This window comes from Bos grunniens, chromosome 15, assembly GCF_055505025.1.
Source record: "Bos grunniens cultivar Pamir isolate PY7600 chromosome 15, Bosgru_T2T1.0, whole genome shotgun sequence".
NCBI lineage: Eukaryota > Metazoa > Chordata > Mammalia > Artiodactyla > Bovidae > Bos > Bos grunniens.
The window spans coordinates 54,246,941-54,817,500 of record NC_141179.1 but is presented as its reverse complement, the minus strand read 5'-3'; the positions used below and the strand labels follow the sequence as shown (position 1 = coordinate 54,817,500).

The window sequence follows — 570,560 nt, the reverse complement described above, 5'->3', positions numbered from 1 at the left end:
TACTCACTCTGAGCCTCCTCCCTCATCAAACTCTTGTCTCAGTTACAGAACTTTTTTTACCCTTCACGAGCCCCATATAAGGCCATTTCTCCCACAGTCCTCCTTCACTGAACCTCTGTCTCCCTCAAGCTCTGTTCCCCTCTCACTGAACCCCTATCTCTTCTCTGAGCTCCACAGATCCAGATCAAGGAGGGATCCCATCCACTGGGAATCACAGTGGCCAGCCCTTGGGAGATGGGGAATCATGGCAGCAGCTCCATAAAGTATGACCATCTCAGTGGAGGGTGGGGTTGGAGAGCAGAAGAGCATATAAGAGGTCCCCAGAGTCTTTTGGATTGAAGACTGAAGATGGAGGCCTTGGAGCCAGACAGACCTGAGTCCTGTCTCAGCTTTGTCATTCCATGGTTAAGTGACTTTAGGCAAGTCCCTGCACCTCTCTGAGCATCAGCTGCCTCCTCTATAAAGAAGGACTGATAGTCCTCACTCGCAGGGCCACTGTGCAAATTCAGTGCAGGAAAGAACCGAAGCCTGAGGTCCAGAGCTCAGGGAAGGGAGTGGCAGAGGCGGGACTCAGAACAGGGCAGGGAAAGGGAAAGTGAACCTGGGTTGCCTCTTCTGCCTTGCTCAGCACTTTTATATGTGAGGCCCCACTGGCCCCTCCTAATGACCTTTCGGGCCATTTTTCCCCCATTTTACAGATGAGGCATTGAGTCTCAGTAACCACCCAGAGGTCACCTGGCTAGGAGGTGGTGGGGTCTTGCCTTGAACCTCTGATGCTAGGAACCAGGTTTTTTCCTCCGCCCAGGCTGCATTTTCTGAGGAAGACCTCTGCTGCTGCTGCTGCTACTGCTAAGTCGCTTCAGTCGTGTCCGACTCTGTGCGACATCCAAATCCAAGATACAGAAGTGAACCCAACCCAGTTCCAAGAATAGAGTCTTTGCATGTTACAAGGATGTGGATTGGAGTCCAGCTTTTGGAGTGCAACAACAGAGAGATGCACATGAGCCCCACTTGGTTCCTAGTGGCATAAGGGATGCTAGAAGGAAGTGGGGAGTATCTGAAACAATCACAGCAGCCTGGCACATAGTAGGCCCTTGACAGATACTTGTAGTGTGAGTGAGTCTCTGAGAGATCAGAAATGGGAATGCAGGACCACCACCCAGGAAGAGGTCAACAACTGGCTTCAGTTGATAGGAAGTTCAGTTCAGTTCAGTTGCTCAGTCGTGTCCCACTCTTTGCGACCCCATGAATCGCAGCACGCCAGGCCTCCCTGTCCATCACCAACTCCCGGAGTTCACTCAAACTCACGTCCATTGAGTCGGTGATGCCATCCAGCCATCTCATCCTCTGTCATCCCCTTCTCCTCTTGCCCCCAATCCCTTCCAGCATCAGAGTCTTTTCCAATGAGTCACCTTTTCTCATGAGGTGGCCAAAGTACTGGAGTTTCAGCTTTAGTATCATTCCTTCCAAAGAACACCCAGGGCTGATCTCCTTTAGGATGGACTGGTTGGATCTTCTTGCAGTCCAAGGAACTCTCAAGAGTCTCCAACACCACAGTTCAAAAGCATCAATTCTTGAAACCAGACCCCAATTCTGTTTGAGAAAGCCAAACTGGCTTTCCCTCTCTAAATCCTTCAGACAGGCACTGTGAGTCCTCACAGAGATTGGCAGAGGTGCAGCCTCCCAGACTCCAAACTGCAGGCATGTGGTTGAGAGAGGAAAGGTCCCTTTTAACTTTCTGGAAGCTCACTACCCCCACTGTGGCTCCAGAGCCTGCAGAAGCTCTGCACATGGAATGATGTTGGGACCGGCTTGGCTGGCTAAGTTCATTTCACCAATCTCTGAGTCTAAGCATGCACAGCACCCTACAGGGCACAGAACATACAGTAACCTCAGGCATGAGCAACCTTCATATATCACTTCAGCCTCCCCAGGCTGACCCAGGTCCAAGAATATTCCTGAATTCAGCTGTGGAATTAGAGGATGAGTCCAATCTCCAGGACCTTCTGGGAGTTAGGCTAACAGGCTTTCAGATAACTCTTGGACTAATCCAGCAGTGAGGTTTCCATTTTTGGTGGCCCAGGCTTAAGGTTCAACCAACCTGGTTTGCACCCCGCCATTGCCACTTACCATCATGGTGTTTGCTAAGCCCTGTACATTTCACAGGGCCCTAGGATGTGCATGGATTGCAACACCATCTGTGGATACACACAGTTTGCAAAGCTTGATGCTTTTTTAGAGTCCCATGCTGGTGGCAAAGCCTGACGCAGTTTACAGAACTCTGCAGCTTCCAGGGCCCCATGATGTTTGCACAGTCCTGCATCTTGTGTTGAGTCAGATGCTGCTTGTAAAACTCCAAGCCATTTGCAGAACCCAAGCTCTTTTGCAAACCAGGCAAGACAGGGGACTCTTCATTTTGTAGAACTATCTGAATTTGGAGACAAGGGGAGAGCCCCAGGCTTCAGCCTTAAGACCTCAGTTCTGGCCCCAGCTCTGTAATAACATTTCTGTGGGACTTGGAGCAAGCCCTTTCTCTTCCCTGAGCCTCAGTCTTCTCATCTGTTAAATGGAGATGCTGATATCAAATGGCCCAACCTCAGGACTGTTCTGAGGATGACTGAGAAAGTGTCCAGAAGATGGAGGTCAGGGCAGGGCACTGGGGGAAGGGGAAGAGTGGCAGAGACTCCTTCCTTAAAAAGGCCCTAAACTGCCACATCAGCACTGCTGTTCCCACTTCCCTCTGGCCTGGCAGCCAGGGAGCGGATATCTATAAATGAGCCCTTGGCCAGGCAGATGAGCAATGGCCTCTGTCAGAGCCTCAGTCATCCTTACCCCCAGATGCTGTGCGGGGGTCAGAGCCCAAGCTGTGTCCACATGATCCCATGTATGGCTCATTAGATCTGCCCAAGGGAGGCAGTATCATACTGACTTCAGCCATGAGGACTCTGATACTCAGAGAGGCCATGTGACTTGCCCAGGGCTACATGTCGAGAATACTTCCAGGCTGGGGTCTGAGCCAAGGACAGCAAGGTTGGCACTCAGAAGGTCAGAGCCCAGCAGGAACTTGGAGCTCATTTAATTCAATCCCTCACTTTTTCAGATTGGGAGACCGAGGCCAGGAGACCAGCAGGTTCTGCTGCGTTGTGACCACGGGGAAGTCACAGTCTCTCCCTGGGCTTTGATATCTCCCTGTGGTGGAAGAGAAACAGACCCCCCTCCTGCCAAGGGTTCAGGACTTTCCCACCTTTGCTGGCATGGCTCCTGGATCAGAACACAGCAAATTTCCCAACTGGGTGAGAAGACAGGTCTGCAGGCAGGTAAGCGTCCAGCCTGGCCCCTTAGCCCTACCCCCTTGGCTCAACACAGCCACTGGCTCCTCCAGCCCACCTAGCCCTGTGCAGCCCTGGCTGTGCTTTCTGCAGCTTAAACCTGGCCTGGAATTTCTTCCTGGAGAAGCCTGTTTGCCCTAACAGCAGCCTTCCCCTGCGGCCAACTGCCGCTACCTCTCACCAGCCTCTCCCTCCAGCCTGGAGAGAATATGTGCCCAGACAGAGCATGAGTGTGGCAACAGATGGTTTCGTCCTGACCCAGTAAGAAGATCTCTGAGGCTCAGTTTCCTCATCTGTAGAGATGACGGGAAACCTCCCAGCAGGGCTGCACTAAACCCAACCATCTCACTGTCTTCAACTCTATGTGCGTAGCTCTCCCAGGAGACTGTGAACTCTCCGGAGACCTAGCTGGGTGATCTCAGGTTGGTCTCTTGCGTCTCTGATTCTCGGTGCCCTTGTCTGTGAAATACCTTCCCAGGGCTGTCCAAGGGCTCAGATGAGTTGATGGATTAGTGCTCACTAAGTCTGAGAGCTGAGCAGACACAAGCCATTATTAATATGGTGATGATGGTAATGATGATGACTCTTGTAATTCTGGAGGTGGAGGATGAGGAAGAAGTAAACCAGGTGCGTGCCAGGGCGGTCCAACCTCACTGACAACCCCATGGGACTCAGTTACCTCTGAGGTGGGAGGGAGTTCAAGGGCGAATTTGGGGCTCCCAGGCCGGTGGGTGGCCTGTTGTTCTGTGGGTGCACAGGGTCCAGACTGGGCACTGGCAGGCCTGTGGCTCCCATCCCTGACTCTAACTAACATCCTGGCTTTGGTTAGGTGCTATTTCCTGCCTGGTTCTAGGTTTCCTTATTATAAAGTGGTCATCCTGGGTCTCTTCCTGCTCTGCCCCATCTTTGGGGAAGGAACATGTGAGCTAATGGATGTACCACTGCTTTTGTAAAGTGTCAAGTGTGGGACATGAGAGATTACAGTTATTAATAATTTGATTTCTGGGAGAGAGGACACAGGGGTGGGGGTGCAGCGGAGACGGAGGGGAGCAAGCCTTTACCCCTGGCTGTAAGCGCCCCAGTGCCCTGCAGACTTTGTAACACTGCCCCCTGGGGGCCAGAGAGGAGATCTGCACCCCTGGCTCTTTAAGACTCCAGTCGTGGGGCGCAGGGCGTGGGGAGGAGGGGGCTGGAAGGGAGACTGTCAGAGGAGGCTGAAGCGGACAGGCCAGGGGAGCCCAGTGGGTGCAGTCACTGCCTGTTCCCCTCTCTCCCTCCCCTCCACACTCGTCTCTCAAACCAGCCTACTTCTTCCCGTTCTGCTGTCACTGCCCTGGTGCTGGCCGCTAGCAGCTCTGGCCTGGGCAGTGTCCCAGCCTCTTCCCTGTCTCCAGTCTCCATCTTGCTGTGAGCCAGGGGGAACTTTCCAGCTCTTAAATCTGACCATGCCCCTCCCTGCTTCAAACTCTGCCTTGGCCCACACCCTGGGGCCCTCAGGATCAACCTCTCTCTGAGCCTGATGTGGATGCCTACTCCTCCTCTGTCTTCTGCCAGATTAGGAGTTCCATTTGTAATGAGAGGAAATTGTGGGTGGACAAGAACAAGGCTCTGGGGCAGAAGTACTGGTTTTTCCCACTTGGTAGCTGTGTCACTTAATTTTTTTTGGTGGGGAGGGGTGTGGTTGTTGTTTTCAGTCACTCAGTCGTGTCTGACTCTTTTGCAGCATACCAGGCTTCCCTGTCCTTCACCATCTCCCAGAGCTTGCTCAAACTCATGTCCGTTGAGTTGGTGATGCCATCCAACCATCTCATCCTCTGTTGTCCCATTCTCCTCCTGCCCTCAATTTTTCCCAGAATCAGGGTCTTTTCCAATGAGTCAGTTCTTTGCATCGGGTGGCCAAAGTATTGGAACTTCAGCTTCAGCACCAGTCTTTCCAATGAATATTCAGGGTTGATTTCCTTTAGGATGGACTGGTTTGATCTCCTTGCAGTCCAAGGGGCTCTAAAGAGTCTTCTTCAACACCACAATTCGAAAGCATCAATTCTTTGCCGCTTGGTCCAACTCTCACATCCATACATGACTACTGGAAAAACCATAGCCTTCTGTGTGTGTGGTTACATATCTAAAACATTAAATGTACCATATTAAAAATTTAAGTTTATGGTTCAGTGACATCAAGTACATTTGCACTGTGGTAGAACCACCACCATCCATCTCCAAATTTCTTCACCCTCTTCCAACAACACAAGAGAAGACTCTACACATGGACATCACCAGATGGTCAACACTGAAATCAGATTGATTATATTCTTTGCAGCCAAAGATGGAGAAGCTCTAAACAGTCAGCAAAAATAAGACTGACTATGGCTCAGATCATGAACTCCTTATTGCAAAATTCAGATTTAAACTGAATAAAGTAGGGAAAGTCACTAGACCATTCAGGTATGACCTAAATCAAATCACTTACAATTATACAGTGGAAGTGACAAATAGATTCAAAGGATTAGATCTGATAGACAGAGTACCTGAAGAACTATGAATGGAGATTCATGACATCATACAGGAGGCAGTGATCAAGACCATCCCCAAGAAAAAGAAATGCAAAAAGGCAAAATGGTGTCTAATGAGGCCTTACAAATAGCTGAAAAAGAGAGGCTAAAGGCAAAGGAGAAAAGGAAAGTTATACCCACTTGAATGCAGAGTTCCAAAGAGAAGCAAGGAGAGATAAGAAAGCCTTCCTCAGCGATCAGTGCAAAGAAAAGCAGGAAAACAACAGAATGGGAAAGACTAGAGATCTCTTCAAGAAGATTAGAGATACCAAGGGAACATTTCATACAAATGTGGGCACAATAAAGGACAGAAATGGTATGGACCAACCAGAAGCAGAAATTAAGAAGAGGTGGCAAGAATACACAGAAGAACTGTACAAAGAAGATCTTCATGACCCAGATAGCCACGATGGTATGATCACCCACCTAGAGCCAGACATCCTAGAATGTGAAGTCAAGTGGGCCTTAGGAAGAATCACTGCAAACAAAGCTAGTGGAGGTGATGGAATTCCAGTTGAGCTATTTCAAATCCTAAAAGATGATGCTGTGAAAGTGCTGCACTCAATAAGCCAGCAAATTTGGAAAACTCAGCAGTTTTCCACAGGACTGGAAATCGTCAGTTTGCATTCAATCCCAAAGAAAGGCAATGACAAAGAATGTTTAAACTACTGCACAGTTGCACTCATCTAGCAAAGTAATGCTCAAAATTCTCCAAGTGAGGCTTCAACAGTATGTGAACCGTGAACTTCCAGATGTTCAAGCTGGATTTAAAAAAGGCAGAGGAGGAACCGGAGAGCAAATTACCAACATCTGTTGGATCATCAAAAAAGCAAGAGAATTTCAGAAAAACATCTACTTCTGCTTTATTGACTACGTCAAAACCTTTGACTGTGTTTGGTCACAGCAAACTGTGGAAAATTCTTAAAGAGACAGGAATACCATTGGTTGGTTGGGAACATTGGTTCCTGTTAACATTGGTTAACCAGTGATAATGCTACATGTCCTACACTATATAGGTTAGTGTTGTGCAATGAGGTCTGAGGTACACGTGCAAGTGATGTCCCAGTCCCACAGGCCAGGAACGTGTGGTGTGACACGAACCATCACCACACTTCCCCTCACCTGAGGAGGCTTTCACAGCATTTCACACTTACTTCTGATGTGACAGATACTACAGCCCCCTCACTGTAGAGAGTGGTGCAGGGGTGCTCCTGACATGACCACTAACCGTAAATTCTCTACCTGAGGGGACTGTGACAGCAGTGTATGTGTCCCTCAGACATGGCTGATACCACCCGCCTCCTCACCAGTGGAGGCCGTCACAGCAGTTCAAGGGTACCTCAGAGGTGACTGGTCACACAGGTCCCCTTTCCTGAGGAGACAGTGACAGTGACGCACTTGTGCTTGAGACCTGACCACCAGGCGCATATCCCCTCGCGTGACCAGCTGCCACAGTACCTGCACCTCACTTGTGGCCAACAGCACAAGCCGCTTCACCAGAGGAAGCTGTCCCCCGGCAGAGGGGAAGACATCTGGGGGGTGGCCTCTCAGTGACTATGGTGGTGATAATATAGAAAAAGTATATATAATATAGATAATATAGAAAACTTCTTCACAGCACTTCATGGCTTACAAAGAACTCTCGCCTAGAGTGTCTCACTAAACCTTCACTCCAGCCAATATAGCCGCTACTGTTACCTACTATTCATGAAGGGGAGACAAAGAGAGAAGTGACGTCATTGCCCGAATGGAGGAGCTGGGATTCGAACTCAAGTGTGTGGCCCCCAAAGCCAATGGCACACTGCCTCCTGGTGGAAGAAACGATGGTGACAGTGATGAGTGTGCCGGAGGCCCCAGTGATGGCCCTGAATTCTGGACTCTCCTCCCCAGCACTCCAGGAGCCTCCTGCCCACACCAAGAGGCAGCCCAGTCTCTCCCCCAATGTATTTATAACTTGCCTTTCCTCCTTGGCACCTTCTTTTTCCAGCCTTTTGGATCTGTCGAAGCCTGACGCCAGGGAAGGTGAGGAGCAGTAGGAACGAGATGGAGATAGACAGAGCGTCACTGACAACTTGCCAGGGCAGAGTGGCTTAGGCAGCTGGCCTCCACTGGGTGTGGGAGGAGGGCGGGGAGGAATTCAGAGGGCCAGGCTGTCTTCTGTTTGGAGCTCAAAAATATTCCTGAGATGGGGCGTCCCTGATGGTCCGGTGGTTAAGACTCCACCCTTCTACTGTAGGGAGCACAGGTTGAGTCCTTGGTAAGGGAAATGAGATCTTATATGCCACACAGTGTGGCCACAAAACTAAATAAAATAATTTTTTAATAAAAAGTAAAGGAACCTATAAATTAAAAAAAAATATTCCTGAGATACATGGACTCCTCCTGGAGACGTTTCTGGACCGCCCCACCCGCTTCCTCAGATGGAAGAGACCTGGACTGGGAATGTTATGGGCCTGCCCACAGTCCCGGGAGGTAGGCAGGGTCGGGGAACCTGGGTGGAAGGTGCTTCTGACGACTGCTGGCCCCCTTCGCCTCTTCTCACCCTGCACCTCACCAGTACAGAGCTTGCACAGAACAGACTCCCGTTCAACAGAAGAGGAAATAGAACCTCAGAGAGCTCCAAGCCAGGCTTGAACCCAAATTGGTCTGCCCGCAGCGTCTGAGCACATATCCACTCTATGGCATCTCAGACTCATTTGATGGAGAACAAACTCCATCTAAGAAAGACAGAGTGAGAGAAGCCAAGGAGAGAGAGAGTGGACATTTGGGAAACTGAGTAGCTCTCTGCTCTGTAACACCTGTTCCTCTAGCTTCAAAACTCTCCAAAGTTGCCCACACCCCATCCTCTGGCCAATAGCACAGTTTACAATTACATGGAGATGTTTTCACAAACTTTTTCTCCTTTGTGTGGTTGGTTGGCTCAGAGGCTAGACTAAGAATTAGCAAACCTGAGATCTCGATTATGCCTTGACCTTGTGAACTGGGCAATTCCTCTCGCCTCTGTACCTCAGTTTCCTCGCCTGTCACATGGGGCTCTGAATTGCTGTTCAATTGGTGGGAAAGCCTCCATAGACCACAGAGTTCTGTGCCCCAGTGAGGACTATTAATATTGTTGTTCTCATATCAGCAAAGCCCAGTGGTAGCTGCTAACCAGCCACTTGGGAGTCCCCAGAAAAGCAATACACAGGTCCCTGATAGAAGGAGGCCTCAGGGGACAGGACCCCAGCAAGCTAGGGATGAGGGCTTAGGGGTCTAATGAATCCAGTTTCAACCCCAGCCTGGTTCTCCCTACTGAGGTGACACTGGCCTGGGGAGAGGAAGGGGCAGCTGGAGTGGCCTGAGCTACAGGTGAGCTGAGCCCCCCTCATGTAGACTTGGAGGCTACAAGGAAGTGCCCAGAGCCTGTCAGAGCCCAAGGAGGGACAAGGCTCTGGAAGGACATGGTTTAAGGGGGCAGACAGTCAGGCACCTTCACCCCACAATGAAAGGGGCTCCAGGAGAAGGGAAATGGGCTAAACTCTTTCTGCCTCAATTTATAGCATTGCAGGCTGACTTCCCAGTTGGTGCTAGTGGTAAAGAACCTGCCTGCCAATGCAGGAGACGTAAGAGATGTGGGTTCGATCCCTGAGTTGGGAAGATCCCCTGGAGGAGGGCATGGCAACCTGCTCCAGTACTCTTGCCTGGAGAATCCCATGAACAGAGGAGCCTGGTGGGCTACATACAGTCCATGAGGTTGCGAAGAATAGGACATGGCTGAAGCTACTGGGCATGCAGGCTGGCTGCTGACTCACTGACTGTGTGACTATGGCCAGGCACAGCCCCTCTCTAGGCCTCCTCCTCCCTATTAGCAACAGTAAGGGAGCAGGGCCAGAAGCTTTCACAGAATCAAGGGTCTGATTCTGCAGGACGCTGGAGGGAAAGCCCTGGAGGTGGTCAGGACAACTCTGTGTAAACACTGAGAAGCGAGGTGCTGGGCCCCATGGAAATGCTGGTTTTACAGGAGATGAGCTGGCTCAGTCTCCAGCCTCAAGAAAGCGGCAGGCTGGTGAGGGAAACATGAATGATCCAGGCTGTCAGACAGGGGTGCTTCAGTGCCTCTTCCATGGTGGACTCTTAGGAGCCCTGGGCAGGGAGTCGGGCATCTGACTTTCATCTCTTTGTGTGACCTTGGTTGAGCAAGTCAAGCTCCCTTCTCTGAGTTACTTTATTGGATAAATGAGGGGAGGGCCATGGGAAGTGGACTACATTGCTTGCTTATAAGGATGCTTCTGGCTCTGATATTCTGTGACAGCCCTGCAAACCTTGCACAAACCTCACACAACTCACTTACATGGGCTCAGTCAGGGGGGAGAGAACAGCATCTCAGAATTGTATCAACTTCCCCAGAAATATGGTTTGTATTAATTTAGATGCTAAACCAAAAGAAAGTAAAAATCCCTGCTGATTAGTCCATTATGGGAAAAAGTTAAGTTGAACTCGGGTTAACTGTCTCATTCATTAATTCATTTATTTAAAAGTATTTGTTGAGGGTTTATTATGAGCTAGGTTCTACCAGGCACAAAGTGTACAACAGTTTTACTCAGGATGGGTGCTCTGACTGCCATGACTTTTTTGCATGCAGAAGCATCCAGTCCACCTCTTCTTTAAGTCATTTCTTTCTTTCTTAAAAAATTCATTTGGTGCATCAGGTCTTAGTTGCAGAAGGTGGGATCTTTCCTTATGTTGCAGACTCTCGAGTTGTAGCTCACAGGCTCAGTAGCTGTGACTCTCAGACTTAGTTCCCCTGCAGCATGAGGGGTCCTAGTTCCCCCACCAGGGATCAAACCTGGGTCCCCTGCATTGCAAGGCAGTTTCTCAACCACTGGACCACCAGGGAAGTCCCCTTAAGTCACTTCTTGAGGATAGCATTTTTTTTTTTTTCTAGCCATGCAGAGCCTCTGTTTAGTAACCAGTCCACTTGAAACTGTTTGAAAACACCCTCAGAACAAAAGAGAATTCATAACTGTCTCTGATAGCAGTCTAAGAAACAGAAAGAGGAAAAGGAAAATTTTGGCCTATTTTTTTCCCCAGGTGAAAACCAGAGCTTCTGAATCCTTCAGGTGGCCTATCTTGGTGGAAAGAGTGTAAGACCAGATCTAGAGGCCTAGATTCCAGGACGAAGGCTGGTGCAGACCAGCTGTTGACCTGAGGCTGCTCGCCATTCCCACCCCGGTCTGAAGATTCATTTGTGAAAGAAAGAGTCAGGGACTCAACTGTCTGCAAGCAATTTTCGTGCTTACATAATCTTTGACACAAGAAGGGTTTTGTTAGAAGAGGGAGAGAAGCTGGGATGGTTCTGGAAAATCAAGTGGATCAGCTCCAGGGGTTCCTGGGGCAGAGAGGCAGTGAACATCAACATAATCTGGCCCTGGATCACTCAGTCAAGGGGAAGGGTGAGTGAACACTGCCATTGGCTCAGTTTTGAGGGTTGGAAAGTCTCACTATGGGGGCCTTGGGCTGCCATGCATCCTCAGTAGCTTTCTTCAGTGGTCTCCCAAGAGTGGAGTTACTCTCTGCAGAGGGCTTGGCTGTCTCTCCTGACATTGCTTCTGAGATGTTTTAGTTCCCTGTGGTGCACTCTGGACTGGGGCCCAGGCAATGGGCATGAAGTGGCCAAACAGTGATACCTGCTGAGCTACAGCAGCTGAGCGTGGGGAAGACCATGGAGTGGTCCGGGAAGTGCCTGGGAGTCTGGTTTTTTCTTTTTTTCCCAATAGGTGGAGAATCCATGTTCCACTTGGATTCACTGGGGAAAATGACTCCTTTTACCAAAGGCATATAAAATGCTCCTACCCTAGTAGGGCGACTAACATCTCAGTTTGCCAGGGACTAGGGATTTCCTCAAGAGGCAGGTCAGGTGGTCTGGTATTCCCATCTGTTTCAGAATTTTCCACAGTTTATTGTGATCCACACAGTCAAAGGCTTTGGCATAGTCAGTAAAGCAGAAATAGATGTTTTTCTGGAACTCTCTTGCTTTTTCCATGATCCAGCGGATGTTGGCAATTTGGTCTCTGGTTCCTCTGCCTTTTCTGAAACCAGCTTGAAAATCTGGAAGTTCACGGTTCGGATATTGCTGAAGTCTGGCTTGGAGAATTTTGAGCATTACTTTACTAGCATGTGAGATGAGTGCAATTGTGTGGTAGTTTGAGCATTCTTTGGCATTGCCTTTCTTTGGGATTGGAATGAAAACTGAGCTTTTCCAGTCCTATGGCCACTGCTGAGTTTTCCAAATTTGTTGGCATATTGAGTGCAGCACTTTCACAGCATCACCTTTCAGGATTTGGAATAGCTCAACTGGAATTCCATCACCTCCACTAGCTTTGTTTGTAGTGATGCTTTCTAAGGCCCACTTGACTTCACATTGCAGGATGTCTGGCTCTAGGTGAGTGATCACACCGTCGTGATTATTTTGGTCATGAAGATCTTTTTTGTACAGTTCTTCTGTGTATTCTTGTCACCTCTTCTTAATATCTTCTGCTTCTGTTAGGTCCATACCATTTCTGTCCTTTATCGAGCCCATCTTTGCATGAAATGTTCCCTTGGTATCTCTAATTTTCTTGAAGAGATCTCTAGTCTTTCCCATTCTGTTGCTTTCCTTTATTTCTTTGCATTGATCACTGAGGAAGGCTTTCTTATCTCTTCTTGCTATTCTTTGGAACTCTGCATTCAGATGCTTTTATCTTTCCTTTTCTCCTTTGCTTTTCACTTCTCTTCTTTTTACAGCTATTTGTAAGGCCTCCCCAAACAGCCATTTTGCTTTTTTGCATTTATGCAGGTCAGGAAGCAACAGTTAGAACTGGACGTGGAACAACAGACTGGTTCCAAATAGGAAAAGGAGTACGTCAAGGCTGTATATTGTCACCCTGCTTATTTAACTTCTATGCAGAGTACATCATGAGAAACGCTGGGCTGGAAGAAGCACAAGCTGGAATCAAGATTGCTGGGAGAAATATCAATAACCTCAGAGATGCAGATGACACCACCCTTATGGCAGAAAGTGAAGAGGAACTCAAAAGCCTCTTGATGAAAGTGAAAGAGGAGAGTGAAAAAGTTGGCTTAAAGCTCAACATTCAGAAAATGAAGATCATGGCATCTGGTCCCATCACTTCATGGCAGATAGATGGGGAAACAGTGTCAGACTTTATTTTTTTGGACTCCAAAATCACTGCAGATGGTGATTGCAGCCATGAAATTAAAAGACGCTTACTCCTTGTAAGGAAAGTTATGACGAACCTAGATAGCATATTCAAAAGCAGAGACATTACTTTGCCAACAAAGGTCTGTCTAGTCAAGGCTATGGTTTTTCCAGTAGTCATGTATGGATGTGAGAGTTGGACTGTGAAGAAAGCTGAGCCCCGAAGAATTGATGCTTTTGAACTGTGGTGTTGGAGAAGACTCTTGAGAGTCCCTTGGACTGCAAGGACATCCAACCAGTCCATTCAAAAGGAGATCAGCCCTGGGTGTTCTTTGGAAGGAATGATACTAAAGCTGAAACACCAGTACTTTGGCCACCTCATGCAAAGAGTTGACTCATTGGAAAAGACTCTGATGCTGGGAGGGATTGAGGGCAGGAGGAGAAAGGGACGACAGAGGATGAGATGGCTGGATGGCATCATCGACTCGATGGACGTGAGTTTGAGTGAACTCCAGGAGTTGGTGATGGACAGAGAGGCCTGGTGTGCTGCAAATCATGGGGTCGCAAAGAGTTGGACGTGACTGAGCGACTGAACTGAACTGAACTGAAGGGATTTCCTGGGATGTGGCACTAGCAGTGCTAAAACCTGGCAGATCTGGGCAGAGCAGGATGGTTGGTCCCTGGACATGACAAAGAGACAGGATCTAAGGACAGGTCCCAGGGTGCTCATGTTAGATTGAGACAGAGAGAGCCCCAGCAGCAGCTCCATGGAAAGAGGAGCTGTTCTCAGCTGAAGCAGATGGCATTTTGTAGCAGCCCTTGAGGAAAGCAGCTGTCTCTATCAGTAAGACATCATAGAAAGGGAATCCTCCATGTTCCTATTAATGTCACTCAGTTATATTACTTTTTAAAAAGAACCAATGGATCTAGGGTCAGATGGTTGCTTAAAGATTTTTAATCTAGTGCCTATCTAAACATTAAAACTTCCTCTGCACCATTTTAGCTAAAAAGACCCCAGCTTTGCATGCCTCTAGTTATATGGAACGGAGAAGGCAATGGCACCCCACTCCAGTACTCTTGCCTGGAAAATCCCATGGATGGAGGAGCCTGGTAGGCTGCAGTCCTTGGGGTTGCTAAGAGTCAGATACGACTGAGCAACTTCACTTTCACTTTTCACTTTCATGCATTGGAGAAGGAAATGGCAACCCACTCCAGTGTTCTTGCCTGGAGAATCCCAAGGACGGGGGAGCCTGGTGGGCTGCTGTCTATGGGGCCGCACAGAGTCAGACACAACTGAAGTGACTTAGCAGCAGTAGCAGCAGCAGTTATATGGAATTTGCTCATTTTCAAGCCAGTCTTTTGCCATATGGGATAATGCTGATTGTAAGAAACTTATTTCACATGTGGGACTTGCTGCGTCCCTGAAGCTGCTCATACTGGCCCCAGTTCTTGATATGTGTTCTACCTGTCCTTTGACAGCCCTTCAGGGGTTTATGTCCATTTCTCTACCCCACCAGACAGGACCAGCTTTGCAACCAATGCTTCTTAGACAACTCACCATCCTGGGCATCTTAGTTGTGCAATGAAATTCTAGGCACAAAGAAACTGTTAGGATTGAAATCCATGGTTGGAAAGAAAAAGATATGTGTTTCAGTTGACGTTTTCATGCTTGTTCTGGTTTACAGGAATGTACTGATATTTCCAGTCTGTCTGCTGGTATCTAGCACTGACTCACAGTGGAAGCCATCTGCAATGGATCAAAGGGCTCCTCACCTGCTTCTACTTGGTGGGCATCCCCTCTCTGCCTGAATCCCTCTTCCTCCTTGTCTTTGTCATTTTCCTCTTAATCTACCTGCTCATCCTGGTGGGAAATGCCCTGATCCTGGTGGCCGTGGTGATAGAGCCCAGCCTTCACAAGCCCATGTACTTCTTCCTGATCAACCTCTCAGCCCTGGACATCCTCTTCACCACAACCACTGTCCCAAAGATGCTGTCCTTATTCTTGCGTGGGGATCGCTATCTCAGCTTCTCTGCCTGCTTCCTGTAGATGTACCTCTTCCACAGCTTCTCCTGCTCTGAAGCCTTCATCCTGGTGGTCATGGCCTATGACCGCTATGTGGCTATCTGCCGCCCGCTGCATTACCCTGTGCTCATGACCCCGCAGACCAATGCTGCCCTGGCAGCCAGTGCCTGGCTCACTGCCCTCCTTCTGCCCATCCCAGCAGTGGTGCAGACCTCCCACATGGCTTTTGACAGCACTGTTTACATCTACCACTGCTTCTGTGACCACTTAGCTGTGGTCCAGGCCTCCTGCTCTGACACCAGCCCCCAGACCCTCATGGGCTTCTGCATCGCCATGGTGGTGTCCTTCCTGCCCCTTCTCCTGGTGCTTCTCTCCTATGCCCACATCCTGGCCTCAGTGCTTCGCATCGGCTCCCGAGAAGGATGCTCCAAAGCCTTCTCCACCTGCAGCTCCCACCTCCTGGTGGTTGGCACCTACTACTCATCCATTGCCATAGCCTATGTGGCCTACAGGGCTGACCTGCCCCTCGACTTCCACATCGTGGGCAACGTGGTGTATGCTATTCTCACACCTGTCCTTAACCCTCTCATCTACATGCTGAGGAACAAGGATGTCAAGACAGCCATCACCAAAATGGCATGTCCTCAGAACCTAGGGAATTTCTGGGCCCTTGATCCTTAGTTACAACTAATTCAGCTCCCTGGGCACAAATGACAGTGCCCAGTACAGAATAAACACAATAAACATTTTTAAATGAGTTATAGCAATCCAAATTGACTTCATTTGGTTGATCAGACATCTAAAACCTGGTCCTCAAATAATAGGACTTGAAGAAGTCTTCCCACTGGTGCTACAGAATAATTGATTTTCACAATTTCCCCCAGTCATTAACATGATGAATAAAATTTGATCATTCAGTGATTCATATTAAAAATCTTTACTTGATCTGCACAGAAATAAACCAGACCTATTTGCTGCTCCCATGGTATTTATAGTTTAACTGGAGAGTCAGACCCAAAGAAATACTATAAGACAATATGACTGAGAGAAGCAACAGGGCAGGGGACTGAGGGAGCCAAGAAGTTACCATTTGCTTTAGCGTTAAAATTTTCCTGTAAGTTCTTCTATTTTTGGCATTGATATCACTTATTTGTTAGCAAATATTCATGAATCAGCAATACAGTTGGGGGAGAGGCTTGAAAAGACTGCATAAGAAAACCACTAGCTTCTCCAGTCAGGGAGCAGTAACAGGGTCTGTGTTCTTGTCCAATGGAATGGATCCATTTTCAGCTTGGATGTCCATTAAAAAGTGATGCTTCCTGCCAAGAACTGGCGGGTGGAATTTAGAGTGGCTCCACTCATCATTACCCTCACTGACCCAAGAGGGGAAATTTGTGTTTCCAGTCCTGATGACTCTGGCCTCTGTGGATTAAGCAGTCCTGATTCAACTGGAGACATAATCAGTTCAGTTCAGTTCAGTCACTCAGTCGTGTCCGACTCTTTGCGACCCCATGAACCACAGCACGCCAGGCCTCCCTGTCCATCACCATCTCCTGGAGTTCACTCAAACTCACGTCCATCAAGTCAGTGATGCCATCCAGCCATCTCATCCTCTGTTGTCCCCTTCTCCTCCTGCCCCCATTCCCTCCCAGCATCAGAGTCTTTTCCAATGAGTCAACTCTTTGCATGAGGTGGCCAAAGTACTGGTGTTTCAGCTTTAGTATCATTCCTTCCAAAGAACACCCAGGGCTGATCTCCTTTTGAATGGACTGGTTGGATGTCCTTGCAGTCCAAGGGACTCTCAAGAGTCTTCTCCAACACCACAGTTCAAAAGCATCAATTCTTCGGGGCTCAGCTTTCTTCACAGTCCAACTCTCACATCCATACATGACTACTGGAAAAACCATAGCCTTGACTAGACAGACCTTTGTGGGCAAAGTAATGTCTCTGCTTTTCAATACGCTGTCTAGGTTGGTCATAACTTTTCTTCCAAGGAGTAAGCGTCTTTTACTTTCATGGCTGCAATCACCATCTGCAGGGATTTTGGAGTCCCCAAAAATAACGTCCGACACTGTTTCCACTGTTTCCACTCTTTCCCCATCTATTTCCCATGAAGTGATGGGACCGGACGCCATGATCTTCATTTTCTGAATGTTGAGCTTTAAGCCAACTTTTTCACTCTCCACTTTCACTTTCATCAAGAGGCTTTTGAGTTCCTCTTCACTTTCTGCCATAAGGGTGGTGTCATCTGCATCTCTGAGGTTATTGATATTTCTCCTGGCAATCTTGATTCCAGCTTGTGCTTCTTCCAGCCCAGCCTTTCTCATGATGTACTCTGCATAGAAGTTAAATAAGCAGGGTGACAATATACAGCCTTGACATACTCCTTTTCCTATTTGGAACCAGTCTGTTGTTCCATGTCCAGTTCTAACTGTTGCTTCCTGACCTGCATACAGGTTTCTCAAGAGGCAGGTCAGGAGGTCTGGTATTCCTATCTCTTTCAGAATTTTCCACAGTTTATTGTGATCCACACAGTCAAAGGCTTTGGCATAGTCAATAAAGCAGAAATAGATGTTTTTCTGGAACTCTCTTGCTTTTTCCATGATTCAGCAGATGTTGGCAATTTCATCTCTGGTTCCTCTGCCTTTTCTAAAACCAGCTTGATCATCTGGAAGTTCACAGTTCACGTATTGCTGAAGCCTTGCTTGGAGAATTTTGAGCATTACTTTACTAGCATGTGAGATGAGTGCAATTGTGCGGTAGTTTGAGCATTCTTTGGCATTGCCTTTCTTTGGGATTAGAATGAAAACTGACATTTTCCAGTCCTGTGGCCACTGCTGAGTTTTCCAAATTTGCTGGCATATTGAGTGCAGCACTTTCACAGCATCATCTTTCAGGATTTGAAATAGCTCAGCTGAAATTCCATCACCTCCACTAGCTTTGTTCGTAGTGATGCTTTCTAAGGCCCACTTGACTTCACATTGCAGGATATCTGGCTCTAGGTGAGTGATCACACCATCATGATTATTTTGGTCATGAAGATCTTTTTTGTACAGTTCTTCTGTGTATTCTTGTCACCTCTTCTTAATATCTTCTGCTTCTGTTAGGTCCATACCATTTCTGTCCTTTATCGAGCCCATCTTTGCATGAAGTGTTCCCTTGGTATCTCTAATTTTCTTGAAGAGATCTCTAGTCTTTCCCATTCTGTTGTTTTCCTTTATTTCTTTGCATTGATCGCTGAGGAAGGCTTTCTTATCTCTTCTTGCTATTCTTTGGAACTCTGCATTCAGATGTTTATATCTTTCTTTTCCTCCTTTGCTTTTTGCTTCTCTTCTTTTCACAGCTATTTGTAAGGCCTCCCCAGACAGCCATTTTGCTTTTTTGCATTTCTTTTCCATGGGGATGGTCTTGATCCCTGTCTCCTGTACAATGTCACTAACCTCCATCCGTAGTTCTTCAGGCACTCTATCTATCAAATCTAGGCCCTTAAATCTATTTCTCACTTCAACTGTATAATCATAAGGGATTTGATTTAGGTCATACCTGAATGGTCTAGTGGTTTTCCCTACTTTCTTCAATTTAAGTTTGAATTTGGCAATAAGGAGCTCATGATTTGAACCACAGTCAGTCTTGTTTTTGCTGACTGTATAGAGCTTCTCCATCTTTGGTTGCAAAGAATATAATCAATCTGATTTTGGTGTTGACCATCTGGTGATGTCCATGTGTAGAGTCTTCTCTTGTGTTCTTGGAAGAGGGTATTTGCAATGACCAGTGTGTTATCTTGCAAAATTGTATTAGCCTTTGCCCTGCTTCATTCCATACTCCAAGGCCAGATTTGCCTGTTACTCCAGGTGTTTCTTGACTTCCTACTTTTGCATTCCAGTCCCCTATAATGAAAAGGACATCTTTGTTGGGTGTTAGTTCTAAAAGGTCTTGTAGGTCTTCCTAGAACTGTTCAACTTCAGCTTCTTCAGCATTACTGGTTGGGGCATAGACTTGGATTACTGTGATATTGAATGGTTTGCCTTGGAAATGAACAGAGATCATTCTGTCGTTTTTGAGATTGCATCCAAGTACCGCATTTCGAACTCTTTTGTTGACCATGATGGCTACTCCATATCTTCTAAGGGATTCCTGCCCACAGTAGTAGATATCATGGTCATCTGAGTTAAATTCTCCCATTCCAGTCCATTTTAGTTCTCTGATTCCTAGAATGTCCACATTCACTCTTGCCATCTCCTGTTTGACCACTTCCAATTTGCCTTAATTCATGGGCCTAACATTCCAGGTTCCTATGCATTATTGCTCTTTACAGCATCGGACCTTGCTTCTATCACCAGTCACATCCACAGCTGGGTATTTTTTTTGCTTTGGCTCCATCCCTTCATTCTTTCTGGAGTTATTTATCCACTGATCTCCAGGAGCATATTGGGCACTTACTGACCTGGGGAGTTTCTCTTTCAGTATCCTATCATTTTGCCTATTCATACTGTTCATGGGGTTCTCAAGGCAAGAATACTGAAGTGGTTTGCCATTCCCTTCTCCAGTGGACCACATTCTGTCAGACCTCTCCACCATGACCCGCCCATCTTGGGTTGCCCCACAGGCATGGCTTAGTTTCATTGAGTTAGACAAGGCTGTGGTCCTAGTGTGATTAGATAGACTAGTTTTCTGTGATTATGGTTTCAGTGTGTCTGCCCTCTGATGCCCTCTTGCAACACCTACCATCTTACTTGGTTTTCTCTTACCTTGGACATGGGGTATCTCTTCATGGCTGCTCCATCAAAGTGCAGCCGCTGCTCCTTACCTTGAACAAGGGGTATCTCCTCACCACCACCCCTCCTGACCTTGAACGTGGAGTGGCTCCTCTCGGCCCTCCTGCACCCACACAGCCACCGCTCCTTGTATAAGTCTCACTAAATTTAAAGCTACAACTTCTGCCTGGTCATTTTAAGCTCACTGTGAGAGTAGATCAGCAGTCATAAAAAGGAGTTACCTTGTTTACAAGGGCAGTTTACTGTGATCTTCAGGAGGAAGGAAAACTGCTCTTCCATAATGGGGACTGGGAGGTTGGCACTCAGGCAAGTAGGCATTTCTTATTTCTGCCAACTCTAACTCTTAGTGGGCCATGAAAACAACCATAGCATGAAGAGGCATAGCAACCAGGGGTCCAGAACTGACATGGACGAGGATCTGGATCATGCTAGAAGGGACTCCATCTAGATCCACTGAAATGATTGAATGTTAAGGAAAAGGGGAAGGGGAGCTAGAGTGGGTGAAAGAGGAAGGAGAAGGGGAGGATTGCCTGCAGCCTTGGGACTGACTGCAGCAGCAGGGGCAGTCGTTAATTCAACTAATCTTTTTCTTGGAAATTTCCCTCGAAAATGTGGTGAGTCAGAATTCTGGAAACCCTATGTCCAAATAGAGTGAATTTGTGAAAAGTCAATGAATCTAGGACTTTCCTGGTGGTCCAGTTGCTAAGACTTTGCCTTCCAGTGCAGGGGATGTGGGTTCAATCCCTGGTGAAGTGAAGTCGCTCAGTCGTGTCCCACTCTTTGCGGCCCCAGGGACTGTAGCTCACCAGCCTCCTCTGTCCATGGCATTTTCCAGGCAAGAGTACTGGAGTGGGTTGCCATTTCCTTCTCCAATCCCTGGTGGGGGAGCCTAAAATCCCACATGCCTCACAGGCAAAAAAACAAAACATAAAAAAAAGAAACAATATTATAACAAACTCAATAAAGACTTTTAAAATGGTCCATGTTAGAAAAACTTTTTAAAAAGTGAATGAATCTGAGAGGTTCAAGGGATAGACTGGAGTAGACAGTGGTCTCTCCTCTAGGAGCTGAGTGCTGGCTGCTAACAACTCACACACATATACCCTAAGATAGAGGTGTGCTGACCCTGACCCTCATTGCTTTCCTTTTTGGGGGAAAGTGAATAAGAGAGTAGCTTTATAAGTAAAACAAATGAACTACTGGGTACTAAGTGGTCTAAGCTTCGATGCCAGCTGTTGACATCCTATAGAAGTACAGTATCTATAAAGCCAGCTGTTAGGCATCTAGAGACCCTAAGAGCCCATGAAAAGTGCATCTTCCCCTGCAGGAGATGAACATCACTAGTCCGCTGGGAAACTGAATGTATGCAGGCAGCCTCTCCCTGGGTATTGCTAGAAAATGCAAACAAAACTCCTGGAGTAATTTTCACATAATTGTGTTTCACTCCAAATACCCCATGTCTATTATCTCATTCAGTTCAGTTCAGTCGCTCAGTCATGTCTGACTCTGTGACCCCATGGACCACAGCACGCCAGGCCTCCCTGTCCATCACCAATTCCTGGAGTTTACTCAAACTCATGTCCATTGAGTCAGTGATGCCATCCAACCACCTCATCCTCTTCTCCTCCTGCCTTGAATCTTTCCCATCATCAGGGTCATTTCAAATGAGTCAGTTCTTCACATCAGGTGGCCAAAGTATTGGAGTTCAGCTTCAACATCAGCCCTTCCAATGAATATTCAGGGCTGTTTTCTTTTAGGATGGACTGGTTGGATCTCCTTGCAGTCCAATGGACTCTCAAGAGTCTTCTCCAACACCACAGTTCAAAAGCATCAATTCTTCAGCACTCAGCTTTCTTTATAGTCCAACTCTCACATTCATACATGACTACTGGAAAAATAGTAGTAGTCAAATTGACTAATAGTCAAAATAGCCTTGACTAGATGGACCTTTGTTGACAAAGTAATGTCTCTGCTTTTTAATATGCTGTCTAGGTTGGTCATAACTTTCCTTCCAAGGAGTAAGCATCTTTTAACTTCATGGCTGCAGTCACCATCTGCAGTGATTTTGGAGCCCAAGAAAATAAAGTCTGACACTGTTTCTACTGTTTCCCTGTCTATTTGCCATGAAGTGATGGAACTAGATGCCATGATCTTAGTTTTCTGAATGTTGAGCTTTAAGCCAACTTTTTTCACTCTCCTCTTTCACTTTCATCAAGAGGCTCTTTAGTTATTCTTAGCTTTCTGCCATAAGGGTGGTGTCATCTGCATATCTGAGGTTACTGATATTTCTCCCGGCAATCTTCATTCCAGCTTGTGCTTCCTCCAGCCCAGCATTTCTCATGATGTACTCTGCATATAAGTTAAATAAGCAGGGTGACAATATACAGCCTTGATGTATTCCTTTTCCTATTTGGAACCAGTGTGTTGTTCCATGTCCAGTTCTGTTGCTTCCTGACCTGCATTCAGATTTCTCAAGAGGCAGGTCAGGTGGTCTGGTATTCCCATCTCTTGAAGAATTTTCCACAGTTTGTGATGATCCACACAGTCAAAGGCTTTGGCATCGTCTATAAAGCAGAAATAGATGTTTCTCTGGAACTCTCTTGCTTTTTCCATGAGCCAACGAATGTTGGCAATTGAATCTCTGGTTCCTCTGCCTTTTCTAAAACCAGCTTGAACATCTGGAAGTTCACAGTTCACATATTGCTGAAGCCTGGCTTGGAGAATTTTGAGCATTACTTTACTAGCATGTGAGATGAGTGCAATTGTGCGGTAGTTTGAGCATTCATTGGTGCCTTTCTTTAGGATTAAAACAAAAACTGACCTTTTCCAGTCCTGTGGCCACTGCTGAGTTTTCCAAATTTGCTGGCTTATTGAGTGCAGCATTTTCACAGCATCATCTTTTAGGATTTGAAACAGCTCAACTGGAATTCCATCACCTCCACTAGCTTTATTCGTAGTGATGTTTTCTAACATCCACTTGACTTCACATTCCAGGATATCTGGCTCTAGGTGAGTGATCACACCATCGTGGTTATCTGGGTCATGAAGATCTTTTTTGTACAGTTCTTCTGTGTATTCTTGCCACCTCTTCTTAATATCTTCTGCTTCTGTTAGATCCATACCATTTCTGTCCTTTATTCTGCTCATCTTTGCATGAAATGTTCCCTTGGTACCTCTAATTTTCTTGAAGAGATCTGTAGTCTTTCCCATTCTATTGTTTTCCTCTATTTCTTTGCACTGATCACTGAGGAAGGCTTTCATATCTCTCCTTGCTGTTGTTTGGAACTCTGCATTCAAATGGGTTTATCTTTCCTTTTCCCTTTTGCTTTTCACTTCTCTTCTTTTCACAGCTATTTGTAAGGTCTCCTTAGACAGCCATTTTGCTTTTTTGCATTTATTTTCCTTTGGGATGGTCTTGATTCCTGTCCTCTGTACAATGTCATGAACCTTTGTCCACAGTCTATCAGGCATTCTGTCTATCAGATCTATTTCTTACTTCCACTGTATAATCATAAGGGATTTGATTTAGGTCATACCTGAATGGTCTAGTGGTTTCCCCTACTTTCTTCAATTTAAATTATTTCTTTAAATCCTCTCAAAAACCCTATGAGATGGGTAATATTGTTATGTTCCATTTTACAGTTGGAGAAACTCAGACTCAGAGTTCAAGTAACTTGCCTAAAGTGACATGCTGTACTTAGTTACTCAGTTGTGTCTGACTCTGTGACCCCGTGGATTAGCCCTTCAGGCTCCTCCATCCATGGGGATTCTCCAGGCAGGAGTCCTGGGGTGGGTTGCCATGCCCTCCTCCAGAGGATCTTCCCAACCCAGAGATTGAATCCAGGTCTCCCTCATTGCAGGCAGATTTTTACTGTCTGAGCCACCAGGGAAGCCCAAGAATACTGCAGTGGGTAGCCTATCCCTTCTCTAGGAGATCTTCCCAACCATAGCCAAAATATATTAGAACTGGCATTCAAACCCAGGACCCTATTTAGACCCTCTGCCCTGATCCATATGCAGAGTACAGTTCTGGGGATGAAGTTCTGGGTCTGCCATGTAGCTTTAATACTAAACATTAGCATAAGCATCAGTAAGTCATTTCACTTCTCTGGACCTCAGTGTCCTCCTCTTGACCTGCCTGTCTCCCTTGGCTGTTCTGGGGACCAAATGGAATAATGTCAGTAAAAGCCACCCCATTGGTTGTAAAGTTCTGGAACCCATGAGGGCTATTAACAATGTTGTTCTCATTATCGGCAAATCTCAGAGGTAAATCCCATCTCAACATAAAGAAGTCAATCCTGGGTGAGTAGGAGGCTCAGTGCCCCAAAGGAGCCCTGCCTCGAGGGAGAGTACTCCCGCAGGCCTGGCTGAAAGGAGAGTTAGGGGTTTAATTAGCCACAGCCCATCTGCTACCAGGCTCTTCTCTGCCAGCCAGGTTGGAAGACACATAGGGGACACCACGAAAGGCATCAAAGTAGACAGGACTTGGCAGGTGAGTGAGCTGGGGGTGACGTGCCAGAGCTCAGCAAAGACCAGAGTATGGAGACAGGGCAAGGATGTGGGAGGGAGGGATAGAACTGGGACCAGGGATCCGGAAGACTAGCTGGACGTGCACAAGAGGCAGGCACCCAGGAGCCAGGTTTGCTGTGTGTATGTGGGCTGTGGGGCCTTGGACCACATACCCTGTCTGGTCTGTGTGCTCAGAGGTGGAATTCAAATCATCCTGGTCAAGGCCTTCCATGGGAAAGCAAGGCTGATGGCAGCAGTAACATTGGAGACACTAGCCCACTTGGAGTTTATAGTGGTTCCAGGTTCTTGTGTAGCATTGCTTAAGCATTCTCTCTGTAGGACTCAGCAACCCCAGGGGTCACAGATGAAGGAAATGAGCTGCAGTCAGGAGCTGGGATGGGAATCTGGTCCTTTCTGACTCACAGTGCACACACTTGACCACTAAGGCCCTCAGGACACGCTGCAGATAAAGCCTCTGGCTGGCAGCAGGTGCTCACTAGCTGGGAGAGCCCTCTCCCTCGCCCTCTCCCTTTGGGTCATGGACCATGTAACATGTGGTCTGCCAGACACAGAGCAGACACTTGGAAAAGGGTTCATCAGATTAGAAACCCCTCAGAGTTCTTTTCCTCTAAACCCATCACTACACAGATGAGAAAACCAAGTGTTGGAGGATGGAGGGAATGAAAAGTATCCGCCAAATTGAGAAGGCATTCTGAGACTGTAAAATGAGGCAGGCAGCTCCATATGATCAATGGATCTTTTTATTATAGGGTAACTTACAAGATGGTTTTATTATAGGGTAACTCATCAAGATCAAGCAGACAGCAATCTGGAAGCATTCATAGCTGCACTATGCACCACGGAGGGGCCACGGGGACAATTTTATAGTTAATCTAGGGCATGGGGGTAAGTGTTTGGAGACAGGATATGCATTCCTAAATCGAGATTAATGAATGGATGACTGGTCTTGTGAGTGCTGGGAGTACATCACAGAAGATTTTCAGCATTGTTTGGGGACTAACAGCATAGAGGCCACATGATCCTCATTATTAAACAATATCTGTTAACTACAAAGCCCTTGATGACAGAGAAGTGGTTTACTGCATAGTACAGTCCTGGTTAGGGTCAGTGGAAGGACAGGAGACACTGAAAGGGGCCAAGATGGCATCGGTTATGCTAACAGCCATACACCAGAGTCACAAGAAGTGAGTGGCAGAGCTGGTCCAGGAGCCAGGACTTCTGGTTGCTAAAGGCAGGGCTCTTCTACAGCAGGCTGGCTCCAGAATTACCTGTGCTCTTACCCCTCACCAACCATTGCCTTAAACAAGGGTCTTGTTCCAACCCTCAGTTTCTCATATGCTGAAGGGAACAACTACTCCCTGGCAGGGCTGGATGATGGGAGAAGATGATGCACATGAAGCAAAGCTTAAGGTTGGATCCTTGGTGATTCTCTACCCTTCCCTGTCCCCACCTGCACTGTAACATTCTCCTGGACAATCCCAACAGGGAGGACCTGCTAGGGCAAGTTCTGTGCCCTGGGAAATAGTACCTATTAGGTCCTAGTGGCTCAGCGGTAAAGAATTCGCCTGCAATGCAGGAGATGCAGGTTCGATTCCTAGATCAGGAAGATCTCCTAGAGAAGGAAATGGCAAGCCACTCCAGTATTCTTGCCTGGGAAATCCCATGAACAAAGGAATCTGGCGGGCTACAGACCACGGAGTTGCAGAGTTGGACAGGACTGAGTGATTAAGAACAGCAACAAAAGATCCTAAGCACAGGACTGCATCACTCAGATGTAGTGCGAAATCCAAAACAAAATGAGAACCCTAACCTGCAAAATAGTGTAAGAAAGTCCAGCTAATTAGATACTTCCTAAGATCACCAGCTGAATTGTGCTTTGAAAGATTAAATGTTAAATTCTTTCCAAAAGTATTCTTGGTGCCCCTGCTTGGCTGGTGGCCCAGCATATGCCTAGTCTGCCTGTTGGACAGTCCAGCACCAGTTGGTGTGAAAAACCGCATGCCACCTCTCCTTTGGGGTCTCAGCATCCCTCTCTCCATATGCAAGGGGGAAGGGAACTTGACTTTATGGCTCCCTTAGGGCCCCTCTGGCTTCGGCTCCCTGCCTTTCTGCCCCTCCAATCCCCTGCTCTGCCTCACCCAGGACCAGCAGCCACAGATGCTTCCCCGAGGGCAGAAATGTCCAGGGCAGTGCAGTTTGCAGTCCTTCAGGTGTGAAAAAAACCTGGTGACCATACTTGTTGGACCAGGGTTCTGGTTAACTGAGAGTGAACCCTTTAACATGGAGACAATCGGGTCAGTCTCTTGCCAGGTCCTTGGTGTGACCTCTGAGATTCTCTTTCCAGGAGCACACACACAGGACAGTTGTCCTTCCTGTGCTCATTTTAGACAAAGTAGTTGCCAGTCCCCACTTCCAAATCTAGAAGCCAGACTGTACAATCCAAATCCATCACAGAGCAAACTAGTGAATTTTTTAAAGGTGGGCAAGAAGTGTGGGGTAGGGGAAATGGGTTGGAATTGAAGATTTAAAAAAACTTTTTGTTCCAGTCTGACACTCTACGATTATAGGACATGAAGGGTGTTTGTAGCTAGTCTGTTTTGCATTTGTTTTAGAAAAGAAAGAAAGTAGCTGTTGTTCCTAAGAATTTCAAGGACAGTCGCTTGATGACATCAATAGAGTTCAAACAGCAGTGATGGAGTTGTAAACATAAAACTACTGGGACTGCTCATTAGAGGCTCATCCTGAAGTAGGGATGAGCCAAAATTGCCTCAGCAGTCCCTGAATTGACCTCAGCACACATTTAATGAACAACCTACGGTATGAGGTTTTTCTATTTGGGCAGCTACAGTTTTCAGTTCTCTGGGTCCTTTCTAGCTCTCATGACAGCTCCTTGTGTCTTCTCAGCTGATATTTGGAGGAGCCCACACCACAGTTGGCATCAAAGAGCTAAATACAACACTGGCTGGGCAGGGGCAGCCAGGAGGAAGGATGCTGACAGACCCTGAAGGAGGAGAAGATGCACCATCAGCTTGGGCTCCATCAGGAAGAGGGCAGTCCCTCTGAAGGCATGGGTCCTTCCCATCACCGAAACATGAGAGAGAGAGCACCCAGAGAACTTGGCAGGGAGAGAAACCGGCAGAGTTTCTGAACCCGGAAAATGAAAGGGGAGCCCTTCCCTGGGTAATGAGTAGCCTGGGCAAGCAGCATGCTTCAAAAAATATTGGAAAAATGAGCTCTTTCTAGTGATGTGGTAGAGTGATGTCACTTAGTAGAACTTGAAACAAGAGCAAAAGAAGAAGCAATGACATAGGAAATCTTATGCGATCATCTAAGATCTGATGCTCAAAAGATACTGTGGGACGTGGAGCAGAGAAGGAACAGAAGCTCTTTCAAGGCACTTATCATAGCTGTAACTAGTAATTAACCATGTGATTGGCTTTTTAAAAATATTTATTTATTAATTTGTCTCTTCTGGGTCTCAGTTGCCACATAGGGAATCTTCGTTGCAGTATGTGGGATCTAGTCCCCTGACCAGGGATTAAATTCAGGCTCTCTGCATTGGGAGTACAGAGTCTTAACCACTAGACCACCAGGGAACGCCTATGTGGTTGCTTTTAAACCTACCATCCTTCTACTAGAATTTAAGCCTTGTAAAGGCAGGGCCCTTATGCGCCTTATTTACCTTCTCACAGCCTTGTGCACTGTAGGTACTTACTAAATACATTATGGAAGAAGGAAGGAGAAAATTGTGGGTTAAGATGGAAGAATGATAGCCCCAGTCCTCTAAACTCAGTCATAAATGATTTGGATTGCAATCGTAGAGTGAACTATACAGAAATCTCCTTCCAAACTTCTGTTTTATCTAGTTTCCAGATGCTCTGACTGCCTGTCTCCCTGGCATATAGCTCTCTCCCACCATGTATGCCACAGCCTGTAATGGATCAAAAGACTCTTCACCCATCTTCTACCTGGTGGGCATCCCCTCTCTACAGGACGTCTTCTTCCTCCCTGTCTTCTTCATCTTCTTGTCCTTCTACCTGCTTATCCTGGTGGGAAATGCCCTGATCTTGGTGGCCGTGGTGATAGAGCCCAGACTCCATAAGGCCATGTACTTCTTCCTGATCAACCTCTCAGCCCTGGATATCCTTCTCACCACATCCACTGTCCCAAAGATGCTATCCCTCCTCTTACCTGGGGATCACTACCTCAGCTTCTCTGCCTGCTTCCTGCAGATGTACCTCTTCCACAGCTTCTCCTGCTCTGAAGCCTTCATCCTGGTGGTCATGGCCTATGACCGCTATGTGACTATCTGCCGCCCGCTGCATTACCCTGTGTTCATGACCCCGCAGACCAATGCTGCCCTGGCAGCCAGTGCCTGGCTCACCGCCCTCCTTCTGCCCATCCCAGCAGTGGTGCAGACCTCCCACATGGCTTTTGACAGCACTGTTTACATATACAACTGCTTCTGTGACCACTTAGCTGTGGTCCAGGCCTCCTGCTCTGACACCAGCCCCCAGACCTTCATGGGCTTCTGCATAGCCATGGTGGTGTCCTTCCTGCCCCTTCTCCTGGTGCTTCTCTCCTATGCCCACATTCTGGCCTCAGTGCTTCGCATCAGCTCCCGAGAAGGACGCTCCAAAGCCTTCTCCACCTGCAGCTCCCACCTCCTGGTGGTTGGCACCTACTACTCATCCATTGCCATAGCCTATGTGGCCTACAGGGCTGACCTGCCCCTCGACTTCCACATCGTGGGCAACGTGGTGTTTGCTATTCTCACACCTGTCCTCAACCCTCTCATCTACACGCTGAGGAACAAGGATGTCAAAGCAGCCATCACCAAAATATCATGTCCTCAAGACCTAGGGCATTCTGAGGACCTTTGATCCTTAGATATGGTTAATCCTGCATCCAGGATACCTGTGTGTTAAGAAGAGAGAATGCCATAAAAAATTTTTGAAGGAAAGAATGACTTGTAGCAGGACCAAAAATGCAGTATTGGAGCTTCCCTTTCCAAAATTAATGAAAAGCTAAGTAATGAAATCAATCCTTTTGTGGAAAGAAATAAGAATGTCAGATACAGTATGTAAAGCATCTTCTGAAAAGTATCAATTAGATTTTTTTAACATAATAGGTCTAAAGTAAGAATAAGGACAGCAATGCACACAAAGTAGTTATTAAGACATAGATAGACACGTAGATCAATGAAAAACAGCAGAGAGCCCAGAAACAGACCCTTGACTATATGGGCAATTGATATTTAAATAACACTGTAGATCAGTGTATGATAGTATTAGAACTATCAGATATCCACATGTCAAAAGATGAAATTTGTCTCTTACCTCAAACACACAAAAATCAATCTCAACTTAAATAGGAAAGGCGGAACTATACAACTGTGTAGGAGACTATAGTCTTGATCTTGGAGAAGAAAAGTATTTCTTAAGTAAGATATTTAAAACTCTAAATGTAGAGAAAAAAAGCATAAATTTGACTGCTTTAAAATGTAAAATTTTTATTCATCCAAAGGCATCATAAATAGACTGGAAAGCCGGTCTACAGAACAAAAGAAGTAATTTCTTATGTATATCACCAACAAAAAGACTCAAGATTCATAGCCAGGATATACAGAAAATCAAATCAGTTTTTAAAACAGGTAGTCAAGCCATTAAAAAAAAATACAGCTACAGCAAAAAACTGCACTAAAGGGAATAAACAAATGTCCAATAAATATAAGAAAATGTGCTCAAGCTCTTTAGTAATAGAAGTGTAAATTACAACAGCAAATAGTTGCCACTAGAAACCAATCAGACTGGCTAAAATGCCAAAGTCTGATGAGACCCGAGTTGCCTAGGATGTGGATGGATGGAGCTCTCATACATGGAGAGTGGGAATGCTAATTGGTACAGCCATTTTGGAAAACACTTTATCATTCTCTTATGATGTTGAAGACACACATATTCTATGATCTAGCAACAGCAGCATTTCCCCAATTTGTGAAATGTTCCTAAAATGTAACACTATACGCCAATAAAACATGAAGGAATTATGTATACATGCAACAACCCAGAAGAATCTCACAGTACTGAAAGAATCACAACTCATATCCTACATGGGATATGATTTCAGTTGTATAAAGCTTAAAGACAGGCAAAGCTAAATACATTTTTTATCAGTGCACACAGATGTCATTAACTATGATGAAAAGAGAAGGTATATTTATAGCAAACATCAAAATCATGGTTATTTCTGCAGGGAGAGGGTTGTTCTCAGAGAGGGCTGCCGGGGGGCTTATGAGGTGTTGTCAATGTTTCATTCTCTCCTGAGTGATGGTGACATGAGTATTTTCTTTACAATAAACTATATATTTAGGCTTTATACAGTTCTACTCTGTATGAATATTGTATCTCATTATAACCTCTGACAAGGCATCATTCCATTGGGCAGAGTTTCCGATAGTAGTTCTCAATGTTTGGTCCAAGTCTTCCCAGGGGTACAATGGATGGTGGTGGTTTCCACATCCATGGTAAGCATCAAGCTGCTGAATATCATTTTCTTCCTTTGTCCATTCATTTAAGAAGTCTTTACTGAGCATCTTGGAAGTATTAATCTATATAGTGGGCTTCCCAGGTGGTGCTAGTGGTAAAGAATCTGCCTGCCAACGCAGAAGACGTAAGAGACGTGGGTTCAATCCTTGGGCCGACAAGATCCCTTGAAGCAGGGCATGGCAACCCACTCCAGTATTCTTGCCTGAAGAATCCCATGGACAGAGGAACCTGGCGGGCTACGGTCCATAGGGTCACAAAGAGGTGGATACAACTGAAGCGACTTACCATGCATGCACACCCGCACAGTCTATACTGTAAAGGCTAAGAGACAGAGGTAATTCAGGACCATCACCGCCCTCAATTCACTCACATGGGTGAATTGTAGGAAGACAGACATGGGTGGAAAAAGTGTAGTGAGGTAGATGATGTTTCAGAGGGATGCACAAGGGGCAGCAAGAACCCAGGGTAATATCTAATCCAAGATATCAATAAAAATGTCTTCCATACATACTGTTAACCTATGCACTTGTTTCTGTTTGTCTGGGATTCCTCATGGAGTTAACACCATGATAGATGTGAACTGATTGAATAGAAGCCCTAAACTGCTCCCGTTGGAGAAGGAGAGATTTCACTCTAGTGCTGACCAGGCAACATGGCTTCCATCCCTGGTCCAGGAAGATCCCACATGCCCCCGAGGAAACATGCAACTACTGAAGCCCATGAGCCTGGAGCCAGTGCTCCGCAACAAGAGAAGCCACAACAAGGAGAAGCCTGGGCACCATAACCAAGAGCAGCCCCTGCTCTCTGCACCTAGAGAAAGCCAGGAGTACAAAGCAACAAAGACCCAGCACAGCCAAATAAGAGAAAGAAATGGAGTTAACACTCAATTAAACCCAAAGGATTTTAACACCCAATCCCTTTCAGGAATAACACAAGTCAAAAAGGGATCAGGATGTAGTTCTCTACACTGTTAGGCTCCCCCCAACCCCCACCCAAACAGGCAGGAAGGGAAAACCATTCTCAGAATAGTGAATGGAGCAGGAAATGACATTTTCATGGCATGGGTTAAAGGGAAGAACATTTTCCTTAACAAACTGTGATAAAGGTGCAGCACTTAAGTGGAACTTAAAGCAAGGGCATTAGCAGAGAGTGAGAATTCCAGTAAATAATAATGAGTGTCTTCATACCTGATTAAAAAAAATTATATCAGTTTTTGGCCATACCACATGACATGTGGAATCTTTGTTCCCCAACCTGGGATTGAACCCATGCCCCCTCACAGTGGTAGCAAGGAGTCCTAGTCTCTAGACTGCCAGGGAAGTCCCCATCAGATCAGATCAGTTGCTCAGTCATGTCTGACTCTTTGCGACCCCATGAATTGCAGCACGCCAGGCCTCCCTGTCCATCACCAACTCCCAGAGTTCACTCAGACTCACATCCATCAAGTCAGTGATGCCATCCAGCCATCTCATTCTCTGTCGTCCCCTTCTCCTCCTGCCCCCAATCCCTCCCAACATCAGAGTCTTTTCCAATGAGTCACCTCTTCTCATGAGGTGGCCAAAGTACTGGAGTTTCAGCTTTAGTATCATTCCTTCCAAAGAAATCCCAGGGCTGATCTCCTTCAGAATGGACTGGTTGGATCTCCTTGTAGTCCAAGGGACTCTCAAGAGTCGTCTCCAACACCACGGTTCAAAAGCATCAATTCTTTGGCACTCAGCCTTCTTCACAGTCCAACTCTCACATACATACATGACCACAGGAAAAACCATAGCCTTGACTAGACGAACCTTTGTTGGCAAAGTAATGTCTCTGCTTTTGAATATGCTATCTAGGTTGGTCATAACTTTTCTTCCAAGGAGGAAGCGTCTTTTAATTTCATGGCTGCAGTCACCATCTGCAGCGATTTTGGAGCCCCCCCAAAATAAAGTCTGACACTGTTTCCACTGATTCCCCATCTATTTCCCATGAAGTGATGGGACCGGATGCCATGATCTTCGTTTTCTGAATGTTGAGCTTTAAGCCAACTTTTTCACTCTCCACTTTCACTTTCATCAAGAGGCTTTTTAATTCCTCTTCACTTTCTGCCATAAGGGTGGTGTCATCTGCATCTCTGAGGTTATTGATATTTCTCCCGGCAATCTTGATTCCAGCTTGTGTTTCTTCCAGTCCAGCATTTCTCATGATGTACTCTGCAAATAAGTTAAATAAACAGGGTGACAATATACAGCCTTGACATACTCCTTTTCCTATTTGGAACCAGTCTGTTGTTCCATGTCCAAAGTCCCCATACCTGATTCTAAAGTCACAAATAAAACAATTCTAAGTCAAAATTATGAAAAAAGTCATTTTTTAGTGAATTCTAGCCTCCATTTCTGCTCCCTGCACCTGTTGCATCCCCCTTAAAGAAACAATTTTTATTCATTTTTGGTTTTTTTTTTCTTTCCATTTTTAACATAAGCAAAACCATATATTTATAAATATATGCATAATAAATAACATGACTATATTATTTTAAAATATGGCAATTTTGGCCATGTTTCCACTCTGTCTTAGAGGAATGGTAGCATATTATAGTATTGTTCAGGACCCTGATTTTAAAAATTTAATCAGACTTGTGGTTGCCAAGGGAGAGGGGAGGAGAGGGATAGACTGGGAGTTTGGGGTTGGTGGATGCAAACTATTATGTTTGGAATAGATAAACAAGGTCCTAAAGTATAGCACAGGGAACTGTATTCAATATCTTGAGATATTGAAGGGAAAAGAATATTTTTTTAAAAAGTATGTATAAATATATTTGTATATTGCTACAAGTTTTGTTATAAATAATTTTATGCATAGTATTCATTCAAAGAACACTGTTATTACAGATTGAATATTTAGAGAGTAACATACTAATGTAACTGAAAAATACCTTGATCTAACACTGAATTATTTTGTATTTTGTATTTACTATTATCTACTGAATTTGCTTTCACTTTTTAAGGAAATATTAATTCAGTTCAGTTCAGTCATTCAGTTGTGTCCAACTCTTTGCAATGCCATGAACCACAGCACACCAGGCCTCCCTGTCAATCACCAACTCCTGGAGTCCACACAAACCCATGTCCATTGAGTCGGTGATGCCATCCAACCATCTCATCCTCTGTCGTCCCTTTCTTCTCCTGCCCTCAATCTTTCCCAGCATCAGGGTCTTTTCAAATGAGTCAGCTCTTTGCATCAGGTGGCTGAAGTATTGGAGTTTCACCTTCAACATCAGTACTTCCAATGAACACCCAGGACTGATCTCCTTTAGGATGGACTGGTTGGATCTTCTTGCAGTCCAAGGGATTCTCGAGTCTTCTCCAACACTACAGTTCAAAAGCATCAATTCTTGGTGCTCAGCTTTCTTTATAGTCCAACTCTCACATCCATACATGACTACTGGAAAAACCATAGCCTTGACTAGACAGACCTTTGTTGGCAAAGTAATGTCTCTGCTTTTTAATATGTTATCTAGGTTGGTCATAACTTTCCTTCCAAGGAGTATGTGTCTTTTAATTTCATGGCTGCAGTCATCATCTGCAGTGATTTTTGAGCCCAGAAAAATAAAGTCAGCCACTGTTTCCACTGTTACGTCTTATAAATACTGAACATTTTTTTCTTCTTAATGAACATATTTTGTCATATACTGTCCTTTCCTTACCCCCTAAAATCACAGTCTATCTGTATTTTAAACTTTTTGAATCCTAAAAAATAAAAATTTAATCCGTAGTTTAAGATGGGAGTAAAAACAGCGTATTTGTACACTGATGGAAATAATCCAGGAGAGAGTAAAAAACTTGGTGATACGAGGCAGAAGGGAACATTACTGAAAGGACTGGCTTCAGACAGGAGCGTGAAAAGTTCATGGGAACAGACCACCTTCCTAGGCAGGGTGTGAGCACAGATGCTGGTAGGTGAGTGAAGATGGGATGGAACTCTGAGGGACTTCTCTCCTCACTCGCTGTAGTGACAATGGGAATAGGTATCTATGGACTGAGAAGAGAGAATGAAAAAGACATGTAGAAGAGAAGACAAGGGAACAAAGCAGGGACATATAGGATGACTGCCTGCCAGTGTTAAGGTCCTATCTGAGTTAGGCTTATAGCCTACAGAACCTTCTTACATTAAACTCAGATAAGGTGTACTTACATCAGGAAAATATTTCCTGAAAATCAATTTCACTTTAATTTAAAAGTGTAGTGCTCATCCTGAGTCACAGGGTGCACAACTAATAGTCCTAATGATTCTTCCCAGTGGAGACTTTCAAAAAAAAACTAAGCATTGGAGTAATCACATAAGCCAAGCTGTATTACAGGCAGAGATGATCGGATTTTTTAAAAGTAATCTGTCCTCACAAATGGCTACCTAAGCTTCTTGTCAGAAAAATCAAATCTGTCAGCTAAATGACACAAGCTGTCATGTATTAAGTATGTATATCATGAGCCTACAATGTATTATATTTCATATTTCAATGCTACTCAATATTACTTGGAGAGGAGGGAAGAAGAAATATTAAAAAATAATTTAAAAAATGATTCTAAGATTTCAAAAACTAGTTTAAAATATGTTTAAACTTAATTAGAATGCTGAATTCTAAAGCTGACTTTACTTATCACTTATGCAAAGTGAAAATTCTTTCTTGAAAGTTAAAGTTGCTCAGTCATGTCTGACTCTTTGTAATTCCATGGACTGTAGCCTGCCAGGCTCCTTTGTCTGTGGAATTCTCCAAGCCAGAAAACTGGAGTGGGTAGCTGTTCCCTTCTCCAGGGGATTTTCCCAACCCAGAAATCGAATCCAGGTCTCCTGAATTGCTGGCAGATTCTTTACCATCTGAGCCATCAGGAACGCCCAAGAATACTGGAGTGGGTAGCCTATCCCTTCTCCAGGGGATCTTCCCGACCCAGGAATCAAATCGGGGTGGATTCTTTACCAGCTGAGCTACCCGGGAAGCATATTTATGTAACACTCTTTTCTGGCCACACTTCACAGTATGTGGGGTCTTAGTTCCCTGACCAAGGATCAGACTCACAAAGTGAAAGTGAGGATTCTTAACCACTGGACTGACAGGGAGGTCCCTGTAATACTATTTTTATGCATTGATTGTTTATATTCTTTATGGTAAATGAAGTTGTTATAGTATACCAAATTCTTATTTTGTTCTTTCTGTTTGTATTCCTAATAACATGGTTCACTTTAATTTCTTTTATCTTCTTATGTTTTTTCAAGTATATTGCCAGAATTGTTCACACTAACCTTGTCTAGTTTCACCTTTGACTTCATTATTTCTACACTAACTTTTTTTGGTTCTAAGCAATACATTAAAAAAATAATATGCACACTTTTTCTATGCTTTCTTTAAAATAATAAAGGTTGTCACTGAATGCTGTGCTGTGCTGTGCTGTGCTTAGTCACTCAGTCATGTCCGACTCTTTGCAACCCTGTGGACTGTAGCTCAACATGCCCCTCTGGTCGTGGGGATTCTCCAAGCAAGAATACTGGAGTGGGTTGCCATACCCTCCTCCAGGGGATCTTCCCAACTGGGGAATCGAACCCAGGTCTCCCACGTTGCAGGGAGATGCTTTACTGTCTGAGACACCAGAGAAGCCTGTTACTGAATACTAGTTCCACAATATTTAGAAATTAAACAGCACACTCCTAAATAACCAATGGGTCAAAAAAAGATATCACAATGGGAATCAGAAAATATTTTGAAATGAATGAAAATGAAAACATAATATATCAAAACTTATGAGATGCAGCTAAAACAGTGCTTGTGCTGTGCTGTGCTTAGTCGCTCAGTAGTGCCAGACTCTTTGCAACCCCATGGACTGTAGCCCGCCTGGCTCCTCTGTCCATGGGGATTCTCCAGGCAAGAATACTGGAGTGGGTTGCCATGCCCTCCCCCAGGGGAATCTTACCAATCCAGGGGTCAAACCCAGGTCTCCCATGTTGCAGGCAGATTCTTTACTGTCTGAGCCACCAGGAAATCTCAAGAATACTGGAGTGGGTAGCCTATCCCTTCTGCAGGGAATTGTCCCAACTCAGGAATAGAACTGGGTTCTCCTGCATTGCAGGTGGATTCTTTACCAGCTGAGCTACCAGGGAAGCCCAGAACAATGCTTAGAGGGAAATTTATAGCTGTAAATACTTATTTTAATATTTATATTAAAAAAGGGGAATCTCAAAATTAATAACCTAATTTTTAACTTTAAGATATTAGAAAAGGAAAGCAAACTAAATTCAAAGCAAGCAGTAGGCATGAGATAATGATAAAGATTAGACTGAAAATAAATGAAAAGAGAACAGAAAAGCTGCAGAGAAGATAAACAAAACCAACACTGATTCTTTAAATGTATCAACAAACTTGACAGAACTTTATCTGGACTGACCATGAAAAAAGAAAGAAGAGCTAATTACTAAAATAAAAATGAAAAGAAAGACATTAATACCATCTACAGAGACATAAATAAGAAATGTTAAAAGAGATCACCATACAACATCTGAAACGAAAAGCTGAGTTCATCACTAGCTTAAGCACAGGAAAGCTATAGTTTCTGGCATGGTTTATTTTTGAGCAACACAGGAAGCTGATCTTAAATAGAGTTGTGGAAAATGTGGAGATTAGGGGTTGGTGGACTTTCAGGAGTAGGAGTATCTAGGGATCGGTTTGCCTTTAGCTGTGGAAGTGTGGTTACCGGAGTGAAGTAGTTGCTGGGTGACTGATTGATTGGCTGGCTTTCAGCAATATGTGTACTGATGCAGAACTGTCATTGAGTGACGAAAACAGGTTTAAAAAAGTTCTGATGACTATTTGTCACCATAGTTATAGAAGAATCAGTAATTTCCTAGAAGTTTGAGAACATTTTTATTCTCAGAGGTAAAGAGATAAATCATATTTTATTCCATAATGTGATAACAGTAAGTCTTAGAATAATGGCTTTTTGCATGGAAATCTCAGCCAACTGTTTAGCTCTTCTATTTAGGTTCATTTTCTTTAGTAAAACGAAATAAAGTTAGAAACCTAAAAGGAATCTAAATCTTGGTTTGTGCTTGTTTTCTCTGACTTAACTGTTGTGATCCATGTAGGTTCCTCTGGCCCAAGTTTCCAAGTCTTTCAATTAATTTCATCCATAACATCCCAGAAAGCCTTTAGTCATCCTCATGCTGCCAAAAGCTGGCTCTGGTTGTTTACTAAGGAGTTAGGTAGTGTCTGAGAAACAGAAAACCGAACAAAAGAGTCCACCTAACAATCTGGTTATTCTATAAAATTTTTTGCCTTTTACCTAAGAATGGTTAGATTATTTCCCCCAGAAACACTTTCAGCATTTACCTTTACCATCCAGAAGCAGTGATCCACATGTATAAATTTATCCCCAACTCAAATTTCTCTCTTCGATCAAAAAGAGTAGATCTGGAGAGGAAGAGACGACATATATAGTTCTCGTTTATTATTCAAAGAAACTTCCAAAACCATCTCCAGCTCCATCATGAAGTTCATTAGATCAGGAGGGGATGCGGTACCAGGTTTTGGTTTCCATGAAGATTTGTACTCAGCTGCCAAGGCTTAGTAACCTTGCATCCTGCAGTTATAAATCTATAGTGAGTAGATATTAACTATGGAAGTCTCTTCTCAGTGTTCTTAGACTCTGTGGGTTTGAAGCTGGGATCATCCCTGTCCATGCACACATGCAGATTTTAAAATCTATAAAATAAAATCTATTCATACAGTAGAAACTAATACAAAGTGCAAACATCTGTACTCCATAAAAATGAATTTTAAGAAATAAAATAAAACAAAACCTACTTACTGCTCACTCCAGAATTCCTATTTCTAAGAGTCTATCTCAGAGATATATTTGGGCATATGTGCGCCTCAAATGTATGTTACAGAATGGGAGAAAAGAACTGCAAATGAAACCACCAACAAAAGATTAATCTCCAAAGTATACAAGCAGCTAATGGAGCTCAACACCAGAAAAACAAGCAACCCAATCAAAAAATGGGTGAAGACCTAAACAGACATTTCTCTAAGGAGGACATACAGATAGCCAATAAACACATGAGAAAGTGCTCAACATTGCTCATTAATAGAGAAACACAGATCAAAATTACAATAAGGTAAAACTAAGATCATGGCATCCAGTTCCATCACTTCATGGCAAATAGATGGGGAAACAGTGGAAACAGTGGCTGACTTTATTTTTTGGGCTCCAAAATCACTGCAGGTGGTGACTGCAGCCATGAAATTAAAAGACATATACTCCTTGGAAGGAAAGTTATGACCAACCTAGATAACATATTAAGAAGCAGAGACATTACTTTGCCAACAAAGGTTCGTCTAGTCAAGGCTATGGTTTTTCCAGTAGTCATGTATGGATGTGAGAGTTGGACTGTGAAGAAAGCTGAACACCAAAGAATTGATGCTTTTGAACTGTGGTGTTGGAGAAGACTCTTGAGAGTCCCTTGGACTGCAAGGAGATCCAACCAGTCCATCCTAAAGGAGATCAGTCCTGGGTGTTCATTGGAAGGACTGATGTTGAAGCTGAAACTCCAATACTTCAGCCACCTGATGCAAAGAGCTGACTCATTTGAAAAGACCCTGATGCTGGGAAAGATTGAGGCAGGAGGAGAAGGGGACGACAGAGGATGAGATGGTTGTATGGCATCACTGACTCGATGGACATGGGTTTGTGTGGACTCCGGGAGTTGATGATGGACAGGGAGGCCTGGCGTGCTGCAGTCCATGGGATCACAAAGAGTCAGACACTACTGAGTGACTGAACTGAACTGAACTGAACCGATCACCTCACACCAGTCAGAATGATCATCAACAAAAAAAATCTACAAACAATAAATCTGGAGAGGATGTGTAGAGAAGGGTAATTTCTTTCACTGCATGTAGGAATGTAAAGTGATACAGCTACTACAGAGAACAGTATGGAGATTACTTTAAAAATTATGAATCAATCTATCAGATGAACCAGCAATTCCACTATTGGCCATATACCCTGAGAAAAATCATAATTCAAAAAGACACATGTACCCCAATGTTCATTGCAGTATTATTTACAATAGTCAAGACATGGAAGCAACCTAGATGTTCATCAACAGATGAATGGATAAAGAATATGTGGTACGTTTTTACAATGAAATATTACTCAGCCATAAAAAGGAACAAATCTGAGCCAGTTGTAGTGAGGTGGATGAACCTAGACCCTGTTATACAGAGTGAAGTAAGCCAGAAAGAGAAATACAAATATCCTATGCATATATATGAAATCTAGAAAAATTGTACTGATGAACCTATTTTCAGGGAAAGAATAGAGATGCAGTCATAGAGAACAGATTTGTGAACAAGGGGAAGGAGAGGGTGGGCCAAAGTGAGAGAGTGACGGTGAAACATATGCATTACCATATGTGAAACAGTTAGTGGGAAGCTGCTCTATAACACAGACAGCTCAGTCTGGTGCTCTGTGACAACCCAGAGGAGTGGGATGGGGTGGCGGGTGGGAGGGAGGTTCAAGAGGGAGAGGACATATGTATACTTATGGCTGACTACCATTGTCGTATGATAGAAACCAATACACCATTGTAAAGCCATTAGCCTCCAATTAAAAGTAAATTTTTTAAAAAGTATGTTAATTACAACATTCATAATATCAATAATTGGATATAGCTCAAATAACCTCTAGCAGGATGATTATTAGATAAAGTATATAATATCCATACCATCAAATACCAAATGTCAGATAAAAGAATGAAGTAGATCAGACATAGATTCCAAGACTTATTAAGTTAGAATATAAGTGACACAATAAGTACAAAATGATTCCATTTATGTTAAAAGCAAAACATAGCTATGCACACACAAATGTTTAGAAAAGGTCTGAAAGGAACACACCAGATCGGTCATCGTGATGACTTGTGAGGAGGGAAGGGGAACTGTGCGGAAGGGCTGATGTGAAGAAAATTTCCATTTTTTATTCAAAAAAGCTCTGAATTGATGAAAATACTTAACAATGGGATCTATTTGTTACTTGTGAAATTTAAAAAAAACTGTTTTGTTTTTTTTTTTAACATTTTATACACATGAGTGAAAGAATAACGGAAAGACAGCTGTGGAGCCAAAGGAGAGAATCAGAAAGCCTGAGGCAGGAACAGGCTGTGGCACTGCCTGGGGGTGGGGCACAGACCCCCACCTCACATACAGCAGCACTGATTATATTCTAATCATGGGACAGGGTTGCCTAGTTAAGTTCATTAAAATAATAGTTCTGGAGACTTCCCTAGTGGTCCAGTGATTAAGAATCTACTTTGCAGTGCAGGGCACTCAAGTTCAATCTCTGGCCCGGAAAATAAAATCCCACATGCCATGGCGCAATTAAGCCTACAAGCCACAAGAGAAGGTCCTGCAGGAGGCAAGTAAGGCCCAACACAGCCAAATAAATAAAGCTTGACTATTAGCAAAATATTCACCTTCCGTTCATCAAGCAAAGTGTTTAAAGTCAATGTTGCAGTCTATTTGTTTAATCAGAAAAAAAAAATAATAGCTCTCACTTAACTGAATGTTTATCATGTGATAGACACTGGGCTAAGCACGAAATCTTCCCGGTAGCCACTTACACTCTTACAAGATAAGGGAAGGAAGGCTCAGTGAGGTTAAGGTGACATCATTGGAAAGAACTCAGGTCTCAGCCATGAGATGATGCACTGCTGAACCAGATTTGGGGTCCAAATCCCAGCTCTGCCACCAGCAACCCATGTGACCTAGGTCAAGTCACTCTACTTCTCCAGATCTCAGTTTCCTCAAATGCCATATAGTAGGAATCATCCTACTGGCTATTGTGAGACCAGCTAGGAAAACAGGAATCAAACTGCTTTGTTAGTGATAAAGTTCTGGGACCCATGAGGATGGTTAATGACACTGTTTTCATTTTCTGTAAAGCCAAGGGCCAAGTCCCCCACTCCACCCTAGGAAGTGTTCCCAGTGGGCAGATGTGGGGTCTCATAGGGGAGCCAACTTGAAGGAGAGCACCCCCACAGGGCCTGGCTTTGGGCTTTAATGGGCCGGGCTCGGCTCCAACCTGGCCCTTTCCCCAGGGCCAAGTGTGATGATTCCACAGAAGACACCAAGGTGGATCAGGCACAGAAGGTGAGCTGGGCTGGGGAGGGAGTGTTCAGAAGGGAGAAAAGTCTGGGGTGGATGGGTAGGCAAGCTCAGGGAAGCCAGAAGTCCAGGCATACACACGTGCTGTGCTAGCATCCAGATCCCCATGTGCACACACAGTCTGACTATGTGACCCCAGGTCAGCCACCTTGGCAGGACAGACAGGGATGTGCAGTCATAATCAAGAGGCCAATGATCTTGTAAGAGATTCTCACAAGGAAGCAAGGCTGAGGATGGTAAAAGAAATGGGAATATTCAACAAGGTGTCCGTCAACACTGAGTCACAGAGGAGAGAACTGCAGTTCGAGAGGGAAAGTGAAAGAGGCAGAGAGAGAATGGAAACCCAGGTCTTTCTAATTCCAGGTAATAAACCCAAACTCTATAATTCACATCTATTCTCCTTTTCTGTGGGAATAGCATGGGGTAGGGGAATATGAGAGAAGGGCATGGATTTGGGAGTTGTAGAGCTGTACAATGACACAATGACTATAAAGAATGAAGCATGCACCAGGAGCTTAATAAATGGGAGAACCTTACTCTCTTTTCTAGAGTCTTAGGCCAGGAGGCATTCAGCTCAGACCCTTTGCAGGGCCAAATCCAGAGGGGACATTAAAAAGTGTATATTGAGTTGAAGGAGATTATCTCTCCCAAGGTGTTCATTTTGCAGATGGGAAGACTGAGGCCTCGAGGCCCAAAGTCACAGCAAGCAAGGCGCCAGGACTCTGGGCTGCCAGGCAGGGCTCAGTCTTTTGCCAGCAGGTTGGCTCCAGAACATCCTCTGCTCTCACCCCTCACCAGCCTTGAACAAATATCTGTTCTTCTTCAACCCTCAGTTTCTCCTTTGTTGAAGGGGCATAACCACTCCCTGGCAAGATTTCATGATGGGAGGAGAAATGCATGGTGTGAGGTTGGACATTCAGTGACTGGTTCTTCTGTTCTCTGTCCCCTCCAGCACTGTAACTGGCTCATAGATAATCTTGGCCAAAGAAATGGTCTTCTAACAATGTTTAGTGTTCTTAAGTCCTGAAAACACCCCCTGAAATATGTATTCAAAATAAAATTATTTAATCTAAACCACAAAATAAATGTAAAGGAGTCCAAAAATTTTCCAATTTTTGCTGTGTTTTTACATCAAATCATGCTTTTTTAAAATATAGAACACTAACATTTTTTCATGTTATTATCTAGCTAGCACCCTAAACACATGTTTTGTTGGTTTGTTGCATAGGCCGACTCTGCCAAGCAGAAGTTTAGGGAAGGAAAGTGTGTCAGCGCCTTTAGGATGAGCAAATAAACATCAACTTATTGGTCTGTCTTGTGGCCCCAAGTAGATGAGGCAGCCTGGGCTCATTGCTTAGCTATCCTGGACTCAAAGTGATAATCCAGCCCTGTTGATGGTCTAATTCTGGTTCTGTCATTCACTTACTGTGTGACCATGGGCAAATGACAGCCTGCTTCTGAGCCCCCCACCTTTTGTGTTCCCTGCTATATAAGCAAAGGGTTAGACTAAGACTATTTATTGCTAATGATCCTTTCGTTCTAATTTTATGAGTGAGTAGCAAAACAAAGCCAGTTGGGAAACTGCATTCTGGCCCCTGCCTCTGGAACCCCAAGTTCCTAAGAAGGGTGCTGGTGCTTCATTAAATAGAAAATCAGGCCTAGTTACAACCCTGGGCTTCCAGTCTGATGGAGCCACAAACACATAAACAGAGAAGAGACAATCTAGCGTGATCATAGCGATGACCGAAAAAATCACGTGAACAGTGAAAACCAGGAAAGAGACCTCCAAGCCAGCTGAGATCAACAAAGACCTCTTGGAGGAGGGAACACTGAAGCTTAGTGTGGAAAAACAATGAAGCAAGAGCAAGGAGTTGCCATTTGATGACAGTCAGGAGAAATAAGGCTATAAGAAGATAAGCTTTAAATGGAGGCTAAGGGATCATCTCATGAAAAATCCTTAATGAATACTGGATGGGAGCTTAGACACTGGGTTTAAGACCCATCTCTACTATGAATTGTCAGTTGACCTTAAGAAAACAGTTTCCAGACTTCAGACTCAGTATCTGTCTCCCCCACTTAATAGAAATGAGCCAGAGGAGGGAGAAAGAGTTGGACTTGATGGCTCTGGATTTTTGCCCCTAAAACCCCAAATCAGTTTAACTCAGTGACATTCAATCCAAAATTGACTTCTCTGAGCTCTTACAACATGCAAGAAAATAAAGGTGATTCTCATCAACTTGGGTGTGAGAGAAACCTGGTGATTGGCTTTAGGAGACTGGGTCTGGTCAGCTGAGGGTTCACTCTTTTAAGTCAAGGTGCAGGAGTTTTGCTTTTCTGCTTGGGTAATGGGGGCCAACCTCTAGAACTTTTTTTTTTTTTTCTTTCAAGGAAGACTTCACAACAGAGTGGCTTATTTCAGGTGTCTTTTACAAAGACATTTTACCAGCCTTCACCCACTTACAGGGAATCATGCTGCCCTCCACACTTAAGAACAATTTGGAATTTAGGGTTGTTGTTGACAGTATCATCTCAGAAAAGGAGATGGAAAGAGACAATTGTTGCCCAGTCTCTCTCCACATGAAAATTTAAGTTCTAGATTCTCCAGAAGACATAACATAGAATAAATAGACTTAGTCTGGCAGTCAGAGGTCTGGGTTCTGGTCCTAACTCTGCTGTGTAATCTTGGGCAAGCTCTTGCCCCTTCTGTCTACAAAGAAAAAAAAACCTGGCTGACCATGTCTAGATTTGGCATTTTTATAATTCAATGGCATGAGAGAGATTTTATTAGAAGCAACATCAGGGATGGAGTCGTCTCAGAGTCATATTCCCAGAGAAGAAAAGAGCTGGTGATTGTAGGTTCACTTTGGAGGACCCCTCCTACCTGGAAATCCAACTCATTGAATCCTTCTTGCACCCATGTTTCTCCAAATTACTGAAAAATATGATTTGTGTAACTCACTCAGGTTTGCCTAATTGCTGCAGTGAAAGTGTTGGGCTAGCGTGATCTATTATATTCTACACAGAAATGGAAGTACTGACATCTAGCTTAGAAGGAGTCAGGAAGAACTACTATTCAAGGCTTACAAGAGAAGAATAAACTTGATAACTATGTGAGCAATAGCATGTTGCAAAGAACTTTGGAGAAAGCAGTCCTTCCAAAGCAACATGGTGGAACTTTGATTCAAAAGAAGAGGCATGAGTTCAAGGACTTGATTTAAGAGACCTGACATCCCAAACTAGATACATAAAATCTAAGATGAAGACTAGCAGAAATCTTTCCAGAGAGTTTTTCACAATCATAATTCAACAATCAACTGTTTACATCTGATTATCCTAGTAAAATGTAAAGTCTAAGAAAATAGGGACTTTGCCTGCTTTCTCCATTTTCATCACTGTGTCAGCTGAACATAGCAAGTCTTTCACTTGGTAGGTTATTAGTTAATTAATAATTAGTTTGACAAAAGAAAGGAGGTAGAAGTTTTGGGTTCATACGGTAGGAGTTAATACCGCAACCTACTAATAAGTCTTCAAGAGCTGGTTGTAATATTACCTTTATATTTTGACTAGAGTGTAAATATTGTAGATTTCTCATTCCAGAATCCTTTGATTCTATTGTTTCCAGATATTCCAGTGTCCAGATGTTCCAGCTGCCCATCTCCCAGAAATCCAGCTCTGGCTTACTATGGAGGCCACAACCTGTAATGGATCAGTGGGTGGCTCACCAGTCTTCTACCTGGTGGGCATCCCCTCTCTGCCAGAGTCCCTCTTCCTCCCTGTGTTTTTAATTTTTCTCCTTTTCTACCTTCTCATCCTCACGGGTAATGCCCTGATCCTGGTGGCTGTGGTGGCAGAGTCCAGCCTCCACAAGCCCATGTACTTCTTCCTGATCAACCTCTCAGCCCTGGACATCCTCTTCACCACAACCACTGTCCCCAAGATGCTGTCCCTTTTCCTGTTTGGGGACCATTTTCTCAGCTTTACTTCCTGCTTATTGCAGATGTACCTCTTCCAAAGCTTTACATGCTCTGAAGCCTTCATCCTGGTGGCCATGGCCTATGACCGCTATGTGGCTATCTGCCGCCCACTGCACTACACTGCGCTCATGACCCCACAGACCAATGCTGCCCTGGCAGCCAGTGCCTGGCTCACCGCCCTCCTTCTGCCCATCCCAGCAGTAGTGAAGACCTCCCAGATGGCATATGACAACATTGCTAGAATCTACCACTGCTTTTGTGATCATTTGGCTCTAGTTCAAGCCTCCTGCTCTGACACAACCCCCCAGACCCTCATGGGCTTCTGCATCGCCATGGTGGTGTCCTTCCTGCCCCTTCTCCTGGTGCTTCTCTCCTATGCCCACATCCTGGCCTCAGTGCTTCGCATTGGCTCCCGAGAAGGACGCTCCAAAGCCTTCTCCACCTGCAGCTCCCACCTCCTGGTGGTTGGCACCTACTACTCATCCATTGCCATAGCCTATGTGGCCTACAGGGCTGACCTGCCCCTCGACTTCCACATTATGGGCAATGTAGCATATGCTATTCTCACACCAATCCTCAATCCCCTCATTTACACTCTAAGAAACAAGGATGTCAAGGCAGCCATTACCAAAGTCACACATCTTAAGACTCAGGCTGGAATAGGAGCCCTTGACCTGTAGATGCAGCTAATTCTGCTCTCTGGGGAAGGAAACGGCACCCCACTCCAGTATTTTGCCCAGAGAATCCCACGGATGGAGGACCCTGGTAGGCTACAGTCCATGGGGTCTCAAAGAGTCGGACACGACTGAGCGACTTTTTCAATTCTGCTCTCAGGATACCAAATAACAGTGCCCAGCACAGATTGTTGTTGTTGTTGTTTAATTGCTAAGTCATGTCTGACTCTGCAACACTATGGACTGTAGCCTGCCAGGCTCCTCTGTCCATGGGGTTTCCCAGGCAAGAATAGTGGAGTGAGTTGCCATTTCCCCCTCCGAGGGATCTTCCCAACCCAGGGATCGAATCTGCGTCTCCTGCATTGGCAGGCGAATTCTTTACTTCTGAGCCACCAGGGAAGACCTCAGCACAGATTAGGAACTCAATAAATATTTTTGAGTAAATAAATCAGTAAATATAGAATGGTAAAAGAAAATTCTGTTGAGCAGTCAACTTCAACAGTGGTTGCCATATTTTGGTCCAAGGCTTTCCCCCTAGTGCAATGGAATAATGTTCATCTTTATATGATATCTTGCACTGTATAAGAATTTCACTTCTTCATAAGAAGCTTTTTCTTTTTTAAAAAAAACCTGCATGGCAAAAAAATCTTTAAAAGCAAAGGCAAAAAACAAAAGACTTACATCACAGGAAAAGGGCAAATATCCAAAATAGATAAAGAGTTCTGGAGAAGGAATTGGCAATCCACTCCAGTATTCTTGCCTGGAGAATCCCATGGACAGAGGAGCCTGGTGAGCTACAGTCCATGGCGAGGTCACAAACAGTTGGACACAACTGAGTGATAACATATTTATATACTTCCTGAATTTTTAGAAGAAAAATCTAACATACAAATATAAAAATGGGCAAAATATATGAAAAGATAGGTTACCAGAAAAATGCAGTGGTCTTTAAACAATGACAGAATGTGGTCCACTGGAGAAGGGAATGGCAAACCACTTCAGTATTCTTGCCTTGAGAACCCCATGAATAGTATGAAAAGGCAAAATGATAGGATACTGAAAGAGAAACTCCCCAGGTCAGTAAGTGCCCAATATGCTCCTGGAGATCAGTGGATAAATAACTCCAGAAAGAATGAAGGGATGGAGCCAAAGCAAAAACAATACCCAGCTGTGGATGTGACTGGTGATAGAAGCAAGGTCTGATGCTGTAAAGAGCAATAGTGCATAGGAACCTGGAATGTCACGTCCATGAATCAAGGCAAATTGGAAGTGATCAAACAAGAGATGGCAAGAGTGAATGTCGACATTCTAGGAATCAGCGAACTGAAATGGACTGGAATGGGTGAATTTAACTCAGATGACCATTATATCTACTACTGCAGGCAGGAATCCCTCAGAAGAAATGGAGTAGCCATCATGGTCAACAAAAGAGTCCGAAATGCAGTACTTGGATGCAATCTCAAAAACGACAGAATGATCTCTGTTCATTTCCAAGGCAAACCATTCAATATCACAGTAATCCAAGTCTATGCCCCAGCCAGTAATGCTGAAGAAGCTGAAGTTGAATGGTTCTATGAAGACCTACAAGACCTTTTAGAACTAACACCCAAAAAAGATGTCCTTTTCACTACCAGATCAGATCAGATCAGTTGCTCAGTCCTGTCCGACTCTTTGCATAAAGGACTGGAATGCAAAAGTAGGAAGTCAAGAAACACCTGGAGTAACAGGCAAATTTGGCCTGGGAATATGGAATGAAGCAGGGCAAAGACTAATAGAGTTTTGCCAAGAAAATGCACTGGTCATAACAAACACCCTCTTCCAACAACACAAGAGAAGACTCTATACATGGACATCACCAGATGGTCAACACCGAAATCAGATTGATTATACTATTTGCAGCCAAAGATGGAGAAGCTCTATACAGTCAGCAAAAACAAGACCAGGAGCTGACTGTGGCTCAGACCGTGAACTCCTTATTGCCAAATTCAGACTTAAATTGAAGAAAGTAGGGAAAACCACTAGACCATTCAGGTATGACCTAAATCAAATCCCTTATGATTATACAGTTGAAGTGAGAAATAGATTTAAGGGACTAGATCTGATAGAGTGCCTGATGAACTATGGAATAAGGTTCGTGACATTGTACAGGAGACAGGGATCAAGACCATCCCCATGGAAAAGAAATGCAAAAAAGCAAAATAGCTGTCTGGGGAGGCCTTACAAATAGCTGTGAAAAGCAGAGAAGTGAAAAGCAAAGGAGAAAAGGAAAGATATAAACATCTGAATGCAGAGTTCCAAAGAATAGCAAGAAGAGATAAGAAAGCTTTCCTCAGCGATCAGTGCAAAGAAATAGAGGAAAACAACAGAATGGGAAAGACTAGAGATCTCTTCAAGAAAATCAGAGATACCAAGGGAACATTTCATGCAAAGATGGGCTCGATAAAGGACAAAAATGGTATGGACCTAACAGAAGCAGAAGATATTAAGAAGAGATGGCAAGAATACACAGAAGAACTATACAAAAAAGATCTTCACGACCCAGATAATCATGATGGTGTGATCACTGACCTAGAGCCAGACATCCTGGAATGTGAAGTCAAGTGGGCCTTAGAAAGCATCACTATGAACAAAGCTAGTGGAGGTGATGGAATTCCAGCTGAGCTATTTCAAATCCTGAAAGATGATGCTGTGAAAGTGCTGCACTCAATATGCAAGCAAATCTGGAAAACTCAGCAGTGGCCACAGGACTGGAAAAGGTCGGTTTTCATTCTAATCCCAAAGAAAGGCAATGCCAAAGAATGCTCAAACTACTGCACAATTGCACTCATCTCACACACTAGTTAAGTAATGCTCAAAATTCTCCAAGCCAGGCTTCAGCAATATGTGAACCGTGAACTTCCTGATGTTCAAGCTGGTTTTAGAAAAGGCAGAGGAACCAGAGATCAAATTGCCAACATCTGCTGGATCATGGAAAAAGCAAGAGAGTTCCAGAAAAACATCTATTTCTGCTTTATTGACTATGCCAAAGCCTTTGACTGTGTGGATCACAATAAACTGTGGAAAATTCTTCAAGAGATGGGAATACCAGACCACCTGATCTGCCTTTTGAGAGATTTGTATGCAGATCAGGAAGCAACAGTTAGACTTAGACATGGAACAACAGGCTGGTTTCAAATAGGAAAAGGAGTTCGTCAAGGCTGTATATTGTCACCCTGTTTATTTAACTTATATGCAGAGTACATCATGAGAAACGCTGGACTGGAAGAAACACAAGCTGGAATCAAGATTGTCAGGAGAAATATCAATAACCTCAGAGATGCAGATGACACCACCCTTATGGCAGAAAGTGAAGAGGAACTCAAAAGCCTCTTGATGAAAGTGAAAGTGGAGAGTGAAAACGTTGGGTTAAAGCTCAACATTCAGAAAACGAAGATCATGGCATCCGGTCCCATCACTTCATGGGAAATAGATGGGGAAACAGTGGAAACACTGTCAGACTTTATTTTGGGGGGCTCCAAAATCCCTGCAGATGGTGACTGCAGCCATGAAATTAAAAGACGCTTACTCCTTGGAAGGAAAGTTGTGACCAACCTAGATAGCATGTTGAAAAGCAGAGACATTACTTTGCCAACAAAGGTTCATCTAGTCAAGGCTATGGTTTTTCCTGTGGTCATGTATGGATGTGAGAGTTGGACTGTGAAGAAAGCTGAGCGCCAAAGAATTGATGCTTTTGAACTGTGGTGTTGGAGAAGACTCTTGAGAGTCCCTTGGACTGCAAGGAGATCCAACCAGTCCATTCTGAGGGAGATCAACCCAGGGTGTTCTTTGGAAGGAATGATGCTAAAGCTGAAACTCCAGTACTTTGGCCACTTCATGCGAAGAGTTGACTCATTGGAAAAGACTCTGATGCTGGGAGGGACTAGGGGCAAGAGGAGAAGAGGACGACAGAGGATGAGATGGCTGGATGGCATCACTGACTCGATGGACGTGAGTCTGAGTGAACTCCAGGAGTTGGTGATGGACAAGGAGGCCTGGGGTGCTGCGATTCATGGGGTCGCAAAGAGTCGGACACGACTGAGCGACTGATCTGATCTGATCTTACACAATGAAAAAGTATTTAGTCTACTGTATTAAAATGCTATATAAAAAGAATACAAATTAAAACTACCATGTGAATTTCCCTAGTGGTCCAGTGGTTAGGAATCTGCCTGCCAGTGCAGGGGACACGGGTTTGAACACTGGTCTGGGAAGATCTCACATACTGCAGGGCAACTAAACCCATGCACCACAACTACTGAGTCCATGTGCTGCAACTACTGAACCCCTGAGTTCTAGAGTCCATGCTCCGCAACAAGAAAGCCACTGCAATAAGAAATTTCTGCCCTGCAACTAGAGAGTATCTCCTCACTGCTCACCACAACTAGAGAAAGCCTGGCACGGCCAAAAATAAATGTAAATAGTAAATAAAAAAATTTAAAACTACACTGAAATGCCATTTTCCACATAATCAGATTAGCAAAACAGTATTTTGGCAATATGCATGTAGAAAATCAGAACTCTTGTAAATTACTTGTGAGAATGCAAATTGATAGAGCATTACTGTGATACCCACCAAAAGTATATATGCATTTACACTTTGACCCAGAAATCTCATTTCTAGGAATCAATCTCAAAGATACATTGGCAATAATTCATTAGGCTACTCATTCATCATTAGGGAACAGGTTGAAAAAAAATTTTTTTAAGTATAATGCATCTATAAAAAGGAAATGATAAAGCTGTATACTGATCTAGGATATGCTAATGGACTTCCCTGGTGGCTCAAATGGTAAAGAATCTGCCTGGAATGCTGGAGACCCTGGGTTGGGAAGATCCCCTGGAGATGGGTCCACTGCAGTATTCTTACCTAGCGAATCCCATGGACAGAGGAGCCTGGAGGGCTATGGTCCATAGGGTCACACAGAGTTGGACATGACTGGAGTGACTTTGCACACATGCACACAGAAGGATGAAACCTCTGAATTAATAAAGATGGTTACCTACAAGGAGAAAGAGGGAACAGAGTGGAGGGGACAGGAACAGAAACAAGACAAATGTACAGTCTGTCTTTAGATGTATATATAATTTTTATATAATTAAAAGAAATAAAAAAGAAAAAACACAATTCCCTCCTTTTTAAAATAAACAGAAACACTTGACCTTAGATGTCTATCAAATTAATGGCATGATCATTAGGAAAATTACTAAGAGTCATCAAAACAGTGCTTTGACTATATATCTTAAGAGGGATATAATTTAAAAATAAGAAAAATCATAACAGTTTAAATTACATTGAGAAGTCTTTTAAAAAATATGTTACAGTTTTACTTAAGAGATTAGATTGAAATTAAATCATTCTATAATCATTTAAAATATTTCATTTTGAAATTATTTTATACTTACAAAAAGTTACAAAGATAATATAGAGCTTCTAGTTAACCTTTCATCCAGCTTCCTCTAATTTTAACATCTTATGTAACCATTCTGCATTTATCAAAACTAAGAAACTAACATGAATCTATATAACACATTATCACTCAAAGTCCATAGAGCCCACTCTTAGTATTATATATTATTTTATTTTTTGTATAGACATCCAGTTGTTCCAGCACCATTTTTTAAAGCCTATTCTTCATCATTAAATTGTCTTTGAACTTTTGTCAAATACTGAACTATAGTTGTGTCTGTTTCTGGGCTCTCTCTTCTGTTCCATTGGTACATTTATCTGTCCTTTTACCAATACCACATCATCCTGATTACCATAACTTTATACTTAAGTGTTGAAATTGGGTAGTGTGAATCCCCCATCTTTGTTTTTCTCTTTTAGAATTGTTTTGACTACTTTAGTTTCTTTGCTTTTTGATATAAATTTTGGAACTATCTTTCTGGGTTTTGATTGGGATTGTGCTGAATCTGAATCTGTGTATTAAATTTGGGATACTTGACATTTTACCAATATTGAATTTTCCAATTTAACAACATGGATAGCTCTTCATTATCTAGATTTTCTTTGATTTTATTCATCAGTGTTTTGTAGTTTTTAGCCTATGGATTGTGCACATATTTTGTGGAAGAAAGAAAGTGAAAGTTGCTCAATTGTGTCCCACTCTTTGCGATCCCATGGACTATACAGTTCATGGAATTCTCTAGGCCAGAATACTGAAGGGGTAGCCATTCCCTTCTCCAGGGGATCTTCCTTATCTAGGGATCAAACCAGGATCTCTTGCACTGCAGGCAGATTCTTTACCAACTGAGCTATGAAGGAAGCCCCACATATCTTGTTGGGTTTATATTTAAGTGCACTTTTTGGTTAGTCTGTTAATATGGTGGGCTTTTCATTGATTGGTTTTGAATGTTGAACAGATTCTTTATTCCTGGAATGAACTCCTCTTGGTTATGATATATCATCCTCTATAAATATTGCTGCTGCTAAGTCGCTTCAGTCATGTCCAACTCTATGCGATCCCATAGACCGCAGCCCACCAGGCTCCCCCGTCCCTGGGATTCTCCAGGCAAGAACACTGGAGTGGGTTGCCATTTCCGTCTCCAATGTGTGAAAGTGAAAAATGAAAGTGATTTTTTAAAAATATTTTGTTTGGGATTTCTGCATGAGGGATACTGATGTGCAGTTTTCTATTAATGTCTTTGCCTAGTTTGATATTAGGTTAATATTGGCTGGCCTTTTAAAATGAGTTGGAAAGTTCTCTCTCCTCTTCTATAATCTGGAAAACATTATGTAGAATTGGTATTATTTTTTTCCTTAAATATTTAGTAGTATTTTCCCATGAAATGACCTGTGTCTGGAATTTCCTTTTAGGAAATTTTTTTCTACAAAATCAATTTCTTTACTAGATATAGAAGTGTGGAGTTTTTGTATTTATTTATTTTTGGCTGAATCTTTGTTGCTTTGCATGGGCTTTCTCTAATTGTGGAGCATGGGTTTCTCGCTGTGCTGGTTTCTCTTGTTGCAGAGCACAGGCTCTAGGCACTCAGGCTTAATTGTTCAAGGCATGTGGAATCTTCCCAGACCAGGGATAGAATCATGTTCCCCGCCTTCGCAGGCGGATTCTTATCCACCGCACCACCAGGGAAGTCCAAGATACAGAAGTTTGAAAATTATCTATTTATTCTTGAATGGGTTTTGGTAGTTTGTGCCTCTCGAGGAATTTGTCCATTTCATCCACATCATAGAATTTATATGTTTGTAGTAGTCTTTCATGATCCTTTTAAAGTCTGTGATGTCTCTTCTTTCATTCTGAATGTTGCTAATTTGTGTCTTCAATTCTTCTTCTTGGTCAGTCTGGCTATAGACGTATCAATTTTATCAACTTTTCAAAGAATCAGATTTTAAACCTAAATGTCCATCATGAAATAGCTAGAGGGAAGCTCAGGGAACTCAGTGCTCTATGATGACCTAGAGGAGTGGGATGGAGGTGTGGGAGGGAGGCTCAAGAGGGAGGTGATATATGTATAAATATAGCTGATTCACTTTGTGGTAGAGCAGAAACTAATACAACATTGTAAAGCAATTATACTCCAATAAAAAAAAAATCAGCCTTTAGTTTTATTGATTTTGCTCAGCTGTTTTTCTGTTTTCAGTTGTATTGATTCTTGCTATAATATTTATAATTTTCTTTCTTTTAAGTACTTTGGGTTTAATTTTATATTCTTTTTCTAGTTTCTTAAAGTGAAAGATTAGATTGTTGATATGAGCCTTTTATTCTTTTCCAATATAAGTATTAAACTCTATAAATTTCCCTCTAGCTACTGCTTTCATAATTCCCTACAATTTTGAAATATTGTACTTCTCTATTTTTTCTTTTCAACTCAGAATGTGTTTTTAATTTCCCTTGAGACTTCTTAAATTCTGGAGCACTTCCTCAGGCCCATCTACTTGAATAGGGCTTGATTCCAACCTCTGCCTCACCGGCATCATGTGGCTGCTAAAATCTTTCTGCGGCTCTGTAACCTCCCAGCTGCTGTCTTCTTCTGGTTTCTCAAAGTCTTTCCTTATACATGCACACCTGAGGAGTTGGTCCCTGACTTGAAGGGAATTTGTACAGATTTTGAAGTTCCTTCCCTGCAGTACTATCCTCCCCAGTATTTTGCCTTTTAATTTCTAGCCCTTTTGGTAATCCAAATTCCAGCTTGCATTGCCTCAGTTTATTAGGACTTTATTTTTCTAATTGAGCTCTATTCTCCAGTCCTGCAAATTGGGAGATGCCCTCAGGTAAAAATCTGGGATCATGTAGAAATTACTTCATGAGCTTTCCTATTCTCAAGGATCACAGTCCTTCAAGGTCTCTGAAGCCTTCAAACAATTGTTTTACATATTTTATCCAGCTTTTATGGTTGTTTTTGGCATGAGGTTTAGTTCCAAAGAAGGCAGTCTGTCATAGGCAATACTTAGACGTCCTCTTTGATTTTTGAGTTTTTGCACTATTGGTAGGAGAAACACAGTGCAGACCCTAGGATTTTAGAGTGAACTATATGGTTTGTTTTTTTTTTTCCTGCTGATAACTATTCTCCTTTTGAGAAACAGTTCCTAGCCCTAGTGCAGCTGAAAGCCCGACGAGAAACACTAAAGGACTGTGGGTCCCAAGCTGACCCTTACAAACTGGGTATTAATTTGAACAAACAAAATGTAAAATTGGATATGTACAAAAACATCCCACTGTCAAGTGGGAAGTCAGGTAATAAATATTATATTAGCTCAAGCAGATCTTGAAGGCACATTTGTATGAGTGGGTGGCTCAGACTTCCAAGATGCACCATCTTGCAGTATTGAGACCTTCCCATCAGCTCTGACATAGGGCCTCATGGGAAATTCCCTATGATCAACTCTCCCAAGAAGAAAGAAATCAGGCTTGATTCACAAACAGTTCTTCACAATATGCTGAGACTACTCAAACATGGAGTGCTGCTACATTACAGCCCATTCAGGAAGGCCCTGAAGGATCGACAGGAAGATAAATCCTGTCAGTGGGCAGAGCCTTTGCCATGGCCTCTTATCTTTTACCTGGTAGTTCATCTCACCTGGGAGGTAAAATGGAAAGAGATTTGGATCTATACAAGTTTATGAGCAATGGCTACATCTTTGCTGGGATATGAAGTAACTTAGAGCAAAGTAACAGGTTTGGTGAAGAGAAGATCTGGAGAGATTTAAGGCAAAAGACTTCTGAGAAAGGCCTCAAACTGTAAAGATATTTTTGGTCCATGTGACAATTTACCAAAGGGAACTCATGGTGAAAAAACTCTCTAAAACCAGAAAAAATAGGTAGAATCAGATACACAAGATGACCCATTCATGAATATCCGTCAGACTCATAATGAGAATGAAGGTTACACCATTGGCATAAAGTTTGAGGCCCCTGAGAGCTGTTAATAATGTCCTCATCATTACCAGTAAAGCCTAGGGACAAATCCTACCTCACTCTTCATGTATACTCTAGGTGATGCCAGGGAGTTTATTCCTGAGGGATGATGGGTCCTCAAGGGAGCACCATCTTGAAGAAAATAAGCCCAGGAGGCCTACCTGAAAGCAGGGAACCGAGGGTTTAATAGGTCATGGCTCAGCCTCTAACAAGTCTTCACATGGAGACACCAGTATGGACCGGCTTAATAGGTAAGCAGAACCAGGGATGGAGCATCCAGAGACAGGCAGAGAAAGCTGGGGCAAGGAGACAGGGGTAGAGAAGCCAGGATGTATGAACTTGGGCCAGGTCAGGGAGACTGGTTGGGTGTGAACAAGAGGCAGCAGCCCAGAATCCAGGTTGGCTGTGCACATGTGGGTTGTGAGACCTTGGGCCACACGTTCTGACAGGTCCAGGCAAAGGAGGACTCTTACATGTGGGATTCAAACCACATCCTTATCAAATCATTTCCTCCCACAGGAAATCAAGGCTGATGGAGCAGTAACCACTGGAAACACGAGGGCACTCTGAGTGCTTACCTGTTCCAGGCTCTTGTGTAGTGTTGTCTAAACGTTCTCTTCGCATTCTCTCCACAAGGACACAACAATCCCAGAAGGTCACAAATGAGGGAAACGAGTTCAGACAGAGAAAAGTGACTTGCCCAAGGTCACACAACTGCAGGTATGAGCTGGGATGGGACTCCAGTCCTTTCTGACTCATAAGTGCATACTCTTGACCACTAAGGCCCACAGGATAGGATGAAGGTAGAGCCCCTGGCTGGTAGCAGGTGCACAGGAGAGGTGGGAGAGCCCTCACTCTCTGGCTTTGGGGTGTGGACCATGTGACATGACTCTGCCAGACACAGAGTGGATACTCAGGAAAGGGTTTTGAATTCCAATTGGATTGGAAACCCCTTAGAGATCTTCTCCTCTAAACCTCTCACTACACAGATGAGAAAACCAAGTCTCAGGGACCCAGAGTCACAGCAAGCAAGTAACAGCTGGTCCAGGAGCCAGGACTCTTGGTTGCAAGGTGGAGTTCTTTAACAGCAGTCTGCCTCCTAACTACCTCTGCTCTCACCCCTCACCAGTTGTGACCTTGAACAAGGGCCTGTCCTTCTCCAATCCTTGGTTTCCCATTTGCTGAGGAGTGTAACCACTCCCTGAAAGAACTGGATGAAGGAGGAGATGATGTCCATCAAGTACAGCATCAGGTTGGACACTCAGTGACTGGGCTTTCTGTCCTTCCCTGTCCCCACCTGCACTGTAACTCTCTCGTAGACAGTCCCACCAGGGAGGACCTTCTGGGGCAAATTCTGTGCCCTGGGAAAGAGCACCCATTAGTCCCTAAAGCACAGGATGGCATCACTAAGATGTAGTGTGTAATCTAAAGCAAAATAAGAGCCCTAACCTGTAAAATAAATGTAAGAAAGTTCAACCAAATTTGGATATTCCCTATGATGGGCAAGTTGAATGGTGCTTTGAAAGATAAAATGCAAAGTTCTTTCATAAAGTACTTTTGGTGTCCCTGTTTGGCTGGTGTCCCAATATGCCTATTGGATGGTCCAGTACGACCTGGCAATAAAAAGCCATGTCCCACCCCTCCACTGAGGTCTCAGCATCCCTCCTTCATCTTCTAAGCAGTGGGACAGAGGCGGAGTGAGAGGGATAGCAAAGCTGATGGCCTTTTAGGGCCCCACTGGCCTCCCCTCTCAGCCTTTCTGCCCCTCAGATCCCCTGCTCTGCCTCACCCGGGACTGCAGACACAACTGCTGTCTGAGAGCAAAAGTGTCCATGGCAGTGCAAAGCAGTTTCACTTTTTTTGCTAGGTCCTGGGGTCTGATTTTTGGAACATTATTTTAAAGGAAGATTTGCATTGCCAGATACTAGTTCTTAGTGCTTATCCTATAGCGACTCAAGATAAAAACTTGAATTATAAATTTGTCTGATATAATCAATGAAAAAGTGGAAAGGGAAACAGAAAACCTTGGTCTTAATATGTTCTCCCCTGTAAAGCTGAACTTCTGGATTCCCCAAGAGACATGGGGAGTAGAAGAGAGAGTCCTGTCCCAGGAATCAAAGACCTGAGTTCTGGGGATGACTCTGCCTCCGGTGCCATTGGGATCTGGGAAAGTTCCCACCCTTTCTGTGCTCAGCCTCTTGCCTTCAGGAGGAAAACTGGTTAGTTCTGAAAATTAAAAGTTTTTTTCCAGCTTTTACATTGATGGTTTTATGCATAAGATGTGTTTCGAGAAGAGAGAGAAATTAGAGGTGACTCTAGGAAAAGTGTGGGGCCCTGCTCACAGAATCATCAGGAGCAACATGGACTTGCTTGCAATGGGAACAGGGATTGCTTAGCCCAACAGGTGAGTATTAAGTAGATGGCAAATCAGTATTTCTCTTAATTGAATCCCCCTGCTGCTGCTATTGCTGCTAAGTCACTTCAGTCCGACTCTGTGCGACCCCATAGACGGCAGCCCAGCAGGCTCCCCCGTCTCTGGGATTCTTCAGGCAAGAACACTGGAGTGGGTTGCCATTTCCTTCTCCAATGAATGAAAGTGAAAAGTGAAAGTGAAATTGCTCAGTTGTGTCAGACTCCTAGCAACCCCATGGACTACAGCCCACCAGGCTCCTCCATCCATGGGATTTTCCAGGCAAGAGTACTGGAGTGGGGTGCCATTGCCTTCTCTAGATCTATGAAAACACTTCCTCCTGATTCCTTCTTGGTCAGGGCAGGGGGGCAGTTCTTTGGCCTTGGAGCAGCCATTGCAAGCAAACCTCCAGTTCCTCTCCATCTAAAATGCTTCTCAAGCAATGACCAGGGACAGAGAAGCCTGGTGGACAGTGGGTGTGCCAAACAGAAGTTTGAGCCGAGCTGCATGCCAGCAGAGAGGCAAGTTCAAGAGTAACACAGATATACTCCCTGGATTCTCTGTTGCTGCCCAGTTGCAGGAGAATCCATGCTCAGTTCCGACTTCAATCAGGAATGGCTCTTTTCACCAAAGGCATTTTCAGTATCACTCCCGTCACTGCAATGTGACAAAGAGCCCCACACCCAGAGACAGAAAAGGGAGTACTCAACTTAGAGACAGGCAGAACCACTGCACCAAGCAAACAAGGGAGAAGGAGCCATTCCTGGTCAATAATTATGAGAAGATAGCACGTTGCCGTAAACGTTAGAAAAATCAGGCCTCCCTAGCAATGTGGTGACAAAGATGTCACTTTTTGAAAAACTTAAAGCAATGCCAAATGAGAAAGGAGCTCAAGGACATGGTTTAAGAGACCCGATATCCCTGAAAGGATTATATGGGACATGGACAAGGGGACCAACAGAGTTCTTCCACAACACTTAGCACAACTGAAATTAAATCATTATGCGATTCTTTGCTTAACGTCTTTCTCTACCACTGAAAATTCAGCTCCATTAAGTAAGAGACCTTTGTTTTGTTCAACTTGTTATATACTCAGCATGTAACACTTGGTTTGGTATATTGTAAAGATAATTTTGCCACATTATTTTTTTAAAAGGAAAAAGGGAATTCTGAGAGAGGATGAAGACAGAACCCATCATTTCTCTTCTAGTGTTGGTTGTAAATAAATGTGGTTACCTTATACAGTGATCACTCTGTAATTCATATTCCAGAATCACTGATTGTTCTGGTTTCTAGGTGCTCCCACTGCCCACTTCCTGGGCATCCAGCTTAAACCATCATGGAGACTATAGCCTGTAATGAATCAGAGGAGTCATGGACCATCTTCTACCTTATGGGCATCCCTTCTCTGCCGAAATCCTTCTTCCTTCCTATCTTCTTCATCTTTCTCCTCCTCTACCTACTCATCCTGGTGGGAAATGCCCTAATCCTGGTGGCCGTGGTGATAGAGCCCAGACTTCACAAGCCCATGTACTTCTTCCTGATCAACCTCTCAGCCCTGGACATCCTCTTCACCACAACCACTGTCCCAAAGATGCTGTCCTTATTCTTGCGTGGGGATCGCTATCTCAGCTTCTCTGCCTGCTTCCTGCAGATGTACCTCTTCCACAGCTTCTCCTGCTCTGAAGCCTTCATCCTGGTGGTCATGGCCTATGACCGCTATGTGGCTATCTGCTGCCCGCTGCATTACCCTGTGCTCATGACCCCGCAGACCAATGCTGCCCTGGCAGCCAGTGCCTGGCTCACTGCCCTCCTTCTGCCCATCCCAGCAGTGGTGCAGACCTCCCACATGGCTTTTGACAGCACTGTTTACATCTACCACTGCTTCTGTGACCACTTAGCTGTGGTCCAGGCCTCCTGCTCTGACACCAGCCCCCAGACCCTCATGGGCTTCTGCATCGCCATGGTGGTGTCCTTCCTGCCTCTTCTCCTGGTGCTTCTCTCCTATGCCCACATCCTGGCCTCAGTGCTTCACATCGGCTCTCAAGAAGGACGCTCCAAAGCCTTCTCCACCTGCAGCTCCCACCTCCTGGTGGTTGGCACCTACTACTCATCCATTGCCATAGCCTATGTGGCCTACAGGGCTGACCTGCCCCTCGACTTCCACATCGTGGGCAACGTGGTGTACGCTATTCTCACACCTGTCCTCAACCCTCTCATCTACACCCTGAGGAACAAGGATGTCAAGACAGCCATCACCAAAATGGCATGTCCCTGGAATCCAAATAATTCTGCAAAACCCTGATTGATAGTGAACTTTATTTTCTCACAAACCAATAACAATAGAGGTAAAATTGGACAATTCAGATAGCCAAATAGTTAGAACAATAATTCTTAAAATACAGTCCTAGGTATTCTTCCATTGTAACAAAATAATGATTTTCTTTCCTTAATTCACCGACTAAATGGATTGGGCTTTTCAATTTTTAAGCTGTGACTCCCAAATTTCACAAGATTTGTGTTCACATTTCCACTAATTCAAACAATTTTGATTCTCAGAGACTTAAATATTTGACTAGAAAGAAATTCAGTTTTTTCCCCTTGTAGAGCTTCTAATATTTCTAAATGCCCCCAGGATGGCTGACACATAGATATGAATCAGCCTAGCCCTTTTTGCTGGAGTAGTAACTTAGAAATCCTCTTCAAGGAAAACGTCTGAAACTCCTACCATCTCAATTCTTTTGCCTGAAAATACATTGCCACTACCAATGTGTCAATACCAGCCATGCAGGAAATTTACCACTAGTGTCTAGGCCTTTGTTGTGTCCTGAAACTAGAGCATACCTTTCCTTGAGCTTATGGTTAGGCAAGAAGTATTCCTTAGCAAACCTGTACAGACAAAGCATTGCAATTCTTTTAATTTTAAGCCGTGCAATAGCTTGTTCATCCATAACAATGAGAGCTAAGTCGTTTTCTCTTACTAGTAGCATGCGGTGTTCAGGACCTGCACTCTTGCTCACAATACAGCCGTAGGTATTCTTCCTGGCCCTAGAAGCCAGCCCTATCTCTTTATTCCTTTTGCCTATGCCAAATTTCCTCTTGAAGAATATTTTCCACCTATCACCTCACCTGCTAATTGGCACAGTCTCTCTGTATCTCCCATTTTAAAAAAAGTATTTTCAACTTTTGTGCATCAAATGACACTATCAGGAGAATAAAAAGACAATCCACAATGGGGAAAAATATTCATAAATTAAGGAATTAATATCCAAAATATATTAAGAACTCCTACCACTCAAAACAACAGCAACACTCAATTTAGAAAATGGGCAAAAGATTTGAATAGACATTTCTCTGAAGAAGACATACAAATGTCAAATAAGCCCATGAAAAGATGTTTGACATTACCATCCATCTGGCAAGTCAAAACCATAATGATACAGCACTTCCTACCTATTAGGATGGATATTATCCAAAAATGGAAAATAGCAAGTGTTAGAGAGAATGTGGAGCAATTGGAAAGCTTGAAAAAAAAAATGATGCAGCCACTGTGGAAAACAATATGATGGTTCCTCAAGAAATTAAATATAGAATTAATGAATGATCCATCAGCTCCACTTCTGGGTATATACCCAAAAGAATTGAAAGCAGAGTCCTAAGAGACATTTGTTCACCTGTGTTCATAGCAACATTATTCACAGTAGCCAAAAGATGGAAACAACCCAAATGTCCATCAGCAGGTGAACAGATAAACATATACACCCAGTGGAATATAATTGAGCCTTAAAATGAATGAAATTCTGATACATGCAACAACATGGACAAACCTTAACGACATTATAAGTGAAATAAGCCAAGTACAAAGGGGTAAATAGTGTGTGATTCCATTTACATGAGGCACTTGTCATAGTCGAATCATAGAAACAGAAAGTGAAACAGTGGTTACCGGGAGCTAGGGGTGAGTGGGGAAGGGAGAGTTACTGTTTTCTGCATATGGAGTTCTGTCTGGGATGACGAAAGAGTTCTGGAAATGTACAGTGGTGATGGTTGCACAACGTGAATGGACTCAATACTACTTTACGTACATTTAAAGATGGTCCAAATGGTAAGTTTTATGTTACATATGTGTACCACAATAAAAGATACTTTAACAAATGGTTTCAAATCAGACCACAGGTCGCAAGTCCTTGAATAGCCCAGGGGCTGGCTGCCATTTTGTCAGATGTCCCCCTCTAGACCCACTGATCAGCTGTGGTCAGAGGAAGATATATGGAGTTCATCACATGGTTTGACATGAACACGAGAATTCATGGAGCAGTTTGCCTTAAAAAGTGGGGTGGGAAGTCATTTGAAACCTGGTACATTTAGGGGAATCATTGCCCTATCAGTGTCAGGCAGGTGTTGGGAGGTTGTTATGAAGATTTGGGGGAGACTGGGAAATTTCATCTCTCAAATATCTCTAGCCTGCCTCTACTCCTCTTCATCCCACTTCATTCACTCTGGTACAGGTGTTACCACTTTCTGTCTCCTGAAGGAGCACAATCATCTCTCCAACCATCTCTCTGCCTCTGTGCCCACCCTCCACTTCATACGTGACCAGAATGGGCTTTCTGGCTGACAAATCTGGTCACCTTACCACCTTCAATAGAACTTAAAGGCTCTCTCTGCTCTAAAGGAAAAAGTGAAGTCACTCAGTCATGTCAGACTCTTTGTGACCCCATGGACTGTAGCCTGCCAGGCTCCTCTGTCCATGGGATTTTCCAGGCAATAGTACTGGAATGAATTGCCATTTCCTTCTCCAGGGGATCTTCCGGCTCTCCCACATTGTAGACAGATGCTTTACTGTCTGAGCCACTCTCTTCTCTGGCTCCCCTTAAGTGACTTCTTTGACCTCACATCTCACCATTGCCTCTCTCACGGCAATTCTGAATTTCTTTCAGTTTGCCAAACATGCCAACTCATTCTCATTCTCACCAATCAGTCACTCTTCTCTCTTCCTCTTTGTCTATTTCAATTGAAATCTTAGTCAGGCTTCTCCTGAAACATCACATTCTCAGAGGAGCCTGCCCTGGCACCTTGCCCTGAAAAGTGAGGTAGATACCCTTTGTGTGTGCCCCCTTAGCACTTTATTACTCCCCCATTATAGTGTCATGTTAGTTGCTCAGTTGTGTCTGACTCTTTGCAATCCCGTGGACTGTAGCTCACCAGACTACTGTCCATGGAATTCTCCAGGCAAGAATACTGGAGTGGGTTGCTATTTCCTTCTCCAGGGGATCTTCCCAACAGAGGGCTCAAACCCAGGTCTTCTGCATTGCAGGCAGATTCTTTACCACCTGAGCCACCAGGGAGGGCTCATCATGGCACTTTTTAACTTTTGAACCTTAGGAGAAAAGAGCTCTGAGCTCATGATACCTACTAGTCTTTGTAGGCTCCTTGCTTGTTTCATCTTCCCCTTTACCTCCAAGCCCCCAGTTCGCACTCCACTCCCCCTTCTCACATTATGTATGTCCATAAATATAAGCATACCTTTGAGAAGTAGGTAGTGTTGTTATGTGCATATATATACCTGTTGAATTCACATAAGAGGAATTATGTTACACATCTCCATTTATTTCTTACATTTTCATTTAGTGTCTCTGTTGCTATTTATAGATCTAGTTTCATTGGTTCTTATTGATATTCCATGATATGATTTTATCACATTTTACTTTTCTAGTGGAGGCCACCTAAATTACCTCTAACTCTTTGCTATCAGTGTGTCTTGATAAATGCCCTTGTGTATGTCCTTGTATGAATCCATGGAAGATTCTCCCTGAAAGATAGAACAGAGTCAAACACATTAGTCATGGTGTGCACAAACTTTAGCTAAACATAGTCCCTCTTCATTATTTGTAGATTCTGTGTTTGTAAATTCATTTATCTACTGAAACTAAAACCAGTACTTATGGCACTTCTAGGGTCACTCAGGGACACACCCAGAGCAGCAAAATATCTGAGTCATCATGTGCACGTTCCCAGTTGAGGTCTAACAAGAAAATACTCTACCCTCTTGTTTCAACTCGTATCATGATCGAGTGTCCTTCCCATGGTCTGTTTTTTGCCATGCTTTTAGCATTTCTGTGCTCTTTTGGTAATTTCCCTTTTTAAATTGGTACCCAAGCGTGATGTTCAAGTGGTGTCTAAGACTCCTAAGCATGAAAAATCTGTGATGTGCCTTACGGAGAAAATACATGTGTTATTAAGCTTCATCCAAGCATGGTTATAGTGCTGTTGGCCATGAGTTCAAGGTAAATAAATCAATGGTGTATATACTAAATGAGGATTTTTAAATTAATTTTTATTGGTGTATAATTGATTTACAATATTGTGTTAGTTTCCACTGTACAGCAAAATCAATCAGTTATACATATGCATGTTGTTGCTGTTGTTCAGTTGGTAAGTTGTGTCCAACTCTTTGCAATCCCATGGACTGCAGCATGCCAGGCTTCCCCGTCCTTCACTATCTCCCGGAGTTTGCTCCAACTCATGTCTACTGAGTTGGTGTTGCTGTCTAATCATCTCATCCTCTGCCACCTCCTTCTCTTTTTGCCTTCCATCTTTCCCAGCATCAGGGTCTTTGCATCAGATGGCTAAAGTTATTGGAGCTTCAGCATAAGTCCTTCCAGTGAATATTCAGGGTTGATTTCCTTTAGGATTGACTGGTTTGATCTTGTTGTAGTCCAGTGGACTCTCAAGAGTCTTCTCTAGCACCACAATTCGAGTGCATCAATTCTTCGGCATTCAGCCCTCTTTATGGTCCAACTCTCACATCCGTACGTGACTACTGGAAAAACCATAACTTTGACTATACAGATCTTTGTGGGCAAAGAGATGTCTCTGCTTTTTAATATGCTGTCTAGCTTTGTCATAGCTTTCCTTCCAAGGAGCAAGCATCTTTTAATTCTGTGGCTGCAGTCACACCACCCGCAGTGATTTTGGAGCCAAAGAAAATAAAATCTGTCACTGATTCCACTTTTTCCCCCTTTTATTTGCCAGGAAGTGATAGGACCGGATGAGCATATATACATATACATATATCCACTCTTTTTCAGGTTATTTTCCCATATAGGTCATTATAGAGAGTATTGAGTAGAGTTCCCTGTGCTATACAGTAGAACCTTACTGCTGCTGCTGCTAATTCGCTTCAGTCGTGTCCGACTCTGTACGACCCCATGGACTGCAGCCCACCAGGCTCCTCCATCCATGGGATTCTCCAGGCAAGAGTACTGGAGTGGGGTGCCATTGCCTTCTCCAGAACCTTACTAGTTACTATTACATATATAATAGTGTGTATATGTCAATCAGAAATACCCATAAAACAAGGTTATATATTTGATCACATCAGTTGACGAAAATGTTGTGACCAGAGGCTCACAGGAAACTAATCTTGTACTCCTCCTAGAAGAATGACTAAGTGTATTCACAGAAACTCAATAGAACACAGCTACCACAAATAATGAGAATTGACTGTACTGAATGTACTTCAATATTGTTTCCTTGAATGGCTGTGCCTTTTATACTCCCAGCGGTAATGGACTATAGACTATAGCTTCCATGCCCCCCACATCCTCACCAACATCCTCTTCCAACTCTCTAATTTTTTCCTTCTTTATCAGGCTAAAGTGGTACCTCATTCTGTTTCATTTGCATCTCTCTGATTACTAATGAAGCATCTCCTTGGTTAGCAACCAGCGTTTTCCCATATTACTTATGGAAAAACTGCTTATTTTCTTTGGATTTCCTGTATTATTTCATTGCTTTCAAGACTTCTGTATGTTTGCTCCTTGTCAACTTTAAATATTACAAGTATGCTTTTCAAGTTTGTAATGTGCCCTGCCTGCATTGAGCAGAAATTCTTCATTTTGATATACTTAAATCCATCACCTTTTTTACCTTTTAATATGTAGGGTTTTAGCCTTTCCTTACCACAATATCACAGCTATTCCTCAATATTTTCTTTTATTAGTTTCCTAGTCTTTTTTTTTATACTTTTACCTTGAATTCATGTAGAATTCTTAAGTTGTAAGGTAGGAATTCTGCTTTATTTTTCTTCATATTTGAAATCATATTTTCCATCAGTCTCTTTCTCTCTCTTTTTTGGCCACGCCTTGGGGTGGGATCTTAGTTCCCCAACCACGGATGAAACTTTTGCCCCCTGCAGTGGAACCACAAAGTCTTAATCACTGGACTGCCAGGGAAGTCCCACCAATTGCTCTTAAAAATCTTGTCTCTCCCATTGTTTTTTTTTTTTTTAATTTTATTTTATTTTTAAACTTTACAATATTGCATTAGCTCTGCCAAACATCGAAATGAATCCGCCACAGGCACACCTGTGCTCTCCATCCCGAACCCCCCTCCCTCCCCATACCCTCCCTCCGGGTTGTCCCAGTGCACCAGCCCCAAGCATCCAGTATCGTGCATCGAACCAGGACTGGCAACTCGTTTCATACATGATATTATACATATTTCAATGCCATTCTCCCAAATCTCCCCACCCTCTCCCTCTCCCACGGAGTCCATAAGACTGATCTATACATCAGTGTCTCTTTTGCTGTCTCGTACACAGGGTTATTGTTACCATCTTTCTAAATTCCATATATATGTGTTAGTATACTGTATTGGTGTTTTTCTTTCTGGCTTACTTCACTCTGTATAATAGGTTCCAGTTTCATCCATCTCATTAGAACTGATTCAAATGTATTCTTTTTAATGGCTGAGTAATACTCCATTGTGTATATGTACCACAGCTTTCTTATCCATTCATCTTCCTCATTGTTTTATAGCCCTATGTTTATCAAGTTCCCATACACCTTGTGTACTTCTGAGTTATTTATTTTGTTCTATTTTCTACTTGCCTCCTGGAATGTCAGTACCATGTTATGATACTATTATAGCTTTGTAGTATGTCTTTTTACATATCCGATTCAGGAAGCCCCTTCTCACCTTTCATATTTTTTTAAGTTGACTTACCTGTTTGAAGTTGACTTACCTGTAAATTTTGGAAGGTTGTAAACTTCCTCAAAAATGCAGTGAAAAATTTTTGAGACTTCATTAAGCTACCACTCCCACTTATTTAATACAGCTCCCCATTTATTAAAATCTTTTTTGTCTTTATTTTAAACTTTTCAACCATCATGGTTATCATTTTTGATAGTACAAACTTCATCATTTGTGTTACTATTGTAAAAAGCATTAAAAAATTTTTTTTCTAGTTATTGCAGCCTGGATGGGAGGGGAGTTTGGGATAGAATGGATACAGTATATGGCTGAGTCCCTTTGCTGTCTGCTTGAAACTATCACAATGTTGTTAATTGGCTATACTCTAAAATAAAAAGTTAAAAAAATTTTTTCTAGTTGTTATGCTAGAAAAATACCTATTTGTAGCTAATACAGAGTTCCCCAGTCACAACTTTTATCACACTGAATTATAATTCCTTTCCTATTGCCTGTATTTATTCTCCATTAGATGCCAAGCTATGTGAGGACAGGCACTGCCTCTGCTTTTTCCATCTCTATATGCCCGGCATCTTTCGTAGGGCCTGGCACATAGCAGTTGCTTAATAAAGAACTCAGTCCTCAGCACATGGGGTCATTCGATGTTCGTTTCCTCCCACTCTGAACAAAACCATATCAGACCATGCGTTTTATAGATGGATATACTCACACCCAGAGAGATGTGTTTCCCATGGACTCAGCGTAAATTAAAGAAAAGGCTGGAGTCAAAGCCCAGGTCTTCTGGCTGAGATCCATTTCATTTCAAGCTGTCTCTGCTGATTAAATGCCCCTTGTCTTAATCTCATGGGAAGAACAGATGGCAGATTCTCTGCTGCTGCTGCTGCTAAGTCGCTTCAGTCATGTCCGACTCTGTGTGACCCCATGGACTGCAGCCCACCAGGCTCCGCTGTCCCTGGGATTCTCCATGCAAGAACACTGGAGTGGGTCACCATTTCTTTCTCCAATGCATGAAAGTGAAAAGGGAAAATGAAGTCGCTCAGTCGAGTCTGACTCTTTACGACCCCATGGACTGTAGCCTACCAGGCTCCTCCGTCCAAGGGATTTTCCAGGCAAGAGTACTGGAGTGGTGTGCCATTGCCTTCTCCTGTAATTCTCTAGTCAAGGTGTAAAACCAGAGGCAAAGGTCAGTTTTCCTTGAGAGGGTCAAAGGACCTGACACAGAATCCCGAGCTGCTCCTTCCATTGTTCTCATCTCTGTACCAGTAGGTTCCAAACTTTTGTGTCGGTTGAAATCACAACAAGGACTTGTTCAAACATAGGTTGTTTGGCCTCCTGCTCAGATTTTTAAAATTCAGTTTGTTCTAAGTGGGGCTCAAGAACCTGCATTTCCAACACAGTAGGCACACAGAAGGCACTCAGTAAGCATGAGGTTTTAAAATACCGTCTTGCAAAACCAACAAGTTGATAACAGTGCCCATTACAACATTCAGCACTGCCCTATAACTTTCTCCTTAAATGCAGTGTGAGAAAAAAATGCTTTGTTAAAAGTCAACTATTTTCTTTTCTTTTACCAGGCAATGAAATCCTACCTACCCAGATTCTTTTTTGCCTTGCCAGACAGGAACTCAGAGCCTCTTTCTCATCTTCTGTCCCTCTCTTGTTCAAGTGCCTGAAAATATCTATTGCTCTTCTCCCTCCCTCTAGATTACTTTTTGTATTTTGTTCTATTTTACATTGTCTTGAATTTCTAAAGCTGTCTCAAACCCTTCTTTTACAAAGAATATAAATAACATATATGTATTATATACAAATGCATAGGTATCATTAAGAAGACATCTGCTTAAAACAAAATAACGACCACCAGAAAAGTTAAGGACTAGGTACTTTTTTTATTCTCAGTAGATTTTCTTGGATAATCTCTAGTTTCAGGGGATTTTCCAACCCCTAAACTGCTTAATTAATGTTAAAAGTGGAGAAATGCAATCAGAAACCTGAATAAAATGAAGAAAGTATCAGGGTAATAAAGGGTAATACTATCAGGCCCTAGATGGGCTTCCAGGTGGTGCTAGTGGTAAAGAACTCGCCTGCCAATGCAGGAGACATAAGAGATGTAGGTTCAAACCTTGGGTTGGGAAGATCCCCTAGAAGAGGGCATGGCAAGCCACTCCAGTCTTCTTGCCTGGAGAATCCCATGGACAGAGAAGCCTGGTGGGCTACAGTCCATGGGATCACAAAGAGTTGGACACAACTAAAGAGACTTAGCACACGTGCATACATCAGGCCCTAGGCAGCAGTTGCTGTCATGGCATGTTGCAAGAGCCTGGTGCGATTCATTGGTATTTCCATATCTTACAGGAGGCCCCCTCCAGGGCTGGGATCTCCATTCCAGTTGCCTTTGGACTAGTATTCAGAGAAGACTTCATTGCCGCCAGAATGCTCACAGGACCTCTGGGAAAAGGTCTGGCAAGGCGCCTGTTGCCCTCTTCTGCTGGCTCACCTGCCCAGTTATCAGATCCTATTCATGTGAGTAGTCACCACTGGAAGCTTGTGCACGATGGCCCCAAGAAGAAGAGACGCAGTCCCAAGAAGATGGGATGGTAAGTGCTCAGGGTGCTGCAGACACATGTTCAAGGATCTGCAAGTGAGTGTGAGGTCACTGGGCAAGGTGCAGGGCAGGTTTAGGATCAGACACCCAGGACAGAAACTGAACTGGGGACTCTGAATCTAATGCTCACTGCCTGTCCCAGTGCCTCCTCATAAAGGCCTCAGACACCAAAGAAGGTTCTTCCCTGACTTTAATCCCTGACAGTTCAGAGGTCTTAGGGTCAAGTGACCTATAGTCTGAGCTCAGGCTTCTCTGATTCTGAAGACTCATGATTACACAGCCAATATTCTAACAGTAAGATTCAAATATCCTAATATTCTATTATCTTAAACCATTCTTAGAGTATAAGATGCTAACATTCTCAGATTCAGGGTCTATGGTTTTAGATTGTAAAATTTTAAAACTGAGAAACAAAGATTCCAAGGAAAACAGGATTAAAAATAGAAAATTCCATGATTTTAGAGATTGTAGATTCTTAGAGTCTGAAATGCTAAGATCTTTAGAATCTAATTCCCATTGACTTCAAATTCTTAAAAATTTTAAATTGAAAAGTGTAGAAATCTAGAATCTTAAGTTATGACTTTACACCTAATTACTGGTGGTACCTGAACAAATAAGTCAACTTTCCAGCCCACCTGCCAGGAGAAGCTTTGCACCTTCTGACATACTTGGCACCTTTTGCTCAGGGGCAAACCTAAACCAATGTCAAAGCTGCCGACCTGCTCAGTCACTTACTGGTAAGGCCAGATCGTGTATAGACTAAATGTCTTCTCTGCCTTCAGTTTCATCACTATGTTGCTGGAATGGACACCAATTACTTTTTGTGTGCCCAGCATCTCTTCTTTTTAGAAACTGAAACTCCCAACTCCATGCAATTCTGACGGTGTCGTCAACCACACACAGCATAACCTTCCCCTCCTCATGGGCACATGACCCAGTCTGGCTAGAAAATTCCCATATCCCGAACACAGAAATCCTTCCACACATGAGCAGAAGCAACAACATATATTAATACAACGAGAAAAAGAGCGCTGAGTGTGCTCATAAACCCCAGGTTATGAGCAGTAAGGACAGTGTATATACTGTGAGTCAAATTTTGCTCCTGCGTGAATGAACCTAGAGTCTATTATACACAGTGAAGTAAGTCAGAAAGAGAAAAACCAATATCGTATATTAACTCGTATGTGGAATCTAGAAAACTGTTACGGATGAACCTATTTGCTAGGCAGAAACAGAGATGCAGATGTAGGGAGTAGATATGTGGACATGGGGTGGAATGAATCTGGAGACTGAGGTTGTTTTTTGTGTACCTCCATGTGTAAAACAGATCCAGATCCAGATTCTGCCATATCTAAAACAGGGGAAACCTACCTTATAGCGCAGGGAGCCCAGCTTGGGGCTCTGTGGTGACCTAAATGGGATCGGGGTAGGGACAGAGGGAGGTCTAAGGTAGGGGGATATGTACATGAAGCTGATTCACTTCATTGTACAGCAGAAACTAACACAACATGGTAAAGCAAGTCTACCACAATTATTAAAACAATTTGCTCCTGGCCAACTTTTCCATGAGGTGGAGAGAGTCAGGGTTGGCTTATTCATAGACACAGTAGCTACAGTGTTCAAGACCCGCCATATTTGTTGGAAGCCATGAAAATGTTTTAACTTCTTTTAAAATTAGAAGGAGAAAAGGAATACAATACAGCCGGTATTATATTCATCTTTATAATAATATAATTGCTAAATAAAATCTTTTATTTCTGATGTAAAGGAAGGAACTCAAAAACCAAAAAATACTGAGGATCCATTAAAGTTGTATGTGACTTTGGAAATAATCTGAGAATGAAACCAGCATGGGAAAAACATCTCTGAGAGACGGAGCAAGGAGAGCAAAGTTATCACGTGAACCTCTGGATCAGCTATGTCAGAAACACAACCATCCCCTTGGATCACCAGTTAGGTGAACAATGGATTCTGCATTTTACTAAAGCTGATGAGTTGGATGTTTGTTATTTTGTTGGCTTCCCAGAAGCTTCCTATGTTTGTGGAATTCCCCATCTTCTCCCACTAAAAATGCCTTTACTTGCTTGCCAGCTTCCCTTGCAAGTACAGGCCAGGCATGTGAACTAAATTCTCTGGCCCAACAGAGATTTTTGTGAGCTACCTATCAGATCAGATCAGTTGCTCAGTCATGTCCGACTCTTTGCGACCCCATGAATCGCAGCACGCCAGGCCTCCCTGTCCATCACCAACTTCCAGAGTTCACTCAGACTCACGTCCATCGAGTCAGTGATGCCATCCAGCCATCTCATCCTCTGTCGTCCCCTTCTCCTCCTGCCCCCAATCCCTCCCAGCATCAGAGTCTTTTCCAATGAGTCAACTCTTCCCATGAGGTGGCCAAAGTACTGGAGTTTCAGCTTTAGCATCATTCCTTCCAAAGAAATCCCAGGGCTGATCTCCTTCAGAATGGACTGGTTGGATCTCCTTGCAGTCCAAGGGACTCTCAAGAGTCTTCTCCAACACCACAGTTCAAAAGCATCAATTCTTCGGCACTCAGCCTTCTTCACAGTCCAACTCTCACATCCATACATGACCACAGGAAAAACCATAGCCTTGACTAGACGGACCTTTGTGGGCAAAGTAATGTCTCTGCTTTTGAATATGCTATCTAGGTTGGTCATAACTTTCCTTCCAAGGAGTAAGCGTCTTTTACTTTCATGGCTGCAGTCACCATCTGTAGTGATTTTGGAGCCCCCCAAAATAAAGTCTGACACTGTTTCCACTGTTTCCCCATCTATTTCCCACAAAGTGATGGGACCGGATGCCATGATCTTCGTTTTCTGAATGTTGAGCTTTAAGCCAACTTTTTCACTCTCCACTTTCACTTTCAATCAAGAGGCTTTTGAGTTCCTCTTCACTTTCTGCCATAAGGGTGGTGTCATCTGCATATCTGAGGTTATTGATATTTCTCCTGGCAATCTTGATTCCAGCTTGTGTTTCTTCCAGTCCAGCGTTTCTCATGATGTACTCTGCGTATAAGTTAAATAAGCAGGGTGATAATATACAGCCTTGACGTACTCCTTTTCCTATTTGGAACCATTGTGTTGTTCCATGTCCAGTTCTAACTGTTGCTTCCTGACCTGCATACAGATTTCTCAAGAGGCAGGTCAGGTGGTCTGGTATTCCCATCTCTTTCAGAATTTTCCACAGTTTATTGTGATCCACACAGTCAAAGGCTTTGGCATAGTCAACAAAGCTGAAATAGATGTTTTTCTGGAACTCTCTTGCTTTTTCCATGATCCAGCGGCCCCAGGCCAGGGGCAGCGGGCGGGAGGAGCAACCCCACGCCAGAGGCCAGGGGCGGTGGCCAGGAGGACCAACCCCAGGTCCAAGGAGCTGTGGCTGTGCGGGTGCAGGAGGGCCTAGAGGAGCTATTCCACGTTGAAGGTCAGGAAGGGCAGCAGTGAGGAGATACTCCTCGTTTAAGGTAAGGAGCAATGGCTGCACTTTGCTGGAGCAGCCGTGAGGAGATGCACCACACCCAAGGTAAGAGCTACCTATATCCATTAGTAAAATTATTTGCTGATTAAGCCAGCTACAGTTGGTTTCTGCTGTTTTCAAGGCTCTACAGGTACAGCTAGTTCAAGCTGGGCTTCTGTCCCTTGCAACAAAAGTGTTCGAACACACAGCAGAGCCCTCTCCTGCCCTTGCCTCTTCCTCAGGGGACTAAGTCCATCACTGGTGGTATTTTCCTAGCAGTCAAAGCTTATTCATTTCTGGAGAAAGAATGGGTCAGACTGAGTTCTAGCCAGGGAGGGACCACAGGGACCAGGAAAGCTATAGAGTGCAGTTTGAAAAGTCAGTGTGATTTCAGGACTCTCCCTTTTCTCCCGACTCAAGCCTCTTGGTTACCCAGGACCTTCCCTCTGACACCATTTTTAGGAGGTGGGGTATAATAAAAAGCACTCTGTTACTTTCTCCCACCCACAAGCACCACAAACATTCTCCCACAGAGAAGAGTAAGAGAGGTGCCTCTCCCTCTTTCCAATTCCTAAATGGAGAGAAAATAATTAATAGGGAAGGAAAAAAAATTTTTTTTATCATATGGCAAGGCATGTGGTTAGGGTTAGGGTTAGGGTTAGCTGGTTTTAGAAAAGGCAGAGGAACCAGAGATCAAATTGCCAACATCCACTGGATCATGGAAAAAGCAAGAGAGTTCCAGAAAAACATCTATTTCAGCTTTGTTGACTATGCCAAAGCCTTTGACTGTGTGGATCACAATAAACTGTGGAAAATTCTGAAAGAGATGGGAATACCAGACCACCTGACCTGCCTCTTGAGAAATCTGTATGCAGGTCAGGAAGCAACAGTTAGAACTGGACATGGAACAACACAATGGTTCCAAATAGGAAAAGGAGTACGTCAAGGCTGTATATTATCACCCTGCTTATTTAACTTATACGCAGAGTACATCATGAGAAATGCTGGGCTGGAAGAAGCACAAGCTGGAATCAAGATTGCCAGGAGAAATATCAATAACCTCAGATATGCAGATGACACCACCCTTATGGCAGAAAGTGAAGAGGAACTCAAAAGCCTCTTGATTGAAAGTGAAAGTGGAGAGTGAAAAAGTTGGCTTAAAGCTCAACATTCAGAAAACGAAGATCATGGCATCCGGTCCCATCACTTTGTGGGAAATAGATGGGGAAACAGTGGAAACAGTGTCAGACTTTATTTTGGGGGGCTCCAAAATCACTACAGATGGTGACTGCAGCCATGAAAGTAAAAGACGCTTACTCCTTGGAAGGAAAGTTATGACCAACCTAGATAGCATATTCAAAAGCAGAGACATTACTTTGCCCACAAAGGTCCATCTAGTCAAGGCTATGGTTTTTCCTGTGGTCATGTATGGATGTGAGAGTTGGACTGTGAAGAAGGCTGAGCGCCAAAGAATTGATGCTTTTGAACTGTGGTGTTGGAGAAGACTCTTGAGAGTCCCTTGGACTGCAAGGAGATCCAACCAGTCCATTCTGAAGGAGATCAGCCCTGGGATTTCTTTGGACAGAATGGTGCTGAAGCTGAAACTCTAGTACTTTGGCCACCTCATGCGAAGAGTTGACTCATTGGAAAAGACTCTGATGCTGGGATGGATTGGGGGCAAGAGGAGAAGGGGATGACAGAGGATGAGATGGCTGGATGGCATCACTGACTCGATGGATGTGAGTCTGAGTGAACTCCAGGAGTTGGTGATGGACAGGGAGGCCTGGCGTGCTGCGATTCATGGGGTCTCGAAGAGTCGGACACGACTGAGCAACTGAACTGAACTGAAGGCATGTGGGATGTTACTTCCCCAAACAGGGATTGAATCTGTGACCCCTGAAGTAGAAGCACAGTGTCTTAACTACTGGACCTCCAGGGAAGTCCAGGAAGATAAAATTTTAATCTATTTGGTGTCCTTGAAGTAGAGAACCCAATGACTCGGACAGAAAGAGCATACCAAGGAAAATGACAGGGAAGTTCAATGAAATAAAGAACTAATTCTGAAGCACTAAATTGTCCAATATATTTCAAGGAAACTTGGTGAAGGAAGATTGATACCTACACGTATCTTGATTAAGTTATCAAACTCTAAGGATAAAGGAAATATATTTTGAGCACTTAGGGAGAAAACATAATTCTTGTATTTCTCCTCAGCATCATGCAATGTCCCAAAGAGTGGAAGGATGTTTCTGAAGTCATTCAAGCCCAAAGGCAACCTGCAAATATTTTGAGACATGAAGGAATTCAGGACGTATGGTGTCTATGAGCTCTTCATTAAAAACCTACTTCATAAAGAAATCCAGACAACCAAGAGATGAGTCAAGTAAAGAATTCTGAAATAGAGAAGCATGATAAAATGATAGCAGTGAGTACTAAATAATCCACTTAAACTAAGCAGAACTAAGACTCAAGAACTCTGGGGATTATAACTGCAAAATAGAAATTAATGTTATAAACCTTGACAAACTAAAATTAATTATTACCATTTCTGAGGATCCAAAGGAAGTACAAACAAATGTTCAAAGTTAATATCTTCTAAAATTGAAATGAGAATATAAAAATGACTCCAATCTCTTAATGTTTTTTATAACCTTTTTGTTTTTTAATCATTGTGTTGTTTTTAGAAACTAATATCTCTTGATATAATATACATTTATCTGACCTTCATTGGTTTCTTCAGTTTCATTTCAGTTCCTTTTTCTTCTATCAAATTAAACTAAAATTTAACTATTTATTTGTATGTGTGTATATATATATATATATCAGAGAAGGCAATGGCACCCCACTCCAGTACTCTTGCCTGGAAAATCCCACGGATGGAGGAGCCTGGTAGGCTGCAGTCCATGGGGTCGCTAAGTCGGATACGACTGAGCGACTTCACTTTCACTTTTCACTCTCATGCATTGGAGAAGAAAATGGCAACCCACTCCAGTGTTCTTGCCTGGAGAATCCCAGGGACAGGGGAGCCTGGTGGGCTGCCGTCTATGGGGTCGCACAGAGTCGGACATGACTGAAGTGACTTAGCAGTAGCGCATATATATATATATATATTCAGATTATTTTCCACTATAGGTTATTATAAGATATTGAATATGGGAAGGAATAAATTAGGAGTATGGGATTAACAGATACAAACTATTATACATAAAAATAGATAAACAATAAGAATTTACTATATAGCACAGGGAATTATTTTTATTTTTAGTGGGATTTGTATAATAATAAAAAATAAAAGAAGCTTTATTTTGAAAATTAATAAAGAGGTTTTGTCCCAGTTATTGAACTAGTACAACTGCTGGCTTCCTCCCACAATCTCAACCTCAAGGAACCAAAGAGGAAAAACACCAGGATGCTGAGAAAACTGTGATGTGATGGGGCCTTTTTAGAACTGGTATATTGGAGGGCAGAAGTTTTAGTTTGGGGCAGGAGGCAGCCTTGAGAGGTTGGAGGAGGAGAAAACAAAAGGGGAACTATTGGAGTTCTGCTTTGACTGCTTCCCGTTGTTGTCTTGGGACAGAAAGTGCTTGCTCCCCATACCAGAAACAACTCAGAAGTCTGTTCCAAGTAGCCTCAGCAAAATCAGGCAGTATAGAAGCACTTGTGAGGAACTGAGAAACAGAGGTGTGACTAACTGACTCAGGCATTTGCGTGGTCATTGTTCCTCTCCTCAAACACAAAACTAAGTAATTATAGTCTAATTACAATCTGACCTTAATACTGCTTCTACCTGTGGGGAAAAGGGGTTACTTGACCTCCTGAGGACTGTCTTGTTGGGGAGGGAGGGATTGGTCATGGTTTTCTGGAGGCTCAGCTGCTCTGTACATCCTAAGCTAGTTGGGACTGACAGAATTTGGGTCTTGCCTTCCTGATAGTGCTAAACCAACACCAATAGGGGACAATGAATTAGTAGACTAAAATAACAAGGCATATGAAGTGCACAACCTTTTAAAGGAAAAACAATATCCTGGGTAACACATTTCAACAATATCAGAAATATTGAAGAAGAGAGACCAGGAATTATAGTTAGCTTATTAAATATATGTATAATGACACAGTAAGAGGTTAGCAATGTACAACACAATCAAAGAAATAGAAAAGACCCATACAGAAATAGTAAAGAGGGAAAGTATAACAGTGGAAATAAAGAATACTATCTATGAAATTGGGTTTTCCTGGTGGCTCAGTGGTAAAGAATCCACGCTCCCAAGAGGAGACATAGGTTCAATTCCTGGGTTGGGAAGATCCCCTGGGGAAGGAAATGCCAACCCACTCCAATATTCTTGCCTGGGAAATCCCATGGGCAAAAGAGCCTGGCAGGCTACAGTCCATGGCGTGGCAAAAGTCAGACATGACTTATGGACTAAAATAACAACAATCTATGAAGTTCACAAAAGAATGGATATAACTGAGAAACCACTATGAAATTGGAGGACTACTTTGAAAAAATTGCCCAGAATTAGGAAGGAAATAATAAAGAGGAAAAAATATTTAATATTTAATATTAGACATTTTTCCAAACCCACTTGGAGATATGGAGAATTTCAATAGGAAACTATGATTAAAAACCAGATAATAATTCTAAAATTGAAAAATACTGAAAAATATAACTGAAATTAAAATTCAATGGATGAATTTTACAGCAAATTAGACTGCTGAATCAAAAAAAATGACCTGGAACATGTTGGAATAAAATATGCAGAATTAGGCATGAGGCAACAAAAGCATGATAAATACAGAAGAGAGTATAAGGGATTTATGGAATGAAGAAAGAAAGTCTAGCAGGGACCCCCAGAGGCAATGTAGGGAAATAATGGGGAAGAAGCAATATATGAAGATCTAATGACAAAGAATTTTTTTAAACTGACTGAAACCTACAAACCCTGACTGAGATAAACAAGTTTATCATAGTAAAGTTGTTAGAAACCAAAGTGAAAACTAAAGTGTCAGTTGCTCAGTTGTGTCTGAGTCTTTGCAACCCCATGGACTGTAGCCCACCAAGCTCCTCTGTCTAGGAATTCTCCAGGAAAGAATACTGAAGTAGGTAACCATTCCTTTCTCCAGGGGAGCTTCCTGACCCATGGATCAATTCTTGGTCTTCTGCATTGCAGGCAAATTCTTTACCATCTGAGCCACCACCAAAGACCAATACAAATTCTTAAGGCAGCCAGAGAAAAAAGACAAATTCCCTTCAAGGAACAACCTTTATACACTGAGAATAGATTTTTCAACAGAAGCAATGGAAATAGAAGACAATGTAATAATATTTTCAAAGTGATGATAGAAAATGATTGTCAACCAAAAATTCTATACCCTAAAGTGAAAGTATTCTTTAAAAATGAAAGACGTTTCCTGACAAACAAAAGCTAAAAGAATTCATCATCATCAAGTTCATAAAAAAGGATGTTTCATGAAAAAGGAAACCAAAGATGGGAAGAAACAGACAGAGTGAGATTACACACCCACCCACTCTCACACACACACAATGTTACTTTAGCAACAACTGACTAACTTCATGGTCCTTATAATGACCATCTCAAATGCTAGAGATATTAAGCTAGTGCTAATTCAATATCGCATCCCAACTCACTACATGTGTTAAGACCTCTGCATGGGAAGTTCAATACACTATTGAGAGAAATTTAAAAGACCTAAATAAATAGAGGGATATGCTTAATGTTGTAAAAATGTCAAAATTTCCCAAACTGATGTATATGTACAATGAAATTTTAAGAAAAATCCAAGCAGAGTTTTGTGCATGTATGTGCGGAAATTAACAAACTGATTCTAAAATTTAAATATAAATGTAGAGAACCAAGAATACAAAGGATAATCTTGAGCAGAAGGTGGAGAGGAGGATGAGGAGGAAGGAGAAAGAAGGACGTGAAGAGAAATAGAAGAATTCGAAGAAAGTGGAGGAGGATGTGGGGAGTGGGAGGAGAAGGGAAGTGAGCAAGGAGAAGTAGGGGTGAAGGATGAGAGAGATTTGAATTGAGAGTGAAGATCTGAAGTAGCAAATAGTGGAGTAGAGAATGGGAGAGTGAGCTGACACTAAGATTTCTGGGTGATGCTGAAGATCAGTTAAGATGGGTGAGGATTTGGGGTTAAAGAGACTCAAGTTCCCAACATCACAGAGTTTTCTGAAGAATTTTCTAGACATGTTGTTTCATCTGATTTTCACAACATGCCTGTGTGAGAGAGATGATTCTCTCCATTGTGTAAGTGAACCAAGCAGTGGATGACCAGCTTGCGTCTCACTGTGAGTGGGTGGTGGATCCCTCACCACAGAGCCTGTGGCCATGCTGGGTAACCAGGGCAGAGGGCCGGGATCATCTCACCTGGGAGTCCTCTGCAGAAGACGGGACAGCTCAGCCAGTGCGTGGAGCTCGCTTGTATGATCTTGAACAAGTCCCGGGCCCCCTCTTGGCCTCAATATCCCTATCTGGACAGATGGAGGGTGGGGTTCTATGGTATGAGTCTATTGCTCTGGAACCTTATCTTCTGTCTATCCCCTCTCCATGCTGGGAGGGTGGCACAGAGCTCGGCCTGCATTTGGGGCTACAGAGGCCTCCTCAGAGAGGCCTCCTCAGAGAGGGAGCTCAGAACACAGGGAGCTCAGGAAGCAGTCAGCAATGAGAACAAGGCACTTGGAGAGCAAAGCCCTCCCCTCAGCTTTTCTTCGCACATTCCTGAGGTAAACAACCTACCCCTGGGGCAGAACCCAGTGTGTGTTAGGGCGGGGGTGGAACTGGGGAGGGAAACATGCCTAGGCTTGGCTGGAGACCAGGGTTCCAGTTAAGCTTTGTCCCAACTTTGCAATGTGTCCTCACCAAGTCCTGACCCTTCTCTGAGCCTCAGTACTCTCTCTGGAAGATGAGAGACTTGGACCAAGATGCCTTTAAAGACATCTGAATCTGACCCCCTGGGATGTTAAAAGTTGCTTATAGATTCAGGGGTCTCAATATTCTTAAAAAGGGTTGCCTTCAATGGACTTTCTGAACTAACTACTCCCCACTACCTTTTATTTCAATCAAATTGATAACTTTTGTTTGTTCAATTAGCATTTATGAAGAAAACACTATAAGCTAGGCATAGGAAACAGAGAGACGAACTAGACAGAATTCTAATCCTCATGCAGCCTGTATTCAGGTGAGAACACAGACAACAAGAAACAAATACTTATAGTTTATATAGTTATTAATGAAATAAACAATCCCCCAAATACATAAATAAATAAAACATCAGATACAGGAGTGGCAGACCCAGCTACTAAGGGTGACTTTAAGTAAGTCACTTTCCCATTATGGGCCTCATTTCTTTCTCTAGAAGAATAACAACCCTGGGCTGGGGGAGGGGAAGAGCACAGGGGGATTTTCTTGCTGCACTGACTGCTCTGAGAGTGAGAGAACCTGAGTCACAGGAGGGCACCACACCCATGATCCAGGTGAGAAGAGCAGACTCACCCTTGGGTCACAGGGGGAAGCGGGGAATGGATGGGCGAAGGAAGGAGGGACAGGAGAGAGAACCCTCAGTCAGTATCACCGAGCACTTGCTCTGGGCTCTGCACTGTGTCAGGGGATTTAGGTCTTGTTTCTAAGTCTCACAACAAAGCAGCCATGCGGGCATCTCTGTCCCCATTTTATAAAAAAGAAAATTTTGAGAGAGATATGACTTTATACAGTAGCAGAAAGAGGATTCAAGTTCAGTTTTCTCTGACTCCAAGTCTGATACTGATTCAGGTATTAGAAAGATTTTAATGGGATACAAAGAAATATAATCTTGAGCCGTATAATAGTGAGACTTTGCATTCTTTGAAAATGGAAGGGAAGAGATATGTGAGGGCTGAGAGGTTAGGAGAATCTTCCTGGAGCCGGTGTGTTGTCAGCTAGGCCTTTTAATTGTAAGTAGGTTTGAGGCAAAGAAGAAGAGAGAAACAGAGAACACAGGGGCACTGGACTGAGACCTACTCACTGGCTCAAGGGAGGGGCACCTAAGTTAGGTGGCTGGGGAGTGATGAGGCTGGAAATGGGGACTAGCCCAATAGGGAGTCCGGGTGCCTCACTGTGGATTATGGTCTTGGTTTCTGGGCATTCAGGAGCTGTAGGATGTGTGGGAGGGACACAGCACAGGAGTATAGAATTGAAGTCATGGGACCTAAGTGGTCATGGTTGCGGCACTTACTAGTCATGTGACTCTGGACAGTTTACTTCATTTCTCTGAAGCTCCAACACTTTGTCTATCACATACCTGACTTAAGAGTTGTGTTGTTTATTGTATCCTCAAGCACTTGGTCCAGGATCCATCAAGTAGTGAGTGTTCAATAGTTGTTCACTAAATTAATTAAGATTAAAAACTGCCTATCCCAAAGACCTAAACGTAAGAGCTAAAAGTATAAAACTCTTAGAACAAAACATAAAGGAAAACTCCACGACACTGGATTTGGCAATGATTGTTTGAATACGGCAACAGAAGAAAAAATTGGGCTATATCAAAATGAAAATCTTTTCTTCATCAGAGGGTACTATCCAAAGAAGTAAAAAGACAACCCCCCAAATAAGAGAAAAATATTTGCAAAGCTCAACTGTAACAACAACAATAAAAACTTCAAACAATCCAATTTAAAAATGGATTTTTCCTAATTAAAAAAAATTTTAAATCCAATTTAAATTAAAAAATTTTTTTAATTTAAAAATTTTTGAAAATTTAAAAAAGACTTGACAGACATTTCTCCAAAGAAGATATACAATTGGCCTAAAGCCCATGAAACAATGCTCAATGTCACTAATTATTGTGTGTGTGTGCATATGTGTGCGCACACTCAGGGAAATACAAATTAAAGAAATACCAGTTCACCCATCAGAAAGCTATTATCAAAACAAACAAACAAAAACAAGTGTTGGCAAGGGTCTGGGAAAACTGGAACCCTTGTGCATTGCTGGTAGATCATGAATGAACCTAGGCTAGCCCAGGGCCTGGCCCCTAACGACTGCTCGGTAGAGGACAATGGTATGGAGATGGGGGAAATACTATACTTCATATAGTACAACACTGAAGTTCTATTCTTAGATGATGAAAACAGTTCTGTGATGATCTTCACACTTGCACTTTTCTTGTAAGTGAACAGGGTACCCCTGAGGTCTACTCTGCCCTCAGATCTTAGGACACAGGATGGATGGGCCTGCCTCAAGCATACATACACTCCTACCTCCCTTCTCCCTACCTCCCAAGCTTCCAGATGCCCTAATTGGCCTCCAGAGGGGAACCGAATCTCATAGAAGGGCACTAATTAATTCCTAGAAATCCAGGTCCCCACATCCTCCTCTCACTCCACCCTAACTCCCCTGTTACTTGTTCCAGACAGGAAAGGAACTCTGCAGACTCCCCGAGGAAGGAGAGGCCTTGGGAGGGCATCATGTGTGTGCTCTGTGCTGACTGTTGTAATGAGGCCCCAGGAGACCTGCTGCACCAAGGCAGACCTGGAACTTGGAAAATGACTGCTGAGTACCTTCCCTGCACCTGTTCTGGCTGACACCCATCCCCATCTTTGCCCACATCATAGGCACTTGTGTTCTCACCTGGCTTCCCCGTGGGCAGTTAATTTTGGTGTCTCTGCTCAAATTGCTCTAGCTGTCCCATGGTTCCAGGATTCTGGAGGCATGGTGTGTGCCACTACACTGCCGAAGTCTTGCCCTCACAGAGGCATTTCCATCACACACTTCTGCTCATCTTCCAAGCCCTGGGGCAAACAGTCCTCTGTAAATCTTAGCCAAATGTCAGACAGGCCACCTCACCCTCCCTGGGACACCCATGATTTGTGGCTCCTGGCAGAGCTCTTAGGACTGTGGGCCTGGAAGCAGAGCTGGTCACTTGCATCTCACTCCTCCTGGCCAGACCCCAGGTCCACAGACAAGTAGAAGCTGAGACAAGGAGGCCTCTGTCTCAGTTCTGCTCTGCCAACTCCTTTACTCCAAAGTGATGCTCTGCATTCCATTCATAGAAGTTTTTTTTAACAGATTCTATAGTGAAATAACGGAAAAGGCAATAGCACCCCACTCCAGTACTCCTGCTTGGAAAATGCCATGGACGGAGGAGCCTGTTAGGCTGCAATCCATGGGGTCGCTAAGAGTCGGACACGACTGAGCGACTTCACTTTCACTTTTCACTTTCATGCATTGGAGAAGGAAATGGCAGCCCACTCCAGTGTTCTTGCCTGGAGAATCCCAGGGACGGGGGAGCCTGGTGGGCTGCCATCTATGGGGTCGCACAGAGTCGGACACGACTGCAGTGACTTAGCATAGCATAGCATAGTGAAATAGAAAATAATACATAAAAATTTCCTGACCGCAGGACTCCTCTGAGCTTCCACTGTGTTCATGACCTTTGTGAATCTCTAAGATTACAATTAACATGTACCCAGTCCAATTGGGGGAAAGATCATTTTAGAGCTTTATCTTATACCATATGCCCAAATAAACCCTAAGGGAGTTAAAGAAGGAAATGTGAAAACTATAAAAACTAAAGGGAAATTAGTTCCAGACCATGGATTCCCCAAACCTGGGACTGAGACTAATTAATTCACAGTGTTCTGTCATTAAATAATGAATAGAATGAACACAGGGTTTATGATATCACTGACAAGCTATGCACGTACCTTGATTCTGCATCTTGAGTAGGCTGCTTCAGCTGTTAGATTGACACGCTTCCATTTTGACCATGTTCCTCCTATGAAATTACATCCAGGAAACTAGTAACCTGACACTTGGAAAAGCTCCCTAATAGTGCCATCTAATTTGACATCACTTTCAGCCTGCATAAAATAGCCTTTTGTCCAAAGCAGTGACTTACCTGTGGTCCTTTTTCTGGACTCTGTGCTCCTGCAGGGCAGGCTATGTCCATCCCTCTTCACTGAGTACAAGCCCTACTCAGCAGACGCTCCTCTCTGTCTCTGCAAAACTTCTGTGCAAGTCCCCGGCTCATCACCTCATGTCACAGCGTGGAATGTGGTATGCTGGGTGGGCTCCTGGATGGGGACCTGGGGCCTTGAATTCCTAACATTCTGGGGCAACTGGGCAAATCCTACCCCACCCTGTACCTCAGTCAGGTAAAGTTCAGAGAACTGCAAACCCTGACAGAACCAAACCAGCCATGAGGGTGTAAGCTCAACCAGTAGAAGCATCTGCCTCTCCGAGTCCATCCTGCTAGGCTCTCTTACCCTGAGAGGTGGGATAAGCTGGTTGCCCCTCCTGCCTATGCCTCTGGAGTGTCTTGTCCCTTCCACAGTCTGACTCCAGCCCATGCCCTCACCCCGGACAGCAGGTGCAGGAGGAGCCCCAACCCTGGCTCTGCACTGACTTGCTAGGCAGACACCGTCCCCTCTGGACTTCGGTTTCTCCAACTGTAAAATGAGGGATTATAGGAGATCACCTCTGGGCCCCCGTGGCTCAGACATTCTCTGGTTATCAGCAGCAAGAGAAAGAACAGGCAGCATCATTCCCACCTGAGACTGTGGGGGCTCCACAGAGCAGGCACCCCAGGCAGTTTGGATCTCCAGAAGCTTCTAGAAGGGCTGGAGAAGGGGCCTGGGCACAACACTGACCCCACCCAGTGCTGCCTTCAGGGCCCAGGGTCTCTGGGCGGCCAGTTTGGGAAGGTCCAGGCCTGGTGTTAGAGTTAATGAGAGGGTAGGGGGAAGGCCTTGGAGAGCAGCTTGAGTAAAGGCATGGAAAAGGGGAGTGAGGCGTGCAGCTTGGGAGGGCAGACCGCTAGGGAACAGGAGGACAAGGCAGGGCCCGCTCACACCAGGTCTTCTGTGCCAAGCCGAGGAGCTCAAATGAGCACAGCCAGGAACGGAGGGAGGGTTCACCACAGGGAGGGGCAGACGTGGCCAGACATATGCTTTAGGATGGTCACTCTGACTGGAGCGTGGGGAGGGGGTAGCAGAGGCTGGGAAACCAGTGAAGAAGCCACTGCACTGGTCTTGGAGGAAAAGACGGGCATCAGGATGAAAGCAGTGGCCCTAATGGAGTGGGGGATGGATGGATGTGGGGCACACTTAGAAGGGGGGCTGATGAAATGGCTCTGACTGGCTCTGGGCTTGGGGCCCCAAAGGCCACCCAAAGCATGAACAGAAATCTTCCAGGTGGGGAATCTGAAACCTGAAGACGTCAAAGCACTGGCCCAGGTCAGGAGGAGCAGGAGGGTGGGGACACCGGTCAGAACCCAGGTGCCTGGCAGCCAGCCCCAGCCCCTCTCCCACAGCGACACAAATTACAGAGGTGAAACTAGACTTTGCAGTCTCCTCGGGCCTCAGACACCAAGCCAGGCCCAGGCATGTGGAGCATCAGGGGCCAGAGCAGCTTCTTCATATTTGGCAGCATTTCAGCAGTTTTGTTTTTTTTTTTGCCTCCCTACAACAGGGAGTCTTCCAGTGCTAATACTTAAAGGCTGCCTATAGTCCAACTCAACCCCCTCAGTCTTTTACAAGGAGAAAGCACATAGCTCAGAGGCAAAGAGAACCACCTAAAGCCACACAGTAAGGTAGTAGCCCAGATCTTCCCAAATCCCAGAATACCTCTCGCATACCCTGGTAATAAAACCCAGAAGCCTGAAACCCTGGGCCTGGAGAAGAAAGAATCTGACCCAAGATCATCAGAAGTGGATGGCAGAAGCAAGACCTCGGGCCTGGGTCAGACCCCTGGGGCCAGGGCAGCAGCCAACTAGCTGCTTCCCCTGCTGTGTGCCGCCTCCATGGCTGCAGACCTGTGAGGAAGTCTGTGCCCTGACTCCATCCCCAGCCGTCATGGTGCCCCCATCTGTCTTGCCGGGGCTGGAGTGGGGACGTCTCCAGGCTGCCTTCAATTATGAGGCAATAAATATGAGACGTGCTTGGCGAGGAGGGGCTGCTGGGGCTGCCAGTCCCGCCCCCGCCGCTCTCCCGCCAGCCTCTGCACCGAGGAAGATTGGATTTTGTGTCGCTCATTTTTTATCTCCAGTCATGTCGGATGGGGAGATAGAGGGCGTGGGCAGTGGATAATTTTATCCTTCCCCCACAGTCGGGTGCAGCACTGAGATGGGTGTGTGGTGGCCTTGGATATCCTGCTGTCCTCCCAGGGGGAGATCCCCCATCCCAAGCTGTCAGCCCTGGGCTATTCTCTCTGCTGAGGCAAAATGACGTGCCTAGAAGAAAGAGCCCTGGGTAGGAAGACAAGGGGCCTAGGTTTAAGCCTTGGCCTTGCTGCTGAACCATTCTGGGACCTTGGGCAAGTCTCTGCAGATATTCTGTTTGTTCCTTCTCTACACCAAGCCCTGTGCTGGCAGACAGGGGCCACAAAGAAACATCAGAGCTGCTCCCTACTCAAGGAGCTTGTAGTTGAACTCCAAATAAACAGACATCCATGGAGGGGTGGCAGACACTGGCAATGGTGTGAAGGGTGAGGATCTTCCAGAAAAGAGTGAGGGGAGGGGGAGAAAGAAGATGTTCAGGCAGAGGCAGAGGTACCTGCTTGAATGAAACCCAGCAGAACACAGTGATGCTTAGAGACCCGTGAGAGTGGGTGAAGCAAAAGGTAGGTGGGACAGGGGAGAGAAGAGTTTTAAGTAGGCAAGATCAGATTTGCATTTTAGAAAAATCTCCCCAACAACTGTGAAAAGCAGATTTCAGGGGGTGGTGATGGAGAATGAAGGCAGAGAGTTCAGTGAGGAGACTGATGCAATGGTCCAGGAGAGAGAAGATGATGTCCTAGATTAGAGCAATAACAGAGAAGCTCGAAATAATAATTATCATCGTTATGATGAATACTGCCATTCAGTGTTACCATGGGACAAGCACAGTGCTAGGTATCTACATCATTGTTTCTAATCCTCACAACTCTCCAAAGTAGGCTATTATTCCCATTTTGTAGATAAGGAAATTAAACCTTGGGTAAATTAAGAGAGAGTTGCCTGAAGTCACATAGCCAATAAGTAACAAAGACAGGATTTTGACCCAGGTCTGCCCAACCCTAAAGGCCATGCTCTTTCCACTGTGTTCTACTTCCTATAAAGGAAGGCACAGCTTCCAGAGAGGCTAACAGGGCATAGAATCCATTTGACTTTTTGATTGTTTAGATGTGGGAAACTAAGGACAGAGAGATTTGAGAAAGATGTGCAGGTTTCTGGCCAAGGAAGCTAGGTGGATAGAGGGAGCATGGGAGGAGCTGGTTTGGGCACAGTGGATGGGGTTTCAGTTCAGTTCAGTTCAGTCGCTCAGTCGTGTCCGACTCTTTGTGACCCCATGGATCGCAGCACAGCAGGCCTCCCTGTCTATCACCAACCTCCGGAGTTTACCCAAACTCATGTCCATTGAGTCAGTGATGCCATTCAACCATCTCATCCTCTGTCATCCTCTTCTCCTCCTGCCTTCAATCTTTCCCAGCATCAGGGTCTTTTCCAGTGAGTCAGTTCTTCACATCAGGTGGCCAAAGTACTAGAGTTTCAGCTTCAGCATCAGTCCTTCCAATGAATATTCAGGACTGATTTCCTTTAGGACTGACGGGTTTGATCTCCTTTCAGTGCAAGGGACTCTCAACAGTCTTCTCCAACACCACAGTTCAAAAGCATCAGTTCTTTGCTGCTCAGCTCTCTTTATAGTCCAACTCTCACATCCATACATGACTACTGGAAAAACCATAGCCTTCACTAGATGGACCTTTGTTGGTCAAGTAATGTCTCTGCTTTTTAATATGCTGTCTAGGTTGGTCATAACCTTTCTTCCAAGGAGTAAGCGTCTTTTAATTTCATGGCTGCAGTCACCATCTGCAGTGATTTTGGAGCCCCAAAATATTAAGTCAGCCACTGTTTCCCTGTCTTTTTGCCATGAAGTGATGGGACCGGATGCCATGATGTTAATTTTCTGAATGTTGAGCTTTAAGCTAACTTTTTCACTTTCCTCTTTCACTTTCATCAAGAGGCTCTTTAGTTCTGCTTCTTTTTCTGCCATAAGGGATGGGGTTTGGTGGTTGGATTAGAGGTCAGTTGGATATCTGGATGTGGAGTCAAGTTCTACCCAGGGAACAGAGATTTGGGAATTGTCAACAAACAGATGGTCAGTTGTTCGAGTAGGCTAGGTCATTATAGAGAATTGTATAGCAAATGGAAGATTGAGACAGGAACTTTGGAGAATTCCAACCCCTAGAGGATGAACAGCAGGAGGACATATAGGGAATCAAAGTGGTGCAATATGAGGTCAGCCCAGGAGCAACAGAATTACTTCAGGAAGGCAAAGAGTAAGTGACTCCTGATGTTGCCAGCTAGTTAGTCAGGTGAAAGCTAAAACTGGGTTTAGGGAGCCGCAGAGAGCAGACATTTTGAACCTTGCAAAGTAGTCCTCATGGGCACAGTGTTACCAAATGATAGGAGGGGCCTGTGCACACCCTACCCTTGGCCCTGAGAGCATTTCGTGACCCCTGGTACACTAGTGCATCCTAACCAACCTCCCCCAGAAATCCTGAGTCCGATGAGGAAAGGAGCATTGTTAGGAAGGGAGGTAGAGGAGATATGTGAACAGAAGAAAAAAGAAGATTGAAGGAGCGAGAGAGAAAGGTTGAGAAATGCATGAAAACTGTTAGAGAAGTATGATGAGAACCCACCAAGAAGAAAAGGAGACTCTTGATCCCACTTTCTAATAAAATTGTAGTTATCAAGGAAGAAGCCATAGCCCACCATAGCTGAATGTTAAATGAGTAAAGAAGAGAACTATGTGTAGCAAGGAAACTAGAATCGTACAAGTGTTAGTTGTTGCCGTTAAAGACATTTGGGCTGTTGCTTTACACTTGAGTGACATGTTGACTGGGTATAATGTTATAGTGCATGTGGACAGAAAAGCAAAACTCCAGCTGGATAGAAAAGATTTTGACTCAAGGGTCATCATCAACTGGGTTGTACCAAAGTACTCAGCATTTGCCTTTGCTCTTCTAATTTTGATGAAACATTTGTTGGAGAACTATTACAACTGTAACATGTTTTGCCATTTATGTAGCTGATTTCATGTTTGACTGATAGGGTTTTTCAGGCTATGATGGGGATAGTTTTTTTTTTTTCCTCTGGAAAGGTAGGGGTAAAATCTCCATATGCTTAGGGCAGTTTGATGGAGTGGGAGAGGTGGAAGCTAGTGTAAAGAGGGATGAGGAAGTATAGACAGACAGCAAGTGGAGAAACTCTTTCAAGAAAATGGGTTGTGCCACTGTAATGAAGAAAGAAATAGGAGTAGCTACAGAGTAACATGGAATGGAGGATATTTTTGAGACAGGAAAGTCACAAACACATTGAGTGCTAAGGAGTCAGGGGAGGAGTGATTTATGGAATCAGTTCTTAGAGGAAGTGGACAGAAAATGGGCTCCAGGATCTTGAACCAGAGGACGGACAGCTCTGTGGTTATACAGCACAGTGGTTAAACTCGGGGTCTACAGGCAGATGGTCTGGTTTTGAAGCATGCATCATCAGGATGGCTTGACTTTTTTCAAGTTATTTAACTGAAGGCAGAAGTGTCAGTTCCTTGTTTCTAAAATGGGGATACTAACAATTCCTGTCTGATAAAGTTACTATGAAGATCAAATGAGTTGCGACATGCCAAGTGCTTAGAACAATGCCTGGCGCATATTAAGAGCTTCATAAAAGATAGCTGTTAGTGGTCAACACAAATAGCTATTAGCTAACTCATCTTGTAAGACAGAAGTGGGGAGAGATGGGTGTGGCCTGTGGAAACTCCGCTTGGAAGGAAGGAAAGATGATAGAGCTCACAGCAGCAGCTCTGCTCTTGGGCTAAGGATTTGGAGTTAGACAGACTGGGTGTACCTCATCATACCAGCCAAACCTTGGTGTTTTCAGCTGGATAGGGCTCCATCTCAAGAGGGATTGTCATGAATTCATAAGCACAGGGCCAGGCACTTGGAGGTGTTCAGAGAATGGTAACAACTTATATTGATCACCTTCCACCTTCCCAGGGCATAGACCTGGACAGGAGGTCTGCTGAGAGGGAGATCAGAGTTGGGGTTGGAGCTTTATGCGCGAGGTTTGCTGGGGTGCAGGATGATGAGTGCTGGGTGCTGCAGAGGGTCTGGATTGAACAATCACCCCATCTCAGGTCCAGCCTGACCAGGAGAGAAAGAGAGGCCAAGAAGAGCTTCAGGGGCCAGGGGGTCTGAGGCTAGAGGTCTACAGGAAAGTGAAAGCAAAAGGAAGGGGCCAGGAAAAAGGTCTGTGGTGTGACAGGAGGATTTCTGAGTGTCATTCAGTCAAACTTCTGAGCACTTTCAGTATACCAGGTGCAAGGTGCAATACTTTACACACCTGAGTGCATCAGACCCCCAGTCCTCATCCATTGGAAGCCTGTCGGCCCAGGCACCCATCCCTCCTGCAGATCTAGGAGGGCCACATGACCTCAGATCACGTGCAGACCATGAACAGTTCTGCAGTCATTGGCAAGGTTGGACAGGACAGATGAGCAGGGACAGTCAGATCCCCTCTGTCATGCACATGAATTGCGAAGGGTAGGGAGAATCCAGTGCTAAGTAAAGATAGCAATGGAGCCCAGTGGGAGGGAACATGGAGTTTACTTGTAGCCTTGAGAGGTCATGTGGAAACAAAGGTCATGGGAGAGCAGGGTCTCTGAGGAAGGAGAAGCTGTGGGCAGAGAGGAGAGGCGTGGACTTAGCCTTAGGAGTAGTGGAGGTAGCAGATAGCAGCAGAGACCCATGGGAAGGGAGGTGGGAGAGGCACGGTCCCCTAGTAGCTCTGTCCCTCTCAAGGTCTGGGTCTGATTCCAGGCCCCAGGGCTTCCTTCTTCTCCAACTCCCCTTTTTCTGAATAAGTTCAAGCATTTTTCTGTTCTTTGCAGCTAAAGAAATCCAAATAAAGTATCAATATATCCCCATTTTCCAGATGGGAAGACTAAAGTTGAGGTGGGAAATGACTTTTGAAAGTCCATTATTGGTTGGCTAGGTGGCAGAGCTGGAATTAGGATCCAGGCAACTTCCTTCTCCAGAGCCCATTCCTCCTCCTTTCTTAGCCCCTAGGAAGCCGGGACCCATTCTCTTCATCCCTAGCTCTTATCCTCAGACCCTGTTGCTCCTTAAAGTCCAGAGTCCTGCTGAGCAGAGTCCGATGCCAGCAAGAGGCCTTCCTGGCTGAGAGGGACGGTTGCACTCAGGACTGATTGGCTTCCCAGTCTGCCTTCCCCTCAAGGCCTCTTCTTAGGCTCCCTCAACTCTTGAGGCCCCCCCATCCCACTGGGGACCTTGGTATTCATGCAGAGACCACCTGCAGTGACTGGGCATCAAACTTTAGGGCTTGCAGGATACAGGTGGGGGGATAAGGGCCAGATCTGAGCAGTGGGATGAGAATTAGTTCCCCCAGAGTGGGTGCCAAGTCTATATAGGGCCCAGGAATCTCCTTAGAGCTTCACAATTTCCTAGCAAAGTCCACATCATTGTCCCCCTTTTACAGCTAGAGAAACTGAGGCTCAGAGATACGAAGTCCTTCTCAAGACTACATAACCAGCAAGAGACCAAGCTGGGATTTGCTCTCTGGCCTCCTGAGTCCAGGTCCAGGCACCTCCTGCATAGCTGCCTGTTTTCCCCAGAAATCAGCTTCACCCAGAAAAGAGCTCTCCCCTTGCTCTGCTCTGGAACGGCTATGGCTCTGGGTCTCAGTTGAGTGGGGAGGGGGCCACTGGATTTCTGAGGTCCTCCCCGCCTGCTCTTTCAGTGGGCTACAGGCTCCACAGCCAGGCATCATCCAGGCCACTCCCCCTCCTCCCTAATAATTAATTTCCAGCCAACAGTCCCAGCTGCAGTGCTTTCATCATCCAATTACCGGAGTTGCTGGCACAATAAATCTTGGTCACACAAATGCAGGCAAATCTGCAGCTATTTTCATGGCCATTACTGTGCATAGGACATTGGGACTCAGGTCATTTGCCTTTCTGACGCAGAGAGCTGCTCCCCACCCCACCCCCATCTTTCCTGTCAGCTTTCATTTCTCATTGGTGGCTGCCCCTCCTCCTCCCCATCCCCTTCTAACCATCATCCCCCTAAGCACGCAGCCTTCCTTCCCCTCTCCTATCCACAGTCAGTGGGGCCAAGATTAGAAGACTGAGGGCATCCATCCTAGCTGGCAGTGATGAAAGGAACACAGAGCTGAATTCCAGGAAGGACTCAAAGGACTCCCTCCCAGTTCTTCTTGGCCACAGACAGGCATGTAAGGAGACCACAATTCCCAGGCTCCACGCAAAGAACACACAGGTTACAACAGGGGAGGGGGATCCATGGACTGTTCAGATGACCTCAGATCACATAAGGGTGACACCATCCATAGAAGAGGTCACGCGTGGGGCCTCTGACAGAGTCAAAGGAAAACTCAACCATCATCTATGAATGATGATGTTGTCTTAGCAACAGAGGGGGCAGAGGGGAAAGAACGCTGTTCCAAGAAAACCATGCCCATCATCTCTCAACTGATGACAGTTGTGTAGGCCCACCAGTCTCAAACAGGAGTGAAGGAGATCTTTTGCTCATGTACACCCAAAACTCCCTCCTCTGGAAAGCCACCGCCCTTCTCAGGGCATCTGTTTTTCCTTGGGGAAACAGAGTTAAAGAGTGATGCCCTAGGACAGGTTTGAGACTGGCTGAGACTGCTGCTGGGTCACCACCACCAGGCAGTGCTGTTTGATTCCAGGTTGTCTGTGCTCAGTGGGGAGTTGGGGGAGATTGCCACCTGCTGGTCGGTGTTGGCAATGCCATGGAGCAACAGTCAAAATTCTGGTCTGGGAGTCCCAGGAGTAGATCCAGGCTTGACTTTAACTGTATGACCTTGGGCAAGTCACTGCTACCCTTTGACTCTCACTTGTTCTCATCTAAAATGTGGCATAATGATGCCAGCCTTGCAAGGCCATGGTGAGCATCAAACTAAACTGCGCTAATGTACCTCTTGGGCAGGCCACTCAGTAAAGGTTTGATATACCTGGATCTTGTCCTAACCAGACTCAGAGCAAGGGTCAGCCCCAGGAGACAGAATAGGAATTGAGTGCCCCATATTCAGATGCAAGGCAAGTGTATCCCAGGCCCAGGTCAACCCTTCTCAGGCATGGCAAGGAGGAGAGCCAGCTCTTGGCCCCAACATCCACCAGAGGAGCCAGGCATGGATTCCCCAGCCCAGAGCTCTCAGGCAGCCATGCTCAGGCCAGTCTCAGACACTCAAACCCAGAATTTCCCAGGACCACCTGTACTAATTAGAAACAGTTGCACCTTCTGAGCAGTGGCAGCCTGACAGGTCCATGGACCGGATTGCAGGCCCCATTTGCTTCTCAGAGAGGCACTTTTGTATGATACACCAAAAGCAGCAAGGCTGCCCAGAGACAGCATTTACCTGGGCTCCTGACCCTAAAACCCATCTGCCCCTAGCTGACAGGACCAGCCTCAGCTTCCCAGCAGGTATTGTAAGTATGTCTGCAGCTGCAGACCCTTTGTCAGGCCCCATCTGGCTCAGAGAGGTCTGATGAGGCTTCTGCCCTCCATCTCCAACTCCTAAAGCACTGTGCTACTCACTGGCCTGGGAAGCAAATATGGAACCCTACTCCAAGCCCTATCGTACCCTCCTGAGAGTTTGTCTTGCCGCTCAAACTGTTCACTGAACCCAGGGTAGGTAAGGCGCGACCAGGGAAGCTGGAAAAAGACTCGAGGAGCTGTGGGGACTACAGACATCTTTATTCTCTCTGGGCAGCAGCAGAAGCTGCAGGGAGTCTTCAAAAACTACTGATATACTCAGACAGACAAGAGTGGTCCATGGCCAAGTGGGTGTGCAGGCCCAGTGCTACCAAGGTCAGCAATATCGTTGTTTACAGAACATAAGGTATGAGGCCGTGAGAGAGTGGGGCAAGAGAGCCTGACTGACGCTGTGTTGTCAGTTAATTTCCCCACAATCCACCCCCCTCAGGGTCTTCTGTCCCACTGTTCACAAAGGCTCAGCCCTCTGCGGCTTTTTTCTGGCACACATCGCCGCCGCTTGCATCCACATTCCACAACAGTGGAGGCTACAACAACAAACCACTAGAGCGCAGGCTACACACCCAGTACAGAGCAAAACCCAGTGCCAGGTACTGGACAGGCTGGCCCACCACTCCTGCAGCTAGTCTCCAGTAAGGCATGCATGTCATGGACTTCTCACACCCTGTGGTTCCACACAGAGCAGAACAGGAACTCATGAAGGACCACAGGGAGTGTACAAATGCACCTTTCAACACTGAAGCAGCTCCCTGTGGTCCTGGCCAGGTGACATGCACACGAGGGGACTATGTGCTTGTTACCCAGGGTACAACCTGAAAGTCCTGTTGCAGCCCCTGCCCCCATGGGGCTAGGAGAATTACCCACCGCATGTGGGGTGCCTTTATCTTCCATAGCCAAGTCCAGTACACCATCTGTCCTTGTGCAATCTCCGTTGGGACTGACAACAGGATATTACCATGGGTTCCATAGCCAGGCTTTAGAAGAATATCTATTGTTGCCACCTCCAGTTGCATCGGCACAGCAGCACGATGCAGAAGAGCCTCCACAGGGGCGACTCCACCCTTGTGTGATTTTTCATTGAGAACCCGTAAACGCCCCCCATAGGCGTCAGGTCCACTCCTTCTAGGAGTTGGGATCAATAGAGGGCTGTAAGCCTTGTTTTAACAAACCATTATATCATTCAGTCATACCCGCTGCCTCTGGGTGATCATCAGTCAGTCAGTTCAGTTCAATCACTCAGTCGTGTCTGACTCTTTGCGACCCCATGAACTGCAGCACGCCAGGTTTCCCTGTCCATCACCAACTCCTGGAGCTTGCTCAAACTCATGTCCATCAAGTTGGTGATGCTATCCAACCATTTCATCCTCTGTCATCCCTTTCTCTTCCTGCTTTCAATCTTTCCCAGCATCAGTTCTTTTCCAGTGAGTCAGTTCTTCATATCAGGTGGCCAAAGTATTGCAGCTTTAGCTTCAGCATCAGTCCTTCCAATGAATATTCAGGACTGATTTCCCTTAGGATTGACTGGTTTGATCTCCTTTCAGTGCAAGGAACTCTCAAGAGTCTTCTCCAACACAGCAGCTCAAAAACATCAATTCTTCAGTCCTTAGCTTTCTTTATAGTCCAACTCTCACATCCATACAGGACTACTGGGAAAACCATAGCTTTGACTAGATGGACCTTTGCCTGTGGGTGATACGGGACATGAAATGCCCATTGAATTCCCAGTCTCTGACCCAGTCCTGGACTTCCCTTCTGGTGAAATGGGTGCCCTGGCCGCTCTCTATAATCAGAGGATGGCCATACATGGCTATCAGGCAGTCACGCGCCTTAAGTGTACCGTGTTGGTGCCTGTACAGCAGCCTTGCATGGCCAAACAGAAAACCTGTAGCTGTATCTGCAGCTGTTAAAGTGGAGCTGGCATTCTCTGATAATGGCAGAGGCCCTACAAAGTCCACTTGCCATTGAGTCAAAGGAACTTTCCCCCTCACCACCTGTCCAATCGTGGCTGCCAGCCTGTGGGGGTGAAGAGCTTCCCGGGCACATATGGGACAATCATGGCAGGCACCTGCTATTTCTCTCCAAGAAATAGGAAGATCCTACCCTTTGGCAATTGCTCACATGGTTTTTGTCCCTGCATGATGTAGGCATCAGTGTAGCCAAGCCGTCACCTCATTAGGTTACACTTTTTAAAATCTGAGGATACAACCTTTACAGTACACTGTCTACATCACAGGACACAGCCTTTATAGTATACTGTCTATATAATAGGACACAGCTTTTCACATCTACAAAAGAATCAGAGATTATTAGCACATCATCAATATAATGAAACAGTTTCACTGATGCAGGGCAGTTCCATGCTCCTAAATCTCTTGCAACCAGCCCATGAGATTGTTGGGCTATGCAGATGTCCTTGGGGAAGGACCTGGAATGTCCACTGACACCCTTCCCAAGTAAATGCAAGCTGGTCTTGACACTCAGCAGCTATAGCTATTGGAGAAAAAAGCATTAGCTAAGTCCACCACATAGTGATAAGTGCCCAGTGCTGTAGTTAACTGGTCCATCGAGTCGTGGATCGATGGCACAGTGGTATGCATAGGCGGTACCACTTTATTCAGTTCCCTGTAGTCCACAGTCATCCACCAAGAGCCATCAGGCTTCCCTACAAGCCACACAGGGAGTTGAATGGGCTCTGTGCAGGACGTATAACGTCCACTTTTGCCAGCTCAGCAACGGTGGCACCTATTTCTTTGTGGCCACCTGACAGACATTACTGTCTCACAGCCACTGCCCTCCAGGGTTTCAGCAACGCCTATGGGGGATGCTTTGCATATCCCCTCATGACTGCCTTCACAACACGCACTTGGAGATGGAATTCTCCCACAGATATTCGCAACACAAGACCTTTCAAGACATCTATCCCCAAAATATATTCCGGAACTGGGGACATGTACACAGTGTACACTTGCACAGGAAGTCACCCAATTTCCAACGGCAAGGACACAGCCTTTACTTCAATGTTTTGGCCACCATAGCCCTCAATATATGCACTGTGGCCATTAAACTATTCTGGTTTGCCATGTACCAGGCTGCATTCAGCACCAATGTCAACCATTACTCTTTGTACACTGGTCAGTGACCAGTGAATTGCAAGTTCCACATGGGGTCTTTGGTCCCCACTTGGGCTCTATGGGTGGGTACCTTGGCTTGAGCCCTATTCAGAACAGAACAGGGCATCAGCAGAGACATCTCCAGTTGGCATAAAGTCCTCTATCTGAATCGCCCGTACCTCATGCTGTGGGCGCTTTTCACATTTAGTAAACTGCTGCTCCAGTCTCAATTGCTTCCATAGCTCTAGGAGTACACCATTAGGTTGCTTATCAATTCTATTTCTGTCAAGTCCTGCTGCTAGTGAATCAGCCCACATTTGCACCTGTGTCACCCAGGTGGGGCCTTTGCCAGCTCGGCTGCCCTTCGGGGTTTTCACAATCCTAACCCCGTTAGCCTGCCACCGCCCCTTTGTGTTTCTCAAGCTAGCCAGATGGGTCACCCCACATAGGGTGTAAGTATAGCAGGCAGGGACCCAAAAGAGGTGGGCGAAGCATTGGTTAAACCAGCGTCTCACATACAGCTGGCAAAATGCTCATCATCTGGGCTCTGGGCATTTAGGCTAAACATTGCCTGTCTCATGCCCCATTCTCTCACCGCTTGGGTTAACTAGGCATAAGTATGCTATTTACTCACGATATCCAGGAACTCTCCCGCTTTCATCCACACTGTGTAGATGGCAGCATTGATCCATTTCATCAGACTGTGTGTTAGATGAGGTACACCCTGCATGAGTTGCCTGACATTCTGTAATCTCATAGTCTGAGACATCATAGTCCCCAAGGTCATGCAGCTCTTGTTCTAGCATCAGTACCTGTTGCTCTAGTTCCTCTGCATATCTCTGCAGTTTGCACACTCGTGCAGCATCACAGAGTGCCAAACACAGCCAATAAAATCCACTCCATAGTGTCAGCGGTACTGTGCACTGCTTTATCCAGCAAGCAAAACTTTTCGCTTGTAACGCCTTTACAATGCTCTGTGCACTCGCGCAGCGTCACAGAAAGCATTCTCCATGTTCACCTTCAAGGCAGTCAACAAAATCCACCCCATGGTGTCAGTGGCCATGCATGCTGCTTTATCCTGCAAGCGAGAGCTTGCCACTTGTAAGGCTTTTTCAATACTCTTTGTGCACTCACATAGCATCAGGAAGAGCATTCTCCATGTTCGCCTTCAAAGCAGTCAATAAAATCCACCTCACAATGTTAACAGCAGTACACATATGCTGGTTTACCTGGCAAGGGAGAGCTCACCGCCTAAATGTCTTTTCAACATTATCTGGTGACCCATTCACCGCCTCCCAGTCTTCCATCGGGGCCCATGCTGAGAGGACCATGGCCACCAGGTACCACATGCTCTGTGGTGGCCACTGGCTTCCTCCTTCCATTGGAGCCTCAGGCTCCCCTACTTGCTGGGTGAAGATATCTTTATTCTCTCCAGGCAGCAGCAGCAGCTGCAGGGAGTCTTCAAAAACTACTGATATACTAAGACAGACAAGAGTGGTCCATGGCCAAGTGGGTGTGCAGGCCCAGTGCTGCCAAGGTCAGCAATATCATTGTTTACAGAACATAAGGTATGAGGCCGTGAGAGAGTGGGGCAAGAGAGCCTGACTGACGCCGTGTTGTCAGTTAATTTCTCCACAGAGTTGTAAGAAAGTATTACTCTTCTGCATAAGAGAATCTTCACATAAGGGATGGAAAGCGATTGAAACCCAAGATTCAGCTTCCCTTTTAAGTCTTCTCACTGATTCCTGCTGCCACCACTCTGCTGGCCTTTGGAAGACTGGCTTTCCACTTTCAAGGCTTCAGGTCAAATGTCTTAAACCAACAATTCTTCAGTGTCAACAACCCAGTGAAGGTGAGGATGCACTGTTAGATCAGGCTTTAGGGAAATAACAGCACAGAACATGGCATGAACCTGGCTTGCTGGAATGGCAAAGAAGGTGTTCCTCAGCTATAGCCCGAGAGCCACTTAATGGCACCTCCCTGAATCCAGGGTTCACTTTAATTTGAGCTACCAGGGATCATCCTCTGGATCACTTGGATGCCATGAAATCTCAACCAAAGGCATGAGGTCAGGAAAGGCATGAGTGTCTTATCCTGCCTAAGCTCCCTCTTTGAGTTCCCAATTTTGGAGAATCTCTATTTCTCTAAGTAATTGAAACTGGAATGGTCATTAATTCACTCATTCAATGAGTATTTATTGAGTACCTACTATGCTGGGGATAGAATCATATAAGGAACAAATGAGCATGGTACCTTCCACTCAAAGTTCATATCTGTCCATAGGACTCGGCCTTTACATGAAGTCAATGGCCTAGAACCACCATTCAGCTTCAGTAATAGGAATGTGAGCTTTTAAGCCAGGCACATACAGTAGCAGATGGGTGCTGCTGCTTCCTGACCATTTTCTGTCTTGACCCCAGAGAAATCTGGATCTGAGGCCCCTGAGGAAAGGGAGTTACAGAGAGTGGTAACAGGAAACACTAAGGAGGATCTTTGCCTTATGGCCAAAACCAGTGGGACCAGCAAGGGCAGAACATGACAGTTCAGACCAATAGAGTTGGATTGCTGTCTGACTGATGGGTATTACATGAACAGTAGCACTCAGTTCAGTTCAGTCCAGTGAAGTCACTCACTTGTGTCCAACTCTTTGCGACCCCATGGACTGCAGCACACCAGGCTTCCCTATCACCAACACCCAGAGCTTGTTCAAACTCATGTCCATTGAGTCGGTGATGCCATCCAACCATCTCATCCTCTGTCCTCCCCTTCTCCTCCTGCCTTCAATCTTTCCTAGCATCAGGATCTTTTCCAATGAATCAGATCTTTGCATCAAGTGGCCAAAGTATTGGAGTTTCAGCTTCAGCATCAGTCCTTCCAATGAATATTCAGGACTGATTTCCTTTAGGATTGACTGGTTTGATCTCCTTGCAGTCCAAGGGAATTTCAAGAGTCTTCTCCAACACCACACTTCAAAAGCATCAATTCTTCAACACTCAACTTTCTTTATAGTCCAAATCTCACATCCATACATGATTACCGGAAAAACCATAGCTTTGACTAGATGGACCTTTGTTGGCAAAGTAATGTCTCTGCTTTTTAATATGCTGTCTAGGTTGGACATAGCTTTTCTTCTAAGGAGCAAGCGTCTTTTATCTCATGGCTACAGTCACCATCTGCAGTGATTTTGGAGCCCCCAAAATTAGTCTGTCACTGTTTCCATTGTTTCCCCATCTATTCACCATGAAGTGATAGGACTGGATGCCATGATCTTAGTTTTCTGGATGTTGAGTTTTAAGCCAACTTTTTCACTCTTCTCTTTCACTTTCATCAAGAGGCTCTTCAGTTCTTTGCTTTCTGCCATAAGGGTGGTGTCATCTGCATATCTGAGGTTATTGATACATCTCCTGGCAATCTTGATTCCAGTTTGTGCTTCACCCAGACTGGCATTTCACATGATATACTCTGCATATAAGTTAAATAAGCAGGGTGACAATATATAGCCTTGACGTACTCTTTTCCCAATTTGGAACCAGTCTGTTATTCCATGTCCAGTTCTAACTGTTGCTTCTTGACCTGCATACAGATTTCTCAGGAGGCAGGTCAGGTGGCCTGGTATTCCCATCTCTTGAACTTTTCACAGTGTGTTGTGGTCCACGCAGTCAAAGGCTTTGGTGTAATCAATAAAGCAGATGTTTTTCTGGAACTCTCTTGCTTTTTCTATGATCCAACAGATGTTGGCAATCTGATCTCTGGTTCCTCTGCCTTTTCTAAATCCAGCTTGAACATATGGAAGTTCATGGTTCATGTACTGTTGAAGCCTGGCTTGGAGAATTTTGAGCATTACTTTGCTAGCATGTGAGATGAGTGCAATCGTGCAGTGACACTGACAGTCTCAGTTCCCCACACCCATGGAGCTGGTGAGAGTGTGAGTATGAGATAGATTATAGATGAAGAGGTAAGTACTATAATGCAGTGCTACTCAGGTTAAGAAATTATACTTACGCTAACTGCCCAGGTTATTCAATGTTTACAAGGCTCCGTTTCCCTGCCTGTGGGTAGGAGACAATGTCTTGCCTCCCTGGTTGTTGTGAGGATGAGAGACCATGTATGGAGGTCCAACTACATTGTGCAATGAGCTCACACCTGGCACTGTACAGCCCCAGGGACTGGCCCACAGCAGGGAAAGGCAGAGGCAGTATTGCTATCTCCAACCTGTGGCTCAATCAGAGACCTGCCCATAGGCCCCTGACCTCACTTGGCACTAAGTCAGCTTCACCTGCTATCAAGTTCTATGTTTAGTCATCAAGGGAACATATGCTCTCATTTCTGATTCTATTCCTAGTTGATGACAACAAAATCTATGTTTAGGATGACTCTGGGTCTTGGAAGGCAGCTGCTGTGAAAGTTGAGTGTACTGGAAAGTAATTTCCAGCTAGACCCAGGCTCCCAAGGAGAGAAACAAATGCACTTCTCCTGGTTGAAATAGAAGACCTTTGGTTTGAGAGGCCACTCTAGACATCTTGTTACTACAGGGATCACCACCACCAGGCTCTCACTAGCTGCTTAATGCTTACCATGTTCCAGGGACTTAAGAGGCACCATCTCTGCCTCACATTAACCTACAAGGTTAGCATCACCCACTGTTCTGCCTCTTATTTGCCATATGACAGCAATATAGGCTTAGAATCAGGTCTGACTTCATCACTTACAGGCGTGAGACATTGGACTGTATCATGTAATTGTTGAATTAAATGAAAATGTATGTGTAACTAAAAACACATAGTAGGTACTTTGTGTTACTCCCCTCACATCTTTCCTCTACTGTGCTATGCCTAATCCTAGGGTGGGCACAGAGACCAGCAATGACTCAGACCAAGTCCCTTCCTACTTGAGGTTGAGATTTCCCTCTTCTCTATACAGACTGGGACATTCTTAAGTAAGGGAGCAAAAGTCTAAGGCAGTCAGAAGGTTGGGCAAAATCACGAGGCCTGTGGTTTGCGAAGGATGTGATGGTGATGAAGCAAGTTGGCCATCCAGCCTTAGAGTCCCTCCTCAGTGGGCCCTGACTTCCTCCCCTCCCTTCCATCCATCACCCTCATTTTCAGCATTCTACTGTCCAGTGTTGCCAATGAAGAACAATGGAAAAAGGATTTTCTTTTATTTACAGGAAATGGCACCATTTCCCAAACCCTTCTGAGGATTCACTACCTCATCAGATTCGCACAACTCTCAAGTGAGTGGCAGGGCTGGGAGGATGTTCCTGTTGTAGCTGAATAAAAGTGTCCCAGAGAGGGCCTGTGGCCGACACCAAAACACCCATCAAGTCAGTGTCAACTCAAAGACCCTGAACTCCAGACTCCTCCTAGTCCAGTCTTTTCTCCACTTATTCCAAAGTCTGAGTAAGGTACCCTTTCAGTAATACTGTTGATCAAACTTTGGCAGACTATATTGAAAGTTAATTTCTCATGGCTTATAGTTCTGCTCCAGGGAGTGACTAACAGATTGTGGTACTAATTAATCAAATTTTCTGTGAGTATGGGTAGGCAGTCTTTAGGTTGCAAGCTGTATACATCTAACCCTAACTAGCTTAAAAAATAAAATAAAAATCAAACAACTTTTGGGGGTTATAGGTTCCTGTAACAGGAAGGACCCTAGTGGATATCATCAGGACTATTGCTGTCTGGCTCCGATTCTTTTAGTCTTCTGCCACACTGTCCACTGGCCAAGAAGGGGAAGGTGGCTGTCTATTTCCAAGCCTCCAACCTCCCAGTTCAGTGCTTCCAGTAGAAAGAGCTTATCCGAAATGGTATTTGTTTTCCTTTGGATCTGCTATTTATTACTAAATCCCTAGGCAGGTAGGGAGAAAAAAATCTTATAGTTACTAAAATCTAGAGAGGTTTGAAAGTTAGAATTCCCAAAAGGCGTAGTAACAATATGGAACAAAATTAAAACCATGGCATCAGCTCTCTTGTGCTGTTTTGGTGTAAGGATATGTTTTATACTGTTTGGATTTATGCTTTATCTACTATTTGAAATATCCAAAAAGGATCAGCTATACTAAATTTGTAACTGGCATTTATGTTTAAGCCAGTTTAATCAAATTTGCCATTGTTTAAATATTCAAGAGGTTTTCAATGTTTTACTGAATAAGAGTTTAATAAATTGAGCACTAAAGTTTATACAGTAGTGCACGTTCCTCTCAAGCCCAGAGGTCCTTCAGACATTAAGCAATCTAACAGAACACACAAAAATAAAACAGATCACCAGATTTTTCAAATGATTATATAAACAATTTTTGTAATTCAATTTTAAGAAGTAAATTAGAAGTTCTCTGAACTTCATTTATTCTTTCATCTTTATATGACTATATGATGAAAGGCCCATTTAAAAGTTTTCCAACCACCAATTTAAGAAAGCAGATTGACATACAGAAATATCTGGTGAAATTCAGCCAGTGCAATGACCATTTCAATGGAACAGTCAAGTAAAAATCATAAGTTAAAGCTGTCACCCCACTTAACTAAATATTTGTGGCCTCTCCAGCAGCAATTTGAGAATAACCTCAAGGTTACTTTCAAAATAGAAAAAGATGTGTAATTACAGCAATGGGGCTGGTGTCAGACAGGGCTGATTTGGTACACCCCAGTTTCTACACTTAATAGCTGGCATGTAATACACAACCAAACAGTTATATTAATCTCTGCCCTGCTTTCCTCAGTAGGTAACTATATTCAAAGGACAATGTGTTAAAGTGCAAAGGATTATTATTAGTAAGGATTTCTGAAAGTAAAAGTTCTTACAGAATGCAAGAAAGTGCCTCAAAACCCAGTTTTTGAGAGAAGTTGGCTACAAACTAGATAGATGTATTAGGATGATAATCACCTTAATACAACAAAAGTCAAAAACAGTAGCCCTCAGAATTAAGCTCTTTATTCTTCTTCCTTGTTTCAAAGAGTCACAGCAGTTCTTAAACAGTAGAGAGAGCATTCCTGGCATGTGGTAACACAGAGCAAGGCACACTGGAAAACACTGAGCCCCAGCATCTCCCTGGAGGAGTGGCAGTTAGAGAAAATCCAATTAGGGACAAAGGGGAAATGCCAGTGAAATACGAACCCCAAGTCAAGGCTTGGCTTTAGACTTGGGCTGGGATGCTGTGACATCCAGGTAGGAACATGCTCAAGCCAGAGAGCAGCTCATTCCAAGGAAGGGCTGTGACTGGCCTGGGTGTAGCCCCAACAGAGATTCATTTAGGGTACGTGTTCAGCAGGCTGAGCACATCAGCCACAGAGGGACACAACATGCTCCTCCTGTGGGGAAATGTGCCCTGGCCTCTCAATTGGCTCCAGAAGTCCAAGAGTCTTTGACTCCTTTGTTCATTCAGCACAACTTTACTGCTGCCTATTCTGTGCCAGGCCCTGTGCTGGGTGCAGAGGACAAAGCGAGGAATCAGACACAGTCCTTACCATCAGGGAATTCAGAATATGCTAGCAATATATCACAAAAATAAGTCATGATTCAAGGTAAAAAGGATGCAGAAAGGAAGCAGACAAACTTGGTCCTCAAGGCATTCACAGCCTGGAGGAGGCCTATGGGCAGCCTGTGCCAAGGACCAAAGAGAGGCCCATGCCGTGTGCTCCGGCAGCGCAGGAAGGATGACATGATAGCTGCTGGATGATACAGTGGGGAAAACTCACAGCTTCTTAGAGAAGACTGAACAGCCTCAGTTGGCCAACATGGAAGGAATGGATCCTACTGCCTTGGGCGGGGGGCTGTGCAGCTGTGGGCCAACTTCCATGCGTCCCTCGGGCTACCCAACAGGGAGGGGGTAAGGCTGTTTATCTGTGGATGTGGCTGCATGACAACCTGTGGATATATGAGGGGAGACTGGTGACCAGGAGAAACAGGTCCAAATAACAAGGGCCCAAGGTAAAGGTTAGGGCTTCCCTTGTAGCTGAGACAGTCAACAATCTGCTTGCAAGGCAGGAGACCTGGGTTAGATCCCTGGGTTGGAAAGATCCCCTGGAGAAGGGAATGGCAACCCATTCCAGTATTCCTGCCTGGAGAATTCCACAGACAGAGGAGCCTTGTAGGTTATAGTCTCTGGGGTCACAAAGAGTCGAATGTGACTGAGCACTAACACACACACACAGAAGGTAAAGGTTAGGAGCCTAGACTGAATAAAGCAGGAGGCAGGGAGCGTGAGCAGGACCGGCAGGCTGAGCAAGTGGGAGGCTAGTCTGGGTGTACACCAGCAGACAGAGGGGCCTACTGCGCCTTCCTGCAGTTCCGGTGGTGGGTCATCTGTGCTCGATGGGTCAATCCCGAGGAGCCAAGGATGGGGGAGAGCCTCTCAGGCCAAAGATCACAGCCTAGCCAGTCCTCTCTTCATGGCACCTAGTCTGCTTTTCTCTTTTCTTCACAGCTGCCTTCACCTGCTCTATCTTTCCCATTCTCCCAACCCAACTGTGGCTGAAATCGGTTCAGTTAGGAGACAGTATCATGGTATAGGTCCCAGGGCCCTCAAGACCTTGGGTAACTGACACTACAGCTGTTTTGGATGGTCACCTGGCACAGAGACAAGCTTCAAGTTACAGGGTTGGGTTAAAACTTGTCTGCAGCTCCACCTGTGCAGGCTTCTTTCCCTCCCACACATGTTGTGGAACAGCTCTGGCCTGTTGTCATTTCTTCTTCACAGCAGCCACCACCTACACCATCTCTCCAGCCTGGGCTTCCTGTGTGTACCCCTTTTTCCCCCTCCCTAAAGGTGTCAGTACTCCTCCCTGCTGTGCTTTTCCTTCACAACTGCCATCACCCCTCTGTTCTGTTCTCTAATCCTCATTGTGGATTACCCCTGTGCCCAACCCTCTTTTCCTGATATTACTGAAATATGCTCAGACCCCCTTCACCTATTGAAGAATTTCATTGCTAGTCACCGAGGAGATGCAAACCTGAAGCCAAGGGGAAGGAGAAAGGGGAGGGCACTTTAAAGATGGATGAGACTTCCCAAGAGGACTAGGCATCTGGGGTCCACCCTGGCATGTGGCTGAGCTCCGTTCCTTGACTCCCTTCTTGGATGGTCCCAAAGAACCTTGTATTCTCATTTTCTCCATCCTTTAACTCTGGTTTTAGAACCTAGCCATCTTCTCTACTCCTGTCAATTTGGGGTATGGTGCTCAGGAAAGCTTTGCTGAACAAGGAGTTTCTACAGTCAGGAGGGGCTGCCCTTTCAATCCTCCCCTCCCCAGTTCCTCCCTGTACCACCGACGCTGCCCACTCTGAAATTGCAGCCCCTGCCACTTGCCAAAGCGACCGAGGTCTTCTCTGACAGCAGCTTCATATAGAGAAGAAGAGAGGAGTATTCATTATTTCAACCAACAACTGAAGGTCCTACATGCCAGGCTAAATGTAAACACCCTTTAGTAGGCAATGAGGAGCCACAAGCAATTTTCAAGCAGGGATTGGCAATTAGAAAGTACCTCACATTATGCACAGGTACTCAATTATGGAAACATTTAGATAAATGTATAAATGAGTGAGTGAATGATCATAACTGTGTATTAACTTCAGCAAATGTATGAGAGGTTAAGGGGATTTTTAAAAGCCCCTCTAAGCCCTGGGCTTAACCCATATGCTAAAGTAGGTGAAGTTAATCTCTACTTTCATCCTATAGGACTCTTTGTCATCTGACTGGTACAACTGCATCCCCCAACTTTCTAGGCTGTGTTCCACGACAACGACTTACTCTCCAGGGTCATTACTCAGCACCAAATATATTTACCTGCTGCCTGTTTAAGGCATTATCCTCCAAAAATAGGGACAAAAAAGGTATCTCTCACAATAAGAGTATCTGTCACAGTAAAAGGCTTATGGAGGAAATGATCTAAAATAAGAGCAACCATCTGCTATCATCTGAGAACCAGCAATGTCAAAGTTTATCCCAAATCTATTAGATAAAGAAGCATCTCTACACTTCACTAATAGTAGAGATGGTCCAAATTTCAGTAGGTCCGAACAAATATGCTTGATTCAGAGGTTTTTGAGTCCAGAGACCTTCTGAATGGTGATGACTGTCTCCGTTAAAGAAGGCTGAGTGAAGACAACATTCTGAGAAAAACAAACAGCAGCTTGGACAAGTTCTGGGGCAGATGACTCCAGGCACAATTAAGATACAATTAAAATAATACCATCAGCAGCTACTATCACTCCCACTTAGAGCCCAACATCTATAAACTATCCCCCAGCTACATTTATTTTCTTCAATTTTATCCCTCTTCTAGCCCCCTAAACTGTGAACTCCTTGAGAGCAGCAATAGCAGAAAGTTTTGTCCGATGCTTTGAAGTCCTAACCCATGTTCATTTCTCATCAATAACTATCCTAATAAATGAACTTCAAGTTCATCTCTCATAGGAGTCATGCCAGCAGAAACATTAAGTACCATTATTGAAGATCACTGACATTGAGCATTTCATTTTCTCCTTCAGAGGTAATGCTTTCTGGACAAGGAAGGAAAGGTGGAGCAGAGCTGTAAAGCTGGAGAAGGTAAGTGACCTATAATTCTGCTGCTTGGCCCGATTCCTCTAGAACAGTGAGTCTGTAGAGCTTCGTGCATGATCAGAAGGATGTAAGTGCTTTTGTTATTAAAAACAAAACAGGCCACCTACATCTTCCTTTGTGCTATGACACCTGCTTGTAACCTTATACTTGGATGAGTGGCAAGTCATTTGAAAAGCTGAGCCTGCCTTTGAGATAAGAGTCCTACATACAGCCAGGACTTGCTGATCAGGGAGCATGCAGGCACACTGCCTTTCCTAGGGATGGGAAGAAGAGAAATCAGAGACCCGACCCTCTCCTTTTACAGATGGAGACCTGAGGCCCAGAGAGTACAGGTGACATGTCCAAGGTCCCAAAGCAAGGCAGTGGAAGAGCCAAGATGACATCATAGTCTCTCAGCTCACCGTTCAGTGCTCTTTTGAATGCAGTAGCTACGGCAAGATGTTCATTTTGTTCTCTGGAGAATGAGAAGTAAAAACAGGTAGGGAGCAGAATATTAGGTGTTTTGTTTCTCTGCAGACTTCAGTAACCTCTGTTATCCTGGCCTCCACTGTCCTGGCTGTGATTGCCTTCTACGGTAGCCTTCTATGCAAAGTTGGGTCCTAAGCGAATTACTTTTTACTTGGCTCAGAGTTCATACCAGGGGTGGAGCAGTCCCCTTGCACGTGGCTCAGGATCTCTCGGTCTGTAAACAGGCGGAAGGCAATCTGCTCACACTCCTGCTTGGTCCCACATTCAAACAAACACCCAAACAAGCCCTCATTCTCCAGAGCAGCCAAATCAGAGTACCCACAGGGCCCGCAGTGCAAGATCCAGGGGCGGGACCAGCAGGCAGCCTCCAAGGGGCTCTGGTTGAGGTAGATGCCTAGGTCGACCCTCCGTTTCTTATTGGTTGGGTGTGAGTACAAGAGCCATGATTCTGACAGGGTTCCAGCTTCCGGCTCTGGTCTCACTGAGCTGCACAGCAGAGGACTCTGCTGAATGGCAGGTGCATCTTCGCCAGCAAGATTCTGGCATCCACCTGGGATCTCCAGGGGACAGAAACTCACCACACTGCCTTGACAGCCATGAGGGGGCTCACAGAGCTGATGGCTCAGGACTGGTTTCTGAAAGCATTCACCATGGTCAATGCTGAGGGCCTCTGCCCGGTGCCTGTTTGGTGTCCGGGCACTGCAATACAGCACAGGGTGGCCGGCCTTCCCGATCACCTCTGCCACTTCACATTCCACTGTCACCATGGGCTTGATAAGCCTGCCATGGTGCCATGTGGCTCCTAGGTCATCGCTATAGATCATCAGGGAATGAGGCCTAGCTCTATATGGCAGCCGAAAGCAAAAGAACCAGAACGGGATGTAGTAGGCATATGCAGGGATGATGAGCCTCCCCGACTGCAGCTGGATGCCATGACCTGGCCCCACAGCAAAAGTGGCCCAGTGTGTCACCTCTGGGCCAATGACCTCCTCAGTCAGGTCCCTCACATCACTCCATGAATAGCCAGCATCCTGGCTGCATATGAAGCAGAGGCGTGCAGCGTTCCTGCCTGACATAATCTGTTGACGCTCGGTGACATGGCCTTGCACACAGATGAAGAACAGGTACACGTAGCCACTCTTCCGCTCCCACACAGGACAGGGGTTCATGGTCCGGTGTCCAGGTAACGTGGCTTTCATCAGGGACTTCAGGGGTTCCCACTAGATGAGGGGAAGGGAGAAAGCAGGAGTGAAAGACTCATAGGGAGACATGAGGCTCATTAAAAGCATGAGTACTTCTCAGTTCAGTTCAAAAGCATTAGTACTTCTCAGTTCAGTTCAAAAGCATTAGTACTTCTCAGTTCAGTTCAAAAGCATTAGTACTTCTCAGTTCAGTTCAAAAGCATTAGTACTTCTCAGTTTAGTTCAAAAGCATTAGTACTTCTCAGTTCAGTTCAGTTCAGTCACTCAGTCGTATCCAACTCTTTGCAATCCCACGGACTGTAGCATGCCAGGCTTCCCTGTCCATTACCAACTCACAGACCTTGCTCAAACTCGTCTATCGAGTCAGTGATGCCATCCAACCATCTCATCCTCTGTTGCCCCCTCCTCTTATCTTCCATCTTTTCCAGCATCAGGGTCTTTTCCAGTGAGTCAGATCTTCATATCAGGTGGCCAAAGTATTGAGTTTCAGCTTCAACATCAGTCCTTCCAATGAATATTCAGGACTGATTTCCTTTAGAATTGACTAGTTTGATCTCCTCGCAGTCCAACAGACTCTCAAGAGTCTTCTCCAACACTACAGTTCAAAAGCATCAATTCTTCACTGCTCAGCCTTCTTTATGGTCCAGCTCTCACATCCATACAGTAACTACTAGAAAAACCATACGTCAGCAAAGCAATGTCTCTGCTTTTTAATAGGCTGTCTTGGTTTGTCATAGCTTTTCTTCTAAGCTCCTCTATGCACGGAGCAAACACCTCTTAATTTCAATGCTTCAGTCACCATCTGATTCCAAGAAAATAAAGTCTGTCACTGTTTCCATTGTTTTCCATCTATTTGCCATGAAGTGATGGGAGGACCAGATGCCATGATCTTAGTTTTTTGAATGCTGAGCTTGAAGCCAGCTTTTTCACTCTCCTCTCTCATTTTCATCAAGAGGCTCTTTAGTTCCTCTTCACTTTCTGCCATAAGGGTGGTATCATCTGCGTATCTGAAACTGATATTTCTCCCGGCAATCCTGATTCCAACTTGTGCTTCATCCAGCCTGGCACTTTGCATGATGTACTCTGCATATAAGTTAAATAAGCAGGGTGACAATATACAGCCGTGACGTACTCCTTTCTCAATCTGAAACCAGTCTGTCCTTCCATGTCTGGTTCTAACTGTTGCTTCCTGACCCATAGGAGGCAGGTAAGGTGGTCTGTATTCCCATCTCTTGAAGAATTTTCCACAGCTTGTTCTGATGTACACAAAGGCTTTGGCGTAATCAATAAAGCAGAAGTGGATGTTTTTCTGGCATTCTCTTGATTTTTTGATGATCCAACGGATGTTGGCAATTTGATCTCTGGTTCCTCTGCCTTTTCTAGATCCAGCTTGAACATCTGGAAGTTCATGGTTCACATACTATTGATGCCTGGCTTGGAGAATTTTGAGCAGTACTTTGCTAGTGTGTGAGATGAGTGCAATTTGCGGTAGTTTGAACATTCCTTAGCATTGCCTTTCTTTCGGATTGGAATGAAAACTGACCATTTCCAGTCCTGTGGCCACTGCTGAGTTTTCCAAATTTGCTGGCATATTGAGTGCAGCACTCTCACAGCATCCTCTTTTAGGATTTGAAATACCTTAGCTGGAATTCCATCACCTCCACCAGCTTTGTAGTGATGCTTCGTAAGGCCCACTTGACTTCACATTCCAAGTTGTCTGGCTCTAGATGAGTTATCACACCATTGTGGTTATCTGGGTCATGAAGATCTTTTTTGTACAGTTCTTCTGTGTATTCTTGCCACCTCTTCTTAACATCTTCTGCTTCTGTTAGGTCCATACCATTTCTGTCCTTTACTGTGCCCATCTTTGCATGAAATGTTCCCTTGGTATCTCGAATTTTCTTGAAGAGATCTGTAGTCTTTCCCATTCTATTGTTTTCCTCTATTTCTCTGCACTGATCGCTGAGGAAGGCTTTCTTATCTTTCCTTGCTATTCTTTGGACCTCTGCATTCAGATGGGTATATCTTTCCTCTTCTCCTTTGCCTTTCGCTTCTCCTTTCTCAGCTATTTGTAAGGCCTCCTCAGACAACCATTTGCCTTTTTGCATTTCTTTTTCTTGGGGATGGTGGTGATCACTGCCTCCTGTACAATGTCACAAACTCCATCCATAGTTCTTCAGGCACTTTATCAGATCTAATCCCTTGAATCTATTTGTCACTTCCACTGTATAATCATAAGGGATTTGATTTAGGTCATACCTGAATGATGTAGTGACTTTCCCTACTTTCCTTAAGTCTAAATTTGGCAATAAGGAGTTCATGATCTATGCCACAGTCAGTCCTGTTCTTGTTTTTGCTGACTGTATAGAGTTTCTCCATCTTTGGCTGCAAAGAATATAATCAATCTGATTTCAGTATTGACCATCTGGTGATGTCCATGTGTAGAGTCATCTCTTATGTTGTTGGCAGAGGGTGTTTGTTATGACCAGTGTGTTCTCTTGGCAAAACTCTGTTAGTCTTTGCCCTGCTTCATCTTGTACTCCAAGGCCAAACTTGCCTGTTACTCCAGATATCTCTTGATTGTATCTTTACTTTTGCATTCCAGTCCCCTATGATGGAAAGGACATCTTTTTTGGGTGTTAGTTCTAGAAAGTCTTGTAGGTCTTCATAGAACCATTCAACTTCAGCTTCTTTGGCATTAGTGGTGAGGGCACAGACTTGGATTATTGTGATACTGAATGGTTTGCCTTGGAAACAAACAAAGATCATTCTGTCATTTTTGAGACTGCACCCAAGTAATGCATTTTGGACTCTTTTGTGACTCTGAGGGCTACTCCATTTCCTCGAAGGGATTCTTGCCCACACTGGTAGATATAATGGTCATCTGAATTTGCCCATTCCAGTCCATTTTAGTTCACTGATTCCTAAAATGTCGACATTCATTCTTGCTACCTCCTGTTTGACCACTTCCAATTTACCTTGATTCATGGACCTAACATTCCAGGTTCCTATGCAATACTGTTCTTTACAGCATCAGACTTTATTTCCATCACCAGTCACGTCCACAACTGGGCATTGCTTTTGCTTTGGCTCAGCCTCTTCATTCTTTCTGGAGTTATTTCTCTACTCTTCTCCAATAGCATATTGGGCAGCTACTGACCTGGGGAGTTTGTCTTTCAGTGTCATATCTTTTTGCCTTTTCATATTGTTCATAGGGTTCTCAAGGCAAGAATACTGAAGTGGTTTGCCATTTCCTTCTCCAGTGGACCACGTTTTGTCAGAACTCTCCACCATGACCCATCCATCTTGGGTAGCCCTACATGGCATGGCTCATAGTTTCATTGAGTTAGACAAGGCTGTGGTCCATGTGATCAGTTTGATTAGTTTTCTGTGACTGTGGTTTTCATTCTGTCTGCCCTCTGATGGATAAGGATTGTCTGTTTAGTCAAAGCTATGGTTTTTCCAATAGTCATATATGGATGTCACAGTTGGACCATAAAGAAGGCTGAGCACTGAGGAATTGATGCTTTTGAACTGTGGTGCTGGATAAAACACTTGAGAGTCCCTTGGGTAGCAAGGAGATCAAACCAGTCAATCCTAAAGCAAATCAATCCTAAATATTCATTGGAAGGACTGATGCTGAAGCTCCAATACTTTGCCCACCTGACGCGAACAGCCAACTCACTGGAAAAGACCCTGATGCTGAGAAAGACTGAAGGCTGGAGGAGAAGGGGGTGACAGAGGATGAGATGAATGGATGGCATCATCAACTCAATGGACATGAGTTTGAGCAAACTCTAGGAGATAGTGAAGGACAGGGAAGCCTGGCATGCAGCAGTCCATGGGTCACAAAGAGTTGTACATGACTGAGTGACTGAACAACAACAACCACATAACTCAGCAATTCAACTTCTAGGTCTGTACAAAAACTAATAGAAAAAACAGTCTTGAAAAGACATTTACATGCACCTCCTTATTCCATAGCAGCATTATTCACAATAACCAAAAGGTGGGAGCAACTCAAGTGTCCACTAGCCGATGAGTGGACAAAAGGGATGAATGGCTAAACAAACTGGATAAATGAAATAATAAATTAACATACAATAGATTATTATTCAGCCTTTAAAAAGAAATCCTGACATATTCTACAACATGGATGAACCTTGAGGATATTATCCTGTGAAATAAGCCAATCACAGAAAGACAAAATATTGCTTGATTCCACTTACATGAAACGTCTAAAGTAAACAAACTCACAAAGTACAGTATTAATCTCTAGGGGATTGGGGAGGGGGAAATTAGTTGTTGTTCAGTGAGTATACAGTTACAATTATGCACTAATGAATAAATTCTAGAGACAAATAATGTAATACAGTTAACAACACCGCAATGTATACTTAAAATGGTTATGACAGAGGGATTTCCCTGGTGGTCCAGTGGCCAAGACTCCTAGCTCCCAAAGCAGGGGTCCTGGGTTTGATCCCTGGTCAGGGAACTAGATCCCATGTACCACAACTAGTAGTTCGCATGTTGCAGCTAAAGATGCCAGCTGCCACAACTAAGACCCTGTATGGCCAAATGAAAAATGATTATGATGGAAAGTATTACATTAGGTGCATATTACCATAATTTAAAATGTTTTTAAAAGAACAAAAAAATCCGAAAAGTTTTTGAAGGGTTTAGCTGACCATCTATTTAACATTTAAGCAGCTATCAAAAAATAAATGCTACTTTTTTTACTGTAGGCTGCATTAAAAGGATACCAGATGGGATAGCCACTTCACTGCTGAGCTGGTCAATCTATCCTTGGGGTCATAAGTTCAGTTATGAGTACCATACTTTGCAAAAATACACTGATCTTCCACACCAGGTCCCAAGGACTGTAATCAGTTTTCAAAGGACAAAAAATCAAATCAAGACTGTGGCCTAAGGAGCTGCTAAAAGATAGAAGACCTGGAGGGTGTGGATACTGCTTTCAGATACACCAAAGAGCACTTCTCCACAAAAGGGACTTTATAATGTACAGATGGACTTCCCCATAAGGCATAACAACAACAGGCAATTACAGACAAGTACAGAGGATCTCATTTCAAAAAATAAGTTAACAGTTGCCACATGATTAAGTTTCTAATTTGAGGAGTTGTGTAAGTAGATCCTTAATAGAAGATGACTAATGTTGAGTTCCTACTATGGAACTGCTATTATTAATTATATTTCACAGACAATGAAACAGAAGAGTCAAGTATTCACGATCACAGTCAATAAATGATAGGTCTTGCCTGACTCCAAAGCCATGCTCTTAACCACTAAGCTATTAGTAGCAACCAATGGAATACAGAAGATTTCTATATTGGGAAAGAAGCTGGGCTGATAATTCTTCCCATTTTAAGATTCTACAATTAAGTAAATGAGAGAATGAATGTGAATAAAATAAAGTGAAGAGAGAATGAGTTACAGTGGACACGTTTGTGACTGGATGTGACTACTGGATAGTGAGGTTATGTAACAGGTATGGTCTGATAAAAAAACTTAACTGCCCAACTGTCTGTGGCAAAAAGCAGAGCAACAGAAACCACAGGTACTGCCTGTCCTGGAGGAAACAAAAGAGCTAGAACTTCAAGTTGGGCTGAAAGGCACCAGTGATATAAGCAGAGGTTCAACCCTGGGAGGCCATAAGAAAGACACATGATAAGGTATAAGAGCAGGGGATGGAAAGTCCCTAAAGTAAAAAACTTCCCCAAGGGGAAATGTGAGTAAGGCATTAAAAGCAGCCAGGGCTTGCTTGTAAGGTCCACCTTCAGCAGAACAGCATTTGCACTATAACAGCAAAGCAAAGCATCCCTAACGACATGAAGTTTTAAAGGTGAGACTTCTGAGAGCAGAAAAAGCAGTGCAGGTTAAGCAGATTAAAATAACTCATAAAAAATGTATGTATGTATGATTATGTGTGTATTTTTCAAATTCACTGTCTCACTTGATCCTCACTTCAGCCATCTCTGAGAGATAAAAGTCAACAATAACAAAATTGGGTTCTAAACTAACCCTGTAGTTCACAGCCCCAAGGGCAGTAACTATTCTCTCCCCCATTAAAAACACAGTAAAAATGTGCTACCTACGGACAAGGGCACTAACCCCAGTTCTCCATTTATTAAGTATGTGCCTAAGGCAAGTCACTTTCCTTCTTATAAAATGGGGATAATAATATGTACCTCACATAAAGCACAGAGAAGGCAATGGCACCCCACTCCAGTACTCTTGCCTGGAAAATCCCACGGATGGAGGAGCCTGGCGGGCTACAGTCCATGGGGTCGCTAAGAGTCAGACACGACTGAGCAACTTCACTTTCACTTTTCACTTTCATGCATTGGAGAAGGAAATGGCAACCCACTCCAGTGTTCTTGCCTGGAGAATCCCAGGGACGGAGGAGCCTGGTGGGCTGCTGTCTATGGGGTCGCACAGTCAGACACGACTGAAGCGACTTAGCAGCAGCAGCAGCAGCAGCACATAAAGCATGGAGGAAGACAAGCAAAGGGAAGAGGGGGGAGAATACAGATGTTGTTTTCCTCCCCCGTGTCTTTCGCTAGCTGTGGTCCTGAACAAGCTACCTACCTGTTGGAGCACCAGGATGCCTCATCAGCAAAACTGGACTAACAATGCTTACTGCTTTCAGTGACTTATGAGAATAAAAGAGAATGTGAATGAAAAGCACACCACATGTTGGTTGAACTGAATACACAAATCATGGAGGCCTCTATTCAGAGACTGGGTTTGAAGCTTGTTTTTACTGCTTTTTTATAGCTGTTTGACCCTGAGCAAATAGCAATCACTCTGAGCCTCAGTATCCTCATCTATAAAATGTGACTGACAACAGTTCCTATGTCACAGAGTGGCTGTGAATTTCAATGTGCCTCTGGCAAACAGTAAGTATTCAATAAGGGAAAGCATTGCTTTTACTGCTTTTTTTCCCCCCTCCTCAGCTCAGACACAAGGCTTTTCCTGCACTGATGAAAAGGGCACAGACTGTGACATGCTGTGAGCAATGCAGAAAATGAGACCCAGGCTCAGATCTGGGATAAGGAGTCACCTGTACTGATTGCCCAGTCCTTAATCCTCGCCTCAGCACCAGGTGGAGAGCATCCTCATCCTTGCTCGAGGAGCGCTTCTCTGCAAAGGCCAGGAAGGTGTGGGCAGGGGGCACGTAGATCAGGGCTGGGATCCGGTAGGTGACCCCTCTCTTGTCCTCCTGCTGGAACAGAGGGCTGCTGAAGGAGCATGATGTCACTTCTTCCATGACCTCTGCAAGGATAGGAGGGAGCTCAGTGTGTGTCCACATCCAAAGGCTCGCTGGGACACAAGTTCTGCTCTATCATTTCACTTCTGGAGGTCACTGGGAGGCAAAGATGTACCCAAACATTTATTTTTTATATACAAAAGTAACATCATGATCTCAATAGCACAAAGCAAGCAATATGCATTCTCATATAACAAGTCTATATTCCAGGCTCTGTGGGAATCCTGTGTAGCCTGTGTCAAGTGTCTCTCCAGAGAGATTCTGTATGTGCTTCTGCCAAGCATTCAGAGGTATTACCAGCCCGGATGGTTCCTAATAGTCAATTTCCTGGCTTGGAGTTTTTAGGCAATTCAGGAAATATAAATATAAACCCAAATCCATACGAGAGAATGCCTCTGGTTCAGAATTCTCCGGGCAAACTTTTCCCTTCTCTTGGAGCCTAGAATAAGAAGCAATCTTCTTTGTCATCTCTGTCAGTAGTAAGATTTCTTTTTCCTACTCCACTCAATCAGAGGATATAGATTTTCAAGGTATCTGGCTTCATGCAGGGATCTCAGTTCCAACCAGAGTCTAACACAGGTGGGCCTATGGTTTCATTCACTGCAATAGCAGGTATATTAAAGCCCAAGCTTTGAGGTAAGCGAGACCAGCAAACATCTAGGGCAGCTGAGGTCACGTAAAGGGGCTAACTTCTCCAGTTTTCAGTTTACTCTTGGTTTTTAGGCCCCTGGGGATTTCTCTTACTTTCTTGGAAATTCAACTATAAAAGGCTTTGTTATACTTATCCATCATTTACTTTACAGGTTAGCTGGCTTGCTATAATGCTTAAAATGGAAATCTCTAGGTACATTTCTCAGGTATTCAACTTCTCAGAGGCCCACAAAGGGAAGCCAGACAGATAGAATCAAGCTTAGAATGATTTTTCCTCTCACCATTTGTTGTCCAAGCCTTGTCTTCCAAATCATTTGTAAAAATAATCAGGCTGTAAGAATGAGACCCACAAGGCCTTCTTCGTTTATTTAATAAATATTTCTGAGTGCCCACTGGAATTAAAGCCATCAGGTAGGTGCTGAGGAGACAGAAAGGGATCAGAGGTCCCTGCCCACATCCAGGTGAGGGGACAGACATATATACATTGACAATTACAATATCATGTAGTAATTTCTACTTTAAGAGGTCAACATGAGAGCGTGCAGGAAAACAGAAAAAAAGCAACTGTCCAGATCAAGGCAGCAGTGGAGTTTTGAAAAGCTAATAAGTTAAGTGATCCCCTGTTTCATATCCTTATGCTCTGGGCCTGAGGCATTCAGATACCTTACTTCCTCACCTTCTTCAGCTCTATTCAGACATCGTCCAATCAGTGAGGCCTTCCCTGACAACTCTCTTGTCCCTCTCTATCCCCCTTCCCTGCTCTGTTCTCCATGCCACCTACCATCACCCATATGTTATACTTATTTAATATGCCCTACAGAATAGAAGTTCCATAAAGGGCATGTACATGTCTGTTTTATTCACTGCTATACCTCTAAACCTAAAACCCTGCCTGGTAATTCACAGGCTTAACAAATGTTCGTTGAATGTTTGAATGAATGGGTGAGTTGGATCTTAAAGGCTGAACAGTGGGTTAACCAACTGAAGGGTAAAAAGGAGAAGAGGAGAGGGAATGGATATGAAAAGCCTAAAGATCGCAGAAGCACACTATGAGCTGTGGGGATTCAGAGTAATCCAGTATGACTACAGTGAAGTGCAAAAGCTGTGAACGAAGATGGCACTGAAGGGGTCGGGCGAGGGCAAATCCTGGGAGGCTTCGATACCTTATTAAGCTGTTTATCCCATGGGTAGGGAGCCACTCAACAGGTTTTGGCAGATGAATGCCAAGATCAAGTACATATTTCAGACCACTCTTTCAGGTAGCCTTCTGGACAATGAACTGAAGGGGAAAGTTGCACTGCTTTGGGCTACAGGTTCCTAGTGTCAGTCAAGACAAGTTTGTCTTTCACAGCATATAAGTGATTTATTTAGCATGTGAATTCACTCAGCATGTGAATAATTCATTTCACTGGTTTCTAACCTCAAGTGAGAAAGAATCACAGCTCACTATCCAAAAGGATGGGGAGGTGGCCTCCTAAGTCCAGAAGAAAAACTTCCCCTCACTCCAATTCTGGGTTCTCAACTGTCTTCCTCACACCATACTTGAGCACACCTCTCTCTTAATTCAGGCTCTCCTGCCAGAGAGTCAGGCTGTGTAATGGTTTAGAAAACAAGGTTTGGGCCAAGCCAGGACTACATGAACTTGGGCATGTAATTTAACTGCTGGACCCTAGTTTATAAAATTCAGTAGAATGGCTGAAAGAATTGAGGTAAAAAGTGTAAATGGCTGTTACAGGGCCCATGACACAGTAATGAGCTCAATATATGACAGCTGTTATTTTTGGACTGTCAATCACTACATATTCTAGTGTTACTCCTCAAAACCTGTGGAGGAGGAGGATGAAGACAACCACCACAATTACAACTACCCTTCTTTAAAGTATTTAAACCCCTCTGCCCCTCTGGGAGAGGTCGTATTTTAAATTCTTGTAAGGATATGAGTTAATATCAACACTATTAATCATCAGCCTGAGATAATATCAACACTATTAATCATCAGCCAACACAAGACTATTGGTCAACATCAAAACAGAATGTGTCTGGGTGACAAGAATAAAGCACAGAACAAGCATAGGAATGGGCAGGGAGGACCAGGAAAAAACGAAAGGGACAGGGAGTGGATAGGGACAGGGAGTGGATAGAACTCGTAAGGAGAAGCACAAGTTCTTACTATGTGACCTTGCACTAGTCACTTAACCCAGGTCTTGGATTCCTTGCTTATAAAATGTGGATGAAATAATACTTACCTAAGATGACTGAAGAACCACTCAAAAGTGCTTCATAAACTTTAAGGCACTATGTAAGTAAAAGTATAAATTCAGAAGTCTTCACAATTTATGGTTTTGCTATCACTGTAACAATTAGAGTCCCTATCACTGCTTACTAACTATGCTGATCATGTTGATGGCAATGGTCACACACGTGGTGGCTGTGGCATCAATACCCAAACTATTTCACACAAACCATGTGCCAGGAGCTAGGGACAGAGAAAAATCAGATACAGTTCTTTTGCTTTTCAACTGTGCTTTGAACTGTGTGTTGGAGAAGACTCTTGAGAGTCCCTTGGACTGCAAGGAGATCTAACCAGTCAATCCTAAAGGAAATCAGTCCTGAATATTCATTGGAAAGACTAATGCTGAAGCGGAAATTCCAATACTTTGGCCACCTGATGCGAAGAACTGACTCATTGGAAAAGACCCTGATGCTGGAAAAGATTGAAAGCGGGAGGAGAAGGGGACGACACAGGATGAGATGGTTGGATGGCGCCACCGACTTGATGGACATGAGTTTGACCAAACTCCGGGGGTTGGTGATGGACAGGAAAGCCTTGCCTGCAGTCCATGGGGTCGCAAAGAGTGGGACACGACTGAACGACTGAACTGACTGGAGTTGTTCATTTCAGCAGAAAACTCAACATTATTAACTACTGCTCCACATAATCACCTTTCAATCAAGATTTCCCTGCTCTCTTATTGAGAAGTATAGTGTAACATGGACTTTAAGACTGACTCGGCTTTGACACTTACTAGCAAATCCAGTTTACCACTGAGCCTCAGTTTCTTCCTGCAAGGGAGATAATGCCACCTATTTCTCAAGCCTGAAGAATAACATAATTCCACAGACTCCAATTAATCTAGTGCAGCAAGCAGCCTCCAGTGAGCCCCAAGGGAGACTTCCCCATTTTATTCACGCCTAACAACTAATACTTAAGGAGCACTCATCATATGTTAGGTCTTTGAAGATCCTATGGTCCAAACTCCTCTCATGGTACACAATAGGATTCTCAGATCCACAGAGGGGAATAAACTCCTCTAAGGCCACTCAATGAGTCAGTAACAAAACCTGGACCAAGGCCCAGGACTCATATAAGTTTTAGTTCTGGGCTCTATGAAGCCTGTAGACCCTCTCCAGTAAGAGTTTTCCCAGTCTCAGTTCCCTTCCATCGCAAAACAAGTTAGGCTTCAGTCGAAGGAAAACAAAAACAGAGCTAGCCAAGAATACCTTCTGGCTGTGTCTGAGAGATTAGCCCACTGGGGTGTCTCTGACCCAATAGAATGGATTTCCTAAATCCAAAGAGTGCTGCCGAACCTGTCAGCACAGTCACTTCGCCTCACGTTTTGGGAGGCCCTTTTCACTTTCATGCATTGGAGGAGGAAATGGCAACCCACTCCAGTGTTCTTGCCTGGAGAATTCCAGGGACGGCGGGGCCTGGTGGGCTGCCGTCTATGGGGTCGCACAGAGTCGGACACGACTGAAGCGACTTAGCAGCAGCAGCCAGTCTTCCAGCCACACTCACCTGCAGGGAACCCCGGCTCCTCCATCTCTCTCGGGCTGATCTGGGCGCTGGGTCAAGCACTCACGTCTCCGACACTGAAGCCCTGGAGAATGATCAAGCCCGGGAGACGAGGGCAGGAGAGAAACTGCGGACGCGGACACAAACCACGAAAAGTGAAGAAACACGGCGACAGAGACATCGAGAGGCTGGCGGCGGGGCTGACAGATTGGGGAAGCCGAGAACAACCGGTAGGAAAGGAAGTCCAGGAAGCTCAGAAGACGCAACCCGCCGGCGGTTGGGACCCGCAGTTGGCTGCGGCCTGGAGTCAGCCCCGCCCCCTCGGGGGGGGGGGGCGGTGCAGCCGAGGCCCCGCCCCCTCCTTCCCCCGCCCAGTCCCTTAGCGGTCCAATCTGGTTCATTCCTCCTCTTTCAGGCCCCCAGTTCCGGCCCAGCGGTGGCTTGGAACTTGCCCCTCCCTCTCTTAGCACCCGACCCCACCCGCTCCAACTCAGGCCCAAGTTCAGTCTCCAACTGCCACACAGCTCCCTGGCTGCGACCCTCACCCTTCCACTCCGCCCACCTCCGTCTTCAGTCCGTTTTCCCCACGCCCTCCCCTATTGGTTGCCGGTCTGTTGATAGGCATCACCCTAAAACTTCCCTAGACAACTTGAGAGTCGAGCTAGAAAGTTCCGGATCTCAAAGGGGACGCCACTAAAACGTCCAGCGGTCCAGATCATTGGGCAACCGACCCTTAGGAAAATAAAAATTTATATGTGTTATATACATGTGTGTGTGTGTGTGTGCGTGCGTGTACATATATTTTCAGTAACTGATAGTAGATTACAACCGCTGAACAAGTTAAAAGCCCACGTGTCCTTGTAGATGTGCACAATTGAATAAATAGGGAAGAAAGGATAGCTCTTCCTTTAGTAAGAGTCTAATTAATGTAGACCATGCACAAACTGTTTGAACGCAGTATGGTTTATGCTGAATACCTGCTTACTTTCTGAGAGTCTGGAATTTTCAAACATGCCAGGCAGAGTGCCCAGGTAATCTGACCCCAATAAAAACTGTGGGTTCCAAGTTTCTAATGGGTAGGTTCTCTAGACAGAGACTAGGCTCGCATGCTGCTTTTGTGATGCTGGGTAAAGTGTGCTTAGTGTGATCCTTCATGAGAGGGAGTGGGCATAAGAAAGCCTATGCAAGGATTTTTTCAGACTCAGCCTGCAGTCTTATGATCCTGTGTGTGTCCTTACTACATTGCTGAAATCAGTGTTAGCCCTGAGTACACCTCTATGCCTGGTCCTCTGAGTACTTCTGATGCTGAGCAGGCCCCTATATGGCTTCTAGGCATGAAAGTCTTTTTGACCCCCATTTCCTATAAATAAGACTCCAGCCTCCATGGCCTGAGTTCCAAACAGCAGAACTATTATTAATTAAAGGTGGAACAGCCAGGAAACCACCTGAAGCAAGAATAAAGGGACCAAAGAAACTCATCAAGATTAGGAGATTGGACCGCTTAAGACCCTGATAAAGAAAGCTGAGCACAGAAGAATTGGTGCTTTTGAACTGTGGTGTTGGAGAAGACTCTTGAGAGTCCCTTGGACTGCAAGGAGATCCAACCAGTCCGTCCTAAAGAAATCAGTCCTGGGTGTTCATTGGAAGGACTGATGTTGAAGCTGAAACTCCAATACTTTGGCCACCTGATGCGAAGAGCTGCCTCATTGGAAAACACCCTGATGCTGTGAAAAGATTGAGGGCAGGAGGAGAAGGGGACGACAGAGGATGAGATGGTTGGATGGCATCACTGACTCAATGGAAATGGGTTTGGGTGGACTCCAGTTGGTGATGAACAGGGAGGCCTGGCGTGCTGTGGTTCATGGGGTCGCAGAGTCGGACACGACTGAGCTGAAATGAACTGAAGACCCTGAAAGTGAAAAAGTGCAGTCCCTGGTTTGTTTTTTTGCCCTCCCCGCCCACTGCACATCACTGTGGATTTCTGCCAGTTTCTCGGCACTTTCGACCATTCTGCACCCAGGGCTCCCTGTCCCCATGGGGTGAAGTAGGATGGTGACTTAGATGTTTATATTCAACAGAGCTATAAAAAGGTAATCCTTCTCCTCCTCAAAGATCCCCCAGCATACACAAAGTCTTTCCTTAAACCAGGAGAGGGAGTGAGAGGGAATGGATCATGAATTTATTTTTGCTTCAGTGGTTATCTGCCTGGACTCAACAAACTCCTAATACTGAATATTTTGGGTCCACTTGCTGCTGCTGCTGCTGCTAGTCACTTCAGTCGTGTCTGACTCTGTGTAACCCCATAGACAGCAGCCCACCAGGCTCTCCCATCCCTGGGATTCTCCAGGCAAGAACACTGGAGTGGGTTTCCATTTCCTTCTCCAATGCATGAAAGTGAAAAGTGAAAGTAAAGTCTCTCAGTCGTGTCCGACCCTCAGCAACCCCATGGACCGCAGCCTTCCAGGCTCCTCCATCCACGGGATTCTCCAGGCAGGAGTACCGGAGTGGGGTGCCATTGCCTTCTCCATTGGGTCCACTTAAAAAGCTTTATATCCTTATTTCTGACACCACTTATTTCAGCTTTGGGGAAACCATTACTCATCAGTCAGCCATACTGCCTTCAACTGGGGCCACAGACTTGCTTGCCTCATTGTCAAAACATCCTTTCATTCTCCTGCTCTGAGAATTGAGCTACAACCAGTCAGACAGTGTGTTTCAATCTCACCTCTTGTTGCTTAGCCTCAAAACATTCATTAACATGTAGGACAACTAGAGGCCCTTACTCCCCTCCTCACATGGCAGCAGTTGCTACCAGGCCCCCAGTTATCCTCTCATATCACCTGGCCCTTGACCTTCCTCTTCTGGAAAGACTTGTCTGTCAGGATCCCATCCTTGTTACCAAACTATCAAGAGTAGCCCATAAAGGGTTTCAAATTTTATCCTCCTTGCAAACAAGTTAACCTACTTTTTTCATGAAGACTGGCAGATGACATGAGACTTCTGGATCAAAGAACTTTATTACTTATGATGCAGCAAACAGCAATGGACAGGTTTGTGCTAGTTCCCCATTCCCCTTCCCCAACAAAACTGACACAGGTAGGCCTAGATGGGTGCCCACATGCGCAGTAGGTTGTGTCATAAGAAAAGAACCCTGAGCTTGGGGGGAGTCCACACTTTTAGTGAACAGTAAGCAAACCGGCTCCAGGAAAGAGATATTACTTCCTCTCCCTAGGCTGCTCACTACCAAGAGAATACTGAGATTTGGCCCAGAAGAAGTGGCCAGGGTCTTTGCATTTACACGAAGAACTTGCAGGGATGGGCTCACGGCTTGTGGCAGATTGCCTCTCCCAACACTCATTCCCCAGTGGGTCACCTTTGACAGCATTATACACAAAATCCAGGGCACTAAGAGCCTGGATACTGAATACTATTCGATATTAATCAACTGTTTCCCAGAGCAGTTTGTCAGTCACAGGGACATCTCCCTCAAAGAGCCAAAGCTCCCTTACAGCAGCCAAGATCCACTGCAAAAAATTTGGAGAGTTTTACTGTTGTCTCCGAATGGATCTAAGGGTGGCATGATAAGCAGCAGGAGGGAGCTGGCTGCAAGACAATCCAACACCTGCCATCCCTCCTCACCCAAGCAAACCAAGGTTTCTAACAATTCACCTGGTTTTTGTTCACAGAAATAGGGAATTTCCCTCCTTTCACTCTTGTGTAGATGTGTGTCTCTGTAACTGCTGTCTGAAAAGAAGAGAAATCTGCTGCCCACTGGGGAAGAATGTTAGTGTTCGTGGTTACAATGGGGCAAATCTGAAGCTGATTGCCAGATTAGTCAGAAATCCTCCTGCTCAGAGAAAAGTGAGCACCAACACACACCTTCTGAGCAACTGTCTTTAAACCTACTTCCCAGTACTAGGAGCCTACAACCACCTCCCCAATCTTCATTAGCAGGCAATAGTATATTCAAAACATTCTGAGAAGCGGGTCACAGAGAACACCAGACTGTCATAAAAGTTCTATGGTATATAACAAAAGGCTAATTCTTCAAGTATCTGTGGATAGCAGAGGAGTCACCTGAGCAAATGTGCTTTCAGGCTGGATTGTTAAGTATAACATTAGAGGCTGTCTGTGGGGACAGGGCACATTTTATAAAAAAATATTGTGATATTATTAACAGAGCTTCCCTGGTAGCTCAGCTGGCAAAGCCACCTGCAATGCAGGAGACCCAGGTTCAATTCCTGGGTCAGGAAGATCTGCTGGAAACGGGATAGGCTACCCACTCCAGTATTCCTGGGCTTCCCTGGTGGCTTAGCTGGTAAAAAATTCACCTGCAATGTGGGAGACCTGGGTTTGTTCCCTGGGTTGGGAAGATTCCCTGGAAAAGGGAACTGCTACCCACTCCAGTATTCTGGCCTGGAAAATTCCATGGACTGTATAGTCTATGGGGTAGCGAAGAGTCGGACAAGACTGAGTGACTTTCACTTTTCATTATTAGTAGAAGCTTCCCCAGATATTATAACTTTCATCAGGGAAATAAGGTTTGGGTCAAGGGTAGCCAGGGGTGGTGATAAGAGAGTTGGTGTTAGAAAGCTCTAAATTGAGTAGGAACTTGGACCCAGAGAAAAATACAACTGTGGGTAGTCCAAGGAACTTTCACATTTTTTCATTTCCTAAGGCTGTTCTGAAGCAAAAAGACTGTTCCTAATAATATATGAAACACCAATTGTCAAATACATGTTAGCAGGTCAAATTTGCAAATAATGAAAAACACAGCTCTCTCCCCACTCTTCTTAGCAGTCTCATCCTAGAATACCACAACTGGATAGATGAGGGGAAGGGGTGCATGCAGGATGCATGGCTAGGCTGCTAACTCATTTCTTTATTTATTAAACCAATACTGTCTCAACTGGTTACGGAGTCAGGGGAACACCTTAAGACATCCACACAGCCTAAGAAATCTCAAAGCAGGGTTTAAGGGCAGATTTAAAGGATAACAGCATTCATATTCTTTGAAATAAAAAAAATGTTTTATATATAGGCATCTCTAGGCAATAAGGAACCTTCATAATCTCAAAGGATACACTGTCTGAAAGCTCTTTTGAAGGGTTCTTTTAGTCCTAGAGAAGAAATGAGATTTTCCCAAGGTCATAAAATACAGCTGAAAACCCAGGTCTCTTGCCTATCACTCAAGGATATCTCTTTTTCTCCTCTTCTCCCAAATTGACTTCCCCCTTGGGATAGTGAAAAACCAGAAGAAAACAAACATACCAATAAAGAAATACCACAGTTAAAACCATTTCTACCATGGAATATTATGCAACTATTAAAAATGCATTTGACCTATGTATACTGACAAAGAAAGTACCTAAGAAATATCAAGTTTAAAAAAACACAATGTAATTCAATTTTCGTTAAAAAAAAAAAAAAAGAAAATACATGTTCATATATGTAAAGAAAATGGTACAGCTGGTATGAAAGAATTCCAAGGAATCATCATGGAGAGGGTTATTCCCTAACAGTAACTCCTTCATTATAAAAATATGGTTATCTGATTACACTTTCGAAAGCTTCAAGTGGCTGACAGAACAGAATTACCATGTGGGCGGTGGGGAGAAGAAACTAGGAGAGAATTACAAGGCCTACCCAAGGTTCATGGAAATACAGAATCCAAGGCTTCAACTTCCTATCTAGTGATACCCACAATCTTCTACTGAAGTGAAGTGAAGTCGCTCAGTCGTGTCCGACTCTTTGTGACCCCATGGACTATAGCCTACTGGGCTCCTCTGTCCATGGGATTTTCCAGGCAAGAGTACTGGAGTGGGTGGCCATTTAACTTCTCCAGAGGATCTTCCCGACCCAGGAATCGAACCAGGGTCTCCCACAATGTAGGCAGACGCTTTACCTTCTGAGCCACAATCTTCTACTGTGTGAGCTAAATAGGGCAACATTCCCAAGTCAAAGAGGAAGATGTGATAACTGGGGTTTCTTACAAACTGATTATAGTATTAGGTATTAGGCTCAGCTGGAACTGTACTTACAAGGTGAGAAGTACAATATTCCTATAGGTCACAGGATCTGGGCAACTCCCAGTTCTTCTCTGACCCTAGTGGGAAAATACTACAAACGATGCTGCTCACAACTCTGGAGCCAGACACAACAGTTTAAATCCCAGATCTACTGTTAGCTGTGTGGACACAAATTAACCAATTTTTGTGTCTCAGTTTCCTCTCCTATAAAATGGGGATAATAAAAATACCTACTTTCTTAGGGCAGCTGGGCACACTAGTGAGTTAATACACATACAGAACTTGGAATACTACCTGGCACAAAGTAAGTACTGAGTGGCATTACTGTCATCACTGGAAAGTGAGCAGTTCCTCACCTCCAGGTTCTCAGGGGCCTCTGACTGAACAGAAACAAAGGAAACCTATGTAGTACCACTGTCAACAGGTACTGCTCTGTTCCTTCCATCAAGACCATGACTCCATTTTTCAGATCTTCTTTCCTTTTATTGAAAAAAATTTTAGAAAATGGCAGTTAATAAAGGGCACAAACAAATCAACAGGGATATACTAGTGGAAAACATAGACAACATAAAACTAAAAATGCCATTGGCTTCTTTAATTGGTTAAAAGCACAAAACGTAACAGGCAGAAAGTCTCTCTTAAACAAATTAAAAAGCTATGTTTTTCCCCCCAATTCTCCCCAAGTCAGATATATACACACCCACAAAAATGGTGTGTGAAGGGAAACTGTCATACACAAGAAGTTGTATTCTGAATTAAGGGAAACAGCTGTTGAAACAGGAATTAACATAAAAAGGTCAGCAACAGGTTAACAATTTTAAAAACTGAGTCTTCAAATGCTGCATGGCACAAAGCTATACTATATAAAGTACTGCTAGGTATGAAGGAGGAAGTCTGTACGGCTTTTAGCAAAAATGCTTTTCCAGAAAAGCAAATCAAAACAATGCAATCAGCAGACCAAAGAGGCTATAGCTAGATATCAGAGCTACAACTTCTCATATCTGAGCTAGAAGTTTCTATTTATCCAGAATGGGCTAAAATTTCAAGACAAAACAGGGACATTTTTAACATTTCTTACTTTATCCATATTAAGTTCTCTGTTTCTTTCTCCCTCACCCCTTAATTCGGCAAGATCCAGCCAAAAGATGGCTGCTTTTAGAAGCAGCTACTTTATTTTTCTTTCTGTGGCAAGACTGTCGTGGAGTCTAGATATCTCAGGCTCATATGCGTCCATGACCAGAGTCCCGCTGTGGTCAAAAAACTTAGCAATGGACTTGGTGAACTCAGCTTCCCGTTGCTGCTTTGTTCTTCCACTGATGAAGGTCAGTTTCAGAGTGTATTTATCATCGAACCTAGGCAAAGATGACAAACCAAAAACCAAACACAGACATTCAGCCAGTAACAACAGAGCACCAAGAGTTTTTGAAGAATAGCACTGAGCAGGCTACTGGTGATGTAGGGAACATACAGCATTATCCTTTCCAAAAAAAAAAAATTAGGGGACGTTCAGGATAAAAAATCTGATTTGTAGGTGCTGCTATGTCCCCCCTGATTTAAGTACTATGTGCCTTCTTTACCTTGTCATAGACTGCTAAATCACATGGACTATCTTCTCTCACTTCTGCCCTTTACTTTGCTGTTATGGTAGAAGGGTATTGTCAGCAGACACTACTCTCCAGTCTTACCTGATTAGGTCCCATTTCTTAATACTATACTTGGGCATAAACTTTTCTGGGAAAACCTTCCCAAATTGAGTTAGATGTCTTGCCTTTGTCATACATACACTATCCATCAGTCAACCCAAATACTGAGTGCCCATCATCTGCTAGGTCTGACAGGCTCCTGTGCTGTCAATGAAATTATCTATTGAAATGATAATCACGTATGTGTGTTCTTTTCTAGTTTCAGGGATTTTTGAGGGGAAAGATTTTGTCTTGTTTTCTATTCTTAGCTTGGCACTTGCTAGGTAATCAAATCATGATGAATAAAGAAGAACCCTTGCTTTCACAGATGTTCCCCAATTCCAGGCTGCTGGGTCCTTGCTTCCTGTAATCAACCTAGCTTCAGGTTCTGCCCTGATCCCAGGCCAGCAGTATCTTTTACTCCATGAATTCCAGAGATCCCTTTTAGCTACTCCTTAAAGTATCTTGAAGGCCTTTACTATCTCCATTCATTCAAGAGGGTTTATGACATCAACCCCTGGCAGGCCAATGTTCCTCCCCCGCCACCCCTACCTGTTTCTGTCTCCATTTAATTAGGGCATATTCAGTGGATTGTCAGGTTGATATCACCTTTAGAGGAAGCAGATGCTTGAGCCTCAGATTTCTTTGTGCATATTTAAAAGAGGGAAAGTCCCGCCCACTTTATAGGATCACTGTTATAACAGTGCCTATCATTAACCAGTGCTCAAAAAAAAAAATTATAGCTCGATAAATTGTCTAGCCAGTTACTTTCAACCTGGATAGATAGGAGAAAAGGTCCTTGAATACTTTCAACACCTCAAAAAATTTTTTCAAGCTCTGCTCAACTGCTTCTAACTGATATCACAGTAATTTTTGGACTTTTGAGCCCAGTTCCATGGCTCTGATGGCAGGACACAATCTAATTTATTTTAAAAAATAGTTCCTCATTAATTCAACAAATATTTATTCAGGACCAACCAGTATTCAGGTTGATATCACAGTAATTTTTGGACTTTTGAGCCCAGTTCCATGGCTCTGATGGCAGGACACAATCTAATTTATTTAAAAAAATAGTTCCTCATTAATTCAACAAATATTTATTCAGGACCAACCAGTATTCAGGACTAGGCAGTATTAGATACTAAGGATATACATCAATGAATACAACAGACAAATCCCTGTCTTTTGAGACTTTTAGTGTGTGTGAGGAAACAAACAATAAAATAAAAATTATAATGTTCTTTTAAATATGGAAAGTCGTCACTAGGCAGATGTTTGAGCATAGCCTAAAAGAAGGTGAGAGAACAAGCTATCTGGAAAAAGTATATTCCAGGCAGAATACAGTAAATGCAAAGGCCCTGAGGCAAGCACATGCCCAGAATGTCTGAACGACAGAAAGGAGGCCAACACAAACAAAACAGAGAGGGAGACGATGAGAGCCACAGGCTATGGTGTGTCTGCAAATGTGTGGAGGGTGCAGCTATGTAAGTATGGACTTCTAAGCTATGCTTAGGATTTCAGCTTTTCTCTGTGTGAGAGGATTTTGAGCTGAGGATTGAGTTGATCTGCCTTATGTTTTAAAAAGATCATTCTGCCCACTATATTGGAAATAGACTATGGGCAGGGAGAACAGCTGCAGAGGTCCATTAGGACATAATTACAGTAACCTAATTGAGAGATGATGGCCAAGGTGGAGATATTAAGTGGTCAGAATGAATATAATTAGAAAGTAGAGCTGACAGAATTCGCTGACAACCTATTCAAAGGACCGAGAGACAGAGGAGACAAAATGATTTCAGAGTCCTGACCTGAGTAACTAGAAGGATGGAGTTGCCCTTTACTGAGATGAGGAAAAGCAGGTTTAGATGAGGCATAGCAAGCAGAGTTAGGTTTTGGATATGTTCATTCTGAGATGCTTATTAGGATCCAATGTCAAATAGAAAGCTGGGACATAACTGGAGTTTGGAGAAGAGGTCTAGGATGAAAACACAGATTTAGAAATCTTCATTATTACAAATGGTATTTCAAGTCCTGGAAGTCTGGCTAGGATTACACCTAGTGAGTGAATACAGACAGAAAAGAGATACTAGGAATAGGCACTAGTGGCATTTCACATTTAGAGAAAGGGGATAAGAAATCACAGAGGACACTGAAGAACAGACACAAAAAGATAAGAATTATAAGATTATGGTATCCTAGAAGTCTAGTTTTTTAAAAAAGTATAACAAGGAGAGAATTATTCGTTGTGTCAAATGTGACAGGTCATATAGGATGAGGAAAGAGAACTGAAGAAAAGCAAATCCAAGAGATAATGGGAGAAGACAACAAAAGGAATAGAGAAATGAGAAGACCATGTGAGGAGGATAAGGGAGAAGAAAAACAACTTTTTCAGTTGGGACAAATTACAACTTATTTGTATGCCAGGAAAAAATGACCCAGCAGAGAGGGAAACACCAAGTAATCAAGAAGGGATAGAATCAAGTGGATGAATGGAGAGGAGGCTTCAGATAGGAACTGAGGAAGAAGGCAGAGTGTAATGAGCGCTGCAAGTGGATAAAGATGGGAGACTCCCGGCTGCTGCTCTCTCCCCAGAAACAAAGGAAGCTGAGAGTGAAGTCGGGGAGGAGAGCAAGAGGTTTGAGAACAGAGAAGGCAGGAAAGACCCTCAAGGACAGTGAGAGAGTAACTGGAATATAGAAATGCCACGGAAGCTAAAAGCTAGGTAAAGAGCAAGTGAGACAATGGAGAGAAGAAGGCCAGGGAAAAGATGGTGGGCTCCAAGGATTATGGATGCCACTGGGGCTGAAGAACTGTTGGGGCAAGAGAACAAGGAGGAGACAAACTAGAAAAATATAAAGCAGCGGTTAGAGAGTGAGATATTTAAAAAATGAAATTAGTTATCAATAATACCAAGATCTAGCGTATGTCTCAAAGGAAGTAAGTATTTAAGACACTGCAGAAAACAAGATACTCAGAGGAGAGAAAGTAAAACTAAGAGGCCAGCATCCTGGAACAATCATTTACGGGGATACTGAAATCACTGATTAAACCTTCTGAAAGGAGCTATGTTAAACAGAGTGCCAATGAACCAGGAGCCATCTTCAAGCAAAGAGAAGTGAGTCTGTATTTAACTACAAGGAGAATGAACAAGGTGGCATATTTCCTCTCCAAAGGCACCAACAATGTGGCAGCTGGTAAAAGTCAGCAGTGAATGTGAAAAAAAAAAAATCAGAACCCTCATATACTGCTAGCAGGACTATAAAATGGTGCAGCTGTTTTGGAAAAGAGTCTGGCAGTTCCTCGAGCAAAGAGTTACCATACGACACAGCAATTCTTCTCGTAGGTATATGAGAAATTAAAATGTTTGTCCACACAAAAACTTATACATAAATGTCTACAGCACCATTATTCTTAACAGCCATAAGGTGGAAACAACTCAAATGGCCCTCAACTAGTAAGTGGATTAAGGAAAATGTAGTATATCCGTGCAATGGAATATTATTTGGCACAAAAAGGAATAAAATATTGATAACATGTTTGAACCTTGAAAATATTATGCTAAGTGAAAGAAGCCAGTTACAAAAGATCACATATTGTGTGATTCCATCTGTATGAAATATCCAAAAGAGGGACATATACAGAGACAGAGAGCAGATTAGTGGTTACTTAAGGTTTAGGAGAATGAGGGGACAGGGAAAGGACTGTTATATATAGGGTACAGAGTTTCTTTTGGCAAGAATAAAAATGTTTTAAAGTTGACTGTGGTGATGATTGCAAACATTTTTAAAAACATAAGAAACCACTGAACTACTTTATGGTGTGGAAACTGTATTTCAATAAGGCTGTTAAAAAAATATTTAAGTCAGAATGTATATAATGAAATTAGGATGTTGCTTGGGTCTAGAATTCTGCAATTCTGCTTTAGTGCTCTGATACAGAGTATAGATTTATGACAGCTGAGACCAAAATGGCAGCTATGAGTCCTGCCAGGAGATAAGAACTCTGGTGCAACATTAGAATGAAGCCCAGCTCCTCCTCACAGGCACCTCCACAGGCTGGTAATGAGAGACTGTATGGCATTGATGCTACACTTACCTTCATATATGTGAGTAACTGGAGAGCCTACTACGTGCTAGGAACACTACCATGTGTTTTCAGGATGGTGACTGAGAGCATGAGTTCAGGCATGGGCTAAATTCACTTTTGGGCTCTATAACCATGGAAAAATTAATTAAACCCTTTGAGCCTGTGTTCTTATCTTTAAAATGGGTTATTCTAAGGTTTAAATGAGACAATGCGGTTGGCACAATACTCAGTATGTAGTAAATGCTCAATAGATACTTGCTTTCATAATGTTTGGTGTACAGCTGAACCATAAGGGGGCAGTGTTAAGGTTGCTGACCCTCTGCAGTTGAAAATCCACATATAACTTACAGTTACTCCTCTATATAGATGGTTCCTCTGTATCCACAGTTCCAAATCTGTGGATTCAACCAATAATAGATCATGCAGTACTTCAGTATTCACTACTGAAAGGAAAAAACTCCATATATAAGTGGACCCATGCAGTTCAAATTCCTGTTGTTCAAAAGTCAACTATGTATACCAGTTGGCAACCTCACAACAACTCTACGAGTCATTTTTACCCTACTAAGGCTCAACTAGCTTACCCAATATACCAAAAGTCACACAGCTAGAGGTGAGCTGGAATTTGAACCCAGTTCTGGATACTCAGAAGACCTGAGGTGTCAGCTGCACAAAGTTACACCTATCATTAGTCAAAAACAGACTGAATTGTGCTTCTCTGAGTTGCTCAGTGCATTGCTTCAGAGATTTCTGATTGCACAGACTGCAGTCAGGATCACAGAAGACATAGAAGCTAAGGTGGTTCTTCAAAAACAACTGACTTCACACCTCTGGCCTTTATAGTTTTATATATAGTTTACAGTTCTGCTCTCTAATTGGCTCCATTTATTGGCCACAAGGAAACAGAATTGTTCTTCATTCTTCCACCAAAGTTACTTTCTCTCACAATTTATCCTCAGAGCACTTCTGTGATAATACAATCTCAGAAGTGCAACAGGAAAAATCTTCTAGTTCATTCATAATCCTTTCTTCACTTTATATGACTAGCACTCTGATCTGCAAAGAGTAGACATATAATAGTCTGTTGATAATGACTAAACACCCAGACAAAACCCAACCTCAGGATTTAGGAATCTGTGAGGATAGTCATACCTTTTGAGACTGGACGAGAGTTGCCAGATATCATCAGGATCCATGCCTGTAGGATCTTTCCTGTGGGCCACGAGAAAAATGCTCTTCTCCTTATACGAAGTATATATGGTCAGGATCCCCATCATCACAAAATAGGTGCAGATAAAGTTAAGGGGAAAATACACAACATACACACAAAAGAGAAATAACACAAACTGACAAGCAAGGGCTACAAAAACTTCCATAATAGTTCTAAAGAACACAGTTTTGTCTTGCTGTAAAAACACTGAAATTTTAATTACTTCGTATTCATCCTTATGTTTACTGCAAGAGAAGCAAGGATCTCTCTGGTTAGTTCTGCAAAGAACATCTCAGGAAGAAAGGAAAAAGGTAGAGGGCATAAACCAGCTCTCTCTCTCCTGTTCAAGGACAACATATCTAAGAAGATCCTCTATTACCCGGTTTGTCAAGACTTGTGTTCATTTCTCCATACAATAAAAAACAAATAACCAAAGCGGACTTGACCACATAACCAATTTCAAGGGTGATTAAAAGAAAGAGAAACTAACTTTAAAGTAGTTTACTAAAGAGTCTCATGCTCTACTAAGTAAGCTAGCTGGGCAATCACAACAGTTTAGCTTACTGTAAGAACAATTACTTCGTACATACATGTAGGCTTATTATTAAACTCAAGTTTTTGACAGTACTAGCTACCATATTTGGGTTCCTGTGTGCCAGAAACTGGCATAAGAACTCTGTGTACATATGTCATTTAAACAGTGCAAAGTGAATGAGCTTTGGAGTAAAGGAGTCCTAAATTTCAATTCTAGTTTTTAACCAACGTAACCTCGACAAATTACTCCTTACTCCAAGGCTTAACACTGTTGCCTCTAAAATGGCAATTAAACAGACTTTTTAGGATTGTCATTAGATTTAGTGATGCTATATATACATTTTGGAGTCACTGCAGATGGTGACTGCAGCCATGAAATTAAAAAACGTTTACTCCTTGGAAGGAAAGTTATGACCAACCTAGATAGCATATTCAAAAGCAGAGACATTACTTTGCCAACAAAGGTTCATCTAGTCAAGGCTATGGTTTTTCCTGTAGTCATGTATGGATGTGAGAGTTGGACTGTGAAGAAGGCTGAGCGCCGAAGAATTGATGCTTTTGAACTGTGGTGTTCGAGAAGACTCTTGAGAGTCCCCTGACTGCAAGGAGATTCAACCAGTCCATTCTGAAGGAGATCAGCCCTGGGATTTCTTTGGAAGGAACGAAGCTGAAACTCCAGTACTTTGTCCACCTCATGTGAAGATTTGACTCATTGGAAAAGACTCTGATGCTGGGAGGGATTGGGGGCAAGAGGAGAAGGGGACGACAGAGGATAAGATGGCTGGATGGCATCACTGACTCGATGGACATGAGTCTGAGTGAACTCCAGGAGTTGGTAATGGACAGGGAGGTCTGGCATGCTGCGATTCATGGGGTCGCAAAGAGTCGGACATGACTGAGCGACTGATCTGATCTGATATATACATTTTAGAGTATAGCACACAGAAGACATTTATAATGGTACTCATTACTATTATGTATAAAAATGGTATGATTATAAAAATGGCAAGATCCTGTTTTGTTTTAAACAAGTATAACCAAACAAAAGAAATTCCATCAAGGCAGTTTCTTGGGAGGCCATATAATTATAATAAGGTTGCTGTCATTGTTCAAACCTCTTTGGAACTCCTTTGGGAACTGTCTCTAGAACCCATGGCATATTCTTTTGAACTGCCTTAATTGTGAAAAAGTTCCTAATAGGTTGGTTTGTGTGATGCTGAAAAGAGTCAAGGTGCAAATTCTGGGACTATGATTTGAGATCAGTTTGTACAAAGAGGATGAGATGGCTGGATGGCATCACCAACTCAAGTGACATTAGTCTGAACAAACTCCAGGAGATAGTGAAGGTCAGGGAAGCCTGGCTGTGTGTTTTGCTACTAGGTGCTCACACTTAGATTATAACCTCTACATTAGTAACTAACAGAATTAAAAATAAAATAACCATATTGCATCTAAAATATCAATAATTATAACAAATTTAGAGATGCTCACATTTCATAATGTTAAATCCTAACATCAGCAGGCCCCAAAGTGAAAGTCTGTTTTTTTTTTTTGTAGGAAGCAGAGAAGAATATCAGTAGAGACTTAAAAAAAAAAAACTGTCAGTAGAAAACAAACCTGAGCTTAAAGGATATGATATAACACACAAGGCCAGAACAGGTTTGGACTCTGGGAAGGGATGCATATAATCCCAAATCAAAGCCACGATGGCGAAGAAACAGGAGATGGTACAGATGATGAGGCGACCATCAATTAGACCAAAATTCTCCACATACTTGTACTTTTCCAGAAGTACCTAGTGAGAAGAACAAGGAACCAAGCTAGTAGGATTACTTCCCTCCTTGTACCTGCTTTTCTTCTTAATTTCCATGATGAAAGTTATGATAATCATTTAAATGACCAAGTAGTTCTCTGCAATCAGGATTTTGCCACTCAGAGCAAAAAAAAAAAAAAAAGACTAAATGTGTTTACAAAAATCACAGAGAAAAAGCTCATCAACTTCTGACACATTTTTTTAAATCCTTATCTTCTTCTTTAGACTGAAGCTAAAATTTTCTTTTCCCTTTTAAAAGAGAGATAATCAATCATGCATGCCCGTCGTATATTCCCTCAACCCTCTTGCCTCTAGGCAATTAATCTCAAAAACAACAGATTACTAGTTTTCTGGAATTCAAAAATTAAAGAACTTGAAGAGAAATCTGAGGTAAGTAATAATTATAACACATGCTCCCCTATACATACAGCAAAGTTCAGAAAATGCTTTCTGTCTCAATTCCTAATACTGAAAACTAGTCATTCCAACGCACAGAAAGAAAAAATCCTGCAAGAGATGTGCCATCAGTTGTACATGAACTAAAAGACACTCCCCCTCACCTCTGCCCCCAAGAAAGTACCTTTTTGGCAGAATCATCCAAAGAATTTTTCACAGCTGATCCATCCCATTTGTCAATTTTTACAGGCTTATCGTCAATCTTCCACTGTAAAACAAATTGACAAGTTGTGCGTTAAAAGACATGGCATCTTACTAAAAGTAAAGTGAACTACTTCCTTAAGAGCATCCTCAACTATACATAACATTTATTCTCTCTCCTGATGTTGGACAGCTAAACAACAAAACACTTGAAAATGAATCTGAAGGAAACTAGGTCACTAGAATCAGCTGGTAATCATATGATGTTTCCAGTCTCCACGCTGAAAAGTCAAATCTACAAGGGTAGAACACTGACACGGGTTGTAGAGACTGTAGTGGAACTCAAATATCCCATCCCCATTTTACCCAAATATGGGAATAGAAAGGAATTGCATTTGTTCATCCTACCACTCTGCGACTACAAAACTCAGACAATATCCATCCAGACACTAACAAAAGAATGGTCTTCTTTAATACATTTTTGTCTCCCGACATTTTACATTTTACCTGCACGTCTTAAGTAAGAAAAGAGCAGATTCAGTGTAGTCTTTTGGAAAGAACATTTTGAATTAAAAACTGAGTCCTATCACCAGTGAGGTATGTGACTTTGGACAAAGCCTGCTTCAATTTCCCTCATCTGTATAGGTTTATGCTGCTGCTGCTGCTGCTAAGTTGCTTCAGCCGTGTCCAACTCTGTGCGACCCCATAGACGGCAGCCCACCAGGCTCCTCTGTCCCTGGGATTCTCCAGGCAAGAACACTGGAGTGGGTTGCCATTTCCTTCTCCAATGCATGAAAGTGAAAAGTGAAAGTGAAGTCGCTCAGTCGTGTCCGACTCTCAGCGACCCCATGGACTGCAGCCTATCAGGCTCCTCCGTACATGGGATTTTCCAGGCAAGAGTACCGGACTGGGGTGCCATTGCCTTCTCCGGTATAGGTTTATAAAGGTTCCCAAATACTGTGCTAATTAAAGGCAAATGATTCTCTCACACACACTGCTGGTAGAAGTTCAAAAAGGTGTAACACCTACAGAAGGTAACTTAGCATCTTGGATTCAACTTCCCACTTGTGGGAATTTTTCCTTATATGCATAGACATTAAATAATATACAAGGTTATTCACTGCAGCACATTTGCAACTGTAAAAATATAACTCAAGTGCTCACTTACACCGGACTGGTTAAACAAACTATGGTACACCCAGATATCCCGAAAAGGCTAAGGGACATGGGTGGGAATGAGACTTTTCAATGTGTACCTCTTTCACTGTTAATCACGTGAAGAGATTCTGTAAATTTTTTTTTTTTCTCAAATGCAAGTGATTATGTGAATGTAGGTTAAGTGAAACAGGGTACAGAAATGATCTGATAAACCTGCCTTTTTTATAGATTATATGCCTAACTCAATTTTTTCAGATCAAGTGAACAAATATATGTAATAAAAATTACAAACCAGCAGACAATCCAAAATTCATTTGGCTTTAGTATAGATTTTACTGAAGGTCAGAGAAGAAATCTTAACATTATTTAACTCTCTGATTGAGCACAAGTTCAGAGATACTGCGGACGAGAAATAAAGAGATGGAATAAATATCTGTAAAACGTGAGATTTTAAAGGAACACAGAAATATAATTCATCAAACTTAATTTTGTAATTCTACATGCTATTTCACAGAAAAGAAAAACTACTGTGAAGTCTGTTGGGAGAAAATGCATGAGCTAAAAAAACAGTCATACTTCAAGTGATTAAAACTCAAATCAAGGCTTCTCCCCTTTGTGTCTCATAAAAACAAGAATTTTCTTTGAGAAATTACTACCGGCAGCATGCTGTAATAAGATTCTAACAGCCTGCCAGCCTACAAATCAAACATGACACCTAATTTTAAAAACACAAATCGAACCAAGAAGAAATTAACAGGCTATCTAGCTAAATAGCTTGCTTATACTTACTTTAGTAAATCCCATTTTGGTAACAGCAAGCAAAAGAAGGAAACCTGTACAGCCAGAATCCATGACAGAATTTGAATTATTTATGAATGAAAGTCATTAAATCTTTTTCGGCTCATTCCAAAAAAATGATATTCTCATAGAAACTCAGCCACACGTCACTACTTGCAATGCACTACAGAGAAGAAACTTGCCTCTACAATTCAGAGGATAATTTCTTGGCAATTTGGGGGGATAAAATGCATTAGAAGCCATCACAATCTGTTCTAATATAGCCTCAGTTCTAATTCCACTGGTACCTAGAAGGATCTTCAGTAAGTGGAACAAGAACATTTCCAGTCAATTACATGACAAAGAAAATTTATAACTGATTTTTGAAGAGATGTGAGCATCATTTATTCGGTGTACATGAAAAACCTTAGACTATGTCAAAGCAAAGAGCATCTCTGCTGTAGCACAGAGACACATCTGGAAAAGAGGCAGGAGGGTGGACATTTTCCATCATTCTCAAAAACTGTCCATCAACTAAAATGTATGATATTCGTCATGTACTCTTCACCGCTATTCAAGGTATTTTAGAAACCATTTTCTTTCCCTCACTTCTCTTCCTCAACCCTAAGAGTGAATTATCTTCCTTTGTAGTTAATAAATAACACAAAGCAAAGGTTGGCTTCTTTTATGTTGAACCTCCCAGGATGAATCACAAGAAAATTCTGTGTAGAAAAGAAACATAGATCTTAGATTGCCATCCTTAGAAAAACCTGTGTAAAAGGATGGTTCTTGGCTGGCATGTGGGAGGTTGGCTGGTAAATGGATTCCTACACTGATATTAAAACTTTCCCCAAGTGATAAAGAGTAGCTCACTATGCCTAAACTGCTTGTATAAACAACGTGGTTTATGCTAAATACCTGTTTTTCTTCTAGGAGTCTGGAATTTTGGCACAGACCAGGGAGAGGGTGCCTATTTAATTAGCCCTTAATAAAAAACTTGGGCACTGAGTCTCTAGTGAGATCCCCTGGCAGACAACACTTCACACACATCATATCACATTGTTGCTAAAGGAATTAAGCAAAACCCATGGAAATTTAGTGGGAGAGGACTCTCGACTCCTGCACTTGATTTCCTCTGGACTTCCTCCTACTCACCTCTGCCCTTTGCTGGTTTTGCTTTGTATTCATTTGCTGTAATAAATCTTACCCAAAAGTATGGCCCTGCGGGTACTTCTAGTGAATAACAGAGCAGGGCGATCCCGGGGAGCTCTGATACACAGGCAGTATTGCCAACTGAGATATAGCAGATGTGGTAACCTGGCACACAATTCCTCTTCCCCTCATTCCCTATGTATTAGAGATACATGCATATTGGGCACAATCAACAATCAGTGTTGACTAAGCTAATATTTGTACCAAGGTCATATACGCACATGGTTTAAAGAGTTCTGTAAGTTATTAAAATTAAAAAAAAAAGAAAAAGAATTAGTAGTCCTGCTTTCCCTCCCTTGAGACACTCGTGACACTGTCCACTTCCTATTCCCCAGACACTAATTTCAATTCCTTAGGCTGATTTTTGGGGTATCCAGCTCCGTATCTTAGGGAAAAGTTTATATTATTATTTTCAGTGTTCAGCATTAAGTCTTCTGACTTTTTCACCCACCATGAAAGATGAGATTTAACCAATTCATCCCCTACCACTTTCACATTTACTTTTCCTGCTCCTCCTCACCATCTCTTGAATACAGTTATAGTAGACCAATATTGATTTGTTATTACTTAATACCTTAATTTTTTGCTAGATCATTATTTGGAGTTTACAATATGATCATAAATGCTGTTCACAGATTAAGTCATGTAATAGATTAGGATTCCTTTTCTGCATAGCTTTTTGCTTTCCTTGGAGCTACTACTGTTATCATGGCTGTTTTTAATCAGACAGTGTATTTCTTACCAATATATTCTCAAATTCTTCCCCAGTTCTTAAATCTCCTCTCAATATTTGCAGTCATATTGAGCATTTTGTGAATTTCATCTTCCTAGAATCTGGAAGCCTTCTGACCTGCTTCAATCTAGGTGGATTTCTTTCTAGGCCCACTGTGTAACTGTCATCCTGGAGTCTCCCTTTACCACCTCTCTGAGGGTTCCCTTAACCTCCTCTTGGGCTGATCCCCCTTTTCTTAGATACCATGTGTTACTCTTTGCTTGGTTTGCTATTCCAGCCTCCGTCCATTATCCCCATCCCTCTCCTGCTATCCAAATTGATATACTGAAATCCTAAACCAGAATGTGATGGTTTTAGGAGGTGGTACCTTTGAGAAGTAATTAGGTCATGAGGGGCTTCACGAAAGGGATTAATGCCTCGAGGAAAAGACCTGAGAGTTTGCTTCTATTGTTTTCCACTATGTGAGGATACAAGAAGGTTCTCTGCAAGTAGTTAAGAAGGCTGTCACCAGATGCAACCATGCTGGCACTGGATCTCAGACTTCCCAGCCTCAAACTGTGAGAAATAAATTTATGGTATTTTTATTAGAGCAGCCCAAACTGACTAGCATCCTCTTTTTACAGATAACATTAACAACGGTCTAAGAAATTTGCCCAAGGTGAAAGCCAGAAAGTAGTAAAGCTGGGACCTAATCAAGTTCTCATGATTTCAAAACCTGTACTCTTTCACTACTTTACACTGCTTCCCACAAAATACAAGGAAAGGAATTATTAGCCATGAAAACCAAAAGGAAACAGATCTCTGAAGTGACAGCCACATAAAGTATCTTGATTTTTATCTAATAAATTATAGTTAATAAACTAAAAAAAAAGCTTAAAAAGATTTTAATCTTAATATGCCAACAAAACCTATAGGATATAAAATATTTGGAATTTTCCATTTTCCTCCATTGGAAACCAACTGCTATTTGGCTGAAAATATGGTTCAAAAAGCCCTATCTTAAAGAAATCACTTCCCTGCCACTATCAACACAAAACACTTTATCAAGCCAGCATATCTGATACCAAACCTTGATGATGAACCATACACAAAATTTAGGCATTTGATGGCTTTTAGAGAACATCACAAAGATTCAACTTCAGTTATGATTCTCAATTGCAAATTTGAATTAAAAAATTTTAGTACAGTGAAAACAGAAGTAAAGTTATGCAGTGATAAAGATCTCAGTGGATTTCTTCATAAAGTTCCTTAGCCTGACAACTGGGCAGTAAGACTCAAAGGATTTCTCAATTCACACTGAAGAGATGAGGATACCAGAGGTAAACTGTGTCAACAGAAGGGCCCTGCTCTGATTTTAAAGGAACTCGAAGAAATAGTATTAACTTCTTATTAATATTGGATTGAAAAAATATTAATAAACCTTTTTTCTCCCTTCTTTGGCCTCTCTCAGATTAGATGGTGGCTGCAGGCTGCAAAGACGGTAGTAGTAGGAGATGTGGCGCATGACAGAGGCAGCACATCCTAGATGACCTTATTCACTAGGTTAAGGGACTTGATTCTGAAACAAGCAATGGAGAATATTTTAAGCAGGTGAACAAGACACCAATTTGTGTTTTTTAAAAAAGTCATTTTTAGAGGCAACTTAGCAAAAGGTCTGGAGGGGAGTAACACTGGAGATAGACTCATCAGACGGGGCCCGATTTAGATGCAGGGCTTGAATTAGATCAGCAGCAGGCGGATGAAAAGGGAATATTTATGAGGTACAACTGTCAGGACTTACTATCAGACTAGGTACAAAAAATGTGAAAGAGAAAAGACAGAGGTGACCACTCGACTAGAATTTGGGCTTAGATAACTAAGCGGTCATGTTGTTTTCCAAGAGAAGGAACTGAGCAGGAAAGATGAGAAACACCCATTTGCACATGCTGAGTTTGAGATGTTTAAGCTCTACAGTTAATAGTGATTTCAGAATTTTCTAAACCAAAATAAGATTATGAAAACTTATGGCAGACTCAGAAGCTGAGATACTATTTGAGTTGAAAACAACACACCCCTACCTCCCACATGTACACATTTGCAAAATGATCACAAAGCAGTAAGTTCAAAATATGAAAAAAAAAGTTCAATTTGGGCAGCAAATGATGTTTGTCTTGAGGAAGCTTCAGTTCAGTTCAGTCGCTCAGTCATTTCCAACTCTTTGCAACCCCATGAATTACATCACGCCAGGCCTCCCTGTCCATCAGCAACTCCCGGAGTTCACTTAAACTCATGTCCATCGAGTCGGTGATGCCATCGAGCCATCTCATCCTCTGTCATCCCCTTCTCCTCCTGCCCCCAATCCCTCCCAGCATCAGGGTCTTTTCCAATGAGTCAAATCTTCACATGAGGTGGACAAAGTAATGGAGTTTCAGCTTCAGCATCATTCCTTCCAAAGAAATCCCAGGGCTGATCTCCTTTAGGATGGACTGGTTGGTTCTCCTTGCAGTCCAAGGGACTCTCAAGAGTCTTCTCCAACACCACAGTTCAAAAGCATCAATTCTTCGGTGCTCAGCCTTCTTCACAGTCCAACTCTCACATCCATACATGACCACTGGAAAAACCATAGCCTTGACTAGACGGACCTTTGTGGGCAAAGTAATGTCTCTGCTTTTCAGTATGCTGTCTAGGTTGGTCATAACTTTCCTTCCAAGGAATAAGCGTTTTTTACTTTCATGGCTGCAATCACCATCTGCAGTGATTTTGGAGCCCAAAAAAATAAAGTCTGACACTGTTTCCGCATCTATTTGCCATGAAGTGATGGGACCGGATGCCATGATCTTCGTTTTCTGAATGTTGAGCTTTAAGCCAACTTTTTCACTCTCCAATTTCATTTTCAAGAGGTTTTTTAGTTCCTCTTTACTTTCTGCCATAAGGGGGGTGTCATCTGCATATCTAAGGTTATTGATATTTCTCCTGGCAATCTTGATTCCAGCTTGTGCTTCTTCCAGCCCAGCGTTTCTCATGATGTACTCTGCATAGAAGTTAAATAAACAGGGTGACAATATACAGCCTTGACGTACTCCTTTTCCTATCTGGAACCAGTCTGTTGTTCCATGTCCAGTTCTAACTGTTGCTTCCTGACCTGCATATAGGTTTCTCAAGAGGCAGGTCAGGTGGTCTGGTATGCCCATCTCTTTCAGAATTTCCTACACTTTATTGTGATCCACACAGTCAAAGGCTTTGGCATAGTCAATAAAGATGTTTTTCTGGAACTCTCTTGTTTTTTCGATGATCCAGCGGATGTTAACAATTTGATCTCTGGTTCCTCTGCCTTTTCTAGATCCAGCTTGAACACCTGGAAGTTCACGGTTCACGTACTGCTGAAGCCTCTTGCTGCTGCTGCTGCTGCTGCTAAGTTGCTTCAGTCGTGTCCGACTCTTTGGGACCCCATAGACGGCAGCCCATCAGGCTCCCCCATCCCTGGGATTCTCCAGGCAAGAACACTGGAGTAGGTTGCCATTTCCTTCTCCAATGCATGAAAGTGAAAAGTGAAAGTGAAGTCGCTCAGTCATGTCCGACTCTTAGCAACCCCTTGAACTGCAGCCCACCAGGCTCCCTCGTCCATGGGATTTGCCAGGCAAGAGTACTGTAGTGGGGTGCCATTGCCTTCTCCAGCTGAAGCCCCTTACTATCATCTAAGTTAGAGTACAATTCAGAAATACCAAGATATCTCAAAAACAGATATTATAGCTTCTGGTAACATAATCTTCAATTTCCATCTCTTTTTTTTTCCTTTTTTAATAAAAATGGCCAAGAAATACTCCAAAGAAAATTACTTCTTAATAGTGGCTTATTACTATCTATTGTTATCACTGGAGTTAAGTTGCAGGTTAGAAATTACCACGTTAATTACGAGCATGAACATTACTGGCAACACCAGAGTAAGTGGAAGTAAGTAAGTGGAGCTAAGTAAGCAGAGGTAAGTAGACTGGCTCCAGCTATGGCAAGCAGGCACTGAGACATATAAATCTGGGGCTCAGAGCAGAGGTGTATATTGAAAACATAAATGTGGAAGTTATTAACTTACAGACAGTATTTAAGACAGGACACTGTGTATCTCCCTGGGATGTGTACACAGACAGGGCCAGGGGCTTGCCAGTACTTACAGGTCAGGAAGAAAAAACTAACAACAATAAAGACAGATAAGTGGAGGAGGAAAACCAGGGCAAGTGGCATTCTAAAAGCCACACAAAGAAAATATTTCAAGAAAGAAGTGATCAATGAGTCATATACTCAAGATCAGGTAATAAGAAAAACCACTATTGAGATCTGACAAGATGGAAGTCAGAACAGAGAAACAGTGCAGGCAACAGCTAAAACAGGGAGCTGGGCTGTCAGAGGTTATTAACATCTATGATACCACTGTGTTATACAGTGATGAGTAAGTAGTTAAAAAAAAATAACTTGATGCTTTAAAGATCACTCCATAAACGCTGTAAAATGAATGAGTTTTAAAAACAGATCTAATTCATGTATCAGAAAACTCATCATATAAAAATGTGCAATGGTTTTCATTCTATTCACGACATTATGCAACCATCAACATCTAATTCCAAAACACTGTCATCATCCCCAAAAGAAACCCCATACCCATAAACAGTTATTCCAATTACCATGACCCCACTCCCAGCCTTGGCAACCACTACTTTCTGCTTGCATGAATCTGCCTATTCCAGACATTTATCATCTACGGAATCATATAATATGTGGCCTTTTGTGATTAGCTTTTCTCACTTAGTATATTTTCAAGGTTCATCTGTATTGTGTCCTGTGTCAGTGTCTCATTCCTTTTTATGGCCAGGTAATACTTCACGGCATGGATATACCACACTTTTATGGCTTGCTTCCACCTTCTAGCTATTGTGAATAATGCTGCTATGATCAAGTTTTTGTGTAGACACATTTTCAATTCTCTTGAGTTCATAACTATAGTGGGACATGCTGAGTTATAACTTTTTCATCATTTTACATTTCCATCAGAAATGCAGGAGGCTCCCAATCTCTCCATATCCTCACCAAAAATGGTTATTTTTCTTTTTTTATTATAGCCATCCTAGTGGCTTCTCATTGCAGTTTTGATTTGCATTCTTTAGTAACTAATGGTGTTGAGATCTTTTCATGTGCTTACTATTTGTATTAATGTATCTTCTTTGAAGAAACATCAATTCACATCCTTTATTCTTTTCAAAATTGGTTTGTCTTTTTTATTATCAAGTTATAAGACACTTTATATAGTCTAGATCCTAGACCCTTATCAGATACACGACTTGCAAACATCTTCTCTCATGCTGTGGACTGTCTTTCCACTTTCTTGATAATGTCCTTTGATATGAAAAACTTTTTTAATGAATCAAAAATAATGAGTTTTGACATGTTTTTAAAGTTTGGTTTGCAAAATGCAATTAAAAGTCAGCATCTTATTTCTTTAAACACAAAAACAGGCATCACAGTAGTGCCATAAAACTGTTCACTCTGTCAGAGCTTGGTTAGGGTACAGGCATACTACCCTGTTCAAGTTTGGCAAGCAAAGATCCCACTGAAGAGAGCAGAAGAGTATATATGACCTGTCTAAGGATGCATGGCTGGTGGGTGACAAAGCCATGGTTTCAGCCTAGGTCTTCCAACTTCAAATCAGATGCTCTTTCCACTACTACATTAGCTAGAACATGGTCTGCTCCAGTACGAAAGGCAATGTGCTAAGTAAGGTAAGAGTACTGGATTAAGAGCTGGGCAGCCAGATTCTGGAACTGTAACTGATTGTGTGGTCTTGGATAAAGTGCTTCATCTTTCCCTCTCCAACTGTATCAATGTCTGTATCTATGTCTCTAAAATGAGGAGGTTGGAACAGATGAACTTCAAGGTCTCTTCAATACAAACACGTTAGAGAAATCACTACTGATTAAGCAGAATAGTTGAAAACCAAACAAGAAAAAAAAAATCTTAAAATGTCTGAATCAGTAGGGATTTAAAAAGTCATCTAAGACAGACGTTCTCAACCTGGATGTAACTGTTAAAATGTAAAAGAAAAAAATAAATGAATAGCTATGTGTGAAACCATGCAGCTGTCCAGGCCCCACCCCCAGAGAACCTGATTCGGTTCTGGGATGAGGTCCAGAAGTTTGTATTTTTAACTAAAACCCAAGAGGGTCTGACTAAAACCCCAAGAGGGTCTGATGCAAATAGTATTCATAACACGTTACAAAAAATATTATCTAAGAAGTGAAGTCCAGAGAAACTAGCTAGTTAGTGGCAGCTATTTGTTTCGTTCAATGTTTACTATGTACCAGAAACCACTTTTTAAGGTAAAAACTATTAGTATCCCCACTTTACAGATGAGAAAACTGAGATACAAGGAGATTTATTATTTTGCCCAAGAACACACTTCTGATAAGTGGCAGAGCAAGAATTCAAAGCCAGCCAGCCAGCCTGGCACCGGAACCTATATTCTCAACTACAAAGGTATAAAAACTCTGCTCTAAGATCAGGTTGACAGTTCAGCCAGGAGACAGAGATCCACATACGAAGTTAAAAGGGCTGGGTACAGCTTCTAAAAAGCATATTTTAATACCACACATCAATTTTAATAGCCAAAAAATCCAGCCAGGAGACAGAAATCCGGCTATGAGATTAAAATTTGGATACAGTTCTGAAAAGAATGCTTTAATAGTGTAGTAGTGTCAGTCACTCAGTCAAGTCCAACTCTTTGTGACCCTGTGGACTGTAGCCCGCCAGGCTCCTCTGTGCATGGGATTTTCCAGTCAATACTGGAGTGTGTTGCCATTTCCTCCTCCAGGGGATCTTCCTGACCCAGGGATCAAACCCGGGTCTCCCACAGTGCAGCCAGATTCTTTACTGTCTGAGCTACCATGGAAGCCCTGGTGCTTTAATACCACATGTCAATTTTAACAGCCAAAGCAGATTAAGTACACAAATTTTTTTTTATAGCCTGCTACATAGAACAAAATACTTGGATGCATTTTGGGGAAATAAGTTATCATAATGATCTAAGTTATTCTGTGATGGAAGCTGGAAGGTTATATTTGCATATCTATTTTTAAGATCAGGAAGCTAGAATTGCTTTGTTCTCCAAGTCAGTTTCAAAGGAGCAGAAACTCACATCTGTTTAGGGAAAACCAGAAGCACATTTGCATCTCTTTATTACATTTCTCTGGCAAATAAAACCACAGCTGCAAGAAAATAAAAACCCTCCAAAAAAAAAAAAATCGAATTAAAGAAATGTAAAGTAACAGCCCCTCATTTTCTCCATGTTCTCTTCCACAGTACCTGGTTTTCAGACAGTTAGAAGCACCATTCTCTAAAGCAGTTTCTGAAGACTGGGGTGGCAGATATGAAGTTTTCTCTTTGCTAAATTCAATGCTTCAAGTACTTACTCTATGCTGATCACCACAAAGAACCTCTCATAGGAAACTGACATACTAATTGGGGGCAGGATACAAAACAATATGTCATAGTAAGTGACAGCTAAATTCCCATGTGCAATAAATGCTAAAGACTTCAGAGGAAGAACAACTCAATGTAAGGCTGAAATCAAGGTTTCCAAGTAAAAACACCTGAACAGCTCCTGATTTATTTTCTCTCTCCTCGGCCCCTCACTTCTTGCTTAATTCTGCCAACGTTCTCTTTTGTGAAGCCTTTCATCTATCTCTGCTAGCAAGATAGGGTTCTCCTCACCTTGTCATTCTGTTTTTATAACCCTTCACAAAGACCATATACCAATTTATTATATGACAATATTCACAGTAAGCCACAATTACGTATGGGCATCCACATTGTTTATATAAGGAAATTTAAGTTCAGTAATACCACATAACTTATCCTACACCATATAGTTTTCTTTTTTTTTTTTTTAATTGAATGTCATTCTTTTATTACTGTTTTACTGAACATAGGACTGCTGTTCCTCATTGAGTTTTACTTAAAAAAAAAAAAACATTTTACTTTTAGGCTGCATTATTTGGCATGTGGGATCTTAGTTCCCCAACCAGGGATCAAATCCATACCCCCTGCATTGGAAGTGCAGAATCTTAACCACTGGACCACCAGGGAAGTCTCATAAAGATTACTTTACATAAAGACATCAGGTTTACACATGAATTAGGCAAAAGGGCATTAACATCTTAATATTCATCAATGTATATAATGCTGCCCTCCCCAAAATATTCCAAGCAGTAATATTGATGTATATGTATATGAAATTTAAGTTCAGTAATACCACATAACTTATCCTACACCATATAGTTTTCAACATGCTGCACTAGAATTCAAACATGTCTTTCTTTTTGTATTAAACCCCATACAGCAGTATGGTATGAGGCCTATAGGAAGACTTTTAAATTCTACCACTCCCAACTATCTGAATGATTCTTCTAAAACCACTTAATATATTAGACTCAAAAAGCTTCAGCAGGCTCCCTACTCCTACTTCAGGCAATCCATGCCCTTCTCTATCTGATTCCAGTCGGTCAACAGAGTACCTGAGAAACAACAGGCGCCAACCACACACCTTTGTTCAAGGACATTTTTACCTGGTATGCCATCTGTCTCTCAAAGTAAGGTCCCAGCTCCACCAGGGCTCCCACCCCTTTTCAAATGGATCTCAGGGATCATTCTTTAACTTCGTAAGAAGTGCACAAGTGAATGCCAAATTCTTTTATGTTCAGTATTTTGGACTTATACTCTGCTATACAGAGTATTTTTTGACAGCAGGATTTTTTATTTTTTTCCTCTGCCATTATATGCCTGAATTAGATACTCTTAAGTTACAGAGGTCATTCATGCATATCATCTCATTTGATTCTCCCCCAAACTCTAATATTTCAGGTGAAGAAAGGAAAACAGTGACATTAAATGACTTGCTAATCTTCATATGTTACTTTTCGGTAATCACTGCCTTAGCAGACTGTCCATGCTTAATATCTGCTTGAAGTGGAGAAAAAAGCAAGAGCACTCAGTGGAACAGAATGAACACAGGCCATGAGGTGCTCACCCAACAGGAAAACAATTACCAGTGACTATCAATCCCCAATACTTTCATATAGCTTTTCATATTTCCCATCCCAACTGCTGGACAGAACAGGACAGAACATGTTCCTATCTCTTAAAGGTTGAGAGTGTGTGTATGTATGTGTGCTCAGTCACGTCTGACTCTTAATGACCCCATGGATTGTAACCTGCCAATGGGATTTAGCAGGAAACCCCATCTAGCTATGGGATTTCCCAGGCAAAGAATACTGGAATAGTATTTCCTACTCCAGGGGACCTTCCCAACCCAGGAACCTGAGCCTCTTGTGTCTCCTGCACTGGCAAGAGGATTCTTTACCACTGTGCCACCTGGGAAGCCCTAAAAGGGTGCTATACTTAGTCGCTGACTCGTGTCCAACTTTTGCGACCCCATGGACTGTAGCCCGCCAGGCTCCTCTGTCCATGCGATTCTCCAGGCAAGAATACTGGAGGGGGTTGCCGTGCCCTCCTCCAGGGGATCCTCCCGACCCAGGGATCAAACCCAGGTCTCCCGCATTGCAGACAGGTTCTTTAGCATTGCAGGCAGATTCTTTACCGTCTGAGCCACCAGGGAAGCCCATGTAATTCAAAACCAATGACACCCAAAAAGAGAAGCAAAAAGATTTGGATAGGAACCCCTCAATATGATCACCTACTCATTTCTTAAGCACTCAGCAGGTGTTAAACACACAGAAGTCTGAAAGCTGTTTTCAACTAAAAGTTAACAATCCTATGTTAAAAACCCCAAGTTTATCATTTCTCATCAAACTGACCCAGGACCCTACAATGAGAGAACTGGAAGAAACCTTAGGATACATTCATTTTACAGATAAGGAAATAAGACACAGGGAGAACAAGCACATTTCAAGGTCACACAACCAGAGGCAGAAGCAGTACTAGGACCCAGATCTCCACGCAATTGTTTCTTTCAAAATGCTATGTAAAGGGCAAGAAAGCCCAACTCAGGAGAATTTTCCTTTTTAAGTCCCTGTTCCCAGGTCCGCATTTTAAAAAGGAAAAAAAAAACCAAAAAACTGGATGGAGAGAGGGGAAAAGAGGTCAGCGTGAACAGGTAGCAAGCTTATGCATCCTACTCATCCAGGACACATTCACCTGGCCTGGTAGCAAACGAGAAGGAGGGGGAGGAGGTGCGGGGCGGGGGGCGGGGGGGGGGAGCGGTGTAGAAAGAGAAGGAAAAAAAAAGATAAATCTTAAAGACTTCCAGTTAGGCCGTAGGAGAAGTCGGTACTCGAAGTTCAGTATTCGGGTATCGGGATAAAAAGCCTAGAAACTTCAGGAAGCAAAAACCCAAGAGCACTCTGGAATCGGTAACAGCATGCAAGTGTGGCGGTCGTGGTGGGGAGTTTGGAGACTACTAACTTCGAAGAGTTGCTTTCATTCAGTCGAGATTCAATCTTCCCTGTCCGTGAAATAAACAGATTAAACAGTGGCCCCCCAGCACCACCGAGGAAAAGCGATGGCCGCTCTGAAACGTGGGAATAATCAACTATCTTAAGCTGTAGTGCCCAGCATTTAGGAGGAACACTTCCCAGAGAGAAAAAGTCCTCAAGAGGAGAGAGCCCAGGTTTGAGGTATGTAGGGAGCTGGCTACAAGCGCAAGTTAAGCTTCCCACGGTGGACCAACGAGAACTCCCTCTGAGAAGCCGCAGAAGAAAAGGGGGGCGAGATAGGAAGAAGGATTCGCCGCCTCCCTGGCGCTCCCCAGGCCTCGACTGTCCCCAAGAGTCGACTTCTCACCTTGTCCAGTAAACCGCTACGGCTACTGCCTGTCCCACAGCCGGAGCCACCGCCAGCCCCACTACTGCCTCCGCCACCACCGGCTCTCCCGCCCTGAGAAGCTGCCGCCGCCATCTTGCTTGTCTCTGCGTTTCCCTCCCCTCCTAAACTTGTCCGAAGCCGATTGGCTGAAACTGACGGCGTGACGTACTGCGCGGAGTCCATCGGGATCCGTAGTTGGGGCTGGCTGACGGGAGGTTGCTAGCGGAAGTGGCCGCGAGGCTTGCCGGGACTTGTAGTAATTAGAAGCTCCATCCATCGGTTGCCGCCTTCTCGGCCGGCCGCCGCGTCGCGGTTACTAAGGGGTGGAGAAGGTAGTGGCAGGCCCCACGGTGGAGCGGCTCCGAGATTCCCGGGAGGCTCGGAGGCGCGCATCCCGCCCGACCGGGGCGTCGCCCCCGCGGACATCTCGGAGGCGGAAGCGACGCCGGAGGCAGGTGCGGCTGGAAACTTAGTTTGCGTTGAGGGGTTAGAGTCTCCGCCGCTCCACATGTAGTGTTTCCCAAGGATGGGGTAGTAGCTCGTCCTTATCCTTTTTTAGCCTTGTTACTGCACTTGTTTTCTGGTGACTGTCATCTTATTTTCGTGATACAGAGAACTCACAGTCACTGAGTGCCTGTTGCCTACCAGGCGCTGTCTTCAGTCTTAAGTGCCTATATATCCATCCTCATTTAGTCCCCTGACGGAACAGATAGATGAGGAAACTAAGGAAATTAACCAAGGCCAGATAGCATGTATCAGAACCTAGTTTAGCAGCCAGGTGTTTGCGTCATCAAACCCGTGCCATGCTCCCTTTGTTACCACCTGGGGTCCTTGGACTCTTTAATCAATAGAAATTGATAAGAGGCCAGGCAAGGAATTCGGGCAAGATTTTATTAGGACTCCACTTGCAGCAGGCTTCCCTGATAGCTCAGTGGGTAAAGAATCCGCCTGCGTTGCTGGAGACCCCTGTTCGATTCCTGGGTTGGGAATATCCCCTGGAGAAGGGAAAGGCTACCCACTCCAGTATTCTGGCCGGGAGAATTCCACGGACTGTGTAGTCCATGGGGTCGCAAAGAGTCAGACAGGACTGAGCGACTGTCACTTTCCTCTTGCAGCAGCAGAGAGCAAAGCAAGAAACAGGTGTGGGGGGTAGGGTGGGGGTGGTGAGTGAGCTGGTCCCTTAAATGGGGTGAGGGTAGGGAGCCAAATGGGTGAGGTGGGGGAGTGGCTTACTGTGGTCTGCCCACACCCTTTGTGGTGCTGTGTGCAGGGATCATGCACAGTATCCTACTCTTGATCCTGGCACCTCAGAAGAGACAGTTGGATTTTGGCCTTTTTATGTGTTATTGTTCATAATTTGCCCCACCTGTGCATGCATGCAGTTATTTTTAGTCCCTTCTAGTTTATTTGTGTTAATATTTTGCTGTACAAACAGGTGTTTGTCCAGGTACTAGCACCTTTGCCTCTCTGCCTTTACAGTTTTAGGATGTAATAATAGTCTATATTTTTATTAAATTTTTTACACAATATTTATTGAGCACCAACCTTACTTGCAGCTGTACTAAGAGATACTAGGGGATCAGAAAAGACATGTTCCCTGAGTTACCATGTAACAGAACCCAATACACCATGAGCTACTACATTGTATCATTTTTTAATTTTTTTTAATCCCTAAAAATTCCTGGTGGTTGTTTAGTTGCTAAGTCGTGATCGACTCTTGCAACCCCATGGACTGTAGCCTGCCAGGCTCCTCTGTCCATGGAATTCTCCAGGCAAGAATACTGGAGTAGGTTGCCATTTCCTTCTCCAGGGGATCTTCCTAACCTAAGGATTGAACCCAGGACTCCTGCTTTTTAGGCAGATTCTTACCAACTGAGCTCAAGGGAAGCCCTTGAAATTCCTCATGTAAATGTCCAAATCATTGAACAAATTAAGTACTTACTATGGAAACATTCCCACTCCAGTACTTTTGCCTGGAAAATCCCATGGATGGAGGAGCCTGGTGGGCTGCAGTCCATGGGGTCGCTAGAGTCGGACACGACTGAGCGACTTCACTTTCACTTTTCACTTTATGCATTGGAGAAGGAAATGGCAACCCACTCCAGTGTTCTTGCCTGGAGAATCCCAGGGACGGTCTCTGGGGTCGCACAGAGTTGGACACGACTGAAGCGACTTAGCAGCAGTAGCAGCAGCATGGAAACATTACATGCAGTTTCTTCATCTTTGTGAAGCAATCCAGTCAGATGCCTCTGTAGCTTCATGTTTATCTTCTAATAACTTGTGTTTCAAGACCCAGCTCTAATGTCAACCTGCTCTGTGAAACCTTTCCTGATCCTCCTCCTTTCTTTGCAGACAGAATGGAGAACTCCATAGCATTGTGTTCATGGTTCTGTTTGGTTCAGTAAGCACTCAGTTGAGCCTCTTCAGTGGTCCAGACCTTGTATGAGGTGTGGGTGATAAAGATGTGGTTAGGACCCAGGCCTGGCTGTGAGAGGCTCCCAGTCTGAGGCTGGGGTGTGAGGAGTGGGAAGCAGATAGGTAAGCAGGCCATTGTAATACAGTGTGGCACAGTGCCTCCATTAAGAGGTGGGGTAAGATGGTAGCACAGATAAAGGTCAACCAAAGGAGGAGGGTATACAGGGAAGCTTTTTGTATGAGTCAGGCAAAGAAGAGGGGCAAAAGTGTGATAGCCCAGAGGGATGGAAAAAAGCAAATGTATGCAGATGAAAGTGAAAGAGGAGAGTGAAAAAGTTGGCTTAAAGCTCAACATTCAGAAAATGAAGATCATGGCATCTGGTCCCATCACTTCATGGGAAATAGATGGGGAAACAGTGGAAACAGTGGCTGATTTTATTTTGGGGGGCTCCAAAATCACTGAAGATGGTGACTGCAGCCATGAAATTAAAAGACACTTACTCCTTGAAGAAAAGTTATGACCAACCTAGATAGCATATTCAAAAGCAGAGACATTACTTTGCCAACAAAGGTCCATCTAGTCAAGCCTATGGTTTTTACTGTGGTCATGTATGGATGTGAGCGTTGGACTGTGAAGAAGGCTGAGCACTGAAGAATTGATGCTTTTGAACTGTGGTGTTGGAGAAGACTCTTGAGAGTCCCTTGGACTGCAAGGAGATCCAACCAGTCCATTCTGAAGGCGATCAGCCCTGGGTGTTCTTTGGAAGGAATGATGCTAAAGCTGAAACTCCAGTACTTTGGCCACCTCATGCAAAGATTTGACTCATTGGAAAAGACTCTGATGCTGGGAGGGATTGGGGGCAGGAGGAGAAGGGGACGACAGAGGATGAGATGGCTGGATGGCGTCAATGACTCGATGGACATGAGTCTGAGTGAACTCCGGGAGTTGGTGATGGACAGGGAGGCCTGGCATGCTGCGATTCATGGGGTCGCAAAGAGTCAGACATGACTGAGTGACTGAACCGAACTGAACTGAACTGAATGTAGATGAGAAGCATTAGTCTGTGTGTGTGTGTGTATTTTGGAGCTGAGAGACACTACCATCAGATTGAGATTAGCTGCTTCACATTTGAGACAGAGACCAGAGGTGGCTGAAACTAGGTCGGCAGCCTCTAAGTCTGGAACTTGGTCTTTGTTTTTTCCATCACACAGGTAAATGCCGTACTTTTCTTAGGGATTACTTCCTAGACAGTGTAACCTGGGGGTTATGTGCTCTTCCTAACATGTTAGTCATAAATCTACACCTTCTCACCTGGTATTCCTCATAGGAAACTATAGTTTCCAGGATACTTAGTGAATATCTTTTCCCAGATTGTGTCTTTAAGTTTTGTCTTTGCTGCTTTTGTCATGCATAAGTTTATTTTGTGTAAATGGTGGTATAAATGATCCTTTCCTTTCTGATTTGTGATTTTCACTTCCTATTTAAGCTCTCTACCCCCAGGGAAAACAAACCAATCTGATCACATGGACCACAGCTTTGTGTAACTCAATTAAACTATGAGCCATGCCTTGTAGGGCCACCAAGACGGACAGGTCATGGTGGAGAGTTCTGACAAAACGTGATCCACTGGAGAAGGGAATGGCAAACCACTTCAGTATTATTGCTTTGAGAATCCCATGAACAGTATGAAAAGGCAAAAAGATATAGCACTGAAAGATGAACTCCACAGGTAGGTAGGTGCCCAATATGTTACTGGAGATCAATGGAGAAATAACTCCACAAAGGATAAAGAGATGGAGTCAAAGCGAAAATAACACCCAGTTGTGGATGTGACTGGCAATGGAATTAAAGTCCGATGCTGTAAAGAACAATATTGCCTCGGAACCTGGAATGTTAGGTCCATGAATCAAGGCAAATTGGAAGTGGTCAAACAGGAGATGGCAAGAGTGAGCATTGACATTTTAGGAATCAACGAACTAAAATGGACTGGAATGGGTGAATTTAACTCAGATGACCATTATATCTACTACTGTGGGCAAGAATCCTTTACAAGAAATGTAGTAGCCATCATAGTCAACAAAAGAGTCTGACGTGTGGTACTTGGATACCATCTCAAAAATGACAGAATGATCTCTGTTCATTTCCAAGGCAAACCATTCAGTATCACAGTGTTCCAAGCCTATGCCCTGACGAGTAATGCTGAAGAAGCTGAAGTTAAATGGTTCTTATGAAGACCTACAAGACCTAGAACTAACACCCCCAAAAGATGTCCTTTTCACTATAGGGGACTGGAATGCAAAAGTAGGAAGTCAAGAAATATCTGGAGTAACAGGCAGATTTGGCCTTGGAGTACAGAATGAAGCAGGGCAAAGGCTAACAGAGTTTTGCCAAGAGAATGCACTCATCATAGCAAACACCCTCTTCCAACAACACAAGAGATGACTCTACACATGAACATCACCAGATGGTCAATACCGAAATTAGATTGATTATATTCTTTGCAACCAAAGATGGAGATGCTCTATACAGTCAGCAAAAACAAGACTGGAAGCTGCTGTGGCTCAGATCATGAACTCCTTATTGCCAAATTCAGACTTAAATTGAAGAAAGGAGGGAAAACCACTAGACCATTCCGGTATGACCTAAATCAAATCCCTTATGATTATACAGTGGAAATGACAAATAGATTCAAGGGATTAGATCTGATAGAGTGCCTGAAGAATTATGGATTTGATCTGATAGAGTGCCTGAAGAATTATGGACAGAAGTTCGTGACATTGTACAGAAGGCAATGATCAAGACCATCTCCAAGAAAAAGAAATGCAAAAAGCCAAAATGGTTGTCTGAGGAGGCCTTACAAATAGCTGAGAAAGGAGAAGTGAAAGGTGAAGGAGAAAAGGAAAGATATACCCATCTGAATGCAGAGTTCCAAAGAATAGCAAGAAGAGATAAGAAAGCCTTCCTCAGTGATCAATGCAAAGAAATAGAGGAATATAATAGAATGCGAAACGCTACAGATCTCTTCAAGGAAATTAGAGATACCAAGGAATATTTCATGGAAAGACGGGCACAATAAAGGACAGAAATGGTATGGACCTAACAGAAGCAGAAGATGTTAAGAAGAGGTGGCAAGAATACACAGAAGAACTGTACAAAAAAGATGTTTCATGACCCAGGTAACCACAATGGTGTCCTCACTCACCTAGAACCAGAAATCCTGGAATGCAAAGTCAAGTGGGTCTTAGGAAGCATCACTACAAACAAAGTTAGTGGAGGTGATGGAATTCCAGCTGAGGTATTTCAAATCCTAAAAGATGATGCTGTGAAAGTGCTGCACTCAATATGCTAGCAAACTTGGAAAACTGAGCAGTACCACAGGACTAGAAGAGCTCAGGTTTCATTCCAATCCCAAAGAAAGGCAATGCCAAAGAATGCTCAAACTACCACACAATTGCACTCATCTCACACGCTAGTAAAGGAATGCTAAAAATTCTCCAAGCCAGGCTTCAACAGTACGTGAACCATGAACTTCCATATGTTCAAGCTGGATCTAGAAAAGGCAGAGGAACCAGAGATCAAATTGCCAAAATCCATTGGATCATCAAAAAAGCAAGAGTTCCAATAAAACATCTACTTCTGCTTTATTGACTATGCCAAAGTCTTTGACTGTGTGGATCACAACAAATTGTGGAAAATTCTTCAAGAGATGGGAATACCAGACCACCTTACCTGCCTCCTGAGAAATGTGTATGCAAGTCAGGAAGCAACAGTTAGAACTGGACATGGAACAACAGACTGGTTCCAAATAGGAAAAGGAGTACGTCAAAGCTGTATATTGTCACTGCTTATTTAACTTATATGCAGAGTACATCATGAGAAATGCTGGGCTGGAAGAAGCACAAGCTGGAATCAAGATTGCTGGGAGAAATCTCAATAATAACCTCAGATATGCAGATGACACCACCTGTATTTATGGCAGAAAGTGAAGAAGAACTAAAGAGCCTCTTGATGAAAGTGAAAGAGGAGTTGGCTTAAAACTCAACATTCAGAAAACGAAGATCATGGCATCTGGTCCCATCACTTCATGGCAAATAGATGGAGAAACAATGGGAACAGTGAGAGATTTTATTTTGGGGGGCTCCAAAATCACTGCAAATGGTGACTGCAGCCATGAAATTAAAAGATACTTGCTCCTTGGAAGAAACGTTATGACCAACCTAGACAGCATATTAAAAAACAGAGACATCACTTTGCCAACAAAGGTCTGTCTAGTCAAAGCTATGGTTTTTCCAGTAGTCATGTATGGATGTGAGAGTTGGACTATAAAGAAAGCTGAGCACTGAAGAATTGATGCTTTTGAACTGTGGTGTTGGAGCAGACTCTTGAGAGTCCCTTGGACTGCAAGGAGATCCAACCAGTCCATTCTGAAGGAGATCAGCCCTGGGATTTCTTTGGAAGGACTGATGTTGAAGCTGAAACTCGAATACTTTGGCCACATGATGTGAAGAACTGACCCATTTATAAAGACCCTGATGCTGGGAAAGACTGAAGGCAGGAGGGGTAGGGGACGACAGGATGAGATGGTTGCTTGGCATCACCAACTCAATGGACATAAGTTGGAGTAAGCTCCGGGGGTTGGTAACGGACAGGGAAGTGTGGCGTGCTGCCGTCCGTGGGATTGCAAAGAGTCAGACATGACTGAGCAACCAAACTGAACTGAGCCCCACCTCATTGTCATAAAATTATTTTCTTCTTACACCTTCCTGTCTATGTCTCTGTTTTCTTTTCTGTCTATTTGTGGAATCTTGAGTCCTGTGGCATTTTTCTAGGCCCCAGGTGAGACACATTTTGGAACAAAGTGTCACAGAAGGATATAATTAATGAGAAAGTTAAAGAGATCTAAATGACAGACTAAAAAGAAGTGCAATGTCTATTTTATAGGTGAAGAAACTGGAGAAGAAACAGAATAAAAAAGAAGTCAAGAGGTCTCTTCCAAGATCAAAGATCAAGTAAGTACTATGCAGAACCAAAGTCATCATATTCTGTAAGTTATTGAAATTTTCTCCAACAGTCATCTCTGACCTTTCCCAGGTAACTGTGTACTCATTCATTCATTCATTTACCCATCTAGCAGATTGTGGTTAGTCCCAAGAGGGATTTCCTGAAAGACAGATTGAATCCATGACTGTGTTTCCCCATCCAGTCATCCATTCATCCCTTCATCTTCCTGACACATTTTTAATAAGTCTAGGCTCTATGCTAGGCTCTGGGATCATATAGGTAAATAGGTATTATAGGCCCCATAGCAGGTGGAAAGTTGGTAAGGGGATAAAAATTATAACAAAGTGATAAATATTATACTAGGAGAAGTAGGGGGTATCGCAGAAATACATGGAAAGGATCTCCAGCCTTTTTCAGGGTGGCAGGGGTCAGGAAATTCACAGTGCCCTGTGTTGAACCAGAGGAGATAACAAGATCACTCATTCATTCCATGCTGCTGCTGCTGCTGAGTCACTTCAGTCGTGTCCAACTCTGTGCGACCCCAGAGACGGCAGCCCACCAGGCTCCCCGTCCCTGGGATTCTCTAGGCAAGAACACTAGAGTGGGTTGCCATTTGCTTCTTCGATGCATGGAAGTGAAAAGTGAAAGTGAAGTTGCTCAGTCATGTCCGACTCCTAGCGACCCTATGGACTGCAGCCTACCAGTCTCCTCCGTCCATGGGATTTTCCAGGCAAGAGTACTAGAGTGGGTTGCCATTGCCTTCTCCCATTCATTCCATAGGTGGAGTCTATTATGTGCCAGGTGTTAGATGCTGGGAGTGAAGAGATGAGCATCATAGATGCTGTCCTTCCTCAGAGCCTAATTAGGGAGATTACAAATATGTATTAAAAAAACTCTGGGCCTTGGGAGGACCACTGTATCCTTCATTTGACTCACACTTGTTTACTGAGTGTTTCCTGTGAGCTTTCCAAAAGTAGAAGAGAGACAGTGAATTGGACCTGTTTTGAGACTTTCAGGTTCAGAGACCATTGAAAGAGTCCCTTTATGACTGTTAGTAATCTCACGAGGTAGAAGGGGTTCCAACCACAAAAGATGTACAGAAGAAACACGCCAGAGTTTAGCTAAAGCAGCAGTTATTTACCTTTGGAAGTTTCAGTGAAGGTTTTATGGAAGGGATGGCATCTGGATTGAGTCTAGAAAGAAGCTTTTTTTTTTTTTTTTTTTCTCTATTACCTCATTTAATTCTTAGAACAGTTCTCTGAGGCACAGGTTTAATCCTCATTTATATTTGAGAAATCTGAGGCACAAAGAGGTAAAGTGATTTGCCCAGGGTCACTCCGCTCAGTGGTAGAAACTAGCCTCAAACTTAAGTCCCTGTCTGTAAAATTGTTGCCTCTTCCTGTTTCACCCATCTCCTTGTCATATGTTTCTCTTCTGGGAAACATTTTCTGAGGACACCTGATCCCAGCTCTCTACTCTGCTCCTCCCATGGACTGAATCTTCCCAGACCCTCCATCTTAGGGTCCTACCTTCTTGCCAGGGTCTCCTTTCCCCTGGCCATGGGCTTAAAGGTTCCTAAACCTCTGCTACCCCAAATTGTCTAAAGCTATCCCAAAGCAGGTTTAGGAATTACTGCTGCTACTGCTGCTAAGTCGCTTCAGTCGTGTCTGACTCTGTGCGACCCCATAGACAGCAGGCCCCCAGGCTCCCCCGTCCCTGGGATTCTCCAGGCAAGAATACTGGAGTGGGTTGCCATTTCCTTCTCCAGTGCATTAAAGTGAAAAGTGAAAGTGAAGTTGCTCAGTCATGTCCGACTCTTAGCGACCCCACGGACTGCACCCTACCAGGCTCCTGCGTCCATGGGATTCTCCAAGCAAGAGTACTGGAGTGGGTTGCCATTGCCTTCTTCTAGGAATTACTGGATCCCTTTAATGAAAAATCTCAGTCTCTAAGAGCTCAGGGTTTAAAGAATTTAGATTTTCGATCAGAAGTTTCTTTTCCTAAAGGAAGTGGCATTGGAGCCTAATCTTAAAGCATGAGATCAGCGAGATGAACAAGATGGAAGAGCTGTTTTGGGCCAAAGGAACACTAAGAACAAAGGCATGGACCTGTAGGGCCTCAGAGAAAGGGTGTGTGTTGGGGGTGGTCCTGGTGGGCTCATAGGCTGTGCTGGGGTGAGAGCAGCCCTGCCCCTCCTCACTCCTTACTTCCTTGTTTTCCGTGCTTGGCTCTCAGGGTCATGGCCTCTGCAGAACTCTATAAGCTGGATGATGGGAAGCCTCACCTGAGCAACTGCTTTCCAGCTAAAAACCTGCTTCGGACACCAGAGGAAGGTCAGGTGACTTCTCAAATCAGAACCTTTGCCTCACACTCAGCACCTGCTTCAGAATGTCTCTAACACCCATGTCTTCCTCTTCAACCCATTCACTAATGTTTCCTGCCCCATCCTATCACTTCCCTTCTAATCCATCTTCCCCCCAGCAGCCTCAGGGAGTCTAATTTTTTTTTATCCTATTTATGTGTGTATTTGGGCTTACCAGGTAGCTCAAACGGTAAAGAATCTGCCTGCAATGCGGGAGACCTGGCTTTGATCCCTGGGTTGGGAAGATCCCCTGGAGAAGGGCATGGTAATCCACTCCAGTATTCTTGCCTGGAGAATTCCATGGACAGAGGAGCCTGGCGGGCTACAGTCCATGGGCTTGCAAAGAGTCTGACATGACTGAGTAACTAACACTTTCACTTTTATGTATCTGTTTAAAATGTCTTATTTTTATACAATTTTTCAAGATTACTTTTCGTTTACAGTTATTACAAGATGTTGGCTATATTCCCCATGTACAGTACATCCTTGAGCCTAACTTATGCCCAGGAGTTTGTACCTCCCACCCCTGCATGGCCCCTCCATCCCTCTTCTGCGCTTGGAACCACTAGTTTGTTCTCTGTGTCTGTGAGTCTGCTTCTTCAATTTTTTTATTCACTAGTTTGTTGTATTCTTTAGATTCTACCTATAAGCAATATCTTATATGGGCAGTTTTTCTCTTTCTCTCTCTGACGTATTTCACTTAGTATAATGCCCTCAAGGTCCATCCATGTTGTTGCAAATGGCAACATTTCTTTTTAATGGTTAAGTAGTACCCCATTGTATATACGTCCCACAGATTTTATCTGTTCATCTGTTGATGGACGCTTAGGTCGTTTCCTTGTCTTGGCTGCTGCAAATAATGCTGCTTTGAACACGGGGGTTTGTTTTTGAATTAGTAACTTTGGTTTTTTAAAATTATTTGTTTACTTTTGGCTGTGCAGGGTCTTTGCTGCTGCTCGGACTTTTCTCTAGTTGCAGGGCGTAGCGGCTGCTCTTTGTTGTAGTGTGTGAGCTTCTCATTGCAGCAGCTTCTCCTGTTATGGAGCGCAAGTTCTAGGGCATGTGGGCTTCAGTAGCTGCAGTGCATGGGCTCAGTAGCTGTGGTTCCCAGGCTCTAGAACACAGACTCAGTAGTTACTGTGCACGGGCTTAGGTGCTCCATGGTGTGTGGGATCCTCCCAGACCAGGGATCGAACTGGTGTCTCCTGCACTAGGAGGTAGATTCTTTACCACTGAGCTACTAAGGACGCCCAGCGACTTTGTCTTTTTTGGATATATACCCAGGAGAGGAATTTCTGGATCATATGGTCGTGCTAGTTTTAATTTTTTGAGGAACCTCCATAATGTTTTCCGCTGTGGCTGCACCAATTTCCATGCCCACTAACAGTGTACAAAGGTTCTCAGGGAACCTTCTCATGTACACCACAGTGTTCTCATCTGTTCAGTGAATTCTCACTGCTGTTCCTTTACCTTTCTACTCTACTCCAGGCCTTGATTTATGCCCTGTTTCATAGTGTTCTGTTTTGACATAGCTTTAAAAAAAAATTGTTAATTTTTTTAATTGAAGGATAATTGCTTTACAGAATTTTGTTGTTTTCTGTCAAACCTCAACGTGAATCAGCCATAGGTATACATATCCCCTCCCTTTTGAACCTCCCTCCCATTTCCCTCCCCATCCCACCCCTCTAGGTTGGTACAGAGTCCTTGTTTGAGTTTCCTGAGACATACAGCAAATTCTCCTTGGCTATCTATTTTACATATGGTCATGTAAGTTTCCGTGTTACTCTCTCCGTACATCTCACCCTCTCCTCCCCTCTCCCCATGTCCATGAGTCTATTCTCTATTCACATAGTTTTTTACCATTTGCCTGGAATGTTCCAGCCCTTATTCCAGTTGTCCAGACTCCTCCCATCCCACAGGCTCAGCTTGTCTCCCACACCTTCCAGTAAGCCGTGTCCAGCTACTCCAGCCCTCAGTGCCCATCCTCTCTTGTGAGCCATCTTCCTTTTTGTGTTTCTTGTTTGATGTATAGTCATATTCTGCCTAGCTCCTAAATAAAGTGGCTTAAACTTGACTCTGCTAAATAGTTTTTCAAGCATTTATCTAATTAAAGACTCCCCTGGGGCAGGGACCCCTCCTAATGCTGAGCAGAGTCGGGCACATGGAACACTGCTGAGAAGTGTGGTTTCACTGGATTGGATTTATTGCTCTGAAAGTGTAGAGCAAGGGAAAAGTACCCCTAGCTCACCCTGGATCAGTGGCTTGCTGGTCACTGTACATGGCATAGTGGAAGAACCTACTCCTTCAGCTTGTCCTCCCCACTTCTCTTGAGTGATTTTACTTTCCACATAGGACCTTCTGTGGCCACCTGGTTGTTTAAAACCCTCCTGTGGAGCTGTCAGTAAGAACTCATGATTTCATGCCCACACTCCCTCGCACACACATAGATGGACAGAGAAATAAATATAGCTGTATATATCTTCATGTGTTAGTATACATATGTATATTTCCTGGCCCACGGAGGGCAATAATAACTCAGTTGCAAAGGGATGCTTGGCACCTCAGTGTTGGTTTCTAAATACCATTCTCGAATACAAGAAGCCAGGGCTTCTCAGGCAAAAAGTTGTTTCTAGGGCTGAGTCAGGAAAAAATACACTTTGAGCCAGAAAATAAAGCAGTGCTCAGAAAAATGATGAGGGCAATTTGAAAGGACATAGGTGTCAACCTGAGGGAATGCCCAGAGGGGAAAGCTGGAACAGTATGAGCAGCAAAATAAATAAAGGTAATATTGGGTTGTAATCTGTAGAATAAGTTTTAATATATAGTCATGATCTCATACAATATAATTAAACTCTGATTACATAAATAAGTGGGGGAGAAGAGCAGCTCTTCCTTACAATAGAATTCTGGTTAATAAATGTAGAGGAATGAAGGAAACAGAAAATCACTATCAAAACATCACAATAATAATTTTTACAGGCAAGAAGCTCTACAGTGTTCTTTAGAGAAATAGAACCAGTAGAATATGTGTGTGTATGTCTCTCTGTATGTATATCCTGCATGTTTTGTTTTCATATACATACATGTGTGTATATATGTGGACTAACACACACAGATAAATTATATATTTCAAGGAATTGGTTTATGAAATGTGGAGGCTGGCAAGTCTGAAATCTGTAGGACAGGCAGGCTGAAAACTCAGGTTTTCATGCTCATGCTGCAGTCTTAAGGCAAAATTTCTTCTTCCTTTGGGAAGCCTGTTTTTTGGCTTTTAAGGTCTCTTAGGTGAATGGGTGAGGCCCACACATTATCCATGGATTGTTTCAGGTACTTAAAGTCAACTGGTTGTCAGAAACACCTAGATTAGTATTTGATTAACCAACTGCTTACCATAGCCCAGCCAAGTTGACACATGAAATTAACCATCATAGATGCTAGAATTCATGGGTTAAAGTATGATGAAAAACAGGTTATTTATATAGTCTTGAGCTGTCTTTATTAATTTCAAAGAGACTTCTTAGTAGAGTAACTAAGCTGACACCACCTTGGCTGAGTGATCAAAATTAACATCACCAGTAATAAGACATAATTGGCATCATGTATGCTCTGATATGTTGTGCTGAGGAGGGCACAGCACCACTTCTTGCCAAACTGCAAGGCCTTTAGTCTAAATTATGGGGGGGAAAATCAAACAAACTCAAATTGAGAGACATCTTATAAAGCAATTGACTATTGATTAGTGCTCTTCAAAAGTGTCAGGATCACACAAGAAAAATAGACTGCAGAACTGTCACGGATTAGGGGAGACGAAGGTGATGTGACAGCTAAATGAAATGTGAGATCTTGGATAGGACCCTGGAACAGAAAGAGAACATTAGTGAGAAAACTGATGAAAGTCAAATAAAGGCTGTAGATTAATTACTAATATTATGCCATTGTTAATTTCTTGGCTTCAGCCATTGTATTATGATTATATACGATGTTAACATTGGGGAAACTGGGTGAAGACTGTACAGGAACTCTGTGTTATTTTTACAGCTTTTCTGGAAGTCTAAAATTATCTCAAAATGAAAATTTACAGGTGGGTGGAAACCTTCCTATGGACAGATACTCTTCCTACTAAAAGCCTACCGCATTAAAACCTAAACTCCTTATTCTGGTCCTCCAGACCTTTCAGATCTGACTCTGCTGACCTCCTCAGCCTCATCTCTTTTCCTTCATGTCCATCTCCCAACACATTCCTTCCTGGGTGTGCTGGCAGTTTTGGCACCAGCTCAGGCTGGAGTGTTCAAGAGTTTGGACTGCTGGGATAGGACAAAGGTGCATGTGCTAGATGAGGGCAGCCCTGGGAAATGAGTGCCCGGGCTGTCGGGCCCCGGGTGGAAATAGGAACTGGCTCACATCAGGCATAGGGCAGAAGCAGCATCCAAGAGCCAGGATTAGCAGCAGTACTCAGGTGAGCCAAGGCAAGCACCTGAGGCTGGGGAGTGGGCTATGTGGCAGGGAAACGGTGGTTAAAGGCACCAAGCTGGTCCCCACAGCTCTGTGCTGTTCTTTGCAATCCCAATCTTTCATGCCTCTGAGTACTTTTTGTGCCCTTTTCTCTGCCCAGGCTACTTGGTTTTTCCCTCTTCACCTGGTCAGCTTTCAACATACAAGACCCAGCTCATCCCCTAGGCTGGTAGCTCCCCACTCTGGGCTTCACAGCACTCTTTATATTTATTGAGCACCTTTGAATCCTCAGTCACATTCTTCTCCATAGCCCCAACTCCTGCCACAAAGTCAGTGCTCAGAAAATGTCTGAATGGATGATTGTGGGTGGGGGCTGTGGCTCAGGGTTCATTCAGCCACACTCAGTGCGATAAGCTCTGTGTAGGCCTTGGGAACATTGAGATGAATGAATCAGATCCTGTATTCTCATGGAGCTTCCATTCTAGAGGGCAAGACAGGCAATAAACAAGTGAACAATGATAGATATTGAACAATGAAGAGTGAACAATGACCAGTAACTGCCCATAGGAAGGTTTTCCCCCCACCTGTAAATTTTCATTTTGGGATAATTTTAGACTTCCAGAAAAGCTGTAAAAATAAAACAGAGTTCCTGTACAGCTTTCATGCAGTTTTCCTAATATTAAATGAATAAATTACTGATGAAAGAGAGAACAGATTCTAGAATGTTGTCACGATTTTTATTGGATAGGCTTAGTAGTGAACCTCATATTCTCTTTCAGTTCAGTTCAGTTCAGTCACTCAGTCGTGTCCAACTCTTTGCAACCCCATGAATCACAGCACACCAGGCCTCCCTGTCCATCACCAACTCCTGGAGTTTACTCAGACTCACGTCCATCGAGTCAGTGATGCCATCCAGCCATCTCATCCTCTGTCATCACCCTCTCCTCTTTCCCCCAATCCCTCCCAGCATCAGAATCTTTTCCAATGAGTCAACTCTTCGCATGAGGTGGCCAAAGTACTGGAGTTTCAGCTTTAGCATCATTCCTTCCAAAGAAACCCCAGGGCTGATCTCCTTCAGAATGGACTGGTTGAATCTCCTTGCAGTCCAAGGGACTCTCAAGAGTCTTCTCCAACACCACAGTTCAAAAGCATCAATTCTTTGGCGCTCAGCTTTCTTCACAGTCCAACTCTCACATCCATACATGACCACAGGAAAAACCATAGCCTTGACTAGATGGACCTTTGTTGGCAAAGTAATGTCTCTGCTTTTGAATATGCTATCTAGGTTGGTCATAACTTTTCTTCCAAGGAGTAAGTGTCTTTTAATTTCATGGCTTCAGTCACCATCTGCAGTGATTTTGGAGCCCAAAAAAATAAAGTCTGCCACTGTTTCCACTGTTTCCCCATCTATTTGCCATGAAGTGATGGGACCAGATGCCATGATCTTCGTTTTCTGAATGTTGAGTGTTAAGCCAACTTTTTCACTCTCCTCTTTCACCTTCATCAAGAGGCTTTTTAGTTCCTCTTCACTTTATTTGTGTACAATTTCTAGTTCTTTCTACAGTGGACATGTATTATTGAGTCTTTTAAAAATGGCAGCTGTCCTTTGATTTTTTTTATCCTGAGCTCCTAACAAGACCTTTGCCTTGTAACGATAGAATTCAGGGTAAGGTCCAGGAAGATGGAACCCATTGAGTTGGTGTCACACAATGGACTTTACCCAAGAGATAACAAATGGTACAGTAACTAGCTGGCCCAGGAAAAAAGGATCTGCTTAACTCAGGATAGTCAGGGAAGGCTTCACAGAATAGGAAATATTTTATCTGCTATCATGAAGGAACCGTTAAGAGTTCAAAGGCAAAAATGTGGAGGAAAGAACTGGGCAAGTCATTCTACACTTTTGAGTCTTTGCCTTTTTGTCTGTAAAACGGGGGCAGTAGCATGTTTCATTGGGTTTGGAGGCCAATTAAATAAGACAGGTGTATAGATGTTCCCCTGCCCCCCGCAACCCCAGTTGTAGCACAGTATCTGGTGCCTATTAGGTAATGAGGAGCTAATTTTCATTTTTGCATTAAAGATAAACATTCTGGAAGGGCACTAGTTTTGGCTTTTAAGGAGTTTACTCCTGTTCTCATCTTTTCACTGTTCTCATCTTTTCAGCAGGCCGAGGACACTGGCTAGTGGCTCGGAAAGGTGGCCTCAAGAAGAAGCCCAAGAATGTGGCTGAGACAACAGCTGAAGGTCAGGAAGGCCAGAAGGTTTCCTTTGAGGTTGGAGGGAAGAAAGGGTCTCGACAGGAAAACCAAGCGGACACTCCTGGACACGTGCTGGACCTGGCTTTTCTGGTGAGAGTGAATGCATTCTGGAAGGGCTGGCAGCACCAGCTGACGACTTTCTTGGTGAGGGGGTGGCAAGGACTTGCCCTGCTTCCCTCTGGTACATTTACCTCCCATCCATCCCAAACTATTCGAATGGGCTTGGCAAATGGAGTGCAGCCAAGATGCTGAAGGGACCCAGAGCTTTCTTTATATGTAAAGCTTTCTTTACATCCACTTTGTGAGATAGGTGTTATCAACCCCATTATATTGTTGCCCTTGTACAAATGAGAAAACTGAGGCCCCAAGAATTAATGTGCCTTGGCCGAAGTTCCTCAGCTAGTAATTAGGACTCTAGTTTACCCTGGATTAGAACTACTCAGAATTAAAACTCTGGTCTATTGACTGTAAAGCCTGTACCTTTACAAATATTTTATCAGGTAAAAAGTCTTCATTGAGCCAGGGAGACAAAGCAGTAAGTCAGGGTAAACAGTAAATTTAAAAATCCTATTCCAGCACCCTGCTGGCTCAGTTGGTAACGAAGCTGCCTGCAATACAGTAGACCTGGGTTCGATCCCTGAGTCAGGAAGATCTCCTGGAGAAAGAAATGGCAACCCACTCCAGTATTCTTGCCTGGGAAATCCCATGGACAGAGGAGCCTGGTGGGCTACAGTCCATAGGGTCACAAGAGTTGGATGCAACTTAGCAACTAAACCACCACCACTATTCCAGCACATAGTAGGGTGTAAAGCCTTCTACTCTGCTCTGGGGAGACTCTAGGAGCAGGGGAACTAGGGAGCCTCACACACCACTACCTTTGTCCTTGGGGTTTAGTGTCTGGCTGAAAGCCGAGGATGCCAACTAGATATACCTAGTGTCTGGGTCAGGCTTTACAAAGAGGACTGGGATGGTAGTTTTTATTTACTCTGTGCAATACCTCAGTGGCTTTACACAGAAAGACCTATTTTGTAAACCAGTATTAATGTGCGGTCCAATGCTCATAGCTTCCCAAGAAGAACTCCCTGGCAGCTTACTTAGTTCCCAGACTCTGCTTATGGTTCCTGCACAGATCAAATGTTGAAAGAGAACTTAAAGGAGGCATCTCACCTCAAGGTGGGTAGCATAGGCTTTTTGCAGAATACTGTGGAGTTTCTTTGATTATTAGGTCCACTTCTCATTAGGGATGAGGAAGATTGAAGCAGCAGTACTGAGAAGGGGCAGAACCACTTCCCATAGTGCTCTTCTTTTCCCCTTTATTTTCAGCATTTCAACATATCCACACTGAGATCACTTGTTACAATTCTGAGATGACTGCTGAAACTCTGGTCATCACATTTATTTATTTTTTTATTTTTTATTTTTTTGGTCATCACATTTAAAGCATAACATCCAGAGGTAGAAAAGGGAATGTCACTGTCTTATATTGATTTTTAAATATAAGCAGCTTCCCAGAACTGACCTCCTACCCCAGCAGCCTGCGTCTCATTGGCCAAAAATACATCACAAGTCCCAGCAGTCACTGGTTAGGGGACCATGACCACCATGCTTGGATTAGACAAAGTCAAGACTTAGCCTGTAGAGCTGGGGTTGAAGGATACATCTAGTTAGAGAAATGTGAATGATACTGGGTTCTTTCACAGTGAGAAGTAGAGAAGTGGCTCTAGAGAAATGAGCTAACAATGTCTGGTATAGTGGTTTCTTTCCACCCTTTTCTGTCTTCTCATCCTCTGTGTGTGTCAGATACAGCAGTTTTTGTAAAATTGCCATCAGCCCTCTGCCAAAAAACCTCTTGACAGCTTTCCATTGACTGTGGGCTAAAATCCACAATCCTTTGCAGAGCCACCATGAATCCGCATGATCTAATAAGCGCGTCCATAACCTTACCTACCTCTTTTTCATCCTCTCAGAAACACCTTGCTTTCATTTGCCTGAATAGCATTCACAAACCCTGCCACCCACTTTCATGGGACCAGCTCGTACTTAGCACTTAAGGTATCGGCTGAAATATTCCTCAAATAGGTACTTCCTCACTTCTACACTAAGATAAGGATCTCCCATTACTGTCTCCCATGGCTTCTTGAATTTCTCCTTTAAAATACTTACTGTATTTGTAAATACTTGCTTGCTCATTGGCTTCCATGCAGTTTTAAGCTTTATGAAGGCATGAAATACTTCTGCTTTTCTTTGTTGTCTTTTAAGTTCCCAGTTCCATGCCTAACCATAAAAGGCACCATAACTAAATGATTAACTGAAAGAAGGAATGAGGTTTGGTTAAATAGAAATAGCAACTTCAAAATTGAGACTTTTTGTCTACCTTTTAATTGTCAAGGACAATATATGGTAGTCCTAAGAGCGCAGTGTTTAGTGATTACAGATTTGGGTTCAAATCATAGATCCATCACTTATTGGCTGTGGCACCTTAGGGAAGTCATTTCCTCTCTCTCAGCCTTATTTTTCTCATTTATGAAGATATATTCCCTTATGTCGAAGAGTTTAGTTAAGATTAGGAGAAAGTAATTTTTTTTTTTTTGGCCACGCTGAGTGGCCTATAGGCTCTTTAGTTCCACAGCCAGGGATCAAACCCGCACCCTTTGCATTGGAAATACAGAGTCTTAATCACTGGACCACAAGGGAAGTCCCCGGAGAAAGTTCCTTGATATATTTAGCATGACACATGGCCCAAAGTAGTATATAAATATTTGGTGAATAAATGAATAGATAAGCAAACATAAAAGTTATGACAAGTGTTTTGGTAGTGCCCCAGAAATAAAGATTTTATTCTAGGAATCAGTTAGAGGAAGTGGAGCTCTAAAAAGACAGAGAAGGAATAGAGAGGAATGCAGCCTCCTAAGAGCCCCATAAAGTCCATGTTTCCACCCCCATCTTACACATGAGAAACAGAGGTGGGAGAGCCGACGTGGCAGCTTGATTCTGAGCAGCTCCAAAGCCTGTTCTTCCACTGTACCAGGCTGCCCTCCTCACCAGGGAGTCATTTGTTGTCTTGGCCAATTATATGAGCTTTGCTGGGGCCCTGAGTGCTGATTCTTTGCATTGTGTTGCAGCTGAAGCACCACTGTGTGAAGGATCCATCAGACGTCTGCAGCATTAACGTGAGCGGCCTGAAGTTCTCCAAGGTACGACTGGCCACCAGAGATGTGATTGTGGTGAGCTACACCTGAGGTGGCTCCTGTCTGATTGACCATCATAACTTCCAGAGTCTCTGGGAACTGGGAATCTGGGCATAGGAAGGAGGAGAGTCACACAGGGACTCACTGGGTGGAAACAACATTCACAGACACTGTCTTTTGCTATAGATTTGGTATTGCCATTATCCCATGTGAGGTGAGTTAAAGGAAATAAATAACCTTATGGAAGCGGTTTGAATGTGCATAGAATCTTATTGGGGTATGATTCATTGTGTGCAGAGAGTTCCCATCAGAAGAGCCTACAGGAGAAATTTCTCTCAGGTTTCAGTGCCAGGAATGGTATTGGTTCTCCCAAGATACTGATGACTGTTGTTTTTTTTTTTTGACCATGGCATGCTGGATCTTTCCTGAGCACCTATCGAACCTGTGCCCCCTGCATTGGGAGGGTGGATTTTAATTACTCGACCTCCAGGGAAGTCTTGGTTTGTTCTTAGCTCACAGACTCTGTGACTTATATAATGAGTCATGTTTCTTTCCTTGCACTGGCTAATGGGTAGCTTGGAGCTAGATTTGTGGCCTGCCATCCCCAGTATATATATTATAGCACGTATTTTTGATCTGTAGGCCTTCCATATCATATAAAGAGAGATTGCTTGTAGAATGCCACACAGAAGTTAAAATGTATGAATGTAAGTAAATCTCAAAAGATCTGTGTATCTCAACACAAGTGAATCTCAAACATGTGGTGTTGAGTGAAGAAGGCAGATTGCAGAATGGTATCTACAGTATGATGGTACTTAATATAAAATTTTAAAACATATAAATAAAAACTATATATGGCTTGTGGGTACACATTCATGTAATGCAAGTATTAAAGAGATGTGGGATAATCACCAATTCAGGATAGCTGTTTTTTATGAGAGGGAGGGTAGGGATATGTTGCAGGGATATCAATTCTCTATAGTGTTTTATTTCTTTAAAGAAATTTGAAGCAGAGACAGCATAATATTCAGATTTATTAAAGCTGGATAGTGGTTACACGGGCCTTCAGAGTAACACTTACAATACTTTGCTGACTAGAATTATTTCATAATAGGAAAATAAAAGAAGCAGAAAAGCCCTTCCTGTCTTTAGCAAGTAAATGCTCTTGTTCTTAACCCTTGAAGTCTTTGCTCCTTCTGACAGCAGCCCTGGAGCTTCAGCAAGGCCTCCAGGCAGGGAACTAATCTTATGTTCTTTGAAATGCCCTTTCACAGGCTAAGGAAAAGGATTTCAAGCATTTTAATTCAGTGATTTACATCAATGCCTCAGAAAACCTGCTTCCTCTAGGTAAGTTTTCTTCCTGAAAACCACCTCCTGCTTCCTGGCTGCCAGTCTTTCATGTTAGAAGTTGCCTGTCTGTTCACCTGTAACGCCATACATCTTGTTTTTGGAGTGCAATGAGCTGAGTGTGGGAGAACACATAGACCTGGATTCCAGCCCAGAGCCAGCACTACCTACGCAGAACACTTCTCTGTGAGCTGCCGCTTCTCTCTCTAAATGGAGATGATCCCCTTCCTTTCTTCCTCCCTAAGGCAGGATACTTTGTAGACTCAGACAGGATCAGTACAGTCAGCCCTCCATGTCTATATTTCCACATCCATGGATTCAACAAAACAGGGATATAAAAAATTTAGAAAAAATTCCAGAAAGTTACAAAAAGTAAAATTTGAGCTTGCCATGCACTGGCATATATTTAAGTAGCATTTGTATTATATTTACAACCACTTACAAAACATGTTTCCTTGGAGGTTCAGTTGGTAAAGAATCTGCCTGCAATGCAGGAGACCTGGGTTCGATCCATGGATTGAGAAGATGCCCTGGAGGAGGGCATGGCAACCCACTCCAGTATTCTTGCCTGGAGAACCCCCATGGACAGAGGAGCCTGGCGGGCTGTGGTCCATATGGAATCACAGAGTCGGACACGACTGAGTGACACAGCACAGCACAGAGCATTTATATTATGTTCGGTATCAGAAATCTAGAGATGCTTTAACGTGTACAGGAGGCTGTGTGCAGGTTATATGCAAATACTACATAATTTTATACAAGGCCCTTGAGCTTCCACAGATTTCAGTGTCCTTGGTGGTGATGCAAGATGGAGGTGGAGGTTGGGGATTGGGGTAGGGGGTGTGTATGTAGGGGTGGGTGGTCCTGGAACCAATCTCCTACCCATACCAAGGGACTGTATGTAAAAAGTTTTAAGTCCCTGAGAACTCCTGCTGCTACTACTAAGTCACTTCAGTCATGTCCGACTCTGTGCGACCCCATAGACGGCAGCCCACCAGGCTCCCCCGTCCCTGGGATTCTCCAGGCAAGAACACTGGAGTGGGTTGCCATTTCCTTCTCCAATGCATGAAAGTGAAAAGTGAAAGTGAAGTCACGCAGTCGTTTCGGACTCTTTGAGACCCCATGGACTGCAGCCCACCAGGCTCCTCCGTCCATGGGATTTTCCAGGCAAGAGTACTGGAGTGGGGTGCCATTGCTGAGAACTCCTGCTCTTGCCAAGTCGCTTCAGTTGTGTCCAACTCTGTGCGACCCCATAGATGGCAGCCCACCAGGCTCCCCCGTCCCTGGGATTCTCCAGGCAAGAACACTGGAGTGGGTTGCCATTTCCTTCTCCGGCTGAGAACTATAGGAGTGTAAAGCCTTCTTGTTTATTCAGCAAATCCACAGCGACCCCTGCTGGGTGTCAGGACAGTATGACTGTTTGGCTTTTAGAAATCAGTGTGTCCAGTTTTCTGTTCTTCTGAGCTCAGTTATAGCAGGATACAATAAGTGCAACGATAGAGGGAATCAGAAAATCAACTGGGCCTCGAGTGTCAGAAGATACTTGTGAGAAAAGGAGTATGTAAGCTGAGATCTAAAACACAAATAGGAGTGACTCAGAAATTAGAAGGTGAGAAGGCATTTCAGGCCAACAGAACAACAGATGGGGGGCAGCAGTGCCTGACCAGGGACCCTGAAGAAGCTTTGTATGTGTGCAAGAGATATAGGCAGAGGAGAATGGAGACTAGGAAGGTGGGCAAGGGGCCCCATATTATCAGGGGCACTGAGTGACATGGGCTTAAATCTGCAGGCAAAAGAGAACCTTGGAAGGCTTTGAAATCGAGACTCAGTAGTGTCTGTGAGGAGCATGGATTGTAAGATGGGAGCCAGGAAACCTGGGAGATGGTTGCATTTTTCCAGGAGAGGGGAGGTGAGGCCTCACCTGGGGCTGTGGCCACAAGGGTAGAGGGGATTGAGAGAGACAGAGTGAGAGAGGAGGTGGAAATAAACCAGACGTGGTAACTAAGGGGCATGTAAAGAAAGAGAAGAACCAAGGGGATTTACTGAGACAGACAGCAGTATAAGAAAGGCAGGTTTAGGGAGAAATAGGATGAATTCAGTTTTGAATGCATGGAGTTTGAAGGGTGTTTTTAAAGAAGTGTGTGACAAAGTCCCTGTCCTTGAGGAAACAGTGTGGTATCTCAGGAGCCTGAGTTTGAAAACAAAGGCCAGCAGGCATATGGAAAGATGCTCAACCTCATAAGAACTATTTTATGCCTATCAAATATTGACAGAAATGAGAAGGACTGATGACTTGCCAGCACTGGTAGGGAAATGGGTACTCTCGTATTCAAGTGAAATAAATTGGTGCAATATCTTTGGAAGGTAGTTTGGCAATGTCTCTTAACATAGTCTAGTAGTTCCACTCCCCAAAATTTATTCTACAGAAACACACTTGAACAAGGATGTTCATTGGAAATACCCTGAAAGCACATGTTTCTATTTGACTCTCTAGAACATTCCAACTCACAAAACCAACATAGGCCACACTTGACACCAGGTTCACTTAGAAGGCTCTGGGTAATTCCCCACGTATGCCAGCAGCACAGCCTCAGCACTTCATGTTCAGTGGAATCCTCTTGCCAGTTCCTGAGCAGTTCATGTAGCTGTTGAGGTAGCCATCCGTGAGCCGCTCTTTGGCCACTCTCAATGGGTTGATGCCAGCACTCTGGCTTAGAAGCCTTATTCACCACAGGAGGAAATAGCTGTTATTACACTCCATAGACAAGGGCCCCAGAGTTCCTGAAAAGGACATGGCCAATCACAGGAGTGCCCACACCCAGAGAAGCCCAAAGTTATGGCGCCCCCTTCAGACAGGTATAGTTCATTCTTAGTTTCTCCTAGTCCAGATGTGACTTACCAACCTGGGGTCATTTTTACCACTGCAGTTTTGCTTAATAACACAGTGACTGTACCATTTTTTTTCAGGTTACCAATGGAAGAGGGCTAGAAAGTTAACTCAAGGTCCAGTTCTCAAGCAGAAGGGGAAGTGTTCTTAAGCTTTTATTCAGATAATCTAGCCACTATCCCTAGGGGTATGGTTAAATAGAATAGGGTATGTCTATACTGTAGAACATAATTCAAACATTATGCAGATCTGTATGTTTTGACTTAGAACATCTTTAAATCATATTGTTAAGGGGGAAAAAAAAGCAAGTCACAGGACAGTGTGTGTAGTATGAGTCCCTTTTTGTAGAAAGAAGTGTGTGTGTGTGTGTGTGTGTGTATTTCAGTATACACATAAAAACTCTAGAGTACTATATGTGAAACTTGGAATAGTTATCTCTAGGTATTGAGATTAAAAGGAACTTTGATTTTTCTTATTTTTCTAAAAAACTTTGGTGGAAATGTTTACTTTTATAATCAGAAATAATAAGGATCATTTTTTAAAATGGGCTTTGGAGTTAGATTCAGTTCTTGATCTTTCCATTTAGCAATTCTATTTCTAGCAAATCACTTAGCCTGGTTGAGCCTTGGGTTCTTCAGCAGTGGAATGGAAGTAGTAATCACTCTTTTTCAGAGTTGTTAGAGATTAAGAGTCCATGTAAGTAAAGCACTTTACGCAATGCTGGGCCTAACCCAGTGGGAACCCAGCAAATGACCACCATTTTATCTTTCTCTTATGTCTTTTACAAGTTACAATTTCCCTCTTTCTCCTCCCTCTTTAGAGGCATTTCACACGTTTCCAGTCTTAAAGGAACTGGAGCTCGCATTTAACGGCATCAAAACAGTCTATGTGAAATACGGAGACTTTAAGTCCTTGGAAGTAAGTTGGAGGTAGGGAGTTTTTGGTGCCCACCTGTTTCCCTGTAAGGAATGGGTGTAAGGAGTCTACTGGTCCTAATTTTTGGGAAGGAGCTCTCTGGGCCTTTATAGCTACCTTGCTTCAGGTGGTCCTCTGGGGAGGGTGGTGGAGTTGGTGGTGATGATAAAGGAGTGGGTTGGTGGAGGTGATGGCAGTTGGATGAGAATACACTATACCCATGGCCATGGTACATGGTCTTGGAAAATAAATGCCAAAGTAGTCTGTGTAGGAGAGTGAGTTTATTTTTTTTAATATAAATTTATTTAATTGGAGGCTAATTACTTTACAATATTGTATTGGTTTTGCCATACAGGAGAGTGAGTTTAAATAGAGTATTTTAGGACAAAGAATTTGAGGGGACATCTGGATCCAGTGGGGGTTGAGGCATGGGGGTTAAGTGCTAGGCACAGCAGACTAGCCCAGCTGAATGGGAGGTGTTGTGAACTTATTCCTGAGACCCACCCTGGTATGAATCAGCCAGATTGGTTCCAATGAGCTTGGATAAGGTTATGGGCCATAGACTCAGGGATGAGTATGAATAAAACGGAGCCTCTCTAAGTTCTATAGCAGACTCTTGACATCTGTATATCCACAGCTGTTTTGTATTTGAAAATATTTTTAAAAATTGCGCTCTTCTTGGAAATCTTTCTCCCATATTTCCCATAGTCATGCATCTTCTATACATGTTCTCATACTTCAAGTTAATCACCTATCAGCATCTATGAAAACTTTAGGGTAATTTTGTTTCACAAAAAAGCAAAGCTTTTGTCACCACCTGAGAATCTGCGTGCACAGAGAGTAGAGAACAGCAGAGCTGGATTGAGGTGTGGGGCAGGCATCTGGCCAGGCTCACTCACTAAGTAACGGGCTCTCCCTTACATGTTGGCCTTCTAGAAAATCTTCAGAGTCACACCTCACCAAAATGTCTGCATGTCATGATCCTTGGGGTTTGCCTCAAAGAACTGGTAACTTAAACTATTTAATGTACAAACATCAAGAGACAGCCATTCTTCATAAAAACCTCATTTAACCCGGTCTGACCAGAGAGAAACCTTCCACAAGAGTGCACTTTTAAGAGTTACATGCCAAAGTTTTAAGGTGTTTTAACCACTTGGGATGGTGATCTTCCTGAAGTGGATTATACGTCCTTGTATTTTTAAAGCATGCTATACTGAATGTAATGGTACCTTTTCTCCATGGTTTCCAGTCATATTGAGGCTCACAGTGCTTTACTATGATTTCTGACAGGAGTGGTTCTCATACTTATCCAGGAAGTGAAGTTCTTGAAAGTCCTTGAAAGGAGAGAAAGAGAGAAAATTTACAACAACTCATGCAGCTTTGTGCTAGGTTAAAAAACATGTCATACCAGAGTTTATTATAAACAGAGGGAAACAGGTTCCAGAAGCTCTAGAGATATAGGGAGCCACTTCTTTACCTACAGGCTTGGGAGCTTCTTACAGGTTTCCATTAATTTGTTATTTTGCTTTTTAAAAAGTAGTTATTGAGCTCCTGTATGTTGTACATTGTTCAGAGACTCCTACCTTCCTTACCCCAACCATTTCAACCTCCTACTTCAAGTGCCTGTGGGCCCACAGGGAGGGGACGTGACTACAGGCACTGACCCTACAGCTGACTTACTGGTTGACCATTAATTGACTTTTTGGAGGCCCTGCCTCATAGTGTGATTGCAACTGATGAATATTATTTATCCAGCAGACCAATCCTATCCAAGGGAATTTGTTTATATAAGAGAACAAAGTCAAGATTCAGAATGTAAATGAGAAGAGGAAATCTCCTGGTCAGTCATTTATTCCCCCTCTCTCTATGGTTTGCGAGGGCTCTCTAAGAAAAAGGATAAACCTATCAGATATCCTGAATTTGCAGCCAATAGCAGTGAATAATGTGTAATGAAACTTGATGTGACTCAGCAGATGCAACATCCAAGTTAGGAATCTTCTCTCCTTGTTTGCCAGAAAGGCTGTCACCCAGAGTAGAACTCTTCAGGAGTCAGTTTAGAAAAACAGCTTTGTCATGATTTTATTCTCTGATCACAAGTCTGAAAAAGAGTCAGCTGGAGAACTGCCTTAAAAGTCAGGACACCTTGTTTGTAGTCTTGGTCCACCCTTGCTTTCCCCTAACCTCCTTGGCCAAATAACTTACCCTCTCGGTGGAACTTACGTCTCCCCCTCTGTAAATTCTGGGCCAGCTGTGATCTTTGCCGTGCAAGTTCTAAGACTATTCATTTCTTTGAACTGTCCTTACTTCCGTAGAAAGCAGATTTGGACCCAACATTAAATAGCAAAACAGCCAGAGCAAGGGTCGGCAAACTTTTTCTGTAAGAGGCCAGACAGTGACTGTTTTAGGCTCTGCAGCCCCTAGGCTTGTAACTAGTCATAACTGTCATAACTAGTCCACTCTGCTGTTGTAGAAGGAAAGCAGCTGTAGACAGTACGTAAGCAAATGGGCAGGGCTATGTTCTCATAAAACTTTCTGATGCTGAAATTTGAATTTTATTTAATTCTCATACAATGTTATATCATTGTGTTTTTTTCCCCCAACCATTTAAAAACATACAAAGCATTCTTAGCTCACAGGCCATACGAAACAGACAGCAGGCTGGATATGGCTTACAGGCCTTCGTTTGCCAATTTCTGAGCTAGAACACTGATGGAACAGCTCAGTATGGTTGGAATGCAGTGAGACACAGTAGAATATGGTGATAGATGAGCCCAAGAGGAAACAGAAGAGACTGTAGAGAGCCTTGGAAGAAGAGGATTCAGTTCAGTCGCTCAGTTGTGTCTGACTCTTTGCAACCCTGTGGAATGCAGCATCCCAGGCCTACCTGTCCATCACCAACTCCTGGAGCTTGCTCAAACTCATGTCCATCGAGTTGGTGATGCCATGCCACCATCTCATCCTCTGTTGTCCCCTTCTCCTCCTACCTTCAATCTTTCCCAGCATCAGGGTCTTTTCCAGTGAGTCAGTTCTTTGCATCAGGTTAATACAGTTAATACTTCACAAAGTATTGGAGTTTCAGCTTCAACATCAGTCCTTCCAATGAATATTCAGGACTGATTTCCCTTAGGATTGACTGGTTTGATCTCCTTTCAGTTCAAGGGATTCTCAAGAGTCTTCTCCAACACCACAGTTCAAAAGCATCAGTTCTTTGGCACTCAGCTTTCTTTTTAGTCCAAGTCTCACATCGATACATGACCACTGGAAGAACCATAGCCTTGACTAGACAGACCTTTGTTGGCAAAGTGATGTCTCTGCTTTTTAATACGCTGTCTAGGTTGGTCATAACTTTTCTTCCAAGGAGCAAGCATCTTTTAATTTCATGGCTGCAGTCACCATCTGCAGTGATTTTGGAGCCCAAAAAACCAAAGTCTGTCACTGTTTCCACTGTGTTCCCATCTATTTGCTATTAGTGATGGGGCTGGATGCCATGACCTTAGTTTTTTGAATGTTGAGCTTTAAGCCAACTTTTTCACTCTCCTCTTTCACTTTCATCAAGAGGCTCTTGAGTTCTTCTTCGCTTTCTGCCATAAGGGTGGTGTCATCTGCATATCTGAGGTTATTGATATTTCTCCCAGCAGTCTTGATTCCAGCTTGTGCTTCAGCCAGCCTGGCAACTTGCATGATGTACTCTGCATATAAGTTAAATAAGCAGAGTGACAATATACAGCTTTGATGTACTCCTTTCCTGATTTGGAACCAGTCCATTGTTCCATGTCCAGTTCTAACTGTTCCTTCTTGATCTGCATACAGATTTTTCAGGAGGCAGGTCAGGTGATCTGGTATTCCCATCTCTTTCAGAATTTTCCACAGTTTATTGTGATCCACACAGTCAAAGGCTTTGACGTAGTCAATAAAGCAGAAGTAGATGTTTTTCTTTAACTCTCTTGCTTTTTTGATGATTGAACAATTTGATGAATACCAGCTAGTCTCTAGGACAGCTTAAGTGTTACCTGCTGTGTGAAGCCCATCTGAAGCCCCTGGTAGAGGTCAAACATCTATGCTGGTAGCATTGCTACTTAACAGACACACATTATGTATCTAGCTGCCTGACTAGGCTGTGAGCTCACACAGGGCATGGACTGGTTCACAGTAAGCCTTCAGTATACAGGCCTTGAATGAAGGGATGGTGATGACCATGACAGGCATCATTAAGCATTTACTGTGTTCCAGGCTCTATGCTAAAGGCTTTACCTACACAATTTCTCATAAAAATCCATTATTATTTCTACTTTATACATAAGGAAGCTCAGTTTAAGTAATTTGTCCAATATCACAGTTAGTCAGGACTTAAAGCCAGGTCTACGGGGGGTATCAGTTAATTGCTGCAGTGGAATCAAACCAAACCCAGCCCTCCTCTGACAGTGACCTAGAGTCAGTTGTGTTTATGTGTGATTGACTGTGTTTTACTGAAGCAGTAGACTAGAGACCTTGCCCCTGCACCAGCTGTGTAAGATGCTGAAACTGGCCCCATTCAGTAAGGGTCAGTGGTGTGTGTGGGTGGATGTGCTACCAAGTACTGCTCGCCACACAACAGGCCAGTAAATCAAGAGACAAGTTGTTGGGGCACTGAATAGTGAATTTATTCAGAAAGCCAGCAAACCAAGAAGATGGTGAACTAATGTCCCAAAGAGCCATCTTGCCTGAGTTAGAATTCAGGCTTCTTTTCTACTAAAAGAGGAAGGAATAAAGTCAAACATTTCCTGGATTAGTCAGCCTCCTGAGGGGAAGTGTTAATTTCTTCCTTCCTGCAGTCATTCAGAGGTGGGCCTGTTCAGGAGTTTTCCTGTGAGCTAAACAGAGAATTTTAGCTTATGGCTCATTACCTGGGAGGCAGGATTCCCAGAGATGGGCCATTACGTATAATTTAATTTTATAGGCAACATCCCTTTAGTGATTACCAGGTAATAAAATAAAAAAGGTTCATCCCTATTACAGAGAGGGAGGGAAGGGAGCAAAGAGCTAAAGAAGGTGTCCAGAGAGTCTGTTATGGAAAGAAAACAAAGACTGGAGTGATACCATTTATCATGATTGCCTTTGTGTTTGCAGAGAGAAACTCAGTTTCCTGGCTGGCCCCCTAACCCAAGTCGACTGTATCATGAATCTCGGTGGCTAGTTAGAATGTGCTTTATGATGAGGTGACAGTTTGGGTCATTGTCCTCATAAGCCAGTTCATTTCAGCTGCTTATTTTATGTGCACCTACTGTGCCAGGGCCTGTGCTAGATTACAGTGGCAAGGCACTTCACCTCGGAGTTTATAGCCTAGCCTACCGCTGTGCACCAGGACCTGCTCGCTTGGCACATCCATGCACCAAAATCTCTAGTCCTCAGCCTTATATCCCGTTATCACAGTTACCTGGCTGACTACGAGAAATACCCTGGAAGCAGTCTAGATAAAGCACTCAAAGTCAGAGGAGGGAGAGAGTCCATCTGGCTGGGAATGAAAAAAGCTTTCAGAAGGAGGGAGCTTTTGAGCTGGCCTTTTAGGGCTTGGATTTTGATACATAGAAAGAGGGCATTCCTGAGTGAAAAGCTCAAGCAAAGATCTCTGGATGGGATGGGGCAAGGAATAGGGAGGAGTCACTTTGGCTAGCACCGCAAGATAAGCAAAAGCTTGCAATATGGGAGCAAAGGCTGGAATTGGTTGGGAAGTAACTCTTGTAGACCTTGAATGTTAATTCAGAGAGTCAGGAGGGTTTTAGTCTGGTTGATGGGCCCCCTGGAAAGTTAAAAAAAAAAAGTAGCCAGCTCCCACCTCATGTAGGAGCATGATTGTCACGAGGAGTGCTTCTGTTTCTCTGTCTTCTATCTTTGCACCATAGTTCCTGGACCTTTCCTTCAACAGCCTGACGGCGGAGGCCATCTGTGACCTGGGGATTCTGCCACACCTCCGTGTCCTGCTCCTCACAGGCAATGGCCTCACCTCTCTGCCACCGAGTTTGGCTGTTGCAGAGCAGTAAGTCCCAGAGTACAAGTATCCAAACAAATAGTCCAAAGCAGTTCTAAAGGGCTGTAAGGAAAGACTGTAAGTGTTCAAAGCCGGGAGAATGCCACCTACTAAAGCTCCCAGTAAAGGTACCGGTAGATGCAAAGCCCCAAAAGTTGGGGAGGCCTCAGCTAGGGAGTCCACACCCCTCCCCAATAGGGAGTGACACGGGTGTCTGCATGTCACTGTCCTTTCCTCTGATTGCTCATTCGTAAGTTGTGGCTATTGCTCTTGCCAGACTATTCCCCTTCATGAACCCTCTAAATAAGCTTTGCATATTTCCATTTGCACATTTGCTGAGGCTGTGCCTTCTGGCCAGAATGTACTGGCCCTTTCTCTCTTAATAATAGTAATACATGTGTAATGCTTACTATGTGTCAGATACTATTCTGACACTCTTAATATATACGAACTCGTTTAATCCTCACAACCCTATGAGGTAAGTGTCCTATTATCATCACCCTCATTTTATAGATGAGGAAATTGAGGCACAGGTAAATTAACTCAACCAGAGTTACAAAGCCAAATCGCAGAGGCAGAATTTGAACCAAGTCCATCTGACTCCAGAGAGCAGGCTTATGACCATTACTTTCTCTTCTTATGTTGCTTCTGTACATATTCCAAGGGCTACCTCAGACTGTCCTCTTTCCCTCTCAGAAGCCTTTCTTTCTTAACCATTTTAAGTGTACCATTCAGCAACATTAAGTACATTCACACTGTTGGGCAACTGTCACAATCATCCCACTCCAGAACTCTGTTCATCTTGCAGAAATTCCATCAACTTTGACTAATAGACATGATGCTTTTAAGAGGAATACCAGATAATTCTTTGGATTCCGAAGATATTCCTTTTTGCCCTCAAGGTAGAGCAGCAATCATACTTTTTCTGATAATTGGTATCAGTCACCCAGCCAATATAATAAACCCCTCTTTCCCTGCCTGTTGGTTCAGTGGAATAAAGAACCCAAGAGGCCAGTAGTAAACTTAACTTCCGGTTAAGTCAAACTATTTTTGTGTTCCCTGTAAAAGTATTCCTCCCAAGGAAACTCAGAGCTCTAACTTAAGAACTCAGAGCTGCAGGAATTAGAAACAAATTGTAAGATGAGCGGCTTTCATTTTCATTCATTCATTCCTAGGCCCTTATGATCCGATGTGAGAAAAACAGAATCAGTTTTAGTTGCTAGTTTATGTGACACTCCATCCTGTAAGTCAGCATCCAACCTCACAGTGGGTAGCCTCCTAGCTAGTGGAATAAATAAGTTGTCAGAAGACTGTTGTACAATTCTGTTAGGTCAGCTACTTGTGTGTGATGGAGTACATGGCAAAAAATTAAACTCCATGTCCTTGAGTCCATTATTGTACTTCTTTGCAATGAAATGTGTTCCACGGTTAAAAGCAATGTTATGTGTGCTATTTAAATAATGAATAAGACATTCTGTAAATCCACAGATTGTGATGCTTGGCAGAACACTCTGGTTAGGCAGGGAAAATCCATGTCTCAAATACATACATATTTCAGTAAGAAAAAAAAAATCACTGCTCCTTTTATGAAAGTAAATGTCCACTCTAGTCATCCTTCTACTGGATGGTTGGCTAATCCTCCTAGAAATGGTGCCTGTTAGCAACTCAGCATTAGCCTCTGTTATTGGCAGATTGGGTGTTCAATAGGACTGGTAGCCAAATGAACTTTGTGGAGGGGAAGTATGTAGACTTCTTCCCTGCTGCCAAGGCCATTTTGCAAGTAGCAGGGTATCTAACCGACATTCATGGAATGGGTCATCTTGTTCACCTGATCATTGAGAGTCTTATCTGAAGTGGATAGTCTTTGCAAGAATTCATGCGAGATACAAATAATTCTCATCCTATTCATTCTGAGAGGTCCATTCACATAATTCTCCCTCAGTCCTCCCTGTCAGCAGTTCTACATTATGGTTTCCAAGCTTTGACTCATCAGCTAAACCACTGCCCATGAATCAGCATAGACCTGCACTTTTGGCTGTCTCACCAACCAAGGAAAATGAACAGTCAGATCTATTGTTCTGGGTTTTATCTCTTGGGAGGATTTCTCCTCCCCTGTCTTTTCAGAGCCACCTTTGTATGGAGTTATAATCCTGCAACGGTCTGGTTTTGGTTAGTATCAGCATATCATGCAAAATCGTTTGTAAATCCAGTTGCATATTGTTCTCCTACACCCAGTGGTCATGGAACATTAGTTATGGGTTGACGGAGAAGAAACAGTTCAGCAGGAGTAGGCATCATAGAAATCTAAGCAATGTTAATTCATTCAACTTTCCAGATTTGCTTGAGCTGATCTCCAATGTTATTTTCACGTGCTGAGGGAGTTCTGAGCATTCAGGTCATGATGCACAGCTCAGGAAGTGTGGTCACCTTAGTGTCTCGTGGTCAGGTGTTCAGTCTCTACCAACATTCAGGAGTAAGCTAGAAGCTGTCTTTCAAAAGGAAAATAGTTACATGAAGAACAGAGCATAACTTTGTTCAAATTATGATTCTGTAATTGATGCCTTAAAAAGGCTCTGTTCATAGAGTGAGTGACCATTCACTCTATTTATCATCCAAACCAGGAACATCATTGAGAGGGAAAAGCATCACTATTAATTATTTGGCGATAACAGGTGAAAATTCAAACTGTCCTTGAAAACCAGGATATATGGTAACCCTATCTATACAGCCTTAGAGAGAACACAGTTGGACCTGCTGAGTCATAACACCCAATACCCTTGGTAAATGACATAATGCCCAGAGAACAACTTGCATGGCAACTGGACCTGTTGCAGAGCCTTGCCTTGCTCTTCCCACACAAAACTAGCAGCCTCAGTAAATGGATCAGAACAGCACAAATGTTTTATGTGTGGCTGCCCAAATAAAAAATCGCCAACAAAGCTTTGTAACTTTTTCTTAGTAGAAGGCAGTGAAAGATGTCTTTCACATTGGAGGTATATTCCAACATGCTCCAGATACCTGGACATCAAGAACATTCATCACGGTGTCAGTTTCTTGAATTTTTGTAAGATCTACCTCCATCCTGTGGCACAGTCCATACTGATGCATCTAAAGTATTTGCATTTCCTGCCCATTAGCTCTAATCAACATAGTGTTCTGTGGAATACCAAAATAATCAAGATTTCCATGGATTAGGTTATGATAGAGCTAAAGAGTTGATGTAGCCCCCAGGGAAGAGAACAAAGGTATACTGCTGTCCCTGACAGGTGAAAGCAGACTGCTTCTGGTAGTTCTTGTTCATTAATAAAGAGAAAGTAACATCTGGAAGATCCTTAGCTGTATCACAAGCGCTAGGGGCTGTGTTGATGTGCTACAGTAAGAAGAGTTCACAAAGGGAACAGTGGCTGAAATTGGAATCACCATATGATTGAGTAATTTACAGTCATTCTTTGAGACCTGTCTTCTGCACAAGTCAAATAAACAAGATAAACAGGGATGTTACAGGACTCATCATCCTTCTACCTTTCCAGTCTTCCAGTTTGCAGTAATCTCTGCAGTTACCTCAGAGATGTGGAATTATCTTTGATTTACTGTTTTGGAAGCAAAATTCCTAGGGCTTCAGTTTGGCGCTTCCTATTATAATAGCCCTCATGTTATTGGTCAGTAAAAAAAGTGTGGTTATTTTGTCAGTGGCTTAGTGCATCTTTTCTAATGATGTGAGAACTGGGGAGAGAACCAAAAAGTAGGTTTGTGAGTTTACCAGGTCCCTTCACAGGCTAAATTTCCATTCTTCCTTTGAATCGTCACACTCGCCCACTTTCTGGTATGGACCACCATGCCTTTCATACCCCAGACTTAGCACCAATTTGCAGATATTTTCTAGTTATGTTTGAAAGCATTCATTAGCATTCTCTATATTGTTGGAAATGTTCTATATCCACATTGTCCAATATGGTAGCCACTAGTTGTATTGAGCACTTGAAATGTGGTTAGTGTGACTGAGGAGCTGAATATTTCATTTTATTAAAGTTTGATTCCCATGGACAGAGGAGCCTGGTAGGCTGCAGTCCATGGGGTTGCTAAGAGTCGGACACGACTGAGCGACTTCACTTTCACTTTTCACTTTCATGCATTGGAGACGGAAATGGCAACCCACTCGAGTGTTCTTGCCTGGAGAATCCCAGGGACAGTGGGGCCTGGTGGGCTGCCGTCTATGGGGTCGCACAGAGTCAGACACGACTGAAGTGACTTAGCAGCAGCAGCAGCAGCAGTTTTAAGTGTAGATAGTCAGGAACTGAATGAGAAACCATGACTCCCCCTGTGGGCAACTCAAATCACTTTTTTTCCTCACCAGATCTAGAGTTCTTTTGGCTATATAGGTCACCAATAACTCCAAATCAGCTTAATTCATTTACAGAAATTGAAGTTGTTTGAATAGTCTTCAGTCCCTGCCAGGATCACAGTTTTCTAGTTCACACTTCCTCTTTGGATTTAGTCCTGCACTGCCCTAACTTAAAACGGGCAGTTGATTGGGGCTCCCTTTCTGTGACATACTCTGGACTCCAGTTTTTGGCCTCCTGGACTAGCAAGGTTGTCAGAATCTCTGCTTAGCTTCTCAGCCACTTCTGGAGTCAGCAGAGAGCCCTAGGCGAAAAGTGGCCCCAAATGTTACATGAATCCCTTCAAGTTTTCTCCTTCTTCCAAATCTTGGTGCCCTAACTTTTCACAGCTTATTAGTTCCCAGATGCCCTAAAGAAGATTGTCTTTTATATATATATATATGTATGTATGTATATATAGTCTGGATTTTATAGTTTATACTTGGGAGAGAGTTGGCTCATGGTATTTAGTCTGCAGGACCATGAGCCTTTCCATTTATTTTGGCCAGGTGCCTAGGTGCCTGGTATGGAATCATTTTAAACTAAATAAACTAGCTGGCTATTTTATGAACCACTCCAATGATACAAATATCAGCTGGAGTTTTTCAGGAAGACCAGCTTGCCCTCCACCTTCCCCTTCTCTGTTCACTCCAAGGTAGTTTTCCCGTGATTTGGGGATGAGAGGAATGGGCTTAGTTCTGATTCTGAGGGTACCTTTTTTTAGGATCCCAGATTCAAGTGAGGACCTCCAATTATATGCCCCACCTTCTCTTTCAATAACATCAGCAAATATCCTTATGGCAAAAGTAGCTTTTTATGCCCGGTTTCTATCTCTGGAGTTTTATTTTTTTTTTTTTTAAGATTTTTTTTTTAACGTGGACCATTTAAAAAATCTTTATTGAACTTGTTACAGTATTGCTTCTGTTGTTTGTTTTGGCTTTCTGGCTGCAAGGCCTATGAGATCTTAGCTCCCTAACCAGAGATGAAACCTGCACCCCCTGCATTGCAAGGTGAAATCTTAACACTGGACCTCGAGGGAAATTCCTGTCTCTGGAGTTTTAGATTTTGGCACAGTACTTTACTGTCTTTGCATCTCTTACATCTTTTTATTTGTTTTTTGTTTTTTTTTTAATTGATTGGAAATAGTTGATTTATGTTGTGTTCATTTCAGGTGTACAGAAAAGTTAATCGCTTATACATATACATATATCTACTCTTTCTTAGATTCTCTTCCCATATAGGTCATTACAGGGTATTGAGTAGAGAGTCCCCTGTGCTATACTGTATGTCCTTATTAGTTAATCTGTTTTATATATAATAGTGTGTATGTCAGTCCCAATCTCCCAATTTATCCCTCCCTCCTCCTCTCCTCCCTGGTAACCATAAGTTTGTTTTCTCCATCTGTGACTCTTATTTCTGATTCATAAATAAGTTCATCTGTACCACTTTGTAGATTCCACATATAAGCAATATCACATAATGTTTGTCTTTCTCTGACTTACTTCACTCGTTATGACAATCTTTAGGTCCATCTATGTTGCTGCAAATGGCACTATTTCATTCTTTTTTATGGCTGAGTAATACTCTATTGTGGAGAAGGCAATGGCAACCCACTCCAGTACTCTTGCCTGGAAAATCCCATGGACGGAGGAGCCTGGTAGGCTACAGTCTATGGGGTCGTGAAGAGTCAGACATGACTGAGCAACTTCACTTTCACTTTTCACTTTCATGCATTGGAGAAGGAAATGGCAACCCACTCCAGTACTCTTGCCTGGAGAATCCCAGGGACGGGGAGCCTGGTGGGCTGCCGTCTATGGGGTCGCACAGAGTCGGACACGACTGATGTGACTTAGCAGCAGCAGCAGCAGCAGCAGTACTCTATTGTGTGTATATATATGTACCCCATCTTCTTTATCCATTCCTCTTTGATGGGCATTTAGGTTGCTTCCATGTCCTGGCTATTGTAAATAGCGCTGCAGTGAACACTGGGGTGTGTGTATCTTTTCAAAGTATGGTCCTCTCTAGATATATGCCCAGGAGTGGGATTGCTGGATCATGCAGTAGGTCTAAATGATAGGTCTTTAAAAAAAAAAAATATATATATATATATATATATATATATATACTTTATTCATTGTTCTAGTTGTTTCCAGTGGAAAGTCTTATTACATGAAGTAAGACAAGTCTTCACTACCCTGTACTTCCTATTTCTTTACATATAAGAAAGAGAGAATAAATATACTCCTGTTTACATCAGAGTATCAACTGAAATATTTATGCTTTGAAAGCAATGCGGCTTCAGACAAGTATTATTGTCATTTTCTTCCTACACATATGTCCACACTCAGTATGCTCTGTCGATTCCCCTTTTCTGCTAATCTCTTAAATTTTGGTCCCCCATCGTCCACTCTGAACCCACTGTTTTTCTTGATCTTTAGTCTTTCTTAGTGTTCTCATCCCTTCCCAAGTCTTACGTTATTTCTCTACTTCACTTTTGTCATCTGAACTATACACCCATGTATCCTACTTATCGTATCAAACTCATCAGACACATGCCCATGCCAGCATCTCCTCCTCTGGCCTCATTGATGGGCACTGCTCTTCATCTGCTGTGCAGTTGTCCAGGCTAGAAACATGGTCATCAGCCTGAATTCTTTTCTTCCTCACCTCTCACAACCAACTAGGCCCAGAGATACTTGAATCTAGAAACCACACAACAAGCAAAGCAGCAGTGACAGCAGAACCAGAGCCCAGGGCTCCTGATCCCCACTCCCATGCTTTTTCCAATATGGTACTCGAATTCCCATTCCTGAATGGGAACCCAGCCACCAGGGCAGACTCTTACCTTCTAAACAATTCCATTAAAGCTACCAGATTTTAAATGGTATCACTTCCCTTTGCCAAGAGAAGCTATAATAAAAATAGCACTACAGCTGGAAATCTCGGTTTCTTCATTACTGACGGACTCCTGCCACTTCAAAGAACTCTTCTCCCAAAACTGCTGTGGGAAGGGCTCAGCGGGAGAGTCTGATGCTTTCCTATGAAGCTTTGCATCTTGTCTTCCTCACCTACATATTGATGGCCCCCCTATTTCAAGGCATGTGTTTAGAGACAAAATGAAACTCCTCTATGTTATAATTGGAGCTGAACTTTGAAAAGGCAAAGTAGTGTGACTTTTCACAAGAGACAGGTCAGAGCTAGCTTTTTTATTATGGAGCTTAAGAGGAATTTTTTGAAGTCTTACTTCTTAGCTGTTTCATATTTCACTGGAGTAAAATAAAGATTGGCCAATTAACTATAGATCAACAGAGCTTCTGTGCACCATCCTATAATTGCTTTCAGGTAGATTAAAAATTCACTGTGTGAATCAGGAAGAGGAAGAGAGTGATCTGTGACCCTGAAAAATACCAGGAGCTAAAGGCTTCCTTCATGCTCTGTTGAGTGTCTCTGGTCTTTGGATTTCAAGCCTCTTGCCCCTCACCTTGCCAGGGCTCTTTTGGAAAGAGTATCTGACCCCTTCCTCCTTTTAGTCAGAATTATCATGGTTATAATCTACAGAAATCCATCACTATTAGAGTAACAAAAAAGGAAGAATTTACTGTAAAAACAACGAGGCATCTAACACTCAGGCCTGGGGCCATGCTGAGTATCAGTCCTGAGCATTGTGGAGCACCCCGGAAGTTCTGTCTGTCAGCTCTCAGGCCTGCTCCTCTCAGTGACTCACCCCGTTTGTCCACAGGTGCGTGCCTGTGTTTCTCTGAGCCCCATGTTGAGGCACATGACCAGCCAGAGCTCCTAAAAATACTACAGCTGCAGCCACAAAACAATGATTTGTCTTCCTGTTCCTCTCCTTAGCTCACAGTTCTTAAGAAAATAGCAAATTCTCTCTCCTTTTTTCCTTTGGCCACACCTCATGGCTTGTGGGATTTTAGTTCCCCAACTAGGGATTGAACCCGGGCCCTCAGCAGTGAAAGCCAGCAGTCCTAACCACTGGACCAGCAGGGAGTTCTCTCCCTCTCCGTCTTCATGGTCTAGCTTCAGCATTGCCTTCCCTGGGCTCCCCCCGCCTGAGTGGGTGACTCCCATCAAGTTTTGTGCCTGCCTCTGCTCTAGTATTGGTCTCACTGTGTGCTGAGCATCTGTCTCCTCCACGAGACTATAAGAGCTTTGAGAGGAGAATGTGCTCTTTTTCTCCTTGTATTCCCTGTACCTGGCTCCACAAATATGTGTAAAAAAGTCTTCAGTGTGAATGAATGAATGAGTGCACAACTGGCTGTATGCTGTCTTTAAATTCACCTTTGAAATATTCCTGCCTTTAGGTGAACTGGTAACAGTCCTTTTGGGCTTGAACTCACTGTCTACCTTTCTCAGCCTCTCTTTCACCCAGCCAGCAGCTACCCTTCCACTTCCCCACCCTTTAATTCACATAGGGCTTGAAGATGTGATGTGCGAGGTGGGCGCTGTAGTGGAAAGGGCCTGGAGTTTGGAATCGAATTGGAGCTCTAGCACTTTCTGACTATGAGATTCTGGGCAAGTGACTCTTAAGTTCGAATTTCTTCATCTGAAAAAGAGATAGATCACACCTGTCCTTCCCAGTGCTCCTCTGAGATGACAGATGTAAAACAACACAGTGTCAGGAATGCAGTAGGCTCAGAAGAAAGGCTACTTTCCAGTCCTCTTATTGTAGGCCTGTGATTCACATTTGTGTATGTGTGCGTGTGACCAGGTATCCCTATGTGTTTGTTTTTGTGTATAGAGAGGATGGGGTTGGAGGGAGGCATGAAAACACAGTGTGAGTCATCTGTCTCTCATGTGCTTAGAAATAATTACCTAAGCCTCATCCACATGGTGACACAAATGAGGTCACGTTGATGGTGGTACCTAAATACCACCACTTCCCACCCGATGTGTGTGATTCAGGACCTCAGCCTGTTAAATCCCACTCTCAAGTGTTTCTGAAAATCCTCAGAATTTGAATTTAAGAAAAGGCTTCTCAGTTCCATACTGATGTGTGCACTCTACAAAGGCATTTAGAGGAGAGCCTCAGTGCAGCCAGGAGTGGTGCCCTTCATCTGTCTTACCTTACCCGACTTGGCCTCTGCCAGGGTCACTATCTCCAAGTGCTTCTGTGGTTACCAATTCTTGGGGTGACACAATATACTTGGGAGTCTTCCCTGACCCCAGATTGTGCAGTGTTCTTCCTGTAGAATGTTTCCCCTAATTTTGCCACCCTGGTATCTTCCATGAACATTACTAATACCTCTCCATCCTGCCCCAACTTGGGCTCGCTGAGTCCATCAGTGGATATGTGCAACCTTTCTCCAAATGAAAGATTGGATGTGTGAGTGGGGTTTGGGGAAGGGGGTCATTGGAGATGGGATTACACTTTCTGGTACCTCTGTCTGCAGAAACCATTCTTGGGCACTAGAGAAATTTCCAAGGTGGTTAGGCTTCTTTTTTTTTGGTGGGAGGGGGCTACGCCACAGTTTCAGACTTGGTTTCAAATCCTGAAACCAAGTTTCAAATCTTGGTTTCAGACCAGGGATTGAACCCATGTCCCCTTGCTTCAGAAGGCTGGAGTCTTAACCACTAGACCATGAGAGAAATCCCCTGGTTAGGCCTCTTGATTGATTCCCTATCCTCTGTTTCTTCCTGGGAATGATGGAGCTTGTCCCGTGTGCTTGATCATGACTGCAGGTCTTTGTGCACACAGGGAGGCGTCTGTCACATCGCTGACCACCAAGAGGTACATCCTGAGGTTCCCAGCGCTGGAGACACTGATGCTGGATGACAACAAACTCTCCAACCCCAACTGTTTTGTCAGCCTGGCCGGGCTCAAGAGGTAAAGCTAAAAGCCTCTCTCTGCAGGGCCCTCTGTAACCCCCATCCTTGCTCACACCTTGAGTACTGCTCTGGAAGCCAAAAGGCCTGGCTTTAAATCCCAGTTCCTCCACTTATCTCAGCTGTGTGGGCATGGGTAAGTCATCTCCCCTCTGAGCTTTAGCTTGAGCCAAAAAAGCAGGGCATTGGTAAAGATATTTCTGATCACATGATTGGTTTAGAAGCAGCAAAGAGGAGATTAGGATGAGATGTTATCAGAAACGGGATCCTAACCCTAAGAGAGGAAATGGAATAAAAGAAAAAAGTGAGAATCAGATAAGTTAAACTCTGAGCTCCATCTGTAGATGGCCCTCTATACATCCAGAGATTCAACCAACATAGAACTCATAATTGTGGAGGCCTGACTATATTTGGTTAAAGCAATGAAATGCTGGCCTTTAAATGATTAAGTTTTAGATCTCTGGAAATTTTACTTGGGGTTCAGATGCCATTTACTGAACACTACTTTGTGTTCAGTACACAGAGTAGTACACAAAGTTCACTACATTATTTACATATTTTGTCAATCCTCACAAGAACCTCAAAAGGTTAATAAATGCTACCCCCATTTTAGAGGTAGGGATATTGAGACCCAGAGAGGGTGTCATTGGCTTAAGGTCACAGAGGAGGAGTAAGTGTCTAAGACTGACTCCATGTTCATTCCCTAAAGTTGCTTGGTAAATGTCCCTGAGGTATCATTACTGCTGTGATTCTGTATTCACTTTCCTTAATTGAAGACTGAAGAAGTTAAGCCTGGACCAAAACAGGATTTTCCGGATCCCGTACCTACAGCAGGTTCAGCTCCGAGATGGGTCTGGAGATTGGGTTGGAGGCAGGGGGAGTCCCCGGAAACAGCCCCAATCCATGCTGCAGTCCAAGTCGTGGATATATGAGGCCTCAGATGACCAGCCGGATTATACTATACTGCCCATGAAAAAGGATGTTGACCGGACAGGTTAGTGATACCCCTTGTTAAAGAGACTCTTGACCCATGGTGTGAATAAGCTTCTAAGAATTGATTCTGAAAGTCTATGGCTCCCTGGGGAGCTCCTGCTTCTCACCTGGTGGGTCTGGGGAGATTACGGTCTCACATAAAATATTTCAGTAACTTCCTACCTGTTCTGTCAGTCAAGATGTTTTTACAACCCAGCTATAAGTGTATTTTTTTAAATTTTTTATCTCAAATAGTAAGAGGCTAGAAGTAAGGCTTTCTAGTGATGGTTAATTCTGGGGTGCATTGGCATTCTCAAGGGACTCAGGCTCCTTCCATCCTCTCTTCTCCATCCTGGGCCTGCTTGCTTGTCCTTCCTTGCTTGTCCATTTGCATGTCTTCTTTGGAAGGATATCCATTCATATCCTCTTTGATTATTTTTTTGCTATTGAGTTTTGAGTTTTTAAAAAATTACTTTTTGGATAGGAGTCCCTTGTCCAGATACAGTAATTAAAAATATTTTCTCCCCTTCATTAGGTTGTACTTTCATTTTGTTCATGGTTCCCTTTGCTGTGCAGAAGCTTTTTAGTTTGAGGTATACAGCTGAGTGATTCAGTTATACATTTATATGTATATGTTTATATTTTTTCGATTCTTTTCCACTGTCATTTATTACAAGATTTTGAAAATAGTTCCCTGTACTATACAGTAAATCCTTGTTGTTTATCTATTTTATATATAGTGGTATGCATCTGTTGATTCCATACTCCTAATTATGCTTCCTCTTTCTTCCCCTTTGGTAACCATAAGTTTGTTTTCTGTGTGAGTTTTTCTGTTTCATAAATAAGTTCATTTGTACTATTTTTTAAGTTCTACATATAAATGATATCATATGATATCTGTCTTTCTCTGTATGACTTCACTTAGTGTGATAATCTCTTGGTCCATGCATGTTGCTGCAAATGGTATTATTTCACTCTTTTATATGGCTGAGTAATATTCCATTGTGTGTGTATCACATCTTCTTTATCCATTCATCTATTGATTGATACTTAGGTTGCTTCTGTGTAGTGGCTGTCATATATAGTGCTGCTCTGAACATGGTGGAGTTACATGTTTTCTTTGAAATTAGTGTTTTCATCTTTTCTGGGTATATGCCCAGGAATGGGGTTGCTGAATCATATGGTAACTCTATTTTTAGTTTTTTAAACAACCTCCATACTGTTTTCCATAGTAGCTTCATCAATTTACATTGCCACTAGCAGTGTACAAGGGTTCCCTTTTCTCCACACCTGCTCCTACATTTATTATTTGTAGACTTTTAGTTGATGGTCCTTCTGATCTATGTGAGATGATACTTCATTGTAGTTTTGATTTGCATTTGTCCAATGATTAGCAATGTTGAGCATCTTTTCATGTGCCTGTTGGCCATTTGTATGTCTTCTTTGGAGAAATAAAGGAATGTTCTAGTTCTGTAAAAAATGTCACGGGTAAATTGATTGCATTAAACTGTAGATTACTTTGGATAGTGTAGCCATTTTAATAATATTAATTCTTCTGATCAATCTATGGTATATCTTACTATTTCTTTAAATCATTTTCATTTCCTTTATCAGTGTTTTACAGTTCTCAATATATAAGTCTTTCACCTCCTTGGTCAGGTTTATTCCTAAGTATTTTATTCTTTTTGATTTCAATTTTAAAAGGAATTTTTTTTACTTTCTCTATTTCTCTGTTAGTGTAAAGAACTACAAGTGGTTTCTGTATGTTAATTGTTTTTTAAAGTTTATTTATTTATGGCTGTGCTAGGTCTTCATTGCTGTGTGAGCTTTTCTCTAGTTTTGGCAAGCAGGGGCCATTCTCTGGTTGTGGTGCACAGGCTGTCATTGCAGTGACTTCTCTTGTTGCAGAACATGGGCTCTAGGGTGCTCAGGCTTCAGTAGTTGCAGCACCCGGGCTCAATAGTTGAGGCTCCCAGACTCTAGAGCACAGGCTCAATAGCTGTGGTGAATGGGCTTAGTTGCTCTGTGGCATATGGGAGCTTCCCAGATCAAGATCAAACCAGTGTCTCCTGCATTGGCAGGTGGAATTTTTACCACTGAGCCACCAGGAAGTCTGCTATATGTTAATCTTGTGTCCTACTACCCTGCTGAACTCATTTATCAACTCTAGTAGTTTTGTGTGGAGTCTTTAGGGTTTTATATATATATAGTATAATGTTATCTGCATATATGACAATTTTACCTCTTCCCTTTCAGTTTAGATACCTTGTATTTCTTTTTCTTGTCTGATTGCTGTGGCTAGGACTTCCAATACTATGTTGAATAGAAGTGGTAAGAGTGGGAGTCCTTGTCTTGTTCTAGATTTTAGCTGAAAAGCTTTCAGCTTTTCAAAGTTGAGTATGATGTTGGCTCTAGTTTGTCATAAATAGCTTTAATTATGTTGAGATATGTTCTCTCTGTACCCACTTTGGCAAGAGTTATTTTTTTTTATCATGAATGAATGTTGAATTTTATCAAATGCTTTTTCTGCATCTATTGAGCTGATCTTGTGGTTATTGTCATTTCTTCATGTATCACATTGATTTGAGTCAACACATCTATTCTGTATGTCTGCATCTCTATTCCTGCCCTGCAAATAGATTCATCAGTAATGTTTTTCTATATTTTATATATATGTGTGTGTGTTAATATGTGATATTGTTTTTCTCTTTCTGACTTACTTTATTATGTGTAACAGGCTCTGTGTTCATCCACCTCTCACTAGAACTGACTCAAATTTGTTCCTTTTTATGGCTGAGTAATATTCCATTGTATATATGTACTACAACTGTTTTATCCATTCATCTGTTGATGGACCTGTAGGTTGCTTCTATGTCCTGGCTATTGTAAATAGTGCAGTGTGTATGTTTGTTTTAGTCGCTAAGTCTTATCTGACTCTTTGCAACCCCATGGACTGTAGCTTGTCAGGCTTCTTTGTCCATAGAATTTCCCAGGCAAAGCATACAGGAGTGGGTTGACATTTCCTTCTTCTGGGGATCTTCCAACCCAGGGATCGAACCTGCATCTCCTTTGGTTCAATTCTTTAATCACTGGTAGACAGATTCTTTACCACTGAGCCAACTGGAAAACCCGAACATTGGGATATATGTGTCTTTTTCAGTTATGGTTTTCTCAGGGTACATGCCCAGTAGTGGGATTGGGTCTTCATGGCTACATATGGGCTCTTCTTTAGTTGTGGTATGTGGGCTTCTTATTGTGGTAGCTTCTCGTGTTGCAGAGTGCAGGCTCAATAGTTGTGGCACACAGGCTTAGTTGCTCCAGGCATGTGGGATCCTACCAGACCAGGGATTGAACTGGTGTCCCCTGTGTTGCAAGGTGGATTCTTAACCACTGGACCACCAGAGAAGCCCAGCACTTTAATCATTAATCTTTATAAAGTTTCCCTTGCCCTATTTTTTCTCCTTCATTCTTAATTCCTCCTACCATTTCCCATTTTCATCTGTTTTTGTGCTGAATATATTTTCCTGGATATATGGATATATCTTCATAAAATATATTAGTTTGTGTGTAATGTGTTTTTAGTTTACATAATGGTAATATGCTGTTGAGCCCATTCTGTTACTTAATTTTTTTTTCCACTCAGCACTCTTTTTAAGGTTTTCCTTATTGCTATATGCCCATCCAGTTCTTCCTTTTATCTATGCATAATATTCCACACTGTGCTCTAACCACACTTTATTCATCTCTTCCCTTGCTAATGGACACCTACGTCGCCTAACCTTGTGTATGTTTCTTGCATATACCCCTGGCCAGAGTTTTTCTGGAACATTTACCTAGAGGTGAGTTTGTTGGATCACAGAGTATATGCATACATAGTTTAAATAAGTGCCACCTGATTGTTCTTCAGAATGCTGGCCCTGGTATATACACTCATACTTGAAGAACATCAGAGCTCCTGTTTCCTTACAACCTTGCCTGCACTTGATATTTCCAAGCTTTTTAATTGTTCTAAATTTTGTTATTTTGGTGGGTATAAAGTGATATTTCATTGTTTTAATTTCTATTTTATAAATATTGGTGATGTTAAGTATTTCTTCATTTACTTAGTTTTCAACTTTTATGAATTGCTATTTCATATCCCTTGATAGTTTTAATATTTTCAGTTTCTTCTTTTATTTTGTAATCACTTGACTGTTTATTTCATCTGCGATGGTAGAGATGACATTTTGAAGAGAAATTCTTAAGTTTGATTTACCCAAGTATATTAGTTTGCTAAGACTGCCCGAATACCACACACTGTTTGGCTTAAACCGCAGATATTTATTTTCTCATGGTTCTGGAGGCTAGAAGTCCAAGATCAAGGTGTTGGCAGATTTAGTTTCTTTTTCAGCCTCTCTTTGCTTATAGAAGACTGCCTTCTTGCTGTATCCTCATTTGGTCATCTCTCTGTCTGAATTGTCTATGTCCTAATCTTCTCTTCGTACAAGGAGAACGTTCATATTGAATTAGGGTCTATCCTAATGAGCTTATTAACCTCAGTTACTTTTTTAAAGATGCTGTTTCCAAATACAGTCTCATTCTGAGGTACTAGGGGGTTAGGAGTTCAGCATATGAATTAGGGAGGTGATGGGGGACGACACAGTTCAGTCCATCACACCAAACCGGTACAATTTTATCATATGGCTTATGCCTTTGGGTTCTTGTTTAAGTATCTCCCTTTCTCATGGTCACAGAGATAGTTTCCTATGCGGTATTGCTTTTCATTTTGCTGTTGAGTTGATATCTTTCAAAGAGAGTTTGCATATAATAGATTTTTCTCAGCCCATAAAATATCCCAAATTACATTTGTTTTGTCATTATACTTGAATGCTAGCTCACTGAATAGAGAACTGTAGCCTTAAAATAATTTTTCCTGAGAACTTTGAAGATATTACTTGATTGCCTTCTAAATCCATTGTTGCCATGAGAAGTCTGATACCAGTCTGATTCCCATCCCTTTATAGGAAACCTATTTTTACTTCCTGGAATAATATTTCTCTTTTTTCCTTTGGAAATTTGAGTAAGGTGCTTCTGGGTTTGCGGTTCTTTTTGTTATTTTGTTAGGTACTTTGTTCTTTCCAAGATAGTTTCCTTAATCTTGGAAAGTTTTTATTATCCTTCATTCCATTCTCTGTTTTATGAATTAGCTCCTCAGATGGACCTTTTCTTCTATACAAGACATTTATTGAATCTTTTATTTGATTATGATACTTTAAAATTACAAAATTAGTAACAGTTTCTCTTCCATAATGACCTAATTTTGTCTTAAAATGAAATAGTCTTTTGAATTCCTTCAGTTCAGTTCAGTTCAGTTCAGTTGCTCAGTCGTGTCCCACTCTTTGCAACCCCATGAATCGCAGCACACCAGGCCTCCCTGTCCATCACCAACTCCCGGAGTTCACTCAGACTCACGTCCATCGAGTCAGTGATGCCATCCAGCCATCTCATCCTCTGTCGTCCCCTTCTCCTCTTTCCCCCAATCCCTCCCAGCATCAGGGTCTTTTCCAGTGAGTCAACTCTTCACACAAGGTAGCCAAAGTACTGGAGTTTCAGCCTTAGCATCATTCCTTCCAAAGAAATCCCAGGGCTGATCTCCTTCAAAATGGACTGGTTGGATCTCCTTGCAGTCCAAAGGACTCTCAAGAGTCAAAAGCATCAATTCTTCGGCACTCAGCTATCTTCACAGTCCAACTCTCACATCCATACATGACCACTGGAAAAACCATAGCCTTGAGTAGACGGACCTTTGTTGGCAAAGTAATGTCTCTGCTTTTGAATATGCTATGGCCATGGTTTTTCCTGTGGTCATGTATGGATGTGAGAGTTGGACTGTGAAGAAGGCTGAGCACCGAAGAATTGATGCTTTTGAACTGTGGTGTTGGAGAAGACTCTTGAGAGTCCCTTGGACTGCAAGGAGATCCAACCAGTCCATTCTAAAGGAGATCAGCCCTGGGATTTCTTTGGAAGGAATGATGCTAAAGCTGAAACTCCAGTACTTTGGCCACCTGATGCGAAGAGTTGACTCATTGGAAAACACTCTGATGCTGGGAGGGATTGGGGGCAAGAGGAGAAGGGGATGACAGAGGATGAGATGGCTGGATGGCATTACTGACTCAATGGACATGAGTCTGAGTGAACTCCGGGAGTTGGTGATGGACAGGGAGGCCTGGCGTGCTGTGATTCATGGGGTCGCAAAGAGTTGGACACAACTGAGCGACTGATCTGATCTGATCTAGGTTGGTTATAACTTTTCTTCCAAGGAGTAAGCGTCTTTTAATTTCATGGCTGCAGTCACCATCTGCAGTGATTTTGGAGCCCCCAAAAATAAAGTCTGACACTGTTTCCACTGTTTCCCCATCTATTTCCCATGAAGTGATGGGACCAGATGCCATGAATTCCTTAGAAGGCATTAATTATTCTATTTAAAGTTTTTATTCTTTTGGTTAAATGACCTCCCCTTTTTTCAGATGCTGGTTCTTCTTTTATATTTAATAACTTTCTTTCATGGTGCTAATTTTTCTCAAATATTAGGAAGTGCCTGACTGTACATCTCTTGAATGGTTCCCAGTCTGAACCTTAGAATCCAGGTTCTGGTTTCTGGAGTTCTTTCTTATACCTGTGGGAAGGGCCAAGGCCTGAGTTCAGATAGAGTGTACCTCAGTTCATCTTCCTAGATGTGGGGGCTCTCTGTCTCTCCCCAGAAGATCACTGCTTAGCACCCACACTTATGACCATGGCTCATCCTTTAGCTAACTCCTACTTTTTTCCTTGCACAAACCTTTAACAGATTCCTTTCAGACCCTTGTCATCAGAGTTGTTCTTGCCACATGGTGTTCCACCCATATTATTGCTTATTTCATTTTAATGTAACCTTCTCAATATAATATCATTAACATGTGGAAGGGGTCCCATTAGTCAGGGCAAAGGTGAGTGGTCCCTGCATAGGATCCAGACCCAGCAGATGCTTTGCTTTATTAGGTTGAACTCAGCTCTTTATTGGCTCCTCTTTGATGATTTCAAGAATGAAATCACTCTGCAGCCTCCTTCTCACTTGTCTCTCCTGAATTCACTGTCTTAACGCATTCTATTTCTACTAGTATAACAAATAGTATTTTTAAATCCTCCGACAGAATATCTTTTATATACATTTTTCTCTTCTAAAACAGTTGGTTTGCCTTCTGACCAATACTGACTGCCCTGTAGTTCTGAGGCTTACAAGAGCTTGCATAGTACAAAGTCAGGAAGAAGATCAGTGTGGCTGATATATAGTGAGTGAGGGCCAGGGTAGCATGAGATAAGACTGGAGAAGTAGGCAGAGGCGAGATCAGGCAGGACCTCCAAAGCCTGGCCAAGGAGTTTGAATTTTGTTCCAAGCACAAAGGGCGTATTACCCGATGCGTGTCACAGCTGGTTCCTCTTCCTAGTTAGCACTGAAGCTTAGGACCAAGGAGCACCCGCTGCGGGAGATACTCTGCTGCACACAGTGGGTGGCAGACGCAGACCCTGGCCTCCTAGGGGTCAGTTAGCGCTCTCACCAATCTCCATTCTTTTCTCTTATATTTCAGAGGTCGTGTTCTCATCTTATCCTGGATTTTCAACCTCAGAGGTAGGAAATGCCTACTTTATATATTTGTCCTTGCATTAGAACATTAGTTTTAGTAAACAAAAATAAGTTGATGGAGCCATGAGAGGCATTTGCATATATAACACTGAGGAAGCCCATTCACTGAATGCGGATTTCCTGAGTCCCGACCACGTGCCAGGCGCTATGCTGGCCTATGGAGATGTAGCAGGGGACTCAACTGACAGGTCCCAGGCCTCACACAAGCCACAGACCAGCTTCCTTCTTCTTCAGTGGGGATGATTCCTGCCTCAAGTGATCAAGCTGGCATTGAACTGAGGCTGCCACTAAGATGAAGCCCAGTGGTTCCTTAACAAGAGCCCCCACCCCAAAGCTAGAGCGATCCTGGCCAAACACACCGCCATCTGGGATCCGATCCTGGTGTCACAGGCTTAGACACTTGATTTTTGTCAGCACAGAAAAATGTCTTTTTTCTCAGGGTAGATGCTCACTAAGCAAGTTCAAGAAGACTGACACACTAATATTTATCTATTTATTCACTTACTTATTTATAGTAAGAAGTACCATTATTCAGTTAGGCAATCTGCATCCTTGGGTCACAACTCAGTATACCCTCTCCCCACAGATACAACTGGGTGAGAAATTATATCAATTGCTATATTATTGCCACTTAACAAGCCAACACAGTTGTTGACTTCAAACAATGACAATTTATTATTTCTAACAATTATTTGGGTTGATTAGGTGGTTCTACTGGTGTTTAGCTAGGGCACATTCATGCAGCTGGCAGGTTATCTAGGAGCTGGACTCATAGACAGCTGGCAGGACTTGTCATCTTTATGTTACCTTTTCATCCTGGACTTCTTTGCAGCAAGGTGGCATTAGACTTCCAAGAGCAAGGTTCTGAAATTCAGGCAACGGCATTTTCTGTTGATCAAAGCAAGTCACAGGCCAGTATAATACTGCAGTGCAGTTCTGATGCTAGCCACTTGGAATTAGTCTGAGCCCACAAGAGCAGAGTCCCCAACAAGACTGCCCTCACTTTAGGCAGTACTTGCGAGTGGGGGGTTCCCGGGCTATTTTAATGGCAGTAAATTCTACAGCTGCCACGATCCCCTCAGGTTCAGTAATTTGCTAGAATGACTCAGAACTCAGGAGACCATTATACTTCTGATTACAAATTGACTATAAAGGGTGCAAATCAGGACCAACCAAATGAAAAGATGCACAATGAGGGCTGGGAGGGTTCGAAACTTAGAGCCTCTTTGCCCTCTCACTGTGGAATGAATGTGTGACATGCTCCCAGCACAGCTGATGGGTTCACCAGCCAGGTAGCTCACCAGAGCCTCAGTGGCCAGGACTTGCACTGGAGTTTCATTGCATAGCCATGATTGATCGAACCGTTAGCTACATGATTGAACTTGATCTCTAGCCCCTCTCGCCTCCCCAGAGGTCAGGCTGGCTCAAACCCCAATCCTCTGATCACATGGTTGTCTTTATAATATGGCCAGCCCCCATCCTAAGTCATCTCATTAGTGTGAACTCAGGTATGATCCAAGGGGTTATGAATAACAAAGACATTCCTATCACTCTAGAGATTCCAAGGGTTTTAGAAGCTCAGTGCCAGAAACCCAGGACAAAGACCAGACAAATTCTTTATTGTGCAGCAGCCAGTCTGGTTTCAAAGGATTAGAGATACAGACTCCAGGTCTGAATGGCAGGAGCAGCCAGGTCACTCTGCATAAAGTTGTGCCTAACAGATAGAAGGGCTTGTGGCCATAGAAGCCAGAGATTATTGGCAGGTTGCTTAGTGCTCAGGTCCCAATTGTGTGCCATCTGAGAATGTAGAGTGATTTGAATGGATGGAACTTTTAGTGGCCCCTCTATCAACATCAAATACATCCCCCCCTAAGACAGGGCCCTCTGTGACCCCAGCAGAGCCAGTCATGCCCTCAGGTCAGGACCTTCCTGGCCCTGGAGAGGGCTAGATAACTCCCAAGCCTGTCTGGTTTTTTCTTCTCTGTGCTTCAGTCTGACTTACCTTCTTTGGCTCACATGGCCTCCCTCCAGATCGGGAATGGCACAGTTGAGGAGATGCCTTAACAGACTGCCACCACCTTCCCCTCCAGCCTCTGGGAGATTGCATTCCGATTTCCCTGAGAGGAGAGTTCCCAAGCACCATCACTGGTTTTTGTTTTACTCTCACCCATGACTCATCCATTTGTGGCTGTACAACGTGGAGCCCAGGAAGAAACAAAATACTTGGCCCAAAGTAGGTGCTCCACAAACGGTCGTTGAATGAGCAGGTGAAAATAAGTGACTTGCTCAAGATTACACAGCAGTTAATGGCACCTAGATGAATCAAGTTCATCTGAAGCCAGTCATCTGAGCCTGTGACTTCCTTTGGCTCCATCTAACTCAAGGAATCAGTGAGTAAACTGAGTTTGGCATAGTTAATCCAGCAACTTCCATTTTTCAACTTGATCGTCATCTAGGACTTAGCTGCTGTTTCATCCTGGAATGAAGAACCCTCCACTGTAGGATTGGATGAGTGCATCAGAGCAGTAGTTCAAGGCTCAGCTCACTCCTGCTCTGTCTCCTCACCAGGAAGAGTCCCCTTAATGATGCGAGCATGTACCTGCCCTTTTGCTTTCTGGAGAAATCTTAACCCAACTGTATAGAAGGGCAAGTTCAGGATAAGCCACTATAGGGCAAAAAGTGGGAGGTGAGCAGGGAGCTTCTGCTGTCTGCCCTGCTGCTGTGCCATCCTTTGGCTTCAGAGAACTTGAGACTGGAACTTCGGGTATAAGAGAACGAACTAACTATGTGACATCAGAGAACTTGGAGCCAGAACTCTAGGCCCTTGGTGACATCCCCCCCTTATGACCCCAGAAGCCTCCTTTGGGCCAGCCCCTCTGGAATGGTCATTCTTTCCACCACCCTCCCTAGGAAGGGTCTGTTGGTCCACTTCTTTATCACCACAGCGCTTTGACTTTGACTCTTTTCCTTCTAAGACGACCAAGGTATGTGCACTTCCGCCCATATTCGAGATTCTTCCCGTGAAGTCACTGAAGGCAAGGAACCAGACGCTGGCCCCACCCTTCCCAGAGCTGAGATACCTTAGCCTGGCCTACAACAAGGTGACTCTTGGCTTCTCTACCTCTTTCCCCAGGAGCAGATGGGAGGGTGGGGTGTGAATTGCTCTGGCCTGAAAGCCAACCCTCCCATTCCCTGCATCAGCAGAATGCAGGTTCAGGAATTCTCAGGGTGGGGGTTCTCAGGGGGAAACAGAAGGCAAGCAGGCAGAGAAAGGAGTCATTCGATTCAGTCACAGGTATTGATTTACCACTCACCATGTTCCAGGCTCTGTGCTGGGCACTGGGGATACAATTATGAAGAGATTTGACCTCTGCCCTTACAGAGCTTGTCACCTACAGGGAAGACAGAGCGAACAAATGATCACAGTATAAACATGCCCAGTGTTGCGAAGACATTCACAGTGCTATGAACTATGTGAAGGTTAGGTCTCACCTCATATTTGGGACCAAGGAAGGTACTCTTGAGAGTGGTGTTTAAGCTGAGATGGAAATCAGGGAGCTTAGTGAGGTGAAGATTGAGGGTTGAGTGACTTGAGACATGTTTAAACCAAAGAGAACCGCAGATGTAAAGTCCATGGAATAGATTTAATATGTGTTTCATTTACAAGTTTTATGTTAACATATTTTCCCATGTCTTATAAAACTTCCTGTAAGCCCCACTAATTGAGCCCTACTCAGGTGTGAAATGCCAGCAACTTTTAAGAAACCCGGCTTACATTGCTCCTGAGGCAAGCAGTTAGTACAGCCAAAATCCCCAGGTGGTTTTCCTCTAAGAGTTATAATTTTAGTCATAACATTTAGGTCTTTGATCCATTTTGAGCTAATCTTTATATATGGTGTGAGGTAGGGGTCCAGCTTCATTCTTTTGTATGTAGATACGCAGTTTTCTCAACACCTTTTATTGAAAAGACTGTTCTGCCACTGAATGGTCTGCTCACCCTTGTCAAAAATCAGTGGACCGTAGATGTATCAATATTATGGATTATCCTATTGTTCTTGAAACTGGTAATTTTCATCTTTTCTATTTATTGATCCAAAATAGAAATTACCCTTTTATTGACTTGGAAAAATAACTAGCTACTGCTTTCTTTGGATCTCTCTATTGTCTGTTTACTATTTCATTGATTTTTGCTCATAATTTTATTTCTCTCCTACTCACAATGAGTTTAATTGACTCTTCTTTTTCCTAGATTCCTAAGTAGTATAATTTTAGATCGTTGATGTAGACCTTTCTTCTTTTTAATATAAGCAACTATAAATATCTTCTTTAAACACTGTTGGAGCTGCATTCAATAAATTTTGTGTTTTGATTTTCATTCAATTAAAACATTTTTAATTTTTTGTGATTTTTTCTTTGACCTATGGTTTGTTTAGAAGTGAGTGGTTTAACTTCCAAATATATGGGGGCTGTTCCAGATAACTTATACTTATTGAGTTCTAATTTAATTCTGTTGTAGTCAGATAACGTAATCTGTAAGATTTCATCCTTCTGAAATGTATTTAAACTTATTTTATGGTCCACCCTATATTCTAGGTTGGTGAATGTTCTGTGTGCACTTAGGAAAAAAAAATGTATATTCTGCATTTTGAGGGGATAGTGTTCTATAAAAAGTTATTGTGGTTGCTACAATAGTGAAGCTGAGTAGTTGCAATGGAGGTTGAATGGCCTGCAGAGCCTAAAACATTTATTATCTGGCCTTTGACAGAAAAAGTTTGCTGACCTCTGGTCTAGATGATCAAATGTCAGAGTCCTTCAAGGCCTACTCTGAATCTCTTTCTCCTCTTCCTCTGTATTTTCTCCTGAGACTGGCTTCACATATCCATTGCCTATGACCAGTGCCTCATAAACCTTTAACTCCTTATTGTACCCCAGACCTATGTGAATTTCTACTTGGAAGTCTAAAAGGCACCTCCAAAGTAGACGTATACAAAGTGAATTAATGATCTTACCGGTTCAAATTTGAATGTTCTTCCGCTGTTCTGTATCTTAGTCAATAGCTGAGTTGCTTGGGCTGTTGACTCCTTCAGCTACTTGAGTCAAACCCTGGCTGTCATCTTTGATACTTCTCTCTCCTGAAAATCCCTCCTCCCCACACACAAATAATCCATTTCCCAGTCTTGTCAAATTTAGGTCTTCATATTTTTTCATGGAAGTATAGTTGACTTACAATATTGTGTTAATTTTAGATGTACAGCATAGTGATTCAGTATTTTTGCAGATCATATTCCATTATAGGTTATTACAAGATAATGAGTATAATTCCCTGTGCTACGTAGTATACCCTTGTTGCTTATCTATTTTGTATATAATAGTTTATATCTCTTAGTCCCATAACCCTAATTTTGTTTGTTTTCTGTATCTGTGAGACTTTCTGTTTTGCATATACATTCACTTTTGTTATTATTATTTTTTAGATTCCAATATAAATGATATTATATAGTATTTGTCTTCCTCTGACTTACTTCACTAAGCATATTTCCTAGGTCCATCCATGTAGCTGCAAATGGCATTATTTCATTTTCTTTATGGCCAATACCACCAATTTACATTCCCTCCAACAGTGTACAAGGTTTCCCTTTCTCCACATCTTCTCCAACATTTGTTATTAGTAGACTTTCTGATGATAGCCATTCTGACAATGTGAGGTGATATTTCATTGTGGTTTTGGTTTGCATTTCTCTAATACTTAGTGGTGTTGAGCATATTTCATGTGACCTTTGGCCTTTTGTATATCTTTGGGAAAATGTCTATTAAAATCTTCTGCCCAAGTACTATTTACAACAGCTAGAACATGGAAGCAACCTAGATGTCCTTCAACAGCTTAGTGGATAAAGAAACTGTGGTACATATGTTCAATGGAATACTACTCAGCCATAAAAAGGAACACGTGTGAGTCAGTTCTAATGAGGTGGATGAACCTAGAGCCTGTTATGCAGAGTGAAGTAAGTCAGAAAGAGAAATATAAATATCATATACTGATGCATATATATGGAGTCTAGAAAGATGGTACTGATGAATTTATTTTCAGGGCAGCAATGGAGAAACAGACATAGAGAACAGACCTATGGACATGGCCGGGGGAGAGGAGGGAGAGGGTGAGATGTATGGAGAGAGTAAAATGGAAATTTACAATACCATATTAAAATAGATAGCCAGTGGGAATTTGCTGTATGACTCAGGGAACTCAAAACAGGGGCTCTGTGATAAAGTAGAAGGGTGGGATGGGGAGGGAGGTTCTGGAGGGAGGGGACATGGGTGTACCTATGGCTGGTTCTTGTATGACAGAAAACCACAAAATTCTGTAAAGTAATTATCCTTCAATTAAAAAAATAAAGTGGTAGAAAGCAAAACAAAAATCTTCTGCCCACTTTTCAACTGGATTATTTGGTTTTATTTTTGATAATGAGTTGTATGAGGTGTTTGTTTTAGATATTAACCCCTTGTCAGTTGCATCATTTGCAAATATTTTCTTCCATTCCACAGACTGCCTTTTTGTTTTATCAGTGGTTTCCTTTGCTGTGAAGCTTTAAGTTTAATTAGACTTCTTCATCTGTTTATTTTTGCTCTTTCTTTGGCCTTAGAAAATGCAAAAAAATATTGCTGTAATTTACGTCAAAGTGTTCTACCTGTGTTCTTCTAGGACTTTAATGATTTCAGGCCTTAAATTTAGGGGATGAAACTGTTTTGAGTTTTATTTTTGTATATGTTGTAAGAGAATGTTCTTTTTATTTTGGGGGCTATGGCATGTAGTTTGTGGGATCATAATTCCCCAACCAGCGTCTAAGTAACCTGGGCCCTTGGCAGTAAAAGCATGGAGTCCTAAACACTGCACAGCCAGGGAATTCCCAAGAGAATGTTCTAATTTTTTTTTTTTTACACGAAGCTGTCCAGTTTTCCCAGCATCGCTTATTGAGGAGACTGTCTTTTTTCCATTGTATATGCTTGCCTCCTTTGTCATGGATTGATTGTAGGTGTGTGGCTTTATTTCACAGCTCTTTATTCTATTCCATTGATGTATGTATTTTTGTGTCAGCACCATATGGTTTTTATGACCATAGCTTTATAGTATAGTCTGTAGTATGAGAGGATTATACCTCCAGCTTTGTTCTTTTTCCTCAGGATTGCTTTGGCAATTCTGGGTCTTTTTTGATTCCATAAAAATTTTAGAATTATTTTTTCTATTCTTCAGAAAAAAGTAATGGGCATTTTGATAGGGATTGCATTAAATTTGTAGATTGTTTTCGGTAGTATGTCCATTTTAAAAATAATAAGATATCATGGGATCTTTTCATTTCACTGAATCATCTTTAAATTCCATCATCAAAGTTTTATAGTTTTCCAAATACAAGTCTTTCATACCCTTGTTTAAGTTTATTCCTAGGTATTTTTTGGGTGTGATTTAAAAAATTTTTTTAAATTGAAGAATGCTTGCTGTACAATGTTATGTAAGTTCAGTTCAGTTGCTCAGTCGTGTCTGACTCTTTGCGACCCCATGAGTCGCAGCACGCCAGGCCTCCCTGTCCATCACCAACTCCCGGAGTTCACTCAAACTCATGTCCATCGAGTCGGTGATGCCATCCAGCCATCTCATCCTTTGTCATCCCCTTCTCTTCCTGCCCCCAATCCCTCCCAGCATCAGGGTCTTTTCCAATGAGTCAACTCTTCGCATGAGGTGGCCAAAGTATTGGAGTTTCAGCTTTAGCATCAGTCCTTCCAATGAAACACCCAGGACTGATCTCCTTTAGAATGGACTGGTTGGATCTCCTTGTAGTCCAAGGGACTCTCAAGGGTCTTCTCCAACACCACAGTTCAAAAGCATCAGTTCTCCGGTGCTCAGCTTTCTTCACAGTCCAACTCTCACATCCATACATGACCACTGGAAAAACCATAGCCTTGACTAGACAAACCTTTGTTGGCAAAGTAATGTCTCTGCTTTTGAATATGCAATCTAGCTTGGGCATAACTTTCCTTCCAAGGAGTAAGTGTCTTTTAATTTCATGGCTGCAGTCACCATCTGCAGTGATTTTGGAGCCCCAGAAAATAAAGTCAGCCACTGTTTCCACTGTTTCCCCATCTATTTGCCATGAAGTGATGGGACCAGATGCCATGATCTTTGTTTCCTAAATGTTGAGCTTTAAGCCAACTTTTTCACTCTCCACTTTCACTTTCATCAAGAGGCTCTTTAGTTCCTCTTCACTTTCTGCCATAAAGGTGGTGTCATCTGTATATCTGAGGTTATTGATATTTCTCCCGGCAATCTTGATTCCAGCTTGTGCTTTTTCCAGCCCATTATATGTTACAGGTGTACAATATAGTGATTTATAGTTTTTAAAGGTTGTACTTCATTTGAATTACTATAAAATAATGCCTATATTCCCTGTGTTGTACAGTATATCCTTGTAACTTATTTCATATTTAAGGGTTTATACATCTTTCTTCTCTACACCTATATTTCTCCCTTCCCACTCCCTATTGGTCACTGCTAGTTTGTTCTCTGTATCTATAAGTGTGCTTCTTTCTTATTCACTCATTTCCTGTATTTTTTAGATTGCACATATAAAAGATATCATACAATATTTTCTTTCTGCATCGCACTTATCTCACTTAGAATAATACTCTCCAAATCCATCTGTGTTGCTGCAAATGGCAAGATTTTCTTTTTATGGATGAGTCTTAGTGACTTGTATATATCTGTGTATCACGTCTTCTTTATCCATTCATCTGTTGATAGCCACTTAGGTTGCTTCCCTATCTTGGCTGTGGTAAATAATACTGCTGTGAACATTGGGATGAATGTACCTTTTCAAATTACTGTTTTTTTTTCCCAGATATTTATCCAGGAGTAGAATTGCTGGGTTAATGGTAGTAAATGGTTCGTTCTAGTGTATTTTTCATTTCAGTTACTGCATTCTTCATCTTTGGTTGTTCTTTATATTTTCTAATTCTTTGTTTAAAAACTTCCAGCTTTTCCTCTGTGGATGCATTCTTTGTCTGAGTTCTTTGGTCATCCTTATGATCATTACCCTGAACTCTCAGGTAGATTGCCTATATCCACTTAGTTTTTCTTCTGAGGTTTTACCTTGTTCTTTCATCTGGAACATGTTCCTATTTCACCTCATTTTGCCTAAATTGCTGTTTCTGTTTTAATGGATTTGGCAGGCTGGTTCTGTATCTTTTCTGGTAGGTTCTGGTCCTTGTCATCAATGGTCATTCTGTAAATAGTTGTGATTTTATGTGCCTGTGAGAAGAGGTGAGCTCAGGGTCTTTCTACTCCACCATCTTGGCCAATCCCTGGTCTGGAACGGATGTTTTTTATGTGGGAGTACCATATGTTGTCTGGGTGTCCCCAGTGTCTTTGAGGTGAGAGCTGGATCTGAGGTGGACACCAGCCCGGTCTTTCCTCAGGGGTGCTGGCCTCTATGATAGAGGGTGGGGCTGGTGTGGGTCAGCTGGCACTCCAGCAGAGAGTGAGGCTACCAGCAGAGGCAGAGGCTACTCTGTCAAGGGGCAGGGTCTGCTGCCTAGCTGCGGGGGTGGAAACCTTGAGGGTCTGATTCAGGCTGAGTCTGTTCCCTTTAAGTGTGTGTGGTTTTCCTTCTCCCACACTGGGGCCTTTGCCCTGAAGGAGGGGAGCGCACAAGTAAGGGGCTCCTGTGCTTTACAGAGGTCCAGCGCTGTGCCTGTGTAGGCGTCTGCAGTTCTACTTAGCTGCAGTCCAAGTTGCATCTTTCCCCCGTTATGGTCGGCCCAGATCTAGTGCACAATTGTAGCACAGAATGGGCAGGGCTGGAGCCTTCACTAGGCTGGGACTGGGAATCCTGGCGTTGTGCTTGTGGGAACTGAAGCGCTGCTCAAGCTGTAGGAAGTTGGGCTGCTTCTGTGTAAGTGCCAGCAGTGGCCACCATTGCCCACCAGGCCCCCCGCACCACCTCTGCATCCCTAAATGGATTCTTTTCCTAGAACCTGACTGCCCTAGATCCACTGCTGGCCTGGGGTGTTCACTCAGCTCAGATTGAGAGTGTGGCATGGCCGCAGCTGCTAGGGTAGACCACCCCCTGCCCTGTCTGCGGGTGAGCCAGCACCCACACCCTCCTCACCAGTGCAGTCTAGGCTTCAGCCTTTCTCCAGCCTGTCCCAGCATTTCTCCAAACAGCCACAGGGTTTGCCCTTTCTGTGTAGGACCCCAGGACTGGACACCCTGTCTGTGTCCTGACCCACTCACTCCCTGGGATAGTATCCACCACGCCATCTCCCTCTTCCTCTTAGTCCCCTCCCAGGGACACAGGTCCTGACCAAGTGCCTTTCTCCTCATCCTGCCTGATTATGTGGGAGTCTCTCTTGTAGCCTTGGTGGTTTAGGAGCTCTTCTGCCAGATGCCATAACGTTTTCCATGAAAATTGTTCCATGTGTAGATATAGTTTTGATGTGTTTGGAGGGGGGGTGAGCTCCATATCCTCTTTACTCTGTCATCTGGATCCCCCTCCTGAAGCAATAGCCTAGGTCTTCATATTTCTAAAAATTCATCTAATAGGTTCTCTATGGACCAACATCTTTAATAAACTTTGGTCCAGCCCATACTTGCATCTCCAGTCTCATTTTGCACCAACCACCTTTTCTCTCTGCTTTTAGTCACACTAGTCTATGGGGTCACACAGAGTCGGACACTGAAGTGTCACACTGAAGTGACTTAGCAGCAGCAGCCTTCTTTAAATCCATCCAACAGGGTTTCTTCTCTTTGCTGTGGTATCTTTCACACATTCTTCTTTGTATGGAATGTTTCCTCTCTGCATTAGAGGAAGTAATACTACCTGCTGTGACAAACTAAAAATGTCAATGAACGCAAAAGTGTATTTCTTGCTTTTACAAAACCCATTGTGGATATTCCTGGCTGGTAGGTGGCCTTTCATATGATTCTTCAGAGACCTAGATCTCTTCTGGCCATAGCTCTGTCATCCCATAGGACCTTAAGAGAACTTACTGAATCCTATGCAACTGGTCAGGTGGCTCAGTGGTAAAGAATCCACCTGCTGATGCAGGAGACATAGGTTCAATCCCTGGGTCAGGAAGATCCCCTGGAGCAGGAAATGGCAACCCACTCCAGTACTCTCGCCTGGAAAATCCCATGGACAGAGGAGCCTGGGCGGCTACAGTCCATGGGGTCGCAAAGAGTCAGACACGACTTAGCGACTGAGCATGCATGCACACAACTGGTGGAAAGATGGATGAGTGAGGAGAGGATCCTGCAGGAGGTTTTGAATGGGCTGCACCTGGAAATGGCATAGCCCATTTATCACTTCCACGCAGGTGGCATTGGCTAGAACTGAGTCATAGGCCCACGTCTAGCTGCCTAGGAGGCAAGAAGAAACAGTCTAGCTGTATGCCCAGAAACTAGAGGGAATGTTTCGATTAATACAGAGATTTCTTTGACATGTACTGCATCCCCCACTGCATTCACTCATCGCCTCCTGCCATCCTTCGGATCTCAGGGATGCCCTCTCTTAGCTCTGTGACTAGGTCAGACTAGGTGAAATTGCAGAGATAAGACAGTCCCAGCAGTAAGTCCTGTCCCCAGCAGCCTCACTCCCCCAGCCCCACTCCCACCCCAGACCTTGCAGGCATGCAGCCCTGCATTGTAGGGCCTAGAAGCAGTTGGGCAGAGGTGCGGGGTGGTGTCAATCTGATGCTCTCCTGCATTCCTTACAGATTGCAAAGGAAGATGCCATCCTGCCGGTAGCTCTCTTCCCATCTCTCTGTGAGCTCATCTTTCACAACAACCCTCTGGTGGCCCATACACGAGGTATGGTACCCGCAAACCTGCCCCCTGAGCCCAGTCCCCAAGAAGCAGTGTGGAGAACCTCATCCCTGCCTCAGTGCCAAGCCCTGCTCTGCTCTGTGTCACGGGTGGACAAGCTTCATAGTGCACTGCGGCTGTAGAAAACAGCAGAGGCTGCTGAGCACATGCTCGCACTGACTCATCCCAGCAGCAGCCCTGAGAAGCAGGCATTATTGTCCTTATGCACAGAAGACGAAACTGACGATCAGAGAGAATCACAGGCTACCCAAAGTCACACAGCAAAAAAAAAAAAAAGGCAGCACTGGAAATGCAACACAGAATTATCTAGATCCTGTGTGAGCTCCATAATGACACTCTGCTCTGTGGGATAAGTTGCTGCGACCTCACTCCCCACTTCCCAGCTGGGGAGGAGCGTGAAGCCGAACTGCAGAGCCCTCCCCCTCCCAGAACACCTGAACGCAGTAGCTGCCGCGTCACTAGTGGAGCCCACTGTCCAAGATGCAGCAGCTGGAGGCGTTTAGAGTCCTGGGTCTCTGGAGTGACAGTAGGGTATTCTAATCTCTGCTCTACACTGTCTTCATTGCCTCGGGCAAATTCCTTAACCTCTCTGTGACTCCGTTTCCTCATCTGTCAAATAGGCATGATATAGGTTTCTACCTCCTAGGGCTGGTGTGAGAATTAAGTAAGGTTATACATGTACATGAACAGTGCCGGGCACATAGAAGCCCCCAGTAAATGTTAGCTAACAAAATAATCTTATTTTCCCATCATGGCTCCAGGGGTCCCACCACTGCTAAAAAGCTTCCTCCAGGAGCGGCTGGGAATCCACTTAATTCGAAGGAAGATAGTAAAGGCTAAGCATCATATTTTGATGCCTCGGAAGGACTCTCGGAAGGTAAGGCTTCAAAGGCAGGACCCCCAAGCCCAGAGGGAGTGGAGCCTATTTTAATGCTGCAGATCACCCTGGCAGCAGAGCCACTCCCACCCACAACGCCTGGGAGCCTTCTGTTAGGTTTGTAGCAGCAGTGCTGTCTTCTCCTTCCCTCACTGTATGACATACAGATATACCCAGGAGAGGTAAGACAGTCAGACACCCAAAAATTAGAGTAGGGAGGAGTATGGGAGGGCATTGAGTCTGATCCCCTAATTTTCCAGAGGAACTGAGGTCCAAGAAACACACTGTGGAGAAGCGGGGGGAAATCAGTCAGAAGACCCACATGTCAGTCTGGTGCCATCATTTCTCATAACTGCCTAAACTTGGGCAAAATTTCCACTCTCTAAGCATCAGCTTCTCAACTCTAAAACCTCTGAGCTGCTGAGAGGACTGGATGAAATTGATACATTATTAACTTCCCAAACCCCCTACCAGTGCAAGTTACGTCACCCCTGGTATCATGAATGGCTGTGCCAGCCCTAGAATACGCATCTCCTGCCTGACTCTTGGGAAGCATTTCCTGGTGTGGAGAGCGGTCCGCCCCCTCGGTGCCTCCCCTCAGCTAGTGGTCCAGACTTAACTTCTGGGATGCCATAAAGTAAGATCCCTCTTTCATCCAAAGGATTTCACAAATTTCTGTGAAATGCTTCTCCCTCCTGAACTGTGTCTTCCTACAGCCAAAAGCTGGACTGGGCATTGCTGACCCCAGAAGTTAAATAAAGATATTCCCTAGGCCCCTCCCCCTAGAGTCTGCCTGTGTACAGCCAAGCTCTTGTCTTGAGCCCTTAGGGGACCAGAGCAGCATTTAAAACCAGCAAGAGAAATCCAGAGGGTTTCCATAATCTTTGCCCCCGTCTGCTGCCTCCTCTAAGGGTCCTACTACTTCCCTTCCCGTCAGGCAGCTGGGGAGGGGTGGAATCGGGGTGAGCCAGATGCTCAGTACGTAATCCTGTCTCCTGTGTACAGAGCACCCATGCTGAGAACGTGCACACGCGCTCCCCCGTAATCCTCACCACAGAGAAGGAAGCAGGCTCAGAGAGGTGAAATAACTTACTTGTTAAAAGGGAGTGTTGGGGTCCAGGGGCACCACCATCGTTGCAACTAATGGAGGATAAACACACACCCCAGTGGCCACATGAGAAACGAATCAGCGCTCTGTAAATGCTGTCTGACCTCCAGCACGGGCTACGCGGAGAGTATGGTGTGGGCTGCAGGCAGGCTGGAGATGCCTGCATGTCCCCAAGGTGCTCCCAGAGATGGGGTGGATGTACAGCCTTTTACTCAGTTACGTAGACCAAGGCTGCTGGCACTCCAGACCAAGGCCTGGACCCACCCAACGTGGAACCAGAAAGCGGTGTGAGGCTTCTGTGTGAGAACACAGATGGAAGATGACACGGCCTGCTCAGCAGTCCAGCAGACAGCATACAGTCCAGCATACAGTCCAGCATACAGCATACAGTCCAGCATACAGGATACAGTCCAGCATACAGCACACAGTCCAGCAGACAGCATACAGTCCAGCAGACAGCATACAGTCCAGCATACAGCATACAGTCCAGCAGACAGCATACAGTCCAGCAGACAGCACACAGTCCAGCATACAGCACACAGCCCAGCATACAGCACACAGTCCAGCATACAGCATACAGCCCAGCATACAGCATACAGTCCAGCATACAGCATACAGTCCAGCATACAGCATACAGTCCAGCAGACAGCATACAGTCCAGCAGACAGCATACAGTCCAGCATACAGCATACAGTCCAGCATACAGCGTACAGTCCAGCATACAGCGTACAGTCCAGCATACAGCATACAGTCCAGCATACAGCACACAGTCCAGCATACAGCACACAGTCCAGCATACAGCACACAGCCCAGCATACAGCACACAGCCCAGCATACAGCACACAGTCCAGCATACAGCACACAGTCCAGCATACAGCACACAGTCCAGCATACAGCATACAGTCCAGCATACAGCATACAGTCCAGCATACAGCATACAGTCCAGCATACAGCATACAGCCCAGCATACAGCACACAGCCCAGCATACAGCACACAGTCCAGCATACAGCACACAGTCCAGCATACAGCACACAGTCCAGCATACAGCATACAGTCCAGCATACAGCATACAGTCCAGCATACAGCATACAGTCCAGCATACAGCATACAGTCCAGCATACAGTCCAGCATACAGCATACAGTCCAGCATACAGCATACAGTCCAGCATACAGTCCAGCATACAGCATACAGTCCAGCATACAGCATACAGTCCAGCATACAGTCCAGCATACAGCATACAGTCCAGCATACAGCATACAGTCCAGCATACAGCATACAGTCCAGCATACAGTCCAGCATACAGCATACAGTCCAGCATACAGCATACAGTCCAGCATACAGCATACAGTCCAGCATACAGGGCCCAGCGACTCTCAACCTCTGGCCAGTCAGATTACCCAGTCTTTGCTCAGGAGAGTGGTGGTGGGATAGAGGAAGAGCATCCCCAGCACTCCTCCAGCACAAACCTGAGAGAGGGAGGAGTCAACGTGGCCCCTCCCCACCAGCTGGCAAATAATGGCACTAGTTTTGGCCCCTGTGAGGCATGGCTTCTGAAAAAACACTGGGTCCCTCAGGCTTCAAATCTAAACACTGAGATTTTATGTATTTCAAAAAGGATATACTTAAAAAGAACCTTATTGTATAAAATAGTCATCCTTCCCACTCCCTAGCTCACCAGGCACATTTGAGCACACCACTGAGATCTCACTTGGGAAAACTCTGCAAGATAGGCAGGCAGGGACTGTTTTCCCCTTGTGTGAGCTCAAAAGGTAGAGTGTGCTTGAGACCTTTCCACTGCACTGCATGGCCTGTCAAAGTACAGATGTAAGTAGACTAGAGACTTGTGACAGAGAATAAGCAATCCACTGGGTAACTAGGGAGGGGAAGCAGGACGAAGCCCAGCTGAGGGAAGCTGGGCGCATGGCTCTCTCCTGGCAGATGAGCAGAGGCATGGACGGGAGGTGACAGGCTTTTGCTAACTAAGAAAGCTGAGCAGTGCAGTGGGAAAGTATTATTTCCTTGGGTCTAAACCCTGAGAGAGATTTGCCTTATAGGTCTTTGTATAAGGTGCAGGGACTGGCACCCTGATAGGGGCCTGGTGCTGCCACCTTCCAGAAAATGTGGGGCCATCTCCCCCAGGCCCTCCTAGGAGTCCCTGAGGAAAGTCACGGCACTGCAGGACACCTCGATCAGAGGAATGAGGCTACTGAGGGGCAGAGTGATAGAGTCAGGGATCCAGAATGAGGCCCGGAGCCTCTGCCACTGAATAACTCTGTGGCCTTGGACAAGTCATTTTACCTCTCTGAGCCCTCGTTTTCTTGTTTATAAAATGAGGACATTTATTCACTGGGTAGTTTGAGGTGTAAATAAAACGTAACATGTCATGTATGAGGCACATCGTAGATGCCCACTAAGTGTGATTTTTGTCCCTTCCCTCCCCATGAGACCTACCCCAGTGCTTTGACTGCTGTACTGGTTGGCCTTAGGCTGCTTATGTCCAGGAACAGAGATTCTGACTAGGAAGCAGACCAATTCAGCCCTTCTCCCGTGACAGGTGAAAACTCAAGTTCCCAAGGTGCCAAAGCAGCCTATGATTCTCCCTCACCCATCCGTGATGATCAAATCTCCCTCAAAGGAGATGCTGGAGTCAGAGGCAGAGCTGACTACGGAGCCGCCTCCCACCAAAACCATTTCTGTGGAGCGAGAGATGCCCATCGAGGGCCTGGGGGGCCCTCCCATGCCCCACCGGACCTTCGTGCCACTGCCTCCCATTTGCTCCGACTCCACTGTGCACAGTGAGGAGACGTCCCCCCGGAGCGATGCTGCCGGCCGCCTCAGCACAGACCAGCTGTCAGATGAGGACACCAAGAGCACAGAGTCCATCTTCTTGACCCAGGTGCCTGCGCCCCACCTGCTCCCGCCCACTGTTCCCAGCTCCCATGGGTTCCTGTCCAGCCCTTAGGTGGCTGAACTGCTATAAGGCAGCTAGAACTAAGCACAGGGCAGATCTGGAAACCAGAGAGTGGCACCCTTGGCAGGGCCTGCAAGCCCCTTCTGGGAGTTCACAGCCCCCCACTGATCCAAGGTTACTGGTAGGGACACCCATGGGGACAAATCACAGTCCTCCTTTCTCATCACTTGTAGACCATTCCCCAACCCCAGCCTGGGAATGGCTCTCCTGGTTCTTCAAGACTTAGCTCAGGCTAAGGTAACAATCCCTCCAGGACGCTTCCTGGCCTCCTGGGCTATTTTAGAGCTTTCTGTGGGCTCACCCAGCACCCTTGTGCTCCCGTCTATTACAGCATTTATCTCAGTGTATGGTCAGTGTCTGTTTTCATGTCTGCCTCCTCTCACCCCAGGCTTGCTTCTTGCCCTAAACAGGATCCAGCATGGGGGCCCACACAGACCTCAGAGGTGTTAACGGAATGCATTTTCTTTTCCTTCTTGGGCACAGGTCAGTGGGTTATCTTCCTCCATCTTCCAGAGGGATGATTCAGAGATAAAGGAGAAAGAACAAAGACCACCATCCACAGCACCCAGAGAGGCAAAGAGGACTCAGAAGAAGCCCCCATCTGCCTCTTTCCCCAGGAAGTACCATGGCTATGAGGAGCTGCTGACAGCCAAGCCTGACCCCACCTTCGTTGAGCCAAAAGGTATGAGAGGAGAATGTCTCTAGGGCAGGGAGCCCTCTCCATGACTCAGAGCAAGTGAGGGCAAAGCCAAGGCTGGTGCCAACACTCTTTTCCAGGCCAGGGTGCTGTTTTCCATCTGCCCCTGGGAGTGTCCTGGTTTAGAGCCCTACTCGTCAGGAGCCCTGGCCTGGACCTTCATTGGTTTTGAGGGAATCACAGCTGTTCAGAGATTCCAGCCATTCTGGACCTACCTGCTTTGGTTGGAAGTCTCTCCAGGAAGGGTTTAATGAATAAACACCCAGACTAGTCAGATTCCCCAGGTCCTCCCCCAGCCCAGGTAATCCCTAAACCGAACATCCAGAATCCTCCCTGTTTGGTTGGAGACAAGAGAGGCAGCATCTCACACCCCTTATTTTGGACTGATGTGTTTTGCACTGGTGCCCAGCTGTGCTCTTGTGGGTGTCAGTCTCTGCAGTGTAACCCTCCAAGGTTAATGAGTTACCTTTCCCCACTCTTGTGCTGTTTTTCCATTAGGACCTGTTCAGTGATACAAGTATTCACTGAATGATGGTACCTCTGGCACCACAACAGATCAGGCCAGGATATGGGAACAGTGTCTTCTTGGCTAGAAAGGGTCTTCTTGGCGCCCCCCATCTTTTTACCCAGGGCTGCTATGAAATGGGGAATGAAGAAGTCAGGGGAGGCATCCAGGAGGAGGGGGATGTGCCTTGACTCGACCTTGTCCTTTTGACCTAGGAATCCAGAAGAATGCACAGGCCTTGCAGCACATGTTGAAACACCCGCTCGTGTACCGCTCCAGCAAGCCCAGGCTGGATACTCTGCAGAAGCACTATGTTCCCAAGGAGAAGCGGGTAAGCCTCCACCTCACTGTGCGTGTGAACTGCCCCTGGGGACCCTCAGGAACAGAAATGGCTGTCACTTGGGACCTCCAAGAGCCATGCTTTTCCCTAGTGCCCCTAGTTCTCCCCTGCCTGTCGTTGTGACTGAATGAGGTGAGGCCACGAAAGTCTGAGACTGTGCTAACACTCTGCTCTCTCACCTCCTGTCAGACCCGGAGGATCCCTGTTCCACCCCGACGGAAGACTCGAGCCCAGCTGCTGGATGACATCCTCATTCGCATGCGGGACACCCAGAACATTACAGAGGCACCACTAGGTATGGCTCAGGCCCCCCGTCCTCATCAGCCAGGCTCTGAGGTCTAGACGTTTGCTCCCCTGCTGGGATAAGGCAGAGGGCTTGTGTCGGAGCAAGAAGAGCCCTTTAGAGCATCTGCCCGACCTTCCTGTGTGCAGATGGAGGAAGTGAGCCGAGTGCAGCAGAGAGCTGCCTGAAGTCACACAGCATGTTTCCAACGGCTTGAGACAGACTCAGAAGGCGATCCCTCTGGCCTTCTAGTGCCCGAGCTGGAGAGGCCATTTTCAGGCCCTCACCATCCTCTTCCCACTCCATCCCACTTTATGGGGGACTCTGGACCCAGTCCCTACTGCTCTGGGATAGGTGGGACCCCAGGTGATCTGGGTGTCCTTCCTGGCTTTTCTCCCTACAGGAGCCGTCCTGCGCCAGCGGACAGAACAGCGGCTGGTGAACCAGAAGCAGTTCCTGGAGGCCAAAAAGCTGCTGAAGGAGTTCCGTGCGCGCTACCGGCGGCTGGTGCGCTGCTCACTGCGGTCAGTGTTTGGGACCACAGCGCCACCCCAGGCCCGCCCAGCACTGAGCGGGAGCCAGCCTAAGTTGGGCCGCTTCCTTGAATTCATGGATGAATTCTACCAGGAGCCCACAGCCAGTGACTTGAAAGGCTAGGGCTGTGCATGGGGCCATGGCTGCCAACTAGCCTGTGCCCTGCACCCTTTGCAAGGGTGCCACACCCTTGACCACTCCTTGGGACAGGTTCGGGTCTCCGAGCTCTGCTCAGCCTTGCTTGCTGGCCACAGAGAGGGGGAGCTGGTCAGGACCTCCCCTTCCTGGGCCAGGCAGGAATCAGCACTTTGTCCAACAGCAATAAAGAGTGAGTGCATAGAGCAAGGTAGCCCTCAGTCCTTTTTGGAGCCTGGGCCGGGTGGTTCCATTGTGGGGAAAAAAACCCCAGCTGATACACATCCTGAAGAGTCCCATGGGAAATCTGCCTGAGTCACACAGGTGATAACACGGTAATCCCACAGAGCTGGGGTAAGCACTAAGACACAAAATGGTCGATGCAGCAGAGAAGCAGCACAGAATCTAAGGCTCAGAGAGGTTAACTTGCCCACAGCCGTGTGTGTGTGGGAGGCGGGGGACAGGTCCAATAGTGTGTGTGTGTGTTGGGAGCAGGGCTCAGGTGCAAAGCTGAGGCCTCTAGGCCCTTGGAATCCTTGAGGCTGTCTCTGTTGGGTACCCTTTTCCACTGTGACGGCAAATGGAAGGGTGAAGAGGACTGGGGATTTCCTTGTTTAGATGGACATCACCACAAAGTTGGGACAAGTTGAGGGAAGGGCTTACATGGAGTTTCCCAAGGTCTTCCAATCCAGGATGTAAACCAAAGTCCCATGTGCAAGTACAGTGGGATGTGACTAAAACTGGATTGTGGACTGTGCAGGGTCAGCGTGGACGCAGGGTAAGCAAGCTAGTTCTGGCCAAGGCAACCTAAAGGGTTGCTCCATTCTTGTGCGTGCAGTCCTCCGTGCCTGCTGCAGAGGAGAAGGCCACTGGGGCTGAATTCTGGAGACGGCTGAATTTGGGACGGACACTGGGTGTGACCTAGTCACCTGGCCAATGATTGCTCCTTAGACTGCTCTCCTAGAGGTGCCTACAAGTCAGACCTGGGGTAGGCCTATAGTTCCCAGGGTCCAGGAAGCAGTGGCATAGAAATGAAGGATCCACAGCAAGGCACAAAGTCTCACATCTAAGGTGTAATTAAGGCAATTACAGAAGTAGTCTGGTCGCCACAGGTCTGTGGTGCAGTGTCTGCTGTATCTTGAGTGTGAGACTGTTAGGACACAAGTGTTCGCATGTCATCACACTCAACCACAGCCACAAACGGGGCCAGATACATATTTACACCAAGCTGTATCATACCAGACATACACATTCAAGTTCAGACAGTCTCACGCACAATCACACACATTCTCATAGACATACCAAGTTCCAAAGTCAGTTCCATCTCACTCACACAGGCACCGGGACCGATTCAGGTAACACCTACAGTGCTACCCTCCACGGCACTCCTGTGCTGGGGCCTGTTGCTGAATTGCCATGTTGGATCACCTAGGCCCAAAAGCACCCTTCTGCTAACGTTAGGAAAGAGAATCCACCCCAACACTCACGCTGTAAACCTCACTAGGTTCGAATTCAGGAGATCTGGGATGCTCCCTTCAGCCAGAAACACCTATCAAACCATAAGCTCACAGGCCTGAAAGGCTCCTGAGAACACGCTCGCCCAGCTTCAAGGCAGGAAGTCTCTTGCCGTCTCCCCAGCAGATGACTCAGTTTGTGCTTGCACATCTAGTGACAGGGAGCTCATTCCCTCCGAAGGCTGTCCCTTCCTTTGTTGGGAAAACTATTGGATGGCTGAAGTCATCAGGCTAAGCATCTGACCAAGTCCCTCAGTAATCCTGACTCTGCTTTTTGGCCCAGAGCATATCTGCTCTCTCTGCCCAGTCAGCCCAGTCCTTTACTTGTATGAGACTATCCTGAAGAGGCTATACTTATCTACATCAGATGCTCTTGCTGCTGCTGCTAAGTCACCTCAGTTGTGTCCAACTCTGTACGACCCCATATACGGCAGCCCACCAGGCTCCCCTGTCCCTAGGATTCTCTAGGCAAGAACACTGGAGTGGGTTGCCATTTCCTTCTCCAATGCATGAAAGTGAAAAGTCAAAATGAAGTCGCTCAGTCATGTCTGACTCTTAGCAACCTCATGGACTGCAGCCATCAGATGCTCTTACCTTTGTTATTCCACATGGATACCATCTGAATAAACTGATTTTCCTATCATTTTGAATGCTGAAGCAAGACATTCCAATATGGGGCATCTTCTAGAGCAAAAATGGCACCAGAACTCATATACAGTCTACACTTAGCTCAGATTTGCCTGAGATTGCTCTCCAGAGATAAGACTTTGACTAGAAACAGTTCATGAGTTTGCTTTACTGTATTCTCAACTTGGGCCTCTCCTCAGCCTGGCAAACCTACATTGAGGAATGCACTTCAGTACTGTTCAAATAACACATCATCCCATTTGGTCCTGTGTGGGCAGAAGCATTCCTGATAGGCATGCCCTGTTCTGAGTCCTCTTTGTCAAAACGCTGTTTTTGAAGAGTTGGAGAGGAGGCATCTAGCAGTGGCACTGCCAAGGATCCAGGCCCCTTCTGTACTCTACTGAAGACAGCAGATTGAATAAAACCAAAATCCAAACTATGTTCTTTCTGGGTGGAAGGGGATAAGGCCTTAAGGATAACTGTATGAAGAATTAAGAGTAAATAAATAGTACATCAGTCACACACAGACAAGAAAATCCATTAGCTGGCACTTGAGACAATCACATTTCCCTTACATAATTATCCATTCTCACTGGAACTTTTAAGGTTCTGTTGGAGGTTAAGGGTTGAACCACTGAGCAAAAGCCCCTGCCCCTGGCGGCACAGCATAGGGAGAGGGCAGGGCCAATAAGGGAGAATATGCCACCATCTGGAGCCAGGGCCCAAAAGCTGCTCTTGAACTCTCACGGCTCAATCTTTGAGGAGTACACTCCCTATTTTTACCCTTTATTAAATGAGAGGAAAGGAAGAACAAGCCTGGCTTTGCCTTGGCTTTGTCCAACTAGTTCTTAAGACCCCAGAAAAGGTAGAAAGGGAGGCACCCCAGTTTGAGGTTGCCTCCTACAACTACTGAGACAAGGCATTGAGGAAGCATTTACTCACAAAGCAAAGTGTGTAAATATTTTTCTTAGAAAAAAATACTGATAATACATAGAACAACGTGCACATTCAGTCTTGGCACGTTTCCTTCATCCAATATAACCAGTTTCTAAACTGAAGGCTTCTGTATATGTATCTTAGCTGTGGATGACATGTGTCAAGATGCATTTCTGGATCATCTTTGGAGGAAAGCCTATTCAAGCAGCCTCTTTTCCTAGTATCCCACCCCTCAAAAAATAAAAAGCAGACCTGCTTCCTCATTGACACAAGAGTAAGTCGTTCTCATTGAGTCACAACATAAGTAGCTATATTTACTTCTAAAAGCCAAGCCAAATGACCAATCTGTGGGTTGATGAGAAATGGCTGGCCGAGAAAAATTAAGTCTCTATGGAGTTTTTGATTTTCAAAGAAAAATGAAGGGCTGACTGGGTTCTAATCCCTGGTAGTTAAAAATGACAGGCTGTTCAATCAAAATATATCACTTCCCAAGATTTCACATTCACATTACTCTCACTATGGGGGTGGGGGTGGGGGCGGGCGGTTCCCTACCTGGGTGTGTATTCAAGGGATCTGGGTACATTTTAATTCTATCTGAAAAAAAGCAGGAAGAAAAAGCTGTTAAAATAATCATTTGGATATCTCCTTCATGAGCAAATTGTGTGTGTGTGCAGCTTAGAGGACTTAGAGGACTATTCATTCAGACCCTAGATAACTGTAGTACAAAGTATGACACAGGGCACTGAACCCCAAGTTCCTTGTTTCTTAAAGAGAAGGAGGGCATCAGGTGGGATAGTGTGACTTGGGTAATTCCCATGCCCATTCCAGCTATATAACATTTTGTGATTATGATCCAGCCTTCATTTTTCTTCCCCTCACCACCAGCTGGCCTTCCATCTCAATGGAAAGCTGTGCAAGAAAAAGGCAAAGAATCCCAAGTTGCTGCCAGATTTGGTGAGAGGTCTGGTTCGTGGAGAGGTTGGTAGGTTGCTAAGTTGAGATCTGAACCTCCTCTGGCCATGTCAGTGATCCACAGTCTTCCTCATTTCTCGGGGCTTTATGCTAAAAGCAGCTCCTGGAGAACTATACTTGTCCTATAATCGTGGGAGGAGAAAGATCATTCTCCTCTGGTAAAAGTACTTCAGAAACAGAAAGCAATATTGCAGTCAGGTTCACAGAACTGAGGGGGGTATCTAAAATGTCCAAGGGTGCTAGATGGTACCTTGAATGGGCCACCCAAGATCATCACTATGGCCCTTTACGAAACCATTAACGAACTCTCCAGCCACACATACATTCAAATACATTCCAGGAGACGCTGAGTTCAAGAGCACGGATTGTCCTTTCCTTCTTTATATCCATGACCCAGCACAGGGCTGGCAAAAGTTCGAAACTCAGGAAATATCTGTCAAATGGAACAGAAAGGATGAGCAGCACAGCCTTCGGTCATCAGCGTCACCAGTCAAGCCAGTGGCAGCTTTCTTTCCATCTTAGTCAGTTTGTAATCACATAGCAATTAATCAAGCAGCTTTAATCTCTTAAGGGCATTTTTAAGAGAAAATGAACAACAACCAAAAAAACACAGAAGGCATTCATCACTAGTGCTTCCTCCAGGCAAAAATTTAAGGATTCCATTTAAAAAAATAAATGAAGCCATTTACAAAAGGTTTTCCTGGGAAGTTTCAGCCAAAAAGAATCAACCTTCTAAAAAGAGGCAATTATATGAAAGGGGCCAGGGGCTGGATACATAATCCCCAAACTTGACATCAACCCAACAGGCCCAGATAACTTCTTCCAGCAGATACAATCAATGGATCATGAACATGTTCCCAAAGTATCTTTCCCACTTGTTAAAAAAAAAGGGCTTCGAGCCCCGTTCTCAGGAACCATGTTTCTTGGATTTCCCATTAGAATGACCTCCATCCTCCAACTTCTCATAACTTCCCCTTTAATAAGAAAAAACACAATGCATATACACAAGGAACAGAGTAAACAGAACATGGGAAATTTCTATGGTGAAGCAGATTCCAATGATTGGTGAGAAATGTTTGTTTTGGGAGATGGCGTATCTTTCATTCTAGCTCACAAACCCTCCCCATCATTCTGTTTTCCTTCCGTGTCTTTTTCTCTAAAGAATTCATGTCAACAACTCCATTTGTGACCAACTTCACAATTAAGCAACAGGGGAGGGGAATTCTTTCAGAAAGAAGTGTTCAGGTTTTAGTAGTTAAGTATGGGAAGCATGTTAAAATAGAGATAATATCTTAGTGGTTTTACCCTCCTCCAAAGCCAGGAAGAGGAAAGATTAAGCCTCCTCCTTCCTTAGCTTACTTTGCCTGTGTTTGAAGGACTGCTGCTCAGCTGAAGTCTGGAAACAACTGTCAGTACCATTCAAGGCTCCACAGTAGGGGGTCACTAAACTGGATTCAGCTTTTGGAATATTCACGTAACAAATTTTCATTCTGTAACCTGACACTAAAACTTGTTGTCACTACTAAGCAATTTCTTAAAATGAAAAGTATTAGTTTGGGGAAATATTTAAAATATATATCTTTTCTATTAAAAATATTCATCTTTTTTTCCAAAAACTAAAATTAGCCCCAACTGAAAAGTTTTTCAAATTATTGGAGATACAGAAAAAGGTGACAAGTGGAAAAATAAGTGTCTTTGCTACTACCAATGAGACTAGCCTTCCAATAACATTTACTAAGATCGAAAAGGAACACCATGAAATGGCAGTAACTGACATCTTCTTTGAGGGCATTTAGTAAGTCACCCTCCCTGCCCTCTACAGACCACTGCCAGCTTTTCTATCCTGGGCACCAATATGCCCTCCAGCGGCTTTTGGAGGGCCTGTGTTGCTGGGAGGACCTAAAACTGAAGTGGTATGAAAATGAAGTAATGAGATGAGTGTATATTTTCTAAACACACATCTGCACGTGTGCACGCACAGACACACAGAACACATACATTCAGGTGAGTGACACTCCCCACCAAAGTAGTCACTGAGGAGGCCCCACATCTCTCAGTGATTACCCAGGTACTTCAGACATCTCTGGAACTCCTCTGGGAATTGTGTATGAGTTGCCCAAGAAAACGGCTCTGACTGCTTTACAGCTGCACCTCGTTTCTGACTCCAACCCTCTTGATAACCTACTTTCTGTTCCAAAGGTTTCCAATAGGTTCTGACTAGTTTCAAATTAAAATTATCTTTCCTATAACCCAAAGATTAAAGAGAAGAAGGGAGGCAAATCTTCTGAGAAGAATCAAAAGTAGGTGATACAGTAAATCCTTTGTGATCTGGATAAGTGAGTCATTGTTCTGGACCTTAGCTTCTGCCTTAGTAAGAAGAAGAAGCTGGAACAGACAACCATTAACGTCCTTTCCAGTTTGACTATTAGATGTCTAGATGTCTCCAGACTTTGAGGACAGTTCCAGAAATGTTTTCACCAAAGACAACATCATTGGAAAAACTGTGCAGCCTCCAGCTGAGGCCACCTGAGGGGGACAATGTACACTGGGATATGTAAGATCTGAAAGGCTTGTTAAAATGCCAGTCACATGACTTTATAGTAACAGCTCATACATGCACAGGGAATGCCAGTCCACCAGAGATTCCCTAAAATTCTATCCTAATCCCTACTCTCAATGAGCCCAGATGGGCAGAAGCACCAAGCACCACCAGAGATGCAAAAGACACACGGTGTCACCTGCTAAGGAAAATAAACCCCAAAGGTCCATGGGACTGAATTGACCAGCTGCATCCAGCTAGACACCGTGTTTCCACAGTAGGGAGTCTCAGTACTGTTCTTGCCTGACTTCTGGGCAAATTTTTTGGATTTTAGAACAACACTGCAGATAACTCTTGTCCAAAAGGAGAGTAATAATGAGGTCCAATCAGTTTATCTAACAGAGTGGAACCCCAGGAAAACAGAAGGCTGTAAACTGGAGGAATGTGGATAACTGTACAGTATATGTTTGCACTTCCAGTCAATCTCAATTATCTGCATGTGGATTTTGTACAATAATATTCAAAGCCCAGCCAGCTTTCTCTAGGCTCCCCTGGTATGTCCTTGGATCGCTGTCCATTATGGCAACCTCTTAAGTGTGGAAAAAATCCATGGGATTTGTTGTTGGGAGACCCAGCAATCAGTCTGGGCTATGTATGCCCTTAGTAGTTGAGAGAACCTGAACATCTGCAATGCAGTTTCATCATCAGAAACTGGGGCTAATACCACTTACATGTGAGGTCTCCTGAAAAGACCAAATTAAACAATGACTATGAATGTGGTCTGCCAACTATATAGTATTAATCAAATGTTATTTTTTTAAACAAGGAATGTACATTAACTTCTATAGAAGCATAAAAACTGATTTCATTAGGTATATTTACTTGAAGCAAAGGTAAGAAGGGGGAACACAATCTTTTTGGATCTGCCAAAGAACTACACTGTTGCACTTCTTTGGAAAAAACAAAAAAAAAGATGGAACTAATTTTTATCTGCAAGGCTGATTTAAAACACCACCTGCTGAAAGAAGTCAGGAGGTCTATCAATGTAAGAAGGCATCCCCTTTCTCCTCTACCATCTAACCCTAGCCACTCTGCTCCTGAATCTCATGCCAAGCAGGTGCTGCCAGATTTGGCCCGGATACCCTAAGGGGTGGGCCACCCTAGGGAGTGAGGAGTGCTTCTGGCCTGGGTCACAGGGAGGCAGAGACAAAGTTCCCTTGGATATAGTCTACAAAGGCCCCCAAACCTCTCAGAATCATACTTGACAGTGTTTTGCCATTAAAAGAAACCCAAAGTGAGAACACTCATTTCTTCATGATAAATGATCAAGCTCAAAGACCTCTGAGAAAAACAGGTAACGCTGTTCATCAGGTGTTACTTGGCCCCCGCCATGCTACTGGACCGCAGGAGATACTGATCCACGCTTCCTTTTCGCCGACTCACAGTCCGCCTTTCGTTGTCAAACATGCGCTGCAACTGCAGAGCCAGCTGCCGGTCCTCTTCCTCTTGCTGCAATTTCTGCTCCATCTCTCGCAGCACTGGGTCTGTGGGGGCCAGACCCACCTCACCACTGCTTTGTCGCAGTTTCTTAAGGGAGCCATTTTGTTCCAAGTGCTTGGTCTTACAGCGTCTTTTCCTGCCCCGACGCAAGGAAGGAAGTGGCTCATCACCTAGGTTGTCTGCCAGAACACCATTAGGCAGATCAAAATGATTCACTGTCTTCAGCTGTTTCTTTGTTTTGAGGACCCCACCCAAAACACTGTTTTTAGGTAGCACTGAGTTAACTGCTGAGATTTTCATACTTGCTGTTATACGGGTTTTATCTAACTTGGCATCTGGGGATGACCCTGACCTTTCCGACTGCTCTCTCTCCAAAGAAGTCCCACTGGCCCCCACTGGGAGTTCTGAAGAGCAGCAGGTTTCCAATGGGATCTCAGTGTTCTTTTTACGGTCACTGCCCTGTTCTGCTTTTGTCTGGCTAACAGAGGAAAAATAATCAAGGTCAGGGGCGGTAGGTCCCGTACATTCAGAGAGAACTTGCCCACTGGACAGTCTTGTATTTAAAGCCAGAAGAGGCTTCTCCTTGTTGGACTGCGTAACTTCAGAGACCAGTAAGTCGTCCCCTGTTTCTGGAGCCAGGGAGGTGAGGGTGGCTTTTGAAAGGGTCTTTTTGATCTGCCGCTCCTGAAAGATCTGCTCCCACTTCTTGAGGATCCGTGGACTAGCCTCATAAGAAGTCTGCTTCTGCAGGCTTCTGTTTAGGTTGCGGGGTGTCGATTTGATGATGAGGGGACTCAACACGCGGCCATCAGGGAGCCTCTTGGGCGGAGTACATGGTGAGCAGACAATGGGCTTGAAATGGTTTAGCTCTTCTGAGATGCTGTCGTTACTCTCAGGGCTGATAGAGCGCTCTGGCTTATGTAAGGAAGCCAAGGCTGACAGGGAGCTGAAGGGCAGGCGCTTCTCAACGGTTAGGTCGGGAGCCGAGAGGCAGCGGTGGTTCCGGGTGGACAGCAGGACACCGATGATGGGGTTGGAGGTGGGGGTCATGGCTGTGGCCTGAAAGAGATTAGAAGACTATGTATACATACATATATAACCTTTTTCTTCATCATTCCTTCTTGATGGTAGAGGGGTAGAGGAGAGAAGGGTAAGAAAAAAGATAACGGGTGATACAAGTCTAAGTAATGTAGAAAATCCCTCATTTAGAGTGCACCCACCATTTAGAGAAATTCCTACACATGAAACAAATAATGAGATTGAAAACTTTTATGAAAAAAACCTCATCTAGAATTTTTAAGAAGGTTTTTCTAGGAGCCCTCATTCTACTTATCTTCCTACTAATTCAAACTCTCTTCCCTTCACATCTGTTTTGTAAAATTCTCCAACATAATGAGTTTGCCTAGGATCCATTGTGCCTCTTCTCATCTGAAATGGTTCTTTTGTGGCCGTGTGCAGGAGGTTATGGGACGGGACAAGACAGCCCAAGAAGAAGCTGTGTCTGAGGTCTACCTTGGCTTTGCTGGTTGGGGCTGCTCTGAGTCTGCTCTTCGCTCTGTCCTGACCAGTGTCACTGCAGCTCTGACTCCTTTCCATCTTGGAATTTAGGTTCCTAAAAGAGAATAAAGACAAACTGTCAACCGTAGCCTATGATTGCTAAGGGAAAAAAGATGACAATCTCGTCTGTGCTTTCAAAGCTATGCAGCTATAACAGAAAATGTATTAATTAACAAAATAATTTTAAGAACAAATCCTGTCCAAAGAGAGTTCTCCAGAGAGGACATTTGGTGTAAGTCTTTGTTTCCAAACTTAGATCCTGCCTAAATAACACAAGACCAATGGCTATTTCACTCATGCTTAGAGAAATAGAGGGACACCGCACCTTCCGTAATAGAATGGACACAGGGACTTCCCTGGTGGTCCCGTAGACAAGAATCTGCCTTCCAATGCAGGGGATGCAGGTTTGATCCCCCTTCAGGGAACTAAGATCTCACATGCCTCAGGGCAACTAAGCATGTACTGCAGCAAGGAGTCCATGCCCCACAAGAGAAGCCCCTGCGTGCCGCAACTAGACAAAGACCACGCACTGCAGGAAGAGCCAGTGCAGCCAAAAAGTAACTTTTAAAATAATAATAATTTTAAAAATAGGATAGATACAATATCAAATCAACTTTAGAAACTTTTTTTTTCCTTTGCTTAGGCCCAGACCTCTTCTCAAGCAATCTAAATCATCCATGAAACAAATATTTAAGTACTTATAAAACACCTAGCAAATCGCTAGATTCCCATGTAGGTAGTAAAAATTAAATACACTCTCTCCCTTAATCTACTACATTTAAGCTTCCAAAGGCCTACATCCTGGTGATTAAGAGATTTCAAGATCAGAAGATTTGTCTTGTGCATTATATTATGATTTTACAATGCAAACCAAAAACCAAAGTAGCTGTATTATAACACTGATCTTACTGGGTAACAGCTCTACTCAACAAGCATTTAACATACAGTTACTATATGCCAGTCACCTATGAGCATTATCTGGGCACTGGAAATACAGAAAAGAATGAGGTACAGTCTAGGTCTTCAAGGAATCAGAGTCCAGTGGAGCAGACAAATAATTCAATATAACACAGTTAAATGGTACAATGAAAACTTATGCCTAATAATTTTGCCTAATAATGGCATAAGAGAGTTATTAATTAATTACCTGGGACGGAGTGAGAACAGGGTTGGAAAAGCCTTCAGTGGCATATGTATTTTGAAGGATAAATAAGAATTTACCAGAAGACAAGGTGGACACCTAGCTATGCAGATGATCCCAAACAGAAATTATTTCCTTGAGTGATTTTACTTAACTCTGGAATGGAATAGTCATATCTACTCTTTTGAGCAAAAGATTTAAAATTTTATGATAGTAGATTAGTTAAGAGAAAACTTATAAAGGAGGTAATGAGGTACATGTCCTCTCCCAATTTGGGACCAGTCTGTTCCATGTTTAGTTCTAATGGTTGCTTCTTAGCTGCATACAGATTTCTCAGGAGGCAGGTCAGGTGGTCTGATTCCATGTCTTGAAGAATTTTCCACGGTTTGTTATGATCCACACAGTCAAAGGCTTTGGCATAGTCAATAAAGCAGAAGTAGATGTTTTTCTGGAACTCTCTTGCTTTTTCGATGATCCAATGGATGTTAGCAATTTGATCTCTGATTCCTCTGCCTTTTCTAAATCCAGCTTGAACATCCGAGGTTCTTGGTTCATGTACTGTTAAAGCCTGGCTTGGAGAATTTTGAACATTCCTTTACTAGCGTGTGAGATGAGTGCAATTGTGCGGTAGTTTGAGCATTCTTTGGCATTGCCTTTCTTTGGGATTGGAATGAAAACTGACCTTTTCCAGTCCTGTGGCCACTGCAGAGTTTTCCAAATTTTCTGGTGTATTGAATGCAGCACTTTCACAGCATCATCTTTCAGGATTTGAAATAGCTCAACTGGAATTCCATCACCTCCACTAGCTTTGTTCGTAGTGATGCTTCCTAAGGCCCACTTGACTTTGCATTCCAGAATGTCTGGCTCTAGGTGGGTGATCACACCATCGGGGCTGTCTGGGTCATGATCTTTTTTGTATAGTTCTTCTCTGTATTTTTGCCACCTCTTCTTAATATCTTCTGCTTCTGTAAGGACCATACCATTTCTGTCCTTTATCATGCCCATCTTTGCATGAAATGTTCCCTTGGTAGCTCTAATTTTCTTGAAGAGATCTCTAGTCTTTCCCATTCTATTGTTTTCCTCTATTTCTTTGCATTGATCACTTAGGAAGCCTTTCTTATCTCTCCTTACTGTTCTTTGGAACTCTGCATTCAGAGGTATGTATCTTTCCTTTTCTCCTTTGGCTTTTGCTTCTTTTCTCAGCTATTTGCAAGGCCTCCTCAGACAACCATTTTGCCTTTTTGCATTTCTTTTTCTTGGGGATGGTCTTGATCACTGCCTCCTGTACAATGTCACAAACCTCTGTCCATAGTTCTTCAGGCACTCTGTCTATCAGATCTAATTCCTTGAATCTATTTGTCACTCCCACTTTATAACTGTAAGGGATTTGATTTAGGTTATACCTGAATGGTCTAGTAGTTTTCCCTACTTTTTTCAATTTAAGCCTCAATTTTGCAATAAGGAGTTCATGATCTGAGCCATAGTCAGCTCCCAGGCTTGTTTTTGCTGATTGTATAGAGCTTCTCCATCTTCGGCTGCAAAGAATAGAATCAATCTGATTTCGGTATTGATCATCTGGTGATGTCCATGTGTAGAGTCTTCTCTTGTGTTGTTGGAAGAGGGTGTTTGCTATGACCAGTGCGTTCTCTTTGCAAAACTCTGTTAAGCCTTTGCCCTGCTTCATTTTGTACTCCAAGGCCAAACTTGCCTGTTACTCCAGGTATCTCTTGACTTCCTACTTTTGCATTCCAGTCCCCTATGATGAAAAGGACATCTTCAGGGAGGCCTGGCGTGCTGCAGTCCATGGGGTTGCAAAGAGTCGAACATGACTGAGCAACTGAACTGAACTGAACTAGAAGGTCTTATAGGTCTTCATAGAACCGTTCAACTTCAGCTTCTTCGGCATTAGTGGTGGGGGCATAGACTTGGATTACTCTGATATTGAAGGGTTTGCCTTGGAAATAAAGAGAGATCATTCTGTCATTTTTGAGACTGCACCCAAGTACTGCATTTCAGACTCTTCTGTTGACTATGAGGACTACTCCATTTCTTCTAAGGGATTCTTGCCCACAGTAGTAGATATAATGGTTACCTGAATTAAATTCACCCATTCTGGTCCATTTAGCGCACTGATTCCTAAAATGCCAATGTTCACTCTTGCCATCTCCTGTTTGACCACTTCCAATTTACCTTGTTTCATGGACCTAACATTTTGGGTTCCTATCCAATATTGTTCTTTACAGCACTGGACTTTACTTCCATCACCAGTCACATCCACAGTTGGCTGTTGTTTTTGCTTTGGCTCAGCATCTTCATTCTTTCTGGAGCTATTTATTGGGCACCTACTGACCTGTGGAGTTCATCTTTCAGTGTCATATCTTTTTGCCTTTTCATACTGGGGTTCTCAAGGCAAGAATACTGAGGTGGTTTGCCATTCCCTTCTCCTGGTTAAATTTACTCATAACTATTCTGGGTTTTTCTGTGTGTGTGTGTATGTGCTACTGCAAATACAATTGCTCTCCTAATTATATTTTCACAGTGTTCACTGCTAATATAAAAAATGCAACTGATTTTTGTGTGGTGATCTTGCATCCTGAAACTTTCCTAAATTTGTTTATTAGCTCTAATAGTTTTTTCATGAATTCCTTAGGATTTTTTATGAATAATACCATATCTGTGAACAAAAATGTGAAAGGAAGAATACTTGCTCCTTTGCAATCAGGATGCTTTTCTTTTCTTTCACAGTTTTACTGAGCTATGTTTGACATATATTGTATAAGTTTAAGGTGTACAAAGTGTTGGCATTTGATACACACGTATTGTGAAAGGATTCCATGGCGAGGTTAGTTAACACCTCCATCACCTTACATAATTACCATTTATTTTGAGGGGTGAAGAACATTTAAGACCCGCTCTCTTAGCAGCTTTCAAACACATAAATACGGTATTGTTAAGTATAATCACCATGCTGTACATTAGATGCCTAGGACCTATTCACCGTAGAATTGGAAATTTATACCCTGTGACCAACATTTCCCCATTTCCTCCGCCTTCTGCCAACCACCATTATACTCTGTTTTTATGAGTTTGGCTTTTAAAGATTCCATATGTAACTGACATACAAAATTGTCTTTCTCTCTGACTTAACTTTGCTTAGTGCAATGCCCTCAAGGTCCATCCACACTGTTGAAAATGGCAGAATTTTCTTATTTCTCATGTCTGAGTAATATTATATATACATATATGTATCTCACATTTTCTTTATCCATTCATCCATGGACAGACACTTAAAGATTGTTTCCATGTCTTGGCTATTAAGAATAATGATACAATGAATGCGGGAGTGCAGATAGCTCTTGGAGATTCTGATTTCATTTCTTTGTGTATATACCCAGAAGTGGAATTGCTGGATCATATGGTAGTTGCAATGTTTGCTTTTGAATTATATACGTACCTTAGATATTTTGGATATTAATCCCTTATCAAATATATGATTTGCAAATACTTTCTCCCATTCTGTAGATCGCCTTTTCATTTTGTTGACTGTTTCTTTTGCTGTGCAGAAGCTTTTTAGTTTGATGCAGTCCCACTGACATCTGCTTTTGTTGCTTAGTGTCATCTCCAAAAAATGATAGCCAGACAATGTCAAGGAGCTTTCTATGCTTTCTTTTAGGAGTTTTACACATTCAGGTCTTATTGGTTAAAGTTAATTTTTATGAATGATATAAAATAGGGGCCCAATTTCATTTTTTTGCCTGCAATTTTCCAGTTTTCCCCAGCACCATTTATTGAAGAGACCATCCTTTCTCCACTGAGTTTTTTTAGGCTCTCTTGTCTCATATTAGTTGGCTGTATTTGCATGGGCTTATTACTGAACTCATTGGTTAGCTCTAATAAGTTTTTTGGTGGAATCTTTAGGATTTTCTTTTCTTTAGGATGATATAAGATGATATCATCATAAACAAGAACAATTTTACTTCTTCCTTTCCAATTTGGATGCCTTTTATTTGTTTTTCTTCCTTGACTGCTACAGTTGGGACTTCAGTACTATACTGAATAGGAGTGGTGAGAGTGGGCACCCTTGTTTTACTCCTGATCATAGAGGAAAATCTTTCAACCTTTCATTCATGAGTATGTTAGCTGTGGGCTTGTCATATACGGCCTGTATTAGTATGTTCCTTCTATATCCAATTTGTTGAGAGTTTTTATCATGAAAGGATTTTGTATTTTGTTGAACACTTTTTCTACATTAAGATTTACAATTTTCATCTTTCATTCTATCAGTGTGGCATATCACATTCATTGATTTACCTGTGTTGAACTACCTTTGTGACCCAAGGGTAAAACCAGTTGATCATGGTGTGTGATTCTTCCAAGGTGTTGCTGACTTCAGTTTGCTAATAGTTTGTTTGGAATATTTAATCAGGGATATTGACCTCCAGTTTTCTTTTCTTATAGTATCTTTATTTGGCTTTGGTATCAGGGTAATACTGGGTTCATAAAATGAGTTAGGGAGTGTTCCCTCCCCTACGGTTTTTTGGAAAAGTTAGAGAGGGGTCAGCATATTAATTCTTCTTTAAATGTTTGGTAGAACTCACCAGGGAAACCATCTGGTCCTGAGTTTTTCTTTGTTGGGAGGTATTTCACTACTGATTCAATTTCATTACTCATTATTTGTCTATTCAGATTTTCGATTTCTTCATAATTCAATGGTAGGTTGCATGTTTTTAAGAATTCATCCATTTCTTCTAGGTAATCTAATTTGTTGGCATATAATTGTTCACAGTAGTTTTTTGGGATCCTTTGTACTTCTATGGTATCGAGTGTGATGTCTCCTCTCACATTTCTGATTTTTTTTTTTTTTTTTTTTTAGTCTTTTTTCCCTTACTTAGCCTAACTAAAAGTTTAGTAATTTTTTTCTCTTCAAAATATCAGCTCTCAGTTTCACTGGTCTTTTCCATTGTTTTCCTGGTCTCCATTTATTTCTGCTCTGGTCTTTGTTATTTCCTTCCTTCTGCAATCTTAGGCTTAATTTGCTCTTCTTTTTCTAGTTCCTAGAGGTATAAAGTTAGATTGTTTATTTGAGCTCTTTCTTTTTCTTAATAGGTCTTCCCTGGTGACTCCATTGGTAAAGAGTCAGCCTGCAAGGTGGGAGACTGGGGTTTAGTGTCTGGTTTGGGAAGATCCCCTAGAGAAGGAAATGGCAGTCCACCCCAGTATTCTTGCCTGGAGAATTCCATGGACAGAAGAGCCTGGTGGGTTCCAGTCCACGGACTCACAAAGAGTTGGACACAACTGAGTGACTAATGCTTTCAATTTCACTTTTTTCTTAATATAGGTGTTTATCACTATATACTTCCCTCTTAGAACTGCTTTTGGTGCATCCCATGCATTTTGATATGCTGTGTTTCCACTTTTGCTTCTTTCAAGGTATTGTTTATTTCTCTTTTAGTTTCTTCTTTGGCTAACAGGTTTTTCAGGAGCGTGAAGTTTATTTCCCTTTATTTGTGAATTTTCCAGTTTTCCTCCTCTTATTCATTTTGAGTTTCATACCATTCTGGTCAGAAAAGATACTACGTATGATTTCAACCATCTTAAATTTGCTGACCTGCTTTGTGATTTGTATGATCTATCCTACAGAATGTTCCATATGCAGTTGAGAAGAATGTGTATTCTATTGTTGGATGGAATGTTCTATATATGTCTGTTTGGCTCATTTGGTCTAAAATATAGTTCAGTTCCAACATTTCCTTATTGATTTTCTGTCTGGGTGATCTATCCATTGTTGAAAGTAGAGTGCTGGAGTCCTCTACTAATATTGGTATTGTTGTCTATCTCTCCCTTTGGGTCTGTTAGTATTTGCTTAAAATATTTAGGTGCTCCAATTGTGGGTGCATATATTATATATTTATGATTATTTTATCTTCTTGATGAATTGACCCCTTTTTCATTATGTAATGCCTTTTTGTCTGCTGTTACCATTTTGGGCTTAAAGTCCATTCTCTTTTCCCACTTCGGTTTTCATTTGTATAGAGTATCTTTTCCCATCCTTTTCGCTTACAGCCGACCTGTATCAGCAGAGCTGAAATAAACCTCTTGTAGGCAGTATATAGTTGAGTCTTGTTTCTTTATTCAATTTGCCACTATATGTCTTGTGATTGGAGAATATAATTCATTTACAGTTAGAGTAATTATTGAAAGGTAAAGATTTACTAATGCCATCTTAGTCAGTTCCTAGTAGTTCTGTACATCTCTTTTTCCTTTAGCCTTCTTTTGTGGCCTGCCTTTGTGAACTGATAATTTTCTATAAAAGTATGCTTTGATGTCTTTGTATTTTTTGTGAATTTACTGTAAGTTTTTGCTTTGTGGTTATCATGAGGCCTACATAAAACATAGATATGAGAGTCTATTTTATGCTTGATAACAACTTATCTTCAATGACATACAAAACTTTATGCTTTTACTCTCTTCCATTTTATTTCTGATGTCACAACACACTTCATGTCTTTTTATATTGTGTATTCATCAACAAATTAGTTTAGCCATAGTTATTTTTCAACACTCTTGTCCTTTTAACATTTATACCAGAGTTAAATGGTTAACTGAGAACTTCCCAGGTGGCTCAGTGGTAAGTGATTAATGAGGACAGCCTGCCTGCCAACACAGGAGATGCAGGTTTGATCCCTGGGTCAGGAAGATCCCCTGGAGAAGGAGATGACAACCCACTCCAGTATTCTTGCCTGGAGAATCCCATGGACAGAGGAGCCTGGCGAGCTCAGTCCACGGGGTCGCAAAGAGTCAGACACAACTAATGACTAAATAATAACAATAAGTGTTAACACATCACCATGCTACCTTATTATTCTTAACCCTAACGCCTCCCAGCTAGTGACTGTTCTAATGTGTAGATCAGAACATCTCTACAGTGATAGTTTTATCAAAGGGGCAGTGAGGGGTGTTTCCTTGGTAACTAATGAGCCAACCTGATATCAGTTTTCTTTATAATTAGTAACCTCCCTCTCTCTCTGGTTGTGAAGATCACTGCCATGTCCTGCCCGCTGTCTGCTGCACACAGTGTGATGTCACTCAAGTACCTTGCTTCAGACATGGAAGATCCCTCGTTAATCCTACTAAACTACTGATGTCTATGTTGCTGCCTCTGGGCTCTTTCTTTAGTCTTGAGGTAGGGCAAATACAGGCTTGCAGACCTACCGGGTACAGCTCAACAGACACTGGGAGCATGCACAGGGAGCTGGCCACAGGGTGAGAGCATTTGTGAATGAGGCATGTGGAACGATGGGAATGCCCATTGGCCAAAGGGGAGGATGCACAGGAGAGGTATCCCCAGTGGCTTGGGGGTGATGTCTGTAATGTAATTAGTAAGAGCTTCATCTCTTTGAACCCTCTGGAGTCCTATCTACTGCTTTCCTAACCTCTTCCTTCTGCTCAGTCATAGAGCTCATGATTCAGTACCCGGGTTGAGGCAGGAGAGAAATAGGCTTCATCTACAGTTGGAGCCTTTTAATAAGAGAGTTTATTTACATTTAATGTAATTACCAGTAAGGAAGGACTTCTGCCACTTTTCTATTTGTTTTCTACATGTCTTACACCATTTTTACTCCATAATGCCTCCAATAATGCCTTCTTTTGTGTTAGATATCTCCTACTATAACCATTTTGATTTTCTTATTTCTTTAACCATATCTGTTATTTTCTTAGTGGTTGCCCCAGGGATTACAATTAACATCTTATTTGAAAACAATATTTCAAATTAATGCCAACTCAATTTCAGTAGTATATATAAGCTTTTTTCCTATATAACTCTACTCCCCCAATGTTGTTATTATCACATGAAGGTCACAAAAATCATGAGTGTGAAAATATTGTGGAAACTATCAACATAATATATAGATATTATTATTGCAGTATTTGGTCAGGTTAAGGGGCTTCAATGCTGGCTGAGAACAGTCAGCAATAAACTTGATAATGTTCCTGAGATTTAAGAGCTCAAACAATACCTTTGCTAAAAAAACAGGAGAAGTAATTACACCTCCCACCTTTCCCACATCCATTTCTATATTCCCAAGCCCTAACAAGTACCTAAAACACAGTGGATATATTTAATAAATTTCTTATAAGTGAATAAAAATATGTACAGAAATACCTATGACCTGCTTAAGAAAGGAGAGAAAACCTCAATATTTATTAGGAATCTATTACCTCTCAGGTATTGTGTGTTTTAAATATATTATATCTCATTTAAACCATACAGAAACCCTGTAAATCAGCATCCCCAAATTTATAGACAAAGAACTGAAGGAAGTGATTTTTTTTCTAGGTCGCACACGAATCTCCAAAATTCTAAGGCATGTGCTCCTTCTCCCTCAGCACACTGATCTTACAGCCTGCTCTATTCCGCCACAGAACAGACCCAGCACACCTAGGGAAGTTCTCTTTTCCAAACACATAGTGAAGTCATAAACAAGAGAAAGCGGCATTGTCTGAAAGGTTACTAGCTTAAAATTTCCACTGCCAAGGGACCAGATGGTTTCTGGGATGTCTCGTTAAGCTAAAAATACCCACAACCACAAAGAGTCTGACTTACAAACAAAGAAAAGGAGGAGCAGCCAGTGTCAACATGCAGCTGGAAAGCTAGAGGAGTTAATGCTTAGGAAACACTGCTTAAAGGGCTTTCAAATGGTAATACACGGTATAAAACATGAGATAGCTCATGTTATTAATTGCTTATTCATCACTCTCTCTCACATACCCATTCCACATTAGTGTCTTTTTTCCCCCCACATTACTTTCTTAATCAAAACTCTCAGGCCTGGCAGAGTCCCACCAAGAAGCTGAAGGCAAGAGAGGATCCTCCTCCCAGCCCCTAACTTGGATATGTGAGGCCCCTCACCCCAACACATACATACTTGAGTAAAGCAGAAGCAGCTTCCTAGGGCCCAACTGTAGCTGCCATGAACCCAGAAATGGGTAAGATTTTGTTACAAGCCTTCCCTTGAATATTTATTATTGGGTTATCTGCCTTGTGTACACTAGCATTCTTTTTTTTAAAGTGTACAATTTAATGGTTTAAGTGTATTCACAGAGTTATTTAACTATTACCACAATTTTAGAACATTTCCATCACCTCATAAAGAAACCTCATACCCTTTAGCTACCACTCCTAAACCCCCGTTTCTCCTCCGCACTAAGCAACCACTGATCCACTTTCTGTCTATATGTATTTGCCTACTAGGGACATACACTAGTATTTTTTTGCTGATGGATGGAACCATTGTTTCCACAGCTATATTTCAAAAGTCATGCAAAAGGCTTTGAATTCCCTCAAACAACAGGATAACTGGGCAGCTTCTTACCCAGCTCTATACAACTTTGTGGTTTTTTAGAACAAGACAACGTATAAATTATTTAAACAAACAGAAAGAAGGAAGCTCTCTGTTACAAAGGTAGATCATTTCAAGACAAAGATCTAAGTGCAGAGTCTTTTGTCATAGGATTCTGACAGTGGTTTGCTAGAAAGAGCACAGGTTTGTGGAGTCAAGAGAGACCTGAGTTCCAATTTCATCTCTGTCACTTTATTGAGGTGAGAAGTTCTAGGGTGAACTGCTTAATCTCTTTGAACTGCATTTACCTTAGCTGAAAAATAAGAATGTTAGAAATCTTACAGGATTAATGTAGAAGCTTAAGGAAATGAGGTATGTAAAGTACTAAATACAGTAGGAAGACCTGGGAGAAAGCTAGTTCCCTGATGCTACTTGTCACCATCCTGCCATATCCCTCTGAAAACCACCAGTATATTCCTATTGTAGTATGACAGAGAGATTCAGTTTAGTTCAGTTCAGTCTTTGCTACCCCTTGAACCGCAGCACGCCAGGCTTCCCTGTCCATCACCAACTCCTGGTGCTTACTCAAACTCATGTCTATTGAGCTGGTGATGCCATCCAACCATCTCATCTTCTGTTTTCCCCTTCTCCCACCTTCAATCTTTCCCACCATCAGGGTCTTTTCAAATGAGTCAGTTCTTTGCATCAGGTGGCCAAAGTATTGGAGTTTCAGCTTCAGCATCAGTCCTTCCAATGAATATTCAGGACTGATTTCCTTTAGGATGGACTGGTTGGATCTCCTTGAAGTCCAAGGGACTCTCAAGAGTCTTCTCCAAAACCATAGTTCAAAAGCATCAATTCTTCGGCATTCAATTTTCTTTATAGTCCAATTCTTACATCCATATATGACTACTGGAAAAATGATAGCTTTGACTAGATGGACCTTTGTTGGCAAAGTAATGTCTCTGCTTTTTAATATGCTGTCTAGGTTGATCATAACTCTTCTTCTAAGGAGTGTCTTTTATTCATGGCTGCAGTCACCATCTGCAGTGATTTTGAAGCCCCCCCAAATGAAGTCTGTCACTATTTCCACCGTTTCCCCATCTATTTGCCATGAAGTGATGGAACTGGATGCCATGATCTTAGTTTTCTGAATGTTGAGCTTTAAGCCAACTTTTTCCACTCTCCTCTTTCACTTTCATCAAGAGGCTCTTTCGTTCTTCTTTGCTTTCTGCCATAAGTGTGGTATCATCTGCATATCTGAGGTTGATATTTCTTCTGGACAGAGAGATGACTGACACCTCTAAAAGCTACTACTTAAGTTCCACATCACTTCTCCTTAGGCTATCTTTCTTTTCCAACTGTAGCTGCCATGCCTATATGAAATTCATACTTTTAGCAAGATTTGTCCTCTTAACTAGTTCATCTGCTGGATTTCTGTTCTTTTATCCCTCTCACACACACACACACACACACACACACACACATGATCTGCCCTAGACCATCATTAAGCCTTGTGGTTTCTTTTAAATCACTACCTCAGTTTTCTCTCATAGTCTCCTTTCCCTGATAGTTATTGTTTGGACTATTCCCCACATATAACTTGCTAAATCCTATCCTGAGATTTTTTACAGAACCCACCAACTGCCCTTACCCCTTCCATTTCATGCCCTGGCCACATTTCTTCCACCCTTTAAAACCCTACTTTAAGCCACTTCTAGATACTTCAATCTTAGAGGTGAAAAGAATCTTAAATCATTCAATGAAATCCCCTGCCCAGCAAGCAAAAAGTAGGGCATAACAACCTGTATTTTACATAAATTAAATAGAATGAGGTCAACTGATTTTACTCAAGCTCACACTACTGTTTCCCTAAAACCTCCCAAGACTGGCTTCTCCATCCTCACACCTCTCTGGCTTGTCTCTTTTCATCAGTTCTAAAGTTAGTCCTCCAGTATCACAGCATTTATGTGTCTGGTATCTGTCAGCTGAAAGAGTTCATATTTTCATGTGTTTGTTTTAAAAATGAGGAACAAGTCAGGACAGTTTAATTCATCCCAACACTAGCTGGGCATGCAGTTATTATGACCGAGTCAGGAGTCAGTCTCTGTCTCTCTCTCTTCATACACACACACCTTACAGGAAGCAGAGACACTACAAGGCTCTTTTGCTGAGCCCCACTCTGAACCACAATCTCAGGCTTAAAGTATCGGAACATTAGCAAACAAAATAATGTAGTTAATTTCTACTTATTTAAGGTTTAATTATGACTTGGTGCAATACAGACTTTTCTCTTACAGAATCTATAAAAGGATCCCCTATTATAGATCCCCCATAATCTACTGCTAATGCATTAAAGGGAGAAGCTAACTTTATAGTATAAAAGCTTTATCAGTGTGGTCCCTAGATCCCCCCCACCCAAATCCCATATTAATCTTATAGAATCTACTCTAAACAACAGCCACCAGCCATTCTGTTTCCTCTACAACTCCCAAAGTCCTCTTTCCTAGAGACCCTGCAAGTTTGACAATTCTGACAAAAAGCCTCCTTTAACCTACCCACGGGCACAAAGACCTATATCATTAAACATTTCACAAGTATTTACTGAGCCTCTCCTGTGTGCCAGGTACTGTACTAAGTATTTTGAATATAATGGCAAACAAGATTTTTGTCACTGCTTGCAAAGGATTTAAAGTCTAGTGGGAAAGTGACTTTTAGAAGGGATTTTATAAAAATCAGGATCTATAAGAAGGTGATGGGGGGACAAAAGAATACAGTGGAAAGAGCCAAGAAATCTAAGTTCTAACTCATCGTCCTTCTAGTCCAGCAGTCTAAGATTTGACAAGCCATGTTTTCTTGCTGGCCTTTAGGCTTTTCACTCTGAAACAAAGGAATTAGATACGACAATATTTATGATCCGTTTCAGCTCTGGGTTCTAAAATAAAATACAAAATAGTGGCCGCAATACTCACTGAAGACTTAACATATGCCAGAAATCTCACTAGGCACCGTTTGCTTAACCTACAGTTTTGTACAGCAGTACTGGCAATACTGCCTCACTTTCCTTTTTTCATTTTTTAAACTGGAAGGAGGATAGATGGTTTGACTATATTTTTTTAATGGTTATACCCTATTTCCCAAGTAGAAGTTTAAGTGATTTACAGTAAAAATACGAAAAATTGAGCCTTAATAAAGACCACATTAAGTAATAAATATGAGAAGAGTATACTAAATGTTATTTTTAAAAATTATATGCCATGTTGTTGATTACAGTAAAAATACGTAAAAAATGAGCCTTAATAAAGACCACATTAAGTAATAAATATGAGAAGAGTATACCAAATGTTAGTTTTAAAAATTATATGCCATGTTGTAAGGCCATGACGACCAAACTAAAAACTCTGCCATAATCCTAAACTTCTTAACAGCCAAAGCCCAGAGGAAAATGGAACTGGACATGTAGCTCTTACAAAAGACACTGGCTGAACAGAGAAAGTTTTTCCAGATTGAACTTTTAGGTAAAGAGGGTATGAGGAATGAAGGGAAATAAATTTAAATGAACAACAAACCAGTTTTTCAGATATCTAAAATAAGACCTTAACTTTATAATTTATATCTTATGGTTGAAGTTATTAAATCTTTTCAATTCACATATATTTGATGATTAACTTAGAGATGACCTTGAGTTAACTATTACTGTATCTGACTATTTGAAAGAAGCTTCATTTTCAAAGAGCTATAGGATTTTATTAATAGTGTAGCAAAACATTCTTTGTTTTGAACGTTTCAAATGCAAATAGTCTGAGCTGCTCTCACAAGATTCAGCCAGAATCTACTGATGGACTTCTTCCGAAATAACCATCCTACCAGGCCTACTTGCTCTTACCTCCATGCTTCTGGGCTTAAGAAAGAAAAGTTTATAGAGTAGGTAAGTAAAATAAATGCAGATTAATTTGATTTAAATACAGATGTTTAAAAAAACTTTAAAAACTTTTACAAATGAATTCTCGTTAGGAAACAAACTTGCAGAGAAAACCTATTCTTTAACTGTGGCTTACCAGATAGAAAAAAATGTATTTGAAATATTCCCAAACTATTACCAATGCTAATTCCTTTTTACTTGTGCCAAAACATATAACATAAAAGTTACCACTGTATCCATTTTAAGTTCAGAGGCACACTGTGATGCAACCGTCACCATGCTAATTCTCTTTTAATATATCCATAAACCTCATCTCAGTGTCAGCACTAACAATGCCACACTATTTTCCTAAATATCATTTAAAATTGAAACAATATTTTCTTAACTAAGAAATAAAACATGTTGACTAAATAAGAGATGCAGTTCACTGTATTACCATAATAGATTTTCCAACCTAAAGTTTCTATGACATCAACAAATTATTTCCTAAAAAGATAACTGTACCAACCCAAATCCAATTAATTTTCTTTTCAATTGTCCTAGTAATTGAACTCAGCCCACAACCTTGTATATTTGGAGGAAAATGCTGAAGTTCATAAATGTATAATATGACTGTAAACATCTCATAACAATAAAATGTTAAGTGAATATTTTCCTATAAATTAAGCCCATTGTGACTCAGTGTTACAAACTATGAGAAAAGATGAGCCAAGGAGCAGGAAAAGAAGATGTAGTACAGATATTCCAGAGCCACACATAATCAGAAGCACTCCCCTTGGTATATAGACTAGATTTTGCCCTTCAGAGAAGAATTTTCAAAGTTCCTTGCTAGGCATTTCTAAGTAACAACATATTAACCTTCTAACCACTTTAAAAGAATGAATTACATGGGCAGAGATCAGAATTGGTAATAAGTAGTTCACCTGTACAATGTCTACTCCAATTAATTGGGGCAATTTGGCCTTGACATCGTATTTGGGTTTTAATAGAATTTCCTTTTTTTCCAAGTAATTTCAAATGAAGAGATATTAATTGACTAATTGCAGACTGCCAAGAGCAACATTATTTTGTTTCAGGGGATATTTATTGTAACTTGATCGGAATTAATGATATGATCTTTTTTTATCTTTTTCAGTAGATCCCTCTAAAAATCATTAAGATATATCTGCTATAAATGGGGAAAAGTTCTATATATACATTCTGCAGATGACAATTCCTAGTCAAGCAATCTTGAATTTTTTAACTTTACAGAGCATTTATATTTCAACCACATATGCACAAAGCAAGAGTATCATCATCACCATAAATGGTTAAGTACAGTGGCTTACACATTATATACTGGGTCCTTATTACATCAGTCAAACTTCAGTGGCAGTAATACGGTGGCCATTCAACAAATTTCAAATGAATGAATAAATAGTTTAGCAAACAGCCTTCCTGGAAGGAGTTACCATCACCCAGAGAAAGGAAGGCATTTAAGGGAAGGACAAGTTTAGTGAATTTTACTCACAGAAATATTCAACATTCTATAATAATCTATATGGGAAAAGAATATGAAAAAGAATGAATATATGTATAACTGAATCACTTTGCTATATACTTGAAATGAACACAACATTAAGTCAACTATACTCCAATAAAATTTTTTAAAAAAGAACAGGAAAATCAGAACACATACAAAAAGGATTCAGATATAAAAACATCAGGGATCACAACAATGTGAACTTTACGACATTCTTAAACTTAGTAGATTTTTTTGGTTTTATTTATTAGTGATGAACAATAAAGAGCATTCAGATAAAAAGGATCCAGGTGTATGTCCACAAGTAAACAAGAGAAGGCCACTTCATAATGCTGTGTTAAGGAAGAGAAGAACCCTAGAAGTAAGAGTGAGCAACGCCAGCTTTAAACCAAAACAGACAACAAAGTGGGGTAAAGATTGTGTCTTTTCATATTAAAACAGAGTATGGCGTGCAGTAGCTGTGCCCAAAATGTCCGCTGAATAAATGATTCCTTCCAGCCTTCCTCCCTTCTTTCATTTTTCCTTCCCTTCCTTTCCCTCCTATCCATCTATCCATCCTTCCTTCCTTCCACTGAGGCCTTCATTATTCTTCCATCACCCAACATCCATCCAATTCCTCCTTCCTTTCCTCCCCAGGGCCTGCAAAGTCCAAAGTATCAAGAGATTTCTTGACAAGGGTCTTAAAAACTTTTCAGTTTGCCCTCTTGAAACCTATCAAGATATATTTTACTTCCAGGCACTGAAAAAAAGTCAACTTTGGCCTCAAGTTCCTACTAAGAGAAAAAAGTTCACAAAGAAAATCCATGGCTACTGTCTTCAGTATCAATGGATACTGAATAAGGCTTTATTGTTTCCTCCCAGAATAGAAAGTTCAACTCTTCTGTTCAGCAGAGCAATTAGTACAATCCTATCCTGAGGATACCAGAAAAGGATAATGTTTACTTTTCTTTAAAAAATTCAGTTCAGTCCCTTATTTCTTTCTAATCCATATTTGAAAACCAGTTTCCCCCTTCCCCAACTCCCACCTCCCCGAAAGTAACTACAATAAATCCTTTTGCTCCCCCGCCCCACCCCCAACCCCATCCCTTTTGCCTCATACCCCAAAATGAAAGAACCCTGACTGAGTTCATTATCAGTCTCTTACCCTGCCAGGAAAGCTAAGGAGTAGGAGCTGCTCTTGGAAACAAATGCCGAGCGGTGTGTCTGTATCATCTTGCCTCGGGAAGGTTCTTCATTCTCTGAATCTGAGAGGCGTGCAGGACACTGGCAGGAGACAAGGGAGACAACACCGTCTATTTGGGGTTCCCATGGACTCTCCCACAGCTGTTGTTCAAGTCTCTCTATTATATGCCCCTTCTCTCTCAGTCCAATCGATGTTGCCAACTGCCTCCTGGGATCCCAATCTGGATAGCCCAAATACAGCTCAAACTTAATATATCCAAAATCAAACTCACTATTTCTCTTCTCTAAGTCCCACTATGAACCCAGTTAGAAGCCTCAATGTCATCCATGACTCCTTCCCTTTTTTCAAAGTCATAATAACATTGCATAGAGCTCTTGAGTACCCCAACACACCCAAATATTTTATTTCATTTACTCTTTAACCAGTTCCACTAAGAAAGGCCTATTATCTTTTACAGATGGCAAACTGAGGCTCAGAGTAGTTAATTTGCCTAGGATTTTAGAGTTAACAGGTAGCTAATGCTGGTACTTCGATCCAGAGCATCTGTTTTCAAACTGCCTCCACGTTATTCCTACTTTGCTCCTTTGTACTCCTCACATGTCTCTCAGATCTAATACTCTACTGTCTCTCATACTCTACTTGTGTATACTCATCATCACTGCCTTTCCTTAGATTCTCATCATCTCCTGCCTTGACTACTGCAATAATCTACTTACAGGTCTTGCTCTTTCCAGCCTTTCTTCCCTCTAATCCTCTCCATCCTATTAAGCACACAGATCCCATCACTCCCCTGCTTAACTGTTGGTGACTTTAGGATCAAGTCTAAATACCTCAGCAGGATCCAATAACCTTCAAAACCTAGATCCAACCTTCTATAAAGTTTTTTTCCCAGCAGTTCCAACACAGGTAACTCCTTGAGCTCTACAGCAATCAAACTACTCTCAACTCTCCACATGTACCATCATAGTCTTTCAAAACTTCTATTCTTTGGGACATGCTATTAGTCCCTTTCCCTAAGATTCTCCTTCCACATTTTTTGCCTATAAAATATTCACTGACCTTTCAGAGGCATCTTAAATACTATTTCTCTTGAAAGGTTTTTCCATCAGCTTTTTCCATCTTGCTGACACTATTTCATTTATCTTCACTTTATTTTCGAGTTTCTTCTTGAGTTTTTAAATTTATAATGTTTCTTTTACATGTGCCTTTTACATACAACATATGAGAATTTGCTCATGATTTAATATGAGTTTCTTCTTTATAGTGTGTACGTGTGGGCTAAATCACTTCAGTCATGTCTGACTCTGGCAACACTACAGACTGTACCCTGCCATGCTCCTCTGTCCCTGGGATTCTCCAGGCAAGAATACTGGAGTGGGTTGCCATTTCCTTCTCCAGGAGATCTCTCCAACCCAGGGACTGAACCCGTGTCTCCTGCGCCTCCTGCATTGGCAGGCAGGGGGAGCAACTATCACACTGAACTGTAGCTTCTTATTTAGGAGTCTGACTTCTGTTTTAGACAACTGACTCGGACAGCAAATGATTACCTTTTCTCTAAAACTTCTGATACTGTTATACAGTAGGTAAACAAAAAAAATGTCTAATCATCTAATGATTAACCAGTTTTCTAATGATTAAGTTAATATCAAAGTTAGAGTTATGGACAGAGGCATGCAAGGCATCTTACGGCTCAGAGTACATTGTATTCCTTAAATGTTTTGCTATTCTCTAGGCTGATAGGCACATTCATACAATAGGCTAGGTTTCCAACAGCCTGCAAGAAAGAGTTGAAGGATTATAGTTTACAGAGAAGTTCTTCAGTTTTGTAGGGTATCTATCACTCCTTAAAACCCTGTTGTACAAACTATTCACTGGAGAGACGTTAATAGCACTAACTAACTCATTACCAAATATTGTGGGAAGCAAGAAAAACCTTTGACTCAATAGACTCAACAAGGGGGTAAATAATGGCAATTCTTCTTTATTTAGGCTTTTCTACACAATCAATTCAGTACCGAATAAAAGAATATTCAAATTCCAGCTCTACTATTAGCTACCACTGTCACTAGAGGTTAGTTGCTTTACCTTTCTGAGTCTCAGTTTCTCATCTATAAAATTAAGAATTCTCTCTCTACTATTAATACACCTATTGTGATAAACCATAAAAACACACGGTGCATTAGCTCACAAGTAGTAAATGGTCAACAAAAGATAGACTGTTTACATCAACATAAGTATTATAAGAAAACACTTTAGTGTTATAATACAAATATGCCAGGTTTCTTTTAATTGTTGAAAATAAATTTACATTATTATAAATAATTACATAAAGAGAAAGTACTCTAAACCCCAACTCCTCTCTATTTCTACCCCCACAAAAACCTAAAACAATAAGATAGGAAAATATTCACCTCTCATCTTTAACACTGCATAAAAATAAACCTATAGCACAGATCCCCTGGAACAGAATATGGCAAACCACTCCAGTATTCTTGCCTGGACAATGTCATGAACAGAGGAGCCTGGTGGGCTAGAGTCCATGGGGTCTCAAAGAGTTGGACATGACTGAGAGACGAAGCATGCACACAGGCAATGAGACACATGGGTATCATCACAGTGGTGGTTTCAGACAGCAAAATATCAACAGGAGATTAATTACGTAAATCCTACAGTAAAGAATAACTAGCAGGCCACTAAATAATGATGTGGGATTCTTTATTTACATGGCAAGACATCCATGATTTATAATTTATTAAAATAGATTATAAAACAGTATGTATACTAGGTTGCATTTTCTGAAAAGAGAAACAAAATATGTTATACACACACACACACACACACATTTAGAAATCTGGAAGGATATTCACCAAAATGTTTATAGCAGTTATCTCTAGGTTATGGGATGACAAGCAATTTTCCACTTTCAGCTTTATAATCTTTGGTATGGCTATAATTGTTACACCAAATTGTTTCCTAACAATTTGAACTATTATTGGTATTAACTATCATAACAGATCATAATAAACACTGTGCTATTTTATTTCCATTCTAAACAAATAACAGATAACTGCTTCCAGAATTAGCCCTTGCCTTCCTCTATTTGAATTCAACTTGATAAACATGTATCAAACTCTTGTGATGTGCAAGGTACTATGAGAGATTTTTTAAAATGGTTAAGACACATTTCCTATAATCAACAAACTTACAAATCAAGTAGAGAAACACAAACACACAAATAACCATAACATAAGGAAGAATTAAATAAGTCATATAAAAGTTACAAACTGAGGACAGGAAAGTTGAGGGGGAAGAGAATGGATAATAGAAGTGGAAAAACAAGAAATTCCTACCAGTTCCAGGAAGGCAACAGCTTTTGAATTGGACATATAGAGAGATTAATAGCTTTTCATCAGGTAAGGTTAATGGTGTCTCAATGAGATGAAATGCAAGAGCAAGGATCCTCAGAAGAGAAAGCATGGGTTATACGTTTGGGAGAAAGCAAACAGCTCGGTTCCCTAGAGTTCTGGGATATAAGCAAGGATAGAAAGATAAGCTAGACTAATACTAAAGACTTAAATGTGAAGAGTTCTCATTTAGTTCCACAGGAAATGGGGAGCCACTGAGCTTTTTGATTCAGGAGGGTAAAATGATCAGTCCAGCTCTAATCATATTACTCTCTATTAAAAACAATCCTTTAGCTGACTTTCCACTGAGACCACTTGAACTTCTCTTCAGTCCCAACGAATGTATCACTGGCTAAACTAAATGAAATTACTTGTCCTACACCAAAATTTCTTAAGAAATATTTGATTGTAAAGGTCTCAAAAATATGAAATATAAATGCAGACAGAAAAAAGGTAAAATCACAAAATCTAAAACTTGAAGTGTTCATAGATCCAATTTTATTCAATGTATAGGCAATTTTGCAAAACTGGCCACGACCCATCAGAATTGGTATTAATACTTCCTGATTCCTTTTAAGATTAAATTTTAGGTTGATGTAATTAATTTCTATTTCAAAGATTGAAGTGGCAAAAGAAAAAATAATTAGAGCAAATTTCCATCTTTGTTATGAGTGGATATTTGAGATCATTTCCTCAGGGAAACCTGGGTCTGGCAAGGTCAACAACAGGTTCTTTCTATCAAAGGGCCATACTAAAGAGTAAGCTCTCTGCCAAAATCGGTTTGTTCTGAAAAGGAATCTCTTTCTGGGCAGTTTTCGATGAGAACAATAATGGATAGTCCTGTTGGGGTGAAGAGGCAGAGTGTGCAGTTTTCAGAGACCACAGACAACTATGAGTTCGGGGCCATTAGTCAGAAGAACTACTATATGCACACCACCACCACGTGTTTTATTCTTGCCTTCCTAGATGAACTATATTCTCTCCAAAAGCAGTCTTTTTCCTTTTGTAGTTCCTGATGAAGAGTTTTAAGAGTATATAAGCGTTTCATATTTTTTAAACTGAATCTTTCAGAAGGTTGGAAAGCAAATAGTTGTTTTTAACAATCAAATAATAACAATTATTGTAACTGGGATCAAAAAGCCCCACATACATGCTGACAGTCAGCAAATACTATCAATTCAAGAAAGCTTATGTAATCTCAGTTTCTAAAGTTCAGGAAAAACGCCTTTGCAAAAAGTAAACCAAAAGCACTGAGAAATTATGTAACATGGCCAAAGTTGTATAATCTGTTATAATGCTGGGACCTGTTTAACAGGCAGACTTCTGGTATAGAGCTTTTTTCCCCTCTATTCTGTTATGCTGTCTGTCTTTATATATAATAAAACTTTATTAATCCACCTAATTAAAAATATAACCTGAAATATGAACAAGACAGAATCATAAAACATTTTAACAGGTATGACTCTAAAGGTATGCTAAGTACATACAGCAAGTAATAGAAGATGTCTGATCCAATATAAATTGCTAAAGGAAAAGAAAACCAATTGTAATCATACATTTGAGCCATAATCAGTGGATCCTCCAAAGGGCTTTCCTGTATTAGTTAAATATACCATTTACAACCTTTTCCAGTAATTTGCTTGGTAAATAAGTAATGAAAAGAATTCAGGCAAGATTTAGCCCAATTAGAAGTTTAATTAAGTTTAAACAAAGTATCTCATCTAATATTGAGGACTGACCCTCTAAGCCTGGGGGGCTACAGTTCATGGGGTCGCAAAAAGTCGGACATAACTGAGCACACACAGAAACAAACACACACACACACCTTGTAACTAGAGAACTATGCTGTTTGGGTTATTATAAAGAGTAAAGGGAAATAAAATACAACCTTTAAGGAAAGTTCATCCTCCTAGTTGAGGATATAACACATACAGAACTCCATCAAATAACAACACCTAAGTCAAAATGACAATATATGTATAAAGCTTACCCAAAGTAGCATATACCACACTAGGTTCTTCTTCTCACTCACCATTTTTCCCCACTGCTCACCCTTAATCTTTTCACGCAAGTCTGATTGTCCTGTTCACAAATCATTTTCTCCAGCTCTCCATCTGGATGCTAAGTTCTTCAATACTCCTAAGTTGCACAGTCAGTGACTGTTACTGATCACCAAGACAGGTTTTTCAGATCCACGTCACCTGGGCTAACGGCTGATTTTGAGACAGGTGTCCATCAAAAAAGTGATCTACTTACATGCTCTAGATTTGTCTTCAGTACTACTGGCTCATCTCTTTTTTTCTGTTCATCCATTTTCCTTTTTCCTATTTCTGTGTCCTCTGGTAACAACTTGTGGATTTGATCTTCAGAGGTTTTCTCCTCTTGTAACTTTTCTTCTCGCAGCTAAAAATACAAATCACATCGAGACAGTAGTTTTAGGCAACAAAAGACTTAAAAATATCATTTATTCAGTAGTCTATTAGAACAAACAGGAAAGTTCTGAGACTATTTTCTTATTGGATATAAAGCCCTCTTATTTTTTAAGTAAGTCAACTTCTACTTGACTCTTGCCAAACATCCACTTCATGGCTTAAGATTTAACTTCTCTGCATTCTTGAGCAATATGAAATCACAAAAGCTAAGATAATACACATAATCAAGAACTAAGGTTTATTCACTTAGCCAAAAAACGCTGAATCTAAAAACTTTCTTTATTTCCATAATCCAGATATAACTGCAGTAGGCCAGGAGAATAGCAAAGATGTATGCCACAGAGGGTCAGGGAAGTTGGACTAAGCAAGAGAGGGCTTTGGGCCTATTGGCAACAGAAAAAATGGCTTATAACAGTCCCAATGTCTTACAATTTATGCTGTTTTCTTGTTACCTACAGGATAGGTCAAGTACATGGTCTACAAAGAAAGTGAAGGCAGGCTAATATGCTCCTCATTTCAGGAAGGTAGCATGGCATTATGAAAATAAGATAGCTTTTGGAATTAATTAGTATCTTGCTATATACTTACGGTATATCAAGAGTTCCTTTCCTAACCTCCCTTTATTCTCTTCTCATTCCCTGGGACTTTAATAAAATTTCAATGGCACAATGTATATGAAAGCAATTTTAGGCTACTAATATTTTTAATCACACTTATAAAAAATAAAACTAGAGAACAAATTTTTTCATTGGCTGTCAACTCAGAGTTATAAAACAACAATAACAATAAACAACAATATTCAGTTTTTAAAATTAATATTTCTTTTTTATTTTTTTAAGTTATGAAAGTATAGCTCATTTACAGAAGACTTGGAAAACCCAGAACAAAGTAACATATAGTCCCACTTACATTACAATTATTTTTTAAGTAGGCAAATTAAAAATTTTAGTTGGAGTTTCAATATCAAACTGAAAAGTTAATAGAATGAATAGACAGAAAAGTAGAACACAGTAGACTCGAGGGCTTCCCAGGTGGCGCTAGTGGTAAAGAACCTGCCTGCCAATGCAGGCTCTCTTGGTCAGGAAGATCTCCTGGAGGAGGACATGGCAACCCACTCCAGTATTCTTACCTAGAGAATCCCATGGACAGGAGCCTGGCAGGCTACAGTCCATAGGGTTGCACAGAGTCAGACATGACTGAAGTGCCTTAGCACACACGCACTCACACACATGAACCAATTGGTACCATGAACCAATTCCAGATAAATTAAGATTTGTACAATTTTCACACAACAGACAGACACAAATTCTATTCAAGTTCCTACAGACTATAAACTAGAAGACACTGAAACATTTCCAGGGACATAAAACAAGGTGCAAAAATTTCACGGTCTAAAGGTATTAAAATCATACAGAGCCTGTTCTCTTATCATTGTGGAATTATGTTAGAAATCAATATCAAGAGATATATGAAAATAACCCACATATTTTTAAGTGCAATGTGACATCTACCAAGAGAGTTCATTGACTTAGTCATTTAAAGCCTCAATAAAGTTAGACTGAAAAAAACACAGACGGTGATTGCAGAGAAGAAAGCATTTAAATGAGAAATTAATATCCAAGACACTTTAAAAACCCCATGCATCTGGAAATTAAATGTCCACTTTAAAATGATGGGTGTATCTAAGAAGCCATAACAAGGAAAATAAGAAAATTTTTGTAACAGAATAAAAACGAAAAGAGAATTTATCAGAATTTGTTGCATGCAGCTGAAACTGCTCAGTGTAACTTAAATACAATGTGGAATCTTGGAAAAGGTATGAAAACAAATAATGGACACTGGCATAAAATTTTATGAAATTTGAACAAAATCTGTACTTTAGTTAATAAAACCATATCACATGTTAATTTACTGTTTTTGATAAAGATTTAGCCTTATATTTCCAACTTCCATAGGTATGATTCCAATAAGCCTGAACTAGTCTTAACATGCTGAGTCTAACTAAAGAGGTTATGAATATGCAAAGAACACCAAATACAATGTTATATAAGGAGGAGATTCAAATGAAATAATGTATTCCCAATTTCTCAAGTCAAACAAGAACACAAGAGGATGAAAGCTGATCCATAGCTAGAGAGAAAGCAAACCTGAAGTCTATGCTAACTGCCTACATGAAAGATCAAAGCCTTTTAACAATCTTAGATGGGAAATTCTTATTCAACATGACCACAGGCTTCACTAAGGGGCATTTCACTTGAGAACAGAAAGGCAGAGTGGCAAAAAGAAAACAAGTTTCAGCATCACCTTATCATTTACTGAACTGTGTGTCAGATGTGGCACTAAAAAAAAAACTAAGGTTTACGATTTAGGTTCAGTTCAGTTCAGTCGCTCAGTCATGTACGACTCTCTGTGACCCCATGGACCCCAGGGTTCCCTGTCCATCACCAACTCCCAGAGCTTGCTCAAACTCATGTCCATTGAGTCAGTGATGCCATCCAACCATCTCATCCTCTGTCGTCCCCTTTTCCTCCTGCCTCAATCTTTTCCAGCATCAGGGTCTTTTCCAATGAATCGATTCTTCACATCTGGACACCAGAGTATTGCAGCTTTAGCTTCAGCATCAGTCCTTCCTATGAATATTCAGGATTGATTTTCTTTAAGAGGGACTGCTTGGATCTCCTTGCTATTCAAGAGACTCTCAAGAGTGTTCTCCAATCAGTTCAGTTTAGTCACTCAGTCGTGTCCCACTCTTTACAACCCCATGAGCTGCAGCACTCCAGGCCTCCCTGTCCCAACACCAACTCCCAGAGCCTACCCAAACTCATGTCCATTGAATCGGTGATGCCATCCAACCATCTCATCCTCTGTCATCCCCTTCTCCTCCTGCCCTCAATCTTTCCCAGCAACAGGGTCTTTTAAAATGAGTCAGCTCTTCACATCAGGTGGCCAAAGTATTGGAGTTTCAGCTTTAACATCAGACCTTCCAATGAACACCCAGGACTGATTTCCTTTAGGATGGACTGGTTGGATCTCTCTGCAGTCCAAGGGACTCTCAAGAGTGTTCTTCAATACCACAGTTCAGAAGCATCATTCTTCAGCGCTCAGCTTTCTTTATAGTCCAACTCTCACATCCATACATGACTACTGGAAAAACCATAGCTTTGACAAGATGGACCTTTGCTGGCAAAGTAACGTCTCTGCTTTTTAATATGCTGTCTAGGTTGGTAATAACTCTTCTTCCAAGGAGTAAGCATCTTTTAATTTCATGGCTGCAATCACCATCTGCAGTGATTTTGGAGCCCAGAAAAATAAAGGCAGCCACTGTTTCCACTGTTTCCCCATCTATTTGCCATGAAGTGATAGGACCAGATGCCATGATCTTAGTTTTCTGAATGTTGAGCTTTAAGCCAACTTTTTCACTCTTCTCTTTCACTTTCATCAAGAAGCTCTTTAGTTCTTCTTCACTTTCTGCCATAAATAAGGGTGGTGTCATCTGCATATCTGAGGTTACTGATATTTCTCCCAGCAATCTTGATTCCAGCTTGTGCTTCTTCCAGCCCAGCGTTTCTCATGATTTACTCTGCATACAAGTTAAATAAGCAGAGTGACAATATACAGCCTTGACATACTCCTTTTTCTATTTGGAATCAGTCTGTTTTTCCATGTCCAGTTCTAACTGTTGCTTCTTGACCTGCATACAGATTTCTCAAGAGGCAGGTCAGGTGGTCTGGTATTCCCATCTCTTTCAGAATTTTCCACAGTTTGTGATGATCTACACAGTCAAAGGCTTTGGCATAGTCAATAAAGCAGAAATAGATGTTTTTCTGGAACTCTCTTCCAATACCACGGTTCAAAAGCATCAATTCTTTGGCACTCAGCTTTCTTTATGGTCCAACTCTCATATCCATACATAACTACTGGAAAAACCATAGCTTTGACTAGATGGGACTTTTGTTGGCAAAGCAATGTCTCTGCTTTTTAATATGCTGTCTAGGTTGGTCAAAGCTTTTCTTCCATAGAGCAAGTGTCTTTTAATTTCATGGCTGCAGTCACCATCTGATGTGATTTTGGAGACCAAAAATATAAAGTCTCTCACTATTTCCATTGTTTCCCCATCTTTTTGCCATGAAGTGATCAGACCGGATGCCATGATCTTAGTTTTGAATACTGAGTTTTAAGCCAACTTTTTCACTCTCTTCTTTCACTTTCATCAAGAGGCTCTTTAGTTCTTCACTTTCTGCCGTAAGGGTGGTATCATCTGCGTACCTGAGGTTATTGATATTTCTCCCGGCAATCTTGATTCCAGCTTGAGCTTCATCCAGTCCAGCATTTCGCATGAAGTACTCTGCATTTAAGTTAAATAAGCAGAGTGACAATATACAGCCTTGTCGTACTCCTTTCCCGATTTGGAACCAGTTGGCTGTTTCATGTCCAGTTCTAACGGCTGCTTCTTGACCTGCATACAGATTTCTCAGGAGGCAGGTCAGATGGTCTGGTATGCCTATCTCTCGAAGAATTTTCCAGTTTGTTGTGATCTACACAGTCAAAAGCTTTATAGTAGTCAGTAAAGCAGAAGTAGATGTTTTTCTGGAACTCTCTTGCTTTTACAATAATCCAACAGATGTTGGCAATTTGATCTCTGGTTCCACTGCCTTTTCTAAAACCAGCTGCACATGTGGAAGTTCATGGTTCACGTACTGTTGAAGCCTGGCTTCGAGAATTCTGAGCATTACTTTACTAGCGTGTGAGATGAGTGTAATTGTGCGGTAGTTTGAGCATTCTTTGGCATTGCCTTTCTTTGGGATTGGTGAAAACTGACCTTTTCCAGTCCTGTGGCCACTGCTGTTTTCCAAATTTTCTGGCATACTGAGTGCAACACTTTCACAGCATCATCTTTTAGAATTTGAAATAGCTCAACTGGAATTCCATCACCTCCACTTGCTTTGTTCGTAGTGATGCTTCCTATGGCCCACCTGACTTCACATTCCACGATGTCTGGCTCTAGGTGAGTGATCACACCATCGTGATTATCTGGGTCATGAAGATCTTTTTTGTACAGTTCTTCTGTGTATTCTTGCTACCTCTTCTTAATATCTTCTGCTTCTGTTAGGTCCATACCATCTCTGTCCTTTATTGTGTTCATCTTTGCATGAAATGTTCCTTTAGTATCTCAAATTTTCTTGAAGAGATCTCTAGTCTTTCCCATTCTTTATTTTTCCTTTTTTAAATTTCCCATTCTTTATTATTTTCCTTTATTTCTTTGCATTGATCACTAAGGAAGGCTTTCTTATCTTTCCTTGCTATTGTTTGGAACTCTGCATTCAAATGGGTTTATCTTTCCTTTTCTCCTTTGCCTTTTGCTTCTCTCTCAGCTATTTGTAAGGCTTCCTCAGACAACCATTTTGCCTTTTTGCATTTCTTTTTCTTGGGGATAGTCTTGATCACTGCCTCCTGTACAATGTCATGAACCTCCATCCACAGTTCTTCAGGCACTCTATCAGATCTAATCCCTTGAATCTATTTGTCACTTCCACTGTATAAGCATAAGGGATTTGATTTAGGTCATACCTGAATGGTCTAGTAGTTTTCCCTACTTTCTTCAATTTAAGTCTGAATTTGGCAATAAGGGATTCATGATCTGAGCCGCAGTAAGCTCCCAGTCTTGTTTTTGCTGATTGTATAGAGCTTCTCCATCTTCAGCTGCAAAAAACAGAATCAATCTGATTTCAGTATTGACCATCTCGTGAGAGTCCATGTGTAGAGTCTTCTCTTGTGTTGTTGGAAAAGGGTGTTTGTTGTGACTAGTGCTTTCTCTTGGCTAAACTCTGTTAGCCTTTGCCCTGTTTCATTTAGTACTCCAAGGCCAAACTTGCCTGTTACTCCAGGTATCTCTTGACTTCCTACTTTTGCATTCCAGTCCCCTATAGTGAAAAGGACATCTTTTTTGGGTGTTAGTTCTAGAAGGTCTTGTAGGTCTTCACAGAACCATTCAACTTCAGCTTCTTCAGCATTACTGGTTGGAGCATAGGCTTGGATTACAGTGATACTGAATGGTTTGCCTTGGAAAAGAGCAGAGATCATTCTGTCATTTTTGAGACTGCACCCAAGAACTGCATTTTGGACTCTTTTTTTTGACTATGAGGGCTACTCCATTTCTTCTAAGGGATTCTTGCCCACAGTGGTAGATATAATGATTATCTGAGTTAAATTCGCCCATTCCAGAGTTAGGTAATGTGTTCAAATTCAGAGCCATAACCTTTGAAAGTGAAGTCACTCAGTTGTGTCGGACTCTTTGCGACCCCATGGGCTGTAGCCTACCAGGCTCCTCTGTCCATGGGATTTTCCAGGCAACAGTCCTGGAGTGGATTGCCATTTCCTTCTCCAGGGGATCTTCCCAACCCAAGGATAGAACCCAGGTCTCCCTCATTGTAGACAGATGCTTTACCATCTGAGCCACCAGGGAAGGCAATCTACATTTACCTTGGTGGTTCTCAGCCAAGGATGATTTTACAGCTGGCAATGTCTGGAGCTACTGCTAGCTGTCACAGCTGAGGGGATAGATGTATGTTGCTACTGGCATCTAGTGGGTAGAGGCCAGGAACTGCTACTAAACATTCTAAATGCATAAGATAGCCCCCAATAATATATACATACACAGATGTTGCCATTTTAAAAATTTCCTGTTTTATGTATTTTAGCGTTACTTTGTTCAGTGCTTAATTGTGTTTACATACTATGTTCTCTGGCTTTTTAAGTGTTTCAGAATGCATCCTTTGCTTCCTAATAATGTTTATTGCTGCTCTCAAAGTTTTTGACAGTGAATTTGTGCTATTGGCAAAACAACTTTTTCATTGCAATGTTGAGTCTCTGTGAACACAGCATCAAATTGAAGTTAAAAATTTACAAAATTGAAAACCCCATATATCTGTTTAAATCTTCATATGAATCATGTTGGTATTTTCTCTATACTGGATTCTGTAGATGCTAGTTTTTGGTCCCTTTTGATGGTTATTTATAAGGACTTGAGAACTTGGTCTCTAGGAAAGAGTTTTTATACGCAGGGAAAATGGCTCAGATAGTGTCAGACAATAGCATATAAACCTGAATAAGAAGAATTGATAGCTGCTGTTCATTGAACTCTTCCATGTTTCAGATATGAAGTTTATAGAGCTTACCTTATTTAATCCTCAAGGGCTTTGTTTGTACCTATCATTACCATTTTATAGACACAAAAATTAACACTCAGTGGTTATTTCCTAAAGTCTGTGTTTGAACACTGAAGAGCTTAGATTTTAAAGCAAACCACTGGCTTCAAATACTAGCGTTTCCCAACCTCAGTACTATTGACATTTTGGGCCAGATAGTTCTTTGTTAAGGTGAGCAGGTCAGAGTCTGAGAAGAAGGCTTTTTCATGAATACTTTGCTGGGGAGCAAGAGTTAAGGATGGAATGGTACAACAAGAAACAGCAAGCCAATAAAAGTGGTTGGGCTAATAGTTGTCCTACAGAGGACAATGTGAGAAACTGTATGAAATCCAGCTCAAGACTCAATCTGATGTGAGAAACGAGGAAGCAAATATTATATACATATATATGTATGTGTGTGTGCGCGTGCATGCATACATAGACTCCCACCTCCTGCTGACCAAGGTTTGCTCCACTGGATGTTAAATACCCCTCACACTGGCTTGTACAACTCCAGTAAGTTCCCATGGAAAGCACCGTACAGCAACCACAGAGGAGCCCTAGACCTAAAAGCAAGAAGCAAGCGGTGTGAGCCAAAACAAGAGATCTCAGACTGTACCAAGTGAAGTTGCCCACCTCTGTAAAGTGGGATGCTTTTTACTGCCTCCATTTTTTAAAATGTTTACTTATTTATTGGCCATGCTGGGCACTCACGGGATCTTAGCTCCCTGACCAAGGATGAAACCTGTGCCCCCTGCAGTGGAAGGGGTGAGTCCTAATCACTGGACCATGAGGGAATTCCCTGCCTCCATTTTTAGATACTATTAGTGACAACTATTGACTTCCATATAGTAATCTCATTCTCAGCCACACTACCAAGAATACCATGTAATTTTTTTCCTCAAAGTATCTTTACTTTGTCATTATTAATTTTTTAAAGTAAACTTCTTTTAGGCTGTGCTGTGCATGTGGGATCTTAGTTCCCCGATCAGGGATCAAACCCATGCAGCCTACAGTTGAAGCACGGGGTCTTGACCACTGGACCATCAGGGAAGTCCCCAAAATAAACTTTTAAAAACCAAGTCACTATACACACAGTGTACAAATGGTAAGTGTAAAACATGAAAAATTCTACAAAATAAGCACATCCATGTGACCACCACCCAAATCAAGAACCCCTTGTGCCTACTCCTCACCCCAAAATATCCATGATCCCAGTTTACAACACCAAAAACATACTTTCACCTATTTTTGAATTTTATATAAATGGAATTTTATGTACGTACTGAATCTCTCTTCCTTCAGTCAACATTTCATTTGTGATCCAAGAGGGAGGGATATATGTACACACATAGCTGATCACTTTTTGTATAGCAGAAACTAACACAACATTGTAAAGCAACTACCCCCAATTTAAAACTGAACATTCCATTTGTGAGATTCATCCATGTAGGTGTATTTAGTAGTTTGTTCTTTCTCATTGTTTTATACTACTCCATTGTTTGACTACAAAATAACTCAATAATTTTATTATTATAGATATTTGTGTAACTATTAATTTTTTTATTCACAAATAAACTACTATGACCATTCTTGAAAATGTATCCTGATACATATACTGTTCTGTGGGATATATTCTAGAAGAGAAGCTGTTTAGTCATAAAGTAGGGGTACACTGCCATAGCTTCCCCAAATTAATTGTACAAATTATACTCCCACCCCAATCTGCAATGGAGCAGGAATGACAGCTGCTCTCAACCTTGTTAACACTCAGAACTGTCTATTTTAGCCATTTCAGTGCATGCATATTGATACTGCATTATGACTTCAATTTGTATTTCTCTGATGACTAAAGATCTAGAGCAGTTTCTCACATGCTTATTGACTATTTGGAAATTCTCTTTTATGACATGCCTATTTACATTGTTGCCCTTTCTCCTTTCAAATATTTGGAATTTCCCCTAATAATATATAGGAGTTATATACTTTTTGGATATGAGGCAATTTTCAAGAAAAAATACATACATACAAGAAACACACACACACTTTCCCCCTCTCATACTAGCTTGCCTTTTTTATTCTCTTGGTAGTGCCTTTTGAAGACAAGAAGCTCCAGGTTTTAATGCAGTTTAACATTAGTGATTTTTTAAAAAGAAACTGTCTCATAGTATCTTTTTTTTTTTTACTCTGTTCCCGGCACTTGAAGATAGAACCAGCGGACCAGAAGCTGCTGGTACTGAAGATATGACGCCAGGAGGCCAGAGCCCATTCCTTCTACCTCCGTACATTACATGGATCGGGAATCCCTGCCAAGAAAAGGAGGGTCCACAGGCACCACCCTCCTCCCCAAGATCCCCAGCACAAACCCCATGTCTACAAAGTCACACTCACTCAGTCACCTCCCTCATAGTATATTTAAGGAATTATTATTTGACATTTCACACACAGATCTACAATCCACCTTGAGCTGTCGTTTTATTCTTTTTTTAATCAACTATGTTAAGGAATAACCTACATATGATAAAATGATCACACATGGAATGCACAGCTCAACGAACTTCAACAAATGTATATATCCATGCAACCATATCCCTAATCAAGATACAGAGCATTTTTACCACCAAGAAAGTCACCTCAAACCCACTAGTGGGAATTCCCTGTACAGTGCTTAGACTCCATACTTTTACTGCCAAGGGCCAGAGTTTGATCCCTGGTCAGGGAACTAAGTTTCCACAAATCATGCAGCATGGCCAAAACCAAAAACAATAAAAAAACCCACTAGTAATCAATCTCCCACCCTACTCAGCCCAAACCAACACTTAATTTTATAACTGTGATTACAGATTAGTTTTGCCTACTATAAAATCATACAGCATATATTCCTTTTTGTCAAGATTCATTCACAGCACATTTTTTATATTCATCCATGCTACTAAGTTCATTATAATACTATATTCCTTATATTCCTTTTATGTATAAGTTATATTCCATTGCATGAATATACCACAGTATGTTTATCCATTCAAGTATTATACATGTGGGTTGTATTTAGTTTGGAGCATTATGAATAAAGTTGCTATGAACATTCATGTCTTTTTCTGAACAGATGTTTTTATTTTGCTTGTCTAAACAGCTACAAGTAGAATTGCTCCGTCAAGTAGTTGCTGCTGCTGCTGCTGCTGCTGCTAAGTCACATCAATCATGTCCGACTCCGTGTGACGCCATAGATGGCAGCCCACTAGGCTCCTCCGTCCCTGGGATCCTCCAGGCAAGAACACTGGAGTGGGTTGCCATTTCCTTCTCCAATGCATTAAAGTGAAAAGTGAAAGTGAAGTTGCTCAGTTGTGTCCGACTCTTAGCAACCCCATGGACTGCAGCCTACCAGGCTCCTCCGTCCATGGGATTTTCCAGACAAGAGTCCTGGAGTGGGTCGCCAGTGCCTTTTCCATCAAGTAGATAAGTTATGTTTAAATGTATAAACTGCCAAAATGTTTCCTATGGAGATATACCATTTTATACAATCAGTCCTCCATATCCATGGGTTCCACATCAATAAATTTAACCAACCACAGATCAAAAATCAAAAATCAATCTGCCAGAATTCCCTGGTAGTGCAGTGGATAAGAATCCTCCTGCCAATGCAAAGGACATGGATTCAATCCCTGGTCTAGGAAGATTCCATGTGCTGCAGAGCAACTAAGTACGTGCACCACAACTTCTGAGCTCGCACTCTTAAGCCTGTGAGCCTCAATTAATGAGTGCCTGGGCCGCAACTACCAGGCCCATGTGCTGCAGCTACTGAAGCCTGTGCATCCACAGCCTGTGCTGCGAAACAAGAGGAGCCACTGCAGTGAGGAGCCCATGCACTGCAATGAGGAGCAGCCCCAGCTCTCTGCAACTAGAGAAAGCCTGCATGCAGCAATGAAAAGCTGGTGCAACCAAAAATAAAATAAATAAGCGTTTTAAAAATATCAATCTGCCTTTGCTGGAACCTGTGTACACTGAACCTGCAGATGCCAAAGGCCAACTGTACTCTGTTTTTCATAAGGGACTTGAACATCCATGGATTTTGGTATCCACATGGTTTCTGGAACCATTACTCCGTAGATATGGAGGGAGGATTATAATCCCACTAACAATTCATGAGAAACCCAGCTTATTCTCATACTCATTTGGACACATGGAATTCTTAGCCTTTTAATTTTAGCTATTCCAGAGAAAGTAGGGGATATCCCATACGTGATTTTAGTGAGTATCTCCCTGCTGTTTAACTATGTTGAGCACCTTTTCACATTTTCGGTAGCATGTCTTCTTTTGTGAGGTGACTGTTTTCAATCAAGTGGCGGATGCATGTTGATGTATGGCAAAACCAATACAATATTGTAAAGTAAAAAAAAAATTAATTAATTAAAGAAAAAAGTATGGGAAAAAAAAAGTTCAAATGAAAAAAAAAATTCTAAATAAAAGTCAGCTGTTAGATATTTTGAGAATATCTTCTCCCAGTATTTGCTTTGTTTATTTTCCAAATGTATAGAAGATTTTAACTTTAATAAAATTCAATATATCATTTTTTTCTTCTGTGATTAGGATTTTTGGGGTTCTTGTCTAGTAAATCTTTGCCTACCCTAAGGGCAATATTTTTTTCTTCTAGGTCTTCTTCTGCATAATTTTAGCTTTTATGTTTAGTCTACGATCCATGGTATACAGATCAAGACTGACTTATTGACAGGATAAGTCTGTTCTAACATCACTGTTGAAAAGACTGTTCTTTTGCCACTGAATTATTTCTGTGTCCTTAGGAATATCAATTGACTATTTATGAGGGGGTCTATTCCAGGACTATATTCTATCCATTGATCTATGTCTTTTCCCTATGCCAATACCATACTCTCTTGATGACTATCATTTTAAAATCAGGTAGTAAAAGTCCTCCAATAAAAAGTCATTATTCATAGACATGATCCTCCATGTAGAAAATTCACTAGAATCTACAAAAAAAGCTACTAAAACTACTAAATGAGTTTAGCACAGTTGTAGGATAAAGTATCAAAATGTAAAAACCAATGGTATTTTTATATACTTGCAAGAATTATAATACCACTTACGGTAATATCCAAAAATGTGAAATCTTTAAGATACATCTGATAAAAGATCTGGAAAGTGAAAACCACAAACCACTGCTGACAGAAACTAACGAAGAACTAAATAAATAGAAGGATATCATGTTTATGGGTCTGAAGACAATTACTGAGATATCAATTCTCCCCGAATTGATCTATAGATTCTGGGCAATCTGAATCAGAATGCCACCAAGTGTTTTTGTAGAAATTGGCAAGCCAATACTAAAATTCAGATGGATATACAGTGAACCAAGAAGCCAAAATAACTTCTTACTATGCTGCTGCTACTGCTGCTAAGTCCCGTCAGTCGTGTCTGACTCTGTGTGACCCCATAGACGGAAGCCCACCAGGCTCCATCCCTGGGATTCTCCAGGCAAGAACACTGGAGTGGGTTGCCATTTCCTTCTCCAATGCATGAAAGTGAAAAGTGAAGTGAAGTCGCTCAGTCGGGTCTGACTCTTCTTACTATAAAGCTACAATAATCAAAACAGCATGACACTGGTGTAATAAACAAACAGATTAATGATACAGATACAATATAGAGTTTAGAAACAAATCCACAATATGCGGTTAACTAATATTTGACAAAGGTGCAAAAAAGCAATCCAATGAAGAAAGGATAGTCTCTTCAGCAAATGTGCCAGAATAACTGGGACATCCATATGTACAACATATATAAAAATTAACTCAAAATGGATCACAGACCTAAATGTAAAGCCTAAAACTATAAAACTTCCAGAAGAAAACACAGGAGAAAATCTTTGTTAACTTTGGGAAAAGAATTCTTGGATATAACACCAAAAGCAAATCTACAAAAGGAAAAAAAAATGTACACAGTGCATTTTTTGAAAGTTAAAAACTTCTACCATTCAAAGGGCTCTAAGAAAATGAAAAGACTGATACAGGGAGAAAAATATTTACAAATCATATACCTGATAAGACTTGTATTCAAAAACATTTCAAAATTCAACAGTAAGAAAATACAAATAAACACATGAAAAGATGCTCAACATTATTAGTCATTAGTTTAGTTCAGTTCAGTCGCTCAGTCATGTCCGACTTTTTGCGACCTCATGAACCACAGCACGCCAGGCCTCCCTGTCCATCACCAACTCCCGGAGTTCAACCAAACCCATGTCCATCGAATCGGTGATGCCATCCAGCCATCTCATCCTGTTGTCCCCTTCTCCTCCTGCCCTCAATCTTTCCCAGCATCAGGGTCTTTTCAAATGAGGCAGCTCTTCACATCAGGTGGCCAAAGTATTGGAGTTTCAGCTTCAACCTCAGTCCTTCCAATGAACACCCAGGACTGATCTCCTTTAGGATGGACTGGTTGGATCTCCTTGCAGTCCAAGGGACTCTCAAGAGTTTTCCCAACACCACAGTTCAAAAGCATCAACTCTTCGGCCCTCAGCTTTCTTCACAGTCCAACTCTCACATCCATACACGACTACTGGAAAAACCATAACTTTGATTAGACGGACCTTTGTTGGCAAAGTAATGTGTCTGCTTTTTAATATGCTGTCTAGGTTGGTCATAACTTTCCTTCCAAGGAGTAAGCGTCTTTTAATTTCATGGCTGCAATCACCATCTGCTGTGATTTTGGAGCCCCCAAAAAATAAAGTCTGACACTGTTTCCACTGTTTCCCCATCTATTTGCCATGAAGTGATGGGACCAGATGCCATGATCTTCATTTTCTGAATGTTGAGCATTAAGCCAACTTTTTCACTCTCCTCTTTCACTTTTATCAAGAGGCTCTTTAGTTCTTCACTTTCTGCATAAGGGTGGTGTCATCTGCATATCTGAGGTTATTGATATTTCTCCCAGCAATCTTGATTCCAGATTGTATCTCTTCCAGTCCAGCGTTTCTCATGATGTACTGTGCATATAAGTTAAATAAGTAGGGCGACAATATACAGCCTTGACGTACTCCTTTTCCAATTTGGAACCAGTCTGTTGTTCCATGTCCAGTTCTAACTGTTGCTTCTTGACCTGCATACAAGTTTCTCAAGAGGCAGGTCAGGTGGTCTGGTATTCCCATGTTTTTCAGAATTTTCCACAGCTTATCGTGATCCACACAGTCAAAGGCTTTGGCAAAGTCAATACAGCAGAAATAAATGTTTTTCTGGAACTCTCTTGCTTTTTCGACGATCCAGTGGATGTTGGCAATTTGATCTCTGGTTCCTCTGTCTTTTCTAAAACCAGCTTGAACATCTGGAAGTTCACGGTTCATGTATTGCTGAAACCTGGCTTGGAGAATTTTAAGCATTACTTTACTAGTGAGATGAACACAATTGTGCGGTAGTTTGAGCATTCTTTGGCATTGCCTTTCTTAGGGAAATACAAATTAAAACCACAATGAGATACCATTACATAACAACTAGAATTGTGAAAATTAAAAAGACTAACCCTACCAGATGTTGGCAAAGACTGAGAGAAACCAGAACATTCATACACTACTGGTAAGAATTAAAATGGCAAAACCACTTTGGAAAAGTTTGGCAGTTTCTTTGAAAAGGAAGCACACATACCATATGATCCAGCAATTTCAAGTTAAGTATTTACTTAAGAGAAAAAAAAAATTATTTTGTACAAAGACTTGCAAGTGAATGGTCACAGTAGCTTTATTTGTAATAGCTAAGAACTGGAAACAACCCAAATGTCTATTAAGAGGCAAAGAGATCAACAAACTGGGATATGTACAATGAAATACTACTCTGCAGTAAGAAAGAATAAATTATTGATACATGTAACTAGCTGAATAAACCTCGGAATTACTATGCTGAGTGAAAAAGTGAAACAGAAAAGCATTAAGCAATTTAGACCAAAAAGAAAAAGCATTACTTGGACTTCATCATAACTAAAAACTTTTGTGCAAACTAACAAAAAAATGAAAAAACAACCTACACAGTGAGAGAAAATATTTACAAATCATGTATCTGATAAGGATTTAATATTCAGAATACATTTAAAATAAAACTTACAACAACAAAAACCCAACTCGAAATTGAGCAGAAAGATCTGAACAGACATTTCTCCAAAGAAGAAACACAAAGTTATCAATAAGGACATGAAAAAAGGCTCAACATCATTCATTAGGGAAATGCAAATCAAAACCTAATGAGATACCCACTAGAATGGTTATTTTTTTAAAAATCAGAAAATAACAAGTGCTAACAAGAATGTGAGTAATTGGGGCCCTCACACATTGTTGGTAGGAATGTAAAATTGTACTGCTGCTGTAGAAAACAGTTTAATGATTCCCTTGACCTGGCAATTCCACTTCTAATTATATACCCAAAATAAAAGAGGGAGGCAAATGGACACTTGTATTCCAATGTTTATGCAGCATTATTCACAACAGCCAAAAAGTGAGAACTCAAGAGTCCATCAGGAGATGAAAGGATTAACAAAAATGAAATGGTGTTGTTGTTCAGTTGCCCAGTCATGTCCGACACTCTGGAACCCCATGGACTGCAGAACGCCAGGCCTCCCTGTCCCTCACCATCTCCCAAAGTTTGCCCAAGTTCATGTCCATTGCATCGGTGATACCATCCAGCCATCTCATCCTCTGATGCCCTCTTCTCCTTCTGCCCTCAATCCTTCCCAGCATCAGGGACTTTTCCAATGAGTCATCTGTACACATCAGATGAACAAAACACTGGAGCTTCAGCTTCAAAATCAGTCCTTCCAATGAGTATTCAGGGTTGATTTCCCTTAAGATTGACTGGTTTGATCTCCATGCTGTCCAAGAGTTTCAGGAGTCTTCTCTAGCACCACATTTCAAAGGTACCAATTCTTTGGCGCTCTACCTTCTTTACAATCCAGCTCTCAGAACTATACGGGACCACTGGGAAGACCATAGCCTTGACAAAACGGAATATCCAGCCATAAAAAGGAATGAACTACTAAAACATGCTACAATGTGAATAAACCTTGAAAACATGCTGCATGAAATAAGCTAGGTCACAAAAGGACAAATATGATATGACTCCACTTACATATCTAGAATAGGCAAATTTGTAAAAAAAAGAAAGTAGGTTAGAGGTTAACGGGGGTTGGGGGGTATGATGGAATGGGGCGATATCGATTAATGGGTACAGAGTTTCTGTTTGGAGTGATAAAAATATTTTGGAGAAAGAGAACAGCGATGATTGCACAATACTATGAATGTATACTTAAGGCCAATGAATTGTATACTTAAATTGGTTAAAATGACAAATTTTATGTCATATCTATCTCACAGCACTTAAAAGGTTTTTTGTGTGTCATATAACTTACTATATAAGTATCATTAAGTTCCAGCTAGCGTTCTATCCTTTTAGATACTAAATAAATAACCTGTATGACAGGTTCACTCAAGGCAATCATCTAGCAGGAGGTTCAACTAATCTTCTGGTTAGAATCAAATAACTGAATTGTCTGACAGCTAAACACAAAAGCAAACAGAATTCCTAGCCATAGGGCAAGCCTCCACTGAAGGAACAGGCTGTGGAGCTCACTAGATTATTCAATCCTGTTGATTCAAGAGAGAGATCCCTACAGAATATTTGTAGCTGATCATGTCATGAATAATACCCATTTACCATGAAAAATTACTTATCTTCATAACTGCAAAATATGAGTGATGGGTATACAGGTGTTCATTTTATTGACCTTTTTATATTTGTTTAAACATTACAAAAATTAAAAATTTAGAAAACATTTATAATATTCATTATGCTAGTCAACAAACCTCAGGCACTGGATGATTGCAGAAATAACTGAAGGGTTTATAGGAGCCTCTGTAGAGAAAGTTCTGATTACTGTCTTTCAAATGCTAAGTAACTATCCAAGAGTATGTATTCCCTATTATTAATAGTACTTCAAATGTTAACTAGCCATACTTAAGAGTTTAGAATAAAACACATATGAACTTCTTTCAATTTGGAACCATGTCCTATTCATCTTTGATGTCTCCTCTCCCACTTTAGTACTAGACATAGGGCCTATATGCAGTAAGTTTAATTCCATGAACATTTACAGCACACGAGAATCTGAGTTAGGAACTGCTTTTAGAGCTAAGGATATAGCCCTGACCAAAAATGACAAAGTTTTTGTATGAGGCTTATACTCTGTAAGAATGTGATTGAAATGAAAGACGTGATTGGACTAATCAATTTTTAAGAGGTCTTCCAACAAATATTCCCTGCAATACAAACTATACCTATTTTGGTGACCGCAGCAGTCCCCACGTTTTGGGGGAGCTTCTCTCAATTCCACAGTAAAAGATAACCAATGCAGTGGTGTCATGAACACAGGGCTGGTGGGAAGAGTGCTGTTCAATGGCACTTTTAAAAAAATCTGGATATAACTGCTCTCATTAAAGTTACATGCTTATCAAAATTCCCCCAACCAAAGGTAATGTTCCATACATCTGTCTCAGGCTAGAGAAGAATTTATTACTAATGTAATACAGTCACACATAGAGTGTGCCCTTCCAGTAATGGCAAGGATGACTGTGAGAGTTCTGCTCTAAATGGACTAATAATGATAGGATTTTTCTAAAATATTTCAGACCTTTCAAAGATTAAAATACACAGATCTTTACCACCCCAGCCTCTCTAGCTGTGCAGGAAACAACCAAGTTATGAGAGCATTTATCACATAATGTAATGCATGCACTAGGCCTCACAAGTGTTGAAACAGGAAACACTAATGCTTGTTACACATGAAGTCTTCAGTTAACCTGAAGCCTTGTTTTATTTTGTGAAGCAAACCATTCATCACTTTCATCTTCTGCCATTGCATCATCCAATAATTTGCTTCTCTCTGGATCCATCTTCTAGAGTTTTCAAAATGCTTCATCTCCCACAAAGCAAATTTCATGTCCATCAGGGTTAGGCAGAATGATCACTTGCACTGTTGCTTTCCCTAGAGTGTCCAGACTCAAATGGGAGTCAGAATCCCCCGGTTCTCCCATTTTATCAAGTCTTCTGACTACTCTTTCTAGGGGCAAGAAAAGGCAATTTGTCCAAAAGCTGCTGCAAGATCACTGCCTCCAAGATGTCCTATAGCTCCAGCTTACACTGGTTATCAGCACAGCCCAGCAAACTACTCTGCTTCTTTTCATCTTTTTCACAAACTTTCATTCCTACTACATTATACCAGTAGCCAAAGGACTTCTCAAGATCAGACTCTGGTAGAGTTACTTTTAATATAGGATCTGTCTGTGGTGGACTGCGGTTCTGCAAACAGAATTTATATCCTCCAGGGGCTTTGGTTTCAAAAACAGCTCCTGCAACCTCATTGAGTGGCCACTCCAGCTTCCTGGCATTGCTGATGGCCTGGCTAGAAGAGTGAAAAAGTTGGCTTAAAACTCAACATTCAGAAAACTAAGATCATGGCATTCACATGGCAAATAGATGGGGAAACAATGGAAACAGTGACAGACTATTTTCTTAGGCTCCACTGCAGATGGTGACTGCAGCCATGAAATTAAAAGACGCTTGCTCCTTGGAAGGAAAGTTATGACCAACCTAGACAGCATATTAAAAAGCAGAGACATTACTTTGCCAACAAAGGTCCATACAGTCAAAGCTATGGTTTTTCCAGTAGTTATGTATGGATGTGAGAGTTGGACTATGAAGAAAGCTGAGCACCGAAGAACTGATGCTTTAGAACTGTGGTGTTGGAGAAGATTCTTGAGAGTCCCTTGGATTGCAAGGAGATCCAACCAGTCCATCCTAAAGGAAATCAGTTGTGAATAGTCATTGGAAGGACTGATGCTGAAGCTGAAACTCCAATACTTTGGCCACCTGATGTGAAGAACTGACTCATCAGGAAAGACCCTGACGGTGGGAAAGATTGAAGGCAGGAGGAGAAGGGGACAACAGAGGATGAGATGGTTGGATGGCATCACCAACTCAATGGATATGAGTTTGAGTAAACTCCAGGAGTTGGTGATGGACAGGGAGGCCTGGGATGCTGCAGTCCATGGGGTCGCAAACAGTCGTACACAGCTGAGTGACTGAACTGAACTGGCTAGAAGTGATTGTGATAATCACGAAGTCATTGCCAAGTTTTTAGTCTCCGATGCCCCAACTGTAAGTCAGTTCTGCAACAAAATGATCAGCCTCAGGTCCAAATCCATCCATCATTTTACTTCATTTCCCATCATTAAGGCCTTCATGCCCAGGACATCATGATAGACATGCCGTTAGGAAATGGTTTTCCACTTTGAACATGAAGTGCAGAACCCTGCAAGTCACCATGGCCTCCTACAGTACCCACCCCTCACACATACAGTGCCACACCACCCACAGATGATGCCAGCACAGTAGTCCCAGTGGCACTTTAAAATTTAGAGGCTTGTGCATCTGTAATTGTCTCATTTTCTTATCTAAATTGGTAAAATGGTCTACCACCCAATGATAATAGACTACAGAAATAATTTGTGAGAGTTGGAGGAGCTTCTGGCCTCTTGGTGCTTCCTTAATCTTTCCCCTGTGCTCATTCACTTCAGTAGGATCATACTCTTTGCAATCCGATGGAACTGTAGCCTGCCAGGCTCGTCTGTCCATGGGATTCTCCATGCAAGAATACTGAAGTGGGTTGCCATGCCCTCCTCCAGGGGAAGCTCCCAACACAGGGTTAACAAAATTCTTTCGCCAATCAATGCAACAAGATGGAGGGCTGAGCACATTCTAATATTCTCCTTCTGGTTAAAACAACATGAAATGTCAGGAAACTTCTCTTTAATGGAACATATCTATAAAAGTACAGAAAAAAATAGCATGCCATTAGCAAACAAGATCACAAATATGCAGAAGATGGAACTAGTTTTCGCACTTAAAGGTGTGAAACTGCTAAATAAGCAATTCACACACACACAAAAAGAAATGGGTAGTAAGCACAAGATGCTCCTCCTCTCTAGTAATCCAGGAAATGTAAATGAAAACAATGAGATATTTTATTCAGGAGATAGCAAAATATTAAAAATAATGAAAAGGGACTCTCTTTTACTGCTGATGAGAAAGTCAGGTTGAAAAAGTCTTCTTAATACCCACCAAAACACAAAGTGTACATACCACTTGACCCGCACTTTCACTTCTAGGAATCTCACTGAACATTTGCTCAGATATATTCATACATGTTTAGTGCAACATCTCTTCAAAATTGGGGAAAATGGGAAACAATTTAAATGATCAGTGGTTAAATGAATTATGTATGCCTCATCCACATCATGAAATATCATTCGGTATGAAAAAAGGACCTACATGAAAGCACTTGCTTCCCATCCACACATACAAAAAAAACATACTGTCAGAAAAAAAAAGAAGAAACTGGCTACAGAGTAGATCATATTTTTCCTCAAAACTCCTAGGTTCTTTGACGTCTTTACCAGTAGACCATAATACTCACAACCCTTCTCTGTGGTCGTCACCTACTTTGCCTGTCAACTCCCCTTATTCACAGAAAACCTCAGCACCAAAGTTTCTGCCCAGCTACTCCAGTGATCATTCCTGAAGATTTCAATAGCAGTATTTTCTCTCAGGTTCTTCACTGCCTTCTAGATAAATCTTTTCTTCCATCCTATTTCAGTTACACCCTCCCACAATCATATCCCAAACTGTCATGCTCAATAACTAAAACTACCTCTCAGCATCACATTTAAGCCTCTCACACTTCTAGGTTTCCAACTTTACTAATATGCTAGTCACCCTACTTTCCTAATTCTTTATCCCCATCAAAACTTCCAGTCCACCAACTCTACCACTCTCCCTGCCCACCACGCCCCTCATGTTCTCAATTCCTTCCTCAAACAAGCTTCTTAAAGCAACCACAGTTCAAAATTACAAATTCCTTGTATACACCTTCAGGTCTACTGCATCATTCCTTCTGTCATACTTCTTAGCGCACTTTCTAATCCTGGTTAAACCCAACCCATTGCTTACTCCATGTTCTAATTGGTCTTATTTCCATTTTTGCCCCATGAGGCAGAGATAGCTAGCTGCCTACCCAGTATTCATTTTTTCATTTCTTACTAAAAGAATCCTAATTTTACTGAGGAAACTAATGTACCCAACTAAAACACTGTTTCCCAGCTTTCCTGACAGCCACAGGGAGTCTGTGACACTAAACTACAAAATATAGGAGAAAAAGACCAAATTCAGCTGACATATGCCCTTCTGCCTTACCTTCTGTCTAGATGGAATTCTAGAGAAGAATTAACCATCTCACACCACAAGGAGACAGGCATGCTAAAAGATGTCTAAACAGAAAAACAAAAGGACCCTGAACCTCTGATGTCCTAGGGCTGCTGAATCCGTCCTGGATAGTTTACCTCCAGCTCTTTTGTTACTCGAAAAAATAAAACTCCTAATTTATTTGAGTCATTATGTCGGGGTCTCTACTGCTCTGCTTAGTTGCTCAGTCATGTCTTACTCTTTGTGACCCCATGGATTGCAGCCTGCCAGGCCTCTCCATCCATGGGATTCTCCAGGCAAGAATACTGGAGTGGGTTGCCATTTCCTCCTCCAGGGAATCTTCCCAACCCAGGGATCGAACACAGGTCTCCTGCACTGCAGGTGAATTCTTTACCATCTGAGCCACCAGAAAAGCCCAAGAATACTGTTGTCTCTACTACTGATAGTAAATACAATTCCTAATTCCTACGCCTATTACACTTTATTCCCCACAAGGCAAATAGAGACCTTTTGAAAGTATGAAAGTGAAAGTCACTCAGTCATGTCCGACTCTTTGTGACCCCATGGACTGGTCCATGGGATTCTCCAGGCCAGAATACTGGAATGGGTAGCCTTTCCCTTCTCCAGGGTATCTTCCCAACTGAGGGATAGAACCCAGCTCTCCACCATTGCAGGGCACAGTTGAGCCCTGCAGCCCTTTACCAGCTGAGCCACAAGGGAAGCCCAAGAATACTGGAGTGGGTAGCCTATCCTTTCTCCAGTGAATCTTTCTGACCCAGGAATCGAACTGGGGTCTCCTGCATTGCAGGCAGATATAAGTCAGATCATATTACTGGCTTCCCAACACACTTAAAATAAACTTAGGGTCCTTACCAGGCAACTAGGCCTTCTCTGCGGAGAAGGCAATGGCACCCCACTTCAGTACTCTTGCCTGGAAAATCCCATGGGCGGAGGAGCCTGGTAGGCTGCAGTCCATGGGGTCGCTAGGAGTCAGACACGACTGAGCGACTTCACTTTCCCTTTTCACTTTCATGCACTGGAGAAGGAAATGGCAACCCACTCCAGTGTTCTTGCTGGAGAATCCCAGGGATGGGGGAGCCTGGTGGGCTGCCGTCTCTGGGGTCGCACAGAGTCGGACACGACTGAAGCGACTTAGCAGCAGCAGCAGCAGCAGGCCTTCTCTGATATGGCCCTCCTCTCTCTCACAACTCACATCATACCAAATCCCCATACTGCACTTCCATCCACAACTTGTACACTCAGTTCCAGCCAAAGTGTTCCTTTAACAAGGAAAACCTGTTTCCATCTCAGGGCCTGTGTGTTTGCTGTTTCCTTTGCCGGGAATGCTCTCTCCTCACAACTTTACTTGGCTTGCTCCCTCACCTCTTCCAGGTAGCATCTCAAATGTTGCCTTCTCTGACATTTTCCCTGATCCCTGTATTAAAAACAGTCGTTTTGTGTCTCAAGTTTCCCTTCCACTCCCCTGTAACTCTTCCTACCTTGCTTTATTAATATATATTAAATACTTTTTTGCTTATTTACTGTTCATCTTTCCCACTAGAATGGAATCTCCCTGACAGCAAAACCTTGGGTGTCTCTTTCAGCATCATATCCCTAGTACCTGGCACACAGTGAGGACATAATAAATATTTGTTGAATAAATGAATATACACCATGATCTCATTTAATACTGAAAAAGCGTATGTGAGTGTGTGTGTGTGAGTACATTAAAAATCTAGGATATACACTAAACTGTCGATGCTAGTTATCTCTGGGGAAGAGAGTGGAAAATAAAAAAAAGAAGAACTCTCACAGTTTCCTCTGCATATTTTTGCATAAAAAAGACAAAATTAGCTATAACACATGGCAGGAAGAAAATTTTAAACATATTTAGAAATATAAACCTATTTATAGAATCATAAAATTTAGACACTCATAGTAACCTCAGTAAGCATAACACTACACCATGGGTAGAAGGATCTATGATTAGCAAGAAAACATCTTTTAAAAGACCTAGAATCAGGGGAATAAAACTTCCTGATTACTTTTTATAGCCTTTATAAAGGTTTTTACTGTCATTTAAATAAAATAATAAAGTATACTAAGCAAAGTGTATTGTACATCAAATTAGTCATGAGTTGTGTAGAATTAATTTCCATCACTTGCTCAGTAAAAACTTTTAAATATCTCCCTTCCCTAGGGATTCATCTAGATAATTATATATTTGCTTTGTTTCAGAAAATATGCATTCTAAAAGACATCTTTTTTAAGTTTTTTAAGAACTTTTTCAAGTTCTCCATCCAAATGTCTAGTATCTTAATTTTTTTACTTTCTGGAGGCATATTTTTACATGTTATATAATTCATCCATTTCAAAAAATTCAATGATTTTTAGTAAATTTACCAAGTTGTGGAACATACCATAAATCAGTTTTAGAAACCTTTATCGCTGCAATAAAATCATTCATGCCCATTTACTGTTAACCCCATTCCCACCTCTACTCAATCAACCATTAATCTACTGTCTCTATACTTTTGTCTATTCTAGACATTTGCTATAAATAGAAACATACAATATGTGGCTTCTTTCACCTGATTTCTTTCACTTAGCATCTTTTCGAGGTTCATCTATCTGGTAGCACGTCAGTATTCCATTCCTTTTTGTTGCTGAATAATATTCCACTGTATGGATATGCCACAATAGTGGCATATCCGCTATAATTTGGTTCTATGACTTGGATTTCCATTTTCCAGATAATACAATGGTTCAAGGATAACTTGGGTACTTTGGGAAGGGAGGCAGGGAGACTCTATGGTTAAATTTATTCAACACAATGACATAGGTGAGTGTTTTTCAATTCCAATCCAGTTTATACAGAATGAGATTGTCATGGCTTCACTCAACATTATGCTATCAGTCACTTTTAAAACTATAGTTTTAAAACTATTTTTTCTGTCCCTCCCTCCTAACAGGAACAAAAGGATAGTTCCCCAAGGTTTATGTCTCTCTACTAAGGTTTATAAAAAAATCTCTATACTTACTATGCCTTCTGCTTTACTTCTTTTTTCTACCTCTGAGTCCTTATTTTCTCATTATATTCAAGCTGATAGCTTTAAAATGTCCATATTCTCCAAATCTATAAAAAGTTACATTAAAACTAAATATCTGCATATTCTGGAATTTTATTTAAGAGAAATCTGTGGTTCTCTTCATGTAGCCCCTGAGAACAATTTCTTTCTATGTAGAAAAAAGCTTTGTAACTGATTTAAAATGAAAAACAAAAAAAACTCACAACTCTAAGATAAAAGGAGCAAGTGGACCCATGTCAACATTTGACACTCGTTTAAAAGAAAAGATCAAATATATAGTAATTAAGCACAGTCCTTTTTCTCTTCTCTTTCTCTTTAATATGACCTTTCATTCAGTCTAAAATGCCATAGTAATGTTATTGTCTTGTCTCTGCTTTATGATGATGTCCGATTCAGATTAAGTGGATTATTTGTCTTTATAAAATATTAAACATTTACATATAGAGTGATTATCTAATCATTATGATCTTAGGTAAGGGATGGTGGTTCAGGGAGAGGGCTGGGGAAGGATAATACAAATCTTACACTTCTTATAACCAGACTTTTTGAAGTCTTAATTTTCCAAATGATTCCCAGACTATTAGCTTGAAAACATCAAAAATAAGATGATGTGGACACAGCTAAAAGCTTTCCCGATGGTAAATGTTCTCTAACGAGAAAATTATCCCACTATCCCTTTATCAGTCTAAGTTACAGTTCTTAGAGAACACATGTAATTAGAGTAACCTTATAAGATAATGAAAAATAATACAAGCTATTATTATTAAAGGTTAAATGTTAGCTTTTAACTAACATTTAAATGCCAAGAACACCTCTCCTGGTGGCCAGTTACTGTGGCAGGTGTATGATAGGCTCTGTGAGCTACATTTTCATCTGTTTGCTATAATGCAGACAGGTTCTACTTTATCAACTTTAAAATTCCCTATTAAATCTAAGCTTCCACTAAGTACTCTTTAATGTCATTATTCCAATTTACTTTAAGAAAATGAATGGCATAATAATATGTATACTATACCTTTCTCAGGCTTTCATATTCCTCACGAAATTCCCCAGGCTTGCTTAATTTGATTGGCGCTCTGAATATAAACTCTGGAGAAATGAGAAAAGAAAACACTAAATTTTTAACAGAACTTTCTAGGAAGGAACCAAGATCTTGTCCTACATCATAAAGCACATAAAAATTGTGGTCATCTTCCCACAATTTGAAAATTCATTCATTCAGTCAACCAATACTTATTAAAGGGTATAAACCAGGCACAGTCCTGAGCACTGGGGAGAAGCACTGAACAAATAAAGTCCTTGCTATCATGGAGCTTACAAAACTGTGGAGGGAAACAGACAATAAACACCCAAGTGTGTGTGTATAATACCGCTGATGGTACTAAGGGCTATGAAGGAAAATAAACATAAGATGGAAGGAAAAAATAGTACACAGAGTGGTCTGAAGGGTCTCACTGATAAAAGTAACATGGTAAAAGACCTCAAGGAAAAGTATATTTAAAGCTCTTAGTTCGGGACTTCCCTGTCAGTCCGGTGAGTAAGACTCCGTGCTTCCACTGAAGGAGGCGCAGGTTTGACTCCTGACCCGGAAACTAAGATCCCGCACACTGTGCCACTGACACGGCCAAAAATTATTTACTTAGTTTTTTTTTTTAAAAAGTTCTCAGTTAAATATTACCAAGCGACATTTTAAATAAGCTAAGGTTTTACTCATACTGTTTCTTTCTACTTCTTTTTCAACCCTGCCAACAGATTACAACCTATAAATATTTTCAGTATATACCCTGATTTTTTTTTTTTTTATCCTCAAAGCCTTCATTGGTTTTGATCAGCCTATAGAATAAAGTCAAAATTCATCAATGTCACTGAAGGTCTTCCAGAGACTGGTCACAACTTCATCTTTCTAAAGCACTGTCTCTCTCAACTCTTGACTACCTAATTACAGTATACATGCCACATATTTCTAAACCTTTTATGTTGCTTTCTCAGCTGAAATTCTGTGTTCTTCTCTTCTCTATATATAGTTTTAAATCCGAGAGTCCAGGCCCACAAAAGGCACACAATACACATTGGTTATATAAAAAATAAAAATCCAACTTAGGAACAAATAAAAGATAAGTCCTAAATGCTATAAAAAGGAAGGAGAAAACACACACTTCAGCCTTCTTACACGTACATGACACTTCTATACACCCCCATGTATATATTTAGTGACTTAAACATGGTATTTAAGACTTACTAATAACTCTACATCCATTCAGGTTGATAATATCTGTTGTAGAAAAGTGGGCTCCTCAAAAAGGTGACTTTCATCCTTTTTCAGTTGTCTCAACTACTTTAGAAAGACTCATTTACACCAGAGAAATGTGGAAGATTCTTAGACAGAAACACTGGACCTAATGCAGATGCAGAAAACAGGAACTTAAAGCTGTACCAAACAGGAGAGAATTATTAGACCCAGGGCTTGGGAGGAAAACATCCCATCACCTTCATCCACTTAAAAAATAAACTCCTGATGACTATTTTAATCATATCTCTTAAGAACACTTCTAATTATAGGCAAATAGTGTTCAAAAGCAGATGCTCTAAAAGAGCAGTGGAAAGGGAAGAGAAAAGCAAACCCCTTAAGACAAAAAAAGGAAAATATTTTTAATCCATTTATGAAGAACTTATTCCTGAACAATATTTCATATACATTTTCTCAGTGAATCTTCACAGAAACTTTGCAAAGCAGGTATCATAACCATTTTACAATAAGGAAAATGAGGGGTTAATGACTTCCCCAAGACCACAGAACTAGTACATGGCAAAATTAAGAGAAAAAGAATTAAGGTATAAAGACGGAAACTATATAATGATGAAAAAGTGAATTCATCAAGAAGATACAATAATTATGAATTTGTATGAACCTACCACAGAACAAAACAATAAGACTATAAAAGAAACTAATAAATCCAAAATTATAGTAAAAAATTTTAACATATCCCAATTAAAAACAGATTAGGCAGAGCAAAGGTAATAAAAATACAGAAAAATTGAACAATAAAATTAACAATCTTGATTATGTATTTATGAATTCAATGAACAGAATATATATTCCTTAAAGCAACAAGGAACAATTAAAAACACACTAGGTCTCGAAGTTATAAAAACTGTCAAAGATTTCATATTATATAGATTTTGCTCTTGGATCTTAACTGCCATTTTCCAAGCCAAGTTCTGTAGCTACCTGGCTGATAACTTTAGCTTACCCAATATTCTTTCTCAATAAATTCCTTTTCTGCCAGAGTAGATATCTACTGATAACAACCAGTGGGAGCGGAGTTTGGGAGAGAATGGATTCATGTATATGTAGGACTGTCCACCTGAAACTACCACAACATTGTTAATTAGCTCCAATATACAGTGGTTTAGTCGCTATGTCATGTCCAACTCTTGCGACCCCATGGACTGTAAGCCCACCAGGCTCCTCCATTCATGCGATTTTTTCCAGGCAAGAATGCTGGAGTGAGTTGCCATTTCCTTCTCTAAGGGATCTTCCCGACTCAGGAATCAAACTCTAGTCTCCTGCACTGCAGGCAGATTCTTTACCGACTGAGCTACCAGGGAAGCCAATATAAAATAAAAAGTTAAAAAAAAAAAAAAACTAACAACTACTGGCTGACTCTATTTTTCACATGGTACTATGAGATGATTCAGAAGCAAAACTCAAAACTGGTTAAGGAAAAAAAAGAGAGAGAAGACAAATTACTCCTAAGAATAAAAATGAGGACCAAATTAGAGGTATGAAGTGAGTTTAAATCTCCAGTAACTATTAAAACAACGTTACAATGAGTGATCTTGCATCTGAATTGTTTTGCATATCTACAAGTATATCCATAGATTAAGTTGCTGGAATCAGAACTGCTAAGTTAAAGAATATGTGTTTTAATTCTGGCAGACAACACCAAATCCCCCTTCATAAAACCTGTACACACTTACAGTCCCACCAGTGATGCATGAGACTGCAATTTCCTCACACCTTTGCCAGCACAATGAGTGCTGAAATTGTTTAGCTTTACCAATCTAATTGGTGAAATTCTGTACCTTATGTGCTTAATGAATGAAACTGAGTACTTTTCATATATTTGAGTAATTTACATTTCCTTTTATATGAAAAGTATATACATTTCCTTTACTCTTGTTGGAGTTAACTTCTTCTTCCAGATTTGTTAAAGCTCTATGTTAGAAAAATTACCCTTGTGTCACATGAATAGCAATACTTTTCTTAGTTTATCATCTGTCTTGACTTTGCTTACAGTGGTGATTTTTGTGTAGTTATATTAATCAAACTTCTCCTTTATGACTTCTGCATTTTGCATCATATTTGGAAAGACCTTCCTCAGGCCAAAATATAGTAACAAATTCTATCACAGTTTCTTCTGGTACAAAGTGTAAGACTTTTCTCATATCTACTTTTAAAAATGCTAAATCTATATTTTTATTTGGAAGCAACATAAGGAGCATAATCTTATTCAGGCTTTTACTAAGTCTACTATCTAACACAAGGGACCAAAAATACTTTAGTGACAGACTAATAAAAATGATTATAATTTTTACTTACTGTTAGAGAATTTGTTTTCTTTAAAATAATTCTTGATGGCATTTAAAAGAAAATGTCCAAAGAGCCTAACATCTTTATTATATAGTGTAAATAATACAAAATTAAAAGCCTGATCCCAAACTTAGAAGCTTCCAAAGTCTCAAATAAGTCAGTCTTAACTTCCTCTTCTAAAAATCAGAAAAATACCTACTATGACAGCCAAGTATGAGGATCAAATGAATATAATGAAAGTGAAAACAGTGTAAACTATTTTCAGACAGTTGAGTGGCATGCAGTAGAACCTAATAACTATAAAACTGCCTCTGGTATTGACAAGATTAAGAAACGGTAGTTTGGTCTGGTTTATTTGCAAGTACAACTTAAGAGAAATGAAGATAATTACCCAACTGCTTTGATACATTTATTATATGAAAAGTTAAATTCACTTTGGGATACTTACTAAGAAATCTCAAAGTTCATATATAAGGCCAAGTAAGAACTCGGCATGCTGACTGAAATATTACTATGCCTTGACGCGTTTGAGGGTAAAAGGTAATGACAAGGGCAGGATTAATTTCTACTCACCAAGACTAGTACTGATATAGATTAGCTTACTGTTGGATTAAGATTAATGTATCTTGATGCTTTAAAGATTAAAAAATGATAAACAGTCACTTTTTGCAACTTCTCCCAACGGGACTGTGCTGCATTAACTGGCATCATGCCCTAAAGTTCAAAAAATTACACAGTCAACAAAGTAATTCTTGAATACAAAAACAGTTAAGCATAAAAGGTCATGAACTGGTCCGATGTGACATTAACTTAAATATTTAAGCCTTTTCCTATTTTAATAATGCCCTCTAGAAATGTCAACAAGGCAAAAATAATTTTTTTCTTCCCTACTGGCTTGCAAAAAGAACATATTAGGTTCTGACACCTGCTCTGTCAATTAAGTGAGAGTATCTAGATATATCAAAGATTCTCTTTGCCTTGGTCTCATCTATCAAATGGAAATTAAAATACTGCTTCACAGGAATGCAGAAGACCACATTTAGTAGTAGCAGTAATCAATGAAGAATCCCTATAATAAAAGCAGCTAACATTTAATAAGAGCATCACATGCTAAATGCTACACACATATACACACACACAATGCAGAAAAGACAACAATAGCAGGCCTAACTGCCTATCCTAAGGCTTGAGTACAGGGTTAGCCCTTAACAGGTGCCTAGGAAGATTTTGGGAGAGTTCTCAGGCACCCTGAGGCTCACTGTTACCTAAACAGTCTGTATAAACTATGTAGTTATTCTGAATACTTTTTTTCCTGATGGGATTCTGGAATTCTGAAACATGTTAGGCAGACAGTCCCTATATGATCAGCCCCTAATAAAAAACTTTGGGCAATAGGCCTCTAAGAAGCTTCCCTGGTTTGCACCGTTTAACACATGTAGTCACAACTTGTTGCTGGGGGAACTAAGCATGTCCTGTGAGAATCAACTGAGAGAGAACTCTAGAAGCTTATGCCTGGTTTCCCCTGGACTCTGTCCAATATTCCTTTTCCCTTTGCTGATTTTAATCTGTATCCTTTCACTGCAATGAATTATAGCCACGACTAGGACTGTATGCTGAGTCCTGGGGGCACTGCTAGTGAATCATCAAACCTGTAGGGGGTGAGGGGGGCGGTGTCTTGGAGCCCTCCTGAGACACATATACACAAGGCATGGTTTAAAATCTCTTCAGATCTCAGTTTATCCTGGAGAAATGAGATTAACTTCTACAGGCTTATCTAGCTTCATTGTTCTTCACTTTCTTACACTTGATAGGTATCATGGTTTTTACAAATTGAAGGTTTATGACAACCTTGTTATTGTCAGATGATGATCAGTATTTTTAAATTAAGGTATGTACATTGTTTTTTTAAACCATGATGCTACTGCCCACTTAACAGATTACAGTGTGGTATAAAATGAACTTTTGTGTGCACTGGAAAACCAAAAACTTTGGTTTTATTGCTTTATTGCAGTATTCACTTTATTATGATGGTCTGGAACCAAATTCTCAGTATCTCCAAGGTATGCCTGTAATAATATTCTTATCTCATTTTCATTTACTACTCAACAGGTTTCTCTAAATTCTGAAACACTCTATTATATAATGGGTAAAAATGCTATTAGGATTTAAGCTTACGTAAGTGTAGCTATAATATCAAAATAATTTCTTAGAAGCCTTATGAAATATGGTTTCAATCCACCTAGACTATTATGAGAAATGAAGCAGGAAAAAAGGTCAGAGAAATGAAAATCTCCCCTTTTAAATCAAAGTCATTTACAATGCTTCTTAAAGCTTACTGGAGAACATGTATACACTTAACATTTTAATTATACTAAGATATTTATCAGTCATGATTAACCTTTCAGGTTCCCTGAATTTTAGTACAGAAAGAACATTAATTTAACAACAGAAAAAAAAATAGTTCCTGTCTGCTGATGTGGGACTTAACTTTTCTTAATTTTCTCTTTACTTCCCTCTACCTTTCTAGAGTCATATCAACTCCCTCCACTCCCAAAGCTGAAACTGTGGTTGCAATGCCTGCAATACTATCAAAAAAGGAGAGCAACAGGAGAAAATCTACATGATTTGGTAAGGTGATGCCTTTTTAGATAAAATATCAAAGACATGATTCATAAAATAAGTAATTCATAAGACGGAATTCATTAAAATTAAAAATTTCTGCTCCGCAAAAGACAATGTCAAAAGAGTGAGAAGAAAAGCCACAGACTTGAAGAAAACATTTGCAACAGATGTATTTGATATAAGACTGTTATCCAAAATAAACAAAGAACATCAAAACTTAATCAGAAAACAACCTGATTTTTTTTAATGGGCAAAGATCTTAACAGACATCTCATCAAAGAAGATTTAATGTAAAGAAGACGTAGCAAACAAGCAAATGAAAAAAAAAAAAAAGGGCCAACATGGTATGTCATTAGGGAATTACAAATTAAAACAAGATGCTGCTACACAATGCTATGCCTCAGCAGCTAAAGAATCCGCCTGCAATGTAGGAGACACAGGAGATGCAGGTTCAGTCCCTGGGTCAGGACAATTCCCTGGTCAGGAAGATCTCCTGGAGGAGGGCACGGCAACCCACTCCAGTATTCTTGCCTGCAGAATCCCATGGATTGAGGAGCCTGACAGACACAGTCCAAAGGGTCACAAAGAGTCTAAGCGTGCACATACACACACACACACACACTACATCCCTAATTAGAAGCGCAAAATCCAAATCTCTGACAATACCAAATGCGAGTGAGGATGTGCAGCAACAAGAATTCTCATTCATTGCTGGTAGGAATGCAAAATGATAGAGCCACTTTGGAAGGTAATCTGGCAATTTCTTACAAAACTAAACATACTTTTACCGTGTGTGTGTGTTTATGTGTGTGGGTAGGTTACTTCAGTCGTGTCCGATTCTTTGTGACCCTATGGACTTATAGCCCATCTGGCTCCTCCGTCCATACTGGAGTGGGTTGCAATACAATCCAGCAATTGCAGTCCTTGATATTTACCTAAATAAGTTAAAAACTTACATCTACACAAAAACCTGTGAATAACTGTTGATGGTACTTTTGGTCATAATTGCCAAACCTTGGAAGCAACCAAAATATCCTTCAGTAGGTAAATGGATAAATAAACTGAGGTACATACTGTGAAATTACTAATAATCAAAGAAAACTCAGCTAAAATTAGAGTAGGGACAGGCCTGTAAGGGGAGTGCTCATGCCTCTCTGTATCTGTCAGTTACTCCAAATAGGAAGGGCTATACACCTCTATCTGTGACAGAAAGGTGTTGCTTACTTTACTATCTAGCAAGAAGAAAACTTCTTTCCACCCAAATCAACTCTACCAATCAGACATGCAGCAGCTCAACTGATGAGAAGCCTCCATACTTTGTACTCCCAGCTTCCTCCATGGACTCTGGCTATTACAGCCCTTCCCAACATCCCTCTTTTCCCTGTAAAAGCAAATTCCCCTTCCTTGTTCTCTGGATTTGCCTCCAGTCTGCCACAGTTTGCATATCTTGAATTTCAATTTTTCTGGCTATTCCCAAATAAACTCACTTTCACTGGTAAAATAACTGTCTATTATATTTGAAAGCTGATAATCCAGACAATGGAATATTATTCAGTGCTAAAAAAAAAAAAAAAATGAACTTTAGACACTCATGAAAGAAATTAGAGATGACCCTAACAGATGGAAGGATAGACCAGGTTTTTGGATTGGAAGAATCAATATTCTCAAAATGAATATACTACCAAAGGCAATTTACAGATTCAGTGCAATCCCTATCAAATTACCAATGGCATTTTTTCACAGAATTAGAACAAAAAATTCTAAGATTTATATGGAAACACAAAAGACCTCAAATAATCCAAGCAATCCTGAGAAATAAAAACGGAGCTGGAGGAATCTGACTCCCTGACCTCAGACTATACTACAAAGCTACAGTAATCAAAACGGTCTGGTACAGGTGCAAAAACAGAAATACAGATCAACAGAACAGGACAGAAAGCCCAGAAACAAACTCACACACCCAACTAATCTATGACAAAGAAGGTAAGACTATACAATGGAGAAAAGAGTCCCTTCAGTAAGTAGTGCTGGGAAAACTGGAAAGCTATGTGTTTAAAAAAAAAAAAATGAAATTAGAACACTAACACCATATAAAAAATAAACTTGAAATGTACTAAAGACCTAAATATAAGGCTGGACACTATAAAACTCAGAGGAAAATACAGACAGAATGCTCTTTGACATAAATCACAGCAGTATCTTTTTTGATCCACTTCCTTGAGTAAGTTAAACTAAGGAATTTGAGTGATTTATAAGGTGTTACTGTACGTCCATCCTTGGTAACAAAGCTACCATCCTGGTGAGCGACAGTGATAATGGGGGTAGCTATGTATGTGTGCGGGCAGGGATCATATGGAATATCTCTGTACGTTCCTCTCACTTTTGCTGTAAAACTAAAACTGCTCTAAGAAATAAATTTGAGGGCAGGGGAAGCACAGCAACAAGATGTCAAAAGAACCAGAAAAGGCAACATCACCCTCCTTAATCCAGAGAAATTAGTCCCAACGCCCACCAATCCCTCCACCAGAACCTACTGGGATTTTCCAAGTGTTTCAGTAGCACAGAAACAACCATTCACCTTCCTTCATCTCACAGAAAAGAAATACTAGAAACTATTTCAGGTGTCACTGAATGTTGAGTACCTTAGTATTTATAAATGAATCCAGTGGTGGAAATACTTTCTTAATGCCTGTCCTCTGACAACTACAGTTGACCCTGGAACAACACACGCTTGAACTGCACAGGTCCATTTATACACACATTTTTTTTTTTTTCAATAAATACCTACTACAGAATCATATGATGTGAGGTTGAATCCAAGGCTGGCTGAATCCACTTATCCATCATAAAGCTACATATAGATTTTCAACTGTGCAAAGGGGTTGGTGCCTCTAATCCTCGCATAGTTCAAGGGTCAACTGCACCATGCATAAAAGGAAGAGAAACTCTATAAGGCTATAATACCCTAAAAATGACAAGCACCCATGGTCAATGACCAAAGCTGAGTACTGACTGCATTCAGTCTAATGTGAACTGTAGGAGCAGCTGTACTTCCCTGATGGTCCTTCCTGAAAAGGATCTTCTCTAGGGTGGTGTGACTGGTTATTAATAAAGGCAAACAAACTATAAGACTGGTATCTTGCTAATTGTACCAAACCCTCAGGAATAAAGTGTCATTGTCAAAGCATCCACACTCAATACAAAATCAGAAAAAGAACCTCTCTGAACTATACTCAGAAGATACTACCCCAATAACTCTCAAATCCAAAGATACCTATGCTTGAGTTTTCATCCCTGTAGGTTCAATTTCTTATCAATGCAGCAAAATGAAAAAGAATAAAAAGAACTCTAGACTCAAAGAGTCCCAAAATCTAGAACCTAATCTGGACACTCCCACTTACTAATTTGTCCTTGGGCAAATAAAAAAATCTCTTTGCTAATTTCCATCTCTATCTCCACCAGCAGCATCATTCTGATGACTGGCAGTTATGTAGTATTTTCACTATGCCAGGTCCATTTCTAAGCACTCTATGTATTTTTAACTCATCTAATCTTCATAATGACCCAATGGGGAGATACTATTATCCCCATTCTACAGACAAGAGAAACTGAAGCACAGAGCATATAATTTGCCCAAAGCCTCACTGCTGTAAGTGAAAGAGCTATGATTTAAACTCAGGCAATCTAGCTCCAGCATCAGTGCTTTTTATTCATTATTTTTCATTACCTCTTTAATATAAAAAAAAAAAAAGAAAATGGGGAAAAAAAGCTGAACAATCCTATATAACAATGGGCAAAAGAACATGTACAGGTGGTAGATGTTTTTTTATAGAAAAAAATAAATTCAGATGACATATTAAAACATGCTCAATTTCATTCATCTTAAGATATTAAAAACTTTTAATTTTTACTTATTTTATTATGCATTTTTGGCTGCACTGGGTCTTGGTTGCTGCATGTGGGGCTACTCTCCAGTTGCTATGTGTGGACTTCTCATTCTGGTAGCTTCTCCTGTTGCAGAGCACTGGCTCTAAGGGACTCGAGCTTCAGTAGTTGCAGCGCACCAGCTCAGTAGCTGCAGCACGTGGGCTCTAGAGTGTGTGGGCTTCAGTAGTTGCGGTGCATGGGTCTAGCTGCCCCAGGGCACGTGGAATCTTCCTAGACCAGGAATCAAACCCAAGACCCCTGCATTGGCAGGTGGATTCTTAACCACTGGACCACCAGGGAAGTCCTATTAAAAACTTCTGAAACAAAAGACTTTTATGTATTAGATTCACAAATATAAAAAAGAATTTGACAAAGACCAGAGTTAGCATGGGTATTCATTATCTTAATGATAATACATATGTACAAAGATACAGAACAAGAATATTCCCTGCAGATCAATCACAATACTACAGAGTGGAGACAACCTAAATGTCCTTCAATTTCAGACTAACTGAATAAGTTATCAGTGCCTGGCATACAATGGATCCTTTTCTGTACTGTCTGGTTTTATTCCCGGGCTGGTCTCTTGGTTTACATGGTAATTTTTTTTAGAATCCCATCTACTGTGCAATGAAAAACTATAAAGGCTGTGGATGATATTACACTCCTATAAAAGATTCACCATGTTCTGTGACTGGCAGTCAGACTCAGAGTAGATCACTTCACAATCCAATCAGGACACGAGCTGATTCAAGGTTGGCTGCAGGCTTTGTAAAGCTTGAAAACATCTATCCTAGTTGGTAACCCTCCCAGTCTAGGGTATTTACCAAGCCTGCCTTCCTTGGAGGGTCCTGAACTCTTTTCTCCTCAACGGTGAAGAAATGCTGAGACCGCTTTGCTTTTCATTAGCCTTCTGTGGAGCTTTTTAGCCTTTTACCCTGCACCAAGACTTTGCCCCAACAGAAAAAAAGCAGGTGGAGAGGCTGTGGAGGTGGGGAGATGCACCCTGCTTCTCTCTGGGATCTTGGCCTCTCAAGTTCTGGTTAACTTGGCAGCCCTGAACTATAATTTTTGTATCGCTAGCCTCATGAAGAAAGCGCTGCTGGATTTTTTGCTTCTTAATAGCAATACTCTCTCTTTGCCAAGAATCCACAAAAGTCTGAAGTCCTGGCTGCCTTGGCAACTTACCAATGCCTTCATATAGATCTTTTTTTTTTTTTTTTTTTTAAGTCAGGCTTTTCTAGTTATTCTCAGCAGGAGTTTTGGTCTACTGACAGTCTGCTCCATCATAGCCAGAAGCAAAATCTACATTCTTCATAAGCAGTGGATAAGACAGGGTATTCATCATGAAACCACAAACCATTACTAAAGAGGGAATAAGCAATGAGGGAGAAGACAAAAGGAGAGAATATTCTTTCGAGAAAGTCAAGAAAGGAATCCAAAAAAGGTAGGAATACATGTGGGCCAAGTCCTAGAGAAACTTAAAATCTTACAAGGGAACAAAAAAACATATGTGAGTGAAACTACTACAGAATGTCCAAGGGTTATAAAACTGAACAGCTAAGTGCTGCATGAGGCAGAGGTGCACAAGAGCAAAAAAAGGCAATGCATCAAAATCCACCTTCTACAACAAAGTCTACGCAAGTGCAGAGGTGCACAGGAAACAAGAGGCCATTATCCATATTAATCTCAAGGTTACCTGCTTATACTACCCACCAAACTTCTGAATTACCCTCAGTAAGGAGAAACTTTAATGTTAAATTAAGCATTCCATTTAGAAGTAGGAAGGTGGAAACAAGGGGAGTGAACCACAAACATGTTCTAAAATGAAAGTGCTTTCCATTTTACCTGTATTTTCAGTTTACCCCTTCTAACTCTCCAAGAGTGCAGATGACAGTCAAGTGGCAACTGTCTTAAACTAACACAACTGCTTATTCCCAAGACAGTAACAATTTACAGTAGGCAATATGAAGAGTGTTTACCTGGAAAGAAGAGGAAGTACAGAGAGAAAGAATTAAAAGCTAATAAAATGTTCATGCCAGATTTTAAGGCTGCTTACCTAATACCATAATTAACACTACAGATTACTATTCTAATAACTTAAAGCCATGTTTTAAAACTATCCTTGGCAAAGAATTAATAAAATAAAAGTTTATTGCTCACATACCAAGAAGTTAAAAGATGTTTATATTTTTGACCTAATAATTTCATTTTGTCAACAAAGGTCCATCTAGTCAAGGCAATGGCACCCCACTCCAGTACTCTTGCCTGGAAAATCCCATGGATGGAGGAGCCTGGTAGGCTCCAGTCCATGGGGTTGCTAAGAGTCGGGAACGACTAAGCAACTTCACTTTGACTTTTCACTTTCATGCATTGGAGAAGGAAATGGCAACCCGCTCCAGTGTTCTTGCCTAGAGAATCCCAGGGACGGTGGAGCCTGATGGGCTGCCATCTATGGGGTTGCACAGAGTTGGACACGACTGAAGCGACTTAGCAGCAGCAGCAGCAGCAGTCAAGGCTATGGTTTTTCCAGTAGTCATGTATGGATGTGAGAGTTGGACTATAAGGAAAGCTGAGCGCAGAAGAATTGATGCTTTTGAACTGTGGTGTTGGAGAAGACTCTTGAGAGTCCCTTGGACTGCAAGGAGATCCAACCAGTCCATCCTAAAGGCGACCAGTCCTGGGTGTTCATTGGAAGGACTGATGCTGAAGCTGAAACTCCAGTACTTTGGCCACCTGATGCGAAGAGCTGCCTCATTGGAAAAGACCTTGATGCTGGGAAAAGATTCAGGGCAGGAGGAGAAGGGGACAACAGAGGATGAGATGGCTGGATGGCATCACAGACTCAATGGACTTGGGTTTGGGTAGACTCCAGGAGTTGGTGATGGACAGGGAGGCCTGGCATGCTGCGGTTCATGGGGTTGCAAAGAGTCGGACATGACTGAGCAACTGAACTGAACCGAATAATTTCTAGGAATCTAAGAAAATAATCTAAAGTATAGAAAAACTTTACATAAGAAGATTTTCATTGTAACATTGTTCACAATTGCAAAACAAAGACTGATTATAACCTAAATATCGAATACTAAGGGACTGACTAGGCTAATTATGCAAGTCGCTAGGCTGAGTATGCCTTATAATTTCAAACAAGAACATTAAATATGGAAACAGCAATAACAAATGGAAAAGAAATAGCAATATAATTATAGAAGTCACAAAGGGAGAAGAAACTGTTAGTGATAACATATCAAGTTATCATACGTAAGTGTGTAAGAATAATGGAAACCATAATCAGAGATCAGGAAGTTAAAAACGGAAGTGAGCAATGAGGAAGAGGGAGGTGCCATAGGAAGAGAAAATACACCAAAAAAAGGCACGAGACTCTTCCCCCAAAGCACTTATTAATAGAGCTTATTAGCTAAGACAAAGTCATAAAAAGTTGTAAGAGATTTAAATAATTATAGAGACAATGACAGGTGCAAAGTCACAAAATGGAACAACTGCCAAACACATCTTACAAGCAAACGCTGCAACAGACATCAGTAGGAGCAAGAGAACAAAGCCTGGGAAGGAGAGGCAAGGCTTTGGGAAGGTGGAACGCAGCTGAGTCTAACTGGTAAAACTTAGATAAGTTAGAAGATGGAGGAAGAGCAATTCATGACCAAGAGCAAGCATGACCAAGATTTGTAATAACACTACTGAACTGCACACTTAAAAGGTAAAGATGGTAAGTTTCAAGTTATGTGTTTATTGACACAATTTTAATTTTTTTTAAGCATGAAAGCTGGATAGTAAATAAATATGTTCTACTCGAGCAGAAAGTTTATGTAGGAGAGTGGTATAGGCCAGAAAGGGTAGGTTGAGGCCAAATTAGGTTAAGAAATCTAAACTCATCCTGTCAACAACAAGAACCATACTACCATATTTACTACTATTAATATAGTAAAACTATTAATAAACAATAAAACCTCAGTTATCCAGCATGCTTGGGAAACACAATGTTCCTTAAGTTTATGGGGTAACAATGCCAATTGTAACGATTTGGGCAGTTACAATACACAATTACAGCACTTTACCATCCACACATGTCTGCCTGGTAACTTCCATAAGTAGAAAGATCCCAGGCTGTGGAGACCAACCAGACTCCACACTTATCAATGTGCACTCAGCACAATACAACTTGTCTAGCCCTCAGTTTTCCCAGTCCTCAAATAAATTGTTATAAATGATTAAATGACATGATTTAAAGTAATGCTTTGTACAATGTTGGATATATAACTGATAATTATTAAATGTTAAATACTTCCTTAAAAGGAAAAATTCTACTTAATCTTTTCAGGGATAGCAATTTCTCAGAATTGTAGGAAAGCAGACCAAAACAGCTGCTCAATTCTACCATTGCAGCATGAAAGCAGTCATAGGCAATATAAACAAGTATGGCTGTATTACAATAAAACTTACAAAATAAGCAAGAGGCTGGATCTGGCCTGCTGAATGTAATTTCCTAACCCTGGTGCTACAGATTCAATGTTGTATCCCCCCCCAAATTCACACATTGAAACCAAATCCCCAACATGATGGTGTTCGTTGATAAGGTCTTGGAAAAGTGAATAGGTCATGAGGGCCAAAAGCTCTCATGAAAGGTTAGGGTGCTTGTAAAAGAGACCCTAGCAAGCTCCTCTGCCCCTTCCACCAAGTGAGGACACAGCAAGAAGACAGGAGGCAGGCCCTCATGAGACACTGAGTCTACCAGTCTTGATTTTTGACTTGCCGTACTCTAGGACTAAGAAATAAATTTTTGTTGTTTATAAGCCACCTAGTCCATGGTATTCTGTTGTCACAACCCACACAGATTAACACATCTGGATTACAGAAAGACAAAGAGAGTAGAATTTGCAAAAGCAGGTATTAAGTAACAGTAGAGTCAAAGTGTGAAGAGTAGAGTCAAAGTGTAAAATTCCTTGTTGAATCCAGCAATGGCCCAAACAATAATGCAGAACAAGGCAGCCCACACTGGATCAGCACAGTCAAAGCATGAGGCACACAATAAAAGAGATCACAGAAGCAAATGTAGGTATAGGAATGCTGCAGAGACGAAGGTCCGGCAGACCAAGGCAGGACAAGACCATGCGGCTGTCGCCATCACTATATCCACAACCACCCTGATAAAAATGCCTTTGGGCTTAATTTCCACTCTTAGAGTGTAGAATGTGGAACCATATCAACCTGCATTCAAATCTACTACCCACTGGATTTGTATCTACCAGTATTTATCCTTGTGAAGCCTGTTTCTTCATCCATAAAATGGGAGTAATACCTACCTAACAGTAATACCTACCTAACAGTAATACCTACCTAACAGTAATACCTACCTAACAGTAATACCTACCTAACAGTAATACCTACCTAACAGTAATGCCTACCTTACCATCTACTCTTCCAGTACTTTCTTGTTATGTTAAATGGTAGCCTAACTGACCTGTCTCTAAGACTCTTTTTCTATCTCCAATACTGCTTTCCTAGTTCTTTACAGAGATCTGACCCTATCATCCTTCCACTTAATAACTTTCATTGGCTTCCCTCTGCCTCCAAGATTTATAAACAAGACCAAGACTATCACTCCAGTCACATTTCCACAACACCTCAATACTTTCCCTTTCCCAGTCTTCACACAATCACTGTTCCCAGATATGCCAGACCCAATCTCTCTCTGACTGTACATATGACACTTTCTCTTCCCTCTTTTTCACTATAATTAGGTCAAAGCCCTGTTTATTGATCTCTCTTCTGCAGGCCCTTGCAACATTCTGCACTTAACTCAGTATTGGCGGGATTTATTATCTGTGTTATAATTACTGTGTTATAATTACTAATTCCTCAAACTAGGAGATTTTCTTGAACCCATGGGGATGATCTCTAGGTATAGTACATACAAAACAGCGACTTAAAATTTTTGTTGTTGAATGAACCAGTGATAAAGTGCTTTAATACCAGGACCACTTTGTACGAAGTTCTTTTAAAGAATTTGTTGTCTGAAAGAAGATCAATTTGTAAAGTTTTTCTTTATAATGAAAGCAAATATAAACTTTTGAACCTGCATCTCGTATGTCTCCTGCTTTGGCAGGTGGATACTTTACCACTAGTGTGACCTGGGAAGCCCAGGTAAACTTCAGTAAAGTCAAATTCAACTTCAAATTAACAGAGTCCAGTCTTCTGAGGTTTTACCATAATAGTTTTACAGAAACAAATACTAGAGGAAACACAAAAGAAATGGCAAAACATCAGTAAAGGGAAAATAGTTCCACTGCTATTTAGAAAAATAAAAACCAAAACTGGATAAAAGTTGTCTTCAGGCTGAAAAATTTAATTGTACACACCTCTGATGAGGAAGGCTGGCTTAATAGCAGTTCGTGAAAAAAAAAAAAGAAGTTCTATTGCCTACAATTTCAGGATAAGCAAGGCCAATGCAACTTTTGGCGGTATTAATAAGAATTTAGCATCCTGGAGCTTTCCTGGTGGCTCAGCGGTAAAGATTCTGTCTGCCAAGGCAGGAGACACGGGTTTGATCCTTGGTCTGTGAAGATCCCACATGGTGCAGAGCAACTAAGCCCACAGGCCACAACTACTGAACCTGTGCTCTAGAGCTCAGGCACCGCGACTACTGAGCCCATGTGCCACAACTACTGAAGCCCTCAAGCCTAGAGCCCGTGTTCCACAAGAGAAGCCACGGCAATGAGAAGCCCGGGCACCACAACTAGAGAGCAGCCTCCACTTGCCCCAACTAGAGAAAAGCTCATGCAGCAACAAAGACCAAAAACAGCCAAAAATATAATAAGTAAAATTATTTTTAAAATAAAAAATAGAACCAGTTGTTATATGCTTTTTTTAAAAAAAGAATTTAGCGTCCAGATGGAGAAACAGTAAACCCCACTGCGTCTTTTCTTTTGCACTGGTCAGGCATTATTTAAAGCATGAGGGTCAATTCTGAGTGGCATATTTAAAGATGAGCAGAAGGATAAATGAATCATGACATATAATCAAAAATATTTTTAAAGGATTTTTTAAGGACTTTTTAATGTATTAAACGTTTACTGAGTATCTAACACAGTCTAGGTACCATGTTAAGTGCCGAATACACAAAGACATAGTCCCTGACCTCAAAGAGTTCAGTGTAATCCCAGAGACAGACACACAAACAAGGAACTGAAATCCAGTGACATGACCAATACACATATTTCCATGGTGGCACAAAGGAAGGTAATCAACTCCTCTATGAGAAAGAATTCAGAGTACTTGTTTCACCTGAGTATAACCTGACAGAAGGATAAGAGGGAAGAATACTCAAGGCAGACAAAAGGTCAAAAAGGTTTCAAAAACCATTCTATATTACAAGAACTCTAAGTAGTGAAAGTGAAGTCGCTCAGTCGTGTCGGACTCTTTGCGACCCCATGACTGTACCCCACCAGGCTCCTCTGTCCATGGGATTCTCCAGGCAAGAATATTGGAGTGGGTTTCCATTTCCTTCTCCAGGGGATCTTTCCCAACCCAGGGATCAAACCCCAGTCTCCCACATTGCAGGCAGACACTTTAACCTCTGAGCCACCAGGGAAGACAAGTAATGTAGTATGGCCAGAAATTTGGGAAAGGAAGATAGAAGACCAGAGAGATGAATTTGAGAAATTTAACCTAAAAATTTAGATGGAAACAATCCTGGTCTTTAAATATCTGAATACTGAAACTAAAGAAGAATCTCTTGATTCACTGGAAACTTAACTTTCAAACACTGGAGAGTAATGAGTACAGAGTCACTAGTTTGGGAGAAATATCACTATACATGTATAAGGTCTATCTTCCCCTGGTATTCTAGATCTCATCCCTAATTACTAATGATAGCGAACATCATTCCAGATGTTTTATTGGTCTTTCAGTTTCCCTTTTTTGTGAAATGTCTATTCAAATTCCCTCACCATTTTTCTAATGAGGTGTCTGTCATAATGATTTGTAATTCTTCATATATTTTGGACATAATCTTTGGTTAGCGATTACACTGGAAATATCTTCTCCCATGCTGTGGTTCATCTCCCTACTTTATATTTTATCATATGAAGTTTTGATTTTAATATGACCAAATTATTAATCTTTTCCTTTATTCTGCATTTCTTATTTGTATAAAGAATTTTCCCTATCCCATTATAGATACTCTTAGTATTTTCTAAGTTTTATAGCTTGACCTTTTGCTATCCATTTGCTATTAACTTTTTGTGTATGGTGTGAAGATTTTTTCTTTACTTTTTCTTTTCTTTACTTTTCTTTTTTTTCTATAAGCTAACCATCCACAACTGGAAATACCTTTGCCCCACTGATTTGTAATGCCACCTGTCATATATCACATTCAAATATTTGAGGGCATATTACTGGACTCTTCAATTACTTTTTTGGACCTGTTAACTATTTAACCATAGTTCAGTGTTCTTGGCCACTAATCATTTGTATTGACAAATTCCACTAAAAAAATTAAAATAAAAAAAAATCCCACCTATTCCAAGTGTTCTAGCTTTTACAATTAATAAATGAACAATAAATACTATCAAATGCTCTACTAAGCATCTACTGAAATGATCATATGGTTTTACTCTTAATTTATCAACATGGTAAATTACATTAGAGTCTTAATACTAAGCCGAACTCTCATTCCCAGAATACTACTACTTGCTTGTGATTGTGATTGATACAAAAAAATTAGACTACTAGACTAGTGCAGATTTCACTTGGACTGGCCTCTATTATTCCTTTCTATATTGTCTTTGTGTGATTTTGATATCACACTGTAAAAGCCCCCTGAAATGAGTCTAGAAACATTTTTTATTCTCTGGAATGGTCTGTACAAGGATTATCCATCTGTCTATATCTGAATAACCTGTAAAACCATCTGTGCCTTGTTTTCCTTTAATAGACAGAATCTTTTCCTGCTTTTTACTATAAAAATGTCTCAAATACTAGAGAGACCAGTACAATGAGCCCCAACATATTTATCACCCAGCTTCAACAGCCAATCCACTGTCAATCTTATTTCATCTATTCCCCTAATCGTGCTTGTCCTCTCTCCCCTTGAATGAATTATTTTGAAGAAATCCCAGACACCATATCATCTAACTTCTAAACTTAGCATGTCTTAAAAATAATGACTCTTTAAACTATGTAACCAGAAAACTGTCACATTAAAAATCGGGTAACTTTTAATACCAACATCCAGTCAGTATTCGAAATCCAACAAATATTTTTATAGTTTTTCAAATAAGAATCCAAATTAGTCCATACACTTAAATTGGTGGCATCTTTTAATCTGCAGGTTTTCCTTTTTTTATTTTTGGCTGCACTGGGTTTTCGTTGGTGCACTCGGGCTTTCTCTAGTTGCGATGAGCAGGAGCTACTCTGTTGCTGCAGTGTGTAGGTTTTTCATTGTGGTGGCTTCTGTTGCAAAACATGGGTTTTTTAAAATCCTGATATTCACAATCATATTTTCTGCTTCATTTCTAATATTATTTATGCTTTCTTGCTTTTTTCCTTCATCAATCTTGCCTGAGATTTGCCTATAATTCAGAACCTATATTAATATTTTCAGTGAATTAGATTTGGGGTTTATTAATCCTCTTCAGCAGTACGTGAACCGTGAACTTCCAGATGTTCAAGCTGGTTTTAGAAAAGGCAGAGGAACCAGAGATCAAATTGCCAACATCTGCTGGATCATCGAAAAAGCAAGAGAGTTCCAGAAAAACATCTATTTCTGCTTTATTGACTATGCCAAAGCCTTTGTGTGGATCACAATAAACTGTGGGAAATTCTGAAAGAGATGGGAATACCAGACCATCTGACCTGCCTCTTGAGAAACCTATATGCAGGTCAGGAAGCAACAGTTAGAACTGGACATGGAACAACAGACTGGTTCCAAAAAGGAAAAGGAGTATGTCAAGGCTGTATATTATCACCCTGCTTATTTAACTTATATGCAGAGTACATCATGAGAAACGCTGGACTGGAAGAAGCACAAGCTAGAATCAAGATTGCCGGAAGAAATATCAATAACCTCAGATATGCAGATGACACCACCCTTATAGCAGAAAGTGAAGAGGAACTCAAAAGCCTCTTGATGAAAGTGAAAGAGGAGAGTGAAAAAGTTGGCTTAAAGCTCAACATTCAAAAAACGAAGATCATGGCATCTGGTCCCATCACTTCATGGGAGATAGATGGGGAAACAGTGGAAACAGTGTCAGACTTTATTTTTGGGGGCTCCAAAATCACTGCAGATGATGACTGCAGCCATGAAATTAAAAGACGCTTACTCCTTGGAAGGAAAGTTATGACCAACCTAGACAGCATATTCAAAAGCAGACACATTACTTTGCAAACAAAGGTCCGTCTAGTCAAGGCTATGGTTTTTCCAGTAGTCATGTATGGATGTGAGAGTTGGACTGTGAAGAAAGCTGAGCGCCGAAGAATTGATGCTTTTGAACTGTGGTGTTGGAGAAGACTCTTGAGAGTCCCTTGGACTCCAAGGAGATCCAACCAGTCCATTCTGAAGGAGATCAGCCCTGGGGTTTCTTTGGAAGGACTTATGCTAAAGCTGAAACTCCAGTACTTTGGTCACCTCATACAAAGAGTTGACTCATTGGAAAAGACTCTGATGCTGGGAGGGATTGAGGGCAGGAGGAGAAGGGGACGACAGAGGATGAGATGGCTGGATGGCATCACCGACTCAATGGACGTGAGTTTGAGTGAACTCCAGGAGTTGGTGATGGACAGGGAGGCCTGGCGTGCTGCGATTCATGGGGTTGCAAAGAGTGAGACACAACTGAGTGACTAAACTGAACTGAACTGAATCCTCTTCAAAAAAGCAAGAGATTCCAAAAAAAAATCTACTTCTGCTTTATTGACTATGCCAAAGCCTCTGACTATGTGGATTACAACAAACTGTGCAAAATTCTTCAAGAGATGGGAATACCAGACCACCCAACCTGCCTCCTGAGAGATCTGTATGTAGGTCAAGAAGCAACAGTTAGAACTGGACATGGAAAAACAGACTGGTTCCAAATCAGGAAAGGAGTATGTCAAGGCTGTATACTGTCACCCTGCTCATTTAACTTATATGCAGAGTATATCATGAGAAATGTTGGACTGGATGAAGCACAAGCTGGAATCAAGATGGCCGGGAGAAATCTCAATAACCTCAGATATGCAGATGACACCACCGTTATGGCAGAAAGCGAAGAAGAACTAAAGAGCCTCTTGATGAAAGTGAAAGAGGAGAGTGAAAAGTTGGCTTAAAACTCAACATTCAAAAAACTAAGATCATGGCATCTGGTCCCATCACTTCATGGCAAATAGATGGGAAAACAATGGAAACAGTGACAGACTTTATTTGAGGGGCTCCAAAATCACTGTAGATGGTGACTGCAGCCATGAAATTAAAAGATGCTTGCTACTTGGAAGAAAAGTTATGACCAACCTAGACAGCATATTCGGAGAAGGCAATGGCAAGCCACTCCAGTACTCTTGCCTAGAAAATTCCATGGATGCAGGAGCCTGGTAGGCTGCAGTCCATGGGGTCGCTACAAGTCGGAAGCGACTGAGCGACTTCACTTTCACTTTTCACTTTCACACAATGGAGAAGGCAATGGCAACCCACTCCAGTGTTCTTGCCTGGAGAATCCCAGGAACAGCAGAGCCTGGTGGGCTGCCGTCTATGGGGTCGCACAGAGTCAGACACGACTGAAGCAACTTAGCAGCAGTAGCAGCAGACAGCATATTAAAAAGCAGAGACATTACTTTGCCAACAAAGGTCTAGTCAAAGCTATGAATTTTCCAGTCGTCATGTATGGATGTGAGAGCTGGACTATAAAGAAAGCTGAGCGCCGAAGAATTTATGCTTTTGAACTGTGATGTTGGAGAAGGCTCTTCAGAGTCCCTTGGACTGCAAGGAGATCCAACCAGTCCATCCTAAAGGAAATCAGTTGTGAATATTCATTGGAAGGTCTGATGTTGAAGCTGAAACTCCAATACTTCGGCCACCTGATGCGAAGAGCTGACTCATTTGATAAGACTCTGATGCTGGGAAAGATTGAAGGCAGGAGGAGAAGGGGACAACAGAGGATGAGATGGTTGGATGGCATCAGTGACTCAATGGACATGAGTTTGAGTCAACTCTGGGAATTGGTGATGGACAGGGAGGCCTGGGATGCTGCAGTCCATGGGGTTGCAAAGAGTCAGACACAACTGAGTGACTGAACTGAATCCTCTTCACTGTTTTCTACTCTATTAATTTCTATTCTTATCTTTATTCTTTCCTATCTTCTACTTCCTTTGGGTTTAATCTGTTACTTTTCTAGCTTCTTCAGTTGGCCACTTAACTAATTTTCAGCTTTTCTTCTATTCAAAAACCTTTCAGATTCTAGGACATCAATTTTTTCATATTAATATTGCTGAAATTGGGATATTTCTTACATTTAGCCTTACAATCACTGTCAGGAAACAGTGATGGTGCCACTGTCACTGCTTATATATGTACTAACATAAAGAATAAGCTTACAAAAGTAGTAGTTATTTGGTAGTTACCTCTGGTTGCATGACTAGACTGGTAATTTCTCAATGTTAGTCAACAAACCTTTACAGACCATGTGAGAAAGAACTATGAGTCTCACCTGAAAACCTTCTCTTGATACCTTCTGGCCAGTTCAAGAAAACATCAGAATCAAGACTGGATGGGTGTCAGCAGTTTCAAGAAAATGCTGGGGATCGCTTAAGAAATGTTCTTCACCAATGCTCTTTCAATGACATAGTGAGCAATACTATATAGGAAAACACAAACCTCTATGACTCTACCCAAGAGTGATAGAAAAATCAGACTGTGAATGTGAAGTCACAGGAATATTCTAATTTATTACTTCACTTCCTTTTATAAATATGTGTATGAGTGATATGCTAAATCTATTTCTAAGTAAACCTAAGAGTTCTTTCAGTAAGTATAAAGTTTAAAAGTCTAAGTGATAGAAAAGCACTGTACTTGGAAAGCAACAGTCTATCTCATGATGATGACATCTTAAGATTTAATGAAATATGATATAGGCACTTAAATTTTATCCCAGACCAGGGATAGAACCCATGTTACCCTGCATTCTCAGGCAGATTCTTATCCACTCTACCATCAGGGAAGTCCAATCCATACATTTTCAGTTTATTTTTGCTTTTTTTAAACAAGTTAAGAGGTGAGGGGAATCAGTCATATCAATATTTGTCATTAGTTTCTAATTTTATTGTATTGGAGTCAGAAAACATGGATTATGTATCAAGCTATGGTATTTGATGAAATTTTTTGTGCCTAGTTACATAAATATTTTACATTTGATTAAAGAGAATGTAGTCTCTAATTTGGGAAGTGTATGGTTCTATATGTGTATAGTAGATCAAGTTATACATTGTATTTCTTTTAGTGGTTATGCTTAAATTTTTAATATGCATTTGACTGAAAGCCTAAAGTTAATCAATATCTCTATCCTCCTCCTGAACTATATATAACTCTTTAATGCTGACCACTTTCCCTACCAGCTTATACTTTATCATCTGGTATTTTAGCTCCACTTTAGTTTTAGCTCCCACAAATCAACCATAATTATTTTTGTTTTACAGTCAGTGCTTAGTTTACCTAACCAATTTCTTTGTTCATCATGATGTCTTATATCCTGTTCTTTCCTCTAAGTTACATTTCTTTCTTCCAGAAGCGCGTACTTTCACATAATAGTTGTTTCAGAAACAGTACGGTAAATTCTCCGGATTTTTGTTCATCTGAAAATACTTTTATTTTGATTTCACTCTTGAATGATAACTCAGCTGAGTATGAAATTCAGATCTCTCTCAGTACTTGGAAGATATTAGTCAGTCTTCTGGTTTCTCTTATAAAGAGACATCTGCTCTCAGTCTGATTCTTGGTCCTCTGTCTTTCCTTTTTTGGTTGCTTTTTAAAGAGTCTCTGGTGTTCTGCAGTTTCATTGCAATGTATTTAGTTGTGGGGTTTGTTTTGGTTTGCTTGTTTAATCCTTGCGAGGCTCTCATGAATGAGATGGTTGGATGGTATCACCAACTCAATGGACATGGGTTTGGGTGAACTCCAGGAGTTGGTGATGGACAGGGAGGCCTGGCATGCTGCGGTTCATGAGGTCGCAAAGAGTCGAACACGACTAAGCGACTGAACTGAACTGAGGTTCTCATGAACCTTAAACTTAAAAATTCACTTTTATTAATTCCAAAAAAATTTCATCTAATTCCATGTCTCCCTCATTTTATTTTTCTCCTTCTGAAATTGCTACTAGATGTTAGGTCTTCTTGTTCAGTTTTTCATTTCTCTACCTCTTTCATATTTTCCTTCATCTTACTATTCTGCATTCTCAGGATTTCCTCATACCCAACTCCCAGCTTGTAGAAGGCAATGGCACCCGACTCCAGTACTCTTGCCTGGAAAATCCCATGGGCAGAGGAGCCTGGTGGGCTGCAGTCCATGGGGTCGAGACGAGTCACACACAACTGAGAGACTTCACTTTCACTTTTCACTTTCATGCGTTGGAGAAGGAAATGGCAATCCACTCCAGTGTTCCATCCCTGGAATCCCAGGGATGGGGGAGCCTGGTGGGCTGCCGTCTATGGGGTCACTTAGCAGCAGCAGCAGCAACACCCAGCTTACTATTTTCTCTTCATCTGTGTAAACTATTGTTTATTTGTTGTTGTTCAGTCGCTAAGTCATGTCTGATTCTTTGCAACCTGTGGACTCCAGCACACCAGGTTTTCCTGTCCTTCACTATCTCCCAGAGTTTGCTCAGATTCATGTCCATTGAGTTGGTGATGCTATCTGTACATCTTATCCTCTGCCATACTCTTCTCCTTTTGTCTTCAATATCTCCCAGCATCAGGGTCTTTCTGAATGAGTCAGCTCTTTGCATCAGGTAGCCAAAGTATTGGAGCTTCAGCATCAATCCTTCCAATGAATATTCAGGGTTGACTTTTTTAACCTCTCTGATTGTATTTTTTTATTATGTTTAATTCTTTTCAAAGATATGTTTCATGTCTTATTTATTTATTGGGTTGTCAATTACTTTTTAATGTCTTTCGTCACTTAAATTAGGTTAATTTAAATTACCTTTCCAACTGCTATTCTACTATTCCAGTTCTTAGAGCTATAATCCTGCTTGTTTTATCTACTGATTCTCATTTGTGGTAGAAAATGGTTTTCTTGTGTGTCACTTTTAATTATAAATTTATCTTCTGCTGGGTTTATTTCTTCTGTGAGAATTCCTTGTGGCCCAGGATATGGGAGTACCCCTTCAAGTCTTTCCTTTCTCCAGATGATCCAGGGGTATCACTAGCTTGAAGTTAGCTTTTATATTAATTTCTCAGCATGGAGATACCTGAACCGTATAATATAAACTCAGGTCCCAAATATGAACAAGGCACAGGTCTTGTACTTCAATTCCTCAGAGAAGCTTTTTTCCATTTTCTCTTTATATAGAGTCCAGGCAAACCAAGACAAGATTTCTTATTAACAATATTTGTGTCAGTGGGAAGATTTTTCTTTATCTCACCTTTCACCTAGGATGCAGCACATCAAGAATCCCAGCTTGATGAAAAAGTCTTGGTTTTGGTTCCTTTTTCCACACAGTTAAAACTCAATTACTAGGAATGGCAAAACCAATAGAATATTGTAAAGTAAAAAAAAAAAAAAAAAAGGCAGAAATAACCCTTCACTCCATTGCTTCATCTTTGTCCAGGGCAACACAGCATGAGCTCAAGGGCTTAATGAAGTTCTGGGTTTTAGTTCCTTTTTTTTTTGAACGTAGATATCTTTCTGTCTTTTCTGCAAACTCAAAATGCATTTAATTTAAAAGAACTGTTGCTTATCACCCAGCTTTTCTGGATACCTGTAGCAACAGAGTCTTTAGCTAATCTCAGTGACTCATCCTGCTAAAAGAAATTTGGGATCTCCAATCCATTTGCTACATTATTCCCTATAGGAGTGATCTCTCTAAACTGCAAAGATGCGCTCCTCTTTCAAACTCTTCCTAGCATGGCATTTAGAGTCCACTATTATCCAGTAACTGCTTATTTCTGCAATTCTGCCTCCCTCCACTCTCCCACACATACTCTATGCTCAAAAACTATCCATATTTGCAATCCCTACAACTCTCCTTTTGTTTCATACTATGCTTTTTTTATTAGGGCTTCCCTAGTGGCTCAGAGAGAAGGCAATGGCAACCCACTCCAGTACTCTTGCCTGGAAAATCCCATGGGCGGAGGAGCCTGGTAGGCTGCAGTTCATGGGGTCCCTAAGAGTCAGACACAACTGAGCAACTTCACTTTCACTTTTCACTTTCACGCATTGGAGAAGGAAATGGCAACCCACTCCAGTATTCTTGCCTGGAGAATTCCAGGGACAGGGGAGACTGGTGGGCTGCCATCTATGGGGTCACACAGAGTTGGACACAACTGAAGCGACTTAGCAGCAGCAGCAGTGGCTCAGATGGTAAAGTGTCTGCCTGCAATGTGGGAGACCTGGGTTCAATCCCTGGGTTGAGAAGATCCCCTGGAGACGGAAAAGGCAAGCCATTCCAGTACTCTTGGCTGGAAAATCCCATGGAAGGAGGAGCCTGGTAGGCTACAGTCCACGTGGTCACAAACAGTAGGGGGACTTCAATGCTTTTAAATGTACTGATTTCCCTCACTTTTATCCTGCCTTCATCCACCTACTGAATACTCATGGTCAAGTGTCTGCCTTTCACTGAAGCCACTGTTGACCCATCCGAGCTAGGTTCTTTTTTGTGAAAAGAGCTAACATTTGTTGAGCTCTTTATATGTTAATAACTCACTGAAATAACTCAGTTAGTCTTAACAACAACCTTACGATTTTGTTACCATTACTATCTCCATTTTCAAAATGAGGAAACCAAGGTACAGAGAAGTTAAGCAAGTGCCCAAAGACAAACAGCTATAAATGGCAGACCTGGAATTTGAACACAGTGTCTCCAGATCCTGCTCCATTAACTTGCCCTATTAACATATATTATACTGCCTTCTACAGTTATATCTTGCATTACAGTTACTGCATTTATTACCCCACATTCTAGTTGCATGCTTATATATCAATCTTAACTACACTGACCTTAAGAGGCAGAATTATGTTTTATTTCTATTTGCAGCCTCAGTGCCTAGTACACAGAAGGCCCTCACCTGAAATCGTTACAAAATTAGTGAATAACTGAAGGAAACATCTCCAGAGTCACTTCTTTAGTCTAGCCCTTATTCATCTGTCTGAACTACTAAAATAGTCCCCTAACTCCCTTCCTCCAATTTCTATTCACATTTCCTCCACACTCCAACCAACACTGTCTTTCTAAAGCATGTTATAACAATGTCATGCCATTACTTAAATATTTTCAAGGGCTCCACACTGTCTATAGGATAAAGTCCCAAATTCCTTCAGCATGACATACCATGACCTTCATGAACCAACTTCTGTAGTTTCTTCTCTCCTCCTTCCGCACTGCAGCCCCACATTCCATCTATATTTAACTTCTTGTCATCTCTGAATATGCCAAGTGCCTTCATGCCTTTGCACATGCAGGTTCTTCTGCCAGGAATGGACATCCTCTCCTCCTTCACCTGGTAAATTCCTACACTTTTCCAATACACAGCACAAGTGCCTTCCTCAAGTTTCCTCAAAAGATTGTCAGTTACCCCACTGCTCTACTCTCCCTGGCATTATGCATTTATTATTATCAAATAATAATACCACTTGGTATTGGGTGTGCTGCCCCAACCAGACTCTAGTCTTAAAGGACATGAACCATGTTTTATTCATCTTTTTTATTGTATTATCTTACACAAGTGTGTGTCCTAAATGCTCACTAAATTAGTGAAATGAAATTTGGCAATTTTTTCCTACATCCTACACTAAAGCAAACTCAAATACCAATGAATTCAATGCAGTCAAGTCTTCTAAGATTAAATGGAAGTTAGAAAGTGGAAATATGAATGAAAAACAAATACCACGTAAATTCCTGCTCCTCAATCTTGAAGCCTATATATAGCATGGAGCTATTCTGTCAATGGTGATTAAGGCTTAGTTTACAAGGCAATCTCATCCTGAGTTTTAAAAAACACAAAGAATATATTTCCATATTAGTAAGACACATAAGGACACTCATATTCTGGAATATGTGTTAGTATGGATAAAAAGTTGAGTCATTTTATATATTTTAAGACAAATCCCTTCAGACAAGGGAAATTCCTGTCCTTTTACACTACAGTCACATGATTTCATTATTCACTAGTCCTAAATGCAATTTAGGTTGCACACATAGCAAACACTGTCTGCCAACTGAGTAATAAACCAGAACTACTTGCTTTTCACAGAAGGAGGAAATTTTTTAAATGTATAAATGTTAACCCTAAGTGAACAGGGAGGTTGGATGGGATAAACGGAAGGAATAAATGGGGCACTATTCAATTTTTTTTATTTATTCGATTTACGAAATGCATTTTAACACTACAAAGAGAAAAAAAATTAAACTGTCAATCTGAAAGATTCATCAGCCTTTGTCTACATTTTCTCTTCAATTACTACCCATGGCAAAAAGAAAAAGAGCTGTCCTAAAAGATCTTGGTTTCAAGTACAAAGGCAGCATAATTTAGAATGATCATCCTTGATCTCAAATCAAAAGACTAAATAAATTCTCAAAATTATTATCAACAAGGTGTAAATGTTCTTATAGTTGCAAATCTACCTAGGTACCATGTGGTAAATTTTCTTTTTTAAAAAATATCAATGGCTCAGGGACCCCAGCTGGTGGTCTAGAGGTTAAGAATCTACCTTGCAATGCAGGGGACACAGGTTTGATCCCTGGTTGGGCAATTAAGATCCCACATGCCACAGAGCAGCTTAGCCCGAGTACCAGCACTCCTGAGTCCAAGTGATCCAGAGCCCACATGCCACAACTAAGATCCAATGCAGCGAAATACATAAACAAACATTAAAAACAAAATCAATGGAGCAGGACTGTTTCTATATTTAGAATACAAGTTCTAAGAGGAAAGGATTTCTGAATATTTCCTTCACTGATGTCACCCAAGGCTCTAGAACAGTGTCTGGCACAGAGCAGACACTCATTACATATTTGCTGACTACTGCTCAAGATGGTCCAAATACTTTATATGTCAAGACAAACAATGAGCTGCAGATCCTCAAAGAACACAAAGTTGAAGTCTAGGTTCATCTTGAAATGATCATTGACTTAGCCCTCAACACACAGGGCTGCACAAATCAACTGATATGGCATCCAAAAGCAAATTGACAATGCATGTAAGAATAAAGTAAAATATTTTGTGCTCGCTTCGGCAGCACATATACTAAAATTGGAACGATACAGAGAAGATTAGCATGGCCCCTGCGCAAGGATGACACGCAAATTCATGAAGCGTTCCATATAAAAAAATAAATAAATAAAGTAAAATATTTTATACAGAAGTTCTTAAGGTTCTGAACTGTAAAGACTGTCAAAAAGCTGACAAAACAAATATATCACCAGCACAACCAAAATTTTCAACACACACAAAGTCTTGCACTTTTTTTCAGAAAAAAATTCAATTTGATTCAATTCCAAAAGAGCCACAGGGCTTCAAGAAATTAAAAAAAAAAAAAAAAACCACCTAAGAATTTCACTTAAATGCCAGTGACTTTACTACAAAATTTCATTTCCAGTTTTACAAAGCAGGACTGCCCTTCCTTTTATCAACAGACCTAATTATGCCAAAAGAATACTGCTAAGCAATATACTTCAGAATATACTGAAGTATAACAAGATTGCTAATTCTGTTGTTTCCCACTCAAAAAAGTGTAATGTAAATATTTATGAAGCCGGTGTTTTTTACTTTTTTAATTAAAAGCTATCATGAGACGTCCCTAGTAGTACAGTGGATAAGAATCCGCCCAACAATGCAGGGGACACAGGTTCTACCCCTGGCCCAGGAATATTCCACATGCCACAGGGCAACTAAATCCCTGTGCCACAACTACTGAGCCTGAGCGCCACAATTACTGAAGTCTCAGTGCCTAGACCCTGTGCTCTGCAACAAGAGAAGCCACCACAATGAGAATCCCCCGCACCAAACCAAGAGTGGTCCCTGCTTGATGCAGTAAGAGAAAGCCCACTCACAACAACAAAGATCCAAGGCAACTAAAATAAATAAATAAAATAAAAGCCATCATGAATATTTAACTGTGAGTTAGGTTATGTTTTAGCCCTTATGTAAAATTTAGCCTTTCAGCCCTTGTTATCTGCCGCTGCTGCTGCTGCTAAGTCTCTTCAGTTGTGTCTGACGCTGTGCGACCCCATGGACGGCAGCCTACCAGGCTCCTCCATCTACGGGATTTTCCAGGCAAGAGTTCTGGAGTGGGTTGCCATTGCCTTTTCTACTAACCTACAATGACCTGGTCACTCTGTTCTGGGCTTCAGTTCTCTCTTCTGTAGAATGAGGGACCTGGGTTAAAACAACAATTCTTAATCTTTTTCTCTGCAACCCTTTGAGAATCTGATGAAAGCTACAGGTGAACTCTTCATACAACTGTACACAAACATTGTATAACAATTTTATAAACAACAATTTATAATGGCAAAACATTGGAAACAGTCTAAATATCCCCCAGTGGATGATTAAGTAAATTATGTTACATCCACTCAATCAAAGTCTTTGTAACTATAAGTAGCAAGAAAAAAACCTTTCATGTACTGATGTGAAAAGATATCCATCATGTATTGTTATATGAAAAAAAAAAGCAAGTTACAGAACAGTAGTTATAATACATAACCTTTTGTGTAAAAAGATCAAAAAAATTAAATATATTTGAATTTCCATGTATAAGCATAAAGAAATTGGAAGAATAAACATGAATCTCTGGTGAAAATGGAAAATGAAAAAAGGGATAAGAGGAACCTTTTCATTGTATACTTTCTTTTATTTTTGTTTGAATTATGTTTATTGTCTATTAAAGTCTTAAATTTTAAAATATTGCATGTAAACTCAAGAGATCTAGACAACCTGCTAAAGCTAGATTATTATTCCCAAACTCTGTTCAGCAATATTCTTCTATGTTTTGATTTAACAAGTATATAATGATATACACTCAACGATCCAACAATAAGAACATTTAAGGAAAAATATTTTTCATGATGGTCCTCATACAAACATACAAAGTAACTGATGGACACTCAGTGGCTCAAAAGAGCCTAATTTGGGATCTCATTTTCTATCATTTTTCTTAATCACTGATACACAAATTTCTTCAAGGAAAAAGTTTGCACCAATTATCAAGTCATATGTTCGCTTATGGTTCAAATCTCAGACCTGTTATTTCATAAGGAAGCCCAGGTTTTGGAAACAAATTTCTTTTTTACTTGACCATATAAATCTATAGTACGAGTAGGAAGACCAGAGAAATATTCCCTTATTTTTTTTACCATAATCTCAGAATTTGAGGCAAATTAAACAGCATACGAGATCATCACACGCATTCACAAATTGGACAATGTTTGGGAAGTCCTTCATCTTATTTGAGCAGCAATCAGATGAACTGGGTTTTCATTCTTGGGCAAGTTACTCAACCTCTCTTGGCCTCAGTTCCAGGTGTAAAATGGCAATAAAAGTACCTCATAAGGATGCTATTAAGCTTAAAAGGAATAGGAAGGTACACAGAAAGTAAGACATAGAAAATAAAAGGTATCCTAGGACAGTGGCAGGTGTCTGCTTGAATCAAAACAGACTGCATTCTGGAACCTGTAGTTTTTAGGGACTGCACTTTCATATACAAGCAATGCCTCTTTTTCCCTACTGAAAATAACACATGGCAGAATTCCCGACCCAAAAGATGCACATATCTGGCTTTTCCTAATTATGTTTCTTGAAAAATCTCTTCCTAGGTAAGCTTTTATCAAAGAACTCTAGCTGTTGTGTTGACTGGATATGTCTGAGTCCTAAGTTATAATTTTGTTTTGTGTTTTCAATAGGGCACTTTCTATGTCAAGCTCAGCACCAGACTGGCAGGCTGCTGGGGGGTGGGGAGGGGAGGCAAAGCCGTCGAAGGCAACAACAGTCCTTCAACAGACGGGTAACTGGCAGGAAAATAGTAGGAAACTTACACTGCCATGGAGACAGAAGCAGCCGCCGCCAATCAATCTCGACTTTCAAAACTTTTAAACCCCATCCGTCTTTTTTGCAGAGCACTACTGGAGCTTATTATTAGTATTATTATAAATATAAATAGCAGTTACTTATTACTTCTCTACATGCCAAGCTCTTGCTAAGCATATGTTTTTCAAGATTCTGTGAAAATTGCATATATGACCTCATACTCTCAACCCACTCTACCCTCAAGTCTGAAAAGCTCCCTTCACATCCTCAAAATCAATCTGCCCCCTAAACTTCGTATACTCCACATCTCTTACAGACCCACTCAGGCCCAGGAGTCACATCTTCACAAGACCACGCTCTTCACCCAACATTAAACGAAGCACTTGTCGGAACCTCCACAGCCCCTGCGAAGTTTGGTACCCTCCTCCACTCACCAATTCCAATCTGGCCCTAACTTGTTCCAAGAAATGTTATGACTCCCTCCAAACTTCTGATTCCAAACCCATCGTGCCTGTACTTCATTCCGAAGTTCAAAATTCAGAAACACAAACTGACTCTGGGCAGAGCCCGGTTCCAACCCCACGAGAACTCTTTACACCCGCTCGATCAGGGCCTGGGACCCTCCACCCTCTAAGTAGGCCAGGCCGGGGCGCGGCGGCCTCGCTCCGGACCCCAACGGGAGGAGGGAAAGCTCCACCTGGCTCCGCGGGCGCGGCGCGCGACTCCTGCTCCGGCCTGGGCCCCGCGGCGGCCGCGCCCCCGTCCCGACGCGGGCGGCAGCGCTCCGGTGGGCCGCGGCGGGCGCGCTCGCCCAGCACCTCCGCGTCGGCCTGCCAGTCGTCGCGGGCCCGACGGCGGGCCCAGCCAGCTCCGCGGGCGCGGCAGCGCGGGCAACACGGGCCCGCCGCGTCGGCAGCGCGTTGGGCGCAGCCTCGGCACAGCGAGTGGCCGCACGGCAGGGCCGCCGCCTCCCCTGGGGTCTCTAGGCACCCGGCGCAGTCCGACTCCTCCGGCCGCGGCGGTGACGGCGGCTGCAGCAACGGTGGCGGCAACACCAGCAGCGCGGGGCCAGCGGCCGGGCCCGGGGTGCCCGTTTTGGCTGCCGCTATCTCGTCACAGCGGCCCCGCCGACCCCGCCGACTCAGAGCTGCCGCCGCCGCCGCGGAAGAAGCCCGAGTACTCGGACCTGCCGCCGCCATCTTGTTTCCCGTTTGTAGGGAGAGTCCGTTGCGAGGGAGAAGAGTAGAGGGCGGGGCAGTGGGCGGTGGGCAGCGCTGTATACATATTCATGAGGGGCGGGGCCCCGGACGTGTTCTCCCCGGGTCGGGTTGGCGGGAGGTGAAACCTTATTAATATTTATTAGTTACCCTGTATATATCTTGTCCTCGGCCTTGCTTTTTCAGTCTTTGCCACTTCCTCTTAGATGAGCGAAATCACGTTGAGAACTGAGAGGATTTATTTGGAAACTCTGAGCGATATTAAACTATGAAGTTATTACACTTAGTTATCCTGCAGTTATCCTGATAACTGAGGCTAAGCAGAGTGAGGAGTATGTGAATTGTCCAGAACCCTGCCTCAGTGCTTCATTTATTGTGAGGTTAGCTGTTGCGACATGAGAGTAATCCTACTAGCAGCTTCTTGTCAGTTCACATCTCAGTATACACTCTCTTCAGATTCCTTCCTGAAACTTCCCTCCCTTGGCTGGGAAAAAACAGTTTCCTTGATTTTTTTTTTTCCCTGCCCTCAGCTCTTTTTCGGACTCTTTCTTGAGTCCTCCCGCTTGTTTTAGGGGCTTAAATGGGGTTATTACTCGAGGCTCAGACCTCAGTCCTCTTCCCACTCCTTTCCGTGTGTTGGCCCCCCAGCCCCTACCCTATGTCACATTTTCTTCCCGCTGAAACTCCCGAATTGAAACTTGCAGTCCAGACCTCCTCATTCCAGCCCTGCATAGTCAAATGTCTGATGGAAACATAGTTTTAGATGTCTGATGGAAACATAGTTTTGGATGTCTGCATCCCTCATGTACCAAACTAAAGTCACTGTCTTCCACCCTCCTTTCAACAGCTTTTCTGATTTGCCTCATTCTAGTTCAGTTCAGCTCAGTCGCTCAGTCGTGTTGACTCTTTGCGACCCCATGAATCCCAGCACACCAGGCCTCCCTGTCCATCACCAACTCCTGGAGTCCACCCAAACCCATGTCTGTCGATTCGGTGATGCCATCCAGCCATCTCATCCTCTGTTGTCCCCTTCTCCTCCTGCCCTCAATCTTCCCCAGTATCAGGGTCTTTTCCAATGAGGCAGCTCTTCACATCAGGTGGCCAAAGGATTGGACTTTCAGCTTTAACATCAATCCTTCCAATGAACACCCAGGACTGATCTCCTTTAGGATGGACTGGTTGGATCTCCTTGCAATTCAAGGGACTCTCAAGAGTCTTCTCCAACACCACAGTTCAAAAGCATCAATTCTTCGGCGCTCAGCTTTCTTTATGGTCCAACTCCCACATCCATACATGACTACTGGAAACACCATAGCTTTGACTAGATGGACCTTTGTTGGCAAAGTAATGTCTCTGCTTTTTAATATGCTTTCTAGGTTGGTCATAACTCTACTTTAAGCATCTTTTAATTTCATGGCTGCAATCACCATCTGCAGTGATTTTGGAGCCCAAAAAAATAAAGTCTGCCACTGTTCCCGCAGCTATTTGCCATGAAGTGACGGGACCGGATATCTCTAGTAAAGGTGCTATTCTTCCAGTCCCTCAAGCTCCAAACCTGGTAATCCTTACTTCTCCCTCACACCCCACATCTGTCAGTTTCTTAGTCCTGTCAATTCTTCCACCAAAATGAACGTTTTCCTACCTATCCTCTCTTCTTCATCCCATTCCCACTGCCCAATTCAGTCTCATCATTCTCTCACCTAAGTTATTGCAATAGCTTCTATTAATTGTCTCCCTACCCACAGACACTCTTCCTCCAATCCATCCTCCATAGCTCTAGGCTTACTTCCTGAAGAACAGCTCTGACCACGCCATTCCTTCTTGGCTTAGTCACTGAATGAGGTGCTCAGACTTTGATGCCAGGGCCCTTTCTGGATGCAGAAGGTGTGGGAGAAACAATGGCTTCCCTCTGACAGAGAGATGGTCCTGCTACAGCAATTCTCCCACCCTTTGCTTTTTTGTTTTTTTTTCACTTTAAGTAGATTTGGAGCAGGAAGGCATTAAGCAAATGGCATTTCCTGTTGGGAATCTTTATAGGAAAGCGCAAGTTTCGTAAGGAGAGCAAAATAAAAAAAGTACATAATGTAATGGAAGGGATCAGAGGCCCTGGGTTTTCATGAGATTGCCTGGAAACAGCGTCTGAGCTGATAGTAAACCAGTCCAAGGCAGAGTGATTGGTGGAAGTCAGACAGCAGAGAAAAGAAAGACGTGGATTCCCAAAATGAGAACCAGATGGCTACAGGACAGTGAAGAATTGAAGAAGGGTCAATGAGTAATTGAAACAAGGGCTTGTGTGCACGGAGGCCCAGACAGTCAGAATCCTGCCAAACACAGAAGTATGGGCTTAGCCAGGCTGTCCTTCATCCAGAGGTCCTCTTTGTTACACTTCCCACTCTAGGTTCTTGAGGACGCTTTGGCCAGATTGCGACAAAGGGTGGGTGGGGGGCTGTGGTCCAGAGATCAAGCCAATTGCCGTTAGAGATGCAGCCCTTGGTGTGGGTTGTTCACTCTTGACGGTTTGGGACTCTTAATCTGAAGTCTGTTTACTATTGAAGAAGCTGAACCAAAGTAGTATAGCATGCCTTCTTAGATATGAATAAAGACGGGAAATTTCTTTTTGCAGTGGGAAAAAGCAAGAGTTCAGAGTAGTACTAGATCAAAAGCCAGGAGATCTAGAATTTGTCATGACCACTTTCTCCCTTTCATTGGGCTTCCCTGGTAGCTCAAATGGTAAAGAATCTGCCCGTAATGCAGGAGACCTGGGTTCAATCCCTGGGTCGGGAAGATCCCCTGGAAAAGAAAATGGCAACCCACTCCAGTATTCTTGCCTGGAGAGTTCCATGGAGAGAGGAGCCTGGTGAGCTATGGTCCATGGAGTCACAAAGAGTCAAAACATTACTTATTTATTTTTGGCTGTACTGGGGTCTTTGCTGCTTCAAGGGCTTTCTCTTGTTGGGGAGAGTTGTGGGGCATGGGCTTCTCTGCAGTGGCTTCTCTTGTGGAGCACAGGCTCTAGGATGTGTGAGTTTCCGTGGTTGTGGCACACGGGCTTACCTGTTGTGGTGCATGGGCTTAGCTGCTCCGTGGCATGTGGGATCTTTCCAGATCAGGGATTGTACGTGTGTCTCCTGCATTGGTGGGAGGATTCTTTACCACTGAGCCACCAGGGAAGCCCCTAACTTGTATAATTTCTAACAGATGAACTCTCTCTGGACCTTAGTCACCTCATCTTTAAAACAAGAATGCTCAAGTTCATCAGTTCTCAACCTGGGGGGCATTTCAGAAAGACACACACACACACATGCCAAAGTCCCTTCTCAGATCTACTGAACCCAAAATACTGAGGATGGGATGCCAGCATGTAAATTTTTTATAATGCCACAGGAATTCTAATGAATACTCCTAGATCAGGCCACTACAATAGAGTGGTCTATTCAAAGACCAATTCAAATGTCCCTTCTAGCTCTAACAGTCTAGAAGTTTCTGTTTGGGGGAACGCCCCATTTTATGCAGTTTCACTGAGACTGGGGAAGCTGAACCACAGAGGTAGTCTTCTCCCTGCCCCAGGGCAGCCAGAACATGACATATGACCTAGGCTCAGCCACGTGGCCACTCCTCTCTGAACTTTGAATCTTCAGGGGATGACACAAAAACATATTGACACATTTAGAATCATTCACAGGAATGGATGGGCTTCCCAGGTGGTACAGTGGTAAAGACCACGCCTGCCAATGCAGGAGACGAAAGAGACACAGGTTTGATCCCTGGGCCAGGAAGATCCCCAAGAGTAACAGTTACTGGACAGAGGAGCTGGTGGGCTACAATCCATGGGGTCGCAGAGTCAGACACAACTCAGCACACAACAGGAGTGGGCACAGTAGGTGTGCAACCACAGTGGGTCCCTCGGGGGTTGCGATAGAGGGGGGAGTGTCCCTACCATGGTGACGGTGGTCATGCCAGAGTGCTCCTGAGGCATGAACTTGGCTGTAGTGCCTGCTGCCTGGCCTTCCTAGGTTAAACCTATTTTTCCACATGCAGGTTACCAGCCTTCCTGTCAACTCTATACCCTTTGAGTAAATTCCTTTTTTCCCCATTAAATTGCTCACAACGTCTGTTGTTTGTAACAAAGTACTCCAACTTAGAAACAGGTTTGTTGTTTCTAAAGCGACACCTGATCATAGTTGTCAGGGCTGCTTCCTACGTTATGAAACCATCTGAAAAGCTGAGCCCAACAGCCTGGAGCAGAAGAAGCCGGGGTGCAGGTGATGCTTTTCCCCTAAGCTCCCACCTGTGACACAGTCACGTTAGTGCACTCATCGAGGATGCCAGCTGGAACAGGTTGTGGCGCAGCCACACCTACCAGGGCTTCCTCTCCAGCTACCTTTGCTCTGCCACTCATGCCACACTTTGTGAGGACTGCATCACTGCCAAAGCTCCCTGCCATCCTTCTCATAGTGGTCCATACCACTGCTCTGGCTTTAGCCCTCCTCATCCTCATCACAGCAAACCTTCCCTCTTCCGGCCAGCTGGAGGCTCCAGCTACTTCCTGCTAGACTGAGGGCTATTGGTTTGGTTCCAGGTGGAGACAGGCTGTTCTTCCCTGCAGCCCCCAAACCCCTTCTTGCCAGCCTAGGCACTGAGTCCCTCCTGCAGGCCTCACACACCCAGGAAGGCTCAGGCCCTCAGACCCTTCCAGCCCCACCCCTCCCTCACCTTCCTCCTCTCTCCTGGTGGCCTTCTCTTCTCTTCCTCCCTCAAACCAGATTTCCCCTTGTGATTTGCCCCCTTCCCTTTTGCTTTAAAGATTTTTTGCTGCATTCTTAACTATCACTCATCTTCAGGGCCTTCCCTTTTGTTTCAGGGGAAAAGCAGTTTTTGCAAAACTAATCCTTCTACCTGTCTTCTTTCCAGCCTCCTCCAGATTCTTGCCAAATACTCTACAAACACAGAAAAGACTTGGTCCCTGCCCCACTCAAGGCCACAGCCTAAACAGACAAAATTATACATAAATAATTATCACAGGGGGGTAAAAAAGACTATTATAACAGAACTACAAACTCTAAAGCTGAGACACATACAAGGTGCTTTGGAAGCAGAAAGCAAAGTTGGGGTGGGGAGGGAGGGAAGGTTTCACAGAGGAGGAGACCTGTGAACTCTGATTGGAGGATGAGGAAGAGTTCACTAGGTAGACACAGGGAAGGCATTCCAGGCAGAGGGAAAACAGGAGCAGAGGTGCAAATGTATGAAAGTTCACAATCTGTGTGGGACTGACAAAGAATCTGATGTGGCTAGAACAGTGGGTGGACATGAGGCTTAGGACACTTGAGAAGCAAAGGAACTAGAACTTATTAAGTAACTACCTACCACATACTAAGCACAGGCTCAGCAGTAATCCGTCTATCTCATTTAAACCTAAAGTAACCAGATAATCACGATGGAGTGATCACTCACCTAGAGCCAGACATCCTGGAACGTGAAGTCAAGTGGGCCTTAGGAAGCATCACCACGAACAAAGCTAGTGGAGGTGATTGAATTCCAGTTGAGCTATTTCAAATCCTGAAAGATGATGCTGTGAAAGTGCTGCACTCAATATGCCAGCAAATTTGGAAAACTCAGCAGTGGCCACAGGACTGGAAAAGGTCAGTTTTCATTCCAATCCCAAAGAAAGGCATTGCCAAAGAATGCTCAAACTACTGCACAATTGCACTCATCTCACACTCTAGTAAAGTAATGCTCAAAATTCTCCAAGCCAGGCTTCAGCAATACGTGAACCATGAACTTCCTGATGTTCAAGCTGGATTTAGAAAAGGCAGAGGAACCAGAGATCAAATTGCCAACATCCACTGGATCATCGAAAAAGCAAGAGAGTTCCAGGAAAACATCTATTTCTGCTTTATTGACTATGCCAAAGCCTTTGACTGTGTGGATCACAATAAACTGTGGAAAATTCTTCAAGACATGGGAATACAAGACCACCTGACCTGCCTCTTGAGAAACCTGTATGCAGGTCAGGAAGCAACAGTTAGAACTGGGCATGGAAAAACAGACTGGTTCCAAATAGGAAAAGGAGTACATCAAGGCTGTATATTGTCACCCTGCTTATTTAACTTAGATGCAGAGTACATCAGGAGAAACGCTGGGCTGGATGAAGCACAAGCTGGAATCAAGACTGCCGGGAGAAATATCAATAACCTCAGATATGCTGATAACACCACCCTTATGGCAGAAAGTGAAGAGGAACTAAAGAGCCTCTTGATGAAAGTGAAAGAGGAGAGTGAAAAAGTTGGCTTAAAGCTCAACATTCAGAAAACGAAGATCATGGCATCTGGTCCCATCACTTCATGGCAAATAGATGGGGAAACAGTGGAAACAGTGTCAGACTTTATTTTTTTGGGCTCCAAAATCACTGCAGATGGTGACTGCAGCCATGAAATTAAAAGATGCTTACTCCTTGGAAGGAAAGTTGTGACCAACCTAGATAGCATATTGAAAAGCAGACACATTACTTTGCCAGCAAAGGTCCATCTAGTCAAAGCTATGGTATTTCCAGTAGTCATGTATGGATGTGAGAGTTGGACTGTGAAGAAAGCTGAGCGTCAAAGAAGTGATGCTTTTGAACTGTGGTGTTGGCGAAGACTCTTGAGAGTCCCTTGGACTGCAAGAAGAACCAACCAGTCCATTCTAAAGGAGATCAGTCCTGGGTGTTCTTTGGAAGGACTGATGCTAAAGCTGAAACTCCAGTACTTTGGCCACCTCATGGAAAGAGTTGACTCATTGGAAAAGACTCTGATGCTGGGAGGGATTGGGGCAGGAGGAGAAGGGGACGACAGAGGATGAGATGGCTGGATGGCATCACCGACTCAATGGATGTGAGTTTGAGTGAACTCCGGGAATTGGTGATGGACAGGGAGGCCTGGCGTGCTGCAATTCATGGGGTTGCAAAGAGTTGGACATGACTGAGCAACTGAACTGAACTGAACTGAACTGAATACAGGTACAGAGAATTCAGCAGTGAACAAGACAGGAAGGTGTGTTTGCTGACCAAGCTTTGGTGGGACCAGCTTTAGTTACAGTATCTGGCACATTCCAGATGTTATGGAATGAATGCATGTTCCCTCCTTTAGTTATGTCTATAGTGTTTAGCAAGGTTTAAAGTTCAGAGCATGCCAAAAAAGAAAAAAATTCTGTTTAACACATAAGCACATTGGTGGAGAAAAAGAACTCTTTAATTTCTTTAAATGTCTCCCTCTAGATGCCTAAAACTCCACCTTGAGTCTGCAACTTGTTTCAATTTCTCTCTCTGCTGCTCCTTCCCATCCCCTTGGTCTTGCCTTCTCCTTTCCCTACCCTCAAGCTCTGGTCCAAGATACCAAGCAAAGAATTCCCTCTTTTATTTGGTTGTTCTTTGAAGGGAATAAAGGTGGCTCTAAAGGCAATGGCACCCCACTCCAGTACTCTTGCCTGGAAAATCCCGTGGATGGAGGAGCCTGGTAGGCTGCAGTCCATGGGGTCCCTAGGAGTTGGACATGACTGAGCGACTTCATTTTCCCTTTTCACTTTCATGCATTGGAGAAGGAAATGGTGACCCACTCCATTATTCTTGCCTGGAGAATCCCAGGGACGAGGGAGCCTGGTGGGCTGCTGTCTATGGGGTCACACAGAGTCGAACACGACTGAATCGACTTAGCAACAGCAGCAAGAAGCAATCTCAGATATGCAGATGACGCCACTCTTATGGCAGAAAGTGAAGAAGAACTAAAGAGTCTCTTGATGAAAGTGAAAGAGGAGAGTGAAAAGTTGGCTTAAAACTCAACATTCAAAATACTAAGATCATGGCATCCGGTCCCATCACTTCATGGCAAATAGATGGGGAAACAGTGGCAGACTTTTTTTGGGGGGGCTCTAAAATCACTGCAGATGGTGACTGCAGCCATGAAATTAAAAGACACTTACTCCTTGGAAGGAAAGTTATGACCTACCTAGACAGCATATTGAAAAGCAGAGACATTACTTTGCCAACAAGGTCCATCTAGTCAAAGCTATGGTATTTCCAGTGGTCATGTATGGATGTGAGAGTTGGACTATAAAGAAAGCTGAGTGCTGAAGAAGTGATGCTTTTGAACTGTGGTGTCGGAGAAGATTCTTGAGGGTCCCTTGGACTGCAAGGAGATCCAACCAGTCCATCCTAAAGGAGATCAGTCCTGGGTGTTCATTGGAAGGACAGATGTTGAAGCTGAGACTCCAATACTTTGGCCACCTGATGTGAAGAGCTGCCTCATTTGAAAAGACCCTGATTCTGGGAAAGACTGAAGGCGGGAGAAGGGGACGACAGAGGATGAGATGGTTGGATGGCATCACCGGCTCAATGGACATGAATTTGGGTAAATTCTGGGAGTTGGTGATGGACAGGGAAGCCTGGCATGCTGCAGTCCATGGGGTTGCAAAGAGTCGGACTGAGCAACTGAACTGAACTGAAACTAAAGAAGCCCTTTAGGTCCAACAGATAGCAATTAAGGAAATAAAATGGGAAAACACCCCGCCTTAACTCTACTTCAGAGTGAGACACGTAAAAGGCAAAACTTTTAGGGCCACTGGGAGTCCACACAGGTCAAAATTCTGGGAACCTATCTGGCCGGGCAAACAAAAAGTATCCAGCACACTTTCCATCTCATCCTGCTTTCTTCTGTTTTCCAACTCACAGTCTGAATGGTCTCTCTGAAGCATGAATCTGGGGAATGGGGAGGGGAGAGGATTAGATGAAGAGGATCAAAAAGTACAAACTTCCAGTTATATACGATAACAAGTACTGGGGATATAATATACTACTTGATCAATATAATTAACACTGTTGTATGTTATATATGAAAGTTGTTAATGAGAGTAAATCCTGAGTTTTCACCACATGGAAAAGGAATTTTTCTTTTTTTAAAAAAAAATTTATATGAGATGAGGAATATTCCCTGACTTTATTGTGGTAATCATTTCATGATTTCTTGTTTGTTTAGTCACTCAGTCTTGTCTGACTCTTTTGCGACCCCACGGACTGTAGCCTGCCAAACTCCTCTGTCCATGGGATTTCCCAGGCAAGAAGACTGGAGTGGGTTGTCATTTCCTTTTCCAGGGGATCTTCCCAACCCAGGGATCAAACACGCATCTCCTGCATTGGCAGGCCGATTCTCTACCAGGGAAGCCTCTTTCATGATGGATTTAAGTCAAATCACTATGCCATACACCTGAAATTTATAGTGTTGTATGTCAATTATATCTCAATAAAACTGGAAGAAAAAATACAGCATGATCTAAAATAAAATAATAAAAGACAAACTTTTCTCTGCTAGTATTGATCACCTTTTACAATATAAATAGCATGTCTTATTCTAGTCTGTTTTTCTCAACTCGTCAAAAAATCCTTCTGCAATTATTGTTGCTGAGAGGAAGGGACAGTTAGGGAATTTGGGATGAACATGTACACACTTTCATTCCCTGGTGGCTCAGACGGTAAAGAATCTGCCTGCAATGAGGGAAACACAGTTCAATCCCTGGGTGCAGAAGATACCCTGGAGAAGAGAATGGCTACCCACTCCAGTATTCTTGCCTGGAGAATTGCATGGAGAGAAGAGTCTCATAGGCTTCAGTCCAAGGGGTTGCAAAGAGTCAGACATGACTGAGCAGCTAACACACACACATACACACTGCTGTATTTAAATGGATAACCAACAAGGACCTACTCTATAGCACATGGAACTCTGCTCAATGTTATATGGCAGCCTGGATGGGAGTGGGGTTTGGGGGAGAATGGATACACGTATATGTATGGCTGAGTCCCTTCACTGTTCACCTGAAACTATCACAACATTATTAATCAGCTATACCCCAATACAAAATAAAAAGTAAAAAAAAAAAAAAAACCCTTCTGCTACTTTTACTTTTTTTGGACCAAGTACCCCAGAAGGAGGGACTCATGGCCCTTCTCCAGGAAGAATGGGAAGGAGTAAAACCCTCATTTTGTCATAAAAAATGGATGGACAGTCAGTTCAGTTCAGTTGCTCAGTTGTGTCCGACTCTTTGTGACCCCACGGACTGCAACACACCAGGCCTCCCTGTCCATCACCAACTCCTGGAGTTTACCCAAATTCATATCCATTGAGTTGGTGATGCCATCCAACCATCTCATCCTCTGTCGTCCCCTTCTTCTCCCGACTTCAATCTTTCCCAGCATCAGGGTCTTTTCAAATGAGTCAGCTCTTCACATCAGGTGGCCAAAGTATTGGAGTTTCAGCTTCAACATCTGTCCTTCCAATGAACACTCAGGACTGATCTCCTTTAGGATGGACTGATTGGATCTCCTTGCAGTCCAAGGGACTCTTGAGAGTCTTCTCCAACACCACAGTTCAAAAGCATCACTTCTTCAACGCTCAGCTTTCTTTATAGTCCAACTCTCACATCCATACATAATGACTGGAAAAGCCATAGCCTTGACTAGACGGACCTTTGTTGGCAAAGTAATGTCTCTGCTTTTTAACATGCTATCTAGGTTGGTCACAACTTTCCTTCCAAAGAGTAAGAGTCTTTTACTTTCATGGCTGCAATCACTATCTGCAATGATTTTGGAGCCCAAAAAAAAAAAGTCTGCCACTGTTTCCCCATCTACTTGCCATGAAGTGATGGGACCAGATGCCATGATCTTCGTTTTCTGAATGTTGAGTTTTAAGCCAACTTTTTCACTCTCCTCTTTCACTTTCATCAAGAGGCTCTTTAGTTCTTCTTCACTTTCTGCCGTAAGGGTGTTGTCATCAGCATATCTGAGGTTATTGATATTTCTCCCGGCAATCTTGATTCCAGCTTGTGCTTCATCCAGCCCAGTGTTTCTCATGATGTACTCTGCATCTAAGTTAAATAAGCAGGGTGACAGTATACAGCCTTGACGTACTCCTTTTCCTATTTGGAACCAGTCTGTTTTTCCATGCCCAGTTCTAACTGTTGCTTCCTGACCTGCATACAGTTTTCTCAAAAGGCAGGTCAGGTGGTCTGGTCTGGATGGACAGTAACACTGACCAAACTGAAAAATTTGCCCCAACTATGTTCTGGATGTTCAATTGCTCTCCTATAATATATGTATTGGGTTTCCCTGGCTGTTCAGTGGTAAAAAAAATCCACCTGCCAATGTAGGAGATGCAGGTTTAATCCCTGGGTTGGGAAGATCCACTGGAGAAGGAAATGGCAATCCACTCAAGTATTCTTGCCTGGGAAATCCCATGGACAGAGAGCCTGGTGGGCTACAATCCATGGGGTCGCAAAAGAGTCAGGCACGACTGAGTAACTGAACAACACCAACAAAATATGTATCAGAAAGCCTGAGAGGGAGGGTGAGAGTTGGAGGCCACTGGATTCAGGACTGGAACTTCAAATTAACCTATCTTTAGATTCGAATTTGGCCAAGAGGGACAATGGATTTTGTACTACTATCACTGTCTAGTTCTTCTGAACCCAAACTAGCTGGCGACAAGAGGTGGTGCACTGAGGATCAGTGTCTTTTTATGTGAAAACAGGAAAAAAACCCAACTTGCCTTAGAAGAGAGTACTGTGATGGGAGCAGAAGAAAAAGTCGGGGAATACAGAAGAGCCTCATAAAGACTGACTTCCGCTGGTTGGGACAGAAACAGATACGACATGGGTTTAGTTCCTTTGTCTTAAAGGAGGATGGGATTCTATACCAATCCACCAGTGACTGACTGATTTGTTCTCTAGAATGGTCATTGTTCCACAGTTCTTCGTTTTCTAGACTCTGGGTTCTGCTACCTCCATCCCTGAGAAAAGCCTACAGCCAAGTCTCCTGGGACTGTGATGTTGCTGAGTGACCACCAGGGGGCAAAGCAAGACTACGAAGCTCTCCCCACCATCCCTTCCAGTTTCCATGGAGTCAAATTCAGCCGGAATCCGCTTTAAAAATCATCCAAGGCTTTTTTGATCAAACATCTTTGCTTACAGGCAAAAAAGCCAAGGTCTAAAAAAGAGAAATCATTTTTCAAGGCCACATAGTGAATTAATGGTGACGTTGGAACCAGAAACCAAGTGTACTGGCTATTCCAATGTTATACAGGTTCTACCACATCAAGCTTTCTTCTGTCTCATATTTTATTCTAGAATACACTGGTTTTTAATAATGTATTTTCCATAAAAACGACTTGTCTCTCTAGTTAGATTGTAAGTCCTTGGGGCCAGGGACCATGGTTTGCCCAGCACTGTATATCTTCTCCTTCAGAACCTAGCATATAGCTCTGTAGACAGCCTATGCCCAACACCAGGTGCAAGATTTCAACAGACATTGTGAAACTGCTGTCTGGTGGGCCCAGCCATGGTTCCTGAGAACACAGAGATGGAAACAAATGACTATAATTCAGGAGGTGAGGTTTTTTTGGTTGTTGTTTTTTTTTGGGGGGGGCCACACTGTGAGTCATGTGGGATCTTAGTTCCCTCACCAGGGATTGAACTTATGCTCCCTGAATTGGGAGCACACAGTCTTAACTACTGGACCACCAGGGAAGTCCCAGGAGGTGAGTTTTTAACAGCGGTGTAGACAGAGTGCTGTGGAAGAACAAGAAGAGGAAGTGACTACCTGGATACAAAATTGAGTTCTAAAGGAAGAATGAGAACTCATCAAAGACAGGAAATGGGAATTCTGAATAGAAGAAACGGTAGAATAAGCCAACATATAGAGACATAATAAGCTACCCACTCAAGTATTTCTGGGCTTCCCTTGTGGCTCAGCTGGTAAAGAATCTACCCGCAATGTGGGAGACCTGGGTTCGATCCCTGGGTTGGGAAGATCCCCTGGAGAAGGGAAAGGCTACTCACTTCAGTCTTCTGGCCTGGAGAATTCCATGGGCTGTATAGTCCATGGGGTCACAAAGAGTCGGACACGACTGAGCGACTTTCACTTTCACTTTCATGGAGGGATGAGGGCATGGTGTGTCAGGTGAAAACGAGTGGTTCTGAGTAGCTGCAGGGCAGTAAAGAAGCTTGAGGTCAGTTGCAAAGCTGGTGTCTACTCGTTCACTTTTCATCGTAGAGACAGTAAGTACCCTGCAAGTGCCGGGCAGCACTGTTGTACATAACGATGGTTGTGAGATGATAATAAAAGTGAGGTCAGTAATAATAATAATGATGAAAATACAAGTGTGGTTTAATTCCAAGGATTTGGTGTCTTGAATTTAGGGTTCATTCCTCACGGGAATCAGATAATCCAGATAAATATTCTATCCTTCTTTTATTAAAAAAATAGTCAGTAAGCCCTTTGTACGTGCTCAGCACCGTTCTATGAACTAGGAATATAACAGTGACCAAGGATTGAGGTCCAGGCTATTATAGAGCTGTCATTGCTCATGGGCGAGGCAGATAATAAACAAATGAAGACATGCCTTTCAGATAATGATGTGACACAAAGGAAGTAAAAGAAGGCAACATGACAGGAAATAACTGAAGGGGGATATCATTAGATAGGTGGCACAAAGGACCCCGTACTGAGGAAGTGACATTTGAGCTGAATGAACTGTCAGCTGCAGGGAAAGCCGAGGGAAGAATATCCCAAGCAGGAGAAATCTCCAGGGCAAAGACCCTGTGGGGTGTACAGGCAGCCTGGTGTGCCCAGGGACAGGAAAAACTACTAGAGCCTAGCAGCCACCGGGAGGATGGTCTATAGTCAGAGGGCAGGCAGAGGCCAGGTCATGGAAGGGTGTTCAAAATGTGGCAAAGGGTTTAGATTTTACTCTAAATGCAATGGAGACTTTTGAAGCAAGACAGTGATGTTGAATGATTTACACTTTTAAAAGCTAGCTCTGGTGGCTCCTCACTCTACCTTTGGGTGGATACAGTGCCTGCCACTGTCTGGCTGTGGAATCCAGTCATGTAGCACTGTTTACTGGTGCTCTAGCTTCATCTTCACAGACCTATGGAAGGAAGTCTCTGAGGACAAACTGCTTTTTGAAAGTCCCCCTGAGCTTGGGGGAGGCAGGAACAGAAGGTCCATTCTCCTTGGTGCTTGGTGAGTGATGATGCTGGCAGTGAAGGAGGCCTCTGGTCAGTTGCTAAGCTTAGGACCTGGATGAAGGATGCTCCCACTCCACGCCTTCCATTAAAGACACTTTGTCCCCACTCAGCGTCCCTCCTGAGGGCTCTATGAAATTAAGAGCTGTGTGTTCCTTCGTCTTGCTTTCTTCACACCTCCCTCAGAATCACTGTGTGCAGGCTGTCCCAGGAAGAGACATGAGGGGGAAAAAGGACTTAGGAGTATTCACATAGCCACATAAGTACCCATACAAATAAATATGGATGGGGCCAGGGACCATGTTTTGCCCAGCGCAGAATATCTTTTTTCATTCTAAAAGCAATTTATTTAGGCTAACTATATGCACAGAGGATGAGATGGCTGGATGGCATCACCGACTCGATGGACGTGATTCTGAGTGAACTCCTGGAGATGGTGATGGACAGGGAGGCCTGGAGTGCTGGGATTCATGGGATCGCAAAGAGTTGAACACAACTGAGCGACTGAACTGATATGCACAACATCTGGAGATCCAAATGAATATGTCCTAAAATAACTGTAGTTTTTTTTTTTTTTGCATCAAAGCTATTTATTTATTATTTTTATGGTTGTATTGCCTGGCATGCAGGATCTTAGTTCCCCAACCAGGGACTAAATCTGCACCTCCTGCAGTGGAAGTGTGGAGTCTTAACCACTGGACTGCCAGGGAAGTCCCAACAGTAGGTCTTAAATGATTTTTACATGGATGAATAACTGACCTGACTGAAGGGTGGAAATGGAATGGTGATTGTTCACTTTACAATAACATCAACTTTAACAGCTCTTTTAAATAAGACTCTCCTCTTTAATGTATCTAAATTGGATACAACTTTCAAGAGTCAATTCATTCATCCTTTCCAGGACATCAAGTAAAGACAGTGTACTGGAACTGGTTTATAAGGGCTCTGGAGAAAGTGAAAGTTGCTCAGTTGTGTCCAACTCTTTGAAACCCCATGGAATATAGGGTGGGCTTCCCTTGTGTCTCAACTGGTAAAAAATCCGCTTGCAATGAGGGAGACCTGGGTTCGATCCCTGGGTTGGGAAGATCCCCTGGAGAAGGGAAGGGCTACCCACTCCAATATTCTGGCCTGGAGAATTCCATGGACTGTATAGTCCATGGGGTCACAAAGAACTGGACACTACTGAGCGACTTTCAGATACACAGGACTATAGAGTCGATGGAACTCTCCAGGCCAGAATATTGGAGTGCGTAGCCGTTCCCTTCTCCAGGGGATCTTCCCAAGCCAGAAATCGAACCCAGGTCTTCCTCATTGCAAGCAGATTCTTTACCAGTTGATCCACAAGGGAAGCCCAAGAGTACTGGAATAGGTAGCCTATCCCTTCTCCAGAGGATCCTCCTGACCCAGGAATCAAACCGGGGTCTCCTGCATTGCAGGTGGATTCTTTACCAACTGAGCTATCAGGGAAGCTGGAGAGCCCAGTGGTAAATTTTCAGCAATTTTCCAAGCAGATTGTTAAAACTGATCATTACTAAACATTAATAAATTTACAATTAAATGTTATACTTGAAACATTCAAATTCTTGCCTCCTAATTAGTTTAATGCATTTTACTATCAGTGTTCTTGAAGTTATTTATATGTACCTGTAAGATGGAAATACTGCATAATGGTGGCCTACTGTATGTCACAACCCCATATTCAGTGATGTCCATCTGTAGCCTGAAATTGACCCTGATGGGAATATTTACACCATGAAAATTGGCAAATGCTCTAAACCAGGGCTTTTTTCCCCCGGAGAACTATCAGCATACCTCAGGTGTAGTATGTATTATGTAGTCATCTTATATTAATTCTCATATGGTGAATCTGCTTTTAGAATCTTACTTACAGAACTAAATGGACTGAGAAAACTTGCCTTGACACTGAAGTCTATGATCCTTATTGCTATATTAATTTTACATAAGCAAGCAGCCTGCAGTCCAGGATGCCTGTTGGTCACAAATAACAAGTCACAAGAGGACTATTTGAAAGAATTAGAATCTTGTTCAACAAACCTTTCTTTAGCAGTTACTATGTACAAAGATATATGCTGAAGGCTAGGGAAGATATTAGATAAATAACAGTGCATGTTCTCCTTTTAGAGGAGATGACAAAAAACCTTTGGTGATACAATGTGGTAAGTGCTATAATGGAGATACAGAAGCGGGGGGAAAGAAGGTCATCAGAGAGACTTCAGTGAGAACCTGGACTATCAGCATCAGTGTCTCTCTTGTTCTCCACTGTGTTCCTAGCACCTTGCACAGCGCCTGGCTGGCACAGGGTTGGTTATCAATAACTATTGGATGAATGAAGGAGTTTACCTCGATCCTGGAAAAATAAGACAAACAGATAAGAGTGGGTAGAGGCAGGGTGTTTGAAAAACACACGGACTTCCCTGGTGGTCCAGTGACTGAGACTCCGCATTCCCAATGCTGGGGACCTAGGTTCAATCCCTGGTCAGGGAACTAGATCCCACAGGCTGCAGCTAAGGCTCAGAGGCTGCACCTACAGATCCCCTGTGCCGCAGCTAAGACCCGGCACAGCCAAAAAACAAATAATTTTAAAAAAGAAAAAACACAACGTACAGAGACCTGGGTAGGGGAGGTAAGGGGAAGAGCTCAGCATATTTCAAGAGAGAGAATGTTTAAATTTAATGTGGCATGAGGGGTCCAGGGGCTAGAACTGATAAGGATGAGAGTACAGAAGAGGAGTTCTCTGCCTCAAATCTCTGTAGAGCTCTAAAAAGACCAAAGGAGTTGGCTTGTTGTGCAGCCCCAAGGTCAGCGTTAGGAGCAATGTGGGGAATCTCAGAGAAATCAGATTTAGTTAGAGAACTTTCTAACAGATCTGTCCAACAGTGCGATGGGCAGACTAGGAAGGTTGTGAGCAAGTTCTCTAAGAGGGTAGCAGACAGGTGGCAGACAAACTTAGTGAGACAGATTGCTATGGGTAGATAGATTTTTTTTCCTGACTGGATTTTGGAAGAATTTATCAAATCTCCTTTTTAAGAGTATTAGATAATATATGGGCTTCCTAGGTGGCACAGTGGTAAAGAATCTGCCTGCCAAGGCAGACCACACAGGAGACATGAGTTTAGTCTTTGGGTGCGGAAGATCCTCTGGAGAAGGAAATAGCAACCCACTCCAGAGTGGGTTTCCAGGCAATTTTCTTGCCTGGAAAATTCCATGGACAGAGAAGCTTGGCTGACTATAGTCCATGGGGTTGCAAAGAGTCAGACACAACTGAGCAACTGAGCAAAGATAATATATGGAAAATCATCATGAACAGCATTTCTACAGAAGACACAGGAACTTTCCTCAAGGGTTTGTTTCTTTTTCTTTTTTTCTTTTTGCTGTTTTTATTTATTTATTTTTTGGCTGTACTGAGAGGCATGTGGGATCTTGGTTCCCCAAGCAAGGATCGAACCTGTATCTCCTGCACTGGAAGTGCAGAGTCTTAACTGCTGGACCACCGGAATTTCCAAAGGCTTGTTTCTTATGTCAGTCACTGAGAGCAATAGGGGTGCTGAAGGGTCTCCCGTGAGAAAGTAAATATCTTTTCAAGTCATTGAGGTCTTCACTCCATCATGAAGCAGTTATCTATCCAGTATCTTTGTGTATCAGGGACTTTGCTAAATTCTGGAAATATAGATACAAAAGAAAAAAAACAAACCCTGCCCTCAGAGTGCAGGGTGGAAAGGCAAATATTTACACTTCAATAGTTAAAATACCATTTGCTACCAAAAATTTGCTTTGCTTGGGGGACTCAGGGAAGCCCTGAAAGAGAAATGACTCGGAGCTGACTTTTGAAAAGTAAAACAGAATTCACTACATGAAGGAAGAGAAAGATAGTCCAGACAGAAAGGAAACGTAGACTAAGCCATGGAAATTAGACAATGCATGGGCAGGTGGGGAGGTGAGTGGCTGGTGAAAGTACAGGGTAGGTGGCAGTTAAGAGCCAAAATGCACGCGGCCTTGAATCCAGAGCTGCCTCACTGGAAAAGACCCTGATGCTGGGAGAGATTGAGGGCAGGAGAAGGGGACGACAGAGGATGAGATGGCTGGATGGCATCACCGACTCGATGGACATGAGTTTGGGTGGACTCCAGGAGTTGGTGATGGATAGGGAGGCCTGGTGTGCTGCAGTTCATGGGGTTGCAAGGAGTCAGACACGACTGAGCGACTGAACTGAACTGAACTGAATCTGTCAACAATTGGAAGTCGATAATGTTTTATCCTATTATTTATTTAATAAATTTTTTATTTTGAAAGAATTTTAGACTGACAGAAAAGTTGCAAAGGTAGTACAGAGTTTTTTCTAAGAACCATGGATCTTTCATCCAGTTTGGCCCAGTGTTATCACCTTACATAGCCACGGCACCTTTGTCAAGACTAAGAAACCAATGTTCGTACATGACTATAAATTAATAGACTTTATTTACCAGTTTTTCCACTCATGTCCTTTCACTATCCCAGAATCCAAGCCAGGATATCACATTGCACCTAATGTTTTAATGTTTTTCTTTTTACTTCCAATAATGGGTCTTAAGTGGGAAGATGATGTGATCAGGTTTGTCAGTAGGAATAATCTACGTAATTTTTATGGCAATTGTGAAGAAAATAGATTGGAGGTGCCCACACTAGGGGTGGAAGACTTGCTAAAAGGCTACTAGAGAAGTCCAGTAAGAGATGATGATGGCCTGAACTCTGAGGACATTAAGGATGGACAGGTGTGTTGACACCTTTTTGATCTTATGGTAGAGACCTTTCCTGAAGTAGAATGGATAGGATATAGGGGAGGGCAATGTCAATCCATCTCCTTTATCTGAGATGAATCTATGTATATAGCAGACTTTAAACAAAGATGGAGAAAGGAAAAGATCTCTGTCCCAGATCCTTGGGATGAGATTATTTCTTCAATTAAACACTAAACTTAACTCTGAGTGCCCTGAAAGCCTAAGCAAAAAGGGAAGCATGAGGACATTTCCTTCTCCAGGGGATCTTCCCCACCCAAGGATCTCATCATCTGTTAAAACGAAGCATACTCAAGGGAGAGGAAGTGGCCAGGTTGGAGAAGAAGAAATTAAGCCTGGAGGGCACCAGCAGCAGATCCTGTTTGTCTCTGATTCAGAGGGCTCTGGGGAGGCTCTGTTTCTTTTCTTTTTTTTTTTTAAGATTTCATTGCTGCGGACCATGTTTAAAGTCTTTATTGAATTTGTTGTAATATTGCTTCTGTTTTAGGTTTTGATTTTTTGGCTACAAGGCATGTGGGATCTTAGCTTCCAAACCAGCTATTGAACCTGCACCCTTCCCACTCCCACCCCTACACACACTGGAAGGCAAAGTCCTAACCACTGGATTGCCACGGAGGTCCCCCAGAAGCTCTCTTTCTGGGGACACTGGTTCCTCCAGCACTCTCTGTTCTTGGAGAGCATCAACTGGCAACACAGGAGGTGGGGACCCCAGTTATCTTTACAGACAGAGTCGTAAGTGTTTCAACCTGGAAATGTGATTCCCTACCAGAGAGGGATGTGATTCAATATCCCTTCTGTCTTATCTCTTACTCTTCCCAGTCTGCTCCCCTCCAACATTTACTGAATTTCCAGCAGCTCTGCAAGAAGTTCCTCTGGGGAGGAAGTTGAGGTCCAAAATTGGGATAGATGAACTTACCCAAGACATCCAAGCAAGCCAGGGAGAGAGCCAGGACAGGAGCCCTGTCCTTTTGAGTTCAGAGTTTGCGTGTTTCTTGTCTGGACAGAGCTGGTGGTTCTCTTCTTAGGTCCTATTAATTCATACACTCATTTACCACGAGGTATGGGACACCAAGGATGGGCTGAGGTGAGGGGCTCCAGGCCCTTGCCCCCACCCCCACCCCATCAATTTCAGGTAAGAAAGACAATGCTTCGACCTAAAGCCCTTACTCAAGAGGATTGAGTATGACCAACCCTCTCAGAAAGGTGCAGGCCCTGCCTGCAGAGGCAAAGGAAAGACTGTGTCCTGCTTCTGGAGTGCTAGGGTGGGATGGGAGGGAGCAGAAGATTCGCAGAGGAAGGGCCAGGGATCCCGCATGGCGCCTCTAGATTCGGGGATAGCTAGCCAGAGCATTCCAGGCGCCTGGAATTCGGACCCCTTCTCTTCGAGATCTGAGTGCTTTGACGTGCTCATCCCACGTGCGAAACAATTGTGGGATTAAAAACATTAAAAGATACTTAAGATACTAAGGTCCCCATTTTAGCACGGGGATCTGGGAAACAGACTCAGGTGGAGTGGCCAAGTGCACAGACCATTAAGAACAGCAAGTGTCCCGATTTCATCCAGAGGCGGGGTTCTGTGCAAGCACCATGGAACTCCCTCACCTGGGCGCCTGTCGGATCCACAGCCCGCTTCGCCTTTCCGACCCCGACATCTCTCCCTTCCCCACCCGAAAGTTTCTAACAGGGTTCAGTCCTCCTGGGCTCGGGGCGCCGCGGGGAGTTAGGGGTTAAAACCCGTGGCCCGGGTGGCTCCTTCCCCCTCCCCAGCCCCCTCGCCTCCTCTCGGCGCGGCGCCTGGAGCGTCTGTCCCAGAGACCGGCACGAGAGAGGAGGGGGAAAGTGGGCCTGTTTCTCGGGTGGCCAATCCACCGAGCCCGCGGTGCCTCAGAGGAGGCGCCAGGGCTAGGCCAGCGCCAGGCCGGGGCTGCCTGCTTCCCGCGGCAAAGTACAAATGCGCCCGAGCGCGGCGCCTGGCGCCCTTGGCGTGCACAGCCGGCCCGCGCGCAGCCTCCCCCCGTGGCCGCCGCGCCGTCGCCGCCGCGGGTACCGCCGCGCCGCCGGGCTCCAGGACCCGGCAGCCCGACCCCGAGCTCTGCGAGCAGGGGGCGCCGGCCGCTTCTAGCCCGCACGCCCGGAGCAGCCCGCCGGTCCCGCGCGCCTGGCCCAACGCTGCGCAGCTGGGCGGACTCCGGTCCTCCCTCTCCCGTCTTTCTTCTCCTCCCCTCCCTCTCACCTTCTCCTTTACTTTAATTGCTTTCCCCTCTTGCACACCTTCCTGTATCCCTCCAACCCTTTCCCTCCGTTGGCTTTCCACCTTCCTCCTATTCCCACCTTGGACCTCCCTTTTTGTCCTCAACACCTTCCTCTCAACCCTTCTCTGAATCTCTAACCCTAACCCTCCCCGGGTCTGTGGATTGCTTTGTGCCCCTGGGCGTCAGTGTCCCCCGCATCTCACTTTCCCCGAAGTCCCCTCCCGGCTCAGCGCCTGAGGGCCTGGCCCTGGGGAAGAAGGATGGTTCCCGAGGTAAGGGTCCTCTCCTCCTTGCTGGGACTTGCGCTGCTCTGGTTCCCCTTGGACTCCCACGCACGAGCCCGTAAGTAGCGGAGTGGGTGTGCTGGGTGGCAGAAGAGGGGACCCTGGGGATGTGCTGGAAAGTGCCAGGACTTGGAACCCCAGACTGTTCTGACAGCCATCCAGCGAGCACCTGTGCCGGGAGGGTGGAGGCTTCTCTGCGGACCAGTTAGGGCTGACCAGACTGGGGGGAACTCGGCAAGACTCAGAGCTAAGGGGGCTGCGGCCACGGACCCGAGGGTGAGGGACCTGAGAGCAGTGGGCGAGAGGGCAGGGCACGGTGCTTCTTCTGGAGGAGCGGGGGATGCTTATTCCTAGCAGAGAGTCTGGCGTGTTTGGCGGCAAGGGTGTGATGATGAAGAGGCTATTGCATTTAAAGAGAGCCGGTGGAAAGAAAGAAGAGTTAACTGGGATAACTTTCCCATTGCTTTTCTCTTTTGAGACTTACAACACTCCGGTCAGGTGGGTATTATCATTTGCATTTTACAGATGAGAAAACTTAGACTGAGAGAGGAAACTTGCTCACGTTGACAGAGCTAGTGAGCCATCCGAAGCCAGAGTCTTCAATTCCCAATCTGATGCTTTTCCCCCTGGTCCCACAGCACCTGGAAGGAACTCTGATTTTGAGCTGTGACATTGGGAGGCAGCAGGGCACAGGGAGATAGACCAGGGTCTTCATGATCCCAGATCTGCTGACTACCAGCTGGTAGGAGGCAGATATGTCTCTGAGCCTCAGTTTCCTAATCTATAAAATGGGAGTGAAAATCCCAGGACTGTTCTGAGGATTAAATGGAAGAAAACATGGAAAGCAACCAGCACCAGCAACTAGCTGGTCCATGGTAGGTTCTCGAAAAACACGTTCCCTAAATCATGTTTTTCTACTTGTACACAGTGTAACCTCAGTGAGTTGATATCAACTCTCTGAGCCTCAATTTCCTCACTCTTTCCACAATAGGCTGGTGGCGGACCTCCTACCCATCTTTTGACCGTCTCTTGGAAGGCTGGGAGGGTGAAGAACAAAACCAAAGATTCTCTTAAAAAGAAGGAAGCATCTTAGTTCAAATGCAGACATACCCAGTAAAGAAACCAAGGCCCAGCACGGGCAGTGTTCCGCCCCAGGTTACACCGGGCACAGCCTGGGATTAAACCCCATTTTCCCAGCCTAGAGCACGTTCCTCTCCACAGCTCAGCTCCTCCATCTCTGCCTTCTTTTGCACATGACTTTCTGGAGCCAGCATTGCTGGGTGTTGCTTCATTCCTGTCTCTGATCATTAGGGCAGGCTGCATGTCTGTCCGTCTCTGGGCGGCCACCAGCATGAGATTCACAGAAGTCCTTGGTAACAAGTCCTGAAAAGAGCCCCGTGTTAGTTCAAGTCCTGGCTCTGCCCCTTAGTAGCTGTGTGGCTTTTCGTAAGTGACAACCTCTCGGAGCCTCACTTTCTGCATCTAAGACGCACACCCACCTGAAGGCTTCTCAGGAGAATTAGAGGAGATGACTGTTAAGTGCCCAGCACAATGCCTACTGCTCTGTTAGTGTCTCCTCCTCCTCCTTGAGGCCTGGAGGTTTCCTCCCAACACCTTCTCATTGCTTCTTAAAAGAGAGAATTAGCACAGGATGCCCTTAATGCCTACCTCCCTTGCACTCGGCACATGGCTCTTAACCCCCCAGATTTCATTGCCCTGGATGCATCTTAGAAAGATGGCCTAGAATCATCTTTATGTAGATTGCTCACATCTCCCCACGGCTCTCCTCCTTGCCTCCCAGAGCCTGTCAGCCCTCTACAGCCCAGCTTAGGTCACGCCTCTTCCAGCAAACTCTCCCTGCCACCTGATCCATGCTGATCTTCCCTCCTCTGTGCTTCCACTCTTCGGGCCATATTTCTCATTAGGTGCTGCCAGTATTCCATCTCCCCTAGACTGGAGCCTAGTTACCGACATGCAAGAAAAACCTTGGAGCAGAATTGTTGAGTGAAGGTGACGTGGAGGTAGTCAAAGGGGTGTAAGATGCTGCGATTTCAAAGCTGAAAGAACTTTTGAAAGTCACCTGTTTCTACACCTCAATGTACCAATCCATACAGTTAAACCAAAGCCCAGAAAGGGCAAGTGACTTGCCCAAGGTCACACAGCAAATTTATTAAAGAAACGAACCGAGACCTGGATCCTAGTCCCTGATTTATCACTTACTGGTTATGTGAACTAGGACAAATTATTTCCTTCTTTTAGCCTCTCAAAGAAGGCTAATAACTTCTGTATAATGCTAATAACCTACGAATCTTTAAACAGTCCTGTAGTCATTTGCTAAGGTCTTGTTTGAAGGTCTCCTGTGAAGGCCCTTGTCTTAGTTTAGTAAGTTTAGTTAGTAAGATCTGGGGCCTATTGTAAGTAAGAAATCTCCTGGTGACATCTTAGGTGCTTTCAGAAGTGGTACCCGCAGATAGAAATTCTCAAACCCTGTGGTGTCTGATTCCTGAGATGGCCCTGTCCTGCAGAATATATAGGCCTGTGAACATGTATGGCAGCTTGCTCCTTAGTTTAAAGTGCAAGGGTATTCAAGCAAAGGTTATTCTATCCTTGGCTCTATTTCCAGCCACAGATTGAGCCTTGATCCCAGCCCAGACTGAGTCTCAACTCCAGCCACAGACTGAGCTCTAATCCTCAGACACTACTGTGGATCAAGCCCCATTTCCATTCCCACCTAGAGCCCTTAGCCAGGATGAGCCCCTGATCTGGTCACTGGCCAGTGCAGTCCCAGGCTGAGCCACCTGTGTGTATGACGTCAGTCACTTTGGGCACCCATCCCCACTTGTGTCTGTGGAATGAGAACCTGCACAGTTCCTTGACTCCCTCTCCAGTGCTCTTTCTCCTCTGTCAGCTCCTCTTCTTTGTGCTCTTCCCCTGGTGGCGCAGAGGTTAAAGCGTCTGCCTGCAATGTGGGAGACCTGGGTTCGATCCCTGGGTCAGGAAGATCCCCTGGAGAAGGAAATGGCAACCTACTCCAGTATTCTTGCCTGGAGAATCCCATGGACAGAGGAGCTTGGTGGGCTACAGTCCAGCTACAGTCCACGGGTCGCAAAGAGTCGAACTAGACTGAGCGACTTCACTTCACTTCACTCACTTTACTAACTGTACCCCCTCTCCTAACTCCCCCCGACCTCTGCTTTAAGGTGTACAGCTGCTTCTGTTTTTTCATCTCTCCCTCCATCCAATCCTGACTTCAGGAGAGAGTTGGTTATCAGGTAAAACCACCAGCTCGTCTACCTCCAAGGTTTATGTATACCATAGAAATCAAAGTTTTTGGCCCCAGGTGACAAAACCTTAGACCCAAGAGGCAGGGTGGGGGCAGGAAAGGAGCTTCTGTGCTATGACATGGTACAGATGGAATCAGAAGGTCAGGGCTCCGGTCCTGGCTCTGCCTCCAGTTCCAACTGTGACCCACAGCAGGTTGCCGTTGTCTGCCTTGACTTTTCCCAGCTGTAGAGCAATTCAGTGGGAGTCAAATAGATAATCTTTGAGGACCTTTCCAGCTTTAACATCTCATGATTCTAAGACCCAAAGATGCTATCGCCTTGGTTCAGGGTCCGCTCTGGCCTTTGGAAAAGGGAATTGGGGGAGTGTGGGTCTGCAGCCTGGTACCCTTGCCCTCCAGGGAGGAGTGGATAGACAGACATCCACTGAGAATCAGACACCAACAGAAAGGGCCTAGAGGGCCTGGGACAGAGGGTACAGAGGGCTGACGTCTGGCTGCAGTCAGATCCCTCTCTGCCTCTGTCTTGAGGTTCTGCACCTCTCTCTCCCACCAGTAGAGGTCTCTGTATCACTCACTCGCTTGCAGGCTGTTGAGCAGAGCTGGGCAGCAGCTGTGCAGTTGCTCCAGCTGTTGCACCTGTTCCAGGGCTGGCCTCTCAAGTTCCCCCAGCCGCCGGCCATGGCACCAGGCTCTGGGAGAGAGACTTTGAATCCCTTGGACTCCCAAAGAAGAGGACTGGCATGCGAGCAGTGCTGCTGGAAGGTGCAGTGCAGAGATCATTGCAGGCATCCCTCTGCCTCTGGGCAGGATGTCATCCCAGAGAAGCCTGTTTCATACTCTGTTACCCATACTTATAGTCAGGATTCTTCCTTTACCTCAGATAAATCCTTCTGTTTGCAATTTAAAGCCATTTCTTCTGATCCTGTCCCTTAGGGGATGGGCATTCCTATGAGAAGCCCCCACCTACCTGGATCTGAAGACACATTAGAGTTCATGCTGGAAAAAATCAATTATCTTAGACCAGGGTCAGGCTCTCTTTGGGACTGTGTCCACATCTGTAAAATATGGGATTGGACATAATCTCTCAATCCCTAACTTTCTAAGATTTTGTGTGTTAGTCATTCAGTTGTGTCCAACTCTGCGACCCCATGGTCTTAGCCTGCCAGGCTCCTCGGTCCATGGAACTCTCCAGGCAAGAATACTGGAGTGGGTTGCCATTTCCTTCTCCTTCTAAGATTTTCTGAACCTATAAATGTATTAATACATGTCCATGGAAGAAGAGAATGTAAATAGTTTATTCTCTACCCACTGACCCTTGCCAGGCAACTGAGCTGTCTTTCCTGGTTTGCTGACTCTCTCTTTTAAGGTCCTTCTATGCTCCTGAACATTTGTCATGTGCCAGATAAGAATTCAAGTTCACAGAAGCCAGGGTCCTTTCCCTAGACTGCACAGCTCATGCACTGAGGAGCCGAGGTTTTTACTTCTGATTCCCTTAGGAGGCCTCCCTCATTGAGTGCCAATACCCAGCACAGAGCTTATGTCTCAGAGAGGAGCAAGTTTGTTGGTGTGAAAGGGAACTATAAATAAATAAAGTACAGCATAGTGGGCATGAGGGAAGAGATGTGAACGTTCTCACATCCCCATGCAGGCTGGCTCACTCGGGTTTCCTGAGTTCTTGCAGGCTGGGGTCAGGCCAGCCACAGTTCCAGCCCCAGGTCTACCTGGTGCCCTTCTCTTGGTCTCATCCTGCCTGTTTTGCAGCCCAGAATATTCTTGTGTCTTTTCTGCCTCCTCTTGAAAGAATTCCCAGCAACACTACCCACTCCTGGCTACCCTTAAGAGATCTTAAGAGACCATGAGAGTCTCAAGGCAGACTGTGGGATGACCTTGGATGGGACAGCTTGGGAATTTGGACTTACATGTGAAGATCATGAAATCACTCAGCCTCATACCTTCCTGGGCTCCTGGCTATTTTGTACATAATGTTTGGTGAACAGTTTAGGAGTTCAGATGATGGGAGCTGGAAAGGGGAGGTCCAGGGCCAATTTCTGTTAGGCGGCAAGGTCAAAGTGCCCAAAGAGATTTGGCTCTTCTGTCACATGATTAAGTTCTCTTTTTGTTGAAGCAGGAAGTTTCCAAGATAAAGGACCAGCAATTGCCTCCTCCTCCAGAACCTTTCTTAACTCCATTCTTTCATCCCACATTCATTTACCAAGTGCTGATTCTGTGTAGGCTCTGCACAGAATACTGGGGATACAGAAATGAATGCCATTGGCCCTTGCTCTCAAGAGACTCACAGTTTACTAAGGAAGAGAAGTCCATTCAAAAAGTACTTCTAACCTAGTATGATGCAAATTGTGGCAGAGGGCTGAACTCAGTCTGTAGGACCGCCAGAAAGGACTGGCAAGTGGCCTGGGAGTTTGGGATGGCTTCACAGGATGGCATCGAAACAGGCTTTGGAGGATGAGGAGTTGGTCCAACATTGGAGATGGAGAATCACATTCCAGGTGAAGAAAGAGTATGCGTAAGGGTACACAAGCATGAAGGAGCGAGGGTAGGGGCGGGGTGGGGATGGGAAGAGTGAGAAATTTAGCGGGAGGATGTGAGGCTTAAAAAAGGGCCACCACAGAGAGTTCTGCTGGAAAAGCAGGTGGGAGCCTGCTCATCATAGGCTAGAGTGACATGATAACACTATGACAGATACCAGAGTCTGTCTGATAAACGTAGCTACCTTGAATTCAGATTAGGTCAACGAAGTTCAATCATCAGGCTAGGTAAAGAGATTCGGCTTTGCCCTGGCCAAGTGGGTGTTTCCTGCAGGGAGAGAAACTAGCCCCAGCACACCCCAGTCACCTTCAGGAGACTACATGGACCACAGTCACTACCACCCCTTTGCGTGCAACTTCTTCTCTGCCCGACTCCACCTTGTTAACTCCTTCAAGATCCAGTTCAGGCATCTGCTCAGGGAAGACTTCCCTGAAGATCCCATGCTTCCACTGTCAGAGCATTTGTCTGACTGCATGTATTATATCTATCTGTCTTCTTCATTAGGCTGTAAGCTCCTTGAGGGTGGGCACTATGTCCTGTTTAGGCATGTACCAGGTCCATGGGCATGTATAACTTGATATACAAAATGCTCAGTACATGAATAAAGGAACCAATGTTACTATTACTAATGATAATAAAACATCAAAATTAATGGTAACACTTACTGCCTATGTGCTAAGAACCCCACATTCACTTGGTTATTCAGGCCTGAAACTCCAGTCCCACCCTTGACTGCCCCTTCACCCTCTCCACCCTTATCAGTCTGTCTGAAAGCCTACCCACTGTACCTAGTAGGTAGTCCTCAAATCTGTATTTCTGTCCCCCAGCACTGCTTCTGCCTTGCTCCAGGTCAGTGTGATCTCAGAAGAGATGACTGTAACAACCTCCTGTGGTCTCTCTGCCTCCAATTTGAGATCTAGAATGTTTGACCTTAGTGGCAGGTACCATGATGTTCTGGGTACTTGGGGGCTGCCCATAGGATTCTTGGAGTAAAAAGAATACTATGAGAAACAGAAATTGTTAGGGTAATTTGGGGTCAGCAACAAGGTCTGCTTTTTCTCTCTTTGTTTTTAGCCTACCATTTGGCTGAACATCTAATATGTGGCAGGCATTAGTCATATTATATATGTTATTTGACTTAATTCTGCAATAACCCCCAAAAGGTCAAGATTATTACTCGACCATTTGACAAATATGGAAACTGGGGCCTGAAGTGTTTAAATAGCTTGTCTAAATGCAGGTCGCAAATAAAAGCCAAATTCAGTTGGAACCCCAGCCTATCTGACTCTGAAATCAGAGTTTCGGGACTATATACACACTGGGTGAGGGGTATGAGACCCGTCCCTGTTCTTCTCTGTCTCTCTAAAGACAGAGAACAGCTCTCTAGAACAGCTCTCTCTAGAACAGCTCCAATCATCCGCCTCAAGCAAAAACTTTCTCCACTAACGTCTTCCTGGATTAGACATCACTGCTGGGGGCCATTAACTCCTTAAGTCCCCTGAGAGAAGGAGCAATTGGTCCCCAAGTTGGAGAAAGAGATGATGGGTGGTCTGAGATGTGGTGGCGGGGTGCCAGGGCCGGAGTGGGAAGACCACAGAGGACCACAGAAAGGAGATGAGAAGGGAGGGAATGTGAGAAACAGACTTTGCTCCTTCTCTGTGTCTCTCAGGATCGGCTGCACTGGCTGCCTGGGCCTCATCCTGCCCTGTTTGGAGCCCCTGCAAGCCTAGGTGTACAGAACCATCAACATATCCTGAATCATGGAAGCTTGAAATGGTCAAATCTTAGAATCACAACATCATGCAGTTCTAGAAGCTTTGTTGTCTCATGATATGTAGGCTCTCAGAAACTTGGAATTCTCAAATCTTAAGTCTTAGAAACTTAGAACCTTAGAGTCTAAGAATGTTGACATCATGTATTCATAAACTATCTGTACAGAAAACCTGTGAAGATCAGAGTTCATGCCCACTCCTTATTTTGAAGATGGGCAAGTGAGGCCCAGAGAAGGGAAGCAAGAGTCTTCCTCAACATCACACAGTGAATTCATGGCATAAGGAGCTAGAGCCCCTTACCAGCCAAGTGCAAGGATGGGGCAAATGCCAGAGCTGCACGACGGAGGCAGCCTGCAGTCTTGCCAGGTCCTCCTCCTGCCTGGTTTTGGCGTGGCCTTGGGCACTCACCTCCCTAGAAAAAGAGGGAGCTCCAGGCAATGCCACCCTTCCTTGTGCTTCTCACCTTGGAGGGCGTGGTGGGGTGGGGATTGTGGCTCCTGGGGTTGACGGACAGTTTGCCAGGCCCCCCATATTCTTAGCTGCTGCCAGGTCCATCAGTGGGGGAAAGGGCCCCCTGGCCTGGGCATAGGCTGATACATTCTCTCTGTCTTCATGCTCTGAGCAGGCGAGGGGATGGAGTGGGGGTGCCAGCTGGCACGGGCCAGTCTGCAGGGCCGTCCCAGGGAAGATGGAACAGGATTTCTTCAACAGCAAGGCTAAGTCCTAAGGCTGCAGCAGTGTTGCAATTGCGCCCTTTCCTGGTCGGGGGAGGGGACTGAGGAAGAAAGACATTATTCAATCCTTGGAGAGTTGGGCTGGCTCTGACAAGCACCCCAGCTGGGCCTGTGTCCTGCCCTCTCTGCCAGCGGAGGCTGAGAGATAAACACAGCTCATTTGATACGGGCCAGCCGGGGCCTTGCTGGGAATGGGATCTGCTGTCTGATCCCCCCTCTACTTTGTGGGGTTGGGGAGCAGATGGGGCAAACCAAGCCATGGTCCCCAGTGGCCACCGAAACACAGACCCTAAGGGCATCATGGCCATGGCCTCAAATCCTTGTTCTGGGAAACCCAAGAGACACAACAGAAGCAGTGCAGGGAGCCGAGGAAGCTGATCTCAGCTTCTCACAAAGGCAGCTTTCTAAAGGTTAAGAATGGCCCTTAGCTCCTGTCCTCCATTCCAGCCCACCCTCAACGTGGAGGGGGAATTCCTGTCTCAAGGGCGAGCTGCTCCTGCTACTGAACTGCTTTCGATGCCCTGCGATCCTGCAGAGTTTAGGTGTCTAAGAGAATGATTCAGAAAGTGTGAGACTCTAGAAAGTGTGCAGGACGGAGGCATGGAGAGGAATATCTGGATTCTAGATTAATAGAGGACCAAGAAAAAAAAAAAAAAACTCCAGTACTTTGGCCACCTCATGCAAAGAGTTGACTCATTGGAAAAGACTCTGATGCTGGGAGGGATTGAGGGCAGGAGGAGAAGGGGACAACAGAGGATGAGATGGCTGGACGGTATCACCAACTCGATGGACATGAGTTTGAGTGAACTTCGGGAGTTGGTGATAGACAGGGAGGCCTGGCATGCTGCAATTCATGGGGTCGCAAAGAGTCGGACACGACTGAACAACTGAACTGAACTGAACTGAAGAAAAAAAATTGGGGAAAGGGGGATGGTGGCTAGTGGGGACAAGAAACCTCTAGGCCCTGAGTTTGAGCAAAAAACCATAGCAGGTGAGGTGAACTGAAGGGAAGTCTGCTTGGGAGTATGGGGTCCTGGGTTCAAATCAATAGCTGGGTGGCCTCAGGCAAGTCAACTTGGTCTTTGCAGCTCCTCAGTTTTCTCATCTAGTTTTCTTACAATTAACAATTGTAAGTAACAATCCCAATGACCCTGCAAAACTGCCTTATCCTCTTGAATCTAGAACAGATGATAATGTCCATCCAGCAGGGTCATTGTTACCATAATTGTCATAATTATAGCATTCAACTATGTGTCAGCAACTGGGCTAAGTGAGCGTTTTCCAAGCATTATCCAATTTAATTGTCAAAACATTGATGCTAATAAGATAAGTAATTTATATAAATAAAATATCATCGATAAACATTGGTTCCTTTCTCCAAATTTCAATCTCATTTAGTATGTCTTTATGGACACTTAGCTTGTGCTGGGCCTTCCAGATTCCCCCCTAAAAGAGCTTAGATTATTCTTTACGTAATGGAGAGTTTTTTGTAGAATGATAGCATCCCTTCTCTGTTGTAAAAATCACGAGGTACCTGTATGCAGGAGGGTTGGCAAGGGATAGGGCCAGAGGCAGAGCAGCAGGGCAAGGAGGCTTCAACCCCCAACATGGAGCCCTGACCTGGGGCTGGGTGCAGAGCTGGTGAGGGGTGAGGACACGAGATTCAGGACAGAGCCCCAAAGACTGGGCAACTGACTGGCTATGGAAAGACAGAGGGGTGGAGGTCTCAAGAAATCAGGATTGCAGGAGAGATACCTAACCCACATAAGGAAATAAACTATTTCAGTCATTCTTAAAAGCATTCCTCTACATATTGACAACATATCCGTTGTTTGTATCAGTTGTAAATCACTTGTAAATATCATTTGTAAATATCATTTGTAAATCATTACAAAAATAATCAATTGATGTGCAGTCACAGTACCACTGACCATTTTTAAGGATATTGTAAAAGTCAGTTTTGTAGCAACCTCTCACTGGGCAGCACTTTGTTTTCCTGATTCAAACACTTAACGATCAGAGCTCACTGAGGTATAGGGACACAGCATAGTATGAAAGCAGGAAAGCTGCTTTCAGTAGCTTTGTTTGAAAGATATATCACGTGGCCCAGAGTGTGTGTGTGTGTGTGTGTGTGTGTGTGTGTGTGTGCATAGGCAGGTAAGCAGCAGGGGGCAAGAGAAGGTGGTGCAGAGATGTGGTAAATAAACAAGCCAAATGGGACAAAGGAAAGGGAAGCAAGAGTGACTGTGAGAGTGGGAGCACTGCGCTGAGAGTCAAGAGGCTCTGGGGTCATCCTTGCTTGATGACTGACTTACTGTGTGTCCTAAGAGGTATAGTTTGGCCTTTCTGGGCCTCAGATGATTCATCTAATTATAATAACTAACATTTCTACCACAATTTAAATCTGTAAAAAGCATGTTCACTGCTTGACCCTCTAACCACTCTGTGAGAGAAGTGTCAAAGTTCGGAGAGGGCCAGTGACATGCCCAGAGTCACACAGCCAGGCAAGCTGATATTGAAACTCAGTCATTCTGGCCCCCTGACTAGGAGAGCGTGTCCTATGGATTCTCTTTTGCTTGAGTGTCCAAATGACATCCTTCCTAGAGCCAGAACGAAGGAGGGATGGAGCAGGGACTCCAGGCTGGAGCCTCCTGGGACTCACAAAGCACCGGTTGGTTTGCCAGGCCCAGACATGTTCTGCCTTTTCCATGGGAAGAGATACTCCCCCGGCGAGAGCTGGCACCCCTACCTGGAGCCTCAGGGTCTGATGTACTGCCTCCGCTGCACTTGCTCCGAGGTAGGTTCCTCTGGCCTCCTGTGACAGGTATGTCTGGGAGATGGAGGGAAAGAGGACAGCCTGACTTTGGAGTGGGGGGACTCTAGAACCAGGCCCCCATAGAATTGGGGTCTATCGGCAGCATCTGAGGGACTTGGGGCCACACCACTTCACTACTGAGTACTCAGGCATGGACATAGAGGCCTACTGTGGGCCTCCCAAGACAAATCACACAGTGGATCAGTGGCTGGACTGGGATGAGGACACGAACCTCCCCTCTCTCACCCAGCCTTCTTTCCTGCTGCCACCAGCCTCCTGTGCCTACACAGCAGAAGGCAGAGCTTCTACCATGTTGGCCCCTGGTCAAGCCTGATGCCAGTGGGAGCACAACCCCCCATCCCTGCCTCCCCTTGGTTTCTTAGCACATCTGAGGCCAATCAGCCTTTTCAAAAAGAACTTTGTGAAATATAGCCAAAAAACAAGAAGGAAACCATAACAGAAAATTCCAGACATATCATGCGGTCCAGTTGACCAAGTCCAAGTTTTGTGATCAGTGGAGCTAATTCATTTCTCCCTCCCTGGAGTTCACACATACACAGTTTCCTCACCCCAAGGGGCTGTAGCTGACATCCCCAAAATACACTCTGAATTCCTTCCTTCTTTCCATTATCATCACTTCCCCTAGTCTAAGCCACTTTCCTCTCTCACCTGGGCTGCTGTGTGAGCATTCTAGAGTCTCCCTGTACCCCTTTTCTCTTTTTAAAATATTTTTTGGTGTTGACCATTTTTAAGGTCTTTATCGAATTTGTTATAATATCGCTTCTATTTTAGGTTGTTTGGGTTTTTGGCTGTGAGGCATGTGCTATCTCAGCTCCCCCCTCCCCCCAGTTAGGGATCAGACTCGCACCCTGGCATTAAAGGCAAAATCTTAACTATTGGACTGTCAGGGAAATCCTCTTCCTGTACCCTTTCTAATCTGTCCACTGCATGGCAGCTCAAAGGATCTTTTCTGAACATAAAATTAATCATGTCATTCAGAAGCTCTTAAAACCCTTCAATAGCTTGTCATTGCACCTAAAGTAAAATTCAAATTGCCTACTGTGGGATCTACACCATCTGAACCATCTGATTTCTGCCTTGTTCTCCAACCTCATCTCCTACCTGCGCCAATGCTGCAAACTCATTCCAACTTGCTCCTCCACTCGGAATGTTCTTCCCCCAGATCTTCCCAGGAATGGTTCCTTCTCATCTCGCAGTGCACGACATAAAGTTACCTCCTTATGAGGCTTTCTGTACAGCCGTTTCTAAAATAGTCTAACCTTGTTAACGCAATCACGTTACCCTGTTTTATTCCTGTTATAAATTTAACATCTGACATGATCTGGTTCCTACTTGTTTATTTTTTATAGTCTGTCTCCCTCTCCGCTAGGATGGAAGCTCCGTGAGAGCAGAACTCTTGTCTCTTGCTCACTGTCCGCAGTGCAGAAGGGACGTGGCACCCAGTTGCCATGAAGTAAATATCGAGTGAATGAATGAGGCCCTGTTCCCTCCACCTGAGGCATTTCTGGCATCATGAAAAGTGCTCAGACCTACACAGTGCTCACCTGCTGTGTGTCTTAGGCAACCTCTCAGAGGCTCTTTTCTCATTTTGAAATTGTGAAAAATAATAATACCTACGAGAAGGCAATGGCAACCCACTCCAGTACTCTTGCCTGGAAAATCCCATGGACGGAGGAGCCTGGTAGGCTGCGGTCCATGGGGTTGCTAAGAGTCTGATACAACTGAGAGACTTCACTTTCACTTTTCACTTTCATGCATTGGAGAAGGAAATGGCAACCCACTCCAGTGTTCTTGCCTGGAGAATCCCAGGGACGGGGGAGCCTGGTGGGCTGCCGTCTATGGGGCCGAGCAGAGTTGGACACGACTGAAGCGACTTAGCAGCAGCAGCAGCAGGGTTGTTGAGAGAATGCAGTGAGATAATACATTTCTATATAACATAATGCCCCTAGTTGCCATTCAATAAATGCCCCTAATTATTCAAGGCCCATTTATTTTAGAGAGCCTATGATAGAGATGCTAAAATGTTTGAATTTATGAGTTACACTGCAGTGGTTAGATTTTTATGATTTTGCAACTGTACTCCTTATACTCACAAAATTTGTCTTGTAAAACCTGTTTTGGGGGGCAAGCTTGATAAAATCATTACCCCTCACCGATACACCTTAAAGTTACATATTTGAAATCATCAGAACCACTTGAATGCTTCCTCCATGAAAGCTGTATCTTCAGTAGCTGGAATAGTACCTATACAAAATAGCTGCTTAATAAGCAGTTTTTATATAAATAAATAGAACCTCATTTTCTTCGATTAAAACAGAATAATGACTTTAAAATAAATAAATAAATAAATGGCCCTAGTAGCCATTCAATAAATGGTAGCTATGATTTTCCTGAGAGGTGCCCTTTGACTGCAAGGCCTCATGCCTTGCCCCCACCGCCGCCCCCGCCACCTTTTGCGCCCTAGCCTGTTTCTACCTTACTTCCTGCTGCATCTTACTCATAATCTCCATTCCTTGAAACCTTCAAGGCCGGAATCAAGAGACGGATTCTAACTCTTCAGGTACCAAAGTTCCTTGCATTCTATCCTAGTTTCTCATCTGAAGGGCTCCATTCATGCTCTGGAGGTTTATCCAGCACCCCTGGGTCCCAGGCCTCAAGAAGACCACTTTTAGAGCTCAGACAGATTCTGTGGACTCTAGGATGCCCTTTAGCACTGATTAATCCTTGTGATCACCTCTGGCCATCTTAGGAAGCAGTGGCCCCAGAAGGACTAGGGCCTGGTCCAGGGTTCTCCATGGAGCAGGAAGCTCCTTTGGTAGAAGTGTTTTAGGGCCTCTCAGGTGGGCCAAGGGTCTGGAATCTCACTCGGCAACTTCAAAGTTTAAACAAAGCTGACTCCAGTTGACCAAGAAAGAGACTATCTCTCCCTCCCCTGCTGGTTCTCATTCATTCACTCATTCAGACTTCAGCAGGCACTCGCTTGAAGCAAGGCCCCGTGCTCACAATTCAGAGATGAACAGAAGGAGGCTTGGTCGTTGTTCTGCTGAACAGAAGAGACAGATGTACTGTTACAACCCAGGGCAACACCTCTTAGAGCAGAAGGGGGAGGAAGGTTTGGGCACCTGAGACAGGCTGACAAACTGCCCGAGAAAACCTCCCGGGGTGGCCTCTCCCCCCAGCTCCTCCATGTCTGCCCACTGTCCTGTGCATGTTTCTCTGTCCCTTCTCTCTCCTTTGCTGTATTTGAAAAAGCCTAAGAACTTCAGGCCCTTCCTCTGGTTCCAGTCCCAAGGCCGTGTGTGGGATCACTCACACCTCCCAGAGACTTAGGGAGCAGATCACAGAGCCCTGAGTCTTCTCCACTTCCCTGTCACCTGCCTTCATGAGTCACAGTCCTCCATTAGCCACGAGGCTCAGATCCAGAGGTAGAAGAACAAAGCCTTGGAGTTAAGACAGCACAGTCAAGATCAATGTTGAGGGACTAATCTGGCAGTCCAGTGGTTAAGACTTTGCCTTGCAATGTAGGGGGTGTGGGTTCACTCCCTGGGGAAGCTAAGATCCCACATACCTCAGGGTAAAAACCCAAAATATAAAACAGGAACAATGTTGTAACAAATTAAATAAAGACTTTTTAAATGATCCACATGAAAAAAAAAATCTTTAAAAAAAGTCAGTGTCAAAATAACCCAAGTCTTTTACTTGGATTTCTCTCCTTAGTCCCTCACCACTAAGGGACACAAGATCTGTGCAGATCCAGGCACGTGGTGTGCTCCTCCATGGTGGGAAGGGACACGGATGAGTGAGCCACACAAGTGAGCAGGCGGGAGGGAGACTGGACACGTGGAATTTATCACTTTTATCCCACTGCAGGCTGAAAAGGAGTGCAGCGCCCCATAGTTGGGAGGGGTTTGAGAAGAGGACAGGGGGAGGCAATGGCTCTTTGGAAGCACGACTGACCCCTGTGTCCCCTTCAGAATGCCCACGTGAGCTGTTATCGCCTCCACTGTCCGCCCGTCCACTGCCCCCAGCCCGTGACTGAGCCGCAGCAGTGCTGTCCCCGCTGTGTGGGTGAGTGGCCTTGCGTCTGCCCTCGTGCCAGCCTCCCACCTGCCCACTGGCCCTTGACCCACTCCTGACACAGCCACTTCTGGAATGAGAAGGGCAGACTCCAGCCACCAGAGCTGTTGAGACACCAAGGTGCTCACGAAACTCATTCTTCTTGGATCCCCAAGGAGGGCTGGGGTGGCCACAGACTTCTCAGCCTTCAGTAGCTGTGCTTGGCAGGAGGAGGGAGGGAATGTGGAAAAGAGCTGAAGGAAAACAGGCGTGCTTGACCTGTTGATGGCACAGGTGGGCTTCGTTCTCTCAGGGGCTGGCCAAAGCCTGAGAGAGTGGATGCACCCCGTGTGAGTGAAGGTGAGTGAACTGGGGCTGAGAGGCCCTGCAGGGTGACCCTGGGATTACCGCCCGGGACTGGGAATGGCCACAGGAGTTGAATATATTCTCTGAGACTCCTCCTGTGCTGCAGTTCAGAGGTTCTAATATGTGCCCCAATGCTAAATGTCCATGATTTTAAGAATCTACCAATAGCTGCTGAGACTGGGATTCCAGGAAGCAGAGGTAAGAGAGGAGAGAGGAGAGGTGATCTGAGAAGAAACCGACATAACCAAGTGGCAAATGAGGGGCAGTCAGCCGGGTGGCCAACTTGGAAGGCAGGAGAGGTCAAAAGGAGGACCCGTGTTTAGTAACATCGAGAAGGTGATGAGGGGAGGGAGTCCCAGGTTGTAGCCTCAGCTCCAGACTCTGGAAGCAGCTCTCTTGGGGGACTGGAGACCTGTGTGGAGTATGGGCGTAGAGGGGCTTCTTTTCCAAGTGGGATCCCAGTAGGGATCTGACTGTGACTCCACCTTGGGTCATGGTTTCCTGGCTCTGGGTTCACTAGGGGAGTGGGGTCTCTAGGCTTCATCCTTCCCAGCGTGGGAGCATCACACCTCCTCCCGGCTGAGGCTGACCCCAGGAGTCCTGACCGCTCCCCGCTGTGCCTCAGCCCAGCCCCCTTCTTCCTGCCATGCTCCTCACTCCCTTCCTCTTTCCCAGCCTTGACCCTTTGCCTGCCTGGTCTGCATATTCCTCAAGACTCATCTCAGCCATCGGCCCCTTCAGGAAGCCTTCCCTGACCGCCCTTCCCGGCTGAGTTAGCGGCGCCTCTTTTATGCTGCCACATCTTCTGTGCTCCCATCTGCCCTAGCCCAGACCATACCAGAGTCACTGCTTGGGGCCTGTCTCTCTACCCAGTGAGACCATCAGTTTCCTGATGTGAGGGGCTGGGCCTTATTTGCACTCCATTCCCAGCATGTAGCATGGCGCCTGGTGCAGAGAAGGTGCTTAGGAAAGGTGCCTTGAAAAAAGGAGCAGGTTCCGCTTGAACTGGAGGGCTACCCCTCCACTCAGTAGGGTGAGGACAGGCTAACTGGCAGGTGATGGGGAGGGTGTCTGGTGGCCAGGGAGTGGAAGGCACTCACTCCAAGATCAGGCACAGTCCAGATCACACGAGTGAACTCCACAAGGATGAAACTCCATACGGAACCTTGTCTTGTTCACTTCTGTATCCCCAGAACCTAGAACAGTGCCTGGCAGTAGCAAGTGCTCCATGGATGCTTACTGAATGTTGAGTGAACTAGCACAGGTCTAAACTGAGTGGCACTCAGTGGAGCTGAGGCTTCTGACCTTGCCTTATTGCTGCAATCAGAGCCACCGCTGACACTCAGGGGCTTAAAGGCCATGGGAGGGAGTGACATGGTCAGAGAGGAATGTCAGGGTTCCTCTTGGTTCATCAATATGAGGTCTGGCTGGGAGGGCTGAGGCCAGAACTTGGTTTAAATGACAACAAGGGATAAGATACAAACATTTCAGAGAAGTGGCCCAGTTAGTTCTGATAAAGCTCTAGACCATTTTCTTCTTCCTCCTTCCCCTCCCCACCTACAGAACCTCATACCCCTTCTGGGCTCCGGGCCCCACCAAGGTCCTGCCAGCATAATGGGACCACGTACCAACACGGAGAGATCTTCAGTGCTCACGAGCTGCTCCCCTCCCATCTGCCCAACCAGTGTGTCCTCTGCAGCTGTACCGTAAGAACTTCGACACCCCTCTCATGTAGGCCAGTGGTCTGGGCCCCGGGGGATTGTCCCTCCTGGTCAAAGGGCATGAGAATGAATGGGCTCCAGGGAAGGGAACATCTGTGGGTGGGAACCTCCTGCTCAGGGCTTCCACGTCCTTCTGAGCTGCCTGGTCACCTCGCACTGACCCTGGCCATTTCTGTGTCCTCTGTAGACTGCACTCCTTGAGGGCAGGAGATATACTCAACTCATTTCTGTATCCTGCAGGGCCCCCAGCTCAGGGCCTGGCACATAGCATGAATGAACGAATGATCAGTGATCAATCCTGGGGTGCAGAGACAGGGCCAGACTGTTTGTAGTAAATGTAATTTAATCTGAAGTTAATTAAACTCCCCCTGCTTTGGTCAGAGCTGGGCCTAGGGTCAGGTCAGGCAGAGCTGAACCAGCAGTGTTATCAGGAGACAGAGACTGAAGTCAAGCAGGACCTGAGCTGGAAAGTCTTCCCCTCTGCCTCGGGGGTTCCAGGCGTGGCCCTGCTGCACATTTGTAGGTGGCCTTCAGTATGTCATCCTCACCCTTGGGCTTAGTGCATCTGTGCACTGGGGTGGGAGAAAGCCCTGCTGTCTCAATTTCCCTACCACCTCCCCAGCAAACTTCTCTGAGCCTCAGTTCTTCTGAGTGTGTAAGGGGGTCTAGGTTTCCCTGATGGTGCTAGAGGTAAAGAAACTGCCTGCCAATGCAGAAGACATAAGAGACATGAGGCCGGGAAGGTAGTCTGGAGGAGCGCATGGCAACCAACTCCAGCATTCTTGCCTGGAGAATCCCACGGACAGAGGAGCCTGCTGGCTACAGTCTGTAGAGTTGCACAGAGTTGGACATGACTAAGCACACATGCATGCACACCCAGGAGTCTAACAAGGTGATCTCCGAGGTCCTCTCATTAAATAATCATCAATTCAGCAGTGACGAGAGGGTAAGAGGTCCATTCTAGGTGTCAGGCACCCAAGTTTCAGCTCTGGCTCTGCCACCGTCCCATGCGTGACCGTTAGAGACAGTCATCTCTCTCGGATCTGTCTCCCATCTTTTCAGTGAGAGGATCCCATCACTCTGAGTCTAAATTCCAAGGTATCTGTGCTGCAGAGCAAACAACTTATAATAAAAGGGACCACTTAAAAATCAACCTAGACAGTGGTTATTTTTGCAAGGCCTGGGCCTCTTGAAGTAAACTAGGGCACTGTACCTACTAGGAAATGCCTTATGTTTATACACAGTGTCCCAATGGCCCTATGAGAAGGCTATCACTAATCATATTTTATAGATAAGAAAACTGAGGCTCAGAGCAATTAAACGATTGGCCTAGGGTCACATGACTTCCCAGGTGGCACAGCAGTAAAGAATCTGCCTGCTAATGCAGGAGACACAAGAGACGTGGGTTTGATCCCTCAGTTGGGAAGATTACCCGGAGTAGGAAATGGCAACCCACTCCAGTATTCTTGCCTGGAGAATCCCATGGACAGAGGAGCCTGGTGGTCTATAGTCCATGGTGTCACGAAAAATCAGACATCACACACACACACACACAGCTAGTTAAGTGGCATACTCAGAACTCAGACGCAGGGCCACATGGCTCCAAACCCACACTCTTTCACCTGTACTGTGCTGCACGTGGATGAAGAGGGGGCTGTGGGAAGAGAGGACTCATGGTGGGGGAACGTGGTACATGCATTCTTGTGATCCCTTGTCCCCTCCCCCTGGATACTTGGGTCTCCCCTTCTTTCTTCTCATCCCTGTTTATATGGGACTTGTTTGAAGGATCGGAATCCTCACTTCTGAGACTCACTGGAAAAGGAATAGGGGAAGGATTCGAAGTAATCTCACTCCCTCCCAGGGACATATTGTGCCTTTCAGTTTAAAAAGGGTTTTCATAACCGTTCCCTCATTTGATTTCACAACCCAGATGGAAGTGCCCCCGTTTCACAGATGAAGAAGCTGAGGCCCAGAGAAGTGACTCACCAAAGGTCATCTGGCCTCCTGACTCCCAGAAGGCCCTTTCTGCTGCAGTCTTGCCTTTCCAGGCTGGGTCCTGAAGTTGGGGACCTAGAGTTTGCATAAGAGCAAGATGAGCTCAAGGAGACATGCACTCGTCCTGCTCATCTATGCTGGGCTCCCTGTCCTAGGCCAGGGGAGAAGGACATTGACAGCAGGAGGAAGAGCCTGAAACATTCTGCCTGGCTGCGTCTCTGACTTCAGGGGGTTCAGGCCCCTCCATAGTCCCTTCCCATCTGTAGGTTGGGAAAATCTCACCTCACTAGGTTGCTGTGAGAGCCTAGGAAGGGCCTGGGTATGAAAAGGCTCAGAAGCTGAAGGATAACTGTTACCTTGGGGCCTGGAGTGAGTGGGAAAGGTGCAGGGCCCTCCTCTGAGCTGCCTGGGCCTTGCCCTGGACACTGTGCTGCTCCCCTCTGCCCACCTCAGAGGAGACCTCCAGCCATGGACCACCAGAGCGGGGGCTATCCCAGCCCCAAGGCTGGTCCTCAGCAGAGGTCATCTCCCAGCTCCTGTGTGCTCTGTCTGTCAGGAGGGCCAGATCTACTGCGGCCTCATGACCTGCCCAGAACCAGGCTGCCCAGCACCCCTCCCGCTGCCCGCCTCCTGCTGCCAGGCCTGCAAAGGTGAGTCTGTCCCTACATCTGGCAGTGTGCACCCACCCAGCACAGGGACCTAGCCATGGACTGTTCAGGGGACCCTCAGGGGTCACCCAGCCCCTTCTTTCCTCAGGGTGGTGGCTTAGCTGCACCCCTCAGACAGCTGAGCCTGTGCCAGACGCTGATGTGCAGTATTTGTGTTATAATCCCAGGGAGCAGGAAGGAAGGGACAGAAAGTGAAGCAGGGAGGGAGGGAACAACAGCAGAGGAATGTGTTGGGGAGCTGGCCTTGACTTGACATCAAGCGTGACCTATTGCTCCAAGTAGCCTTCTGCTCCTCAGAAAGGTCTGGAGGTGACAGAGGGAGAGGAGGAATCGGTCCACCAGCCACCAACTCCCACTGGTCAAAGATTCACCCCAAGGCAGGGTCATTCCCTCCCACTCCCCACTGTGTTGGGCTATCCTGGGAATGGGAGAGGGAGTGGTGGTGGAGGGGGAGATAAGACATGGGGGCGGAGACATGGAGGAGGCGTGGCCTGAGGGCACCTGCTGCCAGATTGAGTCTGAAGGAAGCTGGCTACAGTCCATGTGAAGAGGGTGCTGCTGCAGTGCCTGCAGTGAGGGGATAAAATGCCTGCTGTCAGATGAGGCCAAGAGGATCCGAAGAGGCACAGGAGAGGGGTGTGTAGAGCAGAGACCATGTCTCTTCCTGTCTTCCTCATCGCAGAGCTGGGCACAGGCCTGGGTTTACTGGGGCTCCAAGCCCCTGTGTCAAGCAGAATCCAGGTAGCATCTGTGTACGGAACAGAGACAGGCAACACAGTGGCGAGTGCAGGGCAAGCAGCTTGGGCAAAATGAAATGCATGGATGGCCAGATTGTTCCCTGTGGGCTGAGGTAGTCCAGGAAAGCTTCCTGGAGGAGGCAGACCTCGAGGAGGGCAGTACTCCACCATGGAATGCTTGCCCAGATGTTGGCATTGTGGAAGAGCACTAGACCAGAAACCAGTTTAGTTCTGGTTCTTCCAGTGAATTCCTGCAGATTCCTTCCCTTCTGTGGGCCTCAGCTGTGCTGTGCATGCACTGAGTGAGTGCGCTTGGTGATTTCTAGCAAGCAGTCTGATTCCCGTGTTCTGGGTCTTTGAATCCAGACTGCTCAGTGGCAGCCAGACTGTATGTGAGGCAGCGGTAGGGGGGCCCTAGGAAGTTGTAGGACTTCACAGGGTTTTGAGTGCTGGGGCCCAGACAGGTAGGGGTGGAGGAGTCCTAGGCTGTTCCAGTGGGAGGGACAGAGAGACTAAGGACAGCAAGGGAGCGTATAGTGTAAGCCAAGCCTGGTGACTTCAGGTATGGCTGGGCTGAGAGGCTGCTGGGGGACCGCAGCTAAGCAGGCTGTGGGGGTGGGATTCGCAGCCCCTACACCATCTGAGACGAGCACTGAATGACACGCTCTGGCCTAGCCAAGGGGTTCAGTCTTAAGTGACCAAGAGGCCAATGTGGAGATACAGTCTGCAATTCAGTTGTAGGGATTTCATCAACCCAAAGGTGAGGAGACGTGTAATGAGAAGTAGGAATAAATACCCATGGGGCCAAGGGAACTACTGGTATGGGGCTGCAGGAGTAGTGCCAGGCTTTGGAGGGGTAGAGCCTAGAGGTGGGGAGGCCCACAGGGCTCCAGCCAGGAAGGCTGAGGAGGTGGAGGCTCACTGGACTTCCCTTTGGGTTTCTAGATGGGTCCAGTGAGAAGTCGGCTGAAGAGGACACCACACAGTCACACCAAGGGGTGGTGAGCGCACAGCTTTATGGAGCAGGTGGGGAGGGGGGCGAGGGGGCTGGTCTCCTGGGCCTGAATCTCCTTGACTGTGGAGCAGGCAATCCCAGCTATTGCCTTCATGTCTCATTTGTCCCCTAGGTCGGTTCCATTAGCCACCACCAGGTTCCAGGCTCCTCTTTAGACTTCCATTCCAGCTCCCACAGTGGCTGGTGAGGAAGGAGGGGTCTGGGGGAAAAAAAAACTCCACACAGGGCAGAAGCAGGCCTCAAGCGTCCTGATTTCCCTCCTGGAAAATTCTGACACTGTCCTGTCCGGAGCCTGTGTCTGTCCTTATTCAGGCCACCTCTGGGCAGCATGTCTTCAGAGGGAGTGGCCTCTGACTTAGGCCAGCCTTCCATCCCGCTCCTAAGGTTCCAGTTCTCTGTCTGGGGCTACCTCACGTTTCTGGCTCCGTCTTGACCCCTCTCCATCTTGGTCTAGCGTTCAGATGAGCTAAACTGCCTGACTCTGGTCAGAAAGAAAAGAGCTGGGAGAATGGGCTCACACCCTGACTCACCTTCCTGTCCATGCCTACCCTGTGAACAGCTCCACCTGCGCTTTCCGCCTGGATCACCTGGACCCTGGGGCAGTCGAAGTGGGACTTCCCTCCCCAGAGACTCCCCAGAGGTCTGAACTAACGAGCCTCCCTTCTCCTCTGCCAACTCACCCCCTTTCCAGGCTAGGTCTTCCCTAGAGGGTCCTTGACCATGCCACCCACCTCCCTCCCCGCCCCTACCATGCGTGCGCATGTGCTGTCGCTTCAGCTGTGTCCAAGTCTTTGCGACCCCGTGGACTGTAGCCTGCCACGCTCCTCTGTCCTTGGGATTCTCCAGGCAAGAATACTGGAGTTCCTGTGCCCTCCTCCAGGGATCCTCCTGACCCAGGGATTGAACCTGCACGTCTTATGTCTCCTGCATTGGCAGGCAGGTTCTTTACCACTAGTGCCACCTGGGAAGCCCCTGTCCTTGTCATAGGAGGCAGCTAAGTGAAACCCACCAGACTTAGTTCCAGTAAGTAGTTCCAGCTATTCACTGAACTCAGCTGGATGATGTGGGTAAGTCATATAGGGGTGTTGGGCTCTTCAATTCCTTCTTGCCTCTATTTTACTTGACAAATATTTCCTGGGTACCTCCTGTGTTCCTGGGCCCATGCTTGGGGCTGGAACATAGTTTTCACTCTGGGAATTCCTGTGGGCTTAGTACAGACATTGAAGGACTGTCTCAGAGACTGTACAGTCAGGAAGGGGCTGCAGAAGAAGGAATGTGACTCAGTGTCAGTGAGGGGGTGATAAATTCCACCCCTGCCCCCAGCCCATTTGCTTTGTTCTCAATCCCCAATTTTTGGATCAGGAAGCTCCTGCTGTGCTTCATGGCCGTCACACATACCCTTTGCTTTCATCGCCAACCCTCTCAAGACCTGATCTGGAGGTGTAGGGTCTTGGGGTGTTGGATTCAGAAAAGGGGCTCCTAAGATCCATCATCTCTCAGTCCTCTCATCTGGGGGATTCTGCAGTCAGGTGGGATCTTTGGAGGTCCATCCCCTGTCCCGTCACCTAAATCTTCTCAGACAAAGAATTTCCTGACGCTCATCCTCACTCCATTTCTTAAATATTAAGTTCTTGGGGTCCCTGATCACTTGCACCTTCCAGATCAAGACCTCAGCCCCCTCTGCTCACTCTTCAGCCCCAAGGTTCTGGCGCTGCCAGCTGAAGAAGGGCTCGGTGGAGGCTGGACTTCCAAACCACTGACCTCCGAGAGTCTTCAAAGATGCATTGCCTGGGAATGTCTTTGACCCTATCAGACCTTCCTTCTGCCCAGAGCCTATGCCGTCACAAGAGCCACCTCAGGCCTCTCACTGCAGCCTGTTTTTCTGCTTCTGCACTGGCAGAGGCCCATCAGTGATCTTCATCTTTCCTGCCCTTTGCAGAAACATTCCCAGGATCTGTGTTCAGGGGACAGCGGGAGAAAGAGAGACCTGAGCACCCCGTCCCCCACTGGGCCCAGCGCCTCTCTGGGCTTCATCCCTCGCCACTTCCGACCAAAGGAGGCAGGCAGCACCACAGTCAAGATTGTTCTGAAGGAAAAACATAAGAAAGGTGGGAACCGGAGCCTCTGCAGACCCTGAGGTGGGAAACGGGGCCCCTGTCTGCTCCTACTTCCCATCCCTGCACCTCCACCCCATGGTTCCCCAGTCTCAACTTGGCCATGGGCTGGTAGACTCATAGAACATTAGATCTAAACTTCCATCTGACAGATGAGGACACTGAGGTTCAGAGTATTGAGTTAAAGACAGAACCTGTTCTGAAACTAGGACTACAAGCCATATAACAATCTTCCTTTGAGTATGATTTTGCTGGGAATTGAGACGCAGAGAAGAGAGAGATGAAAATGGTCCCTTTCCTCAAGGGACTCATAGACTAGTAGGGGAGACAAGCATGTAAATCAATTATTACAAGATAAGGAGGTATTGAGGGAAAGGTTTTGATGAAGGAAGAGGGAAGCAGAGCTGGGCTGCAGGACGATGGTTGGGATGGATCACGGAAGCAGGTCAAGGAGACAACTGTGGCAGCAGATGGGGAGAGAGACCTCACTGCATGTCACCCTGATTGGTGGAGTGGGAGGAGCCACAGTGGCATCCGTCCAGCCCCTCTCTGACAGATGGGACACTGAGGCTGTGAAAACACACGGGACCTGCCCACGCTCGCATGGCCAGGTATTGATAGCACAGGTCTCCTACCATCAGGCCAGCCCTCTCCACACTTCATCATGGGTGCCCATGACAGGCAGGGAGGACTCTTCATCTTCAACAAGAACTTACCGGTCCCACCTCTGCCCTGAGTGCTGAGATGGGGAATGTCAGGGACAGGGGACTGGTTTATTCCCTGGCCTCTACAAGCAGTGTGGCTGGGCCAGACTGGTGAAGCAGGGACACCCCAGGGACCTACCCTCACCACTATTGGACTCTGTCCCAAGCCCAAGGTACTGACTCTCCTCCCTTCCTGCCTTCCTTGGCCCAGCCTGTGTGCATGGTGGGAAGACATACTCCCACGGGGAGGTGTGGCACCCGGCCTTCCGCTCCTTCGGACCCCTGCCCTGCATCCTGTGCACCTGTCAGGATGGCCGCCAGGACTGCCAGCGGGTGATCTGCCCCACTGCGTACCCCTGCCATCACCCTGAGAAAGTAGCCGGGAAGTGCTGCAAGATTTGTCCAGGTACAAAGAGAGCCTGGGGGCAGGGAGGGCACTGGCTAGAGCAAGGCCTAGGTCTCTCTCCCCAGGGCACAGACACGTAGAACGTCTCCTGTGGGCATGGATAGATGGGGCATGGACTCAGAGTCAGGGGGTTCAGGGGCTTTTAGATGCACAGAATGCTGGAAACATGGCAGTGAGAAATGCCCAACTCATAATACGAGACTTACAGAACCATCTAGTGCTACAGATCCAAAGGCTCTCAGGCACACACAGAATCAAGTAATGTCCTGGATTCAGTGAAGTCATAAAATCTTAGGCTATTTTTTAGGACTTTTTTTTTTAATTAATTTATTCTTTTATTGAAGGATAATTGCTTTACAGAATTTTGTTGTTTTCTGTCAAACCTCAACATGAATCACCCATAGGTATACATATATCCCCTCCCTTTTGAACCTCCTTTTAAGAGGAATGAGTACTTATCATGTGCCACATAGGTATTTTGCATGAGTTCATGCAATCCTCACGACAATGGACAGGGTGGTCATCTTCATCTCCATTTTACAGAATGAGAAGATAAATACCTTGTCCCAGGTCCCAAAACTGTAAGTGACAGAGTTGGGATATGAACCCTGTCTGTCTTATTCCAAAGACAATGCTCTCCTTTTTTTTTTCGGCCATGCCATGAGGCTTGCTGTATCTTAGTTTCCCGACCAGGGATTGAACTCAGGCCACAGCAGTGAAAGAGCCAAGTGATAACCACTTGGACTGCCAGGGAATCCCCACAAAGACAATACTCTTGATCACTGTTGTCTTCTTTCCGTCCTCATCAACATATGGGAAAACTGAGACCCAGAGAAGGGAAGGGACTTTCCTAAGTCACACAACAAAGGAGCAATGAAGCTGGAAAGAAGTCCTTCCAAAACCTCTCCCGTATCACACTCACCATCGTCATTACTGCCACCATCACCTCAACCTCTCCCAAGCCTTCCCTTCTGTGTGTGTTCATTGTGAGCCTGTGTTTGGTGGTATGAGTCACTCAAAAGACTTGATTCCTTCCCTTGACCTTATGGGTCTATTTTAGAGAGAAAACACAGCCGAGCAGTTCTAAGGCCACACAGGGCAGTGTGGGATTAAGGGCATGAGTGGAAGGCATAAGCAGGAAGGTTTTAAAAGCTAAGGGTGGGAGGAAAGGGCAGAGGGTGGGGGTAACAAAGCTTCTAGAAGTCAGGCTTCCAGAGTTGCCGGCTGAGTTCTTTCAACAGTGACCGTAGGATTAATGGCTGTGCAGGAAAAAACGTCAGAGCATCTCATTGAGAAGAGCAGCCTGTGACTGTCAGCAGGAGTTGTTGTAAGGGGCGGGCCCGTTCCCTCAAGCCTGGAAGGAAGGCAGGTGGGGTTGAAGGCGCTGTCCTGGTCACATCTCTGACAGGGCTGGCTACAAAGCTGAAAGGAGAAGAACGGGGAAGAAACAGAGGAAGGAAACGTGAGAACCGACTGTGCACCCAGTATTGTACTATGATTTCAGAGCTTACTTAATTCTTCCATCTCAGTCATTTCACAAATGAGATATCGGAGTGGCTGTGATTATCCTAAGTCTCCACCTGCCCCAGAATTTGCTGTCAGGAGATGTGAGTTTGCATGGGTTTGCTCCCTGACATACTTATCTCCCTAACTTACTCTTCTAGCCAAGGACAGCTTACTTTACCTTTCTGAGCCTTAGACATAGAATTGATGAAAGTGCTTTATGAATTGCAAATCAAAACCAAGACATAAGGGATAACAATCACTTATAGATTAATAAACACTAGGGGCAAGGTGAGAGAGAAGCATGATGGCATGATGGATGAGGGTTCAACTTGAATTCTCTTTATTTATTTGGCCATGCATGCAGCTTGCAAAATCTTAGTTCTCCAACCAGGGATCAAACCCAGGCCCACAGCAGTGGAAGTGTGGAGTCTTAACCACTGGACAGCCAGGGAATTCCTTTTTTTTTTCTTTATTTATTTTAAAATACATTTCTCTTTCTCTTTTTTTTGCTGCACTGCACAGTTTGTAGGATCTTAGTTCCCCAACCAAGAGTTGAACCCAGGCCCTCAACAGTGAAAACACAGAGTCCTAACCACTGAACCGCCCAGGAATTCTCTTGAACTCTCTATGAGAATGGCTGGGGCTTGTTGCTGGGCTCCTTCACAAACACACGTAGTCTTGGGCTTACCCTCAGATCCTACTCCATTTCCCCTTAAAGATATTGAGACAGCTTATAGCTTTTAGCTGGACACCTCAAAGGTCTTCATAATTAGTAAGAGTCTAGAAGGTGGGGAGATGTGTAGGGATTTAGTCCTTCATTCCCTGAAAGACAATCAGGGAGTATTGATACATGGAAAGTTCTGGGAATGTCCTTTAAATTCCAACATGTCAAGGCTTTATGATTGGATCCAATTTGCAGGATCCAGAAACAAACATTACCACCACCCCCACCCCCCCCACCACTACAGTCGCCATCATCACGGTTATCACCACCTGTCCCGTGTGACACTCCATCGTCATTACTGCCATCAGCTCCTCAACCTCTCCCAAACCTTTCCTTCTGTTCATTGTGAGCCTGTGTTTGGTGATGTGAGTGACTCAAAAGACTTGAAGAACAGGATTCCTGCCTTTCCCCCTGTGGGTTTATTTTAGAGAGAAAACATACCCAAATGAAACAACTACAAGGCAATGCAAGGCAGCATGGAACTAAGGGCATGAGTGAGAGGCATAAGCAAGAAGGGTTAACAGCTATAGGTGGGAGGATATAGGGTGAACTAAGCTGTTCCAGGTGGGCTGCCTGGAGGAGGTGGAAGGTGAGCTGGGCCCTGAAGGGTGAGAAGCTTTCTGACAGGCTAATCAATGGGAGGAGACTAGGGGAGAGGCCCCCTCTCTGTTCCCAGAAATCTCCTTGTCTTCCCAGGGGCACCAGAACTTTCCCAAGGACCCTAATGACCCTGAGGGAGATGTCAGCCCCAGTGGTCCCCCAGTGGTACCAGGAGTGGGGAGACAGAACGTTCACAGCTCCTTGTCTCTCCCAGAGGACAAGGCAGACTCGGGCCACAGTGAGATCAGTGCCACCAAGTGTCCGAAGGCGCCAGGTCGAGTTCTCGTTCACACGTCAGTATCCCCAAGCCCGGACAACCTGCGTCGCTTTGCCCTCGAGCGTGAGGCCTCTGAGCAGGTGGAGATCTACCTCTGGAAGCTGGTGAAAGGTGAGCACTGGTCCATTCCCACTCTGGCCTGTCCCCCTTCCTGTGCTCCAGCCACCCCCTCCCAGGGGTGTTAGGGAATTGATTAAGTGCCTCTGGCCCAAGAAGACCTGCCTCAGGTCATCTTCCAGCTCTGAGTCCCAGATTCCAAGATAGAGGGAGACAGTGACTCTGACAGTTGTGATACTCTCGCCCACTCTGAGATGCCAGAGCCTTGAAGTGCTCCCTCTCCTGGGGGAAAGGGGTTGTTACACTTTGTGAGGAGCCAGGACAGAGTAATGCCTACCCCGATGAACCAAAGAGCTGTCCATTGGTAGAATTTCAGCAGACTGGGAGGAGAGATCTTTTCAGGCAGGAGGGCCCTCACAGCTCCCTCAAATCCTCAAGGCCAGTCTCATCTAGCCTTTCCTTTATGGTGGATCCTATCCCTCTACGGTAAGCCAACATATTTCTCATTCTGTGAGAAACTTACCCTGTTCAGCAGGCTGCTTCTATCACCAACTGAAGGTTAAGAGAAGGGAATTGCTGAGAGTTCAGCTTTGGGGCTCTTCTTGTTAAATGTAAATCCCCTGGGTAAAGTAAAACAAATTAAACCTTTAACTGGGAATTAGTTCTAAGGTCACTTTTCTCTACTGATGTGGTTGGCTGGCAGTGGGGAGGTGGAGGGGATGGGGGGCGGAAGAGGGAATGATAATAAGAATGATGACAATGATAATAACAACCAATGTGTGAAGCACTTTGAAATTTACAAAGTGCTTTCACATTCATCATTTCATTTGATCCTCAACGATCCTGAGAGTTAGGTATTATTATCCCCATTTTACAGATGAGGAAACTGAGGCTCAGAGAGGTGAAGTACCTGGCCCAAGGCCACACAGCCAGTAAGTGGAGGAGCTAGAGCCCAGGTCTTGTGACGTCAGATGCGGCTCTTTCCCTGCTCTACTCTGCCCCCTGTCGTGGGAGGAATGGACCAAGAAAGCGGAGCTGTTCAGCCTGGAGAAGAGAAGACTCAGGGGAACAGGACCGCTGGCTTCATGGCTCTGAAGGACTGCCCCAGGCAGAGGGAGCATTTGTGCTCTGAGTGACCACAAGGGTCAAAACAACAAGCAGGGGCTTTGGAATCAGACAGACCTAGGTTTGAATCCCGGCTCTGCCATTTCTTAGCTGTGTGGCCTCGGGCAATCACTTGACCTCTCTGGGCCTCAAATTTCTCTCCTGTGAATGGGAGAGAAGGGGCTTGAGAGGCTGAAGTGAAATGACATAGGTACCACCACCGACCCATAGTAGGTGCTAAAAATGTCTGCATCCTTCTCATCCCACCTCACTGGCTGGGTTAGAATGTCAGAGAAGCACGTTTCTGTTAATGAGAGGAAGTGCCTTCTCAACCTGAAGTCTTCCTGCAGTGGAAGGGAGGGAGCAAGTTCCATTCACAGAAGTGTGTAAGCAAGAGCACGGGGGAGACTTGACCAGAGGCTGAGGGGGAGGTTCAGTAATCCTTATGGTTGCTCTGAGCGTTGGGAGTCCATCAGTCCCTGGACAGGTGGGGTTGCAAGTTTATGCTGGGCCTCCTCTCACCTGCTCTGGCACCACAGAGAGTAACAGGCCAAGCCTCTGTCCTCAGGCCCTCCTGGATTGCAGGAGCTCCCTGGGAGTCGAGCTGGTCAGGGAAACCTTCATGGAGGGTGGACCTGGGCTGGACAGCATGTAAAAAGGCAAGAGGGGCACACTGCAGCGACAGCCTCAAACTGGCTCCAGAGCCCATGCTTATATGTCCGGCGCTTTGTGACCGGTGAGTAGCAGGGACTATGTATAATGTCAGCAGTTCACAGACGTAAGAAACCGGAAGGGTATGTATTGTGTTAATTCCCCATTTTGCAGATAAGAAAACTGAGTCTGAGAGGTAAAATGACTTGCTCAGAATCACACAGTTTAAACAGTAAAAATTCAAACCCAGGTCTTACTGTCCCCAGTGCCACCTCCACAAAGGTGACCTTATGCTTTTAGGGAAGGACCCGAGGAAGGCACAGGATGGCAGAGATGGGAGAGTCATAGCTCAAGGCCAAATCTCATTACCAGGGGTGCAGCGAAAAGGAAGAAGTGGGGAGGACTCCTCAATTTCTCAATGCCAGGCCCTGCCACCCTCTCACTAGCAAACCTACCCACCCTATCACCTCCTAAGCCCCTGGGTGGCTGAAATACCCCATCAACACCCCGCATTCCCTCCCTGTCCCAGACAGAGAAAGTCAAAACAAACTCTCCCAAGGGCCGATTGTCAGTGGGAGACTGTTGCTGTTTCCTCACCCAGACAAGTGGAAACAGCAGCCCTGGGGGCCAGGAGAAGAAGAGGAGAATTGACCTGGAGACAAAGTGAGCTGAAAACTGGGCTGAGACCACACCAGAGTGGGGCCAGCTCCAGGCTCAGAGTCTAAGCAGAGAACTGGCTTAGCGTTAAGGATTTTTCAATTCTAGCATTTCAAGAGGAGAAGGGACCTCAGGGTTCTCAATTCCTCCCCAGCTAGGGAAGGAAGTCCCTCTGTTAACCTCCCTGATGGTCTCGAGCCCCTGACTGCACTCAGCCCCACCTCACCTCCAGACAGGTGGTTCACTTGCCATTCTGGGAATGGCTGTGCTCGAGAAGGTTCTTCAGTAAGCCAAGCCTGTCCTGTCTCTTGGAACTCACCCACCACTACACCTCTGCCTGGGACACACAGAGCCCAGCCACTCTCAGGCCTGGCACACCCTTCACAGGTCAAAAGATCACCCTTCACCGTTCACAACCATGACCCTCAGACAAGCTCTTGCTTCTAGGCCCAAACGCCCAGACCTTTCAATCACGCTTTGCACGTGACAGCATGGAGACCTCTCTCTTCCAGTCACTTCTCCAATTTGTGTTTGGGGGTTTGTGCAGTGGCAGGCTGGGGCACCAGGATGCATCCTCATCTCATACTTGTGATGCAGCCTGGGCCTCTGGAGCAAGTCTCTCCCATATTCTGTCCCTGGCACTGGGGTGGGGGACCTGAGCACAGCGCTGGGTATTCCTGGCTTCCTGGAGCTCAGTCCCAGGACCAGAGCAGTCTGTGCCCCTAGGCGGGATCCCACCCGGATTCCCATAAGCAAGGCCAGTTCTTGGTTTTCTTGAGGGTGGTACTGGCCTAGCAGAGGCCTTGCTGTCACATCTGTTCTTTCTGGCCACAGCCCCTGGTGGCAACAGCTGGCGCGACCTCATAGCCCAAGTGCTCAGGGCTTTAGCACCATGTGTGGTGCCTGTGGCCAGCTCCCTGGGGGATACAAACATCAGGAGATCCAGCTAATACCTCATTCCCCCTCAGGGCCTGGCCTAGACAGGGTACTCATATATTTGCTTATCCATCCATCCAGGGATTCATTCATTCACCCCTTCAGCATGCCTAATATGGGCCAGGTTCAGGGAACCCAAGAAGAGTCCTCTCCATTCCCAGTCTGGTGGAGGAGGCAAGAACAGACACAATGATAGCATATTAGAAATAGGAACAATCACAAACAGAAGCCAAGAGGTGTGGGCAACCCAAGGAGGAAATTATAACTATTTAAGGGAGGAGGGAGAATCAGGAAGACTTCCCAGGTAAGGCTGGGAGGATGAGAAGTTCACCTGTGGCAACAGAAAATGGAGTTTGGCAGAAGAGATGGCAAATGGGAAGGCTTGACCCCTTCAGGGACCTCAAGGAGTTGGTTAGGGCTGGAGCACAGGCAAGGGATGGGGTGAACTGAGCCTTGAGTGGAAAGGGTGCCTACAACCCTGACACCTGTAGTGCTTTGGTGTCTGAAGCAAATCACCTGTTGATTTTTATCATATGTTCTATGTCCAGAAAAAAAAAGACTGATTAGGCCCTACAGGCCTGGCAGCTTCCCACCCTCCCTCCCTCCCTCCCTCCTTCCCTCCTTGCCCCTCTGCATTGCTGACAGGTGAGGGGTGTGAGCACAGGATGATGATGGTGAGAGGAGCAGGGTCATGGAAGGAGGGGGTGACAGGGTAACAGGCATGTTTTCCAATGTCTGCAGCCGGGATCACAGATGAGAGGCGGGGTTAAAGGTCAGAAGTCTAGGGTAGTGACCCAGGTAAGACACGATGGGGCCCAGAGGGGAAGGGTGACATTGGGGGATAGGGTGAACAGATTCAAAATATTTAGGAAACTGAGTCTCAGGATTGGGTGTCTGGTCAGAATAGGGGAAGGAAGGGAGGTGACTGGGTCGGTCCTGGGTCTAAGTCACCCCATTTCACTGACCACACACCCTCCCTTTCGTGCTCATGCCCTTGTCTTTGCCCTCAGGAATCTTCCACTTAATTCAGATCAAGAAAGTCAGGAAGCAAGACTTCCAGAAAGAGGCGCAGAACTTCCGGCTGCTCACCGGCACCCACGAAGGTGGGACTCTGGGCCGAAGACAGGGGCCTGGGAAGAGAGTCAGGCTAGAAGCTGGGGAGTTCCAGGCTGCTGGTGCTGGGAGGGGGTTGCTGTCAGCCACAGACGTCAGTTCCCGGCACAGGAATCCAGTGGGTGTCTGGGCCAGAGATTTCCCAACTCAGGCACTCGAGAGCTCGGGAGCAGGAAGGTGAAGCAGAGCCAGCTGGATCTAGTCTTGGGGCGAGGGAGACAGGCCTGTCAGAGGGGACTCTGAGCCCCTAAATCCTGGTCCTGCGTAGTCCCTCTACTGGAACCTCTCCCACTGAAACCTCCTAACCACGTTCCTACAGAGGCCCCCAGCTTACTCCCCACCACCCTGAGGAAGATGGGCCCAGGGGGGTGGAGAGGAAGTCACAGAGGGGAGGTCACCAACAGGTGTCAGGTTGAAGGTGGGCTCCTGTGCCAGAACCCTTTGGGCTTATGGGGGTAGGATGGGGTCCCCATCTCTTTCCCCTCTGTGGGCTTCAAACCCAGCCTACTCGGTCCTCCTCGTCCCAAGTTTTCCCCACCCCAGTCACCCTGCCTCAGTTGTGCACACGTATGCACACGCACACACCACAAACACACCCTTACACATACATACATTGCACACCCGCACACAACTCTTCCTCTTTCCTCCATGCAGGTCACTGGAACATCTTCCTAGCCCAGACCCCGGAGCTGAAGGTCACGGCCAGTCCAGACAAAATGACCAAGACCTTATAACAAAGATCTGAACAGTTGCAGATATGAGCTTTATCATTTTTGTTGTTATATATTAATAAATAAGAAGTTGCATTACCCCTCAGCCCTGCCTGTTGAGTCCGTTTCCAGTCTCTGCGTGTTCTCATAGTGATTACAGGCAGGCCTGGTTATCCCCATTTTACAGGGCTGGGAACTGAGGTGCAGAAGGGGCAGAGGGTGGTTTTGAGGGCCAGGGCTAGTACCCACCCCACCCCCCAACCTGCCTTCTGACCCAGGCCCTTGTCTGCTATCGTGGCCTCTCCCCTGCTCTGGGCTGCTGCTGTCCGCAGCCCCCCAGCTACAGCGCCTCCTGCTTTTGTGGGCAGCCCCCTTCCCATAACTCTTTGGCACTGAGCCTAGTGAAGGGGACTGACTCCAGTCAGCCAGCCGAGGGGTATGCACGGAGTCTCAGAGTACTTTCCCAGCAGATAGTGCAGGGGTCCTGACAGTCGTCAGCTACTCTCTACAATGAGGACACAGAGTTGAGGGAGGAGCAGTAATTTGCCTGAAGCCACAGAGCAGGGTGGTAGCAGATTCGGAACTGTATGCCAGGCCTCTTGCTCCAAGCTCGCACTCCTTCCCATTCCACCGTGACCAATGTTATAAACCCGAATATTCTCACCTCAGAGGCTTTCCAAGACTTGGCAGTCAGATTGCCAGCCTTGGCACCACGGTCTGGGAAGAAGGCCTAACAGTTACAATTAAAGACAACATCAGTCATTTATCCTGCCCATGGGTACAGTTCCTTTCCCTTTCAAAGATGTTTTAATGCCCATGATTCTACTTAAGGTGAACAATATAGGAATTACCCCCATTTTAGAGAGGAGAAGACAGAGGCTCAGAATCACCCAGTGTCTTCCCCAAAGCCTTACAGTGATGAGTGGTGAAGCCAGGACCAGAGCTCAGACCTACTGACTTGCAGACCTGTGCTCTCATCCACAGTCACATGTCACCCCCCCATCCCCAAACCTGATGGGAAGCCATGGAGAGATGGTGTCAAGTGGCCTGTGAGCTGGATTTTGCCACCTGCAGCCACGTGGCTCTGCTCTGAGCCCCTGTCTTGTCCCTGGGCGTCTGAGGTTGGGGAAGTCAGCTAAGCTGCCTCCCAACACCGCCCTCACTGACAGGGAGGGGTATCATCCTCCCCAAAATCCCCCTGCCTGCTCCCCAGGGCATTTTCTGAGACAGTGGGGTTTGAGGAACATGCCTGAAATCTCCCCCTCATCCTTGGAGTAAAAAGACATCCAGCTTCTCCCAGCTTCTGCCTGTCCCTCCTGGAGAAGACTCCTCATTCCAGCCTGGCTTGCTCACCACATGGGGTTAATTTGAAGTCCAGGGTGGCTTCTGAATCTCCTGAGTTGAAAGTCTAGGAATCAGTTAACACCGTTAACTGGTCATCCTTCAGCCTAGCTCAGATGTCTTCTACTCAGTGGAGATTTCTCTACCTCCTGGAACCTACCTCTGCCCCTCCCAGCACAGGGACCCCTTCCCTCGCTGGAGAATGGGGTTGGAGGCAGGGATCTGTGAGCAGAGGCATTTCCTGGTCCTCAGGACAGTAATGACTTCCTTGTATACTTGTCCTGATGTTGCAGGCCAACCCCCTCCCTGGTTTCTCTGATGGACTTATTCGAAGATTGTGCTATACACCCCAAATCTTTCCCACCGTGGGAGGCATGTTCAGCACATCAGAACCTCCTGACTTTGGTCCAGAGCTTTCTGAGTGTGTCAACACACTCAGAATCTCTAAGCAGCTCTCCCAGGGTTTGACATCACTCTGAGTTGTCTTTTCCTTCCCTTTATTCATTCTTAAAACACTTTCTGAGCTACTCTGGTCTAGGCCTTGTGCTAGATGACCAACACGATATAAAGAACCAACATGGTTCCCTGCCTGTCCTGAGTGAGCCAAAATCTTGAGCAGGAGATGAGTCTTTACAACACCATGAGTGCAAGGGCTGTGACCACAGGGCCATGGGGAACATAGCCCCTGCCCAGATGGAGAGCACTTCGCTGAGTCTGAAGGATAAGCAAGAGTTAGAAGAAAAGGTGGAGGGGAGGGAGGGGAAGGTAGGTGGACAGTGGCACAGGAAGAGACCGCTGTGGGGAGATGAAAAACAGCTTCTTACAGGGAGGACCACAAACAGTTCACTGTTGCTGGATAATAAAATGTGAGGGAAAGAGCAGAGGGAGGTGAGGCTGAATACCTAGCCGAGAAGCTTTGGCATCACCCCGAGGGCAGCAAAGAGCCCTGGAAGCGTTTCAGTGCTTCGGTCAGGTTTGTGGTTTAGAAAGCTGGCCCTGCCTGCTGGTGAAGGGCGGGGTGGAGGAGCGAGACGGGGACCAGGTAGGAGGCTGTTGTGGGATCCAGGGAAGGGAGGACAGCGCCTGGGCAGGAGAGAGGCGCTGGGGCTGGGATGGACGCAGGCTGAGGAAGAGCGGGGAGTCTGGTGGAGCTGGTGCCTCACGGGGTGGCTGAGGGGAAAACCCAGGAGTTTCAGCTGAGCTGAGTCTCAGGCGAGAACCCCAGTCCTTTGGGTATATTATGGTCTAGAAAGGAGGCTGGGCCAGAGACAGAGATTTGGGAGCTGTTGGCCTGCAGGTGGTAACTAACACCTGGAGATGGGAGATGCTGGCCTGGGAGAGACTGTAGAGTGAAAAGAGAAGGGAACTAGACAGAGCCCTGGGGCATCAGCAAAGGAACCTCATGGAGGCAAGAGAGAAGTCAGGAGAGTGTGTGGCTGAGTCCAATAGATGAGACCTGGAAAGGGCTCTCCACGGGCAGAGGGGGCTTCTAGGGACCATGGCAATGGGCCATGTCAGGGGAGCTGGGAGGCAGGAGCAGGTTGTGGGGGGCTGAGCCAGAGTCTGGGAGATAAGGAAACAGAATGAGTGGTGAAAGAGGGGAGAGAGGCAGGTCAGTGGCTGGCAATAGACATAAGATAGAAGAAGCGGGTTTTCAGACAGGATTTAAGCATGTCTTGGTGATGAGAAAGGAAAAAGTAGAAGAAACAGGAGTGAGGATGGAGGAAGGGAAGGTTTAAGAACAAGTTAAGATCCATTCATACCAGAGGCTTCCTTGGTAGCTCAGCTGGTAAAGAATCCGCCTGCAATGCAGGAGACCCAGGTTCAATTCCTGGGTCAAGCAGATCCCCTGCATAAGGGTTAGGCTACTCACTCCAATATTCTTGGGCTTCCCTGGTGGCTCAGCTGGTAAAGAATCCACCTGCAATGTGAGAGACCTGGGTTCGATTCCTGGGTTGGGAAGATCCCTGGAGAAGGGAACGGCTACCCACTCCAGTATTGTGGCTTGGAGAATTCCATGGACTGTATGGCCCATGGGGTCACAAACAGTCGGGCACGACTGAGTGTCTTTCACTTTCACTTTCCATTCCATAGTGACTTTCCATTCTTCCTCAGTCCCCAACTCGCTGCCTAACCCTGGCTGGGCTCCCCATGAGTGTGATGTGGGAGAAGGATGGAGTGGTCTCCAGGTGCTCCCCAAGACTGCTGTAGGGAGTCCTGTGGGATCTGCCATCTTGCTTGGTGGCCAAGCTGGGCATAGCCTGGGCTCTGGGTGAAGCACGTACATCCCTTCCCACATGCACGGTCAAATCCAATGTCTCATCTGATACCCAGGATGACCCAGTGAGGTGGAGACTGTCAACTACATAGCGAAGAAGAAGAAACTTCTGGGAGAGGAAGTGACCTAATCAAGATCACACATCAGTAAATGGCGGGGGTTGTTGGGGTGGGGGTGGATTCCAGGAGAGGTCTGGGATTCTGCCCCTGAAGGATCCCAGAGCACTGGAAGGGCCAGGTCTTGGGCTAGGACAGGCACAGCCTCTGCTCCACTCAAATTTCTTATGTAGTTTTCTGGCCTCCAAACTTGATCATCCTGTTATAAGGCCAAGCCTGGCCTCCAGGTTTCCTGGAGAGGCTCCCTCCTCCACCTCTCCTCCTCCTCTAGCAGCTGTGAAGCCACCTCCCCTTGTCCCCTCACGAACCCTGGGCTCTGGGAAATGGCAGTATTTCTGAGAAACAGGACGTGGCCTGTGGTTTGGGGCTGGCCTGGGGGTGAGGGAAGGCCTGGGGCCCCACCAGGCACAATGGCATCTCTCTCTAGGGCAGGCCTGGCCACCCTCCTTCCCCTCACCCTGGTCCCTGGAATAGACCCACTGCCGGCCTTCTTCTCCTGCAGGATCAGTTTGTGGAAGATGAACAGGAAGTGCCTTAAGAGGTTGGCTGATGTTGGGAAGGGGTGGGGTGGCATGGGTTTCTACACACAGGAGTTATCTTCAAAGTCAAAGTGTTAGTTGCTCAGTCATGTCCAGCTCTTTGTGATCCTATGGACTAGAGCCCGCCAGGCTCTTCTGTCCATGGGATTTCCCGGACAAGAATACTAGAATGGGTTGCCATTCCTTCCTCCAGGGGATCTTCCTGACCCAGGGACTGAACCCGGGCCTCCTACATTGCAAGCAGATTCTTTACCACCTGAGCCATGACCTTCTCTAATGGGAACTGGGACGAGGATCTCTGGCCCCCAGCTCAAGGCTGTTTGAATGACCACATGACATCTAATGGATTTTATCCATCTCCAGCACAAAACAGAGCCCACATAACTCGCCCAAAGTCAAAGAGCAATGAAGAGCTGGGGCTGTGACTGGAACCCACAGGGTCTGACCCCAAAGTCTCCTTCCCTCTGGCCCATGATATCTGGGGTTAGGATGAGATCTGTCTTCTCACAAGCCCCCTGCCATCAGCCTCTCCTCTTCACCCCATTGATAGCAAGTCTTGCCTATCAAAACAGCATGATCTTTAAAAACACAGATCTCACCCTGTCTCCCCCATTAAGCACCTGCTTTAATGTCTTCCCTTTGTCCTCAGAATAGTATCGAAATTCCCTCTTCTGGCCCTTGGGGATCTGGCTCCTGCTGCTCCAATTCTCTCACCTCTTCTCCCAGCTGCATCCCAGGGTCCAGTTTGCTGCTTCATCTGATCAAGCTGGGATGAATGTGGGCTCTAGGAAGACTTGGGTCACAGGTTTCGACACCATCAGGGTGTTCTCTCTCTCTCTGTTTCACCCGGCATAACAGCACTTCCTTTCCAACCAACTCTGTTAAGAAGCAGACATACTGTGAACTGTTCAGCATCCTGATAGCTCCTTGTCAGATAATATACAAAGGCTCTTCCCTTCCAATTCCAATAGAAAGATCCTAGGGAAGGACTCAGATGGTCCATCTTGGGTGATCAGGAAGGAGGTATTAGAATCCTGTGATTGGATTGGGGGAGGAGCCTCCCCAAATAAGAGTGTGGATAGCACACACAGGTTCAAAAGGAATCCCTGTTTCCAGGTTATCATTTCTTAAACTACTGTCCTCTCTTCTATAACTTAAACATGCTGTTCCCACTTTCTGGAATGCTTTTCCCTATTCTCTGCCTATAGTGGCCCAGCTCAGATTTTAAGCCCTCCTCTGAATGGCTCTCCTGGTCCCCTCTGTTGCTCCTAGCATTGTACGTTCTTCTGTAATTCAACCTTTTGTATTGCAAAGATCTGTTTCTGAGCCTTTTATCCCACTGGTCAGTAAGCTTCTTGAGCCAGAGACCACATTGCAGTCATCTTTGCATTCCCAGCCCCTAATACAGCCCCCACAATACATGCTTTTTGAAGAAGAAAGTGAGAGAAATAATGATGGTGAAGACAATGGTGATGTGATGTGGTTGACTACTGACCTATAATAGATGTTCAGTAAATGTTGAGCCTTCAAATGATCACCACGACAATTTTTACCATCATCACGACCATTTCCACCACCATTGCTGCTGCCTCCATCACAAAGACCACCCCTCTCATTTGCAGGGTCCAACCAAGAATACAAATGGAGCCTACTTACCATATCCTAAATATGTAAAAGCTATAAATCAAACTAAACAAACTATTAAATAAATATCTTCTCTCTTCCTACTTTGACAAACGTAATTTCTTAATGAAGGCCAAATTTTAAAATTTCTGACTTCTCTGAATTCTGTGCCAGAACATAGAAGCTCAGGAAGGGCAATCCCCAGGTTCCAACTCTTGGCCCACCTCTCTTCTCATTCTAGCTCTGCCTGAACTATGAGGGGGGGCCTCATACACACACGGACTTGGTGGAAATACCCTAGCCTGCATGTCTTTGGTGATTCTAAAACATGTCTATCATGTCTACAGGTGCTTTTATACTGCTCTCATTGAGAGGTGTGGCCCATGTCCCCTCCCCTTACATTTGGGTAGGCTGTGACTCATTTGTAACCAGTAGATTATGCTAGGTGACTTCCAAGGCTAGGCCAGGGAAAACAACTCAGCTACTTCTCTGTTTACTGAGATATTTGCTCTAAATAAGAAGTCCAACTACTCTGAGGCCACCATACTGTGAGGAAGCCCAGAGCACATGGGGAGGCCATACATAGATGCTTCAATCAACAACCCCAACTGACCTAGCCAACTGCCAGTATCAACCATCAGATATACAGATAAAGACCCCTCCAGATGACTCCAGCCCCCAGTTACTGAGTCGTCCCAGCTGAGGACCAGACATTATGGAGCAGAGATGCACCATTCCTACTGTGTCCCATACAAGTTCTTGACCCACAGAATTCACAAGCATTAAAAAACAATTGTTTTACAAATAGTTCTGAAGTTTGTATTGAAATACAAAAAACCTAATCGACAAAACAATCTTGAGAAAGAAGAACAAAGCTAGAGGTGTGGTGCTTCCTGATTTCAGACTATACTACAAAGCTACAGTAACCAAAAACAAAAACACACACGTAAATCAGCGGAACAGAAGAGAGAGAATGAACCCACACTTTTACAGGTAATTAGCATACAATAAAGGAAGCATACAATAAAAGAATGTACAAGGGGGAATAGACATCCTCTTCAATAAATGGTATTGGGAAAGCTGGAGAGCTACATGAAAAATAATCAAACTGGACTATTTTTTCATACCATATTCAAAAATAAAGTAAAAATGGATTAAATAGTTAAATGTAAGATGGGAAATCATAAAACTCCTAGAAAACATAGGCAGTACACACTCTGACATCAGTCTTAGCAATATTTTGGGGGATGTGTCTCCTCAGGCAAGGAAAACAAAAGCAAAACTAAACAAATGGGACTACATAAAACTAAAAAGCTTTTGCACAGCAAAGGAGTTTATCAACAAAATGAAATGGCAGATTAAGTGAATGGAAGAAGATATTTGCAAATGATACATCTGATAAGGGGTTAATATGCAAAATATACAAAGAATTCACATAACTGAACATAAAAAAAAATTAAAAAATGAACAGAGGGTCTGAATAGTCATTTTTTCCCAAAGAAGATAGACATATGGCCAGCAGACAAATGAAAAGATGCTCAGCATCACTAATTATCAGGGAAAAGCAAATAAAAACCACCATAAGATATCACCTCACAACCATCAGCATGGGTATTATCAAAAAGACAACAAACAACAAGTGTTGGAAAGGATGTGGAGAAAACTGAACCTTGGTGCACTGTTGGTGGGATGATAAATTGGTGCAGTCACTATGCAAAACAGCACGAGATTCCTCAAAAAATTAAAATTAGAACTACCATAGGAACCACAATTCCACTTCTAGGTATTTACCCAAAGAAACAAAAATACTAATTTGAAAAGATATGTACATCAGTGCTCATTGAAACATTATTTATAATAGCCAAGATATGGAGGCAACCTAAGTGTTCATCAACATACAAAAGGGTAAAGATGAGATATATGTTCATACACACAGAACAGAATATTTCTCAGCCATGAAAAAGGATGAAATCTTGCCATTTTTGATAACATGAATGGACTTAGAGGGCATTATGCTAAGTGGAATAAGTCACACAGAGAAAGAGAAATACCACATGATCTCATTTATATGTGGATTCTAAAAAACAAAACAAAATAAAAACAGACTCATAGATACAGGGAACCAGTGGGTGGTTGCCAGAAGGGAGGGACGTGGGTGGTAGGTAAAATAGGTTTAGGGGATTAAGATTACAAACCTCTAGTTATATAATAAATAACTCACAGGAATGTAATATACAGTACAGCATAAAGAATACAATCAACAACATCAGAATAACTTTATATAGAACAGATGGTTACTAGACTTGTAGTAGTAATCGTTTCATAATGTATACAAATGTCAAATCATTGTGAGCAACCTGAAACTAACATAATATCGTACATCAATTACATTTCAATAAAAAAATGTAAAATCCCCTCCAAAAATATTTGTTTTAAGCTAAGCTTTGGCATAATCTGTTATGTAGCAATAGTAACTAGAAAAATGCCCCAGTTTCATCCAAACCCTCCTCCCTCTGCCCATTCCCCCCAGGCAAACACCCCAGGCTTAAGAGAACAGATCTGGGGAAGAGGACTGCACAGTCCTGGAAGCAGACTTGGGCCGTCTGGGCAGAGAATTCCAGAATCCTGGGTTCCCTGGTCTAAGAGTGGGATAAGTACACATCCTTTTGAACCTATGGACTCCTTGCACTACATGGGTAGGGGTGCAGCTGAAAGGGGGTCAGAGTGGGGCCCTCTAGAGGGTGTGGTCCAGGATGGTGGTCCCCCCTGCCTGGATCTAAGGGGGGTCCTACGCTTCACTATCATCACCATCACCACCCATTACTACCAGCACTGGTGACGTAACTGTCCACCTTGTCTCATTGTACTCTCAAAAAGATCCCAGTCTGATGAGGAAGAAAGCCATAAACATGACAGCTGAGGGGGACAAGCACTCTGATAGAAAAAAGCACTGAGGGGCTGTGAGAGACCATGGTGATGGGGGAGGGGTTTCAGAAAAAGCTTCCTAGAAGAGGGGATACCCAACTAGTGACTTTAAGGGAGTAGCCAGAGAAAGTGGGGAAATCACATTCCAGCCCTAGGAAACAGCATGTTCAGAGGCCTGGAGACAAATAAGTGTGGTACATCTGGAGAAGTGCAAGCAGATCAGCCCAGCAAAACAGTCGGGCTGGGCAGTGGAGGCGGGCAGTACAGCCAGCCAGGAGCAGAAACAACAGGCTCTAGAGGAAAGCCTGGAGAGGTAGGCAGATGCCAGCCCTTCCAGGGCCCTCAGAACAGGGATGGGGCTCAGGGAGGATGCCCTCCCATGGCTGTCAATGCTGATGCCTATTCTGATTGCCCAGAGCCTATGCCAAATCAGTAGTAATTCTGAATATCACTCCCATTTTTTTTTAAAGCCTGAAAGTGTTTTCAGCAAAGAGGTGACTCAATCAGATTCGTGTTTTACAATGATTCCTCAGGCTTCTGTGGGAGACAAAGCCTTGGAGGGAGCCAAGAATGGAAGCCATCCATGAGTAATTTATCATAGCTATCATGAGAGAGATAATGGCAGTGGGGACTAGGGTGTGGCAACAGAGATGGAGAGAAATAGATGGGGTTAAGCACCATTCAGAGGGTAGAATCAAGGAAGGCAAAGGTAAGTGAGACATGGCCTCTATATTCAGAGAGCTCACAGTGCAAGAAAGAAGAAATATGTGGACATGCATAGCAATTAAAACCAGCTCATTTCATCCTCATTATGAATCTCAGAGACAGATACCAATATTTCTCTTTTGCAAATATTCTGCGGCAGATGCTGTTGGTTGCCCCCTTGGCAGCCATTCCCCAACCTCCTCTTTGCTAACAGAAGCCCATTTGGTTAGGTGTTCAGCAACTGGAGTGAACCATTGCTGACCAAATGCGGCTTTGGCAACCCAACACTCCTCTGCCAGTGACTGGTCTAGGGCTGGGCCTCAACCCCATTTCTGGTAGGATGTCAGTGGGGGAGGGGCACAGGGCTTTTCCTCCACATTGTAGAGAGTCACAGGAGAAGAGAGTCTTCTTGCTGCTGCCCTCCCTCTCCTGCTTCCTGCTTCAGATGCTATCAGTTAAGGACATAAGACGTGGAGTGGAAGCAGCCATCTTGTGACCATGAGGCAGAGGCTTATAAATGTCAATAATGCTGAGGAAGGCTGTAGGTAACTGAATTGATGAACCACATTGAACCAATCTGGAGACCACTTACATTTTTTTTAATTAAGAAAACAACATATATCCTCATAACTTAGGCCACTGTAGCAGTACTGCCGATGACCCTCTCATCCCTTCCATATTTTCATACTTGTACGCCTCCAATGTGCTTTCACTCCCAACAGTCAGTATCAATTTTTTCTTATCAGAAGACTACCCTCAGGTTGCTGGAGCCCACATTGCCTGTGAGTGTGGAAAGCCAGAAAATCCTGGGAATTTACACACTCCCTCCCACTCAAAGGTGCCCCTTAACCAATGACGGATGAGTATGGAGGTATCGGTCCTCCAGCTTCCTTGCATTGATCTGTATAGCTCTGAGGAGAGATCTGTACTATCCCCAGAAATCCTCTGCAAGATGGCACCGAAGTCCCCTTTTGTGGGACTTGGCCTGATATCATACTTGCCCTCTCAGTCCCACTTCTCTACTTCCTTACTACTGGTTTGTCTTGGAAATACTTCCTAACACAACATTTTCACACTACTCCTCATCTCAAACTCTGCTGCTGGAAAGCCATCATTGGTCAATTTTCTGTACTTGCAACCTAAAGCATCCTAACAGATATAACCCAGCAAGGTGAAGGTCTCATAGCAAGTTTGCTCAAAGGTAGGTTTCCTGCTTGCAAATTCTATTTTTCAAATTCACTAATTAACAAGCAGAAGATTAAAAACTTAATTTTGTAAAGTGTTATATTCTAAGCATAATAACAATGGTAACTAACGACAACCATTTACTGAGCATCTCTCATGAGCCTGGCACCAGGCTAAGGCTTTACGTTACATGTGTGTGTATCAGGTAACTTCAGTCGTGTCCAACTCTTTGCGACGCTATGGACTGTAGCCCGCCAGGATCCTCTGTCCATGGGATTCTTCGGGCAAGAATACCGGAGGGGTTTCCATGCCCTCCACCAGGTGAATCTTCCTGACCCAGGGATTGAACCCATGTCTCTTGCATCTCCTGCACTGGCAGGTGGGTTCTTTATCACTAGTGCCACCTGGGAAGCCCCAGGCTTTACTTTCAGTTTCAGTTCAGTTCAGTTCAGTCATTCAGTCGTGTCCGACTCTTTGAGACCCCATGAATCGCAGCATGCCAGGCCTCCCTGTCCATCACCAACTCCCGGAGTTCACTGAGACTCACGTCCATCGAGTCAGTGATGCCATCCAGCCATCTCATCCTCTGTCGTCCCCTTCTCCTCTTGCCCCCAATCCCTCCCAGCATCAGAGTCTTTTCCAGTGAGTCAACTCTTCGCATCAGGTGGCCAAAGTACTGGAGTTTCAGCTTTAGCATCATTTCTTCCAAAGAAATCCCAGGGCTGATCTCCTTCAGAATGGACTGGTTGGATCTCCTTGCAATCCAAGGGACTCAAGAGTCTTCTCCCACACCGCAGTTCAAAAGCATCAATTCTTCGGTGCTCAGCTTTCTTCACAGTCCAACTCTCAAATCCATACATGACCGCTGGAAAAACCATAGCCTTGACTAGACGGACCTTTGTTGGCAAAGTAATGTCTCTGCTTTTCAATATGCTATCTAGGTTGGTCATAACTTTCCTTCCAAGGAGTAAGCGTCTTTTCATTTCATGGCTGCAGTCACCATCTGCAGTGATTTTGGAGCCCAGAAAAATAAAGTCTGACACTGTTTCCACTGTTTCCCCATCTATTTGCCATGAAGTGATGGGACCAGATGCCATGATCTTCGTTTTATGAATGTTGAGCTTTAAGCCAACTTTTTCACTCTCCACTTTCACTTTCATCAAGAGGCTTTTGAGTTCCTCTTCACTTTCTGCCATAAGGGTGGTGTCATCTGCATCTCTGAGGTTATGGATATTTCTCCTGGCAATCTTGATTCCAGCTTGTGTTTCATCCAGCCCAGTGTTTCTCAAGATGTACTCTGCATATAAGTTAAATAAGCAGGGTGACAATATACAGCCTTGACGTACTCCTTTTCCTATTTGGAACCAGTCTGTTGTTCCATGTCCATTTCTAACTATTGCTTCCTGACCTGCATACAGGTTTCTCAAGAGGCAGGTCAGGTGGTCTGGTATGCCCATCTCTTTCAGAATTTTCCACAGTTTATTGTGATCCACACAGTCAAAGGCTTTGGCATAGTCAATAAAGCAGAAATAGATGTTTTTCTGGAACTCTCTTGCTTTTTCCATGATCCAGCGGATGTTGGCAATTTGATCTGGTTCCTCTGCCTTTTCTAAATCCAGCTTGAACATCTGGAAGTTCAGGGTTCACATATTGCTGAAGCCTGGCTTGGAGAATCTTGAGCATTCCTTTACTAGCGTGTGAGATGAGTACAATTGTGCAGTAGTTTGAGCATTCTTTGGCATTGCCTTTCTTTGGGATTGGAATGAAAACTGACCTTTTCCAGTCCTGTGGCCACTGCTGAGTTTTCCAAATTTGCTGGCATATTGAGTGCAGCGCTTTACTTTAGTGACCTCTTAATCTTTACCAGAACCCTACAGAGTAGGTACAATTATATCAGTTTTTTAGACTGAGTAACAAACTACCACAAATTTAGCAGCCTAAAACACATTTATTATGGGTGAGGCACTGGGTGAAATAGGTGAAATAGGTGAGATGGATTAAGAAATACAAACTTCCAGATATAAATAAACTGCCGGACATAATCTAAAGCATTAAGAATATAGTCAATGATACTAATAATTTGGTATGGTGGCAAATGGTTACTGGACTTGTCAAGGTGATCATTTTGTAATGTATTTGATTGTCAGGGCACTATATCGTACACCTGAAATGAACATAATACTGTATATTAACTATTCTTTTAAAAAAATACATTATCACACAGTTTACATAGGTTGTAAGTCTGAACACAGGTTTGCTGGGTTTTCTGCTTTAGTGTCTCACCAGTTCATAATCCCCATGTCAGTAGGGGCTGAGGTCTCATCAAAAACTTGACTGGGGGAAAGATCCACTACAAAGCACTCTTGTGTTATCGGCAAAACTCAGCTCTTTGTGGTAAAAGGACCAAGGTCCCTGTTTTCTTGCTCACTGTCAGCTAGGGGCCACTCCTGGTTTCTAGAGACCACCACATGCCCTTTACATGGGCCCTCTTACAACACAGGGCTTCCCCTGTGGCTCAGCCGGTAAAGAATCCGCCTGCAACGTGGGAGACCTGGGTTCAGTCCCTGGGTTAGGAAGATCCCCTGGAGAAGGGAAAGGCTACCCACTCCAGTATTCTGGCCTGGAGAATTCCATGGATGTATAGTCTCACAACATAACAACTTACTTTTCAAAAGTCAGCAACAGAGTGTCTGACTCCAAGGAGGGTCTGGTTCATTTTAGGAACTTTTACTTTATTAAATTATGCCCAGGTAAGATAATCTTCCTCTCGAGTAACTCAAAATCAACTGATTTGAGACCTTAATCACATCTGCAAAATCCCTTCACCTCTGACATACTCTACTGGCCAGAGCAAATCACAGGTTCCACTCACACTCAAAGACGGGCATTGTACAGGATATGAAATCACAAGGGCCATCCCATAGTCTATTCGCTACATGAATATTATCCAAACCGCATTGCTGTGGAAACTGAGGCAAAGAGGGATGTTAGTAATTTTACCCAAAGTCATAGGCTTCCCAGGTGGCTCAGGGGTAAAGAATCCACCTGCCAGTGCAGGAGACTTAGGTTTGATCCCTGGGTCAGGAAGATCCCCTGGAGGGGGAAATGGCAACCCACTCCAGTATTCTTGCCTGAAAAATCCCATGGACGGAGTAGGCTGGTGGGCGATGGTCCATAGAGTCACAAAGAGTTGGATACAACTGAGTGACTGAGCATGTACCCAAAGTCATACGGCCAATGAGTGGAGGTAGAATTTCAAACCCATGCCCTCTAGTTCAAAGTCTGAAGTCTTAACCATGACACTGCAGTGACTGCCCCCAATCACTTTCCCTTTCCTTAAGTCCCCGAATCCCCTCAGTAATCACAAGGAGGAAATAGAGGCTCAGACAGGTTAAGGAACTTGCCTAAGGCCACACAATCATGGCAACAAATCAGGTTTATCAAACTTCCAAACTCAAGATCTTAACCAGTGTAGATGGTAATTAGTGCTTTAACAGAGGACTAAATAGTGCTGGAGTAGTTCATAGAAGACTGATGCAGGGGCAAGGTGGGGCAGGAATGGAGGTAGCCCTTCAACAGGATAATAAAGCAATGACAGAATTCGTCTATTTGAAAATGGGGGAGATGAGAGAGGGAGAAAGTGTTATGTCCAACTGGGACAAAGGCAAGGAAGCAAAAAACACAGGTGTCTGGGACAGGGTAGGGATGCTGTTTTGGACCAAGATGGGGGACTGTGAGAAAGGAGGCTGGAGATAAGGCCAGGACCCAATTTAGAATGTTAGGTTGAGGAGTCAGAGTTTTAATTTGAAGGCAGTTGGGATTCACAGAAGGGTGTTGAGCAGCATCAGTCATGCACACACAAAAATGCCTTTAGAGGGGTTGGTTAATGGCCGTGTGTGGGAGAGGGGGCTGTTTAGAGTTTCTTGCCGCTAATACCCTTTCCCACAAAAGGGCACCTTTAGTCCTCCCAGAGCCCCAAAAAGGCGGGTGGATGAGCCAGGCTGTGCCCATTTTACGGGCAAGGACACTGAGGTCTAGTGAAGGACATGCTGCTCTATGAGGGGACTGAGGGGCTCAAAGTCCCTCTTCAGTCATGGTGCTGGGGGAGTAGGGACTAAGAATTACATTTTTTCCTGCAGACTATGGAAAAGTCATGGAGAAGGCAATGGCCACCCACTCCAGTACGCTTTCCTGGAAAATCCCATGGACGGAGAAGCTTGGTAGGCTGCAGTCCATGGGGTCCCTAAGAGTCGGACATGACTGAGTGACTTCACTTTCACTTATCACTTTCATGCATTGGAGAAGGAAATGGCAACCCACTCCAGTGTTCTTGCCTGGAGAATCCCAGGGACCAGGGAGCCTGGTGGGCTGCCATCTATGGGGTTGTGCAGATTCGGACACGACTGAAGTGACTTAGCAGCAGCAGCAGCATGGAAAAGTCATAGTCTTCATTCACCCTCTGCATACCCCATATTCGCCCACAAAAACCAACATGGGGACAGTTCCAAGTGTGGGTTCTGGTACCCCAGGCCATAGGTTGAGATTCAGCAGGTGTGGAGTAAGGCCAGGCTTTGGCATTTTAAACAAGCATTCCAGGCAGAGCTGAAGGTCCTGACTACTCTTTATGAGGGCTCAAGAGTATAAGGGTCAAACCTCAGGTAGTAGAAGGCTGCTCATGGTGGGACCTTCTCCCTCAAGGTCCCCTCCTCATCTCCCCCCCAACCCCCAATCTGATGGCTGCCCCAGCCCCTCATATGGGCCCTCATCACAAGCCACTGCCTCCAGTCCCAACCCTTAAACTCCCCCCGCTATAGGGCAGTTCCCAAGTGAAATTTCCAAAGAGCCAATCTGCCCTTTCTCACCCGTGTACACACACACACACACACACCACCACACCACCCTCCACCACCACACCAACCCCCCACCCCTGTTACCTGGCCTCTCCCCTAAGAAGTGTTTTCAGTGCCTTGCCCCAGGGCTAGCCCTCCTATTTTCTGATGGAAACCCTTCCAGCACCCACGTTAATGGCGGGCTGACCGGGTGAACGCTATTATTAACGGACACACCGAGGTTCAGAGCGCCAAGAACGTGCCCCGGGTCCCTCCATTGTAAAAAGGCGAGATTCGAACTCAAGGCGGCTGCTGAGGAAGGCTCCAGTTCCCGCAGCAGCCAGCAGGGGTACGCGGAGCCCGGGGGATCCGCGAGGCTGAAAGGCGGGGGTCGGGGCGGGGACGCTGGAAGAACGGGGGCTTTGATTCCCATCTCCCGGCGCAGACCCAGACACTAATTAAAATCGCCTGGGCCGCGGGGGCGGCGGGGCGGGCACAAAGCCGGCTTTGACCTGGCGGCGGCGGCGCTGGCGGGCGCGGGGCCGCGCGGCACAGGGGCCGCTTGTGGGACCTGTTTGTTTTCGCTCGTAAAGCGCAGCAGCCGAGTGGTGCCCTGGCGGCGAGGGGGGCCGGGGCCGGGAGAGGGCCCCTGAGGCCACGACCGCCCGCCCCTGCCCGGCCTGCCCCCCGATCGGCGGCTCTTGCCACCCCTCACCCCACTCGGGGGGCCCCCTAGAGCCCCATCTCTTCCCTCTCGGAGTGTCCCCATGCGGTCCATGGTAAGGATCGTAACCTAGTAGTATCAGTAAGAGTTCAGATTTGTTGAGCGCTTACCGTAGTACAGGCCCTGGGCTAAAACTTCTCCCACTGACTTGATGCCTCCTACCCTCATAGCTCAGTTGGTAAAGAATCCGCCTGCAATGCAGGAGACCCCGGTTCGATTCCTGGGTCGGGAAGATCCCCTGGAGAAGGGATAGTATAGTCTACCCACTCCAGTATTCTTGGGCTTTCCTGTCGCTCGGCTGGTAAAGAATCTGCCGGTAATGCAGGACACCTGGGTTCTAACCCCTGGCTTGGGAAGATCCCCTGGAGAAGGGAAGGGCTACCCACTCCAGTACTCTTGCCTGGAAAATTCCACGGACGGAGGAGCCTGGTAGGCTGCAGTCCATGGGGTCACTAAGAGTCGGACACGACTGAGCGACTTCACTTCCACTTTTCACTTTCATGGAGAAGGAAATGGCAACCCACTCCAGTGTTCTTGCCTGGAGAATCTCAGGGACAGGGAAGCCTGGTGGGCTGCCGTCTATGGGGTTGCATAGAGTCGGACACGACTGAAGCGACTTAGCAGCAGCAGCAGCAGCATAGTCCATGGGGTCACAGAGTCGGACAGGACTGAGCGACTTTCACTTTTCAACTCTATTAATAGCCCCATTTTACAGATGGAGCCCGGGGAGGTTGAGTGCCTTGCCCAAGGTCACAGAGTTCTAAATGAAGAGCCAGGCCTGGAATCCAAAACCAGTGACTGCAGAAGCTACAAGAGGCTGCCTCTCAGCAGAGGGGGACCAAGGCTCGGGCCAGTGGGAAGTGTCACAGGATGATGGGTTTCAGCAGGAATTATTTTCCTGGTCAGAACCTGCTCCCTGCCTGTCAAGCAGCAGGTCAGAGTGAGCTCCCCAGTGCTGGAGTATTCAAGCAAAGACCCAGCAGGAGCCAGGGCGGCTGTCTGAGGTCCCTTCCAGACCGGACACCAGGTCCCCTGGGAATGTACCCGTGGCACTGCCCTCCAGGGGAGGCTTTCATCCTGGACTGTCCTGGGTGGTGGGGTGGAATGGAGTAGTGTGTGTGCCTGCGGGGGTGCAGGTCTGTGTGGGTGGGTAGGGACTAAGGAAAGATGGGAGCCTCCTCCTGGGGAGCCCCTGTGTTTGGAAGGTCCCCCTGGCCGCTCAGGTCACAGAATCACTGAACTGTAGGCCCACTCTCTGGGCCTTTACACCAGGGCCTCCTGTGATGAGAACTTGCTCCTACCATGTAGAAGTCCCTTCCAACCACTTTTTCACCTGACTTCTACTCATCCTTCAGTTGTCAGCTCTAAGCAGGTGGCACCCTCTCAGCACCCTGGGAAGATACACTGATTGAGCAGTATTTCAATTCAAGGCATTTCCGGTGCCTTGGGATCAGAGTTCACCCTCAGTCAGAACAGACTCAGTGAAGACCGGGCAGGGGACTTGGGGTGAGGGTGGGCATCATTAGAGGGATACAGAGCCTACTGGGAGCCTGGGTTCATCACGTGCATGCAGTGGCGGGGGAGGGGGTTGGAGGATGACAGACCAGGCAACTGACAGTTTCCATCCAGTGGCATGAGCACTGACAGAAGGGTCCTGTGTCTGGGACCTTCCCCTCTGAGACTGGGCCTCTGTCGACCCTGGCTATAAGCCTCTTCACCTCCCTTCCCCCACATCAATCCCCCCACGTTTGCCCTGTGTCTGCAGATGCCTGGCTGGGGAGAGCTCTGACCTGGATGGAGCCCCCCACTGATCCCAGGCACCTGTGAGGAGAAGAACACTGATGAGGAGGAGGGGAGGAACAAGGAGGGAGGGAGTTCTTCTCAAAAACTCTCTGCCTCCCTAAGCCCTGGGAGCCAGAGTTTGGACAGAGACACTATTAACACAAAATTTGCAAACATGGCTTCTAAAAATAGCCCCAGCTGGCAAGGCCCACCTGGCACATGCTGCACCTTTGCGGCTGCTGGCCTGCTCCCCTCAGAGCGCCGCCTTGGTCTGTCAGCAAGCGTGTCACTCTGCCCTCCCCCTACCCAGCGTGAGGGCAGCCACAGCCCTGGGTCCAACCCAAGGGAGAAGCTGAGGCTTGTTCCAGTCTGATGGGGGCTACGGGGATGTGCAGGCCTAGGGGAAGGACGGTTTTGCCTATAAGGTGGTTGGAGGAGACAGTGCAGCCTACAGGGAGCTCCCCAAATCAGGGTAGAGGTCAGGGATGGGGGTGGGGGGGGTTAGGACACATAAGTACAAAGAGACCAAAGTGGTATTTAAACGCCTACAAGAGAAAACAGCCCGATTAGAGTAAAACATACCAAGAAGATGAAGGAAGAAAACAGGAGTGGAGGAGGGCAGGACCTGGAGAATGGTTCATGGATCCAGATGCGGGTGAGCATGCGGTCAACTCCCAGCAAATCCTTAGGCCCTCAGAACTGAGAAGCAGCCTGAGGGCTCTTCTTATCCAACCCCTTCATTGAACAGATGAGGAAACTGAGGCCCAGAATGGTAGTCTGACTTGCTCCAGGTTCCTTGACAAGCCAGTGGCAGGACTGGGTCTGCTGGCCCAATGCCCTTTCCACAAAGCCCCTTGGTCTCCTCTGTTGGCTAATGGGGTGACCCTTGTTAATAATGAGTCTCAAAATGCTCCTTTCCCATTATTGGCCTATTCGGGAAAGATTTACTGAGCAACTGGTGCATGCCAGACTCTGGGTTCACAAAGGTGAACTGGACAGGCAGGCCCCTGCTTTCTGGTAAGTCGTTACACTCTAATGGCCAGAAGTGCTCAGGTGTGCACAGAGCTCTGCTGTGTTCAAGGTGCTTTCATGTGAACTCACAAAACAGAATCCATATTGTGTTTCCCAGGTAACAGTTGAAGAAACCGAGGCTTCAGTTAATGTCTTGTCCAAGGTCAGGCAGTAAAGTTGGGATTGGAGCCTCTGCTCATTACCCTAGGAGGCCTTGGATTCCTTCTCAATCAGCGAAGACAGCCTGTAGGAGGCGTCACTTACTTCTGGAAGCCTTCTGTCCTGGATGTCCATGTGGATGAGAGCTGAGAGGGCACTGGGACGTCCCATGACGAGAAACACCAGATTGCCCTCAGTGCCTCATCTTTGGCTGGATTCAGTGGCAGCCTCTGGACACGTTACACAGGTCGATCCCGGTCCTCAGAGAGTCATGGCAGAGCCTGGCTGTTCCCCACTAGGTAGCTTCTCCCTGACCCCTCTGTGAATCAGACCAGATGTGAAGGCCCTTTCCTGGAATAAAAGCCAGAGCTGCAATCTTCCTGACCCTCACACAGGCCACATGCAGGATCTAGAGCAGGAAGGGCCAGTGGTCAGCAGCGCAGACATCTGACTTCCCTCCAGGGGGCCTGACTATGCCAGGTCCCTCACCAGAGCCCTTGGCATTGCCCACTGTGGTCTCTAGAACCCTAGGCTTACCCGGAGTAGGGAGCCTGCATGCCATTTCTTCCTCTTTTGACCTTGCCACAGTGAATTCTACTCTGCAGTGGGCTCATTCCAGGTGGGCTTCTCTGGGGCCTGCACAGTCACTCTAGCCATTCCCCTATAGCCACAGGGGCACCTAACCACACCTGCACCTGCCCACTTGTTGCCTAGAACTTTCCAGAACACCTCGATGCCACAATTGCCTTGAGTCCTCATCTATCGCACATTTGGTTGGCTGACAAGTCTCTGACCGTGAACCTAGGGAGTCACTGACTATTTCACTCTGTTCACACTCCGAGACTCATCCACAGTGAAGAGAGAATTCTTGCCCTGGGGAGCCTGCTACTCGCATAGCCCCTGCTGATAAAAATGGCTCCTGTGGACACATAAATTGCCAGGTTTGAGTTACATGCCCCTTCTACCCACCACACCTCAGGCAAAAAAAACCCCATCTGTAGACTGGACCTCAGAGAGACTAGTGTTCACCCTGGCCTAGAAATCCTGCCCCCTAGGGGCACTCCAGGATAAGTAGTTGTTGTTCAGTCGCCCATTCGTGTCCAACTCTGCAACCCCATGGACTGCAGCACACCAGGCCTCCCTGTCCTTCACCATCTCCTGGAGTTTGCCCAAATTCATGTTCATTGCATCAGTGATGCCATCCAGCCATCGCGTCTTCTGAAGCCCTCTTCTCCTTCTGCCCTCAATCTTTCCCAGCTTCAGGGACTTTTCCAATGAATCGTCTGTTCACATCAGATGACCAAAATACCGGAGCTTCAGCATCAGTCCTTCCAGTGAATATTCAGGGTTGATCTCCCTTAAGATTGACTGGTTTGATCTTTTTGCTCTCCAAGGGACTTTCAGGAGTCTTCTCCAGCACCATAGTTCAAAGGCATCAATTCTTTGGCATTCTGCCTTCTTTAAGGTCCAGCTCTCAGAACCATACGTGATCACTGGGAAGACCATGGCCTTGGCTATATGGACCTGTGTCAGCAGAGTAATGTCTCTGCTTTTCAACACACTGTCTAGGTTTGTCATCACTTTCCTGCCAAGAAGCAAACATCTTCTGATTTCATGGCAGCAGTCACCGTCCACAGTGATTTTGGAGCCCAAGAAGAGGAAATCTGTCATTACTTCCACCTTTTCCCCTTCTATTTGCCATGCGGTAATGGGGCTGGATGCCATAATCTTAGTTAGTTTTTTTTTTTTTTTTTAATATTTAGCCTTAAGCTGGCTCTTTCACTCTCCTCCTTCACCCTCATCAAGAGGCTTTTTAGTTCCTCTTTCCTTTCTGCCATTAGAGTGGTATCATCCACATATCTGAAGTTGTTGATGTTTCTCCTGCCTATCTTGATTCCAGCTTATAACTCATCCAGCCCAGCATTTCTCATGATGTGTTCAGCACATGGGTTAAGCAAACAGGGTGACAGCAGACAGTCCTGTCGTACACCTTTCTCAATCTTGAACCAATCAGTTGTTCCGTACAGGGTTCTAACGGTTGCTTCTTGACCCGCATACAGGTTTCTTAGGAGGCAGGTAAGATGGTCTGGTATTCCCATCTCTCTAAGAGCTTTCCAGTTTGTCATGATCCACACAGACAAAGGTTTTACCGTAGTCAATGAAACAGAGATAGATGTTTTTCTGAAATTCCCTTGCTTTCTCTATAATCCACCAAATGTTGGCAACTTGATCTCTAGTTCCTCTTCCTTTTCTAAACCCACCTTGGACATCTGCACGTTCTTGGTTTGCATAATACTGAAGCCTAGCATGCAAGATTTTAAGCATGACCTTATTAGCATGGGAGATAAGTGCGATTGTCCGATAGTGAGCATCCTCCTCTAGGGATCTGAATCGTTCTGCTGAAATTTCATCGCATCCACTGGCTTTAATAACAGCACTGTTTCTTAGGGCCTGCTTGGCTTTGCACTCCAGAATGTCTGACTCTGGGTAACTAGCCACACCATCATAGTAATCCGGTTCATTAAGATCTTTTTTATACAGTTCTTCCATGTATTCTTTCCATCTCGTCTTTATCTCTTCAGCATCTACTAGCTCTCTAACATTTTTATCCTTTATTGTGCCTATCTTTGGGCAGAAATCTCCCTTGATGTTTTCAGTTTTCCTGAAGAGGTCTCTAGGCTTTCCTCTTTTGTTGTTTTCTTCCGTTATTAAACACTGTTCATTGAAGAAGGCTTTCTTGTCTCTTCTAGCTACTCTTTGGAACTCTGCGTTTAATCGGATATTTCTTTCCCTCTCTCCCTTGCTTTTTTCTTCTCTTCATTCTTCTGCTATTTGTAAAGCCTCCTCAGATAACCACTTTGCTTTCTTTTCTTTTTCTTTGGGATGGTTTTCTTTGCCGCTTCCTGTATAATATTATAGACCTCTGTCCATAGTTCTTAAAAGGTCCACTGTTATCTAGATCTAGTCCCTTGAATCTATTCATTACTTCCACTGTGAATTCATAAGGGATTTGATTTAAGTCATACCTGACTAACCTAGTGTTTTTCCTGGTTTTCTTTAGTTTAAGCCTGAGTTTTGCTATGAGAAGCTGATGATCTGAGCCACAGTCAGCCACAGGTCTTGTTTTTGCTGACTGTATACAGCTTCTCCATCTTTAGCTACAAAGAATGTAATCAGTTTGATTTCGGTATTGATCATTTGGTGAATATCCATGTGTAAAGTCATCTCTTGTGTTGTTGAAAAGGGGTATTTGCTATGATTAGTGCATTCTTTTGGCAGAATTCAGTTAATCATTTCCCTGCTTCATTTTGTTCTCCAAGGCCGAACTTGCCTGTTACTCCAGGTATATCTTGACTTCCTACTTTTGCATTTTGCATTCTAATCCCCGATGCCATCTGGTCCCATCACTTCATGGCAAATATATGGGGACACAATGGAAACAGAGACTTTATTTTGGGGGGCTCCAAAATCATCGCAGATGTTAACTGCAGCCATGAAACTAAAAGATGCTTACTCCTTGGAAGAAAAGATATGGCCAACCTAGACAGCATATTAAAAAGCAGAGACATTACTTTGCTGACAAAGGTCCATCTTGTCAAACCTATGGTTTTTCTAATAGTCATGTATGTATGTGAGAGTTGGACTATAAAGAAAGCTGAGAGCCAAAGAACTGTGGTGTTGGAAAAGACTCTTGAGAGTTCCTTGGACTGCAAAGAGAGCCAACCAGTCAATCCTAAAGGAAATCAGTCCTGAATATTCATTGGAAGGACCAATGCTGAAGCTGAAACTCCAATACTTTGGCCACCTAACGCAAAGAACTGACTCCTTGGAAAAGACCCTGATGCTGGGAAAGATTGAAAGCAGGAGGAGAAGGGGACAACAGAGGATGAGATGGTTGGATGGTATCACCGACTTGATGGACATGAGTTTGAGCAAGCTCCGATAGCTGGTGATGGACAGGGAAGCCTGGCATGCTGCAGTCCATGGGGTCACAAAGAATCAAACACGACTGATTGAACTGAACTGAATCCCTGATGATGAATAAAACATTTTTTTTAGGTATTAGTTCTAGGAGGTATTCTAGGTCTTCATAGTACGGATCAGCTTCTTCGGCATTGGTGGCAGAGGCATAGATTTGGATTACTGTGATGGATAAGTAGAGGCAAAGTCAATCTGAAGGCAGTAAGGATGTTCACACTGGCTCAGTGGTAAAGAACCTACCTGCCAATGCAGGAGACTCAGGAGACATGGGTTTGATCCCTGGGTGGAGGAGATACCCTGGAGTTGGAAATGGCAACCCATTCCAGTATTCTTGCCTGGAAGATTCCATGGAGGAGCCTGGTCGGCTACAGTCTATGGGGTCACAAAGAGTCTGACCTGACTGAGCACATGGATAAGGATGTTCACAGCCTAACCTGTCCAATATTTTCTTCTAGTAAAGCAACTACCCTAAACTCTTTTGAGAAAGCACTGCTGGGCAGGTGTTTTTGTCCTGGGAAGGCCACTGATCTGTCGAGAGGTCAGGACAGCATCAGCTCTCAGGGTCCCTGGACCCCTAGTTGGTGTCTGCAAAGGGTCGGCTGGTGAAATGATTAGCTCACCAGTGGTGACTAGCTCGGCCTGTCTGCATATGCCCTGCAGGGGTCTGGACTGAGCATGTCAGAGCAGTGGCATATGAGAGTGGAGTGGGTGGAGGGCTGCCTTGGTGCCTGAGCTCTTCCCAGTTCCAGACCATGTGTCTCCCAATGCAGAAATTGATTCCTAAGATGGCCTGAGAGAACTGGTGTGCCTTGCAACCAAAATGCTTGTCTAGCTAACAGATTCTGTGTTTTAGGGGGTTTAAATGGGAAGTACAGAACACAGGCAGGAAAGAGAAGCAGAGACTGCAAAAGGCTGGGTCATGGGACCAGGAGGGGCTAAGGTGGGAGCTGAGGCTGCACTTCTCAAGGGGGCTGGAGGGGCTGCTAAGCCAACAAAGCCACAGTTTAGACCCTGGTATCAAAAAGGCCAGTCCTCCTGAGAAGCCCCATGTTCCCTCGCCACTCCAACATGTACCCACAATAATCAGTGGATCTCCATTCCTTGCAACCTGGAGCAACCCGCACTTAGCACTGGACTCCTGCAAAAACCCTCAGGCTGGAAGGGAGAGGAATGGCCCAGCCATGGCATTAACTGCCAGGTGACCCAGTTCAGTCACTCAGCCTCTCTCAAGCTCAGTTTTCCCATCTGGAAATTGGGGCAACCAATCCCCGTTTCTCCATTTCCTATTACAAAACATGATGTTAGCAGGGGGCGGGGCTGTGCAAATAAAATGAGATCACAATTTGGAAACCACACGGAGACTCAGCATCCAATTACACGTGATTCATCGTTTATGACCTCAGCCGCGTGAAAACACCAAATGGCAAATCCTTGCCTTCTTCCCTCTCTCAGGTTAGCAGATTCTTCTGTCATTTGATCAATGGTTCAGGGATTAAAAACAAACAAACAAACAAAAAAAAACCTTGGATGCCTGGCACCATTTGGGTCTGAGGGGCAGAAGAGAAAAAAACCCTAACACAGCTCTCCAAGGGTTCATTGTCTGGGAAGATGGGACTCACACAGAACATAATTGCCACCATTTTGGAGAGCACCCACTGTTCCAGCATCATGCAGAGGGTGTGCTCTGTACATGATATTTCATGGAATAGATCAACCCCATCAGGAGACTACCCCATCAGGTATTATTCTCAGGCTGCAAATGAGAAACTGAGATTCAACAAGGCTGCTGGGAGGCTTGTCCTGCTTTGTACTGTTAGTGGCAGAGAAGCTGCGCTGTGCCCAGGAGGAGCTGCCTCTGAGTATGTGGTCTTTACAGCATCCCTGGCTGCCTGTGAATTATATTGAGAGGGGTCTAGATGAAGCAGGAGGGGCTGCCCACTGTGACTCCCTAATGTCTGCCCTACCCTGGCCTTGTGCTGGGAACCATCGTCCAGAGCAGAATCGAACTTTTACCCCCAAAGAGCATGTGGTGGGGCCAGAACTGCTTCTCTGCCCCACATCTCCAGGTGTTCCCTCCCAGGACATCTGCTCCCGTCCTGGCATATCTGATCCGTCAACAGTAAGAATCACAGCATGCACACCGCTAGCTCCTCAGAAAGACTGTGAGTTCTGTGACAGGTTAGAGAGAAGGAATCCCCCTCACTTTTGACCCTCCATGGGGTCAAGCCCTGGGTGGGACATGCTTATTAAGGTCTAAGGAATTGGGTACAGCTCAGGGTCTTGGCAGAGCACCCAGTGTGAGCCCAGGACATCTGCTGGAGACACACAGGTGCCCCTTCCTGTAGGTAAATGTGTGTGCCAGGCTCTGTGCTGGGTGATCGCTCTACACCATCTTATTTAACCTGCACATTATATGTTATTGTGATCCAATTTTACAGATGAAGGAATGGAAGCTCAGGGATGTTCAATGACTTGCCCAAGGTCACACAACTAGTAAATGATGGAGCTCAGTCTCCATCCTGTCTCTTGACTCGCTACACCTCACAGCATCCTTTTGGGTAAAGATTAAATTCATCTGGCATTTGAGAACTTTTGCAGAATGACCTCTAAACCATGCAGCAGTCTGGTCTCTCTCATCACTGTACTGAGGCAGGCCCGCTCATTCCCACCAACACACATCTGTGTTTCAGAAAACTAGAGAAAGGGGACATACGAACACTGGAGGAGAGGTCGTGTCTCCTTGGGACTTGTGAGTTTCTTTCTCCCCAACAGTATGCCAGGTTGGGCATACAGTCAGTAGGAATCGGGTGACTGAACGCCGCAGACTGTGCATGTTATCCTGGGCAAGCACAGTCCCTCTGCGCTCCGGCCCTCTTCTGTCTGGAAGGAGCGGGCTTCAGATGATCTGAGACCTCACCAGCTCTGAACCTGCTCCCCTGAATGGATGCAGCTCCCAGGTCTCGGCTGATCCCCGTTCACCTCTGCTGCAGGTGCTCCCTTGCTCCAGACCCAGGACAGTGGCAGTGACCGACACCCCATCCCCAACACACAACACACCAGTTCCCTGGAAGCAGGTTTCTGGGAGTGGTCCAGCCCTAGTGGTGGTGCTCCATGAGAGAGGTCTCAGGAGCACTGAAACAAGAGGTAGGGATCCCTGCTTCTTGTCCTCTGTTATCCACTCTGCAAAGTGATGCCGGGCAGATCGGTCCTCCCTTCTCAGCCAATTTCCTTGGTAAACTGGGGGAAAGAGAGGCTACTGGATGGTCTCTTAAGTGTGCTTTCCGTCCTGATCAGCAAGGAGTTCGCTGAAGTGAAGGCATTTCACACATCAGTGGGGAAGATGGGAGGGACTTGACAACTCTTGGGCAGCAGGACTTCTGCCAGGAAGCAGAGCTGTTCTGTCCACCTGGGCAGCTGTGCGGCCCGGCTGAGCAACTCAGTGGAGGAGGGGCAGTGACCTAGGAGAGGAGAGGTGCCCGAGACAGGTGGGACAACCAGGGGAGGGACTGACAGGAGAAGGCAGTAAGGCTTCGAGGGGAGAAAGCAGAGAGATGGAGCCGAGAGGGAGGGTGGGGAGCACAGAAAACAGACAGGAGGGGAGGGAATGGGCGTGGGGCTGCACTGGACCAGTCCTCAACGGCACTCCTGGGGCAGGAACCACCACGGGTGAATGCTGATCACCCAGAATCAGATGTGCGGGCACTGAGCCGGTCCAAAGCCACTTTCTGTTTTCCATAAGAAAAAAAACTCAGAATTGCTAACTGAGGGAGTGTTGGGGACAATGCTGCCTCTCCTAAACTCTTCTGGAAAAAATTGTAAAATCACAGTGATATCAACTAACTGAAAACAATATGCATAGAGAGAAGCCTGGAAGGACCTCTTGTCAGGGAAGGAAGAAATACAATCAGAAACAGATACACCAGACTTCAATTATATACATAACAGTTTATTTCTCAAGCTGGAGGGTGGGTACATGGGTGTCAATAACATTACTCTTACATTTTTTCATATGTTAAAATATTTCATATTTAAATCTCCTTATAAGGAAATTGGGCTTCCCTGGTGGTTCAGACAGTAAAAAATCTGGCTGCTGTGTAGGAGACCTGGGTTTGATCCCTGAATCGGGAAGATCCCCTGGAGAAGGGAATGGCTACCTGCTTCAGTATTCTTGCCTGGAGAATTCCATGAACAGAGGAGACTAACAGGCTGCAGTCGATGGGGTCACGAAAGAGCTGGACACGACTGAGCAACTAACACTTTTCATAAGGAAATTTGCTAAAATCTTAACAGTGGTTCTTTGGGACTATGGAATTATTATGATGGCTTTTTTTAAATAGTAAATATCTCCATTTATTTAAGTCTTTAATTTCTTTTAACAATTCACTCTAATTTTTAGTGAAGTTTTTCCTTATTTTGTTACATTTATTTCTAAGTATTTCATGTTGTTTTGGTACTATTATAAATTTTTTTTAAACTTTTGATTTTTATTGGAGTATGGTTAATTAACAATGTTGTGATAGTTCCAGATGAACAGAAAGGAACCCAGCCATACATATACATGTATCCATTCTCCCCCAAACTCCCCTCCCATCCAGGCTGCTGCATGACATTGAGCAGAGTTCTTTGTGCTGCACAGTAGGTCCTTGTTGGTTATGGAATTATCATGATTGTCATATCTTCTTTTTGCTTTTAGTATTTTCCAAATGTTCTACATTGAGCAGATATGGAAAAAATAACTAAACCTTTTAAAATAGATACACTCGTCCTGCCGTGACCATAATTTTAATCTTTGGTGGAAATTAAACACAACTGTTTGAGCCACCTCATCCTCACGTTCTTTCCCTCAAAGATTCCCAGGCTCAGTAAATCACTAGCCTCCTCTTTCGCCCTCCATTGCTACCCTAAAGCTGATACTTCTCCAAAGTAAAGCTTCCAGGGCTCTTAGTTCTCAAGCCCAATAACCTTCTAAGTTGAGAGGAAAGACATTAGGTTTATAATAAGAAAGACACAGGTTTGAAACTTAGCTTTAGTAGCTACTGATTGGTCATTTAACTACTCTAAATCTTAGTTCCCTATTTGTAAAATGATCCAAGGTTTTCATGAAGATCAAAGGAGATGATACATATAAAATACCAGCACTAATTAGCAGTGCCTGGAACATAGGAAGTATTTAATAAATTATCATCATCATCTTCATTACCATCATCATTGTTGACTGCATACCACTTCCTCCAGGAAGCCTTCTTGACTTGATGAAAGAAAGACTTCAGTCTGACTTGGGCACCAAGCTGGCCTTCTTCTGCAAAATGTCTGGATTCCGATCTCAACTCCATCACTAACTGTGTGACAGAGAAGTTTCTTCTCTTTCCTGTGTCTTTGTTTCCTCATCTACAAAATGGTAGGCTTGGACTTCCTGCTGTAATAGTCTGTGACTGGGGTAACCATACAGTTTATCCTTCAAGCCAGAATACTTCTAAGAGTGAAAGGGGTGTTGTTATCAGTAATCACCCTGGGATGACAGGTTTAAGCCCGGATAGCTCTGGGCACACTGAAAAGTCTGATCACTCCACCCTGGACAAAATCCATTACCTTCCTGCCCTCCAGTGTGGTAGGCAGAATAATCCCACCCACCCCACCCACCATGCCCCCACAAAAATATCTGCTTCCTAATCCCTAGAACCTGAGGGTTTGTTCGATCACATGGCAAAGAGAATTAAGTTTGCAGATCAGCTGCTTGAGATGGGAGATAATCCTGAATTATTTAGGTGAGCCCAAGGTAATCATGTGACCCTAATACACTGACTTCCCTGGTGGCTTAGACAGTAGTCTGCCTACAATGTGGGAGATCCGGGTTTGATCCCTGGGTCAGGAAGATTCTCTGGAGAAGGAAATGGCAACCCACTCCAGTACTCTTGCCTGGAAAATCCCATGGACGGAGGAGCCTGGTGGGCTACAGTTGATGGGATCATAAAGAGTCGTACATGACTGAGCGACTATACTTTCTACTTTCTCAATTCACTGACATGGGAGGCAGAAGAGGACGAGTTAGAGTGATGCAGTTTAAGAGTCTTGACCAGCCATTGCTGACTTGAAGATGGAAGAGGGCCTTAAGTCAAGATATAGAAGCTTCTAGAAGCTGGAAAAAATAGGAAAATGGGTTCTCCCCTAAAACTTTCAGACAAGAATTCAGAACTGCCAATGTCTTGGTTTTAGCCCAGTGAGACACATTGTGAACTTCTGATCTCCAGGACTAGAAGATAAAAAATATGTACTGTTTTAAGCCTCTTAAGTTTGTGATGATTCATTACAGCAGCAATAGAAAACTAACACACCCAGTGTGGCTCAGTGGGTCCATTTGGCTGGCTGCTCCAGCAATGCTGTCCTTGGAGTGTGAGAGAACTAAACTCCAGGAGAGTTGGGTTCTAGTCCCTGCTCTGATCCTAACTCACCCTGGAACCTTGAATAGCTCAGGAATTCCTCCTGGGACTCTTGTTTTCTCTCTGTAGTATGGAGGTTAACATTCCTGCCTCATCTCTCTTTGTGGCGGGTGGGGGGAGGTAGGGTTGTCAAACATTCAGTGGCTAGAGATACGCTCAGCTCTGTGCTGGGGAGGAAGGCTCCTAGGTGAACCAGATCTGATCCCAACCCCAATCCCTGCTCTTGAGAAGCTCCTAGTCTAGATGGGGAACAGATAGACTTGTAAGCCAGTGATTAAAATACAGTGTGATGAACACAAGGATAGATGGTTATGAGCATGCAGAGAGGACATAGGGGTAGACCTACCTGCTGGGAGGATGGTCAGGGAAGGCTTCCTGGAAAAGGTGACATGGGAGCTGGGCCTTAAAGAATGAGTAGGAGTTAGCCAAGTAAAGGAGACAAGGAGGATTGGGAAGGAGAAAAGAACAATCCAGGGACTTCCCTCATGATCCAGTGACTAAGACTCCTCGATCCCAACGCACGGGTCCCACGTTCGATCTCTGGTCAAGGAACTAGGTCCCACATGCTGCAACTAAGAGTTAGCATGCTGTGACTTAAAAACAATCCCATGTGCCACAACTAACAGCTGGCACAGCCAAATGAACAAGTAAATATTTTTTAAAAAGAGAGAGAACAACCAGACAGAGGAAGCACCGGAAGCAAGACCCCAGAGATGTGAATCAGCACAGCAGGGGGGACAGAGGTACAAACAGCCCGGTGGTGTTGACTTGGAAAGCCTGAGTGTAAACGGGATGCCACAGGGATTAAGTGGGATGACGGGCGAAGGCATGACGTGAGCATAAGGCTGCATTATGGGTCTGTGTGTCCCCCAGACCAGTCCTGGGTCAGGAGATGGTCTGTAACATACAATTCCCTTGACCTGGCTTGGAGTGATCCCTTCTGCTCATCTCATCCTCACATTTCCCCCAGACGGGTGCCAAAGGCCTGGCAGCTTCCCCAGTCTGCTGGCGGGGGAGGGGTGGGATGGTGCCGTGCAAAATTACAGCCACTGCAGAGAGGCCGGTGTGACCTTAGGAGCTGGGTTTCATCACTCTGAAATCATGTTCCTGGCCTTAGCCAGAGCCAGAGAGGAGGGGAGGGGAGGGTGGGAAAGCAGAGTGGGTGGCAGCAGGTTTGGGCAAGATGCCGGGGCTGGAGGAGAAAGCAGCTGGGACCAGCGGGGGGTGAGACTCCAACTTGGGGGCCATCCATCGTGCTGTGTGAGCTCAGGCCACATCCTTGCCCATTCTGGGTCTCTCTGGGTAGTATAGGTCCTGGGTACCATTCCCAAGGCCCATGCCCCCCCTGGAGCGTCCTTGCAAAGGGCAAGAGGCTTGGACTCTCCTGGTCATTTCTCTAGAAGTGGCTCTTTGTGGGTGAGCAGGAGCCCAAGCTGGGCCCACTAGGCTGCAGGGCAGGGCTGTCCTGAAGCATCCACACGTGCAGGAGAGCCATGCCTCTGAACCTGCGTGAAGTTAACTGGCTCCTGTCGGGGTCAGACCTGGGGCGATCTCTCTAAGTTTTAGGTTACCTAATGCACACTGCCCAGTCGTCCTTCCTGCTTGCATTCTGCATCCTTGGTCGGTTCTTTTAAATGCTGGTTCCTGGGTGAGCTTGGGTGTATTAGTTTGCCATGGCCTTCATTACTAAGTACCACATTATTAAGTACCACTCAAGCAACAGAAACTCATTTCTGGAGGCTTATCCAAGATCAACGCACAAGCAGGGTTGGTTCCTTCTCCTTGGCATCTCTCCTCGGCTTGTAGATGGCCATCTTCTCCCTGTGTCCACACTTAGTCTTTTTGCTGTGTCTGCCTTTGTTTTATTCTCCTCCTACTATTAGGACACCCATCATACTAGATTAAGTCCCACCCTCAATGACCTCTTTTAAGTTAATTACTTCTTTAAAGCCCTGTCTCCAAATATAGTCACATTCTGAGGTGCTAGACTGCAACATATGAATTTAGGGGGGGACACATTTTAGCCCATAACACTGGGCTTTTCCAGTATTTTCTGACCACCAGTGGAGCCTCTTTTTTTTAAATTGGAGAATGATTGCTTTACAATATATGTCTCTGCCATATTATCAGGTCTTCCCAGGTGGCGCTAGTGGTAAAGAACCTGTCTGCCAATTCAGGAGATATGAGAGATGCTGGTTTGATCCCTGGGTTTGAAAGAGCCCCTGGAGGAGGGTATATTAACTGCAGTATTCTTGCCTGGAGAATCCCATTTACAGAGGAACCTGGTAGGCTACAGCCTGGCGACCATGGGGTCACCAAGACTCAGACAAGACCAAGCGACTGAGCCTGCACTCCCATATGTCAACATGAATCAGCCATAGGTATAAGTATGGCTGAACCTCCCTCCTAGCTCCCACCCCCAGTGGAGCCTTTGTAAACACAGATGTCTGGGTCCCTATCCAGAAAGTCTGAGTGTAAGCCCCTTGTGGGCAGGGACTTAGCTCGTGGCTGCATTCCTACTGCCAAGAACTGTGTCCCGTATGTGGAAAGTGCTCAGTAAATATTTGGGGAATGAAGGGATGATTAGTAAGTTTGGGATGAGGCCCACATGTTTGCCAGTAGAAAGTTCCATGGTTGATTTTGATTCATCTCAGGGTGAAATCCCCTGAAATGTGATTGGGTTTCATCCTTCCTGTTGCCGGGTAGGAAGCCTAAGGCTCAGTAAGGAACAGAAATACCAGGCCTGGCATCCCAGGAAGAATGTGGGCTCACTGTACCTGCCCAGTACCTCTCCAGAAAGCCTTGGCATCTGAGGAAAGGAAAACGGTTGGACTTGATAACCCTAGGCTTACCAGCCCCAGTCACCTTGAGTCTGGCCTTTACCCCATAATCCAGAAGGGTGTTTCTAGAATGCATGTTTGATCATTTCCCTTCCCTACTCAAAATTTTCTTTGTCTTCCTAGTCATTAACAGGATCAAGTTCAAACATTTACCTGCTGTGATGCTGTGGTTTATCATAAGAAATATATATTTGATCTTTATCCCTATTTCTGGCACTAAAATCCATGGAATTTTCTAAGTTAAGAGAGCTGCAAGTGTGACTTTTGTTATTTATAACAAGTACCTTTCCAGCACTCCTGAGTTGTTGCCAGAGGAGCCCACCCTAGATTTCAGGGTTTGAAACTCAATCTCACCACCTCCTTATATCTGACCTCTAGGGAGGGGAGGGCGGGTGGGGTTTGAATCAATCAATGATGACCAATGAGTCAATCAACTGTGCTGCCATAATAAAGCCTATATACAAAGCTCTAAACTACGAGGTTTAGTGAGTTCCTGGGTTAGTGAACATGTCCACATGCTGGGAGGTGGGGATGGGACACCCCAGTTCCATGGGGACAGGAGCTCTTGCACTTGGGGCCTTTCCAGATCCTGATCTTTGTACCTCTTTATCCGGCTGTTCATTTTTATCCTTTATAACACCCTGTCTAATAAACTGGTGCTGTGCTGTGCTGAGTTGCTTTCAGTCATGTTGACCCTTTGTGACCTCATGGACTGCAGCCCACCAGGCTCCTCTGTCTAAGGGATTCTCAGGTAAGAATATACTAGAGTGGGTGATAAACTGGTAAACATTAATGAATGTTCCTCTGGGTTCTGTGAGCCACTCCAGAAAATTAAGTGAACCTGAGGAGGAGGTTATATGGACCACCCACTCTCAGCTAATCCTCCAGCAGCACAGGTGGGGGTGTTCTTGTGGATTGGAGCCCTTCACCTGTGGGAGCTGACAGTAGAGGATGTCAAAACTGCGTTCATTGTTTGATGTTGGAAAACACACTGTGAACCTGCCAACAGCTGTCTTCTTCTCCCGTGGCCTCAGCCTCAGCCCTGCTCAGCCTATGGATTAAGACATGTGAACCCCGCACCATCCCCTGAGCCTGTCCCCCTCCTCACCTCAGTGTGCCCTGGGAATTGTCTCCTCAAGCTCCCACTGAACTTGAGGCCTTCCCTGGTGGGCTGGGCTGGGGGCGGAGGGGGTACCCCCGGGCCTCTCCGCCGTCCTTCCCTCCCTCATATGCAGCTCATGCTGGCAGCAGGGCATTCTCGTGTCTCCTCAACCGGACAGGCTGTGCTGGTGAGTTGTGTCTGTGTCTTAGCGCATGCAGAGGGCATGGTGCTGGGTCTAAGTCCTCAGCCGGGCTTCGAGGAAGGAGGATGAACTTTGAAGGGAAGAACAGATGCTCTGGGAGGTAGCATCAGGAAAAGCAGAAGAAATTCCAGCACAGGGCCTCGATGGGAGAGTCATTCTGCAGAAGGTGACATTCTTTCTGTGCCAATTCCTCCCCAGTATTGGCAGAAGTGGACCTGGTGATGGGGTTCCTGACCTCCACCCTTTCCCCTGCATTGCCTGCCCAGGGAGGCCTGTGCACTGGACAGGGAGGGAAGCAGAGGCCTAGCCTCAGGCTGGTAGGGCTGGCCAGGCAGCTCAGGGAGGTGAACGAGCAGTGGTCTTGAGGGGAAGAGACTGGAAAATAACAGTAATGGGGAGAGGTAGATGGCCGGGGGTGCTGAAGTCCTGATTTCTGCTCTCTGCACTATAGTTCAACTTCAGAGAAGCTCCCCTGATCTGACCTTCTTGTTCTTGTCTGTCCAGGCCTCAGGTTCTTCAGCTGAAAAAGGGGGCAAGTGGGCTGGACTAGATGGTGGCTGAGGTTCTCTCTCACCCCGGCCTTGAAGCTTTGCTGAGAGTGTGGCTGCCTCAGAGGTGCTGTTTGAGGGGACTGTCTCCAGGCTGGCACATAAATTGCTGGGGCTCACATCTAGCCAGGCATTGGGGAGACGTGTCTCTGGGCCTGGAAAGAACTGGACGCAGCTTCCTCAAGCCTCCTGCACTGGACTTTGTCCCACAGTGCTGGCAGGCCCACGGCGGCCCTGGGCTCTAATGAGGCTGGCCACCTGGAGAGTCATAGGAGCCCAGCTTGGCCTATTTTGTGGTGAAGCCATGGTCATCTCTCTACCTAACCCTGAAGTGGTGCTCCCGAATGTGGCCTCGGGGATGGGCAGCACCCTTCATGGGCCACCTGGGACCCTAAGGAGGACATCTGGCTGGGCAGGGCCTGCAGGAAGCTCCAACCCACAGGGTCCCAGGAACCAGGTCTCTGGCCATGTGGACAACCTCCATTGGCCCCACACTCCCTGGGGCCCGCCTGGCCAGGACAGGGCCTGCTGTCCTGGGCCCGTGCCTGCAGCCATTCGCTAGGCCATGAGTTCAGATTCAATTGGTGAAGACAGGCCTCCTGGGATGAGCCAGTTGGCCCCTGTCTCTTATTTGCTTCTCAAAGTTGGAAAAACTACGCTGTGCCCCTGGCAGTACTTGCTGCTGCTGGTTTTTCTTTCTTCCTTTTTTTTTTTTTAAGAAACAGAAAGTAACCCCTGTGCTTATTGCAACCAAATCCATTTTATTGGCCTTCTGCATCTCCCACTGCAATAATAATAATCCCTTACATTTGGTGAGTCTTTTACAGTTTACAAAGCACTTTCTTATGCTTTCTCCCTTTTTAGTCCAGGCCACAGTTTGGGGAGGGAGAGAGAACTGGCATTATTGTCCCTGATTACAGGTGAGGAAACTGAGCTTCAAACAGTAAGATCAGCTGCCCAAGGTCAAGTAGCAAGATAGGTCCTCAGACCCTAGTCCTGGGTTCTGTCCCCTGCACCACACACCCCTCTTGTCACTTGAATACCCAGGGTCTCAGACAACTTCTTCCAAAGAAAAAAAAGGGCAGAAGGCTCAGGTGCACCCCTGCCCTGGCTCTTTTTATTTCTGAACTTTTTGCCTTGGTAAACTTAACCATCGTCTAACCAAGACTATCACCTCTAAGTCAATGACGCCAATCTGTGCTTCCCTCTGAGGCCCGAGATCTCCAGAGCCTACCAGGTCTCTCCAGGTATTGTTCATGCTTCCACCTGCTCCTCATTCACCCAGCTTAGAAAACTCAGCATTAACTTAGTTTTTTTCTCTTTCAACTTCTAAATCCAGTTGGCCAGGTCCTGGGCATTTTACTTAATTCCTTTATTCATTCAGCAGATACTGATTATGTGCTGTACCTTTTGAGTCTACTCTGCATCCCAATGTTACATAATACACAGTCCTGTGTTCTGTCTTCTTTTGCTTAGTATAAGATTTATAAGGTCCATTCATGTTATGGCATGTGTTAATACCTCACCCCATTTTTTGGCTGAATAATACTTTGTTGTATGGATATGCCACATTTTACTTATCTGTTCATCAATTGAGGGACATTTAGCTTGTTTCTACTTTTTGGCTATTAGGAATAACACTGCTACGAACATTTGTGTACAAATTTCTGTTTTGACATAAGCTTTATTTCTTCTGGATATATATTACTACCTAGGAGTAGAATTTCTGGGTCATATGGTAACAACTATATGTTTAACTTCTTGCTGGTGCTGCTGCTGCTAAGTCACTTCAGTCGTGTCCGACTCTGTGCGACCCCATAGACGGCAGCCCACCAGGCTGCCCTGTCCCTGGGATTCTCCAGGCAAGAACACTTCTTGAGGAGCTACCAAGTGGTTTTCAAAAAGGGCTGCACCATTTTGCATTTCCACTGGCAAGGCATGAGGGTTCCACGTTATCCATATCCTCAACAACACTTGTGACTGTATTTTTTATTAAAGCTATTCCAGTGGGTGTAAAGTGTTTTCTTATTGTAATTCTCATTTGCATTTCTCTAATGACTAATGATGCTAAGCATTTTTTTTTTTATGTGTTTATTGGCTGTTTGTGTATCTTCTTTGGAGAAATTCTATTCCGATTCTTTGCCCATTTTTCAGGTAGGTTATTTGTTTATTGTTGAATTGTAACAGTTCATTATATATTCTGAATGCAGTTCCCTTATGAGATAAATCATTTACAAATATTTTCTCCCATTCTGTGGGTGATCTTTTTTTATTTTTGAAAGCATCTTTTGAAGTCCAGTTTAACTATCTTTTCTTCTATCATTTATGACTTTGGTGTTTTAAAAAGGCTTTATTTAACCCAAGTTTATAAAATTTTAAGAGTTTTATAGTTTTAGTCCTCATATTTAAGTCTATAATCCACCTTGAGTTAAATATTTTTATTAAAAACTTTTAAATTGTGGTAAAATATCCATAACATAAAATTTACTATCTTAACTATTTTAAAGTATACAGTTCAGTAGTGTTAACTACATTCATAATGCTGTGCAATCAATCTTCAGAACTTTTCATCTTGTGAAGCAAACTCTTATTAAAGGATTCCCCATTCACCCCTACCTCCTACCTTCAGGTTGCTTTTACATATAAAGCAAGAAAGGAACCCAAGTTTATTTCTTAGCATGTGAATATCCAGTTATTGAAAAGACTATTCTTTTCTCATGAAGTATCTTGGCACCCATGTCAAACATCAGATGACCATAAATATAAGCATTTAATTCTGAACTATAAATTCTGTTCTATTGATCTATATGTCTGTCCTTATGCCAGCATCAGGCTGTCTTGATCGCTATATCTTTGTAGTAAGTTTTGAAATCAGGAAATTTGAGACTCCAACTTTCATCTTCCATTTTGAGATAGTTTTGACAATTTATGGCCCCTTATATATGCATATAAATTTCAGGATTGGCTTGTCAATTTTTGCACACACACAAAAGTGATATTTTGCTAAAAGATTTTGATAGAGACTGCATTCAATCTGCAGATCAATGTAGAGAGCATTCCCATCTTAACAATATTAAATTTTTTGATTTATGATAGTGGGGTATCTTTCCACTTACTTGGGTCTTCTTCAATTTCTGTTGACAGTGTGTTGTGGTTTTCAGAATACAAATGTTATATTTCTTTGTTAAATGTATTTCTGTTCTTTTTGATACCATTCTAAATGGAACTGTTTTCTAATTTAATTTTTAGATTGTTCATCTCTAGTTTGTAGAAATACAAAAATTGACTTTTGTGTATTGATTTTGTTTCTGAAATCTTACTGAACTAGTTTATTAGGTTTAGTGTTTTAGTGTATTCCTTAGGATTTTCAACTAGAAGTTTATGTCTTCCGAACATAGAGATAGTTTTACTTCTTTCTTTCCAATATGGGTCCCTTTTGTTGCTTTTTCTTGCTTAATTGCTCTGGCTAGAACTTCCAGTACAACATTAAATAGAAGTGGTAAGAGACATCCTTGTCTTGTTCTTGATCAGATGGCGAAAGCTTTCAGATTTTCACCATTAAATATGATGTTAGCCATGGGTTTCCATCAGTGCCTTTTATCAGGTTGAGGACGTTCTCTTCTATTCTTTTTTTTTTTTTTAAGTGTTTTTTATTTTTAAATCATTAAACCATGTTAGATTTTGTCAAATACTTTATCTGACTATTGAGATAATCATGTAGTTTTTAACCTTTATTCTATTGATAAGATGTTATAGTAACTGATTTTCAGATGTTTAATCAATCTTACATTCCTAGGATAAATATCACTTGGTCATGGCATGTAATTTTTTTTATATGTTGCTGACTCAGTTTGGTAGTATTTTGTTGAGGGTTTCTGCATCTTTACTCATAAGAGGTACTAGTCTGTAGTTCACTTGTGATGTCTTTGGTTTCTGGTAGTAGGGTAACAGTGATCTCATAGAATGAATTGAGAAGTGTCTTCTCTTTGAATTTTTGGAAGAGTTTGGGAAAACTGGTGTGAAGTCTTCTTTAAATGTTTGGTAGAGTTCATTCCTTTCTATTGCTGAGTTGTATTCTGTTATATGAATATAGCATAATTTGTTTATCCATTCACCTGTTGATAGATATTTGGGTTGTTTCCAGTTTTGGAATAAAGCTGCTATGAACATTAGTGTAAAAATCTTTATATGGACATATGTTTTCATTTTCTTGGGTAAATATTTACAAGTGGAATTGCTGAGTCATTTGGTAGGTACATGTTAGCTTTATGAGAAAGTTCCAGACTAATTTTCAAAGTGATTGCATCACTACACTTTACACTCCCACCAGCGATGTATTTTGCTTACTCCATATCCTCACCACAGTAGGTATTGCCAGCCTTTTAAATTTTAGCCATTCTAGTGGGCCTGTTGTGATATCTCAATGATGTTTTCATTTGTTTCATTGATAAATAGTGATATTAAGCACTTGTTCATGTGTTTATTGGCCATTTGTTTATCTCCCTTTGTTTAGAGTCTGTTTATCTTTTGCCCACTTTTTAAAAATTGGATTTTAACTTGGTGTTCTTAATGTTGTAGGAGTTGTTTATATATTCCGAATAAAATTCCTTTGTCAATATAGATATGGCTATAGATAAATGTATAGTGACTATTTATTCTGTCTATGGCTTTCCTAATCATTTTCTTAATGGTGTCTTTTGATAAGCAGAAGCTTTAAATTAAACCTTTAAATTTTGATGAATACTATTTTTGACTTTTCTTTTATGGTTATTTCTTTCTGGGACCTGTCTAGGAAATCTGTGCCTAGCCAAAGATCATTAAAATAATCTATAGCCAACTGTTTCAGCACTGTTTGTTGAACAGACTTTTCTTTCCACATTGAATTGCTTTTGCTCTTTGGATGAAAATCAGTTGTGCGTGCTATGTCTCTTCAGTCATGTCTGACTCTGTGATCCTATGGATTGTAGCCTGCCAGGCTCCTCTGTCCATGGGATTCTCCAAGCAAGAATACAAGAGTGGGTTGCCATGCCCTGCCCTCCAGAGGGCCTTCCCCACACAGGGATTGAACCTGCATCTCCTGCATTGCAGGCAGATTCTTTACTGCTGAGCCACCGAGGAGGCCTGAAAATCAGTTAACTACTCATTATTTCTGGACTAAGTATTCTGTCCCATTGATCTATTTTTTTCATCTTTATACCAGTACCACACTGTCTTGATTACTATGGCATTACTATAAGATCAGAGATCAGGTAATGTAAATTCTTCAACTATGTCCTAAATCAAGATTGCCATTTGAGACAACATGGATGGGCCACAGATTATTCTAGATCTTTTATATTTCCATATAAAAATTTTTTCCCAATTTTATTGAGAAATAATTGGCTTATATCACTGTATAAATTTAAAATATATAGCTTGACAGTTAGATTTACATATATTATAAAATGATTACTGGAGAAGGAAATGGCAACCCACTCCAGTATTCTTGCCTGGAGAGTCCTGTGGACAGAGGAGCCTGGTGGGCTGCTGTCCATGGGGTCACATGGAGTCGGACACAACTGAAGCGACTTAGCATGCATGCATGCAATGGAGAAGGAAATGACAACCCATTCTGGTATTCTTGCCTGGAGAATCCCAGGGATGGAGGGGCCTGGTGGGCTGCCATCTATGGGGTCATACAGAGTCAGACACAACTGAAGCAACTTAGCAGCAGCAGCAGCAAAATGATTATACTACATTTCATTAACATCTATCATCTCATATATGCACAGTAAAAAGAAAAAAGTAATCTTTAAATTTATAAATGTTATAAGAGATAAAGACTTAATAACTCCACCTCTCCTTCCTCATCCTCTTCTCCAAATTTTATCATAATTTTAATTATACTGATAATTAGCTTTTGCATCATTGTAACAATGTAAGTATTATTTACTGCAGAACATCTTAGAAAACAGTGGTTACATGTCCTTTTTTGTTGTTGCTAATTGACGTGTAATTGATCTACAACACTGTGAATTCCAGGTACACTATATGATTTGATATTTCTATAATTACAAAATAGTCACAGTCTAGTTACCATCTGTCACCATATAAAGTTACTGTAATATTATTGACTATATTTCCCATGCTCTACACCTATGACTCCTTTATTTTGTAACCAGAAGGTGGTACCTTTTAATTTCTCTTGCTTATTTCATTCACCCCCCTATTACCTCCCCCCTCTGGCAACCATCTTTTTGTTCTCTGTATCTGTGAGCCTGTTTCTATTTTGTTCTATAAAACATTATACATACACACCACATCTTTATCCATATATCCATATATCTATTAATGGACACTTAGATTCTTTCCAAATCTTGGCTTTTATAAACAATGCTGCAATGAACAGTGCTGTGCCTATATCTTTCAGAATTAATGCTTTTATTTTCTTTGGGAAAATATCCAGAAGTGAAATTGCTGGATTGTACTGTAGTTCTATTTTTAATTTTTTTAGAAACTACCATATTGTTTACCATAGTGGCTACACCAATTTGCAATAGCACCAACAGTGCACAAACATTCCTATTTTTCCATATCCTCACTGTTATTTATTATTTGTTGTCTTTTTAAGGATAGCCATTCTGACAGTGTGAGGTGGTATCTCATTGGTGTCTCACTTCCCTGAAGATTGGTGATGCTGAGCATCTTTTCATGTGTCTGTTGGCCATCTATCTGTCTTTGGGAAAATGTTTAGTCAGGTCCTCTGCTCATTTTTTAAATTGGTTGTTTGTTTTTTTGGTGCTGAATTGTATGAGTTCTTCATGTATTCTGCATATGAATCCCTTGTCAGATATATCATTTGCAAATATCTTCTTCCACTCAGTAGGCTGCCTTTTCATTTTGTTGGTAGTTTCCTTTGCTGTGCAAAAACTATTTAGTTTGTTTATTCTCCTCTGTAATGGTAAATTCTTTACCTCTATTCTATTTCAGGATGGCTATATTCTAGATCTTCTATATTTCCCTATAAATTTTAGAACCAACTTGTCAATTTCTTAAAAGAGGATTGCTAGAAATTTGATATTGCTTCGAACCTATTTATGAATCTGGGGGGAAATGACAAATTAACATACTGGGTTCTTCCAATCCATGAACATGATATTTCTCCATTAATTTTGAATTTAATTTCTCTTTTCAGTGTTTATGATTTTTGATGTAGAGGTCTTGCACACATTTTGTTATATTTATTCCTAAGTATTTTGTTTCAATGCTATTATGGATAGTATTTAAATTTTTAAAAATTTTCAGTTGCTTATTACTAATGTATGTTAACACAATTGATTCTTGTATGTTGACTTGGTATCTCATCACTTTGTGAAATGCACTTAGCTCCATAGTTGTTTTTGTTTTTGTTTTTCTTGTTTGTTTAGATTTTCTTAGGTTTTTCTATGTTCATGATCATGTTCTTTGAGAATAAAGACAATTTTACTTCTTCGTTTTGAAGCCATACTTTCCTTTTTTATGTCTCTTATTTAGTTGTCTTATTCTATTGGCCAGAACCTCCAATGATATAATATTGAATGAATTAATAATGGCCAATATCACATTCTGCTTTACAGATTTAGAATGTTTTGTTCTTTTTCTAGTTTTTGGAAAATTGCGGGGGGTGTTCCCTTTTTATCAAGAATAGGTGTTGAATTTTGTAAAAAGATGCATGGCTTATTCTCCATGCACAGTTGAAAAGAACAGATATTCTGCAGTTACTGAGTGCAGTGTTCTGTAAATGTCAATCAGGTAAAATTGGTTGATAAGGTTTTAAAATCTGCGTATTGTTGTATTGACTGCTTTTCCCATGTGAATATGGATCACACTTTCCCATTTCTTTGCAGATCTCATTTCTTGTGTTTGTTAGATAATATATTCTAGCAATTCTGAAATCTGTTCTTTCTTCTTTTAGGGGTTGTGTTGTTTTTGGTGGTTTAGTAATTTGCCTGGAATAAATCTGTGGAACCTATAGTGTGCAGCCATTGGTATCTACCTTATTTTTGTTTTGTTTCTTGAATTCTTGACTTTATTTTTAAGCCTTGCTTCCTAGGGATTGCCTCTGTGTCAGCATTGCTAAGTAGTCAACCAGTCACTGGTTAGAGGCTGTATTCAAACACTCTAAGCCCAAAAGATTTTTGTTTTCTTCACTGGTTCTATGATGAATCTAATGTGTGGGTTAGAAAGTACATTCAAAACCATAGCAGTTTACAAATCTGCCCCAGCTCTTACTTTCTGTTGAGTGCACTCATGTCCCCTCTGCTGCTTACATGGCCTTAAGTTCTACCAGGAATATGTGGATAGCCAGGGCACTCTTTGGTCTCTCCTGTGTACAGTGTACACTTTTGTACACAGATCTCTCCTGCGTACACTCTTTGGTCTTTCATGTGTTTTGGTGGAGCTGGTTTGGGACTTTATCAAGGCCTACTATATTGGCTCATTCTTGGTATATCCCTATTAAATTTCTGGTCCTTTGCTTGCCCCAACCAACACTGCAAACTCAGGCCACCTGAGTTGTTGGCTTTCCCTGTTTGTGTGTATGTGATCAGCCACTAGTGTCTGTCTTACTTTTTGTTTTGTTTCTTCCTCTGCATGACCTGACCTTTTAAACCTCTTCAACCTTGAATCTTGCCACTCTGAGCTTTCTTGACTTTGCTTCAGCCATATTGGACTATGTTCTAAATCTATCCAGGCCTTTACATTGCCTTCTTCTCTGTATGAAACTTTATTATTATTTTTTAATTTATTTTTTTATTGAAGGATAATTGCTTTATAGAATTTTGTTGTTTTCTGTCAAACCTCAACATGGATCAGCCACAGGTATACATATATCCCCTCCCTTTTGAAACTCCCTCCCATCTCCCTCCCCATCCCACCCTTCTAGGTTGACACAGAGCCCCTGTTTGAGTTTCCTGAGACATACAGCAAATTCCCGTTGGCTATCTATTTTGCATATGGTAATGTAAGTTTCCATGTTATTCTTTCCACACATCTGACCCTCTCCTCCCCTCTCCCCATGTCCATAGTCTATTCTCTATGTCTGTTTCTCCATTGCTGCCCTGTAGATAAATTCTTCAGAACCATTTTTCTAGATTCCATATATGTGCATTAGAATACGATATTTATCTTTCTCTTTCTGACTCACTTCCTTCTGTATAATAGGTTCTAGGTTCATCCACCTCATCAGAACTGACTCAAATGCATTCCTTTTTAATGGCTAAGTAATATTCCACTGTGTATATGTACCACAACTTTTTTATCCATTCATCTGTCGATGGGCATCTAGGTTGCTTCCATGTTCTAGCTATTGTAAATAGTGCTGCAATGAACAATGGGATACATGTGTCTTTTTCAACTTTGGTTTCCTCAGGGTATATGCCTACGAGTGGGATTGCTGGGTCATATGGTGGTTTTATTGCTAGTTTTTAAAGTAATCTCCATACTATAAAACTCTTAGAGGAAAACATAGGCAGAACACTCGATGACATAAATCAAAGCAAGATCCTCTATGACCCACCTCCTCGAGTAACAGAAATAAAAACAAAAATAAACAAATGGGACCTGATTAAACTTAAAAACTGCTGTACAGCAAAGGAAACTATAAGCACGGTGAAAAGACAACCCTTGGAATGGGAGAAAATAATAGCAAATGAAACAACTGACAAAGGATTAATTTTCAAAATATACAACCAGCTCATACAACTCAATACCAGAAAAACAACCCAATCAAAAAGTGGGAAAAAGACATTTCTCCAAAGACTTTCAGATGGCTAACAAACACATGAAAAGATTCTCAACATCGCTCATTATTAGAGAAAAGCAAATCAAAAGCACAATGAGTTTACACCGGTCAGAATGGCCATCATCAAAAAGTCTACAAACAATAAATGCTGGAGAGGGTGTGGAGAAAAAGGGACACACTTGCACTGCTGGTGGGAATGTAGGTTGATACAGCCACTGTGGAACTTTATTTACATCCTCAACTTGGCTCACTGATTTAGAAATCGGCATAACTTTATTCACTCCTCCTTTTGTTTATTCACTCATCAAGCATTTATGGAGGTCTATCATGTAGCCCCCCTGGAGGAGGGCATGGCAACCCACTCCAGTATTCTTGCCTGGAGAATCCCAGGGACAAGAGAAGCCCGGCAGGCTACAGTCTATAGGGTTGCAAAGAGTCGGACATGACTGAGCGACTAAGCAGAGTGCAGCATCATGTAGCAGGTGCTATGATCTAGCAGTGAAAAGGATATACATAGTCCTTGTCCTCACCAAAATTTACCCTGCATCCTTAGCATATCCACCAAGTCTCGACTTGAGGCCTCTTCTAGTCGAGAAGTTTCATGGTGTCCTGTACTTCTCTCTCATAGCCCTTCCCTTAAATATTGTAATTATTATACTTCTTACCAACAGTCAACCCTCACTAGATTGTAAACTCTGTGGAGGCATGAACCATGACATCCTGATCTTTATTTCCCCTCCCTAGCACCACATTTGGAGAAGGCAATGGCACCCCACTCCAGTACTCTTGCCTGGAAAATCCCAAGGATGGAGGAGCCTGGTAGGCTGCAGTCCATGGGGTCGCTAAGAGTCAGACATGACTGAGCGACTTCATTTTCACTTTTTACTTTCATGCATTGGAGAAGGAAATGGCAACCCACTCCAGTGTTCTTGCCTGGAGAATCCCAGGGACGGGGGAGCCTGGTGGGCTGCCGTCTCTGGGGTTGCACAGAGTTGGACACGACTGAAGCGACTTAGCAGCAGCAGCACCACATTAAACATTTGTTCAATCAACAGTAAATTGCTGAAAAGTCAGTTTGGTTCTGAAACATACCCAGAGCATAGTCTGTGCAGGGCCCTATAGGAGACAAAAGTACAGGCCTCTCCCACCAGCCAAGTGTGGGTAGTGAGCACTAAGATCTCTGACTCTTGGGCCCATAACCCCACTCGGGGAGCTAACAAGCCCATTATGATACTCTCAGAAGTCTACTGGCAGTGGTCACTCATGCTGATCTCCCCACCGACTCAGCTTCTACTAGAGTTTTCTTCCTTCCCAGTACTTTCTTTCTCAAGGACTGTGCTGGGTCTTCATTGCCGCCTGTGGGCTTTCTCTAGTTGTGGTGCAAGGTCTTTTCATTGCAGTGACTTCTCTTGTTGCAGAGCATGGGCTGTGGGTATGGAGGCTTCAGTAGTTGGACCATGTGGGGTCAGTAGTTGCAGCTTATGGGCTCTAGAATGTGGATTCAGTAGTTATGGAGTACAGGCTTAGTTGCTCCATGGCATATGGATCTTCCCTGACCAGGGATCAAACTCGTGCCCCCTGCATTGGCAGGAGGATCCTTAACCACTGGACCACCAGGGAAGTCCCTTCTTAGTACTTTTTTAGCCCCCAGTCCACAGGGTTCTATCAGCTTTACAGACCCTCCGCTTACATCTCCAGGAACCACACCACATTCTCAGCAGCAGCAGCCACACACCTGAGTGCCTCACTGTCAGTGAATTGGTCATTCACCAATGTGAGGTACCTTTCAGCTTCCTCCTAGGCCTTGGGGAGTTTCATGCTTCCTATAGCTCTTCCTGTTTCCTGTCCCTATAGCTATAGAGAGAGGAGTGGACTGAAAGGTCAAAGATGAAGTTCTGCCACTGACATGCCCAGTGGTCTTGGTAAGTCACCTGGCCTCCCTAAGCCTGGTTCCTTATCTACAAAATGGGGTGCTATCTGCCCACCTACCCTAGGATGTAAGGAAGGGGTACAGATGTCCCTTTTGACTGTACTAGGGCTCTCTCCGTAATGGCAGGTCTTGTCTTCCATGATTTCCTTTGCCTTTAGAATGACACAGTCCTTTCCACAGTCACAGGCTTCTCAACAGTCTGGCTCAGCCTACCTCTCTGGCCTCAGCTTGGGTACAATCTTTCTGTCGATCACTGCACCTCAGCCACATTCCACCAGGGTCTTTACATGTGCCTGAAATCCTTTACCCGCCTTGCCTGGCCAACCCCTACTTATCTGTAAAGTCTGAGCTTAAATGTCACTCTTGCTGGGATAGCACCCTGATGACCCCCAACATAGTTAGGCCCATTACATCTTGTCACAGTGGCCTCTGCAGATCCTTTGTGGGGCTTATCACAGCAGTCCTTAAATACCTGTGCATGCCATAATTTATTTGGTCGCCTCTCCCTTTCAAAACTCTATGAGGGCAGGTTCTGACTCATTCATGACTGTATATTTTCAGGGATTGGCAGAGTGCCCATCCCAGAGACACAAGGTAACTTATATATATATATATATAGAGAGAGAGATATAGATTTGGCTGCACCCAGTCTTAGTAGCAGTACATGGGATCTTCTGTCTTCATTGTGGCATGTTTGGGTTCTTTAGTTACAGCATGTAGGATCTTTAGTTGCAGCATATGCAAACTCTTAGTTTTGGCATGTGGGATCTAGTTCCCTGACCAGGGATGGAACCTAGGCCCCATGCTTTGGGAGTGTGCAGTCTTAGCCACCGGACCACCAGGAAGTGCCAAAGTAACTTTTTTAAATGAATGAACTCTTATCATCTTAGAGCATCAGGAATAGCAATCTAATGGTTTCATTTTACAGCTGACAGAATGAAGGCCCAAGGAAGATAAAATGACTTTCCCCAGAAGGCATGGCCAGTGAGTGGAAGAGGTAGTTTTAGAATTCATTCATTTAAGAAATCTTCTCTAAGAGCCTACTATGTTCCAGGCACTGTCCTAGGTGCTGGAGATGGAACTATGGCCAAAGTAGGCCCTGACCTCCTAGGACTGACTACACTGTGGTGGAGGAGATAAGCAGATAAACAAATAGCACTTATCATCATTTCAGGTGTTATATATCTGTGAGGAAAGAGGTACTCTGAAGACAAAATCCCATAAGCAGCGAGGACTCAAACCCATGTTTTCTGCTTCCAAGTGCAGGCTCTTTCCACTACACCACGCTGCCTGCCCTAAGTAAACAAACAAAACCATAATTTATGAGGCTCCTTCAGCTGCCTGTGTGTGTGCTTGGTGGGGTGAAACCCTCATGAAGTCCATGAAAAAGGGCCAACATCATCAGAAGCAGCAGCTGACTGGCTTGCCTGCTGAAGCAGGTGTCCCGGCGTTAGCCAGCCTGGCCTCTACTGCCTTGAAACTTCACATCTGGCGCCCAAAGAGAGAGGGAGTGTGTTTAAATAAGACAGTTATTGACCAAGTGGATTGAGGAGGTTGGAGTTGGCTCGTATCTGGGAATGATGCAAACCGCGAGGGGACAGTACTCAGGAGGCGGACAGAAAAAACAGATGGGCTCACACTGCAGGCATGACTATGAGCACCCCAGCCCCCATCACTGGGGCAGGCAGGAGGAGGCCTCTTCACTGCCGGAGATCTGTTTACTTTTCACTTATAAAAGAGCCCTCTGATGCCTGATTTTGGAGACATAGAATGTGTACTCAGACCCCTGGCTTTCCTCTAAACCGTTTCAAGTAGAAGTGTGGTTGAAACAAGAGTTCGGAACGTATACAGAAGGACATGTCAGCCCACTGAGAGGGACAGGTGATCAGAATCACAAGGCTGACCACTTGAACACTCTCTCCTAATTCGGCAGAGCATCAGATGTGATAGGCCGATGTGTTGTCTATAACAAAGGTTAGTTGAAAAACAAATGAAGGATGACAACTCACTTTTCTCACACAGGTAAGATTAAAATCCAAAGCACTGCTTTGAAAATAATGATAATTATTTACTGACCAAACACTATGAATTGGACACTTCCTGGTCTCTCTTCCTCATACTGATCTGCTTGTAGATACTGATATTATCTTCATCTTACAGATGAGCAAATCAAGGCTCAGGGAAGTCCGATGACTTCTGAAAATTCACACTGGTAATGAATGGGCATTCAGCTCCAGTCTTTCTCAACTCTAAAATCCAAGTACTTTCTATTAATACAAAACCAAGAAGTGACATCCACTTGCTTGAAAGCAAAAAGTGACACTTTCAGGCTGCTCGGCTGCTTCTAATGTGTCATTGGCTAAGAAGTTACGCAACTCAAGCCGTGAGTTACACACAATTTTAAGTAAGGGTGGGGGCTTCATGCAAAGGCTTCAGGATAGCTGGTCCCCTATTTTAGGGTAAACCTAGGAGTTTGCAGCCAAAACTCCTCACTGCTAGAGTAGAAGCCTATCATTGTCCAGTCCCGAGCATAATGGCTGTTCAGTGAGTGCCTGATGTGAACCCTCGTTACAATATGCAAGATGGTCAGGAGAGGATGGTGATGGGACCCTCAGTCTGCCCCTCAAACCCCAGCTCTGCCAAGGCTAGCCAGATAGCCTCTCTTAATTTCTTAATTCACAAAATTGGGCTGATATCTACATTTCACAAAATCATGAGTAAATGATAAAGTATATGAAAGCACCTGGGTGTAATAGGTGTACAATAAATACAACCTTAGTCACATTTATTCATTATTCATAGGAGATGAGTTTAGTTGACCAGTCTGGGACTGTGGGTCATTTTGGCCCAGAAAATTCCAGGGAGATACAGTCAGTTCCAGGTCTAAATCAGAGTGTGTGTTCGTGCGTCAGAGAATGGCCTACATGGTTCCTTAGTGGAACCGTGGAACCAATCCCATCTCCATGGTTTAACGAGGACCATGGCTCAGGCAAAAGCCGGAGGATTTCCAAGCATGAGATGACCCAGCAAAAGGCTACTCAGGCCACATTTGAAGTCACCCCAATCCTCTCCTGTCCTGAGTTTCCAAGGGGATCACAGAAATTTGCCTGAAACTAAACTAAATCCAGTTTCATATTGTGTTCGTCTGCTTGTTCAATCTCAAGATACAGGTGCCGTTTGGCTTTGATTTATGACCTATTTCAGATTGGTGATTCTCCCTTCAGGCTACAAAAGGTGATTTTTCTAATGTACGAATCTCAGATGTTACAATTTATCAATGGCTTTCTATTGCCTATTGTCTAGACTATTCAGCAAGCCTCTGTGATGTGGCCTCTGCCTACTTGTCTCAAAACCCACTGTTCCGTCCCTCGCTAAACCACCTGTGTCTGTGTTCTCAGTTCCATCTGACCCTTTGAGACTCCATTAACACTCTGTGCTCTCCCATGGGTCTATGCCTCTTATGTAATATGTCCTGTTCCTTTCGCCTGGGGTGCTCTTCACTTTCCCAGTTGACAAACTTTTATTCTTAGTTTACTAAGAACTTTATCCCGTGAACCCTTAATCCCTAAGGCAGTCACAGACAACCCTTCTCTGGGCCCACACCGACTGTGGGCACATACTTCCTTCATGCAGCGGAGGGAGGACATGACACAGTGGAAAGAAAATAGGTTTCAAGTCAGAAAGCCTAGAGTTTAAACTCTGGCTGTCCTCCCAGGCCAGCTGGAGAGATGTAGCCTTCCAGCCTAATGTATAGTCCACTCGTGTGGTTCCCCTTATGTAAAGACAGATGCAGGGACTTGTAGCCAAAAGATTTAGTGACCTGAACCACCAGTAAGGTCATCTCTATCTGACAATTCTGAAGTTATAATTAATTTTACTCCTTTTGTTCCAGCCTCCACATTGGCCCACACATCCATCTGACAGGGAATCAGCTTCCTATACAGGTTTGCTAATCGCAGTCACTCAAGTATTCTAGTTCCTCCAATTTTTCATTATAAATTTATTATTGAAAACAAATGCATCTCACCTCTGCCACTTACTGGCCAAATCATTTAAACTCTGAGCCTCTGTATCATTTGTTGATGAAAAGTGTTCTGAGGATTAAAGAAAATAGATCTAGCACAAATTCTGGCCCACAGTAAGGACTGCTGCTGCTGCTGCTAAGTCACTTCAGTCATGTCCGACTCTGTGCGACCCCATAGACGGCAGCCCACCAGGCTCCTCCATCCCTGGGATTCTCCAGGCAAGAACACTTGAGTGGGTTGCCATTTCCTCCTCCAATGCGTGAAAGTGAAGTCGCTCAGTCGTGTCTGACTCTTAGCGACCCCATGGACTGCAGCCTATTGGGCTCCTCCGTCCTTGGGATTCTCCAGGCAAGAGTGCTGGAGTGGGGTGCCATTGCCTTCTCTGACAGTAAGCACTAGTGTTTTATCATTACAGCATATTTTAACTATTTGTCTATGTCTCTCCCTCCACTAATTCCTCAAGGTCAAGAAATTCATCTTTGTATCCCCAGCATCTAGCACACAGTAAACTTTTGACAGAAGTCTATGAGATGCACAAGACATACATACATGTTTGGCCTTTACAATGACTTTCAGTTCCAGGAAGCAGAGAACTTGGATGTGGTTTTCCTTTGTCTTTCATAGCAGCCACCATGACTGTTGGGCAAATCAGTAAGCATTCATTCAAGGCACATTCATGAGAAGACCAACACATTCTTCTTAGCAGTTGCTCTACAGTGGAAAAGTTACATGATGTGAAGTCTGAAGACCTTGGTTCTAGCCTTAGTCCACCTCCTTACTGGGAGTGGGGTTAAGCATACTTGATAAATGACCTGGGCTTGTTTTCTACAAAACAAGGGAGAGAAAAACCTTGAGGTTTATCACAAGGGTGAAATAAGATCAAGTGAAGCAACACAAAAAGGTGGAATATAACTAAGAGGGAGAAGGGAAACTCTCCTATCAGGCTTCATGGTTTCAGGAAAATGGTTCTGCTTCCTGTACCTCCTATACCAGGAGAGGCTAAAAAAAAAACAACCCACAATACCAGATTATGCTGTTTATGCAATCATCACATATCTTTTAGGAAAACCTGGTTTGAGGAAGACTCCCTTGGTCTAATCCAGAGCCATCAGAGGCTAACACGCATCCTGAAGCCACTTTACTACCTGTGAACTCAACATGGCTTCAATAGGGCAAAAAAAAGCCAAATTTTTTGATTTTCTTACAGAGGTTAAGTCAAAGGCAAGGCCAAGAATTGGACAATCTTTTCCAAGGAAAAACAGCATTCTTGATTTAGACTAAAAGCAACTAAATGAATTACTTAGGAAACTATGCTCGATTCAGAAGAATTTCCTGATGATCTAAAAATTAATCATAAAATTTTATTCTAGCCTCTCTTTAAATTCTTCCTAACATTTATTAGTTTACTTATCTAACTATGTAATTTAGTAAGTATGGTATACTGAACATAATTGAATCTTTGTTTATAAATTCAAGACCACTTGGCAGGAATGCTGTAGAGAGGACTCAGGCAGAAGATGGGTGGTTGAGTTGGATAAACAGTAAGATCACCTTCAAATCTGACAGCCTGGGATCTGAACAACCTAGCTGTATTTTCACTTGTAAAAATGAACATGAATCATAATCAGGCAGTATGGAAGTGTGAGCTAATATAGAGCCCAAAGTGGTATAGCATAGGGTTAAGGCTGCAGGCACTGAAGCCAAATTGTCACGATTGATAGCCTGCCTGTCACTTGCTGACTCGGTGATCTTGAACAAGTTGCATTATTTCTGTTTCAGTTTCCTCATGTGTAAAATGGGAAGAAAAAAAAAAAACTTGTCTCTTAGGGTTGCTGTGAGGATTAAGAATTAATATATCTGGGAGGAAGAGGCAAGATAGGAATAGGGGATTAAGAGGTACAGACTACTAATATAAAATAAGTAAGCCACAAGGATTTACAACACAGGGAACATAGCAAATATTTTATAACTATAAACTAAAACTTTTAAAAATTGTGAATTACTATATTGTATACCTAATATTATATATCAACTATACCTCAATTTTAAAAAAAGCTAATACATTCAACATTCTTGGAACAGTACCTGCCACACAGTAGGTGTCCTGTTTTGTGTTAGCTAAAGTGGAAGTGGAAGTTGCTCAGTCGTGTCCGACTCTTTTCGGCCCCATGGATTATACAGTCCATGGAATTCTCCAGAATACCGGAGAGGGAGCCATTCCCTTCTCCAGGGGATCTTCCCAACCCAGGGATCAAACCCAGGTCTTCATTGCAGTCAGATTCTTTACCAGCTGAGCCACTAGGGAAGCCCTTGTGTTAGCTAAATATATGTCAAAATGGGGCTTCCCCAGTGATGCCAGTGGTAAAGAACCCGCCTGCCAATGCAGGAGACATAAGAGATGCTGGTTTGATTCCTGGGTCAGGAAGGTCCCCTAGAGAAGGAAATGGCAACCCAATCCAGTATTCTTGCCTGGAGAACCCCATGGACAGAGGAGCCTGGCGGGCTACAGTCCATAGAGCTGGAAAGAATCAGACACAACTGAAGCGACTTAGCACAGTATGCATGTCAAAACACTAGGGACTAACTGCCCATGCATCATTTTATTGGAGCCTGAAAACAACCCTTTAGTGTAGATGGTATAGCTCATTCTAAGGATGAAGAAACAAGTTCTTGGAAGATGAGTACCTCACTTGATGTCAGTGCCTGGCACAGGGTTTGAATCCAGGCCCACTGCCTCCCAACTTGTGTTGCTTCCATCACAGCTTCCTGCTTCCCCAGTATGTCAAAATTGTTGTGTGTGTGCAAAACTGAGTTGAATTTACACTGATCCAATATATGTAGATCCTGCCTTTTGAATAACCCTGGGTACATGCTTGCTATCTTGTCAATATTCTCATTTTTAAGGTAGGGCAGAAATAACCCCAGTAAGGATTCACTTGATCATGGTTTACTTACACCATGATTATGTAAATAGTCATGTTCAAACAGCTAGAGAAAAATCCACTAAAATGGTGAGCCTCCCTCAGCCTGTTTCTTGTCTTAAATCCTGTTATTCTTTACATGGGACTATGGATTTTGCCCATTATGATTATCCCGGTTCTGTTCTGAATTAAGTCCCTCTTGCCCCTCACCTAAGCACCATCTCAGCTGCTATACAATGCTCTTTAGTGTGCGTGTGCTCCACTCCAAAATGCTAACCTCTGAGCTCTTGCAATCCCTCAAGTACCTTATCTAGGACTAAATATAACTATTCTTCAACAACTCCCTGACCCTTTGGATTTGAATGACCAAAGCAGATACTGAACAATGTGATTTTTTCCCATTCTTCATGAGCAGTTCAGTAGAAGACATAAGAACCTTGAGAAAGCAAGCCTAAAGGACTGAAAAAAAGACTAGCCGTGAAGAACTTTGAGTGTTAAAAAAAGGGGGGAGGGGGAAGCCAAAGTGAAGCCTCAAAAAACAAGAAGTCTGGCAAAAAGCAAATGAGAAAAAAGAAGGGCAGAGGTGGTGGAGGAGCCAGACGATAGTTAGGGGTTGAAATGAAGGGGAATTCTAGAGTTAAGGTGGGTTTGGATCAGAAGCCTTCCCAAGTTTCTCAGGCTCAAGAGCCTGGGTGGCAATCTGTGGGTGGCCCACACTTAAGAACACACGAAAAAAAACTGGACACAGATACAAGTGGTGAGAAGTGTCAAGCAGCAGGGAGTGGCAAGAGTCAATCCTAAATGCAGTCATTTGGGTACAATGTGCCCTTCAGAGAGGGCATGGTGACAACATGGGCTGATTTACAGAGCCGCCAGGGTAATAATTCAGAAAGCAACACTGCCTTTTCCCAACAAAACGAGGCAGCCCCAGAATGTTTCATGGTGGTAAAAAGCTGCATGACAGCATACTGAGGTCCCAGAACCAATGAAAGGAGACAAGTTTACCAAAACGAGTCTTGACACAGAGTACGTTTCTGGCAAATATGTTATTATGCACTCACTCTACTCAGGTCCTGGAGCAACTATTTCGTTTCCTTATATGGCCCTTCTCTTCAGCTCTCTCCTGTATAATAACTAATGTCTTCTTAGAGAAACAAAGAAAAGGAATAGAACTGTTCCACTCGTCCTCTGCTTTTTTCAGGGAAATGAGCAGAGCCACATATCACTGAGATGTCAGAGGAGAACTACCAGTTTTTTAAAATCACTTTTTAAAAACTTGAAATCACTTCTGCTAGAGAAAGTTGTGTTGATGCAGGAAGACAAGGGAAAATACTGCAGCTGCCTATCCCGACTGCCAGAATTAAGCAGTCGTACTTTAACCAGGACACTTTTAATTCCATCAGAACTTTAAATATCACTAGAACTAAGATACAACGTGCGAGCATGGGTAGAAACACTCCCTATATGGCACACAAAATCAAAGACAATGCCAGCTGTCATGCTTAAACAAACATCAACTTCTAATGTTACTCTTCTTAAAATTCTTCAATTGGCCCCCACAGTTTTCAAATAAAATCCAAATTCCTTAGCAAGACCCCGACTTCGCTTCTCGGTTTATTTTCCTCCCTATTTCCAAATTCTAACAGTTCCTTTCCCCCTAAAAGTCCTGTTCCTCTGCCTGGAAAAAATCCTTTCATCTTTGCCTGGTAGAATCCTACTCATCCTTCAGAAAAACTGCTTAGTTTTCTCTCCTTTGGGAAGACTTCCCCAACACCCGCCCTCCCGTGGGCTCTCAGAAGACCCTGTGCTCATTTACAACTGCACTCACCATATGATGCTGCAATTTCATTTTACCTCCTTATTTCTTCTACCAGTTCCTGAGGACAACTAGTAGAAGAAACTAGGATTTCTATAGAATTTCTAGGATTCTATAGTCTAGTGGTCACGACAGAAGCCTGACGTGATGTACAATGTCTTCATGAATAGTAAAGATAGTCATTTGTGAATCTTACTTTCTCTCAGTAGGAAAATATACTCTCTAAAACCTTGCATAAAACAGTATAACAATCTTCGTTCCCTCTTTGACTACATTTACAGCCAGAATGATGATTTTGAAAGAGTGTAACATCTGGGTCATATCCTCGATAACATTTCAGGAAGCTGGTGGCTAATTGCATCATTTATGACATCAAGAAGGAAGCCATCATTTGCAAAGCACCTACGTGTTCTGAATTTATTCTGTATATAAATTACTTCACCCTTGACAATCCACGGTAACTTGTCTGAGCTCTAGTTTGATAAAGAACCTGAGGTTTAGAAATCTGCCCGTGGTCATACAGCCAGCAAGTAGTGAAGCCAGACTAACACAATGTGCAGGATCAGGACAAGAATTTCTTCTCAAGGAACTAAAACATGAGGTTGGCTGAAACTAAGATTTCCCACAGGGCTGAAAAGTGATGAAGACAGCAAATAACTTGTCCATCTCAGACTATGGGTATGCTATTTTAACAATATAAACTGAAAACCAGCCTTCTTCCTGTTCAGAGTTTGAATAATTGCATACACTCTTGCTGTCCTGTCAAGTAACAGACTCATCAGACACTCAGTTTGAAGCACTGTTTTAAAACAACTTCTCAAATTTATTTAACTCATGTGAATAACATGGTAGTTTTTTTTTTGTTTTTTGTTTTTTTTTACAAAAAGAAAAAAACAGCCAGTACTTACTACTTACCAAGCCTCACAGACGGCTCAGAGTGTAGGCAGCGTACTGGGCACAGTGATCACAGGATTTGCATTATCCTTGCAAAGACAGAACTCCACCAGCACCAGAGGTTTCCAATTCGAAATGTGATTTTATTAGAGATCCCAATGTAATTTTTTAAAAAACGACTGGATTGTTGCTTTTTTAATTTTCCATTTCTAGTTAGAAAAATGACTAGAGGCAATGACAAAAATAACCATTTAAAAGGGATTCCTCTCCAGATATTTTTTTGTAAAGGTTTAAGTTCAGCCCTTCCAGCCTTCTCTCTGTCCTTTTACGTTTTAAAAAGAAAGAGGTTTGGAATATGTCAACCTTTACTCAGCTTGCTCACAAAGCCTCTGTCTTCTCAAGTTGTAGACATATCGCCGGGACTCATCTCCCAAACCTCTGGTTTTAATCAAGTCCATGGGGTGCCTGGCTGGAGGGGCCTGGATGACAGTTGCTTAAAGAAGCTCCTATTAATTAAAGGTCAGTCACAAACCTAACCTTAAACAGTAGATGGCTGACTGCATCACTTACAACATACACCAGGCAAAGGTGGATGGAGAAGAGGCAAGTCAGACATCCCTCCTCTGTTAGTCATGAGTCAGGCCAGCAGCTGAGCCTGCATTCCTTCCCTCTCCTTGGAGCTCACTGTGCAAGGTCGACCACACCACCTCCACCCCCCAAGCTCACTGTCCAGCCATACAGGAAGTTGCTTCCAAGTTTTCACTAAATAAATGATTTTCCACGAATAAAAAATGAAAATGTTGAGATGTACCAATGACTTGGCTCTCTCCATCTCTTCTTGGGGAACCTTTACTTTTAAGCACGTGGGGAGTTAAAACTACAGAGGAGCGACACTGACAGCCAAGGTGCTTTACCTCTTTCTCATTACCTTTCTGGAAAACTGCTGTTTCTAATATTCAGGTTCCTTGAAGAGGAGAAATTTTACTTAACTGTCGTACACTGTGTGTAAGAAGGGACTTCTCTTTTTAGCCTTCATTTCACTGTGTGGGTTTCCCTCTCTACGTCTTGACAGTGGGAAAGGGAGAGCGGAGAGGAGACAAAAATCACAAAGAGCAATATACAGCACACCCTCCGCCAGCAACATGACAAGTCCTCTAATATCATCAGTGCTGACTCTAAGTAATTTCTGGGGGTTGAATACATCATGACTTTCTATTTGTGCTCTGCCTCAGGCTTTTCCCTAACCACTAATTGCAAGTAAAGGTCTAGAGAGTAAGAGCTTTTGTGAAAGGGCTAGAACACAAGTAACATGCTGGTCTGTGGCCAGGTGTGTCAGTGTACTTTATAATGGAGGAAAAGAGGATTACAGGCAGATTTTTGTTTCAGCCTTAGTCCAAGCTTTAAAAGACTTACAGAAAATACTTCACACAGAAGGGTGGTAGTGGGGAAGGGAGGGTAGGGGGATGATAGACACACCCAGTAAAATTCAGGGATAAAAAAATACCTGCATAAGTCCACGGAGCACAAAAGAACGAGGAGGATCACTTCCTGAGCCACACATGGATGGGTAAGGGCAAAGGATGGGTAGGACACAGTGGATTAGCCACTAATGGCTTCAGTGATAATTCAGAAACCTGTTCCAATATATTTTTGGAGTGAAACCTTCTCCTGGACAGGTCAAAATTGTGCTTAAAAAATGTCATTAGAAGGTAACAGCTTTTTAAGTATTCTTTTGCCTCTTGCGTCCAGGTGATTTCTTTTTTGCTGAAAACCAGAAGCCGTATAAACCTTACAGGGTGGAAGAACAGTCTTTTGACACAGGTGAGGCGAGGCGCTGGATGAACTTACACAGTAAGTGAGAGTCTGTACGTCCTGGGCTTGTCCCTTGACCACACCACATCTCTGACCTAACAGAGATGGCAGTTCACTTTCTCTGGAAGAAGCCAGTAATGGCCACTTGTCTATTGGCTTTGCCCATAGCAGCAGTTCCCTTCTTTGGGCCCTTTCGTTCCTCTTTGGGTTCCTTTTTCACAGCCATGGCAGGAGGCCTATGGACAGAGGAAGTCTTCATCTTAAGCTCTTCTTCACTATCTGTGCAGGATTCACTCTCGTAGACTTTCTCAGTCACTGGTAGAACGAGGGGAAAAACAGGATATGAGTGGGTTGAGTCATTTAGAACACTGCTCTCGAGACAGAATAAGCTGTCTGGTTCACTCCAATCCCCTCAGTCCCACTGACCAAGAGAGGTGTGCTCACCGATCACCACAGCTTAATACTGCTGGGAGATCAGATCCCACCTCAGGCTGGAGGCAGTATCTTGAGCTCACAGGCCTGAGCTGTGGCTCAAAATCAACATTACCCCTATCCTGTCACTGCTGTGTCCCATCTTTGAGTGGGCCCATATCATTTGATTGCCCAAATCCTGCATTTGGGCCTTGGTCTGTGCTAGCTAACTGCCTGAACCCTGTATGAGAACCGTCTGCTTCCAATCTCAAACACTTGCTTCTACCTCCACGCTCTCACTGACTTCTTCAGTCTCACCTCCTGACCCACAGTGCTGCCATTGCCACCTCTGGTTTTCCCGCTCTTAGTCTCGGTTCCACCTGCTAGTCCCCGTCCTGCCTAGCTAGGCTCACTGCCATGGTACCTCCTGGCTAGCCCTGCCCTGATGTCACGAGGCTCCACGTGTCCTAAGTACAGAGAACTGGAGATTAGCTAGTTCCTCCCTTGTGCAGTTCTTGGTTCTCAGTGACCCAAGATTTAGCAGTGGTCTGCATCATGAAGACACTATCTCAGGCAAACTCAATCAGATGGCAAACCTGATAGTTTTAAGGAAAGACGATGATAAAATGAGAAAGTTACCAGTACTTTTACTCCCTGTCGGCCAAGGGCATATTTTGCCTTTTCTCCTACCAAAATATTCACTGAATTCTTCCTACAGGAAACTTTAAAAAAATCTACATGAGTGAGGAGTCACTATAAGAAAGCCCCCAGGGCACAGGCACAGACAGTGGCTTCCAACAATGATGTTCCAGAACCGACGAGGTTCTTCAGTACTACTGCAGTGTGCACGGCAACCACAAGAAACAGTACAATGCCACCCTCCTGTGACTTTAGAGAGATGCAGCAGCTGCACAACCAACACCACCTAAGCCCTTTCTCAGCACATGATGAAAAACCGGAGAACTCCTTTTCTTAGCGGAACAGAGTAATATGCATATACATGCATATACATAATATGCATAATACATATTCAAGTGAGCAAAGTGAAAGGTATTTTTTTTTCCCATTAAGGAACAGTGATAGTTTCAAGCTCTCAATTATTGATCATTTCTTTCAAATAAAATATGTCAGTCAAACTGTTCTAGAGGCATAGACTTTGGAATCAAATACACCTGTGTTCTAATACCTAGTATGTCACTTACCTAACCTCCAATTTTAATGTGTATCAGAATTACTTGAAGCCTTGTTTAAGCATGGATGGCTGGGCTTTATTTCCAGAGTGTTTAGATTCAGTAGGTCTGGGGCAGACCTGAGAATTTGCTTTTCTAACATGTTCCCAGGTGATACTGACATGCTGCTGGTCTGGGGGCCACACCTTGAGAATCACTGTTCGTTGCTTCCCTGTAAAAGGTCATCTGCTGCCTCAGAGAAAGTACAAATACATCCAGTAATCTCTGGCAAGCTCTCTTTAATGCTATATTTTCCCCTCATCGGCCATGCTGGAGATCAACTGGCTCTAGCAGTGGAGTATTCCTTCACCTTATCCGTCTATTCTTATTAAGGTTGCGTAATTAACAGTCGTCCTCCCACCCCCACCCCGCAAGAGTTCCTAGGATTTATCATTACTTTCAAGAGCCTAGAATTCACTTTGGGTGACTCCTGCCAACTTGGAGACTACATAAACACTAAAAAGTTTAAAATATATATTGAGCATTCTTGGAGGCCTTAAGGCTTCCCAGACCAGAGGCATTAGCATCTCCCATGAGCTTATTAGAAATACAGAATCTTAAGTCCTACCCCCAGGGCCTACTGAATCAGAATTTGAAATCTGGCAAGATCTTCAAGTAATGTATATACTCAGCAAAATGTAAGAAATGTTGCTCTCAGATTATTTAGAGAACTTCCATGGTAGGCCTATAGTGCAACAATTATGATCGCAGAACATCATCCCCATTCTGATGCCAAAATACTACATAACTGGATTTTGGAACAAAATTATGAGCTGTTTACTCAATATCTCAAATCAGGCAAGTCCAAAGAGCCATCTATCTACACATACAGAAAAGACATGACTTACTACAAAACTTGCTCCTCCATAAGCTATATTCTGTATTAAACTGGTACTGGCTGTCTCATTGCCAGTTCTGTGCAATCCATTGCTTAAAGGAGTTAAAAATCAGTCAGGGCAGCATCAACAGAATTTCTTAAGCAGAACACTTGGTATAGCCCTTAAGAGCTAAAAGGAGCATTTCTATATTCAAAGCTGTAGCTACTTCAAACTACAGAACAAAGGAGATTTCAACTTAAAAATACAGGACCTTTATTTTAGCTGAACAACATGCCACTTTTCTGGGCTGCCATAAAAAAAAAAAGGCCCAGTTTGTGGGGGTAACAGAATTCTTTTCCACTCAACTGTTTTGCTCTTATAAATCTACCCTGTCCAGAAGTCTACCCCACACATATCTCAGGGGCCCAACTCCCCAGTCCCTGCAGTGAACTTACAGAAAGGGAAAGATCAGCTTTTTAAATCTACAGAATAACTGCGATCCAGCACAGGGCAGGACAAGCCCCCTGAGCTGGTACGTTTGGAACAGTCTGAGCACAGAGAGAAAAGCAGAACTCTTTTGTTGGTTACAGGAGCCAAGATTCATTAAGTTGAGTTTGGAATAAAAACTTTTCAAAAAAAATGTGCTATGTGAGCACAGTTTTCATTGTTGCATCCAAGGCTCTTAATAGTCCTGTCTGGAGACAGGAGTACAAAAAAGTTCACATCCCATACCTGGCCAAAACTTGAGAACTGTGTTTTGAACAAAGCAATATGTAATTAGCCACAAATCCCCAATGAACTCTTATAAAGGTATTTTTGATGCTTTTCTTTTGGGGTAGCAGGAGGAAAAAACTAGCACTGATGCTTCTGTCCTCTTAAAATGAAAACGAATAAAAAAATTCAATAGTAAATACATAAATTACCACTAACAAACCAAGAGGCTTGAAATTCATGACTAGAAGATTGAAAGCAAAAACAAATAAAACAAGACCAAAGTCCAGAATTCATAGGCTCACGAGAAAGTTGGCACTGCAAAGACCAAAATGTCCTGTGTGAGGAATTTTACTCCCCAAGCATATGCTACAGTGAAAGTGGCAGAGGCCTTTTCAGCTGAGTGAGGTAGGGAACCAGAGAGGCTCAAGGTCAATGAGATGTCTTCACTAGTTTTAACAAGCACACTGTTTGGAAAAGTTGATTCTTCATAGTCAATTAAACCTTTTTAAGACAAAAATGTGAACCAGAAAAGGAAAATCAAGAAAGGGAAAAAATACTTCTCTACAAGAGCTGAGGTGTGGCAGATGCCACAGGAAAAAAGAAATGACACTTAAGGGCCACCTCCCTAACAAGAGGTTGAAGAGCCTAAACCCACAACTCATCACAAACACAAAAGATAGTACCAGGATTTTAACATTTCATCGGGACTCAAGTGATGACTCAAAGCCTGAATTGCATTTTCCCTCTACATCTCTGTAAAAGGAACATGCTTTTATCTAACATGACTTACAAAACAGGAAACACACAGGAAGTGATATGGAAGTCATACCCCTCTAAACAACAAATGGGACAAAATACGAAGACGACTCCTGACACTCTCTTCAGAGTCCAATCATCTGCAGGAGCCTCTTTTCCACAGTTCAAATGTATAAAATAAACGTTCAAAACAACCCCACTTGTTTCTCAGTGTCTTTGATAATACTTAAAGTTGGTATTGTGGTTTTCACCTTGAAAGTGTTTTTTTAAATCTATTACTTCACGTGAATCTTCACAACAATCTCACATGTAGGCAAAATGGCTATTTTCCCCTCCACGCCACAGATCAAGAAATTCCCCAACCAGAGACGCTGCAACTTTTATCCAAGATCTCAAGTGTATGAAACAAACAGGAAGCAGGTACTCTGTAGTTGCAGTGTTCCCCGACTCAGCCACTCAGTGTGGGCCACAGCCAAGCAGCCAGCATCACATGGTGATGAGGCGCCCTGCTCTGTGAGGGATTAAGGTGCTCTCTACGGTCATAACTCTATCCCTGGAGCCAACATTTTTTCTTACCCATGCAGCCCTCCTCATCTGTAAAGGTTTTAGATTTCAGCACACGTTTTCGTTTTCTTTTGTTTTCTCCATCAGAGCCCTAAAAGGTCACAGGAAGATCAGAGGATACAACATTAAACTAACCAATCAAGCTGTAGAGAAGAACAAAATTTTTTTTTATCTTTTGACAATCACCCTCCAATATTTTATGAGGATAAAAAGTTACACAAGGTATCTACAAATTTCCCTTTAGGGGACCAGCCCAACCACAGACAAGTTATGCTCATTGATACCTCATTGTGAGAAGAGAGGCCGCATGCTGAGCAAAGAATTGTGTTCATTCAGTCAACAAACTTTTGTTGGAGAGAGTAGGCACCATGGTTAAAAAGACCAATAGGACAACAGCCTTAGTTGGAGGAGAGAGACAAGGAAAACAGACCACTGCGGTAAGGGCTTTAACGGAAGGCCACAGCAGATACTGGAAGCGCCCAGGGAAGGCCCCTAGACTGCAGGTCTCCGAGGCATCCAGCCTTGCTGCGGATACCTGCTAGTTCAGCCTCGACACTGCAACATTACAACTGTCTAATTCAGTATCAAAAAGGTTTACTTATACCAACTTCTTTTTCTCTCCACTGGCCTTTCACTCCATTTTCTTTTAAGCTAATGAGGAATTTAGTGCCAAATTTAAATGACAGTCAATGAATTAAGGAAAACTAATAATCATAAAGAAAAAAAAAAACAAAAAACAAACCCAACTTCTCAATCCTTCATTATTTACACTTAAAGATGCAGACAAGACCCAGCTGAAGATTACTGAAAACTGTATTTCCCCATTTGCAGCCCTTTTCTAGAAGAGCAACAAAGACACAAAAGTTGTTTGTTCTACTCTTTCACAAACTCTGCTACACTTAACTGTGCATAATGCCAATAGAAGTTGGATAGCACAGCTGCTCTGAAACTGGAAGTCATGAAAAACTAAAGAGCCCCCAGGATTGACCTCGGCTACATTCCTGAGATGATGCCCTATGGCTCAACTTGCCCTTCCTGTGAGAAGAGAGGGAATGTCCATTCTGTACCACCTACAGGAGAGCAGGATGAGATAGGAGCCAGCTACTGCCACATGTGAAGTGTAGAGCAGAGAACTAACACAGCAGAGTGGCTTCATTCTTGGGTGATAAAGGACACATCCCAGTAAAGTTTTACCTTGACAGGAGGAGGCTCCGGCTCAGTCTTTAGCACTGGTTCAGGAGAAGGAGAAGGAGGAGGTGGGGATGGTGACTCAGCTTCATAAGCTCCAGGGGAGTCTGGTATGACTGAAATAAGGGAACAAACTTAGATAAGAGAACCACGACAGTGTCTGGTACAATGCCCGCTCACTAGTTCTCTACACTTCCACGTCCAGCAAAGGGTATTCTGCAAGCAGTAATTCACGACAATCAAGGACTCTGCAGTTATATATCTATTAATATACATATAACTAGACAGATATCTTTAAAATACACATTTTATCAATTTTCATATAAAGAGAATCAAAGAATCAAAAATTTTTAGAGCTGGCATCGTAAAGCAATTATAGTCCAATTAAAAAAATTATTAGAGCTGGAATGTACCTTAGAGATCATCTTAGCTAGCTTCTAATTTTATAGATAAGTCAGGGTATGCAGTTGTTTTAAAAATATCCACTGATCATCTACCATGTGTCATGTATTTCAGTGACATTACTTCACTTTCTCCTTATAACAAACCTAAGAGACAAATACTATCATTCATACATTAGAGTTGGGTAAACAGAGGTTCTGAGAGGTTGATTAGCTTGCCAGGGGCACAGAGCTTGCAACTGAGGCAAGAGGTTTTAAACCCCAGTCAGTCTGATTCCGCAGCCTGACTATTTCAACTATCCCATGCTGCCTACCATGCAGGGACAGACATTTTCTTAAGATGAAGTAAGTGGAGAGAGTCCTCAGATTATACCAAGTGTGAGCGCCTTTCAACGGAAGAGCTACAACTCCATTACAACTACATTTGAAACACACCAACACATCCATCATTCCTTAAGCTTATGTCACTAAAAGCATACTGAAGGAGAACACTTGGGTTAATAATAAAGACTAAGGCAGACCAATATGGATCCTAGCATATGAAGGTGGGCAAGTTTTTAAAAAATCTCTATGAACTTCTGCTGTATGCAATAAATAATAGTAACAATGATTTTGTGACTGTGATTTAAGGACTATTTGCAATCACCTGAGATGTCCGTTAGACTTAAATTTTCCAGCTGACATTGAACAGCATAAACCATGGGGTTGTGGAATCATCTTTGAAATGATGATCACAATTATAGCTCTAACAACTAAGACTTGCTCATTATACAATCAGCAAGAAAAGAATATTTTAAGGAGACAAATATGATTATGGAAATGGTACCACCTGAAAAGAGAGCACCACCAGAGGGATCCCATCAGTTTTGAACAGTTCCAGAAACAGTGGTCTTAGTTTAAGGCCCATGAGAAGGGAAGTGAAAATCCTCAGCTGACCCATTGCTTAATCACCGCAAAGAAACTGCTGGTCAAGGGATTGGGGAGCTGCTTAGCCTCACCTGCTCCCTGAATCTCCTGGCTGTATTCAAATTCTTAGCACAAGTCTTGGATCTGAAATTCTCCCAACTCATTAGGTCAGTGTTAAAAATTATGACAGTGGAGAGTTCAAGGCCAAATGACCTAAAGAGGTGAAGCAGAACAACAGCCAGAAAGAAACAATAAATTACACACTTCAAGTATGAAATGGGCCCCCAAACTTTATAAACTCTAGGAAATAGAAACATAAAAGCAAAGTGGTCCAGCTATTAACCAGCACTGGGAGGCTAGAACATGTCGGGAGCTTGAGAAAGAAAAAGTCCAGTCAAACCACCAGAACCAAGCACCCATTTTCCTGAAGGTATAGTTATTAAGAAAGCTGTGAAGCAATGAGTTACAGTGGTAGGAGAGACGTTTATGCAGTGAGGACGCCAAAGAAAAGGAATTTTGAGTACTCAGTCATAAATTTATGAGTTCTTATTCTGTTTCCAGTTCTGCAACCACTTGACTTAACCAAGGAAAACACAATCCCAGTGGCACCCTCTAAGACCCCCTCACCGCACGTGTGGAGCTGTTTAGAGCCCCCTTCAGACTCTTAAGCTCCATACAGGCAGAGGCACCACCACTTCCCTAGCGCTGAATATACAGTAACATTTTTAATAAAAGAATCATTTTCTGAACTATAATTGGGATGAGGAGCTTCTAAGTCAAGGAAGATTCGGCATATGCCTCCCTCTGCCTTCCACACACCCTCAATGAGAAATGTAACAATAATAAAGGAAAGGAATGTAACCCCCTCATAATAGGGAAGAGAATGTCACAGGAGCCAAGAGCTCCTAAGGAATAAGAAATTTCAACAAACCCTTGGAAGATGGAAGGTGGATGAGAAAAAGTTGACAAGAGAAGCATCAGTCAATTAGGTGAGTCTGATAGGAGAGCTTACTATTAATATATAACACATATATGTATTACTTAAATTTTTTTTTAATTACAATATTTTAAGAAAGGATAGGGAAAACAACTAGAATTTTCTGGGCTTACAAACATTAATCATTCATTTTTATAATAACCCCACAAAAATCACTATTACTATTTGTTTTATACAACCAAGGTTCAAAGAGACTTCAAAAAAAAAAACTTGCCCACTTTCATATGTTAGAATCCATGTCTGTCTGCCTTAGTCTTTATTACCAAGACGACTGTACTCCTTCAACATATTTTTAGTGATATAAGCTATGGAATGATGGGTGCATTGGTGTGTTTTAAATATATTTGTAAGTGATTTTGCAGCTCTTCAGATGAAAGGTACTCAAGTAGTGAAACATCACTTACCCCAGGAAAGCACCCTTCACTGGGGCAGAATAAGAACTGTGGTAAAGATAATTGCAGGGATCTAGCAATGTAACCACTGTTTACCAGTTTTCTGGAAGAGATGGGTAATTAGAATTCCTGGAAACCATTCATAGCTTCCTAGGAAATTTTTTAAACTACTTATCTTAACCTTCAAAAAAGGGGTGGGGGTGGGTCATTTGCTTACCATTCTCTATAAACAATTTGCAAGGCCTGAAAACGGTAGCAAAGCCTGAAACATACCAGTTAAAACTACTTTTTCCTAGCAATATAGATATTACTCTTCATGTTATTTCTTTCTGGGTCTGGCCTTTCTTTACTTTAGACAGAGAGTATACAGAACTGCTAACGGTGCTTATGAGTCTGCCAGGGAGAAAGAAAAAGGAATACTTTCTCGGGTATATAGTTAAGAATATGAAGTTGAAGGGAGTTTTCTGAGAGAAGGTACTTTCAAGTATATTATTACCATTAAACGCTTACTGACTTTCAACAGGAAAAGTGGGGTGAATATTAAGAAAACTGATTATATGTTAAGCATTGTCCTGGCACTTTTCAAACAGCATTTTATTTGATGTTCATAAAAGGCCTATCTTATGTGATAACATCCTATCTTAGAGAAGAGAAAACAAGGAACTGAAGAAGTAACCTGCCTAAAGTCACAGTCAGTAGTGGAGGTAAGCTTTTAAACCCAGGTCTGTCTGACTCCAAAGTCTCTGCCATTTGCTCCACTTCTGTTGCCAACTTCTAGCTGAAGATAGCTTACTGAACTGACAGCACATATTCAGCATAGCAGAAATAAAGCAATAGCAGGTTAGAGACTGTATGAAGGTTTAAAGTAAAATCCCATTGGCTCTGAGACAAAGAAGAAATTTAGGAATAAAATGGCAATAGTTTATAAATTTAGTCAAATGCCAAAAATTATCTTTCCCAGATAAAAAAAATCTGAGTGCCTCTGCTCTGTATCATGTTATAATGGGTTGCCCACCTCTTTCACATTTCTTCTCCCTTCCAGACTAAATAACCCCACTCTTATTTCTAGTCACTTAAGAGTATCATTTTTGTGAGCTAAGGATTAGAACTACAGAGAGTATTTCAGAAGTATGTAAAGAGTGTTCAATCAATCACAGTATTACGGCTGACTCCTTCACTAATACTAGAGTATCTAGTTTATTTTTTAATGTATATTAAGGCTGATGATTTCAAAGACTTATCCAGAATCTTCCTCAAGTTCTTTTCCTGGTTGGAATTAGGGATGACTGCTCCAGTTAGCACACATTCCTAAGTTACCTTCTAAGTTATTTTCCTATGTGTCTGCAGAGTTGCCTCTATTTCCTCAACTCTTAACCAATCAGAATGTTCCTCGATGGTTGTTTCATCTACACACTTCGAAATCTTCCTTTCTGTGATCTTGGTTAAATCATTTTGATAAATGACATGGAATGAGGATTCAGCATCCCACTGGGATGCTCACAATACCAAATCCCTATCTGTTTCACAGTCAACAAAAACTCTAAGTCGAGGGAGGAGTCCAAGGTGCAGCCCTGCCATAGGCACAGTCAACCTGCTTGTACAGTTTCTCAGGTCTGTTCGTTTCCTTTGTGTGACTGCCATCTATAATTTGTTTTTCAGCTCACTCGAGATAACACTCCCCCAGTTTGGGTTGCCTCTGTTACCACTTTTAGTGCTTCTTATAGTAGTTTCTGGTAAGACTGGAGTTTAACAAGTTTAGCTTTGCCCTTCAACAGCATAGCAGGTTTCTTTTTTTGCATTCATTTCTCTTTAATCTCTTAAAGAATCTCTCAGTTTGTTTGCTTTCGTCTACCTTTACATGATGCTGAATCCCTTTGGATGAGAGTTCTGGCCATTTCCTAAAATAATATGCCATGAATTCATGGAGAATCAATCACAGCAGCTCAAGCTTTTCACCACCAGTTCTCAGAGCAGGCTTTTCAGAGATGAAGTCATATGGCGTATCAGTCCAACCCAGAAATCCTTCTCTTTGGTCTTTTTAAAAAAAAATTTACTTGGCTGTACTGGGTCTTAGTTGCGGCACTAAGGGATCTTCATTGCCACGTGCATGAAGAATCTTAGTTTCATGTAGGATCTAGTTCCCTGACCAGGGGTTGAACCTGGGCCCCATGTACTGGGAATGCAGACTTAACCAGTGGACCATCAGAGAAGTCCCTCCTTTTTCTATATATTTTCATTTACATAATTTGGGAAGAAAACTTGAATTGGCTCTTAGACTACTTGATCTTCTCTTAAAAGGCACATTAATTTTCCAGGCGAGATTCTTGCCCGTACTCTGTACTTATTTTACAGCAGTGTCTACAACTTAAAACTAGGAGGGTCCACAGTGTCATTCCTTTTCCACAACAACAATGCAGATTCATCTCAGTGTGGTTTTACTTATATGGTACAAAACAGCACCATTACCCCTGATGCCTACAATCTCACTTTTTATAAGACACACATGAAGGTACCCAAAGGAAGAGCTCCATTTTATTTTTTAAAAAAGAAAATATCCTTGATGATAAATATAATAATAATCCTTATTCTCCTTCTCTTTGTGTTTGCTACTTTCACAAATTACCAGAAGATTATGGTTCTTGTTAAAAGGTTAAAAGTTGGTTTTGAACAGAAACAGGTACACTGTGTCTCTCAGTCCTAGGATTACTATTGTCACTGCAACCCATAATAAGCAACTTTTTAGCTTCTTGAGCTAAAGTCATCACAAGAAGAACTGACCCTTCTGTGGACCGAATATTTGTGTTCCCTCAAAATTTATATGTTGAAGCCCAAATCATCAATAGTAGCAGGAAAGGGACCTTTGGGAGATAAAACGAGGACAGGACTGTAATGAATGAGATTAGAGACACAAAGAAGATGATTTCTTTCTCTACCATGGATAACACGAAAGGAGGTATTCTTCTACAAATGAGGAAGGGAGCCTCTCCCAGGAACTGAATCAGCTTGTACCTTGATTTTGAACTTCTCAGCCTTCAGAACTATAAGGAATAAAGTCCTGTGGTTTATGCCTCCCAGTCTATGGTATTCTTATAATAGCAGCCCAATTTGACTGAGACAATCCCACTAGCCAAAAATTAAAATTTTAAATTAAAATTTGAAATAAAAAAATTAGCAATGCCCACCTTCATCTTCACTGCTATCAGACTCAGGAAGTTTGATTCTTCTCCTCTTTTTCTTCATGTTTTCAGTTTCTTTTGTCTCATCATCAGATAACTCCATTTGCTTCCTCCTGTTGCCATTTGGGAATAATTTAAGCATGTTACACAAAATAAAAATATAAGTATTCATAAGCTACTATCGGCCTTGCTTCATAATTCATGAACTTAATTCCAGAGGGTAGAAAATAAAAGTCATAAAAGACCCAAAGGATACTCCACTAACTGCCCACACACAACTAAGTCACTTCAGAATAAGAACTTCCTCTAGCTCTCTAAAGACCACTGTAAGCTACTTACCAGATTATTGAAAATTTCTTTAAATTCCTTACTTCCCCTACTGTTGATTCAGTCATTCAACGAGCATTATGAATGCATTCATAATTCATTAAGTCAACAAGCATTATGAATGCAACAGTTGAATGACTGTTGATTCAGTCATTCAATAAGCATTAAATAAGCAGCTACTACTTACATAAAGACGTTTTGCTAAACACCCAGATGCAAAGATCAAAAAAGTACCATTGTTCTTAAGAAGCTCTGGCAGGAAAAACAGATACAAATACCACTGACTATAAAATACAATATGATAAATTTTTCTGAACAAATAAATGTTAAGTGACATGAGTCTTATTTTAAAACTTCAGAATCTAAACAGTTTATCAGATAGAAAAGGGAGACATAATTTTAAAAAGAAAGAACAACATGAATAAAGGCATAGGCAGAAAACATTAAAGTGACTCTAACTCTAAAATCACTGTGGATGTATACCTGTGGCGGATTCATTTTGATATTTGGCAAAACTAATACAATTATGTAAAGATTAAAAATAAAATAAAATTAGAAAAAAAAAAAGCAAAAAAAAAAATAAAATAAAATAAAATCACTGTGGATAGTGACTGCAGCCATGAAATTAAAAGACACTTGCTCCTTGGAAGAAAAGCTATGACAAACCTACAAAGCGTATTAAAAAGCAGAGACATCACTTTGCTGACAAAGGTCCATATAGTCAAAGCTATGGTTTTTTCCAGTAGTCACATATGGATGTGAGAGTTGGACCATAAAGAAGGCTGAGTGCCAAAGAATTGATGCTTTTGAACTGTGGTGCTGGAGGACTCTTGAGAGTCTCTTAGACAGCAAGGAGACCAGACCAGTCAATCCTAAAGGAAGTCAACTCTGAATATTCATTGGAAGGACTGATGCTGAAGCTGAAGCTCCAATACTTTGGCCACCTGATGCAAAGAGCCAACTCACTGGAAAAGACTGCTACTGGCAAAGACTGAGGGCAGGAGGAGAAGGGGATGACAGAGGATGAGATGGTTGGATGGCATCACAGACTCAATGGACATGAGTCTGAGCAAACTCCAGGAGAGAGTGAAGGACAGGGAAGCCTGGTGTGCTACAGTCCATGAGGTTGCAGAGTCAGACACGACTTAGCAACTGAACAGCAACAATGACATAATAAAAAAACCTAAATCCATCTTGACATTATTTAGCTCTTCTATCTGGATACTCCACCACACTATTCATTCAATCAACAATAATTTATCAAGGGCCTACTGTGTGTTACAGACACAAATAAGGACAAGACATAGTTTTTACCTTCAACCATACTTTTTTTTTTTTTTTTCATACTTCTTATATAACAAATATCAATATATATTTTTTTACCTTAAGCTAGACAAAGAATAAACCCAAAGCAGAAGGAAATAATAAAGAGCAGAAATCAATGAAACAGAAAATTTTAAACGGTAAAAGTTATTTTTCAAGAAAACTAATAAAATCAGTAAGACTTTTATAAGATTGATAAAAAGTATATAGTACCAGTACTAGGAATGAAAGAAGAAATCTGTAGCAATACCTACAGATTCTGTAGATATTCAAAGAATAAGGTTATATATATTAAGAACAATTTTAACTTAGATGAAATACATTTTTTTAAAAACACATTCAAAACTGACCACAAAAGAATAAAGATGTACTTGAATAGCTCTATTTAAAGAAATCAAATTCATAATAAAATTTTTCCCACAAAGAAAACTCCAAGCCTGGATCCACTGGTGAATTTTATCAAATTTTTAAGAAAAAAAAAAACAAAACATATCTTACATAAACTCTTTTGGAAAACAGAGGAAGAAGACACTCCTCTTAACTAATCACATGAAATGAGCATAACTTTGATACTGAAATCTGGTAAAGACATTACCAGCAAAGATAATATAACTGATTATACCCCCATAAACATAGATGCAAAAAATTCTTAACATTAACAAATCAAATCTAGCAATATATAAAAAGGATAATACATCATGACCAAGTGGGGTTTATCTCAAGAATGCAAGGTTGGTTTAAAATTTGAGAACTAGTCAGTGTAATTCACCACATTAACAGAAACACCATACATTTACCTCAATAAATGTAGGAAAAGTATCTGTCAAAATTCAACAGTCATTTATAAACACCATACATTCACCTCAATAAATGTAGAAGAAGTATCTGTCAAAACTCAACACTCATTTTATAAAACATCAAACTAAGAACAGAAAAGAACTTCCTGAATCTGGTAAAGTTCATGTATTAAAATGCCAACTCTTTGCGACCCCATGGACTGTATAGTCCATGAAATTCTCCAGGCCAGAATACTGGAGTGGGCAGCCATTCCCTTTTCCAGGGGGTCTTCCCAACCCAGGGATCGAACCCAGGTCTCCCGCGTTGCAGGCGGATTCTTTACCAGCTGAACCACAAGGGAAGACCATGTGTTAAAAACAGAGAGTTAACATCCCACTTGGTGGTGAAATACTGAATGTGATCCTGGCAATAACTATCAATGAGAATTGTACTCACGGGAGGAGACATTTTAACCCATCCATATCACAGATTCTGAGGAGGTGAGGCCCACTGGACAGAGCTTTGACCCTCTGCAACTTCAGCATTTTGTTTATGTTTTCTAATAGAGTGGCCGCAACCTTGCCACAAAAGTCAAGTATTTCTGGGCCTATCAGTGCTGACAGTGTCCTTTAGAATTTCTTTCAACAGACCAGTTCCTACCAACTATGAGGTAGTGTCTCAAATTCCTGGATTCATTTTTAACAGCTTGTGTGCTTTTTATTTTCTTTTCTAATTACATTTTACCACTTGAAAAATAAACTCATTGATACAAAAAGAAAACAAAGAACTTTTTCTCTTAAATTTCACTGGAAACAGTAACCCCTCATCTGGCAATCTAAGGTGAAAAACAGCCACAGAGACATATGCTCAGGCACACTTACGCCATGCCCACAAGTATAAACTGAAGTAAAGAAGACAATCAATTTAGATCAATGAGGCCCCAAAAAACTGGCTTTGGGCTCTACATCACCCGAACTGGTTGATTCAAGTTCTGCTTCACTAGATAAGCTATGGAGCGTCTCTCTCAATTTTGGTTATACAGCTGTATCCCTAAGGCATTAAGTAGGATTTAGTACTCAACTGAAAACTGCCTGCCTGTCAATAAGCCCAGACCTTTTCACCCCCAGCAGAGACACTCTTCCCTCACAAGCAACAAAATTTTCCTACCTTTTTTTTTCTTTCTGTTGCATCCTAACAGGCTCTGCTTTTTTGCTAGATTTCTTCAGGTCCACAGGGGCTGCCAGCTTTGGTTCAGTGACAGACAGAGGAGGTTGCTCCACTTTTTTTTCTTCTTTCACTTCTTGTTCTGAATCCAAATTGACTTTAAGTTTATCTATAAATAAAGTATAGCAGATGATATATAACCCCGTCGTGCAATATTAATTTATCATTCCTTTGACAGTTTACTAAGTGCCAGGTAATATATTAGGAACATGGGCTAAAGGGATGAAAAACAGTCCCCGTCCTAACAGAGCTCATGGTCTAGTCAAGAGAACATTTCTCCTTTCCAACTACCACTCTAGTTGAAACTGTTTTCATTTCTGCCTCCTGCTAATCCCTCATTATATCATAGCCCCCAGGCCAAATGATAGTAAAAGTAGGACTTAGAAAAAAATGAATACAAATTTATGAAGTACCAACATTCTCATTTGTTATGAGGAAATTAAGAGTCAGAGGGATTAAAGATGTTTCCCAAGAATATGCAGCTTATGAATTATGACAGCAGAAAAGCATCTCCTTTTTATACTGAAAAAAATATGAAAAACCTTTTTAAGCAAAGAAAGATAACAGATGACGACTTCCTAATCTGTCACCAATGCTGCAATTTTTAAAAATATATAAAACATTAAGGTGTTTGTTACTGAGACAGAATTCATGTATCATAAAATTTACCCTTATAAACTGTACAATTCAGTGCTTAATTCCAACACCACTATCCAATTTTAGAACATTTCATCACCTCTAAAAGAAATCCTGTACTCCACAAACCATCCCTTAACAACCTCTCTGTCTCTCTAGGTTTGCCTATTCTGAACCTTTTGTATAAATGGAATCATATAACATGTGGCCTTTTGTGTTCAGCGTCTTTCATTTTGCCATTTTCAAGGTTCATCTATTTTGTAGCATGTCTCAGTACTTCATTGCTTTTTATAGCTGAAAAGTATTCCATCTGTCACATATTGTCTACCCATTCATAAGATGATAGACCTTAGCATGATACGTTTTCACAGGAGGAGGAAGCCCTCCTTATGCACTGTGTGTACATGTGCTCAGTCATGTCTGACTCTGTGCAACCCCATGGACTGTAGCCCGCCATGCTCCTCTATCCATGGGATTTTCCAGGCAAGAATAATGGAATGGGTTTCCATTTCCTCCCCAAAGGAATCTTCCTGACCCAGGGATCAAACCCACATCACTTGTATCTCCTGCATTGGCCTTATGCATTGGGCCTGAAATAATACAATCATGCTTTCCCAGTAACCTGAAAGTAGCAAATTTTCATTATTTTTTTCAGAATATAAAAATGTTTTATGATAGCTTTTATGGGAAATAAAAAAACTATTACCCCAATCTATCCCCTAACTACCATTTTGACCATCACAGAAAAGCAGATTTCTGACTAATTTTGCTTGCATAGGCATGTAACAAAATTGCTTCCCACAAAATCTTTGTAAAGCATTATGCTCCAAGAAGTGTGCCATAATTACCCTTCAACTCCTGCATTCTTCCTGGTATTCTGGCCACATACCCTCAGGGGATGTGTATTTGATATGAGAAGTACGGAAATATGTGATTATTGGTTCTTTTTATTTGAAAGAATTCTCACCCAAATATATATTTTTAAATAAAGGAGATCTGCTTTCTCAAAATGTAAATATTTATAAATGGTCATTACTACCTGGGCCCTCTTAATTCAAACCGAGGTCTAGTTCATTACTGTAAGTAATCTGCAAAAATAAGAAAGGCAAAAAATTTGTTTTTGCAGCCCCTTAGGAAACAGAATGGTCATACCAGGCAAACCGACAAAGCATCCAAGATATTAACAGTACACTGTTTAACCAAGCAACTTCCCTTTTACTTTAATCACTCATTTTCAAGAACCCTATTATTTAATTCTCTTTCCAAGGCAGGAAGTAAAATCAGAAATAAGTAAACTATCCTTCAGGAGATCTCAACCAAACCCAGCTCACCAGTAAAATCCACTGTTCCAGTCGGTTATGTTCATCAATACACAGGTTTGTAGACTGCAAATTTATGTCAGGATGTAGGAAAACCACAGAGTAGTGTGTTAGATGGGTAAAAACTGTACAAGGTGGCCTTCACCTCCGATAAAAGGTTATTATATTAACATTCACGTATTAGTCAAAGGAACCTAAGAACATGCTTACTCATAGCAGCTTTTCCAAAAAAATTGCTTATGACATTCCCCTTCCCTGGTGCCTTGGGGCCTACCGAAGATGCCTGAAAGCAAAGCAAAAGAAAACACAAATGATTTTTTTTTCTGTGTTTAGGCTGTTCTTCAAGAAACAGTAAAAAATGTCAATAGTAGAACACACTGTCGTGATCATAGAGCCTCTATATTACCATGCCAGAGTGCGTACATACTAGGTATAAGAACAAAGCCAGACCACATAGCGTTTGGTATTCATCTCCAAAGCTTAGTTTCTCATAGTTTTTATAAAATTATTATCCATGAATGTGTCTAAACATTTTTTTATTATATTTAAAAACTACTTACTTTGACAGAATTAAAACAGATCAGAGGCAGTATGGTACAAAACGGGGAAAAACCTTCAGAACATTACATTTGTAATCACCGTAAGTGGAACTGCATTCTGGTTCCACCACTTAACAACAATATGACATCCAAATTACTTAACAAGATGACCTCTCCCTCACAGAACGGAAAATGAGGATTTAAACAAAGATCAAACTATCGGCCCAAGAATTAAACGACCTACACCAAAGTAGAAAAAACTAGAACTAAATATCAGAACCTTATATAATTAAACCACAACCACTGGAATTATCAAATGCTTTCTAGTTCCCCATTCTGAGCTGAGAGAAGACTTACATTCATTATTTCTTTAGCCTCTGTTTTGGTTTCCTTATTGGCATCTTGGGCTTTAGAAGCAGCTTTAGAAGCAAACATGCCCATGATTCCTTTGGGCTGCTGGGAACTCTGTTTGGGGACAGGTGGGCCGTGACCATTGGTCGTCAGCTCATCGCTGGCTTGCGTCTCGGGTGATACCGGAGGATCTGACTGCTCAAGCTTTTCAGAAGAGGAGGATTCGGCAGGAGCTCTAGGAACTGCAGCTGCACATTGGATGGCACTAAACCTGAGGACAGAAATGTCACATTAAATTAACTGTCCACATCAAACCTTCCTTTCAAACTCTTGCTTCTTCTACACAATGCTTTCTAACCCTAATACTATAAAATTAGGAAATTTTACAATTAAAATGGATTTTAGAAATAAGTTTGTGCAACAAGTACTGGAGAGAGGTGAGTGAAGTCCTAGATTATACATCTTGTTGGTAATAAAACTAAGACTGAAAACAGGTGTCTTCTACCAAACTGTATGGGTATTTTTGCTTTTTTGAAAAAAGCACCCTAATTCAAAATAGTAAGAATATACCAAACAATACGAAAATATTAGTAATTTCACCAACTGTGGTAAACCAAATGGTTATCTCTTATTTTTAAAGACCTCTACCTTATAGGGCTAGATATACCATAAATATTGACTAACTCAAAATTAAAGCTTTAAATATTAACAAATTTCCTGGCAACTCTCCTGACCAGAATGGATCATGCTTTAGAACACGGAATAAGCTGGGAACACAGCCACTAGCTCCTGTAACCTGTGGTCCTTTATAGTCATTTGTTAATAATTTATAATAATCTCAACTAACAGCACCAGAGAAGTCTGCCCATAGCCAAGTGAAAAATTTGGCACACTTTGCATGCCATATTAAAGGGAACATTCATCTCTTCCTCTGTAATCATTGTAGATGTGCCTGTTTCACAAAAATCCAAAATATAGTGTTCTATGTTGTAAATGGGTAACTGATCCATCCTTCTCAAATGGTTGTACTTAAAGCAAAGTTTTCCAACATTTCCTGACAAAGAACAACATTTTATTTCCCTCAGTCTTTTGCTTATTGAGGATAGGTGAGAGCTCCTTGAGGGTGAGTATATTATTCATCCTTTGTATTTCCGGTACCTAGTACAAGACCTGGTGCATACAAAGATTCAAAGAGAGATTATTTAAGATACTGAAAGTGAGTCTTCTGGATTCTCTCCCTTCTTTAGTGTATCATCTCAACTTGGGATGGGAGAAGATGGAGGTTAAGAAACTATGTGATGATAGCAATTACCTTAGAGATCAACCAGGCACAACTTTGAGATTAACTGGCCTAAGGAAAAAAACCTGGATAAAATCATTTAATTTTTGAAGTAACTTTAGGCTGAACAGCCCCAAGCTAGAGTTCACAGCTCCAAAAACCTTCCACTGATTTATTACAGTCTACACAGAAAAACCTCGCATTAACACAAATATTTTGTGCATCAGAGTTAAGAACAGGCGGAAGTCATTTCCTTTCAACCACCATTCTTCCTCTCTGGCCCTGCAACGCCGCCATGCACAAGGAAAGAACAACGTTTTAGTTCATTGTCAGCGTCTAAAGTTGGCCCCAAGACAACTCTTTCTCCATTTGGTCTACATTTCCACACCTTAGGGTCAGGACCAGGAACTGGCAATGAGGAAGAGACCAAGTTAGACTGGGAACATGTCTGAAGAGAGAAGAATCTGCTCAATCTAAAATATCAACTTTCTTCCTGTCACAGCACTTCTTAAAACACGGGAAACAATGAGTCAGATCTCAGTGGACCCATAATTCTCAGGACCAAACACAAACTTCTTAATTGGAAATAAATTCTTCACATTTCTTTTTATTTGTTTATTTTCTTCACATTTCTACTGAGGATATTTTAAGTATTTAAGTAAAGTTTCATTAAAGTGTCTCCTACTATCACATTTCTACCTGCCATGTTTATTTTAGTGGTCTCTATGCAAATTTAATTTTGGACTTTTGTTACTTTTGTGTCACTTTTATTCTAGTTTCCTTACTTGCTAGATACAATAGAACTGATTTTTAGAGCTTGACATGCCAAAACTAGATTTTAATACAGATTATTTTTGAAATCTAATAAATTACATAAACATATCAGGGTGTTTATGTTTTCTTATAATCCTTCTCTAAAAGACACCAGACATAAATTACTCTTTAGCAGTATAATTATATTTATCTAATAAATATTTGTATGCCTATTACATTCAAGGTTTTAAGCAGAAGAAAAAAAAAAAGAGTCAATGTCTACCATTAATTCACTCAACAATTATTTATTTAATAGTTACCAGGTACCGTTTTAGGGATACAGTGGTTAACAAAATAAACGATCCCTATTCTCATGGAACTTACAGAAATTATTTTTGGCAATTCTATATCCACCTGGATATAGACCCAACTGTATCAGTTAATCCACCTCTTCCAGTATCGTCAACCATTTCTTCTTTTTATGGCTCTTTACTAATAATACAAGTTCAAGGCATTCTCAACTTTAAAAATGGATACATTTCCCCTACCCCCAAGTCTCAATTCCTCTGTAGCAGGTCACCTCTCTTTTTCCTCTGTTTCAGCATCAAACTTCCTAGAAAGTTGTCCCTATTTGCTATCCCACTGCCTTATATCCCCATCTACCCAGGTGACCAGAATCTGGCTGCTCCACTGAAACTGCTCTCACTAAGGCCATCACTTTTCAGTTCCTATTACATTCCACTTCTCAACAGGGTTTGATACTGTCAACAAGTCCCTCCTTCTTGAAACTCTCTTCTTAAGTTTTTAGAACTCCATACACTCGTGATTTTCCCCTTATCTCTGGCTGCTTCTGCTTAGGTCCCTCTTTTTCTGTCCACCCCTTAAAAAATAGCTATTACTTAAATAGTGCTTACTGTGTGCTAAGCACTGTTCTAAGTGCTTTACATGTATGTATTCACTTAATCCTCTACAACCCTGTTAGTCACTCAGTTGTGTCCAACTTTTTGTGACCCCAGGACTGTAGCCCACCAGGCTCCTCTGTCCATGAATTTCCCAGGCAAGAATACTGGAGAGGGTTGCCATTTCTTTCTCCAGGGGATCTTCCCAACCCAGGGATCAAACCCGGGTCTCCTGCATTGCAGGTAGACTATTTCCTGTCTGAGCCACCAGGGAAGAAGCCCCTACAACCCTGAGGTTGATACTATTATCAGTTTCATTTTAGGAAAATGAAGCAGAAAGGTTAAATAATTTGCCCAAGATTACACAGTAACTGTGGCTAGAGTTTAACTTTCTGCTCTTCTTTCATCCTATACATTCTCTCTGCATGACTGTATCTACCGCTGTAGCCCAATTAATTACCTATTTTCTCTGATTCCAAAATGTCTATCTTTACCTCTTATTTCTCTCCTTAGCTCTAGACCCCTGTATCTATTGCACTGGACATCTCCACTTGGACTCCCCATCCAGTACTTAAACTCAACATATCCAAACCCAATTCATCATTTTTCCCTTCTCCCAAAGCTTACTCCTCCTCATATATCCCCATTCTTAGTGATGGTATCATCACCCATCCAGCAATTCAAACCAGAAACATGGCCATCATCCTTAATGTCATGAAGCACCCCACAATCTCCATCATAACACACTCTCTTGGTCCCACACTCTCTTGGTACCACTACCAAACCATCCAGGTATTGATGGTATGACTCTTTAACCTATGTACCTCTCCACTCCCAATACCAACTCTATACTTCAGAGACTATCATCTCTACCCTGAATCACTGCAACATTTCTCCTTCATAGTGGCCTTGTGTGCAATTATTTCCTTCAGATCCACTTTCACCATCACAGCTAGAGTGATCTTTCTGTAATACAATTCTGATCATTTCAATCATCTGCTTCAAAATCTTCAGTGGCTCCCCTGTGCAATAAAACCTAAACTTATCCTAGCAGTCAAAGCATAGAGTCTGACTCCTTATATCTTTATTTCCTGCCCCTCACTCTAGTTTTCAGGTATAGAAAACTACTGTGGTTCTGCATAAGCATCGTGTTTCCTCTCAGCCCTATCCTTCCTCTCCCACTTCCCTCTGCCTGGCTACTTCTTCTAGGCCTTTAAGCCTCAACTTAGATGCCATACCCTTCTACAAGCCATCTCTGTCTTGACTCCTCACTCCACCCCAACAAAAAAGGCAGGGATGAGTGGTCCCTCAACTTCCTCCTACACATTTATTCCTATTGTAGCACTGTCACACTATACCGTAACTGCCTCCCATAAGACCATCAGTTCCATAAGCAGGTATCAGGTTACAATCACTCTACAGTATGTGGCATGTCACACGTACTCATCAGATCTTTGCTGAATTAATTCAAATTATCTTGCTTAGTGCATGCCAAAGTAGTAGGTGTTCAATATATGTCTGAGAATCTGCTCCGAACCCTCCACACCACCTCACAAAGTAGGCATTATTATATCCAACTTAAAAATGATGAAACGAAAGCCCAAAAGAGTTTAAGTAACTTGTCCAAAGCCACTGGGCCATTAGCAGTGAAGTCAAAACTCCAGCCCATGACCATTAATTTCCAAAACCACGTACATTATAGTCCACCTCCTCCCCATGCTGTGAAGGATACAAAAGATGAATAAGATCTGATACTGGCTGTGGAAGATCAACTTGGATGATTTTGGATGGAAGGTAGAGGGATGTCAAATTAGGAATAGTTTTTTGAAGGACAACATGTCAACTGGTTCTTGAAGGGTGGGTAGGAATTAGACAAGCAGAGACTGGGGTAAAGGAGTAATGAGGGGGCACAACAAACAACATTTCTGGTGGCAGTGACAGGATAAATACATGAGAAGCAGATTTATGGGGAGTCTACTGGGGTTTTCAATATGGGTTGTGGCTATTTTTCACCTTATGATGTACTAATAAAACCAGGCATGTGTCTTACTGCAAGATAAATGAGGTTTTACTAGACTTGGCGTTCACTCTTAAGAGGCAGCCACTGTGTAAACATCTTACAAAATCAATTCGTAAAGAAGCCCACAAGGAACATTAAGGAGCTCACTTGCTGCAGTTCTGCAAGTTGCTTTTAAGGATGTCATAGTCGGTATTGAACAGAGGCCCACTGTCCTTCAGCATAGCTTTCTGGATGCTGTACACATGTACGCTGGCAGTCACCGCTAGCTTGGACTTCACTGCTACAAGTCAACAGGAAAAGCAGTCTGTTAATACACAAACTTCATAGCATGTGGGGACTTTAACAAGAAACCCTTCTGCATTAACACCATTTGTAATCGGTGGTGGTCCAAAAAAGCTCTAAAAGGCCAAACAGTCATGTATACAGTATAGTATCAACTCTTCTGTCTGTGACAAGGACATTATGATAGGTAGGTGATGATGAGTCAGTTCTAAGTTCAGCACTGTGAGGGTATCACTCAACCAGTGGACACTCAGTAAATACTAATGAATAACTGATGATACTGTGATGTGTTTTTTGTTTTTCAGTCAGGGTAGAATCTATATATACTATATATAGTATACATATATATACTGTATATATAGAGTATATATACTCTAGCATATATACATAGCAACTGAGGAATAAGTAATTTCTACCTGAGAAGTCTTCTATTTTAGTTTATAGAAAGAAACTCTAAAACAATACTACTACTAATCAGATATGTCTTCAGAGGAAAATCACAAGAAAAAATTTTAGGTTCCATGATGGAAGGGACCATGCCTCACTTGTTCCAAGTCCCTAGTGCCTAGCATAGAGCTTGACATAGAGTAGATACTTACTATGTATCTACTGAATGAATAAATCTACCACTGTGAGAATTCAGAAAGAAAATCTTGGACATTTTCACTGTCTTGAATAATTCAGTTAATTTATAAGAAAACACTCCAGTGGTAGGCATCTTTATATACAAAGTATGACAGTGGTTTTGTCTTGAGACATCCAAGATCACGTGGCTATTACAAAATTCCTTTGACTTGGGTATTAAAAAAATAGAACAGTAGCATTAACAGTCTTGAAATAGGTAGACAAATTTAACTTAGAAGTTATACTATGCCTTTCTGGCTTTATAATATCATTCTTTAATTTTCTTCCTAAAAAAATTGCTATGAAATACAACACGATATTTAGAGATGATTGTCTTTTTATAGTTAATGAGGTGTTCCATACGGTATTTGTAAGTGTTTTACATGTCTATCACGAGTTTTGAAATTCTGTGATAAAAGTGTTTTATCAATGTTAGCAGCTATTGGCCTTAAAAATGGGAAGTTAGTGGAGTATCATATTTTAACATGTTTCAGAAACAACTAATAAAAGAATATATGGCTCTCCAGTAAAACAGCTAAATATATATGCGATGTTAATGACACTGATGCCCTAAGAGGAAAAACTTGCTAAATCGCTAAAATACTTACCTTCCAATTTATCTTCTCTCACTACTGCAACCTTGTGGCACTGTAAGGAAATAACACTTCATTAGTATTTAAAGTATTAATAGTGCGACTTGCAGTTTTAAAGTTTCCTTACCAATAACTCAATTGCACTGGGATGTAAAATTAGAAACATTAGGTTCCTCTGAAAATATATGTTCCAGACCCATTTTTAACTTGCTTTCTTTAAAACTTCTCAATCAGGTTAAGGAAAGTGAGAGAGTATATATAAATCAATAACAAAAACAAAAAAACCCAAATTACAAAAAACACAGCATCTCAAACTTGCACTTTGCCTACTGCAAGGAGAAGAGGAATTTTCAGTAAGTAACATAATGAGAATTATTGTATAATCATATGGAACCAGTTAAAAATTGGATCTGTCTTATACCATGCAAAAAAAATTCATTCTAAATGGATCAGAGATCTAAAAGTAAAGAATTAAACCATATATGCACAAGAAAATAAGGGTGAATTCTTCTAAAAACTAATATAACCTGAGAATACAGAAAAGTTTCTTGACTGCAATTCAAAACCAGAAGTAACTGAAATTATCCATAAAAACTAACAAATCATTTTTGGTTAACAAAAAAACAACAATTTTAATTAAAAAGACAAATGGTCAAGTGGGAAAAATATCTACAACTTATATCACAAAGGGCTACCATACAGCTTCTAAAACAGAGAAAACAAAGACTAACAATCCTTTAGAAAATAGGCAAGAAGTATGAAGACACAGTTCACAGAAGAGAAATGCAGATGATGCTGAAACAGGACATGTGCTGTGTAGAAACAGGTGCTCTCATACATTGCTGGTAGGAATGGAAAATGGAGAGGTATTTGGCAATATTCATCAAAGTTCATATATAGCCTACCTCTAGGGACATAACCCTAAAACACTCTGGCAAAAACATAAAGCACATACACATTGAGCTATTCACTGTGGCACTGTATGTACTAATCAGACTGTAAATAACTCAAATAACTATCAGTAAGGGACTGCTGAATAAACTAAGGTATATCCATCAATGTAGGATCATGTGGCTGTAATAAGGAATGAGAAATACTTCTGCAAATACTACTGAGCCAGAGTAATGCTCAGGATCACTTACAAACCTTAAACTGCCTTTAGTCATCATATTGTTAGTAAAATTATTGGTTTTGCTTTTCTAAATCTCATGTATCTGGCTAAAGCAAATACATATTCCTTTTAATGTTAGGACAACCAAAGTTTACAACATAAGAAAAAAAGAGTAATATAAAATTGAGTAAGTTTTTTAAAAATGTAATTGTAAGTTTGAACTGAGAATATCGGTATGTCTTCATAATGCATTTTCTCTTAAAAAAAAAACAAGCATTCTTAAAAATGTCATGTTCTGCAAAATTGTACAATAAAAATTACAGAGCTTATGAGAAAAAGAGCATTAGGAACTAATCACTCAAACCTACGTAAAAGGAGCCCTAATAACAATAATTGGTACCCTCAGGAGAAAACATGGCAGCTGAGACAGTTTAGTATCTTTAAACGCTGCCTTAGGGGATATTAGAAATGCAGAAAAACAACACGGTGGAAATGCCAGTGCTAAAACAATGTAAATGAGAACAGAGCTCTGATTCAGTGGGTTCCTGTTAAGGGCAAAACAGGCGTAAGTTCAGCATCCATAAACCCAGAGCCTGGCTGGGGGCAGGCCCCTTGAGCTGTTAATCAAAAAAAAAGGGAAAATATGGCTAGTTGATGAGAGAAAGTTCCTCTTCATAGAAACATTTCAGTCAGTAAATCCAGAAGGAATGACAGAATTAAAACATCACCATTTTGTAACTCCTGGAGAACTAATGATCAAGGTAATGATAAAAATCAATCTCAGCTAAAATCATCACATGACAAGCTAACGGGGAACCTAATAAAAAATGGATCAGGCCAACAACCTCTAACATCACAAAAAGAATCAACCGAACATTTCCTTTGAAACATTCAAATAATCCTTTGGAAGACTCGGCAGGATGAGATTAGAAGGAGATTTCTACTTTCTATGTATTATTAAGCAATTTTACAATAATAATAATCACTGGAAAAATAAAATTACTTACCTGTTTAAAAAGCCATAGATAACCTACGCATCTTTGAATCAGGTCTGCTTAATCTTGTTTCTAATATACAATGACATCTGATTTCATCTACACTTGCAAATATCTAATTAACATCTGGCTTGCCAAATAGTTTACTAACAAGGAAAGAATATGCTCAGTTCAGTTCAGTCGCTCAGTTGTGTCCGACTCCTTGCGACCCCATGAATTGCAGCACGCCAGGCCTCCCTGTCAATCACCAATTCCCAGAGTTCACTCAAACTCACATCCATCGAGTTGGTGATGCCATCCAACCATCTCATCCTCTGTCGTCCCCTTCTCCTCCTGCCCCAATCCCGCCCAGCATCAGAGTCTTTTCCAATGAGTCAACTCTTCACATGAGGTGGCCAAAGTACTAGAGTTTCAGCTTTAGCATCATTCCTTCCAAAGAAATCCCAGGGCTGATATCCTTCAGAATGGACTGGTTGGATCTCCTTGTAGTCCAAGGGACTCTCAAGAGTCTTCAAAACCACAGTTCAAAAGCATCAACTCTTCGGCGCTCAGCTTTCTTCACAGTCCAACTCTCACATCCATACATGACCACTGGAAAAACCATAGCCTTGACTAGACGGACTTTTGTTGGCAAAGTAATGTCTCTGCTTTTGAATATGCTATCTAGGTTGGTCATAACTTTTCTTCCAAGGAGTAAGCGTCTTTTAATTTCATGGCTGCAGTCACCATCTGCAGTGATTCTGGAGCCCCCCAAAATAAAGTCTGACACTGTTTCCACTGTTTCCCCATCTATTTCTCATAAAGTGATGGGACCAGATGCCATGATCTTAGTTTTCTGAATGTTGAGCTTTAAGCCAACTTTTTCACTCTCCTCTTTCACTTTCATCAAGAGGCTTTTGAGTTCCTCTTCACTTTCTGTCATAAGGGTGGTGTCATCTGCACATCTGAGGTTATTGATATTTCTTCCGGCAATCTTGATTCTAGCTTGTGCTTCATTCAGCCCAGTGTTTCTCATGATGTACTCTGCATAGAAGTTAAATAAGCAGGGTGACAATATACAGCCTTGACGTACTCCTTTTCCTATTTGGAAGAATATGCTAGTCATAGAATATAAGTTGGAGAAGGCAATGGCACCCCACTCCAGTACTTTTGCCTAGAAAATCCCATGGACGGAGGAGCGTGGTAGGCTCCAGTCCATGGGGTTGATAGAGTCGGACACGACTGAGCGACTTCACTTTCACTTTTCACTTTCATGCATTGGAGAAGGAAATGGCAACCCACTCCAGTGTTCTTGCCTGGAGAATCCCAGGGACAGGGAAGCCTAGTGGGCTGCCGTCTATGGGGTCGCACAGAGTCGGACACGACTGAAGTGACTTAGCAGTAGCAGTAGAATATAAGTATCTTATAGCCTTTCAGTTCAGTTGAGTCACTCAGTCATGTCTGGCTCTTTGCAACCCCATGAGCTGCAGCATGCCAGGCCTCCCTGTCCATTACCAACTCCCGGAGCCTACCCAAACTCATGTCCATTGAGTCAGTGATGCCATCTCATCCTCCGTCGTCCCCTTTTCCTCCTGCCCTCAATTTTTCCCACCATCAGGGTCTTTCCAAATGAGTCAGCTCTTCGCATCAGGTAGCCAAAGTATTAGAGTTTCAGCTTCAACATCAGTCCTTCCAATGAACACCCAGGACTGATCTCCTTTAGGATGGACTGGTCTTCTCCAACACCACACTTCAAAAGCATCAACTCTTCGGTGTTCAGCTTTCTTTATAGTCCAACTCTCACATCCACACATGACTACTGGAAAAACCATAGTCTTGACTAGACAGACCTTTGTCAGTAAAGTAATGTCTCTGCTTTTTAATATGCTGTCTAGGTTGGTCATAACTTTCCTTCCAGGGAGTAAGCATCTTTTAATATCATGGCTGCAATCACCATCTGCAGTGATTTTGGAGCCCCCCAAAATAAAGTTTCTCACTGTTTCCACCGTTTCCCCATCTATTTGCCATGAAGTGATGGGACCAGATGCCATGATCTTAGTTTTCTGAATGTTGAGCTTTAAGTCAACTTTTTCACTCTCCTCAGTAAAGCGTCTGCCTCCAGCGCAGGAGACCCGGGTTAGATCCCCAGGTTGGGAAGATCCCCTGGAGAAGGAAATGGCAACCCACTCCAGTACTCTTGCCTGAAAAATTCCATGGACTGAGGAGCCTGGTAGGGGTCCACGAGGTCACAAAGAGTTGGACATGACTGAGCGACTTCACTTTCTTTCACTTTCAAGAGGTTCTTTAGTTCTTCTTCACTTTCTGCCATAAGGGTGGTGTCATCTGCGTATCTGAGGTTATTGATATTTCTCCCAGAAATCTAGATTCCAGCTTGTGCTTCATCCACCCCAGCGTTTCTCATGATGTACTCTGCATATAAGTTAAATAAGCAGGGTGACAATATACAGCCTTGACGTACTCCTTTTCCTATCTGGAACCAGTCTGTTGTTTCATGTCCAGTTCGAACTGTTGCTTCTTGACCTGCATACAGGTTTCTCAAGAGGCAGGTCAGGTGGTCTGGTATGCCCATCTCTTTCAGAATTTTCCACAGTTTATTGTGATCAACACAGTCAAAGGCTTTGGCATAGTCAATAAAGCAGAAATAGATGTTTTCCTGGAACTCTCCTGCTTTTTCAATAATCCAGTGGATGTTGGCAATTTGATCTCTGGTTCCTCTGCCTTTTCTAAAACCAGCTTGAACATCTGGAAGTTCATTGTTCATTCACGTATTGCTGAAGCCTGGCTTGGAGAATTTTGAGCATTACTTTACTAGCGTGTGAGTAAGTACAATTGGGCGGTAGTCTGAGCATTCTTTGGCATTGCCTTTCTTTGAGATTGGAATGAAAACACCTTTTCCAGTCCTGTGGCCACTGCTGAGTTTCCCAAATTTGCTGACATATTGAGTGCAGCACTTTCACAGCATCATCTTTTAAGATTTGAAATAGCTCAACTGGGATTCCATCACCTCCACTCGCTTTGTTTGTAGTGATGCTTCCTAAGGCCCACTTGACTTCACATTCCAGGATGTCTGGTTCTAGGTCAGTGATCACATCATCGTGATTATCTGGGTTGTGAAGATCTTTTTTGTACAGTTCTTTTGTGTATTCTTGCCACCTCTTCTTAATATCTTCTGCTTCTGTTAGGTCCATACCATTTCTGTCCTTTATCGAGCCCATCTTTGCATGAAATGTTCCCTTGGTATCTCTAATTTTCTTGAAGAGATCTTTAGTGTTTCCCATTCTATTGTTTTCCTCTATTTCTTTGCGTTGATCGTAGTTCTGTTTCTCCTTGTAAATTACTAAATTGCCATTCCAGTCTGGAATCTCACATTCTTAAGACTCTATTGATATAGGCCAAATACAGTAAGTATTTGGATAAATCTGGCTTCTGAACTTATGAGTCACAGGGAAAGTCAAAAGAGAAGAGGAAAACATGCATCTGTGTGTGATTCTCTGAGGATCTTGATCCTTGGGCTAAATTCTCTAGGGCTGGTGGTATGGGAGCAAAAGAACCTTCAGGTGAGGTTTAGGAAGTGAGAACCAAAGAGGTGTTCCTCAGTTTGGGGAGGAAGCAAGAAAGAAGGCATTAAGTTCCCAAGAATCAGTCTGGTACAGGAGAAGGAAAGGAGTTATTTCAGCAGAGCTTCTGGGGTGAAAGCTCAAATTAAAATCAAATTCACTTAAAAATTGTATTTGCTGAACACCTGTGTGGCTTGACATCTGAACAGGCTGGAAATTAACCAGCATTGTCCCCAATATAGCTTCAAAAGGAAGAAAGAGGAACAGAAACAGTCTGGAATGTCTTGTTGTCTAGGGAAATTGTACAATGATGATAATAGTCTCTGTATTGATATTACCCAAACTTCTCGAGAGTTTTAGGTTTAGTCTAAAAATTCAAAATAATCACTGTCTTCAAGTAGCTTTTTAAAATTTCCATAATACTGGATCTTGTTGTTTTTGCCCTGTGTTATGTTAGATAATACTATTAATAGCTCAAACACATTTAAACTCATTATAAGATTCTGAGAACTTACAGAATGTCCATTCTGAATGAGACTGCCAGACACTAAATAGGTGACATGCAGTTGGGCTCCTGAATTTTCCTTTCGCTTCCTTTCAACGTAATCATAGAGCATCCTGTTACAAACAAAATGCACAAGTAAGTCATTAGCGAACGTTTACCTCACCGACTCTTAATTCATGACTTAAAAGTTAGTAAATAGTAAATCTGACAGTCCATCAAACATTATACAGAATATTTTTGCTCTGTTCATAGACAAAGAATTAAAAAAGAACGAATGGAACACAGGGGATGGGGTCAACTTGTATAAAGCCAGCACAGTGAGTGACCAAACAACTGAAATAAAAGAAATCTAATAATCGGTCAAGTGAGACTGAGCTTGCATTAAAAGAAGTAAAGACATAAAATGGCTAGAATCATCAATCAAGAATAAGTTCAGTCACTATCTAGCCATGTGACCCTAGATAAAATAGTTTTTCTAGGCTTCTTTATATCCTGAGGTATAATTACAGAGGGCTGTATGAGATTGGCACTTCTTTTACCCTGGGATCCATAATCCTTCACCCCTCAATATTGTAAGCAAAATGTGTATTTTGCAAGGGGAAGGAGGCGGGGAGAGGGTAGAGATAGTTCAAGGTTTTCAACAGATTTGCAGAAGGATTACTCCAAAACATTAAGAACCATCTTGTAGATGATCACAAGGGCCCTGCTCTGAAATTCCAATTTTAGGATCACTCAGAATCAATGTTGTTTCAAAACCACAAAGTAACAGTTTACTCACACTGCCCCAGTATTCATTAACCTAAGACTGCCAAATAGTCACTATAGAAATAATGTTGCTTTTAGTAACATTCCCTAAATTCGTTTTTATCCATACGATCTGATTAGCATCAGAAGTTGACTCCCCTCAATAACTTACAGTTTAACTTCAAGGAAAGAGACATCATTTGTGTTGCTATTTCAAGAAACATTTACCAAGCCTCTATAATATGTCATACGTCTGCCAAGGATGGCTAGAAACAAAAGTTCCAAGAGAAACTCAACCTACACTGTGGACTGAGCTCTTAGCTTCCTTGATCCAATGCCTCACTCATCTCCTGCCACTCTTGAATTGGCTCTGCTCTACTTCCTGCACAGACTTGACTTCCTCCTCCTCTTCTGTACTGCTGGGGTTGTCTTCAGCTACCTTTTCAGTCTATATTAGAGTGAGCAATCATCTGGGTTTGCCTGGATCTGAGGTATTTCCTGACATGGACTTTTAGTGCTAAAACCAACAGTCTTGGGCACACCAAGGATGACTGGTCACCTTACAACATACTCTCCTTGACCCATTTCATTCATCTCCTGGCTTCATTTATTCCCAACAACATCATCTGCTCAAACCATCCAAGCCAGAAATCTGGGAGTCATTATCCCTCACTTCTCCCAGTCTGGTGAGGTGCCAAATCTTGTCAGTTTTACCTCCCAAGTAATTCTTGACTCCCTGCCCTCCAAATCCCTTGACTGGACTATTTTAATTCCAAGTGTCAATGCCTTCGTCACACCCCCTTCCCCTTCATTATCCACAAAGCTGCCAAGGTGAAGTTTTAGAAATGCAAGTCAAGTCATCTGTCAACAAAACTTAACTGGGTGGCTACTTCATACTCTATGCCTTGGGGATAGAATAGTGAACAAAGCAGTCAAAGTGCTTACCCATTTAGAGTTTGTACTGCAGAAAAGAGAGACAAATAATAAGCAAACAAGAAGTCAGATGGTAGTAAATCTACAGGGAGAAAAAAGACTAGAAGAATAGAGTGTCTAAGAAGTTTTGCTATTTATATAAGATTAGGGAAGGCCTCATGAACAGAGCCCTGTGGGAAGTTACAGAGCCATCAATGTGGATATCTCAGCAAAGAATATTTTAGGCAGAAAAAACAAATTTGAAGGTTCTGAGGCAAGAACGTAAGCAAGGTGCAAGGAACAGAAAAGGTAAGTGTGCTGAATAAGGAAGAAGGAAAGAAGAGAGCCAAGCACGAGACATGTAGGGCTTTGTGGCCCATTAGGAAGGAAGTCATTAGAAGGTTTAGAGCACAAATAACATGATCTCACTTTTTAGGAGGATTTCTGACTGCTGTGTGGAGAATATACTATTAAGAAGCAAGGAAGGAAGCAGGAAGACCAGTTACAAGGCTACTGCAGTAATTCAGGCTAGAGATGACGGTGGCTCAGACTAGGATGGTAGTAATTAGTGGATGAATTCTGGGTACATCTTAAAGGAAGAAACAACAGGATTTGCTGATGGACTGATTGTGAGGTATGAGAGAAACAGAAATCAAGGATGACTGGACTAAGCAACTCAAAGAATGAAGTTGTCATTCACTGAGATGGAGAAAAGCAGAAGGAGGTGATGGTGGGGGTGAGTGGAAAATAATTAGGAATTAAGTTTTCAGTTCAATTCAGTTCAGTTCAGTCGCGCAGTCATGTCTGATTCTTTGCGACCCCATGAACCGCAGCACGCCAGGCCTCCCTGTCCATCACCAACTCCCGGAGTCTACCCAAACCCATGTCCATTGAGTTGGTGATGCCATCCAACCATCTCATCCTCTGTCGTCCCCTTCTGCTCCTGCTCTCAATCTTCCCCAGCATCAGGGTCTTTTCAAATGAGTCAGCTCTTCGCATCAGGTGGCCAAAGTATGGGAGTTTCAGCTTCAACATCAGTCCTTCCAATGTTTTGGGGCGTGTTAAATCTTAGATGCCCATTAGCCATTAAGTGCTGTTGAAAAGGTAGCTGGTTATTCTTATCTGAAGTATTACTCTTTGTTCAAAAGTTTTCAGTAGCGCCCTATCCCCTAAGGAGCCACAGGTCCATCAGTGACATGTAAGACTTTTCTTCGTCTGGCCCCTGTATTTCTCACCATTCTCCCATACTCACACTATTTTCAGCCTTATGAAACACTCTGAAGTTCTCCTAGCTCTTTTGTATGCCCTTCCTTCTGCCTTCTGCTCAGACCTCATCTACCTAATTCCTCATCAAGACAGCAGCTCAGGTATTATCTCCTATGTGAAGCCTTCCCTAACACTGCTAAGCAAGCAGGGCAGCCTTGCTTTCTAAGTTCTAACAGGAACTATCCCACATCTGTTATTATAGCACTTACCACACTGTATTCTAATTGTTTAATATCTGCCATCCCCACTAGACTATAAACACCCTGAGGGGGGGAAAAAAATCAGCATTTTTGTTGATTTCTATCTCCTGTTCTCTTTAGTATTTCCTTCCATGCAGCAATTATGTTAGGAAAGATGAGGAACACAGAGTCATGAACATTTTGGTTTATTTATGCTAGTTAGGACCATCCTAGCGGAAGAAATGGTAGGCAGGGACTATACCAAGATGCTCTCAGCTTGCTGGTGAAATGCAGTCTTTTATCAACAACTCATAGTCTCGCTCGCATCATTACAGTCATTGTCCTCTGTGCACCGTCTCACCGGATCAACCGGTTGTTTTATTACATCTATCACATAATATAGTATCTGTTATATTAACAAGATGGTCAACACTGCACAACCTCTTTAAAATTTTCTGAATGTCTTTTGAATCTCTAAAACATGTTCATCTAATTTGATTATGTCAAAATCTCAGCAACAAAACACGCAAAATATTCTTAAATATGAATGATAATAAATATGATTTCCTACAAGATGCACTTACTACCCACATGATTAACTATATACCTTTCATCTCTCCTGATCAGTTCCACCCATAATTTTCCCTAAGATATATAAGGTGTATAGCCTATATTATCTTCCCTAATCTAATTCCTTCACAGCATTTTTATAGCCTGAAATTATCTTAAGTCAATGATGGGAAAGACCTTGTCTGTCAAGTTTGCTGCTTTATAACAGAGCCTAGAATAATGCTAAAAATGTAGTAAAACCTGAAACAATATTTCTTATTGAACCCATGCAAACAGCAACAACCATGCCCAGTCACTGCCCTCAGTGCCAACAATGATAAGTTAAATGCTCTCACTATAGATAAGAGAAAAAAGGATGCCAGGACACTCTAAGTCTCTGTTTTCCCATGTGTTAAAAGAGATTGATAACACCCATTATATTGGATTATTATAAAGATTACATGAGATAAACATTTGTGAAAATATCTACCATAGTGCCCAGAACTCACTCAACAAATATTCACTGGCACCTATTATGAGCTGGGAAAGATGGAAGGCAAAAGGAAAAGGGTGTGGCAGATGATGAGATGGTTAGATAGCATCACTGACCCAGCGGACATGGTCTGAGCAAATAAATGCCAGGAGACGGTGGAGGACAGAGGAGCCTGGTGTGCTGCAGTCCATGGGGATGCAAAGAGTTGGACATGACTTAGTGACTGAACAATATTATGAGCATGGTGTGAAGATACAATAATTGTGGCAGACTGTATTTTCCAAAGATGGCTGCCACAACATCTCCCATCCTGCATGCTCTTCTTCATTCTCCCATAGACAGGTGGAGTCATCCTCTCCCCTTGCATCTGGGAAGGCTAGAGATTAAATGTAACCAAAAGAATGAAGCAGACACAACACTGCTTGACTTCTGAGGCCAGTAAGAAAAGGCAATCAGCTTCTGCCTTGCACTGGAATGTGCGTATTTACAGCCGTGAATTGCTGGGTAAGGCCTCACTACCTGAAAATATGCTCTTAAGAAGCCCAGGCCATATAAACAGGTCACACACAATGACTGGTCAATAGCCCCCACTGAAGTCCCAGCTGACAGCCAGCAACAACTGCCAGACATGAGAATAAATCTTTACATGTGTAGAATAAATCTACACATGATCAGGCTTCAGTCACTGATGCCTCTCAGCTGAGGCACCAGACATTATGGAACAGAGACAACCATTCTCATTGCACCGTGCCCAAGTTCCAAATCAGAAGAATCTATGAACATAATAAAATGGTTGTTTCAAGCTGCTAAATCTGGGGGCAATTTGTTACAAAGCAACAGTAACTGGAACAGTGAGGAGCCTGATAAACATGTTCCCTGCCTCATGGAGTTTATATTCTAGTGGAAGGAGGGCATACAATAAGTGAGAACATGTCAGCTGGAAATAAGAATTATGAAATGCTGGAACACTGGATATCCACATGAACTGGGCCCTTTCCTTATACCATATGCAAAATGATGTCTGAAAAAAGTTATTATTTATAGGCATACCCCAGAGATATTGTAGGTTCACTTCCAGACCACTGCAATGAAGTGAATATCAAAATAAAGCAAAGCAAATAAATTTTTGGTTTCCCAGTGAATATAATAGCTATGTTTACATTATACTGTAGTCTATTATGGGTGTAACACCATTATGTCTACAAAACAATGTATACACCTTAATTAAAAAATAATTTATTGTGGACTTCCCTGGTCGTCCAGTGGTTAAGAATCTGCCTTGCAATGCAAGAGACACATGTTTGATCCCTGGTAGGGTAAGTAAGATTCTACATGCTGCAGAGCAACTAAGCCTGCGCGTCACGACTGGAGAATCCGAGCGCTACAATGAAAGAGCCCATATGCCACAAATTAAGACCCGATGAGGCCAAGTAAGTTTTTTTTTAATTTGTTGCTAAAAATGCTAGCCATCCTCTGAGCCTTTAGCAAGTCACAATTCTTCTCGCTGATGGAAGGTTTGAAACATGATGAGAATTACCAAAATGTGACACGGAGACAAGAAACAGGCGAACGCTATTGGAAAAATGGCACTCATAGACTTGCTCAACTCAGGGTACCACAAACCTTCAATTTGTAAAGAAAGAAAGAAAGAAAGAAAATGTAGTGTCTGCAAAATGTAATAAAGAAGAGTACAATAATATAAGGTATGCCTATACACATTTTAGGGCTTCATTCATAAGTTACCTTGAACCAACATCTAATTTGAAAACTACAGTGTACTCTTACTGTGAGGAAGTATAATAAGAACAAAATACGTAGAAATGTTAAAGTGATAATTACTGATTTAAGAGCTAAGACTACAGAACTCTCACAAGAAAACAGAATTAAATCTTCATGATTTACTTGGGTTAGACTATGCCTTAGATACAATATAAAAAGCACAACAGAAGAAAAAAAATTAGACACTATCAATAATAAGAACTTCTTTGCTTCACAGGACACCATCAAGAAAGTGCAAAGACAACCCACAGAATGGGTGAAATCATTATCTGATCAGGACACTGTTTCTAGAATTATGTAGAGGGACTTCCCTGGTGGTTCAGTGCCTAACACACAGCACTCCCAATGCAGGAGGCCAGGGTTCAATCTCATATGCAGCAACTAAGAGGTTGCATACCGCAACTAGAAGATCACATGCTGCAACTAAAAACACCCCACACGACACAACCAAAAAGGATCCCTCACGCTACAGTTAAGACCCAGCACAGTCAAATAAATAAACAAATCCGGACTTGATTACATAAAGAACTCTCACAATTCAATAATAGTAAAGACAAAAAAAACCCATGGAAAAAAATGGGTAAAGGATCTGAACATGTATTTCTCCAAAGAAGATACACATATGGTCAATGAGCACAGGAAAACACGTGCCATTAGCTAAAATATTAGCCATTACAGAAATGCAAATCAAAAACATAATGATAAAACTTCATACTCACTAGGATGGCTAAAATTAAAAGACAGATGGTAGAAAAAGTTGACAAGAATGTTGAGAAAGTAGAACCTCATACTTTGTTGGTGGGATTGTAAAACAGTGTAGTCACTCTGAAAAACAGCTCCTCAAAATGTTACATATGACCCAGAAATTCCAATCTTAGGTGTATACCAAGAGAACTGAAAACATGTCTACACAAAAACTTGTACACAAATGTTCACTGTAGCATTATTTATTAAAGCCCCAAATGTGGAAACAACCCAAATGTCCATCCGTTGATGAATGGACAAATAAAATGTTGTATATCTATATGTTATGGGTTGATCTGTGTCCCCCAAAAAAGATATGTTGACCTCCTAACCACCAGTATCTCAGAGTATGACCCGATTTGGAAACAGGGCCTTTGCAGATGTAATTAGTTAAGACAGGTCATAGTGGAGTAGGGTGGGCTCCTCATCTACGACTGTATCCTTATAAGATGGCTATGTGAAGAGACAGACACACAGGAAGAATGCCAAGTGACTATGAAGGCAGACAGTGGGGTTACACAGCTACAAACCAAGGAATGCAAACCACCAGAAGTAAACCACCAGAAGCTAAGAAGAAGCAGGGAAGGATTTTTCTGTACAAGTTTCAGAAGGAACATGGCCTGGCCAACATCTTAATTTTGGACTTTAAGCCTCCAGAACTGAGACAATAAATTTCTGTTGTTTCAAGCCACCTGTTTGTAGTATTCTGTTCTGGCAGCCCTAGAGAACTTACACCATAAATGGAATATTATTCAACCACAAAAATGAATGAAGTACTGACACATGCTTTAACATAGACAAACCTCGGAGATATGCTAACTGGAGGGAATTAGATACACAAGATTGCTTATTATATGACCCCATTTATATGAAATGTCCAGGATAGGCAAATTTCTATAGAAAGAAAGTGTATTAGTGGTTGCCTGATGCTGGGGGGTTGGGAGGCAGGAATGATGAAGGACTGCTAATGGATACAGGGTTTCTTTTCTGGGGTGATGAATATCTTCTCAAATTAACTATAATGCTGACTGCACAACTCTGTAAATATATTAAAAACCAATGAGCTGTACAGTCTAAATAGGTGAACCATATGATATTTGAAATACATCTAAAGAAAGCTTTTAAAAAATAACTATGAAAAAAAAATTAAGAGAGACAGAGAGAGGAGTAAAGCATTAGGAAAGAGCTGTTACACGAAGTAATGTGTGAAATTTGAGCTGAACTGTGCACAGTGAGGACAGCTGTGAGAACAGCATTCCAGGCAGAGAGAATGGTACAAATTTCCTTGGGTGAGAACGGGCTTGGCATATCTAAGGAACAGAAAGGTAAATATGGCTAGAATATAAGTGAGGTAGAAGGTGCTATGGGATAAAGTTGGTAGACAGGCAAGGGCTAGACGTGTGTATTAATTCCATAAAACTTATAGGAAATAAGGGTAGCTACAGTAAAATTCCACCTCATGCAAAGAGTTGACTCATTGGAAAAGACGCTGATGCTGGGAGGGAGTGGGGGCAGGAGGAGAAGGGGACAACAGAGGATGAGGTGGCTGGATGGCATCACTGACTCGATGGACACGAGTTTGGGTGACCTCCGAGAGTTTGTGATGGACAGGGAGGCCTGGCGTGCTGCGATTCATGGGGTCGCAAAGAGTCGGACACGACTGAGCGACTGAACTGAACTGACAGTAAAATTCCAGGCAACTTTATTTCATCTCCAGTCCTCAGTATGCACCTTTAATCTCAATAGGCTTATATATTAGTAGTAACAATTACCTCACTCCATATTTAAACACTCATAACCGTAACAAACAATTACTCTTACGGGTATCCAGTCCTAAAGTTACCTAACATGCTAGGTTTGGGTCTGGACTAGTCTTAGCAAGAGCAATCTCAAATAGTCAAAATCAGTATAAACCTAGCCCTGAGCCAAGAGTTTTAAGTCTTGAAGGCATAAACATCTCAGTCAAAACTAGGGGACTTCCTTGGTGGTCTAGCAATTAAGAATCCATCTACCACTGCAGGGGACACAGGTTTGATCTCTGGTTTGGGAAGACTGCACATGCTATGGAGCAATTTAGCCTGCATGTCACAGCTACTGAAGCCCTCATGCTCTAGAGCCCTGGCTCCACAACGAGAGAAGCCACAGCAGTGAGAAGCCTGTGCACTGCAACCAGAGAGTAGCTCCCACTCGAGAAAGCCCACGCGCCAGCAATGAGGACCCAACGCAGCCAAAAATAACTAAATAAAACTCCTAGAAGCTCTGTAAATACTTAACTGTTGTGCTGAGGAGCTGAAGAGGGACGTGGACCTCAAATACCTGCTGGGACTGGAGTGGGGGAGTGGGGCACGGGTCTAGAAATCAAGTTTCTACCTGTACCTTAGGTAAAGTAGACCCTCCTCCCCGCTTAAAACTCTCAGCTAGTTTGACCTCAGTTTCACAGGCAGGAGAGCTGGCCCAGGAGCCCCCTGAAGCGGGTGTTCCACCATGGCCTAAGTGCAAGCACCTGAGGGCGGTGGGCACATGTATGCACATGAGACAGGACACGAGGCTGGGGCTTGCCATTACACATAAAGACTGAATTCCTAGTTGTAGCTTTTACTATGAATGGGAGATTTTTCTCCTTGCTTCTGTCATTAAGAATAAAAAAAACTGTGATCTATCATAAAATAAACTCCTAAATCTGTCAAACAACAAGCCATTCTAGAGATCAAAGATTTTTCTAAGACTCACAGAATGTTCCTATGATTCAAGGAATAGGGAAAAATCAGACCACCATCAGGAATAAAGCAAATGAAATGAGTATTTAACTCAATATATGGGCTCTCAGTCTATTCACCAATTCCTACCCACTGGACATTTGCAGGTGAAGAAACTTTGAAGTTAATCCAAAAGCCTGCCTTTTCCATTTTGGTTCCAAGTTGGACTACAAGTTTCAGCAAGGAAGGTGATAGGGCAAAATTTAAGAAGACTGATACTCTCTGTGCCATCCTAAACCCTCCCTTTTTAGTTTCTCTTAAGTGTTCTCCCCTGTCTTATACTGTTATATAGCCTGTGTCAAACACCTGTTGACCTCATTATGGAAGTATTTCAATAACACCCAGAAACAGGCCTAAGAAGCACATGTGAAAATGCAAAGATGTTTTACATAACAGACATAGAAATCTGAGATCTAAACAGAACTGGCTAGCCCATTTAATAAATTTTTTGAAATAACAAAGTGATTAACCAGAAGGCAAGGCTACAAATAAATACAATAAACATATCACCACACATTTGTATGCAAGTCCACTCATCTCTTAACTAATAAACAAAAACCGTAAAAGGCAATAGAAACACTATGCTTTCCCATTTCCCTGGGTGGGGGAAGACGGGGTGGGGAGTTCTAATCAAGAGACTCTCTGTAAAGCTAACAACAAACAAAACAAAAAGTTCCAATCTGATTAAAGTTAGTAATCAATTGTACTTACTGTTTGGCCTGATTAACATGAACTCCTAGTGTATAGCTCAGCCATTTGTATGTCACCTGTAAGAAGGAATTTTTAAAAAATTTTTATTAGATGACTGCAGAGTGTAGGTCAGCCCAAAGGGCTCCTAAGGATTCTAAGGCGATTACGCCTTATAAATTACATTAAATGCCACCCTAGTTTTGCCAAGAACCATCCATCTGGGCAGGCAGGACTCAGACATTTATTTTACAAAGAAGTCTGTATCACAGAATAATGCAAGAATCTAAAAAGGTTGAATATACACAGAAAAAGCTCTCAATTTCCTTACACTCCCTGTTTCACCCTGGTCCTTCTTTCCACATTTCTCTCTTTTTATGGGGCCACCACCAAAAACTATCCTCAAACTCACTCAGAAACTTGTTACTTTGGAGTGTACAACTCAGAAACTTCCGAAGAAAGTTGCAGCCACATAAATATTAAAGGGCACAGGTGGTGCAGGGGTCAGGGAATGAATGAGTGAAGTGGATGAATACTCTATCAGAGGTTAGACTGGGAATTACTGGCATCAAGCTTTGCTCTTCCTTCCATCCTTCCTTGAACTGTCATTTGCCACTTCCTTGTAACCTGTCACCCTCCCCTCAAAGTCTTCCGATTCTAAACGCTGAGTTTCCAGTAATTAGAAGACTTAGCACAGGTTGGGCAAAGGCAGTGTGATGTAGAGGAAAGCACGAGCAGAACAGACATAGACTGGAAAACTGATTACCCCTTGTGTGTGTGTGTGTTAGTCTCTCAGTCGTGTCCTACTCTTTGTGACCCCATGGACTACAGCCCAGCAGGCTCCGCTGTCCATGGAATTCTCCAGGCAAAAATACTGGAGTGGGTTGCCATTCCCTTCTCCCAGATCTTCCCAACCCAAGGATCAAACCTAGGTCTTCTGCAGGCGGGTTATCCCTTACTAACCACAAGTTATTTGGCCCCTCTGCTTCAACTACCTTTTCTAAGGCTACTTCCGCCGACCTCTATGGGTCACTGTAAAAAGTAAAAGCAATAATGTATATCCAAAGCTCACAGTAGGCACTCAATCATTACGATGTGCGAAACGCTCTCACATCCATCGTCTCACTTGATCTTTACTTCAACCCTGTGAGGCAGGTCAAGCCTGAACCACTAACAAACTTCGAGGAAAACGAAACCAACTGATGGTAAGATTAAACAACTTGTTACTTAACCCGGTCAAAACACAATTTCCTCAACTGTAAACTTGAGACTTCAAACGCCAACCACCTTGCCAGAAACGTGTAGAGACGCCTTAGAAACAACATCAATTAATGCTCCTCCCTCCCCGCCCGACCTCCATGGCCCTTGGTCTGCGCAGAGCCGAGCACGCCCACCCGAGGAACCTGGATCTGCCGGTGGGGCAGGAGTCCTCGCCCTGCGTGGGGCACCAGGAGTGGGGACCGTCTCCACTGGACCAGCCCCATGCGGGAACACGCAGAGGGATCAAGGCCCCCGCCGCCCTCGCTGGGCCCAAAACCCCAGTCGCATGCCCGCATTCCCCAGTCCTAGCTCCTCACGATCTTGTTCTGGTCCGTCACGAACTCGTCTATATTTTCCAGATAGAACTGGTCCGCCATGGTGCCGCGGCGTTGTGCTCCGCCGCAGCTGAGCTCCCCTAGCCGCCACAACCGCAGCTCCCGCCGGCGGGAAACGTCTTTTTTCCCCTCCCAGGTCCCGGGTCGTTTCCCACGGCAACGAAGGCGACGCGCTACGGCGGCCGCTCGAGGGTCAAACTAGTCTCGGAGACGGCGTAGGCTGAAGTAGGTGGAGCTAACAGGAGCTGACGGAAGTGAGGAATGAGGAGCGTAGGCGTGGTCTAGAACGGCTGTCTATAGAACCCTAGTGTCGAATCCAGGCTCTGCCAGTTCGTGGCTGATGCACCGCAAGGAACCTCACCTCTATAGGAGTCGCGGTCTTTCCACCCGTAAACTGATAAAATAATCCTTGCCCTGTCACACATTTAGTCAATGAATATTAATTAGGTACCTAGCCTATTTCCAGCCACTTCCTAGGCACTAGGACACAGCAGTGAACAATAAAGACAAATAAATATTTTAGTCAAGTCCTGCCAGCTGGGATAAAGTACTGCATGTTATAATCTCTCAGAATTGAGAAATTAGGGAAAGTTTTCTAGAATGAATGAGAGAGGGGGTGTTTGCTGAGAAGAGAATAGTTTTCATTATAGTTGAAATGTTGGGAGAAAAGGACACGAGGAGAGATGAGAGGAAGGAAGAAGCCAAACTATGCAGTGCCCACAAAGTTTGCGTGAAGGTGCGCGTGAACTCTATTCTCAAGAATTGGGGGATTTCAAATAAAATTTTTCCTAACATCAGCTTAAAAAAAATCCTTCCGTATAAGCTGTGTATTTCAGTACAGCAGCACAGTGAATAATGGAGCTGGCACTAGAGTGGGACCCTGGATTTGAATCCTGGTTTTGATATTTGTTGTGTGAACTTAGGTAAATTGCTTAACCACTGCAAGCCTGTTCCCCATCTGTAAGATGGATATAGTAATAGTTGTTGCTGTTAAGTCGCTTCAGTCGTGTCCGACTCTGTGCGACCCCATAGACGGCAGCCCACCAGGCTCCTCCTTCCCTGGGATTCTCCAGGCAAGAACGCTGGAGTGGGTTGCCATTTCCTTCTCCAATGCATGGAAGTGAAAAGTGAAAGGGAAGTCGCTCAGTCGTGTCTGACTCTAGCTACCCCATGGACTGCAGCCTACCAGGCTCCTCCGTCCATGGGATTTTCCAGGCAAAAGTACTGGAGTGGGGTGCCATTGCCTTCTCTGATAGTAATAGCAACCCACTTCAAATGTTTGTTGCAACATGCATTCATTCAGGATATAGTTAGCAAAAGCCTAGTAGGGGCCTGGCATTGTTCTGCAGATACAGCTGTGATCAATAACACAGGGAGCCTGTCCAAATGTGGCTTACATTTTCTTGGAGATTTTTGAGTGAGGGATGATAGCAGCTTAAAATAGTATCATTTGTACTAGACATTGAGAACCCAGTAACTTGGTTTCCTTTTGTTTTTGAGTCAGGAAAACCCGCTAATGAGTTAGATGAGTGGAGAATGAGAAAGATGGTAATAAAGACGGTAATAAAAATTGCCTAGACTTGGAACCTAAATCTATATGTTAATAGTGATGTCTTTGACTATGGGATATGAAGACTTGAGAGAAAGTGCAGATGATAAAATTAAAGAATTTTATTTGGCCAGAGCTATAAACCAGATAATATATACATAACCCTTGTGCCACGCCTGCACACAATGAAATCTACAGTTAGTATCTGTACTTGGGATGGGCGGGCTTCCCTGGTGGCTCAGATAGTAAAGAATCCACCTTCAATGTGGGAGACCTGGGTTCAATCCCTGGGTCAGGAAGATCCCCTGGAGAATGGAATGGCTACCCACTCTAGTACTCTTGCCCGGAGAATTCTGTGGACAGAGGAGCCTGCTGGGCAGTCCATGGGGTCACAAAGAGTCAGACACAACTGAGCGACTAACACACACACTTAGACTGGTGACATTGGCTTTGCTGGTGGCTCAGACTGTAAAGAATCTGCCTGCAGTGAGAGAGACCCAGGTTCAATCCCTGCGTTGGGAAGATCCCCTGGAGAAGGAAATGACAACCCACTCCAGTATTCTTATCTGGGAAATTCCATGGACAGAGGAGCCTGGAGGGCTATAGTCCATGGGGTTGCAAAGAACTGGACACAACTGAGTGACTAACACACTCTCTGGTGACTTTGGGCAGAGGAGTGAAAGAGGCACAAAAGCCAGATTTCAGTGATTCAAGAAGTGAGGAAGAAAGAGAAAAGGAACTGAAGATAGAGCTTAGAGACAACTCTGGCTACTTAACTCCGTGAAACAGAGAGGAGAGTGGGGTGAGGCTCATGACTTTCACAACAAATCTGCCTAAGCAACAGGGGTGGGAGGTGGTGGTGGGTGTTTGTCTGGGAAGGAAGTAGGATAGGCCTTCCGGAGTCTTTTCTATGTAGAAGATCCTCAGTCAGGATTGCCTCAGAAACCGCAGGCCTGAATCTGCAGGAGGAGAGCATGTGACACATCCTCAATTCCCATTGAATGGAAATTTTTTCCAAAGGCCTTTTCCCCCTGGATTCCCAGCATCCAGCATGGCCATTGCTGGCAGACCGTAGGCCCTTAACAAATATTTGTTGACTGATAACTAAATGGCAGAATGAGTAGATGGATGGATGAATGGAATTGAATTAAACATTATTCTGCTCTATAATCCCTTTTGTTGATTTTCAGAACATTGTTTGTGGAAGGTTTTGTCTTTCCATCCACCTCTGAAATGGTTACATAGTCTGTTATCAGGGGGAGCATTATTGATAAGTTAACTGGGGAGATTCAGCTGCCTTCAAAGTCCCAGTGATCAGAAATAGGGGACAAGGGGTGCCCTTTTGTGGACAAAAGTCAGGATCAAGCCCAGATCCTAAACAGCCTTGAGACTTGCAAAGAACACTGCTGCTGGAGACCCCAAAGGGAGGCGCCATGCATTCCTACATGTACAATCTTTATAGACAGGATTTTATCTAGTAAACATTCCATATACTTTGAATTGACTAATTTGAAGCATCTTACCTTTCAGTATTTCTTCTGAGACTCCATAGAGTACGAGACAAAATCAGATGGTAGACTCTCCCCAAACTGATTCTCCTCATCTCCCTGTTCCCTATCCCATGAGGAAATGCCTCCATCATCCTTCTGATCTCCCTGGACCTTCTCTATTTCAGACCTTCCTTATCATCAGTCTTCTGTTTTTAAGTCGTTTTTCATCATATAAAGGAAATGCATGCTCATCCACATCTTCTCTAGCCTGGTCTCTGTTCCAATCTTCCCCCAACCCCAATCTGGGTCCCTCTTTAACACCAGTTTCAGGATGACATTTCTAAAACACAGAACTGATGAAAAAAAAACACAATCCAATTTTAGAACACTTCCATTGCCCACCAGAAGTGCTCTTGTGCCCTCATTCCCTGCTTACACAAACAGTCCCTATTCTCACCCCCAATATCAGGCAATAAAGGGTCTGCTTTCTATCTCTATAATTTTGTCTCTTCTAGAAATTTCTTATAAATGGAACCATAAATATGTAGTTTTCTGGGTAGAGTTTTTATTACGGACTGAGGTGTGTCCCCCCCATAAATTCATATGTTGAAGTCCTAGCCTTCAGTAGCTCACATTATAACTGTCAACAGGGTCTTTAAAGAGATAATTAAATTAAAATGAGGTCATTAGGGTGGGTCCTAATCCCTGGTGTCCGTATTAGAAGAGGAAACTAAGATAGGCAATCCACTGCAGATAGAAGACCACATGAAGACCCAAGAAGATGACCATCTATAAGCCAAGAAGAGAGCCCTCAGAGGTCAGCCCTGAGAACACCGTGATCTTGGACTTCTAGCCTCCAGAACTGTGAACAAATAAATTTCTATTGTTTAAGCCTCCCAATCTGGAACTTTTTTATGGCAGCCCTAGCAAACTAATATAGCTGCTTTCATGTAGCACAATGTGTTTGAGCTTCTTTTAAAACAGTATAAATATTAGTAGTTCTTTACTTTTTGTGCTCAGTAGTATCCAATGGATGTACCATATTTTGTTTATGTATTCACCAGTTGATGGACATTTGAATTACTTCCAGTTGTGGTGCTAAAACTCCTGCTAAAAAATTTGCATACAGGTCTTCACATGAACGTATATTTTCATTTCTCTTGGGTAGATCTAAGAGCTTTCAAGATCAAGTTTAAGTTTATTACTTCTTCAACCTCACCTCTCATTCTTCATTGCTTCTTACCTTTACTTCAGCACCAGAGATTGCTCATAAGTCCTTGCATATACTATTCTATTTCTCACTTATAAGTCTTCACATCCATGATACCCTCTCTGGGCTTTTGTTTCCTCATGGTAAAATGGAGATAATAATCAGACATATTGAGTTTGAGATATTAGTGGAATAAAATCTAATTAACAGTACCTCTCATCTAGACAGTGCTTTACACAAGTTTTCAAAGCTTATTTACATCCTTTATCTCCTTTGATCAACTCTGTCCAATAGTCAGGGGTTACAGGTTAGCAGCTATGACTGTGAAAGATAGTGAAAGTCGCTCAGTTGTGTCCAACTCTGCGAGCCCATGGACTATACAGTCCATGGAATTCTCCAGGCTAGAATACTGGAATGGGTAGCCTTTCCCTTCTCCAGGAGATCTTCCCAACCCAGGGATCGAACCCAGGTCTCCCTCATTGCAGGCAGATTCTTTACCAGCTGAGCCACAAGGAAAGCCCAAGAATACTGGAATGGGTAGCCTATCCCTTCCCCAACAGATCTTCCTGACCCAGAAATCGAACTGGGGTCTCCTGCATTGCAGACGGATTCTTTACCAACTGAGCTATCAGGGAAGCCACAGAAGACTGTAAAAAAGGCCAGAAATTACTCCCTTCCCTCTATCTATACCTTTCAAAAACATCCTCCCACCCTGACTCTGGTTTGGTTTTGTGATTCACTTTGACTAGAAACATGCTTGAGTACAGGGGCTTCCCTTCTCTTTTTGCATGCGGAGTCCAGAGATCACCATGTGGATGAGCTTAGGTTAGGCTGCTAGAGGACAAGAGGCCACGGTGGAGGAGAATGAAGGTACCCCAAATATGTGAGTGAGGCGACTACCCAATTCGCCAGTGGACTATAGATCCAAGGAGGAGCCTAGCATAGATCCGTTGAGCTAACCAACACCAGGTGACCTATAGCATCTGAGCTAAATAAAGTGATCATAGATTTAAGACACGATGTTTCAGGTTGAGTCATTTTATATCAATGCTAATTGATACAGATATTCAGTACAAGAAAGCTTTGAAGCTAAGCAGTCTGGGTTTGAATTCTAGTTCTGCCATCTACTAGCAGTGTGGCCATGGGCAAGCTACTCCATCTTTCCAAGCTTCAGTGTCCTCATCTGAATAAAGAGGGTAATGGTAGTGCCCATCCCCTGGGGTTGCAAAGATTCAATAAGATGATGGATGTCAGGCATTCCCTCATGTGCTACTGGCTCAGAATAACTCCCTGAGAGGGACCTATTGTTCAGATGAGTAACTAAAGATTAGAAAACTAAACTCCCAGATGTTTAGTGACTTTCTCCAAGATCACACGGCCAGAAAATGACTGAACCGGGGGCTGACACTAGGACTTCGTGACCTCCACCAAGTCTGGGATTCATGATAGACAGTGATTGGTGGTTGGGAGGATCGTTCATTGTCCACCTGATGACAGATTTCATACTGGCCTCAGTGTGAAAGCCAAAATAGGCCAAAGTTAATGAATGACCAAACTGAAGTTTTATGAAGATTAATTTGGTAACACAAAGTACAAGTCACTGGCAGGCATCGATGGTCCCATATCTTCATTCTCGGAATTCCGTGTCTATCCAGGTCTGTTTTTTGTTTGCACTGTTTCTCAAATCCACTCTTTTCTTTCCATTTTCTTACCTTAACCTGTGCCCCTTTCTGAAGCTTAACTTCCTATGGTGTGTCCTGTTCCAATCCTTTCTCTTCTGCCTGAAACTTCTACACTTTGGGCTCTGTGCTAGTACGTCACTGATGCTCACGACAGGACAGATTCTGCATGTGGGTTTTACCCAGCAGCTGGCTAGATGGCTTCCAGATATGAAATGAAAGACCTCAAGACATCTCATTCAGAAAACAAAGGGCCTACAAGGATCCGACCATTTCTGCAGGCAGTATCCAAAGCCTAACGAAGACTGGCAGGTACGTACCATCACTGAGCAGCAGATGGCAGTGTCAGCTCTTCCTTTGTCATCTCCCATCAGGAGCCGCTGGTGCTCCTTTTCACAGGAAGAATAACAGGAAGATAGGAGAAGGCAATGGCACCCCACTCCAGTACTCTTGCCTGGAAAATCCCATGGACGGAGGAGTCTGGTGGGCTGCAATCCATGGGGTCGCTAAGAGTCGGACACGACTGAGCGACTTCCCTTTCACTTTCACTTTCATGCATTGGAGAAGGAAATGGCAACCCACTCCAGTGTTCTTGCCTGGAGAATCCCAGGGACGGGGGAGCCTGGTGGGCTGCCGTCTATGGGGTCACACAGAGTCAGACACGACTGAAGTGACTTAGCATAGCATAGCATAGGACCTTAACAATCAATTAGAAAACACTCTGTGGTCAAACTTTAACTGATTTAATTGCCTGAATTGAAAGAAAAAGGGATTTCATATAAAAATAGGGTTTCAGGCTTTATTTATTAACTCAAACATCCAGCTGCCATCTTTTGTCCAGCCTGTGCTCTCCTGTTCAGTTCAGTTTAGTCCCTCAGTCTTGTCCGACTCTTTGTGACTCCATGGACTGCAGCACACCAGGCTTCCCTGTGCATCATCAACTCCTGGAGCCTGCTCAAACTCTTGTCCATCGAGTCGGTGATACTATCCAACCATCTCATCCTCTGTCATCCCCTTCCCTCCTGCCTTTTATCTTTCCCAGCATCAGGGTCTTTTCCAGTGAGTCAGTTCTTCACATTAGGTGGTCAAAGTATTGGAGCTTCAGTTCTTCCAGTGAATATTCAGGACTGATTTCCTTTAAGAGTGACTGGTTTGATCTCCTTGCAGTCCAAGGGACTCTCGAGTCTTTTCCAACACCACAGTTCAAAAGCATCAATTCTTTGATGCTCAGCCTTCTTTATGGTCCAACTCTCACATCCATACATGACTACTGGAAAAACCATAGCTTTGACTAGATGGACCTTTGTTGTCAAAGTAATTTCTTTGCTTTTTAATATGCTGTCTAGGTTGGTCATAGCTTTTCTTCCAAGGAGCAATCACCTTTTAATTTCATGGCTGCAGTCACCATCTGCAGTGATTTTGGAGCCCCCCAAAATAAAGTCTGTCACCGTTTCCACTGTTTCCCCATCTATTTGCCATGAAGTGATGGGACTGGATGCCATGATCTTCGTTTTTTGAATGTTAAGTTTTAAGCCTTCTTTTTCACTCTCCTCTTTCACCTTCATCAAGAGGCCCTTTAGTTCTTCTTTGTTTTCTGCCATAAGGGTGGTACCATCTGCATATCTGAGGTTATTGATATTTCTCATGACATTGTACAGGAGGCAGTGATCAAGACGATCCCTAAGAAAAATAAACACAAAAAGGCAAAATGGTTGTCTGAAGAGGCTTTACAAATAGCTGAGAAAAGAAGAGAAGTGAAAGACAAAGGAGAAAAAGAAAGATATACCCATCTGAATGCAGAGTTCCAAAGAATAGCAAGGAGAAATACAAAAGGCTTCTTCAGTGATGAGTGCAAAGAAATAGAGGAAAACATTAGAATGCGAAAGACTAAAGTTTTCTTCAAGAAAATCAGAGATACCAAGGGAATATTTCATGCAAGTTCAGTTCAGTCGCTCAGTCCTGTCCGACTCTTTGCGACCCCCTGAACTGCAGCACGCCAGGCCTCCCTGTCCATCACCAACTCCCAGAGTCCACCCAAACCCATGTCTACTGAGTCGGTGATGCCATCTAACCATCTCATCCTCTGTCGTCCCCTTCTCCTCCTGCCCTCAATCTTTCCCAGCATCAGGGTCTTTTCCAAGGAGTCAGCTCTTCACGTTAGGTGGCCAAAGTATTGGAGTTTCAGCTTCAGCATCAGTCCTTCCAATGAATATTCAAGATTGATTTCCTTTAGGATGGACTGGTTGAATCTCCTTGCAGTCCAAAGGACTCTCAAGAGTCTTCTCCAACACCACACTTCAAAAGCATCAATTCTTCGGCTTAGCTTTTTTTACAGTCCAACTCTGACATCCATACATGACTACTGGAAAAACCACAGCAAAAATGGGCACAAAAAAGGACAGAAATGGTATGGACCTAACAGAAGCAGAAGGTATTAAGAAGAGGTGGCAAGAATACACAGAAGAACTGTACAAAAAAGATCTTCATGACCCAGATAAACACGATAGTGTGATCAGTCACCTAGAGCCAGACATCCTGCAATGTGAAGTCAAGTGGGCCTTGGGAAGCATCACTATGAACAAAGCTATTGGAGGCAATGGAATTCCAGTTGAGCTATTTTAAATCCTAAAAGATGATGTTGTGAAAGTGCTGCACTCAATATGCCAGCAAATTTGGAAAACTCAGCAGTGGCCACAGGACTGGAAAAAGTTAGTTTTCATTCCAATCCCCAAAAAAGGCAATGCTAAAGAATGTTCAAACTACCACACAATTGCACTCATTTCATATGCTAGCAAAGTAATGCTCAAAGTTCTCCAAGCGAGGCTTCAATAGTATGTGAACCGAGAATTTCTGGATGTTCAAGCTGGATTTAGAAAAGGCAGAGGAAACAGAGATCAAATTGCCAACATCTGTTGGATCATAGGAAAGGCAAATATCTATAGCAGCATTATTCATAATGGCAAAAATATGGAAAAGACCTTTAAAAAAACAAAAATCAACAGAGTAAACTTGAAGATCTAATTGGCTTTATTCTATTGTTCTCCTGCCAATGCAGGAGAGGGGTTTGATACCTCAACTGGTATCAAATTGGGAAGATCTCTGGAGGAGGGCATGGCAACCCACTTCAATATTCTTGCCTGGAGAGTCCCATGGACAGAGAAGCCTGGTGAGCCACAATTCATGGGGTCAGAGTCAGACACAACTGAGCGATTGAGCATGCATGCAATGATTCATGAATCCAGCAGCAAATTGCGTATTTACTAGATAGGATGTACTCAAAGGAGTTGTACAAAATGGAAGGTCTTTTTAGGTAGAGAAAAAAAAAAAATGAGACAGGACAAGGAAGTTATTTGCAAAAGAAAAGAAAGAATTGTTTCAGGCTAGGTCACCTTCCCTAGGTGAGCTGCACAGGGGGAGTCTTATCACACTTATTACCTCACTAGTGTTGATGGGAAATTCCAGACTGACAGATTTACAGTTCCACTCCTGGGAGTGCCTGAAACTGCATTCAGGTTAGGTATTAACACTTGGTGAGGTTTAGCAGAAGTGACTCCATTTTGGGTTTATTTATTTTTAACAGACCCAAATGTCCATTAACAAATAAATGGATAACAAAAGCTGGTATGCAATAGAATAATATTCAGCTGTAAAGTGGAATCAAGTACTGATACATGCTACAGCACAGATGAACCTTGAAAACATTATCCTAAATGAAGTAAGCCAGTTACAAATGACCACATACCATATGATTTGTATGAAAGTCCAGAGTAGGGTAATCTGGAGACAGAAAGTTGATTAGGAACTGCTGTGCCCTGGGAAGGGACAAGGGGCAGGGGAATGATAGTTAAATGGTATAGGGTTTTTCTTTTTGAGAAGATAGAAATATTCTAAAGTTGACTGTGACAACGATCGCACATACCTATGCGTATACTAGGGCTTCCCACTTGGCTCAGTGGTAAAGAATCCGCCTGCAGTGCAGGAGTTGCAGGAGACAATGCTGGATCCCTGGATCAGGAAGAGCCCCTGGAAAAGGGAATGGCAGTCCACCCCAGTATTCTTACCTGGAAAATTCCATGGACAGAGGAGCCTAGTGGCTACAGTCCCTGTGATCACATGGAGTCTGACACAACTGAAGTGACCAAGTACGCACACATGCATATACTAAAATGTGAACTGTAAATGAGTGAATTATATTTCAATAAAGCAGGTAAATTGGAAAAGACTCTGATGCTGGCAAAGATTGAAGGCAGAAGGAGAGGAGGGCAACAGAGGATGAAATTGCTGGGTGGCATCACCGATGCAATGGACATGAACGTGGGCAAACTCTGGGAGATGATGAGGGACAGGGAGGTCTGGCATGCTGTAGTCCATGGGGTGGTGAAGAGTCAGACACAACTGGGCGAGTGAACAACAACAACAAAGCTGTTAACACACTGGCAGAAACAAAGGGAGCCAAGGCAGGTACAGCATCAGCCCAGATCGTGCTACAGATGCAATTCAATAAGAACACCTCTGCCACCCATACCCTTGCTCTGAATATTGGACCCAGAGGCCACTATTGACTGTTGATCTTGCTGCCCCGATCTTGCTGCCCCAAAACCTAGATGTTACAACTACTGGCCCGCCACTACTGAAATGAATTCTCCATTGTCCCTGCTTACTTGGAATAAAAATGTCTTATTCTAAGTTCTGGGAGAATGTACCTGATTGATTGAGTCTGGATCATATGTGCATACCCTAGCTGTAAGAAGGGACTGGGAAAGCAAATATCTGGCCTTCATCACTTCTATAATAGGAGATAAGGTCTGCCCCGTCCAAGATTCATATGGTAGACAATTCTCCAAATACAAGAAAGGGGTTTCAAAGTTGGGCAAACAGGCAAACCAACCAAACAACAAATGAAAATGAACATCCTGGCCTCTGTACATATGTATGCTTGCTAAGTCACTTAAGTTGTGTCAGACTCTTTGCAACCCTATGGATCGTAGCTGTCCAGGTACCTCTGTCCATGGGATTCTCCAGGCAAAAATACTGGAATGGGTTGCCATGCCCTTCTCCAGGGGATCTTCCCAACCCAGGGACTGAACCTGTGTCTCTTACATCTCCTGCATCGGCAAGAGGTTTCTTTGCTACTAATGCCACCTGGGAGATAGATGTGAAAGTGAAAGTCACTCAGTCGTGTCCAACTCTTTGTGACGCCATGGACTATGCAGACCATGGAATTCTCCAGGCCAAAATACTGGAGTGGGTAACTGTTCCCTTGAAGCCGCCCCAGTTAAAATGCAAATATTCCAGGGGACTTCCCTGGCAGTTCAGCAGCTGAGAGTCCTTGCTTCCACTGCAGGGCACTTGGGTTCGATCTTTGGCAGGGGAACTAAGATTCCACATGCTGCAGGGTGCAGCCAAATAAACAATTCTAATATTCCAGAATGCTCATTGCAGTCGTGTATGCCTGCAATCACTGTGAGAATTTATTAAGAACCTAAAAACTCTTTGTTAGCTCCATGCTAAGCCTCATGGAATCAGAAACAAAACACTGACCTGGACCTCAAGGTGATCACTGTGAGCAGGAGAAAAGATGGAGTGTTATAGGTCACAGGCTAAAAGTACAAGGAGTGAGACAGGGGTGCACAGGAGAGACTGGTCAGCTCTCCTTGGGGAGAAGGTTAGAGAGCCTTCACAGAGATGACCTCAAGGAAAATCTTAAGAGGTGGGTTGATGCCTTGCTAGGTGGAAGGGAGGATATGGGGCCTTGTGCACTTAAGCACAGGAGGGAACCAGGAACAATGCTGGTCTGGAAGTCTGGGGTGACTCAGGGCACAGCAAGAGCAAGTGGAGAAGTCACTGGGACCAGATCAGACCAAACAGTTTGGTATTCCCTCTTTTCAACAGAGATCTGCTGAAGGATATTTTATTTTCAAAACTTTGTCTTGATGCTGTATAGAAGGTGAACAGGAGGAGAGAATGGGCAAAGAGGTCAGATGCCACTGCCATGATCTCAACGTTAGATGGCAGAAGACGATCTAGCCCAGGGTGGTAGCAGTGGCTACGAGAGGGACAGAAATGGATGTGAGATATGTGTTAGTCACTCAGTTGTGTCCGACTCTTTGTGACCCCATGGACTGTAACCTTCAAGATTCCACTCTGTCCATGGGATTCTCCAGGCAAAAATACAGGAGTGGGTAGCCATTCCCTTCTCCAAGGGATCTTTCCAACCCAGGGATTGAACACAGGTTTCCAACATTGCAGAGAGATTCTTTACCATCTGAGCCACCAGAGAAGCCCTAGATATGAGATAATGGGTAAGGAAAACTTTAGTTTACCTTATCTTTGCAGAACTGCCTAAGGGGGACTTCCCCAGTGGTCCAGAAGCTAAGACTTTGTGCTCCCAATGCAGAGGGCCTGAGTGGTCAGACAACTAGATCCCACATGCCAAAACTAAAAGATCCTGAGTGCTGCGCTGAGTCTCATTCTCAAAAGAAAAATGAGCTGCTTAATAGAGAGAAGGACCCTGATGACCTTCAGGATAAACCCTTGCACCCATCTGTCCCATCTACACACTCACTCACTCCTGCCCCAACACTTTTTGAATCAGTGTTGGAGATACAGAAATGATTTGCAATTTAGAGGAGCTCTATCTGGAGAGGAGACAGGACTCGAAAGAGACAGTTGTGAAGAGTGGGATGGTTGCTAGGAAACTGCTGGATGGAAGACACTATGGGAGCACTGTGACTGGGGATTTCAAGGAGGACTTTATAGAGAAGAGTTGAGACCTCTTTTAAAAGATCAAGAGGAGTTGGCCAAAAAGAAAATGCTGGGAAGGAGGCAATGGAGGCAGAGAGAAGAGCTTGTTTTGCAACCATGAAAAGGTGCCTTGCAGTCCTCCAACTAGAGGAGTGTAATAGACCAAAGGCAGATGGTACCCAGATGGTACTCTTTAGAGTCCAGCATCCAGGTTTGTGCTGAGACATCACCTCCCATGAGTTGTTCTCAGTGGAGGACAGGGCACAGCAGGGAGACTAAGGCAGGTGTATTCTTAAGAAGCAAGGGATTCCTCTGACTTCTGACAGCCATCTTTGGCTTCAGGATAACACAAGCTTTCTTAGACCAAATGGCCATCTAGGACACTTGAGGGTTCACCCAACCCTTATCTCCCTTCTGCTCACTCAGGGTCAGACTTGAATGGAGGATTCATGATTCAGCCATACTCTCCCTTCCCATTTTTGTAAAATCTTGTAGGCTTAGTGCTTGCTTGGCTTTGCTTCTTGGAGAACCCAGACTAACACATTTGTGTAAAAGTATACATTCTTGAAAGACTTTGGACTTCATTCTGGACTAATTCACAAGACTAGGGACACTTTTAGTAAAGTATAATGAGACAAAATAAAATTTGAAGCTTGGAGGTGTATGGTTTAGGAGTGCAGAGAGAATGAAGAAGGTATAGCGAGCAAACAGTTGTACAGTTGACCCTTGAACAATGCAACAGTTAGGGGTGCCAACTCTGCACAGTCAGAAATCCAAGTATAACTTTATGGTTGGCCCTCCATATTCATAATTCCTTCTTATCCATGGTTCCTTCCCATCCAGTTTCACATCAACAGATTCAACCAAACACAGATGGTGCTGTACCTGTAGTATTTACTATTGAAAAACATCTGTGTATAATTGGGCACACAAAGTTCAAACCTATGTCAACTATGAGGACCTTTTCATGTTTGGAGAGTTTCTCATCTTATGACACAGACAGAACTGGCTTCTTAACTCACTTTCCCAGCATTCCCTACAACTAAGACACAGCACATGACGAATATCCTGCCAATTAGATAATATCTGCCTTAGGCTTTGAATTGGAAGCTAGTGAGGTAAAGAAGCAGGAGTGTGCAGAATCAGTGTTAGCCATGGCTGGCAGCATAGCAGAGTGGCAGAGTCCAGGATCTTGGATTGGTCATCTTGATGGTACTTGAGCGGTCCCAGTCCTCAGAGCAGGGACTGTCAATGTGTTCACTGGACCAGTTCTATATGGTAAATTTGGGAGTCGATCCTGGGAGAAAGTTCCAAGCCTGGTTCTTCACCTTTCATAACAAAATTGTGTTGTTCAGCCGCTCAGGCATGGCTGATCTTTGCAACCCCATGGACTGCAGTATGTCAGGTGTCCCTGTCCTTCACTATCTCCTGTTGTCTGTTCAAACTCATGTCCTTTGAGTTGGTAATGCATCTAACCATTTCATCCTCTGTCGCCTCCTTCGCTTCCTGCCCTCAATCTTTCCCATCATCAGGGTCTTTTCCAATGAGTCAGCTCTTTGCATCAGGTGGCCGAAGTATTGGAGCTTCAGCTTCAGCATCAATCAGTTCTTCCAATGGATATTCATGATTGATTTCCTTTAGGATTGACTGGTTTGATCTCCTTGAGAGACTCTCAAGAGTTTTCTCCAACACCACAATACAAAAGCATCAATTCTTTGGCACTCAGCCTTTTCTATTGTCCAGCTCTTGTATCTGTACATGACTGCAGGAAAAACCATAGCTTTGACTATATGGACCTTTGTCAGCAAAGTGATGTCTCTGCTTTTTAATATGCTGTCTATGTTGGTAATAGACAAGGAGCAAGCAACTTTTAATTTCATGGCTACAGTCACCATCTGCAGTGATTTTGGAGTCCAAGAAGATAAAATCTATAAGTTTCCATTTTTTCCCATGAAGTAATTTTTCCCATCTATTAGCCATGAAGTGACAGGAATGGATGCCATGAGCTTTGTTTTTTGAATGTTGAATTTTAAGCCAGCTTTTTCACTCTCCTTTTTCACCTTCATCAAGAGGCTCTTTAGTTCCTCTTCACTTTCTGCCATAAGGATGGTGTCATCTGCATATCTGAGGTTATTGATATTTCTCCCAGCCATCTTATCTCCAGTTTGTGCTTTATCCAGCCTGGCATTTCACATGATGTACTCTGCATAGAAGTTAAATAAGCAGGGTGACAATATACAGCCTTGATATACTCCTTTTCCAATTTTAGACCAGTCCATCGTTTCATGTCCGGTTCTAACTGTTGCTTCTTGACCTACACAACAAAATCTATGGCCTTAAACAGTGGAAATCTACTCCTCATGGTTCTGAAAGTTGAGAAGTCTAAAATCAGGTTGCCAGCTGATTTGGTTCCTGGTGAGAGTCCTCTTTCTGGTTTGCAGAGTGTCACCTTCTTGAAGAATCCTCACATGGCAGACAGAGAGAGAGAGAGAGAGTTCTGGTCTCTCCTGATAGGGGCACCAACCCTTTATAATGACCTCTACCTGATGCTCTCATCTAAACTCAATTACTTCCCAAAGGCCCCCCTCCAAATAATATCACTACTGGGTCTAGGATTTTAACATATGAATGGCAGGGGTGGGTGGACAATCAGTCTACAGCAACCTATTCACTTGAGTGACCTTGAACAAGTCATTCATCTTTCTGAGCTCCAGCTATCTTATCTGTAAAATGGGGATATTGAGTTTTACCTCCTTCATTGTTGTTATTATCTGGTCCCTCAATCATGTCTGACTCTTTGCAACCCCACCAGGCTCCTCTGTCCATGGGATTATCCTGGCAGGAATACTAGAGTGGGTTGCCACTTCCTCCTCCAGAGGATCTTCCTAATCCAGGGATCAAACCCACATCTCTTGCATCTCCTGCATTGCAGGTGGATTCTTTACCACTAAGCCCCCTTCAAAGCCCCCTTACCACCTTCATAGAACTACTATGAAGATTAAATGAAATAATAGGTACAAAAATACATTGTAAACAAAAAGTGAGCTCTACAAATGTTTGTAATTTACTCTAATAGGGCCAAGCACACAGTGTGTTAGACAGAGGTGCTTTTCAAATGTTTCAAGTAAGAAGAAAGGATAATAATTATTTTTAGAGCAATTACTGTGTGCCAGCCACCATAATAAATGCTTTACTAAAATTATCTTTCTAATAGCCTAAGGTGATCAACTTCCCAGTTTGCCTGGGACTCCCCTGAAACTCACACATCCTGGGAATCCCCTGAGATCTGAACATAGGTTTGAGTATCGTTTCCATTTTGTAGATAAGAAAAATAAGGCTTAGCAAGATTATGCAACATGCCCAGAATCACATTTAATAAGTGACAGAGTCAAAATTTGAACCCATGGAACTTCCCTGGTGGTCCAGTGGTTAAGAATCTGAGCTTCCAATGCAAGGGGTTACAAGTTCAATCTCAGTTTGGGGCACTAAGATCCCACATGCTGAGGGGCACTGTCAAAAAGTAAGAAAAAAAAAAAGGAAAGAAAGTAAGGAAAGAAAAAAATTGTAATCAGAGCTATCAAAGAGTAAAAATGAAAAGAGAAGTCTTCAGAATGAAAGATAGAGGGTATCAAAACATGCTGTTTTAACCATATGACTCTAGTCCAGTTTGGTCTCAGTGACTGATGCTGGGAAACTCTTTAGAGAAGGTCATAAGCTGGGCCCAGCCCCAAGTCATCTGCTCCTCCAGGGCAGTTCCTGGCAGATCACAGTACTTTGTTTTTTACTTCTTAGAAAGTCTCCTGTTGTATAGGGTAATTAAACCCTCATGCTTCATCCTGTTTGTATTTTGCGTTTGTCTTTTGTTTTACTTATGAATGAAAGAGCTAGTCAACCTTCCTAATCCAAATTGCTTATCCTCTTAAAGCAGGTGTTTTGGGTCTTACTATAAATATGTATAGGCTTCCCAAGTGGCTCAATGGTAAACAATCTGCTTTCCAATACAGGAGACACAGGAGATACATGTTTGAGCCCCAGGGTGGGAAGGTCCTCTGGAGGAGGGCATGGCAACTCACTCCAGCATTCTTGCCTGAAAAACTCCATGGACAGAGGAGCCTGGCAAGCTACAGTTCATGGAGTCACAAAGAGTCAGACATGACTAAGCAACTGAGCATGCGTACATAAATAGGTATACAGAGGTGGAGGGATTCTGTGCCCAGCCAGTGTCAGAAGCAGACCATTTCTTAGATGATAATGGGTAAGTGTTGCTCAGGGTACAGAGAAAGGGTGGTCAGGAGAGAAACAAGGTCTGGTTAACCTCAAGATCAAGATTCCTTCCTGTTCAGATACATCTGAAGTGGCCTCATCTCGTTGTTGTATAGATGTCCAGTTGTGTCCAACTCTTTGCCACCCCATGGACGACAACATGCCAGGCCTCCCTGTCCTTCATCATCTCTCGAACTTTGCCCAAGTTCATCTCCCTTGCATCAGTGATGCCATCCAGCCATCTCCTCCTCTGATAATAGGTAGCCTATTAGGCAGCCTAATCAGGTTACCATAGTCTCTTCTCCTTCTGCCCTCAATCTTTCCCAGGATCAGGGACTTTTCAAATGAGTCGACTGTTCACATTAGTTGACCAAAATACTGAAGCTTCAGCTTCAGCATCAGTCCTTCCAATGAGTATTCAGGGTTGATTTCCCTTTAGATTGACAGGTTTGAACTCCTTGCAGTCCAAGAGACTCTCAGGAGTCTTCTCCAGCACCACTGTTTGAAGCATGGATTCTTTGGTGCTCTGCCTTCTTTTTTGTTGTTGTTGTTGTTGTTGTTTGTTTTTCCTGCCTTCTTTAAAGTACAGCTCTCACACCTGTTTGAGACCACTGGGAAGACCATAGCCTTGATTATATGGACCTTTATTGGCAGAGTAATTTCTCTGCTTTTCAATACACTGTCTATGTTTGTCATAGGTTTCCTGCCTCTGGAGGAGGGAATGCAAACCACCCCAGTATACTTGCTGTGAGAACCTCAGGAACTGTATAAAAAGGCCCCATCTCATCTCCTGTCAATTCTCTCATGCTGTGCTGTTAAACTGAGAGTCCAGAAGCTGGCATGTAACCCCTACTCTGCCTCTAGTGAAGTGTTTGCCCTAGATAAGTCTCTTCCTTCTCGGAGTTTCAGTTTTCTCATCAGTTAAACAAAGAGGAATCAGGTTACCAGATTAGGTACTTTCCTATAGAGTTCCTATGGTGTTGACACCTATGATACTATAATAGTACATATAACTGAACTGCTTCCTCAGGATAAGGATATTAAATTACTTATTTACAAAAAAAAAAAAAAGAACAAAAAAAGCAACGGTTAGAACCGGACATGGAACAACAGACTAGTTCCAAATTGGGAAAGGAGTACGTCAAAGCTGTATATTGTCACCCTGCTTATTTAACTTCTATGAAGAGTACACCATGCGAAATGCCAGGTTGAATGAAGCACAAGCTGGAATCAAGATTGCCAGGAGAAACATCAATAACCTCAGATACACAGATGATACTATCCTTATGGCAGAAACCAAAGAACTAAAGAGCCTCTTGATAAAAGTGAAAGAGGAAAGTGAAAAAGCTGGCTTAAAATGCAACATTCAGAAAACGAAGGTCATGGCATCCGGTCCCATCACTTCATACATGGGGAAACAATGGAAACAGTGACAGACTTTATTTTCTTGGACTCAAAAATCACTACAGATGGTGAGTGCAGCCATGAAATTAAAAGATGCTTGCTCCTTGGAAGAAAAGCTATGACCAACCTAGACAGCAGATTAAAAAGAGACATTACTTTATCAACAAAGGTATGTCTAGTCAAAGCTATGGTTTTTCCAGTAGTCATATATTGATGTGAAAGTTAGACTATAAAGAAAGCTGAGCAACGAAGAATTGATGCTTTTGAAGTGTGGTATTGGACAAGACTCTTGAAAGTCCCTTGGACTGCAAGGAGATTCAACCAGTCCATCCTAAAGGAAATCAATCCTGAATATTCATTGGAAGGACTGATGCTGAAGCTGAAACTCCAATACTTTGGCCACCTAATGTGAAGAGCTGACTCCTTGGAAAAGACCCTGATGCTGGGAAAGATTGAAGGCAGGAGGAGAAGGGGACGACAGAGGATGAGATGGTTGGATGGTATCACCGACTCAACGGATATGAGTTTGAGCAAGCTCCAAGAGTTGGTGATGGACAGGGAAGCCTGGCATGCTGCAGTCCATGGGGTCCCAAAGAGTTGGACACAACTGAGCGACTGAACTGAACTGAATAGAATATCCTCAAACTGACAAAAGAAGAAAATGTTTCATTTACAAAATATAAGGGATTGCAGAACAAAAATAGGTAGATATGAAATAAAAGCAACTTGATATGATAAGATTATAAATGCTATAATTGAAAAAAAATATGTATATCAAGGGAAGAATTTAGAAAATATAAACTTCAGACTGGATCCAGTTAAAAAGTTAGTTATTGAACCACTGGGGGAGTGTACCCTTGTATCTTGTTTTTTCCCAGTGAATTGCTTCTGAAGGCATATCTGGCTAGGCTGTGTATGGGGGTAGATGTGAATGTGTGCAAGTGTGTTTGCATGAGTATGAGTGAGAGTGTGGGTGTGTATACAGGTCATTCTCAAAAAAGATAACCTCAGGGCTTACATGAAATTCCAGATCTGGTGAAAGCCCTTCACCCATCCCTGCCTGACTCTCCTGAATTGGCTTTTCCAGACTCAGCTGCCCCATAAAGTGGGGCGTAAAAGCATTTCTCTTCGTGAGACAACTCTGTGGACAGGAATGAGCACTGATGCTGGAGTTACACTTGGGCTTGGGTCCTAACTCCACCCTGTACTTGCTATTTGACCTTAAGCAAGTTTCTTGCCGAACCCTGAATTTCATCAATGGTGACAAAGAGCTAACAGTCCCTAACTCAGCATAGTTAGAGACTGGAATGGAAGGAGTTATGTCAAGTACCTGACTTAGAAACTAATACATTGGATACCTACATCAGGATCAGGTATGCAACTTGTGAATCCCAGGGCGAAAAAGAAAATGTGGGCCTCTTGTTCAGAAATTATCAAGAATTTCAAGATGGCAAGAACAGAGCATTAAACCAAGCACAAGGCCCTTCTAAGCACAAGGCCCTGGGCAACTACACAGGTTACATCCTCTTGATATTAATTTTCTTTCAGGCAAGGTTAGCTAAGCTGTCGGAAGAAGAATGATGGATGGAAGAGGGATGTCCTAAGTAATGGCCCTCAAGTAACTCAGGAAGCATTAATTGAGGCTTGGAAATCTCTCCATCCCCACCCCCTCCCTGAAGCTGCCCTGGCCATGGGAAGGCACAGATGAAGGTCAGAGCAGGTGAGTCACTTGTTTCCTTAACCACTGAGAACATTTTTTCCCACTTTATGAATTCGGCCTCCCTCCCTTCCAGATGCAGAGGCTTAGCTCAGGATAAGACAACATGCATCCTTTCCCAGAGAGTCAGTCTTCACTTCTTTTACGTCATCTAAGTCCTTCTGGATCCCCTGGAAAGGAACTGAGGGCCTGGGGCCCAATGACAAGGGAAGGAGTGGCTGAGGGAGGTCACTGTCCATTGGGCAGAAGGGATCTTCCAGACCAAAGTACCGCTGAACACTTGGAAGCTGGGAAGTCAGCCAGCGTTTCATCTTTTGTTTTTTCCTCCTGGGGCTTCCTGTCCCAAAGGTGGATGGAGAGGGGTCATGGGGGACTTCCTGACCTCTACAAATAAATCTTTCCGTTGTCGTTGGCCAGGCAGTACTTCCAGGCCAGACAGATCAGGTAGATGGGCAATAACAGAGGGAGACAGCAATGCTGCCTGTAGAGGAAGCTCACCCCTAGTTCCATCCAAGTTCTCAGCAAGAGGAGGCTACACATTGCTGGGTGGAAAAAGTGATCATGGAAAAGGCCAGGACTGACTGCCTACAGTGGGGGTTGGGGTGTATAGAAACTGAGTTGAGGGGAGCATCAGAGAATGTGAGGGCTGAAAGAGACTCCAGAGTCATCTAGCATGTTCTCTGTTGACTCCCAGCACCCAGATAGTTTCTGGCACACAATAGGGGTTCAATTGGCATTTAATGAATAAATGAGAGAATCTAGTCCAATACCTTTCTTTAACTGAGCCAGAGAAGCAAGGCCCAGAATGGAAAAGAAAGATTCTCAAGGACACACAATGAGTTAGTATCAGAACCCAGACTAGAACTCAGAGTTCCTGAATCCCAAACCAATGTTCTTTCTATTGGGCATAGGGTTGTATGTGTGTGTGATCAGTCATTAGGTCATGTCCAACTCTTTGCAACCCCATGGACTGTAGCTCTCCAGGCTCCTCTGTCCATGGATTTCCCAGATAAGAATACTGGAGTGGGTTGCCATTTCCTTCTCCAGGGGATCTTCCTAACCTAGGGATCAAACCTGTGTCTCCTGATTGACAGGTGGATTCTTTACCACTGAGCCACCTGGGAAGCCCAGGCATAGGGGATAGTAGCGACTTTCTCCTCCTTCTCTATGCTGAGGAAGAAAGGGGATTTCAATAAACCTGCTCAGAGAGCTTGACGTGTGACTCTAAAGTTGAGTCATCATAAGACACAGAGTTTGACACACATTTGAGGAATATAAAAAGGAGAGGCTGATGAACTTGGAGGACAAAGAGAGAGGGTTACTGCCAAGAGCTGACTGTTCTCTCACTGGCCATGGGGCAAAGACACGTGTATCCTGGGGACTGGTATGGATCTTCTTAAAAGTGACATGCCCTCAAAGCATGGAGGGCACTGTGACTCCAACAAAGAGAATGATGGACCGCTAGAAGCTCAGGAGCTAACCTGGAGGAGAGGCCTTGATTCGTCAAGAGAAGTGCAGGTGGAACTCCTGAAGTGCGGGGGAATGTCCAAAGGACCTGCTAAAGCCTTCTGAACAGAACTGGCTTTAGACATCTGATCTGTTCCAGAGAGCAGTGTCATATCAAAGTTGGTGCTCTGTGTTCCTCATCTTCTCTCTTCCTTGGAGGCAGAGATGATGTTCCTTGAAACTAATGAAGCTTATACTTCAGAACCTCTCACTTGCACAGGCCCCCTTTGGCCCATAAATCTTATATTTAATTTTTATTCTTTTTTCTCAAGAGTGTATTAGTTCTCTAAAGATGCATAACACATTACCACAAACTTAGCAACACAAATTTATCATCTCGCTACTATATGCTGGAAGGCTGGTAGAGCATATGTGACTCAATTCTCTACTCAGGGTCCCGGCTGAACAAGGTACTAGTCAGGTCTGAGGCTCAGGGTCCTCCTTGAAACTCCCTGGTTTTTGGAAGAATTGAGTTCATTATGGTTTTAGGACTGAGATCTTTATTTCTCTGCTGTCTATCAGTTGGGGACCCCTGTCAGCTCCTATAGTCTACTCCCAAAACTTTGCCATGTGGCCACTTATTATGAACTGAAAGTTTTGTGTTCCCTCCTCCCCAAATTCATACGTCGAAGCCCTAAATCCAAAAGTGAATGTATTTGGAAATGCGACCTTTGGAAGTTAAAATTAAAATTAACTGAGTTACCCAACAGGATCAGTGTCCTCATAAGAGACCTCAGAGTAGGCTCTGTGTGCTGTGTGAGCACCTAGAGAGAAAGGGGCCATCTACAAGCCACGAGGAGTGCTCTTACCAGAAAGTGACCATGTTGGCACCCTAATCTCAGACCTCCAGCCTTCAGATCTATGATAAAATAAATCTGTTGTTTAAGCCAGTCATTCTGTGGTATTTTGTTACAGCAGCCTGAGCTAATACATTACACGCCCCTCCACCACCCCCCAAATCACAACACTGGTTTGCTTTCTTCCAGGCCAGACAGAGCGCATCTCTCTTTCTGACTTTATCTTCTTTTTAACACTTAATAAGAATTGGAGACATTTCATTACCTGAGGACCAAAAAATACCTACACATCAAGCAGCAAGGAAAGATCTATTTGGTAACTTAATTTCAGAGAAACTGGTGGGAAAAATAAGTATTCTACTTGAGACAGTATGAGTCCAGCTTGTTCAACAAATTAGTTGCACTTTTAAAAGAGGAGGCATAAAGACAGTAAAACAAATAAACAGCACAACAACATGAGCACATAACGGTTCTGAAAGTGGCCCAAGTAGAGAAGTTCCTAGACTGGACGATAAGGGATTAGATTGTAGCCCTGATTCTTTCACTGACCACTCAAGTTGCAGTGTGGAATGTAGTTGTAGTACGGAATATACACACAACAAACAACCCACAGAGAAGAATGGACAACTGATAATAATACAAAAGACAATCCATAGAAGAGAAAATGCAAATGGAAAATAAACGAATGAAAAGATGGTCAAATCCACCCTTTGTCAGGGATATGTACATAAAAAAAAAATAAAGTTTTTCAACAGTATGTCTAACAAAAAATAAAATAAAATATTGAAAATACCCAGCCTTTGTTAAAGAGTAAGGAAATGGACATATTTCACATTACTGGTAAAGGTATAATATTGTACTATAATCTGTTTGGAAAATCTTCTGGAGGAATCTATTTAAATTTAAAATGTACATACCCTTTGGTCCAGAAACCTGTTATAAGACTGAATACCATTGGAGTAAAAGTATCAGTTCAGTTCAGTTCAGTTCAGTCGCTCAGTCGTGTCTGACTCTTTGCAACCCCATGAATCGCAGCACGCCAGGCCTCCCTGTCCATCACCAACTCCCGGAGTTCACTCAGACTCATGTCCATCGACTGATACATTGCTTATAGTGGCAAACAAAACAAAACTAGAAATAACCTGAATGTCCAACAGGAAAAAAATTATTGAATACTTTTTTATGTACTTATATTACATTATGGAATATAATCTAGCTATTAAAAACATGAATTAAATCTATCTGTATTAACCAGGAGGAATGAGCATGATATATTAAGTGAAAAAGCAAATTGCACAGTAATGTGTATTGTATGTCCCTATTTTTCTTAAGGGAAAAAAGAATCCCCTTTTTTATACTTCGTTATTTGTATCAGCAAAAAGAAAGATGTGCAAAGTTACACAACAGAGTGTTAATGTTGGGGTGGAAAATGGTATTAAGGGAGTGGTATGGCACCCCACTCCAGTACTCTTGCCTGGAAAATCCCATGGATGGAGGAGCCTGGAAGGCTGCAGTCCATGGGGTCGCTGAGGGTCGGACACGACTGAGCGACTTCACTTTCACTTTTCACTTTCCTGCATTGGAGAAGGAAATGGCAACCCACTCCAGTGTTCTTGCCTGGAGAATCCCAGGGACAGCGGGGCCTGGTGGGCTGCCGTCTATGGGGTCACACAGAGTCAGACACGACTGAAGCGACTTAGCAGCAGCAGCAGCAAAGGTATTAAATGGTAAAGGTATTAGGGCTCCCCTGGTGGTTCAGATGGTAAAGCATCTGCCTGCAGTGCGGGAGACCCGCACTGGGTTGGGAAGATCCCCTGGAGAAGGCAATCACCCCATTCCAGTACTCTTGCCTGGAAAATTCAATGGACTGAGGAGCCTGGTAGGCTACAGTCCATGGGGTCGCAAAGAGTAGGACACGACTGAATGGCTTCACTTTCACTTTAAAGGTATTAAAAGGAAGAAAAGGGGAAATTATTAATGAGCTTTATATGTTAATTTTTCCATTGTTTGACTTACCCTCAAGTATATGTATTACTCTAGATTTTTTTTGGTATGTTTAAAAATTAAAAGAAAAAAAGAGTCAAAGCATAGGTTTGGCAGTTCAAAAAACCCAAATTTGACCTCTTCTTCACTAGCTGGGTAACCATGAATGACTGATTAAAACCTCTCTGAGCCTCTGTCTTCTCATCTGTTAAGGTGGGTATGATACCTAGCTCCTAGAGTTGTTGTGAGGATTAAAAGAGATCATGTATTTAAATGCTGAGCACATAGCAGGTATTTTAATAAATAGTAGTTATTATTAGCCCCACTCAAGATAGGGGTGGGGATTGGATTCACTTAAGGATTGGATTGACTTATAGTCATGTATGGATGTGAGAGTTGGACTATAAAGAAAGCTGAGCACCAAAGAATTGATGCTTTTGAACTGTGGTGTTGGAGAAGACTCTTGAGAGTCCCTTGGACTGCAAGGAGATCCAACCAGTCCATCCTAAAGGAGATCAGTCCTGAGTGTTCATTGGAAGGACTGACATTGAAGCTGAAACTCCAATACTTTGGCCACCTGATGCAAAGAGCTGACTCATTTGAAAAGACTCTGATGCTGGGGAAGATTGAAGGCAGGAGGAGAAAGATTGACGACAGAGGATGAGATGGTTGGATGGCATCACCAACTCAATGGACATGAGTTTGAGTAAACTCGGAGTTGGTGATGGACAGGGAGGCCTGGCATGCTGCAGTCCATGGGGTCCCAAAGAGTCGGACACAACTGAGCGACTGAACTGAACTGTATAGGAGCTCTGAGCAGTTTAATGATTTGGCAGCTTTCAGCAGTTTCACCCTTCAGGAAAACAAAATTCACACTAATCATGTTAGTAGAATTTCAATATAGAGACTGTAAGGTATAGTCTGGGCAGAGGCAGAAAAGAGGGAAAGACGACCTCAACGGAGGTAAGTTACCTTTATTCAGGCAAGGAGGGGCGACAGTCGGCCTAATGACCAGGCTGAGTGCAAGAGGGATCAGGGAGGCTTCATATTTAAAGGGAGGTTTGTGGAAGCGATAAGGGAAACTTTAGTCAGGCGGGATGTTTTGGGTAATCTTTAGTTGAGATGGCATTTGTAGTTGAACAAGGGGTGAGAGGTTTTGGGCAGGGGGTGATAAGTCCCAGGTAGATGTAACCGGCCTGGAGCATCAGGGCGGGACTCAAAGTTCGGTTTTGTTTTCCCCGAAGTTAGATGATTCAGAAAGGGCCTTTGAGATCTTTGTTTTCTTTTCTGGGCCCAAGAACTCCTTCAGAGACTTCATTAAATTGGGAGTTGGAAGACTGAAAGTAGAGAAAAAGGCGAGAAAAGAGAAGATGACTGGGACTTCCCTGGTGGTCCAGTGGTTAAGAATCTGCCTTCTGATGCAGGGGACATGGGTTCAATCCCTGGTAGGCGAACTAAAATTCCCCACATACTGTGGAACTACCAAGACCACTCACCACAACTACTGAGCCTGTGCTCTGCAACAAGGGAAGCCACTATGATGAGAAGCCCACGTATCGCAACTAGAGAAAGTCTGTGTGCAGCAGCAAAGACTCAGCACAGCCAAAATAAAGAAGTAAATAAATAAAATAATGACTGCATTAGCAGTTACCTCCCCAGGCATGGGCAAATACAGAGAAGAGTCATCAATCTAGAAGTTTAGATGTGTTCTGAGAGGGCACCTTCCCCAACAACCCTCAAATCTGGAAACTGGCACCAACTGCTGCTGTCAAGGTCAATGACCATTGCCAGGGAGACACTGACAGGAAAAAGAAATAGAACAAAAGGAACAAGTCCCATCTCCCTCCTGCAGTCTTCCTCCAGTGCCCCTTGCAGGGAGAGCTTCATAGAGGACCAGGCTGGCAAAGGAGAAATGGGGTTTGCAGACTCGCTGCCCATCTCAGGGTTTGGAAGGGTAGATTGGCAGCTAAGAGATTGCCACAGCTTCTTCAAACCAGCTTTCTTTAACTATTGTTCTACATTTAATTAGATAAGAGGAAGGGCAGAAAGGAGGACTGGAGGTGGTAGGCTAATCCCCACCTTTATTTTCCAGGGCAGTCCAGCTGTGAGTCAAATTTGTTTACTCCAGTCCACAAAACAAAAGCCCTTTGTCGGTCCAATCCAGACTCTTCAGGAAGCTGTTGAGTGAGCATTCATGGTTATTCATCCTTATCTTAAATTAATCAAAAGTGTCTTTACAAGGACTGGAATTCACTGTCCTAGAAGGGCTCTCATATACAGACACACATTTTCCTACCTTGTTCAACTTCCTGTAGTGTTTTGGTATCCAGAGATGTTTGTACATGGGTGTATGCTCAGTCGCTCCAGGCGTGTCTGACTCTTTGGATTGTAACCTGCCAGGCTCCTCTGTTCATGAGATTCTCCAGGCAAGAATACTGGACTGGCTTGCCATGGCCTCCTCCAGGGGATCTTCTGGACCCAGGGATTGAACCTGCATCTCCTGTGTCTTCAGCATCACAGGTGGATTCTTTACTGCTGAGCCATCAGGGAAGCCCACCCAGAGATGTTTGGGCTCCCCTTATAAGCCAGAGTCTTATAAACGAGCAGCTGCCTACACTCTAGGTCAGATCACCAGCAGGTCACTTTATCTCTTTGGGTCCTCAATTTCCTCTTTTAAAATAAGAATTTTAGGCTCCATATTCCTAAAATTCCTCACAATTCCAGCATTGTATAATTTTGCCTATTCTACGATCAAAATGAAACAAGCCTCTTCTTTTTTGAAGATTAATAAACTAAAAATGGGTTTTCAAGAATGTTAGATGACACAGGCTAAGCTTAGGATTTATTACTGCTATTACATTTACATTAAAACTGCACCTTGACATGAAAGAATCCAGGTATCAAATGTCAATTAGATTTATTAAGGGCTGACATGAGCCAAGTTCTACAATGGAGATTCAGAAGAAAGATAAAACAGCACTTTAACTTCTGACGAAGCCGTAAGTGTAAGAATAATTTAATAATGAAACAGAGGGAAGGGTGCTGGGCACAACCTTTGAAAGAATAACATAAACTGAGGATACAACATGAACTGGTTAGAACCAAATGGATCCAAGATGGCAGACAAGTTGACCTCCACTAGACTTTGAGCCTCAGTATATGCTCACGGTAACACATCACCAAGCTGTGACACATCCGCCAGTGCCGTGACAGTTCCAAGGCCGACCACCAAATACCAAAAAGTGGCCCATTTCCTGGAAATCTCTGCCCCATCCCCCAAATAGTTGGAACAATCCTCCCACTCATTAGCCTGTGAAATTACCCAGCCCATAAAAGCTAACAACACCGCATTTCAGTGCCCTGTCACCTTCTCAGATGGCCCACGCTCTGTCTATGGAGTGTGCTTCTCTCTAAATAAACTGACTTCTTTGTCTCTCATTGCATTCTTTCTGTGATGAGACATCAAAAACCTGAGCTTCATTAAATTCTGAAACAAGGAGTGTGATCTCAGTTGGAAGACTGTGGGTTTTGGCTGGGTTCAAGTCCCAGCTCATGGGTTCAAGCCCCAATCTGAGGTGCATGGTTTCGATAAGATAACAAAGCAAAAGGTCAATACTCGAGTAATGTACCAAATTTTGTTCTGGAATGAAACTGGTTTGGTGCATTGAACTGCTTTGTTGGTTGGTGATACAAGAGTAGGGAAGTTTCTCAAAGCAAATGAGCTGAGTTTTTTTGAATTTTATTGTTGCTGTCCAATGCTAAGTCATGTCGAACTCTTTGTGACCCCATGGACTGAAGCATGGTAGGCTCCTCTGTTCTCCACGATCTCTGAGAATTTGCTCAAATTCACGTCCAATGAGTCTGTGATATTATCTAACCAGCTCATCCTCTACCATCCTCTTTTCCTTTTGCCTTCAAACTTTCCCAGCATCAGGGTCTTTTCCAATGAGTCATCTCTTTGCATCAGGTGGTCAAGGTATTGGAGCTTCAACTTCAGCAACAGTCTTTTCAATAAATATTCAGGGTTGATTTCCTTTATGATTGGCTGGTTTGATCTCCTTGTAGTCCAAGGGAATCTCAAGAGTCTTCTCCAGCACCACAATTTGAAAACATCAATTCTTTGGTGTTCAACCTTCTTTATGGTCCAACTCTCACATCCATACATGACTACTGGAAAAACCATAGCTTTGATTATATGGACCTTTGTTGGCAAAGTGATGTCTCTGCTTTTTAATACACTGTCTAGGTTTGTCGTAGCTTTTCTTCCAAGAAGCAAGCATCTTTTAATTTCATGGCTGCAGTCATCACTTGCAGTGATTTTGGAACCCAAGAAAATAAAATCTGTCACTGCCTCTACTTTTCCCCCTCCTATTTCCATGAAGTGATGCAATTGAATGCTGTGATCTTTCATATCTTTCATATCTATCCTATTTATTTAAAAAGAGGGAGAAAAACCCTCTAGCTACTAATAGAGCAAGCAAACTTGATAATTGGCTCAAAAAGACATTAAACATAGTAGAGGCAATGAAGAAAAATTTAAAAATTAAAACTGATCTACAAAATAAAATTTTGGTTGGAGTTTTATTAGGTACTTCCATAATATATCAAATAGTGCTTGGAGTTGGGTGATCAGACTTAAAGAGTGGATTAATCCCCCAATTCCAATTCTGTACTTGTAGTGCTATGTCTGAAATGCTAGGAATGTATTTTGGAAGTCACGAGCACCCCAGAAAAAAAGTAGTTCTACTTTTCTTTACTTCTGCCACTGGCCCAGCCTAAAGGCCTTTTTCATGGCTTATCTGAATATTTCTCATCTTCTGTCATCCTCCAGGATCCACACAGTCTGGCTCAGCTCCTATCTGAAACCTTACCAGGGTGTGAAACATTGGCTTACAGTCATCTGTCCTCTCTACTGAATGGACAGGGCTGAGTTGAACAATATCTGACTGTATCCCATCTCCTATCATCCACAATTACAATCTCTTACAAGAACATCTGCTTCTGAAGATATCAGGTCCTAATCTTTGAAACCTGTGTTACCTTATGTGGAAACATGGCCTTTGCACAAATATGTAAAGAGCTTGTTACAGGAAGATTATCTTGGATTATTAAGGTGGGACCTAAATGCAATCACACAACACCTTCTTAGGAGAAAGAAGGAGATCTGATGACCTGCAGTTGAGGAGGAGGCAATATGACTATGGAGGCAGAGACTGGAGTGATGTGGCTGTAGGCAAGCTCTGATAGCCACCAGAAGCTAGAAGAGGCGAGGAATGGAGGGAGGCATGACTCTGCACTGACACCTTGATTTTGGCCCAGTTACAATGACTTTGGGCTTTTAGACTCTAGAACTATAAGGGAATAAATTCTGCTATTTATTTTTTTATAATTATATATGTAAATTATATATAATTTTATATAAATAAAATAATTATTTTATTATAATAAGCCACTAAGTTTGTGGTAGTTTTTCACAGCAGCAATAGGAAATTAATATAACCCCACTGAGATTTAACAATATGAACTAGTAGGGTACTGAACTCTCTGCTGAACCATGGCATTTAGAGCTGGTCCTGCTCACATGAAGACGTCAGAATTATGGGATAGAAGAGAACTAATGCTTCTGTAATTCTTGCTGTTGCTGGTTGGGTTCTTCAGAAGCAGATGCTCAGATGGAGTCTGGTGTGCTGGATATTTTTTAGGGTGAACACCTGTGAAGAGAAGGGAGGTTTCTTTTGTTTTTAATATTTATTTGGCTGCACTGGGTCTTAGTTGCAGCATGTGGAATCTTTAGTTGTGGCATGCAGGCTCTTACTTGTGGCATGTGGGATCTTAGTTCCCTGATCAGGGATCGAACCTGGGCCCCCTGCCTTGGGAGTGTGGAATCTTAGCCACTGGACCACGAGGGAAGTCCCAAGAGGAGAGGATTAACATAGACCAAGAGCAAAACTGTAAATGTATTTTGTGCCCTGTCCATGTGAATATGAACTGTTTCTGATATTCTTCTCTGATTGAAATAGAAAAAAAATTCATTTTGCAAGTCAGCAACTGCATATCATGTACCTGAGGCCCTGTTAGTCTGTCCCAACAAAGAATTCACAACTTGCTCGTTCATAATTGCAACTTTTGCTTGGTTGAGTTTGCTCAGTGTGCTATCATCCTCTAGCATACTATTTAGTAGCTATAAATGAAGGTACTGCTTGGTTAAATTTATGAAGCTACTGTTATCCTCCAGGATTACATTATTTCTGATGAATTAAATGGAATATGATGTGGACCATCTCCCCTGCATCACATAGATCTTTAAAACTGTCACTAATTTCCAGCCTCCTGCCTAGGGTATGATATTGTTTCTGATTTACGACTGGATAGGAGGTAGTTTCAGAGACTTCTATTTGGTCTTTCCTTCTATGACAGCTCTTATCACACAGGCCAAAAACTCAATGTAGGGTTGTATCAGCTACCAAATATGTCAGCTTCAATCACACACTTGAATAATGGGAAAAACTATTGAGTATGGCGGCAAACCTAGTAGACCCACCGAAAAAAGAACCAGCTATTATTGGGTCTCCATTCTCAGAGAGGAGCCATAATAATGCTTTGGATCTCTGGGTATAAATGTCAACTTGGACCCTATAATCAACTCTCTCCAAAATATCTTGGTGTTCTCATTTTCACAGTAGGGGCAGGACTGCGAGGGAAGTCATTACTGTGTGTACTCGCCAGAACGTTACAGGGTTTTTTCCTTCCAGAGACATAGCCTCTTCTTCATTCAATGCGTTTTGGTCCAAGTGGCTCAGGATGATCAAATTTTAACTGGAGCCAGAACTTTCAATGACTCTTTCAAAGATCTTAAATTGTACCCACCTGGTTTCTAGTCACCTCTATAAGGTAGTGGTTAAGTCCTGCCACCTGGTTTCTATTATTTTTGCGTTTTAACATGATCATTTCTATTCACTGTGCCTACTTCTGTAACAGTTTCTCCTACCACTAGTTCTAGTGTTCGGAGGACAGCCACCACTGAATTTTTCAGTCATGGTGGTGCCCCTCTTAGCAGCACATTCATTGTAGCCTTGGTAAATGGTGTAAAGTTCCTCTGGAGCATAGTTATCTGTGAATCTTCTGGCCTTCCAGAGGGTAACCGCTTCCTGGAAACTTTTCATTCTTTCTTCCACCAACTGCATTGGCACTTGTGACTTAAAAAAACTTTTTTTAAATTTTGATCCCTGGTCAGGGACTAAGATCCCATGTGGGATCAAACCTGTGCCACCTGCAGTAGAAGCATGGAGTCTTAACCACTGGACCACCAGGAAAGTCCCTACTTGCGACATTTTAACTTTTACTTAGTGAGAGCTATCACTTTTCCTACGCTTCTAGGAACCATCCTCAGAGGAAGTTTGCTTATCTACTAAGTCAAACTCTCCTCCGTCTGGTCTTAGGTTTTGGTTCCCTAGATCAAGCCTCCTCAGAATCCAGACTCACGTACATCCAGCTCATGCTAATAAATGATGGCTAGACCCTGTAGTTCCTTTGCAGTTCCTTTGGTGAATAATCCTTTTCTTCCTTTAATAGGCTCAGAACATCTCCAGCTGGATTTGCTATGACTTTATGCCCAGTGTAGGCCTAGTGTGAAAGTGTTAGTCGCTCAGTCGTGTCCGACTCTTAGGAATCCCATGGACAGAAGCCCACCAGGCTTCTTTGTCCATGGAATTCTCCAGGCAAGAATACTGGAGTGAATTGCCAAGCCCTCCTCCAGGGGGTCTTCCAGATCCAGGAATCAAAACCTGGATCCTTTGCATTGCAGCCAGATTCTTGATGATCTGAGCCCCCAGGGACTAAGGCCTAGTAGCCAGGGGTATAGGTGAGGACAGGACCTGAGAAGGCACACTTTTTTGTTAAGGGTCTGAGTTCTCTGCTTTACTTTCAAGCAACAAGGGTGTGCTACCTGTTAAAAGGAGAAGGGGGTCCTGCTGCATGCTCAGAAGATTTAGAGGAGTCTAGAAGATCAAAATACACCCAGATGTCCTGTCCTAAGTGTCAGAGTCCCATTAACCTTGATATAACCTGCCTTGGTTAGTCATTTACCTTCTCTGGGACTTGCCTACTCTATTAAGACCCCGTACAGGTCTTCAGCCTTCTCTACCCTCCTTCTGCAGGAAATGAGAGCCTCCTTGTTAGCCTTCACCCTTGGCTTTCATTGCTTGTTAATCACCTGCAGCTTTTTTTTTTCTTAAATTTTTTCTAGAATATGCATGGATTTTTCCCCAATAATCACTCAATCCCATTATCCTTGTAGTTACTATTTCTCCTGTTTTTCTCAAATGCTTATGACATTGTACTGAGGACTTCCCCAGTGGTCCAGTGGTTAAGACTTCACCTTCCAATGCAGGGAATTCAGGTTCCATCTCTGGTCAGGGAATCAAGATCCCACATGCTTCGTGATGAGTCCAAAAAGAAAAAAATGAAGACATCTCACCAGTTAGTCTAGTGCATTCCTCTCCATGGGCATATCACCCTAATTTGTCACCAATAAGAACCGAACCACCACCTTTCCTCCCCCACCCATTGCCAGTGATGTGATCCTCATTTCCAACAAGGTGGTTAGTGATCTAGTTTTAAAATCTCATCTTACTACCTGCTTTTTTGGACTACCAGTTTCCACAGGTTAGTCCTCCAGGTGCTGATGCTGATATCTGTAGAAGGAAGGCCTGCAGAAAATTTATTCAGGATCCGTATCTGTGAAAAGGAGAGACAGGAAGAAAAACTGGGCAGAGCTAAAAGCTTAGATGCCATGCAGGTCTGACAAAGCTTCAGCCAGCCATGGGATCTCTGGAACATTTCTAACCCATAAGAACTGTCCCGAGGTGGGCCAAAGTGGCCAAAATTTTATATCCCTGTTTCACTCCTTCACTGAGAATCAGGTGCCCCTGCAAGACAAGACCTTGGGTAAGGTAAGTCTCTAGAAAGCTGAGGCAAAACCTGAGTAAACGGACAGAAGTTGTCTTAGAGCAGCACTCCGAGCATTTGGGGCAACAAATCCTCTTTGAAGTGAGATCTGGGGCAGCATATCTATAACATTAAATTAGGTTACAGGGCAATTTATTCCCCAGGGCATGATGAAGGGAGTAGATCAATCAGCCAGCAATTAATGGAGCCAAACATCTTGGTGTGATGTCAATGAGGAAGACAGCCTAACAGAGAAATCAAGGAAAAAATACAAGGAGAGCCATGATAAAACCACTGTTAACCCAGAGTGACATAGCACATATTGAAGGCTGTGTCATCTGAGAAGTGACATCAGAGGCTTCACACTATGGAGGAAACAGACTTCACTAAATTAGTGCAGCCAAACCCTTAAGTGAATGAATAAGCAAACATCAACAAAAGCCTCAGAGAGGAGAGAAGGGAATTAGGATCCAAAGTGGCTGCAATATATTACCTAAAATGTCCAGTTTTCGACAAAAATTATGAGACATACAAAGAAACAAGCAAGTGTGGCCCATACGCTGTTTTGTTTTAAAAGCAGGCAACAGAGACTGCCTATGAGGAGATATTGATGTCAGACTGAACAAAGATTTCAAAGCAGCCATTATGTTTCATACATTCAATGATCAGCATTCAAAGTTCAAAGAACTCAAAGGAACGTGTTTAAAGCAAAGGCAGATAAACTGACAATGTCTCATCAAATTGAAAATGTTAACAAAGAGATAAGTGAGTTAGTATAAGTGAAGTCGCTCAGTCGTGTCCGATTCTTCGAGACCCCATGGACTGTAGTCTACCAGACTCCTCTGTCCATGGGATTTTCCAGGCAATAGTACTGGAGTGGATTGCCATTTCCTTCTCCAGCGGATCTTCGTACCCAGGGATCGAACCTGAGTCTCCCACATTGTAGACAGACACTTTACCCTCTGAGCCACCAGGGAAGTCCTAACAAAGAGATAGAAATTATTTAAAAGTAACTAAATGGAAATTCTGGAGTTGAGAATTACAAATAAGTAAAATTAAAAATTCAATAGAGTGGCTCAACAGTAGATTTAATCTGGCAGAAGAATTGGTAAACTTAAAATGATAGAGATTATGCAAATTCAAGAACAGAGAGAAAGAAGAATAAGGAAAAATGAACAGAGCTTGTGAGACGCTATTAAGTACACCAACATATGTGTAAAAGAAGTACAAGATAAGAGGAAAGACAGAAAGAAGCAGAAAAAATATTTGAAGATACCTGGCTGAAAACATCCCAAATTTGATGACAACCACTGATACACACATCCACACCTACCAAGCAGGAGATATGAGTTCAATCCCTGGATTGGGAAGATCCCCTGGAAAAGGAAGTGGCAACCCACTTCAGTGTCTTGTCTGGGAAATCCCATGGACAGAGAAGCCTGGTGGGCTACAGTCCAAGGGGATCGCAAAAGAGTTGGACACAACTTAGCAACTAAACAAAAACAACAACACATCCAAGTAGTTTAATGAAGTTCAAGTAGGATAAAAACAAAGAGATGCACACTCAGATGTATTATAGAAAAAAATGCTGAAAGACAAAGAAAAATTTGAAAGCAGAAAACACAAGTAACTTGTACAAGAAAGCCCCAGTAAAATTAACAATTGATTCCTTGCCGGGGTCCAGCCCCGGTGGATCCAGGGAAATTTGAAGGAGAGACGGCATTGGTGAATACACTGGCTTTAATTAGATATTAATTAGAGATATAAAAAGTAATAGAATGAGGATAGCCCAGCAGGAAAATTCAGTGGAGAAAAGAGGCTGAGTAGCTTGGTTTATGCAGGAAACCAATAAAACCTCAAGACAAGAAGTTTGCACCACTTACGTAGGCCACAGGCGTCCTTCCGTTCTCCTGAAGGAGAGGAGACACTGAGACCTCCCCGGTTGGATCTTAGAAGCCCAGGCATAATTAGTAAGCATGGTGGGTTCCACGCTCCAGATGGAGACTCAGCCAGAGTTTGAGAGAGAGAGCGTCATGCAGAGACCAGTATTTCGAGAAACTGATCCCAATTCTTTATTTTCCAGAATCTGTTTTTATACACTGAGATGTTATACAAAAGTTACACGGGGTCAGCAGTCCTGACTTTTATTAAAGTCAGATGCTTCATACAGATGTATACAGAGGTCTTAGGGGTGTTACATCATCTTCTGGCCAGGGGGCCTGCTGACAATTTATGACCCTCTCCTTGTGACAGCGGCCAGTCAACACTCATTTCTCCAGGGGTGATTATTTTTGAAACAGACGCCACCTTCCGAAGGTACCAGATAAAGTTACATTCCTATAGGGTGAGGGTGTAGTGGGTTTTAATTAAGGAAAGAATTTACTTAGCCTAAGGTCTAACGTGATTAATATCAAAGGTTAATACTTATTTCTTCTATATATTCATTAATGTGTATAAGGGCAGGGGATGTGGAGACTTAGCAGTAAACATTGGCTCAACAAATGAAAAACCCTTCACCAATACAATTTCTAATCAGCCCATTATACTATACTAATAGTTTTCTAACTTCTCTAAAGAACCTGTTTTTAGAAGGTTTAAAGCATCTCGTGCCTCTCACGGTTAGGAGGCTGTGAGCAATCATATGTGGCCGGACAAGCCTGTCAGGCAGGCTAGAGAACCTTTAGAGGAGTTTGTAGGTTGAAACACTCCTATCATGCCCAGGAATTATTATTAACTGGAGCTCTAAGTTAACTCCTTCTCCAAAAGAGGTGGTGGGAGACAGCCCCCTGTAAAGTCAGAGGTGTAGGTGAGAGCACAAAGTAGTAAAGTAGGCAGACTCTGGTTTTGGGCGTAGATGCTCGAGAATTTCCAGGGGGACTCCTGAGGCTCAATCCTGCCTTTGCGTATGTCGAGCCTCCTTCCTCATGACCTTTGCCACAGGTGGAGGTCCTCACGCTGGCTCCCCACAATTCCTTGTAAGAAATAGTGGAAGCCAGAAGGCAGTGGGAAGATATATTCAAAGTGCTGAAAGTGAAAAATTGCATCCAGCAAAGCTTTCAAAAATGAAGGTGAAAAAAAAAACACTTTCAGATCAATAAAAGCTGAGATAATTTTTTTTTTTCTAGCAGACCCACTTTGCAGGAAATGCTAAAGGGATTCTTCAGCCCGAAAGCAACTCACCCAAGATGGTAATTCAAATCCACACAAAAAAACAAAGAGGCTTGTAAGGGTAATATATTATAAAAGATGAACAAATACCTTATTTCTTCTCTTTTATTCTATTAACTGATTTTAAAAGCAACTGTATAAAGCAATATGTACACTTTTTGAAAATGACATTAAAAGCTAAAACAACAACATTAAAAAAAAGAAAACACAACACACAGAATAGAGGCCCACAATGCTTCCTTTCACTCTTGTGAGTCTCCAAGTACTATTCTTAATTACATTTGTTTTTATTTTTCTTCATATATCTTTAAATGGGTCCTGACTCTGTAAGGGCAGGAAGTGTCATTTAGCATAGTTCAGTGAGTACTTCAATAAACAATTGTTGATAGTGAAGATAGTCTGAATCTACCACGGCAGGGAAAGAACATTTTGAATAGGAGAGTGGTTACATGTGGACTCGGGAAAGTTAGCCAACCTCTATTGTAATCACCTGTGGAATCTAGACAGGAGGTAGATACCCTGGAGCCAGCTCGGATTCCATCAATGTTATTGGATTTTTTTTTTTTTTAATCCCACAAACTAAGAAATCTTTTTATCCTGATAGCAATCTGTCTACTTTAGTTCCTGATAAAATTCTCTGTGAAGTCCAGACAAGAACAATGGCACTGGCCCTAGGCCTCTGGGGGTATTTAACAGCCGGGGCCATGATTTCTTGGTGGTGTCAGCAACTACCCACTTATCTGCAGCAACCAGCACAAGCACAGGACCATGTAGGTAGGCTCATGATGTGAATGAGTGAATAAAACATCAAAGGGAGAGAATTCAAGGCCAGAAGCAGAATCTTCAGGAGAAACTTTCATAATAGAAATACTTTAGCCTACACCAGAGGACATCAGAAGATTTAATAATCATCATCTTCAGGTTTTTATAGCCTGGGATCAGCGGTGCTGGTAAATGTGTAACCAGTCTAAGAAAAAAAGAAAGCCATTGCTGACTTCAATGGTATAAGTCCTCCTACAATGGCCAATTTCAATCTACTAACATGCACACCATAGCTTTGAGAGCAAGTTCACTTTTCCAGCATCATAAATTATTTCAACACTGGAGCACACCTGTGCAGTCATTTTATTTTTCTTTTCTTATACTTCCCCAAACTCTCTCACTACTTTGCACTTTGCATTCCGTGATCTCTTTAGCATCTAGCCTTTTCCCAGTGCTCAACTTCCCATGTCTTTTAAGGCTCATTTCAGGAATCACCTCCTTTGAAAGAAGACATGTTTTCAGACTTCCCTTATGGTCCAGTGGCTAAAACTCCATGCTCCTAATGCAAGGATCCTGGGTTCGATCCCTGGTCAGGGAAGTAACTAGATCCGACATGCTGCCACTAATAGTTTCCAGGTGCTGCACCTAAGACCCAGCTCAGCCAAATAAACAAATGTTAAAAAGAAAAAGAAAAAAGACACGTTTTGACGACCTCAGCTGGATTAGTTGCCTCTCTCTGCATCCCCACAGTCCCCTGCTCTTCCCTGAGTCACTGCACTCATCACATCTCTATTGCTTTGTCTGCCTGCCTCTGTTTCCTGACCCTCCTCCATACCCACCATGTAGTCCTTATGGGAGCTGCCTATTACACTATACCTTCCCTTTAGTGAGTCCAGGGGGCAGGTGTACAACCGAAGTTAGATGAATCTGAGTCTGGCCATAGGAATTTTTGAACTGAAACTGCAGAATTAAGACTGTAAATTATGAGATGGGGATTTAAGCCATCATGGCAGAGGCTAATCTGAGAAAAGAAGTCCAAATGCAAAATAAACAGAAATGGATGGACAGATATGTGATAAATTAAATATAGCAAATGTTAACTACTGTAAAATTTAAGTGGTAGCATATATATGTACAAATTTTTCAACTTTTCTGTATATTGAATTTTTAATAACAAATTATTGAAGGACGGGGTAAGAAATAGACAAGGGTCACAGAGTGAGAGAATTCTGGGGAGATTCCATGCTCTGGGTTCAGCTGTCTGAAGGGTGTGTCTGATTTCTTGCTCTGCTCATCATGATTACCTAGAAAAAATTTCCCCCTTTTTGCTATGCTAGGTCAAATTGGGATTCTGTCTCTTGCAATCAAGAAGGTCCTGACTAAAAGAATGTATAATGTAGAAGAATGCAACTTTTTTCAAGCCTACCTTCTCTGTTAAGCTTTAAACTCTGAGAGGGGTCTTCCCTGGTGGTCGAGTGGTTAAGAAGCTGCCTGACAATACAGGAGACACAAGTTCGAGCTGTGGTTCAGGAAAATTACACATGCTGTGGGGCGCTAAGTCCTCATGCTGCAACTACCGAGCCTATGTGCTGCAACTAGTGAAGCCCTGTGCCCTAGAGCCCCTGCTCTGCAACAAGAGGAGCCACCGCAGTGAGAAGCCTGCACACCTCAGTGAAGAGGAGCCTCCACTTGCGACAACTAGAGAAAGCCCAAGAACAGCAACAAAGACCCAGCCCAGGCAAGAATAAATTAATAAATAAATAAATTTTTAAAAATAAAATCTAAACTCTGAGTGGGCAGGGATCCTGCATTATCTATATATATTTTTTGTCATTCCATGTTCTCCAAAAACAGGCAATTTAACAGAGTGGTAAAAAGCATGGGTTTAGCAGTCAGACAGGCCTAGATATATATAGTCTAGATCTGCCGTCTTACTGTGGGATTGTATACAGCTACTTAACTTAAATCTTTCTCATACTCAGTCTCCTCATCGGTAAAATGGAGATTATTTGCTGAATAGAATGTGGGAATAAAATAGGTAATGTATGGAGAGCATTCGGCCAAATGTCTAGGCTGCAAAAAGTGCTTGATAAATGTTAGCAATACTTACTGTTATCAGGTGATTCATATGACCTCACATTCTCCTATTCTCTGTCCTCTGTTTTTTTAATTATTAAATTTTATCTGTTCTCAATTGCCACTGGTTATAAACCACATTATAGATTTAATAGCAACTCATCATAAAAATAAGGAAATAATCACACATAAAATATATGGTAAGGCAGTATATTTTGATGGTTTAAAATGTGAGTGCTAGAGACAGATTACCTCTATTTTAATGATCTTCGATAAATTACTTAGCTTTCCTAGGATCGGTTTCCTCATTCAGAAACTGTAACTGTTCAATAAATGTTAATATTCTTATTAACACACTCACTGATTATAACATAGTGGTTTTTCAAATTTTCAAGAGAGAAGAATGGCTAGAGTTCAAAAGGCACTATACCGAGAGGCAAGAACTCCAGATATCTGTTGATTTTCTTACTTGTGTCTTTCAGCTGAGTAATGACCAGCACACTGAATCATTAATACCAGGGAAATGACCAAGACCAAGGAAGGAACCACCTTAACAGACTAGAGGTGACAATGGCCAGTACAGTCCAAGAATAGTGTCTCTTCCCACGAGCCAGACTAGGAAAACTTATATTTAATGAGACATGGGGTGGAGCAATCAGGAAGGTCTTGGCTCAGTGGTGCCATAAAGAGGCAGGAAAATGTGAATTTCAATGAGAAGACTATCAACCCATTGAAATGGACCCAGAACTGACACAGATGTTTGAATTAACAGAGCAGAACATTAAAACGCTTGTTATAACTGTATTCCATATGTTCAGAAAGTAAAGGCATGGAAGACATAAAAAGACCCAAATATAACCTTTAGAGGTAAAAACCTTAGATGTCATTGATTATAAATACACTGGATGGAATTAACAATAGATTAAATATAGCAGAAGAAAACATTAGTGAATTTAAAGGCATAGAAATATAAACTATACAAATGAAATAGAGATAAAAGTGAGTTAAGAATAGTAAAAAGAACATGAGTTAGCTGTGGGACAACTTCGGTCTAATACACATGTAATTGGAGTCCCCAAAGAACAGAACAAAGAGGAAGACAGAAAAAATAACTGCTGCATTTTCTTCAGATTTGAAACACAGTGCTCAGTGAATGTCAAGCTGAAGAGACATGAAGAAAACGAGGCACATCGCAGCTTAATTATTCAAAATCAGTGATAAAGAGAAAATACTGAAAGCAGTTAGAGGAAAAGGCAAGTTACATACAAAAGATCGAAAATAAGGATTACAACAGTTTTCTTATTGGAAACAATTCAAGTGAGACTATAGTGTAGCAAGATCTTTAAAGTACTGAAAAAAAAAATGTGAACGTAGCATTCCAGTGAAAACACCATTTAAAAAAATCAAAATAAAGAAGTTTTCAGACATAGAAAAACTGGAAGAATTCATCACCAGGTGACAAACACTGAAAGAAATGCTAAAGGAATTTTTTTAGCAGGAAGGAAATACCAGATGAAAGCATGAATCTTACACAAAGGAATGAAAAGCACAAGAAGGGGTAACTTCATGGAAAAATATATGAGTTATCATTATTTGTATCTCTTTAAAAGAAAACAGGGACCTCCATGGTGGTCTAGTGGTTAAGACTGCACTCCCAATGCAGGGGGTCCAGGTTCCATCCCTAGTCAGGGAACTAGACCCACATGCCTCAACCAAAGATCCTCCATGCCATAGCTAAGACCTGGTGCAACCAAATAAATAAATAGAATAAAAACAAATATTAAAGAAACTTAACCATTTAACAAAAAGAACAAAGTAATGTAGAGTTTATAACATACATAAAAGTAAAATGCATGAGAGCAATTGCGCAAAGGGCAGGAGAAGGGAAATGAAAATACACTATTTTACAATTCCTATATTGCACTAGAAAATCCTTGGTGTGTCTTCTGTGCAGGAGAAAACCTAGTTCTTCCTTACAGTGTTTCTCTTCTGTGTGTTTTCTTGACTATTCACACAGACCACTTCACTTCTGACACTTCTGGTCACTAAGTGTGTGGAAGCTTTCCACCACACCAACAAGCAATTCTCGAACACCAAAAGAGTCCCACAAGACTGCTCCTCGCCCCTCACACACACTTCAGATGCCAATCAAAAGTCCAGATCATCACCTGGGCTTCTGACCAGCTGGCTATAAATCAGAGGGTTCCTTGAGAAGGTTCAGTTAATTTGCTAGAGCTGCTCACAGAACTCAGGGAAACACTGCCTTACATTGAACATTTTATTGAAGTATATGGTAAAGGAAACAGGTGAACACCAAGATGGAGGCAATGCACAGGACGAAGCATATGGGAAGGGGGTGGAGGTCTATGCCGTCTCTGGGTGAACCATTCTCCCAGAACATACCTGGAAGTTCTCTGGACCCCATACTTATGAGATTTTGTGGAGGCTTCATCACAAAGGCGTGACTGATCATCAACTCCATTTTCAGCCCTTCCCTCTTTTCAAGAGGATGGGGCTAAAAATTCCAAGCTTCCAATTATGGCTTGGCCTTTCTGGTGACCAGCCCTCATCCAGGAGTCTAACCAGAGTCACCTCAATGGAACAAAAGACACTCCCATCACCGAGGAAATTACACGAGTTTCATGAACTCTGTGTCAGGAAAGGTGGTCAAAGACCAAAATTAGAACAAGAGATGACCCTAGTGTTATCACTTAGGAAGTTACAAAGATTTTAGGAGTTCTGTGCCAGGAACTAGGGGCAGAGACCAACATATAGCTTCTATTATCTCACAGACTATATGTGAAATGGTAAAATATTGACTGTAAAAAATCTGAAAATTTATAGTCTAAACCCTAAAGGAATCATTAAGATACAAAACAGTTAAAGCCTATTATCTAACAAAGGAGATAAAATGGAATTGTTTTTTTAAATGTAATTAGACCAATAGAAGGCAGAATAAGTGCAAAAGGAAAAAAATACAGATAGATACTCTACTTGCTGTGCTGTGCTGTGCTTAGTCGCTTAGTCGTGTCCGTCTCTATGCAACCCTATGGACTGTAGCCTGCCAGGCTCCTCCATCCATGGGATTCTCCAGGCAAGAATACTGGAGTGGGTTGCATGAACTCCTCCAGGCGATCTTTCCAACCCAAGGGTCAAACCCAGGTTTCCCGCATTGCAGGCCAGTTCTTTGTTGTCTGAGCCACCAGGGAAGCCCAAGAATACCGGAATGGGTAGCCTATCCCTTCTTCAGGGGATCTTCCTGACCCAGGAATTGAACCAGGGTCTCCTGAATTGCTTCCTGAATTGCAGACGGTAAAGCGTCTGCCTGCAATGAGGGAGACCTGGGTTCGATTCCTGGGTCAGGAAGATCCCCTGGAGAAGGAAATGGCGAGTCATTCCAGCACTCTTGCCTGGAAAATCCCATGGATGGAGGAGCCTGATAGGCTACAGTCCATGGGGTCGCAAAGAGTCAGACACGACTGAGCAACTTCACTTCTCCTGAATTGCAGGTGGATTCTTTACTAGCTGAGCTACCAGGGAAGCCCAGATACTCTACTTATAGATAAGTAAGTAGAATACTTAAAGCAAAGAATAATATAAGTACCAAAGAGGATCATTTCACAATGATAAAGGCATTAGTTCATCTAGAGCAGTAGTCCCCAACCTTTTTGGTAGCAGGGACTGGTTTTGTGGAAGACGACTTTTCCATGGTCAGAGGAGGGGGAGGGGAGGGGATGGTTTCAGGATGATTCAAGCACATTACACTTATTGTACACTTTATTTCTATTATTATTACATCAACTCCATCACAGATCATCAGGCATTACATACACTGGGGACCCCTGACCTAGAGGACATAACAATTCTAAACTTCATTAAGGCAACCTAATAAAAAAGTTTTAAAATATGAAGCAAAAGTTCAATTCAGTCGCTCATTCATGTCCGACTCTTTGCGACCCCATGAATTGCAGCACACCAGGCCTCCCTGTCCATCACCAACTCCCGGAGTTCACCCAAACCCATGTCCATCAAGTCGGTGATGCCATCCAGCCATCTCATCCTCTGTCGTCCCCTTTTCCTCCTGCCCCCAATCCCTCCCAGCATCAGAGTCTTTTCCAATGAGTCAACTCTTTGCATGGGGTGGCCAAAGTACTGGAGTTTCAGCTTTAGCATCATTCCTTCCAAAGAACACCCAGGACTGATCTCCTTTAGAATGGACAGGTTGGATCTCCTTGCAGTCCGAGGGACTCTCAAGAGTCTTCTCCAAGACTACAATTCAAAAGCATCAATTCTCCAGCACTCAGCTTTCTTCACAGTCCACCTCTCACATCCATACATGACTACTGGAAAAACCATAGCCTTGACTAGATAGACTTTTGTTGGCAAAGTAATGTCTCTGCTTTGAATATGCTATCTAGGTTGGTCATAACTTTCCTTCCAAGGAGTAAGTGTCTTTTAATTTCATGGCTGCAATCACCATCTGCAGTGATTTTGGAGTCCAAAAAAATAAAGTCTGACACTGTTTCCACTGTTCCCCCATCTGTTTCCCATGCAGTGGTGGGACCGGATGCCATGATCTTAGTTTTCTGAATGTTGAGCATTAAGCCAACTTTTTCACTCTCCTCTTTCACTTTCATCAAGAGGCTTTTGAGTTCCTCTTCACTTTCTGCCATAAGGGTGGTGTCATCTGCATATCTGAGGTTATTGATATTTCTCCCGGCAATCTTGATTCCAGCTTGTGCTTCTTCCAGCCCAGCGTTTCTCATGATGTACTCTGCATAGAAGTTAAGTAAGCAGGGTGACAATATACAGCCTTGACGTACTCCTTTTCCTATTTGGAACCAGTCTGTTGTTCCATGTCCAGTTCTAACTGTTGCTTCCTGACCTGCATATAGGTTTCTCAAGAGGCAGATCAGGTGGACTGGTATTCCCATCTCTTTCAGAATTTTCCACAGTTTATTGTGGTCCACACAGTCAAAGGCTTTGGCATAGTCAATAAAGCAGAAATAGATGTTTTTCTGGAACTCTCTTGCTTTTTCCATGATCCAGTGGATGTAGGCAATTTGATCTCTGGTTCCTCTGCCTTTTCTAAAACCAGCTTGAACATCTGGAAGTTTACGGTTCACATATTGCTGAAGCCTGGCTTGGAGAATTTTGAGCATTACTTTACTAGCATATGATTACTTTACTAGTGTGTGAGATGAGTGCAATTGTGCGGTAGTTTGAGCATTCTTTGGCATTGCCTTTCTTTGGGATTGGAATGAAAACTGATCTTTTCCAGTCCTGTGGCCACTGCTGAGTTTTCCAACTTTGCTGGCATATTGAGTGCAGCACTTTCACAGCATCATCTTTCAGGATTTGGAATAGTTCAACTGGAATTCCATCACCTCCACTAGCTTTGTTTGTAGTGATGCTTTCTAAGGCCCACTTGACTTCACATTCCAGGATATCTGGCTCTAGGTGACTGATCACCAATAGGCAGAAGATGATCAAGAATATAGATTTAAACAATTATATTAAATACTTAATTGATATGTATAGTATACTCCATCCCAAATAGCAGAATATCCATTCAGTTCAAGTTCATATGGAACATTTCCTAAGACTGATTGCATTTGGGACTGTAAAACAAGTCTCAATAAACTTAAAACTATACTGAGATCATACAAAGTATGCTGTCTGAATGCAATACAATTAAACTGAAAGTCAATAATAGAAAGATTCTGGAAAATCTCCTAAGTATTTGAAAACCAAATAACATGCTTCTAAATAACACATGGATCAAAAGAGACGTCAAAAGAGAAATTAGAAATTATTTTGAACTGAAAGAAAATGAAAATACAAAATATCAAGATTTGTGGGGTAGCAGTAAAGCACTCAAGCAGTACTTAGGGAGAATTGTACAGCATTGAATACATATATTTAATATATATAATGTATGTAATATAGATATTATGTATGTGTGTATATATATACACACATACACAGAAAGAGAAGAGAGGTCTCAAAAGAATTATGTCCTTTTCCACCTAAAACCAAGAAAAGGAAAGGCAAATTAAACCCAAAGAAAGTGAAAAAAATTAAGAGCAGAAATCAATGATGTCAAAAAGAGAAAAATAGAGGTGAACAAAATCAAAAGAAAGTTCTTTGAGATCAATAAAATCAATAAACCTCTAGACACACTGATGAGGAAAAAAGAAAGATGACAAAATTATCAGTATCAAGAATGAGACCTGTGACATCCTTATAGATTCTACAGTTTTTGAAAGGACAATAAAAGAATGCTATGAATAACTTTGTATCAATATATTTGACGGAGAAGTCAATGGCACCCCACTCCAGTACTCCTGCCTGGAAAATCCCATGGACGGAGGAGCCTGGTAGGCTGCAGTCCATGGGGTCGCTAAGAGTCGGACACAACTGAACGACTTCCATTTCACTTTTCACTTCATGCATTGGAGAAGGAAATGGCAACCCACTCCAGTGTTCTTGCCTGGAGAATCCCAGGTAAGGCGGAGCCTGGTGGGCTGCCGTCTGTGGGGTCTCACAGAGTCAGACATGACTGAAGCGACTTAGCAGCAGCAGCAATATATTTGACAACTTGAATGAAATGGACAATTTCCTTGAAGGCACAAACTGCCAAGGTTCAGTCAAGAATAAATAGACATTGAAAATGCAAACTAATCTATAGTTTCAGAGAGCAGACTAAGAGTTGCCCGGGAAAGGATAAAGGAGTCAGAGGAAGGGATTGCCAAGTGGCATGAGGAAATTCGGGAAGGCGATGGAAATGTTCATTATTGTGATGATGATCTCAAAACACATATGTCATATGTCAAACTTATCAAATTATAAACTTAAAGTATGTGCAGTCTGTCTGAAGGCATGCTAAGTTTCTTCAGTTGTGTTCGACTCTATGCGACCCTATGGACCATAGCCCACAAGGCTCCTCTGTCCATGGGATTCTCCAGGTGAGAAGACTGGAGTGGGTTGCTGTGCCCTCCTCCAGAGGATCTTCCCTACCCAGGGATGGAATCTGCCTGTCTTACATTTCCTGCATTGGCAGGCAAGTTCTTTACCACTAACACCACCTGGGAAGCCCATGTGTAGTTTATTGTATGTCAATTATATCTTGATAAAATGTTAAAGAATAAAAAGTGAAATGAATCAATTCTTCATGCCATATACTACAGAAATTCTTCATGCCATATACTGTGGAAGATCCCTTTTCCACATCTTCATGGGTTTGGGAAGGTGTCTTACCTTCTTCTCCATCAATCCAGGTTGCTCTGGACTGTTTTAGCAGCTCTACTGTGTCCTGCTTCTGACCATTGCCTTTGGTCCTTGCTGTGCTATACCTGATGCCCTTTGCCCCATGCTGGACACCAACACCCCTCTTCCTGTCCTTTTTCCTCCCAAAGTGGTATTAACACATGGCTATTACTAAAGAATTACAGGTGATGGGGAGCAATTACATCACAGACAAGAAAGAAATTGAATGTCAAATATCACTTCCCCAAATGTTTACTTGGAGTAGGAAATGGCAACCTACTGCAGTATTCTTGCCTGGAAAATTTCATGGACAGAAGACCCTGGTGGGTTACAGTCCATGGGGTGGCAAAGAGTTGGACATGACTGAGTGACTGAGAACAAAGGTTTATTAGCCATCTGTATCAGAAGATTCTTTTCTACTGGCTACATCTCTCTGTAGGCTCTTTTTCTCTCTTTAAACTTCATATATTTCCCCTCTCTCTGTTCTTCTTTGGTGTTTTAGCAGGGAGGCAAGTGTGATCTTAACTCCCTGACCAGGGAGAAAGACTCACCTTTTATATCCCCAAAGGCTGTTATGGTATTTTTCTAGACATATACAATCTTTTCTCTACCGATGAATATGGCATTCCCTGGAAGGCAAATAAGACTATGCTAAGTTTTGTTTTCAGTATCCATTTTTTCCCCTTCTTTCAATGATTCACGAAGACATACTACAATAAATGTTATCGTAGCAAATGCCCTACACCAAAAAACTTAACCTGGCCACAGGTCTTATGCTGATACTGCAACTAAACAACTTCAGAAATCATAGAATGTTGAAGCTAGGTAGGACTTCCCCAAGCACTCATTTCCCACACCCATACCCCTACCCTCATTACACAAAATGTGAGAGTTTAAATGATTTGCCCAGATTCACAGGTCAGGGACTGGAGCCCAAGTCTCCTGGCTCCACTCAGTTCCATTCAGTATAACAAACGCCAAGTGAGCCCCTGGGAACCCAGCCAAGGGAAAGGAGTGGTGAGGGTTTTCTGGGAAGGGGCTCTGGGTCTAGGTGACTTCACTAGGTCAGGGCTCGGAGCCAGAGAATGTTTGATTGTTCCCAGACTCTGGATAATCTGTCCCCATCTCCCACCCTCAACGGGTGTGTCCTGGGTAAACTGACCTTGTATAATACAAAACTAGATTAAATTCCTACAATTCATGAGGCCAAGCTAAAGGTATGAGCACACAGGAGGAGAATTTAACTCCAGTAAGAATTTTTCAACCAGCAGGTAGGATTAACATAGGTGGAGTTGACAGGGTGTGCATGCTTGGGGCAATGGTCATAAACTAAGGCAATCTGCATGTCTGAGAGTTAAATTTGAACCCCAGTTCTGCTGTTTGAGCAAATTCCCTTCACCTCCGTGAGCCTGTTTCTTGACCTACAAGATTGAGATAAACTATGTCTATGCAAGGACTTCCCTGGTGGTCCAGTGGCTAAGACTCTATGTTCCCAATGCAGAGTGCCTGGGTTCAATCTCTGGTCAGGGAACTAGATCCTACGTGTTGCAACTAAATTTCCCACATGTTGCAATGAAAATTGAAGACCTCAGAAGCCACAACTAAGACCCAGGGCAGCCAAATAAATATATTAAAAAAAAAAAAAATCTCCATGTAGACTGATTGGCAAGATTAGATGGGATAAAGTAGGAAATGTGTTTAGCATTAATGATAGCTATTAGAATAACTGTTACTGTATTCCAAGCACCTGCCCAATTAATCCTCACAACAGCCCTGAGGGATAAAGTTTTATTAGCCTGACCTGAAGCTTGGAGCTCAGCTTTCTTCACAGTACAACTCTCACATCCATACATGACCACTGTGGTGTTGGAGAAGACTCCTGAGAGTCCCTTGGACTGCAAGGAGATCCAACCGGTCCATTCTGAAGGAGATCAGCCCTGGGATTTCGTTGGAAGGAATGATGCTAAAGCTGAAACTCCAGTACTTTGGCCACCTCATGCGAAGAGTTGACTCATTGGAAAAGACCCTGATGCTGGGAGGGATTGGGGGCAGGAGGAGAAGGGGATGACAGAAGATGAGATGGCTGGATGGCATCACTGACTTGATGGACGTGAGTCTCAGTGAACTCCGGGAGTTGGTGATGGACAGGGAGGCCTGGCGTGCTGCGATTCATGGGGTCGCAAAGAGTCGGACACGACTGAGCAACTAACTGAACTGTACTGATCTGAAGCTTGGAGAAGTTAAAGACTTTACCAAATTACTCAGGTAATTTGGTCACCATCAAGGTATCAACCTCAGAAGCATGGCTGCAGCAGAAGGTATACGTATCAAGGGCAGCAGAAAATGGTAAAGGAAATGTCAAATGTGCCTAACCCTGGAAGACGCAGTTGCCTCCTAGAGGCCCTGCGCACCTTTTCTTGGAACTACACGATAATAGGTTGTTGGTTCATCTTCTTGGAGGTCATTCTGACTTAGGTGGATGAGAATGTACACTAAGGAGCTACCAGAATGTTTCTCAAATTCAAGTAATGAATAGGTGGGCCTCTGTTTAAAATTCTCACAGACTCACCCCAAAGTTGACTTAAATTATTTTAATTTTAATACCACTTTACATATTTATAAGCACAACACAGTATATATGCCTACGCTTATGGCTCTTCTACAACTCTAAACAAAGACATGTAGAAAATAAAACTATAAAACCTACAAAATTCAAATATACACTTCAATTTAATGTGACTGAAGATGTTGTTTGGCTGAAATTAAACTGCTATTTGAAACCTGACTGTGGCACAGTTCTTTGGAGCCTGGTACCCATTGCACTGTGTTACTATGTCATCTACCACCATGCTTCCCTGGTCAAACTCCTGGAAAATCTTCATCTTGACAGCACACCAAGAACCCATGTGACTTTCACTTTGCACAGAAACATCATTTACAGTAAGTCCACCTCCCTATTTTCCTGGTCAGGCTACAATTCACGCAGCATGACTGGGTACTAGAGCGATCACAAACGTAAAGTGAATGCCACAATGGCAAGGCAGGTGGGCGTCTTTCAGCCAATTCAGAACACATGGGTTTTAATTTGTCTGGATCATTGCCAAAATGAAATATAACATTTAGAAGATCTCAGAGAACATCTCAGGCTACTAAAAATACATCTATTGGGCTCAAGGGGGTCCACAGACTCAGATTTGAGACTCTCTGATCTAATCACTTCCAAAACTCTGGGATGTCTTTTCATGAAGAACTATAAGGCAGAACACTTGTCTCCTGGGATTGAAATGATGGATCATACACTTGTGCATTTGCTATTCTGCTGTTTCCCCCTTTATCTGCCTGGTGACCTTCTACTTGTCCCTTAAGTGGATTCTTCATCTGGAAGCGCTACCTGGCCTCTGCAAGCTATGTGAGACTTGCCCACTCTGCATCTCTACCGCACTGCCTACACTCAGCCCCCAGGCTCATAGCCCCCGCTGGTATGATCGTTTATTTACCCTTTTGCTTTGCCGCCACATCATCCTTTCTATCTCTTAGACTGCAAGCTCAGAGCAGTCTGATCCATTTCTGGTCCATACTTCCCTGCACAGGAAACTAGATCCTACATGCTACAACTAAAAAACCCAGCACAATCAAATAAATTAAAAAAAATTTTTAAGTATATCCTAGACTCATAGAATATTAAAGGTAGAAGGGCACTACAGCTGAAGTACAGAAAGGGGAAATGACTTGCCCAGGTAGCCAGCTAGGATGTGAAAGCATCGAGCCAGAAACTATGTGCTCTGATTCCTATTTTAGTGTTTCTGGGGACATTATTTCTTTACCATTTTTTCATTTACTTATTTTTGGTTTGGGCTGCCCTGGGGAAAAACTGATCCCTTGTGACCTCACCTCCCTGTGACAGTGTTTTGGGAACAAACTGGATTCTCACGGTTCTCCCAATGGTGGCAAGGTGCCCATGTCAGGCAAGGTATTTTTCATAATGAAAAAGAAACAAAGATAGCGTCAGACCTCATTTGTAATTTCCCCATAGCAGCCAGAATCTAGAAATCTCTTTGTTCCTTTCTCAGCTTATTATGCTGCCCTTGTCCTTGGTAGAGTGGAGCAAGAAGGTGGATTTGGAGCTTAAAAAAAAAAAATCTGTACTCTTTTGTTCATGTATGTATTTACTTAGAAAAGCATTTATTTTTGCCACATAGGCCAGTATGGACATCCTGAAATTCCCACCCAGCTTTCCTCCTTAATTTAGCCATCTCACTTCTCTCCCATGGCCACAAACACTAGTGTCATCCCTGACCTCCGGACATCCTCTTCCTTCCAGGCAGGGAGGCAGCCCGCCTCCTCATGCCTGGCCTTCCCAGTGAGCCATCCTGGCTTTGACCCCACAACCACCAGATCCTTGTTCAACATTTAATCACTTCCTCCCTTGACACCGGTTTTGGACTCCTTCATCCTGCCTCTTGGCCAAGGCCCGGAACCCAGGTGCAGAGAAATACAGAAGCAGGGAAGAAAGAAACTCAGACACACAGGTCATCTACTAGATACGAGGGACCTGCTTTGTGTGTGTGTCTGACCTCTTTTACTCAGGATATCATTTATTTGTTTATTTTTATTATATATATATATATAATATAAAATGTACCATTTTAACCATTTTTAAAAGTATACAGTTCAGTGGCATTATTATATTTACACAGTGGCACAACCATCACCATGATCCATTTCCAAAACACTTCCATCATCCCAAACTAAACCTCTGTACCCACTAATAATAATTACCAGGCCCCTGCTCCCAGCCGCTGGTAACCACCAAATGCTTTTATATAAACTATTTCATTCAGTCCTCACATCCACTTTATGAGGTAGGTATTGATATTTCCATTCTTAACAAGTGAGAAACCTGAGACTCAGAGAGGTTAGGTAACTTACCCCAAGGTCACTCAGTTCACGAGAGTCCAGGCTGAGCGTCAATTTCATCTGACCAGGCTCTTCCATTCTTTTCACTTGTGGGCCCCTTCTCAGTCTGTGGGACTTCCCTGGTGGCTCAGACGGTAAAGCATCTGCCTACTATGCCAGAGACCTGGGTTCGATCCCTGGGTTGAGAAGATCCCCTGGAGAAGGAAATGGCAACTCCAGTACTCTTGCCTGGAAAATCCCATGGGCGGAAGAGCCTGGTAGGCTGCAGTCCATGGGGTTGCGAAGAGTCAGACACGACTGAGCGACTTCACTCTCAGTCTTTGAGAGAGTGAGGTGTGACGTGGAAAAAGTGGTCTTTGCCTTTAAAGAGCCTGTTCTTTAAAGAAGAGCAAGTTCTGTTTGTCTAAATGTGTGGTTCAACATGTGCAGAGGTTTCACAGTGAGAGTACGGCTGTGGTGCCAACAACTGGGACTCTGTGTTACTATCCATTCCTTCAATATTTACTGGAAGATTTCATCACATCTCCTGGGCCCAGAGAGCCACCAGATCCCATCCTGACCTGGAGGAGCTGACTTCCTAGTACAGAAGGCAGGGATCTAAACAGAAGTATAAAAGTCAGTGTGCTCTCCTCTACGTGGAGGGCCATGGAGGGTAGACAAGGAGCAGAAGGCCTCTGGAGGAGGAGACATGTCAGCTGAGCCCTGAGGGATGAGGAGGAGGGTGGCCAGTGGAGAAGACGAGCTAGAGTATTCCAGGCAGGGGTCCAGGAATAGAACGTCCTAGAACACAGAGGGATCAGGAAGCAGTACGGTGACAGGGGTCCTGGCTGGGAGGTGGACCTGGAAAGATAAGTGAGAGCTGGATGATAAACACAAGGGAGTTTGGACTCAAGTCGGTTGGCAACAGGGAGCCAACAATTTCCATCTCCAGCCCGGAACTCTGTTCTCAACTTCTATCCATTTACATAATATTGTGCTGATATTTCCACTTGGACATTTTTTTTAATTTAGTTTTGGCTGCGTCAGATCTTAGCTGTAGCACTCAGGCTTCCCCCTAGTTGTGGCCCACGGTCTCTCTAGTTCTGGCACAAGGGCTTAGTTCCCTGCGGCATGTGGGATCCCAGTTCTTCAACCAGGGATCAAGTCCAAGTCCTCTACACTGGAAGGCATATTATTAACCACCAGGCCACCAGTGAACTCTTTTACACTGGATATCTTATAGTCATCTCTAACTTTATATTCCCAAAATGAACTCTGATTTACATGCTTCCTTGCCCAATCCCAAGAGCAGTGATACTGAAATGTTTAGGGCACAAGCCCCCACAGGTCCCCAAGGTTTGGGATCAGTATCTTGAAGGCCATCATGTGCCAGGTATTAACTCTTTAGATGCTGGAGAGTGGAAGGGTCTGAGGGTCCCAGAGGAAAGTCCAGCCAGCTAGGACAGCAAAGGGGCTCAGAGCAGCAGTGCTTTTCGTGATGGGCGTGGCTAGTACCAGTTGTATGCAACCCTGCCCCCACCAAACCTAACCCTCCTGTGTTTTCCTCATCTCAGTAACAGCACCACCATCTGCCCAGGTACTCTCACTGGAAACCAAGGCAATATCCCTGGAGTCCAGGCCAAAAACACAGTGGGACTCACATACTGTAAGTCTAAATATTTCAAAGTTATAGATCACACTAAATCAGTTACTTATTCAGATACAAAGTCTTCTTAACTATATCAAGGCATTTTTTTTTACATAAAATAAAATGCACACATTTTAAGGGTATGGTTTGAGGAGCTTTGACAAATATATTATGCAACCACCCCAATTACTCATGAATAGAGAATATACCCATTACCCCAGAAAGTTGCCATATGCCCATTTACAGTCAATTTTCTCTCCATTCCACTCCAGGCAATCACCCATCTAATTTCTATCATCATTGTAAGCTTATTCCAGAATATCAATAGAAATGTCAGGATTCTTTTGCTCAAAACTTATGGGTTTTTGAGCAATGTTTGAATGTTGATAAAAAAGTCAAAGATGACTGAATTTAATGGTGTCCTTTTGGTGGACAGTAATATTCAATAAAAAGAAATATACAGCTCATGGATGATAACATAATTCATAAAAATTTTTCTTCCATTCACTTCAAAGAATCAGTAATTATGCATTGTCATCAACGTTTTCAAATAATTTTGTTTAATTGAAAATAAGGCCTAAAATTAGATAAACTTTGCTGAGTCACATGTTTAAACATTTTTTTTTTTACCTTATTAATATCCATTTAGAGAAACTTTTCCGTAGCAACTGAAATTGTCAACAAAATTCTTGGAACAATATTTTAGATTAAAAAATACACATTGTGAATTTTATGTATTATGGTCAAATATTATGGGAATCCATAATAAGTTACATCAGTTCAGTTCATTTCAGTCACTCCATTGTGTCTGACTCTTTGTGACCCCTTGGACTGCAGCATGTCAGGCCTCCCTGTCCATCACCAATTCCTGGACTTTACTCAAACTTGTGTCCATTGAGTCTGTGATGCCATCCAACCATCTCATCCTCTGTCGTCCCCTTCTCCTCCCACCTTCAATCTTTCCTAGCATCAGGGTCTTTACAAATGAGGCAGCTGTTCGCATCAGGTGGCCATTGGAGTTTCAGCTTCAGCATCAGTCCTTCCAATGAATATTCAAGACTGATTTCCTTTAGGATGGACTGGTTGGGTCTCCTTGCAGTCCAAGGGACTCTCAAGAGTATTCTCCAATACCACAGTTCAAAACCATCAATTCTTCGGCACTCAGCCTTCTTTACAGTCCAACTCTCACATCTGTACATCACTACTCAGAAAACCATAGCTTTGACTAGATGGACCTTTGTCGGCAAAGCAATGTCTCTGCTTTTTAATATACTGTCTAGGTTGGCCATAACTTTTCTTTCAAGGAGTAAGCGTCTCTTAATTTCATGGCTACAATCACCATCTGCAGTGGTTTTGGAGCCCAAGAAAATAAAGTCTGTCACTGTTTCCATTGTTTCCCCATCTATTTGCCATGAAGTGATGGGACTGGATGCCATGATCTTAGTTTTCTGAATGTTGAGCTTTAAGCCAACCTTTTCACTCTCCTCTTTCACTTTGATCAAGAAGCTCTTTAGTTCTTCTTCACTTTCTGCCATAAGGGTTGTGTCATCTGCATATTTGAGACTATTGATATTTCTCCCGACAATCTTGATTCCAGCTTGTGCTTCATCTAGCCCAGCATTTCACATGATGTACTCTGCATATAAGTTAAATAAGCAGGATGACAATTTACAGCCTTGATGTACTCCTTTCCCAATTTGGAACCAGTCTCTTGTTCCATGTTCCTTTCTAACTGTTGCTTCCTGACCTGCTTACAGATTTCTAGGAAGGCAGGTCAGGTGGTCTGGTATTCCCATCTCTTTCATAATTTTCTACAGTTTATTGTAATCCACATAGTCAAGGACTTGGCATAGTCAATAAAACAGAAACAGATGTTTTTCTGGAACTCTTTCGATGATCCAGCAGATGTTGGCAATTTGATCTCTGGTTCCTCTGCCTTTTCTAAATACAGCTTGAACATCTGGAAGTTCACGATTCACATACTGTTGAAGTCTGGCTTGGAGAATTTTGAGCATTATTTATTAGTGTGTCAGATGAGTGCAATTGTCCAGTGGTATGAGCATTATTTAGCATTACCTTTCTTTGGGAATGGAATGAAAACTGACCTTTTCCAGTCCTGTGGCCACTGCTGAGTTTTCCAAATTTGCTGGCATATTGAGTGAAGAACTTTCACAGCATCAACTTTTAGGATTTGAAATAGCTCAACTGGAATTCCATCACCTCCACTAGCTTTGTGGGTAATGATGCTTCCTAAGGCCCACTTGACCTTGTATGACAGGATGTCTGGCTCCAGGTGAGTGATCATGCCATCATGGTTATCTGGGTTGTGAAGATCTTTTTTGTATAATTCTTCTGTGTATTCTTGCCACCTCTTCTTACTTTCTTCAGCTTCTGTTAGATCCATATAATTACTGTCCTTTATTGTGCTCATCTTTGCATGAGATGTTCCCTTGGTATCTCTAATTTTCTTGAAGAGATCTCTAGTCTTTCCCATTCTATTGTTTTCTTCTATTTCTTTGCACTCATCACTGACAAAGGCTTTCTTACCTCTCCTTGCTATTCTTTGAAACTCTGCATTCAAATGGGTATATCTTTCCTTTTCTCCTTTGCCTCTCTTCTTTTCTCAGCTATTTGTAAGGCCTCCCCAGACAGCCATTTTGCTTTTTTGCATTTCTTTTTCTTGGGGATGCTCTTGATCCCTGTCTTCTGTACAATGTCATGAACCTCCATTGGATAGTTCTTCAGGCACTCTGTCTATAAGGTCTAATCCCTTGAATCTATTTCTCACTTCCACTGTATTATCGTAAGGGATTTGATTTAGGTCATACCTGAATGGTCTAGTGCTTTTCCCTACTTTCTTCAATTTAAGTCTGTATTTGGCAATAAGGAGTTCATGATCTGAGCCACAGTCAGCTCCTGGTCTTGTTTTTGCTGACTGTATAGAGCTTCTCCATCTTTGGCTGCAAAGAATATAATCGATCTGATATCGGTATTGACCATCTGGTGTAGAGTCTTCTCTTGTGTTGTTGGTGGAGGGTGTTTGCTATGACCAGTGCATTCTCTTGGCAAAATTCTATTAGCCTTTGCCCTGTTTCATTCTGTACTCCAAGGCCAAATTTGCCTGTTACTCCAGGTATTTCTTGACTTCCTACTTTTTCATTCCAGTCCCCTATAACGAAAAGGGCCATGCTCAGTAAATCTTTAATCCAATTTGCTGATGGGCGGGGTTGTGTCCCCTTCCTATTGTTTGTCCTGAGGCCAAATTATGGTAGGGGTAATGAAGATAATCCTGACCTCCTTCAAAAGGACTTGTGCTTCTGCACTGTTTTATTCAGTGCCCCTCATCCCGCAGCACGCCTGTGTTGACCCAAGCCTCCGCTGGAGATTCCTAGACACTAAAGGACAGAAACGGTATGGACTTAACAGAAGCAGAAGATATTAAGAAAAGGTGGCAAGAATGCACAGAAGAACTATACAAAAAAGATCTTAATGACCCAGACAACCATGATGGTGTGATCACTTACTAGAGCCAGATAACCTGGAGTGTGAAGTCAAGTGGGCCTTAGGAAGCATCACTACGAATAAAGCTAGTGGAGGTGATGGAATTCCAGTTGAGCTATTTCAAATCCTCAATGATGATGCTGTTAAATTGCTGCACTCAATATGCCAGCAAAGTTGGAAAACTCAGGAGTAGCCACAGGACTGGAAAATGTCAGTTTTCATTCCATTCCCAGAGAAAGGCAATGCCAAAGAATGTTCAAACTACTGCACATTTGCACTCATCTCACACACTAGCAAAGTAATGCTCAAAATTCTGTTGAAGCCAGGCTTTAACAGTATGTGAACTGTGACCTTCCAGATGTTCAAGCTGAATTTAGCAAAGACAGAGGAACAAGACATCAAATTGCCAGCATCTGTTAGATCATCGAAAAAGCAAGAGAGTTCCAGAAAAACATCTACTTCTGCTTTATTGACTACACCAAGGCTTTTGACTCTGTGGATCATGACAAATGTGGAAAATTCTTCAAGAGAAGGGAATATCAGACCATCTGACCTGCCTCTTTAGAAATCTGTATGCAGGTCAAGAAGCACCAGTTAGAACTGGACATGGACAATGGACTGGTTCCAAATTGGGAAAGGAGTACGTCGAGGATGTATATTGTCACCCTGCTTCTTTAACTTCTATGCAGAGGACATCATGCAAAATACTGGGCTGGATGAAGCCCAAACTGGAGTCAAGATTGCTGGGAGAAATGTCAGTAGCCTCAGATATGCAGATGACACAACCTTTATGGCAGAAAGTGAAGAGAAACTAAAGAGCCTCTTGATAAAGTGAAAGAGGAGGGTGAAAAAGTTGGCTTAAAACTCAACATTCAGAAAACTAAGATCATGGCATCCGGTCCCATAACTTCAAGGCAAATAGATGGGGAAACAATGGAAATCATATCACTGCAGATGGTGACTGCAGCCATGAAATTAAAAGATGCTTGCTCCTTGGAAGGGAGAAGGCAATGACACCCCACTCCAGTACTCTTGCCTGGAAAATCCCATGGACGGAGGAGGCTGCTAGGCTGCAGTCCATGGGGTCGCTAAGAGTTGGACACGACTGAGCAACTTCACTTTAACTCTTCACTTTCATGCATTGGAGAAGGAAATGGCAACCCACTCCAGTGTTCTTGCCTGGAGAATCCCAGGGACGGGGGAGCCTGCTGGGCTGCTGTCTATGGGGTCATACAGAGTCGGACACGACTGAAGCAACTTAGCAGCAGCAGCAGCTCCTTGGAAGAAAAGCTATGACCCATCTAGACAGTATGTTAAAAAGCAGAGCCATTACTTTGCCAACAAATGTCCATCTACTCAAAGCTATGGTTTTTTCAGTAGTCATGTATGGATGTGAGAGTTGAACCATAAAGAAGGCTGTGTGCCAAAGAATTGATGCTTTTGAACTATGGTGTTGGAGAAGACTCTTGAGAGCCCCTTGGACTGCAAGGAGATTAAACCAGTCAATCCTAAAGGAAATCAGTCCTGACTATTCATTGGAAGGACTGCTGCTGAAGCTGAAACTCCAATATTTGGCCACTTGATTGGAAGAATAACTCATTGGAAAGGACCCTGATGCTGGGAAAGATTGAAGGCAGGAGAAGGGGACGACAGAGGATGAGATGGTTGAATGGCATCACTGACTGATGGACATGAGTTTGAGCAAACTATGGGAGTTTGTGATGGACAGGGAAGCTTTACATGCTGCAGTCCATGGGGTCTCAATAAGTTGGACACAAATGAGCGATTGAACTGAACTGAGACCCAGTGTTTCCCTTTATGGTCAAGACTGCTAGTAAAGGTCACTGTTAAAGGACATACAGTTAGTTATTCATTCAATTAATGAGTCATTCATTCATTCTACAAATATTGACAGCCTAAGAACTTACTTGGCACCAGGTACTAGGCTAGGTGGGATCCAGGGATCAAACTATACATTACCTACCACAAAGGAGCTCATATTCTCAAATCAACAGTGATAAACACAGGACATGAACTCAGATCCCCAACTTCCCAGCCTAGATCCTTCCAATTCATACCAGGACCTTTCTCAGGCTAAAGCACTGAGTTCATCTTTTATAGGAACCAGGTCATTTGAGTTACTTTCCCCATCACATATTTGTTTATTGACTACAGCTTCTCTGGACAGGGCCTTAAGTAATCCAACTTCTGATAGCCTGGAGCTATCTAAATGTTTTGTTTGCTTTTAAACAACAGCACTTCCATTGATGACTCACAATGACTTTTGTAATCTGTTCTGAAACCTACCATTGTATACGTCTGTCCCTGCTATCTGGTCTCTTTCTTAATTTCTTGGCCCAGAGCCTGATTTTGGTTGTTATTCCCTGTCCCAGCTCCAATTTCCACTTCCTCCTTTCCAACCTCTGTGGACTAGTCCTATACACAAAAATTAATTTTAGATTAGGTCCATATAGTCAAAGTTATGGTTTTTCCAGTAGTCATGTACAGTTATGAGAGTTGGACCATAAAGAAGACTGAGCAACAAAGAACTGATGCTTTTGAATTGTGGTGCTGGACTATTGAGAGTCCCTTGGATTGCCAGGAGAGCAAACCAGTCAATCCTAAAGAAAATCAACCCTGAATATTCATTGCAAAGGCCAATGTTAAAGCTGAAGGTTCAGCATTTTGGCCACCTGATGCAAAGAGCCGATTCACTGGAAAAGACCCTGATGCTGGGAAAGAGTGAAGGCAGCAGGAGGAGGTGGCAGAGGATAAGATGGTTAGATACCATCACTGACTCAATGGACATGAATCTGAGCAAACTCCAGGAGATAGTGGAGGACAGGGGAGCCAGGCATGCTGCAGTTCATGGAGTCTCAAAGAGTTGGACATGACTTAGTGACTGAACAACAACAAATCAGCTACATAAGGATTAGTTGATAGTTAATGTTTAAGTGCCTGTACTCCCTTAGCTTCACAAATTGCATATAGAATCTGGCCACACACTCTTTGAGGGGCTACTTTCTTGTCTAGGAGTGGGGCTGGAGCCAAGAGAGATCATACCACCATGGTTCCCTCTCTTGGTTAGTGGCCCCATCATCCTTGGACATCTTGTCCATTTTTACTGCTGAGCAGTATTTCATTGTATGAATATATCACACTGTATCAGTTCTGTTACTAGTAGATACCTGGGCTGTTCCCAATTTGGGAATATTATAAATAAAGTTGCCATGGGCTTTGCTGTACAAATCTTTTTGTGGTATAAATGTTTTCATTTATCATGGGTAAATTCTTAGGAATATAACTGGGTCATAGGATGGGTGTATATTTATTTCACGAAAAATGCCAGACCTTTATCACAAGTGTTTATGCTATTTTACACTATCACAAGCAACATGTGAGAGTTCTGGTTACAACCTTGCCAACACTTACTGTCTTTAGTCTTCTTAATTTTAGCCATTCTGGTGACGGTATAACAATATTTGATGGTGGTTTTAATTTACATTTCCCTGATGACTAAAGATGTTGAGCACAGAAAGACAAGAAAAAGGAAACAGACAAATAATAAACAGAGAGAACAAACACAAATAAAATAAAGGGTTAAACTTAAGCCTTAATATGTCAGTAATTGTGTGCTGTGTGCTCAGTCGTGTTCAACTCTTTGTGATCCTATAGACTGTAGCCCACCAGGCTCCTCTGTCCATGGGATTTTCCAGGCAAGAGTACTGGAGTGGGGTGCCACTGCCTTCTCCGATAACCCAACTATATGCTGTCTATAACAAACTCACTTTACTATTTTTTAAAATATTTATTTTGCTGCACTGAGTCTTAGTTGCAGCACACAATATCTTTCATCTTTGTTGTAGCCTGTAGGGTCTTTAGTTGCGGCATGCAAACCCTTAGTTGTGGTATGTGAGATCTAATTCCTTGACCAGGGATTGAACCCAGTCCCCCTGCCATGAGAGCACAGAGTTTTAGCCACTGGCCCACTACGGGAGTCCTTAAACTCACTTTAAATATAACAATAAAGGCAGGTTAAAAGTAAAAGGATGGAAAGATAAATCATGCAAAGTTAATCAAAGGAAAGTGGGAGTGGCTAGAGCAATATATAAAGTAAACTTCAGAGCAAAAAAACATTATCAGAAACAATTACATTATAAAGTGATAAAAAGGGTCAGTTCATCAAGAATATATAGAAATCATAAATGGATATGCAATAAACAATAGAGCTGAAAACCATGAAGCAAAAACTGATTAAACTTAAGGAAGAAATAGGTAAGTCTACAATTAGGTAAGTTGGAGACTACAGTACCTTTCTCTCAACATTTGATAGAATAACTAGACAGAAAATCAGCAAAGATATAGAAGAACACACCAGCACCACTGACTAACAGGTTCTAATTAACATTTATAAACCACTGCACCCAACAACAGCAGAATACACATTCTTTTAAAGTGCCCACAGAACATATACCAAGACAGACCGCATGCCGGGCCTTAAAAAAATTTTTTTTAAGAACTGGGATCATACAGAGTGTGTTCTCCATCCACAATGGAATCAAATTAGAAATCAGAAAGATAACAGGAATACAACATAGTTCAAAGTAATCCATGGGTTGAAGAAGTCTCAAGAGAAATTTTAAAAAATATGTTGAACTGAATGAAAGTGAACACAGATCATATGTTCACTATGAACGTATGAACACAGATCTATGAACATAGGTCAACTTTGGAGGCTACAGCTAAAGTCACACTGAGAGGGAAAAGTTTAGCACTAAGTTTAGCACTAAATTCATACAGTAAAAAAGAGGAAAACAATCTCAAATCAATTATTTAAGCTCCCACTGAGAACACACAGGAAAAGAACCAAATAAAGCAAGCAGAAGGAAGGAAATAATAAAGATAAGAGCAGAAATAAATGAAATTGAAAACATAAAAACAATTTAAACAATGAAACAAAGAGCTGATTCTTTGGAAAAAGTAATAAAATTAACAACCTCCTAGCAAGACTGACAAATGAGAGATAAGATAAAAATTACCAACATCAGGAATGACAAAAAGGACCTCACTATAGATCATGTAAACATAAAAAGAATGACTGAGTGAATATCACAAACAACTCTACACGCACAAATTTGACAATTTAGATAAAAGGGAACTAATTCCTTGAAAAACACAAACTACTGCAACTCACCCAATATGAAATAGATAATTTGAATAGCATTATAACTATGGAGATAATTGAAGTTGTAGTTTTAAAACTCCCCCAAAGAAATTTCAAGATGGTTTCACAGAGAATTCTACCACACATTTAAAGAAGAATGAAGACTATCTACATAATACCTTCCAGAAAACAGAAAAGGACAAACTATCCAACTCATTTTAGAAGCTAGCTGCTGCTGCTGCTGCTAAGTCACTTCAGTCGTGTCCGATTCTGCGTGACCCCATAGACGGCAGCCCACCAGGCTCCCCTGTCCCTGGGATTCTCCAGGCAAGAACACTGGAGTGGGTTGCCATTTCCTTCTCCAATGCATGAAAGTGAAAAGTGAAAGTGAAGTCACTCAGTCGTGTCCGACCCTCAGCGACCCCATGGACTGCAGCCTACCAGGCTCCTCTGTCCATGGGATTTTCCAGGCAGGAGTACTGGAGTGGGGTGCCATTGCCTTCTCTGTTAGAAGCTAGCAATACCCGAAAATCCAAAGAAGGACAAAAAAGAAAACTATAGACCAATATATCTCATAAACTTCGATGCAAAAATTGTCCACAAAATACTAGCAAACCAAATACAACAATGTATAAAAAGAATTATACAGCACAACCAAATGGTATTTATTTCAGTTGTGCAAGGTTAGTCAACATTCAACAATCAATCCCAAAAAATCAATCAATGCAATCTACCACATTAACAGGCTAAAAAGAAGAAAAAATCACATGATTATATAAATCATTGCAAAAAAAAAAAAAAAGCTTTGACAAGAGTCAACACCCTTCATATTAAAAACTCTCAGAAAACAGGAATAAAGAAAAACTCCTTCAACTTGATAAAGACCATCTACAAAAAACCCTAGAACTGACAGCACACTTAGCAGTGAAAGACTGAATGTTTCCCCCTAAGATCAGAAAAAAGGGAAAGATGTCTGCTCCTGCTACTCTTGTTCAACATAGCATCGGAAGTGTTATTCAGTGCAAAAAAGGCAAAACAAGGGAATTTAATTCTTATGCATATTCATCAGAAAGGAAGAAAATAGAACTGTCCCTATTTGCAGATGATAAAATTGTCTAAGCAATCTACAAAAAAAAACAAACCCAAACTCTTAGCACTAATAAGTGCATTCAGCAAGGTATCTTGCAGGATGTAACATAAATGCACAAAAATCAGTGGCATTTCTATATATTTTCAATGAACATATGGACACAGAAATTAAAAATACAATACTATTTATATTCACTCAGGAAAGAGAAAACTTAGAAATAAATCTAAGAAAGTACATGTAGATTTATATGCTGGAAACTACAAAATGCTGATAAAGGAATTCAAAGAATATCTAAATGGTAAGATGTACCATGTTTATGGACTGGAAGACCCAGTGTAGCAAATATGTCAAGTTTTCCCAAATTGATATATAGGTTTAATGCAATTTTTCTCAAAATTCCATCAATATTTTTTCATATATAGACTATTCTTAAATTTATATGAAAAAGCAAATAATGAATACATTTCGAAATAACTAAAACAACTTTGGAAGGAGGAAGAATAAAGTAAGAGGAATCAGACTACCTGATTTCAAGACATTGTATAGTTACAATAGCCAAGAATACATGTGGAGGGAATGACACACAGATTAACGGAAAAGAACCCAGAAATCGGTCCACCCAAGGATGCTCAACTGATTTTTGACAAAAGTGTAAAAGCAATTAAATACAGGAAACATAGCTTTTTGAACAAATGGTGCTGGAGCAATGGGACATTCGTAGGTAAACACACACGTACACATACTACAAAAACAACTAAGCCAAAACCAAACAAAAAAAAACCAGGACCAAAGTTTCAAAACTTAGGGGGAAGCAGGAAAAAGTCTTAGGGCCACGCAAAAACTTCTTGGACCTAAAGCATGATCCATAAAAGGAAAAGTGGATAAACTTGACTTTATCACAACTATAAACTTTTGCTCTGCAAAAGACCCTGTTAAGAGGATGAAAGTACAGGCCATAGAGGGATAGAAAGTATTTATAAACCAGACGTCAGTACTTAGAACACATAAAGAACTCTTAAAACTCAACAGTGAAAAAACACAATCAATTAGAAAATGGGCAAAATACATGAACAGATATTTCATTGAAGAGGATATACAGATGGAAAACAAACACATGAAAAGATGTTCAACACCACTAGCCATTAGAGAAACACAAATTAAAAATCACAGTGACATACCACTATACACCTATCAGAATGTCTAAAATAAAAAGTAGTGGTAAGGCCAAACACTGGCAAGGATGCATAAAAATTACATCATTCATATATATATTGCCAGTGGAAATGTAAAATGGTACAGTTACTCTGGAGAGCAGTCTGGCAGTTTATTGAAAAACTAAACAGACAGCTACTATATGACCCAGCAATTATACTCTTGGGCATTTATTCTAGAGAAATGAAAACTTACATTCACATTAAAAATTTGTATACAACTATTGGTAGCAGCTTTATTCATCTGACAACTGGAAATAACCTAGCTCTTCTTCAGTGGGTGAATGGCTAGATACAGTATATCCATATCATGAAATACTGCTTATCAATAAAAAGAAATGAATTATTGATACATACAACAATCTGGATGAGTCTCTAAAAATCATGTTGAGTGGAAATAAAAGCCAGTTCCCACGCACTGTATGATTCCATTTACACAACACAGATTATTGTTTGCTGGGAGTCAAGTAGTGGTGTGGCTATAAAAGAGAAATATGAGAGATCCTTATGGTGGTGAAAATGTTCTGTATCTTGACTGTATCGCTACCAATATTCCAGTTGTGACACTGGCAACACATTACCTTTGAGGGAATCTGGGTAAACGGTACACAGGACCTCTCTGTATTATTCCTTACAATTGCATGTGAGTCTACCATTTTCTGAAAATGAAACATTTAATTAAAATATTACCTGTGTGGTTTTTCTCTCATCTAAATCCTGATTGATGCAACACACTTCATCAAATTGGGGAATTTCTCTTTTCTTCCTAGTTTTATGAGAATTTTAGTTAGAATAGGTGTTGATTTTGCCAACTGCTTTTTTTTTTTTGCATTTATTGAAAGCAATCATATGGTTTTTCTTCTTTTTTGGTGAATTACATTATTTGATTTTAGAACATTAAGCCAATGTTTCATTCATGAGATAAATACTACTTCATGATGATATATTAATTCTTTAACACACTGCTGAAAAAATTTGCTAATACTTGCTTAGGAATTTTGTCTACATTTATGAAATGTCTTTCAGACACCTATGAAAGTGATCAGTGTTATTAGCTTTAAAAATTAAAAGAGACTTGAGCAAAAGTAATAAAATATTAAAATTTGATAAGCCTGGATGGTGGGTAAATAGTAATTTGTTATTTATTCTCTATACTTTTCTGCTTTCTTTTCATTCTTTCAATTAAACAATCCTTGGTTGCAGTTTAGAAAACAGATTCAGAGGACAGATTGAGGACGTAAAAGCTGGGTTCTGTATGCTATTAGGATCACAGAGGTAGGATAGCTTTCTGTAACCTCTTCACATAGCCTAACACATAGTTGTGCTATGCTGTGCTAAGTGGCTTCAGTTGTTTCCAACTTCCAACTCTTTGCAACCCTACAGACCCTAGCCCACCAGGCTTCTCTGTCCATCAGATTCTCCAGGCAAGAGTACCGGAGTGGGTTGCCATTCCCTTCTCCAGGGGATCTTCCTGACCCAGGGATCAAACCTGCATCTCTAAAGTCTCCTGCTTTGGTAAGCAGGCTCTTTACCACTAACACCACCTGGGTACTCAGTAAAAATTTATTGAGGGGCTTCCCAGGTGGCCTGAATGGTAAAAACCCGACTGCCAATGTAGGAGACATAAGAGACTCAGGTTCGATCCCTGGATTGGGAAGATCCCCTAGACAAGGGCATGGGAACCCATTCCAGTATTCTTGCCTAGAGAATCCCATGGACAGAGGAGTGTGGTGAGCTACAGACCATAGGGTCACAAAGAGTTGGACATGACTGAAGCAACTTAACACACATACACACACACACACACACACAGGTTTATTGAATGAATTTAGATTTGTTTAAATCACACTTCAATACAACATAATGGATACTGTGAGCCAGATCCACCCTCAGGATCTAGTCAGTCATCCCCCCAGTTTCTGGGGGTAGTTGCTCATAAATCCAAATTCCTCCCAGGGAATTGCCCTCTTTGAAAGGAAAGAGTCTTGCCAAAAGTCACAGTACCTCTCCAGATACAGCCTCAATCACTTATCAATGCAAGGATATAAATTTCTCACTCCCTTCCTCAATTTGGAATAATTCTGAAAGGTCATCCCAGGCTCAGAGCATTCTTCAGGATTGGCAGAGGCTTCTGATGAGATAATTTCACAACTCAACCTCTCTTACTGACCAATCCTGCTTCCATCACTCCATTACAAGCTTGGTCTTGACAGTAACTTCTCCCCAGCCCACCCCAGTTAACCTCTTGAATGTTAATCTCACTCTTCCACAGGGAACTCCACTCAGGATACACATTATCCTATTTTACTTTTCTTTTCATAGCAGTTATCAATATGTGCAATAACTTTATTTAATACTTTAATATTTGCTTATTGCTTGCTGTAAGAATGTAAGAGTTACAGGGCAGATTTTTTGTTTTCCATACAGGGTGCACTGCTATATCAAGCACCTAGGGCAGGGCCTGCAGAACACCACTAGGCCCTAAACACTGGTTGTTGGACTGAATTAAATGAGACACACCTTGCATTGCATTCACTATCACAGTAATCCAAGTCTATGCCCCAACCAGTAATACTGAAGAAGCTGAATGGTTCCATGGAGACCTACAAGACCTTCTAAAACTAACACCCAAAAAAGATGTCCTTTTCATTATAGGGGACTATATGCAAAAGTAGGAAGTCAAGAAATACCTGGAGTAACAGGCAAATTTGGCCTTGGAGTACAGAATGAAACAGGGCAAAGGCTAATAGAATTTTGCCAAGAGAATGCACTGGTCATAGCAAACACCCTCTTCCAACAACACAAGAGACAACTCTACACATGGACATCACCAGATTGTCAATACCAAAATCAGATCGATTATATTCTTTGCAGCCAAAGATGGAGAAGCTCTATACAGTCAGCAAAAACAAGACCAGGAGCTGACTGTGGCTCAGATCATGAACTCCTTATTGCCAAATTCAGACTTAAATTGAAAAAAGTAGGGAAAAGCACTAGAACATCCAGGTATGACCAAAATCAAATCCCTTACGATAATACAGTGGAAGTGAGAAATAGATTCAAGGGATTAGACCTGATAGAGTGTCTGAAGAACACTGGAGGTTTTCCACGAACAATGGACAGAGGTTCAGACATTGTACAGGAGGCAGTGATTAAGACCATCCCCAAGAAAAAGAAATGCAAAAAGGCAAAATGGTTGTCTGAGGAGGCCTTACAAATAGCTGAGAAAAGAAGAGAAGAGAAAGGCAAAGGAGAAAAGGAAAGATATACCCATTTGAAAGCAGACTTCAAAAGAAAAGCAAGGAGATAAAAAAGCCTTCTTCAGCAATCAATGCAAAGAAATAGAGGAATACAATAGAATGGGAAAGACTAGAGATGTCTTAAAGAAAATTAGAGATACTAAGGGAACATTTCATGCAAAGATGGGCACAATAAAGGACAGAAATTGTACGGACCTAACAGAAGCAGAAGATATTAAGAAGAGGTGGCAAGAATACACAGAAGAACTGTACAAAAAAGATCTTCATGACTCAGATAATCACAATGGTGTGATCATTCACCTAGAGCCAGACATCCTGGAATGTGAAGTCAAGGGGGCCTTAGGAAGCATCACTATGAACAAAGATAGTGGAGGTGATGGAATTCCAGCTGAGATATTTCAAATCCTAAAAGATGACACTATTAAAGTGCTGCACTCAACATGCCAGCAAATTCAGAAATTCAGCAGTGGCCACAGGACTGGAAAAGGTCAGTTTTCATTCCAATCCCAAAGAAATGCAATGCCAAAGAAAGTTCAAACTACCGCACAATTGCATTCATCTCACACACTAGCAAAGTAATGCTCAAAATTCTCCAAGCCAGGCTTCAACAGTACGTGAACCATGAACTTCCAGATGTTCAAGCTGGATTTAGAAAAGGCAGAGGAACCAGATTTCAAAGTGCCAACATCTGCTGGATCATCGAAAAAGCGAGAGAGTTTCAGAAAAACATCTACATCTGCTTCATTCACTATGCTAAAGCCTTTGACTGTGTGTATCACAACAAAGGTGGAAAATTTTTAAAGAGATAGGAATACCAGACCACCTTACCCGCCTCCTGAGAAATCTGTATGCAGGTCAAGAAGCAACAGTTAGAACCAGACATGGAACAACAGATTGGTTCCAAATTGGGAAAGTAGTAGTCAAAGCTGTATATAGTCACCCTGCTTATTTAACTTCTATGCAGAGGACATAATGGGAAATGCCGGGCTGGATGAAGCACAAGCTGGAATCAAGATTGCTGGGAGAAATATCAATATATGCATCTCAGATATGCAGATGACACCACTCTTACGGCAGAAAGTGAAGAGGAACTCAAAAGCCTCTTGATGAAAGTGAAAGAGGAGAGTGAAAAGGTTGGCTTAAAGCTCAACATTCAGAAAACTAAGATCAAGGCATCCAGTCCCATCACTTCATGGCAAATAGATGGGGAAACAATGGAAACAGTGACAGACTTTGTTTTTCGGGGCTCCAAAATCACTGCAGATGGTGACTGCAGCCATGAAATTAGAAGAAGCTTGCTCCTTGGAAGAAAAGCTATGACCAACCTAGACAGCATATTAAAAAGCAGAGACATTACTTTGCCAACAAAGGTCCATATAGTCTAAGCTATGGTTTTTCCAGTAGTCATGTATGGATGTGAGAGTTGGACTATAAAGAAAGCTGAGTGCTGAAAAATTGATGCTTTTGAACTGTGGTGTTGGAGAAGACTCTTGAGAGTCCCTTGGACTGCAAGGAGAGCCAACCAGTCCATCCTAAAGGAAATCGTCCTAAATATTCATTGGAAGGACTGATGTTGAAGCTGAAACTCCAATACTCTGGCCACCTGATGCGAAGAATTGAGTCATTGGAAAAGACCCTGATGCTGGGAAAGACTGAAGGCAGGAGGAGAAGGGGACAACAGAGGATGAGATGGTTGGATGGCATCACGGACTCGATGGACATGAGTTTGAGCCGTTTTCTGGAGTTGGTGATGGACAGAGAAGCCTGGCTTGCTGCTGCCCATGGGGTCGCAAAGGGTCGGACACGACTGAGCGACTGAATTGAACTGACCTTACAATTAGGTATCAAAACACTCTCTCAACAGCCAGTAACAAGCATCTAGGGGCGGAGGCTCCGAGTCCCCGCCCCTCCCGGCCCGCCCTAGGCCCAGAAAGGAGGCGGAGCCCCGCAGAGGCTGCGGCGGGCGAAATGTTGCAACCGGCGGTACGCCTGGTGTGGCTGAGTCAGGTTCCCTACGCCGAGCTGCTGGCGTTGCAGCAGCGGTGGCTGCTGCGGCTGCAGGCCGAGCCAGGGCCCGAGGCGGGTGCGCTTCTGCTTTGCGAGCCCGCGGGGCCCGTGTATACCACCGGGTTGCGCGGCGGCCTGACATCCGAGGAGACGGCGCGACTGCGGGCCTTGGGTGCCGAGGTGCGCCCCCTTGGCCGGGGCGGCCTAGCCACCTTCCACGGCCCGGGCCAGCTGCTGTGCCACCCGGTACTCGACTTACGACCCCTCGGCCTGCGCCTGCGCGCCCACGTGGCCGCGCTGGAGGCGTGCGCGGTGCGCCTGTGCGAGCTCCTGGGCCTACCCGGCGCCCGTGCGCGGCCCCCACCCTACACCGGAGTTTGGCTGGGCGAGCGCAAGATCTGCGCCATCGGTGAGCGCTTCGGGGCGGGGCCTGGAGGGGCCGGGCCAATGGTGGTGAGGGCAGAGCGGGCGGGAGTCACTGGCGCGGGCTTTGAATCATCTGCCCACTGCCTTTAAGAGTTTCTAAGTTTCTAAGGCTCTCCTTACTGATATCTTCAGAACCAGGTCACTTCGGAGGTCACGTAGTTTAACACACTCATTTTTAGAAATGGAGAGACAATGAGAAGTGAGTTGCCAGGTTACTTCACAATATCTGGACTATAAGGGTGAAAATTTTTTTTATACTTTTTTTTAAAACAGTGGAATCTTTGTAAGGACATTTCTGTAATGTTCATAGTAAGTGCAGCCACTGTGGAGCCACAGGCGTCTCCTCTCATTTTGTCCCGCTCCCCTGATCTGTGTACAACCTCTTGGGTGCTCTAGAAACAGAGTTGGAAAATCAGTGGTCTAGTCCAGTTTCTTCATCTCACTGAGGGCCATCATGAAGCCTGGGGAGGGAGGGTGTCGATTCTAAGAGCCGTTGGTTTGCCTTGCAGGTGTCCGCTGTGGAAGGCACGTTACGTCCCACGGCCTGGCGCTGAACTGTTCTACGGACCTCACGTGGTTTGAGCACATTGTGCCCTGTGGGCTGGTTGGGACAGGCGTCACTTCCCTGAGTGAGGAGCTCCAGAGACATGTCACTGTGGATGAAGTAATACCACGTTTCCTTGAGGCCTTTAAAGAGACCTACAAGTGCACGTTGACCTCAGAGGACAGCCCCAGCTGAAGGGCGTTTATATTATCTCACCCTGGAGGTCTTGCCTTGGAAAGCACCGTACCAGACTTGGAGTCACTGAAACCCAGATTCTAGAACTGGCCCTATCATTCACACATCATGAGACTGTGGGCAGATCATGAGCTCTGGGCCCTTGGTTCCATGTGTATACGGTTTATTTATATCTTCCCAACCTACCTCAGATATAGATATGAAAACATTGTGAAAAGCATAAATATAAGGCATTAGTACTTCTGTCGACACCCATTTCTCAGCTAAGAAAAATTCAGGTATCATAGAGTGTCATTTCTCAAATATTTCCTTGGCACTGTATTAAATTGGGAAGTCTGGGCTCCATTTCCTTTGATTGTTGTAAGAATCATTTTTCAGCATCATCCAGGTGAAGGTGATGTGATGTGGATTTTTTTTTTCATTCTTAGACCTGGGAGCTTTCTGCAATAACAGAGAAAAGGAAAGGCTTCTTTAAAGAGTAATATGGGATTCTGTCTTCCTGGGTTGGATTCCTCAAGCCTGATGGCTTTTTTAGTTAAGTAACCTGAGTTAGGCCAAAGGCTAGGGGAAAGAGAATAATAATTTCTGACCCTGTACAAATGCCAAAAATAGAAGGTTGTTTTTTTTTTTAATATGAGATCTCTGTAAAGGTTGTATGTTAATTATAACAAGCCATCCCAAAGCTTAATGACTTAAAAGAATAAACATTTATTATCTCATATACTGTGGTTTGGAAATTTGGGAGAAGCTTAGCTGAGTGGTTCTGGGTTAAGGTCTCTTCTGAGACGCAATCAAGATGTCAGCTGTCGGGGGACTTCTCTGGTTCTCCAGTGGTTAAGACTCTGTGCTGCCAATGCAGGGGCCACAGGTTCTACCCCTGGCTGGGGACCTAAGATCCCACATGCTGCACTGCGCAGCCAAAAAATTAATTAAAAAAAAAAAAAGATGTTAGCCGGGGCAGCTCTCATCTGAAGGCTTGACTAAGGCTATGGAATCAGCTTCCAGGATGAGTGACTCACATGCTTGGTTGGTACTGGTTATTAACAGGAGGCCTTAATTCCTCTTCACTCTATGTTGTTCAGTCGCTCAGTAGTATCTGACTCTTTTCGACCCCCCATGGACTGCAGCACACCAGGCTTCCCTGTCCATCACCAACTACCAGAGCTTGCTCAAACTCACGTCCATCGAGTCGATGATGCCATCCAACCATCTTGTCCTCTATTGTCCCCTTCTCCTGCCCTCAGTCTTTCCCAGGATCAGGATCTTTTCCAAGGAGTCAGCTCTTTGCATCACATGGCCAAAGTATTGGAGCTTTAGTTTCAGCATCAGTCCTTCCAATAAATATTTAGGATTGATTTCCTTTAGGATTGATTGGTTTCATCTCTTTGCAGTCCAAGGGACTTTCAAGATTCTCCTCTAATACCACAGTTCAAAAACATCAATTCTTTGACACTCAGCTTTCTTCATGGTCCAGCTCTCACATCCATACATGCTACTGGGAAAACCATAGCTTTGACCAGACAGACCTTTGTTGGCAATGTCTCTGCTTTTTTAATAAGCTGTCTAGGTTGGTCATAGCTTTTCTTCCAAGGAGCAAGCGTCTTTTAATTTCATGGCTGCAGTCCATCTGCAGTGATTTTGGAGCCCCCCAAAATAAAGTCTGTCACTGTTTCCTTTGTTTCTCCATCTGTTTGCCTTGAAGTGATGGAACCGGATGCCATAATCTTCATTTTTTGAATGTTGAGCTTTAAGACTCTTTAGTTCCTTTTCACTTTCTGCCATAAGGGGGGGGTGTCATATGCATATCTGAGGTTTTTTATATTTCTCCTGGCTATCTTGATTTCATTTTGTGCTTCATCCAGCCTGACATTTCGCATAATGTCCTCTGCCATAGAAGTTAAATAAGCAAGGTGACTATATACAGCTTTGTTGTACTCCTTTCCGAATTTGGAACATGGAACCAGTTTGTTGTTCCATGTCTGGTTCTGTTGCTTCTTGACCTACATACAGGTTTCTTAGGAGGCAGGTAAGGTGGTCTGGTATTCCCATCTCTTTAAGAATTTTCCACAGTTTGTGGTGATCCACACAGTCAAAGGCTTTAGCATAGTCGATGAAGCAGATGTAGATGTTTTTCTGGAACTCTCTTGCTTTTTCTGTGATCCAACGAATGTTGGCAATTTGAAATCTAGTTCCTCTGCCTTTTCTAAATCCAGCTTGAATATCTGGAAGTTCATGGTTCACATACTGTTAAAGCCTGGCTTGGAGAATTTTGAGCATTACTTTGCTAGTGTGTGAGATGAATGCAATTGTGCAATAGTTTGAATATTCTTTGGCATTCGCTTTCTTTGGGATTAGAATGAAAACTGACTTTTTCCAGTCCTATGGCCACTGCTGAGTTTTCCAAATTTGCTGGCATATTGAGTGAAGCACTTTCACAGCATCATCTTTTAGGATTTGAAACAGCCCAGCTGGAATTCCATCACCTCCACTATCTTTGTTCATAGTGATGCTTCCTAAGGCCCACTTGACTTTGCAGTCCAAGATGTCTGGCTGTAGGTGAGTGATCACACCATCGTCTTTAACTGGGTCATTAAGATCTCTTTTGTATAGTTTTTCTGCGTATTTTTGCCACCTCTTCTTAATAGCTTCTGCTTCTGTTAGGTCCATAGCATTTCTATCCTTTATTATGCACATCTTTGCATGAAATGTTCCCTTGGTATCTAATTTTATTGAAGAGATCTCTAGTCTTTCCCATTCTATTGTTTTCCTATATTTCTTCGCATTGGTCACTGAGGAAGGCTTTCTTATCTCTCCTTGATAATCTTTGAAACTCTGCATTTAGATGGGTATATCTTTCCTTTTCTCCTTTGCCTTTCTCTTCTTTTCTCAGCTATTTCTAAGCCCTCCTCAGACAACCACTTTGCCTTTCGCATTTCTTTTTCACGGGGATGGTTTCTCTTTATAGGACTGCTTGAATATTCTCATTGCCTGGCAACTGGCTTTCCCCAGAGCGAGTGATGCCAGAAAGAGACAAGGTAGAAGCCACAGTGTCTTTTTTGACCCAGCATTGGAAGTCACACAGTCATTCCTGCAGTCTCCTAATATGTGAGCCCTATTTATTCAGTATGGCAGGGACTACACAAGGGTGATAGGAGGTGTAGATCATTAAGGGCCATCTTGGAGACTGGCTACCACAGGCAGTTAGGGTAGAAGAAGCCTTGAATAAGAAGTCAGGCAACCTCAGTTCCAGTCCTGGCTGTGTAAAACAGTAACCAACAACATTCAAGATGGCAGCTGCTTCCTGCGGACTGCAGGGAACAGAGCTCCCTGCTGTTGATTGTCGTGTACTGGAGGTAAGCCACCAAGTGTTCATTTGTGCCACAACTAGTGAAGCCCTCACGCTTTAGAGCCCATACTCCACAACAAGAGGAGCCACCACCATGAGAATCCTGCTCGCTGCAACTAGAGAAAGCTCTCGCACAGAAGTGAAGACCCAGAGCGATCATAAATAAATGAATAAATAGTTAAGATGGTAAATTAAAAATTCAAGAGTGGAGCTGCAGCTGGCTCCTGAACAAAACCAGAACTTGTAGTCCTTAGGAACCCACATGATCTCTTCTGTTCTCCGCTGTGCTTCCTGGTGTGTTTGCTTCATTCTGTCTTACTCCAGTTCAGCTTTCTCTGTTTCCCAGACCATGTGGTAGAAGATGGCTTCTGCTGCTGTTACCCATGTATGTTGGAGTAAAGTCAAGGAAAATCCCCAGGTTTCTGGATGCTAGAGGTATTGCTGGAACAGAGAACACTGGATGATGACAAAGTTTGGAGAGGATGATAATGAGTTTAGTTTTTGATGAATCAAGGTTGAGATACTTGTGGAAGATGCATGTGGAGAGGCCCAGTTGGGTCTGTGGATCCAGAGCACAGCTGTCATGAGTGACAGTTTATGTCTGGAAGCCCAAAGAGAGTAGGGGAGGGCAGAGGGCTGATAAGTGTGAGGTGCAGGCCAAGGAGACCGAGAAGCAGTCTAGGCAGAGACGTAGCACGGGACCCAGAATGAGGCAATACGCCGATCTCATTCACTCTTCTGGCTGCATAGCAAAATAGGGAGGTTTATTTTACAGATGAAAAAACTGGCTTGGGAGGCTGAGTGACTTCTATGAGGTCATGCACTTAGGGGCAGAGTCAGTCCCTGGCTCCTAAGCTGGGTCTTTCCGCTCTTGCACAGCTGTTTCTGAAGGGTGAGCAGGGAGAGCCAAGGAGGTCGCTGGGCCTGTGGAATGGGGTCAGCCCACTGCTGCGGGTTCCCGACTCTCCTTCCTTCCTGGTCAGAGCCCACCTCCGGTTTCCCACCGGGGCCTTTCCTCAAGGAAGGAAGCGAGGCATACGAAGGAGGGTAGTTAACACCCTGGCTTTCCCACCTCCAAAAAGTCTCTCCTTGTTTATGCAGAGTCTTTTCCTCATAAATAAACAAACTTTCCAGAGTCTGGTAAATGAGTGCTAAGTGCGAGGACGTGACCAACTGTAGTGACTTTTCCAGCATCTTGTTCCTCAGCGAGGCTGGCAGGAAACCAAACGGGACCTGCTCTGGCAGGTGACCAGGTGCACCTGGCTTCATGAAGAGAGCCTCTTTCTAAAACCTTTATGGAAATCAGATATTTGCAATCAAAATGTGATTTTTTTCACTAAATTGTAATTTACATATTATCACACCATATTATACTAACTATACAGTTTTAAAAAACAATAAAAATTTCACTCCCACCTAAAAAGCATCCTCTCCATTTGTGTGTGTTTCCAGCACTTGATCATGAGCCGACATCTTTTATTATTCTAGCCCATTATTCTGTCTTATAATTCTATTATTATAAAGTATTACATGGAAAAAATTTTGTATACTCTTTTAAACCAAAAATAGTATTATAAACATTTTCCCACATTACCAGATAATCTTTATATTTTTAATGTTGTAATCTTATTTTTATTTCTTTTAAAACAAATCTTCTAAAAAATATATCGGTAATACATGCACATGGAATAAAGTTTAAAAGGTACAAGCAGGCTTTCCTGGTGGTTCAGTGGTTAAGGCTCCAAACTCTCAATGCAGGGGGCACGGATTTGATCCCTAGTCAGGGAACTGAGATTCCCACATGCTGCATGGGCAGCCAGATAAATAAAAGGTACAAAACTCTATTACTAAATTGTAAGTCTTACTCCTATCCCTTTTCCCTGTAAACCCAGGCCCTTTCCTAGGGGCTTAAATGAAGGTAAATGTCTCATTTATACTCTTCATATGTATTTTATACATTTCTAGGCATACATGCATTTTCATGTGGTAGCATACTATACACACATCCCTGTACTTTGGAGATTGCATCAGGTCAGTATATAAAGAACATCCTCATTTCAAAAATGACTATGGAGTATTCTATTCAGTGGATTTATCATGACTTATTTATCTAATCCCCCATTAGCGATGTTTAGATTATCACTAATTCTTTCTTTTACAACTAAAGCTACAGTGAGAATCTAGGACTTCCTTGGGGTCCAGTGGCTAAGACTCCGAGCTCCCAATGCAGGGAGCCTGGGTTTGATCCCTAGTTAAGGAACTAGCTCCCACGTGCCACAGAAAAGATCCCGCATGCCACAGTGAAGATCAGAGATGCCATGTGCCACAACTAAGACCTGGTGCAGCCAGATAAAAATAAGTGTGTGTGTGTGTATATCTGCATTTTGTAACGCATGTGGTGAGCACAGAGTTTGCATTTCTAGAAGTGATTTTCTGAGTCAAAGGATATGTGCATTTTTATTACATATTGTCATACTGCCTTCCATAAAACTTGCTAATTTATATTCCCATCAGCAATGTACAATGCCTGCTGTATTTGAATTTTAACCGTTTTAGCATCTTAGAGTTTTTCATCATTGAAGTTTTTTATCATAAAATCTTTCTAATGTACAGCAGTGAATCCCATCATTCGGGTAAAACAATCAACTCATGACCAGTCTTAGCGTATCTAAACCTGGGCCCATTTCCTGCCTCCTCCCTGGATTATTGTGAAGCAAATCACAGATACCATATAAAATATAAAATATTTCAGTATGTATTCTCAAAAGATAAGGACTCAAAAAATAACCACAATATATTAACACATGTAAAAAATACATCTTCAATATCAACAAATATTCAATTAATACTCAGATCTCTCTCTCTCTTCACCCCTCCCTCTTTCTAATAGGTGATTTGTTCAAACCAGAATTGAAACAAAGTCTACACACTGACTTTGGTTCATAAGGCTCATAAATGTCTCTTAAGTGTCTTTTCACCTATAGGTTCCTCCTCCCTCTTTTGAAAATCTTTTCCTCCTGTATTTCCCGAAGATTCAAAAGTAGATCCTGATATTTGGTCTGATTCAGATATGATTTTTTTTCTTTTTTTAGCAAGCCTGCTTCATAGGTGATGGTGTGTTTTTACATCAAGTGGCACACAGGATCTGTTTTGGGTTTTGTTTTTTTTTTCCCCTCTTTCTTGTGATAGCTAGACCCTAGATCTATTATATTAGTGAAAGTGAAAGTCACTCAGTTATGTCTGACATTTTGAGACCCCACGGACTATACAGTCCATGGAATTCTCCAGGCCAGAATACTGAAGTGGGTAGCCTTTCCCTCCTCCAGATCTTCCCAACCCCTGATTCTATCATTCCATCTTCATTTACTGGTAGGAATATGTCTATAGAACTGGCAGTTTCAAAAGAACTCAATATGACCTGTAGCATTAGTGTTATCAATATTAGCATTTTATTAGCTTATTGTTTTGTCCATTTTCATTAAAATGTGTACTTAAACACTGTATAAAAGAGTAGCTTTTACAGCTGCCTTGAAGTTTAAACTGAGTTTAAATTTGAATCATATTTAGATTATTAGCACTGAGTACTTCCTTTAAAAAAGGGGGTTCATACATCATTCAAGTTCAAGAGACACTAGCATAAGGCTACATTTACAGTGTTACATTTTTTCAATTTACCTAAACTGTGAGCTTTTTTAAGCCAGAGACTCTTTGTTTTGTTTTGTCTTTGTATCCTAGCATGTGAAAGGAAACAGTGGTTCAGTGACTTGTAATTATGAGGAATTCCCTGTAGACTCCCTTCAGTCCTTCTGTTGACAGACGTCAGTGTCCATTCTATAAAGTGGTCATCCCAGCCCCACTCACACAGCCCCAGAGGTAGAGCTTTCTTTATAGTTCCGATTGTTAGAAAGTTTCCTCATCCCAAACTGAAACCTGCCCCGAAGCGTCATAATTCTGCCTTCCTGCAAGTCCTCTTCTGAGAGCCCTTCCCTGGCTGCACCCTGCACCCCCATCCTTGGTTCCAAGTCTGAGCCTGTCCAGACTGTGAGCTCCCCAGGCAGGGACTATGGCTGTATCACCCATGACCCCCTCAGGACCAGCCCAAGGCCTCACATGCAGATGCCCAGTAATGCCTGTTGAGTCAGCACATGAGCTCTATCCTAAGAGCAGTCTCATCTTCTCATTACACTTTCCTGATTTTTCTGCTCTTCATAAAATGTGGCCTCCAGACTCTACCCCACTGCCCTCATCTCAACAGGCTCCACTTGGCTAACATGCCCTTAACCTGTGTTGCTTGAAGATAACACGCCTGGTGTGGTCTGGTCAGTGCGTGGTGTGTTACTGGGGACACGGAGATATATCAGACTTGGTTCCTGTCTTCAAGCAGTGTCACTGGGGACTGCGGACTTGGAGACACATCACACTTGGCTCCTGTCTTCAAGGAGCTCACAGCTTTGTGGAGGAGACACACCAGTAAAGCATGTTCACAGCAACTAGTTATAAGGACCATGAGAGAAGTTTGCATGTGTACTGTGGAACACAGAAGAGAGTAATCTTAACAGGGAACAGGGGAAGAAAAGGCTCGAGTGACTCCTAGGTTGTAAGTAAGAGAACAATCTAGCTCTAACTCAATGAAAAACAGTATCTTAGATCTGGTAACTAAAAAGTCTGGGGATAGACATTAGCACAGATTCATCCCTGGAGTAGGAAATAGCAACCCACTCCAGTATCTTGCCTGGGAAATCCCATGGACGGAGGAGGGAGCCGGTCAGGCTTTCTTCACCCCTTTCTTCACTTTCTTCACCTTCTCTTTCACCCATTGCCCGAGGAGACTGAAAAGGAACGGGAGATCCCACCCATCTGACTGTTGCCACTGCCTCTGCTTGCTCCTCCCACTTGCCCCCCAAATGCTCACACACTTCTTCACCTATCAAGGGCCTCACCTCCTTGCTCTTGAGCTTCCATCTGGGTTGGTGCATAAAGAGGCACCATAGGGTGGAAAGAGACAGAATGGAGGGAAAGGAGGGGGGTTCCTACATGACGTCACAGTCCCACCCTGGCTACCCTCCTTGGGTTCCAGTAAACCCACCCCACCCTGGCCCTCCAAACCTAGCAATGCTTTCCCTCCTCACTGTTGCTACCAGACCTCCTTCCATTCCCTGTCAAGTTCCTAAATCCGCCTTCATGCTTTCTTCAGAGTATCTAGTTGCAGAGTGCCATCTGACTCCTGCCAGAATGCTGACTTAAACACAGCCCTGATTTGCAGTCAGAGGCTGGACTGGGAGCATGCTATGCCCTGAGAGATGTTCGATGCCAGCAAGGAGTTCCTGTTATTCAGCTCAATTTCACCCCTCTAGCTCAACCCACATGGGCACAGGGCTATGCTAAGCATAACTTTACAGTCATTACTTAATCATCACAGCAAATAACAAACGCATAAAGTTGTATTGCTTGCTGACTGTGTTCTGAGAAGAAGAAATTGGCTCAGATGAAGATTCGCCCAAGTTCATACAGTTAGCTGGAGGCAGGTCCATGATTTGCACTTAAAGTCTGGGTTCCAAAGACTGTACAATAAACAGCACTCCTATTGTAGGGGAAAGAATCACTTTCTACTGGCTTTATTCACAGAATATAGTGTATACATGGAACAGCAGGCAGACCATCTTGTTACCAGAAAATGGGATCCTGCCTGAACATGGAACATCAGTGAGAATAGCAGAGCCCAAAGATGCAAAAAGACGGATTCCTGAAAATATCATCTGAGCTTCTGGATCCAGCTATGCCTGGTGCCACGTGCTCAGCCATGTCTGACTCTTTGCAGTCCCATGGACTGCAGCCTGCCAGTCTCCTCTGTATGGGAATTTTCAGGCAAGAATGCTGGAGTGGGTTGCCATTTCCTCCCCCAGTGGATCTTCCTGACCCAGGGATTAAATCAATGTCCCCTGCATCTCCTGCACTGGCAGGCAAATTCTTACCACTTACGAGCTGATAAATTCCCTTTCCTACTTGAGTCAATTTGCATTGGGTTTTCTGTCTGTTATAGCCAAGATTCCTAATTGATACACCTACCTCCTCTATAAACTTTAGTCCTGACTGAACCCACATTCTTCTGCATTCACATAGCCCTTATTGTTTAAACCATTCAAAAGTCCACATTTATACAACCATGAGTGCACGTGCCCTTTTAATTTTTGAAAACATTTTTGCCCATGTTGCATGACTTGTAGATTCTTAGTTCCTTGACCAGGGATTGAACCTATGCCCTTGGCAATGAGAGCAAGGATTCCTAACCACTGGACTGCCAGGAAATTCCCAATAGTTATTCTTTATGAAACACTTGCTATGTGCCAGGTACCAGGTGAAGCGCTTTAAATATAATATCTTACCGTAATCCACACAACTATAAGATGCAGTTGTTTTTATACCCATTCTACAGATAGTTCCCTAAGACTCAGAGGGGTTAAGCTCTTACAGCTGATATTAATAATTGGCAGGGCTAGGATTCAAACCCAGCTCCACCAGACCCCAGAAGCTGTGTTCTTCACCACTGTTCTACCTTGCCGGCCAGGACCCGGCTTGTGTGAGGGTGAAGTGGAGAGAAGAGGCCACTGAGATGTTCAGTCTCCTGACACTGCACCTTGCTCCACCTCCTCCAGAGCTCTTTTTACTGCTTTTTGCTGCCTGCAGAGGCAGGAGAATGGTTAAGCTCAGAAGGAGAAGACAGGGACTTCCCTGGTGGTCTAGGGGCTAAGACTCCACGGTCCCAAGGCAGGGGGCCCAGGTTTGATCCCTGGTCAGGGACCTAGATCCAACACACTGCAACTAAAGATCCCGCTTGCTGAATCTAAGACCTGGTGCAGCTAAATATGTATATATAGAAAAGAAAAGAATGAGAAGACAAGTGTTCTGCAGGTTAAACTGACAGGCCAAAATGAGACAAGATCGCGGAAGCACAGACACAGGCTCCTGATGAGTAATGGAATAAAAGAACTTGATGTGACGGTTAAACTTCCTCTGTGATTCATGCTGTATTTTCCTTGGTAACCCAGGCTTCTGAGACTGTTGACGACGGATATCGTCCATGCTCATCCTCCCTCCCAAACGCTGTCCCCCACCTCCTAGATAGACACTGACTTATATCCTGGGTATTCCATGGTGAAAAAGACATACCTGGTCTGTGTTCTTATAGTGCTTACAGTCCAGCAGGAAAGACAGACCCCAAATCAGTACACGAAAGTGAAAAAAGTGAAGTCGCTCAGTTGTGTTTGACTCTGCGACCCCGTGGACTGTAGTCCCCCAGGCTCCTCTGTCCATGGGAATCTCAGGCAAGAATACTAGAGTGGGTTGCCATTTCCTTCTCCAGGGGATCTTCCCGACCCAGGGATTGAACCTAGGTCTCCAGCACTGCAGGCAGATTATTTACTATCTAAGCCACCAGGGAAGTCAAATCAGTACATAGATAAAGAGAAAACTGGGTTGAGTCCTATGAAGAAAACAAACAGGGGACTGGATGGATGATGGTTCCATTGACCAAGAGATAGACGACTCAAGGAAGCCAGGGAAGAGGTCACCAGTTCCAGTCCCAAAACGTTATCCAAACAGAGACTTTAGTAGGTAGTTACATATAAGAGTCTAGCATTCAGAGGAGAGAGTTCTGGCCAAGAGGTTGAAAGAGCATCAGCTTCTCTCAGGTTCTATTCCTTCCTGGAAGCTTTCCCTGATAACATAATTCTGAGTGATCTTTCTCTTCATTACTTTTATTCATTCATTTATTCAAAAAGTTCTCAGTAAGGTCTACTCTGTGCAGACTCCATGTTAGCTTAGTGCCCTTAAGGAGCTTATATTCTAGGTGTGGAGTCAACAAATAAAGTAGGCAATTAAAAGTACTGTGTTCAAGGGAGGTGCAGGGGACTGTAGGAGAATGACCTTCTGCATCAGCCAGGTCCAGCAGGAAGCAGATGGCCTTCTCACGCCGGTAATTTGAGGAAGTCCTATTCAAATAGGTGGGCAGGGAGTAGGGAAACCACAAAGTGTTGTGAAGTACCCTGGATCTTGAAACATTTGGACATCACTACCACCCAAGGCCTGAAGGGGAGCAGGAAGGAGGTGGTAATAGAAATTCAGAGAAGAAAAGAGTACTGAGATAGGACTGACTGGCGGGAGCTGTGACCTTCACTTGAGGGATGCAGCAAGAACAACAGTAGCCATATATATCCCATCACTTCGTGGCAAATAGATAGGGAAAAAGTGGAAACAGTGATAGACTTTATTTTCTGAGGCCCCAAAGTTACTGCAGACAGTGACTGTAGCCATAAAATTAAAAGACGCTTGCTCCTTGAAAGAAAAACTGTGACAAACCTAGACAGCATGTTAAATTAAAGGAGACATAACTTTGCCGATAGAGGTCTGTATAGTCAAAGCTGTAGTTTTTCCAGTAGTCATGTATGGATGTGAGAGCTGGATGATAAAGAAGGCTGAGTACCAGTGAATTGATGCTTTCAAATTGTGGTGTTGGACAAGACTCTTGAGAGTCTCTTGAACTGTCAGGAGATCAAACCAGTCAATCCTAAAGGAAATCAACCCAGAATATTCATTGGAAGGACTGATGCTAAAGTTGAAGGTCCAGTATTTTGGCCACCTGATACAAAGAGCTGACTCACTGAAAAAGACCCTGACGCTGGGAAAGATTGAGGATGGCAGAGGAAGTGATGGTTGGATGACATCACCAAGTCTATAGACATGAGTTTTAGCAGATTCCAGGAGATGATGAAGGACAGGGGAGCCTGGTGTGCTGCAATCCATGGGATCGCAAAGCACTGGACATGACTTAGTGACTGAACAACAACATATATATAAATATATGTGTGTCTGTGTGTATGTAAATATACATATGTGTATGTATGTATATATATATATAAATTTTTTGTTTAAAAATTTTTTATTTTTGACCACATTCAGGATCTGTTACCCAACCAAGGATCAAACCTGCGCCCCCTGCAGTGAAAGAATGGAATCGTAATCACTGGACCATCAGGAAAATCCCTATTTTTTAAAGTTAAGTGTTGATAGATTAGCTGATGTTAGGTGTTATTGGAAAGCAAGGCAGGGAAGGGCTTTGGGGAGGTCAGGAAAAGGGAGGGATTAGAATTTGTAAATAGATGGTCAGGGAAGGCCTCACTAAGAAGGTGGCATTTAAACAAAGTCTTGAGGTGTATCTCGAGATGAATCTTCAGTTGGCCCACTCCACTCCCTCACCCCCCCTGTTTCAAGGTCCTGGCCTTGTCCCCAGCCTCTCTGGATTAGAGAGTTCCCTGAAGGTCCTTCTCAGGTTTGTCCAGGAGTTCTGTTTCGTTCTTCCTTTTCTCATCTAATAGTAATGGAAGCTGCCACTTATTAAGCATGGGCATCATACTCTTGCCATGTTACACATCAGGTCATCTAAGCCTCATAGTAAGACTGAAAGTCACAGATGGGAGATAAGGCAGTCTAGCCTGCTTTCCATTGACTCTTTGGCCAGCTGCCTTCCCTGACAGGGTTCCTGCCTCATCCTCACTCCAAAGGAAGTGGAAGATAGACCTAAAGTTTTTGAAGAACTGAAAAAAGGAACAAAGCATTGGGCACAAGGACCAAAGGGTCCTTAGAAGGCAGTGTTTGTTTAAATGTGAGAACATCCTAACAATCAGAGCCTCAGATCCCTTGGAGGCAATGAGCTCCTAGTCACTAGAGGTGTGCAAGAGAAGCTGATCAATCTGTTGCCAAAAATTGAGTCTAGCCCAACCCCCAGCCACCAGTTTCTCACGCCCCAAGGGCTGGGGGCATGTGCGTGACTCTCCTCTGCCCTGTGAAGGGTGTGTGCCTCCTGCAGCTAAGAGCCTTGGAGCCACTGCCCTCGTTTTCTGTTGTTGTCTTGAATGTAGTCCAAGGGAGGTACCCTGCAACCAGCATGCTGAGTGCCAGGAAAGACCAGGAAATAGAATTGGAGGCACCATGTGCTATATACGAAGGAGATGAAAAGTTTCCAGGAATTAAGTCCAGTTTCATTTCAGTATAGGATAGTAGAAAATGATGATACCAAAGCCTTTTTCATAGAAGTTTCCGGGACAAAACAAATCCTCAAACACCTCCAATCATGTCTATGAACGCATCTTTTAACATCATATCATCAGGTATAAAGCAGAACTTGTATCAGCCAAGTTACAGGAAGCAGTGAAAGTTAATCTCAGGACCACCATGTTGCTAGAATACACCAAGGATAATAAAGAGCGGTTGATGGAGAATCACCATCCCCATTAATTCTACCACATCCAAAAGCAATAACACAGCCCATCAAGTGAGAAAAAAAAGATAAGGAAAACAACTTTCAAAAGCCCAGAGGGAACTACATCCAATCTCTTGGGATAAACTATAATGGAAAAGAATATAAAAAAGAATGTACATATGTGCCTAACTGAGTCACTTTGCTATACAGCTGAAATTAGCACAACATTGTAAATCAAGTATATCTCAATTAAAAAAAAATAGTGAATAAAAAACAGAAGACCAGAAACATAAGTTAACAGATAAATTTCTGTTAACCATAAAGGAGAACTTCCTCAAAGATGGAATTGGATTGATATAGGAAGAAAAGTTATGACCAACCTAGACAGCATATTAAAAAGCAGAGGCATTACTTTGTCAACAAATGTCCGTCTAGTCAAAGCTATGGTTTTCCCAGTAGTCATGTATTGATGTGAGAGTTGGACTATAAAGAAAGCTGAGCGCTGAAAAATTGATGTTTTTGAACTGTGGTGCTAGAGAAGACCCTTGAGAGACCCTTGGACAGCAAGGAGATCCAACCAGTCCATCCTAAGGGAAATCAGTCCTGAATATTCATTGGAAGGACTGATGTTGAAGCTGAAACTCCAATACTTTGGCTACCTGAGGCGAAGAACTGACTATTTGGAAAAGACCCTGATGCTGGGAAAGATTGAAGGTGGGAGGAGAAGGGGACGATAGAGGATGAGATGGTTGGATGGCATCACTGACTTAATGGACATGAGTTTGAGTAAACTCTGGGAGCTTGTGATGGACAGGGAGGCCAGGCATGCTGCAGTTCATGGGGTCACAAAGAGTTGAACACGACTGAGCGACTGAACTGAACTGAACTGAGTCAAACAAAACTGGCTCTACGGATGATGATTGGAACTTGGAACTTGAGACATGGGAAGAGTATCCTTTAAAAAATTAACTGCGTTCAAAATCTTTTATTGTTCTTTTCTAGGACTGAAGTGGCTTTTTATAAAACAGATTTTGTTGGTCTATTTCTTACATTAAAAATATTTTAAGCTGAAAGTCATGAGGATATCTGGTTGTATTAAATTATTTTCACAAACTTGCCTTAATAAAAGGTAAAAATGTTACTGATTCATATACTTTATGAAGCCATTTGAGCTTTTTAAATGACAAATATAGGTGATAATAATCAGTGTTAACTTATGTGATCTTAGTCTAGTGGATGTAATTTTTTCTAGAGAAATATAAAGCTGTTTTCAAACTCTCATCCCAGTGGAACAGAATAATGAGTGAACAATTAGCCCACAGCGTGATGCATATTCATAGGCTCCTCATCTTAATAAAGTCTTCATCACTTCTTTCTCTTAATTACTGAAGCATAAATTGCTTCAGAGAAACTTAAATACTAGTATTTGTACTTTATACATAATATTCTTTGTAGTTCCTTTTTCTTTTCAAGGGCGAACTGCTTCTTTATAATAAATGAGTATCTGTTTATATTGATACTTTTCTCTTGGTTTGGGTCACAGTGTTCAATTATGAGAGCTTTCAATGGAATGTTGAACAGGAGAATATAAAAACAAATCTGCCAAATGCATCAGAAAGTATTTGAATAGAAGTGCTGGCTCCTATTTAAAATATTTCTCTTTGCTGCAGATAGATGGGAGTAAAAGATGCCTTAATATCTAATTTTTGTATTATTAGAGACCATGGTTTTAAGAAATTCCTATTTATCTGTTGTATATTTTTAGTTGTTTGGTAACTGAGGTCTTCTAAATTTTTTAACACAAAACCACATTTCCAGTCTTGCTTCTTTTCAAGTATCCAAATGTATTTCTCAGGGACTTCTCTGGTGGTCCAGTGGTTAAGAATCCACCTGCCAATGCAGGGGAAGTGGGTCTGATCCCTGGTCTGGGAAGATTCCCACATACCTCAGAGCAACAAAGCCCATTCACATATCTACAGGGCCCACACAAGGCAACTACTGAAGCCCACATGCCTAGAGCCCATGCTCTGCAACAAGAGTTCAGTACAGTTCAGTTCAGTTCAGTTGCTCAGTCGTGTCCGACTCTTTGCGACCTCATGAACCACAGCACGCCAGGCCTCCCTGTCCATCACCAACTCCCGGAGTCCACCCAAACCCACGTCCATTGAGTCAGTGATGCCATCCAACCATCGCATCCTCTGTCGTCCCCTTCTCCTCCTGCCCTCAATCTTTCCCAGCATCAGGGTCTTTTCAAATGAGTCAAGTCTTCGCATCAGGTGGCTAAAATATTGGAGTTTCAGCTTCAATATCAGTCCTTCCAATGTAGCCACCACAATGAGAAGCCCTCACGCCACAACTAGAGAAAGCCTGTGCACATCAACAAGACCCAGTTCAGCCAAAATAAATACATTAAAAGTTTTAAAGAAGCAAAAGAAAAAAACAAATGTATTTCTTAGTACCTTTGTAATAGTAGATACAGAAGTCTCTCAAATGCTGAACTGTAGTATATACTTACTTAAAAAAAAAATCATTCATAGGGGAAACTATTGGTGTAGTTTCACCGGAAGTTTTTAATATGTATGTGTGATTCACAGGGATTCTGTATGTGCTCCCCAGCTAAAAAAAACACGTAGGACTACTGTGGTGGCATCTGGGAGAGTTGCTGGTTGGTTCATCAAGTCACAGCTGTGCAGCTTGGGTCTGAGTTTTTAAAGAATAGTTAACTTATTAAAAAGTTTCCTTAGCAAAAGAGCAGTTGAGCTATGTCCATGAATTTTACTGGGCTAATGTTGGCGTCAGTTAAATTGTTTGAATTATGAAGTATAATTACAATAAAGAAGTTCAGCCTCATGTTTGAAAACTGAGTCACATTTCTTGAATTAGTATGATAGAAACATTAAAATTCAGGACCATTGGGATATTTTGATTTGTTTGCTGTTTTTGTTTTTTTTTTCTTTTTAAAGAAATTGAAACTAATACATTTGCTAGTGGAAGAAAATGGTTTGTTTGGCTTTGAAGATTCTGAAACTGTTCAGGCTTATCATGGGTCATAGATTACAAAGAATAATGCTAGTGAAATGCAAATCTACTATTTTTACTCATTTTTTTTACATGAAATGTACAAATTTCAGCAGGGTGGTGATGGTGGCAGTGGTGCCTCTTTACTACCTTATGTAAAACAGTTGAGCATTCTTATCAATAGTGCCATCATCTATTTAACACTCCCAGTACATTTTCTAAGTTTGTTTACTTAAAATTGTATGAAGTGACATAATTAACAAGCAATAAAAATCTCTATTACATACATACATATACACACAACACAACTTAACACATACACAAAGATACAAAGAAATGTAGGGAATTCTTCAGTTCAGTTCAGTCATTCAGTCATGTCCGACTCTTTACAACCCCATCGACTGCAGCACGCCAGGCTTCCCTGTCCATCACCAACTCCCAGAGCTTGCTCAAACTCATGTCCATTGATTCAGTGATGCCATCCAACCATCTCATCCTCTGTCATCCCCTCCTCCTCCTCCTGCCTTCAATCTTTCCCAGTGTCAGGGTCTTTTCCAATCAGGGGGCCAAAGTATTAGAGATTCAGCTTCAGCATCAGTCCTGCCAATGAATATTTTTGGGGAATTCTTGGGTAAGAGATTTGACTAGATAACTCTGAGAGTCCTTTCAACTTAGGTTCTATTACTAAATGATTCTAGAACTCTAACATGGTATGATTCTAAGGCTGTGATTCCAAAATTTTATTAGGACAAGAAACAGTCCCTATTTTCAAAGAACTCACAACCTAGCAGATGAGGTAGACAAATAGTTACTTTTGATAACTGTAACAAATAGTCCTATAGATTAGATGCAAGGCCTTGGCAGGATGTGGGAAGGAAGGCTTACTGAGGCAGGGCTTGTTTCCTCAAGGCTGGTCTCAAGAACCACTTGCATCACAATCTTTCCGGAAGCTTTCTTTAAAAAAAAACAAAAAACTAATTTCTGGGCTCTATTCCAGAACTCCTGAATCAGAAACTCTCAAGTGGAACCCAAAAGTCTACTTCACTTAAAATAAGGGCTGAGGTGATTCTTAAGTAGACTGAAATCTGAGACTGCCTGCTAAGGGATTTCTCTGAGAGATGATATATACAGACTGAGAAAAAGAAGTAGCTGGGTCAAAATATGAAACTACAGAAGTCACACAGAAGTACGGTGTTTTGATGAAGATTTTGTACAGTTTTGTACAACATTCCCTCCATGGGATAGGCCTTTTTTGAATGATAGCACTTCTTAGATAGAATCTGAGGTTCTGTGATTGAGGGTATATGCCTCAGATGTCCTAGGACAGAGTTTTCTTTGCACAGGAGTCAGAGCTGACCTCAGTTTGTTATAACTATCCCAAGGCCATAGGCTGGCAAAGAGGTCTCTGATACAGACTCTCCACAGAGTCCCTGAGAGTCTACTCCCTGCCACCGTCCACTCCATTGCCGTGGCCTCCTGGCCCTCATTTCCCAATTGTCCCTGGCAGCTTCTTTTCTTTGGAACCTGCAGTGTCTGCAGTAAGGAAGCAACAGCTTGAGTGAGGGCCTGATGGCCGGAAAGCACACGGTCTGTGGGATAGGGAGCAGTGAGATGTGTCTGGACACCAGTTGTCTGCGTATGTGAGGGACTGCTGAGACTTGGAGGAGACACTGGTTAAGGGGAGAGAATGGCCTAGTGGATTTTGAGTCTGAGCTCCGCCAGCGACTTCCTTGGTGAGCCTGGGGCAGTCCCCTTTCCCAAACTGGGCCCCTTAAACTGTATCCTGTCTGGAAAACAGGGTTTGTGTTAGAATCAGATGATTCTCCAGTGACCATCTGGGTTTAGTATTTTGGATTCTAAGATCTCTGATCCTAACTATCGCCCTGTGAAGAATGCATGCAAGAATTGTACCCATTTTACTGCGAGGAAGCCGCGGCTCAGTGAGGAGCAGTGACTTGTCCACCACCACACAATCACGGAGTCGGATTCCACCAGCACCCGGCTCTCTGCCTCCTCAGACCCGGCAAGCTGACGTGAAGCAAGAAAACAGTCGGTCTCTGGTCCAGGAAGCAGGCGCTGCAGGGGACGGAAGGGTCGGAACCCATAGAGCTGTGGGGCCAAGCAGCTGGGCGGAGGTGCCCAAAGCCAGCTCGGGGAGGAGAAGTGGGTGGGTTAGGGGCCGGGCGGGGCCGGGGGTGGGGACGCCCGGGGGAAGGGAAAGGACAGCAGAGCGCTGGTCGGAGCGCGAAGCAGAGGGGGCGCAGGCAGTGCTGGGCGCGGACTGCGAGCAGTGGGGCTGGCGGAGAGCCTTGGGGCGCCGTGAGGGGCACCCGCGAGCCCAGGGCGAAGAGTCCAACAAACAGACTGCGCTCCTGTGGCCTTACAGATGGGCAGGTAAGACGCACTCGCGGGGTCCGGAAGGCCGAGCCGGAGCCGTGGATTGAAATGAGCGATCCGACCGCCTCCCTGGAGGCCGGCGACCCGACCTTGGGGGCGGCTCGGGTACAGACCCCTCCTCTCCAGGAACCCAGCCACAGGGATCCCGGGGCGCACGTGGCGAGGCTGGGCCCCTGGCACGCCTTGCCCGGAAATCTGGGATTTGGGATCGGCACTCACTGGCCCCGGGAGGGCGGCACCAAAGCTCCTTCTACATCCACAGATGTGCGAGGGAACACCTGCGGCTCTGCCGCGAGCGCACACGCGCGTCTTCTCGCCGGGCGGGAGCCGCTTGCTCTGCGAGTGGACTTGCCAGTTTGCCACTTCGTTGTGTCTCTCGTCCTAGGCGCCCAAGTCCCGGGAAAAGCTTTGGGGCCCCCTTAGCCATATTCTAGCTCTAGTAACATAGGTCTAGGCTGGGGTCAGGAGACTTGCATTCTAGTTTACAGGTGTGTAAAGCTGTGCCAATCGCCCACCTACCTGCTGCTCTAGGCTCTGTGCCTTCTCCTCTTGGGTCACCACCTGTAAGATTGGCCTCCCAGTCGTGCTGCCCATGTACTCCGCATGGCCTGTGGGGAAGAGGGGCTGGAGCCGGGAGTCTCTGCTGTAGAAAGCACAGGAGTTCAGACCCTTTTGTGAGGGCTCATGGAGCAGTATCTCCTCCTATCCCCTCTCCCCACTTATCAACAGTTTGCCTATGGGGAAACTGAGGTCCAGAGAGGAGATGGCTTGCCCAGGGTCACAGACAGAAGTAGAACTCAAGTCTCCTCACTCCTAGCTCAGGGCTGACTCCACTTCAACAAGTTGTTGTTGTTCAGTCACTAAGTCGTGTCCAACTCTTTTGCAACCTCATAGACCGGAGTCTGCCAGGCTCCTCTGTCTGTGGGATTTTCCAGGCAAGAATACTGGAGTGAAGAATACCCCATATCCTTCTCCAGGGGAATCTTCCCTAACCAGGTATTGAACCTGTGTCTCCTGCAGTGCCAGGCAGACTCTTTACTACTGAGTCACCAGGGAAGCCCCTTCAGCCACAAGAGAGCATTGTAGATGTGTTAACTGCTCCTTATCTTCTGGTATCCAACCAGTTGTTGGCTCTAAGTCGGGGAGAGCCATACTGGAGGCAAGGAAACTGCCTTCAGATTTTCTTGATTCCTTGAGATGATAGCAAACAACCTTCTTCATTCCTTTCTCACTCCCCACTTTGCAAAGCACATTTCTACTTATAAACTGAATAGGTGAATGCTCCAAATTCCTACTAAGAGGGTAGCGAGACAACAAAGCCCATCTTACTGATGGGGAGAATGAGGTCCAGAGTGAAAAAATGACTTAACCAAGACACATGACTAGACACACCTACAAAACAGGACAGGTCTCTTGACTCCAATTCCACTGTGTTCTCTATCACCAGCAGGACTACAGGATAGTACCCCTAAATGGAGAGAGACTACAGGGCTGATCAGAAAGGATGAGAAACAAGAAAGATACTCTTTATTTCTGAAAGAGGTAAGTGTATCTGATAATCAAGAATAATAAAGAACCTCCTGGCTTCCTCTGAGGGTAAGAGAAGGAAGGGAGGGGAGAGGAGACAGAGTTGGCTGTTATTGGTAAAACTGGGGGGCAGGGTTGGGGGAGGTAGATAGGGAAACAGAAAAGGAAACAAAGTGACCAGCTGCCCAGTAATTCTCTCTAATGTTTATATGATATGTTGCAATTTCTTTTTTTCTTTGTTTTTTAAATATTTATTTATTTGACTGTACCAGGTCTTAGTCGCAGCAAGTGGGAACTCTTAGTTTTGACATGTGGGATCTAGTTCCCCTATCAGGTATCCATCTGGGGCTATCTGCATTGAAAGTGTTTTGAAAAAACACTTGCATTGAACAAAGTGCATTGAAAGTCTTAGCCACTGGACCACCAGGGAAGTCCCTGCAATTTCTAAAACACTTTCCCTCCATAGTCTCTCTCCAAATTGCCAAGTGAGGCAAGTTGGGGGGTGGGTAATTATCCCCATCTCATAGATGAGATTCAGAGGAAATAAATGCAGTGCTCAAGGTCACACAGCCAAGCAGACAGCCGAGATTGGAACCATGAAAGGCCACTTGAAAGGCAAGATTAGAGGCTGGGAGACTGGGACTTGGACTGTGTGTGTGCAGCAGGTGGGTGTGTAGCCACACCCTGGGTAGGTACACAGGGAAGAGGCTTCCAAAGCCGCTGCTGGTGTTCCAGGCCAAGAATGTTTGCCCTTTGGATTGAATGGGGTTCAGGTGCAGGGAAATCTGTGCTTCCAAAGGCGGCTTAGAATGCCTCCTCCCTGACCTCACTTCCCCACCTGACCAAGATGGTGTCTTTTTTTTGAGCTTCCCCTTCCCACGACCAAAAGGAATCTATTTCAGCCTGCCTTTGAAGTTGCTTTGTAAGTGCTTTCATGAATGCGTATTTGTGTGTGCAGGAGGGACTAGTCTAGTAAGAAGAGGTATTTATCCATCTGTTCTTGAGTGCCTACTATAAAGAAACGTATGAGGCACAGGTGCCTCCCCTCACCCCTCCCAGCTCACAGTTTAGTATATATATCTATATCTATTTATATTTATATAGATATACACACCCAATACCAGTATAATATAGTGCTCTAATAAGATTTTATGCAAAGCCCTTCAGGAACAGACAAGAGGAAGAGACTTAACTGGCTAGAGTGGAGAAGATGTCTCAGGAGAGGGTCTACCAAGGTGACATTGGAGCTGGGTCTTGAAGGATGTGTGGGAGTTTGCCAGGCAGATAAAAAGAGGATGGGCATTTCTGCCTTAGCAAACAGTGTGAGCAAAAGCAAGAGGGGGCAAAATGCAAGGACTGTTTGGAGAATGGCCTGTAGCTCAGTATCATGGGGCATGGGCAATGGTGAGAGCTGTGGTGAGATGAGGCTGGAGGCAGGGTCATATCTAAAGGAGCTTGAATGATAATCAGCAGAGGTTAGACTATCTTATAGAGAACAGAGAACTTATAGTGAAAAGATACGGAGATAACTGTTTTTGGTCCCAGTTCCTAGGCTGTGAGACCTTGAGCAAGTGACTTCCTCTCAGCGTTGGGGTGGGGGTTGGGGGGTGGAGCGGGTGGGGAGGAAGTGTATGGTTTTTCCCCCTGGTTGAATGAGGGGGGTACACCAATGACATGATTATTAAGATCTCTTCCAGCTCAGATTCTATTTCTTTGTCTCCTTCTAACTATATGTTACGCTTCCTTTCACACCAGCCCATGGTGGTGATAAGACCACCAGGTGGGCCAGAGGCAAAATCTGCAGTCCCAGGAGTTATCTTTGGATTCCCTACCTGCTTTATGTGTCCCCTTTCCCGTGCCTTTCTACCACACTTCCAAGCACTTCAGACACTCTTTCCTGAAGAATAGCTGGAACAGAGCAGTAGGGAAACCAAAAGAACCAAAAGTGGAGTTTACTTTTCCCCAGAGAAACCTGAAAGAAAACCTCGCTAAGATACCCAGTTTATCCTTCAGGTCCCAGCTTTATGCCGCCACTCCCAAGAAACAGGTCAGGCAAACTGAAGTCAAGAACACTTTGGGTGAATCTGTTAATGTGCAGGAAAGAGTAGCACCAGGGTGTGGAGGAAGAGGGTGCACTTGGTTTGTATGGGGGAGCAGAAGTACATCTGGAGCAGAAAGGACCATGGGAGACAAGACTGTAAAGGAAGGTTAAGTGTTAGTCACTCAGTTGTGCCTGACTCTTTGTGACCCCATGGACTGTAGCCCGCCAGGCTCCTCTGTCCATGGAATTCTCCAGGCAAGAATACTGGAGTGGATGGTTATTCCCTTCTCCAGGGGATCTTTCCGACCCAGGGATCGAACCTTGGTCTCTTCCATTGCAGACAGATTCTTTACCATCTGAGCCACCAGGGAAGGTTAACTCCTCCCAAAGTCACCAACTTCTGCCTTTATTGGATCCTCAGTTACGACTGGTGAGAGGGACTTCTCTTGTGGTCCAGTGGTTAAGACTCCATGCTTTAAAGCAGGGGGTGCAGGTTCTATCCCTGGTAGGGTCACCAAGATCCCACATGCCAGGTGGTATGGCCAAAAAGAAAAGGTTTGTGAGAGTCCGGAGTGCAGGAAAAAGCAGTAGCGGTGGACCTACAGGAGATGACGCCCCAGGACACGAGGAGCCTGTGTTTGGTGGGAAGTAACAGCTCAGCTGCCAGAAGACATTGCCATTTGTAGCCGAAAGAGCACCTAAACAGCACCCCAAAGACGTGGGTTCTCATCTGAGCTCTGCCATTTACTAACCATGTCAATTTGGGCAAGCCACTTCCCCTGTCTGACCTTTAGTTTTCTCAGCTACAAAATGGAAGGACTGACTGAGAATCTAGATTCTAAATGGTCTTTAAAATCTCTTTTCAGTCACTGTTCATCTTCCTTCTTGATTATCTCCTGTTTCAAGTCAAGGACTTTCAGGGCAGGAGCTCTGTCTCCCCAACCCGAACAGCTTCATAATCAGTTATTATCTTGAAGAGGGAAGCCAAGGAGCTCAGAAAGAGGAACAAAATTCCCCATGTTGCCAATCACCAATCCCTGCCTTGGGAGCCGGAGGCAGGTCATAGAGAACCAAGCTGTCCCTTTAAGAGCTCTCTGCCTCTCCTGAAGCCACAGGATGCCCTTGTACACAGGCCCTCCCTCCCACCTCAACCCAGCTTCTAAAGACATGCATCTGTGTCTCTTTTGCGCCCTCCGTCAGAACCACAAATATCCAACCAATTTGTCCAGAGAGGAGCTGGAAGAATGTCTGAGGAATGAATGGTTTTGTGAACCTTTACTTTCCTCATTGAACCCCACCTCAGAGCCCACCCTGTCCTCCATCCTTTCCCCCTAACCCCACTTTCTAACACAGAGCCTGTCTCTCCCAGGCTAGATCTCACTGGCAGGTGAGCTATAAAGAGGAAAAATAACCAAGTTTGGCTTTCAGTTTATCTGGGCTGGAATATTAAATGTAACAGTCCTGAGACTCTGAAGAATCTTAACCTTGGAGGAAAAAGTCTGCAGTCTTCTCTATCTTGTCATCTGTGGGACTCTAGACAGCCCCCCAAATCCTCTCCCACCAGCCTACCCAGTCTCCCAAATATCACAGTGTGGTTTTATGGTATCTTCATGGGATGTTAGAGCTGATCAGGACCTTACAGGATCACACAGTAAAACCCCTTCATTTTACAGATACACACAGGAGCTGGGGCCCAGAAAAGGGAAGTCACATACCCAAAGTCACACAGGTAACAGCTGAACCAAGACAGCTCTTTGGTTTTCATTTCTTTCACTGTAAAATGAGGGAGGTTAAACTAGATGGACTCTGAGGGCCCTGCCAGCCTCTGCTCTGCACAAATAAAACCACCACCACATCTGTGGAGTGTCTAGAGCCATGCACTCCCTCATTTTCTCCTTTAATTTTTGCAACAAAGCTATGCTACAGTGTTGATGTCATGCCTGTGTTTATACCCAGTCTATCCAAATAGGTGGATTGGTAACATGGTTTTTTCCTATGTAAAACAGCAACCCAATTTTGGCTGCCATTCTGCTACTCACCTCATTTCCTTGGGTCTCACATCCTTTCAGCCTTTTAGAGACTCCTAATGAGATGTCAGTACTCAGGGAAAGGGAATGTTTTAACTTCATTTATTTATTAGACTGCATCAGGTCTTCGTTGTGGCACTAGGGATCTCTTTTGTGTCATGGAGGCTCTTTCATTGCGGCACATGGACTCTCTAGTTGTGGCACACAGGCTCAGTTGTCACATCAAGTGGGCTTAGTTGCTCTGAGGCATGTGGGATCTTAGTTCCCCAACCAGGGATTGAACCCACATCCCTTGCATTGCAGGGTGGATTCTTAAACACTGGACCAGGGAAGTCCCAAAAGGGGATGTTTTAGACTGCACTGTTAGCTGATCCCTGAGCAGCAGCTCATGTGTTGAACTGAGGTTTCTCAGTCACCCAGTTGAGACATTGTGAACCTGGTGTTGGGGATCAGCAATCAAGGGTCCCTTGGCCATGGCACAGTTCCCTTAACTACAACCCTAGGCTGGCCTGATCCCGCTGCTGCAGGAAGGGGAGGGGAAGTGGGAGGGAGTGATTACCCACAGTAAAGTTATTGCACAATTCTTGGGGCTTGGCCTTAGGCGATCCACCCTGGTTCTGGGGGGTTTTTTTCCCGTGTGTCTAGTTCCTTCCTTTTCTGTCCCCCAGCCCCACCCCCCCAGATCTGGACCTTCCCAGCTTCCAAAGTCCATGTGTTGCAGGAAAGCAGACCCCTTCCAGGGCCTGAAACTGGACTCTTGTCTAACACTCGGAAATGAATTGTCCGAGGAGATACATCTGCTGACAAAGCAAGAGATTTTATTGGGAAAGGGCACCCGGGTGGAGAGCAGAAGGGTAAAGGAACCCGGAACAGCTCTGTCACGTGGCTTGCAGTCTCACGTTTTATGGTGATGGGATTAGTTTCCGGGTTGTCTTTAGCCAATCATTCTGACTCAGAGTCCTTCCTGGTGGTGCATGCCTTGTTCAGCCAAGGTGGATACCAGAGAGAAGGATTCTGGGAGGTGGTCGGACATGTGGTGTCTCCTTTTGACCTTTCCCGAACTCTTCCTTTTGGTGGAGGCTTATTAGTTCCGTGTTCATTACCAGGATCGCCTATCCTAAAACAACTCATGCAAATAGTTACTATGGTGCCTGGCCAGGGTGGGCGGTTCCAGTCAGTGTGTTTCCCGTAACACATGCTTAGACCTCAGATGTGTCCAGGGACATCCTGAAGAGGCTGCAGAACTAAGGAGCCTTGGGGCACCCACGGGGAGATTCCTGGAGCTGAGGAGGAGCCAGTGAATTTGCCTGCTGTTCGTGAGCCTTCCCGGGGGAGGTGGCCCTCCACCTGCCCTGTCAGTTCAAACCCCCTCACAAGGATATCCAAGAGAAGTGGTGACAGTATCTGCCCTGGGAAGGAAACCTGGGCCACTGGGAATAGAGAGACTGCGTTTTCACTGTGCATACTGCTTCCGTTTTTTCATTGTGTATATGTATTTACTGCACAAAAACAACAAGTAGATTTTCATTTTAATGAAAGCCATGGTCTTTTTTTTAATTAAAATGTGTTTTAAAAATCCTCTTCACCATAATAAATGTATATGCTCCAGCAAGCCTGAAGAGGGGGCAGAGCAGAGATAATAATCTTCTTCTTTCTAATTAACGAAATTTTTAATGAGGTTAAAAAAAAAGCAATGTAAATGTTATCATCTCAACCATTTTTAATAGCACATCTCAGTAGTGTTCATTGTTATACAACAGACCTCTACATCTTTTTCATCTTGCAAAACGGAAACTCTACCCATTGAACCACAATTCCTGGTGATAATCTTTTTTGATAGATGAGGAAACTGAAGCACAAACAGGGCAAGAAACTTATTTTACTCAAAGTGAGTTCTTCTAGCATTTATGCTATCTGTCTGTTGTCTGCCTATAAAACTAACTGAGGCCCCTTCTTCCTGCAACCATTACACTAGCCATCCCCTCCCTCAAGTGCCCCTCACATCCTCCATCTGTCCCTGCCCCGACCTTGTCATCCCCTCCAGCTCAGCTCAGGTCTCAGCATCTTAAACCTAGACTATTTCACTTGTCACGTGGCTCCCTGCCTCCATTCTTGCCCCTTTCACTCTGTACTCCGCATGGCAGCCAGAGAGTCCTTTCCAAGTACAGATCTGATCATTTAACCCCACCTTTAAAATGTCATTCTGTGGTTCTTCTCCACCTACATGATAAAGTTCCAACTCTGCAGTCTGGTACTCAAGGCCCTCCCTGATCTGGTTTGGACCAGCATCTCCATCCCACATCTTATCCTTCCAGGCATATTACACTCTTTTTGCTACTTTCCATTCTTCAAAACATGCTTTCTTGTTATCATGCCTCTGTCCATCTGTTTCCTCCCCTTGCCTCCTCTACTTCCAAAATATTCTTCAAGGTCCAGGTCAAATTCTTCCATTGCTGTGAACACTTTCCGAGCACCGATCAGAATTCATCCCTTCTTCCTTTAAGCCCCAGTACCTCCTAGGTTGTCTCCTGCATTAAGAACTGGCGATGTGCCCTAAGTGTAGGGACTGGCCTCCTGGAACTCCCAGGATGAGCCTCCCAAGAGTGAGCCCCATTAGTGATGACTGGCCAGATGATTCATTGAGCCATTTGTTTCATTGTGCTGCTCCTGCTTTCCATTAGCTCATATGAGGAAAGGCAAAGGCACAAATTTCTTGCCTGATAAGTGGGATAGTACATGAGAACCTATGCTTCCTGGATCTTAACTCTTCCCCTCCTCCATCCAGACAAGGTTGTCCAAGTTCTAAATGGCAGAGGGCCCCAAACGCCTTGCACAAAATGTGAGCCACTCCTGGGTTATTGCTGTATTACTTAGATTCTTCCCCCCAACATCTACATTCATAGCATTATTCATGAATATTTATTATGAACATAACTAACTGTCAACTTTTCTGGGGAAAAGACCTTATGGTTAATAGTCAAGTGTGTTAACTTTGATTGGTTGACAGCACTACCTTAGATAAAAGAGTTGGAACCAGTTCAGTGAACACTGAGGGCTTGGCCCGTGAAAAATCCAAAGTGGACATTTTTACTGAAGACCACCAAGGGAAGGAGAGCTAAGGTAGTCCTCTCACCGTGGGAAGGAGCATAGCCTTGCTGACCAGGAGCATGTGGCTGCTGATAACCCTTATCAGTAACAAGAGGACAGCCTCACATTGCCTCACATGTAAGTGCTGGGGCAAAGGGAAGACTGTGATGACAAAGCTTGTGGATTATGGTGGGAGTGCACAAAGGCTTCCTGAAGGAAGTGAGTGTGGAGCTTTGTTTAAAAGGAATGACATGTGTTTTTTCAGAGACTGGGATGCAAGGCTGTCTTTGGCGGTTTTTCTAAGCTGTAGACTAAGGATATCTGAGCCACGTACACACACAGTGATGTTGTTTTGGAAGGCAGAGTAGTGGAAGTGGCCAGTGTCTTTTTTCTCTGAGGTAGGTAAAACCCCAAACCAGACTGAGTGCTCCTTTCACTCCACTCCCCCCAGGCCCAGTGCCTGCAATGGTTTCAGCCCCTCCCTGCTTCCCCAGCCACCTGTTTTCCAACAGAATTTCCCCTCAATAGCTATGAATACCTAGAGTGGGACCTAGGATGCTTTAGCAGTCAAAAGACCCAGTGTCTGCTTCTCGAGGCAGAGGGAAATCTAAGCCATCCCCAAACATCTTCTACATGGTGTCTGTGAAGCATAAAAAAGAACTGAGCTGTGGTAGAGTTCTGAGGCGTATCTTCTTACTGTGCTACATGGTCCTGCCCAGAGCTCGCATGGAGGCTGCAGGAGCTCTGCACTAGTCATCAAAGAGCAGGGCTCTGTCTCGGGTCTACCTCCAATATTCTCTGTGATCACGGACGAGCCACTTGGTTTCTCTGGGCCTCAGATTCCCTGTGTGTAAAATGGAAAGAATTATAGTGTTAAATAATTCCTAAGGTCCTTCTAGCCTAAAGCTCAGTGATTTATAGAGTCCCCAGAAAAGGATAGATCAGCATGGTTATAGTGCTCAAGGAAGACTTCCTTCCACAGGCATTTATTGAGCACCTACTGAGTGCCGTCATGAGTGCTCATATATAGCAGTGAATAAAACAGACAGAGTGGGACTTCCCTGGTGGTCCAGTGGCTAAGAGTCCATGCTCCCAGTGCAAGGGGTGTGGGTTCAGTCTAGGGAACTAGATCCCACAAGCTGCAAGCATGAGTTCACATGCCACAACTAAAGATCCCACGTGCCACAATGAAGGCCCAGCAGAATCAAATAAATAATATTTTTTAAAACAACAACAAAAAACCAAAACAGACATAGTCCCTAACTTCCTCGGGCTTGCGGTCTAGTGGAGAAGATAGGTAAACAAGTAGTTAGAATAAACTGTGAGGCTGGGATTTTAGCTGGGGTCTGAAGAAATGGAAGGGTCATTCAAGCTTTAAGTAACAGAAACCATCTTCTCTCTTTTCTGTCACTGCCAGAACATCCTCCAATTCTTCCCCCACCTTCCCTGTTGCTATGGAGACCACCAGTGGGGCTGAGACCTGGCATGAGAGCCTGCACGCTGTGCTAAAGGCTTTAAATGCCACTCTTCACAGCAACTTGCTCTGCCGGCCAGGGCCAGACAACCTGACTGAGGAGAAGCGGGCCAGCCTGCCTGGCCGCAATGATAACTCCTACATGTACATCCTCTTCGTCATGTTCCTCTTTGCTGCCACTGTGGGCAGTCTCATCCTCGGATACACCCGCTCCCGCAAAGTGGACAAGCGCAGTGACCCCTATCATGTGTACATCAAGAACCGTGTGTCTATGCTCTGATGCTAAGAGGCCGGGGATGGCAGAAGATCAAGATACCCAAGGATTATCTTCTGGGGCCCCAGAACTCAGCTATGGGCCATATCCAGCCTGCGTGTCCTTATCTGTAAGATTAACAAGAAACAGTGCTAAGGGAGGTCATTGTCAGGGTGGGAAGAGAAGATCTGGTGGACCTGGGCCTTGTGGATAAGGATTTTTTTCCAGCGAAGATAGACTTTCTAGCCTGTGGGAGCCCTATGAACAAATACATACACACAGCAACATAGAATAAAAAATGAGTGGCCTAGTGGCCAGAGTGTTGGGGTCTAGGGGTTCAAGGAAGGAGAACAGGAAGTCATAGCAAGGAGAAATGAGATAGGAAAATACCCTGTTCAGTTCAGTTCAGTCGCTCAGTCGTGTCTGACTCTTTGCGACCCCATGAATAGCAGCACACCAGGCCTCCCTGTCCATCACCAACTCCCGGAGTTCACTCAAACTCAGGTCCATCGAGTCGGTGATGCCATCCAGCCATCTCATCCTCTGTCGTCCCCTTCTCCTCCTGCCCCCAATCCCTCCCAGCCATCAGAGTCTTTTCCAATGAGTCAACTCTTTGCATGAGGTGGCCAAAGTACTGGCGTTTCAGCTTTAGCATCATTCCTTCCAAAGAACACTCAGGACTGATCTCCTTTAGGATGGACTGGTTGGATCTCCTTGAAGTCCAGGGGACTCTCAAGAGTCTTCTCCAACACCACAGTTCAGAAGCATCAATTCTTCGGCGCTCAGCTTTCTTCACAGTCCAACTCTCACATCCATACATGACTACTGGAAAAACCATAGCCTTGACTAGACAGACCTTTGTTGGCAAAATAATGTCTCTGCTTTTGAAAATACCCTGAGGGCACAGTTTTTTGATGTGTTATGGTGATGACCATATCACAGATAGGAAATCTAAGTTATGCTGCTTTTTCATAGTTGTTCACATTTTATGTTTTTCAGCCCATTCAACATTTGTGATGTTACTCCCCTGTGAGGGAAGCAGAGCAAATGCTCTTCTGCCCATTTGGGCCAGAGTGGTGCCATGACTGGAACCCAGGATCTTTGGTCTCTTTGCCTAGTGCTTTGCAAAACTCTGTGCTACCTAAGAGTGGATCTAGGCCTGAAATTTACATAATTCTAGGGAGTCCTCCTTAGGAAGAGTAATTTTCAAATATCTTATTTTTGCAAATATTCCAAAAACATATCAGCATATTAATACATTGTTAGGTCCCCTCCTAAGACCTTAATAAGGAGCCATGTGAGTACAGAACCCTAAATGTCAAGCCTCATGGTTCCTGTACCCTTCCAGCCATGTCCCCCTGTCCTTCCCAGTCCCATTGCCAGTCCTGGGGACTTCACTACCTCTAAGGCAGCTTCTAACATTTTGATTGAATTCTGTGAGAAATTTTCTGATACCAAGTTGAAATCTTGCTTCCAGAAAATTATTATTACACCTAGAAGATATCATATTAAAAGAAGCAGGTACTTGATTCAGTGGAAAGAGAACCAGCCCTGATTCTACTACCAGTGTGGTGTGTGATCTGGCTAGACACTTTTCTGACTCTTGTCCTTCTTCAGAACCGTGAAATAGAAGGAAAATTGAAATAGTTGAAAGTCTCTAAGTGCTTGATCAGATCTGACATTCTAGGTTTCATGTACATTGATTTGAATCATATAAAACTGCTGTGCTTGTAGATTAAAAAACAGCGAATATCAGTAGTTTCACATGGTTCAGCTGAATACATCAAATGTGGCAAGCTACAAATCCCAGACTGGAACCTTCCACTCTTCTGTTTCATTTCTGTTTTTAAGGGATCTCCATGGGGTCTCCAGAAAGCCCTGTCAAAACACATATTTGCGTACAGCAAACACTTTGAAAGAATATTTTGATAGCACTTATCACTGAAGAGGAGGATTATGGGTGACTTTCCCCTTCTACTTTGAAATTTTATGTAATATTTGATTTATTTGACCATAAGTATGTTTCTTATATGATAAGGTCAGGTGTGGGGGAGGGAGCTACTTCCACTTTGAAAAAATAAATGCCTGTGTGTTCCTTGAATGGAAGATCACAGAACACCTTCGCTCCCTTGAGCAGTTAGTTATGTTGATTCCGTGCAAATTCATGTGCTCAAGCTTCTCCTCATATCTTCTTGAGGGAGAAGGTGGAGACCTGATTAAGAAGATGTAATGTAAGAGTGTACAACAGACTTGGAAGTCTACAACTGGATGGGACTTTGGCGACCACCCAGTCCAAACACCCAAATAACATACAGAATCCCATGAAGTATGAGAATGAATGTCAAGTGATGGATGCTATCAGGATTTGGGGAGATGAGATTGAGTAGATGTAGAGGAGCCACAGAAAGGTAGGATTTGAACTGGGCTTTGAAACAGGACAGATCTCAGTGGACAGAGTGAATGAAGGGAACGAAACAAGGAAGCTTGGAGGCAGAAATGTGGTGAGACCACCCCCCCCCTGAAGAGAGCACGGTCAGATGGATGTTGGATGGAGCAGGAAGCAGCCCAGAGTGGCTGCACTGGGAGTTCAGTGTCCCCATCGATGGGGGAAACTCCCCTTCACACCCCTGGAGAAGGAAATGGCAACCCACTCTGATACTCTTGCCTGGAAAATCCTGTGGACAGAGGAGCTTGGCAGGCTGAGTCCATCAGGTCACAAAGAGTTGGACGCAACTGAGCACACACACATGCCCCTTCACACAGTCCTTATAACTCACAGGGCTTAATACAGTAATACAAATTGAATGCGAGTTACAGAAATCCAGTGTGCATTAGCATACGCACAATGGAGGATTTACTGAGAGGAATATGAGGTAGTCACCAGTTCAAAAGAGGAGCTATAGACACTAGGGCAATTCCAGGGATCTTGGGGCCTAGAACTACTTAATTGTATGGATTTACAAAGTCGGGGCTCAATAAACTTCATTGTGCACACCCACGGTTGGACTAAATAGAAATCTAGAATTTTGAGGTATAATTTAAACATTCTAATATTTTATGATGTAGGTACTCCCCGGCCCTCCCCTCAGCTCTAGCTCACTAGCTATCCCACTACCTCCTTCAGCCCACGTGCTCTTTTTGGCTGCACTGGTTCTGCCCCCTGCTGGCCAGATCCCAGCACATCACCTCGAGCCTTCAAAGCAAAACTTTGATAATCACATAGTGGCTACTATGTGCCATCGACTCATCTAGGCACATTTGAAATACATAAGGAAACGAAGATCAAAGAAATCCCTGCCCTAATACTTAAGAGAACTTAGGATACCGACTGTGGCCTAAACATTTTAAGGACGTTAACGCATTT

General features: G+C 43.3%; 12 protein-coding genes, 3 long non-coding RNA genes, 2 other non-coding genes and 1 pseudogene across 67 annotated transcripts; 9 read left to right on the top strand and 9 right to left on the bottom strand.

Annotated features, from left to right (window-relative positions):
* The first annotated feature begins 13,913 nt into the window (after positions 1-13,913).
* On the top strand, positions 13,914-15,834 carry LOC147358271 (olfactory receptor 2AT4-like). Its single transcript, XM_086340856.1, has one exon. It carries the CDS (start codon positions 15,100-15,102, stop codon positions 15,754-15,756), a length of 657 nt encoding a protein of 218 aa, XP_086196982.1. The 5' UTR covers positions 13,914-15,099; the 3' UTR covers positions 15,757-15,834.
* Positions 15,835-28,178: 12,344 nt separating this feature from the next.
* LOC147358270 (olfactory receptor 2AT4-like) lies at positions 28,179-29,385 on the top strand. Its single transcript, XM_086340852.1, has one exon. The coding sequence runs from the start codon at positions 28,298-28,300 to the stop codon at positions 29,261-29,263; it is 966 nt and encodes a 321-aa protein (XP_086196978.1). The 5' UTR covers positions 28,179-28,297; the 3' UTR covers positions 29,264-29,385.
* Positions 29,386-45,460: 16,075 nt separating this feature from the next.
* LOC147358269 (olfactory receptor 2AT4) lies at positions 45,461-46,767 on the top strand. The gene has a single exon (XM_086342058.1). It carries the CDS (start codon positions 45,796-45,798, stop codon positions 46,765-46,767), a length of 972 nt encoding a protein of 323 aa, XP_086198184.1. The 5' UTR covers positions 45,461-45,795.
* A 13,156-nt stretch (positions 46,768-59,923) lies between these two features.
* On the top strand, positions 59,924-61,423 carry LOC147358268 (olfactory receptor 2AT4-like). Its single transcript, XM_086340853.1, has one exon. The coding sequence runs from the start codon at positions 59,924-59,926 to the stop codon at positions 60,887-60,889; it is 966 nt and encodes a 321-aa protein (XP_086196979.1). The 3' UTR covers positions 60,890-61,423.
* Positions 61,424-94,434: 33,011 nt separating this feature from the next.
* Positions 94,435-98,802, bottom strand: LOC147358267 (uncharacterized). The gene is made up of 2 exons (XR_015142187.1): positions 97,999-98,802; positions 94,435-95,937 (listed from the first exon to the last, which is right to left on the bottom strand). It is a non-coding gene; the product is annotated as an uncharacterized LOC147358267 (long non-coding RNA).
* Positions 98,803-104,278: 5,476 nt separating this feature from the next.
* Positions 104,279-122,079, bottom strand: NEU3 (neuraminidase 3). Of its 4 annotated transcripts, XM_086340847.1 has the most exons (4): positions 121,328-122,079; positions 117,813-117,949; positions 116,674-116,885; positions 104,279-109,607 (listed from the first exon to the last, which is right to left on the bottom strand). In XM_086340847.1, the coding sequence occupies exons 1-4, from the start codon at positions 121,723-121,725 to the stop codon at positions 108,528-108,530; spliced, it is 1,827 nt and encodes a 608-aa protein (XP_086196973.1). In that variant the 5' UTR covers positions 121,726-122,079; the 3' UTR covers positions 104,279-108,527. The 4 variants fall into 4 exon arrangements, with proteins under 4 accessions (XP_086196973.1, XP_086196975.1, XP_086196974.1 ...); XM_086340849.1 differs by lacking the exon at positions 117,813-117,949 and having other exon boundaries at positions 121,328-121,921; XM_086340848.1 differs by lacking the exon at positions 117,813-117,949 and having other exon boundaries at positions 116,674-116,976; positions 121,328-121,619.
* A 5,735-nt stretch (positions 122,080-127,814) lies between these two features.
* On the bottom strand, positions 127,815-152,398 carry SPCS2 (signal peptidase complex subunit 2). 2 transcript variants are annotated; one of them, XM_086340855.1, is made up of 6 exons: positions 151,974-152,398; positions 137,259-137,342; positions 136,501-136,660; positions 134,274-134,409; positions 133,470-133,516; positions 127,815-128,705 (listed from the first exon to the last, which is right to left on the bottom strand). In XM_086340855.1, the coding sequence occupies exons 1-5, from the start codon at positions 152,175-152,177 to the stop codon at positions 133,480-133,482; spliced, it is 621 nt and encodes a 206-aa protein (XP_086196981.1). In that variant the 5' UTR covers positions 152,178-152,398; the 3' UTR covers positions 127,815-128,705; positions 133,470-133,479. The 2 variants fall into 2 exon arrangements, with proteins under 2 accessions (XP_086196981.1, XP_086196980.1); XM_086340854.1 differs by lacking the exon at positions 133,470-133,516.
* Positions 152,248-221,203, top strand: XRRA1 (X-ray radiation resistance associated 1). 29 transcript variants are annotated; one of them, XM_086340820.1, is made up of 19 exons: positions 152,248-152,449; positions 159,352-159,419; positions 161,647-161,744; positions 168,389-168,570; positions 171,603-171,674; positions 172,943-173,015; positions 176,723-176,820; positions 182,697-182,830; positions 192,914-193,042; positions 193,873-194,035; positions 201,618-201,658; positions 204,649-204,774; positions 213,437-213,530; positions 214,307-214,422; positions 218,087-218,428; positions 218,987-219,185; positions 219,921-220,036; positions 220,235-220,340; positions 220,732-221,203. In XM_086340820.1, the coding sequence occupies exons 10-19, from the start codon at positions 193,945-193,947 to the stop codon at positions 220,983-220,985; spliced, it is 1,485 nt and encodes a 494-aa protein (XP_086196946.1). In that variant the 5' UTR covers positions 152,248-152,449; positions 159,352-159,419; positions 161,647-161,744; positions 168,389-168,570; positions 171,603-171,674; positions 172,943-173,015; positions 176,723-176,820; positions 182,697-182,830; positions 192,914-193,042; positions 193,873-193,944; the 3' UTR covers positions 220,986-221,203. The 29 variants fall into 29 exon arrangements, with proteins under 29 accessions (XP_086196946.1, XP_086196926.1, XP_086196932.1 ...); XM_086340800.1 differs by having other exon boundaries at positions 193,818-194,035; XM_086340806.1 differs by having other exon boundaries at positions 192,898-193,042; positions 193,818-194,035.
* Positions 175,463-178,155, bottom strand: LOC147358264 (uncharacterized). Its single transcript, XR_015142186.1, has 2 exons — positions 178,047-178,155; positions 175,463-175,796 (listed from the first exon to the last, which is right to left on the bottom strand). It is a non-coding gene; the product is annotated as an uncharacterized LOC147358264 (long non-coding RNA).
* Positions 221,204-225,586: 4,383 nt separating the features above from the next.
* On the bottom strand, positions 225,587-316,842 carry RNF169 (ring finger protein 169). Of its 5 annotated transcripts, XM_086340843.1 has the most exons (7): positions 280,409-280,429; positions 279,185-279,258; positions 261,222-261,337; positions 253,412-253,558; positions 247,713-247,831; positions 230,598-230,697; positions 225,587-230,144 (listed from the first exon to the last, which is right to left on the bottom strand). In XM_086340843.1, exons 3-7 carry the CDS (start codon positions 261,297-261,299, stop codon positions 228,960-228,962), a joined length of 1,629 nt encoding a protein of 542 aa, XP_086196969.1. In that variant the 5' UTR covers positions 261,300-261,337; positions 279,185-279,258; positions 280,409-280,429; the 3' UTR covers positions 225,587-228,959. The 5 variants fall into 5 exon arrangements, with proteins under 5 accessions (XP_086196969.1, XP_086196968.1, XP_086196970.1 ...); XM_086340842.1 differs by lacking the exons at positions 261,222-261,337; positions 280,409-280,429 and adding an exon at positions 312,231-316,842; XM_086340844.1 differs by lacking the exons at positions 261,222-261,337; positions 280,409-280,429 and adding an exon at positions 311,968-312,260.
* Positions 262,958-263,094, bottom strand: LOC147358262 (small nucleolar RNA SNORA57). Its single transcript, XR_015142560.1, has one exon. It is a non-coding gene; the product is annotated as a small nucleolar RNA SNORA57 (small nucleolar RNA).
* Positions 270,527-276,503, bottom strand: LOC147358261 (glyoxalase domain-containing protein 4 pseudogene; annotated as a pseudogene). Its single transcript, XR_015142462.1, has 2 exons — positions 276,464-276,503; positions 270,527-272,250 (listed from the first exon to the last, which is right to left on the bottom strand). The product of XR_015142462.1 is annotated as a glyoxalase domain-containing protein 4 pseudogene (transcript).
* On the bottom strand, positions 290,476-298,093 carry LOC147358260 (uncharacterized). The gene is made up of 2 exons (XR_015142188.1): positions 294,719-298,093; positions 290,476-294,667 (listed from the first exon to the last, which is right to left on the bottom strand). It is a non-coding gene; the product is annotated as an uncharacterized LOC147358260 (long non-coding RNA).
* On the top strand, positions 308,732-308,838 carry LOC147358259 (U6 spliceosomal RNA). The gene has a single exon (XR_015142527.1). It is a non-coding gene; the product is annotated as a U6 spliceosomal RNA (small nuclear RNA).
* A 16,719-nt stretch (positions 316,843-333,561) lies between the features above and the next one.
* Positions 333,562-367,517, top strand: CHRDL2 (chordin like 2). Of its 3 annotated transcripts, XM_086340798.1 has the most exons (13): positions 341,967-342,158; positions 342,906-342,943; positions 345,143-345,255; positions 349,269-349,362; positions 351,280-351,422; positions 353,989-354,082; positions 355,783-355,838; positions 357,792-357,960; positions 358,882-359,076; positions 362,121-362,294; positions 363,118-363,172; positions 366,599-366,691; positions 367,356-367,517. In XM_086340798.1, exons 1-13 carry the CDS (start codon positions 342,040-342,042, stop codon positions 367,444-367,446), a joined length of 1,434 nt encoding a protein of 477 aa, XP_086196924.1. In that variant the 5' UTR covers positions 341,967-342,039; the 3' UTR covers positions 367,447-367,517. The 3 variants fall into 3 exon arrangements, with proteins under 3 accessions (XP_086196921.1, XP_086196923.1, XP_086196924.1); XM_086340795.1 differs by lacking the exons at positions 341,967-342,158; positions 342,906-342,943 and adding an exon at positions 333,562-334,180; XM_086340797.1 differs by lacking the exons at positions 341,967-342,158; positions 342,906-342,943; positions 363,118-363,172 and adding an exon at positions 333,562-334,180.
* A 55,463-nt stretch (positions 367,518-422,980) lies between these two features.
* On the bottom strand, positions 422,981-467,719 carry POLD3 (DNA polymerase delta 3, accessory subunit). 5 transcript variants are annotated; one of them, XM_086340794.1, is made up of 12 exons: positions 467,628-467,719; positions 465,696-465,751; positions 455,573-455,675; positions 449,410-449,449; positions 448,043-448,175; positions 442,951-443,215; positions 442,265-442,337; positions 440,043-440,208; positions 436,455-436,561; positions 430,583-430,692; positions 429,401-429,479; positions 422,981-425,211 (listed from the first exon to the last, which is right to left on the bottom strand). In XM_086340794.1, exons 3-12 carry the CDS (start codon positions 455,672-455,674, stop codon positions 425,009-425,011), a joined length of 1,278 nt encoding a protein of 425 aa, XP_086196920.1. In that variant the 5' UTR covers position 455,675; positions 465,696-465,751; positions 467,628-467,719; the 3' UTR covers positions 422,981-425,008. The 5 variants fall into 5 exon arrangements, with proteins under 5 accessions (XP_086196920.1, XP_086196916.1, XP_086196917.1 ...); XM_086340790.1 differs by lacking the exon at positions 467,628-467,719 and adding an exon at positions 467,066-467,416; XM_086340791.1 differs by lacking the exon at positions 467,628-467,719 and adding an exon at positions 467,075-467,416.
* A 68,796-nt stretch (positions 467,720-536,515) lies between these two features.
* Positions 536,516-538,492, top strand: LIPT2 (lipoyl(octanoyl) transferase 2). Of its 2 annotated transcripts, none has more exons than XR_015142185.1 (2): positions 536,516-537,231; positions 537,542-538,492. XR_015142185.1 is itself a non-coding variant. In XM_086340789.1 (2 exons), the coding sequence occupies exons 1-2, from the start codon at positions 536,568-536,570 to the stop codon at positions 537,769-537,771; spliced, it is 678 nt and encodes a 225-aa protein (XP_086196915.1). In that variant the 5' UTR covers positions 536,525-536,567; the 3' UTR covers positions 537,772-538,492. The 2 variants fall into 2 exon arrangements, 1 of the variants encoding a protein (XP_086196915.1); XM_086340789.1 differs by having other exon boundaries at positions 536,525-537,015.
* A 17,704-nt stretch (positions 538,493-556,196) lies between these two features.
* Positions 556,197-570,194, top strand: KCNE3 (potassium voltage-gated channel subfamily E regulatory subunit 3). Of its 7 annotated transcripts, XR_015142183.1 has the most exons (6): positions 556,197-556,784; positions 558,235-558,329; positions 562,029-562,084; positions 565,390-565,607; positions 565,735-565,867; positions 566,887-569,329. XR_015142183.1 is itself a non-coding variant. In XM_086340783.1 (4 exons), exon 4 carries the CDS (start codon positions 566,924-566,926, stop codon positions 567,221-567,223), a length of 300 nt encoding a protein of 99 aa, XP_086196909.1. In that variant the 5' UTR covers positions 556,642-556,784; positions 558,235-558,329; positions 562,029-562,084; positions 566,887-566,923; the 3' UTR covers positions 567,224-570,194. The 7 variants fall into 7 exon arrangements, 5 of the variants coding, with proteins under 5 accessions (XP_086196909.1, XP_086196910.1, XP_086196911.1 ...); XR_015142184.1 differs by lacking the exon at positions 565,735-565,867; XM_086340783.1 differs by lacking the exons at positions 565,390-565,607; positions 565,735-565,867 and having other exon boundaries at positions 556,642-556,784; positions 566,887-570,194.
* Positions 570,195-570,560: the final 366 nt, after the last annotated feature.

Bases quoted from the DNA above. Each gene is read 5' to 3' on its own strand.
- POLD3 (XM_086340790.1), bottom strand. From the start codon at position 467,227: ATGCGGGCATGCGACTGGGGTTTTGGGCCCAGCGAGGGCGGCGGGGGC. The intron at 448,176-449,409 runs GTAAGTATTTTA...GTTGACTTGTAG, and splicing joins GAGAGAAGATAAATTGGAAG to CAGTGAAGTCCAAGCTAGCG. The intron at 436,562-440,042 runs GTAGGAAAATTT...AAATGGCAACAG, and splicing joins CAACAGAAAGAAAAAAAAAG to GAGGAAGCAAATGGAGTTAT.
- LOC147358270 (XM_086340852.1), top strand. From the start codon at position 28,298: ATGTATGCCACAGCCTGTAATGGATCAAAAGACTCTTCACCCATCTTC.
- LOC147358269 (XM_086342058.1), top strand. From the start codon at position 45,796: ATGGAGGCCACAACCTGTAATGGATCAGTGGGTGGCTCACCAGTCTTC.
- KCNE3 (XM_086340783.1), top strand. From the start codon at position 566,924: ATGGAGACCACCAGTGGGGCTGAGACCTGGCATGAGAGCCTGCACGCT.
- LIPT2 (XM_086340789.1), top strand. From the start codon at position 536,568: ATGTTGCAACCGGCGGTACGCCTGGTGTGGCTGAGTCAGGTTCCCTAC. The intron at 537,016-537,541 runs GTGAGCGCTTCG...TTTGCCTTGCAG, and splicing joins GCGCAAGATCTGCGCCATCG to GTGTCCGCTGTGGAAGGCAC.
- CHRDL2 (XM_086340798.1), top strand. From the start codon at position 342,040: ATGGGGCAAATGCCAGAGCTGCACGACGGAGGCAGCCTGCAGTCTTGC. The intron at 363,173-366,598 runs GTAAGTGGAGGA...CTTTGCCCTCAG, and splicing joins GGCCCAAGGCCACACAGCCA to GAATCTTCCACTTAATTCAG. The intron at 366,692-367,355 runs GTGGGACTCTGG...TCCTCCATGCAG, and splicing joins GCTCACCGGCACCCACGAAG to GTCACTGGAACATCTTCCTA.
- LOC147358271 (XM_086340856.1), top strand. From the start codon at position 15,100: ATGTACCTCTTCCACAGCTTCTCCTGCTCTGAAGCCTTCATCCTGGTG.
- SPCS2 (XM_086340854.1), bottom strand. From the start codon at position 152,177: ATGGACTCCGCGCAGTACGTCACGCCGTCAGTTTCAGCCAATCGGCTT. The intron at 136,661-137,258 runs GTACTTTCTTGG...TCTTCTCACTAG, and splicing joins TGGATGATTCTGCCAAAAAG to GTACTTCTGGAAAAGTACAA. The intron at 134,410-136,500 runs CATATCCTTTAA...ACTTTATCTGCA, and splicing joins TCTGGCCTTGTGTGTTATAT to CCTATTTTGTGATGATGGGG.
- NEU3 (XM_086340847.1), bottom strand. From the start codon at position 121,725: ATGAACCAGATTGGACCGCTAAGGGACTGGGCGGGGGAAGGAGGGGGC. The intron at 117,950-121,327 runs GTGAGTGTGGCT...CTGTCTCCTCAG, and splicing joins GGAGCCGGGGTTCCCTGCAG to CACCTACCTGATGGCTTTAA. The intron at 109,608-116,673 runs GTGACTCCTTAT...CCCCTCATCTAG, and splicing joins GGACTGGGCAATCAGTACAG to TGGGAACCCCTGAAGTCCCT.
- LOC147358268 (XM_086340853.1), top strand. From the start codon at position 59,924: ATGGAGACTATAGCCTGTAATGAATCAGAGGAGTCATGGACCATCTTC.
- RNF169 (XM_086340842.1), bottom strand. From the start codon at position 312,732: ATGGCGGCGGCAGGTCCGAGTACTCGGGCTTCTTCCGCGGCGGCGGCG. The intron at 253,559-279,184 runs GTATAGTATACA...TTGTATTTTTAG, and splicing joins AATATGAAAGCCTGAGAAAG to CTGCGAGAAGAAAAGTTACA. The intron at 247,832-253,411 runs GTAAGTAGATCA...GTCTCCTGCCAG, and splicing joins TGAAGACAAATCTAGAGCAT to TGTCCTGCACGCCTCTCAGA.
- XRRA1 (XM_086340799.1), top strand. From the start codon at position 161,651: ATGGCCTCTGCAGAACTCTATAAGCTGGATGATGGGAAGCCTCACCTG. The intron at 201,659-204,648 runs GTAGGAAATGCC...TTTCCTTCTAAG, and splicing joins CTGGATTTTCAACCTCAGAG to ACGACCAAGGTATGTGCACT. The intron at 213,531-214,306 runs GTATGGTACCCG...TCATGGCTCCAG, and splicing joins TCTGGTGGCCCATACACGAG to GGGTCCCACCACTGCTAAAA.